This window comes from Grampus griseus, assembly GCF_964374135.1.
Source record: "Grampus griseus genome assembly, chromosome: 2".
Classification (NCBI taxonomy): Eukaryota; Metazoa; Chordata; class Mammalia; order Artiodactyla; family Delphinidae; genus Grampus; species Grampus griseus.
In genome coordinates this window covers 161762766-162339481 of record NC_139018.1, presented here as the reverse complement: position 1 = coordinate 162339481, position 576716 = coordinate 161762766, and the positions used below count along the sequence as shown (strand labels likewise).

The 576716-nt window shown below is 38.1% G+C and overlaps 2 protein-coding genes and 1 pseudogene across 9 annotated transcripts; 2 read left to right on the top strand and 1 right to left on the bottom strand.

Annotated features, from left to right (window-relative positions):
* The first annotated feature begins 59974 nt into the window (after window positions 1-59974).
* Window positions 59975-60568, top strand: LOC309819032 (large ribosomal subunit protein eL19-like; annotated as a pseudogene). Its single transcript has one exon. The product of its transcript is annotated as a large ribosomal subunit protein eL19-like (transcript).
* A 39706-nt stretch (window positions 60569-100274) lies between these two features.
* PLXDC2 (plexin domain containing 2) lies at window positions 100275-515832 on the bottom strand. Of its 3 annotated transcripts, none has more exons than XM_082647894.1 (15): window positions 515767-515832; window positions 514200-514970; window positions 348192-348403; window positions 317338-317484; window positions 298921-298990; window positions 246706-246828; window positions 233425-233543; window positions 218650-218749; window positions 208666-208761; window positions 208380-208461; window positions 175680-175740; window positions 167394-167541; window positions 165934-165972; window positions 143001-143161; window positions 100275-110002 (listed from the first exon to the last, which is right to left on the bottom strand). In XM_082647894.1, exons 2-15 carry the CDS (start codon window positions 514309-514311, stop codon window positions 109886-109888), a joined length of 1587 nt encoding a protein of 528 aa, XP_082504020.1. In that variant the 5' UTR covers window positions 514312-514970; window positions 515767-515832; the 3' UTR covers window positions 100275-109885. The 3 variants fall into 3 exon arrangements, with proteins under 3 accessions (XP_082504020.1, XP_082504019.1, XP_082504018.1); XM_082647893.1 differs by lacking the exon at window positions 515767-515832 and adding an exon at window positions 515316-515337; XM_082647892.1 differs by lacking the exon at window positions 515767-515832 and having other exon boundaries at window positions 514200-515172.
* Window positions 515833-515875: 43 nt separating this feature from the next.
* LOC309818286 (uncharacterized protein) lies at window positions 515876-575781 on the top strand. 5 transcript variants are annotated; one of them, XR_014296336.1, is made up of 8 exons: window positions 515876-516005; window positions 517207-517293; window positions 519122-519328; window positions 520683-520754; window positions 520929-520986; window positions 521561-521639; window positions 571235-571356; window positions 575484-575781. XR_014296336.1 is itself a non-coding variant. In XM_082647898.1 (7 exons), exons 2-6 carry the CDS (start codon window positions 517256-517258, stop codon window positions 571309-571311), a joined length of 336 nt encoding a protein of 111 aa, XP_082504024.1. In that variant the 5' UTR covers window positions 515876-516005; window positions 517207-517255; the 3' UTR covers window positions 571312-571356; window positions 575484-575781. The 5 variants fall into 5 exon arrangements, 3 of the variants coding, with proteins under 3 accessions (XP_082504024.1, XP_082504022.1, XP_082504023.1); XM_082647898.1 differs by lacking the exon at window positions 520929-520986 and having other exon boundaries at window positions 519259-519328; XM_082647896.1 differs by lacking the exon at window positions 520929-520986.
* Window positions 575782-576716: the final 935 nt, after the last annotated feature.

The following is a 576716-nucleotide window of genomic DNA, read 5'->3' as shown; positions in this document are numbered from 1 at the left end:
AGTCGGATGCAAGCAGGGAGTTAGTCAGGTGTCTCTGGTTATCCTTCTCTGATCTCTGGTTCTCTTTCTGTGCTTTAAGGGATTTTTACTTCTCCTTCAGGAAATAAAGAGCATCTTTCAACTGGACACTCTCCAAAGTTCAGGAAAGTGAAGTAACGCTTTCCTGGTGGCAATTTTCCTTTGGCTGAAGCATTGACCCTCAAATTTGATTTTGTCCAAAAATCATCTGCAGAATTTGTTAGTAAGGCTGGTCTCTGGCTTGGTCAGAGATTCTTATTCAACCCTAGTGTGGGGACAGGAGTCTACCTTTTTAGCAAGTACCTCTTGTGATTCATTTCAGGAAATATGTGGCCGTCACTTTAAGGAGCACAGCTTTAAACATAAAATATTCTCTGGGTATGTTCCTAAGTATTATGCTGTTATGTGCACCCTTGTTGTATTTTAACCTAAATTAACATCCAGCCTGCAAACAAACGTTGGCATAGGCTTTAGAAATGTGTCTTCTTGAGTCTTATGTTCTCTGTTTAATGTGACTAGGAAATTTCTAATGTTCTTTCCAGTTCTGATGTTCTGTGGTCCAGTTCTGTTACACGCCTGTCCTATTTATTGCTGGGTCTTCAGTACCCCATGCAGGGACACACTATTCATAGACCACGGATCGTTTAGCAGCAACAGTAACGAATTTCTCTCAGAAACTTGAAACACAGATAAATAAGGCTACCCATTGAAAGTTAAATATTTAATTGAACTTTATAATTGAACATGACAGATAAGATCATTACATTTGTAAATGTCCCCTCAGAAGGTAGAAAACCTCCCAGACTAAAAAAAAAAAAAAAAAAAAAACTGGAAGCACGAGATCTAAATCTAATTGATGTTGAATTTAATATGATAGAAAGCTGTAGCTATCAGTGTAATAACATATCTGGAGAAGATAATGTAGGGACTAAGAAGATATTAGGAAATATCAAATATCAAAGAAAAAGAGTCTAAAAAAACCAGCAAGCATCCAGCCCTTGTCCAGAGGGGAAAGTGCCCCAAAATTTAAATGGTAGTTTATCCCCATAGGAAAGCTGATGAATTAATAAAAAATGATGATGGATGTCACTTTAATGTTAATTTTACATTTTTTTTAAAAAATACCATTTTTAGGGCTTCCCTGGTGGCGCAGTGGTTGAGAGTCCGCCTGCTGATGCAGGGGACACGGGTTCGTGCCCCGGTCCGGGAAGATCCCACGTGCCGCGAAGCGGCTGGGCCCATGAGCCATGGCCGCTGGGCCTGTGCGTCCAGAGCCTGTGCTCCGCAATGGGAGAGGCCACAACAGTGAGAGGCCCACGTATCGCACTAACCCGGGGCACTAACCCGTGTCCCCTGCATCGGCAGGTGGACTCTCAACCACTGCGCCACCAGGGGAGCCCCAAAGTATTACTAATTTTTAACATTAGAATTTTGGTTTCAGGAATTGGTCTGTTTTGAGTTTAGTTAAGGACAGTCATTCCTTCAGCAGACATTATTTGAGCATGTACCTAGTGCCTTGGAATAATTCAGTGAAAAAACAGACCGAGAGCCCTACCCTTGTGCTTTACCTTCCAGCATAGACCCCAGCCAGCTCCTCTGAGCAAGAACCACAGTGCACATTGACCTGGCCTGATGCTCAGGGAGCTGAGTTTGCCACTCACGTCTCCAAACCGGAGGCCCTTCCAAGAACCGGAGCCCCTGAGAGGGCCCTGGAGCCCAGCCCTGTTCAGGGCTCCCCAGCTAGTTACTGTGATGGTGGAACAGCCCACTCTATCTTCCAAACTTTTCACAAAGGACCTATACTTTTATAAGAAAAGCACACAAGAATAATGTTATTAAGTAAAAGAGAATGTGTATTTTTAACATTCCACATACTCTAAAGCCTGGCGAGCCTCACTGAGTTAAAACTCCACTAATAACAATTTTATTTGTGATAGGATCGGGACTGCTTTTGTGCTCCAAGCCAGAAAAAAAAAAAAAAATCATTAACCCCTTACATAGCATTTCATTTACTGATGAAATTCTCTAGTGCTGCAAATTTGGTTGGTCATTTTGCCCGGAGCGCTGAACAGCAGGCTGGTGAGTCAGCTTAGGTTTCCCACTGGCTCACTGGGAAGGAAAATTTTCTTATTTAGCAAAAAGTATTCCTCCCCCTGTGCCCACCTCCACCCCTTGGCAAACCCTTAAGAGGCTCAGGAAGTTTGCCCCACAGCTTTCTTTAAGTTTTTTCCCCTCTTTGCTTCACAGACCTAAGATTAGTTAATGGAATATTTTAATGAGCAGTTGAAACAAAGGTGAATTCAGGGAAAAATGCATCTGTTTACACCTCTACCCTAAGGTGCCCTCGTTAAGGACCATTTCTATTTCTTAATTATTCCAGGCAGTGTCCTCTGCCCTTACTGTCCTATCATTTTCTAGTTATAAGTCTCAAACTTGGTCTTGTCTTCAGCTCTCTCACTTGTATTTGACCTATTTCAGCAGGTTGTCAAAATCACCAGACCTCAGGAATAATTAAGCCACCAAAATTAAATTGGATTTAAAAATTCTGATGGGTACTGATTGCTCACCTAAGATTTTCCCCTCCTCTTCCCACACATCTGCACACTTATTCCTCCTAGATTAGGGAAACATCAACATGTCCCTCTAAGGAGTTTATATAAAAACAAGACCCAAATTTGAGACTCATTGGGAGGAAGTCTTACTGGCGGGCTTCCTTTTAGTTCATGTTCATTTCTATCATCTATCTATCTACCTATCTATTGATCTATCTATCTATCATCTATCTATCGACAATCTGCATTTTCTTACCAAATAAAATGTCTCGTGTGAAATAATTTGATACACAGATTTAAAACAAAGGATTCACGGAAAAGGAAGAAAATTCTAAGATTTCGAACTGCTAGGTTTTAGCCCCAGCATGGAGGGATAATGCCAATGGGAGGCACAGTGAAGTGTTATGGGTGAGATTTTCCTGGAAAACTACAGAACATACTAACAGGTCTCAGAGATATTAGGGTCCCCCTGAGAAGAAGCTCCATTTTCCTCCCCTTGCCCTAGAATGTGTTTCAAGGTCTGGTGTGGACAGGAAAGATTTATTCATGCCCATGTTGAGAAGACCCAAACCATTCTGATTTCAAAGAGTTGACAAGGATCACAAAGGACTTAAAATAATGGATAGTTCTTTTAGAATAAGCTGGATTTCTGAGGGTGCCTGGAGGTGCTGAGAGGGCTCTGAGCAATAGTATTGTAGATTTCAGTGATGGAAATAACAATTCCTAGTATTTTCATTAGGGACTCAATATTCTAAGTACTTTACACATTCATCAACCCGGTGACATTGACAGCAACTAGTTCAGACCCTTGATTTTAAGCATGAGGATAATGAAGGCAAGAAAAGTTACATAACTTTCCTTAAGTGACTCAAGTATTCAGCGGCAGAGACTGTGTTACACCAGGTTCCTTCATTTTTAATCCAGTGTATTCTTACTACACCATGCAAGGATCACATTTTGAGTTCCTTGTAACAGAGACATTTTGTAACAAGTTCAGGTAAGTGACATTTTTTAAGTGCTTATTTAATTTAGGTGCTTATCATGGATTATGACACTTCCCAGAAGCAAGATGTCCCCAAACTTAATAAATATAGAGAGAAAAAGAACACAGGTTGACCACTTCAGGTTAATGATTTTCTTTTTTTTTCTTTTTCATTCATCTAGAGCGTTAATGATTTTAAGTGTTTTTCTCCCATCACCTGCACATTTCTCAGCTTTGCCAGGCCAACTCCACTTCCTTATGTTTCTAGGCAGTTCGGCTTTTTAATCAGACCATCCAAAGATTTTGACCAACTATGTATTGCCTTTTAAAAAAAATCCCAGCTGTATGGATTTTACAGCAGCGACTGTCATGTCTGTTCTCACTTATCTCAGAAACCTTCTTGAAACTCTTTGGACTGTAAACGGTAACTTATAATAAATGTCTGAGAATGTGGCACATCAAAGCATATTTATTTTAAGTCTGCTGTCATTGTTCTGCATTACATGTTGCCTAGAAGGAAGTCGCAGGCTTTTTGTCTCCAGTCGTGAGCTTAGGTCCAAAAGAGCACCAGGGATTCAATGTTTTTTGTACATTCACGATTTGGGGCTTATGTTATGATTTTAAATCTCGCAAACCGATATCGAGCAATCATGTAAGTTTTTCATTTTTGTGCAAAATAATAAGATGCCTTTTTGCAGAAAAGGTCCAGACTGAACTTGTCAAGTATTATATTTTACAACTGCCTTTCATGCTAGAGAGGCCTGACTTTGGCTTGCTTATAACTGAATGACTAATGTGGATTGAAACTGATTTTATAATTACGTGACTAGATGACTTCCGGAGCTTTTATTTGGTGCCTTTGGAAACAGTGCTTGGAAAAATGAGGGAACCTCAAGAATCAAAATTATGACACATGAATATGAAAATGATGTAAAGACGTAAGAAGTTTCCCTGATAATATTGCCAAAAGAACTCACTCCAACTAGTTAATACAGAGTTAAAAAGAGTAAATTAATGTGGTACTAATACAAAATCGGGGCAAAATTTAATATTCTATCATGTAGACTTCATAAATCAGTGAGAGAAAAGGATTATGAAACAAATAATGCCTGGACAATTAGTTTAATGTTTAGGCCCAGTTTTTCAGAACATGCGCAAAAATAAACTTTTACATCATGAAAAAGTGAAATATATTAATAATAATCGGTACATAAAAATTAAGCATATTTTTTCATGAACGTCTTATATCTCAATGGGAACTAGATGAGGAAAATTTTAAGGTCAACCAATAAAATCACAAAGAAAATAATAAAGATTATTTTATTATACAAAACATAAAAACCTTTCATATGATAATAATAATGAGCTGATAATTATTGAGTGCTTACTAAATATCAGATAGTTGTTCTGAATGTATTATATGAGTTAACTTTTTAAAAAACTTTTTTAAACTTTTTATTTTATATTGGAGTACAGTTGATTAACAATGATGTGTTAGTTTCAGGTTTACAATAAAGTGATTCAGTTATACATATACACATGAGTTAACTCTTAATTCTGAGCAAGACCCAATGAAATAGGTATTGTTATTATCCCATTCTACAGATGAGCAAACAGAGGCACAGAGAAGTTAAATCACTTGCTCGAAGTAACATGATTAGATCTTATTGAAAAGAAGATTTTAATATTAATGCATTTAGATTCATCATTCTTTTTTCATGAGTGCCTTATGTCTAGCTAACACTTTCTGAGTCTTGTTTGAAAAATCTATACCCTTCTCAAGGTCAATAAGACATTTGCCAGTAAAACTAAAAGCTTCAAAGTTTTATATTTGTCACTTAAGTCCTAATCTGTCTGGAATTTATTTTTGTGTTTCGGAAGAAATGGAATCCTATTCTATTTTTTTAGTATGTGTAATTATGTATCTAGCTCCATTTACTGAAAATTTTCTTCTTTTCCGCCTGATCTGCCCTGCATCACCATCATGAGTCAAACTTCTGTACTTTAACAGGTCTATTTCTATACTGCTTGTTATACTGGTCAATTTGTCTATCTATCTCCACATGCTCCCACATAGTCTTAATTACTCGAGCTTCAAAACAAGTGCAGATATCAAATAAAGAGGGATTCTCTGTTGTTATCTTTCTTTTTCTAAAATATTTAGGTTCTCCTTTGCTCTTTACTCTTCTGTATACATTTATGAATACGTTTCTCAAGTGCCATGAAAAATTCTGTTGGAACTTCTACTGAATTGCTTTGAAACCATAGAGTAATTTTAAGAGGACAGATATCTTTTGGATAGATGTTATTTTCACTCATCAACTTAGCAAAAATTTTTAAAAACGAGATGACCTAACATAAATGACAGAAAATGCAGTGTTTATTCTCATACCTAGCTTGAGGGAGTTTAAATTGGTGAATTTTTTTCTGAAAAGCAATTTGACAAAATGTGTGAGGAACTTTAAAGATCATAACTTTAATCCCATAATTAAAATTTCACAAATCTATATTGCATAAGGAGGTAATTTGAGAATCTGTCATGGTTTTACATCTAAAGATGTTTACTAAAGATTATTAATAATTGAGAAAATTATAAATAATTTAAATATCCAACAATAGGAATGTGATTAATGAATTAAAATGCATTCATTTATAGAATAACATGGAGTCCTTTTAAGGATTTTTTAATGATATGGGGAAACACATAAAATGTTATGTGCAACAATGCTATGAGACTAGATATCAATTACAGGAAAAAAAACTGTAAAAAATACAAACACATGGAAGTTAAAAAATACACTACTAAATAAACAAGAGTGACTGAAGAAACCAAAGAGGAAATCAAAAAATACCTAGAAACAAATGACAATGAAAACACGACGACCCAAAACCTATGGAATACAGCAAAAGCAGTTCTAAGAGGGAAGTTTATGGCAATACAATCCTACCTCAAGAAACAAGAAAAATCTCAAATAAACAACCTAACCTTACACATAAAGCGATTAGAGAAAGAAGAACAAAAAACCCCCAAAGTTGGCAGAAGGCAAGAAATCATAAAGATCAGATCAGAAATAAATGAAAAAGAAATGAAGGAAATGATAGCAAAGATCAATAAAACTAAAAGCTGGTTCTTTGAGAAGATAAACAAAACTGATAAACGATTAGCCAGACTCATCAAGAAAAAAAAAAAGACTCAAATCAACAGAATTAGAAATGAAAAAAGAAAAGTAACAACTGACACTGCAGAAAGACAAAGGATCATGAGAGATTGCTACAAGTAACTCTATGCCAATAAAATGGACAATCTGGAAGAAATGGATAAATTCCTAGAAAAGCACAACCTTCCAAGACTGAACCAGGAAGAAATAGAAAATATAAACAGACTAATCACAAACACTGAAATTGAGACTGTGATTAAAAATCTTCCAACAACCAAAAGCCTAGGATCAGCTGGCTTCACAGGTGAATTCTATGAAACATTTAGAGAAGAGCTAACACCTATCCTTCTCAAACTCTTCCAAAATATAACAGAGGGAGGAACACTCCCAAACTCATTCTACGAGGCCACCACCAGTCTGATACCAAAACCAGACAAAGAAAACTACAGGCCAATATCATTGATGAACACAGATGCAAAAATCCTCAACAAAATACTAGCAAACAGAATCCAACAGCACATTCAAAGGATCATACACCATGATCAAGTGGGGCTTATCCCAGGAATGCAAGGATTCTTCAATATATGCAAATCAATCAACGTGATACACCATATTAACAAACTGAAGTATAAAAACTATATGATCATCTCAATAGATGCAGAAAAAAATTCAACACCCATTTATGATAAAAACCCTCCAGAAAGTGGGCACAGAGGGAACTTACCTCAACATAATAAAGGTCATATATGACAAACCCACAGCCAACATCATTCTCAATGGTGAAAAACTGAAACCATTTCCACTAAGATCAGGAACAAGACAAGGTTGCCCACTCTCACTACTATTATTCAACATAGTTTTGGAAGTTTTAGCCACAGCATTCAGAGAAGAAAAAGAAATAAAAGGAATCCAAATTGGAAAAGAAGAGGTAAAGCTGTCACTGTTTGCAGATGACATGATACTGTACTTAGAGAATCCTAAAGATGCTCCCAGAAAACTACTACAGCTAATGAATGAATTTGGTAAAGTAGCAGGATACAAAATTAATGCATAGAAGTCTCTTGCATTCCTATATACTAATGATGAAAAATCTGAAAGAGAAATCAAGGAAACACTCCCATTTATCATTGCAACAAAAAGAATAAAATACCTAGGAATAAACCTACTTAACGAGACAAAAGACCTGTATGCAGAAAACTATGACACTGATGAAAGAAATTAAAGATGATACAGATAGGTGGAGAGATATACCATGTTCTTGGATTGGAAGAATCAATATTGTGAAAATGAATATACTACCCAAAGCAATCTACAGATTCAGTGCAATCCCTATCAAATAGCCAAAGGCATTCTTCACAGAACTAGAACAAAAAAATTTTGCAATTTGTATGGAAACACAAAAGACTCTGAATAGCCAAAGCAATCTTGAGGAAGAAAAACGGAGCTGGAGGAATCAGGCTCCTTGACTTCAGATTATATTACAAAGCTACAGTAATCAAGACAGTGTGGTACAGGCACAAAAATAGAAATATAGATCAATGGAGCAGGATAGAAAGCCCAGAGATAAACCCATGTACATATGGTCACCTTATCTTTCATAAAGGAGGCAAGAATATACAATGGAGAAAAGACAGCCTCTTCAATAATTGGTGCTGGGGAAACTGGACAGCTACATGTAAAAGAATGAAGGTAGGGCTTCCCTGGTGGCGTAGTGGTTGGGAGTCTGCCTGCTGATGCAGGGGACGTGGGTTCTTGCCCTGGTCTGGGAGGATCCCATGTGCCACAGAGCGGCTGGGCCCGTGAGCCATGGCCACTGAGCCTGCGCATCTGGAGCCTGTCCGCCGCAATGAGAGAGGCCACATCAGTGAGAGGCCCATTTACTGCAAAAAAAAAAAAAAAAAAAAAAAAAAGAATGAAGTTAGAACACTCCTTAACACCGCACACAAAAATAAACTCAAAACGGATTAAAGATGTAAATGTAAGGCCAGGCACTGTAAAACTCTTAGAGGAAAACATAGGCAGAACACTCTATGACATAAATCACAGCAAGGTCCTTTTTGACTTACCTCCTAGAGAAATGGAAATAAAAACAAAAATAAACAAATGGGACCTAATGAAACTTAAAAGCTTTTGCACAGCAAAGGAAACCATAAATGATGAAAAGACAACCCTCAGAATGGGAAAAAATATTTGCAAATGAAGTAACTGACAAAGGACTTATCTCCAAAATATACAAGCAGCTCATGCAGCTCAATATCAAAAAAACAAACAATCCAATCCAAAAATGGGCAGAAAACCTAAATAGACATTTCTCCAAAGAAGATATACAGATTGGCAACAAACACATGAAAGGATGCTCAACATCACTAAGCATTCGAGAATTGCAAATCAAAACTACAATGAGGTATCACCTCACACCAGTCAGAATGGCCATCATCAAAAAATCTACAATCAAATGCTGGAGAGGGTGTGGAGAAAAGGGAACCCTCTTGCACTATTGGTGGGAATGTAAATTGATACAGCCACTATGGAGGACAGTATGGAAGTTCCTTAAAAAACTAAAAATAGAACTACTTTATGGCCCAGCAATCCCACGACTGGGCATATACCCTGAGAAACCATAATTCAAAAACAGTCATGTACCACAATGTTCATTGCAGCTCTATCTACAACAGCCATGACATGGAAGCAACCTAAGTGTCCATCGACAGATGAATGGATAAAGAAGATGGGGCACATATATACAATGGAATATTACTCAGCCATAAAAAGAAATGAAATTGAGTTATTTGTAGTGAGGTGGTTGGACCTAGAGTGTGTCATACAGAGTGAAGTAAGTCAGAAAGAGAAAAACAAATACTGTATGCTAACACATATATATGGAATCTAAAAAAAAAAAAAAGTTCTGAAGAACCTAGGGGCAGGACAGGATTAAAGATGCAGACATAGAGAATGGACTTGAGGACACGGGGAAGGGGAAGGGTAAGCTGGGACAAAGTGAGAGAGTGGCATGGACATATATACACTACCAAATGTAAAATAGATAGCTAGTGGGAAGCAGCCACACAGCACAGGGAGATCAGCTCCGTGTTTTGTGACCACCTAGAGGGGTGGGATAGGGAGTGTGGGAGGGAGACGCAAGATGGAGGGGATATGGGAATATATGTATACATATAGCTGATTCCCTTTGTTATATAGCGAAAACTAACACAACATTTAAAGCAATTATACCCCAATAAAAATGTTAAATAAAAAAGTTGCTGCAAAGAAACAGGAACATTTTACATAACATTATGGATTTATTGGGTTAGATAAAAACATTATTAAAATTAATTCATCTGTTTCTAAAAAATGTGATGTGCAAGAAAGCATGATGCAAAATTGTACATGCTGTATGATCTCAATCTTTTAAAATTTCATAGGAAAAGGACTAGAAAAATATACTTAAATGTCATTAATAATTTCTTTTGGATAATAAAATTATGGGTAATTATTTTTCTATTTCTTGTTACTTTTTTCTTTTTTTTTTTTTTTGCGGTACGCGGACCTCTCACTGTTGTGGCCTCTCCCGTTGCGGAGCATAGGCTCCGGACGCGCAGGCTCAGCGGCCATGGCTCACGGGCCCAGCCGCTCCGCGGCATGTGGGATCTTCCCGGACCCGGGCACGAACCCGTGTCCCCTGCATCGGCAGGCGGACTCTCAACCACTGCGCCACCAGGGAAGCCCTATTTCTTGTTACTTTTAAAAAATTATGATAGGGGCTTCCCTGGCGGTCCAGTTGTTAAGACTTCTCCTTCCAATGCAGGGGGTGTGGATTTGCTCCCTGGTTAGGGAATTAGGATCCCACGTACCTCGCGGACAAAAATCAAAACGTAAAACTGAAGCAGTTTTGTAACACATTCAATAATGACTTTAAAAATGGTCCACATCAAAAAAAAAAAAAAAAAGTATGATAGACGATTTTTCATTCCAGAAAAGTAAAATGTTTCTCAGTGGCCCCTTTTATTTGTGACAATATAAATGGAATGATGAAAACTTTGTGTTTCTAACAGTGAAATTAATATCTGGTATCAGCCACCCTGAAAGAGAAATGGTTCAAAGTTGACTGAGTCCATGAGAGGTGCCTGGCCTTTCCTTTTGATGTGCCTCTGGAATATCTCAGAAGGAAATTCATTTCCATGAAGGCACCTTTGTATGCTTCATCAATATTCCACTGCCCCATTTCTCCCAAGATAAAATTCCTCAGGGTAAAAATGTCCAAAGCTTTGAATGGCAGTAGACTGTCAGAAAAGGTTTCATTTAGAAATCAGACTTGTAGATCTCAGGCTACAGGAGCTTAGATATATGATGAATTTTTACACTATGTGGAGAATGCAAGAGAGCAGGCTGTGCGTGTCTGCCCAAGTGTCATTACATGGATAATCAATACCAAATGCTTAAGAAGTTCAGCTCCCCTAATTTTGCTGTTGCTAGGCAGACATTCATATGTTATCCTGTGAAAGGAATGCTACATGATGCCTTATCATAAAGCCATTCAGTTGAGCTGAGTTGGTCATATGGTGAGAACTGGTTAGATAAAAATCCCGAAGAAGTTGAGATTTTTAAAGACAACAGAAGCAATATCATTTACATGCATCCTGCAGAGAAAACTATTCCAGGGACCTCCAAGTACAAGATGATCTGCTGCAGTGTCCGTGTGGGCAAGATCTTCTAGAACTGGATGAACGTGGGAAGAAAGCCATGGAAGTTGAAAACCCTGAAAGAGTCAATCTATACATTGCTGCAAGAATTGTGTGAAAACAATGATTGTATTGGTTATACCACATTTAAAAAATATTTCCTTCCTTAATCAATAAAGGGTGGAATCACCTTTATTATCAATCGTGATGTGCTCTTAATGGTTTTAGCCCCACTGATGGCAGTGATGCTGGAGCTCCACGCGGAACTGTGGTGTTTGTAACATCGGTGAGCAGATGCAGGTGATGTGGTTGTGACACCTGACACACCCCCTAACTCACCACTTCTTATTTCACGTACCAGACAGTATAGGCATTTTAAAAGCACGAAGTAAAACCGAAGGCAAAGGGACCCCGCAATACACGACAGGTTTCCTTCCTTTGAAGAAATACTGTTTAAAGTGATACTTTCATTGGCAAAAGGATATAGAGCTGCCCGTTTATGTCAATTACACCAGGCTCCCTCTTGTAGCAGTTGCAGAGGTTCAAAGCCAGGACAATGTTTCCTCCTTCACTTGGTACCTATGGTATTTCCTTAAGAGGAAAGCATGGAACCGAGGTTGGATTCTCAAGTGTTGTGTTTCTGTGAAGTGAGTTCTGGGCTATCTTATCAAAGTTGGGTCCAGTTTTTCTACCGAGTGACCATGCAACCATCCATAATTTGAGTGTACATTGGATGTGTGACCAGCAGATTATGGTTGGTGAATATTTCCTGTGCGAAGCTTGTATTCAACTTTCTTTCTACTCTTAATAGAGCCTCTCACTAGAGATACTGTGTGTGGTGCAGGGAGCAGAGTAAGGGCTAAGGAGCTTCCAGGACCTTATTTCATCTCAGAACTGTATACCAAAGCACACACCTTCTAGGATACAAATACAAAAATCTAAGAGAAAAGCAAAAGAGAAAAACCACACTGAGAAACTGAGGGTTACGGGATAAACTTCCTAGCACACGGCAGAGGAAAATTTTACTATTTATTTACGCCCTGCCTTATTCCAGAAAAAAGTTACGTGGAAGAGCTTCTTTCTACCTTTCTGCTCTGCCACATCGTCCCAGTTCTGAGTTAATACCATTGTCTTCCATCTCTCAGGTCCTGTTACAGCCACAATTAGAGGGTCTGTCTCCGTCTGAAGCAGTCAGTTTTGGTCTACCTCACATGCCTACTGCAGGCAGCCAGCTCACGATGCACACGGCAGCACGCCTTTGAAAGCGGGACCACATATGAAAGAAAGGGTATGTCAGCTCATTTTATTACACTCATCTATTGGCAAAGCCTCTCAGAGATTATTTCTTCTAGTGTAGATGATAGACCTTTGGCACTTTTTAAAATCTCTACAAAAATGGGGATCTCTCAGAGTTTCCTCTGAGTATCTTCTTGATAGGAAAGGAGGATTATCACTTAAATCACTGGATTTCTGTGTGGCGGAGAATATCGCAAGAACTCTGGTATAACTTAGCAGCAGATATCAGTGTCAAATCCCAGCATACCTGCATAAGACTTACTGATTATTTGTATGTTTGGCAATTCATCATTGTATTTTATTCTTTCTCATGGTTCAGACAAGGAACCCTAAGTTGACAAAAAAGAAGTGAGAAACCATGTAAATGAAGTTTGTAGGCGGGACCACAGCAGCTTTTAGTCTGGGGTTGATTTGGTTCCATTGCTATTCAAGATGGTTCTGAATATTCTTCCTTATGTCCCATGAGTATGCGTACTATTTCCGTCTCTATGTAAGTCTGGAGAAATCTTGCCTGTAGCCTTTTTGGTGGTTCTTTCTCTAGACTTGGGTCACTTCCTAATGTGTATGCTTTTGCTAAATCTCCAAAGGGGAACCTCTGCCGATTTTAAGTCTTCTTGTTTGTACAGTTTTCTCCCTGGCACTCTACCTTCTTTACCTCTTCAGACTCCAAGCTCAGTCTCTTCAAGCCAGGAGCAAAACATTCTCCCCGGCACTACAGTCTGGACATCCACTCCACGCAGTGAGATGCAGCAACCGTAAGCTCATCCCATTCATTTCCTGTATCTCAGGGACACTGTTCTTCATGTCTGATATCCAGTGTCTTAAAGCTATTTTTTCACATGTTTTGTTAGATTTCTTTTTTGTTTGTTCGTTTTATTTCAGGTGAAAGGGTATATCTGGAAGCAGAAATCCTAAAAGAGTATTTTACTCAGAATAACACCCTGAAAATATAATTTTGTTAGTAGTAATACAGTTCAACCCTATACAGTCTACAGTAAAAAAATTATAACATAGCAGACTAAGATTCTTGTGGTGGCAGGGTTTGTAATACAGGTTATGAATTAGATCGCTCTAATTTCAAATCCCACCTTTGTTATTCGCTGGCTCTTTGCTCCAAGGCAAGGTCTTTACCATTTCTCAACTTCAATATCTTTGTTGGTAAAATGGTGATTATCAGAATACCTATTTCATAGCAATCCTATGAAAATTAAATGAACTACGTAGCTTGGTGACTGCTACGTAAATTGTAGATACTGTTTTTATGTAAAATAATATGATTTGAGAACTCTGTTTTTTTAAAAAATACATTTTTACCCCAATAGGAACTTGGAGGATTTATGTGGTTAACAACTAAATTAACAACACCTAATAAATGTCTTGGCGTCTTCTTCATGTTAGCCTGTTGAAGGACACAAAAGAAGTAAGACATGGAGTCATCCAGAAATGAGTTACTGTGGGCTATGACTTCTGAAAGAGACCTCAATCTCTGTCACCTAACTTCAAGGGGAAGGTTGGAGGGACATTTTTCAAATTTATGAAAATGATGAACTTTTTGTGTCCTGTTGATGCTTTCAAATTCCTATATTCTGGGATGTTGGAGTTCTAGACTGATAGGGTAGCTAATTACCTTTTCACAAAACTATGAAATATGATTAAGTCCCACAATGTAGTAAGCCAACATTACTTAAAAGAGAAGATTCACAGAAAGCGATATCATGGATTATTCAGAAGACACAGGATAGGAGAGGTTATACATAAGTTTTACATGTTTGATACAAGAAGAGAAGTCACGGGTTAAAGGAAAGTAACAGGTATGAAGTTGTAGGTGTTCTCTGAAGTCTTTCTCTTTTTCTAAAACAATAAAATTCTACATGTCAGGGTGTATGTTGTGTTAGCAAGTACCACTATTAGAACTTACTCTCTGAGAAATATCCCATACTTGGAATCAAGCAAAGAGGATTATTTTCCTCCTAAGATGAATAAACCTATTTTCGTGAAACATCTTTGTTCGTACTCTGATAATTATAGTTCACAGAACCCATTTCCCAGTTCAGACAGTCCAGTCGAATTTTTCCGGTGCCGTGTCATTTGGGAAATCTCATTTGAAGGAGGCATTTCTCACATCAGTCCCTGCAGCCTTGTTTTGGGCTGCTTTCCTGCTGGCGTCTGTGGAAATCTCAGTGATGAGTCTTTTCACCACACAGCATGATGGGAAGAAACATTTCAGGAAGTCGCAGAACCACAGTTACATATTAGTAAGGACCCAGTCTTGGGAGAACGGTTACATTCAATTATCATTTTCTTCCTTTAGTCTAACATTTATATGGTGTTGTTCATTGAAGTACGATAAGAATTAAGTTCATGATACTTATGTGGTAATTTTGCTATTAATATTTATTTACTGTCCAGTATAATCAATTCAGGTGTGATTGGACTAAAATATTGTTCAAATGATGTACTCAATCACCTAATATTTACTTTACAAGATACTTGCTTAAGTAATATTTCTAGAAAGAAGTCTTCATAAATTTACATCACTGTGTCCCTCTTTGAAACAATAATGTAGAGAGTTATTCTTACTTTTTCAGTTTTGTATATTTGAGGAATGTTAATAAATTAGTTGCCTTGAAGATGTTTTTTGGGTTGGTTGATTTTCTTATCCTATAAATTTGTCCCCTTCCCATTAAGCTGGAAATGAACTGGGGTGCTTCATTTAAACTGCTTCACAGTTTAAAAGATTTCTTTTAAACTGTGGGACCATTCTTTTTCACAGAAGGGGAAGGAAATGTATAAGAATAATCCAATTTGCTAAAAGATTAATTATTATTCTCTCCTTTTGCTGTGAGTTTTCTAGTTACTATTTTTATTCTGTGCATAAGTCTGGACAATATACCTCGTTATGATCTAAATTCTAATAGATGTATTCACGGCACAAAAGTGTGAGGCTGTAAAGACATTGAGATCATAATTACTGAGATGTAGATTACAAGATACCCACAATAAGACAGAGTTAAGTATTCAATAGAGAGCTTATATTGGCTTCTTTTGGATCTTAGTCATAAGATATTCTAAATGAAAATGTCAAGTAGTCCTCAATATTACGATCTCTTAGGGCATAATGACTGCATCAAAGTAACCGATCATCCTTGGACAGTTTTGTTACAATGCTCAGTTGCCCCACTCTGATCTGGAGTATTTCAAAATGGTACCACTTTACATTTGTGCCTCTCTCATTTGGTGTTGGCGCATGAAGAATATTAATGAAACACATTTTAACTGTCTTCCACAGCAGTGGTGACCTCCACAGATTCCAAAGTATTCCTTTCCCCCTTTGATCTCACATCTTTACATTATTCTAGTAATAATTTTCTATTTTGAAGTATTGAAATAAACTGTCATGTGGAAAATATGAGTGGAATGACAATAATTCCCCTCTGTCAGATCTTGTTATCAAAATCTGTGAATGAATCATATTTAATGCCTGGTCATTGGCCATGAGCAATTGTGTCCTGACGTGGATCACAATTTATGGACCGTCTTAAATTCCTAGATGCTTAATTCCTTCTCAGCTTTACATAAGGACTATATCCATTGAGATTACTCTGCATCTCACTCAAGTGGGTGAGACTGAATAAGGATACAAATGTCTTAGCAGTTTGTCATCCCATTTCCTTGGCATTGCAAAAGTACTCTATTTTCCTCTCCAGGGAAAAAAAAGACATAAAGGATGCTAGTCACAAAATGAAGATACAAGGATTTGTAAGCCAGTATCACAAGCATGTCAGTCTTAGATGAATGTCCATGGTTATATTTTAGCTTCTTATCCTTAATTATTCAGATACAATGAACAGTGGTTGCTATTAAAGGAACTTGTAGCTTCTGCTTCTGATTTCTGAAACTCAGAGGGGTTTTATTTTAAGTGCTGACTTGCTCTTGTTTAGATTTGAGTCATTTTGAGCATCCACAGTAATCTACTGCTAGAGAGAATATATTGGGTGCGTCCCATTATTGTACTTTAATTCAACAAGCTTTTATTTTTTTAATTTTTATTTAAAATTTATTTATTTTTATTTTTGGCTGCGTTGTGCCTTTGCTGCTGTGCGCAGTCTTTCTCTAGTTGTGGCATGCAGGCTTCTCGTTGCGGTGGCTTCTCTTGCTGTGGAGCACAGGCTCTAGGCGCACAGGCTTCAGTAGTTGCAGCACCGGGTTCAGTAGTTGTGGCTCATGGGCTCTAGAGCAGAGGCTCAGTAATTGTGGCGCATGGGCTTAGTTGCTCCGCAGCATGTGGGATCTTCCCAGACCAGGGCTCGAACCCGTGACCCCTGCATTGGCAGGCGGATCCTTAACCACTGTGCCACCAGGGAAGCCCCAACAAGCTTTTAGAGCAATCAACTGTACTCAATAAATATAGCTGCATCTTTGCAACAAAGAAGAAAAGAAAGAAATAAAGAAGGAAAGAAGAAAGAAAGGAGGAAGGAAAGAAAGAAGAAAGCTTATCTGTGTGAGGCCAGTACATTTTCTTTTAATATTTATTTATTTATTTTGGCTGTGTCGGGTCTTAGTTGCAACAGGCGGGAACTTCATTGTGGCATGCAAGCTCCTTCGTTGCGGGACGGGCTTCTCTCTAGTTGTGGCACGCAGGCTCCAGAGCATGTGGACTCTGTAGTTTGCGGCACGTGGGCTCTCTAGTTGAGGCGCGTGGACTTAGTTGTCTGTGGCATGTGGGATCTTATTTTCCCAACCAGGGATCGAACCCACATCCCCTGCATTGGAAGGCAGATTCTTTACCACGGGACCACCAGGGAAGTCCCTGAGTCCAGTACATTTTAAACAAAATATCTCTGATACCTTGTTTTCAGAATTCTTTTCCCTGTAAGTCTTAGTCTCAGTAGTGTGACTTTAATTAGCAACAGCAACTTGAATGCTCCAGACAGTAACTTGACAATGAGCTTCCATAGGCATTTTGGTCCTTTTGTGTACTGGGCTGCTTCTTCTATTATTTAGTGAAATCACAGGAGTGCAGAGAGATACATGGAGGCTTGCTTCTCATTGGTGGCTTTCAAATGAGCTGTTATATAAGACCTCTAATTCTTGGTCTTGAGGACTTCACACCAGGCATATCGGAAACACATATACTGAAGGGGAGAGGGAGAGGGCAGAAAGTAGATCACCTGTGGAAATTTTCAAGCCAGAATTGTTGTTATTTAGCGTGGCTTCTAGAAATGTATGTTTGCCTTGAAAGTTTTTTTCCAGGATTGAGTGAGCATTGCCAGGGGCAGGAGAGAAGATGGGAGGGTGGATAGGAAACAGGAAAAATGCTTCTAACCTGACCTTTTGCCCCGAATCTGGAAGTGACATGCAAATGGGACACGTTTCACTAGATAATGCCCAAATGCCACGATAGGGCTGATGTTTTCCATGGGGAGCATATGGCCCTAGGAAAGAATAAAGGCTGCTAGGAGTCAAATCAGGGGCTTATTTTTTAACAACTATTCTGATTTTGAGCCAGTTTTAGCACTTTGATGTGTCTTGAGTAGCAAAAATTGGACCTTAATGTTAGTATGTTACCGTCATTAGTGAAGTATGTTTAACTTGGAACTGCGTTTTGTTTATCTTTCCATGAAACTTCACACAGAAAAAGAATGGATTTCTAAAAATGTGAGTACACTTAATATCCTTTGTCAATACACATTATAGTAAAAGCTAAGAACAATGTATAACAAAATGTGTCTGCTATTGTGTTTATCATTAAGAATATAAATACTTTCATCCATGAAATCCAAATCCACAAAGTGTTTTCAGATACAGAGCTATGAGTAAGTTACAAAAATACCATAAAACCCAATAAAAAAAATACTGTAACACGATTTTTAAATCTCTATAAAACTACAGAGAGCGCTGTCTGAAAAAGATGACATTTCCCCAGAAATTCAGTCTGAGGCTTTCCATGCAGACGGTGGAATGTACTAGTTTACATAGTGAGCTGAGGACGGATTGACTTGGCCTACACACTGGCTTACTCAGCGACCTTGGATGGGGCATTTGCACGCTCTTGCTTTCATTTCTCTGACTGTATGTAAATTCCAGTCTGAAGTGTTTCACTAAGGCTTATGTGAGAGATTCTGTCTCCTATCAGTCACCTAGAGGCATGTGTCTGGTATTTTGGTGTCGTGTGAGCTTTATGCCGTGTCCCTATAGCCATAACTGGGCCTGTGGGTGACTGGCCAGGTGCCTTTGAAGCCAGGGGAAAGCAGCTCTGCCATAAAGGTCCATGTAGGGAGCGAGAGACTGTGCCCCACACATCTCAGCCCCTCATTTCCGGTTTTCCTCCTTAGGATCGTTCAAATTGCTTTTTTCATTTCACTTACCAAGTCCAGAAAAGTTAGATGGGAACCAAAAGTTCTTTCTTCCCAACCTCCTGCTATAAATCTCATGTCTGTGAACACCTGGAAAAGAATAACTATTCTAAAAGTCAGGGCTGCTTGAAATTGACTGAAATAATTATATGTCTTTTGGGGGAAAATGATAGTGGAGAAAAGGTGTCAGATTTGGATTAAATGTAATTGATAGACTTTTTTGGCTATTAACTGTAGGGTAACTCAGTGAATTTTCTTTACGTAAAGATCATGGCACATTCACAGTTATTAAATGTTGTCATTACAGGGAAAAGTAAAGTTGTTCAGAAGAAATTCTTTCTGTGGCCTTCATATGTTGGACCAAATAAAAAGATTCATGCTATGTAAACTCTATGAGGCTTATATTAAAAACTTAGTAAATATCAGTTGACTGACTGAGTAAATGAATGAATGCATAAAACCATCTGCTCAGACTATATGCGGGTTAACACTGCTATTCTCCAGATGATTTGGTCGTTGTCAGATGATGTACAGAATAATTTAGGGCTAAACGCCCTTTGATTACTTAATAATTATCCAGAGTTACTTGGAATATGACCATAACTCTATAATTCTCTTGGTCACCATAGACAACCTTGTATTGAAGAAGTCTTGATGGTTTCCTTGGTGGCCCAAAGACTGCGTCGAGCGTCATTGTCAGTTACACGGAGTTTATAGCTGGAGGAACTGTGTTTACGGTGGACCCCAGTGCTTATTGTCTAGACCTGGTCTTGCCATATCTTCATTGAATGCATTTTTGCCCTGTGAGGGTGAGAGTAGAAAAGTAAGCTTCTTTGTTTAATGAAGCAGGTAACCAAGGAATGTGGGAGAAACACACGTTCCATTACACACCCAGTCAATACAGATCAAGAAAAACAGAACGTGTTTTTTTCTTCTTTATTACAGCTTCCTTTACTATCATTTTATGGGAATAATTATCATTTTGGCCCACAACTTTGTTTGATTATTTCTTTCTTTTTTTTTTTTTTTATTTTGCGGTACGCAGACCTCTCACCGCTGTGACCTCTCCCACTGCGGAGCGCAGGCTCCGGACGCACAGGCCCAGCGGCCATGGCGCACGGGCCCAGCCGCACCGCGGCATGTGGGATCTTCCCGGACCGGGGCACGAACCCGCGTCCCCCGCATCGGCAGGCGGACTCTCAACCACTGCGCCACCAGTGAAGCCCTGTTTGATTACTTCTATGAATCTGTTTTTCATTTTCCTTAAAGGAAGACATTATTGCCAAATAAAGCAGCCAAATCTCTGAATACCTCTCAAGGGTTTATTCTTTTTTTCAATTAGTTTTAAGGCAGAATTCAAACACTTCAGTTTTTAAAATGTTTTGAAAATTCTTGCATCAAAGGCTTTTTATTTTTTGAAGCAAACATAGATGGCACCAGAATAGCTTACCATTATTTCTGGTAATATCCCTGAAATAGCAGTAACGGTGTGCCTCAATTTTAAAATAAGAAGTAAGGAACATATACCTAAAAGGTATAACATTTTTTTAAAGTTTTTATTGAATTTGTTATAATATTTCTTCTGTTTTATGTTTTGGTTTTTTGGCTGTGATGCATGTGGGATCTTAGCTTCCCAACCAGGGATCAAACCTGCACCCCCTGCATTGGAAGGTGAAGTCTTAACCACTGGACCACCAGGGGAATCCCAAAGGTATAACATTTTTAAATGTTATAATTTGGTATAATGGTATAAATGGTATCATTTTTTTAAAAAAAATTAAAAAGTTCTTGAACTCAGTATATCTTACTCTTAACAGGTCGTTTCACCTTCTGTAAGTCCTTTCTTTAATTTCTTTCAGCTTTTCAGATTCTAACCATGTTCTCTGTAGAGAAAATTGAATTGTGGTGGTGGTTGCACAACTCTCTAAATTTACTAAAAGTCTTTGAATCCTATACTTAAAATAGATGAATTTTATGATATGTAAATTGTACCTCAATAAAGTTGAGAAGGTAACCAACGTCCAAGAGTTCTTTGTGCACTGGTGTTCTTTGACCATTGGAATTGATGATCAGGTTGATAATAAGGCTATTTTGGAATTGAAACGAGTAGTCTGATGTGCAGGTTTCTAAAGCACTATTTCTGCCATCACTGTGATTAAAACAAAGGTTCAACTCTCCCCTCCTCCCCTGCCCACATTCTGGTGTTCTGTAATCATTCATTAACAAAACTTTTAGGAAAGGGATCAATGCGGGTGAAAGTTGAGCACTGAAATGTATTCTGTTTCACTCCGTGGACATTTGGCTTCTTACTGCCAACTCGGCACCTTGTGAGCATTTCATGCCCTGGTGAGATGACCTTGAATTCTTCACTTAGTCCTCTTAGCTCTGCAAGCTTTCTCCTTGCTAATGAGGATCCTTGCCCTTGGGTAGATAAAAAGAGAATCAGATTTGGTATCTTAGCCAGCTTTCAGAAAAAGTTAAAAAGAGTGGGTAAGACTGGACAGGCTTTTCTTGTTATGTTTCTTGTTTGTTTGTGAATTCCACATGGAATAAAATCTAAAACATTTCCCACAGTCTCTAAAGAAAAAAAAACAAACTGTGCTGTACAGTATGTCAAAAATTTCCATTTATTTATGGTTGTTTTAAAAAAGAAGAAGGGAACAACTCGACTTGTTCTGAGGGAAAAGTACTCTGAAGAGCAACCTGTCAAGGTGGACATTCCAACAGCGCACTCTCACCGTGATACATTATTTCAAAGAAAACTCAGCAGTGAAATGTTTTCCGGTTAAAGATTACATGTTCCTCTATACTCATGTCCTGTTAAAATAAAGACTTTGTATGCAAAATTTTTTACACAAGGCTCTTTGGTTACATACCTAGTCCAGACCTCTCCAGTGACCATGGTCTGGACCTCTTGCTAGTGTCCTCTGCACACTGGTAACCTTCCCATCTTCATTAACAGCTTTATTGAGGTAGTATTTCCATATCATAAAATTCATTCTTGTGACATGTATAGTTTCATGGTGTTTAGTAAATTTATAGACCTCACCACCACCACCACAATCTGAGTTAGAACATTTTCATCACCCCCAAAAGAAACCACGTCCCAATTAGCAGTCACTCCCCATTTGGACCCCTATCCCCCAGCCTCACTCCCTGAGAAATCACTAATCTATTTTCTGTCTCTATACAGTTACCTACCTATTCTGGACATTTCACATACATGGGCTTATGCAATATGTGGTCTTTTTGACTAGTTTCTTTCACTTAACATCAAGTTTGCAAGTTCATCCACGTTGCAGCCTGTATCAGTACTTCACTCCTCATTATTGATGAATAGGATTCCATTGTGAAGATAGATATACAATGTTATAACCATCCATTCACCGGATGACGGAAATTTAGGTTGTTTCCCCCATTTTGGCTATTATGAATAATGTTGCTATGAACATTGGCGCACAAGTTTTTATGTGGACATATGTTTTTATTTCTCTTGGGTAAACAGATAGAAGTGGAATTGTCAGGTCATATGGTAAGTGTATGTATAGCATTTTAAGAAACTGCTAAACTGTGTTCCAAAATTGACCAAACCATTTACAGTCCCACCTGCAATGTATGAAGGTTCCAGTTCTCCACATCCTTGCCAACTGTCATGTGGTGTGAAGTGATATCATACACACACACACACACACACACACACACACACACACACACAGTGCCTCCAAAATATTTCAAAAACATTTTTAACATCAAGAGAAAAGTACACGCTCCATAGCCCGTCACAGCTAAACTAGTCCAGTTTCTCCTACATTCATGTTCAGTCCTTCAAAACTGTAATCAAAATAAGGAGGTCTATTTAAATAATTGTATTTTTCCACTCTAAGGGGGACCGATTCAGGAATAAAACTTATATGAGCTGTCACCTAAGTAAAGCCATCTTTAAAATATATTGAGATGCGTTTCAACTGCTGAAATTTGGTGTAACAAAAGCCATAAACAATTGCAGGGTAATAAACTCCAGGATTTAGGTACAATATTTCTTCTTTCTCACTGAAAAGTCAAATAAAAAGTTCAAAAATATTAATAAACTTTGTCTTTACTTTCTATAGGCAAAGCTTATCCCTGATAAATAAATGAAGGAGAGAAGCAATTGTGCTGTTTTCTCACTGCTTTGAGTGTTTCCCACTACTCATACTTCCCTGAAGCTGCCTCCTAAGTGTATTGCTTTTTCATTTTGGGAAACTTAGGCTATAGCTATTACCACCTGGTATGCAATTAATTGGTCCCAGGTATCCAGGACTATGGGGAACTCTAAGAAGTGGGAATTATGATTCTGGCTTTCTTAATACAAGTTCTATGTAATCTTTAAATATGTGAATTTCCATATATTTCCTTCATCAAGTATCCCTCAACTCCTACATCATTTGACTATAGCTGGCTTGTGCCAGGCGTGACATTAAGTAGTATTTTCAATCCACTTGAAATACAAGGTCTTGAGAGGCAGCAGCTATATTGGGCATCCCTTCAGATCTTTTGTACATAAATAAATACATACTTGTGTGTATGTAAAATGTGTATAAATATGTGTGAATATATATACTTAATTAGTGGGTTGACATTATACATTACACTGAATAGCTGGTTTTTTTATTTAATCCATTTTAGATACTATTTCATATCAATACATCCTTTTAAAAATAGTTGTACAATGCCCATTATTTGAATGTTGTACATTTAAAAAATTAGTCCCCTATTTTGGACATTTAGAACACAAACATCCACATACATACATACCACATCACACTTATACAATAAAATTATAGAAGAGCAAAGTCAAAAGGTAAGTGGATTTTTAATTTTAATGCATGATGCCCTGTCACCCTCCCCAGAGGATACATTCCCACATTCCGTGTATGGGAATGCATCTTTCTCATACTTTTATTAATATGAGCTTTGCCAAACTGACTCTGTGCCACTTTGGTGGCATTCTGTATCTTTATGTTGCCTAGGACTCATTTTGCCAATGTCGCGAGACCACTAGTGTTGACCAGAAAGGAAAAGAAAAAAATAATCATTAATATTTTATTCCCAAGTCAGCCACTCTTTTGCCTATGAGGGAGGCACAAGATCTCCTGTTTTGCAGCTAAGGGAGTATAGACTCAGGGAAAGTAAGTTACTCACCCAAAGCCCCAGAGCTCTCAAGAGTCAGTCACCTTGGCCATGACCCTGCAGGCTTCCACATCATAGTCCAGCATCTCTTCAGTAGGAAGGAGTACTTCTTCCGCTTCACGCCAGCCTGCAGAGCTGGGGGCAGTCACCACACGGGCTACTTTCCATCTCCCTCAGAGGTGAAGATTCTCTGCACCAGCCTTGCTATCTGGACCGAGGCAGACGAGGCAGTTGTTTTAATCGTCTTGGCAGTCAAGACTGTCTTTTCCTTGGTGTCATGACTGGAAATATGGGTGGCACACTCAGTCTCACCCCATCAGCTTAACTTCCCTCAAGGGAGTGACTGACTCTGTAAGATTAAACATGGACACAGGAAAAAAAGAGCTTCTTTAAAGGACCACAGCGAAAACAAGAACATAACACGATCCTTCCAAGGATGCTCAGCTTAATGACAGTCAAGCCTGTGTTTGCATTGAGGAGCATCTTAGTCACCCCCAAGTTTATTAGGTCAAAGGTGGCCTCGCCTTGAATATGGGGTTTTCCTCCCTGTACCATATTCTCTGAGGAACAGCGAGCTCACACAATGAATGGATCCTGTTCCTTTGGGGAGCAATGCTGAGCTCAGCTCCATGGGTTTAGATCCACTTGAATCTTGGTTGTGTGACCTGAGGCAAGTCACTCCAGCTCTCTGAGCCTCAGTTTTCTACCTTACCAAATGGACATGACAACACCTCCTTCTCAGAGCACCGTGTGTCCTCAATGAGATAACACATGCAGGGCCCTTGGCCAAGACAATTTCAAACACACAATAAAAACTTCACAATTCTCTGCTCTCTCCTCTTCCTGCCCCTTGTGGAGGGAGCCCCAGATTCAGGGGGAGAAAGATGAAAGCCGCTGACTTGGCTCCTGGGAAGGGGCAGAGATTTCTGGACTCTGGTTTTAGGAACCAGAGTAAGGGTGGTCTGTTTGGTGAAAGTGGATGTGGAGTGCATGTGTGTAGGCAACAGATGTCAGATAAATAGTGAGAAGATAGGTTTTTAAAGGTTCTTTGAGAATAGACAGAGAAAATTTCTGTATTTTTCATTTGCTTTAGGGAATAGAGGATTTCATGTTCCAGAAAACATAAACCCAATATAGATCCCCTGTGAGAGAAAGCATAGCTGATATCCAAGGTCTTAAAGATGATAAAGAAACATGATTTCCAATCTCTGGAAATAGAGCATGTCCTTAAACTCAGGCCAGGTGAGGGTCAGACAACAATGGGGGCATGTGCATATCAATTTGATACATTTCTCTGAGATCTTCTGCAGGAAATAAGGCACCCACCCAGGTGGAGGATGGTAACTTCAGGCTGAGCACAAGCTGTGGACCCCAGACTGGTTGGAACCAGAAAGAAGGCTGATGATTGAGACTCCTAGAGCACCACCCTCTTATATCACCACCAACAAATCAGAGGAGGGTCACACACCCTGCAGCTCTCCCCCTAAATTTTGCCTGTGAAAACTTCTCCCCTGAAACCCATCGGGGAGTTTGGGCCCTTTGAACACGAGCTGCCCATTCTCCTTGCACGGCTCTTACGATAAACCTTTCTCTGCTCCAAACTCTGACGTTTTGCTTTATTTGGCCTCACTGTGCATCGGGAACACAAACTTGGGTTCAACAACATAAGTAATAGGCCCAGAATGCTGTCAGCAAGAATGGAGCCCGAGAACACATTAGAGGCTCATCCAGGGCCAGAGCTGAGGAAGGCAGTTCAAAGAGTTGTGTGTGTACGTGTGTGTGTGTGTGTGTGTGTGGAGTGGCGGGGGGTGAAACAGAGTGTAAAAAGCTGGAGAAGGAGAATATAAAAGAAATAGGAAAATGTGCTGTTTGGGCTTTAGGAGATTAAAATCTAATAGAGGAAACCAAATCTATATTGCCGTATCTAATATGTCCGTCTACCTATCTATCTAAAAGTATTTCTCCAAAAGCTGGGAGAACAGAGTAAAGTGGTAAGCATTCTGAGATAAGCCAGAGAAGTTTCTGGAAGGATTTGACTCTTGAAATGTGTGTCCTAAGGGAAATAGGGAACGTGAAATTGAATGGAAGAGGGATGTATAGAAAAGGGTTTTAGGAGGGGGGGAGCCCCAGTCCTCTGGTGCAGGAGGGAGGGAGGGGTGTTGTAGGGAGAAGTGTGAGGATGTGAGGGGGGTATAGCTTTACTCAGAAATGTATCCCACAGATCAGGAAGGCCTGGTTTATGGGCAAATAGAGAGGGAGGTGCCCAAAGCCGCACGTGCTCCAATGGTAACTTTGGTTCTGACCAAAGCTTGTGGCTCTCTCTGATCCATCTGTAAGGGTGTTTCTGCTTGCTTAAGACAACAGTGTTCAACCTTCCAACAACATTCACCTACCTGGGCACTCCAGGGCATCTTGGAGAGCCTACAGATAAGGGCTAGATGGATGTGGAGTCCTCGGAAGCCCTGGCAAATTTTCTTCTTCAATTCATCCTCCAGGGCTCTGCCCCTTCAACCAATGTGAGTACCCTGGTTGGGGGGAATTTGCCTTGTGTGGATTAAGAATTGTTTAGAACGATCACATCTTCACAGCCTCCTTTCTCAGAGGAATTTTCCTTGGGAGCATTTATGTCTGATGAGCTCTGCTGTCAGCAGTACCACCAATAGTGCCCAAGGCACTTTGTTTCTCTATCCATGAAATGATGACATACAGCTCGATGTTCAACAGGAGACTCTCCGTTCTAACGTTCTTTGCTTTGAGACAATACACACGGGAGCTGGAGAAACGGCTCTTGGGAATGTCAAAATCGAGTGAGTCCTCACTGCTGGAGACAGGGGTGAAGACTCCACCACAAGATGCTCATCAAAGGCCAGGGACACATGTCCAGTGCTGGGGGCGGGGGTGGGTGTGTTGGGGGGGGCTGTGTTGCCCTGGCAACCCCCAATTCTTTAGAAAAGACACTCATTTTCTGAGATTGTTAAAGACAATGGACTAAACAAGAATTTTGAGAAACCTTCAGTAATAGAGATGGGCAATTTCATTAACCCATTGAGCTGTAAGTTTATATGTCCCCAGAACCTAGGCCAAAAGAATCTCTGCTGGTTGTTGGTGCTATCAATATATATTCAGTTTCTTATCCATGAGGATGTATATTTGTACACTATGCTGAAACCATCGCACATTTGTCCCTTTTTTGTTGTTAAATCAAACTAACATAATATACCTAAATTCTCGTTAAAAACCTGTGAGCTCTGTGTTTTGTGGTGGTAAAATGGCCTTGAGGTCTCTCTTAAAAGTATGGCAGCAGATTTCTCAAAAGTTCTACGCTCATGTATTTGAAAATAAGACACAGAATATAAATAAGAGAGTATGTGTGCATTTATGTGTGTGTGATGAAATATTACGAAATTATTCACATGCAGGGTGGTCTTATCTAAATGTTCATTATCTAAGTTCTTGCCAGTTTGAAGTTATGTAGAGAAACAAAGGTCATCAGAATATTATTAACTAATGAGTTTAAACAATTATAAAATTAGGGACTTCCCTGGTGGCGCAGTGGATAAGACTTCGCGCTCCCAATGCAGGGGACCCGGGTTCCATCTCTGGTCAGGGAACTGGATCCCACATGCATGCCGCAACTAAGAGTTCGCATGCCACAACTAAGGAGCCCGTGTGCAGCAACTAAGGAGCCTACATTCCACAACTAAGGTGCCTGCGAGCCGCAACTAAGAAGCCCTGTAGCCACAACTAAGGAGCCCACCTGCCTCACTAAGACCCCACACAACCAAATAAATAAATATTTTTTTAAAAATTATAAAATTAGCACTCACTCAGATTTTCCTCCATGCCTAACTCTTAAACACCTAATTATCCAATGCAAAATGAAATTGAAAATCTTGTTTAAAAGTATGGGAGTAATGAATTTGATGAAAAGAAATGTTGGTGAACTCTTCCAACTATAGGGCACATCGTTGACAAATGAGGATCTGGTACAATTTAGCAATTAAACCGAGGGAGAGACTGAGGGAGAGAAAAAAATGCACAAAGATGAACACAGAATAGTTGTTTCAAAAGGGAATAATTTGATTATAGAAGGATTAGGGAAAACTAATGAAGCCTTCAAATATTTTTGCAAACATGACCCTCTGTTTAATTATGCCACAGTTATTAGACATGAAGTGAAAGATCGTCCAAGTAATCATATAAATTTGTCCAAGAAAGAAAGAAAAAACAAAATTAGCACTACTTTTATTTTCAAGAATCTATACTCTCTAAGAACACAGTTCTAACAATATAGTTTTATTTGCAGCATAAAATTAATAACAACATATAAGATGAAGTAAATTTATTTTATAATTCTTGTCCTACTTTTAAAGATAAAGACTCAACTCAAACTGGAATTGAAGTACAGTTGATGTACAATATTATATGTTACACGTGTACAGTATAGTGATTCACAATTTTTAAAGGCTATACTCCATTTATAGTTACTATAAAATATTGGCTGTATTCCCCGTGTTGTACAATATATCCTTGTATCTGATCATTTTATACAAACTGAATTTTAAAAATGTATTTATTATACAATTTTGTCCCCATCTAGGTACCAACTATTGTCATATAGTAAAAACCTCCTCTAATATAAAACCTCCTTTTCTTGTAGGAAAGTCATAAGAAACAAACAGCAACAAAACAGAAAGAGAACGACCACCCAGAGAACCTACTATTAACATACTGGCCTAAAAACTTTCAAATATTTTCTTCCATCAAGAATGTACCTAGAGGCATTCTTCCATGTCAGTGCTTTTCAGGTTTCTATTTCACATAAGCTATTTTGTTTCCCTCCACCTTTTCCCTGAAGAATATTTTCTTAGTTCTTCATATGTAGGAATAACTCTATTTGTACTAATTTTCTGATCTTCTCCAGAGAAAGCAACAGACCCCGGTGCTATAAAATTTATTCATCCAAACATTGATTATGTCCCCTGTTATGAAATACAAGCAGAAGAGCCTGCTTTCCACCTCCCAGGGCAATGTTTCTCAAAAGTTTTTCATTATTGCCCTTATTTAGACATTTTCCCTAATTGCCCACTGATGACTTTCAGTACTGTACACACACTGTACATCTGTTTATATACTATGGCCCGTGGGCGGGGTGGGTAGTCTATTAGTTTTCTTTTGCTGCTGTAACAAATGACCACAAATTGAGCAGCTTAAACACACAAACGTGTTATCATACATCTGAAGGAATAGAAGTGTGACTCACTGTGTTAAAATGATGAGGCTGCAGGGGCTGCATTCCTTTCCGGAAACCAAGGGGAGAATCTGTTTCCAGCTTTTAAAGGCCACCCACATGCCTCTGCTGGGGTCCCCTTCCTCCACCTTCAAAGCTAATGTTGAATCTGTGACTTCTCTTCATCGTTTTATCTGCCTCTTCCACTCTTAAGGGCCCATGTGATTACAGGGGGCCCACCGAGATAATCCAACATAACCTCCCCATTTTGAAGTCAGCGAATTAGCAAACTTAATTCCATCTACTACTTTAATTCCCATTTGCCACAGAGCATAACATGTGCACAGTTTCCAGGGATTAGGGCATGGACTTCTTTGATGGGATGGGGCCAGGATTGGGGGAGGGTGTTGTTATTCCGCCTGCCACAGAAAGCCACCAACCATCGTAATGCCTAATATTTTCTGGCCCCTTGAGAACCAATTTTCACCCCATTGGGGACGGTATCACCCCTGCTGTGAACACATGCTCTGGATACCAGCTCTCCCATCACCTCCTTCTCTCTTGTCTTTGGGCTTTCCAGCTGGGGGTCGATATCCTTCTAGACAAGAAATTCTCAGTATATTATAACAACTTTTCTAGATACACATGTGCATCTCAATGTACATTTTCCAAAATGAAATTAACAATGCCCACATTTTTTTCAATCTAGAAAAACCCACCCTTGACCTAATACATCATTGCCCACAAGAAGAGCCTTTTAATTATCCAGTCAGCCTACAAGGCACATAATGCTGTCAAATAAAGCTTTCTCTATGTCATCATTAGAAATAATAGAAATCAAAATTTAGATTGGGGGGAAAAAAGTGAAACATACTTAAAAGTTTTTTTCTAGATTGTTCAGTGTTTGTGTCTCTTAAATGTACTTTTGCTATAAATAAACTATCTCTGGGATTTCTTCTGAAATATGGAATATAGAAACTGCAGTTAAAAACATGCAGCCTCTAGGGAAATGATCCAGCATGTTTCTTTTCTTTACTGCAGGTATTGCTGTGGAAGCAGCAAGAAGGCTGGTATTTTAGGCCTGGAGGCTTTCCCCACTGAAGTCTTTTTCTTTAAAAAAAAAAAAGCCTTGAGCCAAATCATCAGATTTCTGTTCTCTCGGTTACATCAATTAATGGTACCCGAAAATCCAATTCAATTTAATTTTCTTGAAGTGGAAACCTAGGGGAAAACTCCTCTTTTTCAAAGGAAACCCACCTGAAAAACAGTCCTAGCTATCAAAAATGATTGCACTCTTGGCTTCAGGATGGCAGAACCAAAGTCACAGTAATGGTGTCTGAAAAGTGAGACAATTCCAAAGCACATGTATATCTACTTAGATAATTGCGTGGGAAGGGAGGCACTGATTCTATGCATTAAAAATAAAATCACTTATGAGAGTCGGAGAGTTCTCTTCATAGAGATGAAGCGTCTCCATTTTCGTCTCAGCCATTTTAAAGTTAAAGTACCTGGTGATTCCACGCTACCCCTCCCTGCCCGCCTTTAAGATGATATTATGGAAAAGCCATGAGTCCCTCAAGTAAGAATCCAATTCTTAATTAAATTGTGCAATAGGTCAAGTAGGTTTTCAATAAGTTGGCTGGCCAACCCCCTTAAGCCCGACCTCATATCTATTTAATGAGGAGCCTTAGCTTGGCTGTACTGATGCTGTGGGTGCCGGGAAATTCCTTTTTCTAGTCTAAGTATACCCACAGACCACCCCCAAATTAAACCAGCTTTTCCTCATCTTCTGAAGGGTAATCTCTGCTTTCTGAACTAATAAGTAGCCAAAATGACCCATGAAACCCTTTTACTGGCTCAAATAGAAATAGTCCCCAAATCCAAAACATCAGACCACTTCTCGCCACCTCCGTCAGCAGCCCCGCCTCCTTGTCAAAGCTGCTGCTTCTCCAGACTCTCTCCGAAGACTCCCAGCTCCAATCCCAGCTCTCCCCACTCCTGCCCTTCACAGTTCTCCATGATCCAGAGGGATCTTTTTGAAGTGTAATTGTGTCACTGTTGTCAATTTCTCATCTCACTAGGGGTAAAATCCAAAATTCTCACCTCCCCTACCGTGTGCCCCCGGACCTGCCAGCCAACCTTCTCTCTGACCTCGTCTCCAGCCACTCCTGGCTCCCTCCTCGTGTTCCAACCACACAGGTGCCCTCACTTTCTCTCAATCACAGCAAGTACAGCCCTGCCTCTGGGCCTTTGCACGGGCTGTTTCCTCTGCTTGGGATGTTCTTCCCCCAGATTTCTTTCTTTCTTTTTTTTTTTTAATTAATTTTTATTGGCGTATGGTTGCTTTACCCCCAGATTTCTGAATGGCTCATTCCTCCACTTCTCTCAGACCTCTGCCTACTGCTACTGTTTTGGAGAACCTTTCTCTGCTCACCTCATTTACAATAGTACGTCTCTATCCCTCTCTCCCTTGGTCCAGTTTTATTTTTCTTCCAGATTCTTGTCACCCTCTGATACGTAAGGATTTGTTCCTAAATCTTCATGCCTCCCCTCTCTCTATATATAATATGAATTCCACGAGATTCGGGTTTTGCTTTGTTCACTGCTATATGTCATGTAACGGGACGTGTGCCTAATATGTGTAGCTCAGTATATAATCTTTATTGGACAAACGTTTAATGAGCAACTCCTATGTGGACAGTACAAGGATGGCTCAGCTATGAGGGAGCCACTACAAATAGTGATACTGCAAAGGAGTGAATGAATGGCATGTGGAGACGATGGGAGAATTCTGACTGAACCAGAAATCAGGTAACCTGTGTTCCAGCCCAGTTATGCAGCTTATTAGTTTTGGAACTTTATGTTCCAAACTCTTGTATGCTCCTGTAAAAATGGAATTGATAATGTTTGCCACATCAAATCACTGCAAATATTAAGTGAAATAATGTAGATGAAAGTACTTAGTGAGACATGGCATCATCTGGACTTGGACCCATGGTTTCTGACTTTAAATCTAATGCTATTTCAACCCCTGCAGGTGCTTGGGAGAATCAGACAGCTAAGTCTGTTGAGAAATGGTTGAGTTCAAAGTACATTTGTACTCAAAATGGTGATCTCTGCTGTTGAGACTGGAAGCAGTTGGGTTCTCATCCTCTTAAAGTAGTTGCTGTTTTTCCTTTGCATTAATAGAAGAACAGATGTAAACCACTAATGGCATTTTACGCCCTAGCGAATGGCCCTCTGCAATCACGACTGTCATGACATATTTTTTTTTTAGTAGATATTTACTGGTTACCGATGAGGTATATTCCAGTGCATTCGTCATCCCAACCATTTCATGCTCTGCAACATGAAGCCTACTTCCCAAATCCTTTGGTATCTGCTCCTTCTGCTACCTTTTGCAGCACATAACCTAAGGTTTTCAAAGTTCATGTCTTTGATGTGAATTTAACAATTAGCATCTGAGGTACTTGTTGTTGCATAGTCTCTTTTTTAGTAGGAACTTCTTTTGGAAGATACAAATCCCAGTAAGTGTTGTTTCAAAATGTCTAGTTGTCTGATCGTGATTGAAAATGGAGGGTCCTGCGTTAGGTGGATATTTTCTTTTTTTAGTGGAAGTAATTTGACAGTCGTCTTAGAGAGCCCTTTACGTAAACTGAATTGTGTCATCTGAGAAAAGGTGACACACACATTTATTTTCTATCTTCATTCACACAGCTGAGCAATACCCTGTGTGTAAAGGCATGTACTGTGGGTTGAGATAACGATTTGTGCTAAGAATATATTTCTTACTTCATTGTTTCATGACACTGTCAATCAGAAAAGACTTACAGAATTTGCACTTTATATATATTCATACATATAACTTATCTTGATGAAAATTTAATTTTGAATTTTATTACATTCATATGGAAGTTATACAATTAGGGTTTTAAAGTTACTTTACTTCCTGAAATGTTCTCTGGCTTTTATGTTACATTATAGTAACAAATAATAGCTAGATTTGCATTTTAAAATGTACCAATTAAACTATTATGCTACAAATGGATTTTTCTGAGTAGATTGATATAAAATACATGGTGTCTAATTTTTATATGGGCTGTGAGAAAGACCTAAACGTGTTAATATGAACAAGTGGATATTTCTTTTTTAATAAAACGTAATAGGAAAAATCAAGAATATCAATTACATTTAATGGCATCATAAAAGCAGAAGCTTTGTTTTGAGCTGTAAAAGCTACCAAAAAAGAAAAATGACTGTCTTTCTCAAAGAACAAACAGCTATTATTTATAATTTATTACTTTAATTAATCCTTTTAATTATAAATGCATAAAATAATGAATTGTTCCTTTCAACAATGATGGGAAGAGAGGTCATGTAAAATTATTTTAGAAATTTTCGAAGTACATAAATACTTGGAATAAAGAAAATACTACATGGCTCTAAAGTAATAAACTGCTCTCATTTTACATTTATGTCTTTGTGGTTATAAGAGGCCAAGGATTCCTACATTTTTTTCTCTCTTGCTCTTTTCTTTCAGAAGAGTCCAGTCATTTAAAAATTTGTCATACTTTCATCAAACATGAATATTAAACTCTCACAGATTGGTACTAAATATATATGCTTTGAGCAGTATTCTAATCTCAGTTGTCTGGGTCTGGCTTCCTACGTGGGCCTCTCACTGTTGTGGCCTCTCCCGTTGCGGAGCACAGGCTCCGGACGTGCAGGCTCAGCGGCCATGGCTCACGGGCCCAGCCGCTCCGCGGCATGTGGGATCTTCCCAGACCGGGGTACGAACCCGTGTCCCCTGCATCGGCAGGCGGACTCTCAACCACTGCGCTACCAGGGAAGCCCCCAATATGTACTTTTAATTTAAAATATTTTTGCTACCAAGAAGGAAAGAAATAGCTTGTTTTGCTTAAATTTTTAAGACTGGCTTTCCATATTAATCAAGGTAGATTAATCCATTAATCTATATTAATCCAGGTGGAGGTAGTTCATTACTTTAACTTATTAGCTTTATTACTTTCAATTTCATCCCAGACAGAACAGTCAAATAGAGCTATATTAGTTCAAGTCACTGAATTTGAATATTTATAAAGGGTTTCTCTTTGAGCACTTTCAATTAAACAAAATAGTTTGGGGAGTATGAGATCTGATTTTTGCTAATGGACAGGTAATTTAGGGTGCTTTGGATTCAAATTACATGCCTGCTACAATGTAGTTTAAATGTGTATCTTCTGAAGTAGTGTTTTACTTTTTAACTGCCTAGAGGAAAACTGAGAAATAAGGAAAGAAAATGGGGAAATATTGTTTGAAAAGACCCCACTTAAAGTAATCTGCTTGTTTTATCGTTCAGCTCAAATTTTGCATTCTGATGCAATATCCCAGAAACCCTTGAGCTATATATTGTAGCTCAAAGAACAGGCACAGCAATTCCAAAGCTCAGTAGAACCATCTTCCTGGTCATAAACTAGACTGGTTGGGATTTTTCACATTATAAATCACCTACCACACAAAATAAGTAGCCCATAAATTGGTAAGTAGGTTTTTAAAAAGTGCTTATGGGAAACTGAAGACTTTTGCAATGCTCAGAACAAGTAAGATGAGAATGACTTGGAGCCTACAATCTCCAGGTTACCACAGGGAGGGGATGAGGACTCCAGTGAAAGGAAGATAACTTTTGTCTCCCTGTGTTTCCACAAAGTGCATTCTTTGGGCTCTCAAGTCATTCAACAACTTCCCTTACCTTGGCAGGAAAATCTGGGAGGTTCACCCGAAATTCTTCTGTTTCTTTTTTACACCCTTGTGGTGGCTGATGTAGCCCCCTCTTGGTTTCCATGGCAGCGTCCATCCTGATGGCCAGACTGGGGGCTTGAGTGGCTTGGACCCAGTGGTTATCATCACTCACAGGCTTACTGTGTGGTCACCAGTATTCGTCCCTGGTGTCATTACTCCTTTCTTAGCCTATAGCTAACATGGCCTCCCTCTACTAGGTTCTTTTTTTTCCCTTTCAGTGTTGCTGTAGTTCTTATTGTTCTATTGTTTTACCAAAAAAATGTTTTGGTAAAATGTTTTGGTAAAAATGTTACCAAAACCAATGTTTTACCAACTCTTCAGGTATGGCTTTTATTTATTTTACTCCCTGTCTTGAAAAAATCCATGCTAGATCTCATGGTCAGGGTCATAGGACACTTGAGATGCAGAATTGGCAGTTCCTTCCTGCTCATAATGAACTTGCACCCTAGGAGAGGCTCAAATGTTTAGCCCCTTCCATCCCCAGAATGAGTCATTTTCCCACCCCAGATTTTCAAAAGTTTTATTCTTGGGACTCAATAATTATTTCCCTTATTCTTTTGTTTCTCTGAAGAGGCTTACCGGGAACTCTATGAACAAAGAACTCCAGGAAGTCTAATAGTTGCATTTATGAAAGGGATAACCTTTTCAGAACTCTCATGAGCCATCTAGTAGAATTGCTACGATAATTGTTCTTTTAAAAGGACAGAACTCTCAGGTATATATAAAGAAATGGACTTAACAAGATGAATGTTCTTAAGACATAAGAAAATGTCCTTTTGTTGGGGATGCTGCCGGCAATGAACTAGAAGTTAAACTTGGTTGCTTAGTTTCTTTTCCTGTAGCTTTAGGAAAATATGTAAATTTGTACACCTTCATGATTTTTTTTTTCCTTTCCCTCGTTAATTTTGGGGTGGATGTCATGCTGATGGTGAAGATTCTGTCACATAGGAGCTCAGTTTTCCCTAAGAGGAATGAGTTGGCTATTGGAATAAAAATTATCTTGAATAATTAGAATTTTAAGAACATTGATAACCATTAAATTATAATAGAACTAAACATGAAACTTCAGTGGTAATGTGGCCAGCCTGTTTAATCTCTATATAACAAATAAAATCATGACTATGGAGAATCAAGTTTTGTAGCCATTTTTACTCCTTTTAGAGGACAAGAAATCCCCCTTCCCCCAGTGCTGTCTCAGTCTGATCTCAGAAAAACACTTTAAATATACTTTATCCATAAACATGAACAAAGTAAAAGAAGGCTGAACGTACTCATCTTCATGTTCATGTCTTTTGCCTGTTTTCTGTTTCTTACTGATTTATAAGCATTCATATATTCTAGATCTGTGTTGTTTACTCTAGTGGTTACGTGCTGTTGAGCACTTGAAATGGGACTTGTCTAAACTGAGATGTTTTGTGTTAACATAAAAATTGAATTTGAAGCCAGTATTAAAAAAATGTAAGCTACCTTATTACCAAATTTTATACTAATTACTTGTTGAAATGATTACATTTTTAATATATTAAATAAAACATATCATTAAGTAGTTTTTGTCTGTTTCTTTTGATGTTTTTGAACGTGACTATTCAAAAATTTAAAATTGCATGTGTGGTTCACATTATATTTCTATTGGATACCTCTGGTCTAGCCTTATACCAATCTCCGGGAAGTAGCATATCTTTGTGTACGTGTATGTGTGGCTTGTCTTTCTCTTCTTGGTATGTGTTGATGAGGAGAAGACATGGCTCCGGTTGCAGAGTAGAGACTGTAGGGGGCCAAGGAAAGAAGTGAATGAATTCCAGAAAATTTGTGGGAAAACTGCTGATGGGTGAGATGTGGTGAACAGGGACGTGGAATTGTCAAGGGTGACTTGGGTTTTTAGCTAAACAATGGTACCATTTACTGTGATGGGAAGACTAAAAGGGGAATACATTAAGTGGGGAAAACAAAGTGATTTTTGAGCTGTTAAGTTTGATGCAGCCACGTGGAGTTATAAATTGGGTAAGTAAATCTGGAATGCTCATAGTCTAAATTCCCCATGAGCAAGAGAATGAGGCTGTCTCTGACAGCTCTTTCGGTGTGTATGATAACCACAAAAATCTCCGTGGCGTATAACCAAAAGCATTTATTTCTCATGCATTTGTGGAACAGGTGGGATTCAGCTGATCTGGGTTGGGCTGGGTTTCTCAGTGCAGGCTGGGCTCTGGTCTGGTCCAAAGGAGTTTACTGTGGGGTTCAGGCTTAAGATGCAGCAGCTACAAAAGAACCTCTTCATATCACTGTCATGATGCTCACGACAGAACGACATTCTCATGTGGACACACCCATTACCTTGTCAGCCTCAGCTGGAATTGGCATATAATCATATTTGCTCTTACTCCATTGTTCAAATAAAGTCAATGGCCAAACCCAATGTCAATGGGATTGGGCACTAAACTCTGCCACTTTAGCCATTAATAGTGAAAAAGCATGTGGCAAAGTTTGTAGATATATAAGGCATCAGGGTAGGGGAGGGTGTGAGTAAAGAATTTTTTTTTAATATTTTTTTTTTTTTTGGCCACACCGCGGGGCTTGTGGGACCCTGGTTCCCCGACCAGGGATCGAACCCGGGCCCTCTGCAGTGGAAGCACGGAGTCCTAACCACTGGACCACCAGGGGAATTCCTGTGAGTAAAGAATTTTGATCAATGATTCAATTTACCACAAAGATTATCATTTTCAGATCAAAATAAGGGCTCCAAAATGCTTTGTTTGAAAAAGATTCTCCAGAGTTAGTAGATCTTCCTGATAACTTTTGTAGTCTGACAGTGAAGCAGGGTGCGTCTAGATGTGAAGAAGAGTGATCTTGAGAACATAATAATAATTAATAGATACAGGTGGACAGATGAGCTGGCAGAATGTCTGCTGCGTCCAGGTCTGTTCACTGCTGGCCTCGGTGTGATTAGCCTGACTGAAGGGATAAGCAGAATGAGTCTTTGAGAAGCTACTTCACAAACTGGAAAAAAAAAACGGGAGGACTTGGTTTTGACCTTTTGAAAGTTCCTTAACTTTCTTGATCCCTATATCTCTTGTTTGTGAAGTGGAAATGAAAAATCTGACTTTTAGGGTTATTGTGTGTATTAAAATGAAATAACTATGTAAAACACCTAAATACTTGCTAGTATTGTCTTTTGTTCTTATCTCTGTGTCCTGCAGATCACTGTTTCTGCCAGTAACACTTCATTGTATTTATTTGTTTACATCTTTCTCCTCAGCCTTCCCGAACTACCACCTTTTGAGGATAAGATCACATTTGTAATTGTAATATCTAGTACAATACGTGGCACACAGTAGGCGCTCAGCAAAATTTTCTTTGACACATTGAATGACTTCTTCATTTTTACGTTATAGGGACAAGGGAAACAAAGGCGTGTCATAGTCTGTGGCTGCCAACCTTCTCTTGAATGACTCTATTATGAATTATTTTACCATGTGGTAAAAGGCCTTATAAAGTATCTGACACTTATTATGAGCTTAGTGAATCTTATCTTTCTTTCTTTTCTATCTGCAGATTTTTAGAAGGAACAAGAATGCATGAGCCCCGTCCCTTGGAACATCACACCACCATAACTTCTTTAATTAACACATATTTTAACCAACCTGAAAGTTCCCTTTTGTGAAGCTAATTCTACTACAGCTGATTCTACTAAAGCTAATTGTACTAAACAAATGCGGTAAGTGCTTTAGAATTATAATGGCCAGAGAAGTTTTATTGCTCTGGTGAATTCTCAGAAGGGTAGCTGAAATATGACTATATCAGATAGTTACATAAGAGTTGTTCCCCCAAGTTTTTCTATAGTGAATTTATCCTGGAAAAAAAATGTTCACTGTTTATCAAAATCATCATCCTAAGTAAACTCATCTAGGTAGTGTTCATTATATGACACAGATTTAATGTCCTCTAGGATGCTATATGCCTATCTTACTGATAAAGATAAATTCTTGTAATAAAAATCAGTATGAACATCACCAAAATTAAGGAATGTTGTGCTGCAAACTACACCATCAAGAACATGAACAGACAATCAACAGAAAAGGAGAAGATATTTGCAAGTCATGTATCTGATAAGGAAATTGCATTTTGAATATATAAAAAGTTATATACAACTCAATAATTAAAAGGACAAATAACCCAGGTAAGAAAAGCAAAGGAGGGCTTCCCTGGTGGCGCAGTGGTTGAGAGTCCGCCTGCCGATGCAGGGGACGCGGGTTTGTGCCCCGGTCCGGGAAGATCCCACATGCCGCGGAGCGGCTGGGCCCGTGAGCCATGGCTGCTGAGCCTGCGCGTCCGGAGCCTGTGCTCAGCAATGGGAGACGCCACAACAGTGAGAGGCCCGCGTACCGCAAAAAAAAAAAGCAAAGGATCTGAACAGACATTGCTCCAAGATGAAAAAATGGTTAACAGACACATGGAAAGATACTCAATATCATTAGTCATTAAGAAAATGCAAATCAAAACCACGATAAGCTACCACTACACACAGACTAGTATGGCTATAATCAAAAAGACAGACAATAGCAAGCGTCGGTGAGGATGTGGAGAAATTGAAACTCTCGTACATGGCAGGTGAGGGTGTAAAAGGGTGAAGGATCTTTAGAAATCCAGTTTGGCCATTCTTCAAAATGTAAAGCATAGAGTTACCATTACGACCCAACAATCCCACTTTTAGGTATATATACCCAAGAGAAATGAAAACATATGTCCACACAAAAACCTGTAAATAAATATAGCAGTATTATTCATAATAACCAAAATAAATAATTAGATTAAAAATAATTCAAAATAATAATATTAAAATAATATTCAAAATAGTAATAATAATTCGTAACAATTCAAAATAACCAAAATTGGAAACAACCCAAATGTCCATAAACTGATGAATGGATAAACAAAATATGGTACATGCATATAATAGAGTATTATTCAACAACGAAAAGAAATAAAGTGCTGATACATGCTATGATACAGGTAAACTTTGAAGACAATCTGTTAAGTGAAAGAAGCCAGTCAAAAAAAAATACATGTATGAATCTGTTTGTATGAAATGTCCAAAATAGGTAAATCAATAGAGACAGGAGATTAGTGGTTGCCTAGGGGAAGGGGATAAGAATGAGGAGTGCTTGCTAATAGATATAGGGTTTCTTTTGTGTGTGATGAAAATATTCTTTGGGGTGATGGATGCACAACTCTAAATATACTGAAAAACACTGAATTATACACTTTAAATGCGTCAGTTGTATAATGTGTAAGTTGCATCTCGGTAACGTTGAAACACCAAGTATTAGAATAAATGCATGCAAGGTTCGGTCGAGAAAACCTTTCTATGGAATTAGCTACAGAAAAGGTCAGGCTAGTCTTAAACGTTTATTCCATTAATAACAGAGCAATATTGCTTCCGTAGTGCATTGAGTGTCTATCTGGTTGTGCTCCAAGTTTTGGTAGACAGTGGTTAATAAAAGAAAGAAGGCATATGTGTTTATCAAACTTGCATTCTTGCAGTAGCAGAAGAAGCAACACAATGAAAAGCTGAAAATAAGAAATAATTTCAAATAGTTATAAATAACATGAAGAAAAGGAAAGAGGAACATTGAACATAGTAAGACTGGGAGTGGGGAAAGGAGGGATGGGGCTGTCCTCATTGACATTTGGGCTGAGACACAGATGCTCAGAAGTCCTGGGAAGACCTGGGGAATAGGGCTCCATGCAGAGGAAGGGGTCCCGTAAAGGCTCTGTGGTGAGGAAGACTCTGGCTGTGTGTCTGGAGCGGTGAGTGAGGGGCAGAAATAGGATAGGAGTTGAGGTTGCATAGGACATTACTGGAAGTTTGGATTTTATTTTCAGGGCAATGGGAAAACATCGAAGGATTTGAGGGAGAGGAGTGATATGAGAAAACTGTTATTACTTTTTTTGACCTGTCTACACCTAAAAGCAGCATCTGCTTCTAGATATGATTTAAATGATAATTTTCTGAACTTGATACTGAGTCTGAAACTCTAATGGGATGAAACTTTTGAGAGAGACGGTGAGTTTGCATGTGGGAAAAATGTAATTGTGACCAGAGGACAAAATACGATTGAAAAACATGGCAATGATATTTGGCAGCTCCTTCCCTTAAGAGGAGCTATTCCCCTTATGTGGTGGAAGTGACACTGTTTGAGTTCTGGGCACTAGACCTTAAGTGGCCTTAATCCAGTTGGAACACTGCCTTTATCTTGGATTATCTGGGTTGGCCCTTAATCTGATGACTGTGTCCTTATAAGAAACAGAAGAGGAGAGGACACAGATAAAAAGGAGAAGATGGTGTGAAAATAGAGGCAGAGATTGGAGTGATGCTGCCACAAGCCAAGGAATGCTTGGAGCCCCAGAAGCTGGAAGAGGCAAGGAAGGATTCTCCCCTCCACCCCAGACTCTTCACCCAGATCATTGCTCTACCAACACCTTGATTTTGGACTTCTGGATTCCAGAACCGTAAGAGAAAAAAATTCTGTTATTTTAAACCACAAAGTTTATGGTAATTTGTTATGGAAGCCCTATAAAACTAATATAGGCAGATATTTAGGAATATTGCAGGGTCATATGGTAAGTGATCATGTACCTGTAAAAAAAAACCTCCTAAACTGTTTTCCAGAGTGACTGTACCATTTTAGATATCCCCACAGCGATGTAAGAGAGTTGCAGTTTCTCCACATCATTGTCAACACTTGGTATTGTCAGTCTTTTTTAGGCATTCTGTTGGTAAAGATGATGTTAGGAACTGAATGACTGAGTCCTTCCCGAATTCATGTTAAAATCTAATCTCCAATGTGATGGTATTTGGAGGTGGGGCCTTTGGGAGGTAATTAGATCATGACGGCGGAGCTCTCAGAACGGGATTATTGCCCTTATAAAAGAGACCAGAGAGTTTAATAGCTCTCCTTCTGCACTGTAATGAGCAGGTGGAGACGTTCACAGCAAATTGCATTGATTACTCAGTGAAACTATGACAGAATGTCTGTGTCCTATAGGCTCAGGAACATGGTGACATTTTATTTTGTCTATTGCATGGTAGAAAGAAAGCTTCTCAGATATGTGAAATCCAGGAAAAATGGTTGCTGTCACATACTCCACATACTCCAGTTTGCTGCCACTGCTGTCTTTTGAAGTACAAAGTATTTGTGTTTGGTCCCAAAGATGGAGGACAAATTTGATGCTACAGTTTTACTTGAGAGTCAATTTACACCATCCACAGTCTAACTTAGAAAAAAATCCATCTTAACAGACAGAAAAGACATCATCATAAATAATAGTCAAGTAACGATCAAGCCTTTAAAAAGAGAGTATTTAATTGCCAAAAGCAAATACCACTCTAAATCATAGCAACAAATGCCCAAGGAACCCTCCAAAACCAAAACAGTAACTATAGTACTTCTTGGCTTTCAGGGCCAACCCAATTTTCCTCTTTGGCATTATACTCATTCACAGGGCGGGTATATTTGGCTGCTTAAATACTGTGCCATTTGCCAATATCTATAAATAGCTGTTTATTATTGAGTCTTCAGACAATAACCTGCAATTCTACATCATTTCCCCTTTTCATTTACCAATATACCATGTAGTGGGAAAATAACTTTTTAAAAAATTTCACGAAGATGTCAGGAATCGTTACAACATGGAAGTATGATTCTGTTATTTTACTTTTGCAGCATGTAATACATTAATTAATGTATGATGATGATTCCCTGAGAAAATTTAATTAAATTAGGTTGGCCCATCTCCTAGACTGTTAATTACTATAATATCAACAAGAGTTGAATATGAATATTGCATATGTCAAAACAAATGAATTTTTGGGATACTGAGAATAGCCATGTAATTTTGAGGTCCTGATGGGATTTGGCTACGAAAGCAATGTGAGATTGAATCCCCCTGATATTTTTATCTTGGGTTTGCTGTTTCTGTTTCTACATTTAAAAATCATAGACCCATTGAAAAACATTTAAATTCTACTGGCAGTTTTACTTCACTTTTAGTGTCTTGTCCTATGATTTCTTCTAAAGGGTAGGCTTTTGCTTCTGTTTTTCTTTTTACTTTTTTGGTATTTTTATGTGACTTTTGTTTCAGGAATATCTCTTTAAAACAAATTTATACACTATATATTTTAGAGTAGTTTTAGGTTTGCAGAAAAATTGAGTAGAAGTTAGAGAATTGAGTAGAAATTAGAGGATACCCCTCCCTCCTGCTAGATTGTCTTCCAAACAGGCTGTACCATTTTGTATTCCCACCAGCAATGAATGCGCGTTCCTGTTGCTTAATGTTCTTACAAGTATTTGACATTGTCATTGTTTTGGATTTTGACCATTCTAATAGGTTTGTGGTGGTCTCTCAATGTTGTTTTAATTTACAGTGCCCTTATGAATATGATGTTCAGCATCTTTTCATATGCTTATTTCCATCTGTATATCTTCTTTGGTAAGGTTCTATTGTGGACTTGAGAGAGTTCTTTGTATATTATGGATACAAGCCCTTATTGGATATGTGTATTTCAAATATTTTCTCCAACTCTATGGCTTGTCTTCCCATTCTCTTAACAGTGTCTTTCCCAGGGTAGGAGTGTTTAATGCTAATGAAGTCCTACTTAATCAATTTTTTTGTTTGGTGCTGTATCTAAAAAGTCATCACTAAAGCCAAGACCACCTAGATTCTCCCATATGTTTTCTTCCAGTTTTATAGTTTTGCATTTTACATTTATGTCTATGATTCATTTTGAGTTAACTTTTGTGAAAGGTATAAAGTCTGTGTCTAGTTTTTTTTTGTTTTGTTTTCTTTTTTGCTTTTTTTTTTTGGCATGTGGATGCCCAGTTGTTCCAGCACCATTTGTTGAAAAGACTATTCTTTCTCCATTGAATTGCCTTTGTTCCATTGTGAAAGCTCAGTTGACTATATTTGTGTCAGTCTATTTCTGGGCTGTCTATCTGTTGCATTGATCTATTTGTCTATTCTTTTGTCAATTCTGCACTGCCTTGATTACTCTAGCTTTATAGTAAGTCTTGAAATTGGGTAGTGTCAGTCCTCTGATTTTGTTCCTCTTCTTAAGTATTGTGTTGGCTATTCTGTCTTTGGCCTTCCGTATAAACTGTAGAATCAGTTTGTTGCTTTCCACAAAGTAACTTGCTGGAATTTTGACTGGGTACTCTCTTTTTATTTTCTAGTCCCTGTGATTCAAATTTCTTCTTCTTTTCACTCCTATTATCTTGATAAGATTTTTTTTTCTCTTCCTTTTGTTACTCCATTGAAACAGGAAATTAGCATACACACCCTTTTCTAAGATATTTGCAACTCATTTTCAAAAGGGTTGAGCTTTTCCTAGTTCTACAAGTGAGTTTTGAAGGCTCCTTCTTACCTTGTTCAAGGAGAACATGAACTCTTTCCAGGCTTATTTTTTATTCCCTATCAATGATTCACTTATTCCAAACACCTAAGAAATCTGTAAATTTGACAGGAGTCAAAAGTAGCTATTTATCGGGACTTCCCTTATGGGCACTGGTTAAGAATCTGCCTGCCAATGCAGGGGACACGTGTTCGAGCCCTGGTCCGGGAAGATCCCACATGCTGTGGAGCAACTAAGCCCGTGTGCCACAACTACTGAGCCTGCGCTGTAGAGCCCGCGAGCCACAACTACTGAAGCCCCTGTGACACAACTACTGAGGCCCGTGCACCTAGAGCCTGTGCTCTGCAACAAGAGAAGCCACCGCAATGAGAAGCCCGCGCACCGTAACGAAGAGTAACCCCCGCTCGCCACAACTAGAGAAAGTCTGTGCACAGCAGTGAAGACCCAACACAGCCAAAAATAAATACAAAATTTTTAAAAAAGTAATTAAAAATAGTAGCTGCTTATCAATGTGAGAAAATATTGACACATTTTCTTTACCATGTTAGCTCATCAAGCCATTTCTGTTGACAACTCCACACACAGAGATTTCTTTTTGCCTATATTGTGCCTACATCCCTATACCAAACATGACCATGGGTTTCCATAAACATAGCTAAATGCCAAGTTTTGGTGTCCCGCCGGGCATAGCTGACACTGCAGGACACTTTTTCCAAAGAGTATCCTGCCTGCCTGGATGATCAGCTGCAGGTAGAGCTGTAGTCAGTAAAATACTCACCAGGAAAGTATTTTAAATTGGAAATACAGAGCTTACATTGAGCTTGATGTCAGGAACACAGTCACAGCAGAGCGTGGAGCAGCATTCACAGATCTTATCTACTGCATGTGCAATGGCAAAATCAAACATGACCTTTAAAAATAAAACTCGTCAGTATCTGTATAGGTTCTGTGCCTGCGTGTATGTGTGCATACGCATGTGCATTCACAGGCATGCAGGCACATGTGGACAGTCTTTTTCAGCTCCCAGCTCCCAAGGACAGAGACCTTATTTTTCCTATTCACTATATATGAATAAATGAATGAATGAATGAACATCTCATATATGAATGGACAATTTCACAAATGAAGAATTCTATCCCTTTTCCATTTTAATACTAGTCATCAGGTACTTGTTGGGAAAATATTGGTCTTCTCTATCATTCTGTGAGTCTCTTGAGGGCAAGGGCTGTGTGGTCCCAATATCTATGCCTACAGCTCCTGGTACTGTGCCAGGAACACAGCACTCATTAAATCCTTTCAAGAGTAATAAATAAGTATTGTAAATCAACTATACTCCAATTAAAAAAGTAATAAATAATTAACTGGAGGGTGGCCTCAATGAGAAACTCATTTGTGTGTGACCACTTAAAACTTTTTAGAAGGTAAAAATTGAAAGAAAGGAGAACAGGAATAAAAATATGTTCCTAAAGTGTCACGCGCATGCTTCTGTAGGCGCCTGTCTTGCTTCACCTACCCTCAGTGTAGATAAAATGTGGGGAAAGCTTTTCATTAAATGGTATCAATTTTATGATACTGAAATAAGAGAAGCAGAGGCAGAAAGATATTTGGGGTATAGAAGAGGCCGACGAAGGAATAAAGGAGAGGATATGAGATAGACAAGCAAGGGGAATCAACAAGAAGTTGCCTTTATTAACTTAGGAATATTGAAATCGTGCCACGGTAAAGTCATTTTAATGTGGTTTCTTTAAAACAGATGTGATCCTGGAAGAGGACCAAAGAATAGGAAGCCCTCCAGAGGAGTCAGGAGTAGTTGCCCTGTTAACCTAAGCAACCCTACATCAGGTTAGAGATGGTTGCCAGGGTCAGTAGCCCTGAGGAGAAGAGCGGCCATAGTTGATAACGCCACCTGGTTGAAAAGAATAAAAAAAATATTTCAAGGTGATTGTTTAATGCAGAGTCCCCTGCAAATATTTCCCATGTCTTGCTGAATTTCACAGTTGAGCTTTGAAAACTTTTTAATGTTAGCAAAATCATTATTAAACAAATTCTCTTCTTCCCAGTAGCCACAGCATTAAGAATAATCCTAAATTTCCACTAAATGGAATCTTGGCATAGCAAAGGAAATCTTTTCCTGAGTTAAACCATCAGCCAAGGCCAAAACAACCAAAAATAAGTTCTGTGAACATTTGGAGAAACACATCTTAAAGTATGAAGCACAACATTGCCCGTAACCTGTTACGTAATAGAGCTACCGCTTCAGTTTTTACGGTGGGAGGGACCCTTTTAAGGATGCATTGTGTTAAGGGCGCTTCCTTTGTACACTTGTTGCCAAATCTAAATAGAAAGAAGTATTTCCTTGGGGTATGAAACCCAAGGTGTTGTGTGTGTGCTTGTAATGAGTTAGTACTCTCTTCGGGATTATCGCCATCCTGTCTGTTACCATCTTTAATCTTTTCTTTCTATTATTGTCCAAATTATAACTTTTCTCTTAGTATTCCTCTACCTGTTATACTATTAGCAGTATCATTATGTTCAGAGAGCAGATTCTCTAGCCATATTTATTTTAACTTTAAAATCTAGTTCTTAAGTTGTTGTGGAGAATGTTGGTATATATTTTCCATTACTTTAAAATCTCTGTACTACTGAATATTATTTGCCAGCATCACTCATTGAATCCATTCACCTATATTGATTGATATGAACAAAACAAATACATCACGTTATTTGCCTTCCAAACTGATAAACCAATTCAATAAAATAAAAATAACTATGCTATTAAATGGTACAAATTAATGCTTTTCTACTTATAGAAGTACTTTATCCTAAATAAAATCAGATAGTTTAATATCTACATTTAATACATTGGTTTTCAAATTTGAATAGAGCCTATGAAATCAGTGTAACAGGTATTTAATTGCTTCCACTATTTTCACTTTGTCTGTTTATCAATTTCTGTCTTTCTGTAGTCTATACACTAAGAATTTTGGAATTTTAATGTAAGAGAAATCATAACCATAAAATGTGGGGATTTGAGTATGAGAGAAGATTGGAGATTTCAATATTTAATCCACTTGAATCTCTGCAGAGATTGATGCCCACCTATGTTTCTTCAATCCTCCTTTACTTCCTACATGTTTTTCTACTTAAAATTTGTTATTTGATGAGAATTTCAACTAATATGTATTAATATCTTTTCATGAGAAATCTACAATTTAGTGTAGCAACTTGTTTAATTTATTAAATTATTTATGTTTTCAACCTACTTTGTTAATACATTCTATTATGTATTATGTTTTATATCATTATTTATGATTCTAAAGGGTTTGCCTGAATCCTTCCACAGCCTGTGGCAATGTCCCGAACCAGCTAGACAGCATTTCACAAACTTTTCCAGCTAGAAACTTACCTGTGAACAACTGAAATAGTTGAGATCAATTTTTGCAACAGTAGATATTTCATTTCAAAGTCCAGGCAGCCCAACACTCCACAGATAAAGTAATGAAACCCTTCATCTGTAGAAACCCAAGGTAAATCTTTTCACCTTTCCAAAGGTTCACTCTCGCTCCATTTGATAAGAAGTTTTTGAAAGTAGAAAACAACTTTCACTCTTTATACGCAAAGTTTCTTGAAAGAAAAAGTGATTTGTGTTAACTCAAAGGCACTTCTCTATATTTGGGTGACCTTATTTGGTTTACACATGGTCCTTAGAAAGCGTGGTCTGATTTTGTGAATTCAAGATAGGAAATCCATGCCGAAGGATCCAGGCAGACTTAGAATCAGTTCCTGAGTGAAAATGTGGCAATTTTCACAACATAAAAATGTAGAATTTCAATGGCACTGTCAGAGTATCTTCAGAATACACCCAAGTGTTATCACTGATGGGTTAAATAATAATCATTGCTTAACTCTGCTATCCTAAGTATGATCCTCAGACCACCAGCATCAGCCTGTTTGGGGAGCTTGTTAGAAACTCAGACCTTCAAGGCCCACACCAGACCCACTGAATCAGAATTTAATTTTCAGAAGCACTGGCTTAATCAACTTCCCAATTCAGAAGGTGAAAATTCAGGCCCATCAAATGGTGGGTTTTGTGTAGAGTTAAAAACAGGCAGTTAAAACAACTTAACGAAAGCCACAATTTGTTGGTGAAGTCAAGCCAGTTCACATAGTTAAATCATTTGTAGGAGAAAATAGGAAAGTTTAACTTTACATAAGGAGTGTTCTCAGGAGCAGGTGCAATTTAAGACACATGTTGGTCCCTCCACTGCCAGGCCATCCAGATGAAAAAGGAAAGAATCTCACAAGTCATACAGAGACACTCAATTCTAGGCATCTGGTCCACCTTCCAGAAATTTGGTGATTTGACTTTAATAAATTTTCATCAAGATTTTTTTTCTTTTTTTTCATCAAGATTTTTGTCCTCCTATTATGCAGCCTAAACTGGGTCCCTAGCTCCCTTACAAAATTCTCCAGGTGACATAGCATTTATGTATCAACGACTGTATTTCTGTGGGGAAAAAATGGAGCTCTTTTCCTATGTCATTGTAGATTTCTTGAAGCTTCCAGCAATTGGCCATGAGCAGGCGGTGCTCCCACATGATCCGAGTGTTAAACTGTTGAATAATGGATCTTGAGGTGGTGCTCTCTGATACAGCACTTCAACGGAAGCGTATTTAGCATTTTTCACCAATGCATTATTTCCAGAAAAAGTACCTAGAGATATCTGCACCTAGAGAAGAGAGACACTGATTTTACTTTTAAATTTTCTTACTAGAGGGAGAGTGAATTCTGATCCTAGTTTCATAATTGGAAGCACCTAGTGCATCTGTTCCTAAGCAGATAAAGGGCAATAGTTTCTGAATTGAATTAAGTCAACCATTATTTTATCACTAAATTACTGGAGTCGTCTGTTTATCCTTCTAGCTCCAGCTGGAATATTTTAGGATTAGAGGTGACCCTGATGAAGTAAATAATTGTCCTCATTTTACTGATCTAATTTGTTTATTGTCCTGATAAAATCCTGGCTTATTTCCCCTGTTTTTTAGATGTAGTTATTGGAACTTTCATGAAACCAGGTGACTCCTGGTCCAGATTATGTATGAGCTAGTATCTGTTTTGCCAAAGACAAAGACACATTAGCCTATTTTGACTGAGACCACATCTCTTCAACTTGGATTTGCTTTAATTTTGAAAAAAAGAAGAACTGAGAAAAGGCTAGATTTACAGTCCAACTCATTTCACGTGCAAGCAAAGTTGTGAAATATTAGATAAATATTATGACTGTAACAATAATACTTTAACAATAGATGTAAATTGTAAGATTCATTAATAGTTTTCCAGAAAAAAAAAAAACCTCTTGAAAATATTACTTTCTTTTCTAGCAACTTTGAGTGTGATGATGTCACATATATATTTATATTTTCAGAATCTGTGTGGTTTCAGATCTTCTCCCCATTGTTTCTCTAAAATGTGTAGATTTCTTGACCTCTTGGAGTGAATGAATAAGGAGAATGTCGTGTATTAGCTTTCTGCACAGTAGCTCAAAATCTACCGTCAGGCATGGAGCTAGGCTCTCGGGGTGAAAGTCCCTACCCTTTTAGAATATAGATTCTGCTTAATTTCTCATTAAAGCACACTCTGATCTCATCTCTAAAGCTTGTCTTAAACGCAAGAGTTTAAGAATCAAAAGAGTAGGGCTTCCCTGGTGGCGCAGTGGTTGGGAGTCCGCCTGCCAATGCAGGGGACACGGGTTCGTGCCCCAGTCCGGGAGGATCCCACATGCTGCGGAGCAACTGGGTCCGTGAGCCATGGCCGCTGAGCCTGTGCGTCCAGAGCCTGTGCTCCACAACGGGAGAGGCCACAACAGTGAGAGGCCCGTGTACCAAAAAAAAAAAAAAAATCAAAAGAGTAGATTATGTTATTGTTTATACCTGCTCAGCAGAGATGTGTTTCTGGAAGATGGATATGTTTGACTACACAGTCATCTGCTATAAAGGTTAGGAAAATCCTACCATCTACTAATTGTCCTCTTACATTAGAACTTGTTAATTTTTGAGTTGACTTAAATCATTTTCTTTTCTCTTCACAGTTAGACTCTGTAACACTAGCTCACATTGCACTGTGAAGGGTTATAACCCTGATATTAACCTTAAACTTTCCTCCCTAAAGACTGAAGAGCTTTCCTTCTTGCTGTAATATCCCAGGATCTGATGAACTAGCTGATGTCCTCCCCTATCTTCACCTTTTGCAATTTTTAACATCAAAAATAGTCTCACTTAGTCTTTACCTTTCCAACTGCAATTCTAAACTTTTTCATTTGTCTTCCCTGACATCGCTCACCACAACTCTGATCATTTTACTTGTCATCTCTGGATCTTTCCCAGGTCAATTATATTCTACCCATTACAAATAGATCTATTAAATTTGTGTTTGTGAGCGAAAAAAAAAGGGAGAGCTTGGCGTGTAACAAGCCCCATGGTTAATTTAGATCACTGACTATTATGCAGCATAAACTTTTAAAGTTTAGCATTTGTTGAGTATTCTGACACGTCTTAAACTCTTTTAGTTTAACGATGTTTTTATATTATTTTATACTATTTCTATAATTAGGTAACTCAGACTTTACCACCTGGAAATACATTGGAAACCGCTGACAGTGAAAATAACATTTACTAAAAGCTGAACAGCTGTTTCTGATCATTCTGTTAATTTTGATGTGTTTTTTCTGAGTTTTCAAATCCATTTTTTAAACATAATTTTAACCAAAATATTTTAATATTTCATACCACAGTATTGTTCATGTCTTGCATAAAATGTGAATTGAGGGGTTGCTTTTCCATAAGAAACACGTTTCTGGTGCTTTTAGTAGTGAGATTTGTATTAACTTATAAAGTTGATGTTTTCAATGAAATGGACCTTTTGAAACTGCGGGATTATATACATTCTATAATTTGATAATTTTGAACATCTAATTCCAGGACTAGGTATGACTGTTCCAAGACTATGATTAGGTTAGGAGATGTTTTCTGGCTTGTTCCTGAATAACCTTCCTATTATTGCCTTATGCCATTTTTTAAAAGCATGTGGGTTCAATATAATAATTTTGGTGTGGGGAAAACATTTAGTCACTTCTTCTGGGTCACATTCGATGGAACATCGTTGATAAGTTAAAATCCATTTTTTTAGGATGGATTTGTATTATATTATTATTATTCAATGCTCAGTTGGACCGTATTAGTCATTTTTTTCTTGTTATTGTTCATTAACGAAGCATGAATTCATCTGTGGCTTTCCTTCCTGGAAGAATTTACTGGCATATGTAAACCCGGGGATTTCCTCATATATGGTCTCCACCACTTTATGTAAAATATGTTTAAAATAGGACTGATCTTAGATCTGATTCTCTAAGGAATTCCATTGTTTACATTTTTTTATACAAGTGTGACCCTTTATGCCATACACATTTTATTTTATTCTTTTTACTTCCTTTCCTGCTGGGTTGTGGATTTGGCAGAGTATGTCTTATTTTGTGTTTTCCATAACTAAGAGTATGTCCATAACTAAGAGTATGTCCATAACTAAGAGTGTTTCCATAACTAAGAGTATGTCCATAACTAAGAGTATGTCCATAACTAAGAGTGTTTCCATAACTAAGAGTATGTCCTTTCCTGCTGGGTTGTGGATTTGGCAGAGTATGTCATATTTTGTGTTTTCCATAGTTCCTAACTAAGCCTGTAATAAATATTCATCAAATTAAATGTCAGTTTTCTATAACAGTTGAACAGTTGGCTCCTATTTCTAATTCTATGGTGATTCCCTTAAAACCTAATAGCCTTGCTGTAAAACTTTCTCCAAGACAATTTGAAAGTTTAAACAAACCATATTCTCTGTGTCTGTTTTCCGACATAAATACGTATCACCTCCAAGAAGTCTATTTGATTTAATCAGGCATGATTTATGCTTAAGGGAACCACATTACCTTTTTCCAAATAGATTATATTAAGAAAAATGTTCAGCGATCTTCCCTTTATTTTATATAGATGCAATTCATTCCAACCAATCTTCATCGGTGCTGGACACTGGAAGGCTCATCAGGGGATGCCTGTCTTTAGAGCATTTATACTTGAAAGATATTCGAAATGTATGTGCTACTGATTCTTAAGTGCACCTGGGACACATAATCCCCATTGAAATGTCATTCAATTGACAAAAGTCAGTTGAATACAATAGCCAAAAAGTTGAAAGACCCCAAGTGTCCATCACCAGATGAACGGATAAACAGATGTGATAGATACATGCAATGAAATACTACTTAGCCATGAAAAGGAATGAAGTCTTGCCACATGCTACAATATGTATGAGTCAGAAGAACATTATGCTAAGTGAAATAAGCCATGAAGAAAGGGAAAAATATGCATAATTCCATTTATATTAACTATCTAGAATAGTCAAATTCATAAATATAGAAAGTAGATTAGAGGTTACCAGAGGCTTGTGTGTACAGGGGCACGGATGGGGAGGTTTTGCTTGCTGGTTACAGAGTTTCCGTTCAGGGTGATGAAAATGTTTTGGAAATAGATAATGATGATGTTTGTACAACACTGTGAATGTAATTAATGGCACTGAATTGTGCATTTATAAAGAGTCAAAATGGCAAATTATATTACATATATCTTACTACAGTTTAACTAAATTAATAATTTAATATAGTAAAAACCATGATTGTACATTTTAAATGGGTGAGTTATATGGCATATGAGTTATATCTCAATACAGCTGTTTTTCTTAAAAAAAAGTTAAAGATTGGAGGGTGAAAGCATGTAACCCTCTGGTGCCCTTGTTATCCTTTCCTTAAAATATGGAACTAATAATTACAAAATCACAAGTGTGTACCCTCACTATGAAATGCCTGGAGTCTGAGCTGATTCTGGGAAATGTATGGAAATCAATACACAGATGGCATTCTGTAATGCCCAGTCATAAGTTATGCATTAAAAACTTTCAAAATAAGGCTTCTATTGGAAAGGCTTGTTAAATACAGTCTTTCTCTCTGTCAATTTTGGCATAGCTGGTCATATTTCCAGAATGTCTTTAGGTGCATGAGATAGATGATTTCTTTTTTTTCCCCCCTTTCATCTAGGAACTTTGCAAACTGCAAGAATTGCTTTGCAGTCTGAAGGGCCCCTGAGTCTGTGAGCTACATGGCGTTGCCAAGATTGCCAGCCTGCCAAATTCCCAGCTGCCAAAAGACTAGCCAGGGCTTCCTCATATAATGAAAGGACAAAAAAGGCCATGTGCCTGGCAGACTTGCCCAATTCCCTCAGCTTCATAGAAAAAAATAAATCTTGGAAGAAGTCCAAGAAAGAGCTACCATCTGGTCACACTCTTGGCTTTCTCAATATGGCTCCCAACACCTACCATCAAGTGTCAGGAGGGCTTCCTGTGTTGGATGAAGGTAGGCTACAGAGAATATGCAAAAGTCTGATGGGCGCCTCATGAGGTAGGACTTGACAGACCGGTTTTGACCTGCAGTCTCATCATTGCTTCTGGCATATTCACTGGAGGGTCAACTTTTCAGCAATAAAAATTGGTGTTATTTAATAGCTGGCCCTGTAGTTGCTGACTATCTGTTAATTTCTTGAAGAATCCGTAACCTATCCAAGTACAAACCCACCCAACAACTACAACACTGCATCCCAGATGACTCGAAGGCAACACCTTTGGGAAAAGCTGCAGAACTGTTTTTACAGTCCTGACACTGCAGTTATTCTGGCGTACTTTCTGCACACTTAGATCTTCAGTTCTAGAAACCAAAGCCAGTGTTTCTTTCGTGCAGAGTAGTTCATGCTACAAACGTGCACTCCTTATAAGTAACCCATCCTTTACAGTAAATGATGGCATGGAACTTGTGTGTGTATTCTGTCATTACACTGGCCTTGGTGATCTTGGTTTAAACATTCATCATGTTTATCATTGGATTTTTGCCTTTAACATCTGAAGTTGGCAGTAATGAATAAGGTCAAAGTATTAAGCTATATTCATATTTCTGATTTTTTATGAAGATTAGAAGTCACTGATGGTGTATGCAAATTTTGAACCAGAAAGATCAGTATCACTTTTTGGGTCTCCACGAGAGAACTATGTTCATTATTGTCTTTTAGATTGACAAGAAAAGCCAGTACATTAATATTTTTCTTCTCCAATTAAAGACTCTCTAAGTTCTCCAGGCTGGCAAATCATCTCTATGCTGTTGTCCTCCAGCCAAACAGAGCTTCAAGATCACATGGTATGCATGCTGTTTCTCCTAGATAGGCTGTGCTGCTGACTTCAAACAAAGTATCCAACCTTCCCCACCAACCCCCCGCCACCCCCATTCCCTGCTATTCTTCACATCTCTTCAAATTCTGGGCGTCCCCTAAGACACTTCCCTCTCTTTGCCTTCTCCATCTAATCCGGCATCAGGTCCTCATGGTCTTGTCCTCGTTTCTTCCTTCCCATCGAAGGGGTTCAGAATATGCCACACCAAAACGCTTTGGTATATTGATTATTTTGAGCCAAAGGCAATTGAGAAACAGCAGATGCAAGAAGGGCTCTCTGCCCTCCTCCTTTCTCCCTAAAAACAGGTCATAAGATTTCCCGTGAGAAATGGGCCCTCCGGTACCAGGAAGAGAAGAACTTTCTTATCACTAGAGATTGGGAGTCATCCCCAAACAAACCAACCTAAACAACCCTGATCTTCCATTAGTTTCCCTCATATATTTCCTGGTCACTATCCCACAATCCACTGCCCAGCTCAAGCCTCTTTGTCTTGTCACTTTACAATGTATTCTTTCTTTGTTTAAAATGTGTATAAGCTCTTGGTCCTACCTGCTTCTTCAGATCTTCATTGTCCTCATGAAGACTCAGTATGCACATAAAAATACAGCTGACCCTTGAACAACACAGGGGTTAGGGGTGCTGCCCTCCATACAGTTCCAAGTCCTCTGATAACTTACAGTCCACCTGAATTCCCTGGTGGGCCAGTGGTTAGGACTCCTTGCTCCCATTTCAGGGGGCACGGGTTCGATCCCTGGTCAGGGAACTAAGAGCCCACATGCCTCAGATTGTGCGGCTCAGCCAAAAAACAAAAAAAACAACGAACTAAAAACACCAAAAAACAAAAAAAACTTACAGTCCACCCTCCATATCAGCAGTTCCACATCTGCAGATCCAACCACTGGCAGGACCTGTAGTCATATCTACTATTGAAAAAACTCCCCAAGGAGCTTCAAGATGGTGGACGAGTAAGACGCGGATATCACCTTCCTCCCCACAAATATATCAGAAATACATCTACACGTGGAAAAGCTCCTACAGAACACCTACTGAATGCTGGCAGAAGACCTCAGACCTCCCAAAAGGCAAGAAACCCCCCCCCGTACCTGGGTAGGGAAAAGAAAAAACAGAGACAAAAGGATAGGGACGGTACTTGCACCAGCAGGAGGGAGCTGTGAAGGAGGAAAGTTTCCACACACTAGGAAGCTCCTTCGCGGGCAGAGACTGCAGGTGGCGCGGGGCGGGGGGGGGGGGGGGGGGGGGGAGCTTCGGAGCTGCGGAGGAGAGCACAGCAACAGGGGTGTGGAGGGCAAAGCGGAGAGATTCCCGCACAGAGCATGGGTGCCGACCGGCACTCACCAGCCCGAGAGGCTTGTTTGCTCGCCCGCCGGGGCGGGCGGGGCTGCGAGCTGAGGCTCGGGCTTCGGAGCCATATGATCATCTCAATAGATGCAGAAAAAGCTTTTGACAAAATTCAGCACCCATTTATGATAAAAACCCTCCAGAAAGTAGGCATAGAGGGAACTTACCTCAACATAATAAAGGCCATATATGACAAACCCACAGCCAACATCGTCCTCAGTGGTGAAAAACTGAATCCATTTCCACTAACATCAGGAACAAGACAGGGTTGCCCACTCTCACCAGTATTATTCAACATAGTTTTGGAAGTTTTAGCCACAGCAATCAGAGAAGAAAAGGAAGTAAAAGGAATCCAAATTGGAAAAGAAGAAGTAAAGCTGTCACTGTTTGTAGATGACATGATACTATACATAAAGAATCCTAAAGATGCTACCAGAAAACTACTAGAGCTAATCAATGAATTTGGTAAAGTTGCAGGATACAAGATTAATGCACAGAAATCTCTGGCATTCGTATATGCTACTGATGAAAAATCTGAAAGAGAAATTAAGGAAACACTCCCATTTACCATTGAAAAAAAAAGAATAAAATACCTAGGAATAAACCTACCTAATGAGAAAAAAGACCTGTATGCAAAAAATTATAAGGCACTGATGAAAGAAATTAAAGATAATACAAATAGATGGAGAGATATACCATGTTCTTGGATTGGAAGAATCAACATTGTGAAAATGGCTCTACTACCCAAAGCAATCTATAGATTCAATGCAATCCCTATCAAACAACCACTGTCATTTTTCACAGAACTAGAACAAAAAATTTCACAATTTGTATGGAAACACAAAAGACCCCAAATAGCCAAATCAATCTTGAGATAGAAAAATGGAGCTGGAGGAATCAGGCTCCCAGACTTCAGACTATACTGCAAAGCTACAGTAATCAAGACAGTATGGTACTGGCACAAAAACAGAAATATAGATAAATGGAACAGGAGAGAAAGCCCAGAGATAAACCCATGCACATATGGTCATCTTGTCTTTGATAAAGGAGGCAAGAATATACAGTGGAGAAAAGACAGTCTCTTCAATAAGTGGTGCTGGGAAAACTGGACAACTACATGTAAAAGAATGAAATTAGAGCACTCCTTAACACCATGCACAAAAATAAACTCAAAATGGATTAAAGACGTAAATGTAGGGCCAGACACCATCAAACTCTTAGAGGAAAACATAGGCAGAACACTCTATGACATAAATCACAGGAAGATCCTTTTTGACCTACCTCCTAGAGAAATGGAAATAAAAACAAAAATAAACAAATGGGGCCTAATGAAAATTAAAGGCTTTTGCACAGCAAAGGAAACCATAAACAAGATGAAAAGACAACCCTCAGAATGGGAGAAAATATTTTCAAATGAAGCAACGGACAAGGATTAATCTCCAAAATTTACAAGCAGCTCATGCAGCTCAACATCTAAAACACAGACAACCCAGTCCAAAAATGGGCAGAAGACCTAAATAGACATTTCTCCAAAGAAGATATACACATTGCCAACAGACACATGAAAGAATGCTCAACATCATTAATCATTAGAGAAATGCAAACAAAACTGCAATGAGGTATCACCTCACACCAGTCAGAATGTGCATCATCAAAAATTCTACAAACAATAAATGCTGGAGAGGGTGTGGAGAAAAGGGAACACTCTTGCACTGTTGGTGGGAATGTAAATTGATACAGCCAGTATGGGGAACAGTATGGAGGTTCCTTAAACAACTAAAAATAGAACTACCATATGACCCAGCAATCCCACGACTGGGCATATACCCTGAGAAAACCGTAATTCAAAAAGAGTCATGTACCAAAATGTTCATTGCAGCTCTATTTACAATAGCCCGGAGATGGAAACAACCTAAGTGTCCATCATCGGATGAATGGATAAAGAAGATGTGGCACATATATACAATGGAATATTACTCAGCCATAAAAAGGAATGAAGCTGGGTTATATGTACTGAGGTGGATGGACCTAGAGACTGTCATACACAGTGAAGTAAGTCAGAAAGAGAAAAACAAATACCATATGCTAACACATATATATGGAATCTAAAAAAAAAAGGTCATGAAGAACCTAGGGGCAAGATGGGAATAAAGATGCAGACCTACTAGAGAATGGACTTGAGGATATGGGGAGGGGGAAGGGTAAGCTGTGACAAAGTGAGAGAATGGCATGGACATATATACACTACCAAACATAAAATAAATAGCTAGTGGGAAGCAGCTGCATATCACAGGGAGATCAGTTCAGTGCTCTGTGACCACCTAGAGGGGTGGGATAGGGAGGGTGGGAGGGAGGGAGACGCAAGAGGGAAGAGATATGGGGACATATGTATATGTATAGCTGATTCAATTTGTTATAAAGCAGAAACTAACACATCATTGTAAAGCAATTATACTCCAATAAAGATGTTTAAAAAAGGAGAAAGAAATAAAGAAAAAAATCCTCATATAGTTGGAGCTGTGCAGTTCAGACCTGCTTTGTTTAAGGGTGGGCTGTATTAAATAACACCTGTAGGCTTTTTCCTGTTAATCTATCTTATGCCAGTTTAATTCTTAGGCCCAGCCACAGAACCTAAGAGGGCAGAAGGAAGCTTTCCCTCCCCTATGCAGTTACCGTTGTCCTTCTTAGGCCTTGTTCACAGTTACAAAAATGGACTCCTTCCCTTCTCATTTTTTACCTCTACATATCATCATGTTAAACGTTAAATGTTCCCAGAGGGTTTGCTTTTGGAATTACTACAGCTGGTTAAAAAAGAATTTTAAAACGAGAATGAGAGAGACAATAGGATATTACGTATCCTGTGGAATAAAATGAAAAGGTACAGATGTGTCCCTAGAGTCCATTATGCATGACTCGCCATGGCCAAGGTGACTCCCTCTCCGTGCAGCTAAGTTGCTTCATCCCTTCATCGCTTTGTCATCCCGAGCCGCAATCCTCGCTCCCCTAAATCCGTGTAAACCTCACTGAAATTATAGCTTTTTAAAGAAGCATTTGATTATTCCGTATTTTATCTTCATGTTGTTTGTATTTATATTCATCCATCCTGCCTACCTGACCAGATAATGAACTCCCTGGGGTGCTTCCAGAGCTTGGCATCCTCAGTGGCTACCGCGCTGCCCTGCGTTTGCTCACGTTTATCCAAATTTATATTGGATCTGCATGCACTGGCTGTTACATTAGGCCTGAGGCTGTGGCTAGTGAACAAGGCATTCTCCACCGTCCTGGTAGTTACAGTTTATTAAAGAAGAAAAAAATAGGTCATTAAAGCTGCAGGATATAGATTAAAAGAAATTTGCAGTGCTCTGCGTGTGCATATTACCAGGTGACCAAACGTAGGCAGGATAGTTTGGGAATGTTTTATGGGAAAGTGATACTTAAGCTGAGACCTCAAGGGTGAGCGGTAAGGGCTCAATAACTGATAATACCTCTTTAAAAACTAAACTACAGGACCAACTTTAAAGAGCAGATAAAAGGTCACAGGGGGACTTAGAGATGCAGCCAATTCAGTTACGGCAACTTCAACTTACGTGAAGGACAATTAGTAAAAGAAATGGCATTTTATTTGATTCCCAACTTATCTAAAATCTTCTTGCCTTTCACCACTGCAGCTGCAGCCATGAGTATGCTCAGGCTTCAGAAGAGGCTTGCCTGCAGTGTCCTCCCCTGTGGCAAAAAGAAGGTCTGGTTGGACCCCAAGGAGACTAAGGAAATCACCAATGCCAACTCCCGTCAGCAGATCCGGAAACTGATCAAAGATGGGCTCATCATCAGGAAGCCTGTGATGGTCCATTCCCAGGCTCGATGCCGGAAAAACACCTTGGGCCACAGGAAGGGCAGGCATATGGACATAGGTAAGCAACAGGGTACTGCCAGTGCTCTAATGCCCTAAAAGGTTACCTGGCTGCTGGCTGCTCAGAAGATACCGTGAATCTAAGAAGATTGACCAGCACAGGTATCACAGCCTATACCTGAAAGTGAAGGGTAACGTGTTCAAAAACAAGTGGATTCTCATGGAACATATCCACAAGCTGAAGCCAGACAAGGCTTGCGAGAAGCTTCTGGCAGACCAGGCTGAGGCCCGCGGGTCTAAGACCAAGGAAGCCCGCAAGGACCATGAAGACCGGCTCCAGGCCAAGGAGGAAGAAATCATCAAGACTCTGTCCAAGAAGGAAGAGACGAAGAAATAAAGTTCTCCCTCTCTTCTCTGTACATAGTGGCCTTGGCAATTAGATAGACCACTCATTCAATAAAAAACAAGCCTTTATCTGCCTTAAAAAAAAAAATCTTCTCAAGAACAAAAGACAAATGGTCAGAGACCCCATGGCTAACCTCACAGTCGGGCAGTTGGAACCAGGCTGGCCTGTGATGAAGATAACTAACCAGCTAATGGTTAAAAGAGAGAACAGGTGATTCTTGGAGTCATCTGCTTTAAAACCAGTACTTTTCACAATGTCCTTTGCTTTAGTAGTAGTATATTCATGCCAAAGTGTTTGTGAATATTGCGTGAATTAATCAACATAAAAGCTCTTTGAGAAATCAAGGTCTCCAGGGGTAGAAGGTACTTTTACTTATCACCTTCCTTTGTGTGCTACAACAGAGGAGGCTTTTCTTTTACAGAGAATATTAAAGAACAATGATTAAGCATGTTCTTGGACACCATAAACGTATACAAATAAATGCCTACTGAAACTGTATGAAGGCTCATAAAGGTGTAAATAGGAAGAAAAGGCATTTGCAGAATCTTTCCCTATACCTGTGAGATACCCATCAGCACTGGTGGCAATGCTGTTCTCTTGGTGCTTATCAAAAGTGCATGGAAGATTGCAGGGTGAGCTTATGGGCAGACACTAATAGATGAAATGATGTGATCTCCTCAATCACCAGCTTGCCTCTTACAAAATTTCTGCAGTTAAAAATTTTGACTCAAGAAGGACACAAACTGAGTGGCTGCTAGCGGGTCACTGAGCACCCTATCTGCACATGTGTATACAGATAGATGTGGAAAGTCAGCTTTCCTAGGACTCAGTGAAAAGCACATCAGAGAATGTTGTCATCGCCTCCTATTTTCTGAGCTGGTTATAAGACAGTGCTTATAAGGAACTTAAGAAAGGGAGAACCTTGTTTTCAAATGAGTTGGTATATGGAACCCTCATATAAAGACATAAAATTAAAGGTGATCTGATTGAAAGTGGCAATTAAAGCCAACAGCTCTGCGTGGCCAGTATCTGTGATGATGTCCCGACTCTTAGAATCCCCTCCCAGCAAACCAGAACCTTCCTGGGATGGCTAAACCCAGGTCAGTCTATATCTTCCTGGAAGCCAGGGGATGTTGTAAAGCCTTGGGCTACATGTCCATGGTCTATGTGGGATAAACTGAGAAAGTGCAGAAGGAAGCATTGTCTCAGGGCACAAAATTGGAATAGTGGCTCCACCACAATTGTGCATCCAAAGGGGTCAAAGCTGATAGATAACAGGATTGCTTTTCATGGGAAGTGGACAGTGCTAAGTGGGGCACGTATACTCCCACTCAAACCAACAAGCAAGGTTTTTAAATCTGGAGCAAAATTGAATTATAATGTACTGAGATTTACAAGGGTATGTGTATATCCATGTTCTCTTGTTAGACATCTGCAATAGCTTCATTTTGTATTTCAGCTTTTTATGTCATAGTATTCCCAGACATAGGATATGTGTTCAGAATTTAATATAAGGACATAAAAATGTATCAGAATTTAAAATTAGATTTTGCAGCAACATTTATCCAATGACTATGAAAAACTCAACATGGAAAAATAAAAGATAAAATTTTCATGTGTTAGGAATTTATTTTTAATGAGAAGCATTTTCTGTCTACTCAAATGAAGTAGTATAAATCAGCTGACCATAAATTATGAATGCCGATATTTGAAACATGCAAGTGTAAACTTAGGCCACTTGAGTAGGTGCTATCCTTTCATTATGCAAAATAAAACATAATCACAGCGGGGTATTGCAATGTGGGGAAAAAAATCACTAACAATCATTTTTGTCTCTGCCATTCTAATCAGTTTGGAAATAGGGAACCAAGTTGACAATATTTTATTAGATTTTTCTGTCTATGGGTGCCTCAGATGCTCATGACTCCCTCCCCGGAAATTAAAATTAAAATTAAAATTTTAGGGCAAAAAAGGAGAGTGTAGTGCTTTTCACTTACTGTGTTTTGTTTGTTTGTTTGTTTGTTTGTTTTGCGGTACGCGGGCCGCTCACCGTTGCGGCCTCTCCCGCTGCGGAGCACAGGCTCCGGACGCGCAGGCTCAGCGGCCATGGCTCATGGACCCAGCCGCTCCGCGGCATGCGGGATCTTCCCGGACCGGGGCATGAACCCGTGTCCCCGCATCGGCAGGTGGACTCTCAACCACTGCGCCACCAGGGAAGCCCTCACTTACTGTTTTGATATTTGTCATAAGCCTGGGCTCAGCTCTAGGTTTGATGTAACCATGTATATTATACTTTATCACCCGAACCTATTTGTTGTTTAGCTCTGTGTTATGTAGCTATTCCATCCCATAGTCCAAAAGTGTGCTGTAGCTTGGAGATAGTGGAGGAGCACTTTATGGCTGTGGGGATATTGCATCTCCCCAACTGCCCCCATCAAAAGGATGATGTGGCCAAGGCACTATTACAGGCATTTTTTTTTTTTTTTTTTGCGGTACGTGGGCCTCTCACTGTTGTGGCCTCTCCCGTTGTGGGGCACAGGCTCCGGATGTGCAGGCTTAGCGGCCATGGCTCACGGGCCCAGCCGCTCCGCGGCATGTGGGATCTTCCCGGACCGGGGCACGAACCCGTGTCCCCTGAATTGGCAGGCGAACTCTCAACCACTGCGCCACCAGGGAAGCCCTACAGGCATTTTTATATTTCAAAACCCAAGCCTCCCAGGAATCCTTACAGACCCATCCTGGTAACATTCGACACCTTCAGACATGGCTTAACTGCTCTCTGGAGGGCCTTCTGAATTTCAGGATCAGCTGCCCCTCTAGCCTTGTCTCCAGAGTAAACCTACACGGTATAGATCTGAACCTAACCCTTGGAGACTGACCTGGTACCCAGACCAGCCAAGCCACAGTCGAAAGCAGAGCTGCCCAGCCGAGCCCACCCTGGAGCCACAGAACCACAGCCGATCTGCAGATTTCAGAGCATGAGAATAACAGCATGTTGCTATAAGCCACTCTGTTTTTGGAGGGGTTGTTTTCCAGCCTTATTGTGGCAATAACTGGTCAATGGAGAACTTCAAAGCAGGTCTGAAGGAGAGAGCATCCAATTAAAAAGTACTTGGGTTCAAACATGTAGAAAATAGGTTGCAGTTAATCATTGAATAGGACTTCTGTCATCCCGATGGTGGTATTTAAAGCTAAAAAGGAATTCATCACAGGCATGTAACAGGACTTTGCTGCTCATAAAACAGAGGCTCCAGATTTTCATAGAAAAGCCATAGATGAAGTAACTAATGAAATCCATACTTAGGATAAGATGCAAATCTAACTCATTATGCTAGTCAGAGTTTGTATATTTTGTCTCTTTTAGAGGGAGAGGTTAATCCCAAATCCTGGCAGGATTATTAACATCCTATGTTCTGCCTGGGTTATTATTCTTCCTGTTCAGTTGGTAGAAAACGTATGGCTTTCACTGCTACACAAAGACATTTTACTGGTGAAATGAGAAATCGCAGACTATGCGTTATGGACTAAAACGAAAAGAAAAGGCCAGAATCCTAGGTTGGTGCCCATTTCTGCTGTTTCTAGGTTTGTGGCCTTGAACGAGGCACCCTATCCCTCTGCTCATTGTGCTTTTATGTCTAGGAGAGAAGTGATACCTTCGCCTACATCACAGTGCTGCTGTGAGAACCCACGTGATGATGTTATGAAGTTGCTGAGAGCCAGACATGTCACTATGTGAAACTGACGTTAGGAGAAATGCATCATAACACTGAAGGGAACTGACTTTGAAGTTATACAAACTTGGGTTCAGACTCCAGCTCTGCCATTTCCTAGATGTGTGATCTTGAGAAGTTTATGTAGCACCCTGAGCTTCAGATTTTCCTGGAAAAGCAGGATTACATACAGCACCTGCTGTAGAGTTGTGAGCCCTCAACGAGATAAGGAATGTGAAACATTTAGCACAATGCTTAGCATAGAGTAGGGGATTCCAAATATGGCAGATGGATGAACGACCAGGCATTGTTTTCTCAGCACTTGTTGATGCAGTGTCAGCAGATACAGGCACTGAGCCTCTGCAGTCACACCGTCCTTTGTACCAGGGAGAAAGTCCAGAAGTTGGCCCATTATTTTGGCTTTTGGTTGCAGAGTTACTGAGGATCCGTTCTCCTTTCCCTCACTTCTGCTACTGACGGTGGACGCCGCTTTTCCAGACTAGAGTTTGTATCTTCTCTCATGTCTCCTCCACTGGCTCATTCTAGGGTGGTAACATCTGGATTAGACTGAGTCCAGGAAGATCAGCCTTGCCGCTCCCCTGACGACGGTCCTGGATCTAACCCTTCATAATTCATTACCCTACAATTTGGTATCTTAGTCTGCCAAGACGTAGTGATGGTTGATTCTTGTTAAGGAAGACAAGTCACTAACTCTGTACCACGTTTTCAGGTTGTAAGATAAAGAAAAAAAATCATATTATTGATTGGTATATGAAAATAGAGAAAGCTCGTACTCCACAAATCCTGGAGGTCAGGGGACGTAGGTTTCCCTGTTCTCTGTCAATCAATATACATTTCCAGGAGGACTAGAGAATTTAAAAATTCACTTATAAATTCTAGCCACTTATTAAGCTAATGTGTTCACTTTATAAAGGAGCTGGCAACCTGTTAGATGTGAGGTAACCTTTACTTAGAACATTTAAAAATACTTAGTTTTATCTCCGTTAAACACCATTCCATTCCCATTGCAGAACATTTAGAAAAAGGAAGAAAAATTGGAAGAAGAATCGAAAGACACACATAGTCCTCCCACCCACACGTGACCACTCTTTACCTTTTGCTGTATTTTCTTCCAGTCGTCTTTGCTGTGGACAGTTTTAACTAAATCATTTCCAAGTGACATAGTTTCATGCTCTTCTGATCAAAGGCTGGATTTCAGTAAAGATAAGCCGGTGTCAAGAGCGAGGCCTCTTTCAGAGTCACTGTGGTTACTCAGCATCTTTGACTTCGGGCTTTTCCAAGCCCCCAGAATCTGGGCTGGCTTCCCAAGGCATTTAGAAAAGTTGCTTAAAGCATGATGCCAACAAACATTTGCTGTCTTAAAAATTTGTGTCCAAATCTCAGCTATTTAGCTGAAAAATTAGCAGACAAATTCCAGCAAATTGAATTGTGTAGCGTGATCCTCAGTTCTGCTAAAAGGAGGATAATACATCTCAATTGACAATAGCAGAGGTACCTTATTTGGATTTGTTTTTCTGAGTATCTCCCACTTGGGATTTACAAAATCTACACAAGCTCCGAAAAAGCTGCAATTTCCTGTCTATTAAGCCCCAAATGGAACAATAACAAATACGCTGAAAAACAGCAACGTAGTTGACAGACTAATATCTATTAGTCCCATCGCCATGGTTGAGAGATGGAAAATTGTTATTGAATAAGACTCTTTCATCAAACCAAATATTTCCGAATGCTCCAAAGTACATATCTGGCATCACTTCTGCTTTACACATCTGCTTCTGTCTTTGAACTCTGATATTAATCTGAAGGTTGCATGCAGCTGCACTCTTCCAAGATAATTAGTTTTTTCCATTCTATATTGCAATTAATAGGGTAGACTTCAAAAACATTCAGAACTTGGATTTGCATAAACTCTGGGCAGCTAGAAGATTTTTCCAAAATTTAAAATCAAGCTTGTGGAAAAACTTGTGCAGTTTCCCAGCACCTTCCTAGAATCTTTTACATTTCACCTCTCTCTGAATACTTTTAGCCATTTTCTCTGCATTTTTATACTTAATTGCTGTCAGGACTTTACAATCCTTCTTAGGATATTTCAGAGACAACCAACCTGAAGGAAGTGACACCTGCCCTGACAGGTATGACAGCAAAGTTTTGGGTTGGCTTTTTATATTAAACATGGAGGATCTTATGTTGATGGCATTTTCTCCAGAGCTTTGGGAATTTGGAAATATCCATATAAAAGTGGCTTTATGGTTACCTCCCCACAAGAGATGAACCCTCACACCCCCAAGGACGTTGATGAAACAGTTCATGTCGTGTATTATAATTTCCTTCCATAGCCTGCAACCATCCATAGAGAGGGTTCCAGGGCCTCTTAAAGGGCAAAGACTGTAGATGTTCTTGTTTTATGTTTGGTGCTTTGTGTCCATTGAAAGAGAGGAGACCAGGGAGGAGGTGACGTGAAATCCTGACATCCCGAGTGGACAAGAGCTGGTCTGAGGATGAATAAGTTGTCCTAGGATGGAAGAATTTTTTAAACAAATTGCAGTGTTCACTTCTAATAAGTGCAAGCCAGCTTGTACTTGTCCTGCAATACCAACCAGGTGGCCATCGTTTACAAAAATCACTTTCATGAAGTAGAAAGGAAATTTCTACTTGTCAACAGCATTCTTACATGATCTATACTTAGTGAGAAGATATATCTTCTTAATATTCCCAGAAGACTGTCCTTCTCCTTAAAAACAAGTGGGTGGGCTTCCCTGGTGGCGCAGTGGTTGAGAGTCCGCCTGCCGATGCAGGGGACACGGGTTGGTGCCCCGGTCCGGGAAGATCCCACATGCCGCGGAGCGGCTGGGCCCGTGAGCCATGGCCACTGAGCCTGTGCGTCCGGAGCCTGTGCTCCGCAACAGGAGAGGCCACAACAGTGAGAGGCCCGCGTACCGCAAAAAAAACCCAACCAAACAAACAAACAAAAAAGTGAGTGAAATGGCAACGTGTATTGCCATCTCTGACGGCAATCTAATTCTTGTGTACAAGGACAGTTTGCAGACACGCTGTTGGTTTTATGCTCTTTTTCTCTTGGACCTCGTATTGTTCCTATTACGAATATATTCTGCTCAGCCTCTAAGTGTCATGGCTGTCAAGTTTATTCGGTTTTTAAATTTTCTCCCCTTGGAAATTCACATTATTTAAATATTTTTCTGACTTGCACAAAAGCAAATTTCAGAGTCTGGCTGAAACCCTGCTGGTAATTTTAACCCAGTAGGAGAGTATGTTGTTGTTTTTTGTTCTAGAATGTGGCCCATTCAGTGGAGCTGGAGGGATGCGTGATGAGGGAGAGCACACACATCCTTTGAGCACGCTTGCTTTCTTCGCTTGTTCTCTTCTCTGGCTTCTGTAAACTCCACACTGGCCTGGTTTCCTTCCTGTCCTTCGGTGCAGTCTCCCTCTCCTATATCATGAACTGCCTCACCTGGAGTTTCTCGGTCGTTAGCATTGAGCCTTCTCCTCTTCTTGCTTCACACTCTCTTTGGGGGTAATACTGTTCATTTCCATAGCTCCCAGATTTATCCACCAAGCTCAGAGCTCTGTTTGGGGGTCCACAGTCATATCCAAGTGTCTGTTTGAAATTTTTTTTTAATTGAAGTATAGTCGATTTACAATATTGGGTTAGTTTCAGGTGTACAGCAAAGTGATTCAGTTATACATTACATATACGTATATACCCGTATTCTTTAAAATATTTTTTTCCATTATTGTTTATTCCAAGACAGTGAATATAATTCCCTGTGCTATACAGTAAATCCTTGTTGTTTATCTATTTTATATACAGTAGTGTGTATATGTCAATCCCAATCTCCCAATTTACCCCTCCACTCCTTCCCCTTTGGTAACCATAAGTTTGTTTTCTATGTCTGTGCATCTGCTTCTGTTTTGTAAATAAGTTCATTTTTTAGGTTCCACATATAATTGATATCATATAATATTTGTCTTTTTCTGTCTGCCTTCATTTATTATAATAATCTCTAGGTCCATCCATGTTGCTGCATCTATTTGAAATATTAACTTGTCTCTCTCAATTTCAGATGCTGAATTGAACTTGCATCTTCAAACCTGCTCCCCCTTCATCCTTCCCCATCTGTGATAGATTAAAAATGTCTCCCATTTATTTGACACCACTCCCATCGAGAGGTGGCAGCTATGGAAACCCCTTCGATCTGGGGAAGCTTGATCCGAGTGATGTTGCAAGGTTTCTGGGTCTGGACTTTAAGAGGCTGGCAGTTCCCATAGTCTATCTCTTGGTGTACTTGCAGTCTGTCTGGAACAGAATCTGTTACCAGGCAGGATGCAGCCATAACCAATACCAAAACATGTAGTATCCCTGCTGGGACCAGGTAGCAGGTGGAAGCTGGAAGTGCCTCGGGAGACAGTTGGGAGGACTTGAAGGACAGTGAGGAAAATGCTGCAGAAATGATGACCTGTATTACGTCGTAGGGAAAAGAAAAGAAAAACTGTCACCTGCAGGATGTGGAAACTAAAACATGTATCTAATGAACTTGTGGATCCAGATAAGGAGATTTCCAGACAGAATGTCCAAAGATCCAGCTAGTTTCTTTCATCTACATATGATAACATAGGCAAAGAGAGAAAGGAGCTTTAAAAAGTGCTGTTAAATTTCAACCTGAGTTTAGGGGAACCATAAAGAAACCAGGACTTTTGTGTTCAAAAGTAAACTGTTCTCATCCCCATTCTCACCCAGGAAAAAATTCTCAAAGTAAGTGACTTTTGAACAAAGACCAAATCCAGGGCTCTACCAGGAAAACATAGCATCCTTTAGACAGAAGCTTGCTCCCTCAGAGACCAAGGTTAAGTCTTTAACCCCTATTTATCCTTATCGTCATTTCTGATCACACATTCCCATTAAACTTCCTCGTATTGTAAAGATTTTGTAGCCCAGGGGTCCCCAACCTGGGCCCCATTAGGAACTGGGCTTCACAACAGAAGGTGAGCGGCAGGTGGGCGAGTGAAGCTTCATCTGTATTTACAGCCGCTCCCTGTCGCTCGCATTACCGCCTGAGCTCCACCTCCTGTCAACATTATGGTGACTTGTATAATTATTTCTTTATATATTACAATGTAATAATAATAGAAATAAAGTGCACAATAAATGTAATGCGCTTGAATCATCCTGAAACCATCCCCCCCCGCCCCCTCCCCCCCCAGTCAGTGGAAAAATTGTCTTCCACAGAACCGGTCCCTGGTGCCAAAAAGGTTGGGGGCCACTGTCTTAGCCAATCTCTTAGGCTTTCTACTTTTGGATCTATCATGTGACTCCACTAGATTAATATTCCTAAAGTGCCACCTTGATTATTAATGCAAAACATTTCTGAGTGTCTACTATTTATGGTCTTTAAACTTGACCCCGAAGGGACAGTAGAGCAGGACAAATGTTCTGTATTTAAGGCACTCCCCGTGTAGTGAGTAAAAGAAACACATCAACAGTAATTAAATAATATATACTATAAATAGAGATAATAGTAAGTACTATGACATGTTTGAATCTATGCCAAGTGGTTCAAACACCTTTTGTTTAAACATTTCAATAAGTCTATGAAGTAAATATTATTGCCAGACTAAAATAAACATTGTTTTAATAGTAAATATATTATACTGACTAAGAAACTAAATCCCAAAGAGTTTTGGTAACATACGGAGTATGTGACAAAAACTAGACTGTGAACCTACTTTAATGAGAAAGTAGGCCCCTGCAACCATGATGCTTTCCATCTTCTCACTGATGAAGCGCTGCTCTGTCTTCAAGGAAGAGTCCTGGATTATAAAGTAGAAGTCTAAGGTTGAGCGGTAGGATTCCAAGCTCCTCCTTCAAATCACATGCTCCTGGGATATTGTTCCCATTGCTGAGTTTGGAATGATGGAGCACTTCCCAGACATTACTTAGCTCAAGTGTTCCAGGCACCATTTTCCTCCCTCGGAGCCCCTGTGTCTGTGTCCACACATTAGTGAGGAGAGGAAACCTTTCAGGCTAATGCACTGGGATTTGAGCATCTATCTTTGGAAACCTGGAATCCAAGCCACTCATCCATTTAAAGTAATTATGGAGTTGCTGAGAGAGTAGATCATGAAAGTTCCTAACACAGGGAGAAAAAAAACGTAACTATGTGAGGTGATGGCTGTTAACTTATTGTGGTGATCTTTTTGCAAGATCTACGTATATCAAATCATTATGATGTATGGGTTAAAGTAACACAGTGTTTTAGCCAATTATATTGCAATAAAACTGGAAACAAAATGTACAAGAGAATACCACCAGTGTGGAAAATCATGACACATAGGATGTTAAGGCAGAGGGACCACAAAGATTACGAAGGTTACACTTTATAATCAAAGAAAATGTGGCAAAGAGAAGTTGAGGTGACCCGCCCAAGGCAACACAACTAATAATTGATGGAACTAAGGTTTGAACTCATTGTATCTGGCAAATCTGTACTAGTTAGAAATTAAACTACAATTGACAAAAAGAAAAAAAATTGGAGTTCATGATGGAATTTAAAAGAAAGGGGACTTGACTTTTTGTTTGTTTGTTTGTTTTTGCAGTATGCGGGCCTCTCACCGCTGTGGCCTCTCCCGCTGCAGAGCACAGGCTCCGGACGTGCAGGCCCAGCGGCCATGGCTCACAGGCCCAGCAGCTCCGCGCGCGGCATGTGGGATCCTCCCGGACCAGGGCACGAACCCGTGTCCCCTGCATCGGCAGGCAGACTCTCAACCACTGCGCCACCAGGGAAGCCTCTTGACTTTTATTTCTGTTATGAGGTTCACTCAAAATGTGAAAATTTCAAGACCCTACGATTCACTCACATAGGAAAGAACCTTTAGCACTGATAGTCAGAAGGGAAGGAAGGAGAGAGACAAGAATTTATTATCACCAGATTAGCAGAGTTTAAAAATCTGTAATACTAAGTGAGGATCAGATTGTGAGGAACTGGGGATTCTTGTACAGCACTGGAGAGAATGCAACATTATAAACCACTGTCAAGAGCAAATTAGAAATACTGAGTGAAACTGAAGGTGTTTGTGGCCCTGGGACCCAACTGTTTCACTTTTGGTATAGACCACAGAGAAGCCCTCATCCAGGGCACAGTAGATCTTTATAATAGAGAAAAATTAGAAATAGCTACTAGCTTATCAAAGACAGGACTGTGGATGAATACATTGTTATCTATCATATAAAGAAATACTGTATAGCGGGTAAATGAACGAATTAAATTTACACATCTCACTTTAGATAAATCTTAAAAACTTAATATTTAACCAGAAAAAGCATGTTGAAATGTGATATTTATATGAAAAAATACTATATGTTTCAATCATTATTTGCATATATATATGAAAATTGTAAAAATAATTACTGTAATGATAAATGCAAATCCAGGATAATAGAAGGGAAGACAGAGAATGGGATTATAGTGGGATCTAGAGAGGGCTTTCAAATACCTCATAATATTTTATTGCTTAAAATAATCTGAGATAAATGTGGTAAAGTTATCAAGAATTTATAAAATAAGGTGTCATGTATAAAAGCCTTCATTAAATCAGCCTCTCTATATACTTACCTATATATCTGAAGTATTTTAAATTTTTAAAAAGAGTTACAAAAGATATTAACTGTGATCTTATTTTGTTCCTACGAGTTGCAAAGATCTAGGAGACTGAGTTACAACTGGTAAATACAAGTGGGAAATCATATGAAAATTAGCTAGTTTATCTGATTTTCTTTTTAAATTAGTGACAAACCTTAGTGCAAACAACCTAGTTCTTATAGCTGAGTTTTGTTCTGATCAAAGTCTGATAATCATTTATAAATCCTTTAGGGGAAAAAATTCTGAATTAAGCAACTTAAATCTCCTAAACCAATCTGGATTACTGGGGGACGAGTTGCATAATTATTCTTTATTAATCCTGACAGTATCCTGTCCCATCCAATCCTACTTAAGATGCAGAAATTACTTTTCTTTGGATAATTCAACAGATTCTTTTGATGAGTATCTTTTTGTACAGAAGGTAAGGGTACCTTGACCCTTTTTTAAAAAGTACCTAGGCAGGAAAATGAAAAATTTTAAGAGTTGTGTGCCTTTCCACACAACTCCCGCCTCCCAAATGAAATCCAAGAGATTTAGATAGTTTTCTCCTCTTCTAGATGAGAAAAGCTGGTCACCGTTTCCTATAAAATAATGGCAATTTTAAAAATTACACAAAGAGCAAATACGAGTTCTCCCCAAAGTTTCTACTTTACCTTCCTAGCTACTCTTTTTGATCTTTTAATTATCCCTGAGACTTGAGCCAACACGCACCAAATATATTATGCTCTCATGTTAGCTATAAACTTTAGTCATCATTTTTTCAAACAATATTCAACAATAAACTTGGTGTGTATGAGTTCTTTTCTTACAAAAAATCTCTCTATAACAAACATCGTGTTTCCTTCAGTTCATGCAATAGCCTTCTCACTATCTCGTTTGGTATCTGATACCCAAATAAATTACTCTTACACCTTTCTAGAATTAAATATTATTTTTATTATTGTCTTTGTCTGGAGATCTAATTAGAGCACACCTACCTAAGGCCCAATCACACAGGATTGTAAACTTTGTTCTTCCGGATTGACTACAAAGAAAACCACAGCCAACAGTCACCGAGCATCTACAATGCTGTGGCTATTGTGTTATCACATTATAAATCTCTCCTAACAAAAACTCTCTAAAGGAGTTATTATTCCAATTGTCAGATGAACAAGCTGGGGCTTGGAAAAGTTAAACTTCCCTTTCCAGCCCTGATGGATATCCGAATTACGTGGAGAGCTTTGAAAAGACACCAGTTCCTGAGATGGAGATGTACAAACAGGAGTCTTTTTTAGGCAGTGCACCTGGGAACCGTCCTCACAAGGGGGTGGAGGGGAAGCAGGATGGGACAGGGGGAGAGTCTGAACTGTGATGATGCCCCTGCAAAACGGGCCGCCACCGACCCCACAGAGTCCTCCAGCTGAAAGACTCTTCCAGGTTCTCCCCAGAGGAGGCAAGGGGCGGGGCCTTTATGCGGGCGCACAGGCGATCTTTAGAAGCAGCTGCTCTAGGGAAGCCAATCTCCTGCTGGTGTGGGCAATTCCTGGAGAGCACTCAGCTGTGAGCTGCCAGCCGCTACACTCACAGTAGATGGGGAAGGGAGTGCCTGGGTGCTGCAAGCACCACCTGGGTGGCACCCCACACGGTAGTATTTCTTTTTAATTCCATGGATGATTGCAAAATAGCTGAACCTCTACCTCATGACTTGCCTATCTGGCATTGCTGTCAATCAGGGACCCAGAGAACCACGCCTGCTTGTGTATTCAGAGGTAAGAGAACCAAAGTGAAATCCTGACCCCATGGTAGAATGACCTTACTTTTCCACAGTATGTTACAGGTTACGAAAAAGTCTTTCTTTTTCATTATTTCACTTGAGACTCAAAACGACCCTCTGGGTGGGGTCCAGTTTTACAGGCCTGCACATCAAGACTCAGGTCTGTGAGTGCCCAAATCACACATGCAGAAGGTCCCTGGATTAACTCCACGGCCAATTCTCAGTTCATTTAGACCCAGATGCCTTGTGTGTTTCAGCCTCGTGTCCATAATGCCAGGGTGTTGATAAAACCTCAACTTCCCTTCACCTCTCATTTCTGACAACATTTAAAACTTTCCTACAAAGTACAAGCCCAGCATATCCAATGAGTTTAAATGTTGAAGAAAACACACAAAATGTGCATCACTGCATAAATGTCTGCTTTATAAGTCACCCTTCGTAAGGGAGCCTATTAAATTATTCATGTTAGCAGAAGATAAACCTATTAGTCTTGACAGTCACTGCATCTTACTTACCCACATGTTGTACTGGAAACAGATGAAATGTCACAGGTATGAATGAATATATCTAAGGAAACTTTTTATGCTCAGTATCTCAAGGTACAGTGTGATAGACCAGTTTAAAGCAATACAGTATGTGACTGGAGAGAAAAAATAGCAAAAACACAAGAAATTCGGCTACTTTTATTTTCTTCTACCCATCCACATTTCTCCTAAAGTCTGAAGAATCTGCATTGAGTTAGCACTGTGAATGTTCAGGAAATGGTGTGGTTGTCATTGGGAGAACCACAGACAAACACCATGTTTAAGAGATTTTGTAGCTAGATGTGGTTCATCTTAGGCCTTCCTTCTGTAAAGACGGAAGAGAACTGTATCTGAATTCTCTATAGCACTGTGGCTATTTCTTTACCTTAGTAGCGGGAATAGTAGCCCAACAATAATTTCACAGGGGGAAATACTGCAACACAGCTCTGTTTCCTGAGTTAGGTTGCAGGGTATAGCTATTCTACAGCAGGATTTTGAGTAAAGAAAGTGGTTTTAATTCCAGCAATTCTGTGTTCCACAATGAGAAGTTCTCACTTTGGAAATTTGGGGGGTTCAGAAATAAAATGTGGAGACCCTTACTGGAAGAGGCTGCTTGTTTCTGTGGGAAAGGCCATGATGGGTGAGACTGGTGTGGGAGTGGGGGGCCGCTTTCTACAGGAGGACACCGGTTCTTAGACAGGAAATAGAGTCTGGAGAGTTTCCAGTTGCCAACACCTGCAGCCCAGGTTTCACCTGGAGGCCAAAATGAGGGGTTCCAGCCTTTACTGGGGCTGCTGGGAGGAAGAGGGTATCGTAAGCCAAAACTCAGGAAAGGAGGGGTGGAGCTGAGGGCTCATGGAAGCGTCCTGTTGACCTTTTCAGAGGATGTCAGAAACTATAGACCAGGGATCCCCACTGTAAGAACCCAGTGAACTTTGAGTCCCAGTTGGCTGTCTGCTTCTCTGCAAAAATTAGAAAGAAAATCTTAAAACCGGAGCCCAGAGGAAAGAAGCGAGTGTGTGTGGGGACCGGGTTCTACTCCTCAGTAGGCTACAGAGTGGGGATAGACCGTACGAGGAGGAAAGAAGAGCACTATGGGTGGAAGAAAGTGTGTTCTCTGCCGGAGGACTGAGGACCTGAGGCCAAGAGCTTGGTGCCGCCGCAGAGCAGAAATGAAGTATCAGCCTGGGTCTGAGAAGGGCTCCTGGCACTGAGCTGCAGAAAACCCCACATGTGGATCAATAACTCCCCAACCTCCGTCTCTACCTGTCTGCCTCCCCCCTTTCCCCTCACCTGCAGGTTCATGTCCCACATGCCTGCTAGACCTCTTCCCATTTATGACTCACCAGGATCTTCATCCATCTCCTCCCGACTTAAATAGTCCTGACAATGGCATCACAATTGCCCCTTCTCTTCCCACATTCAGCATCCTTACCAGTCTCTCTTCATTTCTTTTCACTTGGATTATGAAACAGCCTTTAGTATTAGTACTTTTCGGCTACACTCTTTTATGTAATTTCCTTCCTCGTAAAACAAGAGTGACTATCTATTGTCAGCATAACAATTTGCACATGCTTGAAGTGCGATCTCAAACCCTTACCAGCCAGGTCTTTATCTCCACAAAGACCTTTGTCTCCGGGTCTTTATTTCAGCTGGGCTAGACCATACTCCTTCCTTAAAGGACAGCCTGTCTAATCCCCCTCAGTGCCTTTTCTTGTATTATTTCCTCTTTTCCAGAAAGTCATTCCATCTCTGCCTGTCCAAATGTAACCTCTCTCCAAGGCATCTCAAATATTTCCTTAGCTAGGGAATCTCTTCTGAACCACTCCCAGCTGTAAACCTCCATGGAACCTAAACAGTGAAACTGACAATTTCCTAAGTCATAGCAGAACACTTACTTTCCGGTGGCAATGATATGTGGAGCCACTGTTGAAGGCCATTGCTTTCCTTCCAAGACTCTGGTGCTGAGGAAGCTGGATGGGAAATCGTTAGGCTGTTTGCGCAGACAGGTGTGTGTGTGCTGATTGCTCTTTCTCCCAGGCTAGAGTGAAGCCTAATTAAATATTGCTCCCTTGCAAAAAAAGAATTTCTCTTGTGACCAGATGTCTTTTTCTCCTGGCTGTGTCTCTCTGCTATAAAAAGAAGCACGAGTCTAGTCCAAAGGACTGGAAGGGGCAAACATTACACCATGACGGTCACTTCATCCTTCTCCATTTCACATCACCTTTTTCTTTCTTCTCCCAGTTTCTTCAAAAAACACTTATGTACAAACAAATGGAAACAGATTTAAAAAGGTCCTGGTGTGGGGAGGTGGGGGGTGGGACTTGCCCATTAACAGTATATGGGCCCCAGCTCAGCTGTTTAAAACAAACCAATAAACAAAACTAAGTTATGATATTAAGAAAGTCCATTATTTCCCCTTGCCGTTTAAACTGGCTATATTACCTTAATAAAAAGCACATAAGGGACTTCCCTGGTGGTGTAGTGGTTAAGAATCCGCCTGCCAGTGCAGGGGACATGGGTTTGAGCCCTCGTCCGGGAAAATCCCACATGCCACGGAGCAACTAAGCCCATGCACCACAACTACTGAGCCTGCTCTCTAGAGCCCACGAGCCACAACTACTGAGCCTGCCTGCCACAACTACTGAAGCCCGCACGCCTAGAGCCCATGCTCCGCAACAGGAGAAGCCACCGCAATGAGAAGCCCGCGCACCGCAATGAAGAGGAGTCCCTGCTCGCCGCAACTAGAGAAAGTCCACGCGCAGCAACGAAGACCCAATGCAGCCAAAAATAAATAAATAAACTTATTTGTAAAAAAGCACATAAAAATTTTTCTGGAATACCTGTTAATTGGTCATGCTATTTTAAATATTTTGTTGGATTTATTCACTTGTATGTTCTATCAAAATTTTGCAACTATATTCCTAGCTGATGTTAATCTATGACATTTTTGTCCTTGTGTATTCCTTATATCGATGTTATTCTAGCCAGATATGAGTTGGTTAATTTCTCTTTGTATTAATTTTCTGAAATCGATTGTATAAGAGTAGCCACCTCTCACACAATGGGACATATCAGGTCATAAGTCAATTCCTATTATTATTATCATTATTAGTGTTTTAACCTTGCAGACATACCTCCAAGATTGTTCATGCCTCTTTTTCCAGTCTGGATTGGGTGCACCCTTATCTTTCTGCACAGTTTTTTTTTTAAACTTTTCATGGGAATTCTTTTCCTTCTTTTCTGTATCTCCCTCTCTCTTCTCCCATGCTCCTCTGGCTCTCTCTCTTTCTCTCTCTCTCTCTCTCTTTTTTACTTCCTCATTTTGTTGCAACATCTCTTCCAAAAACTTGAAAAGGGAACCATAGGGAATCCACTGCTTGGAGAACTGGCATGTCTGAAAATGTCTAGTCCAACACTCACACTTGTTATTTGACTGGAAATAGAATTCTAGGTTGTAAATCATTCCTGATTCATTTGGAAGGTAGTTTTCTGTTCTCTTCTATCTTTGGGGGTGGCTGTTGAGAAATCTGACTCCATTCTAAGCCCTTTGGTATGTGACCCATCCCCCCACCCTCCTCCCCATACCCTTATCCCTGCAAATCTCTGAAACATCAACATGCTAATTTTAACACATCTGTCAATTTGTTAGACAAAACGTAGTATCTCATTATTCATTGAAATCTTGGGGAAAGTTCCACGGAAAGGTCAGGAGTCACCTTCTGGATTCTTTTCTACATACTGAGGCAAGAAAGCCTGCAAACACTAAGAGTATTACCAAGTGGAGAAATCCGCCAGACGCAGGACACCAGTTAAATTAGACCCATTTGTCAAACAGATCGAATTCTGTTCACACTGACTCCATTTATCAAATGAGACAACTCTTCTTACTTCGATTTTGCTCCCCACTTTCACGTACTTTATGCCATAGAGGAAAGTGGATGGTTTGGGGCTGACATCAGGAAAAGAAAGTGTTTAGCAGGGATTTCTACTGCAACACACCAAAATATAAAATTTAAGCCAAATAATGGGATGGAAAATTGGAAACTATTGCTGGTAAAATTGATATAACTGTAAAGGAACATACATTGATATAACACGAAAGGAACAGGAACGTATGTCCTAAGGGAATGATCTCATAAATTAAAACATGTTCTTAAAGTAAATTTAAATATTATGTTGAGGTGAAATTCATCATAGTGTGATTCGTTTTAGCAATTCTTCTTAAATAGGATAAAGGTGTCAGAACATGAAAAGAAATGGGTCCAGTACAGATTTTAAGCAGAAATCATTACAAATCACAATGCCCAAACCACAGAATCATCTACCCAGAAATACCTATGCTTGCGCCCCACCCATATGCATCCCCCTCCCCCCGGGGCTGCGTGTTCAGGGAGACTTCAGGCTTCCTTGCTCTCCAGGTTCTGGCTGGTTGTGTCTAAGAAGAAGCACTGGTGAGAGGAGATGGGGGATGAGAGAGGAGTTGCCTTCCTTATTCCTCACTGTGCCTCTTCCTGCCTGGATGTGGTGGCAGTTTTTCTACATTCAGCTGCCACTCACCCCGAGTTCCAGTAACATCGCTCCCTTCCCCCTTTCCCTGGCTCCTTCTGGCTGTGGGTGTTAATGGCTTCCTACCCTTCTTAGATCTCCACGTAGCCCCGTCCTTTTCACTTATCTAGTTCCCTTGTTAAACTCCACTCACCTAAAGCCTTTTGACTGCCTAACTCTTCCACCTGGGACTCTAACAACACAGCCTGCTCTCTGGCCTCCTCTGCCACTGTGTTCTGAGATGCACCCTCTACTCCAGGCATGAAGAACTTGCACAGGTACCCCAAAGCCTCCGAGCTTTAAGTATACCATTTCTTCTCATTTCTCTTCATATCCATCTGAAATGTGTCATTTCATACCTCCTTCCAAGTCCACCTTTCTTGGAGACATTTGCCTGACTCCTGAATGTGACTGAAAGCTTCTTCAGAGAAGGTATCCCGTCTCGGTCTTCTTTGACCTCCAGCCTTTAGAGTGTGTTGGCTCAGATAAATGATGGAGAGAGAATGGAGGCACTGGAGCCAACTGAAAGATGACTGCAGTAGGTTGAATGTAGGGGAAAAAAAGATCTTGGTGAAGACAAATCAAGAAAAGAAAGAGGACAAGAACCATAAGAGCTTAACAGGAATAATTTTGTGGATTTGGGTGTCGCCATTGCCGGAAGTTAGGATGTGCAGAGAGGAAAATGGCTTAGGAGTAAGCGGGAGTTAAAAACATCGTCCACGGATGCAGGGAGAGGGAAAGACTGAAGCCTGGGAGAGAGAGCGAGCTTGGATACAAATATGGGCATTTTTTTCTTTTAGGGGTTGAAGCCAATAGCCTGGCTGAGATTTCAGAGAGAAGTAGTCTGGTGTGAGTTGTGTGAGAACAAGGGATGTGGGAAAAACACCAAAGAGGCAAGACCAGTGAAAGAGAGAGAGACAAGCAGAGAGAAAGTACCATCTCTCGGGGTCACTGAGAGAAGGATGGAAGGACACCAGGAGGAGGAGGTTATGGGCAAAAGTCTCACGTATCAAGGAAGGGGAAAGAAAAGGTCAGCAGGATTAGTATTATGAATCCACCAGGTATCTTAGAGGTAGAAGTAAGACTTGGGGGTGGGGTGGGGGGGAGTGAGGAAGGAAGTGGGGAGGGGGGATATGGCAGAGAAAGGGCACAACAGAAGGAATTCTGAGGAGGTGAAAATTCACCTCAAAAGGAAGTAACCTTTTGAAATGGGTAAAAAGATGGATGAGGAAAGTCTGCCTAGATTTCTTTGAATTACTTCCCAAAGCAGACAGGGATTGTCATTTTCAATCTCTACGCCTTTAAATCTATGATTGCCTTACCGTGGTTGTCCCTAGTGTCCTTTGGTGGACAGATCCAGCTATCCACTGGCAGCGTATGCATTCCAGAGCACATATCTGTGGGACATTTAATTATTTTCACGAATAGCTCCAGCATGTTTAAACTTTGCTTTGTCACATCGTCCTAGCCACTCTGCAGAGAATGCTCTCAAGCCTGCCGTGTATCCAACTTTTGATCTCTTTAGTGGAGACACCTGCCTGCTCCCTTCAGACACTCACGTGTCCCTTTCCAATTTTTATTTACCTTTTTAGGGAATGGGCTTTAGCAAAATGCCTACGGCAAGACTCAGCATTTGATGGTCCATATAAGTTTAAGGTTTGGGAATTACATTTTTCCTCTTGGAAAACAGAAAAATACTTGCCAAAGAAAGCATTACTGACTGGAAGAGAAACAGTCATATTTCCTCCTTTCAAAAAAAAGGAAAAAAAAAGAAGAAGGGGAATGCTTACGTCTTCCTAAGAAAGCTGAAAGCCCAGTTAAGATCACTAGAATTTTCATTGCAATAGTTGTAAGCTCCCAAAATTACTTTACAGGACTGAGTGATCGTCTCTTAATTCCCTGCGGGAAAAGCTGGAAAGGTGAACAGAGATACGGATGTGGTGCTTCCCAAGAAAACAGAAAGTTTAGAGCAAGTTGATGAGATACAGGATAAAATAAACCCTGCGGCAGACATATGTGAAAGACACAGCCCCAGAGGCAGCAGATGCTGCACGGGTGTTACTTCCGTTAGACAAAGGAAAGAAAATGGATTCGAAAATAAAAAAGAAGCTGGGAGATAATACTAATGGCTGAAACTGAAGCATTTGGCACCTTGCAAAAGGTGTGTAGAAAGAGTAAACCCAGCCTGGGAATATAAGAAAAGATCTTGAAGGTGTGTGGGTGTATGAATTTTTTTCTTTTTTCTCATCTTGGCTTTTAAAGATCTATTCTTAGTTGGGAGCGCAGAATCGTTTGTATTCTTGCTGTGGCGATAACAATCTATACTGCACCTCCGCTTCTGTGATCCAAAGGACACAAACCCTAGAAATTCTATTATCACAGTCCCTGATTTGGTGATAGAGATGAAATGAAGAGCACAACTTGTATTATTAATGGAGTGAGTAGATTCCTAAATCTTGGTAAACATCACATTACGTTTTTGAGCCCAGACACGCAAGTTTTAAAGTACAATACATCGATATTTGGATGTAGGTCTATACATGATTATGGCTACTTTCTATCCTTTCAAAACTTAACAAGGGTTGGGAAAGCTTGAAGCGGTGGATTCTTCATAGAATTTGAAAAACAGGAAGCTGGATTCTTGCTCCCTAGCAAGGCTGGCGCTAATGGAGAAACAAGAGTGACCTGGAGTTTTGTGAAAAAGTATTTTCCAACCTATCTTTATTTGATTTCTTCTTCAGTTTTTGAAAGTGTTTCCACCTGGCATTCTGTACTCTAATTTTCTGACTCTGAATATATTTGAATTTGGTATGCCTTCCCTCCTAAACAGCAAAGAGCTCAACTCACAAAACAGGAAAGATTTTTTTTTTTTTTTTTTTTGAGGGATCTTATGCTGCATTTCTTTTCACAGCCTGGATTTCTCAGACATCATCTCCTCTTGAACAGTAAAAGTCAGGCTCCTTGCTGCTAAGAACTTTATGACTGTTTAAGGAGGGTTTATTAAGATGATCATATAAGATCCCTCATTTAATAAATTTCCCCAGGACTTTCAGAAATGATGATGGAAATTAATACTGGGTCAGATTTGTCCAGTGTAAAATATACACATTAAGGTGCAATGCCACTTTCTTTCTACATAATACTTATCCACAAGCACTTTGGCCAAAGCTTCTAAGTAAACCCTTCCCACTAAGGCAGCATCCTCGATAAAGAGTGGACTGGCTTTTGGTGGTGGGCGTGAGTGGAGGTGACCTGCAGAGTCAATGGGTCCAGCTTCTGCCTTGAATTACGTGTCTCTGAGAGGCTATGTGGGAGGAGCTCAGAGGCTCCCTGTGCCCCTCAGGACTGCAGATCATGCCCCTTCATTTCAAGAAAAGTTTATTTCGACTCTGCCTGGGTCTTCTTAAGCCCTGTCAACTGCGGTAGAGATTACTGTTTTTGTGGCTCGTCCCTTTGGGGGAGACATCCTACCATCCATCTCAATCTCCACGTGGTTGGGAAATTATTGATATCAGCCTGAGCCATAGAGATGTACAAGTGACTCATGCCTGGCTAACTGGAATACCCCATCCTCCCAGCCACAGTGATGAGTTCAGCGATGGGCAAGGGTCCCCGTCAGAACCAGTGTGATGCAGTCTTTGGACAATGGCAGGGTCTGTTGAGAGAAAGAGGGGTTATCCTTTTCTATGTGCCGTGAAGGTGTGGGAATGCAAGCCTAGAGTTGCTGGCAGCCACTTGGCCACCATGAGGGGGTACTCACTGAGCATGGTATAAACAGATAGGAATCCGGGAGCATAATAAGTGCTCATGGAAGAACTGGAACAATTTTCAGAATAAAGCACTAATGCTGGTATGCTGACACAGATTTACTAATCTGGGTCTTAGGTTTCATTCTCTCTTCCTCTGCTGCCACTACTGAGAGCTTACTTTCCTTTTCCATGCCTTATGGCTTCTGCTTACTCATGGCTTTTATTCCCTGCTTTCTCAAGCTAAGGTGTGTCTTGGTTTCTGTGCTACTCTGCTGTCTGGGCCTGTTATGTGTTTCTCATATTCAATATAATCAAGTCAGGTGGTCTGATTAGGTTATTTACTAACTAGTACAGAGTGCTGTTACATAAAATTTGGGGAGGAAATACTGCTACCCTCTTAGGTTTTGTGCCTGGGCCTGAAAATTAAACTAACATAAGGCAAATTAACAGGAGAAAAGCATGTAAGTTTTCTTTAATATTCTTACATGCACACAGGGGTCTTGATAAGGAAAATGAAGATGCAAAGAAGCGATTTAGGCCCTAAAGATTACACATCATTTTCAAAAACAACAATAAATTGTGGAGATGGGACAAGACAAAGGGACTTGTTCTGGGGCAGCGAATTGTGGGATAGTGACCAGGAAATATATGGGGGAAATGAATGGAAGATGAGGGTTGTTTTCATTGGTTTGTTTGTGCAGATCCATTTGGGTGTTCAGCTCACGATCTCCAGTGATAAGGATGTTTTTTCCTGGTGTCAGGAGGCCAGATGTTTCATGGGAAATCTTATGACCTGCTTTTAGATAGAAAGGAGGAGGGCAGAGAGCCTTTCCTGCATCTACAGTTTCTCAAGTGCCTTCCGCTCAAAATAATCCACACGCAGAAGTGGCAATATTTTAGGATGGCATGTTTTGAACCCCTTCAATACTTTTAAAATAATCTATAGGTAGAATATATACTTTAAAAGTATTTATTGAGCACCTGTTATGTGCCAGGCATTGTTCCATGCAGTTAACCCACATTCACTCATTTTACTCTCACAAAACCCCAGCAGGTAAGAACTATTCTTACCTTCATTGTATGGATGAAGAAACTGTAAAATTTAAAGAATTTAAATTTAAAGCGGAAGAGCAGTATTCAAACGATTCACTTTTCCTGTATTGACCTTTCCTCTCTAACGACCTAGGCCTACTAGGCCACATCACTTCACAGGTGTTGGTTTCCTTCCTGCCTGATCTCCGAACAAGGCTTCCTTCTGTGTCAGGGGCCAAACTCCAGGCAGATCGCCCGGCCCAGGGTATTGTGGCAGCCAGGAGGTAGGAAAGGGCTTCTGTCCTCTGGGGGCGCTTCCTCAGTGAGAAAAATGTCACTTAAGTGATTGTTTTCTCAATGGGTTACTTGGTTAAACCATGACTTCCTCTTACAGGATTGGGGGCACACTGCAAGCTGCCTCTGTTTCCTTTTCCCTCCCCACCTCGGCCAGCGCTCTCATAGCCTTCTCTCCATTTTTATCACATCTGCTTTCCTCTTAGCACTTATCACCGTGTTCACTTATATTTATTTACCTGTGTGTTTATCCCTCTAACATTTATATCCTCCATTTCCATAAGGAAGGAAAGTGTAATCTGTTCCATGCCTGCTGAATCATCAGCAGGCCTGGCTATGGTGAGCCATCCATAGAGAAAGGGGAAATCCTCAAGGATGAAAACAGTGACTTAGGAAGATAAAGAAAACGACCTTTTAGAGTGCGGCATGAGCATGGCAGTCAAGCCAATCTGGATCTTATCTTTGGTTAATATTGCATAAGAGGGATGCTCTATAGATAAGGTGACCACAGGCCCCTGTTTGCTTGTGACAGTCCTGGTTTGTCCCTTGACCTGGCATCCTGTCTGGTTTAGCATCTGTTTGGGGTAATGTGATCACACCTAAAAGATCATCATGGGTGACCTGTCTCCCTTTCCCTGACTCCTTCTAGGTAACTTATACCTCCCTTTCAAGGAAAACATGCCCAGGGCTTGCTGGTAATATCACGTGTACTCAGACGCAGCCCCCAATCCCCCGATTCTCAATGGCAGGTGGTCGTGGGAGAAGCACTCCGTGGTACCGCCCATGATGACCACTTGGTGCGCCGGCCAAATGTGCCACAGACCCTGCCATTTGCTTCAACAGGTACAAAGTAGCGGCTGCAATTAGGGGATCAGAGGGAAATAAGGGAAAATTATAGGTGGGAAAATTAGGTGGGTGCGCATATCTATAAGAAATAGTGCCTTTTTACATCCTTAAAATTACAAATTGTACAGACATCTTATCTAGAAACCTCATTCTTTCTATTTTTAATCTCATTTTCCCCTTATATTTTTTGTGAATATTTGTGGTTCTGAAAGTTTTGTTTGTAAATTATGCATCCAGATTCCAGGACTCCCCTATAGTTACTGAGACTCAATAGGCCTGGGGCGGAGCCCAGGAATCTGCATTTTCAACGGGCTTGCTCCAGGATTCTGACTCTAGCGGTCTACAGAACAACCTTGGGGAAAAGCCTGCGTGTCCCCAGAGGGCAGTACCTTTCCAGTGGTGAGGTGTGATGGAAGCAAGCATCCTGGGCCTGAGTGAGGATCCGGGCCCCCGGGGGAGAGGAAAGGTGTGAATTTAGGAAGGAGGGAACCAGAACCAGCTGTTCAAACTCCTGCTATCTCTTGCCTTGGTTTGTACGTTTTTGAACAGGATACTGATACCACGTGTCTGATGTGTGGCGTATTCGTAACTTTACTTATTACCAAGTGTCTCTAAAAAACGACGATATGTATGCCCAATAGCAAGCACGCACAGTGACATTTCTTCCTGAAGTTCAGGTCGCGATGATTTGAGAGCCTGATCTAGTCAGCTGCTACCTGTGTTCCTGACCATCGGTGGACAATGGTGCTTTCTTCAAGCTGGCGTGGATTTCGCTAAACATTTAAGAGTAGAAGTGTGTTGGGTGTTTGATTTGTGTGTGTGGTCTCTACATGCAGGCACACATGCAATGGCTGTTGAAGAGAATAATACTGACTCAAAACCCCAGGAATGATACTGACAAATATTCTTTGCTTGACTAAATTTAAATCGAGCTCCATCACCTTTTCCTAGGGCCATGTGTGTGCGTCTTTGTAAAATCTCGTTTTAACAAGAACCATGCTAATTCAATTTAGTAAGAGTTTTCCAACCTTCTTTTCTTATCACCCATCAATAGCTAATTGATTTCTTCATCCTCCACCATCCCCCCAGGGCTGTCTTCAGCAAAGATACTGTCAGCTGGGTTTAGCCAGAATACTCCTTACCTCTGGTGTTTCCCGTTAGTAATTCTCCACCCACTGACCCCCACTCCGCTCCTTGGCTGTAAATCCCCACTTACCCCCGCTGTATTTGGAGTTGAGCCTGGTTCTATAACGAGGTCTCTTTGCCCCTTTTGCAATCGTCCTGAAAAAAATCTGCTTTCACTGATTTAACTTCTGTCCAGTTCTGTGTTTTCTTTAACGATACTGATATTTACATAGAGATAATATGGCCAAGATGGATATGTTTAATCTCAACAGGTTGGAAATAAAAAACTTGATTGTATTTAAATATGTAAATACATATTATAGATTTTCTTCTAGAAGGTACAATTTTCTCTGAGATCTGAGAGCATCCTGTTTTTTTTAAAAAGTCAGTCCATCTGCTGAATTTGCCACACACAAAAGAAAATGTTCCCAGTTGGGTTGATTTTTCACTAGTTTCAAGCCATTGTATGTACTGAATTGGTTTTCAACAATAACAGCTACAAAAATCTACTTTGTTCTTTTCCAAAAAGCCTCGTTTAGAATCTTCCTTGAATGTGGTGGTGCCCAGATGGTGCAAAAGTAAAGCAAGACACATGGTCCCTGGAGCTGGGTGTCACTCAGTCTCTCCATGTGCTCGTGTGTGTCCTGTCAGCGTGGCCGGCCACGCGGAAACAAGACAGGCATACATCACCAGTGTTTGAGACCTCTGCAACACATTTCTGTATGAACAGAAAAACAAAGCAAACCAACCAGTAGTATTTGTGAAATGTCATCATTTAAAAAGAACAACAAAGGCAGATTTCACTGAAACTCAAAGTTTTGGCAGTAGCAGTAAGATGCCCTCTACTAGAAAGAATAACTTGGAAGTTAGGGTCCTGTCTCCTCCATTGACTGGGTGTGTGAAAATGTCAGTCTCTGAGGGGAAGAGATGAAGAATACAATGATGTATTCTGCTTAATTGTCTAATGTTTCAGACTTTTGTCAATAATTGAGAATGAAAATAGCTCCTGTCTCTTTTTGTCCCAGATGGACAAGTTAAACCCCATGAAGGACAATTTTGGGGTCCCCGAGTCCCTTCCTGATGGAAGAAGGTGCAGTGAGGGGAGAAGTAATTTGCACACTGAAGATGCCTAAGAACTCCTGGGTATCAACATGGGCTCTGAATTCTTGGGTTCGTATTTCTGGCTCTACCAGTTTCTACCTGGGTGACTTTAGGCAAGAAACACAGAAACTTTGACCCACTAAACCTCAGTATCTATGAAAAGGGAGTGAACCATAATGTTTACTTCTTCGGGTTGTTGTTAGGATCTAGAAATAGCATCTAAACACAGGTGAATGCCTGGTATACACAGCACTCAGCACGTGCTAAATGTAATTATTATGATTCCCCTCAGTAAACACAAGATGAGAATCAACAGCATTACATGAGTTTCCTTAAGTAGGAACTCTTTTCCCTTGGCATATTCTAGAAGTGTCTCTTTTGATTTTGGAGGCTTTTAGAATTATGATCGAGATGCACACTGGTGATCCCTTTTAAATCTTTTCTTTTTAATCCTTTGTTAAGAAAGTGGATTCAATGAACTTCTGTCTACCGCAGATTTTCTAAGAAAATGTTTTGAAGCATGGTTTTCCCAGAGAAAGTTATTTTGGGAAAGGAAAAAAAAGGAGTGGGATGGAGTTAGGTGGGGCAGGGGTGTCCATGGTCAAAGTTTGGGAAACTCTAGGTTAAATTTTTTCCTGAAGAATCTTTCAAAGATCTTAATTATTTAATAAATATTATTTAGTGCTTATTATGTGTCAGACACTTTTGTAAGTGCTTTATGAATATTAACATATTAATCATATGAGGTAGAAGACCTCTTCATTTCACCTATAAGAAAACAGAGAAGTTAAGTACATAACCCAGGGTCTCACAGCTAAGGAAGAAAGAGCTGATACTGGTCCCTAGACTCTCCTTTGAACCCCTTGCACAAGCTAATAGGCAGTTTCAAGCTCCAAGAAGGAGCCTGGCCCTTGGACTCTGATTCCCTGTACTTATTTGACTGCAGAACCCACTTTTTTGTAACAGATGGGAACAGAGCTATGGGACTAGTTTTCTCCATAATTCATGAATTCATTGATTTCAATGGGGAAGGAAATATACATTTATTGAACAGCTGCTCTATGCCAGGTATAGTGCTGGGGTTTTTCTCCCAACAGTGCTAGGTAGTCAGTACACAAGCAAAGCTTTAACCTGAGAATGATGGACTGTCTTTGGATTTGATTAATAAAACCAATATGCTACGCTGTATAGCTAGGTAGCTCAGCCTAGCTACTGGATTTTCCTATCTACCAGACACAACTATTTATGCTGTCGGCCAGGATGAAATAAACTAGGTGTTGGGATCATAAACAACAATCTCAAATTAGATCACAAATCATTTCCAAGACAGCCAAGCCCACCGTTACGCTGAAGGTGTTTGCATTAACATACAGCCCGGGTTCCAACCTTCTCCAGATGGCATCCATCGGCCTACTCAGACCCACTCAATCAGCTCAGGCCTCTTCCCTCCAAAACCCTCCCACCACTTGACAAAGCAATGCTGATTGTTCTAGAAGCACCCCCTGTCTTTGTAAAAAGAACTTTTTAATTCGTTAGTTGGGAATTTTACTCTGAAGCGTAAAGTCACACTTTGGAAATAAACAGACTCTACTCACTACATTTTTCAGAAAGTTAAAGAAAAAGGCACATACAGTTTAATTGTAATCAAATATTCTTCTATGGCCACCTTGGCTACATGCTGTAAAATATGACGGCATCTCTGGACTACAGGGCTTGCTTGATTTAAGATAACCTAAGCTGAACATAGAGGCAGAAAAATAGAATAATGATCAGTGCCTCTAGCCTTTGTTATTCCTCCAAACCTGGATGACAAAAAGCCAACATCCTTCTCTAAGCAAATAAATTAACTTTATAACTAATTTGTGTTTTGTGTCTTTGGTTTCATTCAAATGTGGTTGTTAATGACAGTGCCCAAATGTATTTCCAACTATTCCTAAATACGTGAGCTAAATATATGTTTTCCTGTGCACTCTTTATTTATCTTTTTAAAACTAAAAATAATTCAGAGAGGTTTTTGCTTGTTTTATTTTTATGTAAGATGAAGTACGGTGCACTTTAAGTGTGATTGGATTGAACTGCAATTTTTCTCCAACAGAGCCGGTGTTATCATATCAGCTTTTAAGGTATTCCTAAGAAAATGGTAAAAAAACAAAACAAAACAAAACAAATAAATCAACAACAGCAACAAGAAACCCCAAAGATTAAAAAAGGAGAGAGAGAAAACTACAGTGTTCTAGAATGTTCACTTTCTTGGAAAATTTTTCCCTTTAAGAAATACTTTGGAATGGAATGCTTATACATCAAGAATGAGTAGAGGCACATTTTCCATAAAACCGTATAACTCCAGGAAAATGTTTTTATAAGAAAAACATTAGCTCTACAGAACTGTGAGGCTTTGATATTTGATACTAAATTTGGTATTTACACTTATTTAGTTAAAAGAGTCCCATTCCTCCCTTTCTTTGGAAACTCAGGGCCACAAACCACGTACATTTTTTCTGGCTGTACCTTAACAGGAGAGAGGTGAACATCTGACCGAGCTAATAATGTATGTATGTTTTATGAATTTATCTCTCTTTTTTCTTCCTGCTGTTTGCCTTTTTGCTTTCCCCTCATTCACCACATGGTCTGCTCTACGCCTATTACCTCATGTCACAGATGTGGCAAAGCAGAAAACTATAGTTGAGAAGTAAGATGCTTCCCACTCCAACTCTTTTCTTGCAGAAGCCTAAGCACTTAGGGACGGACGTTTAGATGATTTCACACTGAGATAAAAAGGACAGCATTGCTGATTGTAGGTAGCCAAAGGATATTGGCCAGAACACTAGGAAAACTTTCCACCAACCTAGAACGAGATGCCCTTGGCTGGGTGGTGGGTAAGGGTGGGAGATTCAGAGCTCGCCAGAGTCAGGAAGACCAGGGTCAGTGGCTGCCCGTCACATCCAGGACAGAGCCAACCATCCCCAAGCACATGTCTGGGGACTGTTAGCAGCCTGGCAAAGTCACTTAGACCTAAGTGTGTCAGGGGAAAAGGCCTTCACGAGGGACACCGGCAGTGCCCAGGGCTATGAGGATCATGGCCCACAGAGCTGCTCCCTCCTCCGGCCCCAGCCTCCCTTGGAGTAGCTCTCCCCTGTGGCCTCTGCTCAGGAGCCCTGCAAATGTCCTTCCTGTCCCAGCCAGGGGTGACGCCTCAACAGCAGACAGCAGCCCACCCAGTGAAAGCCAAGCAGTACATCCATTCATTCTTCCATTTTAATCAATTCAACAACATATTTATTGAACACTTCCTGTTGCTGGGACCACTTGTAGGCACCGGGCAGAGAGAGAAATGAATCTCTTCCCTCACAGCTCTTCAGTTCTCTTGGGGAGACTCACAGTGAGACACAAAATAACGTAAAAACATGTCAGGTAGCTGTAGGGCCATGAAGGAAAACAGGGGCTGGGGATCAGAGAGAGAAGGGAGAAGGTTCTAAATATTCTGGAGAAGTGGGTTAGGGAGGGGCTGGGAGGAAAGGCCATCTGAGCAGAGACCTGCCTGCAGGGAGAGACTGTTGAGGAGGAAAGCAGGAGGGGAAAGAACGCTTGTTCCTGAAGATGGGACAGGGACTCTGCTGAAAGACTATGAGCCTGAGCCTGGGTGGGGCCGTGGGGATATGGGGAAGGGGAAGGGGAGGGAGGGGAAGGGGAGGGAGGGGAAGGGAGCGGGAGGGGAGGGGAAGGGAAGGAGAAGGGAGGGGGAGGGGAGGAGAGGGGAGGGGAGGGGAGGGGAAGGAGAAGGGAGGGGGAGGGGAGGGGAAGGGAAGGAGAAGGGAGGGGGAGGGGAGGAGAGGGGAGGGGAGGGGAGGGGAAGGAGAAGGGAGGGGGAGGGAAGGGGAAGGGAAGGAGAAGCGAGGGGGAGGGAAGGAGAAGGGAGGGAGAGGGGAGGAGAGGGGAGGGGAGGGAGGGAGGGGAAGGGAGGGGGAGGGGAGGGGAGGGGGAGGGGAGGAGAGGTGAGGTGAGAGGAAGAGAGGGGAGGGAGGGGAAGGGGAGGGGAGGGGCAGCGGCTGGATTGTGAAGAGAAGCCATCAGAGGGTGGGGAGCAAAGAGATGACACCGTGGGCGAGTGCGGACTGTGACTCTCCAGGACAAGCATGTCACAGGCAATGTTTAGGATATGCTTAAGTGACCAGGTCAGCCGCATAAAGCCAGGTCCCAGCCGGGTCGGGTTGAGTGCGCCAAGCCGGGTGCACTGTGCGAAGTCACGCAGCCTGCAGGACTTGGACCCATGTTGTCTGTGCTCCTGACCACTGAGTCACCTGCTCTACTGTGCTACCTGCTTCTACACTGATGCCACAGGCACTCAAATAAAATGGGACTTTGGTGATATTTCCCCATATAAATGGCTTTAGTAGTTTCCTGATTGTCAGGCATAAAAGAGTTTAGTCACCTTCTTACCCAGTTATTTTGGCCCTACTTTGTATATAGCTCCAATCCAGCCCCACTGAACTACCTGCTACTCTCTGCCCATTCTGGGGCTTTCAGGATTCGACGTCGCTTTATATTCCGTTGTTCTCTGCTTGGGATGCTTTTTCCTTCTCTTTAACTCCCAGGACACAGGCAATGCCATCTTCTCTGCGAGGTTATCCCTCCTCACCTCTTTTTCAAACGCTGCTCTTATAGTTCTTGGTACACTCTCCTCCATTTACGGCCCTTAAGACAGTTGTATTTCACATCGGTGTGATATGCTCGCTTTCTCCTCGAGACAGGTTCTCTGGAATAGGAGCTATGGCAAGGGTTTTAATCTGTTCTTCCCAAGTGTCTCCTCCGACCATCCCAGGAGCTAGCAGGGTGCCAGGCGTGTAGCAGATGCCCCATCAACTGCATCATTGAATATGTTAGGACGTAAATAAACCGATTTTACCACAAGGCGAGCTCAAAAAAGGGATGAAGCTCTTAAAGAGTCCGTTTGAAAAATAGGGGTTACAGAGTAAAAGGAGGAAAGATTGTGTTCATAAATTAACCCTGGTCTTCTTCTTCTTCTTTTTTTTTTGCAGTACGCATGGGCCTCTCATTGCTGTGGCCTCTCCCATTGCGGAGCACAGGCTCCGGACGCGCTGGCTCAGCGGCCATGGCTCACGGGCCCAGCCGCTTCGCGACCTGTGGGATCCTCCTGGACCGGAGCGCGAACCCGTGTCCCCTGCATCGGCAGGCGGACTCTCAACCACTGCGCCACCAGGGAAGCCCCCCTGGTCTTCTTTGAAATAAATTTTCCAAAAATGTTTAACTCCTTCACCCTCTTATACCACGATTAATCAACTCAGCTACCAAAGGTGTAGAAAGGATGCGGCAGGGCTAGGGACGGCTTCTCAGGTCATCTTTATAAGTGAGTAGTTAGAATTAAGAAATTATAAGAACATGACTTTTATATAAATGAGGAAACCAGTGCTTACTTCTTCATTTTGTTGTCATTTTCAGAATCTTTCTTTGGAAAAAACTCAGGAACTCAAAGTTTGGCCTGGATTCGATAATACAATAGGTAACTGAAGCTTTTCATGTGAGAATAGGAACTTGTAGGACAGGCCATCAGATCTTCCTGTGTGTCTGTGGGGGGTGTGTGTGTGAGAGAGAGAGCGAGAGAGATCACTTCCCAAATAATATAATTAAATATAATATAATGTAATAAAATAATCAAATAAAATATGGAAAATCTATTAATTTTTGACTATACCATAATCAAATAAAATAGGGCATAGTCAATCAAAATATGGTATAGTCAATTAACTTAATAAAAATAAAATATGGTATAGTCAATTAACTTAATAAAAATAAAATATGGTATAGTCAATTAACTTTTTGAGCCTCTGCTTTCTCCTAATGCCTACTTATTAGGATTAAAAAACAATGTATATGATTATTAGCACTGTGCCTTACACACAGTAGGTACCCAGTAAATGGTAATTACTAGTTTTACTGTTACTAAAAGAAAGGACATTATCTTATTTTCCTCAATTAATGCAGTATCATGAGGGTTCTCACATGTCATTAAATATGCTTTTCAATCATCATTTTCCTGGGCTACATTATCCACTTTATTTGGGGCTCACAATTTTTTGAATAATTTTCCTTGTTCAAAATGTAATTCTTTCCCCCAGCTGTTTGCTAACATAAATAACCCTGCAGAGAACACCTGTGAATATAAAACTTTGCCTCAGTTTCTGCTTATTTCTTCAGGGTGGAGTCCTAGAAGAAGAAAAGCTGGATTTAAGTATGTAGACGTTGTAAAGAAATTGCTCTTATATCACGTTCAATGGCTTTCCAGAAAGTTCAAGCCTGTTATTTTCCCAGTTAGGGTGTAAAATTGTACAACCACTTCACTGCTCTCTTGACAGTATGAAGTGTCTGTTTTTAGACTACTTCCTGATCGTACAGTCAAAAAGGTGTCGTATTGTCATTTTCATATGCGTATTTGATTGCTGGTGATTTTGGACATTTTGATATCTGCAACACTTTGTTCCCGGGGCTCCACAGACGCCACTCCACTGCTTTTCCTTCTGCTGCACTGTTTCTTCCCAGTTTTCTTTGCTCTTTTTCCTCCTCAACTTCTTCATGTTGGAATGTCCCAAGAGTCATCCATTAGGTCACATTTTTTCTTTATCTACATTCACTTCTTGGATGATCTCATTGGTCCCATGGCCTTAAATTCCGTATTTATGTTAAACATTCTCAAATTTATATCTTCAGTCCAGACGTGTCTCTTGAACTTCAGACCCATAAATCCATTTTCTGTTCAACATCTTCACTTCAATGTCTAATAAAAATAAAATAAAGAGACATTTCAAACACAAGATGTTCTACACTGAGCTTCTAATGTTTCCTTACTAACTTGTTCATTTTTCAGTCTTGCTTATCTTCTTGGATGGCAATTCCATTCCTGCAGACTCAGGTTCCAAACCTGGACTTCTTGGGGAAGACTCTTTCTTTCACATCCCATACTGGACCCATTAGCAAGCCCTATTGCCTCTCCCTTCAAATACAGCCACATTCTGACCAATTCTCAACATTTCATTGCTTCACTGTAATATAGTTCTTTTCTCTTTTTAATGCTCTCATGTCCCAGTTTTGAGTCCCTGGCTAATGGCTGGTCTGTTCCCTTCTCAAGCAGCTGATTACTCCATACCCCAACCACTCTCCTTACTGGGCTATTACACTTGGGATCACTATCCACCTGCCCTAATCACTCCATGGCCAGGTACCCAACAACTAGCAACAGCTCCTATGCTCTGAAGCCCCCCAGATTCTTCAAATTAGCTAATCCTCAGCGACCCCCGTGGAAACCTAGCTAACCCCACCCTGTGTGTCATTGTCCCATACAGCTCCAGCTTGCTGTTTCCTTGTCCGCAGGTGCAAAGCCTGTGTGACCCTGCGTGTCAGCCTTCTCCCCTTCAGAGCTATAAGCAACTGAGTCCAGCCATTCATCACAGCATCCCTGCATCACGTCCACCATCACAAAACAACTCATATAGAACATCCGTAAGAATCCAAGCCACATTGCCTCTCACCTGGAAGAGTGCATCTGCCTCCTGACTGCTCTTCTTGTTTCCATCCGGTCCCCGTCCCACCCAGAAGCCAGAGTAATCCTTCCCAGTTGATAGTCAGATCTCGTCACCAGACAGCTCAGGACTCTCCATTGGTTTCCATCTCACCCGGGATCACACCTGGCCTTGTTTTCTCTCTGACCTCCTTCAGTGACTCTACCTCTAATCTCTCTGCACCAGTCACTCTGACATTCTTGGTGTTCTTGAACCTGCCAGGGGTGTTTCCTCTGTGTGGCCTTTGTACTTGCACTTCCCTTGGAAACTCTCAGATCGTTACTCCATGTTACCTTCCCTGATGGCCTGTTTGAAATTAGAAGTCCTCTTCTCCAAGATTCCTGAGTTCCCTTCTCTGTTGTATTTCTCTACAGAGCATCTATTTTGTAACTTATTTTAATGGATATTATTTATTTGTTTTCAACATCTTTATTGGAGTATAATTGCTTTACAATGGTGTGTTATTATTTAGTTAACTTTTACGGTCTTTCTCACCCCATTAGAATATAAATACACAAGGGCAAGGGATTTCTGTTGTTTTGGTCAATGTTTTGCTTGAAAGGCAGCCCAGAATGGTGACCAGCAGCTCGGCCCCTGGGTGTGCGCCTGGTCTCTGCTTCTCACTTGCTGGGCAGCTGTGGACCAGTTGCTCAACTGCTGATTTCTTCCACTCCCTCTTCTGTGACATGGGGTCTTAGTCTGTTCAAGTTGCTGTGACAAAATACCATAGACTGGGTGGTTTTATAAACAACAGAGATGTATTTATTATAGTCTGGAGGCTGGAAAGTTCAAGGTGAAGGCTCTAGCAGATTGGGTGTCTGGTGAAAACCCCTTCCTGGTTCAGAGACATCTTCTCACTGTGACCTCACGTGGCGGGAGGGGTGAGAGCTTTCTGGAGTCTCTTTCATAAGGGCACTAATCCCACTCATGAGGGCTCCACCCTCCAACCTAATCCCTTCCCAAAGCCCCCACCTCTTAATACCATCCCACTGAGGATTAGGTTTTAACCTGCTAATTTTGGGGGGGATAAAAACATTCAGTCTATGGCGCATGGAGATAGAAAGAGCAGCTGCTAAGAGGGGTAATAAGGGAATTCAATAATTTAATATCTGTCAAGTGTTTAGATCGGTGCCTGGCATAAGAAAAACAGTATATAAGTATTTGTGAAATAAATAACTCATTGAATTTCCAGCACATAAAACAGTAGTTGGCTTTGGAAGATGATCAGCAAACATTCATTGAATGAATCCTCAAAATAAAATACACAGCAAATGACAGTCCAGTTTTTGAGTTGGGGGATCTGCTGATGCATGTGTTTTGTTTGCTGGACCCGGATGAGCCTACTGTCACATTACAGAGACCTCTGCTTTGAGTTGCTTCCTGAGCAGTGGTGGTCTTTGTGTGGACAAACTGGATTAAAATAACACTCAGAAGGCTTACTTGATTTTTCTGTGAAATCATAAACAAATGAATAAACTCGAAAAAGAGCAGGGATCTCTTTAAATTATATAACCAAATGTTAGTAACATATAGTGTTATTGTTGTGTTTAAATTTTTATTTAATTAAATTATTTAAAAAAATTTTAAAGTTAATTTTTCATCACTAAGGTTTAAAGCTCCCTCTTTTTCACTCTGATAACTCTGTCAGAATGGGGAGAGGCTAAGATCAGTGTAGATGGTAGAGAGAAAAATGAGACTTGCAGAGAGAATGAAATAAGAGTCTAAGGGAAGCAGCTTTCCTCCCGTGCAGTTTCCAGTTTAAGCTGCTTGTTTTCCAATCTGCTCTTGCAGTTAATTGCCCCTCTCTGCTTCTTTGCCTTAAATTTATCTTAAGGACTAAGAAAACATTTTTGTGCCCAAATCAACACATCTTTCATAGGCAACGTGGTAGCATAATTTTATTGGGCCTTATGAATATAACATAAAGCTAAATATTTTAGCTTATTTATTTGTCACAATAATCCTAGGAAGGAGGTACTATCTGAAGCGTCGTTTTATAGATGAAGAAATCTGGGCTTTGAGAGGTCAGCTGGGCAATGTTACAGAGTTTGTCCCCTTGATTGCTACGTGCGTAGGTATCAGATGGCCTGATAGCTCATTTTATGGGCAGAGAGAGAAAAATGAGCTCAGGAAACTGACATATGTAAACTTGAGAGCAGATGCCCATCCCCGAGCCCTTGATCGTAGGGGGATCCTGGTCTGACATTTATCAGAAGGGCAAAAAGCAATCACCAGTGGACCTTCCTTCCTGTTTTAGCAGGAACTGATGTTTTCAATGTCTCTGCGCCTTGACTGCCAGGTCAGTTATCAGTTGTCGTTTTCTGTCAAGGAAATCAAAAAGACCTCGGCAATCTGTCTGAAGTCAATGAACTCCCACTCCGGTGCCTCAATAAAGCTTCATATCAGGGCATAAAGCAAACCAATAGAAAATCCCCATGGCCCCCTCCTCCCCACGCACTTCCCATCTGCCATCCTTGCCACTGGGGAGTCTCCTGTGATACAGATGCCCTCATTTTCACTTTTGTCTCCAACCACGTGCTCCTTTCTTGTTTGCTTTACTACCATTTAGCCCACTGAGATCTGGTCTTCTTCAAACAACATACATTTCCTCAATCAAATGACATCTAAGTAAATTCGAAACGACACCGTTTTACAAAAGGGGTGCTTCATTTTTCGCAAGTCGCCTCTCTTTTTGGCCATGCGTTTTTTGCTTATTCAGGATCTCACTTCAAGGCATCCTGATGCAGAGTTAAAACATTCTAGAACAAAATAAGATGCAAGGTTCTATGGCATTTAGAATACTTTATGCGTCCCATCCTCCAGGCTTACAGCCAAACTGCAGCAGGAGAAATCTGCTTCACATTCTATCAAGGCTCATGCCACAGTGAATCCTTTTGGGAGGAAATCTAAATTGCAATTGTACAAAGAAGTCTGGGGAGAAAAATAGCCCGGTGTTACCCTGCAACCCCAAAATGTCTGTAAAGTTCACCGTAAAAAATGTCAGGAGAATATCTGGGAGAAGTTCAAAACCCTGAGTAAAGTTTATTGCAGCCAATGAGAGGAATGCACATTTGAAAGGGGTCAATTAACATTTATCAGGAGGTGCTGGCATTTGTGAAGTGCATTTACTCTGGGAGGCCAAGTGCATTTCACTGCGTCTTTAAAATGATAACAACTCACAGAAAATAATAGGCCCTTCACTAGGTGGAGGCTGGGCTTCCTACGTGACCTCGAGTTGAGTTGCGAACGCGATGGGACTCTCATTGATTTTCTCTCTTTGACACATTTTTGAAATTTCCAAAAACTATAAACCCCCTACCTTTAGACTTGTATGTAGATGGGAGGCCTAAGGAGTATCACAAAACTGTTGTTGGTTTCTGTGCTTCTCCATTGGTGAGTACCAGTCACAAGGCCAGTTGGCTTCGTGAACCTGACCTCCAGTAGACCTCGAGACTCATTCTATGCTCACTGTAATATATTAGCATGTTAAATGACTCACTCACCTGTGCCATGACTGTTGATGGTTGCTATGACAACAACCGGAAGAGCCCATTCTTTCTGCAAGTCTCATTTTCTCTCCATCATCTAAGTGGGTCTTATCCTCTCCTCATTCTGAGAGATTTACGACTCCTGAAATGGAGTGTTGCCTTGGTTCCCAGTCCCAGCTACACCCCTGTTCTTGGATAAGTCATGAATATTCATTCCTCCCTCTCTTTACTCATTTCCTTCCCTTTTACTGCGACCCTCTTATGCATATGGTGTCTCAGCCCTAGTCAGGTTGAGAAGTCGGTTTGTGAACTAAGTTCCAGCTTCTCCACTCTTTGGCCATTGAATAAAGCTTGTGCTGTTCCAGTCTCAGCATCAGTTTTGTTACCGGCTGTGCGAATCCAAGCAGAAAAAGGACCTCTGCGGCAGAGAAAAGGGGTCAAATGGTCTCACCGCAGCTAGGACCTTGGCACGGGTCCAGACAACAAATTAGTTAACGTTGGATTTTATTAGTAGAGGACTGACTAAATGGAGGCCACGATCTGAGAACTAAGGAGAAATAGTAGTCATGGAACAGTAGCCAGACATGAGTAGTTGTCTCCAGAATGGTGTCCAGCTATGTCTCCGCTGCAGTTCATCCATTGCTTCGCCTGCTGGGTCATCTTTCTAAAGCGGGGTGGTTTCCATGGCCCCTCTACTGCAAAATTTTCAAGTGCATCTACTGCTTTGAAGTCACACCCTGAAGGCCTGTGCATGTCATCAGGGGCTTTACTCTCCAGCCTTTCTCTCCTTTCTCCTCTACCCCGGCCGGTCCATTTGCTCACAGCACCCAAACCTTGGGCTGCCTGTGTTGTCCCCTGCTGAAGGCCTACTCACCTGCCAAGATCATGTTCAAATATCCCTTGCTCCGTGAAGGCTGTCCTGACCCTTTCCATACAGAACTGACTCGCTCCTCCTCTGTAACTTCACTGTACTGTGTATTTCTATCCTTGGGCCTATCAACCTTGACCTGCCATATTTGTTTAAACATTTGTCTCCCCTACTACACTATAGGCTAATTGAAAACAAGGACTTTATCTTTTTTGTTTGTGGAGCCCTGGAGTCAAGCACACTGCATAGCACAGGATAGACATTCAATGAATGTTAGTTAAAATAAACTGAGGGGGAAAAATATTCCTAACTCCATGTCAGAAGGCTCTGATTCTGAAAAAAGTGGTTTGGAATAGAGGACCTGTGAGGAGAAGACCTGAATTTATAGGAGATAGATCTACAGCTAATTTAAAAGTTTTATGATTGCCATGAGCTTTTTTTCCTTAACATTTCCACTGCATTATTAAAGAAATGGTACCCATTAAAAGCACTGGCCTTAATGTTTTTGTACTGTTAGGGAAAGTTGCATGATTTGCATGAATAACTTTTCCCTTTGGGCATCATAAAACAATTTGCACCATTTAAGATCGCAGTTCTGAATTCACTCCGCGATATCAGAGTTTAATCAGCACAGTCCAAAAGATCCATACAGAGGTAAGATTTTACAAAATCTCTCTTGAATTGCACAGAGCAATTGCCCAACCAGCGCCACTGGCTGGGATTCCCGGCGCCCTCTGGCACTTGCTTCCTGGTTCCGGAGTTCAGGCCTGTGGGTACTCGCAGCTGTGAAAAGGATAGCCTGAGACTGGTGGATCAAGAAACAGGGAAAGAATATTTGGACTTCAAAGCATCTCAGTTCAGACATTCTACTTAAATTAGCTGAGAAAGACGTACAAGCCTTTCCAGTTTGGGAAAAGGGGATGGAATAAGAGAGAACCTTCAGCAACTCATTTGGAAAGTCACGGAGGTTCGCGAACCAGGACTAGCGACAGAGGCAGGAGCTGAACTGCAGCCCCTTGACTTATTCCGGCACGAGGATTTTCACTGGCAGCTCAGAGCCCACCTGTCTGGCCCAGAACGACACAACATTTGGGCTCTGTGGGCTGGGAGCGGAGACCAAGTCCCCACCTGGTTGCCGTGACACTCCAGGTGCTCCGTTTTCTATCGTTCACGCTAGTTGGTATCGGTCCCACACTGGGGCACACTTAGAAACAGAAGGACTTTCTACCCTGTCATTAGCCTGTGGCTCTGGACTCTGCAGGTAGATTTTCTTCCACGATAGGTAAAATGTTTCAAAAGCTAATGGTGGAAAGAAAACGAAACTACATTGAAAGACACGGATAAACGTGTTTAAGAAATTAAAACAAAATGATCATTTATTGTTTTTAATATGTAGTCAAATATGACAGCAGTATTACGCAAATGGCTCCCTTCTCTCCCTTCTAAAAATCCCAAACGTGTTAACTCCAACCGAAAGTGAAAGAAAACATGATTTAATTCTGAAAATCGCAATTGACAGAGAGAACACACATAGCACTTGGTCACCACCAGCTTCCAGATCTTAAAAGATAAATTGTGTCACCATGGCAGTCGATACACTGGCTTTCTTACAAAATTATTACTAGGAAAAAAACCAAAACAAAACAAGATTCCCCACATACTGTAAGCAGAAGAAATGCAGAAAAACTTGGTTTAAGAAGCTGTGTGAGGAGAACTTTAATGAATTATTGCAATCATAATGATCCCCAGGTAACAGATAGATGGCAAATTAATAGACTTTGAGGAAATACATTCAAACTTAGATAATTAATCTTACAGTGAAAATAATCAAGAAGCTTGCAGAAGTATGTAGCATCTGAATTACTGAACTTAAACAGAGGATTCCAGTAAAGGTCTTCTGCTATCAGACACCATCAGTGCAAATCCAGATACAATCGTTTTTACATTTGCAGGTTCAGGTATGTCAAGCATGAGGTCATCATGAAGTATGCGAACATTATTTTACCATGAAAAAATGTGGTCTCCGATGTCTCATTGACATGGCAAAGGAAATAGGAATGATGCCCGGAGGACTGGAGTAACTTCAAAATGCTCAGTTTTCCAAGTATTAAATGAAGTTTTGGAAAACCTCAGCAAAATTAACCTTCACCTGGCAGACATGTCCTTGATTTGAAGTCCAGGGCTGTGGAAAACAGAAACAAACTCGCAATGTGATGGGCTCACCCACCGTCTTTCCTTTTGTTTGGGGCTGACTGGGTGTAGAGGGTCGGATTTTCCCCCCAGTGTTCTCTTTCAGCAGCTCCACAGAGAGCTTTGTGATTCTGACAAAGGCTACAATTATATCCACTTCGAAATGCATTTACAAATATTCTCTGCGCTGGTCCAACTGGCGTGAAACACAGACAGCCCTCTGGGTGCCCGGCTTCTCCTCCTTTCACCCTTCAACGTTTCAAATGACTACAGGCAGAATTACCAGAAACAGTAGTAAATTCCTGGCACTGGAAGTTCCCATGATCCCAGCTGGCATGCAAAAAAAAAAAAAAGGCTGTTTCTTTTTCCCCCTGAAAATAATGTACTTCCCAGGCACTGTCCAAATGCCTCAAATGAGGCAAATGAGAGATTTGTTTTGACCAACCAATGAAAAGACTTCCCCCTTCTCAGCTAGGGCCCTGATTTAGTTCTAATAAACACAAAGTGTTTGTGTCTAAAGAAACTTAATTCATTTCCCTAAAATGATTTTAACATTTTTCAGCAAGGGAAGCTCTGATTTCACTTGATGGTATTTTCAGAGTAGCCTGGTGGAAGACACTTCACATGAGTTTTTATTTCCCTGCTAAAACTATAACACTCGAGTATATTTTTGTTCAAACTAGCCTTAAAATTGTTGCTTAGGCATGACCACAAAGTCTAGACCATAGGATGGAGTCTGAGTCCCAAGATGGTTAAACTTCACAGAGATCCAGCTCTGGGTCTACAGAATACAGTACCCTTTCTTATCTTTTCCTCAGGAAAATTATTTATATTTTTTATTGTATTTTATTTCCTGTGTGCGGTTGGCTGTCTCATGGTCTCTGGTATAAGGGATTCAAAGAACATGGTCATGCCTTGTAAGTCAGACGGGGATAAGCAAGAAGCCTCTTTTTGGTCATTACTTGCACCTAAGTAACCCAATTCCCTAGAGCAAAAGCCTTAATGATTTTCGGATTGGTGCCCTAGAAGAGGTACAGGCGGATGATGGCTGAGTTTTAGCTTTAATGAGGACACCTTTACCTTCTGGACGTCACGTGTTTCTTAGCATAACTTACAGGATCTGTGCCCCAGTGTCTCAATGTCTGGCCGACTTAAATTTGAGGTGGTCTTCATTGAATATTTATTTGCACATTGCTCTGAAGAAGTTGAAAATTCTGCTTGATAGCATATTTTGATCTTTACTTTTCCCATGAATCATTCCCATCCACCCACTCCTATACCTCTTCCCACATAACGAACGTCTAAAATTAGTTTCATGCTATGTATCTATTTGATAGGCACAAAAGGTTTACAGCTGCATGATTAGTAAGTGATATTTTGGTCACGAATATATATATATATTTGTAATGCTAGGGAAGAGACAGAATTTTTTTTAAAAAAATCAATACTCCAGTGGTAATGAGAGAAGTCACTGAGGTTTTTCAACTGGAATCAACATGAATATATATATTTTTTTCTTTAGTCCATTAGGAGAGGCTTTTTTTATTAAAGTAATTCTCAAATGTTAATAGATCTTAGAAATTAGAAAAAGGTGAGCACGAGCATATGATTTGCATTAATTTTTTCCAGCTTTTTATTCTGGATTTAAAGTAACATAGACTCTTTCAGTGTGGATAGTGATCTGGAAATTAACAAGAATGAACACTGAAAAGCCAGTGATGATGGGTTCCATAACTTTGTTATGGAGAATCGATTCAAGAATTTAGGCGATTTTACTTGAACAATTATCCTCTTACTGCTTTGCAATAATTATTGTGAGAGCAGTGGGAACTGGATGGTTTAAAAGGTATGTCAGACAGTAATTAGGCAGATACGTTGCAATTTAAGTTGAAATTGGAAGGTCAACTTAATCAAAGCCTTAAGTGTTACCGTAGTGTCTGGTATGACGGTGGTAGAGAAGGAATTCATATACACACTTGAGGATCTCCTCGGTTGGAGTGTTCTGATTTCTGTGATGGTCTTGGGAGAGGTCACGCTGGATGTGCTTGTCAATATTTTATAGCCTTGGACTTCCTAATCAAGGCTTTTAGTCGTGTGTGCATATTAGCAACTTGTAGCAAATAATTAAGAATGTTTCCAAAGTGCGTTGGTCTTTTGGCAAAGGAGTAGAGGGAGACCTGTATTCCAGTTAGGGGTTTGTTGTTATTTCTAAGATACTCTTAAGGGGTTGTGTTTTATAACTTCACCAAGTTTTCCAATTGGTGCAGCACAGACACAAGTACAAACACAGGGTTATTTATAGGAAATTACAGGAATGCTGAAATAAGGCACATTAAATCAGCAGGAACTTTGGCTTGACATATTTAGACATTTGGACATTTCCAACTTTTGATTACTTGGGACAGTCAAAATTTTTTCCCAAAGAGGGGTAATAAAAAATCAATATCAGAGACAGAAAACTCAAGAAAAAAAAGAAATAGAAAGCTCATGCAGATATACTTAAAATTAGATGGACCAAACGTCAACTTCTATGCACATTTGGAAAGCAGGATGATGGAGCACGATCTGTAGACATGTGAAATAACCAAAAGAAAACTCCTCCAAGTCTCTGAGATACTTAAGTTGTATGACACCAAGTCCCCAACCGAAGCAAAAATCATTGCAGCAGCTATTTCAGGGCAAAGTAAAAACACCAAACAGCCTTCTCTCTCGCTATGAGAAAGTAAATTCCTAAGTTCCAGAGATAACCCATCTTCTGATTTCTCAATACATTTGTAAAACTGAGAGATGGAGAAATAGATAAAGATGACATCAGGTTGTGGTTAAACTAGTGACTTTTATAGTCCCTTCTAATTCAAAGAGTTTCTGATGTCGTCTTATTATTAATAAAAAACCTATCTATAATGAAGATTAAGTGACAAGAGAAAGAGAAACGTTTATTTTTTCCTCCTGATATATTTTATTCATTAGATAATTCAGTAGTTTTCCCAATCTCACCCCAGAGGACATTTGGCAATGTCTGGAGACATCTTTCGTTTTCACAGCTGGGGTGTGTGTGTGTATGTGAGCTACTGGCATGTAGTCAACAGAAGCCCGTAGGCTGCCAAACGCCCTGCAATGCAAGGGACCACTCCCACCAGCCCATCCCCCATCGAGAATTAGGGGGCCCAACGTGTCAACAGTGCTGAGGTTGAGAAAACCTGAGACAGTCTAATGAATGACAAACAACCACACACACCTAAAGTGCAAGTGTTTCTTTGATCTACTGGTGCTTCTGGAAGACCCTGAAACAATGATGCTGGTAATTCACAAAGCCACACAGAAATATTAGAGTGTGAACAGTTCTAACACCTGATCAGGAAGAATTTAAGTGCCCTAGAAAGTCCTCCTGGGTCTGGGACAATTTTGGATGAGTAACTGTTCCTCTTCTTAATGAAATTAACACATCCTTTGAAACACAGCCAACAGCAGAGATGGGCAGTGATGTATCGTATTTCAGAAACGTTCCTCAGGCCAATACTTGAGAGTTCCCTATCTAAGTAGACTAGAAGTTGGAACTGGAAATTGGATAGAGTAATAGTGATCCTATCAATCTGCAGAGCTGTGTTGGAGGATTTCACCATATTACAATTATCAGTGGACATGCCTGATCTCTTACTGTTTGTATTTATCACTGTATATCACGAGATCTAGCACAGGAACTTGGTTCCCGTAGGTGCTCAACAAATATTTAAGTGAATTGGCTGGTTGAATGAATGAACAAATGAAGAAATGAATCAAAGTGCTCTGTAAAATGTAAAGTGCTCTACAAACACAAGGAAGTAGGAGTATCAAATACATCATGCCACAGACCTCATAGTATTTGCTCAAAAAAGCTTCTTAGGTTCAAATGAATTATGATAATGTAGTAAGAAAACCTGCTATGAAGATTATTAGTTTTCAGGTACGTCTGGGAAGAAATGAAACAAAGGCAGTACAATTTTATACGGCACAAGATAGTATTGCTAACTTAGGTGGCCACAGGTAGGCGTGAAAGAAAGGGACATGCAAAACCGAATGAAGACTCTGAAATAGCCAGAACTTGAAATTACTGGCTGTTATAAAATGGTACCATTCCTAAGACACACACATGATGGAGGAATATTGGTCCAATGTTCTCTACCAAAGACAGAACAGAGAGTCAGTATAGCAAATGAAATTTGCTTTTAGGTAGAGTGTGCCGTCTACGCTGCTTGGCTGGCCTTAAATGCTGATGAAGGGCTGTAGGCAAAGGCAACTGGAACAAAAACAACCAGTCAGGAGTCTTAAGTTCAAGATCCAGTTCTGATGCTGGGAAAATTACTATATCTCTCTGGGCCTCAATTTTTCTGATCTGTAAATGAAGAGGTCGGATGAGATGACCTCCAGTGATTCTGGCATATAGATGCTGATGCTAAAAGCTGGAGGCTAGGAAAGTGAAAACAAGAGCAATCTTTGGGAATTAATAAAACACATCATAATAAAATATCTTAAAAATGCTGGAAGAAACACAAAGCAAAATAACATTTCATAGGAGGAAGAAGCCTCAACCATAGCATCTATTTTTCAGTTAGTCTTACTTAAATATTAATTTCTTATCATAGAAGTGTCTTCAACCGAGGCATGGGTTCCAGCAAAACTTGTTTTTTGCCCTGGGCTATAGACACTAAGGGCATTACCAAATTTATACTCCCTCAGAATGAGGAAATAACATGAGAATTTTTTGCCAAAACTAATAAATCATACTAATCTGAGAATATATATTATCTACATGTCAGCAACATTTAAATTTATTTTATTCCTTTCATATAGTGTGCATTTGCAAATTTTTACATTTAAAATTAAGTTCCACATATTTTTATATTTTAATGTGACAGCCCCTTACATTTGTGTGATAGGGATAAAACACATATTTGAAATTATTTGTTTGAGGTACTTTCTTCTAGAGAAGCCTGCTGGTCAGCTCCTGAGCTTCCCTTTGTTGTGAAGAGAAAACTGGGAAATCAGAAGAAACTAGAGAGGCTCAGTGGCTCTGTACAATAGAGAGTTGAGCCAGAGGAAGGGGGCACACAGGGACTTTGTTGTGGGAGAGGAGGGATAGTTGAGGCTGATGTCATGCAGAGGAAATATTAAGAGAAAATATTAATACGGGAAAAAAAGAATTTAAGCAGTTCTGTGTGGCTTGAGCGGATTCTCCTTTGGCATTTTCTCAAGAACTGTATTGATTGGACTGTCTTTGAATGCTTTTAGGATTGATGGACTTTTTTCCCTTGGAATACAAAGCTGTGCTGGTACTGGACCAACAGATGTGCTTTCCATGGCTTCTGTTGACATGAAGTTTTAAAAGTCTATACATTTAGTCAATCTACATAATAATAACCTTGCAAGGAAGACAGGACAAAAATATTTTTATTTTCCAAACTTGCAAATTGAGACTCATGGCGGTTAAAGTGATTTTCCCAAGATAACATAGTGGAGACTCAAAGCTGCGTCAGCTGGGATTCTTTTCATTACTCTACGCTGCCTCTCTGCGAGCAAAAACGCTTAGATAGGCCCAGGAACTATCAAATCTATTTCTTCTCCTCCTCCTTTTCTTCAAGGGGAGGGTGTTAAAAGGAAAGACCTCTACAGCAGTGTTAGTAGAATTTTCTGCAATGACAGGAGTGTTCTGTGTTGTCCAATATGGTAGCCATGAACCACACGTAACTACTGGGTGCTTGAAATAGGGCTAGTGTGACTGAATTTTTATTTTTATTGAATTTTAATTAATTTAAAGTGCTACACTTGGCTAATGGGTATAATATTGGACAGCACATTCTAGAAGCTCCCTGTGAGAGAGATGAGCAACTGCCCCAGGTATCGCAAACTAAAATAATAATGGGGGATAAACTGTACTTTATTATTTATCTTTAGTTTTCTAGTTGTTAGTATATCTTGAAGTCCAAACCTGTCATAAACAAACCAACACTGTGGTCAAGTGTTGGCTTAAGATATTTTTCTTGACTTTTAGTATCTTTACCTATTCACTAAATGTTTTTACAAATAATTAAGATGAAATAACTAATTTCCTCTGTAGCACCATTTATCTATTTCTCCAGAACGTTGTATGTGTTCCTCTGCTATTCATAATTTGTAAAATTATTTTTATTCTCTCTCTACTATGTTCATAATATATTAAGTAATGTACAGATGCACCCTTTCTAATACAGAATATATGTAAAGTCCAAAGCATCAGAGTCCATTCTGACTTTCCAGAAACTTCGTGTATGTCTGCTCTTCCTTTGCAGTAAATGGGCACGAAGAACAAACCAGAGATATAGAGTAGAATGAAAGTTTCATGAAAAAAGGGATTCAGCCAGCCTTCCTCCTTACCGCTAAAAGATTCATAAACAACAGAAACCTCTTACCACCTTTAACTTTGGGTTTGGTTGGGAAGTTTTTCCACACTTCAGCAGCCCTTTTTACTTCTGAAAAGTTTTCCCTATTACTGGGTGCTCTAGTTCATTGAACAATTTAGAGTTTTATGTTATTTTACAGAATTGTCGATGTTTTTGAATCGAAAATGGAAGACGAGCTTCGAAAGGAATAAAGATAACATTACTACTTCAAAGAATTGCAAAAGGAGTTGGATATATATATGCATGACTTATATAACTGTCAATCATCTCCTATTGGAAGCCACACCTAACACAAAAGCCAGTGAAAGAAGCATCATCTTATCCTAGAAGGAATCGTCTATGTGTTCCTTATGTCTTTGTAGAGTACCCGTTGCACCAGTTACATTGGCAAGTCATTTGGTTATTGCTAACTGACCAAACCTACTCCACAAGAAATAAGTTGGGTTATTTCCTATAAACTGAACGTAGCTATAGCAGAGAGATTGTCATCACAACCTTCAATCACCTTGCTTGTCAATTGTTTTGCAATTATTACCTAAGCAGGTTAGGAAAAAATTATCACCCTCATCAGGTACTTAAAAATGTAAAGCAAAATATACTTGATGGAAAATGGCATAAGTTTACATCCGACAATTGTGATGATAAAATATGATACTCTGTCAGTGGACTGATGTCATTCGATGTAGACATGTGTATAGATGCTAAGTTGGTAGTAAAGTGCTGCTTACGAGACATCTCTGCTTCTTGATACCTGAATCTGCAAATGTTGGACACGGTACCCTACAGAAACCAATAGCTTCTTGGCACAAGACATAAGTTTCATGGGTCGAGATGTTGATGAAATTGTACACACAGTACCTGAATTTAAACTTTAGGAGCTCAATATATATATTAACCACTTTCCTCCTCCAGGGATGAATTTCCTGTCTTCATTCATGGGGAGGTTTCAAAATCTGGACTGTGATTATGAGGCAAATGACAGATCCATCTAAGGAGCTTTTTGCATCTGCTTTATTTCACCAGGGAGGGAAAGGGGTTGATATGAATGGGAGAGCAGATCAAATAGGCAGGAAAATGATGGGCACTGCAACTAATTGAACCACTTCTGCTAAGTGACATAAAAATATTCTAATATTAAGGATTATTTTACAACTCTATGGAAGTATGCAGTAATGCATCTCGCATTTGTTTTGTCTTGATGACAAAATGCACTGAGTCACAAGAGCCTGCCTTGTGTTAGTTATAAACAAAAATATATTTATATATATATTTATGTAACTACTATGTGCTTTAAAGAAAATTACTGTATGATTCAGCAGGGTTCTTTCCTTCTTTTTATCGCCAGGGATGTGCTGCCTTGAATGGCTTCTTAGATTGGAATCGACAATGAAATGGGCCTTTCGGACTGAAATGGCAAAAAGTAAAAAGCGGAAACAAAAACCCCATGTGTTTAGAATCCCTTAATGTTTTTGCCTCAAAAACGATTAAGGAATTCTTCGTATTGTTTCCTTTTGTTTCCTTCAGCCAAGAGCAACTGTGGCTTCGTAGGACTTCACAGTGGGCGGTGGAGGCAATACTTCTTAAAACAAATCAGATGTTTAACTCTGAGGCAGGGGAACCAGAAGCCTCCTTTGCCTCTCCCTCCTTTCTCACACTTAGCTAAAAGGCTGCGATTCTGTCACTGCTCATAGAGTGGGCAACCAGAACAAGGAAGACGGAGGCGGAGTCAGAACCTCCAGGACAGGTAAAAGATTCATCCTGTAAAGTGATGAACTTGTTGGAACAGGTGGGTCTAGACCAGAAAAACAAAACCCTTTAGCCACACGTCTGGTGAAAAGACAGAAAAACCTCTTATTTTGTGTTTGGTTTTGCTCCTGCATCAGCTCCTTTTCTCAGCAAACTGAAATATTCATCATTGCTCTTTTGAATGAATGGGTTCAGGCTGTGGAACACAGTTATCAGAGAAGAATATTTGAACCAAGGTGTAGATCCCTCGTGAACTAAAGCTTTATTATTTTTTGTCTTGATCCCTTTGCAACCCTGCACCTCAAGCCAACAGCATTGTAATCTTGTCATATTTCTGATAAGTCCACAGGAGATGTGCTGAGTGAACTTTAGAGGTCATTCCACTAGGGAATTCTACGTTCAATGGTAATAGGTATCCTCTATAAGTTTTAGGGTTTTTATTTTTTAACCCTTCCTGGGCTGGGCTTGTCCAGAAATCTCATCTCCTTCTGACTACAGCAGCTTAGGGCTCGTGTGTGTGTGTGTGTGTGTGTGTGTGTGTGTGTGTGTGTGTGTGTGTGTCTGTGTGTGTGTGTGTGTCTGTGTGTGTGTGTGTGTGTCTTAAAGGTATAGGCAAATTTTTAGTCTTAACACCTGTAAGCCAGCACTGGTGCTGTTCTGTCCTAGAAATTTTAGCACTGCTCTGATACAATAAAACCTTCTTTCTCTCCAACTGGTTCAACCTCAGCATAGGCAGGATGGCCAGAACCTCTTCGAAACTTCATCGCAGGCCATCTGCTTGGGCGTCTCTGAAACAGGAAATGTAAAATAGTGAACACCAGGGCGATGGTCATATCATAAGAAAAATATATTTGCCAAATATTTTAGATGAACTTCTGATTTAAATTTAGTAACATATTAAATGATCTCATTACTGCCACGGTTGGCATTATACATGCTCAAAGCACTCTCCATTATGGCAGTACCAGAGCCTCCCAGGTGACAGTCCCTTGGCCATACCTCCCCCCACAGGACTGAGAGCTTCTCAAAGGCATGGTTTATGCCTTATGCATATTTATGTCTAAAAGACTCCATAAGGGTCCAAATATAACTAAGCAAAAGTGAACGGTCATAAAAAACAAGTCTTCTTAATGTATAGCCACTGACGCTTTCTCTTCTCTAGAAGTTAATAATGATATCACTTCATTTCACTTATTAATTCACTCAAAAACTTAAGCCATAAAATTCTACACAGTTCTTAGACGTGTGCTTCAAATTTGGTGCTAGACTTCCTAGCAAAAAAAACCGCCCTCCAAAACAAAACAAAAACTAATAGATCAATCACATTAATATTAAGCTAAGAATTCCCATAGATGACTTTTGTGTTTGAAAATTAACAGATGTCGTGCCCTGAAAACTGAATCCAACATCAGAGGGCACAGACAATCTCAAACCTATGTAAATAATTGCACATGTAGACACTGGTCCTAAAATACAGGTTATTTGTATTGACACTTCTCCCCAGCACTGGGTCCATCAAATAAACCTTCTGTGATTTACAAATAGAAGTGCTAAAATGAATTATTAAGTTCCAGGAGGAGAAGACACTAAAAGGCATTTCGCGGCCACAGTGACACTAGAAACTATTACTCCATTTATTAGAGTGCTTGCAATTTTGGAGTAAATAAAACGATAAATATTAAAGGAAGTTTATTTCTATCTAAAGCATTTCAATGTGAAAAATGTTAAATATCAGTGTAGATATACAGGCATTTAGCAGCTTTCTAGATTTGCCAATTACATTCCACTGTCATGATTAATGGCTGTAACATCAGGCAGGAATGACTATTAGCTCTACCTTCTGGAAAGATACCAATCACGGTCATTGCATCCTGCCTACTAATAATATTATGTACTGTCTATACAACATTATGTGGTCAGAATGCTTTATATTTATTAGCTGATTAAGTCCCATGATGCAAGTGAAACTGAATTATCTTTACTTTCCAAGAGAAGAAGGTAAACCTGAGAGGGATAAAGGGCAAAATAGCGTGTCTGTTGGAACTAAAAATCATCATCAGTGGAAATATACTAATCGTTTCTAGGGAGATGGACCCTGTAATTTATGGTCACTCCTGTTTGCAGGAAAATGCCAACAGGCTCACTCTTTAGAACCCCCACTCTGGTTTCAGTTACTTCACAACTGGGCTTCTTAGGGCACAGCTGCCCTGTCTTTCTCTGAGTGAAGCAGCACCACTATGTCTGTTCTGAAGTCCCACCTTCCAAGGCCCACCTGGCCTGGGGGTCCAGCGGGCAAGTACAGCCCTGGGAAGCAGCACAAGTTTACAACTCAGCACATGAAGACGCTGTGCTACAGGTGACCATGAAAAAGGAGTGCGGATTACCATCAAGAAGACAACAGACAGCAGGTGCTAGGGAGGATGTGATGGAACCGGAGGGAATCCTTAGACACTGTAGGTGGGAGTGTAGATTAGTCCAACCACTAGGGAAAACAATGGGGTTAAAAATAGATGATCCAGCAATTCCACTTCTGGTATATACCCAAAGGAAGTGAAAACAGGAGTTTGAAGAGATAAATGCACTCCCATGTTTATTGCAGCATTATTCACAATAGCCAAGATATGGAAACAACCTGAATGTCCATCAGTGGATGAATGGATAAAGAAGAGGTGGTATATATAGTGGGATATACACAGTGGGATATTATTCTGCCATGAGAAAGGAGGACATCCTGTCATCTGTGACAACATGGATGGACCTTGAGCACATTATGCTAAGCGAGACAAGTCAGAGAAAGACAAGTACTGTATGATATCACTTATGTGTGGAATCTAAAAAAGTCAAACCTAAAAGAGTAACAAAAAGTAAAACAGTGGTTACCAGGCAATGGGGGGTGGGGAGATAAGATTGATAGAATTTAAGGGTATATGCTTGTAATGGGTATTAAATAATGTTGTACTATAAGTATGTAACGCAATAAATGTCATTACAACAGCAACCATATTACGATATATAAATGTATCAAAGTAACATGCTGTATGCCTTAAATTTACACAACTTCAAATTTATCCAATAAAAAAAATAAAAAGGAGCGCCATTAATGAGAATGTTGATGATGATGCTTGTGAAAGTTATATTTTATTAAGCTCTTAACCGTATTTCATGCAGTTAGTAGGTAATTTACATACACTATCTCATTTAAAGTGTACAACTCAATCATTTACCTTTCGCACAAACCTAAAAAGCTAGCAAATGGCAGGTCCAAGATTTGAAATGAGATCTGTCTACGTTCAAAGTTAATTTTCCCCGCTGTAGAAATTAGTTCTTAAAATTCAGTAGTTCGTGTATAACCTATCTGAAATTTGTGAACATGGCTCTATTTTTATTTCAATCTTAAACTATAACATTACCAACAACTTCAGGATTCTGTTAATAAGTCAGAATGACTAAGTTAATAATTTTCTTAGGTGAAAAGATTGAAGGATTGTTGATAATGTTTATCATGTTCTTTGTGGACTCATCACAGAGGTTCTCAAAATTGAAAGTACCAAAGTATTGGACAATGGAGCTTCCTCTGTTAACCCAGCACAGACTTATTTTCTGAATTAACTGCATATCCTTAAAGAAAATTTCTTTTGATTTACCACTACTCATTGTAGAAAAAAAAAATACCCCAACAAGATTTAAAATCACTAGAGATCCTACCACCCACACATAATTTGATTCAACTATCAGTGTACATCACTTGTATGCATTTCTAGAAACATTAAATCATTGCAAATACTGTTTTATGGACTCCTTTATTTCCAATTAAGAGCACGAAAAAATTTATGAACTATCCCTCTACAAAATTATTTTAAGTGTCTGTAGAGCAAACTACTTATAACTCAACATGATTTATACAGTCAATTTGATTTTGAGATTTTTTTCCAGATTTTTTGATAAAATAAATAATGTTACAGTGAATACTTTTGTTGCTAACCTGATGGGAATAAAATTATTGGGCCAAAGAGAATGCACAAATTATTTACTAAAAACGCCTGAAATGTCTAACATGGTGCTAGAAGCCATGTTGAAGGAAATGTGACCAAAGAAAGGTATGAAACATGGTTTCCACACAGGAGATAAAAACCATTTCAGGGGAAAGGGATACATTGAGGTAAGACTTAATAAAGCCCTCAAGTAAGCATTCTACAGATGAACAAGCTAGAATAGGTATAATCCAACCACAAAATTATTCAAGACTCCTATTTGTGCAAAACTGAAAATTTTATATTTACTCCTAGAGCTTTTGACCAGATGAAAATAGAGGGTATTTCCCATAATAATATGTTAAAATTTACAGTGAAATCTAATAGATGTCATGCAGCTGGGGTTTTAAACATTTGGTCCGATTTTACATTCTTTTACAATTCCTTGATATCTCAATTCTAGCCCTAAAAATACCAGAGTCATAAATTTACCAAAATTCTGCTTCCTTTCTAGAATGCTTTCACATATCACAGATAAATTATATGATCTTAAATAAATCACTTGATTTCTCTGGGCCTTTGTTTCCTTATCTGTAAAATGATATCTGAGGATTTGTCCTCTAAAACTGTAGGATCCTTATGCTTGCTTCCCTGAGATAACGGACTTGAACACCGGAGAGAAAAATTATTTAAAAACTCCTCTGGGTCGTGGTTCTCCTGACCATTGTCCCTCCTGCCTTCCTGCACTAGCTTTTAGGATCCCTAAATTTAAAGGAAATCTATGTAAATTAGTCCTAACTGACGTCGTTTTCCTAGGTCAATCTGTAATTGTTCAGAGATTTCCTTATATAAATGACAAAAGGGGGCAGTTCTGTGACTTCCACAGAATGACTGCATGTTTAGTTCTCATAGAACAATCTTTAAGGTTGGTGCTATAATATGAGACATCTATCCGATGGACAAAGAATGGGCATCATGTCTGGCTCTGCCATGAAGTATGACGGACAGGTCACAACCCAGCACTTAATACTTTTTTCTTGAGGCTGAGACATGTCCAAATCTGTGTTCTTTTTAGAATGGCTAATTCAAATGGTTACAGAAACTGATGGGGGCGGGGGGGGCCACAGGGTCACGTGCTAACAGAGCAGGATCTATGCTGAAAATGGAAAAATTCGAACCAGACTGTAATGTTAATTCGTTACAGAGATTCAGGGTGTCATGCCTTAAAACAGGACTGGGTGTAATGCGTGGGTGATCTCTAATTTCATTTCTGAGAATTATTTATGCGATTAATCAAATTCAGAAGTAAATGTTCACACTGATATGTTGGCACTGGGGTGGGCCGTGAAAGCAGGTATTCTCCCTAATTACTCCTTCAGAACTAGTAATTGAACAGTCATCCAGATCTGTCTCAATGGTCTGTGGCAAGATAATTAGCTGAAATATCCACAAGCAAACCTGCAGGGTACCCTTGTTAGTAGTGTAAACAATACTGCAGCTGGAGACCTGTCTTCAAGCTCGGAGAGCAAAGCGGATAGTGCTTTTTATGGGTTAGATGAACCCTTGAAAGGCAGTTACTAGGCGTGAGTGTGAAAGACAAGGGGTTAATTTTGAAATTCAAGGCCCAGCTAGAAGACACCTGTGGTGCCTGATGGCGTTTGACAAGCAGTTGTTCTGAAATTTCTAGTATTTCTTCAGTAAACAGTAGGAAGTGGAAAGAGGCTGGCATCCTGAGGCACGGACAGCATCTCGGTCCCGTCACTTCCCAGCACAAGACTCAGGCACAGTCCCATGTTTTGTTACTTAGCTTCCCCATTTGGAAAATGAAATGAACTGGATGATTGTTTTCTCAAGATTTTCTTTTCTAATTAAAAAAAAAATTAAGCCATAGACCCTTTGTCCCAGTGAAATTTTACCTGGAAGCCCAAACAGGATCATTCAGAGTATAGGTCTCTCTTCATTGTGATGGAGGGAACCCTGCTCACACGCTCCCTGAGCCCTCGGGGGGGCTGGGGGGGAGCTATGGATCCTATACCTTCTAGAGCATGTTTTTGGAAACTATAGAATGAAATCTGCATTTCTCACACTTGCATACAAATCACAAGGGATCTTCTTAAAATGCAGATTCTGATTCAGCAGGTCTGGGGAGAGGCCCGGGACTCTGTGTTTCTAACAAGGTCCCAGGTGATGCTGCTGCTACTGGTCAGTTGCAACTGCAAGGGAAATGCTTCTCTACAGTCTCTGCAATCAGGAGCATTCCTTACAAGTGGGGGGAGGAAGAAATATTGAACTTTAACTTTCCTTGAGTCTCCAGTGGATCTTTGTGGAAATTGATGTGTTCATACAACTGGGTCAACCTTTCCATATTTAGCTTTGATCACTTTTGACTGTCCAGAGGAAGGGAATCTTCTCTCTTTTTCATACTTCTAAGTACAAATTATTCTCTAATCTCATTTTGGGTTGAATATTATTTCAACACAGGTTACTTTCAGTTATAAATCTGGGTTGCCAGATTTAGCAAATAAATCTACAGGACAACAGTTAAATTTGAATGGTAGATAAACAATGAGTAATTTTTTAAAACTATACTTCCTGGGACATATTTATGCTAAAAAATTACTCATTGTTTATTTGAAATTAAAATTTATCTAAGTGTCCTGTATTTGATTTGGCAAACCTATCCATAGGAAAACACAATATAATGGCTCTGGGCCCTGGCCAAACTTGCAATCTAATTAAAATAAATGACTCCTGTTTGTGGCCGTGTCTCTTTGCTTCATGAATTGTAGGTCACTTTTTTCTTAAAAAGGGTAACTCAAATGGATTTGTCTATCTTTTGGTGTGGCCAAGAATTCTAAGCAATAATTCTTGTGTGAAGCAAAGTCTGGGTGTTGTTTTTTTTTTTTTTTAATTTTTATTGGAGTGTAGTTGATTTACAGTGTTGTGTTAGTTTCAGGTGTACAGCAAAGTGAGTCATTTATACATATACATATATCCACTCTTTTTTGGATTCTTTTCCCATATCGGTCATTACAGAGTACTGAGTAGAGTTCCCTGTGCTATACAGTAGGTCCTTATAAGTTACCTATTTTATATATACTAGTGTTTATATGTCAATCCCAATCTTCCAAGTTACCCCTTCCCCCTACCTTACACCCTGGTAACCATAGGTTTGTTTTCTACATCTGTAACTCTATTTCTGGGTGTTTTTTTTACACATTCTCTACTCATCCTATTTTGGTTGCTTTTCCTCATGTAGAAGTTGTTTTACTGTCCTGCAGTTGCCCCTTTTCCAACCTAAAATTATGACTTGCCAGTGGTCTGTTGCCTTCATTCTAGAACTGTGCTGTGGATAATCCTGAAGAATTAGTTAATACAACCATAGTTAATATATGCCCAAGATGAAAATTGTCCCAAAGCATGTGAAGAACAGCTATTTACTGGGAATAACAAAATCATCATATTACTCACATAATTTTCCAAACGCAAAAGTATTCTTAAAGGGGGAGGGACAGGTCGGGAGTTTGGGATTGACATGTACACACTGCTATATTGAAAACAGATAACCAACAAGGACCTACTGTATAGCACAGGGAACTCTGCTTGGTATTCTGTAATAACCTAAATAGGAAAAGAATTTGAAAAAGAATAGATACGTGTATAGATATAACTGAATTACTCTGTTGTACAGCTGAAACTAATACAACATGGTTAATCAACTATACTTCAATATAAAATAAAAATTAAAAAATAAAATGAAATTAAGTGATTTTCTATTGGCTCCTAAATTACGTACAGATTCTTTAATATGGGGAGAAAGATCTTTCAATCACACAGCTCAAACACTTAATGTCCATTTGTTTTTAATAGCCCAGTGGATTTCAGACATGACTAAAAATAACATTACTTGGGGAGATTAAAACAAAAGTATTGAAGTCAAAGCCCACCTTGGCCAACTGATTTAGAATCTCTCGCTGGGGCCCAGGCAGGTGAATTTTTTAAAAAAGTTCTTTGGGTCAGTCAGATGCACAGTGAGGGTTGAGAGCCACTTTCCATGTCTACATCCCATGCCTTCCTACTCCGAGCCTTGGCCTGTGGTTCTCCCCTAAACTGGAATGCCACTTAGTTCATCATTTTTACTTATACAAACACTATCCACTTCACATTATTTCTGAGAAAGATTTCTGGATTCCTACCTACAGATGAGAAGTTACTTTTCATTCTCCTGCGTTGTCTGAGACATTTCCTGATATTCTAGCTACATCTCTTGTCACATTTTAGCACACGTTGTGGTTGTTTATGTGGTTGCATACATGTACTATATGTATCTGTCCTTGGAGTCAAAGTCATATCTGTTCAACTCTGAAATAGCTGTGGCAGTGGTGTACTGAAGATATCTGACATCTGGAGTAGATCCTTTTTGTAACGTCTGCCTCCTCTGCAAGACAACATTATTTTCAGTCATAATCAGAAAAGGAAATGAATAATAATAATGGCCAGAAAAGAAGCAGACACTGAAAACCTTCCTGTTTTGAACTTCATAGACATAATCACACCAGCAAAAGACATTACAAATAAAAAACAAAACAAATATTACTGTACAAAAAGGGAAGATGCAAATGACAATGTGTTTCTGAAAAAAGGGGGAAAAGACAGATGAGGGAATATTGCCGAATGAGTGAGGACCAGATTCAGAGAACGATTTGCACTTTGCAATAATAGAATTGAAGTAACCCAAGTTCTTTTTCTTTGTCTTTACAACCATAGTGCCATCGTTCTTTCTTTTGAATCTACTGTTTTAACACAGATGCGTGTAGTACTCTGTGGGTTGGAGACCCGTTGATCCTGAACACGTACAAGGAACTCCAGATGGAGTCATGATTCAAAAGAATTCATTTATTCTCTAAATGAATGCATGCAGCTGAGTCGGCTGTGAGGTGCCAAGCGTGTAGCTGGGAGTTCTCTGAATTAAGTTTCATGTAGAAGACAATATTCATCAAAGGAAAAGTAAGAAAACTGTGCTCAGTTGAAGTTTACATATATGCTATGTTAGTAAAGCTCAATAGCGACTGAATCAACTCTTCAGACCTTAGATCAGCAAAAGTTTTTAACACAATTTAGAATTTCAGGTACACAGTGATAATAAAAATCTCACCTTTTTTAGTCAGTTCTATTGTAATTATACCATTCTCTATAGACAATGCGCCCCCTCATGACCTGCACCTGGGGCAGATTGCCCTCAAAGCCCTACCCTGGGTTCCGCATTGATCTACCATGTCTAGCAAAGTGTGATGCACAAGGAGATTCACGAGTGTTCGTATAGACTTGCATAGATCTTCTACAGTTTATGCCCCGTGAGACTCAGCACACAGAGACTTTTTTCCTCTTTTGACTTCAACCCATTATTGGGCATTTTGTTGCCCCAAATAAGAATGACTGGTTAATAGTGACTATTAGCGCATTCATGTGGATATAACTGCATTCAGTCAGCGAATAAAAATTTCTATTTAAGCACCTATATGTAAAACACAACAGTAAGCTTAAGGCACTTAAAGTATATTAAGGGAAAATAAGGTATTTGCATACAAAAGCTTGAATACACTTGAAGCTAAAAATGCAGACAAGGGATTTGATTACTCAGTATAAGGTCAAGTATGTGCTGAAAGTATTTAAAAGTAAATTTTATGAGTTTGGAGGAAAGAGGTCTTTTGGATTTGAGTCATCAGAGATGGTTTCATGAGAAGATTGAACATGAAGAGAGAGGACAGAATGAAACTCTCAGTGCAGACTGCAGGCTGCTTGCCACTGGTTTTTTTGCGCTTTGTTTTTCCCCTCTACTTTATCTCCTCCAGCAACTTTAATAACTTCAACATTCTCTTCTTCAGGATTCCTCCTCAGTCGTTTTGAAAATATCCACTTTTATCTCTTCTATATTGCTCATTCTATCTTATCTCAAAACAGCCACCTCCAAGGCCTGGCCATCTCATGGCACTGCACTACCTCTAATTCCTTTAAATTAAGTTCTCTCATCCTTATCTTAAATCCTCATCTCCTACATTTTCCTATTCCAGACCCTAAGCTGTCACAACTACTGCAGAAAAAAGTTACATATTCACGTTAACCCAGCCCCAAAGAATTGAGGCAGGAGATAGATGGGCCCCAGGCTGAGCAAATGGAGTTCGTCCCCTTTGGACAGAAACTCAATAATAGCAGGAAAATTGGAGAGGCTGAGCCCTGCCCAGATAAAAGACAAGAGACCACATATTTCTCATTCTGGAAGTCAAGGGGACCTTCCCAACTAGAAACCTCCTTGGAGGTCAAAAGGGGCGTAATGTCAATTTATCCATAGGCCTCTTTGCTGGAATCCATCTTGGCTAAGAGATGCACGTACACACATGGGAGAATCCTGAGATATACCAAATACGGACTCAGAACCAGACAAATCAAAGTGATTGGCCAAAGGAAACCTGGAAGAAATGCCCCATATAAGTGATTCAAACTACCACGAGAGCACGACTCTCTCTCTGAGTCCCCCCCATGTGTCTATCCACATGTACTCTTTTCCTCCTAATAAACACTTTACTTGTTTCACTACTTTCCGTCCTTGTGGGAATTCTTTTCTGCAAAGTCAAAGGGCCAGGGCCTTGTCACTGACCACTAGTCTAGTGGCTAGGATTCGGTATCTCACCGCCGCGACCCGACCTCAATCACTGGCCAGGAACTGAAACCCTGCTTCAAGCAGCTGCGGGTCGAGGCCACCTGAGATCAGAATTCCACTCTTTCAATTGGGAACTCATTGACTCATTCACTCTTCTCTTGTTAAATCCTCATGATACCCCCAGACTCCGTCCAATCCCAATCCGTGCTGTCCTCTCTCAATCTCGTATTTCATCACCCATTTTTACCAAGAAGATGAAGCCATTAAGGTGCTAACCCTTTCCCCTCTCTCTTCACTAACGCCTTCATATCTACTCATCCTTTCTTCTTACCTGAAATAAAAAGATAGTCTTCCTCCTTGCATAGCTAATTGCATTTCCTACTCAATCCTGTCTCTACTTCATCCCTCCCTCCTTCCCAAACACCTTAAAAAAAAATCCGTTTTTTTCTTTACCTTATGCCTATACTCAACATCAGAAAACCAAAAAACCACCTTTACTTGATGTTTTTTTGCAGCCTCGTTACTAAATCTCTCTTGAATGTCTGACTGAATCCACTGCCTTCACATTACACTACCAATTTTACCCCCTTAAATCTGATGTCTGCTCCTTACCTTGAAACTGCGTCCTCACGGGTGACAAATAATCTCTTTGTCAAGTTAGTACCTTTTTTCTCTTCTAATTCTTTGGTGTCTCTGGAGCCCTTTACACTGCTGCCTACTCTTCATTTTTGATACCTTCCCTTGACGGTATATTTTCTTGCATCTTGGGTTTTTTTCTTTTGTTATGCCTTTCTTTTTTTTTCTTTTACCTTTTACACTTGTCTCCTTCCCTGGTTTATGAATGCTATATTTTAACATGTCCTAAGGGAGCCAGGAGCTCTCTGATCTCTCTTCCCCGTAGCATTCTTTATTCTGTTGGGGTTCAATTCTCACTATTGTAACTTGCACATTTTCTCACTTGACTGCTTTATCTTAATCCATTCCTTATCTTCAGTTGCTTTTTTTTTTTTTGTGGTACGCTGGCCTCTCACCGTCGCGGCCTCTCCCGTTGTGGAGCACAGGCTCCGGACGCGCAGGCTCAGCGGCCATGGCTCACGGGCCCAGCCGCTCCGCGGCACGTGGGATCCTCCCGGACCGGGGCACGAACCCGTGTCCCTTGCATCGGCAGGCGGACTCTCAACCGCTGCGCCACCAGGGAAGCCCTTCAGTTGCTTTTTTGAAGCGGCCCAATTGTGATTTGACCATCAGCTCAAACCAAACATGCTTAAAATCCACCCCCATCACTTTCTTTCCTAAACTAGCTTTGTCCTCTGATGTTTCTAATTCTGTGGCTAGAAAATTTAATTTCCCCGTGTCTCAGCTTTCGTACTTTGGAATTATCTTTCCTTCTTTCTCTTCACCCCACACATTCGATTCAAAGAATCAGGATACTCTCCCCACCTTTACCATAAATTAGCTATAGGAGTTTTGGAATTGCTTAATTTCTGGGACTCTCAGTTACTTTCTCTGTAAAACAGGGATATAACAAATGCCTACATTTACGGACCTCATTGAGAATCAAAGATAATTAATTGAAAGCACTTTCAGACACAAAGCTTTAAGCAAATGAAAATGGCTAAATTCTATCTTCTGCCTTCGCATGGCTCTTGAAGTAGCCCGATTCCATTCCTTCTATTAATACCTTAATTCAGCTCGCAGCTCTCATCTCACACATGAACTACCGAGACAGCCTTCCAGCTCTCCTCTGCAGGTCTTTTCTCTCTTCTCCAGCTGTCTCCAGCCCCCTTCCCCAACACCGTTTTCAACTTCTACTCCTTTATTACATCACTGATGCTCACTGCCCATAGAAGGAAGCCCAGATTTTGTAGTTAGTTCTTCAAAGCCTGTCACATGTGACCTCCATCCACATTAAAGCTACTCCCAGTACTTTTCTGTAGATACCAATATACAGTTGAATAGATCAATCCATCTTGCCCCTTCTTGATTTAATGCTTTTGTAAAATCATAACATACCCCTCTTCCATGTGAATGGCGTCTCCCCTTCCTCTTTGCTTAGGCACGGCCTGGCACTCTTTTGAGGCTCTGCTCAAATACTGCCTCTTTAATGAAATTCCCCCTGATTCATCTCCCTCTCTTTCCTAAGAATTTTGCAGTGCTTGCCTGAACTATTCAGCATGGAACACACCGTTGATGTTCTTTGTATTATTACTAAATTCCTATGTGGCTATTTGGTCTTTAAAGTTTTTATGTTCTATGATTCCACCTATATAATAAGCTGGCAAATATTATATACAGGGTGACCATATGACATTGTCCAAATTAGGACACTCTGAGAGCGAATGGGAGAACTAGTAACGACTTACATCAGACAACAGACATAAACTGGGTTATATGTTTCCCCTAGTTGCAACTCTGCGATATTAAGAACATCTACCAGATTGCATTTCACAAATAGGAGTTTCAGTTTTGATTGCTTTTCCATGATATGAGCTGAGAAGATTCCAGGCTTCTTTGGTATTAGCTTATAATATTATGTTGATAATGCATTTGGCAGTATCTTTTGATTTTTTGAACCACACTGCCACGAGTGGCCGTCGTCTACTAAAATAGAGTAATAATTTGCTATTAGACAGGCAGTTTACGCTGTGGAAAAGTAATTTGCAGTTGAGTGTGAAAACAGGCCAGGTCACTGGTGCCCAGTGACTTGGTTAAAAGACAAGATAATGCTGCCCTGCTCATAAATGTTCTCATAAAAGTCGAATGTGAGTTAGTGCTGATCTGGACAACAGTAGGACTGGCTGTGGTCCCGAAGAGGCTGTTCTCATCAAGTAACTTGTAGCTGGAGCATCACTGCTTCTCAGTGAGGTGAAAGAAAAGTGGCGAGTTAAACTCTAACCAGCCGTGACCTTAGGAATGGCAGATCATGAGTTATTTCCTGCCCTAAAGGGACTGCATGCTTTAGTCTACATTCAATCACAAGATTAGGAAACAACCCAATTGAATGCTTTATGCCATCAAATCCAAGGCTGGACACTATTCATGGGACGATTTAGTGTAACGTTTATCAACCAAGCCAGGAAAAAAATAGATCTGTAATATTCGACTGGTATTTCAGGACGTGTTTAATTTGTATATGTTTAAATAAAATTAAAAGGTTTAGAAACATTTTAAAAGGCAGATAGCAAACTTTTTACCTATTTAAGGTACCATAGAAAAACAGATTTGCATAATGGTATATCTCTTTTAAATTCGAGAAACTCGATCTATTTATTTTGGAATTCTGGATACACACTATCTCTTTTCAAGTCAATTGAGAAATTGAAATAAAAAATAATGATGATCCTACCCATAAAAAATTGAATCACTGTGTTGTACCACTGAAATTAATATAATGCTGTGTATCAACTATACTTCAATAAAAATATCAAAAGGGGAACAATATAGCATTAGTATGGCAGAAAAATAAATGTTAAGGAATATCTGCTGTACGAGAGCAATTGAAGGGATATTACAGATGCATTCATAACTGTTTCCATACAATGTTATAACTGACTAATATCAGTGTTTAATCGTTCCTTACTTAGAGCCTCCAATGATGTTCATTACTATCCTTTACAAAGATTCATGTAATTTCCACAAAAGCTTAGCTGAAAGTGCAAGACATCCTGTGGTAAAGAAGTAATGATAACCATTGGAATGATACTATGTGAGCCAGGTTACAGTCCTGGAAGTAACTGCAACGTTCACAGCATTTTTAAAATGAAAGAAAAGAATAAAAAAATCAAGATGTCTGAGATAGACCAACTAGAACCTATAAAAATGACTCTTTTTATTGCACAATCAATGGTATTATATCCAGGGGTTGAGAAAATGGTTTGTGAATTATTTAGATCACTCTAAATCACTTTTTCCCTTCCTTTTTATCATTTGGGCAACTCACCAACATTCGCATAAGAAAGGAGGGTAGGTATGGGAAATAAATGAACCTCTCCAACAAATACAAGGGAGGAATGGGAAAAAGATGAATACCTCCAATAAATTTTGGTATTTATATAATTTTTGGCTAAGACTAATGACCATCTTTTTTAAAAATAGTGCTTTTAACACTATGCTGATGAAGGCAGTTGGGAGTCAGCAAATTTGGTTTTAATTCCCGGTTGGATTACACGAGAGGTTAAGGAATTGACCAAAAGTCACAAAGTTAATAAATTAAAAGCTAGAATTTATGCAAGGTCTGTCCTCTTTGCACTGCACTCTTTCTACTGCATTTAACTGGTTCCTGCTTCTGTTACTGTCAAGCACTAAGGCCTCAGGCAAATCACTTCCCATCTCATGGGAGGTTATCCACATTCTCATGTAGAAAATGAGAAACGACAAACACTGGTACTCTACTTACTGTGAGCCTACAACCTTCTGTTAGCCTTATATCTGATAAATATGTGCCAGTAATTTTTAAAAGGGCAATATTTTAAAATCAACATTAGTTGTATGCATTTAAAACACATGGTGAATGACTCAACTAAAATATACCAGTAAGATTTACATTAAAAATATCTTACTACATCATCTTAAAACATCAGTGCTGCAAATTCAAGAGTTATTTATATTTCCAAGTATACAAATGTTTATTCAGGGAAATGAAGTCTAATTTCTCTTTAGGTGAGATATGTAATGCAAAAGTTGTGAACCACTGCATTTGATTTTTTCCTTAACTTTCCTGCTGTCTTCAACTTTCTGTCATTTCATGATTCTGTTTATTGAAGTTCTACTCGGATTATTTTAGATGAGACTATTTATTCAGCAAATATTTATAAGTATTGTGCTTGTCCTGGGGATAAAAACAATGAATGAGACAGATGTGCTGTCCCCTGGAGCTACTATATGGTTATTAAAGTTCACTCAGAAGTAAACTAAAATAATACAATGAGGGAAGTCCTTCTGATTTTGTTTTAAAGACAGTCCCTTGAAAGAACTGATCAGTCAGTTCCACCTACTAACCAGAGTTAATAGAAAATAATTTCAAGTCTCATAACCTCTGGTTACTTATTTGTCCCACTGAAATATCATAAATCGTTTGATTAAAAAAATAGATATATACTCAGTTTTTCCAATTACACTAAATATATTCTGCTAAATAGATTTTACAGTTGGTAAATAAAAATTTAAGTTCAAAAACGTAATTGTTTAGTTTTTTAAAATATATTTTACTCTTCCTCTTCTGTACTCCTGTAATTTTTATAGACAATATATGTCTTGTATAACTTTATGTTATTATAGTTTTTTTCTCCAATAATTTCATTTCTTTTACATTTGGATTTGTCACTATCAATATATTTATCGCCTTGGTTTTCTTTTGACTTGAATTTGTTCAATATCGTCAGTGGTTTTTAGTCCATCTGGTTCCTTTTTTATATACTTCTCTTTCTAAACAAATTCTAGTGCAATTATGTTGTTTGTCAAAACATACCCAGCCCAATGATTTTCCCTGATATTTTATTATCTTAATGAATTTATTAAGTGGCTTTACATCCACTAGATGGTAACTATTTTCTCTTTTAATAATCCTTCTTTTAATTTTTTCAATGGCTTAATAAATTGAAGTTTATTTCTTGTTCACATAATAGTCCAAGACAAGTGTTCCTATAGGCAGGCAACTTCCTTCCATGCATGGATCAGGCTTTTTTCAACTTGGCTTCTCCAGTCTCTTGGACTGTGTATCCAGTTGATGGAAGAGGATGTAAGGTGTGTAAAAGACACATCCAATTCTGAAAGCCTTGACTTAAAAGTGGCACACATCACTTACTGTTAGTGATCAGTAGTCATATGGCCACATTCAGATGCAAGAGAACCTGGGAAATGTAATCTTAAGTTGCATTAATTACTCACCAGTCACAAATCTCTACTATGGAACTGGGAACACAAATTATGCTGAACAGTTAGCCATTTGTGTTATTCAAATTTACCTCTTTTTAGTGGCTTCTATGTGGCCCAGAGATTTACAAATATAAAACACTTAATACAGTATATGCCAGATCAAAAGCAATAATAAACGATATATTACTACTCGTAACATTATTATTTTAACACTCAGTGAATGGGAGATTAGAATGTGCATATATAAATTATGCACATTATCATGAATATACATAATGTATAATTATTATATAAATTAAAACATGCATGTATAAATTAGCAGCTGCATTTGCTTTTTAAATTAAAGTATACTTGACATATAATATTAGTTGTTAAATTAGCAATTGCATTTACAAATATAAATGGAGAAACATATAGAAAAAATATTGTGAACATTTTCTAAACAATTCCAAAATGTTCGTTGTCAGGTAGAGGAAGCTGAAACATGAGATACATATTCCAGCAATAGCCACCTTCAAATGTACAAAGGACAGTCATATGGGGAAAGCGTACAGAAGTTTCTGAGTGGTGCCAACTGAGTTCACAAGTTCTTGTTTGATATCTCTTTTGTCACTTTGCTTATCTGAAGCTCTTCTCTAATAGATTTCTCAGGAAAAGCTCATGAAAGCAACATTGCCAGACTCTTGTATGTTAATAATAGTTTACTGTGCCCTTTATACTTGAAAATTAGTTTTGCTGGATATAAAACCTTGGGTTACATTTCCTTTCCTTTAATATTGTTACCCCATTTTCCTATGGCTTAAAAAATTGCTGTCAAAAAGTTGATGATTATCTAATTCATATTCCCTTAAAAGTCAAGGTGTTCCATTTGTCTAAGTGCACAAAGGATTTTCTTTCTTTCTTTAAAAAAATCATCCTGTGATTTTAGTAAAATAAATTTTAATGTTAACCAATTGGTTTTGCTTTGGGTCAATAATCTCAGGTACACACTGTCTTCTTTCAATATTTAGATTTTTTTTGTAAGTTGCAGGAACTTTGTAAAAAAAATCATAGTTTATATAATTTTTACATTTTGTGTTTACTTATTTATTGCTTTGGTTTTCCTCTTTAGGGATTCCTATTATCCACATGTTGGGTCTTTGTAAATCTTTAATATTTGTCATTATCTCTCAAATCTTTTTTATCTCCTTCTTTAGTTCTTTTCAATTTTAAACTTTTCTTTCTTTTAACCTTTTACTTCTCCTAGGTCACAAAAATTGTGTTTATTTGCTCTTCTCTTATTCTAGTTTTTTCCTCATTTCCAAAATGATTTTTTTCTTTTATTTCTGATTTTTTCTTTTATTTCTAATTCTCAAGGATGTTCACCACATTTTTCAGTTTATATAATGCCAATTTGAGTTGTTCTTTAATGTTATACATCATTTTCTTAATGCTTTTTAGCTAGTTTTGAAATAGTACTTTAGAGTTTTCAGTAGATTTTTAAAGGCATGTCTTTCTGATATGCTTTCGCTGACTGTAGGGATATATTGGGTTGGCCAAAAAGTTCACTGGGGTTTTTCCGAACATCTTATGGAAAAAACTGGATGAACTTTTTGGCCAATCCCATAATTCTGCTCTTTATTCTCTTTAAATTGTAGTATCTTTGCAGGGATTTCACCTCCATATTTTTCTTCTGCTTATTTTTATTCACATTTGGTTTCTCTGAACTTTCAGAAAGAGGACTGGCTGAAGTAACATCAATAGTTTCAGAGTTCTCTCTTCTGTTGTTCTTCAATTGTATTAAAAACATATGATGGCTTGCTCTCCATTATTTCCTGACTCTGTTTCCCTGCATATCTTTAAAAGAACCTCCCCTGACCCCTGCTTTTAAAATTTCTGCTGTCTCTATCCTACTCAATTCTGAATCCACTCCCAGGGTTTTGTCCTAGCGTGGGCACTGTCATGGAAGATGGCCCTGGCAGGTCAATTTTGAGAATTCTTCAAACCGAACCACTCTAGCTCCTTCAGAAATTTATACATAGGGCCCGTGCACTCACCTGCAACCAGGGTGGCATTTGCCCTTCCCATTTCTTGCTGCTGTTCTCACATTAGCCTGCTGTATTTTCTAGTCAATGCCTATTGGCTATTTTGTGGTTCTCCTGTTTTCATGCCTGTTGGACACCTTGTTGCTACCCTTTGCTTCCTTGCACACAGATATGGACAACATTCAGGTCTTGTGGATATCGGTGGCTTGTTATTATCTGCTGTATTTGAGGGTTCATATTTATACTTTGGACGTAAGCTGTCAGCTGGTTTTGTTGTAAATGCTGCCCACAAGGTTTTGACTTTTGTATCCAGTTGTTCTGTCTGTTTTTATCTGGATATTTTGGAAGCAAAACATTTATGCTGCTACCACCACTAGCAACTTCCTCGAAACTTCCATTAGCACTATCTTTCGATATTTAAAGGACTTTGTTTTTCATTACTGTTAAATCACATCATTTATTACTATAAAGTCTTTCACAAAATTGATTTGAATGAAAATATCACTGAGAATACTTTAGTCTTATACCTTTCATTGACAAATAAATAAAACAGGCAATTGTTCTATGTGCTGAGGTAAATGAATGACTGAATATATATATATATTCATATATATTAGGCTCATAAAGGCAGGAAGGCAAGGAAGATATTTATCTGTCTCTTTACTACTTGGAGGTCAATAAGAGATGATGATATATTTTCTTAAGTGGAGATTCATGGAGGGAAGATAACTAAGTAGCTGCGCTCTCCTCTTACCTCCTCCTGATCGAGATTGGGGACCTACACTCTGTTCTACGTCAGGAAAACAGATTTGCACCTGCCTGGAATGTGACTCAGCTGCATCATTTAGTGCACATGGGAGTTTCAATGTGAATGAAATCTGTGTTTTCTATAGTTAAGAGAAGGGTGAGAATAAAAAAGTACTTTGCCCATTAGCAGTGATTATAATATGAAGATGTTAATGATCACAGATTGAAATAAAATAGGAATGGGAAAAATGCCAACTTAAATTTCAGAAAAAATTTTTGAATGAGAATATTAAAAAATTCCCTAAGGCTTCTTTGCAGTGTGAGGGAAGGAAACAGAGTAGCAGAAGTGATTTTAAGTGGCTGGAGCTTACATGTTATACCAAAAGCTCTCAGAATAGTTGAAATCTTAAGAGAAAGGGAGAAAAAGATGGAGATAGAAAGAAAACCACAAACGAGTTTATTTCTAAGTGCAAAGTGCCAAGTAAGCTTTGCTTCTCCTACCTATTTAAAGAAATCATACATACTTACTTGTCAACCTCACCTCTTCGTAAAACTTAAGAAATTCATTTGCTGAGAGAACCATGGGAGAAGGCAAAACAGCACTTTGTATCTCTGGCTCTACGTTACTTTATTCTATTTCAAGTAACCCTTACTGGGAAAGATTTATTTAAGGCACTTTGTACCGGCTGTTACTTTCCTGATAAATTCCTTTGTTTTTATGCAGACCTTTAACTAAAGACAAACTGGAGTCTTGCCTGTCCTGCAGCAACATGAACATGAAATCTACCAACTTCCTTAAAAGGTGAAGAGTTGGTGGGTCCCCTCCACCTCAGAGTATTAGCTCACAACTAACTATATTCTCTGGATAGGAGAACTATAGTCTTCCTTGTAGTCTTGTTGTGTGGGCATGAGTTTCACTTTTGCACTTTGGGTTATGAAAAATTAAGGTGTCTTCAAAAACTGGGAGATTGTGTGAGCAAACACACAATCATGCTTTCTAGTTTACTTTGCCATTTTTGTATTTTTCTGAAACATATACGACTTTGTGGGTGGAGGGGGCACAGAATATTCAAGACTTACAGGGATAGAACAAACCTTAAATTCATTCGAGTGCATACACATATATAATGCTTAAATACACTCTACGAAGTCCTGAATAAGGGGCCTTCTTGAATGCTTAAGGACCTCTGGTGATGAAAAGCTCATCACCCCAGAGCCTCTGAGTACCATCTCTGGGTACCTCTAATTATTAGAAAGTCTATATTTAGCTCATATTCGTATCTTCATAGCTTCTCCCCAGAGACCCTCATAACCATCCTTGAGATCCATCCAGAAGAAGTTAGACGCCTTGTTCATGGGATAGCCTATCAACGGTGGTGGGAGCTACCATGCTCCTCCTTCTAGACTTTTCTCAGCTAGAACTTCTCCTTTCATTCATATTCCAGGCATGAGTCAGAAGCCCGTAATAATCATTCTCCTCTAAACACACTTAAGGTTGGGTACGTTCCTCCACTGTAGGGGTACGCTTATCACTTTTGGTGAGATGCCTTCCTACTCTTCATGAAACATATGATACATTTTAAAATTGACAGCCATATATTATAAATTACAAATTTTGAGATTGCTTTTCACTAAAATTCAATGTTTTTTATCCTCACACTACATCAAATTTTCTCCACATTAAACTTGTACATATTCAAGATGCAAGCCCAATTACCAGATACTGAATCACAGATATTTCAAGGTCAATGGCAAGGAAAACTTGAAAAACTAAGATATGTGACATAAATTCAGATAGAAAACAAAAAGACCCTGATATACAATTAAAAGAAGATTATCCCTTACTACAATCCTAGAACTTTACATTGCACTGAGATTTAGAATAATTATCATAAATCTATTTTCTTTTTATAGAAAAAAAAGTTTTCTCCTTTTAACAGAACAAATATCATTTCTCCTTTTAAAGTTTTTGCCAAGGATAACACTGGTCCCAGAGTCAGTGTTCACAAAAAAGTTTTTTTGAACAGATGAATGGCTTTCTCATTAAAATATAAATATTGTAATTAGCTGAAAGTAGAAACAGAACTAATAATTCTGACTCTATATTCCCTCACTATATGATGTAAGAAAAGTTGTTTTAATTTTGAATTGAAAATTATTTTGTTTATATTAAGAAAGTTTTCATGACAGCATCACTTCAAGAAAATAGAGCAAAATAATCTTAATCCACTTGCAAATTAAAAGTACTTTTGCCTAATCATTTCTAATGGAATTACAAAGAGTACGATTACTTCTATCATTTAAAATACATGTCTTTATATTTCTGTTCTCTAGATTCTGAATTTTGAATCTTCTAAACTCAAATTTTAAAATTTCAATTTTTTTACAATCACAAATAATTCTAGTATTTATTTATAAACCAAAGCATGTCATGATAATCAAATTATTTAGTTGTTTTGTATTTCTTTGTATTTGTATTTGTCAGAAAAAATTATACTATGTGGAATTGGTGGAAAAATAATCTATAATTGAATAAATTTATTATTATTGCAATGCAATAATTATTGCTAAAATTAAAGTTTCTATTATCTGTCTCCACAAATAGACAGACTTGAGTATTTATTTTAACAAAAAAGTTACCAAAATCACAAGGAAGAAATTACTCAACAGTTGGTACTATAAGTAGAGCAGTCTTCTTTTTAAAGAGACTACAGAAAGAAAAAACTGGAATACCTAAAACTTATATCATATACTTAAAATGACATAATTCAGGTTTACAGATGCCCAAGTGGACTGTAGCTCTGCGGGTTTTTATTTATTTATTCATTTGATTCTTCTATCTCTTAAGGGCTTCCCTGTGGAGATTTTATATACATGTATAAAATATACATATTATACACATATAAATATACATAAAACACACATATATAAATACGCATGATATAAATATAATAGGAATATATATATAATTTGTTTCATGGCTTTATGCACTATGAAAAATAATAAGTTAAGGAATGGTAATTAAGAAGCAATTAGAGCAGAGAGCTCAGTGAAATATTAGTTTATTCACTATGTTTAATAAATTCTCCCTGATGAAGGGAAGAAAATATTTTAGTTTTAGGAATTTAACTTAAAACGTGGTATGCAGAAGAGTAACTTAAAGACGATACCTATAAAAGAAATCTTATTTTGGTAACTGTGTAAATAAGGGAATCACCATAAACTTGAACTGATGTCTCAAAAACATTCAATGATGCACATGAATAAGATTCTAGCATCTTAGAACAGATACACAAAGAGTGTCTTTAAAAATATGCAAACCATTTTCACCTTTTTTCCCCTATATATTGCTAGATTTCTGGAAATCTGCCATCTAATAAAACAGCTTCTTTAACGAGGGTGTCAAACCATTTCAGCTAGGTTTTGCCTAAACTTTCCTTCTTCATAGCAGTTCACCAAAAGTGAATGCCAGCTTTTGCCTCCTCTAAGAAATAGAAATAAATATTTTGTTTCAATGAATCATTTTTTCCTTGAGTTTTCTTTAAGACTGAAATAAGACTAAGGAATGGCTTAAGGGAAAACTCAGTTATGAAAAAAACCTGTGACTTCAAGATAAAAGGATCCTTTGGTCTCTGAAACGAATTCTCTGTCTATGGCGCAGGCCGCCAACGGGCCGTGTCTTCCTGCCTCCCAAGTGCTGCTCATTAGGCAGCTGCAAAGCCAGACGCCAGACTTTGAGCAAACACTTTTCCTCCCCAGCACCAGCCTCTGAGTCCTTGCCTGGCTCCTTTCCTCTGGCTTCTTTCCTGGCACCACTACTGACTGCCAGGAAAAGTTGAGGGCCACAGCTGCCCGTCTTCCTTTAATCATATTCTCCATGTGTCCTTGTTATTCCCAAATACTTCCTGGGGTGAGGAATCCCTTGAGTGACAAATTGCTCAGAAGTCTGTGGTTATGCCTCTGCTGTGGCAGCGCAGCCTACAGGCCAGGAAGAGTCCTGCGTTCAAGTACTGGCTCTGAAACCAGCTTTGACATGCCCCAGGAGAACTGGTTCACCATCCTGGGTTTCTGTCTCTACACTGGACTTGCCTCCAACAAAGGGGGAGAAAGGACACTTCCCACTTAGGTTCCAGGAACACAGGGCTCTGCTGGTTTGGATTTTCCTGGATTTTATAGTACCTAGGGCTGTGCAACGGGGTGCCAGGGATGCTCAAAGTTGCAGAAGAAAGAAGACTCATCTTTTGAAATGTTATCTTTGGTTGAAGGATGGGGGGCAGAATCATTTTTTTAAAAATTTACATTAAACAAATGTGTCTATATTATAGAGTATAATGCAAAATTCCCACAAGTTTTTAAGACAAAACATAAACCCGCAAGGAGATGCAGGTAAGGTAGATACGGGAGGGAATTCATACACTTTATTTTGAAAAAGTTACAAAATCCCTGGGTTGCATGCATGCTGATGTTTCTTTTTATTTCGACATCCTATGAGTTTGAGGATAAAAAATACTGGGAACTTCCACTAAAGGCAGATATTTTGGTCCCCTAGAAATAGTAAGAATTTTAAGGCATGATATGAACAGTGACTGGTATCTAGACTTTTTTTTTTTTTTTTTTGCGGTACGCGGGCCTCTCACTGCTGCGGCCTCTCCCGCCGCGGAACACAGGCTCCGGACGCGCAGGCTCAGCGGCCATGGCTCACAGGCCCAGCGCTCTGCGGCACGCGGGATCCTTCCGGACCGGGGCACGAACCCGCGTCCCACCCATCGGCAGGCGGACTCCCAACAACTGCGCCACCAGGGAAGCCCGTATTTAGACATTTACGTCCAGGTTTTACTGTGAAAACCATCGTGTGACTTCAAGTTCAAATTAGTATGCACAATTTAAGAATGGTGAGACTGTTTTGTCCTTCAGGAAAATTAACTGTTTTGGAGAGCAGTCTTATTTACTTATGCATGTGTGTGTACTGTACATATCTACCCAGAACTGATTATTACCAAATTTGAAGTTCAGGAACAAAGATCATCATAAACTCTTATATCCTTCATTATCTGACTAATAATATCTTACTGCTCAAAAAAGGTTAACATTTTCTCTAAGCATTTTATGAGGACTGTCTCTTTTATAACTAAACATTCAACTTGAAATCCATACCTAGCTTAAAGTATATCTATCTTCTCTCTCTCCTCACTAGCATGGAAGCTGCATGACAGCAAGGATGGTTTCTTGTCCATTTTGTTTATCTCTGTGTCTTGGGTACCTGGCACATAATAGGGACTCAACAAATTCAAATAGATGAATGAATGAATGGTCAACATATCAGATAGCTTTGTCAGCCATCTCTCTCCTCAAGCATCTAACTTCTCCCTTGTGCTGAAAATCACCTGGTTTTCTACTTTTAAAAAATATGGAGGGCTTCCCTGGTGGCGCAGTGGTTGAGAGTCCGCCTGCCGATGCAGGGGACGCGGGTTCGTGCCCCGGTCTGGGAAGATCCCACATGCCGCGGAGAGGCTGGGCCTGTGAGCCATGGCCGCTGAGCCTGCGCATCCGGAGCCTGTGCTCCACAACGGGAGAGGCCACAACAGTGAGAGGCCCACGTACCGCAAAAAAAAAAAAAAAAAAAAAAATATGGAGAGAATCAGATTTTCTGTTTAACCCCCTCTTCTCTGCAAGGTTTTCTCTATAAACCAGCATTGTCCAGTAGAAATAGAGTGTGAGCCACCAACATAATTTTAGAAGTGTCTAGTAGCCACATTAAAAAGTGAAATTAATTTTAATAATATATTTTATTTAAGCCATTATACCCAAGATATTTTCATTTCAACATGTAATTAATATAAAACTATTAATGTTATCATACATTCTATTTTTGTACTCAAACTTCAAAAACTGGTGTGTATTTTACATGCACCTTATTCCAGACTAGCCACATTCCAACTGCTCAACAGCAACACAGGGCTAGTGGCTGCCACACTGACAGCACAGCTCTGCCCCTGTCCTTTCTCCAATCCTCAGAGTAAAAATTGTAACCTACTCAGAGACAAACTCCATTACCATTGCATTGTCTTAGTGCTCTCCTGAAACATGAAGGACCTTGTTCCTATAATTCCCTACCATCTTTAAATGAGTCGTTTCTACTGATTTCTTTCTCTCTGAGGACGTTTTCAATAGTGCTCTACAGCATCAGCAGCAGGATAGGGTATTCTTAGTTTTTGCTTTTCTATTATCAAAAAAGCTAATATTTTACTCATAGAATCTATTTTGCCAAGGTATTGATCATCTTTATCATCAGTTTTACCGTTTCTCTTCATTTTTATTAATATAGAACAGTCACATCTGCACATAAATGTCTAAATATCAGCCATTGTTTAGAATACTAAAGAAAATTAAGCACGGTGTTCATCATGGATTCTTTTATTAAGATTGCTAATTGAAATTATTTTGTTTATGGTCCACATAGAATCGTTTCATGGGATTGTTTTTTTCATATGGTTACCACTTTATACTATTACTTTCTTGGCCTTCAATTAGATTACATTTTCTGTATCTTATTTAAAAATCTTAAATAGTGATAGTATTCAACAGTGCAAACATTTATGTCTGTAGCCCATATTCATGCAATAAAAATTTATTATAAATCACAGAATCCATGCTTAGGAATGTTCAGCAAACATTAAATTTGATGTAGAACCAAAGGCATATTTAATTCTTCCAAAGAGATAGTAGTTTCATCAAAATCTATTAAAAATTAACAAAAACATGCTTATTTGAATATTTGTTCTCTGCTATTTTATTTCAAGACAGTGAACCTGATTTTAAAAAAGATTTTTAAGCATGTTATTCATTCATGTATAAAAGATGGGTTTTGGTCAAAATCAAGTGTCTATTCGAAAATTACTGAGAGAAGCCAGACAGGTAAACACAAAATGAAATCCATATAGTAAAAAGTCAAAAGAAAGAAAATGCTCAGTTTAAGACCTGAAGAGGGTGATGGAGGAATACAGAAGGTAAGTTTTTGAAAAATAGACCACTCTGCCAGATGAGTAAGACTGACTGTCTCAGGAGAATGGAACTCTTGGCCCAGATCCTCTGTATGAAGACATGAGGCGTAAACAGTCAACTCAATTATTGTTTAATTATACAATATATGGAGTGACGGGTTTGCTTTATCATCAAGGCCTCCTTATTTTCATCTACTTTTCTCTTGATTTTAATCGTTTTATTGCCTTGAGTCACATTCACTTGGCATTCCATATAACAATGAATTTCTAGAATTAAATCCCCATTTTATCCTATTCTCTTTCTATAAACAAAAAGTTTAAAAGCTAAAGCCCAGGTAATGTATGAGGAAGAGTGTTTGTGTCCACAAAACATATAATAACTGGTGTATATTTTCTGCAAGAACAAAACCGATAATAGGTACTGTCATTATTATCTTCGCTAAAAAAAGACAATAGCAATGACAACTACATAAATTGGTGTACATCTTTGGGCAACGATTTTGGCAATATTTGTTAAGTGCTTTTAAACTATTTATTTTTTTCATTTGATTCTACTTTGGGGAATCTGTTCTAAGGACATAAGGTATGCCCTTAGCTACACATCCTCCTACACTGCAACATACAGTGCATGAAGCAAGACCCTTTTACACACAGAGAGGCAGCATGGCCTAGAGGTTAAGTGTATGATCTCTGGAGAGCCTGGGCTGGATAGCCTTACTCCACCACTGACTAAATGCATGATACTGAGCAAGCTGCTTAAATGTTGTGCCTCATCTTCCTCATCTATGACATGGAGATAATTTTAGTACCTCATAGGGTCTTTGTGAGGATTAAATGAGGTAATAAGTGTAAATCACTTCTCCCAGTGAATTTAATAAATGTTCGCTGTTACCATTACTATGTTCATAATGGGGCCAATTATCACAGCAAAAAATGGTAAGAGCCCCAATGCTCCACAATACAAGACTGGCTGCATGAACTGCGGTCTACCCACTGGAGGCCAAGTCATTAAAATTCATCACAGTGTGCACAGTGTCTAGCACAGCACAGAAACTAATTCCTACAAGTGTTTAATGCAGTCTGGATTTTGTGGTGAAATACACAAAGATACACACTGGGTCACATTTTAATATCATGGAAATTGGGATGTGTCTTAAGGTCAAGGGCATGTCACAGTTTAATGGGGAGTGTGTGATGCATCTCACATTTGATTCAACCTGTGGTAGGCAGAATAATGGCCTCCCAAAGATGTCCATGTCCTAATTGCAAAAACCTGTCAACCACCATAAAGGTGAAAGACTTTGTAGATGTGATTAAATTAAGGACCATGACATGGGGAGATCCTGGATCACAATGGGCCTTATAAGAAGGAGGCAGGGGTCAGAATTAGTAGAAGATGTGATGATAGAAGCAGAGGTTGGAATGATGAAAAGAAGGGGCCAGGAGCCACGAAACGCATGCAGCAATTGAAACAATTGAAAATGGCAACGAAATTATTCTTCCTGAAGCCTCCAGAAGGAATCAGTTCTGCCAACACCTTGACTTTAGCGCAAAGACACTAAGTTTGGATTTCTGACCTCTAGAACTGTAAGATAGTAAGTGTGTATTAGTTTAGGTTATCAGGTTTGTAGTAATTTGTTACAGAGCAATAGAAAACTAACATGTAGTCAAACTGCATGAAATAAGGTTCTTTTTTACTTCAAGGCAATGTTAGCAACGTTAGGCCCTCAGTGCTTTCTGAATACCACTTGACAGCATAAGAGACAATCAATGTAAAGCTACTGAATGAATGTTGAATGGAATAGCATACAACCATCAGAATGATGTTTACAAAGAGTATATAATAAAAGAAAAAAATGTTATTTGAAAAATAAAGATGATCAGGAAACTTGCACAAGCCTCTTAGATAGCCTCATCCACCAGAGGGCAGAGAGCAGAAGCAAGAAGAACTACAATCCTGCAGCCTGTGGAACAAAAACCACATTCACAGAAAGATAGACAAGATGAAAAGGCAGAGGGCTATGTACCAGATGAAGGAACAAGATAAAACCCCAGAAAAACAACTAAATGAAGTGGAGACAGGCAACCGTCCAGAAAAAGAATTCAGAATAATGATCGAGAAGATGATCCAGGACCTAGGAAAAAGAATGGAGGCAAAGATCGAGTAGATGCAACAAATGTTTAACAAAGACCTAGAAGAATTAGAGAACAAACAACTAGAAGAATTAAAGAACAAACACAGATGAACAATACAATAACTGAAATGAAAAATACACTAGAAGGAATCAATAGCAGAATAACTGAGGCAGAAGAATGGATAAGTGACCTGGAAGACAGAATGGTGGAATTCGCTGCCACGGAACAGAATAAAGAAAAAAGACTGAAAAGAAATGAAGACAGCCTAAGAGACCTCTGGGACAACATAAAATGCAACAACATTTGCATTATAGGGGTCCCAGAGGGAGAAGAGAGAGAGAAAGGACCCGAGAAAATATTTGAAGAGATTATAGTCGAAAAATTCCCTAACATGGGAAAGGAAATAGCCACCCAATTCCAAGAAGCACAGAGGGTCCCAGGCAGGATAAAACCATGGCAAAACACACTGAGACACATAGTAATCAAATTGACAAAAATTAAAGACAAAGAAAAATTATTGAAAGCAACAAGGGCAAAACGACAAATAACATACAAGGGAACTCCCATAAGGTTAACAGCTGATTTCTCAGAAGAAACTCTACAAGCCAGAAGGGAGTGGCATGATATATTTAAAGTGATGAAAGGGAAGAACCTACAACCAAGATTACTCTATCTGGCAAGGAACTCATTCAGATTCAATGGAGAAATCAAAAGCTTCACAGACAAGCAAAAGGTAAGAGAATTCAGCACCACCAAACCAGCTTTACAACATATGCTAAAGGAACTTCTCTAAGTGGGAAACACAAGAGAAGAAAAGGACCTACAAAAACAAACCCATAACAATTAAGAAAATGGTAATAGGAACATACATATCGATAATTACCTTAAACATGAATGGATTAAATGCTCCAACTTTTGGTCACAGGCTCGCTGAATAGATACAAAAACAAGACCCATATATATGCTGTCTACAAGAGACCCATTTCAGACCTAGGGACACATACAGACTGAAAGTGAGGGGATGGAAAAAGATATTCCATTTAAATGGAAATCAAAAGAAAGCTGGAGTAGCAGAACTCATATCAGAAAAATAGACTTTAAAATAAAGAATGCTACAAGAGACAAGGGACACTACATAATGATCAGGGGATCAATCCAAGAAGATATAACAATTATAAATATTTATGCACCCAACATAGGAGCACCTCTATACATACAGCAACTGCTAACAGCTATAAAAGAGGAGGAAATCAACAGTCCCCCAATAATAGTGGGGGACTTTAACACCTCACTTAGACCAATGGACAGATCATCCAAACAGAAAATTAATAAGGAAATACAAGCTTTAAATGACACAATAGACCAGATAGATTTAATTGATATTTATAGGACATTCCATCCAGAAACAGCAGATTACACTTTCTTCTCAAGTGCACATGGAACATTCTCCAGGATTGACCACATCTTGGGTCACAAATCAAGCCTTGGTAAACTTAAGAAAACTGAAATCATATCAAGCATCTTTTCTGACCACAACTCTATGAGATTAGAAATCAATTACAGGGGAAAAAAGGTAAAAAACACAAACACACGGAGGCTAAACAATACGTTACTAAATAACCAAGAGATCACTGAAGAAATCAAAGAGGAAATAGAAAGATACCTAGAGACAAATGACAATGAAAACACGACAATCCAAAACCTATGGGTGCAGCAAAAGCAGTTCTAAGAGGGAAGTTTATAGCAATACAAGCCTACCTCAAGAAACAAGAAAAGTCTCAAATAAACAATCTAACCATAACCCTAAAGGAACTGAGAAAGACGAACAAAACCCAAAGTTAGTAGAAGGAAAGAAATCATCAAGGTCAGACCAGAAACAAATGAAATAGCAACAAAGAAAACGACAGCAAAGATCAATAAAACTAAAAGCTGGTTCTTTGAGAAGATAACCAAAATTGATAAACCATTGGCCAGACTCATCAAGAAAAAGATGGAGAGGACTCAAATCAATAAAATTAGAAATGAAAAAGGAGAAGGTACAACAGACACTGCAGAAATACAAAGCATCCTAAGAGACTACTACAAGCAACTCTGTGCCAATAAAATGGACAACCTGGAAGAAATGGACAATTTCTTAGAAAGGTATAACCTTCCAAGACTGAACCAGGAAGAAACAGAAAATATGAACAGACCAATCACAAGTAATGAAATTGAAACTGTGATTAAAAATCTTCCAACAAACAAAAGTCCAGGACCAGATGGCTTCACAGGTGAATTCTATCAAACATTTAGAGAAGAGTTAACACCCATCCTTCTCAAACTCTTCCAAAAAATTGCAGAGGAAGGAACACTCCCAAACTCATTCTATGAGGGCACCATCACCCTGATACCAAAACCAGACAAGATATTACAAAAAAAGAAAATTACAGACCAAAATCATTGATGAATATAGATGCAAAAATCCTCAACAAAATACTAGCAAACAGAATCCAACAGCACATTAAAAGGATCATACACCATGATCAAGTGGAATTTACCCCACGGGCCTCTCACAACAGTGAGAGGCCCGTGTACCACACACAAAAAAAAAATTAGTTATTGGTGGATAAGGAGATTGAGTTTACCAATATCATCCAAGTTGATTTTCATGTTCTATATTATGCTGCTATCTACTTTTTTTTTTTTTTTTTGCAGTACGTGGGCCTCTCACTGTTGTGGTCTCTCCCGTTGTGGAGCACAGGCTCCGGACGTGCAGGCTCAGTGGCCATGGCTCACGGGCCTAGCCGCTCCGTGGCATGTGGGATCCTCCCGGACCGGGGCACGAACCCGTGTCCCCTGCATCAGCAGGCGGACTCTCAACCACTGCGCCACCAGGGAAGCTCCAATAACTCTAATGTAATTAGTAATTCAAACGTTTGAATTCATAGGTCTGGCATGTCAGTCACTGTGCAGTCATCACGGATATGCGTTCAATTTTGAAAACATGGGTCAGCTTTAATAATAGTAAAATTATGATTATTATCTTCAAAAATCTTCTGCCAGGCAGCCACTGTGAGCTGCTTGAGGACAGCAGGGTGTCAAAGAGTTAGTGATTCAGGCAGAATTATTGGCAATTGACAGAGAATCTGGGAATCTGCAGAATGATTCTGCTTCACTTGAGTGTTGAAACACGAGAGCTCTTCCCGGAAGTGTGGCTCTTCGACCTTGGAGAAGCCATTCCACCACTCTGAACCTCAGTGTCTTCCTTCGTGTTATAAGGGTGTAGAATTAAATTATCTGTAAGATTAATGCCCTCCCGCTCCCGGCAGTACTTTCACTATTCTACAGTCTTACTTTGTAGTCATACAAGGATTGCTGTGAATCGGTGTGAACTGGGTCCTTTGCACTGTGCAACTGCACTAATACCATCACCATCAGATATTTCACAGTGTCAGAAAATAAACTTCATAGTGTATAAACAGGCTTAAACCTGTGAGGGTTACAGCAGCAGCCTGATGTCTGGTTAGTCACTGAAGCTTTACAGCTTGTCACTTGTCAGATCTTGGAGCAATGCATTCATGACCTCGGGAAAGTTTTCTGCTTTCTTGCATGAAAATTAAGCACATTAACAAAACTTAATAAGAGCTTTCCAACTAAATGCAATACCTGATAATTTCTCGATTATTATGACTTTAAATGAGAATGACATTTTTGGAAGACTTCATGTGTGAAAATTTAGTGGAAGTTTTAAATGTCCTAGGATATTTATTATCTTTTCCTTTCCAGAAAATACTGATAGAATACCTCTTACTTGAAAGGCTTAAGTTATTTAATCCAAATCTCGAGGAATTTATAAGTCTGTAGGGTGGAATAAATCACATACATATTTAACTCTAATGCAAAACAGAAAGGTAAATGCCAGAGAAAGATAGAGATGTATTACTATGGATAGAATTTCAGAGGAAAGAGAGATTATGTCCAGCTGTCCTGGCAGAGAGATGGTCCGGGGAAGCTTACAGGGTACATGGTATTGAAGGCTACTTGGATACAGAATTCAAGAATTGAGATGGAAGGGGAGGACTTTTTTGGTGGAAGGAACAGAATGAGTAATGTCTTGGTGACATGGGGAATTTGGGGTGTGTATGGAGAAGAGAATAGAGTGAATTTGATGGTACTGAACTCCAGGTAAGAAGCTATGGGATAAAAATTGAAATGGTAGACAAGATACAAATAACCTTGAAGGAGAACTAAGGAGACTGCACTTTACTCCACAGACAGTTGAGAGCCGTAGAGGACTTCTAAGCAATTACTTAATTGATTTGCATTCACTTCCCCCTGTTATAGAGGTTAAAGGTAACTTTGTAGTTTAAAGGTCGTTATAATTTCTTACTCAACACGTGAACAAAGCTGCCCACTGTACCTCACCCAGTGAACTGGAAAAGACCTAAAGTTTACAAGTTTGAGGCTCCGAGGGAGATTTCCTTCATTGCTCTAGTATTTATGTTGTGTTGAAGGGCAGTGGCTCCATTAAGACGTTGGGGTGAAAGCTATGCACACACGAGGCCCAGGAAGCCCAGTTGTCTGGAGGATAGAAGGTGACTTGGTCACACTGACCTTATCCTGTGGCCCCCAGGCTTCCCAGTCTCTGGCCTTCTGGACATCAGGGCTTGGCTCTGGCCCTTTGTACACAGCCGCTGGTCCTCCTACCTCACTGCTCTTGGGCACTGGCACTAACTCTACTTTCTGTACATGAAAACACAACACTGATTCGGCACAGTGCTCTCTTTGTGTTTGCATGAGCGTGTGTGTATGCATGTGCGTTTATACGTACATGTATAAATATACACACATCACACAAAACGGTGATGGCACATACCATAATCTTATTGTTGTAGCTGCTATTTTGTAGGGGAATATGTATTTTTCCTAAATAGTCTGTGAGCGTTTTAAGAGCAGGGTCACCATATTGTATTGTGAATCTGGCCAATACTCGATTACTGTTATAGCGATTAGTTGATTTAAGCGAAATCCTTTAGCCTCCAGCATACGCTTCATTTCCTTCTAGGATCGAAGAGCAGCTGCTTAACATACTTGGTACAATAAGACAAAAAATACGGTTTCTAAGATAAAAAATATGGTTTCTATTTTCTTTTCGATCTGTAAAAGGCGAGATGGCTTATTTCTTTAAAAGTTCCTGAGGTAAGGCAACTGAGCTCATCACGTGAAAGCCATCTATCAACAGGTACGTGCACACGCATGCGTGCACGTGTGACATCAGCCAGCTCACAACTGCAAAGTGGAGGAATCATGTGCTAAATATTAAATGCAGGTGGTGTCAGCAGATGGCTGGAGTTCATCAGCTAGCATGGTTTTCATGTACTCTACTGGACACTCACCTCAATAAAGAAGATGCTGGCTGCCGACGTCGGATGGTGATACATATAGACTGTCACAAGGATGGCTGCGGCTATAATGAGGACGAGGATGAGAATTCCAACGATGAGGCCGGCGTGAAGGGTTCCCCCTTTCTTCTCGGCTGCACTGTCATCTGTAGAGGCTGGAAGAACAGCACAGCTGTCAGGATATTCACGTGTGCACGTGTAGGTCTGCGTTTTCATTGGAGGGAATATTTATATTCTTAATAAAGTACCAGTGAATTTTTTTTTCACTTTCTGTACAACTATCCTTTTCTTTTCCTTTCCATAACACCAGTTTTAGAAGTTAGATGCTCTTTATTTGGGCAAATGAAAAATCCATACTATTAATGATTAAAAACACATTTATAATTGTGTTTTAATTTATAGTTCATCTTTATTCTGTTAAATAAGGCAAAATTAATAGCCTTTATTCTAAAAGTTCTGTGGAAAATCTAAAACTAACTATATAATAAATTTAACTTTGATTTTTCTCATTAAACCACTGGCACTCTTACCTATGGAAAAATTGATTACGTTTTGAAATCTCCTCTCTCATTTTCTTTTGGAAACTTTAAATGGAGGCGTATCAGACATATTTTGGTGGGCTACACAGGCATTTTCAGAAAGTCTGTGCATGAGTTCAAAGGATAATTTTCAAAATCTGTTTTAAACTTAAATGCTCTATAAAAGTGTAACAGATGGATGCTAAATGACCCTCAAATAGTTTATCACTATCTAAAGGGAACACACAGCACATGAAAATATTCCACTATGCCACATGTCAGTATCATTTTCTCTAACTTTTACTGAGATGCTCTCCACTGTAATATCCATTTTCAGAGAGTTAGGAAAAAGGAGAAATTAAATTTCTAAAGTAATAATCAGTCAAGGCAAAGTCAATCAGCCAAATAAAACTAATCTCTAAAGTCTTCTCTTGTTCTAAAATTATGCAATATTTGATGTCTACTCAGGCATTTAGAGGAGACCTTCTTAAATTATGTGCAGCAGGTAACTGTATCTTAGTACATAATATGATTGGTATTTTTGAATCATTAGAAAATTCTTTAAGACTCATAGAAGTTCTAGAACAGTGATTCCTAATCCTTTCATTACCAATTTACATCTTTGTTATTTCCAACCTTTGCATCTATGTTTTAAACAGCTTTTTGGTCTATTAAACCTCATTTAATAAGCACTGATTTAATTCTTTTATTATAATTTTCATTAATAGAAAATAACAAACGTGACTGCCTATCAGAATGTGTGGTAAATACAAAATAACAGAATTTCAAATAGAGCAAAGAAATATGACCTCCCAATTCTTATACATCCTTTAAAGTTTCGTTGCTATTTGTTTATTCTTTGCCTGAGACCCATAGTTGGTATTCAGTAATCCTTCTCCAAATCTAATAAAGCTCAAATTCCTAAAGGTTTCCCTTACATAACAGAAATTCATTAGTTAAAGAATGTAAAATTTAAAGAGTAATTCATTATGTAAAAGTTCATTTACAGAGAAGATTCTGGGAACATGGAAGAGTAGGAACTATCAGGAATCTGTCTTCCCACATAGAAAACAATTGCACTGGCAGAATCTGTCTGACAACTGTTTTGGAACTCTGGACTCTATGGAAGCCTTGCAACTTCCAGGGAGAAGGCTCAGACTGCAAGCTGTGGTTAATTTCAGTCAGTTTCAGCACTTAGTCCAGAAGTAGCTATGCATCCTCTGCCCATTAGCCATGTGGCAGTCAACTACACACCTGTTTCTGAAGCAGCCTGCAGGAATCGCAGTAGGCAAAATGTACCCTGTCCTGAAAACATTGGGAGTGTGTTCTGATCACCGATTGATTGGTGCTTCTCATCACTGAGGGGCAGACAAAGATGCAGCCATTGGTTTTGCACCTTCTGCCATTGTTGTAAGCCTTTCTGCCTGGATCTAAAGTAACATCCAAGTGATTTAAAGAACTAGTACCCTTTTCATCCCACCTCCCTTTATTTTTCTCTTTTCCGACTTTTGGGAGCCAGATATGAGAGACTAGGATATTCAAAATCAAATGCACATGTGGGGAAAATTAGAACATGGCTGTATGTGGCCAGGGAAAAGCTCAGAAAAGACTCGAAAAGACCCCAAGATTACACCTCAGCACAGAGACAGCCTACAAAGCCAATAAACTAGTAAATAAATTAAATAAATATGATAACAAAAATCAGCAAACTCTGGGGAAGGGGGAGAATGTGATTTCCAGAGTCCCAACTTAATGAGATTCAAACGTCCAGTTTTGAAAAATATTTCACAAGGCATACAAAGAAACAGGAAAGTATGGCTCTTTCAAAGGAAAAAAAATTAATCAACAAAAACTGTCCATGTAAAACACCTGATGGACGATCTATTAGACAAGCACTTTAAAGCAACTGTCTTAAAGATGCTTGAAGAACTAAAGAAAGAGGTAGAGAAAGTCAAGAAAACAATGTATGAACAAAATGGAAATATCCATAAAGAGACAGAAAACCTAAAAAGAAACCAAAGAGAAATTCTGAAGCTGAAAAATATAATGACTGAAATTAAAAATTCAGTAGAGCATTCAAAGGCAGACTTGAGCAGGCAGAAAAGAGAATCAATTAACTTAAAAATAAGACAATGGAAATGCTCAAGTCTGAGGAAGAGAAAGAAGAGAGATTGAAGAAAAGTGAACAGGGCCTAAAAGACCTGTGGGACACCATCAAATGGATCGGTATTTGCATCATGGAATTCCAAGAAGAAGAAGATAGAGAAAGGGACAGAGAATGTTTGATGAAATAATGGCTGAAAACTTCCCAGTTTGATGGGATCCAAACCTCCCAAACTTGATATAAACATCCAAGAAGCTCAAGGAACTTCAGGTAACATGAAATGAAGGAGACCAACATGGAGATAAATTATAATCAAACTTTTGAAAGACAAAGGCAAAGAGAGAATCTTGAAAGCTGCAAGAGAGAAGCAACTCATCACATACAAGGGATCCTCAATAAGAATATGAGCAGATTTCTCAACAGAAACTTTGGAAGACAGAAGGCAGTGGGCTGATATATTCAAAGTGCTGAAAAGTACCTGTCAACCAGGAATCCAAAATCTGGCAAAAGTTTCCTTCAAAAGTGAGGGAGAAATTAAGATATTCTCAAAGAAAAGCTGAGGGAGTTGGTTACCACCAGGCTTGTTCTGCAAGAAATGCTTAAGGGATTCCTGCAGGGTGAAAAAACGTGTAATCATCTCAATTGATACAAAAAAAGAATTTGACAAGATTCAGCAGCCTTTCGTGATGAAAACACTCAACATCTAGGAAAAGAAGGAGAACACATTGACAAAATAAAAACCGTACATGAAAAACTTACAGCTATCATATTCAACTGTGAAAGCTAAAAGCTTTTCCTCTAAAATCAGGAATAAGACAAGGATGCCCACAGTTGCTACTTCTATTCAACACAGTATTGGAAATTCTAGCCAGAGCAATTAGGCAAGAAAAATAAATAAGAGGCATCCAAATTAGAAAGAAGTAAATTGATCTCTGCAGATGAAATGATTTTATATATATATATATATGTGTGTGTGTGTGTGTGTGTGTGTATATATGTGTGTGTGTGTGTATATATATATATATATATATATATATATATATATATATATATATATATATACACCTAAATATTCCCTAAATATTCCCAAGACAAACTGTTGGAGCTGATAAATGAATTCATCAATGACGTATGTAGCAGGATACAAAGTCAATGCACAAAAAGCAGTTGCATTTCTATACTGTAACACTGAACAATAAAAAAAGAAATTACAAAAACAATTCCATTTATAATAGCATCAAAAAGAATAAAATACTTAGGAATTAACTAAGGAGGTGAAAGACTTGTTCATGAAACATTGCTGAAAGAAATTAAAGAAGGCATAAATAAATGAAAACACATCTCATGTTCATGTATTAGAAGACTTAATATTGTTAAGATGTCAATACTACCCAAAGTTATCTACAGATTCAATATAATCTCTATAAAAATCCCAATGATGTTTTTGCAGAAACAGAAAAACCCTTCTCAAAATTCATATGGAATCTCAAGGGACCCTGAATAGCCAAGACAATCTTGAAAGAGAAGAACAAAGCCAAAGAACTCACATTTCCTGATTTTAATACTTACTACAAAGTTACAGTAATCAGAAGCGTATGTAATGGCATAAAGACAGACATATAGACCAGCGGAATAGAATAGACAGCCCAGAAATAAACTGTAGCATAAATGGAAAATGATTTTTGACAATGATGCGAAGACCATTCAATAAGGAAAGGACAGTCTTTTCAACAAACAGTGCTGGGAAAACAGGATGTCCGCATGCAAAAGAATGAAGTTGGACTCTTACCTAACACCATAAACAAAATTTAACTCAAAATGAATCAAACACATAAATGCAAGACATAAAACTATAAAACTCTTAATGAAGATATAGGGCAAAAGCTTCAGAACATTGGATTTGGCAGTGAGTTCCTGGCTATGACCTCAAAGGCATGGGCAACAAAAGAAAAAATAGACATTTTAGACTGCATGAAAATCAGAATACTTTGTGCATCAGAAAAGTATCACCAGATTAAAAAGGTAGCCCACAGAATATCCAGACTATATAAAGAACTCCTAAAATTTAACAACAAAAAGCAAACAACCTGATTCAAAAATGGGCAAAGGACCTGAATAGACACTTATCCAAAGAAGATACACAAATGGCCATTAAACACATGAAAAGATATTCAACATCAGCGACCATTAGGGACATGTAAATCAAAACCACAATGAGATACCTCCTCACAGTTATTAGGATGGCTACGATCAACAAAATAGAAAATAACTAATGTTGGTGAGGTTGTGGAGAAATTGGAACCCTTGTGTGCTCTTGGTGGGAATGGAAAATAATGTGGTCACTATGGGAAACAGTAGGGTGCTCCTCAAACAATCAAAAACAGAATTACCATATGATCCAACAACTCCACTTTGTGGTATATACTCAAAAGAATTCAAAGCAGAATCTTGAAGAGACATTTGTACATCTATCTTAGCGGCATTATTTACAACAGCTAAAACATGGAAGCAACCCAATGTCCATCAACAGATGAATGGATAAGCAAAGTGTCACATAAACATACAATTGAATGTCATTTAGCCTTAAAAAGAAAGGAAATTCTTACATATGTTACAACATGGATGAACTTTGTGTTAAGTGAAATAAGCCAGTCACAAAAAGACAAATACCGTATGTTTCCACTTATGATTAGAGTAGTCAAAATTGTAGAGACAGAAAGTAGAATGGTGGCTGCCAGGGACTGGGGGGAGGGAGGAGAGAATGAGGATTTTGGTTTAATGGGTACAGTTTCAGTTTTACAAGATGAAAAGAGCTATGGAGATGGACAGTGGTGATGGTTGCACAACATTATGAATGCATTTAATATCATTGAATTGTACACTTAAAAATGATTAAGGTGGTAAATTTTATGTTACGTGTATTTTATCGCAATAAAAATATAAACAATTTACAATTTGCCAGGCATATTTGTATTGTTTTACAAGTATCAAATTAATGACCATAAGAGATAGGCATTATTATTATTCCCATTTCATAGATGAGAAGACTAAGGCATAGCAAAATTAGGAAACGTGCCAAGGTTGTAAAGCTATGAAGATGGACTGGGACTCAAACACGAGCAGTCTGCCCTCAGAGTCTGCACTCTGAATCTGTGATCAATAATTTCTCAATTAACACTGAACTGTATGTACTGCTATTTCCTCTTATTTCTTGTGAGTTCTTCTGGTAAAGAAGTCTGAAAAGAACCTGGTAATTTCAGGTCAAGATAAATCAACTTCAATATGATTAAAGAATTAACATTGTGCCTGCAAAGGGACAGAGGCTGTGTGTCTTGTCACTTCTCTGGGACAAGGAGGGTGTCAATGTCTGATATCATATGTACTTAAACCCATGTTTGGTGGAGGGAAGGAGGGAGAGGGAAAAAAGGGAAATAAAAGAAACAGAAAAAGAAAGGCTGTTGAAAATGGGTTACAGATAGTGGAATAACTACTTCTCCAATAAAGATCAAATGAGGTTATAATAAATTACTTAATCCGTCTAGTCTTCGGTTAGTTTATCTCTACCACGTGGTCAATAACAATAACCACTCCATAGGGTTGCTGTGAAAATCAAACATTTAATACATATTAAGTACATAGGAGAGTACCTGGCATGTAGTAAGTACTTAATTAATGTAGCTATTATGTTATTGTATTTTATATGAGGCAAATTATACTGTCAGATTCATGACACCATATAAACTATATTTCTGCCCTGAACATTTGTTACTTTTAAGAGTTTGGCTTCATTCTTAAGTATGCTTGTATTACTGCACTTTGTGCTCTTGGCTATTTTCTCACTTTTAAAAGAGTGTGACAGATTACTTTCACGGGAAAATAGGATTAATTTAAAGGTTGCTTTGGGGAAAATGTGGCAAAAATATCTACTTGAGTCACGAAAGGAAGCCTTGAATGGTTCTTCAAATCTCATATATAATTCCATCCCTCTATCCCTCCTTCCCTTCATCTATCCATCCATCCATCCATTCATCCAAAAAGCATCTGGTTCTATTTCTGGGATTAACAGTCTTTTACAAGCAACATGCCAAAGTTCAGTCTCATTTTTTTTGTGTGTGTGAGGATGGGAAAGGAAAGGAAAAGACACTTATGACTTGACCTTGGGCTGTCACTTCCCAAGTGGGTCAGAGACCCAGAACCTGTTGAGGAGGCAGTAGGCAAGGGACAGTCCTTCTCAGGAAGGAAGAGGAGAGCCAGGGACATGTTTCATTCAATAAGAGTTCTCGTCAGTAAAACTATCTTTGACTTGCAGGACATAGGTTGCCAATCTTTAGAGTAAAAAATCGTAATTGCATTTATACCTTGAAATCTACTCATTCCTTTTATTTAGGCATAAATGCTTACTTTCATAATTATTACTTATTTATATTTCTAATAATGGCTACTTATGAAATCTCCCTTTACAAATTCTCCTTTACAGTACTGGTATAGATGTTAAGACACCCTTTCATATCTAATGAAACCTGTACAGAATGTAGTTCGTTACTAGCCAATTAGCATTTTATAACATTTTTGGATGATGATGATTTTAATAAAATAAACAATCTTCATGGATTTTCAAAATATTACTAACCAGTCTACAACATAAATATGTAGGACTCTATGAATGTGCACATGACTTTATGTGTCTTAGAGAAAAACACTTAAGGAGAAATGTAGCAAATTCAATTCCAAGATATTACAGTGTTATCCTGGTGTCCCAAGCCAGTGCTATTTTTAAACGCTTCAGAATAACCATCTAAATGAAGTGGCAAAAATTACACACATATTTCTGGAGAACATATTTTTCTGTTCTCATATTATTTAGCCAAGTTTTCTGCATCTCTATTCTAGCTGGTCTCTCTATTAACAGGTATTATGATGGCATATTAAGGGACATTGAGTCTGGAGGTGAAGTGAACACCCCATTGATGTGCTCTGATATTAAATTCTTTCACTATTTGGTTTCCAGTTTAATACCACTATTCAATTAAATGGTATAGGTTTTGCACACTTAGGGGGACCTGCAAACAGATTGCAGAGAATCCTTTGTGTTAAAAATGATGAGCACCTCAAACGCAAAATTGAAATTTAAAATCTTTAAGCAAGTGCTAGTAATTTCCATATTTGAAGTTTAGTTCATTCACCTCAAGGGCAGACTGCTCAAATAAATTGATTTCGTTCCTTCAGAAAAGACAATAAACAAAGATGTCAACTTTGGCGACATTCATTCCTGGGGCTCGACTGATTGTTCCTGGAAACTGGCAGATAGAAGTGGGTCAAAGAAGACTCTGAACCTGCTTCAGGTACAAACTTCTGAAGCTTGTCAGAGTCCATAGGGGTTGGGGGAACATTCAGAGGTCAGAAGGAATCTAGTCTGAAAACCAAACTCTAATTCTATTCTTAGAAATATCTTATGCTCTTTCATTTATGTCCAAAAGTGAACAAAAGCCAAAGAATTCTCCTCACACACGCACAGTATTGCTTAGAGGACAATTCAAATCTTTAGCTTTTTTACCTTTACGTTGTGTCTTCAAATAAGATGAATTAATGACAAAACACAATAAGACATCCTCAAATAGAGCCTCAAGGCCAAAAAAGGAAGTATATAAATATATTTGAAAAGCCTACCAAATCAAGATCTTTTTTTCTACTATGTTGTAGACATACTTTAAAACATAAATGAAGCACAGAAAATCAATAGTATCAAAGATAATATACTCTCATCTGAGCCACTGGGTGACCTATCAGTTCTTATGAGTTCCTAACTTCTTAGTACATTATAAAACGCAGATCGATATTTAGACACAGACAGGACTGTTGAGAATTGTCAAAGCTATCAAAGCATTCGCTATCTTTGGGTGAGTTTTACCTACCATGATAGCAAAGATAACAGATTTTTAAAAGGTATTAAGCACACATTGAAAATATTCAGGACCTCATGTAAATGTGTTTAATTTTCTTCATTTCAAGAAAAGTTTATGAATTATTGATAAGAGACAAAATGAAAGAAAGAATAAAGTAGAAGAAAGAAGATAGGAGGAAAGAAGGAAAAAAAAATTGACCTTTCGTTTCTTCAAAGTGTAGCATTTAATTTTAAACCTCTATGTCTCCTTGCTTTTTCTACGACTGATTTTTTTTTTCAGTATTTACATGCATGTAGCATTGATATTCCGTATTTAGAAGTACAATCCTTTAATATGTTAGAGATTTTAATACATTGCTAAAATGGTCTGTACCCACTTTTAAATCTTGCTGATAATTAAAGTCCAGCAATAAAGTAAAACTAAAATAGAAATACTCCTTGTCTGAAATTTTATTCACTCTGAAGTGTTATTTCTAAATCTAACTCTTCTCTTGGCTTTAAAAAGAAACACTACAGCCCATAAATTCCACAATGTATTAATGTCTTTTGGGGGACCAAGAGGCTTTGCACAAAGTCTTACACAAATTTGTTCAAAATTCATAAATCTTATATGGTTGATGTCAAATGTTCTTTTTTAACACTTCAGAATGAAGTTAAACTATGAAATGCTTAAAATGTTACTGTTCCACTTTTGGATTAAAAACACATGACTTTCCCTGTGGAATATTATTGAACCCATTTATGAGCTAACGAATGTAACAGAAGAAAATCAAGTAAAAATAAAAATTTTAACTAAATTGACTTTTCCTTTGGAAGTTTCCCTTGCAACTGATCTCATTTTGTAGCTCATATAATAAGTCTCATAGCTCTTTTAACTTTCTATAGATATGATATAGACATGATCATGACCTTGGTTGGCTTCATTCAGAGTTTCCCCTGGTGTTTTATGTATTTTCTTATTTTTCATAATTCTCTTAGTTCTTTCATTTTATAACCCTGGTGTTCCTATTTTTTGGATGCTTACCAATCTGTCAATATTACTTGGGTATTAGAGGTCCTTGAAACTATCATGCAACCCATACCTAATCCACAATACGAATCACTGTGTCAATACATTCATAATTCACTTCATGACATCTCCATAGGAGGAATTTGGGTAAGTACTGGGAAAAGATATTAAAATGGGTGCACAAAACGCAGCTAAGTGCGTTATGTGCGGTGAGAACAATATCTGGCAGCTGACCCAGCTTCTCTTCTGCAGCCTGTGCTACTCCAGGGCAGCTGTGACATTTCATTCAGGGAAACATATAAAACATTCTGGCTTAAAAGAGCTTAGGTTATGACAATCCTTTTTAAACAAGAATCTGTTACCTTTTATCTTAGAAAAATAAAGCTAAATAAAATTTCCGTGAAATCATATTAAAAGAAATGCTTGATTCCATCAAAATGAGGGATTTGGGATAGGAGTCGCCACCCAGGCTGCTTCCAGCCTTGTTCTGTGATTGGTGCTTTTGTGCATGAGTATGTGTGAGCGTCTAAAAGAGGAGATCTACCATATTTATAGCTACTGTAATACCAAAAATAAATCCTTGTAATGATCCATGATAGTTTTTCATTTCTTATTTATGTGCTTTTTTGTAATAATCAACCTATGTCTCTAATATTTTCAGCAACCAAGATCTTTATACGATCTAACTTGTAACGTTTCCCTAACATCAGCTTTCTATATCAAGTTGTCTTGTTTCTTCATTTAAAAATTATTTTTTAATGATAAAATGTATCTCTACTTCTACAAAATACTCCACAGAAATCTTCGTACTTAAATTACCCATAAACATTAAACATATATTAAACACATATATTAAAAATATATTCACAGTTACTATGGAATACCAAAAAATGAGGTTGACAACGTACTTTCAAGATCTGGGGGTACAGAATAGAGTGACTCTTCAGGCCATTTAATCCTGTCCATTAGAATGAAGTCAGTTACATTAAAAGAGGTCACTTCTATACAAACATACGAATATCACAATGAATGTCTGCTTCCCTATCAAATCCATCACTTTTTCTGAACATAGAGAAAGAACCTTTTCACCTTGCTCCCATCAGTGTGGAAAGCCAGATGTGTGTCCAAACCACTTAGCTAATATGAACCCTTACTATTGCCACTCCTTTTGATCATGGCTGTGCTACCAAGTCAATATGAGGCCTTCTTGACATTATTCATGGAAATGGGAATCCGTTCTCTCACTGAAGCTTAAGTGCATGCTGGATGAAAGCAAGGATGTCTCAGTGAATAGTTTTTCCAGTGGAAAGATCAAGTTCAATCTCCATACACCTGCACTGTACACCCCTCTGTAGGAAAACAGGCCACCAAGGTCCTTATGAGTTTAACTGTCTCTTCCCAGAGCCCAGCGGCAGCTGGGACATGGCCATGCTACAAAGAACCTGCAGCCACTATCTGAAAAACAAAAGCCAAGCTGCTGTGATTCAGTAGGCTGTCTAAATAAAATCAACCTTTCTGTGATTATCTATAGGCAACTTCTTCTGAAAACTGCTGAATATTAAACCAATCTCAAGGTCTTTCACACCTGAGTTTATACTTAAAATTAACGAGAACCTTTGTGCTTCCTAAGAAAGCATGGATTAATTTAGTTGCTGGAGACAACAATTTGGCCCTTGTGGGGACCTCAGGATTGAAACTTAGTCCTTGATGCTCTTAACAACCACACAATCCTTTTGTTATTTGTTGTAGTTTGATGTATGGAATCTCCCAGGCAGGACTAGATGAATGTGCTGTGTATCTCAAAAAGACAGAATCGGAAACTGGGAAAAAAACTTGGGTTACCAGAACTAATAAAATGTGCATGTATAGCAAGAGTAGAAAGAAGAAACTGAAACTTTGAGGACCAGTATTGCAGGGTATTTATAGTTTATCGCTTAGCAGCAGTACTGTCACAACATGGCTCAGATAATGCCTCTAATGGGGACAGAGGCAGCTAGCCGGCCTGGGAGGAAGGATGCTGTAAAATGGTGTTTGCCACAACTGTCTGCCCCTTAGGCCCTGGAATATCAGGTTTCCTGGCATCCAAAGTTCCACACTTTGAATGTGGGATAGAATATGGTTACTCCAGCAGGTGAGCGCTCGTCTCAGCCTAATCTTTTCCATCAAATCAGTTTTGTAAAATGGTCCCACACCGTGGGTAGGCAGCACTCCTTTGACTCTTATAGTTGCAAGGGTTTGGGTCTCAAAGTGTTGGGGGATGGGATCAGAGGACCCGTAAGGCTCATTCTCACTATGAACTGGCAATTGGCGCTGCTTGTGTTTGCTGAGATCTTGGACCGCTTTAACAGAGGGAGAATGGCAGGCAAATGGCTACATAATGTCCTTGCTTTCATTCAACATGCACTTAAGCTTCAGTGAGAGAAAGGATCCCATTGTTATGAATAATTTCAAGAACGTCTCATGCTGATCTGGTAGTAGAGCCATGATTAAGAGGAGTGCAGGTACTACGGCTCCACACTAGCTACGTGGTTTGGACACGCATCTGTCTTTCTGCTTTGACAGGTACAGGGTGAAGAGGACTCTTCCTCCGGGTTCAGTGCCACATCTGGAGCAGCCCTCCCAGGTTGTAGGACAGGATGGCAATGGGGAGCAGCATGTGCTCTGACAGCAGAGTGTTTGGTGGTAGAGCCCAGCTATATCCCTTACAGACATGTGATCCCAGACAGATTACTTAAATCCCGTGCTTCTGATATTTCATGCGTAAGATACTTCATGCGTAAAATGGGATTATAGTACTACTTTCTTCATAGGGTACTCTAAGGATTAATGAGAGAAACATGCAAAGCCCTTAGAAGAGTGCCTGGTGTATAGTAACAGCCCAATAATTGCTAGATAATTTTATCATTATTAGCAATTACATGGGAAGATTCTAAGAATAACTTAAAGCAAAGCATGAATCAAGTAATCAGAGCATTAAATTTTATGCTACTAATTAGAGAAGCTCGTTTGCTAAGGATAAGACTTTTTACTCTCTTTCATTAAGAATTTTAAGAAGCTTGGAAAAATTTCTTCACAAGAATTAAAAAAAACTACCTAGTTTATGAGAAGGGCATCAAAATTTCTCTTTTTTCTTTCTTTTTTTTTTCCACTAAGATAAAATTTGCACCCTTGAAATGCACAGATCTTAAGTGTACAAATCGATAAATTTTGATAATTTTTATATACCAAAGTAATCATCATCTCCATGCCTTCAGAAAATTCCCTTTCCCCGCAACCACTGTGCTTCTTACCGTAGATTCATTTCATCTCCAAAATATATAAACAGCTCATGCAGCACAATATTAAAGAAGCAAACAACCCAATCCAAAAATGGGCAGAAGACCTAAACAGACATTTCTCCAAAGAAGACATACAGATGGCCAAGAAGCACATGAAAATCTGCTCAGCGCCACTAATTATTAGAGAAATGCAAATCAAGACCACAATGAGGTATCACCTCACACCAGTTAGAATGGGCATCATCAGAAAATCTACAAACAACAAATGCTGGAGAGGGTGTGGAGAAAAGGGAACCCTCTTGCACTGTTGGTGGGAATGTAAATTGATACAGCCACTATGGAGAACAGTACGGAGGTTCCTTAAAAAACTAAAAATAGAATTACCATATGATCCAGCAATCCCACTACTGGGCATATACCCAGAGAAAACCATAATTCAAAAAGAGACATGCACCCCAATGTTCATTGTAGCACTATTTACAATAGCCAGGTCATGGAAGCAACCTAAATGCCCATCAACAGATGAATGGATAAAGAAGATGTGGCACATATATACAATGGAATATTACTCAGCCATAAAAAGGAACAAAATTTGGTCATTTATTGAGACGTGGATGGATCTAGAGACTGTCATACAGAGTGAAGTAAGTCAGAAAGAGAAAAACAAATATCGTATACTAATGCATGTATGTGGAACCTAGAAAAATGGTACAGATGAACCGGTTTGCAGGGCAGAAGTTGAGACATAGATGTAGAGAACAAATGTATGGACACCAAGGGGGGAAAACCGTGGTGGGTGGGGATGGTGGTGTGATGGATTGGGCGACTGGGATTGACATGTATACACAGATGTGTATAAAATTGATGACTAATAAGAACCTGCTGTATAAAAAAATAAATAAAATTAAAAAAAATGGTCTACATAAAAAAAAATTATAACTTCTTCCTGATGTATGAGCTTTTTATCATTTGATATGTTCCTCTTTACCTCTGTTGCTACTCCTTGTCTTTAAGTCTACTTAGTCTGATATTTAGTAGCCATTCAACTTTTCCTATGGTTACGTTTGCAGGATATATATTGTTCTATTGTTTTACCTCAAAATCTTTTACCTTAAAATCATTTTACATCTCTTATAAACAGTATATAGTTGGATCTTGTTTTTAAAAAGTCAGTCTGATAATCGATGTTTTTAATTGGAGTGTTTATTCTCTTTATATTTAATATAATTATTGGTATGGCTGAGTTTGGTCTGCCATTTTGCTATTTGTTTCCTTTGAATTCATCCATTACGTGGTCAATTTTTTCCTCCTCTCTTGCCTTCTTTAGGTTAAACAAATGTTTCTTAGAATTCCATTTAAATTACACTTAAAAATTTTTTCTTTAGTAGTTGCTGAGCATAATGTTAACACGTGTTAAAATCACTTATGGTTGAAATTTTATCCAGTAAGTTGTTAATTCATTACTGTAACTGAAATAATAACATTTGGTCACAGTAGCTTATAGTACTGTTATGAATTAGTGTTAAATAATTAGCGCCTGTCCTTGTTACCCAAGATACATTTTAAATCTTGCATGGCATTATTTGAACACTGCATAATAAAATTAAAGCAACAATTAGTCTTAATGGAACAGTAAGCCACTGAAAACCTAGCTGTTGAAAATACTAAACTAAATTTACCATCTAATGGATTAAAATACTGTCTTTAAAGCTTTATGCCTTTTAAAAAATAGCATATCTTTTCTCTCACAAAAAAAATTTTTTTTTTGCTTGCTTAAACTTGTTCAGCTTACTAAATGAGCCATAGCATTGATTTAAGCTCACATGAAAACACTTAGTGTTGATGTCATAAAACGCCAAGGATGGTCACCGAGGTCAGCAGGCTCCAAATACATACTGGCATGCCCTTTATACATTAATAGGAGGCTCCCTCTTCCATTCCCCTCAGAAATGTTTTATGAGTCCTTTCAACTCCTGGACACTGTACTCTGACCTCTCCCACTCACTCTTGCCCCATTGCTTTGTCTCCTATTATACTGAGAAACTAGCAAGCTCAGATGAACCCTCTCAACTTCTCCCTCTCACCTGGCTCATTTCATTAATGTGGACTGACCTGCCCCAACCTGCACATATATCAGTTCTTTCTCAGTCATCTCTCAACTCCTTATTTTCATGTCTTTTTTCTCCTCAACACCTCTAACATGGAAATATGCTCCTAAAATAAAACAACAGAAATCTCTACTTCCCTTCTCACCAAGCTTCTTTTAAGTAGCAGCGTGTCCTGTTTGACTTCAATTTCCTTATTTCCCATCAACTTCTCAGATTCTGTCTGGGGATTGTGCAGCTGTGGACTGTAGAACTGCCAGGTCAAGGTCAACAAATATCAACAAGCTACCTAATCTAATGGTCACTTTTCTGTTTTTTTTTTTAACTTGTCTTGTCTGTGGCATTGACATTGTTCTCTACTCCTTCCTTGAAATTTTCTTCTTGTTTGTTTTCTGTGATACCAAACTCTTCTGATTTTCCTGCTGTCTCTTTTACTCTGTTTTCAGTTTCCTTCACAAAATCTCAAATGCTGTGTTCCCTCCTTAGTCCTTTTCTCTCTTCACTTATATATTATTCTTTTGTAATCTCATTCACTCTGATAACTTCAACTATCATTTATATGCTGATGATGCCCAAACTTATATCGTTTGCTTATATTTCTCAAGTGAGTTTCAGATTTGCATAGAAAAATGCAAACTGGACATCTTCATTTGGATGTCCCACAGATACTGCAAAGTCAGTATGCTCAAATTAAATCCTTGCCTCTCCTAAAAACCTGTTCCTCTTCCTGTTTTCCCTCTTAACAGCACCATCATCCACCATATAATTAAACCCAAGTCCTGGGAGCCATTTCAGTCACTTTCCTATCACATAAATCACACATCCAATCAGATATTAGTTACGTAGCTTCTACTCATTAAATATATTTCTCCTGTCCATTCTCTCTCCTTTATTCCCATTATTAACCACTACTTTAGTTTAGCCTCTCACTGTTTCTTCTATGAATTACTAGTATTGTTTCTTAACTAGTTTTCTTGGTCTCAGTCTCACTCCTTTCCCATCTGTTCCCCACGATCCCTCAAGAATGACCTGCTAAACGTGGAAAATTTTTCATGACACTCCTTTGTCTAAATGATGTCAATGGCTCCCAGCATCTTCAGGATAAAGTTTAAACTCCCTTGTCTAACATTAAACATTAAAGGCTATGAGCCCTGAAGCCCCTTTCAACCTCACCATCCATCACTACTTGTGTATATCTTTACCCTAACCAAATAAACTGTGGCAACTCTAGAGTTAGCTAAACAGATTTTGATGTTTCATGCTACTGAGCCTCTGTCTTTGCTGATCCCTCTGCTGAAATGCCATTCTTCTGTCCCTTTTCTATACACATCTTAACCACAGTTCAAAACTCGGATCAAGCATCATCTCTTCTGGGAAGCTTTCCCATAATCCCAGCTTTATTTAGGTGCCTTTTCTCTGCCCTCATGGTTTTTCCTTAATCTATCTTTGCACTTTCCACACTATACTTAATTATTGATTTACTACTCTATCTTGTCCCACTAGACTACCTGCTTCCTCAGAGTATGCACAGCCCTTGTTTATCTGTGTATCTCCATCTCCTACTAATGGGCGTATCGCGTAGTAGTTTAAGAAATGTTTCTTGAATAAATCAGATCAAGTCAAGCCAAATCAACACGAAAGTCAATCTAATTTTCTAGTGACACACACATTATTTTAGTAGCATAAGGCAATTAATCATGATCACTAGGCATTTCATACTAAAAAAACCTATAATAATAACTTTATATATGTTGACTACCCTAGGAAGGGTCACAAGAAATATTGGGTCACACAAAAACTGCTCCTGGGGCCCCTCATAAATCTCAGGTTCCAAATCTAATGGTATATGGAAATCTTTTTCCTCCAACAGGAGATCCCCAAGCCCAGGTTTCTGACAAGAAGAGAGCCGACAGAAAATTATACAGGAGATAAGCACAGAAAGAAAGGTAGGAATTGATCAATGAGAGGATGTAGTAAAACATTCTGCTGATGGCAAATGGAAAGTGTATTTAGAGCTGCTTCTTGGAAGCCATGTGTGTGTATTTCTTGAGAGCTTCTGCTACATCATTTTGTTCTATCAGCAGCATAAACTCTACAAATCCTAATAAAGGAGAAAATGTATATTCTGATGTGATTTTTCTTTCGCTTTTCCTATCCTGGATAACAATTTTTTTTAAACAATTGGGTTGAACAATGAAATTAAAAGTTTTGTGGCTCAAAAATGCCAAAAAAAATTAAGCAATTTCATATGGTTCAACAAAATAAAGAAAATGTAACTTTTACTAAAATAAATAAATTGGTAACTGCTAAAATGGACTAATTTTCACATACTATACTAAAAATGAGCTATAACAAACGTAATGCTGCTGGGTCCCTTGCCTCTGCTGAGCAAGACACATTCTCGATGTGTAGACAGGGGTAATTTCTTGTTGCCACCAGTTAAAGTGTTGCTTTAGAGGAGTCATGAGGTAAAGGTAAGGAACAACGGGCGGATTCAGTGTAAGAAATGTCATTCTTATTTGGGGGATTCTGGCAGAAGGAAATCAAGAATTCACGCAATTCTTGATACTCAGTGTGGTCTGTGAACTGGTGGTTTCTGCATTATCTGAGAATTTGTTAGAAAGGCACTGCAAAGATTTGGGCTCCACCCTGGAACTACTAAAGCAGAAAATTCATTTTAACAAGACTCTCTCTTCCTCCAGTGATTCCGATGCTTTTTAATACTTATGAAGAATTGCATCAGACCACTCGTTCTCAACTGAACTTTACGTGGGAATCACCTGAGGGTTTAAAAAGTATTGATGCCTGGCTGAGCTCCCTAGGCTGAGATTTAAGTGGTATGGAGAACAGTCAGCACTGGGGTTTTATGAGCCAGAATAATAAAATTAGATGAGGATAACTGGATGATTCCCATGTACATGTAAAGTTGAAAACCACTACTCCGGACAAGATTTTAGGAGAGAAATTCTTAATCCTAGGGAACATTCAAAATAATATTCTGAAATATAAGAAATTTTCATTATTATGGCACATATACACTTTATTACAGAGTTAGTGCTATCATGAAAAGTAGCCAGAGCAAAAGATAAAACCAAATGCCAAGATACTTTACAGTTTTAGAAACAGAAAGTGATAGATATTCAATAGTCTGTCAAAAGGTAATAACAGTTTCCCTTTGCTTACAAGACTGTGATCTATGGGAAAGAAGTAGATGAAAAAAAATAGCAAGGGAAGGTAGGGAAACGAGTGAAAGATATGTTACTTTAATGATTTATGTATTAAAGTCAAAAAATAATTTGACTGAATGATAAATGAAACACTAGACACTTGATCACTTGCTACAGACTAGGTAAAAAAATACAACCTTAGAGGTAGTCTAGTGAATAAGTCAGAATAATGTTCTAACATTTTATCTTTGGATGAAAAGTCTTATATGTTCAGAACTAGAAATCTAAATACAACAGAATCAGAATTTAGGCCATTCTGTAGTTCATTCAAAGTATTTCTGTATTAGCTCTTTGAAATCAATCCCTTTGCAGATTTGTACCCCAGAATTAACTTAATCATGTTCTGCAAACTGCTTAACGTAGTTATTTCAGCATCCCTTCGATGAAAACCCCAACTTCCAACTCAAGCACGCAGCCTTTCAGAATCCAAGTTTAGTAGACTTCCTAGCAATAAGAAGAAATGACAAACACAGTGCCACCTGCATGACACAACAATTCTGTCTGGAGTGTCAATACTTTAAATATCATTAGCAATTAAGAACTTACATTCAAATATATTTTTAAAAGAAACTTAATTTTATCAAAGGAAAGAACCTTCAGAGGAACCAAGAGAGAATGCAGTTTTTGGTACTCTGATACATCTCAGTCAACAAATTTTAAATAATAAAATCAATCACAGGATTTTAGAGCTTGAAATAATTTTAACATCTGCAGTGCAGCAGAATGGTACAACTCGATTTGCTAAATTGAGCTGAATCTGGTTGAAGATTTCATTTCTCAATTAAAAGACTTTGCCATTGATTCAACTTGCAAACCTTTTTCAGCCAGCCCTAAATATAATTTTATCCAGTTTGCATCTTGAAGACATTTACATTTCTATTTAGTTGGTGAGTGTCATTTGGAAGCAACTAATTAAATGCCAAAGAAGGCATTCAATAGCTGTACTGCTAAAATATATAGCTAGGTAATTCCTTAAAAATGCGACTCTTAAAAAAGCTTTTGCCAGAATTTGAAAACCCAAGGAAGGTGTAGTTTTAAGTGCTTATAACAATTATCCACAGAAATACATATATTTAAAGAATACTTTCTAGGAACCCCTTAATGGAGAATTAAACCTGAATTTCTCAAGAAACATAGAAGGTTGAAAGAATTTAGTTTTTGATCATAAACACAGAGTAGCCCTGTAGTTTGCAGAACACATGCCAGTGCTTCAGACACGACTCAATGACACAGGAGAATGAATGCACTGTTTTTCAAAGAAAGGTTAAAATGGAAACTAATGCATAATTACACGGGAAGAGGAAATTTCATTTCCAAATACTTCTAAGTATAATCAGTTATAGTAGGTGTGAGTAAAACTCCTTACAGCGGCATCTCCCCTGTGAAGCTTCTAAGAGGCCTCAACTGCAAGGGAGCAGCCATGCTGTGAGGCCGCCAAGGACCTGGGATCCACATCCAGACTAAATAAATTCACATCCCAGCTCTGCCACGTACCAGCCAGGTAAACTTACTTTTCTGTACCTTCGTTTCCTCAGCTATAAAATGGAAATACAAATAGGACCAATTACAGGGGTATTGTGTGAATTAAATGAGTTAATATACGTACAGCATTTGGAACTGTGCTTGGAACATAGGAAAGAGTGTCTTTCATCTTCTTTTCTCTTTTCTTCCCCCCTCCTCCCCCCCTCCTTCTCCTCCTTCATTTCTTCCTCCTACTTCCTCCTCCTCCTCTCCAGTCCTTCACATAAATAAGGGAGCAGAAATGATACTTAATTAGACATCTGCATTACTCGAAACTTAATATTATAAACATGCGAGTAGGAATATATCAGTTGGAGATAAAATGCTATCTTTATATTAGTTCTGCTGAGTTTTTGTATTCAGCCATTTACCATGGTAAATCAATGCTATATCTTACTAAGGGGACCTGCACTCCTTAGGAATCATTCTCTTTTTTTAGATTTTTTCAGTTTCTTTTCGCCAAACTATTTACAGAGCCTAGAATTTTCACTCAACTCTGAAGGCTAATAAAACCTCTCCAATCAAATGACTAGCTTGAAATTTGCAGAGGCTCTACCTAGACCTAATCTAAATGTAGCAGGAAACACAATGCACAACTGAGATTTATCAAGAGTGATTTAGCAGACTGGAACTCAGTTTGCGTCCTGCGAATGAGAATCCCTGTCGTGTTTCTTTGGTGTCCAGCTGCACAGAAGTATTTTATGTTTTCATATCAAAGATGAAGGAAAATCTCCTGGAAAGTGAACATATAATCATGTCAGCTATGGATTCCACTAAGAAAATCAACTACTTTAACTCAAAGAAATATCCCAGGAAGACTCAGAGCCAAGGTAATCCAATATCTAAAGAAGATGATGTACGTAAAGGCAGAGTCTAGCTACACAATGACTGCTTTGAAAAATGTCACCCTCTTTTCTAGAAAATACAGACCTCTAAATTAAAATGGTTTTAAGAAAAAAAAAAATGGTTTTAAGAACAGCCAGTTAAATCGAGAAAGAAAATGTGCTGAATTTCTTTGCAATAATACATAGCAATTTATAAAAATGTCTTAGCTTGCATTGAAAAGAATTCTCAATAAATGTGAGAAAACATTTAAATTAGGCATCCTTTTTCATTATTACCTCAATCTTGCAAAAATGTTAAGCTGGAGGGGGGAGGAGGAGAACGATGCTGAATTCTGTTTTCAACAGAATTCGTTTTAATTAAAGAACGAAGTTGGATTTAAATTGGCAATCCTTCCTACATCTCCATATTCCATAAAATAAAAAGCAATGACAGCAGGTTATCTTAATAAAGTTGCTGTAAAAAGTAATGTATGATATCCCTTAAGTACTCTTCGACAGGAACATTTGTCTTAACACTGGTCAGGTTGGTCTGCTCTAACTGCACTTTTAGGAAAAGTGCTTTATAAACAAACCTAGCTGTGAAAAGAGTTCCAATGTATAGACATGTTTAAGTCTTATTGTGATAGTTTGGAATTCTCATGGGTACCTGATGCATATTAATGATCTAAATATCACCTGAAAATCCAACAGTCAACTTTTCTAGTGTGACAGAAAAGAGGAAACGTCCTCCATTTCAATCTTGGAATTTACTTAACTTGATGTCTCAGCATCATAAGATAGTTTTAATGCATTGGGTTAAGAAAATCTTCAAAGTTTTATGATTCCTTGCTGCATTAAACAAAACTAGGGATTTTCCTTGAGATAGTTGGTAATATTCTAGAAAACTATTTTGCAAAATGTATTCCACAAAACATTAAGTCATTGAGATGCTATTTGTAAAAAGTTTTTATGACCAAATAGCAGAGAAATGCCAGGTACTAAATCTTTATTACCATCTTGAAATTTCTTTAGAATCTATGCTCTCTGAAAGCAGGGAATTTGTCTAAACCTTTTTCACTACCATAGCAGCAAGCATGTAACAATCCCTTGCAATTAGCAGGCACTAGGCAGGAATAAATGAATGAATTCACGAACGAACAGTAAAAGTTTTAAACAGTTTTCCAGAAAATAAATCTCTTTCATTTTCTTTCACCCAGAGTATCTCATACCTATTTGATCACATGAATCCTTTGTTCTTTCTGTTAGCATTATGGAATATTTTAGTCATATTAAAGAAAAAAAAAGAAAAGACAGCAGGAGAATAATATAACAAACACACATGTAACCACTACCCATGTTAAGAATTAAATGTAACAAATACAACAGAAGCCTCTGGGTACCCCTCCTCCATTTCATTCATCTCATACTATATACCCTCTCTCAAAATGAGGTAACCCCAATATGAGGACTTAGGTTCACTAACATCCTGCTCTGAGAAATTTTGAACTAGGGGATTGCTAAAGTTCCTTCAAGCACCAAGATTTTATTTCTAGCGTGTATATGTGGCAAATGGTCATCTGTTAAGCTATCCACTTACTGCATTAATACAATAATGAATAAGAAATTAATGAAATAAAACACTTTGCTACAGAAGCAAGACAAGGACAAACGATGTAATAATGATATATATGAAGAGGCTAAGCAGCTTCTCTTTTAAGTGGACTGATCTAAAGATATAGATATACATATATAGTAACCTAAGAAAACACAGAAGTAATTGTTACTTGACCTAGACTGAGTAATTTAGGAACTATTCTCTACAGTTATAGAGAAAAACATCCCTAACAACGTATACATTGGATTCTGACTTAGGATTTCATCTGGGGCTGCAAAAGTGAAATTGTGTCTAGGTCAGTGTCACAGTGTATCCACGTTTACCTAAGAGATGCTGCTAAGAAGAGGAAACCCCCTTCCTGAGCTGAATAAACAATTACTAATAACACATCTCTTTTATGAAATCCAGCATTCTATGATAGAGCCGCACATATAAATATGAAGTAACATAATTGAATAGGAAAAGAACTATTTTAAAATTTTTATTCAATGTCTTTCAAAGCCTTGATAGTCACATGTGCAACTGATAAACCTAGGACGACAGCGACAAGGCACAGCAAGATGTGTGGATAAATCTTCACTTTATAATTGGTCATTGGTGTCTTGTAGTTTTACAGGCAAATACAAAGATTAGAATTTCATTCCACTATTGAAACAATTTGACTTTTCAAGCCAACCGCTGAATTCTTCCTATGTTACATACCAACAGGGAAAGAAATATAACCTTACTCTATATTTAGAAGTCCACAAGTCCCTTCCATATTTAAATAGATGAAATAGATTAGTATCTAAAAACTTTTATAAAAGAAAAAAATCAGTTCCTACCTCCATTATCTTTTAGATGTAGAGCTATCTTGGTATCATCTGGAAGAGAAAAGTCAAAGTTATAACAGAAAAAATTTTAAGGCGCACAAATCTTAAGACCAGTAATTGTCTACTAATGCCTTAACTCTAACAGGAATAGCTTTTGCTATTTTACGGAGTAAATTTCTATGGCAGGTCACGGGTTACATGATGTAATACTAAACTTTCTTACTGAAATTGCAAGATGGAGACTTCAGTAAATTATTATATGACTCTTAAGAGCTGTGAGAAAAGTACACTGTTGTAATTTTAACTTAAAATACATTCATTTTAATTTTCTAAAATGACATTGTAATTAGACTCTACAGTCTTTATTTTAAAAATCAAAATCAAGAAAATTCCAAGTTAATTGGAATAGTAAATATTTGTCTGTATTTACAAATTCAACTTCAAAAGTTAAATGCTTACTTATTGCTAACAAATATGACCAAAATCATATACGAAAAGATCTTGTCCTATGTGAACAAAATGTAGAATGTGCTTTTTTATATTTCAGTGGTATATTTCATTCTAAAGGATAGGATTCAAATTACAAAAATACTTTTCTCAGGCTATATAACAACCCACAGTAAGATGGATTAAAATATAACATTGCTTTTAAAAGCAATAAAATATATTTAGCAGCTAGCTATCCTCCACCTCACTTTATCACTTTATTCCAGTTAACTTTTAATATCCAATTAAATTTCAATGAAAAGATTCAAGTTTAATTTAATATCTTATTTAAATGAAAGCAAGGTTTATGAAAGTAAACAAACAAGACCATGTTTTCCCCCTTAAAGCTTACTCTTGGCCAAGCGGTCTCACATTTCTCCCTAGTGGTACCTTTCAGAATCGATGGTTAACAAATTTAGGCTAATATACCTTCTTCCCCCAATGAGTTGTGCTCATGCATTCATGTTCTTTAGTATTTTTGCCTTTCCAGGTAAAGGAAATGTTTTTCAAGTACAATTTCTGTGCCATACACAGTGCCTCTCTACAGGTTATAGACCAGCATATTTTATTGACTGTATCCAGGCAAATATTAATAGAATTGCATATAAGTAGGATTACCTAGTGTTCAGAATCCAAAATCAATGGACATTTTATGTGCATTTTGCCTTTCTATCCTGTGACTAAAATGTTGATTGCCGTTATTACAAAGTTTAGCAATATGAAAGGAAGTCTTTATTTCTTTTCTGAGGAGGACTAGTAGCCAGGATCACTCTGAAAGACTACATCTCAATAAAAGCCATCCATACATTAACAAGAACCCAGCACATATTTTTATTCCATAATAATTTTGTCTTTTCCCTTTTAGACATCCCTACAAAATCCAGTTTGCCAAAGAATAACTCTCTCCCTGGAGAGCTTCTCCAGTGCATGTCAACACAGTGAGTTTTCCCTCCTCCAGTAATAAAGCAACAGTATCTCCAGGGCACCTTCTGTGGGCAGGCTGGTGGGCAGCCGGGGTGTCGCTGCTCTTCTGGTGGTCGTCAGGACCCTGAATTGTGTGCTCGTGGCTCGTATGGTGGTGGTTTGAGTAGTACGTTCCACTGGCTCTGTGGTGTCACAGAGCTTCTCTTTTGACTGTTAAGAGAAACAAAGGGGAAGACAATTTGAGTGATCATACATATGTTTTAAAATTATATCAAAGAAGTTGGGCTGTAAAGCACAAAAGCCTCTCAAATAAAGATGAGGAATGCATTATTTTTGTACAGGACTATAGTTATAGATTTTACTAACGTATATAAAATAGACAAGAGAAAACAATTGGATGTTAGAAAGCATTTCCATCTAGATATTTGGATTCCACCATTTCTGCTGTTAACCTTTCATATTACTGCTTATCTTAACCTAAATTTTATATCAGCATATTTATAAAAGACATGATGGGAAACGTTCACACTAGAAGAAAAACACGTGCATAAAGATAAGGTTTAAAACATGCTTAGGTGTGTGAAGAGAGAATGTGTTCCATTCGCATGAAATTGGTAATGCTGAATTTTAAAAATGTGGTAACTGCTCCATTCTACTTTATTGTTTGAAAAATAATCCACCACAGGATGAATGGACATTTAAAATTAAAATTTTGTTTTCCTTTAGGAAATATTCAAAACCACCCAAGCAAAGGATTGAACAGCACTCAGGTAATCACTTAGTCTATCTTCTCCTTAGCAGAGCTACATGAGGAAAAGGTGCATATTGTATTGTTCATTTATAGCCCACAAGAATAAATAATATGACATTTACCAGTAACAATCTCCAACATGCAAACTTTCATGGTTTAGAAGTTGGCGTTTCTCCCTACCTCTGTGTGCTTCAAAGGACTCCATCCCTCTGGTGGGCCTTGAGTAGAAGATAACTATTCTGTACATGGATGGTACTTACCCACATTGGAAAATTATTATTGAATAAACACCTTTCTTAAACTTCTCTTGTCATTAGTGAAGTACAATTCACCATACTGCTGGCTCAGGAAGAGCTCCAAAGATGGCTTCCTTGTCACTAAGTAAATATGATATAGCTTATTCCCTCCTTCAACATCCTAGTGGCCCATTCAATTCCCCAACTTTAGTTCCTGCATCTTCTCAGCTCAGTGATCTCATGATCTCTTGCTTGACTCCACTTCAGTTATCATCCCCATACCCTGGACCTTCCCTGTGGTTGGGAATGCTTTAGTTCTGAAATCATAAATTCAGTTATCCTATTTTCAGTCTATCCATGTAGCTGTTCACTCACATACTTCTTATCCTGTGATTATGCAGAAAGCCCAAGCACAATGATTTTCTCCCATTAGTCTCCTTTCTTCCATCACTTCAACCTCTCTTTTCAGTACCTTTAAGCAGGTTGCCTTTTTCTTTTTTCCACAACACCTTCTTAGAAAATCTGCAGTACTGAATATAGTAAAAACTCTGCCTTTTCCATGCCTGAGCTGGAGAACAATCCTATAGCCTCCCACTGGGAGCTCCACAAACTTACTTCCTGCATGCCCAGCGGGGGGCCTTCTGTGCTGCCTGGCAATACTGCCCTGCTTCGCTAATCTCCTCTCAAATTATCCTCAGTATCAATTTCAAACCCTCTCCACTCTACTTAGAATTGCCATTCCATAATGCTTCTACCAATTTTATCCTTGGGCTCATTTTTTATTTCTTTGATAAGAGTCATCAGCAAGAATTCTTTAAATTTATTTACAAATCACCATCCTTACTTGAACCTGAACTGACCTGTCCTTCCTCCTGTTAGGATGGATGGGGTCTATGGTATACAGCTGTTCTCTCAATCTCTACTCTGGCCCAGCTCAGCCCGCCTTCTCAGGTATTGTGAACCTGCTCATCTGACCCCTCCTTGCTCTTCAATATTTCATCTCTAATTCCCTCCTGCCTTGTTATCGGCAGCACTTAAACATACTCAAGCATGTCCAATCTTATTTTAAAAACTCTGTCTTCATTCTTCTCCACATGCACCCAAACATCATCCTGCTTTTCCTTCCATTCAGTCAGAATTCCAGAAAGACTGATCAGCCTGGGGCTTCTCAGACTCCCACAAACTTGTTTTTACCCAATCCAACTTAATTGAAACTCTCATACCAATGTTTTTAAATATCTCCTTATCTACTAAATCTTCCATGTACACTCTTGCTATCTCATTAGCATTAGGCACAGTCTGCCCACTTTCTAATCTTGGATTCTGTGACACACGCTCATCAGTTTTCTGATACCTGTCTAACAACTCCATCTCCATTTCTTTCTGTCCCTTAAGTGTTGGTGGTTCTTAGGCATCTTTCCTGGCCTGTCTTTTCTCTATATGCACCATCACTAGCAATCTCCTCCATACCTATGATTTCAATTAACATCTTTATGTTAATTATGCATAAATCTCTATCTTCAGTCTACATTCTTCTCTTGAATTTTAGGCCCAAATATTTATCTATTGGCTTACATGCATGTGGATATCACAGACATCTCAGGCTCAGTAAGTCTAAGATGGAACTTGTCACACATTATTCTCCTCCTGTGGTTCTATTCTCAAAAACATTATTATTAATCACCGTAATGTTTAAGCTAAAATCCCGAACTTGTTTTGCTTATGGCAGTAAAGGCAGACTACAGACCTTAAATGGTCCTCCTGTCACAATACAAGTGGATTCTGGATAAAACACGAATTTTAAAGCATTACTAGGATTTTCGGGAAGTAAAGAAAATCTCTGAGGGGGCCTTTCTTTTGCCTCTCCCACAAAACAGAATAAAGCAAAAGCTGTGTGCTATAAAGAAAGTAGGAGCAACATACATTAGGCAAAGTAAAAACACACAGTTTGTGCTGAGGGTAAAAATGTCAAAAATTAATTATGCCCTAAGGAGATCAAGCCTTCTACCAGCAGTAGATGAGGGAGATAAATCCAAACCTCTCCTCCCCATATTAAGGCAGGAACACATGGTGTCCCCTAAAGCCCTCAGGTTCCCATCATCAAAACTTCTTTGGTGAAAGCATCACCTATTTACATGCTAGGGATTCCCATGGAATAAGATCAAACAAATGCACTTCTAATTAAAGGACCGAGAAACACAGAAAGAGAAAGAGTAGTCTGACAAAGAGCCAGCAAAAACAAAGAACAACATAATTAGACTAGCAAAACCTTTTACATAGTAGGGGCATCAAAGATGGAATATATAAAAATTATATATGAAATATTTAAAGAAATGAAAAATAAAATTTAAAAATGAAGTAGTATCACAGACTATAAAAATGACTTGGCGGGGCTTCCCTGGTGGCGCAGTGGTTGAGAGTCCGCCTGCCGATGCAGGGGACACGGGTTCGTGCCCCGGTCCGGGAGGATCCCACGTGCCATGGAGCGGCTGGGCCCGTGAGCCATGGCCGCTGAGCCTGCGCATCTGGAGCCTGTGCTCCACAACGGGAGGGGCCACAGCAGTGAGAGGCCCACAGATTTAATAAAGATTTAAATTTTAGAAATGAAAAATATATTTGTGGAATTACTACCTTAATGGACAGGTTCAACAGCAGATTAAACGAAAGGAAGAGAGAATTAATAAACTGGCAAATAGATCTGAAGGAATCCCCCAGGATACAGCATAGAGAAATAAGAAAATAGATGATATAAAGGAGAGGTTAAAAGATACAAGGAAATGATGAGAAAGTCCTATTCTCCAAAGAGCTCAGAAGGTAAAAATAAAGAGAATGAAGACAGTCTGACTGAATAGTATATTTATCACATGTCCGGAATTTTCACCATAATCTTCTTTGCTGTAAATATCTTTGTCACATGCATTTTTGCTGAAAATATTTTTGCCACATAACTAATTGGCAATTTTGCCATAAAAGATAAAATACCTGGCTGATGGTTTGGTTTGATATACACAATACAAAAATCATGACAGATGGTGATGATCTGCCCCAAGAGTTGGTTTCTTCTTTTGAAACACACTACATGGGAGGAGAAAGAGGCCGAGGGCCTTGAAGGCACAGAAGTGAGACCATGTTTCCCACAGAACTTTGTAATGTCTGTCAATGGACATGTGACAAAATGCTAAGAACAAACAGTGCAGAGACTTTCACAACACAGTACAAAGCTCAGTTATAAACATGCATCCCAGTACTTGGAAATTAATACCTTTCTTAAAGAAGGAAGAAATTTTAGTGAAAATAACATTGGGATGCTGAACAAGGAGACAAATCAATAAACAACAAAAGAATGTAATATGATGAACAAAAGACTTGGAAGGCAAGTGCTTAGGTACAACCCACAGAATAAAGTTAGTTATTTGCACAGTATTGTCATGAGTCTACACACACGTTGAATGTATTCAGATATTTTGTATTTTGCAATGAAGTCTTTTTAATTTTGTTATTCATTTTTCATGTTTAATTATGTCCTTTCTAACGTCTCTCTTTTATTTTTCGTTGTTTTATCTTTTACGGCAAAATTGTCTTATGGCCAATTACTTATGCAGCAAAAATGCTTGTGGCAAAGATGTTTATAGTAAAGAAGCTTATGGTGGAAATACCTAGAACCCATTTATCAAACTTCATACCCAAGTAATAAGAAGACACACATCCTTATTGAGCACATGTAGATCATTTGTACAAATTACTCATTCGCTATTCCATTAAAAGTTTCAACCAATTTTAAAGAATCAGTATCATATAGAACGTGACCTCTGACAATTCAATTAGGTAAGAAATCAAAAATAAAAAGATGAAATTTAAAACGGAGAAAAGACAGTCTCTTCAATAAGTGGTTTTGGGAAAACTGGACAGCTACAAGTAAAAGAATGAAATTAGAACACTCCCTAACACCTTACACAAAAATAAACTCCAAATGGATTAAAGACCTAAATGTAAGACCAGACACTATAAAACTCTTAGAGAAAAACATAGGAAAAACATTCTTTGACATAAACCACAGCAAGATCTTTTTTGACCCACCTCCTAGAGTAATGAAAATAAAAATAAAAATAAACAAATGGGACCTAATGAAACTTCAAAGCTTTTGCAAAGCAAAGGAAATCATAAACAAGATGAAAAGACAACCCTCAAAATGGGAGAAAATATTTGCAAATGAAACAACAGACAAAGGATTAATCTCCAAAATATACAAACAACTCATGGGGCTCAGTCTCAAAAAAACAAACAATCCAATTAAAAAATGGGTGGAAGACCTAAATAGACATTTCAGCAAAGAAGACATATAGATGGCCAAGAGGCACGTGAAAAGATGCTCAACATCACTAATTATTGGAGAAATGCAAATCGAAACTCAGAATGGCCATTATCAAAAAATCTAGAAACAATAAATGCTGGTAAGGGTATGGTGAAAAGGGAACCCTCCTGCACTGTTGGTGGGAATGTAAATTGATGCAACCACTATGGACAACAGTATGGAGGTTCCTTAAAAAACTAAAAATAGAACTACCATATGACCCAGCCATCCCACTACTGGGCATATACCCTGAGAAAACCATAATTCAAAAAGAGTCATGTACCACAATGTTCATTGCAGCACTATTTACAATAGCTAGGACATGGAAGCAACCTAAGTGTCCATCGACAGATGAATGGATTAAAGAAGATGTGGCACATATATACAATGGAATATTACTCAGCCGTAAGAAACAAAATTGAGTTATTTGTAGTGAGGTGGATGGACCTAGAGTCTTTCATACAGACTGAAGTAAGTCAGAAAGAGAAAAACAAATACCGTTAACGCATATATATGGAATCTAAAAAAAAAAAAAAATGGTACTGATGAACCTAGTGGCAGGGCAAGAATAAAGACGTAGACATAGAGAATAGACTTGAGGACACGGGGTGGGAGGGGGAAGCTGGGATGAAGTGAGAGAGTGGCATGGACATATACACACTACCAAATGTAAATAGATAGCTAGTGGGAAGCAGCAGCATAGCCCAGGGAAATCAGCTCGGTGAGGCTCAAGAGGGAGGGGATATGGAGATATATGTATGCATATGGCTGATTCACTTTGTTGTACAACAGAAACTAACACAGTATTGTGAAGCAATTATACTCCAATAAAGATCTATTAAAAAAATAATAAAATTTAAAAAATAAAGTAAAAAATAAAATTTCCATAATTCAGAAATGTGATATAATTCAAAATCCAATGTAAATTCAGTAAGAATATTGACAAGATTGATTGACTGATTGATTGATTACAGATCTTGTAAGTTGAGTCTAAAATTTATATGAAGAACAAAAGCCCCAAAGTTCTCAAAACGCTTGTGAAGATGAAAAAGTAAAGAGGTTTGTTCTATAAACAACAATATTTCTTAGGAAGCTATAGTAATTAAGACAGTGTAATATACAATGTATCCATTCTTCCAAAAAGTCATTTGGATCATGTCACCCCCTTAATTAAAACCCTCCAGATACCTTTCTCTTGCCTTTAAGATAAGGCCCAAACTCCTTCAATGTTACATTTAGGGCCCTGTTTACCTCACCAGTCTCATCTCTCACCACTCTTCTTACCTTCAGTTACCCTTCAGAAGTCATGTTAAATATCATCTCCTCAAGCAAATGTTCCCTTGTCCTACTTAACAAGACCATGCACTTAGAGTTCTTTGCCTGAGTGGTTTTCTAAGTGCTGTCCTTTGTTAAGTGTCTGTCTCCCCTGCTACACACATTTCTCACACTTTTACATTAGCAGTGCTTAGAGCAGTACATAATAAATGCTCATATTAGGATTTGTGCTTATTGAATAAATTCATCTCACAAGAGCAGAAGGAAAATTTAACACTGGTTTTAGGCACAGAAAATGGACTGGACTTGGTGACCTTGTTTAGTTACCTGTAACAGAAGGGTAGAATCGCTCACCATAAAGCAAGTAATGTTGACGATTTACTTACAGAATAAAAAGGAAACATTGAATATTATAGAATGTACTAGATTCTGAGCTCCTTAGGAAGAGAGGGTAATTTTTTTTAAAATTCTTTGTAATTTTAGTGCTTAGCACAGGCCATAGGACATGATTAAATTCCCCACAAATATCTTTAGGAGGCCTTAGAATATGACGGATTCTTCTCTATAGCTTATGTTTCATGGTGGGCCCACAGTAAAGCAAGAAAATGATGATGTCTGAATCACCCTCTTGATCTTTACACAGGTATTCAATTTCAACATTTTTAACTGAGGTAACTGTGATTACAAGAAAGAAACATCAACCTGAAAACACAACTATGACTCTATCAATATATTGTCTTTTTGAACTACTGTTGTTAAATAAGTGACATGAAATAGATAAATGAGTATTTATCACTGTAATTCCCCCCAAACAACTGTCAAAAAGTTGATTAAAGCTGCGTCGGCAATACTGTACTTAATGTTCAAGAATATCCCGAAAGACGTATTTTTCAAGATAGTTATGAGGCATCATAAATAAAAACTAAATTAAAACTAAAGGCTCTAGTAACTAGGATTGCCTAAGAGTTCTGAAAATAGCTCTTTGACATGGTTTGCTTTACTAGATGAGAAAAGTTATAATGGTTTATATTCAAAATTCAAACCCTAAAACTTAACAAAGGGAGAAGAAACAAATACTTTTCTTTCTGAATTTTATAGGATATTTTTATGTGACTCTGAAATGACAGTGTAAATGCAATTCACTAAAAAATTGTAAATAGGTTAAAATCCATTCTGCAATTTTATTTACTTGCTTGAATCACTTCTTTGCATCATTGTCTCCATCATGTTTGCCTGGGACTTAACTGTTTCCATGTTAGACCATGTCTACCTTCTTCTATCATGCCAATTTGCTGCAATCAATCTTTCCCCCCATTCCAATGATTTTGTTATTTGAGCGAAAAAGATGAACAATGGCTTCCTAGATCTCAAAAAGCAGCCAATGTTTAAGAGAACTGCCCTTTGCTCACAGAGACTTAAGTCCTGGTTCTACTATTGCTGAGTCACACACCTAATTCCAGACACTCTCTCTCCACCCCCTTCCCCAACATCTCCCCTCACCCTTCCCTCTTCTCCTCTTGGTCCTATGGAGGCAATAACAGCCCTGACCTCATAGGATGGGTATAAGAATAAATTGAGATAATACATGTCGAGTTAAACCCAACATCTGGTACATATAAGGGCTCAGTAACTGATGGCCCTTTTTATTAAATTAGATACCATTTTCATTAAGTTGCAGCAACAATACATGACAGCTTGGTCCCAACAATCTTGTCATAATAAAGCACATGTGTACCTCTTCAGGGCATCCGTTGTCCACCCAGTCCTGCCGATGGCGATCAAATCCACTGGAACATCTTCAGAGAAGGCCACGTTGCAGATCAGAAAAGAAAGTATGGGGTGCAGAGTGGGGGTAGAAATTAAAAGAAAAAGATCGGTAAGTAGTTAATTCTAAAATCTGCACAACATAAACTTTCTTCTATAGAACTGTTAGCTGGAGCAGTGGAGAAGCATTTATGGAGGTCTGCGTAACGGACTACTCCTTAGGTAATCGTACTCTTATGGTTGCACGTGGCAATAAATCACGCCACTGAGGCTCACTGCACCGGGCAGAACACCTGGATGCCCACGCAAAGGTGAGACAGTAGCTATTCTATGAAGTTGGCTTTTCTTTTCCTCATACATATGTATTTTTCATTATCACAACGTGTGGATAAAATCTTTTGCAGGTATTTTTCAGATCTTTTTCTTTGTTTTAGTTAAATTTAAAAATTTAAGACCTGCAGTCACACAGACTCTTTCCCTATTGTGCAGTAAAAGCTTAGTAACTCAGCGGGTTTGGGGTGTTCAAACCCACGCATTCCAAAGAAAGAACTGGCCCTTGCCCAGCTCCTGGGAGATCACTTCTAATCCCCTGGAATATCCTGCCTGATAAAAGTGCCTTTGTATATCTTGGGTCTTGGGCTATGTTAGATCATACTAACAATATGATTTATGGTGAATGTCTGTTTTTATTCGCCTGGAGCCCTGGGCCACGTTGCATCCATTTGACCCCTGGGGGCACTGGAGATGAGAGATAAAGTTAGTCATGCAGAATTTCGTACCTACGTGATGGCCCTCAGTAAAAATCCTGGACGGTGATGAGCCTGGATAAGCTTCCTTGAGTGGCAACACTTGGTGTGTGTTTTCACAAATAGTTGCTGGGAGGATTATGGGCCAACTCCACTGTGGGAGGATGACCGGAAGCCGTGCCTGGTCACGGCTGGACTCTGCCCTACGTTCCTTCCCTTTGCTGATTTTATTCTGTATCCCTTTGCTGTAATAAATGGCAACCTTGAGCATAACAGCTTTGCTGAGTTCTGTGAGTCCTTGTAGTGAATCAGTGAAGTTGAGTGTGTTCCTGTGGGTCGCTACCAGCGCTACGATTAGGTCACGTCTAAAAGGTCAAATTCAGCAAGCACTGGGTTGATGAGATTTTGCTCACTCCCACTCTCTTTCTTGACTCAAATCATTTTCTGCGCCCCCTACCTATCCAGCTACAGTTCATTCACTTTTCAAGACCCAGAAATTACTACCCAGAGCCCATTCGGATAAAGCTTCATCATTGCTGTGATCATCTCTCACTTTACTATTTAACTTTTCTCGTTTACATAAAATTTCATGGCTTTATGTCTTATTTACCAAACTTGATTGTGAACATTTTAAAGTCAGGGCCAGTGTTATATTTGATCATACCTAGTATATCTGACATATGATTTCTTTTTCATATTAGAAACTTTAAATATTTTTACCAGTTTATGAAAATTAAGGATTTGCACTGCCCCTGAATTTTAATATATTAATATATATATACTTATATATAATATATATGAATAACTATCAATCTAAATAGATATTTATCTTTTTTTCAAAATAAATGGAGGCTTTTGGTCATAGTTTCTTATAGGCTGTTCAACTTTGGTCTTATTTTTCCTAGAGCGCTACTTTACAACTTTTTTTTCACTTGTTTTGCAATGAATCTACACGATTTTTTATAAGAATCCCTGCCAGAGATCAGGTACCATGGCATGAATGAGCACAATTTAATTCAAGTGGAATGTGAAAACAGCTCGACTGTCAACAAAAAAGACCATATTTATCATTCTGCCCGGACATGATCTGTTAGAGCTCAGCTATTTCATACCTACCATCTGTGTTGAACAAGCTTAAGTGTGGAATAAACATCAGTGTGTGATCTGGCATCCCGAGTTTGAGAGTCCCCAGTTGGTCAAGGCTATCTCTGGTTACCCAAAGAGATTCTGCCGTTTAGAGTCCAATTCCAGATGAATTAGACGGCTGTTGCCTCTTTTTTTTTTTCTTCCCTTCAAGTTTACTTAAATATTGAAAAGTATACTGACATTCTCTTCTGCAAGATGGGAATATATCGATTTTCTACAAAGAATATATTTTGGGAGCCATCCGACAAGTTATTAAATGCAACAGATAATTTTTAAAATGCAGTTTGTCTTTACTTACTCCATTCTAGATGTATTCAAAGCCAGTGGGAAATAGCAACTTTTAGCTTATATTATAACAAGACAGTACCAAATCTTAAATTATGAGTCAATTTTATCTTAAGTAATTAGTCCCTTAAATTATTACATTAATCCCAGAGAAAAGTACAGAAACACCGCAGTTTGCTTGAGTTATTAAATAATCTCTCAATTATAGTGTGTGAAATTAGGTTCTACTGAAAATATGTAATTCAATTAACTAATCCATTCATTTATTTATTCACACTGCAGCTTACTAACTGCTAGGGTGGGAAGGATTGAGAATGGCAAAACACAAATAAGGTTTGGTTTGAAAAATTCATATATTTTTGTACCTTACGGCGCCTTAAAAAATTAACACAACAGAACCCTGCCTTTCAGCATTTTATTTTATAACCCAGTAGTTTAAATAACATCGAAAACCTATTATAAATGAAAGTGTGTGTGTGTGTGTGTGTGTGTGTGCGTGGGTTGTATAAATCATCAAGAAAAGCTACCTTTCTATTATTTCTGAATTCTAAATAAATAAAAAATCACTTTTGAGAACACCTTCCTCTCTCCACTGAGCTGCTGTGTCGTTTTTCTGTAACATCACGACATTAACCATGTCATACTCCAGAATGTTGATTTCCAGTGTTCTCAGAGAGGCTCTCCTGACCTGGAATCACCTGGTGTTCCTGCTGAAATGCAAATTCCTGGATCTAACTGGATAAGATTCTCCCACAACTTGGGCCCAGTAATTTTCACTGTAAACAGGTGCCCCAGGTGATCCTCACCACACTGAAATGGGAAAACCACTGCCTTCCTGTAAGCTATGGCAATACTGCAGGCCCCTTCACACTCCACCAGCCCATCTCCTGTGCCTTATTACACCTCCCTGAAAGTGTACTCTTCCAGTCTCTACCTTTGAACACGCTATTACCTATGTCTGGGATACCTTCCTTGTCTCCAATTAGTAAACCCAATTCAACTCAAGACTTACCTCCTCCCAGCAGCATTTCCTTTTCCTCTCACCCAGAAGAGTTAGCACACCTTTTTCAATGCCTCTCAATACCAAGTGCTGGTGTTTGTTATTACTTGGTTGCTTTCAAGCTTCTTGTACTCACAAGACTTTGGAGGGAACACGGTTCAAATGAAGATTCTGGGCTCAAACTGCTTGAGTCACAGTTTTGGCTTGGGCACCAAATAGGCATGTGATCTTAGGCAAGTTATTTTCCTATCTAAGCTGGTTTCCTCATCTATAAAACGAGGTAAGGGAGGTTAGGTAAGGATTAAAAGTAGACTGTTGTACAGTCAACATTTAGTAAATATCAGCTGTTTTTAATACCTAAGGAATGTCTTTGTAGAATGTATGTAGCAAGGTTGACAACTGTTGAAAATGAGTAAGTAGGACTTCAACTGTATAGATAGGATTTAGAAAATGTTTAGGAATTAATGCTGTGTCCCATGTTAATGTGAAATGTGTTTTACACTTGAAGTCCCTTATTATCATATTTGGGAATTAGTATTACAGAATCTTGTGAGTGAAAATCTAAGCTGCTTTCAAATATGGAGCACATCTTTATTCAATATTTATAAATAGAGATTATGTGGTTTTGTAAATATTCCTTAAGAATTGATTTTGACAGTCTGAGCTCCTAACCACAATAGATTTCCAATGTTTCTATTTTCAAGTTATTCCCCTCTTCTCACTATTACCTAATTCCAAAACGAATCATTAGAGAGCTCTACTTCCAGTTAATTGTATTATTTTCCACTCAGTTTCAATGGGATGTTGATTTCAAAGCCCTCAGGAGCCATATTAAGTGAACCCCATTTAATAAGGCAGCCTAGAAAAGAATTCTCCTAGCTTGCAGCGTCTATCCAATCATGAGATTAAAGCGTAAATCTTGTCACATCTCTAGCTTACCTGTTTTGTGGAAAGGGTTTTAGAAATAAAACTTATTTTGCAAAGGTAATATATACAGATGAAGAAAATAGAGTAAATGTTAAAATACATACACAAGGATTAAAAATGAAGTCCATGTCTTTCTACACAATTGAACATGTGTCATTTCACCAGTGAGATGAAACATCTACAAAAGAAAATTTAGGAGAAAAACTTCACAGAAACCCGAGACCCAGTTAGGAATTAGTTTGGAGATCGGGGGTCAGCATGTTTTTTGTAAAGAACAAGGTAGTAAATACTTTAGACTTTGTAGGCTATATAGTTTCTGTCCTAACTGCTCACCTCTGCGGTTGTAGCTCAAAAGCAGCCACAGACAAATGCATAAAAAAATGGGTGTGGCTGCGTTTCAATAAAACTTTATTTACAAAGCCAGGAAGTGGGTCCAATTTGGCCCACTTGCTGTAGTTTCCTGACCTGTTATCTAAAAATAAAGATCTTTAAAATTCTGAAGACTAGAATACCTCATCAAAGTGTCTGATGATTTAAATGGTCCATGCAGCCTTGGGTGTACTTATTGGCATGCTATCTTAATGGAAAAATCAATTGCATATTTAGTAAGTTTTCTTGCCATCGTCTGCAAAAGTGTGAAAAATGATCCTCCAGCATCAAAAAAAATGGAAAATGCTTAAAAAATGAAGTATTTTAGAAGAGAAACAAGTATAATGATAAACATCTGTGATTATAACTAACTAATAACATTTATCTTAACCATGAGTCTGGAGCGTAAGATATGGCAAAATCAATTTGTTTTGAAATACCGAAAAAATTTCATTGGAAAGGTAGGTCATAAAATTTACAATGCTGATTGCAATAATCATTATTATCAACAGAATATTAGAAAAATATCATATCTCATTTCCCATATGAGGCATGCTTGTTCCTAATTGGCCTCAGGCATGAGACGGATGATTTTACTGCTAAAAACACTTCTCCTAAAATCAAGAAACTTGAGCTTAAAGTTTTTCAGAATTTTCATGCCTGAACCACTCAGTACAAAGAGCTCTGGGAATAACAGGTGAATTTAAGCACACAGTAATCTATTACAGAGACAGTACTATAGGACAAATTATGAAATTTCACATCATTATAATATGCAAGGGTATGCAGCATGTTTTCTTTTAATAAAAGCTCTTGATATTAGTTGTAGCTCAGAATCATAATCCAATGCCAACAAGAATAGTTATCTGCAGAACGCAGGAACTTTGCTTTGGAGATGAGTTTTGGATGGAAAACTGGGGTCAAATCATCTGATATCTGATATCCAGAACCTTGTCATTTTACAGCTGTGGCATCTTGCAGAGCTGCAGGTTTTATAAAATAAAGGCTTAATTTTTCTTTAGATTTCTAGAATCTAGAGTAGCCCTAACATGTCTTTAAAAGTATAACACCAGGGTCTTTTATCCTTCCAATTCTTTTATCTCATTAAAAAAATTCACATCTGATTTCTCTTTCCTTCCAAACTATTGGTTAAAAAGATATTTTTTTAACTTTTTGGTTTTTATTTCCCCTATCTTTCAATGAAAAATATTTTCAAAAGGGAAAAACATTTTTGTAATTGGCTTTCCATGCTGGAGTTCTTTCTTCCTCTGAGTGTCACCTCCTGATTACAAGTCTGTTTTCAGTTTTGGAGTGTGTAAGGTAGGAAAGAATTGATGTTGGGAATGAAGCTACATTATTTAGCCTTATCTGGAAGTAAGCTGATCTTTTCAAAAATCATTATGATTAAAAGGCATTACTGATGTTGGCAAAATATCCTCATTTATGCACTGTTAATACTTTAAGGGAATGAAGGACATATGAAAGTAGACTTAGATATGCCATGAAATAGTGATGCATAAAAACAGTCAGTTATGCACTGGACAATCCAGTAAACTCATTTTAGGGCCAAATAATTAGTAATGGGCTGGTGCTGTGAACTTTCAGCATGTTTTAATCAGGGAGATGCTGACTCTACCCAGATTATTAGATATCTGAGTACTTATTTTATAGCTACATTAAAAAGTTTCTTAAAATACTACTTAGAAGGGGCAAGAGAATGAAGTATTCACCCATATGGAAACAGTTAAAAGCTATTTGATTCAAAAGACTTGGACTGACTTGTTGCAATACTAATCTCACAGTAAAATTCAGTTGTTATCTTTGTTCTACCTAACTTTTACGTGCTGCTAGTGGCTATTGAAATATGGCTCAGGGAATTTTAAATGGTGCGAGTTTGGCTGTGTATTGACTTAAATAATCCTTCATTACAGAGCATCATATAATCTCTGTATTTACAAGTTTAAGCCTGATGTTCGGACATTGTGGTTGTTATTTTTTAAAAACCAGCAGTAGATGAAATAGTTAAATCTGAATTCCTCAACGACTTCCAGCTTTGTGCTGATTCACCTGCATGAAGGGGGTGTGACTGCATTAGCAATATGAAGTATGCAATTTCAGAAATCTTCCAATTCTATCAAAAACCAGATTACTCCAATGTAGTTTCTTAAACTTTTTGAAATAAACCATATCAAGAAATATAGTTAACATCAAGTGTTCAGACATTTATATATCTGGTTATGTGTGTATGGTTGTGTGTTTGTGTACGCTGAAACTAAATATTTATTGTGATGTTTCTTTTTTTCCCTCTAAACATACAAATAAAGCACAGAGATATTTGTATTCCATTTCATTAATAAAAATGCTGGTTGCAACCCACTGGGTAATTGATAGCATGACCCTCCTGAATTGCAACCCTCAGTTTGAATAATACTATCCTAATAGTTTAAAATTTTAATCATATTTATGCTTTAAATAGTATTGCCTGGTTTGTAAAACAATCATTTTAATTGAAAATTACAGAAAAGTATAAAAACAGAAATTAAAGTAGGTAATATCCCAACGCTAAGATATTGTTAGTTTTATTTTCCAACCAATCTTTATTTAACATATAATTATATATACTTATGTATTAATCAAATTGGAATCATAACATGTGATAACACTTTTCTACAGTTAATATGATAATCTGGGCATTTTTCCATGTCCATAAATATCCCTTGAGAGTTAATTTTTAATGACAGCATATACTTCATTATATGGCTTGATAAAAATTTTATTGCATGCTATATAGGAAAGTTGTTAAAAGAGTAAATTCTGTGAGCTATCATAAAAGAAAATTTTTTTCCTTTTTTTCTTTCCTTTTTTTGTATCTATATGAGAAGATGGATGTTAGCTTAACCTGCTGTGGTAAACATTTCACAATATATGTAAATCAAACTATTATGCTGGAAGCCTTAAAATTATTTGGTGATGTATGTCTATTATTTCTCAATAAAACTGGAAAAAATTATTCAACTTTTATATGAGCACACGTATGTTATTTTAACCCTTATAAAAATACATACCACCATTCTTTTTGCAACTTGATGGATTAAAAGTGACAGTCATGCTTTAATTAGCATTTCTTTATTACAGGTGAGGTGAAATGTTAAACCATGTTTATTGACAATTCGTATGTCTGTCTATATCTTTGAGTGTATATTCATTTCTTTTACTCATTTTATTCAATTGGGCTATTTTTTTATAGTGTGTCTATAAAATAAGGCATTAAATTTCTGTTAAATATATCATCTGTCTGTAATTTGCCATTCAATTCAAAATGATTTTTTTTTTTTTTGCCATACAGTGGTTTGTATCTTTACACTGTGAAGTTTTTCAACATTTTCTTCAAGATTCCTTTCTTTGCCTTTTGCTCAGAGAGGCCTCCGTTACATTGGCATTAAGTAAAATTTGCCATAATCTCTCCTAGTGAGTTCATTATTTCATCCTTTGCTTTCTTTAATCTACTCTAAATTTATTGTGGTATATGGCATGATGCTATAACCAAATCTAAAGAGACAAATTTTATTCAGATTGATGGCTAAGAGTCCCAGGATCTCTTAGCCATCCTTGAACAAGAGATCTTTATCCATCGTTTGGAATTGCATGTTTAATCACATAATAAACTCATATGCTAAGGTCTATTTCTGAAATTGTATAATCTTCCATCGATGGCCTTGTTTCTTCTTGTACAATTCCTATAATGATTTCATTATTACAGTTTTATCTAATGATTTATCTAAACTTAGTTTAAGTCTGCCTTCATTGAACTTATTTTACAATTTTTTCTTGAGTTGTCTCACTCTTTATTCTTCCCTGTGATTTTTATAATTATAGTCTGATGTCCAAATAATAATGTTATTGATGGAATTGATGTGGAAATAATTGACATCTTAATATATTCTAGCTTCCCATCCATTAAAATGTTTATTCAGGTGCCTCATCAAACTTTCATTATTTCCTTTACATGGAACCTACACATCATTAAGTTTGTTAGTAACTATTTTATCTATTTTTGCTACTGTTAAGGAGCTTTAACCATTGCATTTTCTAAATGGTTATTTCTGACATGGAAAGCTATTGACTTCTGTGTATTTTGTATCTGACTCCTTTACTTACAAATAATAACTTTGCTTCTCCTTTCCAATAGTCATGTCTCTTATTTGTTTCTTTTCTCCGTGTGTTAACCAGAGTTATAGAATTCTGGTACATAATAGTGGGAATCACACCCATGCCTTCTTCCTTATTTTAATGGGAATGTCTCTGGGGCATTAATGTTTAGTATATTTTTTCCACTGTTTGAAATAATATTTGTTATCATGTTAATATGCATATTTCGATTTCAGTCTGCTAACATTTTTACTTAGAAAAAAATGTTGGATTTTATTAAATATATTCCCATCTATCAAGATGACTAAATGATTTTCAATACCAGTGCTATAAATGGCATTAATAGATTTCTTTAAACCAAAACATGTTTGTATTCATTAAGTAAATTATTTGGCCATGTTTTAATTAGTTTGACTTTGTTAACTATAATGCAATATCTCTATGAATAATCTATAGCTAACATCCTACATAACGATGAAAGACTGAATGTTTTTCTCCTAAAATTAGAAACAAGACAAAATGGCTACTCTCAGTACTTCTAATCAGCAGCGTACTGTACAGTTTGAAGAGGCAAAGTTAGAACCCAAGAAGGTGAAGCTTTGGCAAAATAATCAAATCATTAACAGCTTCCTGCCTCTCATCTTCCTTGTATGAACGTAAAGTAAAATAAGTCAACTCATAGCTTGATTAAGTGGCAAAAACAAGGCAGCCACAGCAGACTTTAGAAGAATTACTGAACTGCTGAGACTTATAACAACCCTCATTAGAGATACAAAGTAATATTTGTTATGATGTTGGAAAGCTGAAAAGCTAATGACTTCAATACTACAATGACAAAGTCAGCCAGAACCCAAGGGACACCTTAGGGTTTAATGTTCAGAGACAAGTGGGTAAACTTTTTGAGTAGGGTGGAAATCATAAGCTACTAAAAAGACAAAAATTGCAGGTATTCCGCTTTTTGAGACACTGGGATTCGTATATATCACCAGACGAAACCAGACATCTCTGGTCATTGAGCCATCTGTCAATATAGTCGGCTTAAGAAATGATCTGCTCTAGGATTTCCAGAAGAGGGTAGCCGCTGGGGCTTAGGGGAAACTGAGACACAAACAACAACAAAGACTCAGCATTTTCATTTGCTTTCTACCAACTCCTTTTCAAATTTCTAACATACTTAGTTTGCTTGCCTTCTGTTTTATTGAAGCCCCTGTTACCATTCCATCTGATTCACCTCTTCTGTGAGACTTAACCCAGGCTGTGCTCCCAGGGAAGCGTCCTCTCATGGAGGACTATCCTTCTCCCAAGTGCAACCTCCAATCAAGATTACAGTGCCCAGCTTGAGAACAGAACATTTACTAGATGTTAAAATTTACACACTTAGAGATGAATACAAAGTCTTCAGTTTACCAAAGGCTATTACCATTTAAAATCAAACTTGTTATCCCAACCGTGTGAATAAAATATTCCTTTACTGACTGATCTTAAATATGGCTTTGGCGACTTGCCAGAATCTGGCTGCGAACACATTTTAACAGTTTGGCTTCTTATTTATGAAAGATTTCAACTCCTTTAGAAACACCATAATTCTTCAAAGAACATATATGGTAATCTGAGGCTGAGGTATGGTAATTGAAGGCAGACTATGACAATTAAATAGATAGTTCATTTTGTTTCTTCAAATTATATACACATGAATAAGATGTTACATAGTTTTTATCTTAGAAAAAGGAAGATTATATTTATTGGCAATTATTCCTAACAGCAAAATTAATCATTTTTGTAGCTTTTAGAATATTTGTGTAAAGTGAGTATTCCATTTAAAAAACAATGGTCTTTTCCCACCTAAGTGTGCAACTTCTGGAGTCCTGTATTTGGGCAGCATTCTAGCACATTCTGAAGAATCTGGGAGCACAGCACATTGTGTCACATTAGAAAAGAGAACTCCCCTTGCCACATTCAACTCCCTTTCTGAATTCGGGCACCAAGAGCAATGGAGTCTCTAGACTTAAATGAATAATTAACTTGATTAATAATTTCAACATGCTATTGGGGCACTGCCAGGGAAAAACAAAACAAAACATCATCTCACTTACTATGGGTATAATGAGGAAAAGAAGAGGAAGGAAGTGGAGGTTATTGACGTCATTCGATCATGTCGTAGTTGACATGTGTTCAATAACTGTCAGTTATGTAATTCTCACCCGAATCTGGCAGTATTCCTTACATGTATTCCCATTTGACTACTGCAAAAAATTGAGGCTGCATTATTTAGTGGAAAGAGCATAAGCTTCAGAACTGCAAACATAAAATTAGGTTCAGGTCTTGACTCTGCCATTGATTGATGTGATCCACCTCCAAGTTATTACTGGAGATTACGGGGTGAGATCTATGGCGAGTTATTGTTGGAGGTTCAGTTTCTGTAAACTGGAGATTGTAAAATCTACCTTCACTGGGTGAGGATTAAATGAGATAATATAGATGAAGTACCCTTCCAGTGTTTGACATAGTGAGTGCTCAATAAATATGTTATTTTATGCTTTATTACCATTCATAGCACCTAGCACAGGTCGAAAAATGCCTATTGGGAAAAAAACATATTGTAACCTAACCAGTTACTGATATAACTGAAAATCTATAAAATATCCTTCAAGCACTGACCCAGCTTCTTTAGCCACAAAAATTAGGTATATAAAACAAAGAGGACAAATCTTTTCTTTTTGATGAATGAATTCTTCCAGAATCTAAAAATTCCTTGCCCAGCACTCAACTTTGCTATTTTGGTAGAACAGAAGTGAGAGTTGAGTCCTCAGGGAAAGAAAAAAAAAATTCTTCCTCATGGCTGTGAGCCATTGAAGCAAACATCCAGTTATAAATAAAACCCCTGGACATTTCTGGATTCTGATTTTTGACACCCTTTCTTAAAACTTCTTGATTTCAGACCAAATATTATGCTTAAATGGCACTTTCAAATGCATAGAAGTGGACAGAAAGAGCAGTGACTTTTACTTTGCTGTTGGCTCCGGAAAAGGAACATAAAGTCTTGCAGGTTTAGGTGTGCCATGCCTCTGTAAAATGCTATCCTTCTGCCAGTAAATTTTTATTCCATGGTGCTCAGAGATTAATGGCTCCTGGTCTTTCAGAGCTGTCTGTCTTCCTCAGGAACATCAATGTTGCATGAATCAACTCACCTCTGTTCTGCCAAGATAGCAAAGTCGGGCTTGGGTAAGGAACCAGAAATCCCTTCGAGGAGATGATTATCTATCTCATCAAAGAAAGGTCTCTATCCCAATTTAATTTTTTTTTACTATAAAAAGTTTCAGAATTTTACTTGGAATGCTGAGATTTATAGAGAAACAGATAAGATGGTATTTCTAGTTTCTCAGAGAACCATAGGATGAACTTTTCTTTATCCTCGTTTACCATTTGGGAAAGTACTATAAGGGAATAAAAGTGACATCTGTCATCATCTCTCCAGGAACGGGAACCAGTAAACCGTCCCAGACAAATCAATCTCTCTCTCCCCCTCCTCTCTGCCTCTGCCACCATTCCTTAAGAGATAAAGTGTTTCTAATCACAGCGCATTTGGGTCCTCGCAAATGATCTGTAGAAAGAATGGGTGAAATAGGAAGATTAGTATTTTAAACTAGGAAAACCTGTATTAATCACGGATTTTTAAGCCCTGTCCGGAGTTCAGGGTTTAGTTTGGCAGAGGCCTTCAATGACTGCTGTAGCGAGTGAGGAGGAGATGGGAGGGCCTGGCTATGAACCCGCTATAAGATATAATTTTATCTGTTTTGTATTTGAAGTTTCTGCTTTTCAAAAATGTTTCTCCTGCTTAAGAAGAAAAAGTTTGAAAACCATTTTATTAAATCATTTGTATACCTCATCCCATTAATTAATCTAGGCTTGTTATCATTATATTTTACAATGTAATTAAATCTTTTAGACAAGTACTATGAGCTCATTTAAAATATGGTAATATAACTTTGACAGGGCACTCCGAGAAGCAACTTTTTCTCTCTTTTTCTCTCTGTATGTCCCTAGAAGATGTAATTTAAGGCATTTTAATACCAGACAATAATACCTGAGTGAATCTTATAATGACCAGCAGAACACTGTCTTTTAAAAGATATTTGCTTAATGATTTCTGATAGTGCACTTCTATTTCCTTCAAGAGATATTATACTTGTGAGATAACTTTTCTAAGATCCAGGTTAAATTAGAGTATCTCTCATACATGTGTGGCAGTCCATATTTGTTTACATTAATCATTCAAACTTGAAAATAGTCATTGCTCCATTTCATCAATTTATTTGCTCAAGGAACATATTTCTCCATGCATATCTTCGGCTCACGGGAAACTCAGCTTTATCTTCTAAAGTCTTAAGAGTGATTATTCCAAGTAGAAGTAAATTGATTTCGGTGGAAACACTTCCAAGATTTCTAGACTTTGCTGTAATGTTACATAAGATGATTTCCTTATTATTTTAAAACTGCATGTTTAAGTATTTTGAAATATATCCCATCTATCTACATTTGAGTTCAATTTGCCACTTGAAGTCTAGATTGTAATATCAATGCTTAAAAAAATAATAAGTATAATTTTGTAGTGGCTTTTAGTATACATAAAGCTTTGATTTCTTTTAAAATTTTTATTCTTTTTTCTTCATTATACATCTTTGAACTCACCTGGAAGGGTCTGTTTCTAAGACTATACCAAGCCCAGGTCCTTATGTAGATTACCAACAATGTATTAGTAAATTCTTTCCACTTTAAGAAATGATACTGGGGCTTTCCTGGTGGTGCAGTCGTTGAGAGTCCGCCTGCCGATGCAGGGGACACGGGTTCATGCCCTGGTCCGGGAAGATCCCACATGCCGTGGAGCGGCTGGGTCCGTAAGCCATAGTGGCTGAGCCTGCGCGTCCGGAGCCTGTGCTCCACAACGGGAGAGGCCACAACAGTGAGAGGCCCACGTACCGCAAAAAAAAAAAAAAAAAAAAAAAAAAAAAGAAATGATTCTGGTCATAAAAGAGTGTTCTGCTTCCTTCCTTTATTCTATATCAGATTTGTCAGGCATATAAAATATCAAATTACTAAATGCTAATTCTATTAGAGTTTTATGCAGCTCATGTGTACAAATGTTCTATGTCCCATTAAAGGCAGCAAAAAGAAGGATTTTAAGAATTTGGGTGTGAAGCAATTTTCTGCTTCATAAAATACAGTTAGTGTCGCCTTATGTTTACAGAAGCATTCTTGGATGTGTAGATTTTTCTTCAGATTTGCTTTTAATGAAACTGACTTAGTATTCCAGAGCACCCCTTTAACCCAGATCGAAAAAAATATTTATAGCAAAAGCTATATAAGCATAAGGAGAATGGATATCTAGACCTGAATCTTCATGTTGATAGTTCAGAAGACCCATTAATTCAACATTCTCAAAATCTTCTTTATTATTCATTTTCAAACACTATTATATTCATTTGACCTGGTCCTTCATTTGCTGTTTGTCATTTCCTTAGGTGGTAACTATTAGAATCACCTCATTTATCCCAGTGTCACTGTTTACTTCATTAAACCCTTCAAAACCAGACAGTCAATATTTTCTTCCAAAATAATTTATTGTGAATACATATTTTACTTTTTCTTCTGATTAATCAACATATTTGTTATATGTTTTCCATTTGTCTGGCAAACTTTTCTTGTAAATGGCCAGATAGTAAATACTTCAGGCCTGTGGCTCTTGTGATCTCTGTCAGAGGAATTCCTTTATGGAGAATAATTGAACTTAACCTAGGAATTCTAGCTATGCCTTAGGTCCTGAACACACAAATGCAGTTAAAACTTAGACAATAGCAAGGATTTCCATAATGGTGTTAGGTAGGGTGACCATATAATTAACTTATAGGGCGAACCACTACACTTTTGAGAGAGAAAGAAATAGGGCATAGGGACCATAGGCCTAAAGCAGACCTGTGGTGAGAAAACTGGGCATATGGCATTTAGGGCATAATCCTTAATTATGCCCATAATGCCCTGATCCTTATACTTCACAGACATTTCTAGTTACAAATTCTGTGCTCAACTTCCGTAAGTCTTTCTAGTCAAGTTTTCTAGTATATTTATCTCTTACCATGTTCACTTTATTTTAGACAATCTAGGTTTATGCTTGCATACAAAAATTTAAGTCTCTGAGGTATTTTATGCCCCTTCCTCTGAAATATAACATAAAGGATTATTCTCTTTTGTCATAGACTGAGAATATAGGTCCATTTCAGCTCCATCTTCTGATATATGAGTAGAAAACACACGCAGAAAGCAATACAGGACTAACTCTCCGATATGAAATAAACTCTTCTTTTTTTTTCTTGCGGTATGCGGGCCTCTCACTGTTGTGGCCTCTCCCGTTGCGGAGCACAGGCTCCGGACACGCAGGCTCAGCGGCCATGGCTCACGGGCCCAGCTGCTCCGCGGCATGTGGGATCTTCCCGGACCAGGGCACGAACCCGCATCTCAACCCGGGGCACGAACCTGGACTCTCAACCACTGCGCCACCAGGGAAGCCCCTGAACTAAACTCTTTATATGCCATTTTTGCTGCATGAAATCTTAACAGATAATGCACACGTCTTTTTTTCCCTTGAGAATTCTACCTATGTGCTATTTTTATTACTTTCTCCAATTCACAGTTTTTACTTTTTTCATGGGGACTCTAGCTTGCCAGTTATGCACTTTGCACAAATATAACCTCGATTATTATTAAACAAAACTTTATATGTATCTTTTAAAACAAATTATTCAGATAAGTTTTCAGTAGAGGTTAGTGTAAATATGCTAATAAACCCCCTAAAGTAGGCAAGGGGAGGGACATCTGCTTTGGATTGCTCATCCAGTGCGTGAACATTCTTAGCAAGACCACATGTGCTAAGAGTAGGCATAAAAGCCTAATAGAGAAATTCCAACCCTAGAATTTATTTTTCCCTTCATCTCTCCAACCACGTATCCTTCAAAAATTTTTATTTTATTTTTTTAACATCTTTATTGGAGAATAATTGCTTTACAATGGTGTGTTAGTTTCTGCTTTATAACAAAGTGAATCAGCTATATATACACATATATCCCCATATCCCCTCCCTCTTGTGTCGCCCTCCCACCCTCCCTATCCCACCCCTCTAGGTGGACACAAAGCACCGAGCTGATCACGCTGTGCTATGCGGCTGCTTCCCACTAGCTATCTATTTACATTTGGTAGTGTATATATGTCCATGCCACTCTCTCACTTCGTCCCAGCTTACCCTTCCCCCTCCCCGTGTCCTCAAGTCCATTCTCTACATCTGAGTCTTTATTCCTGTCCTGCCCCTAGGTTCTTCAGAACCTTTTTTTTTTTTTTTTTTTTTTTTTAGATTACAGATATATGTGTTAGCATATGGTATTTATTTTTCTCTTTTTGACTTACTTCACTCTGTATGACAGTCACTAGGTCCATCCACCTCACTACAAATAACTCAGTTTCGTTTCTTTTTATGGCTGAGTAATATTCCATTGTATGTATGTGCCCCATCTTCTTTATCCATTCATCTGTTGATGGATATTTAGGTTGCTTCCATGTCCTGGCTGTTGTAAACAGAGCTGCAATGAACATTGCGGTACATGACTCTTTTTGAATTATGGTTTTCTCAGGGTATATGCCCAGGAGTGGATTGCTGGGTCGTATGGTAGTTCTATTTTTAGCTTTTTAAGGAACCTCCATACTATTCTCCATAGTGACTGTATCAATTTACATTCCCACCAACAGAGCAAGAAGGTACCCTTTTCTCCACACCCTCTCCAGCATCTATTGTTTGTAGATTTTTTGATGATGGCCATTCTGACCAGTGTGAGGCGATACCTCATTGTAGTTTTGATTTGCATTTCTCTAATGATTAATGATGTTGAGCATTCTTTCATGTGTTTGTTGGAAGTCTGTATATCTTCTTTGGAGAAATGTCTATTTAGGTCTTTTGCCCATTTTTGGATTGGGTTGTTTGTTTCTTGATATTGAGTTGCATGAGCTGCTTGTAAATTTTGGAGATTAATTCTTTGTCAGTTTCTTCGTTTGCAAAGATTTTCTCCCATTCTGAGCGTTGTCTTTTCATCTTGTTTATGGTTTCCTTTGCTGTGCAAAAGCTTTTAAGTTTCATTAGGTCCCATTTGTTTATTTTTTTTTCCATTTCTCTAGGAGGTGGGTCAAAAAGGATCTTGTTGTGATTTATATCATGGAGTGTTCTGCCTATGTTTTTCTCTAAGAGTTTTATAGTGCATGGCCTTACATTTTGGTCTCTAATCCACTTGAGTTTATTTTTGTGTATGGTGTTAGGGAGTGTTCTAATTTCATTCTTTTACATGTAGTTGTCCAGTTCTCCCAGCAACACCTATTGAAGACACTGTCTTTTCTCCATTGTATATTCTTGCCTCCTTTATCAAAGGTAAGATGACCATATGTGCGTGGGTTTATCTCTGGGCTTTCTATCCTGTTCCACTGATATATATTTCTGTTTTTGTGCCAGTATCATGCTGATTACTGTAGGTTTGTAGTAGAGTCTGAAGTCCAGGAGCCTGATTCCTCCAGCTCAATTTTTCTTTCTCAAGATTGCTTTGGCTATTCGGGATCTTTTTTCTTTCCATACAAATTGTGAAATTTTTTGTTCTAGCTCTGTGAAAAATGACAGTCGTACTTTGATAGGGATTGCACTGAATCTGTAGATTGCTTTGGGTAGTACAGACATTTTCATAATGTTGATTCTTCCTATCCAAGAACATGGTATATCTCTCCATCTGTTGTTATCATCTTTAATTTCTTTCATCACTGTCTTATAGTTTTCTGCATACATGTCTTTTGTCTCCTTAGGTAGGTTTATTCCTAGGTATGTTATTCTTTTTGTTGTAATGGTAAATGGGAGTGTTTCCTTAATATCTCTTTCCGATTTTTCATCATTGGTGTATGGGAATGCAAGAGATTTCTGTGCATTAATTTTGTATCCTGCAACTTTACCAGATTCATTGAATAGCTCTAGTAGTTTTCTGGTAGCATCTTTAGGATTCTCTATGTATAGTATCATGTCATGTGCAAACAGTGCCAGCTTTACTTCTGCTTTTCTGATTTGGATTCCTTTTATTTCTTTTTCTTCTCTGATTGCTGTGGCCAAAACTTCCAAAACTATGTTGAAAAATAGTGGTAAGAGTAGGCAACCTTGTTTTGTTCCTGATCTTAGTGGAAATGATTTCAATTCTTCACCATTGAGAACGATGTTGGCTGTGGGTTTGTCATACATGGCCTTTATTATGTTGAGGTAAGTTCCCTCTATGCCTACTTTCTGCAGGGTTTTTATCATAAATTGGTGTTGAATTTTGTTGAAAGCTTTTTCTGCATCTATTGAGATGATCATATGGCTTTTCTCCTTCAATTTGTTAGTATGGTTTATCACATTGATTGATTTGTGTATATTGAAGAATCCTTGCATTCCTGGGATAAGCCGCACTTGACCATGCTGTATGATCCTTTTAATGTGCTGTTGGATTCTGTTTGCTAGTATTTTGTTGAGGAGTTTTGCATCTATGTTCATCAGTGATATTGGTCTGTAGTTTTGTTTCCAACAGAATTTCAATTGTATTGATTTGAGTCTTCTCCTTTTTTTTTCTTGGTGAGTCTGCTTAGTGGTTTATCAATTTTGTTTATCTTCTCAAAGAACCAGCTTTTAGTTTTATTGATCTTTGCTATCGTTTCCTTCATTTCTTTTTCATTTATTTCTGATCTGATCTTTATGATTTCTTTCCTTCTGCTAACTTTGGGGTTTTTTTGTTCTTCTTTCTCTAACTGCTTTAGGTGTTTATTTGAGATGTTTCTTGTTTCTTGAGGTAGGATTGTATTGCTATAAACTTCCCTCTTAGAACTGCTTTTCCTGCATCCCATAGGTTTGGGGTCATCGTGTTTTCATTGTCATTTGTTTGTAGGTATTTTTTGATTTCCTCTTTGATTTCTTCAGTGATCTCTTGGTTATTTAGTAGTGTATTGTTTAGCCTCCATGTGTTTGTAGTTTTTACAGTTTTTTTCCTGTACATGATATCTAGTCTCAGAGAGTTGTGGTTGGAAAAGATACTTGATATGATTTCAATTTTCTTAAATTTACCAAGGCTTGATTTGTGACCCAGGATATGATGTATCCTGGAGAATGTTCCATGAGCACTTGAGAAGAAAGTGTAATCTGCTGTTTTTGGATGGAATGTCCTATAACTATCAATTAAGTCCATCTGGTCTATTGTGTCATTTAAAGCTTCTGTTTCCTTATTTATTTTTATTTTGGTTGATCTGTCCATTGGTGAAAATGGGGTGTTAAAGTCCCCTACTATTATTGTGTGACTGTTGATTTTTCCTTTTATGGATGTTAGCATTTGCCTTATGTATTGAGGTGCTCCTATGTTGGGTGCATAAACATTTACACTTGTTATATCTTCTTCTTGGGTTGATCCCTCGATCATTATGTAGTGTCCTTTTTTATCTCTTGTAATAGTCTTTATTTTAAAGTCTATTTTGTCTGATATGAGATTTGCTACTCCAGCTTTCTTTTGATTTCCATTTGCATGGAATATCTTTTTCCATCCCCTCACTTTCAGTCTGTATGTGTCCCTAGGTCTGAAGTGGGTCTCTTGTAGACAGCATATATATGGGTCTTATTTGTGTATCCATTCAGCCAGTCTATGTCTTTTGGTTGGGGCATTTAATCCATTTATATTTAAGGTAATTATCAATATGTATGTTCCTATTACAATTTTCCTAACCGTTTTGGGTTTGTTATTGTAGGTCTTTTCCTTCTCTTGTGTTTCCTGCCTAGAGAAGTTCCTTTAGCATTTGTTGTAAAGGTGGTTTGGTGGTGCTGAATTCTCTTAGCTTTTGCTTGTCTGTAAAGGTTTTAATTTCTCTGTCGAATCTGAATGAGATCTTTGCTTGGTAAAGTAATTTTGGTTGTAGGTTTTTCCCTTTCATTACTTTAAATATGTCCTGTCACTCCCTTTTGGCTAGCAGAGTTTCTGCTGAAACATCACCTGTTAACCTATGGGGATTCCCTTGTATGTAATTTTTTCCTTTTCCCTTGCTGCTTTTAATATTTTTTCTTTAATTTTTGATTGTTTAATTAATATGTGACTTGGTGTGTTTCTCCTTGGATATTTCCTATATGGGACACTCTGCACTTCCTGGACTTGATTGATTATTTCTTTTTCCATGTTAGGGAAGTTTTCAGCTATAATCTCTTTAAATATTTTCTCAGTCCCTTTCTTTTTCTCTTCTTCTTCTGGGACCCCTATAATTAAAATGTTGGCGCATTTAATGTTGTCCCAGAGGTCTCTGAGACTGTCCTCAATTCTTTTCATTCTTTTTTCTTTATTCTGCTCTGCAGTAGTTATTTCCACTATTTTATCTTCCAGGTCACTTATCCGTTCTTCTGCCTCAGTTATTCTGCTATTGATTCCTTCTAGAGAATTTTTAATTTCATTTACTGTGTTGTTCTTCATTGTTTGTTTGCTCTTTAGTTCTTCTACATCCTTGTTAAACGTTTCTTGTATTTTCTCCATTCTATTTCCAAGATTTTGGATTATCTTTACTATCATTATTCTGAATTCTTTTTCAGGTAGACTGCCTATTTCCTTTTCATGTGTTTGGTCTGGTGGGTTTCTACCTTGCTCCTACATCTGCTGTGTATTTCTCTGTCTTCTCATTTTGCCTAACTTACTGTGTTTGGGGTCTCCTTTTCACAGGCTGCAGGTTCGTAGTTCTCATTGTTTTTGGTGTCTGCCCCCAGTGGGTGAGGTTGGTTGAAAGGGTTGTGTAGGCTTCCTGGTGGAGGGGACTGGTACCTGTGTTCTGGTGGATGAGGCTGGATCTTGTCTTTCTGGTGGGCAGGACCACGTCTTGTAGTGTGTTTGGGGGTGTCTGTGACCTTATTATGATTTTAGGCCACCTCTCTGCTAATGGGTGGGTTTTTGTTCCTGTCTTGCTAGTTGTTTGTCATAGGGTGTCCAGCACTGTAGCTTGCTGGTTGTTGAGTGGAGCTGGGTCTTAGCGTTGAGATGGAGATCCCTGGGAGAGCTTTTGCTATTTGATATTACATGGAGCTGGGAGGTCTCTGGTGGACCAATGTCCTGAACCTCACTCTCCCACCTCAGAGCCTCAGGCCTGACACCTGGCCGGAGCACCAAGATCCTATCAGCCACATGGCTCAGAAGAAAAGGGAGAAAAAAAAAAAAAGAAAGAAAGAAAAAATAAAGTAAAATAAAATAAAGTTATTAAAATAAAATTTTTTTAAAATTAGAAAGTAATAATAAAAAGAAAGAAAGAAGAGAGTAACAAAACCTAAAGACAAATCCACCAATGATAACAAGCGCTAAAAGCTATACCAAAAAAAAAAAAAGAAAAAAAAATGGACAGACAGAACCTTAGGACAAATGGTAAAAGCAAAGCTATACAGACAAAATCACACAAAGAAGCATACACATACACACTCACAAAAAGAGAAAAAAGGAAAAAAAATATATATATAAAGGAAGAGAGCAACCAAATCAATAAACAAATCTACCAATGATAATAAACTCTAAATACTAAACTAAGATAAACATAAAACCAGAAACAAATTAGATGCAGAAAGCAAACCCCAAGTCTACAGTTGCTCCTAAATTCCACAGTCTCAATTTTGGGATGATTCGTTGTCTATTCAGGTATTCCACAGATGCAGGTACATCAAGTTGATTGTGGAGATTTAATCCGCTGCTCCTGAGGTTGCTGGGAGAGATTTCCCTTTCTCTTCTTTGTTCGCACAGCTCCTGGGGTTCAGCTTTGGATTTGGCCCCGCCTCTGCGTGTAGGTCGCCGGAGGGCGTCTGTTCTTCGCTCAGAGAGGACGGGGTTAAAGGAGACGCTGATTCGGGGGCTCTGGCTCACTCAGGCCAGGGGGAGGGAGGGGTAGGATGCGGGGCGATCCTGTGCGACAGAGGCCAGCGGGACGTTGCACCAGCCTGAGGCGCACCATGTGTTCTCTCGGGGAAGTTGTCCCTGGATCACGGGACCCTGGCGGTGGCAGGCTGCACAGGCTCCCGGGGGGGAAGGTGTGGATAGTGACCTGTGCTTGCATACAGGCCTCTTGGTGGCGGCAGCAGCAGCCTTAGTGTCTCATGCCCATCTCTGGGGTCCTTGCTGATAGCCGTGGCTCACACCCATCTCTGGAGCTCATTTAGGCAATGCTGTGAATCCCCTCTTCTCATGCACCCCAAAACAATGGTCTCTTGCCTCTTAGGCAGTTCCAGGCTTTTTCCCAGACTCCCTTCGGCTAGCTGTGGTGCACTCACCCCCTTCAGGCTGTGTTCAGGCCCCCCAATTTTTATTGTAAATCCTGGCTCCACTGTTTCCTAGTTTCGGGACCTTGGCTAAGCTTCTCAACCTTCCTAATTCTCATTTACTTAATCTGTGAAACAGGGACCTTAACACTTACCTCTTAATGTGACTGCAAAGACTGAATGAGATAACAGAATTAAAAGACTTTAGTGGCAGTAAAGGCTTTCCTGTGATGCCTGGCACATGGTAAGTATAGAATAAAAGGTAGGTACTATAATTATGTTAAGCATCTCCAAAGGTGAGGCATGCTTACCCTTAAAACAACCCCCTTGTCCTTTCTTTCAAAGCGCATGCAATTTAGCAGCAGTAGCAGCAGCAGGAAATCTGGGCAAAGATAAAATAAACTTGTGTGCTAACAGAGTGCAGAGGAGAGAGAGATTAATTTTGATCAGAGCAAAGGTCAATGCAGAGGTCTTCTCTAGTGGTCGAAGACATTATTTTAGGAATATAAAATCTGTGTATTTTTAGGAGAGTCTATCATTAGAAATTAATGCAGACAAGATCATGATACATGGAGAGAACAGCTCCCCCTTGACTATGAATTGTCATCGAAGGGAAAATTCTAGAGCTGGGAGAAAGAAAAAGTGGCCCTCTAGGAAGGAGAAAAAAATGAGCATCACTAATCCGGAATCAGCCAACCCATATTATAATGATCCAGAAAAGGAAAATTTGAATGCTAGTCTTTGTTCAACCAATAAATCATTTTTATCTTGAAATATCTTCTTCTTTGTTTTCCCTAATAAAGTACACTAGCTTGGTCAGATTGCCCTACAATCATATAAAAAGATACAACTCTAGAATAACACTATTTAGATGTTCTTAGAGTTAAAGAAACAACAGGATTGTTGCATGCATTGCTGAATTACTGCATTTCCTGAACTTTTCCATGAATGACAAAATTCCTACCATAAAATTTCCCTCAAAACTCTGGGTAGGACAAGATTGTATCTCTGACTCAAAACTTGAGAGAGAATAAATTCTTTAGCGTTTAGAACATTTCATAAAAAACTTTAGTAGTATGTTCATATCAAGACATATGAAACAATCATATTTCAGCTTTTCTCAGAGACAGATTTTAGCAGAAAGCAAAAAATCAGAACCTATCCCAATGACATTTTTATCATTTTGTTATGTAAGTGTTGAAAGAGCTGGCTTAAGTAGGAATATACTGAATTTTGAATGTTTTTCTATATCTTGACATTAGATTTTCAGCAAAACAAATAATTAAACCAAACTACTTTCATTAAATGTTTTCTTCTTACCACAATATCAGAATTTTCATTATAAGACTGTTAATCTGAGGTTCACTTCCTACTCAATATCATGTCAATTTCGTTTAAAGGGAAGCCAGCTGTGAACTTTGGTTTTTGCTTTTAAATTTTGATTTCCTTGTCTTTTAAGGATCATATTTTTTTCCATAATAATTTAGCACCTACTGTTTTTAAATTGAGAAATTCAATTTCATTCTTGGACAATTAAATTTTAATTATTTCCAGGGGAACTCATTAGTGCATTAGTACAAGCCGGCTAAGGGAATGGAATATGTAATTTAGCACTAAAATGCTCCATTTTTGCTACTCCATATATGTTTGCTAGATTGCATTTGCTGAAGTTTAGTTTTCTAAATTACAACCAAGTAAAATGCAGCCACCAGAGTTGGTTAACACCTAAGCAAAATTTTAAAATCACCTGGATGATCTTGAAAAAGCAGCTATAAAGAGATGTAATGCTAAATAATTCTACAGCTCTTATCTCTAGTTTGCCAAATGGTGCTCAGATGGAATGCAAACACAGCATTCACTGACTGGAAAATCAAAGATGACTTTAAATATGCCTTGATATTTCAGGGGGGCCTTGGTTACCAGGAGACTTGGCTCAAGACCTACCTGTTGCTTTAGAGTTTGGAAAAAAGAAAGCTGGTTTCCATTCTGTATTCATAGCCGTCCGTAGAGACTGGCAGATGGCCAGTGGCAAAAAGGAGACAGAGACCAAAATGCAAAATAGATGACAGATAGATCGATAGATAGATATATAAAAATAACACAGTTCAGTACCTTTTTTTTTTTTTCAAAAAAAGTAAAGAATTACATGCATTTTATATCCAAAAGGCTAATAAACCTAATGCCATCTCTTCAGGGGAAAGAAACGTAGCCCATACACTCAGCATTGATAATTTTCTGCTCCTGAAAGGTTCTTTAACTTTAGACTTTTCTGAAAGAGTATCCAAATTTTCCTAATACACTTTAACATATATTTCCTTTCTTTTAGGAATATATGTTTGTTTATTGATTGATTCAGTGTAGGTAATATGTACATATGGTGAAAATTCAAACTCTATAAAAGGGAATCTGATGAAATGATATTCTCTCTTTATGTCAATTTCCAATTCATGGCAGTTTCCCCAAAGGTGAAACTAGCTGCTACTAGTATCTTATATATCTTTTCAAAAGTATTCTCTATATTGGAATATACTTCAAAATGCTTTTATGTAATGGATAAAATAGCATCACACCTCATTATACTATTATAATTAATTCACACACAAAAATTTGTACATTTGTTAAAGCTGGGCTTGGAATGCTCAGAAGGAAATAAAAATGGACTTTAATTCTGTATTCTTAAAAGTCAAATGTGTTTATGTTATATTTCAGGACAAGCTAATTAAGAGAAATACTAAGATTCTTTATCTAAATTTGAAGGGATTATAAAGGGCCTAGCACTAAAATAAGTTCTAAATTCAATTCACCACTTATAAGCATTGCACGTCAAAAACAATTATCTTGGCTGTATGATATTTCTAGAAGCACCTCAGCTCCTTTAGACCAGTGAATTTCTACTGTGGTAGGAGTATTTTAATAAAAATTCAGAAATCAAAGATGTTCCAACAAATTTAACTAGCTAACAATGTTCCAACATCATCTGATTTATTTATTTTATATGCTATACTTATCCAAAAATTTCTTGCTTTCTTTTATCATGATCTATTTCATTAACTCCTGATAGATTTTAACAACAAATATTTTTATCTTCAGAACTTTTTTTCTGTAGTATTTCTCTATTCCAAATTAAGAGTAAATGTTTCCACACAATTTTGGCCTAAGCACTGCAGGCTTACAGGACTTTCAGCCCACACATTGCAAGAGCAGCATTTCCACTGTGCCCGCCTCAGATTACCCCAAGATCCCCTAAGGAGGATTGTTAAAAAGTTAAATCCCTGGGCTCCACTCTGGACCTACTGATTATGGATCCCTTGGAGGGTTTCAGAGACATCTGCATTTTAACAAGCTTCAGTAGCAATTCTTCACTGTACTAATATGTGAGAACTACCAAACTTATGGCCACTCAGATGTAAAGAACATAAGAAGCAAATATATCTGGATGACGTATGGATTTCACATTTTAGCATATACAGTCAAAGAGCTTTATTGATTTGTCCAAGATTAGTCAGTTAATTGTTGGCCGTGCCACTAGGCATTCAGACATCCAGTCGAATCTACCTCAGACAACAAAACACGGCCCCCTCTTTAGTTTCAATTTTGTGGAATTTTAATTCCTTTTGAATAACTCAGGAATGCTTCTTCCATTCTGAGCCCCTCTTGAACCTTGGCTGGCTAGTACTCCCTGACACAGGAAGTCCAGGTGGCCACCAGTTTCAGATCTATGGGCAATTTACCAACTATTGCTGAGTGTATATAATTAAAGTCTAACGTCTCCTTGATGCCTTCAATCAGAAATAACAGCAATTGTCTTCTTCCTGTCTCTCATGACTAGGCGGAGTGGTAACAAAGCATTCCAATTAATTTTTCTTCAATTAAATAATTTTGTTGGATCTGATAGTTCAGCAAGGACGTATTTTCTACCAAAGACAAAAGTCGATTTTGTTAGTTATGAAGAGCTTCATATTTTGTATTTAAACCCGACATTCAATTTATATACTGAAAACAGTAACATTTTCAGCAACCAAAATATTACTAATCTGTAAATCTGATAAGCAGATGGAGGTGATTTCAACTTGAAAGTCAGCACGTTGGAACACAGATCAATAAAAGTTTATTTAAAATTCTTAGAGCTTGGTGAGTTCTAAATGTCCATCTGAAATTAGGTGCATTTCCAAGCAGAACTTTATTTTACCCCAATCCACTGAAATAAGCCTAAGGTTATAATTATTTTTGGATCAGAGCTCCCTCAAATGGCTTCTATTTGATTATTAGGTCTGGACTCCACACCTTATCACCAAAGCTAACAAGTTTCCTGATGTGAAAGAATCATATAAATGTATAATTTACAAGTAGCTTCAAATGTGAATTTATTAGACCATATATGGCTTGTTACTCAACAATTGTAGGTTCCGGATCCTCTCCTTCAATCTTAAAATCTTGGACTAAATTAAGTCTTACTGTTAAATCAGACCAACTTTATATGGCTTTGTATGGCCTTCTCAGGATTTCAGTGGAGTTGCACCTTACTTCAGGGCTAGATATTGAGGTGGGTAAGTAGGTAAAAATCATACTCAGTCAAAATATGCTTGGAATTCCCTTAGTACAGCCCTCTCAGGAGCCTGATACTCTGTCCCTTAATAAAACCAGTTCTTCCTCCAATGTCAGAATGGACTGTGGGGTGTGGGGTTTTTGTTGATGAAGTTGTTGGCTTGCTTTCCAGACCATGTGATATGAAAAATACCCACTGTTTCTTTAAATACTAGAGTCACACTCAATGCTGCAAATGTTCCCATGTTAAGGGGTATAGAGGATCAAGACCAAAGGAGAAAGATATATTCCAGTCACTTGGGTCCTGTTTTTCAGAAGCATAAGATTACTGATTGGGGAAAGGTTGGATCAACTGCGCTACTTAAATTTGTTCTCTCCAACTCTCTTTTTTCTCCCAAACTTAGGTAGTTTAATTTCTGTAGGCTAAATGAGAATATAATAATATAAGCACATTCTCTTTTAAAAATTAGCTGTGTCTTGAGGATATGGGGAGGGGGAAGGGTAAGCTGTGACAAAGTGAGAGAGTGGCATGGACATATATACACTACCAAACATAAAATAGATAGCTAGTGGGAAGCAGCCGCATGGCACAGGGAGATCAGCTCGGTGCTTTGTGACCACCTAGAGGGGTGGGATAGGGAGGGTGGGAGGGAGGGAGACGCAAGAGGAAAGAGATATGGGAACATATGTATAACTGATTCACTTTGTTATAAAGCAGAAACTAACACACCATTGTAAAGCAATTATACTCCAATAAAGATGTTAAAAAAAATTAGCTGTGCCTTTATATCCTTAATTAATTTAGGTTGATAATACATTTCATATTGTTAATGAATTATTAGCCAATATTTCTGACTTTATGTATTTTCAAAAATTTTGAAATATATTGCATGTGATACTTTCTTTCTATTTCTCTTCTTGCTACTGCAAAGAAATCCAATTCATTCAGTGGCCAATAACAGGCAGTGTCAGAGGATGCTCGGGGAGATGCAACAGAAATAACAGGTTAAAAAAAATAAGAGAGCAGTTGTTCAGAAACACCTCTCCCTCATCTCATATTTTTTAAGTAAATATGTTATAGTACTCTTCTGTAGATCCATGTCTTTACCATTAGTAGAGGTCTGCCTATTCTATTTATTCTTTTGATGGGTGGAATCATACAGTACATTTATTCCCAAATTTTTACCAGTACCAGTCTTATGACTTTGATTGGAACTAGGTAAATATATGGTGGAAAACTCTTTTCAAATGAGGCACCAAGAGACTGACTCCCCAGTGTTCAACGTGCTTAATGACAAATGTTGACATCATTTAACGTCAACATCAGGCATCAGCTTAATTCTTTCTATAGCCGTTTGGTTGACACTGACAAAGTCAATGGAGAGTAACAGCCAAAGTGAGCCGTTAGAATTCTCAGGAAAGTGGAAATTTCTGGCCTCAATTATTGGATGGTTCAGTCCAAGCTGTCTGTGTTGGAGCCCTGTATTAGGTCAGGCGCTGTGTTGGGTGTTTACTAAAATGAGTAAGACTAAGACTGTGTTTCTACCCTTGAAATAATTTATGTTCTTTTATGTCCCCTTTGTTGATTCCTCCTTTTGTCTTCAACTCCATGTGGCAAAATTCAAATCATAAGAAAGAGTACGTAATGAATAGTAATACTCATTCTCCTGCCTGTCCCTGTTCACAATCGTTTCCCTAGAGACAAATATTGTTATCAGTCTCTTATGTATCTTTTCCGAGGTATTCTCTGTCTACAGAAACATACATGTATACAAATACTTTAAAATAATCGTATGTAATGGAAAACTAGCATCATACCTCATTATGCCACGCCATAGGCTGCTTCCTGGGATCTCTTCTATTTTCAATTTACACTTTCTCCACAGCTGATCTCATTCAGTCCACTGAATTTAAACACTATCTATATGATAATGACTCTCCAATCTGAACTTCTGGCCATAATCTTTTCCTGGTATATGTGGCTCATATATCCCCACCTATACAGCATTTCCACTTGGAAGTCTGATAGGCATCTCAAACTGAACTAGTCCCCAGTGAAACTCTTTATTTCTTCCCACCCTAGTCTCTATTTCGTAGGTCATCTTACCTATCTCAAAAGACAAATGCCAGCATCCACCAAATTGCCCAAACAAAAATTTAAGAAGTATCCTGGATTCATATAGTTCCCTTTTCCTTCACTTCGAATCCACTAAGTAATCTGTCTCGCGTTGAAATGCTCTTTGCTTTCACTTTGGTGTAGCCGGTTCCCGGTTGTTCAGATCTAAGTTTAACCGTCCCTTTTCCCAAGAAGCCTTTTCTGGCCACTCAGTTCAGAGCAACTACTGGCTCTCCAAACTCAACAGATCATTCATCATCAACTGTCTTTTTTGTTTAATTATCAATTCATTTATTTTCCAGCTTAATATGCTAAACTCAGCTCCCTGAGAACTCTGGCTTTGATTAATGCCTGGTTATTGTTCTAACTACTTCCGTGTTTAGACTAGTGCTTGCTGTTCAGATAAATGTGGAAAGTATTCAATAAATTTTTAAGTAAATGAATGAGTGAATGAATGTTTTAAGAGTCAAAATATATTTTCAATTAAAAAATAAACTTTTGAAAAAAAAAATAAATAAACTTTTGGAGGGTGATGGCTGATGAAACCAAGGTCTCTTCAAAAAGACAAGGTTGTCTAGCATGAAACCAACAAGTAAACTCCTGTTATTCCTATTGATTTTGCTATATTTTCCCTTATAATGTTCGATTCATTTCTTTTGCCGTAGCACTCACCACTGCTAACTTTATTTCCTGCATATCTATTTGCTTAAACTCTATCTCCCCATACTAAACATGTAAGCTCTATGAGGGAAGTGATTTTCTCTCTTTCCTTCACCACTGAATTCACAATCCAGGATAGTAACTTGAACACCGAGATACTAAAAAAATTTTGTTGAATGACTGAAGATAAAAGGTGTGGTTGATTCAGGTCCTCTCAGCTTTCAGTGAAGAAACAAAAGCACTCTTACCTAGAAGTAATGACCACCTGTCCCAAGAAAACACTCTTGATCATGGATCTCATTACATGTTCCTATAACTCAAATTCCTTTAGACCTTGGATAAGCCATTACAAATATTGTGCCTTAGTTTTGGCTTGCTGAAAACTGAGAATTAAAGGAAATAAACAAACCAATTAAAATTATCTTATCTTTCTAGAGGAAGCCCAGCTTGAGAATTCAATAATCACCACCAACTGATTATCATTCAGGGATAAGAAAGCACAAAGGAGAAGGTAAGAAGGATGGAAGAAAACAATCTGAGAGGCAATTTTTGCACTGCTTAGGATAAGACGTCTCTTGTTTTATTGAATTTGTTGATAAAAGCTCTAAAGTCTGGGGAAATGCTTTTGGGCAGCAAAAGCAAAATTTTGATGCTCATAGGCCTAAGGAGAAATTAATAAAATGCAGTGGGGAAATTAAGTTGAACAAAAGTGCAACGAGCCATAGTTAAACCAATTAATTAATCAGGTTTTGATATGCATATAACTGGGTTGCTGAAGAATTAAAAATAAATCCAAGATTTTAAACCAGTGTTTGGTATGCAACAAAACACCAAATGGTAACAGGCAGAAAATTCCAAGTTTTTCTTCATAGTGTTCTTTGATAAATTCTGTCCTCATTCATATGCATCACCACCTTTCTTTTTCCCATGAATCTTAAAAACAACCTATGCTTTCAGTAATATACAAAAGTCTTATGCTTTGCTTCATTCTCTTCTACATGCTTTTTACGCCAATCTCAAAACCATGCAATTTTCTTGCACCCACAATTACAGAAATATTTATTTTTTTCCGTAGTATGTCTACTGTTTCTCAGGAAGCAGTTACGATTAAGTTGCTTAGCGCACCTGCAGCCTGGTGGGTGTGAGGCATCGAAAAGGCAGGCCAGGAAGCACGCAGATCGAGTTTCAATTCCAAACTTATCATTTAAGAGCTCTGAAACCCTGCACAAATAACGGAAGCCTCAGTTTCCTCCTCTATAAAAATGTTATGTGAATTAAATATTTTTGAAAATTCCTGGAACAATGTCTGGCAGAGAAAACTCTCAATGAAATGGGAGCATTGACGGTATAAAGCATTTTGCACAACTTGTGGATGTGTTTCAATTGTCAGAACTGCTTGTCTGGAGCTTTAAACATATATTTCCACCAAAAAATTTTTTTGAAAATAATGAAATGGTTAGTAGAAGGTAGGGTTCTAGACTAGTGTCCCAAACCTTCATTTATCATGACACTGTTTCAGTGGAGATTGTCTGAATAGTACTCTAGTTGGGGTAGCTAACTCGTCCTGGTTTTCCCTCAACTTTCCTGGTTTCAGCTCTGAAAGTCCCTCATCCTGGGAGATCCTTCATTCCCAGACAAGTCAAATCATGATTCCTTCCTTTGGAACCTAGCCATCATTCATTCACTCGTTCATTTTTCTGCAGTATCAGGTACATTCTTAGGCTGTGGAGATGTAAGGACAATTCACCTTTAATAAACCCAGAGCCTAGCAGAGGACACAGACAAGTGACAAATGTCCGTAAGCCTCGAGCTAAATGCTAATTATGGAGGTTGGCACAGGATGCCGAGAACAACAGGGGCTGGGCGCCTCACACAGACCCATGGTTTAGGGAACGTTCTCAGAGGAGATGACCACTGAACTGGAACTTCAATTAGATACGCACTCCAAACCAGGACCTTTTACTTAATTCTTCTGGGCGTTTTTCATGTCTCAGATCAGCGTTACTAAAATATACCTATTAGAATGCCATCTCTTTAGATTCATTTTGGTCATTATGTAAACAGATTTTGACTAACTTCTGATATGCTTGTAATTTGTAGCATGTCAGCAGTATTTGAATATAAATGACTACAAATCCTTAATTTTATAGCAGTTCTTCCCACTCTGGAGATATAGCCAAGTTAAAAATCTACTTTTAAGAATGGTGATCGCCTGCTTGCTTTTCCATTATTTGAAATTCGTTGCACAAAGGAAATTATTGGAACATGTTAAATTGAAAATAAAACAGCGGTTATAGTAAATAATATTGCTCTATCTGAAATACTGTAGTGGTTGTCCCAAAGTTAGCAAGTCACACATGTTTCCCATAGCTTGTTATCAAGGAATTGGCATTCTATTCTTTATACTGCAATAACTTTTAAAGTAGTCCTGAACATGTCCCTATCTTTAGAGCAAAGGCTGCAGCAAGATGATAAGACACCGGCTTCTCATACAACAGAAAGCTCTGCTGGAACGTGCACAAACTTGAAGACTCAGTTCTCCTGGAGGAAGAAGCAGATTTTTCATAGACTCTGCAGGTGAGAGGGGACTTATTCCCGGACAGGCTGGAAGCTCCATGGTGGGCAGGGACCACATCTATATTAATCACTGCTGCTTTCCCAGCGCTCGGGACATAACTACTACACAAAATGGTTGAGTAAATAAAACACATTTAAACGTCTTCACTCTGCATTTCCAACAAATGAGCATTCAGTCTCCGAAAAACTCTACGGACTGAAAAATCCTCTTTGCCATTCATGAAAATCAGCAAACCTCTTTGACACAACCAAGTGATTCAGCTTAAGTTTCAAAGTCAGTTATTTACAACCCAGGCCCAAACCGCACGTTCTATTTATATAGAGTCCTGTTAGTGTCACTGTATTCCTCAGCCTCAGACTCCACCTCTAATCTTGGTTAGTAACCTTTGAGATATTTATAGGAATTTGCTAAGAATGTTAATGTGATTATGCATAAACCATCCTTGTTATTGTGAAGATATGTCATACCATGATTCCTGAAGAATACGGACCAACAGCGGCAATTTATAGATTCATCAATCACAATCATCATCTATCTTAAGCCCCATAGCAATTATAAACATATGTCAGATAATTATCTTACGGACTACAAAGGTTCATGGTCACTTTGAGCAATCAAAGGAAAATACTACAATTCCCATGTCTGAGCATTTTTTGCATTTTGGTGTTTTGTTTAACACATGCACATTTGTTCATGTATATCCACTCAACACACCTGACACATCCAAAATTCAATGGAAGAGTAGAACAAGTCTTCATAAAGTTTAAAAATATTTTGCATTACTGTCTTTTACCTTTGAAGTTTACTACACCAACTGCAGTTGAAGCCAATCTGAGAGGATACACAGGGGCCACAACCATTAAACTGGAGACATGCTAGGAAACAGAAGAGAATGGATGCATCAACACTAATTGGCAGCATGGAGGGAGAGAGAGAAAAAAAAGACTGCTCTGCCAAAATTAACATCACCCGCGCATCCCCATATACACGCAGGATCAAAAGACCCATGCGTAAAAAGATCAGATCATACAAATTGCAAATCATTTTTCCCACCTAGCTATGTTTACATGTTAACTTACTAGGCAATGGGGTCATCTCCACAGCTGAAATATTGGTGATTTTTGACATTTGTAGTTCTACTCGGTGGTATTCATAAATTGTTCTTCTTCGAACATCTGTAAAAACAAAAAACAGCATGGAGAGTAGAAAAAAAATCCACTTTCAACATTTCTTCACTTATAAAACAACTGCATTTTAATAATGAATGTAGAATTATAAGCGTTTCACCTGATGGGGTTTTAAAATAAAAATTTAAAATAATCAAACCCTATAAAAAGGTTGATTATCAAAATCTGAAACTCTTGTACCCAGCAGCATTTTCATCAAGGAAGCTAAAAATGTTGATTAGGGTCTCAAATTTCTCACTTCATTAGCAGGGCTCAAACCCACTGTCATTCAGAGTACACTTAAGACATTTTCTTCATAGATTTATAAATTTTGAAAGATTTTGACATATGAAATCAAGAAGGTAAGATGACCCCACTTCTCTGAAGCTAAAACTAAAGTGAGTCCTTTAGGAATGGGTAGCAACTAAAAATTTTTCAGTCTAAGTAAAGCTGGTTTAGCTAGAATAAGAGTCTGATTGCTTTAAAGGTTTAGAATAAGTTTCTTTAATAAACTTGAAGATAGAAATTAAATCATTAAAAAATCAGTATTGCTATTTAATGTACAGTGTCATATCCAAGGAAGGTTAATAATTAGCACTTATATTGCATGCAGGAATTTATAATAATTCATCAGCAAATCCAGTGGTGTTCCTGAGGAATAGGTTAGATAGAGACTTTGACAAGAAATTTAATAAGTAAAAATCAGATAAATACAAGCAAATGTATTTTATGACAAAAAAAGATGTTGAGGATATATACTTAAAATCTACTTTTGAAAAAAGACCTGAGCCTTATACTATATTAGCTTGCTTGAGTTAGGTAAATGGAAATGGAAAATTGATATTATCGGTATTTTACTTAGCTCTTGGAATGCTTATAACGACAGGAATGCATTTCCTGAATACTATCATATCTACCAGGAATTATTTGGGAAGCTATAAATTATTTTTAAAATATCATAGTATCCAACTTGGGGAAGTCATATGTCATGGTGGTTAATAATGCATGCATTTGAAAAGCCTGGTTCAAGTCCCAGGCTTGCTACTTGGTATCTGCATGAACTTTGGCTCTTTTGTTAGCCTTTCTATGCTTCGCTGTCCTCGCCTATAAAATAGAGATAATAGTACCTCTATCACAGATCTGTTTTGAGAATTAAAATGAGATAGTAAATGAAAGTTGCTTAGAATAATCCCTTTCACATTGTAAGTTCAATAAATGTCAGATATAATTTTTGTCTAACATCAATATGGCAACCATAGATCATACTGGTTATATGCTGCATGTACTGATCTAATTTCTATAGATCTAGGCCCTGAAATCAGGCTTCTAGGAATTTGTTTCCCCTCTTATATTAGGGAAAGTTAAATTTTGATTAAAGGAAATAGACCAACAATGATCTCCTCTAGGACATAAAACAGGAGTGTGGTGCCCAGAAGACAGCAAACTCTCTTTTAGTAACAGTGTTCAGGAAATGTAGATACCTACACATCCAGGAGGAAAGTCAAACATTTACTCACAACCTACACATATCTGTTTCTCTCCACTCATATTCTTTCACCCATTTCTGATTATTCACAATGAAATTCTACTGCAGAAGAGGAAGAGGGGGAGGGGTCCAAAATGAACTCTTTGGAGGCAAGGAATGCTTCTAGAACGCTAGGAATGCTTCACTGAATATATCTTCAGGTTTCTCAGATTGAGAAACACTGATTAAAAATGTTAATCCAATTCACATCTTTTTGGTATAAGCGAAAGATGCATATATAATTTTCAAAGTGCAAACTTTATCCAACATTAGAGAAATTTCATGATATTTAGTAAGGTTTCTTGAGGTACACGAATAATGTCTTTTCTTTTTCCTTTTTCTTTTTTTAACTTTTAAGGCGTTTGAAACGATTACTCAGTTTCTGCCTTTGTCTAAAGAGGACACGTGCTTTCCTATGCATTTTGCTAAACAATTTAGGTTTTGGAAATAAATAAATAATATAGACTTGCCATGAGATCACTGTGATGGGGGTTTCTGAGTCTTCTTCATACTAAAGTTTGCACAGTATCATATTAGTAGGTGCTTAAAATACCAGTTTTCTTTTAACTTCATACTACACTTTGAAAAGTTCAAACTATGGACATGACTGTGAAGCCTCTGGGAGTTTAATTATTGATCATGCAAATGGGGTAAAGGGAAGCAGTGACATTTTTGCCATGCTAGTTCTATCACCTGCTCAGATAACTCCAACTATTGGGAGGAGATGAATTTAATAAAACCAAAATTAATGAGAACGTGTTTTGTTTGATGACCTGCCAATTAATGACAGCTTCCAAATGGTCATTTCTGTTGTGTATCATACATCTCCCTGTCAAAAACAAGTAATTAGGAATGTATTTACTGGTAGCTCCTGCCAATACTAGAAGCTTTCATTTGATTCCAGAAATGTATTTAGCCCCTGTGTCTTCCTTAGAAAGTTAGCCAAAATAATGGTGAACCAAACATTCAGTACCTTAGCTGTGGTGATACAGCTTCAACTGTTTTATTACATCTTAACAAAACCAAGATCAACTATAACAACCATTGGGGGCTTTTAAAATTTTTTAAAAAATGAAATGAAATAAATCTCTGAGCAGCTAACACATAGAGAATAAAATTCAGTAATCAAAATCTTAAGGTGATATGATTCAAAGTGTAACTATTGAATTGCATGGTTTTAGACATTTTAAACAATATCAGCAGGAGGGACAGAGTGATTGTATGGAAACACCAGGAATCCTCTCCAATCAATATCCACTTTAGCTCAAATGAAAACAGTTTAATGAGTACCCTGTGGCATGATTAGCCATGATCCAGTTTACTTGTCTGTCTTGAAAATTAACATTCACACAGAGAATGTATGAGTAATTTCCTCAATTGTCTGATTCTTTATATAAATATTTTAATATTTTGTCTGGATTGTCAAGTAAATGATTAGCTAACATTTCCTTATTTATGTGTTGTCAATGCTTAATGACTGGTCCCAAATGATTATTTCTTATTTTCTTTACTAGTTCCCACTGAGCCTAGCACACAGCACCATTTACTGAGTACTCTTTAATGTAAATAGCATGTATTGCACAACTACAAGTTCATTCCCAGCATAAAGACTCAGGAAAAAAGAGACTCTTGAGAGAAAAAGTGCACTATTATAGAAGTTATAAGCTTCCCACACGAAAATGCAATGCATTACCAGAATTAGCTAGTTGGAGTTGTGAAATAAAGCATCTACAAATAGAAGATGCTTTTGCCTGAAACATTTAAAAATTCTTGGGACTTCCCTGGCGGTCCAGTTGTTAAGACTCTGCACTTCCACTGCAGGGGGCACAGGTTCGATCCCTGGTCAGGTAACTAAGATCCTGCGTGCCGTGTAGTGTGGCAAAAAAAAAAAAAAAAAAAAAAAAAATTCTCCCTGTAGTTCTATTAAAAAATAATATAATTCAGCATTGGAAAAGGCAACATAAAATTTAGGTGACCATGAGGCGCTAATCTGAACCTCTCATATTTTCCTCTCATTATTCTTTTGTGTTCATAGAAATTCTAAAAAAAATTCTCAAATATGTCAAAATCAATCAGTGATTTATAATATCCAGAAAATTCTTAAATTTTTGCTTCTTTTGAAAAATCAAGATTAAGCAAATAGGGTATGTTAGAAATGTATGTATTAAAGCAATAAAACATCACTTTGCATAATGCTATCTATCTTGGAAGAGTTTTGTGAGAGGATACTTTATGGGGAAAATGTCATGATTTCTATTTCTTCTTCCTTTTGTTCAGCCTCGAGTGAGCTAGTGTCTACTTGACAACAGAAGCACCTAATGAAGCTGTGTGGTAAAGAGAAGCAATTTTATCTTCTGTAAAATGAATAAGCTTGAAGTGTTTTCCATTTTGAGGAACACAAGGTAAGATGACACAATTTCCTGAAGGATTTGTAGAGCAATCCGTCCTTAAATGAATGAAAAGACCCTGATAACTTTGAAAATAACAGGTGAGGCTCAGTTCTTCTGAAAGAGCTTTAATTGGGGTGTATAAATTGTTAAGAAAAAAAGTCACGTTTTTCCAAGACTATTTGTTTCTTCCATAGTTTGTCAACATGTTCTTTTATTTTAGTTGCTAAGTAATTCTAATGGATGTGTCCTACCACTGAATCCAAAATTACAATTTTTTTATGGGCAAAATCAATAAAAGTGAAATGCTTAAATTTGAAAATGTATCACTGAATAATATCGAAAATTCTAAGGCCTTTCAGAAGGCAAAGAAGAAGTAAAAAGTAGGTTAATGTAAATATTATACTTGAAATTTAATGTTCTATTTAAACATGTGTATATGGTCCACTGTCACCCTGTTCAGTATGGTGACCAATAGTCATACATAACTCTTTTTTTTTTTTTTTTTTTTTTTTTTTGCATTACGCGGGCCTCTCACTGCTGTGGCCTCTCCCGTTGAGGAGCACAGGCTCCGGACGCGCAGGCTCAGCGGCCATGGCTCACGGGTCCAGCCGCTCCGCGGCATGTGGGATCCTCCCAGACCGGGGCACGAACCTGTGTCCCCTGCATCGGCAGGCGGACTCTCAACCACTGCGCCACCAGGGAAGCCCCATAACTCTTAAAATTAATTGAATCCAATTAAAAATTCAATACCCCAGTTTCACTAGCCACATTTTAAGTGCATAGTAGTCACATGTAGCTAGTAAGTCTGTATTGGACAATTCAGATTTAAAACATTTCATCAGCACAGAAAGTTCTATTGGACAGTACTGGTCTATACTACTATTTTTTTGAGAATTAACGCTTAAGACATTTTGCGTAATAAAAGTGCATCTCTGTTTCTTAAAGTTATTTTTTTCTTTTCAGTCTGTGAACATAATTTTGATCAAGTTCTTTGAGAAACTGCTCACTGGTCTGTAAGCTCATAAAGAGACCGTGTACGGCAAACTATATACAATGTTCCTCAAAGAGTTCCCTAAATCTCTAAGTATTTTTAAAATATGTTTTCTCTCCAAATTAGTTGTCAGTTTTATTTTTGAAAATGCTAATGTTTCTTATTGAGCTGTGAATAATAATAACCAAAAAGCAAAGGCACACTGTAGCATACACAATGTCAATAAATTTAAAACAGAAGATGCTGATGAGAAAGGGATTGGTGTTAAGAAAGAACCAGATGATGCATGCTGGTGAGAAGAAAAAAGTGGAGTATTCTAAGGGATTCAGAAATTGCCATTATCATAACTTGTAGTAGAACCATTTCAAGTTAGGTCAGCTGCTTTCCAGATTAGTTTCTAGTACAAGAATTCTGCGTGTGTGTGTTAAAGTAACTTTCACATTACTGAAATGACATAGACTTAAGTTTCCAAATAAACGGACCATGGAGGCATGAACGGATTTTCTGGGTTTCTTGCTGGAAATGTTATGCTCATTAAGCTCAGAGGGTGGAGAAAAAGGTGAGGGATGATGGGGAAGGTCAGCACTGTGGAGATTAAGATCAAAATTCAAAACATTAAACGGGAGGAGAGAGAAACAAACAAGTAGAACAGTACTAGAGAGCACTGTAGGTTTACCCAGGAAGGCCTCTGCACACTGCAGAAAAAAATATGGAGGGTCATGAGCTGAGGCTGAGAAAGAATTACTTAGCAGAGCTACTTAACCAGAAATTATGGCAATTCCACATGACCTATGAATATATGACAATGTTAGAACTTTCTGGTAATCAAAAGAATATTAGAGCGACAATGAAATATCACGTTCTGCTTATCAAATTTGCGAAGTTTAAAAAATGATAGTAATGTCTGAGAGCATTTGGGGAAATGGGATATCTGATACGATGCTGGTGGGGGAGTAGATTGGTACAACCCTTACAGAAAGCAATCTGTCAAAATACATAAAAATTCATTAACATTCCATGGTTACATATTCATTTTTTATGGATTAGATATGAGTAAAAATTCAAAAGCAAGGATGTTTAGCACTGCTGTTTTACTGACAATTAATATGAAAAGCAACCTACATGACAAACCAGTGCTGAAAACAGATTACACAAATTATGAAACAAAGGAATTTGTTGCAGCTATTAACGACCACGTTTACACAGGTATTTAGCAGTGTAAGAAAAACGTGTTGTATATATTATAAGAAAAAGAGGTGGCAAAAATATGTATAGGATAATGCCAATTTTCTTACCCTGTGTGTGTGTTTGTGTGTGTATACACTATAAACAAAAGATTGGATGCAGAGATATGAAAACATTGATTGTTTTCTCTCTGTAGTAGGTTTACAGGCAATTTAATTTCCTTCTTTGAGTTTTCTATTATTTTACCAATTCCTCTGAATTAATATGGACTATGCTTATAATAATTTTTACACTCATATTTCTGTAATGAATAAACAAGGTCATTGTATGTAGACCTGTTTTTCACATCTGTACCTGTGGAGATTGAATTGGATGATCTCTATACTTTTTTTTTTCTGTTTCTAAAGTTCTACAAAATAGTTTATGAAAAACAGAAGGTGATGCAGAGATATACATACACATGGACAGACAGATACAACAATATGTTAAGAAACAAATGCTGTCATCGTCAGAAAGAATGAGTTTCAGAGAGTGTCAAGGTGTCCTTGAGTGGAAATTCCCTGTGGCCTCACTCTCATGGGCACTGGGCCTGGGTGTGGACACCTCAGTCAGCATCACTGTCTTTTTAAAGTAACAATGTAGATGCCGATGGATAAGCAATACAAGTAAATATAAATACAGTGTTACTTTGTGCCAGGTACCACATGCTATACACATATTGTACCTTAGGTACTAAGATGGTCATTTTGCATATAAAGAAAGTTATAGAAATTAAATAATATGTTCAAGGTCTCATGACCAGTATTCACATTACAATTTCCCTTATACATTCTGGACTTTTAACTAGTTTTTCTTTTTCTTTTTTTAATATAAGGGTTAATTTCACCATAGACATTTTTCATTTTTTTGAAGGAGCAAAGGAATCCCCTTGTAACTTCAGAACTATTTACTGATTTACTAACAATGCCTAAATTCCCTTTGATATTTTAAACTATCAGATCACCTAATCTTTTTTGAAAGGTAAAGGCTATTTTAATAAACTATGCCTGAAAGTTACATGGAAAACATTTGGAAGCCTTTAAAAACTGAAAAACAATTTTTTTGTTGTTGATGTTATGATGGCGGGGAGGAATCTTCGTAATAAACAAATTCACTTTGCCTTAAAGCTTTTTGAATGCTCTACCAAAACTTCACCAAATTTGATAAGAATGGTATACTATTGTGGTCCCACTGGGAAAAATTACTCTCAACGTTGTGGCTCACTTTCCCATGTTGTCATGGCTAGATTAAGCAAAGGATCTAGGTTCTATAACCCATGTAACCAAAATGATTTAAAGAACAGAAAATTGATCTTATGAGAACAAGGTCCTGTGTAATAATGCACCTTGGAATACAGAAGAAAGCAAGCCGCCCATTACTTAGGATAATGATCAGTTTTTTCCTAAATTCACTCAGGAGAAGAAAAAGGGGCAACAGAGATGAAAGATTTAAATTCCCTATGAGGATGACTCCTAATAATGAAGGTTATTAAATAGGGGAACAGAATCTTGAAAAGGACTTAAATATTTATCTAAATTCTAATTGTACAAGTAAGTAGCATACTGATCTCTAGGAATCATCTGATTTCTCAGGAAAAAATGATACTTGTATAACTTGTATTACGATATTCTTGGGTTAGCCTAATGTCTGAAGAAAACAAGTATGCTTTTTTTTTTTCCAGCTGAGAATACAATGCAGCCATGCAACCATATCTTTCCTATTATACAGTACCTCCTGTAACAGATACTGTTACACCTGATAAATGTGGGAACAGATTTTTAAGGAGATTAAAATTTTTCTGTTGCCCCAAAGATTTTTAAGTAGAACACATCAATTCCAGTGTTCTTGCTGAAATACAGTCTCATCTAATGGCAGGGATGAGTAGATTAGAAACTCAGGACTTCCGTTCCTTCCTGGCAAATTTTCTCAAGGTGACAGTGAGGTCAACAGGAAATGTAAATGTCACTCCAGCACATAGCCTGCCTGAGAGAAGCTTCTCCCTGAACTCAAAGCTTGAGTACTTTCTTTAGATTAATGCTGACTCCCAAACTTTAGACACAATCTGTTCTCAAAATTCATATTAATTTTGCCAATTTATTCAATGAAATTTATATTTGAGAAGGATATTTTCCCCTCTAAACATAATGGTCACCCTGTTACAATATAACAAGGGGTGCAAAATTGCATTTTGGGACTCTGAAGTCTGAGTACAATTTTATCATGTCTCAGTTCTGACACAACACTTGAATATTACAATACATTTGTAAAAAAATTTTTTTTGTACGTTGGTGGGTCTTTTTCTCTAAACAATAATATATCAGCACTTCAATGTGGGCCAAGATGCCTTCTGAGGAAGCTGCAAATAAAATTCTTTCTGGGATGAAAGAAGCCACAAATAAACTAAAACTAGCCATTCTTTTACTTGTGCAGTAATTGACTCAGGTCATGCTTGACTAACTCCTCTGAAAGGAAGAATGTGAGAACATTCCTCCTCACACAGAAGTCAACTTGGCCTCTCCCAGGGTTCAGCCTCTTGACTAAGAGTTCTGTCAGGATGTCTTTATGTTGCCTACACATAAGGATATATCTCTGCTTTGTTCGCAGTACAGGTTTGTTTCTGGAAAATCTGCCTTGATTTAACAGGTGGCTGGAATATTACCTCCCGCAAATTCTCAGCCAATAAGGAGAAACAGCCACGGAAGATTCACGGTCTTCACCAAGCAGAACTGCCACATATGAATGTCATTCTAAACCGTAATTGAAAGATAACCCCTATAATGTTTCCAGCCAATCCTCTGCTCTGAAAAGTCTGATTTCCACGTCATTTACTTTCTATATTTGAGGTGACATAAACAGAATTAGTTCAAGTCAAGACCAAGCAGCATATGCATGTGATAAATTAAGTCTACCACTATAATGAAATAAAGAATTTTGCTCAAGAACTTTGAGCAAAAGGGAAAGGAATGATCTAATCTTGAGATGTATCATAACCTCTTGCTTTACATAAGTACATCTGGGACACAAACAGTCACCTTTGGTACTAACATACCCAAGCAACCCTCAGGGCTGTTCTTGAACTAGAAGGAGGTTTTAAAAAACAGAAGCTTTCAAAAGAGGGCTATTTACGTGATCAGAACTACTACACACAGCAGTTACCATTTGGATTTCTAATACGATGAACAGATGCCCAAAGTAACATGTATGTTTTTCTTCTACAAATGTAAGCTAGATTAGATATAGGCAAAAATGATTTAAACAAAGACAATAAAATATATTGTGTGGTAGGTATGGCTCCATCAAGATTTTTTTAACCTCAGTCTATACTTTTTGAAAATCCTCCTTTAGGCTCTCAAACAGTTTTATACAAACATGTTAAACGTGAAACGGTACAAGGCTGATCTTTTGCTGATAAATTTATTTAAATGAAATAAACAATCATACACCTATCAATCAAACGATCTGTCACTCTTTTATGTTCCTCTTCCTATGAATAAAAGAAATATATCTGCACAACCAAGCTAACTATTCCAAAGAATCCAAATTCTCTTGGTTTGGCTATTTAACTTCACTTCACCTAAATTATTAGTTCAACGCTAACAGAGAGATAGCAAATGCCAAAAAGACTTACAAGCCGAACAATGTAATTAACAAGCAGCAATTAGCTAAGTGATTCGATTGTTCGAAGAGTCACATCTGCCCTAGATCAATCTCCTTTAAATTTACCCCACAGCAGGCTCAGACTCTGCCATTACCCTTCTTCTACATACTGGGAATTTGTTGGATCCTGTGGACAACGACAAATGCATCTGACAGCCCCACTTTCACTGGGTGATTGGTCGAACTTATCTGTGTGACCAAGACAGGAATCTGGAAAAGAAAAAGCAGATTGCTGTGAGTTAGGTTTGAATTTCATTTGGGGTAGGTGTGGGGAATGCGACCATCTTTTTTAATGGATAAAATTTGATTATGGAGATGAAGAAAGAGAGAGAGCAGGAAACATTAGAGAAGAAAAACATACAATATCTAAAAATAACATCTGTTTAGTGCTATTGGATGGGTTAAAGTGACAAGAGAGTTCCTGGTCCTACAGACAGGGCTACTTGATGATGAAAGTAACAGATTCTCAGAGAATCTGACTGATGCTGAATACTGAAAATTTCTCACACATACAGGCACACCATGAATGCACGTAGTGCGGACTATCATTACAGAGATAGAGATTCTTTTTGTACCATTTGTTTTCCCCAAAGACTCTATTATATATTCATTTTCATAGTTTTAAAAAATCCTTGTTTACAAGTGGCCTTATAGATATAAAACCTAGAGAAAGATAAGATGTGCATTCCTAAATATATATAAATATATATGTAACAACATCATCGTTGATTAATATATAGCGATATTTGGCAATTGCTTCTTAACGGATGAACTTCACTATTCTGGTTAAAACTCATATGGAAAACTTATGAATTATTATGGGTCAGTTCAAGGTCATATTTCCTAAATTTAAACCTCAATAGAGCCCAAATCTGCATATTATAGACATTTATAATGTGTACAGTTTTAAAAAATTAGGACACACTGAGACTATATTAAACACGATACAACAGTTATAAATGAGACAAACTCTTGGAGCCGTTTTTTCTAGATTTAGAAAAGAATCATTGGAGATACGATTACTATCTTTACTACCAGTTTTATAGAAATGAAAATGGGGATGAAAACATCTTCAATACATAAAGGGACAAGAAACAATATGGAAGGATAAATGCACGAACAAGTCTTTTAAGTAGAATAAGCAGATTGTGGGCCATCTGTGGGTAATTCATTAAAGATCATATTAGATCAGACATGGTTGTATAAGCCATAATAAACAGCGTGGCAATAAAAAAGAAGGAAAATAGGGGACTTCCCTGGTGTTGCAGTGGTTAAGAATCTGTCTGCCAATGCAGGGGACACAGGTTCGATCCCTGGCCCAGGAAGATCCCACATGTTGCAGAGCAACTAAGCCCATGTGCCACAACTACTGAGCCTGCACTCTAGAGCCTGCAAGCCACAGCTACTGAGCCCACGCGCCACAACTACTGAAGCCTGCGTGCCTACAGCCCATGCTCCGCAACAAGAGAAGCCACCGCAATGAGAAGCCCGTGCACCACAACAAAGAGTAGTCCCCACTCTCCGCAACTAGAGAAAGCCTGGGCGCAGCAACAAAGACCCAATGCAGTCAAAAATAAATAAATAAGTAAATTTGAAGGAAAATAACTTGGAGAGAAGATGTAATAAGGACTGTACTTCTTATTTTTGCCCCTGACATCATGAAGTTGTAAGAAGTGTTATTTTGTTGAAACTAAGAGGAAATTTTAATGTTTCTGAAATTTGTGGAATTATCTCAAAATAGTAAATGGAAGATATTTTCCTTTTATGTACTAATCAGTCCTCTCTTGAACAATGTTGTAGTATTGCCAGTTTTATATCAGTGTGTCCAGTTCTTAACCACCATTAAGAAGTATTCTGATATTTGGACAACAGAAACAAACAAAATCAAACCAAGATTTTTGTCCCTAAAAGTTCATTTACTAAATGAAACTCTGATATAATTTATTTATGGTAATTGCTAAGCCATACTCAGTATCAATGTATGTAATCCCTTTTCTTATGGTACATTATATTATTACCCAGTTTATACTCCATGTTGAAGAATGCTAATATAAGTGCAATTTATATTTAAGACAGACTTACAGTGAAAGAAGAAAAGGCAAAGGGATAGAAAGCCACAGAAAAAATTTCCAATTCAAGTTATTTTTGTATATCCTAATAAGACAAGCTCATAATTTTTAAACAGCATCATTAATAGATGCCTGCTTAGGAGTAAGTATGAAAGTTTTGCTACTGGATTTGTTACTTGCTTTCATTCTTACAACATCTATGACTGCAGTTTTCCTCTGCAAGGTATGAAATATTTTACCAGATAATTCTGTGGTAATTAATTGTACTTCTTCTTTCGCATACTCAAAGCAGAGCTTGAGTTTATATTGTTATCAACTGGAAAATTCTATTATATTGTTATGAATATTACATTATCATATGAGAGCTTGTTTTTCAGGTCACATGTCTTGGATCTGCAGACATCCTAGCTTCTCTTCTCTTCACATTATCTACCCCATCTCTTCTATCTCTCTTTATCTCTTCCCTTATCTAGCCATCTTTCATTTTTATTTTGTTTTCTCCATCTCTTTCTTTCTTTTCACTCCCTTCCTTTATATTTTATCTCTAAGTCAAACTCTCTCCTCCTGTGCATTTGATCTGTGGTACACTGACTGCACTAACGGCCTCAGTCCATGGCCTCTTTTTATCCATACTCTGCCGTCTCACTTGGTGGACCTCTGCCATTCTGCCTCTGCCTCAGTAATATGGCAAAAGAAGACAACAGCAAACTTGAAGCAGAAGAAAGGCTTGAAAAGGTGCTTGTACATTTCCACCTCCTTTCTGGGACTTCTGCCACTGCCATGAGAATATACCCTGCTGAAGATCTATGAGAGACACGTGGAGGAATGTTTTCTTTCTAGCAGAGGTCATCTTGAACAACTAGCCCCTAGCCAATCAACCAGCTAGCAACTGACACATGAGTGAGCCCAGCTGAGATCAGCAGTTTTATACCTTGTGAGAAATAAGAAATAGAGTTGTTTAGGCCACTACATTTTGGGGTGATTTGTTACACAGCAATACTAACCAATGCATTCTCTACTAAAGCTCTAATAGCCAATACAAACTTCTCTGGGTGTCTCTATAGAAAATGAAGTAGCATTCTTCCTCCTAGGTTTCTGGGAATCAGATAAATATCTCTTTAGGTACAATTAAACTTGAAATATTGGAAAGGTCCATTAAAAAGATGCATTTTCTGCATCTTTTTTTTCACTCTTCTGTATCTTTTTATTTTCTAGTTTATTCTTTTCCCTGTGGATTCCAAAAATGAAGACCAAGGTGTATAATTTACCCAGATTTAGATTCATTTAACTTAAGGTAAATCCATGCAAAATCAAAATGGGTAACCTAACAATGTAGAGAGTTTTTTGTCCACTGAAAATAATCCTATCGTAAATTGGCCAACCCTCTAGGAAGACAGTAGATGACCTGTAAGGACTCTTTCAAACCTCAAATTCAACGATTTAATTCTACTGAATGATCTAGACTTTCCCAAGCTTCACCAAGTACATTGTTAATAAAGATCCAAAAAAATTATAAGGGTGAATTCATTCATAATATTTATCATTTATAATATTTATTTATAATAATATTCATTTATATTATTCAATATATATATGTATTATTGAATATATTGAATATATATATATTGAATATATATATTATTGAATATATTGAATATATATTATTCAATATAAATATATTTGAATATATTATTCAAATAATATTTATTTATAATAATATTCATTTATAATATTTATATTAGTTGAACATTTTCTCTGTATTATTGTAGGCACTGGAATTACAGGAGAAAACAAAAAAACCCCTGCTCTCATAGAGCTTACATTCTAGAGAGTAGAGACTGACATGAAGACAAGTGAACATAAAAAATACAGTATGCCAGGAGGTGGTAAGTGCCAAGGAGGAAATGGAAACATGGGGAAGATACAGCGAGGGATGGGGGCCTCTTTAAGAGAAGGAGGCACAGAAGATTTCTGTGATAATGTGACTTTTCTGTAGTAGGAGAACCTGCCATATGGAGATTTGGGGAACAGCTCTGTAGAGAGACCAGTACATGCAAAGGCCTTGTTTGAATTGCTTTTGCTGTCTTTTAGGAAATAAAAGGTTATCACTGGAGCAGAGGGAGTAAATAAGAGTGCTGAAGGGGATGGGACGCAGTGACGACAGATCAGAGGGAGCATGTATTCCCTGCAAGCCACGGCAATGACTCTGGATTTTATTCCAAGTTGTATGGGGAAGGGTTAGACCATCTTGAACAGAGGAAGGACATTCCCTTACATCTGAAAAAGATCACACTAACTGATGTGTAATCTGGACTGGAGGGGGAAAAGAGAGACAGAGAAACTAGTTAGAAGGGTATCACCATTTTGCAGATGAGAAATGGGTGGCTTGGAGTACACTAGATAAGTGATAAGTATAAGAGCTGGAGCGACAGGAAGATGATTCTGGACGAATATGCCATGGATTTAAGGAGAGTGAGAAAAAGAAGAGAGTCAACAGTGTCACCAAGACTTTTGGTCTTAACAGCAGGAAAAATGGAGTTGAGCTTTTCATCGGAGCCAGCATGCTGTTGCACACCTTCAGGGTTCATTTCCATTGCTGGCTATGAGGATGGTGTGTACTGAAGCATCCAGAGATGGAGGAGACTAGGGCAGGAAGCAGTGGAAAAGGACGATGGCAATACCACTGGCCTCAAATGCTTTTCTTCCAAATTTTATAGAGTTCATGAATAAAAGCATAGAATTTCTAAAACTCTGGTATTTTATCCTGATCAAATATTAACATGAAAATGTACAAGAAGCTTTTGATTCCCTACATTTTCCTAGAAGCCACCCAAACCTTTGATAAAATGATTACATATCAGGTTTAGAAAACAAAACACTATGGCCAATTGAATTAAATGCTTAATTTGGTAAAAGATTAACGAGGCAAAGTCCAGGCTTTCTCTTAGATTTCTTTCAAGAATATGTCTGCCTCTCTCCACCTGATACTGTCCTATCTTTTTCACTTTGCCTTCTTGGACTGTTATCTTTTTACCTCAAAACCTCAAAGGCGTGGGGTTGTTCAGCGTAAGGATGGTTCATCACTCACACTTACTGCAGCCAAGTAATTGGGCTGTGTGAGCTCTCTGTGAGCCAGACTGAAGGTTCCCACGACAGTTTAGAATGAGAGGCCGTTTGTTAGGCTGAATCAGGAGCACTGCTAAAACCACATTTAACATGAGCTATTTTTTGACTAACGTCAACAAAGCAATTGTGTGTACGTATATAAATAAACTATCTAGAATTAGAGCCAAAAGTGTGCAAGAAAGGATCTGTCATAGTGTCACAGTCCCCTAGTCTATAGAGGACTCTGTATTGGATAAGTACCCAAGTCAGAGAAGCAGGGACGAAAGATGATGCCCAAAGTACAAAAACTCTGCTTATGGAAGCTATCCTTTATCCTATCTACAAATTTATATTCATCCTTAAAATGTCTCCTAAGTTAGTTCCTGGGGATGTCAGGAAGCCAATCTGAAATAATACAAACTCTGAACTACACAAGCTTTAAAAAAAAATGTAGCTCATTATTTTCAAATGCCTATAATACTTGCCTTTTTATAATTAAAGCAAAGCTAAATCTTCACTCGGCCTCTGTATGATTTGTAATGAATCATACATTTCTGAGAAGGAGTTTTACAATTAGATTCATTCCACAGGATAGATATAGAAAAGGAGCATTAACGCCAGTTAAAATATGCTTCCATTTCAGCTTACATAAGCATTTATAAACTCTTTTCTTTAAGGTGTTTTAATTTTCCTTCCATTTCACAAGACACAGATAAGTTTGTTATTTAAGTAAGTATAATTTTTTTCTATAAATGATACAGTAAGCAAATGAAGTATAGCGACAGAAAAGAGTTGGAATAACTAGACAAAATTAACGTAGGAAAAGATATTAGGAGTCAGTAAAGGTAGGGCAGAGCATGCTGGCCTTTGGAGGAAGATTCAAATACAAAAGTTGTTCTCTTTTCCGTGCTGCGGTATCATTCTCCAGCACACAAGGGCCTGACACAATACCGAAAACATGAACGTCTGTCTCTAAAACAGTTAAGGGGATAACAGCATGCTGCTTGAGTCGCAGGGAATAGAATTTTATTTTTCTCTCTGTTCTGCCCTTCAAACCTTGCCAAAACATTCACTCGTTTCCATTATGGCCCAGCTATCTATCTAATAGGCAGCGCAGCATCTCAGCAAGGGTTTGACTGCAGAGTATGTGCTCCCAAGTATGAATCATATGCCTATCAGACGCAACTGGAGAGGAATTAGTCTAAACTCATTTTTGTTAACTCGCGAATCAGCAATGTGATGTCTAATAGCTTAATATATATACAGTAAAAAACCCCCAAAGTTTAAAATTTTAACCATTCTTACCTTCACTTAACCCTTAAGTTCCTACCTTATCTCCCTTAAATGTCTGATCAGGCTTCTCCTTACTCAGTAGGGCGTCCAATTTTAAAAAGTCATGCTCAAAGCAATGCATAAAGCCCTGAGTATTAGTTGTCTGAAAACTACATTTGAATAGAAGGGCTTTCAGTTAAATTTGACATTATAAAAACATCCATTTGCTTTCCTGAATATTGTTAACATGTCGCACGATTATTTGAATCCCTTTCTAGCTTTTAGATTCTGAACTCTTTTCATATGCTAGGTATCGAGCAATGCACTTACTTGATGGCATGAAAGCAAAGGCGAGCCATACGTTAAAGATATAATCTAACATTCCTCTTACCCACATCTGCACAATCGTACCCCATAGAAAATCTGGAAGGAGACAACAGCATGAAGTTGGTAAGTAAAAATAGCTCCCTCTTTTAATATAGGGACTGCCCAGTACTGAACTGACAAACTAGAGTGGGAGCATCATATAAAAGAATATAGTGAGGCAGGAGCCCCCTGAAGAAGCCTATGCAACGTGGCTCAAGATAGTCAAAACCATAATGGGGACTTTATCTGGGACTATGGCTACAAAAGGGAACTTGCCTAAACACGGCTGGGAAAAGGAACGGGATTAGGAAACTGCACCCTGGGTTTGGGGAGACATGGGGAAAGTACGAGGCCTTTTGCCTTAGGGATAAATTAGCTCTTTGATCCTGGAATCCTCAGAGCAGGGACTGGATATGGTCTATACCGGCAGGAGCACATGTAGAACATGTAGAACAAACCTCTCCACGTCACCACAAAGCTTAAATGGAAGTGGGGCTTGGAAGGAGAAAACGTACCCAGGAAGATCAAATACCTTGTCCAAGGACAACATAACCCGCTAGGGGCAGGGCCAGCATTAGAACAAGATTTCTGTTTCTACAATTATTTCTTCTAGATTATTGATCTTGCTTCCTTGCTACTTTATTTACTTATTTTCACTCACAACATTATAAAGGGAGAACGGGTTCAATTTGTCATTTTCTTACACTATGGGAAATTAAAGAAAATTAAAATGTTGGGAGCTTTAATATGTGAGATAACAAAAAAGTGCAAATGCAAATGAATTAGATCCTAAATAAAGCCATGTAGATACAACTTTATGCTTTATGTACTTAAAATACAGGGAAGTGCTAAGATATAAAATCATCTGTGTCTACAATTTTTTTGGAATTCTTTTAAATTTTATTGAAGTGTAGTTGATTCACAATGCCATGCTAATCCCGGCTGTACAGCAAAGTGATTCCGTTATACACACATATATTCTTTCTCACACTCCCCTCCATCCCAGCCTATCACAGGATACTGAATATAGCTCTCTGCGCCACACAGTAGGATCTTGTTGTTTATCCATTCTATACATAATAGTTCAGATCTGCTAATCCCAAACTCCCAATCTTTCCCTCCCCCACACACCCTCCCCCTTGGCAACCACAAGTCTGTTCTCTATGTCTGTAAGTCTGTTTCTGATTTGTTGATAAGTTCATTTGTGTCATATTTTAGATTCCACATGTAAGTGATATCATATGGTATTTGTCTTTCTCTGTCTGACTTACTTTACTTAGTATGATAATCTCTAGTTGCATCCATGTTGCTGCAAATAGCATTATTTCATTCTTTTTTATGGCTGAGTAGTCCATTGTATACATGTACCACATCTTCTTTATCCATTCATCTGCTGATGGACATTTAGGTTGCTTTCATGTCTTGGCTATTGTAAATAGTGCTGCAATAAACATAAGGGTGCATATATCTTTTTGAATTATAGTTTTGTTTGGATATATGTCCAAGAGTGCGATTGCTGGAGCAAATGGCAACTCTATTTTTAGTTTTTTTTTTTTTTTTTTTTCCTTTGCGGTACGCGGGCCTCTCACTGCTGCGGCCTCTCCCATTGAGGAGCACAGGCTCCGGACGCGCAGGCTCAGTGGCCACGGCTCACAGGCCCAGCTGCTCTGCGGCATGTGGGATTCTCCCGGACCGGGGCACGAACCCACGTCCCCTGCATCGGCAGGCGGACCCCCAACCACTGCGCCACCAGGGAAGCCCCTATTTTTAGTTTTTTGAGGAACCTCCATATTGTTCTCCATAGTGGCTGCACCACATGAATTGTTTTTTTAATTCAACATTCCCCACACCTTCCTGGGTGGTGGTAATAGATGTTCCATGAAAAATGCATTCCCAGGTCAAAAAAGTTTGATCAGCTCTGGGTTAAATGAAGTTAATTTACCTTTGTGGCTGTTCTTCTCAGAGCCTTTCATTGCTAATAGGCATTGGGAAAAGCACATTCTGGGAAATGCTCAATTTAGAAAACACACAATTTGAGAGACATTTACTTAATTTATTAAAGAGCCATTTTGCTTTGCTTTCCTCTGCAGAGACATGTTCTCAGTTATGGGATTCTTTCCTGAGAGTTTATAATTAGCATTTCATGTCATCTGGGTTTTCTCAATCTTATATATTTGTTAAATAAATTTTATTTAAATTTCATATATATATATATATATAGTTTCTTGGATGCATATATATTATTTTAACACATGTTAAACATTCTCACATATACAGCAATAGCCATAAAGGCAAATCACTTCATATCTAAATGTCAATTGTTTCACTGTTCAGTTCTTTTTGGCTTTCTCTTACCCTCTTGAATTATTTTTTTCTATAAATTTTACAAGCTCAGCAAGTGTTCATCTTTTAATGCTTTCAGGATGATTACCATGAATGAAGGGTCATTACAGTTTAAACAAGAGAAATCGTCTTCAAATAAATTTTAAAAATGCATTTAGGGTGACAGTTAAACCTCCAACCAATTGGCAATGGTGATTTATTAACTATGCATTCTTCCACAGAAACAGTAAATGTTACACTAAGGAACATTAGGATTAAATACTTAAATGGTAGAAGTAATTAAAAAGTAATTTTACTTAATAAACAATAAAGTTCCTCTATACAGACCTCCTCTAAAATTTGCTGCTGAAGGAGACTGTAAGGTATTCAACCAAGAAAATGGATAAAGTGGGCTGACTCTCAGGTGAGATATGTATTCTCTATGAGTTCCCCTGTGGCCATGTAGAAGGATTACGTGACTTTTTAATTGTATTGTCTCAAACTGATGACCACTCTGTACCTCCCATGAACTGGTGAAAAAAATTAATCAAATTTCCAATAGACACAAAATGAATCACATCCTTCCTGAGTCTGTATCTAAAGTAACAATAAATTCAAAATATAATAGGAGAAGAGAGATGAAACAAGTCAGAGGAAATGCAACTTCTAATATATGATAGTATACTAGGATAGGCAGCCTTAAGAAATATAAGAAATTTGATTTCAAGTCTCTAATGTGTCTGGAATCATATCTTTCTTGTGAACAGGTAGTCTCCTTGTTACATTATCAAGAGATCAAGAATTTCAGGTCTATACTGTAATAAAGCAATCATCACTATTCAATGGTAACTTAAAATAATATAAAGAATCTGGTTTCTAGGATGACAGCTAGTTATTTTTATTAACAGAATAGGAAACGGGAATTTGATTTTTCCAAATTCCATTTATCTAAGAAAGGACATATGTTTTTACTATTATTTTTACTTATGCACAACTTCTTTTCACTTTTTTAAAAAAATTAATAAAATAAGTGCTGTGGAAAGGCAAACCATTCTTACCTGTGCTCTCAAGTGGCTGAGTTACACTACAATAATGACTAACCAGGAAAGACTGTCAGGGATATCAAAGTGAATAAAGCAATACAGCCATTTCTTGAAAAGGAAGCTTGTAGGGAGGCACTAAGATACAGTGGTTGGGCCTATGGGCTCTGGAGTCATATTCCCTTGGATGAATCTTTGTTTCATAATTTTGGGAAAGTTACTTAACTTCTCTGGGTGTTTTGGGTTCCTTCTCTGTAAATGATAAAAGTGACAACCTCTTAGTTTTTGTGAGAATAATATGAGACAAATTTTAAGCATGTCGGTCACTGCCTAGCATATATGAAGAGCTCAATTAATGTTAGATTTTACAAATTTGGAGGTTGCTTTTAAAAATGAATGGGGCTTCTGGTTATGGCAGACAAACTTGTATAAGGCCATCATTTCTACTACTGAGACCAAGCAGGAAAGATAAAAAACATATGAAAAGCATCTGTTGAAGGCATCAGGTGGCTGTCAAAGAACAAGGACCTGAAAAGCCAAGATTCCAAAGAAAGGAAATCACAGAGGTGAAACCAACACTGCTTTCCCTTCAAGGCATTTGACAATTAATGAGCCAGATTTAGAGACAGAAAATTTGAACAGAACTTCAGGCAGTCTCATGGAGTTGTGGAAAACACAGAGTTCAGGACCACTAAGGCAAAAGGTCCATAGTAATTACCCAGGGTTATGTGGAGATTCCTGAAGGACTACATTCTAAGAGTTAGGGCTAACCAGAAATATACCAGTTTTTATAAGGGCCAATGCTCAACTGTGAATGAGCTTAGTCCTGCTCAGTAGGAAGTAATCTGTTCCCTCCTAACTGCCTAACAAAAAACGTAAACCCTTCCTTGAAGAAGAAAATATCATCCACAACCTCAAAGCATCTCTTTACTATTTTGTAAACAATGCCCAACATTTGATCAAAAATTACCTAACATGCAAGGAGACATGACCAGTGAATGAAAATCTACAGAAAAAGAAACAAAGTAAAAAAGAGATGATAGAAACAGACCCATAGGACATCTAGATATTAGAGTTAGCTATAAACTTTAAAAGAACTGTTATTAATATATTTAAGAATATAGATGACAAGATGGTTAATTTCATTAGGTAATTAAATCTATGCAAAAGAAACAAATGGATACCCTGAAATTGAAAAATGCATTAAAGTGAATGGTTGATAATTTGAGAGGAAACTTTTGAAAAAAACAATGTTTTTTGTGTTTTGACTTCCATCCTAAGTAAACTGTATCTTTGAAATTAACTAAAATAAACAGCTGTGTAGCAATAAGGGTCTATAACTTAAAACATAATTTCAAATCTTTGGTTGAATAATAAAGAGCTATAATCTTGGGAGAGGTAACTTAATTATTTAAAGGAATCTGTGTCCCCACTACTTCTCTCACCAGTATGGTTAGGAGAACACTGTGACTTTGTGAAGGATCATTAAATTCTTTGAACAAATCTGTATTTACTCTTATTTCAAACAGCAGTAGTAACTGCCCTATCTCAATCTCATTAAGATTGTTATAAGTACAAATGTATTTTCTAATTTATTGATCATTATTTATCACAGTCTGCACTGTGAAAAATAATGCTGCTGGAGACATGACTACATACGGAACATGACAGAATTGGAGGTCATCTGAGTGGCTAGTATGGGCAGTTGGCACATTAACTAAGAGAGGGGCTTCCCTGGTGGTGCAGTGGTTGAGAGTCTGACTGCCGATGCAGGGGACACGGGTTCGTGCCCCGGTCTGGGAAGATCCCACATGCTGCGGAGCGGCTGGGCCCGTGAGCCATGGCCACTGAGCCTGCACGTCCGGAGCCTGTGCTCCGCAACGGGAGAGGCCACAACGGTGAGAGGCCCGCATACCGCAAAAAAAAAAAAAAAAAAAAAAGAGTTACTAAGAGAAACATAATTAACTACTGGAATAAATCATTTGAGGGTAATAAAAGTGAAATTTGTGTCAAAAATTTATTCAATGAAATACTAATTTTCCTCCATGTTGAGTAAAATTATTAGTAGTTTCTGAATAAGTCAGAATTTTTCTTCTCACTCATGTAAAATATAATAAAATAAAACAAAGCTGACATTAATCAGTTAAAAGCAACTAATTAGAGTAAGAACTGCACTTACCTTCTAACCTATAACTTTGCTTCGGTATATTTAATCTGAATAGGAATACAAAATTATACTCCTTATAGTCTTAGGGTCTTACAATTTCATTAGCTCTGTAGCTTAATTAGGAATACTTCTCCTGACTTTATGGGACTGTAATTGTGTAATATATGGGAGTCATATAAAAAGATTACTAAACACCAAACATTAACAAATATTTATTGGAAAAACACAAATGAGAAATAGATTTGTGACTTGTTTTACATAATCTCCTTGGGAAAGAAAAAAATGTTGAGGTATTTTGGGGTCACCACATTAAGGTTTTTTTTCTGGATTTGTCCTTAACTAGCTCTGTAAACTCAAGCATGTCATTTAACCTTTCTGATTGTCTGCTTAGCTATAAAATAAATAAAGATAAATAAAGATAAAATAAAGATAAACTGTGTATGATCTAACTCCATAATTAAGCCACACACATTCATTAAACACCTTTTATGTGCCAGTGCCTTTGTACAAGGCTAAGAATATTAAGAATATTAGTTACTGTTGAAGAATTGAAAACTATAATGTATGTGAAAGCACTTTGTCAAGGATAATACATTATGTAATGATAATACATCAATTACATAATATTTATGTAATTGAAATTATAAATATTTTTCTAGAAAGGCCAGGAGCACCTAGCTCTCACCTCAAATGCATGGGGATCCTTATTGTGGCAAATTTTACACATAGAAATTTGCCTCAGCAAAATAAAATACATGACAGTTATCAGGAAGCAAAGATGGAGAATAGGAAATAAGTAACCGTTTTTTAACCAGGACAGAGAGGCAAATAATAAAGTAGTGATTTCTTTAGAACTCTAAATTCAGAAGGACTGATAGTCTGGAAATAGTAAGAAAGTGTTAAAATTGCCTGTCAGCTTAATAGTCTCATGACAAAACAGGAAAACCATAATGGAAAATTTCTCTTTGATTAAATAAAGAAAAGAAAAGGACATTTTAAAAATACCAACCTCACTACAAAGAGAGAATAGGAAAAATAAACTGTTACTCTGCAATGTGAGACACCCATTGAGAACAGTATAAATAAAGATGACAATTTTGATAATAAAGACTAGCGAGAGAGACCACAATAAGAACACAAACCTCTGTTTTGACAAAGCCTGCAATTAGTGAGATTTTAGATTCTAGACTTACTGACTCTGCCTCTTTCCAGAAATTTTACCACTGTTGGTTAAAATGTTGAAAATAATATTCCATAACATCATTCTGCAGTCCCAGCAATACACTAGATTACAATGAAAACTAGAATGAGTCCCTTTGAGCAATACTGTCTCAGCTTCCAGGGAGTGTGATATAAGGATATGGTGGGCTATGATACCAAAATATAGCCCTGGATAAGGAAGCACCAAGCAGAACAGATCTTGCATTATATTCTGTGTATACTATTGCCCCAAGTAAATGAGTAATTCCACACGGAAGAATTCTTCAAAAGAGTGGAAACATTTAACATGGTTATGAGATTTCCAAAAGTTGGCCTATTGAGTTGAAATACAACCATCCCTCACTTTATAGAAAAGATAGATTTCAGAAGACATGACCAAAGCGAATCCTTTTTAAATTGCCAGCAACTTTTTAATAGCCAGGGATTCATTTCCCAAGGGAAAAATAACCCTTCAATTGAAAATAAGATGTTGAGTCTGTATTATAAATACCCATTAATCCATGGGTTAATAATGCCCATTATCAATTCACATTGTGACTACTGACTGCCTAAAACATCACATCTGATATATTATTCTTATATTCTTTATTTTCTTCCCCCAAAGTTTAGGTTGTCTAATAGACCTTAATTACACTGTCAATAGAGTTTTAAGCCAAACATGCTATTATTCTAATTTAGACGTTCTGTAAATTAAAGGCTACAATTTAGCCAATTTCCATTCCCTGTCAATTTGGTAAAATGAAACAAACTAAGTTTAAATTTCTTTATTCTGTCTGTCACTTTGATCTCTAATTAATCTTTCCTATCAGGTGGCAATAAACATTGGCCAAAGGGATTGTGGACTCAGCTGTCGTGGAATACTTTCAGTATTGGGTCATTGAGCCACACAAGACTTCATGTCTATTAACACTTTTGAAATTATAGCCAAAAAATGTCAAAGAAGTTGACAAGGCAAAAACAAATAAATAGTATAAATATAAGTAATCAGATTTAGATGAAAATCCTTCCAAATTGGAAATATTTTTTCTTAGAGATATTTCATTATACTACCACAAGAATATAATTATTTAATAATTTTATGAAACTCATGGGTCAGAATGCCAAGGATATCAGAATGCAAAATAAAACAAAACCCAAAGAATTAACAATTAGTGCTACTCGGTAGATTTTAAAAATTGTATTTTTTTCAATAAAGCAAAAGAAACCAAGAGGTGAGAAAATGATCTGAGGTTCATGACTGTAAAATGTCCTTTTCTTGACACTTGGAGGAAAAGATAGAGAGGTCAAGTCAATAGGGAAGGAGATTATCAGTACATTACTTACTTCCTTATATCCGAAGATGATGCGTCCATCCATGAGGAGGGTTGCTTGGAATGTGAAGCTTCCCAGGTTGTAATTATCCTGGAGATGTACGTGGTCCCACTGGACAACAAGCGCTGTGCCTATAAACCCCATTGGAACAAAAGAAATGCAGTGAGAAAAATGTATCAATCAATTCTGGTGGGAATCTTCACAAATCATGGATCTAACCTTCACATCTAGTAGCTGTGCTGCTTGAATTTTACATAGTTAACTGGATTTCTGTTACTGACATAGCATTTGGGATACTTTTGAAGAATTGAGTATTCTCTAAATATTTGGGAAAATTTAACCTCATACTGAGGTTAATATTGAGCCCAGTATGGGGGAATTTTGCCTGAGGAAGTCCATTAATGTTAATGGGTACTGTCTGCTTAAATTTCCATGAGCCACTTTCAAAATGCAACCCAAGTGGCTTGAATGAACTTCAAATACATTTGACAAATGCTGAGAGAGAAAGGAACACATTCAGGGAAGCTAGAATCAGACCTGAAAATGTCTATTTCGTACTTAGAATTATACACTTCCATATGCTAAAGAAATTTCTTTAACACTCATGGGAATTTTCCTCTTTAATTCACAATGTCTGCATTTCTTTGTTGTACTGCTTCTAAAAGGTTGCAAGGTAGCTTACAGGGCCTCAGGCTAACATTTCTGAAGCCCCTTTCAGTACACTGGGATGAATCTTCAGTGCTATATATCATATTCTGATGAGTCAACCTGCCAGTGTTTATCATAAAAGTATTAACATGAAACAGTAATTGAAACACAGTTTAATAGCCACCAATGAGAATTTATATTTTGTTTTGTTTTGTTTTCATCAGTGTTTCTCTTTTAGGTTTTATTTATATTTATTTATTTATTTTACTGGGGTACATATAGTTGTTTTACAATATTGTGTTAGTTTCTACTGTACAGCAAAGTGGAGTTCCCTGTGCTATACAGCAGGTTCTCATTAGTTATCTATTTTATATGTATTAGTTAGTGTACATGTCAATCCCAATCTCCCAACTCATCCCACCACCCCTCTTTCCCCGCCTTGGTGTCCATACGTTTGTTCTCTACATCTGTGTCTCTATTTCTGCCTTGCAAACAGGTTCATCTGTACCATTTTTCTAGATTCCACATATATGCATTAATATACGATACTTGTTTTCTCTTTGTGACTTACTTCACTCTGTATGACAGTCTTTAGGTCCATCCACGTCTCTATAAATAACCCAATTTTGTTCCTTTTTATGGCTGAGTAATATTCCATTGTATATATGCACCACATCTTCTTTATCCATTCGTCTGTCAATAGGCATTTAGGTTGCTTCCATGACCTGGCTATTGTAAATAGTGCTGCAATGAACATTGGGGGTGCATGTGTCTTTTTGAGTTATGGTTTTCTCTGGGTATATGCCCAGTAGTGGGATTGCTGGGTCATATGGTAATTCTATTTTTAGTTCTTTAAGGAACCTCCATACTGTTCTCCATAGTGGCCGTATCAATTTACATTCCCACCAACAGTGCAAGAGGGTTCTCTTTTCTCCACACCCTCTCCAGCCATTTATTGTTTGTAGATTTTTTGATGATGGCCATTCTGACTGGTATGAGATGATACCTCATTGTAGTTTTGATTTGCATTTCTCTAATAATTAGTGATGTTGAGTATCTTTTCATGTGTTTGTTGGCCATCTGTATATCTTCTTTGGAGAAATGTCTATTCAGGTCTTCTGCCCATTTTTTGATTGGGTTGTTTGTTTTTTTAATATTGATCTGCATGAGCTATTTGTATATTTTGTAGATTTTTGTCTTTTGATTCGTTTGCAATTATTTTCTCCCATTCTGAGAGTTGTCTTTTCATCTTGTTTATGGTTTGCTTTGCTGTGCGGAAGCTTTTAAGTTTCATTAGGTCCCATTTGTTTATTTTTGTTTTTATTTCCTACTCTTGAAGGCAGGTCAGAAAAGATCTTGCTGTGATTTATGTCAAAGAGCGTTCTTCCTATGTTTTCCTCTGAGAATTTTATAGTTTCCGGTCTTACTTTTAGGTCTTTAATCCATTTTGAGTTTATTTTTGTGTATTGTGTTAGGGAGTGTTCTAATTTCATTAACTGACACTGTTTATTCTTTTTTATTTTTTTAAGAAAACAAATGAGCAGCTAAGATGTTTGCTTAGCTCTAAGTATTGGATTTTCTAATCTTTTAAAAAGTCTTGTTGCCAAAAAATGACGTACAGAAATGAAACTCACAGAACTAAGAGAGCATAACTTATCTCCCAGGTCAGTAAGTATATGATTAAAAAGAAAAAAAAATCAATATTGCATGACAGAGAGCTTTTGGGTTAGTGAAGATGTGGATATGCTAGGAGAGTAGAGTGCCCAGAGAGGGCATGTATGCTCCATACCCTTTCCCATGTAACTTGCCCTATACGTTTCTTCTGTCTGATTTCCTGAGTTCATTCCTATACCAGGTGATTGGAGTAGACCAGAACACTGTCATTACTGTGTTTTTGAGTATAACTTAATGCTGAGATCTTTTGACCAAGATGGCAGCATAGGAGGCGCCTGACTTCCCCTCTTCCCATGGATACACTGAATGTACAGCTACACAAGGAGCAATTTCCTTTGAGAGAAATCCAAGATTAGCTGAGTGACTGCTATACATGAGGCAACTGAGAAAATACCCATAATGAAAGTGCACACATCTAGGTGCTTACTGTGATCCTCTGGAGCCCAAAAGAGCCAGTGGGTACTTCCCCTCCCTTGTTCCTTTGGCTCAGTCCAAGGATAAAACCAAGTCACCAGCATCTCTCTGGAAGGAGCTTGCACACATGTCTGGCACCCAGCTTTTGTGGCTGCCACCTGAGGACAGGTCGTCTTGCTCTGAGAGACAACGGGGTTTGCATTCATGAGTCCCACAGGACTGTAGCACACAAAGAAGCAATTGTTAACAGGCACACCTGTGAGCACTTGCATCTCTTGCATTGGCTATCCCCTCAAGGCTCAGTAGAGAGGGAGCAGACAAAATACCTGTCTCCCAGTTCATCCCTGGAGAGGATTTGACTGCATACTTTTCCAGTATGCTGCTGCCTGAGGGACTGCCAACAAATCTAGGTGCTGACTGCGATCTTCCCCTTTGGGAAACTGATGGCTCTTGGCACACCCAAAACTACTGGATGCCACTGAGAACAAAGATGGTGCCTTGAACAATCACAAAGGTTTGAAAGACAACCAGGAGCTTGAGCTAAGCTGATTGATGAAGTTCATGTTGTACAGAAAACCACTCTGACAAGACTGGAAGAGGTAGCTATTTATCTGATGTACAAAAACTAACAGTGAGTAAAGAAAAATGAAGAAACAGGGGATTATGTTCCAAACAAAAAACAAGATAAATCTCTAAAAACTGATCTTAATGAAACAGAAGTAAGTGATTTACCCAAATGAGTTCAAAATAACAGTCATAAGTATGCTCACTGGACTTCCCTGGCAGTCCAGTGGTGAAGATTCTGTGTTTCCATTGCAGGGGCCACAGGTTTGATCCCTGGTTGGGGGACCAAGATCCCGTATGCCACACAGTGCAGCCAAAAAACAACAACAAAAAAGATGCTCACTGAGGTCAGGAGAGCAATGCATGAACAAAGTGAGAATTTCAACAAAGAGACAGAAAATATAAAAAGTACTAAATAGAAATCATAGTACTGAAGAATACAATAACTGACTGGAAGTTTTAATAGAGGGGTTCAACAACAGACTATATCAAGTAAAAGAAAAGATCAATGCACTTGAAAACATATCAGCAGAACTGATCCAATTAGAGGAGCAGAGAGAGAACAAAAAGAATGAAAAAGAGTGAAGATAGCTTAAGGGACATATGGGACACCATCAAGTAGACCAATATTCACATTATAGGGATTTCAGAATGAGAAGAGAGAGAGAAAGGGGCAGAAGGATTATTCAGAGAGGACTTCCCAGGTGGTGCAGTGGTTAAGAATCTGTCTGCCAATGCAGGGGACACGGGTTCGAGGCCTGGTCTGGGAAGAACCCACATGCCTCAGAGCACCTAAGCCCATGCACCACAACTACTGAGGCCGTGTTCTAGAGCCTGCAAACCACAACTACTGAGCCCATGTGCCACAACTACTGAAGCCCGCATGCCTAGAGCCTGTGCTCTGCAACAAGAGAAGCCACCTCAGTGAGAAGCCCGCCCACCACAACGAAGAGTAGCCCCACTCGCCGCAACTAGAGAAAGCTTGCGTGTGGCAATGAAGACCCAACGCAGCCAAAAATAAATTAAAAATAAAATGATTATTCAAAGAACTAATGGCTGAAAACTTCCTTAACCTGGGGAAAAAAACAGACATCCAGATCCAGAAAGCTCAAAAATACCAAAAAAAGATGAATCATAAGGGATTTACACTGAAACACATTAAAATCAAATTATCAGAAGTTAACAACAAGGAAAGAATCTTAAAAGCAAGAAGAGAAAAGCAATTTGTTATTTACAAGGGAAATTTTAAAGACTGTTAGTAGATTTTTCTGCAGAAACCTTGCAGGCAAGAGAGAGTGGGGTGAGGTATTCGAAGTGCTGAAAGAAAAAACCTGCTAACCAAGAGTACTTTATTAAGCAAAGTTGTTCTTCAGAATTAAAGGAGAGATAAAGAAATTTCCAGACAAACAAAAGCTGAAAAAGATCTTTACCACTAGACCAGACTTATAAGAAATGTTAAAGGGAGTTCTTCAAGCTAAAATGAAAGAATGCTAGTAAGTAACAAGAATTATATATATAAAAGAAAAACTCACTGGTAAAGGTAAATATATAGTTAATTCAGAATACTCATAATGGTGGTGGAAAAATCACTTATAACTCTAGTATAAAGGTTAAAAGACAAAAGCTTTAAAAATAACTATAACTACAATAGTTTGTTAGTGGATATGCAATATAAAAAGTTATAAATTGTGATATCAAAAACATAAAATATGGTGGAAGGTGTAAAAATGTAGAGCTTCTGAGTTTGAAGTTAGTTGTTATCAGCTTAAAATTGATTGTATAAGATGTTTTATGTAACCCTCATAGTAACCACAGATCAAATACTTACACACAGAAGATAAATACAATGAATTGAAGCATATCACTACAGAAAATCAAATCACAAAGGAGAGTGAGAGAAAGAAAGGAATAAAGGAATTACAAAACAGCCAGAAAACAGCTACCAAAATGGCAATAGTAAACCATACCTATCAATAGTTACTTTAAACGTAGATGGACTAAATTCTCCAATCAAAAGACACAGACTGGGTTAAGAGTTTAAGAAAAAGACTTAACTATATGCTGCCCACAGACACTCACTTCAGTTTTAAGAACACACGTAGATTAAAAGTAAAGGTATGGAAAAAGATTTTCCATGCAAATGGAAACCAAAAGAAAACAGAGGTATACTTATGCCAGAAAAGTAGACTTTTAAGCCAAAACTTGTAACAAGAGACAAAAGAAAGATCATTATTCAATAATAAAGAGGTCAATTCATCATGAGGATATTAACAACTGTAAATGTTTATAAATATTTATGTATCCAATCATAATACCTAAATATATAAAGCAAATATTAACGGATCTAGAGGCAGAAAGAGACAGCAATACAATAAAAATAGGGAACTTCATATCTCACTTTCAACAATGGATTGATCATTCAGACAAAAAATAAGGAAACATTGGACTTAAACTACATATTAGAGCAGGTGAACCTTACAGAAATACATAGAACATTTCATCAAACAGCAGCAGAATGCACATTTTACTGAAGTGCACATAAGACATTCTCCAGGATAGATAATTTTTTTAGGCCACAAGACAAGTCTTAACAATTTTAAGAGGCCTGAATTCATATTAGGCATCTTTTCTGACCAAAATGGCATAAAACTACAAATTAACAGCAGAAGGAAAACTGGAAAATTCACAAATACATGGAGATTAAAAAATATCCTCCTGAACAACCAATGGGACAAAGAAGAAATCAAAAGGGAAATCTAAAAATATCTTGAGATAAATGAAAATGGAAACAAAACATAAAACTTAAGGGATTCAGCAGAGGCAATTCTAAGAGGAAATTTATAGAGATAAATGCCTATATGAAGAAAAAAGAAAGGTCTCAAAAAACAACCTAACTTTACACATCAAGGAACTAAAAAAGAAGAACAAACCAAGCCCAAAGTTAGCAGAAGAAGGAAATATCAAAGATCAGAATGGAAATAAAAGAAATGGAGACTAAAAAGATCCATTAGATAGATATCACTAGAATGATAGAAAAGATCATTGAAACTAAGAGCTTTCTTAAGATAAAAAATTTGACAAAACTTTGGCTAGACTAAGAAAAAAGAGAAAGTATAAATAAAATCAGAAATGAAAGAGGAGACACTACAACTGATAACACAGAAAACAAAGGACCATAAGAAACTATTGTACTATGAACAATCATATGCCAACAAACTGGACAACCTAGGACATACGGATAAATTCCTAGAAACATACCATCAATCAAGATTGAATCACAAAGAAACAGAAAATCTGAACAGACCAATTACTAGTAAGGAAATAGAATCAGTAATTATAAAAGTTCTGACAAAGAAAAATCCAGGACCAGATGGCTTCACTGGGGAACTTTACCAAACAGTTAAAGAAGAATTAATACCAATTCTTATCAAAGTCTTCCAAAATAGAGAAGAGAGAACACTTCCAAACTCATTTTTCAAGGCCAGCATTACCCTGATACCAAAGCCAAATGAGGACACTACAAGAAAATAAACTTACAGACCAATATAGCCAATGAACATAGATGCAAAAATACTCAACAAAATCTTAGCAAATCATATTCAACAGTACATCAAAAAGATCATATACCATGATCAAGCTGGATTTATTCCTGAGATGCAAGGATGGTTCAACATGCACAAATCAATCAATGTGATATGCCACATTAACAAAATGAAGGATAAAAGTCATATGACGATCTCAATAGATGCAGAAAAAGCATCTGACAAAATTCAACATCCTCTCATGATAAAAACTCTTAAATCAGATATAGATAGAATGCATCTCAACAAAATAGAGTCCATATATGACAAGCCCATAGCTAACATCATACTTAAGGCTAACAAGATACTAAGCAGAAAGCTTTTCCTCTAAGATCAGGAAAAAGACAAGGACACCCACTCTCACCATTTTTATTCAACATAATACTGGAAATCCTAGCCAGAGCAATTAGGCAAGAAAAAGAAATAAAAGGCATACAAACTGGAAAGGAAGAAGTAAAACTGTCACTATTTACAGATGCCTGTATTGTATATAGAAAACCCTAAAGACTCCAAAAAAAAAAAAACTGTTAGAACTAATAAATAAATGAATTCAGTAAGGTTGCAGGATTCAAAATCAATATACAGAAATGTGTTGTGTTTCTATGTGCTAATAACAGACTATCAGAAAGGGAAATTAAGAAAACAATCCCATTTACAATTGCATCAAGAAAATACTTAGGAATAAATTTAACTAAAGGGGTGAAAGTCCTGTATACTGAAAACTGTAAGACAATGATGAAAGAAACTGAACAAGGCACAAATAAATGGAATGATATTTCATGTTCTTAGATTGGAAGATCTAATATTGTTAAAATTTCGATGCTACCCAAAACAATCTACAGATTCAATGCAATCCCTATCAAAATTCCAATAAATAGAATGAAAAAAATCCTAAAATTTGTATGGAACCACAAAAGACTCCAAATAGCCAAGCAATCTTGAGAAAGAAGAACAAAGCTGGAGGCATTATACTTTCTGATTTCAAAGTATATTACAAAGCTATAGTAATCAAAACAGTATGGCTTTGGGATTAAGGAAAAAAGACACATAGATCAATGGAACAGAGTACAGATCCCAGAAATAAATCCATGCTTATACGGTCAATTCATTTTTCAATAATGGAGCCAAGAATATACAATGCGGAAGAACTGTTTCTCAACAAACTGGATAACTGTGCTAGGAAAACTGGATAGCCACATGCAAAAGAATATACCATACACAAAAATCAAGTCAAAATGGATTAAAGACTTGAATGTTATACCTGAAATGTAAAACTCCTAAAAGAAAACATAGAGGGTAAGCTCCTTGACATAGGTCTTGGTAATCATATTTTGTATTTTGTATTTAACACCAAAAGCAAATGCAACAAAAGCAAAAATAAACAAGTTGGACTACATCAAACTAAAAATATTCTGCACAGCAAAAGAAAACATCAACAAAGTGAAAAGGCAGCCTATGGAATAGGAGAAAATATTTGCAAACCATGTATCTAACAAGGGATTCTATCCAAAATAAATAAGGAACTCATACAACTCAATAGCAAGAAAACAAATAACCCAATTAAAATATGGGCAAAAGACCTAAACAGCCATTTTTCCAAATAAGACATATAAATGGCCAAGAGGTTCATGAAAACGTGCTCAGCATCACTAATCATCAGAGAACTACAAATCAAAAGCACAATGAGACATCACCTCACACCTGTTAAGATGTCTATTATCAAAAAGACAAGAGGTAACAAATCCTGGAAAGGATGTAGAGAAAACAGAACCCTTATAGTCTGTTGGTGGAAACGTAACTGGAACAGACACTGTGCAAAACAGTATGGAATTTCCTCAAGAAATTAAAAATAGAAAACTACCATATGATCCAGGAATCCCACTACTGGGTGTATACCAAAGGAACCAAAATGACTTCCTTAGAGAGATATCTATACTCTCTTGTTCACTGAAGCATTATTTAAAGTAGCCAAAGTATGAAAACAACTTAAGTGTTCATCTATGGATGAATGGATAAAGAATATGTGGTATACACACACACACACACACACACACACACACACACATATATATATATATATACACTGAATATTATTCAGCCCCCAAAAGAATGAAATCCTGCCTTTGTGACAACATGGATGTATCTGGAGGGCATTAAGCTAAGTGAAATAAGCCAAATAGAGAAAGAGAAAAACTGCATGGTATCACATACATGTGAAATCTAAAAACAAAACAAAACAAAGACAGTTGACCTCAAAGAAACAGATTTTAGAATGTCGGCTGCCAGGGACTAGGGTCTGGGGGAAATAGAGAGATGCCGGCAAAAGGATACCAACTTTCATTTATACAATGAATAAGGTCTGAGGATCTAATGTATAACACGGTGACTACAGTTTCTAACACCGTACAATATAATTGAAATTTACTGAGAATAAAACTTAAGTGTTCCCACCCGAAAAGAAAAAAGGTACATATGTGAGGTGATGAAAATATTAATTAACTTGATGGTGGAAATTCTTTTGCAATGTATATATATATCAAATTATCACGCTATACCCTTTAAATATAGAAATCTATTTATTTCCTTGAGGTAAAACTTTAGAAGTAAAAATTTTTTTTTTTTTTTTTACTTTTACCTTGGTACATTTAGTTATATGCAGCACCCAAGACATACCCCTGTTGTAAGTGAAAACCCCGGTCTCTTCCTTCCATGGGCATCTCTGTATCTATACAACCATTTTTCTAAAAACTGGAAAAGGCAAGAGGACAATAATAGCCAGGAAACTTCCCATAATCGTAGAAGTAAAAGGGTTTTCTGATCATGAAATTCCTCCTAACAACCACTTCTTTTCTTTCACATGTGTTCACAACTCTCAAGCTCTAGTCTCCTTCTTACTCACTAATTTCTAATAGACACTTTGACGGTGCAGAGGAAACACTGAAATGGAGGGCAGATGAGCTAGACTTGTGTCCTGCCTCTAATACTTTGTGTGTGACCTTGGACACAATTAACCTGCTTGAACCTGTTTCTTCTACAACATGGGAGGAATAATTCTTGCCTTCTAGGGATTTCTGCAATCAATCAAAAAATATATAGTTTCCTCAAATTCTTTGTGCACAAGAGAGGTCTACCTAAATTGAGTAATTAAATGTTTTTAATGCAAATTCTGGTGATGATATTTTCAATACATTGTTAGTAGCAGACTTTTAAAAATAACACTAATTGTGCAAATATGTTTTATATTATGTAGTAGCACAGCTCCCCCAGCATTTAATTTAAATGGTTCTACTAGTAAGATTAGTTGAGTGTAAATGTTATCATTAAATTTTAAAATTAATTATATGTCTCTATCTTGTTTTATTGAATAATCAATATATCAAATTTTACCTTTTATTACAAGTTGCTGAATCTAAAACTTTATGGTCTGCAGGTTAGTGAGAGTGGCTTTTAGAGATACGATCTTGTATTTCTCTAAGCAGCGCCTTACTCACATATTGCTTCCTAGGTAGTACATAATATAGGAAGCAATTAGGTAAGTGAACCAAAAAGACACTTTCTTTGGTCATCAGCTATGATGTAGGAGAATAATCTGCCAAGAGCAATCCTTGGAATTCACCAAAGAGCTGGGTTAGTGTGGTGCATCTCTTGGCTTATGACTGACAATCCTACACTGTTTTTCTGATGATGGGCACAAAATCTAATGGTAAAGTTCTTCCTGGTAGAGCTGAAGTTGTAATTTAAGCTCATATAACAGACCACATGAGCTGCTGTACCATCCTATGTGCTTAATGGAACTGAGCAGTTGCAATCTGGTATCCTGAGGGTGATCAAACTGTCTAATCAGTAATGGATGCCAATTTCTTAATCTCCAAAATAAAAACAGGCAGGTAGGTTGATCTAGGGGCATTTAAGGTCACTACTAACTCCCAATTTTCTGATTCTGTGCTTGATTAGGCTTCTGATCACTGCAAGACTTACGCTTTCTATTTGCTATTTATGAGCCACCAAATTATTTTTCTAATAAAAGGTTTAGTTTTACAACTTCTCTAGTTTTTGTGCATTAATATTCTGTGACTTCTAGGCTGCCTATAATATTTGGAAGCATCGCCTGATTTTTAAAATCTAGTGCTTTAATGCTTACAGAAATACTATCTTAGAAGAAATGTTCTAAACTGCTGTCTCCTCTAGAGAAGTTTTTGCTTTCCTAAAATGCTGAGTTTCCCATCCTTAAGGATTCCTTCAATGATCCTAACCGATCAAAGTTGGAAATATTTCAGTAAGTTGCTATGGTATTAAAGGACTTTGTGGAGATCCTTACAATACTGAAAGGTGCTTCAGTCATTTAATAAAACACAGGCAATTACTAGCTTTTATTATTATATTGTAAGAATGCAATATTCCCATTGGTTATCACACAGAAGATATTTCAATAAAGTAAAATACAGTAATTCTTGAGTATTCGTACTTTCACAACTCAGAATTAAAAATCATCTTACATACCTAATTTTTTTCATGTATTCATTCATTGAATAATTAATTATTGAGGACGGACTGTGTATTGAGTTCTTGTGCCAGGTATTGAAGAGAAAATAATTTCTTATAAATAGTCACAGTCCTAGTTTTTAAAGAATTTAGAATCCAGTTGAAGTGGCATACATTAATTTTTAAAAATCATTTAAATAAAAGTAAAATTTAAATATTGAGCTACCTAGGCACATGGGTGTGTGAGAGAGCATATGGGGAAAGAGACTTAATATGCTTTATGATTTTTTTTTTTTTTTTGCTGTACGCGGGACTCTCACTGTTGTGGCCTCTCCCATTGCGGAGCCCAGGCTCGGGAGGCACAGGCTCAGTGGCCATGGCTCACGGGCCCAGCTGCTCCGCGGCATGTGGGATCTTCCCTGACCGGGGCACGAACCTGCATTCCCTGCATCGGCAGGCGGACTCTCAACCACTGTGCCACCAGGGAAGCCCCTGCTTTATGATTTTTATGCTAACAGTCTAGAAACTTGGTCATCAGAAGCTTGTGGCCATGAGTAAATGCTCCCAACATCACCTAGTAAGTGACAAAGCTTGGAAAATACTCAACTTTCTTATTTACTTAGGGTAGATTCATTCTGTCTAGTAGGTCACAGGATAAGCTTCAGATAAGTTGCTCACTGTAGCTCTGTCTAAAGTACACTTACAATCTACTTGTACATCTTTGGGCCTTAGTACCTCAGTTTTTTTAAGTGGGAGGACAGAGTATAACAGTTCTTAAAATAACAGAAGGAAATAATTAGTATGGCTAACAGTTAGTATTACTTCATATTGGATCACACTTTGGTGTTATTCAAATTGTTTGAAATGCATTTCTCAAAGTGTACATCTAAGTATGTTTAGTTTTCTTCCTCTTTTGCTATTTTGACCTGTAAAGTGGCTTTATCACACTGGTCAGATCTCTTTCAGCAACATGATGTCATTTTCTGAAAGCCGTGGTCACAAGTAAGTCTATGCTACCCCATAGTAATTTTCTTCCTTGCGCATTAAGGCAAGACAAGAGAAGAAATAACTCTGTTCAGGCCACATGCTTTCATTATTTTAAAAGATAAAATTGTCATTTGGGCAAATAAATACTATTTTTGTATTATAAAGAGAACAGAAATTTCTATCTTTAAGTTTCCAAAACAAACTCTTCTTTTCCTATAATTTCGTTTTCTACTAAAGTTACAGCTTTCAATAAGATGTAGACATGAAAATTCATTTATGTCTTTAGGACGTTACATTTCTTACTTAGATTTGAATGGTACTTAGTGACATATTCTAGGTCTTTTCTGACTATTTTATATGTCCCACAAAGAAATAGTAGGGATAGACTGTTGTCAGTTACTCTATTTAATATTTCAAAGTCAGGAAAACATTTTCGTAAGTGATTTTAATTACCCACAATCCTAGATTTTTAAAAGATGTGTTCATCTTATGGTACATATTATTCAAAAGTTTTGGAAATTTAATATCAATATATTATGCCACTTGCCTCTATCTGAAGATCAAAACTAACAAATTATCCTTTGTTTTTTTTAATACGAGGGACGTATTGCAACTAGCATAAAATAAATGTATTTGCTTTGTTCGAGGCGTCGTTTACAGCAACTCATATATTATAGTGCCCAATACATGTTAATAAACATTTGTTGAATGAACAAATGAATGACTGAATAAAAGAGTGACATTTAACCACATACTTTACTCCACATATTAACAGTATTAACAGCTGCAGTGTAACATTTGTCATCTCGGGGCATTTGTATCAAGCAGTTTAAAATTCCAGTCTACCCCCAAAAAACCCAAGGTTACTAAAATATTAATATGAATCTGATGATCAATGTTTATAAGTATACTTTTAGTAAAAAATAGGCTAACCAATACATACCATTATCAAAATATCTGACCGTTGAATTTCTGGATACACTGGGATCAAAATTTGCCATTAAAGGTGCTATGTACTGTGTGGCTGTTAGCATTCGATGTACAACTTCTCCAGTGTATATGAAACCTATAATTAGAAAAGTAATAAATATATTAAGAAAAAGTCCAGAAATTTTTAATTAAAATATCGCAACTCACCTTCAGTCACATTTCAAAAATAAAATATCATGGTAGCTAAAAAAAAGAAACATAATTAATGTCTTAATGTCTGATCAGCAATAGTTGAGTCTGGATTAGGTGACAAATTCCCATATGATTTGGTAGCACCTTGCAGACTGGTAAATCAGAAATCTATAGTATGTACAACTTTAATTGCAGGAAAGTGACTATTACCTGGAAGAGATTATTAGGCTGAAGAGGCTAGTATAGTACTATAAGTGATTCAAACATTAAATTTGCCTTTAGTAATCCCTTGTTATCTTAAACGCTAGTCAAACAGGCAAGTCCAGTTTACAAATGAATGTATTTTCATGATGTTGAATTGCTTTTCTTAATCTCAGTTTAGGACATTTTAGAAATCACACATATGTATCTTTAACACTAAAATGAAGAAAACGTTTTGGACCGTCTTTTCAAGTTGAAAGGAGGCTAAACACTCGTGGAAAAACTTCACAGTTCTCAGATTGCTCAAGTAGCACTGTATCAAGGAGGTGGACTATATGTTTTCAGATAAGATGGTAAAACATGGATAATGCCCAAATGCCTCTCTATTTAGAGAGTTATCAATGCCAGCCTATTCTAGCTGTTGGATAAGGAGAGCGAATTTACTATGGAGAACTTCAGTCTTGAACTGACTTTCAATACCTCCCATGTTACAACCCTACCCACTTTCAATTATCCACATTGGGTTTATTTACTTTGCGGATTATCCATGACAAATTGTTAATCCTATACTGGCTTCTTGCCTCCAAGGTCTTTAGCTGCCTAAAAGGAGAGTCAGCTCAGGGAATACCAACTAATTTTTCATATGAATCTAGGAAGTGCACAATTAAGAACATAAAAAATGCACACATACACACATACATTATTACAAAATAAAATCCAAAGCAAGTTATTTGTGACAATGCAATTGTAATGTTTAGGCAATCGTAAGTTAACTACGTATCTGGGGTTACTATAGATCATTTTTCTATTTCCATTAGAATTAATTTAAAAAGTGCGACTTTTTTTAAAACCACAAAATTATGTAGAATTTAAACTTCTAAAAGTGTAAAACTTTTATCTCACTTCATGGTCTGAATAAAGCTTTCATTGGCATATCACAGCCTTCATTGTTTCAAATTCTCAACTGTAATTTCTAGGTAAGTTATTGGAGAATTAAATCTGTAGTCATTTACTTTGAAATCAATTTCTGTCTTTCCAGCAATGTCGTCTTTCCTTTGAGTTCCTTTTTTTTTCTTTTTTTTTTGCGGTATGCGGGCCTCTCACTGTTGTGGCCTCTCCCGTTGCGGAGCACAGGCTCCGGAAGCGCAGGCTCAGTGGCCATGGTTCACGGGCCTAGCAGCTCAGCGGCATGTGGGATCTTCCCGGACCGGGGCACGAACCCGTGTCCCCTGCATCGGCAGGCAGACCCTCAACCACTGCGCCACCAGGGAAGCCCCCTTTGACTTTCTTTTTTATTTTTCATCAAAGGCATAATTGAATCATAGCTATTCACCTTTAAAAATGATACTTAAACTGGTAAAATCTTTAGCATGTTTTAATCATCCATTACTCTTTGTTTCTCATTTGCCAAAAAATATCTTTCAAAATAAATTCCCTATGTCTTGATCAGAACTTTGTACGTTTGCAATTTCACGTAGCTCAAGTGTACTAAAAGATATGATAGGGTGGAAGAGTCATTGCTTTTATTTGATTTCCCTGTAATTTTCAGAGCCACGCTCTCAACGTTCAAAGTCCAACATCACGTCCTTAAAATTACAAAGATGAAGAGTGACTATTTTTCAGGGTCTATGATTTACTTTTTTTCTCCTATCCTCACCAGCATGCTTTTATATTCACCATTAATTTCACCATTAAAATGGATACAAAAATTCTATAAATATGATCTTTTAAGGAAAAAATTGAATTATACTCTGAAAGTGTTCTTTCAGGGACAGTAGCTCTGGATAGTTTATACCCTTACTTTAAATTCTCCATGTATTAATAAGAGAAACTGATTTATTTAAAGAATAAAGAGGGCAGTAGTTCAAGGCAGTAAGATAATTTTAAATCAATACAAAATTCATTCACCAAAACAGCTCTGTAAGAAATGCGGCAGCAATTACTAGAAAAACAGAATTGAAAAATGCAGAGCCATTAATGATTTCAGATACTTAATTATTACTATTAGTTTTTAAAATAAATAAGATTTATTTATTTTTATAGATTTGGCAAAACATTATTTTCCATTCTATTGTATGTAACTCAGTCTTTCAGATCATGAGAATCATTATCTGCTGCTTCCTCTCATCAGGAAAAAGGTTTCTAGAACTACAATTTCCCAAATTTTAAAGGTGAAGTGTCAAATTATTCCCAAAGAACTAAGTAAAATGATGGAAGAATTTGCTAATGTGTAAAAGTTATAATTACAACTCTTGATTCTTCTATTATTATAACATTAATATAAATTATAAGTACTAGTCCTATGAGTATTATAGCTGCTACAACTACTACTAACAAGAAAGTCTGCCACTACTATTAATCTGCTACCACTATTACTACTACCACCACCAAGACTAATGTGAAAAACAATCCAAGGATACAAAAACTCCACTACTCCACAAAATGAGTTTAATTTTGCTAATTCAGAGAATACTTCTTGTTTACTTAGCCGCATGAAACCCAATTCCCTCATTATCTTAGGTTAGCTCTTAGTGACTATGAAGTAAAATGCTTGATTGTAGCGATGGGCTCTACTGAGTTCTCCTTACATTCCTAGGTTTTGAAAATATCATTTCAGCAGTGATTAATAACTGAGTAGAGAGAAACCTTACAGGCCTGCTGAGAGCAGGGAGGGAAGTGTAATCAGGTGTTGAATAAGAACCAGTTATGCAAAGTAAAGAGTCCTTTAATGGAATAAATCTTTTCCAAATCTTCAAAGGAATTCAGAGCTACCAATACCCCGTTTAGACATTTGTCTCTTTTCTTTAGTTGTCTTGGGCATGTCCAGTTGTACAGAAAAAATATTTCATTTTTCAATTTAGGCAACATATATTTACTGTTTTTTCAAACTTGGCTGTAGCCATTTGAAGAGCTAATCACAAAATGTCTTTTACTCACTATGTGCTTCTAATTTAAATAGCACTCATCTACCTAGTCATAAGATGTGTAGAAAAGTGGTTATTACCCAGGTAATTTGGAACCCAGAAAGATACCTCCACTTAAAAGATCCAAATTAGAGAAGCAAATGTATTTTGTTTTTGAATTTCAAGTGATAGCTACACACTGCATTTCTCTTGCCTTTATGTGTAAACCTAAAGTCAAGTCCTGAGCTCAGCTGAAATTGATAGCTTTGCTCTTGCAACTGAAGGATCTCCTTGGGCTGTTTCTGTAGATGGTCTCTAGTCACTTGAATAATCTAGTTTTAAATCTGTAAACCTCATCAAGTCATTTGAGGATTCTTTCTTTGTAAGTCCTGGCATGAATAAACCTTGCCCAATCATTATATATTTATTAACCACAATTATATATTTACTAACTACAAATATTATTGTGATCATTGTGAAATTAACCAATATCTATATACCACTTTACCAATTACATTATTTTCATATATTTTCTTCACTGTATACTTATAATAACTTTGAAAGGAATTATTATTATTTCTATTTATTAAGTGAAGCATGTAATGAGGCTGGGTAATTTGCTTAAAGCCACATGGCTAGAATTGGTCTTCTGATTCCAAATTTTATGACCTCCTCACAATATACTTTAGAATTCATTATGTGTCCAGCACTAGATACTCTCCCTCACTGGATTTCATACTTAAACAAGGAGTTTGAGGAGGAAAAGACCTGCCCTCTCTGTGAAAGCTCCACTGCCTCTACCTTGGAGCAGAGCGGCAGTCACCTTAAGTCCTGCTACTTTTATTGTACTGCTTTTATTAACTGCAAATTGTACAAATAGAGTTAAAATAGATTCCTCCATCAAAATCCACCAAGTGACTCTCAAGTTGGTAGGTGAATGACATATGATTAGGGAATATATTTGATGGTGAAATCAAATTATTTCCTAGCTGTGTGACATAAGTTCCCGACCTCTCTGTGGCTCAGTTCCCTGATCTGTTAAATGGAGGAGTAATATCTACATCATCGGGTTGTTATGATGGCTGAATGAGTTAATACGTTAAAAACACTCAAAGATAATGTTTAAAACAAAAAATTTGCAGAAAGAAAATCAATTAAATTCTATTTTTCACCCCTTGAAGCCTCTTCTGCCTAATCCTAATAGTTGATTAGACCTGCACTAGGATGTTTATATAACATCAAAATTGTGCTTCAGACTCAAACGATATGATACGTGTTTCGTTGCATTATTCCAATTTCGGTTAAGGTGTACCATTGAACCTAACTACAACACAACAGGTAATAAAACAGCCTTACTGTCCAAAGTTCTACACTTATGTAGATATATGTTTCCTTACATTCTGATGGAATAGCACCTTGTAAAAATATCAACCTCCTATTGGTTGCAAATGGTTGTTTCATTTAATTGAAAGTGTCACAGTTATGAAGGAAGCATGAAAAGGCTATAATTTCCTGTGAAACATTCTGTGAAACTTTAATGTGTAAAGAGCTACATAAAATATTCTACTTCATCATCTTTCAGTTGATATTTTTGACCCCAGAGGAAAGGTTGGATCTGATGGGTAAGCCTGTAGGGCAGTGAACACTTATATTTAAATGCTGCCTTTAGAATACAAATGACAATGGTGTATGCAACTGTTGCCACCTTTATGACATGTGAACCATGACCTCTACACATTAATCAAATGGATCTGAAATTTATGGTCTTTTATCCACGAAGATTTGGAGAACAGATTCCTCATACTGATCCTTCCGTAACCTTATATATGACCTGTCCCATCTCTATGCATGAAGAACTGAGTTGTTTAACTGGGTGTTGTTTGTGGTTATTGTTTTATCAGTTGCTCTGTGTTTGTGGTGGACAACTTGCTCGAAGCAAACAAATGCAGTTTGAGCATAATTCAACTTACATTTTGCACAAATGCCATTTTATGAATCACAGTACATTATCACGTGCTATAAACTAGCCCCTTTCAGACAAATACTTGTTTGTAATTCAGTTAGCCTTTTAAACAAAACCACATGTGGCAGCAACTGCTAATTTGAAAATTAAAAGTTGTGGCAAGTTATCTGGTAACTAACTGTCTGCCAGCTGCAACTGTACAGTGAATGACGGGGTTCATGTAACAGGCTTCCTCTGGACAAAATTGTTGCTAGTAGACCACATAGTTCACTGTCAGGATATTGGTGTGTACTTGCAACTTAGACAGTTAAAGAAAAAAACAGAAGCATTTCTGAAGTTCATATGAACTTGCTAACCACGGGCTCCTAGGAAGTAACCTATACTCTTGTCAATCACCAAATACCTTTCCTTTACAATTCCAACCAGGTGTCAAGGTGTCAATCGTATTTTATACATTGAAAACTTATATATGTCAAAATATATCACATCTCATAGACTCCTTTATCCTATTGGCTTAAGGCCACAATGGGCACTACAAATCACAACAGTCACCCTCTGGGGGAAAAAAGCAACCAGTGACAACTTGGTTATTGGCTGCAAATTATGTTCATGAAATTACCAATATAAAATTTATGTTGATGATATAAAGTGCCTCTCTCCAACTCCAGAAGGAAAGGACAGGAGCCAGAATTATGTAGGTGAGGAAAGGAAGAGAGACAAAAATCCATAACTTCTTTCATTTTCATTTTTAACTATTAACAAAATTGTTGCCTGTAGTTCTTGCCTTCTCCATCTTATTTCTTATAAGATGCAACTTATTTCTTCTTTCTTCTCCATCTTATTCAAATAAATAATGTAACATGTTCTTAACTCATGTTAATTCTTAGTTGTTACGGTCAACAGTTCCCCTCTTCCCTCTGTTCTAAAGGCTTCTGATTATCTGGGATTTCCAGACGGAGGGGTCCTTTCACGCTGCAGACAGTGAATGGCGCCCCCAGGAGTTGGGTAGTGCATGACCTACATGCTTTTCATGGAGGCACTGCATTGCTCCTTTTTACCTGAAAATCAAGTCCATCCCCTCTGTCCAGATGGATCCAGGTACTATATTTTGAAAGCCTTACTCTTGCAAGGGGAAGAAGGGGAGGGTTGCTTTGAATGACTTATGGCCCTAGACTGAGGATTCAGGGATCCTGTTGTCAAATGCTGGACTTATATGTAGCAGCCAAATTATAGTTGGGAGTTAGTCCCTATACCTGAGGTCTGCTTGGTTTTGGGCATGCTGTCCTGTGTTTGCAAAGGCTTTATCTCAAATCCTACCTAGTACCTTGAACCTTGCTCCTTGTGTGCAGTTTTTCTAGAAGACAACCACTTTTATTTCCTGACCTATAAATATCGGCTCCCCTGGAATTTCTGCCCATTTACCGGAACCTAAATAAACCCTTCGGGAAACCACCTAGAACATCTCTAGGTTATCAGCTGGGCTTCCATCCAGGCTCTGTCCTGCTCTAGAGAAAGGAGCTCATGCCTTGCTTGGCTTTCATTCCATCTCCAGGGCTCCGCACTACCATGAGGAACAATGAAAACTGTCCCTTCCTTTTCCAAGGACTTAAAAACTCTCATTGAAATCCATTTTTAAATGTCTGGAAACAGCCCTGGAAGGAAGATGACTAAATGTAAGGAGAGGCCACCTTCAGGTAGCCTCTGCATCATCAGACCTTACTGTATTTATCGAATACTCTGAGTACTGCATGTCCTACTTTACAAATCAGGTAAATTTAAAGTAAAAACATAGCGGGAGAAAACCTCATTTAGATTCTTGCCTAGAATTTCAGTCTATCTAGCCTCCGGTTTCCAAAACCAATTTTATTCTATATTTTTTAAAAGATGACTATACTTTTCCACCTTTATTCCTCCAGAAATGTTTTGATTTTCCATTATTGTTTACACATCCTAGGAGAGAGAGAAATCTCATCCCCAAGTTTTAGCAAAATCCATCCAAGTCATGAGGTGTCTTGAACGGACTGACAGTCCCCTCATTGTCCTGCCCTTTTCAGTGCAAGAGAAATACCATTCATCCAGACCGGAAAGGAGCTACCGGAAAGGAGGGCTTTGCTTCTCAAAGATGGCCATCTGCCTTGCACCACCAGTCCCAAACTGAACGCCTGTTCCTTCTTCCTTTTTTCTCCAGCTTAACTGAAATATCCCAAATGTCTCAATGGGCTTGGGTTTTAACACCTTAGCCATGAGCTTATACATCCAATCTAGTGTTTTATATACTGTTTCAGATGGATATATAGATCATATGTAAACAGGTTGTGTGTAAGTATAGTGTGTATATATATATATAATATGTAATAAACATATTGTGTATGTATATACATATATATGATTATATATGTGTGTGTGTGTATATATATATATATATATATATATATATATGCATTTCTCTCCATGAAAAGGCAAAGTGTAATGGAAAGGCTCAGATTTGACTTTTTCATGTTTTACAAGCTGCACCATCCGATCTCATGTCATCACTTACTCTCACTGAGTTGCAATTTCTTCTGTAAAATTAGGCTAAAATTAACTGCCTTTTAAACAACATTGCTGTGTGCATTAATTGGTGAAAAAGGACTCTACAAATGTAGCTGCAATTCCACCATTCAGCACATATATATCGAGCATCTGCATTGCTCTGACATCGTTTTAAAATCAGAGCTATGTGGCGGCTCCCTCTGCAGTTGCACTGATTTCTCTCCTCTTGTGCTCTTGATTGCTGCAGTCCTGTGCTCAGGATCAAACTTCTGTGATATTTTCAATCTCCTTGAGACATGTGCCCTTTTTACACTCTCAGAGTTGTGATCCTCACTCTATTTTCTCATATGTTTTAGTAGCTCGGTCCTGTAAGGAGATGAGTGCTCAGTGAGAGGGACAAAATTGCCATAACAGAAGAGCATTGGCCCAATTGTATATTCACATTACACACTTTGTGCTTTGTACTTTCAATGTGCCCTATAATTTGAACACCCAAAACACTAGATGCTGAAAGAAAAACTCTATTCAAGAAAAGAAAGAAATTTATAACATATTTGGCTTTGTTTTTATATACATGTGTGTGTGTATTGTGTGTGTATACACCCATATATACACACATATGTATATGCACACATATATTATATGTACATACATATAGAGAGAGAGCATCTTAGAGTATATAGATTTTGTAAATCAATACAAAACAGATAATAGAGTATCTTAAAATCTGAAGCACAATAAAATCCAAACAGCTTACTTCTTCTGAAAGCATTTTAAGCATGATTTTACCCATTTTGCTGATCCCGTTGCACAAGCCCATCAATATCTTAGTTAACACCCACTAGATCGAGCTTTTAAAAAATGCATTTATTTTCACAGATATAATGTACTGTTACATAAAATTTATCAACTCTATTTTAGGAAACACTGTAATTACTGAGAGCAGTGAGAGATTAAAAGAAGCCCTAAGACCTTTTCACATCTATAATAATTCCAATATTTCTCTCCCAACTCTTTCCCTCACACAAGATGAAAAAATAAACAACCCAAAGAAATCAGATTCGTTTATTCAGGGTCATCTCTTTCTAGTGTTGACGAGGGGAGAGTTTATTAGGATATATATTCTTCCACCACAGAGAGTTACTATACAGAACTACTCGTATTCATTCGGGATATGGTCATTGAGGCAAAAAAGAGTAGAATTTGGTTAGAATTACCATTTATTTCACAAACTAGATCCTAATTCAAATGTTAGAGATTCTACTTCCTATAATCTTACTGTGAAAAAATTTGACGGAATATATTTATTTGGATCAAAATGCCGATAAAGCATTTTCCTTGACCTTGGGAGTCACTGCAAAAACTGCTTAGATTCTACAATTCTTAAGCATGTATTCAAGCATTCATACACATTCAACTATGGATATTTTGTGATGTTCAACCAATTTCTATTTGTTTTTCTTTTGTTTGTTTTGTTTTGTTTTTGTGGTACGCGGGCTTCTCACTGTTGTGGCCTCTCCCGTTGCGGAGCACAGGCTCTGGACGCGCAGGCTCAGCAGCCATGGCTCACGGGCCCAGCCGCTCCGCGGCATGTGGGATCTTCCCGGACCGGGGCATGAACCCGTGTCCTCTGCATTGGCAGGCGGACTCTCAACCACTGCGCCACCAGGGAAGCCCTCTATTTGTTTTTACATGTGACTGTATTTTACCTCTTCTTACTTCATACATACCTCAGACAAATAGAATCTAAGCCATCAATCCCTAGATATCTGAAAATGTTACTTTTCTTGCTACTTTAATGAGACCTTATTTTTCTACTTCCTTCTCAACATTTTACTTCAATTATACTTAACATCTGACTATCCAACCAAAGGAAAGCAGCAGGAAATGGTACTGGCAAAAGTGGCTATTTACTTCTCATTTTACTCGACCTTTGACCAGAGTAATACTTACTGGAAACAGACAGAAATGGGTATGTAGCAAAAAAAAAAAAAGGCAAACAATAGAACCACAACTCTGGGACCACCCAGAGTGAATGAATAATGCTACACCATGTCTTAGGTTAACTGGTATGAGCAGTAGAAAAGGACCTTCCATGTTTAGTGGCAACATTTTATTGCCTCCCAAGGAAAATGAAAGAGATTCTTGTATTTTTGTTTTTCAACACCTTTACATTCACATCTGCCAAAAAGGCTGGGGGAGCAAAGCTATCATCTTCTTAGGTTGAAAGAGGCACTTCTCAAAGGGGACCACGGGAAGGCATGGAAGTTATTCTGTAATTGATAACCTGGTTCTCTAACATGTAGCTTTTGTGGAAGAGCAGCAAAAGCTCGTATCTCAAATGTGCTTTTGTGTAACTGATTCAGACTGATCAGAACTGAAGGGATGAATTTTCTTTTATTTCACTTTTATGTCTGCTAAGGCAGAGAATGAAAAGGTTCGCCATGCTGGGAAGAATTCTCTCCCTGGACATCTATCCACAGGTCCTGGTCAGTGTGTGAATGGAGCAGTCAAAGTGGCTGCAGGTGAATTTGGCCTCGATGACATAACCCAGCCATAATAGGGCACCTCTCATATGTGACCAAAGTTCAACAAAACCAGGGCAAGCCTATATTCAATCAGACACCAGTTTTAAAGTAATACCTCTTTAAATATATTAAAATTAAAATGAATGATGTTTTAACCTTTCTACAAATTTGGGATATGGGAGGCCTGGGGAGAAATAGGCAAAATTTATTAGAGTTCATTGTTCAGGCTTTAACACTGTCATTGTCAGAAACCCTACTCAGGTACATAATGACCGTCAGCTCTCTCCTTCCTATTTAAATCTTTTCTCAGGAAGAATCTGAATTATTATGATGAATTATATTATTATTATTGATGGATTATTATCTACTACAGTGTGAATTGGCATATAATCTTTATCCCCTCTCAGGAGTATTTATATGTTATTTGAGGACGATGACCCTCCTTAAGCTAAAAAAATGGTTCTCTCCTGTTGCTACCAAAAAAGGGCTGAAATCACTCCAGTGAGCGTCTACTCACTGCTGACCTTGGGTAGTGGGTCAGCACAGGTCCCCAACTAAACCTGTACCATCCTGCAAAAGGTGGAGGCTGAAATCGCATGAACGTGGCTCACCACTCTCCCTCAGGTGGTCACTGCCACCCTCTGTAGGCTCTGCAATGCTGGAGGTTTTTCAAGACTTGATACTACAACACAGTCTTACTGCAGGTGTCAGAGTGACATGGAGGCCCCTCTGGTTTATGGCTGCTACGCAGTGACTTTACAAAGAGTATACACAACCCCAATTTCATTAGATATGGCCATTTCAGAGAACCTTATATTTGAGGAGAAAGTGGTTAAAAAAAATTGCATTGTGGATTTGTTTTATCCCTTGTTAGCTAAGCCTTTAAGGATGTTGGGTCAATGCACTCATCTCTGCATACGCGCTGCTTGGCTTGGCAGACTCTCTTGTATATAATAAATTGGTTTTCAAGAATGAGAATTGTTCAATCTCCGAACGCCACCACCTGACAAATAAAGCCCTCCATGCTTTGCACCTGACAAATAAAGGCCTCCATGCTTTGGTCACTGCCTGGCTCTTCGACTTTATCTCCCACCTCTCCTCCACACGCACCCTGGACTTCAGCTACTCACAGCTTTCTGTGGGCGCCATGGGTTTTATGCACTTTCACATGCTACTTTTTCTGCCTGAAATACGCTTTTCTCCTTCTGTGCCCTGAAAAATCTTATTCATTTTCTAAGCTTCAATTTAAACGTCTCCTCTTGTGTGAAGCTTCTTTTATCCTCTCCAACTCCAGAAGATCTGATCACACCCTTCGTGTTCCAGCCCTATGCTCATCCTACTTCTATTATAGGTCTTATCACACTGAGTTACAATTGTTTATTTTCATATCCATCCCCTGGCCTCTCTCCTCCTTATCACCTGTTACAGACTCTAGAGGACGGGGGGCCATGACTTGTTCATGTTTGTGTCTCAACACAATATGCAGTCATTCATGTCCGCATCCAGTCTGCAAGCAGTGGTTGAGTGCTTGGTATGTTTGAGGGATTACACTAGGCACTGAGGTTACAGCAGGGAGAGGACGTTCTCTGCACTGCGCAGAGAATGGTGTGTGTATGATGGGGTTGGAGAGCAACAGCCAGGGGTCAGTCTCTGGGAGGCCGTGCCAGCCGTGGCAAAGGTTTGGGGACCTTTTTTCAAAGGCTACAGGAACACACTGAAAGGTTGAAGCGGAGACTTAACATGACCAGATCTGCTTTACTGGAAAATCATTCTGATAAACACCGCATTCAGGCGAATGTTTATTTCCAGAGAAAGAGTGAAGAACACATGGCGAAGGGTACACAGCAAAACTCAACTGTCTATTTTACCCCCTTCAATCTGTATTGAGTACACACATGTTTTCTGTATTATTCATATTTTTTGTACAGCTGAAATATTTCAAAAAAAATTTTAAAGTTCATTCAGGCAGAGTATAGACAATGAGTAAGGGGGAACCGTACTTGAAATAGGTGAACAGTTCACTATTTCAATAATCCATGGACAGAAGGAATGGGCTTAAACTAAGAGGGAGGTGGAGAGAGGCAGACACATCAGACTTCTTTCAGAAGTAGAATCAATGTCCAGATGGCTTATTGGATATAAGGTGAGAGCTGAGGAAGGAATCAGCTGGAAGATGATGGTGCCACTTACTAAGATGAGGAAACTGGGGGAGAAAAAGCGAAATCTGGGCTGAAAGGGTGGTTTCAGAATAAAAGTGTACAAACAGCTTAATCCAATTTCTGTCACTCATATGCCACCTTAGGTATCACAACCAAAGGGGTTATACGGTGGTTTTCCATCACTGAAGCTTCCCTGTTGAGTCAGTTGTCTTGGAATTAAACCCTTGTGCACCGAAGCAGAAAGTTTGGGGATCCGGTATGATCAGATTCCTTGGATGGATAAGTACCATTTCAAGGCCTACAAATGGGAGGGATTACCTGCTAATTTAACCATGAAAGTGGATTTGTGTGTCTGCCTCAGATAAGGTGAGGATGCATGACACACACAGATAAACTACTCTTCAGGGAACTGAAAAAATCACTTCAAGGGTCACTTCCTGCTCTTTGACTTGTCATCTTCTGTGGTCTAAAGGAAACCTTAAGTAGAGCCTAGTATATCTGACAAATGCATTTACTTTCTTGCTGACAACGTATTTGTCTGCAACATTAGTACTTCACAAGTATTATATAAAGAGATATAGCAAATATGTTTCATGATAAATATTTTCTTTCCAACTTTCATGCAGACCTCTCTTTGGAATAAACTAAGGCAGCATAAAATATTGACATAATGTTAAATAAATGCAAAGCAATAAAATCAGTGTACTTAAAAATCTATAAAACATAACTGTATAAATGTTATAAATATACTCGAACAGAAGTCTTGTTCTGAGGGTTCCCAACCTAATACAGATAGAGACTGACTAAACAAAGTAAAATGGTCAGTAAAGATTCCCACTGGATATTTCACCACTGAATCAGAGGGTAATGGAGAAAAAAACATGGAGCTGAAATGCAGGGGAGGAGTTCTTTTCTAGGAAAAAAGTAACAAAGACTATTCAACGAGGAGAAGGAGCTGCTTAAAAGCTAATGTCAGGTTAGGGTCAGACTGAATACTAAAAGGGAATTAGAACTTTTAAAAAATTTTCACAAGTGAACAACTTAAGTTTACATCTCTCTGTTGTTCAGTAACTGAAAGACTCAGGGAGAGACTATCAAATAAAATTCAAGTGCCAATCAAAATGTTTCAAAGAGTGTTAGTGTACATTAGGACCTGTGAACTTTCTGGATATCAAATGTTTCTCAGAATATTTGCCCTCTGGGAAAAGTAACTTTATTATGAGAAAGGGTAACCCTGAGATTGACACTCTGAGATCTCATGCAAAGTTTACACAAAATATTTGGTTATTCACCCATCTTTTTTAATTGTGGTAAGAACACTTGACGTGAGATCTACCCTCTTAATTGCTGAAGTGCACAGTGCAGTGTTGTTAACTGTAAGCACAATGCTGTACAGCAGATCTCTAGAACTCATCCATCTCGCATGAGTGAAACTTTATACCCATTGAACAGCAGCTTCTCATTTCCCCATAGCCTCTGGCAACCACCATTCTACTCACTGCTTCTGTGAGTGTGACTATTTTAGACACATTCCATAAGTGTGGAATCCTGCAGTGTTTGTCCTTTTGTGACTAACTTATCTCACCTAGCATAAAGTCCTCAAAGTTCATCCATGTGGCTGCATAAGGCAAGATCTCCCTCTTTGGTCAGGCTGACCAATATTCTATCATATGTATATATTTTCTTTATCCGCTCATCTGCTGATGGACATTTAGGTTGCTTCTACATCTTGGCTTTGTTAATAATGCTGCAATGAACATGGCAGTGCAAATATCTCTTCAAGATTCTACTTTCAATTCTTTTGGGTAAATACCCAGAGGTGAGATTGCTGGATCATATGGTAGTTCTGTTTTTAATATTTTGAGCCTCCATACTGTTCTTCATAGCAGCTGCACAATGTTACAGTCTCACCAATTGTGTACAAGTGTTCCAATTTCACCACATTCTGGCCAACACTTGTTACCTTTTTTTTAAAGACACATTTAAAATTTTTTTTTATTATTACTTAAAAAATTTTTTTTTAAATTTATTTTTGGTTGCTTTGGGTCTTTATTGCCACACGTGGGCCTTCTTTAGTTGTAGCAAGCGGGGGCTACTCTTCCTTGCGGTGTGCTGGCTTCTCACTGCAGTGGCTTCTCCTGTTGCGGAGCACAGGCTCTAGGTGTACGGGCTTCAGTGGTTGTGGCTCGCAGGCTCTAGAAGGCAGGCTCAGTAGTTGTGGTGCACAGGCTTCGTTGCTCCGCAGCATGTGGCATCTTCCTGGACCAGGGATCGAACCCGTATCCTCTGCACTGGCAGGAGGATTCTTAACCACTGCGTCACGAGGGAAGTTCCAACACTTGTTATCTCTATATTTTTTTATACAACAGCCATCCTAACAGGTGTGAAGTGATATCTCATTGTGATTTTGATTTGCATTTTCCTGATGATTAGCTCTGATGAGCATCCTTTCACCAGATGAAAACAAACGTTGGTCATTTGTATGTCTTCTTTGGAGAAATATCTATCAAAGCCTTTTCCCCATTTTTTAACTGGGTTATTCATTATTTTGCTATTGAGTTGTAGGAATTCCTTATGTATTTTGGATATTAACCCCTTATCAGGTATATGGTTTGCAAATATTTTCTTCCATTCCATAGGTTGACTTTTTCATTTTAATGATGGCTTCCTTTGCTGTGCAGAGCTTTTTAGTTTGATGTAGTCCAATTTGTTTATTTTGCTTTGTACCTTTGCTCTTGGTGTCAAATCCAAGAAATCATTGCCCAGCTCAATGTCAACAAGCTTTCTCCCTATGTGTTCTTCTAGGAGTTTTACAGGTTCAGGTCTTATGTTAAAGTCTTTAATTCATTTTGAATTGATTTTTGTGTATGATGTAAGATAAAGGTTCGATTTCATTCTTTGGCATGTGGATATTCACTTTTCCCAACACCATTTGTTGAAGAGTCAATTCTTTCCCCATTGTGTATTCTTGGCACCCTTGTTGAAGATCAGTCGACCGTATATTCATGGATTTATTTCTGGCCTTTCTGTTCCATTCCATTGGTATACAGTCTATCTTTATGCCAGTACCATACTGTTATAATTACTGTGTTGTAATATATTTTGAAATTAGGAAGTGTAATACCGGGACTTCCCTAGTGGTCCAGTGGTTAAGACTCTGCCCTTCCAATGCATGGGTTCGATCCCTGGTTGGGGAACTAAGATCCCACATGCCATGCAGCTAAAAATAAATAAATAGTCTTAAAAAAAAAAAAAAAAGGCTAGAAACCATCAAAACAAAACAAAAAGAACCCCACTTTGAAAAGAAATACACCTTTAGGAAAAAAAAGAAGTGCGGTACCTCCATCTTTGTGTTTTTTATCAAGATTATTTTGACTACTCAGAAGCTTTTGTGATTTCATATGAATTTTAAGATTTTTTTTTCTATTTCTGTAAAAAATGCAATTAGCATTTTGGTAGAGACTGCATTGAATTTGTAGATTGCTTTGGGGAGTATAGACATTTAAAAAATATTGTCTTCCAATCCATGAACACATGATGGTTTCCTATTTATTTCAATCTTCTTCAATTTCTTTCATCAATGTTTTGTAGTTTTCAGTGTGCAAGTCTTTCATCTCTTTGATTAAATCCATTCCTATGTATTTTTTCTCTTTTGATGCTGTTGTAAATGGGATTCTTCCCTGATTTTCTTCTCAGATAGTTTGTTGTTAGTGTATAGAAACACAATTAATTTTTGCATAATGACTTTATATTCTGCAACATTACTCAACTCGTTTATTAGTTTTAACAGGTTTTTTCTGGTGTGTGAGGTCCTTAAGGTTTTCAAAGTATAAAATCATGTCATCCTCAAACAGAGGTAATTTTACTTCTTCCTTTCCAATTTGGACACCTTTTATTTCATTTTCTTCCCTAATTGCTCTTGCTAGGAAATATGGTGTATCACATTAACTGATTTTCATATGTTGAACCATCCTTCAATCCCATCCCATGGATAAATCCCACTTGGTAATGGTTTAATGATCCTTTCAATGTGTTGTTGAATTTGGCTTGCTTGTATTTTGTTGAGAATTTTTGCATTTATGTTTATCAGGGATAGTGGTCTGTAGTTTTCTTTTCTTGTAATGTCTTTGGCTTTGGTATCACAGTAATGCTGGCCTCATAAAATAAGCTTGGAAGTATTCCCTCTTCTTCTATTTTTTTGGAAGAGATTGAGAAGGATTGGTGTTAATTCTTAAGTCTTTGGTACACTTCAGCCATTAAGCCATACGGTCATGGGTTTCCTTGTCAGAAGTTTTTTGATTACTGATTCAATTTTCTTACAAATTACAGATGTGCTCAGATTTTCTACTTCTTAAGGATTCAGCCTTTCTAGGTTTTATGTTTCTAGGGGTTTATCCATTTCTTCTAGGTTATCCAATTTGTTGGTGGATAATTGTTCACAGTAATTTCTTGTGATCCTTTATATTTCTGTGATATAACTTGTAATGTCTCCTCTTTCATTTCTGATTTTATTTGAGTCATTTCTTTTTTCTTAGTTAGTCTAATGGTTTGTCCTTTTTGCTAATCTTTTCAAAAACCATCTCTCAGGTTACTTGAGAACTTTGTTCTTTTTTTTTTTTTTTTTTTTTTTTTTGCGGTACGCGGGCCTCTCACTGCTGTGGCCTCTCCCGTTGTGGAGCACAGGCTCCGGACGTGCAGGCCCAGCGGCCATGGCTCACGGGCCCAGCCTCTCCGCAGCATGTGGGATCCTCCCGGACCAGGGCACGAACCCTCGTCCCCTGCATCGGCAGGCGGACTCTCAACCACTGCGCCACCAGGGAAGCCCTGTTCTTTTTTAATGTAGGCATTTACGGCTATAAAATTCCCTCTTAGTACTTTTGCTGCATCACATAAATTTTGGTATATTGTGGTTTTGTTTTGATTTGTCTCAATATATCATCTAATTTCCTTTTGGTTTCTTTTTGACCCATTGGTTGTTCAAGGGTGTGTTGTTTAATTTCCACATATTTGTGAATTTTCCAGTTTTCCTTTGCTATTAATCTTTAATTTCATACCATTGTGGTTGGAAAATATGCTTGATATGATTTCAATCTTTTAAAATATATTAAGACTTGTTTTGTGGCCTAATATATGATCTATCCTAGAGAATGTTCCATGTGCACTTGAGAAGAATGTGTACTCTGCTGCTGTTGGGTGGGATATTCTGTATGAAATGTTAGGTTCATTTGGCCTATAGTGTTATTTAAGTTTTCCTTATTGATTTCTGTCTGGAAGTTGTTTCCATTATTGAAAGTAAAATATTGCAGACTCATACTGTTATTGTATTCCTATCTACTTCTCCCTTCAGTCTGCCAATGTTTGCTTTATATATTTAGGTGCTCTGATGTTGGGTGCACATATAACTGTTATAGCTTCCTGATGAATTAACTCTTTTATCATAATATAATGTATTTTGTCTTTTGTAACAGTTTTTGACTTCAAGTCTATTTTATCTGATATAAGTATAGCAACCCCTGTTCTCTTTTGGTTACCATTTGCATAGAATATGTTTTTTCATACCTTCACTCTGAGTCTGTATGTGTCCTTAAATCTAAAGTGACAGCAGATAGTTGGATATATATATATATTTTTATCCATTCAGCTACTCTAAGTCTTTTGATTGAGGAGTTTAACCCACTTATATTTAAAGTAATTATTGATAAAGAAGGACTTACTATTGTCATTTTGTCACTTGTTTTCTGTCTTGTAGTAGCTCTTTTGTCCATCTTTTATTCTCTTGCTATTTTACTTTGTATTTCATTGGTAATTTAGTAATGGTACACTTTGTTTCCTTCCTCTCTCTTTCATATATCTTCTACATGTATTATTTTTGTGGTTACCATGGGGCTTACATAAAACACCTTATAATTTTAACAGTCTACTTTAAGCTGAGAGCACCAATATTTGGTCATTCTTAACCAATTTAAAAATGGAGTAAATATCTCTTCCCTGCAATGAGTACAGCGTAATTTTTTATAACGTTTATTGGCAAAACAAACATTTCACTTTGACATTTTTGGTTTAGCTTTTGAACTAAACAAAACCAAATGTTAGTTTATAAGTATGTACATCTTGCTTGGAGAACATCTACAGTCCAAGTGAAGTATATTTTCTCTGAATCTCAAGACAATTGTTTTCAAAAATCTAACTCTGGATTAAAAGATTTACTTATATTGCAAATTATAAAACATCATAACCGTAGCTGCTGGTGTAGATTAAAAAACAATTCAGTTTTTCAAGTAATAGAGTAATGAATTTATTTTAAAATGGCGTGAAGAATTTACCATCAAGGTTAAAGTAAACAAGGTTATCTCAAAGTAATAGGAAATGATAGAAGGAATTTTAAGGCATTTTATTACTTATTTCATTGTGAGTAACTTAGGTTTACAAGTCTGTCACCCACACTAAACTGAATATCCCTGTATATCAGGGAACGCATTTATTATTGTAACCCCCTCTGCCTACTGTGTAGTATATAATGTGTTCTCTATAAATGTTGGCTGATTTCTATTGTGAAACTAAGCAAAAGGGAGGGTAATAAAAATATACTTTAGTTTGGTAGAATTATACTCCCTGTTGAGGGAGTAATGGTAAACAAGAATCCCAGTGAGGAGCCAGAGGTGATTAGAATAATCCAGGTGTGAGGTGACCTAACTGTTGGCAGTGAGAATGGAAAGGAAGGATGGGTCAAACAGAGTCTATGAGGGGAAAAAAAGGAGTAGAGATGATCAAAAAGGAAAAAAAAAAAAAACAAAGTTAATTTTAAAATGTAAATCCTGCACAACTGGATGAAAAATGGAAAGATTGATGAAATAGGGAGCAAGGTTTAGGAGGGGAGATGATGAAGTTCTCAGGGGTTGGCCACCTGGAGGGGCAGAATGGAGGCAGGACAAGAGACTGAATATCACAGTGATGAGTATGCAAAGGCAGACCAGAGGACAGGGATGCTGAAGCCACCCTTCATGATGGAGAAGAGTGAGCGTGGAAAGAGCCGGAGGAGGCCAGAGAAAGAGGGAATAAGCTGGGAAAGAGCATCACAGAAATCCAAAGAGGTGATGATTTCAAAAGAGGGCATGCCTACAATATAAACGCTACCAGTGAGACAGAGAGAAAATTTCTAATGAGAGCATTCCTTCTTACTACTTATGATAAAGATCACAGGAAAGAGAACAAATTTATGGTGAAAGGTGATAATAAAACAGCTCTAAGTGGCATGGTCTGTCATTTAATGCCCTCCTTGAACCAGCACTAATTTATTGATCCAGTTTTCTCCCCAGGATAGGCAAGGTCAGGCCTTTACCCTTCATCCTTTTTTTAGTTCCTTTCTGCATGCTCTCATCTCTATTTTCGCTTCCCCAGTGAACTATCTCTGTCAAAATCGCACCTTCTTCTCCAGCTTTATCTTCTTCCTGAACCATTTCCATCCCTACCGGGCAGATGTCTTGCATTCCTTTGAACTTTCCTGTCACCTTTCAACTCTCCCATGATACGGAGAATATTTTTGTTGCTTATACATATTTTTTTGTTTCTTGTTTCTTTTGTTAGTCATATTAATTTCCCTTTGAAGAAAGGAAAGCTCAGACTCAGCATTTACTACAACTCCTTGGATAGAAAACTGTGCTTTACGTATTTCATTTATTCCTGTATTTATCAATCTGAGGGCTGACTCAGGCCAGATGTTGTTTGGGGAGGCTGAATATAGCACTGCAAAGATAGAGAGGGTCTTACCCTCTGGGAGCTTACTTTCTATGCTTTGGGTTTACACTGACTAGTTAAATGTCTTTTCAATTCTAAAGATTTATTACTCTAAGGGTCATTTCCTAATTATGGTGGTATTCTTAAAATACATCTATTCTCCACTGAGATGATCTTATAATTCTCTTCCATCTGAAACAAAATATTAGAAAGACCATTTTAAAGTAGAAAATTGCTGATTACAATCATCATTAAAAAAGAGAAACCTTTAGACAAGAATATGTTTTCTCAGATAAAATGATCAAACTGATCTAATTCTTTAGAACTAAGCTTACAAACACTAGAGCAGAATGCCCTAGAAGAAGAAAGATTCTCCTATAATGAGTTTTTAATGTTTTCAGTGCATCACTGGAAACACAATTTAATATACCAAGTTAAGAGAGAAGCTGCTTTTCTATTCAAGGAGTAACAGTATCTAATATGCTCAAGTTGCCAATTTGTATGGAAACATTTAAAATCACTACATGACAGTAATACGCATTGGAGACAGCAACATGGTGTCATAAAAATAATGCATTATAAAAAATGATGACATATTATGTCATTGAGACAAAGCCCCACACTCAATAGTTATTGCTAAATACATCCTGGAAACAGGGGGGTGAAAATATATTATAATATTAAGGTTAAATGGTATAAGCAGAAATTTGGGAAAATGTGATGTTCTATTTTGCAAAATCGAAGAAATGTAAATATAAAACCTCCCTGAGTTATGGGTCAGCATTTCAAATCATAATGGATGGGATTCCTTCTCATTTTTTAAAACTAGGCAATGCATTGTCCCACGATTAGAAAAGGTTCAAGTTTTTCTTTTTCTCCTTCAGAAAAATGATCAAGACATTTGTTGATCTCAGTTCTGATCTGATTTTTTCATCCTTTATTTTATACATAAACAAAGGAATTCTTCAATCCATATACCTTTCTCTTAACTGCATCACAACATTTTAAAAAAAGTAATTTTTATTTCTTTTTTAAAATCCATTTGTGATGTAAACTTTGCATCCTTCACAAACTTGCTATGCATTGAATAATTCTAAAAAACCAAAATGTGTTCTGGAGATCTACTGTACAACATAGGGCCTTATAGTTAAAAATACTGTACTGTATACTTCTAATTTTATTAGGAGGATAATCTCTTACCACAAAAGAAAAATCAATATAAAAATCAATCAATCAGGTGGGAAGAAACTTTGGGAGGTGATGGATTTATTCTATAGATTTGATTGTGGTGATGGTTTCATGGGTGAATATTTATCTCCAAACTGATCAAGTTGTATACATTAAATATTTACAGCCTTTTGTATGTCCATTGTACTTCAATAAGGTGATTTTAAAATAACAATATAAAATAAGAAATTTTCAAAAACTGGGGCAAGTCATATACTTGACAAGTTCAAAAGGCAAAAAAATTAGAAGATTGGGGATGAATGGGAATTTGAAAAGATAGCAAATGACATAAACTCTATTAGAAAGAGGTGATGATGAGATTTCCTTCAGTTTAAATATTGATAATAGCCTCTATCCATCCTTTTCAAATACTGATGAACTGGCATCAGTCCTTTTTGCTTCTATATGATTTTACCTGACCTACCATGCACAGAATTTCTTCCTAATTGCCACTACCATCTTTCACCTTTCCCTCATTAATATTGAATATTTATTCAATATCTACTGTGCACAGGGCATTGGAGAGAGGATGAGAGAAACTTAAGACTGCTATTATATCTGTTTTCTGTGCCTTGATTTTTTTCCCCTAATGCTTTATTAGTTCAGCTTAGGACATATTCCTAAAAATTATAGGATGCCTTAGGGTTTTCAATCTAACGTACATTTCCAAGAGGGAATTTTGGTATGTGGTAATCTCTATACTTATTTGAGCAGGGATACAATGTTTTTTAAATTGCTGACTATTGCTAAGCCCTACAAACACAACTTGAGAGATACCATAGTAGAGTGAAAAGGGCAGAGCAGGAAGATCCAGGAAGAGTCACTGCTAATATTGACCTGCTGACCTGCAGTACTGACTAATTTTCCATTCAGTAGTTACTGGTAACAAGACATAATCTGTCCATTTAGAGAAAGATCTACTAGAGCATCTTGTTTAACAATCAGCTTTTGTCCTAAAGAGATTCGTCTATTCCCTGAATTATGTCCTCCCTTTGATTATGATACAAGATTCTGAATTAAATTCCTTGAGCAAACAGATGAAGCAAATGGAAGATGAAGTTTTTCTTCAGGGAATTTCTAAATATGTATTGAAGATTTCTTTCAAAGTCTGAGTAAGATATATAGGGAAATAGGAATCCAGGAAGTCTGATAGAGAGAACTGCAAAGTATTTAACCTGTACCTGGAACTGTTATAAAATCTAGTACAAAGGTTAATCTAAAAGAATTATTAAAGATAACTTCCTTAGGAGTAATTTTCCAGATTAATTTGTAGAATTTTCCTTTTTCCTTCTTTTGTTCATATTGCTTTGTGAAATTTTCTTTAGGTAAATATGTACCTCCTTACTTCTAAGAGGTACATATCTCGAAATAATTTTCATTCTGAGGATATGAATCCAAACAACAAAAGCCAAAATACCATAAACTGAATAAACTCTAACGTTCAAAACACCCTAAACTGAATAAATCTTTTTCTGCATTGGCATCTATTCATCAGGAAGACTTTTGAAAGTCACCTTTGCATAATAACTCTCCCAGAACAGTTTTAGAACCTTGACTGTGACAGTGAAGTAAGGCCACTGCAAATCACTGTTCTGAGGACAATGTCTCATAAAGGTAGACTTAACCTTATGATTCATTAAAACGAAAAAACAAACAAACAAACAGAAATTTACTTGTCACTCGTTAGAAGCTTATTTCTGCCTTCATGTTTGCCCAAGCTATCATTCCCTTCTTCAATTTTCCATCAATCCATATATCTTCCTTTCAGAAATCTCAAAATTCATCTCTTCCTGAAGATCACAGTTCATTATTCAACCTTTGAAAAGCATTTATGGAGGCACTAGGTATATAATGGGAAAAAAAAAAGACATGGTTTCTAGCCTAGTAAATCTTTTTCTTGGGGGAAAATATTTAAATGAACAACCAGAAACATTAATATATACTAAGGAGTAGTGATAAATACTATGCTATGAAGAAAATATACAGTATGCAGTATATAGCTTATAGTACACAGTATATAGTGTATAGAATATAGTATGCATAACATAGTACATAGCATATAGCATGTAGCACACAGCATACGCTATATGGAATTTACTATATAGTATTTAGCATAGTATATAGTGGACAGTTAGGTGAGTGCCCTGAATGACTAAGAGTTGAAGGGTGCTTAGGAATTAAGCACAGGTTGGTGACGGAGAGTTCCAGACAGAGGAAACAGGTATGCACGGCCTTGAGATGCTAAGGAGCATGGTTCCTTTGAAGACTAAAAGGAGGTCAGCATCGCTGGGCCACCAACGTGAAGGTAGGAGTAACTCCAAATAAAACTCCCAAGCTGTCTCTCCACCTCCATGCCACCACTGCCCAGTCCTTGCTCCACACAGAGTCCACCTCCACATGGTCAGCAAAGAGCTTGGTGAGGGGGCAGAGAGGAGCCGTTTGTCTCGAAGAAGCATCTTGAGGGACACCACGGAGCAAATTGGAGCACTCTGGCCGTAGGTAGGGATGCTGACACAGGAGAATAAGCCCTCCGTCCTTCCTGCTACCCACGGACACTAGAACACGTTAGGGAGTACCGTGGGGGAGGAGGTGAGGAATGGAGGTAAGAAGGTGAGGGGACAGGGTTCTCTCGCACCCTCTCCTTGCCCACCCTCCTCATGGTCTGTTCTGCAGGTAGAGAGCTCATGGCCTCAATAAAAACTGAGATGCGTTTGGAAGGGTGCTGGGAGGAAGGGATGTATCTGGTTCAGGACAGGTTGGGGATTACATGGCCCGCAAGGAGAGAGCAGGCTCTGCCACAGAAGGCGAGAGAAAACCCACGTGTCGACAAAGAAGATCCGCATCTAAGACATTTGTGTACACTGATGCATTCAGACCAAGAAAGGCCTATCTGGGGCCTAGTTGCTGGCAGTAAAGATTTGGTGATTTCATTAGGAAAACAATATATTCATACAGAAAGCAGTTAAAATAACGTAACAATATATATAAGAGAATACCATCACACACTGGAGATTATTAAGTCTTAGTGGAATTTTAACAAGGAGCTGGATTTGGTCCAGGAAAAATTCCTGTAGAAAATAAGAACCAAGGCAATATATAAAGGATAGGAAGACTGTTGGGGTTATTAAAAGTTATTTTTAATAGCTTTATAAAGCACCAAAAGTAATTCCATGTAAAAAGTTTGAAAACAAAAATTATATTGGGTTGGCCAAAAAGTTCGTTTGGGTTTTTCCGTTAAGATGTTATGGAACAACTCAAACGAAATTTTTGGCCAACCCAATAAAAAGTAAAATAAAAATCAAATTTGACTCTACTACCCAGAGATAAATACGGTCGTTAACATTTTCAATTTTCTTACATTCTCTCTCCCTCAGCAATCTTCTCACATTTCCCTAGACAATCCATTCTCTCAATATAAAAGTGACGATTTATGTATAGTTTGTTCTCTCCTCAAACCTCCCCCACACTCCAAGACCTCCTCACTTTCAGCTGATGATTTTATTTTTTATTTCACTGTGGAAACAGAAGCCACGGGAAGAACGGCCTCCAATCTAAGGCTGGCTCCTCCCTCTGGGTACCCTTCCCACGACCCTCTACTCTGAAGGACTCTGCTTCTCCAATTGTATCTCCTAAAAGATATGTCTTCCTAGTTTCCCCAAACACACACAGATAGATGCACACACACACACCTCCTTTGGCTTCACTTCACACAAAATAAAACAAAAACGTCCATTGGCTCCACTTCTTTTCCAGCTAGGATCCTGTTTTTCAGCACTTCCGTACAGAATTCATTTACAGATTTGTTAAAAATGCAGCCTCCTGTCACCACATTCCATTCCCCCTCCAACTCTCCCCTGAACCCACACCTATCAGGTTTCTGTTCCCAGGACTCCTTCCAAGCGGTTTTTACCAAGGTGAGCAGGGAATCCCACACTGCCCATCCAACGCTCAGCAGGGCCACAGTAAGACCTTTGAGGGACCTTTTTTCATAAAAAGTATTAAAAATTATAATTTATGTGCATTGCTATAAAGACAAATATAATACAGGCTGGATTCATTGTTATTATATTCATTTTTTATTTCTGATTTTCAAAGAAATTAAAATGAAAACATTCTGTGAGCTCCTACAAGTATGATGAGCCAGAGGCACCTGTAGGTAGTAGATAACCTGGCCTTGACCGTGACTTTTCAGTCCTCACCGTACTCAGATTCTCAGGAGCATTCCACATAGTTGATTATGCTCTTCCTGAAACCTATTTTCAAATGTCTTCAGTGACACTACACTCTTGGTTTTCTTCTTACCTTGCTGGTTGCTGTTTCTCAGTCTTTTGAAAGCATTCTCCCTCCTTCTTACCTTGTAGATACTGGTGTGCTCCAGGGCTGAGTCTAGGACCCTTCTCCGTTTACCTACACTCAATCCCTAGGTACTCTCAACTTGTCCTGTGTCTTTAGAAACTGATTACTCCTAAATTTAAAACTCCAATCCCCACTTCTCCCCTAAATAGTGGACTCAGAAATCTTAAAAGTTTTTTTGACATCTCCATTTGAATGTTTTCTAGGAATCTCAAACTTAGCAGGCTGAAAATGGACTCCCCCCCACCCCTCAATCCTGCTCTTCCCATGTTCTACACCATAATAAATAACACTGCCATTCATTCAGTTGTGCAAGCTAAAACCCTTAATGTCACCTTAGACTTTCTCTTTTTCTCATAACCCTTACCCAATTCATGAGCAAGTATTATCAGTAATACCTTCAAAATATATCCAGAAAACTTCCATTGATGGCAATGGAACAGGACAGATGCACAACCCATTTAATAAGCATAAAAGAGTGATTCGATTTATGGATTAAAGGAGAGTAGGAATAAGTAATGACTGTATCTTGGGATAAGGGCTGTGTTACAAAGAGAAATAGGAGAGTTAGGGAAGCGTGTTCAATTACTCTCAGAGATGTGATGATACTCATCCAAAGGTACTGCATTTTAGGAAACACTGAGTTATCCAAATCAGGATAACAAACAGATGTAGGATGACATTTAGGTGGAATAACAATATAGGATGTAGAGTGCAGATCTGGGTGTATGGAAGATGAAAAGCTTTTGAAATACGAAAGTAAAAGATGAGAAGCTGAGTCACAGTTTGGGGCATGCTATGTACACAAAATGGCAGAAGGAGCAGTCAATAAAATGAGACAGACAAGGATCTCTTAGGAAGGTTGGTTAAAAAAGAAAAAGACTATATATCTGAATCACTTTGTGGTACACCTGAAACTAATACATTGTAAATCAACCATACTTCAACTAGAAAAAACCCACCAAGATATTGTTACTTAATAGAATCCAAGGGGAGACAATATTTCATCAGGAACTGATGACCAGCAAAGCCTAACGCCACTAAAAGGTCAAGGAGAATGAAGGTCTGTCATCTGCCCTGAGATTTGTGAAGGTGCTGGGCATGACTTTAGTAGGTCGATTTTGTAATAAGCCTAGAAAGGCAGAGTATGAGCATTAAGAACTTTTCAATAAAGGTATCAATCAAAGACATTTTTAGTAGAAGAAAAGCATAGTAACTAAAGAAGAAAATGGAGTGAACCAAAAATTGTCACGATTTGCATGATATGAAGTGCATGAAAGCTGAAGAGAACGAAGTGGAAACATCAAGAGATGTTGTGAAACATATAAAGACTAACATGATTGACGATGGTTGGCAAGAGTGTGTTTTATTTAGGCTTATAATTCAATTTCCCTTTCTTGACTTAGAATTCACACAGACCTTCACTGAACTGAAACGAGAGCCATCGCGTTCACTATGCTTTGGAAGAGTGGGGATGAGTAGATCAATATCACCCCACCCTCTGAGATTGTTAAAAATACTATATTATCGCCACACACCATTTTCAGAAGTCACTGTGTCCCCAAACCAGATGCTATTAATTACTTTATCTGTAATCATACCTTTTCTTTGTGACTTATTTTCATCACTCTTCAGAGAAAAAATTTTGAAATAGATGAATTGTAGCCACTGGCCAACAAAAGCCTTGACATCCTCTTTTTTTTTTCCTGTAGTTCCTTGAATTTATTTATTTATTTATTTAAACATCTGTATTGGAGTGTAACTGCTTTACAATGGTGTGTTAGTTTCTGCTTTATAACAAAGTGAATCAGCTGTACATATACATATATCCCCATATCTCCTCCCTCCCACCTTCCCTATCCCACCCCTCTAGGTGATCACAAAGCACCGAGCTGATCTCCCTGTGCTATGCAGCTGCTTCCCACTAGCTATCTGTTTTACATTTGGTAGTGTATATATGTCCATGTCACTCTCTCACTTCATCCCAGCTTACCCTTCCTCCTCTCCGTGTCCTCAAGTCCATTCTCTATGTCTGCGTCTTTATTCCTGTCCCGCCCCTAGGGGCATCAGAATCATTTTTTTTTAGATTCCATATATATGCGTTAGCGTACGGCATTTGTTTTTCTCTTTCTGACTTACTTCACTCTGTATGACAGACTCTAGGTCCATCCACCTCACTACAAATAACTCAATTTCGTTTCTTTTTATAAGCCTTGACATCTTAGTGATAACAAGTTTAAACTGAATTACTAAACTAGCAAGTGAGGACAACAAAAGATAATATGGTGATTACCATGTAACTGCCAACACAACTCACAGTTTGTTGTTTAGACTTTTTTTCTTTTAACTCCTGTGGATATGATTTGGGCTGCTAACACATAACACACAATTTTTATATCAATTTAGATGAGTGCCCAGCAAAAACTGTGCTTTAGTGATGAATATTTTTGAGATGAACCGATTGAACCACAAATCAAAATGTAAAATGCACCAAATAATAGGTAAAATTATTTAACTGAGCAAAAGACTGCCCTCTCTTTCCTTTCTGTCACTTGTGTTGATAAGTGGTTATCACTCACACTGTGGGCCAAGGAAATTTTACCTTAAATTACATACTAGGGGGAGGAGAGAAGAGCAACAGGAATGACATGACCTGAGGAACTGAATTACAGTCAACTCTCAATTACATCGAATGCCTTCTGAACTACACAGCGCGTCTGCACTTGGGTGATAACTCTGCCATGTTTATTGTACTTCCACCCTGCACCTTGGAGGAAGAAATTGTTTATATCACATCACCTCGATGTTATGGATTTTCTGTTTTGTTGCTATGGAAACCTACCATTTCTTTTCACTATCACCCCTCCACCCGTATCTATATGGAATTACAGATGGAAACACAAGGGGAATTACAAATTTATGAAAACATCATCACAAACTCCTACATTCAGACTAAGCATCTGGTAACTTGGTCTTAGTGAGAAGGAACAGTATTAGATTTCCTCTGCATGAATCATTGCTTTATCCAGAAACCCTTCAACACTTTCCCTCACCACTTATGGTTTTCCACAGTCGGGAATACTTCCATGGAGAGTCAGCATTTGTTAGAACGAGATTCTCTTACTCATTGTGCCCTTATGGTGTACTTATTTCCAGAGACAAGAAAGAAACAAAGTTTGTTTGTTTTCTGGAAGCTACTGGCTCAGTTTCCTCCTACAAATTTTGTGACAGAGAATAAGTTGTTAGATTCATATTTTCAATGGATCCATTTTCTGACTGTAAGAGGAAATATTTTGTTTTTGTTTTGCATCTATATTGCATATTGATTTTATATTTTAAGGCTTGTTATATCACAATTATACTGTTACCTTTTACATAAAAGCTATTTTACATAAAAGCTGTTTTGAGAATGTATTACTAAAAGAAAATAGTAAAACAAATTATAAGATTCCTATCAAACATAATTAAGAGAATCTCCTTACCAATATAATCACTCCCTCAGTCAACCCTAACTAGAGTTTATCCTCCCAGAACTTTCTGTCATATTTCTCAAGGGGGAGATGGAATACTGTGAAAACAAAAATAAAATTTTCTTATGGCTCAGAGGCCCTCACTCAAACAACTTAGCACTTTTTTTTTTTCCATTTTGCTGTTCATGTTCATTTTATATTTTATTGCTAAACAAAGAAACACTAAACAAAAACAACACTGAAAAACAAATCTTGAAACATTCTTTTGAGGGTATGTGGGAAATAGACTGGAAAGGAAAGTACTAAAAATATTCAATTCTTAATTTTTAAATAGAAGTTCTATAAAGATTATTTAATTATGGTTTATCAAAATGATGGACCATCATGAAGATATTAGTTTTGCAAATTAGTATTTAATGGCATGAGAAAATGGTCTTAACATAATTAGACTAAAAAGAACAATTTCTGAAACAGTATGTTCTGCAAGACCCCTTTGTATGGCTGGAAGAATATACAACAAAATGTTAACAGCGATGATTCCTGGGTGCTGATATTAATAGTGATTTCTTTTTCCTTTTTTCTGCCCTTCAGTATTTTCTAAATATTTTAGAGTGTATCAGTTAGGAATGCTTTTGGCTGCAGTAACTGAAAATCTGACTAACTGGTTTAAACAAATATTGGTTAATTTAACTTATTTTTTTTATTTTACATTTTTAGATAGCAAGAAGTCTGGAATGGGAACTTGTTGGCATTATTTCAGCTGCTTCATAATGACCTTCTTTCAGTTCTCCCATCTTTAGCTTTGTTGCTTATTTTCCCCTTAAAGGCTTTTTGCCTCATGATGACAAATTTTACCTTAGTAACAGGGAATCATATCTGATTTCAAGGTAGAAAATGGGACCAGAAATAGTGTTAGTCATGCCTGTTCCATTTAGATTCTTTACTGAAGCCCCTCTCTGAAAACTAACACCCAGACTGATTTTATTTTATTTTTTACATCTCACTAGCCAGAACTGGATTACAGGGGCATCCACAGCTGCACAGCAGGTAGAGACAGACCGCCATGTGTCTGTTTAGATCCATCATAAGTCAATGACAATATCTTACAAGAATACTGAACCTTGAACAAAATCAGGATTCTATTAGGAGGGAAGAAAGTGGGAACGTGTATTTAACAGTGTCTTAGGCTAAAAAATGCCACCCCCCCCCCCCACCTCCAAAGAGATCCAAGCCCTGGAACATCTGAATGTTATCTAATTTGGTAAAAGAAGGTCTTTGCAGATCCTTGGGTATTAAGGATCATTCTGGGTTATCTGGATGGGCCCTAATGAAATCACATGTATCCTTAAAACAAGGAGGCACCAGGAGATTAGACACACATGTGCATGCACACAGGGGAGAAGATGACGTGAGGATAGAGCGGAGAGAAATGAGAAGACATTGGTATTGAAGAGATTCAGACTGGAAGAGGCAAGTAACATATTCCCCTCTAGAGCCTACAGAGGGAGTGCAACCCTGCCAACAATGATTTCAGCCTAGTGATACTAGTGTTTAACTTCTGGCCTCCAGAACTGGGAGATAATATATTCCGGCTGTTTTAAGCCACCCGGTTTGTGGAGATTTGTTACAGCAGTCGAAGGAAACTAATACATATAAAAAACTGACATTTTATGTCTGCCACATAGACTATATATATGCAGAGAGACAGAGACAGAGAGACAGAGACCAAGTAATATAACATTACTTTCAAAATCTTGTATTTATTACTTTTAGAAGAATATTATTTTTAAAATAAAATAATTTGTAAAATAAAGAATTCTTCCCATATTTCCATTTCAAAGATATAATATATTTTCATCAAGGTGCTGCCCCCAAATTTACACAAATCTTTATATGATCCACAGGCGTCTATAATCAATTCCACTGACGTCTACAGAAATTGCCTGGGCATTTTCAAAGCTGGAATTGGCTGCAAAGGCTAAATAACTGATACCCTGCTAGCTTTATTTTTGCATTTTTTTTCTATTCAATTATAGTCTTTAGTTTGGAAAAAGAAATCTGTGAGCAAAAACAAATAGATTCATGCTAAATCCAAAAGCTATAATTGGGACAAGTTTTTAAGGAAGAAATTAAGGAAATGGGAAAAGAGCAGTGCTCTCAATTTTCCTACAGAAACAAGGTTAAAATAGCAATAGTATCTTTAATCTGCCATGGAAAATAAGTGAGGGATGACAGAATATTGGTATTCACTTCAAAGCCAGTTATTAAATTTTTCCTTTTTTCCCTCCAGAACTCAACACGACATGGGCTATTTTCAGACTATGATCTCTCTTTCATCAAAGTCAGCACTAGCTGTGAAGACCACCTGCTCCACGTAATTACCTTAAATACACTCTCAGAGTCTCCTGAGTCAAATGACCTATTTTTTGGTGAAATAAGATGTCTCTTAACTTTGGCTGTGTGAAGTATGCTCCCAACCCTAAATTACTTATTCACAGGAGACAAATGCTCCGGGATCAATTCAAAGCACTGATCTCTCTCAGTGGGCCCATCAGAACTATATTCCCAAAGCACAACAAGAAAGCAATCTGCAGATTACCAGCTAGAAATGACTATGTAGGCTGAAAACCAGACAAATGGAAAACCTGCAAAATTGGCCTTCTAAAAATCTTATTCAGATAAATCTAAAAAGGGAATTAATTTTGCTTTTATTCATGTAGGAAACAAACATTCAGATTCTGCCTTTAGGAGAGAGCATGCTGTTTGTTCAGTGCTTGTAATGATTTTATATTCATCAATGAACACTTTTTTCCTGACTCTTTTCCCCAACACTATACCAATACATTTGCATAGGTGGGGGAACACCTATATCAGTCTTGGGGGCCAGGCATGGCTTCTGTGAAGAAGTGCATCAGCTGAGACCCAAAGGCCTGGCAGGGATAATGCAGGTAAGGAATGTGGGAAGCAGGAGTGTGTGAAAAGGCCTGGACAAGGGGGTCAGGTCACTGGAACCTGGAAGTATTCAGATACGGCTGAAACTCAGGGCAGAAGGGCTATTTGGGTAAGCTAAAAAGTTGAAAACATGAACAGCCCACAATTCATGGAATTCCTGCTGAAGCACAAAGGATGTGCCTCACCTGCAAAAGAGTATTTTGTTCTAGGGAGAAAAGTCTGGAGGGGCAGGAAGAGAAGAATAATAACCTAGGAGGGTACATGAGTTATCCAGGAGGGAGGGCAACAGGGAAGACATGAAGACAGAAAGTATGTAGAAAAGTTGTTACATTAGAGAAAGATTAAAAAGTACAATTGTTGGGCTTCCCTGGTGGCGCAGTGGTTGAGAGTCCACCTGCCGATGCAGGGGAGACGGGTTCGTGCCCCGGTCTGGGAAGATCCCACATGCCGCGGAGCGGCTGGGCCCGTGAGCCATGGCCGCTGGGCCTGCGCGTCCGGAGCCTGTGCTCCGCAACGAGAGAGGCCACAACAGTGAGAGGCCCGTGTACCGCATAAAAAAAAAAAAAAAAAGTACAATTGTTCAAGACGGTAACACGACAAGAACTGGTGACAAGAGTGAAGTCAAGAACGACAGGAAGACTTCAGGTCTGGACAAGGCAGCGGGTGGGGTTCCCAACACTGGGGTAAGGGTACCCTGGCAGTGGGAGTGGGGAGTGGGATGTTGAATTCAGTGTTGCCTTTGGGACGGGGCCTCAACACAGAGCTGCTCCAAATGCTGGTGATATATATACATCAGAATCCCCAGACAGTTCTGGGCTGGATATATCTGCACAGTGATGTTTTAAATCATGGGGGAGCTGGCAATGATCAAGTTCACAAGGCTATCTTCACCCTGAGTGCAACCCGGGTAGCAAAATAATTTATTACCTATTACCTCAGAATACTGTCTTAAGTTTTATTTATCAGACATTTGATTGGATATTCTAGGAAAAAAATCTTTAATATCAGAGATTATGCAAATGGATACCTTACTCATGATACTACTAATATTGTTTAAAAGTATACTTTTAGCTACTATTAACATGTGATAACATTTGCTTTTAGGATATAGGGGAATTATTTTCTGGGGCTTTCCATAAAATAGGTAAGTAATGATAGTTTACACCAAAGTCATTTTGTTTTTAATGTGCAGCTGTATGCAATGTTTATGGAGTACTCACATATATTATGCACAGGAAACATCTACAACTTCAGAGTTTCAGAACTTTCTCTGAAGCTTTTTAATTTTAAATAACTCTATGTAAGGCAACAACTGTAGCTTAAATACTACATTTATATAGCACGAAATAAGGGAGGCTGAACCAGTGAGCAGAATGTATATAGACAGCAAAGCAAAGTTAAATATAAGCATGTTATTGTCTCCAGGGCATGCAAGCAGAACTACATAGCCCATCTTCCTCCACATTTCCCTTCCACCTAATTCATTCATTCTGCTCCTGACCAGGGTTACTTCCTGCTTAGAGTTTATAGTTTCCTGACCCTCTGTTGCCATTTCAGATTTTGTTAATAAACCTAAGAATGATGTCAGTTTTGCCTTTTCCTTTATTTTCTGTGGAAAATAGTTCCTGTTACTTGATTTTGGTGGAAATCATGCTTGAACTTTAAAAAATAACTCAGTATCCCAGAATATATATGGGCATTTCTCCCTATTTACTGTTTAATTCTCCTGCCATCTTCCAAAAAAAAAAAAAAAAAAATTGGGATACGAACCACCGTGGGCACCATGCACCCAACACTTAGGTCAGCCAGTGGTCAGGCTCAGCTTCATTTGTGGTGAGCCAACTTCTCTGACACTCAGCTGTGCCCAAGGCAATGCCACTACACAGGATTTACCAGGGTGTGCAGGTCAGGGGAACTGTGAGGTTTTCCTTCTTTGTTACCCTACTGCAAAATGGTTTTGAAAACACACACACACACAATGGATATAGACTCCAATGCCCATTTTCCTGTTTACCCAAACAAGATGGAGCCCATGTGACAATAAAGGTGGGACTATCACTAAATGCCTGAGTGCTATTTACCCTGTGTTGTATCAGTTCATTGTTATTCTCTCGTGGGCTCTCTTTCACTCTCAATTAACTACCACGTATAAGAGTTCTGTCAATGAACTATCACCCCTCTCAATCTGCTCTGCAGTCTTCTGTCTTGGCCCAACTTTAACCACATAATGGAAATGATAACCAAGACCTTGCTTTCCATCCATCTCTCACAATGGAAACAAAGAAACAACCATAGTAATCTCCTCCACAGAACCTTCAAGCATCCCACCTTACTGGTTATTAAATTAAGTTCAACCTTCTAATATCAAGGACTTTTACATAATGTCTCTAACCTATTCCTTGACCTTATCACTTAGTAAATATCTCCACGTCTCATGCACAAGTCACTGGACCACTCACCGCTCTCCACCTGTGCTGTAAACTGTTCATCTGTACACCTTCTACTTCCTCTGCCTGTAACTCCCTTCCTCACCTTCTCAGCCTATCAAAATCCTACTCTTGCTTCAAGACTCAAGTCAAATGCTACTTTCTCCATAAATCTATTCATGATGCATGAAGCAGAAATTAATTTGTTTTTATCTGGGCTTCCAAAGCCTTTGGTAATATCTCTACAATGTATGACATGCATATGAATGTGTGTGTGTGTGTGTGTGTCTGTGCGTGTATGTATGTAAATTTAACAGCAGGTCTTTGAATTTAACATTTCCTATTTTGACTGCTTGTGAGTGGTTCTAAATGACCATGACATGCATTATTTATGGTTTTACAGAAGCACTGATTGAATTACCCACTGTGGGGAGGACATACTGGAAGGAGTCTCCGAACTAGCTGTAAGCCCAGCTTGTGCCCCAGCAGCTCTGTTCACTAGAAAAGGTCAAATACAATTGTGGGGAAAACTATATGCTGTAGTAATATCCTTAAATCATGGAACAGATATATCCCTTAGTGAATATAAAAAGTTTCTAATCTTTATTCAGTGTTCAGCATTTGCCAAGTACTGTTCTATGCACTTCTTATGTATTGTAATCATTAATTCTCACAGCAATTTGTATGGTAGGGGCTATTGAAATACCCAATTTACAGATTAAAAAAAACTAAGCAAAAGAAGGCAAAAAATATTAATTGCAGATGCAGAGTTTGAACCAAGGACATATTACTCTATAGCTTGCACCTTTAACCAACCCACTCTGCTATCTACCAGTGGTAAATATGAACGGTCTACTATAGGTATATAATTGTACACCTATACAGGTATACTGTATCTCTACCTCTCTTGGGCACCAAGATAAATGCCTTTTGGTTCATTTCATCAATAGTGCCCAGCATTGTTACTTGTAAATAGCTGACTCTAAAACTAACAATAGGTTCACTAAAATGTTGAACCTCAAAACTTCTTTCCAACACAGAAAAATATCTCATTCACTCATAATTCTTTCTTCTTAAATGCAAGGCTATAAATTCTCATTTGCCTTAGGGTTTTTCACTAAAAATTAATTTAATACATATTGGAAACATTTAGCTCCGTCATTGCAGCTATGTAAAGTAAGCATTGGCAAAGAAAGTGCAGCATTAGGAGAAATCCTTAATCTACACTTAGGGACCACTCGTCAGAAACATAGTTAAAGTAGATTTGAAACACCTCCAGGCCGCCTAGGTCCCTAGCGCTATAAAGTATTCAAATTTTCACTCTTTGACCGATTGCTGTTTAGACAATTCTGATTTTATGAAAAAAGAGAAAGGAATAATGAGTCTGTACTATGGGGATTTATATACTCCATTCCTTTCATTCTGTACAGGCTGACATGCATTTCATTAGCATTTGCGTTAAAGCACAGGAAGGTTGTTGTGACCAAATGCCAGAACCAACATATCCTTGATTAAAACACTGGGAGGGTTTAAGGATATGTCAGAAGTAGGAGAGAAATCATTAATAAAAAGATTCTAATGAAATGAATACAGGATGTGGAAACTATAGTCCACCAACAGAAATGCTGCTTCCAGATGCAGCCTTGCTTATTTTTTTCTTTTAGAACAACCTCTAATATATTGCCCCTAGTTTTAAACTATCAAGTTCATCAGGGTAAGAAATTACTTTTTCATTGCTACCAAGTGGCTTTTCATCAGGGATAGCTTTTCATCAGGACTGCCAAAATGTCGAGGTCTAAATACTCAAACTGCATCTATTGGAGGAAGAAAAATCACTAAAGGTTAGAAGGTCCCAGTGGTTTTAAGATTGCTCATGATTTGACATATATAGCTGAACAAACAATATCTCACTGGACATCATTGATATTTATTGGCTTGAAGCTACTCTGCGTGTAAGGCAAATGGAATGAAGGTGATGGACTGTGCTTAACTATATGAAAATGGACAACTTGGCAATTAAAAAAAAATTATTCAGTAAGCCAAACAATTTCATCCTAAGAGTTCAATGTTAATAAACTGTCTTTAATATTTTTCTGAGTAACAGGTAGATTCTCAGTATCTTCAAGCTGAACAGCACACAAACCTCTTCAAGCCAAAACCTAGGCATTGGGAGTGGAACTGACAAACCTGATATGCGGTTCTGGATACAATGCTGGGGTCCATGCTGGCCTGCGTGAGCCTAGAGGTGGCAAGTTTGACTCTCACAGGAAAGGCTGGGGCCATGTGCATTCGAACAAACAACCCAGAACAGATTGATATGTCGCAAAATCAAGACTGCAAAATGGCATTTTTTGGACATTTTTGTTTTGAATTCTGCCTTTTCAAAACTGGGAACTCGTGAAAACTTTTTAATTATGAATTTATTCTTTATCCTTGAGAATTTTAAAGTAATTTTTTAATACATCCTTTACCCTTCCATTTATGATAAAAAAGGCTTTTGTATAAAAGACTTTAATCTTAGAAAAGGCATTGCTTTTAATGTAAGCTGAGCAGAAGTGGCACAGCATTTGTTCAGACTGTTGTTTACGTCACTTCTCTGAAGTTAAGTGCTCTGTTGTACCCGCAGGCTTGATTTTTCAAGAAGCTACTACAAATGTTGTTCACTTTGAGAATGGGTTACTTGGTATTTTGTTTTTTGTTTTTTTTACATCTTTATTGGAGTATAATTGCTTTACAGTGTTGTGTTAGTTTCTGCGGTATAACAAAGTGAATCAGCTATATGTATACATACATCCCCATATCCCCTCCCTCTTAAGCCTCCTTCCCACCCTCTCTATCCCAGCCCTCTAGGTGGTCACAAAGCACTGAGCTGATCTCCCTGTGCTATGTGACTGCTTCCCACTAGCTATCTATTTTACATTTGGTAGTGTCTATGCTACTCTCTCACTTTGTCCCAGCTTTCCCTTCCCCCTCCCTGTGTCCTCAAGTCCATTCTCTACGTCTGCGTCTTTATTCCCATCCTGCCCCTAGGTTCATCAGAACCATTTTTTTTTAATTCCATATATATGTGTTAGCATATGGTATTTGTTTTTCTCTGACTTACTTCACTACATATGACAGACTCTAGGTCTATCCACCTCACTACAAATAACTCAGTTTCATTTCTTTTTATGGCTGAGTAATATTCCACTGTATAAATGTGCCACATCTTCTTTATCCGTTCATCTGTCGATGGACACTTAGGTTGCTTCCATGCCCTGGCTATTGTAAACAGAGCTGAAATGAACATTGTGGTACATGACTCTTTTTGAATTATGGTTTTCTCAGGGTATATGCCCAGTAGTGGGATTGCTGGGTCGAATGGTAGTTCTATTTTTAGTTTTTTAAGGAACCTCTATACTGTTCTCCATAGTGGCTGTATCAATTTACATTCCCACCAACAGTGCAAGAGGGTTCCCTTTTCTCCACACCCTCTCCGGCATTTATTGTTTGTAGATTTTTTGATGATGGCCATTCTAACTGGAGTGAGGTGATACCTCATTGAGGTATTGATTTGCATTTCTCTAATAATTAGTGATGTTGAGCATCCTTTCATGTGTTTGTTGGCAATCTGTATATCTTCTTTGAAGAAATGTCCCATTTTTGGATTGGGTTTGTTTTTTTTATATTGAGCTACATGAACTGCCTGTATATTTTGGAGATTAGAGAATGGGTTATTTGACCGAGGTGGTTGTTACAGATACTGTCTTATTGAATCACCGAAGGGAAAAAATAAAATCCTTCTCTTCTATCCCCCTTTTGATTTCTCACCCTCATGGCACAGGACTATAATGTTAAGCTAAGAGGAGACTGTCAACTACGCTTTGTGTTGTGGAAATGCTGATATGAATATACAGAACGCCCTATAACCTAAAGAAAACAGCATAACAAAGAAAGGGGCGGGAGGGGATAAATCATATTGTTGCTTAGAACACAGTTTTAGGGAAAAGTTAATGAAAGACATCAGTCACAAACTGTCTTTAAATACTGCCAGACAACAAAAAAGTGAAAATAACAAGTACACATCCCTAGTGAAAAACTCTGGAAGACAGACACAAAGCAGAGGTGACATTGAGCCTTGTAAGAAGAATCCTGTGCTGTGTAGTCTAAATCTTGACCTGTCAAGCAAACTCTTACAAGAAAGTAATTAGATCCGCTATCTAGGGATGAGTAGCGACTTCTTTTCCTTTTATGGTTTATAGGCAGCTGTCGTTGAATTTATGCCTGAAAACTCTAATAGCTTCCTTTTTTTTTTTTTTGCGGTACACGGGCCTCTCACTGCTGTGGCCTCTCCCGTTGCGGAGCACAGGCTCTGGACGCACAGGCTCAGCGGCCATGGCTCACGGGCCCAGCCGCGCCGCGGCATGTGGGATCTTCCCGGACCTGGGCACGAACCCGTGTCCCCTGCATCGGCAGGCGGACTCTCAACCACTGTGCCACCAGGAAAGCCCTAATAGCTTTCTTGATGGTGTAAGCAGAAAGATTTTTATAAGTTCGTGTTTACTACAGTCTCCACTGATCAGATGTTATATAAAAGTGCTGTGTTTCTTAAAATGTGTTTTGTCCCATTAGCAAGCATAATAAACATGAGGATCACCTGGGGAATTATTGGAAATCAGATTCCTGGGTCCTGATGCCAGGAAGTCCAATTAAGAGGGTGGCAGTGTCTAGAGTTGGTTTGGAATGGAGTCTTTACTCCCATTATCCACATCAGCTTTCTGATATCTCCCCAAATAAAATAGTAATAAATAATTAAAAATACAAATCTTACATGCACTTTGAATATGAAACGTTAGAAAAAATTTCTATTAAAATGAAGCAGAATCTATGCAAAAAAGAGCGTGCACACTATGCAAACTCAGCTTAAAGACCATTTTTCTAGGTTCATCCCTCCCTTGCCCTCATCTTCTACCCAGGTTCCTGACCACTTGCCCCTCGAATGCAGAAATTCTAGAGCAGCTGCTATACGCAAGTCTGGTGTGGGACCCAGATATCCACATTTTAAAAAAGCACTCCAGGTAATACTGAGGCAGAACCTGTTATTCATTCTAACATTTTATCAGTTCCAAGGCAGCCACCTGCGAAGCATAAAGTGTTGAAAAACACAGTTGCAGTTTAGTCTATGAAAATAAGATTTTTTAAACTGAATTGAATAGCAGCTCCACCCCTACCTCCCCCACCTCTAGTAGGTGAGAGCCTAGTACTAATGGTGCCAAACCACAGGAGAAATGCCATAGGTTCAACCACTGCACTAACAACCCATCACTGCTAGAGGAAAAAGAAATGCATGCTTGTGTCCTTGACCTGAGCGGTGTACCATCTATACGTGTATTGAAAGGCAAGTAGGGACTTCCCTGGTGGTCCAGTGGTTAAGACCCCATGCTTCCAATGTGGGGGGTACGGGTTTGATCCCGGGTCAGGGAACTGAGATCCTGCATGCCGTGTGGCACAGCCAAAAAAAAAAAAAAAAAAAAAAAAAGAAAGAAAAGGCAAGTAATTTATATATTCTATATGTGTATAGAACAGACAGGTTATTTATTACACAAGGAATACACTGAAATACAGAAGCCACCTGGACCATATTAAAAAGACACAGATTTCTCAATATAGATATTTGTACAGACAGAGAGCTAACGTAATGCCTCACCTCCACCACCACCTTCATGAGCGCCTCTGGTGGCTGGTCCCGAAATCCTTCATTCTATACATTCTTGACCACATACTCCACTGAGGTATCTGTGGGCTGCCCCATCAGGCCATTCTTTCCTTCTGTCCAACAGCATATCCACTGAGGGCAGCTCACAGCTGTCTGTTGTCCAATATACCTGTCCTCTGGAGGAATCCTGTAGTCTGGAATTCTTCCCTTCTGGCCTGCACTAGTCCCTGGACCTTACGCCTTCACTAAGGAGCGATCTACCCACCTTCCACAGGGTGTCTTGGTTATTCTGAATGATCCTCTGCTTTGGCTTCAGGAAAGTATTACTGCCCTTCTCATTCTCCACCGTGCTGTGGCCAGCCCTGAAACCCAGCCAAGCTTCTGCTTCTCAGAGGCTGGCTCTGCTCCTTATAGCTTGGCCAAGGGACAGGTTACTCAGAATCAGGACACTGCCAAGAACTTAAGTATCACTTTGGTCCAGAAAATCTATACTTCTGGAGTTTGACTCCTGCCTAGTTTAAAGCCCAAAGTCATTAAGTTCCTTGGACGTCTGTATTAGCAGACTCAGGCTCCCATAACTGAATATCATAGGTGGGTGGTTTAAACAAGAGAAATTTATTTTCTCACAGTTCTTGAGGCTGGAAAGTCCAAGATCAAGGTTCCAGCAAGGTTTGGTTTGTGTTGAGGACTCTTTTCCTGGCTTACAGACGTGGCCACCTTCTTGCTAAGTCCTCACATGGCCTTTCCTCTGAGTTCAAACAGGGTGAGAGTGAGCTCACTGGAGTCTCTTCTTATAAGGACACCAATCCTATTGAATCAGGGCCCCTCCCTTATGACCTCATTTAACCTTAATTACTTCCTTAGAGGCCTCATGTCCACATACACTCACACAGGGGGTTAGGGCTTCAACATATGAACTTGGGGAGAGACACAGCTATTCAGTTCACAGATACAAACACTTACATTTTCCTATTTCTCCTTAGAAAATACTCAGGGATTTGTTCTTGGTTTCTAACTACTATATTGTTAAATAAATCGTTGCTAATAACATAAAAATATGTGTTGATTAATTAGATGGGGATATCTACCCTTCTTAATATGGCCGATACATTTAAACCAAGAATCACCCAAATCTTTTTTCTGACCTTCTTACAATGTCACATTCAGCAGTTTGACGTTAATTCAGGTTTATCCTCAGGAACTTTAAATATATTGATAAACCCTTCAATAAACAATTTAAATGAACACTCAATAAAAATGGCAATTTCACAAACAAATTTTACTACCTGAAACTCGAAATCATAAGAAATTTGGAAATAAAAAATAATTATGAAACAAGATTTATATTTTATACTCTTGAATTTTCACTTTTTGAAATAAGTATCTATTATAAAATTATACAAAATGAAAACAAACATATGCACTTCAGGAATTTATTCCCTATCAATTCTTACCAATAAGAATGCTAAATACTAATAGTGTTTGAAAGGATAATACATTAACAAAGTAATAATTTGAAATGCAGAGATGACTGTCAAATTTATGTCTCCTTATTCCTGATCTCCAGCAAGCCATCAATTCTCCTCTCTAAGGGTAACAAATAGTGTGTTGTATATCTTTCCAGTGATTTCTCTATGCACTTGAAAGCATATGTATGTTTCTTTCAAATTATTTCAGTTAGTTTATGCATGTTTAAATATATCTGTCACATACATATACGTGTGCATGTATATATTTATTAAATATAAATATAAACATGCACACATAGATGTATGTAACACTGTTCTGCACCTTGCTTTTTTCACTAGATGCTTGGAGCTATTCATTCTGCTTAAGAGTGCGTGGAATTCCATTCTGTGAGTGCATGATAATTTATTTTATCTGTCCACAATTTGAACATCCTTACTGACAGATATTCAGGTTGTTTTCAATCTTTAGCAATGGATAGTCTTATACATTAGTTCACACCCATGTGAGTGTACCTACTGGGTACATTTTTAGAAGTAGAAATGACGGTTATATATTTTATATTTTAATAGATTATAACTAAGAGACTACATTTTTCTCCATACCCTAGAAAAATTATTGCTTTATAAAACTTGCTTTTTAAAAATCTTTATAAATCACAAGTAGAAATGATATCTCGTTGTTTTAATTTGCATTTCTCTTATTAGGAGTAAGATTATACATTGTTCCATATATTTAGCAGCCACTTATGTTTCCTTTTTTTTAAAAAAATAAATTTTTTACTATAAATAGGTTTAGATTCAGAGAAAAGTTGCAAAGATAGTCTTTCCATATATCCCACACTTGGTTTCTCATACTATTAACACTTTACATTAGTATGTCATTAGTATGACCATATCTTGGTCAAAATTAATGAAATGATGTTGATACATAATTATTACCTGCATTATTAAGTAACCTTATTCAGATTTCCCTAACTTTTACATAATGTCCTTTTTATACTCCAGGATCCCATCCAGGACTTCATATCATATTTAGTTATCATGTCTCCCGAGGCTCCTCTTGGCTGTGACAGTTTCTCAGACTTTTCTTGTTTGATGACCTTGACAGTTTCAAGGAGCACTGGTTGGGTATTTTGTAGTAAGGTGTGGTTTTCTCTGACTTCTTTCAAGAACTTCTCTTTGCCTTTGTTTTTTTTTGCAGTTTGAAACTGGTATGTCCAGTTGTGCTTCTTGCCTGGTTGGTGTTCTCTGAGCTTTCTGGTTTGGTGTCCATCATTAATTTTGGAAAGTTCTTGGCCATTATTATTTCAAATATTTCTTCTGCTCTGTTCTTCTTTTCTCTCTGCTGATATTCCAATTATGTGTATGCTACATCTTTTATTATTATCCCATAGTTCTTGGGTGCTCTATTTTTGTTTCCATTCTTTCTTCTCTTTGTGTTTCAATTTTAGAAGTTTCTCAGCCTTTAGTGGGCCTGTGTCTTTGGGCTGTGACCTTCACAAATATTTCTCTAATGAATAGTTTTTTTTTCTCTCTGCCACCTACTAAGAACAGTAAACTCTGCTTACAAGAATGTACTGGCAAAAAGTTCTGGGAAAAAAGTTGCCTTTTGAAGGCATTTTGGAGGAAACTGATAAGTTATCTAAAGAGATTACCATTTAAAAAGAATAACAGGAGAAAAAAAATTATTCAGAGCTGAGCTCAATGACTAAACTTCATAAACAGTATGGTAAATCTTTTGCTATGTATGTTTACCACAATTTTTAAAAATTAAAAGACGTTTCATTTTTATCACTTATACAGTTTTGGTTTAGTTTTACTTATTTATTTATTTATTTGCAAAATCTAATTGTTCCAAATTCTTTTACTCTTTCTATTTTCCTGGAGCAATCTAAAAGTACTATTGATTTTCTCTACAAGCTATTAACTAAAAGATGATTGTTTTTTAAAGGAGCTGTGGAAATTGATAATAAAACAATTAAAAAGGTTTTTTCCCCCCATTTTCTCTGCCTTCAGCAGAAACCTCTCATTTGAACAATAATTCCAGCAGATAAAATGAAAATCTCTGTAGCCTTCAGGCTAGTCAGATCAACAAGGTAATCTAAATCCACCATAATCCTATTAGAAACAGCCAACAAGGGACTTCCCTGGTGGCACAGCGGTTGAGAACCCATCTGCCAATGCAGGGTACACGGTTCGAGCCCTGGTCTGGGAAGATCCCACATGCTGTGAAGCAACTAAGCCCGGGCGCCACAACTACTGAGCCTGCCCTCTAGAGTCCGTGAGCCACAGCTACTGAGCCCGTGAGCCACAACTACTGAAGCCCGCACACCTAGAGCCTGTGCTCCACAACAAGAGAAGCCACCGAAATGAGAAGCCCGAGCACTGCAGCGAAGCATAGCCCCCGCTTGACGCAGCTAGAGAAAGCCCGCGCACAGCAATGAAGACCCAACTCAGCCAAAAATAAATACATAAATAAATAAATTTATTTATAAAAATTAAAAAATTTAAAAAAGAAATAGCCAACAAAATATTTATTTAGACCTATTCTTTTTAATAATATGTCTCAGCTCCAGAGCTGTATCAGTTGAAGTCAGAACACAATTTTGAGTTGCTTCCGTATTATACCTACTAGTTTTCTGTGATGTATTAAAAAAAAAAAATAGGGAAAGATCCTGATAATAAAGGTTAGCATTGACATAACAGGTGTACATAAAGAAATCCGTCTCCTAATTCAAAGGCAAAACATCACATATAAATTTAACTAAACAAATATTTCATTTTCCCTTTAGGATTGGGTCTTCAATACATTTTCAAGTTGAATTATTAGCAATTAATCGAATCCTTAGTCTATGAAAGGCAACCTAGAGGCACCAGGGGAACGTCCATCCCCGTCCCCATCATTTTACCCATAACTAACTTTATGCTTTGATGACTTGTCCTTAAAGTTCTTGTTCTACAAAGGGTAGAATAAGAAGCATAAAGATATGCATGACCTGCTGATTATAATAATGCCTGTTACCCAGTTATGACCCATAATATCACAATTAGAGAAACATTTCAAGATTCTTCTGCCATGTGTTAACAAAATTGCTAAACTTTGTAAGACTTTCAGATACAGTCACAGCATTGGGAGGCCTTTAGAGGAGATTCTGCAGTGTACTTAGAGATGACAGATATACCCATGCTGAGAAAGAGGATATCCCAGGTCATCTAAACACTCTTATACCTCCCAGTCATGAATGGATGAGCCAGACTTTAAAAGGCGATAATGAAGAATTAAGTCCCTAAACACCCCCTGAGCTATGGATCATGCCATCCAAGGAAACAACAGACAAACTAACAAGCAAGCACAGCTTTACAGAAAATGTATTTTGAAAAGGAATAAAAGAGAAAAAAAAATACATATAAAATAGGAGAGTAATAATAATATATGCTGTTTTATAGCATTTTCTATGAAATAGGTATTAATAACACATATTACTTCGTTAACTCTTGACAGAAATCCTTATGAACTAGGAACTTTCATTATGCTATCTTACAGATTGGGAAACTGAGGTGGGAGAGATTAAGTAATTTACTGAAGATCACAATAGCTATGACTGGTGTTACTTATGAAGACCCACATTCTGATTCGAGAGTCTACTTATCTTAATCTAGATACCAGCCTGCTTCTCGAAGAAAATGAATTTCATTTGCTGGCTTCTGTAGGAATAGAACTCTTTGGAACTTATTCCTGAAATGTCCAGAGTCCAAAGTCAATCCTGCCTCACTTAGTATCTTTCTCCCCTTTCCAGGATTGGACAATGTTAGAACAGTTGCTGTACTTTGTTACTTTACTAGCGTCACCTAGACTCCTTTTGTTTTCAGTTGGGTGATGTATTTGAGCATCTATGTAATACTATTATTTATCTGAATTACTGATGCAGTGACTAGGAAAGGAGGAAAGCTAAGTATTCGCGAATGTTTCAAACAAAGCCTGGGTCCACAAAAGGCTAAACGGTGCTTTCCAGAGGAGTGATCGGTAGACTCTTCTGTGGTTGTGATGGTGATGGAAGGGGCTGAGCCTGGAGAATCTGCTTTTTACCCAGACTCTCATTTTGATGGATCAGCATTCCCCCAGTCCTGTCACTAATCATGACTTATCCAGTGTGTACCAATGATCCTCTCTTTTTTGTTTTTCTATAATTGTCCTCCTTTCTACCCACATTTCTGCCTCTGCTATTTTTCATATTGACTCAAGTCTATCTCCTGGGTCTATCTCTGGAGTCTATCTCAAGTCTATCTCAAGTCTATCTCTGGGTCTCCTGTCGCTCTAATCTCCAGCTACACTTCACCCCCAATCCCAAGGACCCAGTGCTGATGAAATATGACATGTCGCTACACAGGAGAAATAAAAGGGCTTGTGGAATACGCAATTCATAAAGCCACAGGGAAACGTAGTGACGCTGGTGAATCTGCTGAATCTACTGTGGGACACTGGACAGTTTGGGGGAGTAAATTATCAAGGAGGACAGGTGAGATGAACTTTCAGACGGTATATCCAGAGAATCACTCAGACATAGCAAAGCAGACATCACATAACTTAACTTTCTCTCCAGGAATCTTTGAGACTTGAGTTTGTTACTTTAAATTACTGAACCAAATTGGAATGGATTTACTTTTGTCCAGCATCTATTCCTTCAGTACTTCCCGTCATGTATCAGATCTCCAGATACATATAATAATATAATGATAATACAAAATAATTCCATTTACCTTTTCACTAGGTTCAGAAGGTTAATGGAAGCAATCAAGTTCTGTTATATGAGGTTATATACTTGAAAGACGGTGAGGTTGGTATTTATAAATCAATCATCATGAGTAATAACTAACTCTCTTCTGCTGTTAAAAAGCCTTTTATAACTGTTATTAATCACGTACCTCTAAAAAGCATGAAATATTATTTGGGACCACAATTAAAATATTGCTATTTGAAAGCAAAAATAAAAACGAAGCTGGAAGATTTGGTAACATACTTCCTCAAAACCCAATCAAAATAATATGCAGTATTTTTTTAACCTCTTTTATTGGCGACTTAAAGGGGCGGGGGGAAACAAGTGATTATTGACAAGATATAGGAAATTAGTCTAAATTTGAATTTAAGATACCACAGCTCAAAGAGCAACTTTTTTTTTCCCTTGAGAGGAGTGCTAGTAGACTAGGAGGCATGGGAAGAAAGGAGACACAGTTGTTCCTCAGTCTCCAGGACACACCCCCTACCCCCATACCAAAATCCCTGGATGCTCAAGTCCCTTATATAACATGGTGTAGTATTTGCGCATAACCTACACATATCCTCCCACATACTTTAAATTAACTCTAGGTTGTATAATACTTAATACAATGTAAATGATATGTAAATAGTTGTGAATACAATGTAAATACTATGTATAGTTGCCAGCTCATAGCAAATTCAAGTTTTGCTTCTTGGAAGTTTCCAAAAATGTTTTTTTTCAAATATTTTTAATCCGCAGTTGGTTGAATCCCTGGACATGGTACCCACGGATATGGAGGGCTGACTGTATATATTTACTTTTGTATGTTTGACCTTTTTTAGTGCCATGTATTAATTTTTCAGATATTAAACATTGATTACTTAGTGAACATTTTACATTTTATTAGTTTTCATGGGGCAAACAAAATAAAATAGAACTAAAATTGACATCTTATAGAGTGCTGTATGTCAGTTATATCAAACTGGAAAAAGAAAAGATGTGTGTGAAGTAGGCTTCTCAATAAAACTTTTCATATCCTGACAAAAAAATCTAAATCTCCAACTAGAAATTCACGTAGAAAGGAAAGGAGGAAATCCTTCCCATAACCAAGGTTAAGTAATACCTGTTCATTATTATCCTTTTAATTCACGTCATCTTTGATTCCTAATCTCATGTGAAACTTGCTTAAAATTCCACACACGATTTTAATCTTGAATCAGCATCTGTCTACATACTTAAAATTTGAGGGCCAGAATTATCTGGATAATGTCAACTTTTCTCTCTCCCATTATAACAGGCATCATTTACCACCCTCTCCCACCTCCCATTTTCCTCTCATCTTAGTTATATGTAGTGCCCCTGATGGACTCATGAGAAAAATATTATTACTAGTGATGGTTGCAAGAATTAAAAAATCAAATCCTCACACATAAATCTACTTTTTGAAGCTTTTAAAAGATCACTTAGCAGCCTAGAATTTAAAAAGAATCAAAGTATTCATATGGAAAGGTAATAAAAGGCAGTGTGATATGCAAACAACACAACTTAGTGGTACGTTTAATGGAAGTATCTGTACAAAATGCCCGGAGGACTAGTTTTTTAATGCCTGGAATATTTGTATTCTGACGTATTTTTAAAATAGAAAGATGAAAGAATGCTTTCAGATTCTGCTGCCAGTGAACCAAAAAATAAGATGGTATTTCCAATTCATTGTGTACATTACTTGTATGGATGACTGAAGCTTTTGAAAATTAAAATGCTTAATAAGCAAAGATTCATTTTTGCAGTTTATAAATAAATGACCGGATATTTCATTTTTATTTACATTTTAACTAGAAACTTAATTTTACTCACAATGAAATATATATGTATATACATTATACATACACACACAATGATGGGTCATAGTAAATTATGCATATATCTGTATTTTTAAACTACTCTCTGTTTTGAAATGGTATTGATCCTAGCAATAACACAAGACATTGTCTAAGTTCATTTTAGTCAAAATTAGTGTCTATGTGGAGAGAGAGAGATTTTAAGGAGGCATGGGAAATGCAGAAGCGGTGAGGTAGGAATGAAGGGAATTGTGATTTAAAATATGCGCTTTAATATTTCACTTTCTTTATCTTAAATCCAACGTAGAAACAGGTTCAAGAGGAATTTGCAGACACATTCAAAGAGAACTGACAGTCAATAGAATATCTCTGTTCATTTCAGTTTCATAGAAACCAATGTGTTCCTACTTAAAAATCCCAGTCCCTGGTCTATTTGCAATGGCCTTCAGTCAACTTTATTTAATCTGACTTCTGGTTTCCATTTTTCTTCCAAGTCTTTCATGGTTAATAACTTTTTCAAGATTTGTAAGATGATGAACATTTGTCAGGTAAGTTTATCTGCTTATAACACCTAGTTAATCAGAAGAGATCTGTTGAAAATCTATGATTCAGAAGTCCTCTTCCAAGCTGTTCTTAGCTTTACTCACCTGTGTCCTAATGAATCCTTTTGGCTGAAAACCTTTGCAAACACAATGATCAGACAACTCAAATGATGTGCCCTTCACTGGCTTCAGGCACTATTATCTATGTAGAAGTATTGAAAACCTTGCTTCTTTCTTTGACTGTAACTGCCTAACCTTACCCTGTCCTCCACTGCCAGATTAGGCCAGATCTGTTCTTTACTCAAAGAAACCCAATACTTACTGGATATCATCCAAGTGTCTAAAGTTCAAAGTATTTTACATCACTCTTCCCATCTCCCCTTCACTAGACTCTTACTCTGAGTCTCCATTCAAGATAAACAGATTTACTTGACAGACCTCCAAATATGCTCAGTATGGGCTCAGCACTGTCACTTATCTCAGCATCCCCTTGTCTAGAATGTCCCTTCCCTCTTCACCTCTTTTCAACCTGCTTCTTTGCCTGCTAAAATTCCACCGTCCTTTAAGGCCAACGTCAAATGTTAGCCCTTTCACAAACCTGTTCTTGATTCACCCAATAAGAATGATCTCCTCTTGGAGCAACTTTCTGCTCCTCCAATACTCACAGTCAACCTTGTCTTATTGCTTAGTCATATACTCCTTCCTCTTAGATTCTAAGCTCCTGGAGGAACAACAGTTTATTCTTCTCTGTACAAACCAAAGTATCATGTACTGTGTCTTTCACACAGTAGGGGCCCAACCAATACTGATTGAATAAATAAACAATGGAAGTGTAGACAAGCTATTTATTTAGCTGAAAACTTTTACAGGAGATTCTGGTTCCATTTTGGAGAAACCCAGGTCAATGTCTAAATTACCTCAGTTGTGCCTCTCTAAACAGGGTATAGATTTATATATGCAAGTGCCATACTAGCATTTCTTAAGCAAAAAATATAAAAGGTTTCTTTACATTAGTGTCTTCTTCAAAGAAGATAGAGATCATTCAAGACACCAGATTTTTCACTTACTTTGAGGATCTTTTCAAAGAAAAATGGTACTTTGAAGCAGTAAACATGATATAGCCATCTGTTTGGGTTTTTTCCTACCAACTCAGCTAAGGGAAATCTTACTTCATATTGGCGGAATCACTGACAAGACTTTTAAACATAAAACGATTTGAGAAACAGAAAATGCAAAGCTGCCCATATTTTCACCACTGTGTGTACAGACTTTGAACAAATGTGATTAATAATTCACTTTTAAAAATTCAGTGGAACACCGGTAACCTAAGTGTCAGAAAACATGCCTAATATTCATGTTATAAGATAACCATGCTCATATCATACTTTAAAGGTGTGAGCGGATGTGAGGTAATCCACGGCTTATAGGGGCAATCTTTCCATTTACCTTTCTTCTTTCCATTCAGTCTTTCAACACATTAATTAAAATGTCTATTAAATGCCTGGCACTACACTAGCACGAAAATACATGGTGAGCTCATAAAGACATGGTCCTTGTGTAAATTTTACTTATATATAGTCCTTTTTTTACACAAAATGTAACAGTTTCTGAACTGAAGCCATTGTTTTTCCCTAAAACCAGCTCTTCTGCTTAGAGTTGTAAATTTTGCTAATAGCATCATTTCTCTCCTTTCGTTTGAAGCCTCAGAATCAGCAAGGCCCTCAGTATTTGTCACACAAACTACTGCAATATTCTTCCTATTATGTGTACTAACTTCAGTTTTTTATACTTTAAAGCATTACAAAATATCTTGGTTCAGCTGCTTACATTTATTACTTATCTAATTATCTAATTAAGGACTCTTGAGGCAGTTATAAAATTGTCCCAAACTACTTTTCACATCTTAATATTTTTTGTAAAGCTACACCCAGCTTCATTCAAACTCAATTATTTACTCTCTCAAACATATTCCACCAATTTCCTCTTCTGTATAGTATTTATTCAAGATATTCTTCCCTGTGACCTACTCTTCCCTCCCTACATAATCACAGAAATTATAACTTCCTTCAAGAAATATCTTAAATAATAATTTCTCTATAAAGTCTTAAAGGATTCTCACAGATGTTTACAAATATCTACAAATAAGATGTTTTCAAAGTACAAATATCATCATTTGTATTTTCTAAGGAACTCCCACATTCTGCTTCACTTTGTCTAATAGTCCACTAGGCTACACAATCCTAAGGCAGAGGTAGCTTTATTTACCAGTGTTCAGAGATGGTACTCAGAACTTTTATTTGCTTATTGGTATTTCTGATTACAAATCTTCTTCTGAATCCTACATATCTTCTAAGTCTTATGCTGAAATATGGTAATAGCGACCAACATGGTTCCCATACCAAGCAGAAGACCAATAATAAAACCCAGTGAAGGAAAGGGACTCTGATCTGTGGTGCTTTAGGCTTGGGCCATCCACAGACTTTTCATCACATCTATGGATTTCTTTTAACTTGCTTCTTTACTTACTCTTCCATTTTTATGTTTTCCTCTCATTCTTCTACTTTCTCTATCACTCCATGTTAGGCAAGCAGCGATATTCTCCAGCATTTTGCTTATTTCTGCTAGTAGCAATCAAGGATTAAATTTTTCTCACTCCTGGGATATACTATAAAAAATGATAATTGCCTTTCTAGGCTACTGCTAATCTCTAAACTAACCTCCAAAGTTTGTGGAGAAAAATAAAATGAAGAGAATTCAAACTGAATTTCAGTGTTTATTTTTTAAACTCAAATGAGTTGTCAGTCAACTTAGGTGGCATTAAAGGGGGGAAAAAAAACCAGTCAAATAACTAAAGTTAATATAATGTGGTTTTGAATGTGAATGTATATATTGATATATAAATAAATTTATATCGATCAACTGTATAAATTAAAAGAAAATGAAAATACTTCCATAGCTTTCTTAAGCACCTTTTCTTTCTAAGCTCTGTTCGCTTTCATGCAGTGAAAGCATGGAAATCATTTTCCATATTATCAAAAATGAAATAAAACTTGGAAAGAAAGCAGAGATGAATCTAAGCTGAAAATTATTATAACTACATTTTTTTCTGCAGAAAAGTTTTCCCAATAGCTATATTCTTTCTTAGGTTTTATTTATACCCAGGACTTTGTGATATAAGACAATGGTTTTCCCAATAAATGTCCCTTTTGAAATATGGAGTAAATTAAAAATAGTAACTGTAGTGAAACTGTAGATAATTTAGAGTGAATGGGTAGAAAACCACTTACCCCCAGTTGCCACAGTGATTTCACGTAGGAAATGGCCATAAAATGGAAAATCGAAGGACAGATTCACTCTCTGCAAGGAACAACAACCAGAAAAGAAAATCAATAATGTGCATAATAGTAAATGTAAAATGAAGAGCCTTCTACCTAAAAGAAATGATGCTTCTACTTTGCACCACTATTATTGTAGTTGACTATTAGAACCTGAATCTTGGATGGAAAGAAAGATTTTTTTCCCCTGGTAACTAAATGTTTAAAGTATGTGAAAAGAATAAAGTTTTGCTGTTGTGGTCTGTTGATCTGTTCTTCAGTTACAAAGGGAATCTAGAAGTTTCAACTCTGAATCAAGCTATTCTCTTTAACATCACCACTGCCTCTCAGTTGTCCACTACAAAGTAGGTCAGCCATCATGATAATCTTAGGGTTCTTTTTAGTTTGATTAATCTTCTCCAAAATAGTAGAGCATGTTATCTGTCAAGTTTCACTGAATTTAAAAAAATATATATTTATTTTACAAAATTATATATTCAATTTATCTTCTGTACATCCCAGAACAAAAGGCAATTTTATGGAACAAGATACTTTGCACCTACAGATCTAGACCTGCAGATATTTTTATTTTTAAGATACGATAAACTCCCCAGATTCAGTATACAGATGACCCCTAAACAACAAGGGTTTGAACTGCGTTGGCCAGTTCCACTTATGAGGCATTTTTTTTCCAATAAATATAGTATCTGTGTTTTCATTTTACAGATCTTTAAATTATCAAAGTGTTGAGAAAACTTTGATTAGAGATCACAATATATGAAATCAAAAGAACTAGGGTTTGAGTCCTGATTCTATCCAGCCCTTGGGTGAGTCATTTGCCAATTTCCTTATTTTTGAGGCAGAGATACCAGTGTGTGGATTTTCAAATGTGCGGGGACTGGCAGCCCTAACCCCCAGCGTTGTTCAAGGGTCAACCGTTTTATGTCCACTTTTAAAAGCACAGAATCAAAGAATAAAAAATTCTGGTTACTAGAAAGCTACTTTTACTTTGTAGAGAGGAAAACTGGAGAGACTTAGGAAGAAAGTTCATAAATTTTGCCCCTCTTTTTTCTAAAAAGGGATCTGAAGCTTTGGATATATATATTTATAATATATCTTTATATATCTCTTTATATAGATAGACAGTAAGATAAAAACAAGACACAACAAAGCAAAACAAAGAAAAAGAAACCCTAGATATTGTGTATGTTTGAAATGATATGAACCAGATATATTATTATTAGGCAAGAAAAAAGAAAAACAGGGAGCTATAACAAAGGTGGTTAGCTGAAATAAAAGGATCCATAGGGAAATTAATCGGCTGATTTAGAGCCTAATAGCATGTACAAACTACCTATAGTAAAAGATTATGTTAAAATTCAACAATTTCTATATCATATCTCTCCCAATATACAAATTTAAAAAAAAGAGAATTATATATAGCTAGATTAAATTTAGCTCTTTCCAATTGTACAAATGATTGCTTTTTTATATCCATCAGAGATTTCTAATGACTTATTTGGCATGATATTAATCATTCAAAATTTACAGTGACTTTCCATTAGGTTTTTTTTCTTTCCTTTTTAATGAAAGCTGCATCTTCAGAAAGGGTTTATCTTCATTTTTATTTTATGCTGACTAATGGGAACAACAAAATCTATTTTCACTGCACTAACTGAAATGAGTGGTTACTAATAACCCTAACATAAAAGCTTCAGTGGCAAAATCATTATCGCAAAGAAAAGGTCAGACATAATTTTATAAAGGCACTTGCTGTAGTACACTGTTCTGCATCATTCTAATTTATTTCCACGCTCATGTGCAAATCGGTAAAATTTACAGCCCTTTGGCATTCTCACTTCCAGAATAAGAGTTTGGTTTAAACATCTATCACTAACATATCAAAGATGAACCAGAGGAATATGACAATTTTTCAGCCACAACAAATGTTTAAATATTTTAGAATAAAATTGAGATAAACAAATATCTAAGTTAAAGACTGTTTTTGAGAAGTAAATAAGTTCTCAAGGAAAAATTGCTGATATATTATCCTGAAGCACAACATCAATGATTGAAATGTTTCCCTGTTTAAATGACCAGATACCTTAGTTATCACCATGGCCTGCTTCACACTAATAATGGCAATGACAATTTAGAAAGGTGTTACCTTCTCAATAGTTGTGAAATCTACCCATTTCTCTCCAGGTACTACTGACACCCTTCTCCAAGTATAGATCACTTTTTTTTTTTTTTGCGGTACGCGGGCCTCTCACCGCCGCGGCCTCTCCCGTTGCGGAGCACAGGCTCCGGACGCACAGGCTCAGCGTCCATGGCTCACGGGCCCAGCCGCTCGGCAGCACGTGGGATCCTCCCAGACCGGGGCACGAACCCGAGTACCCTGCATCAGCAGGCGGACCCCCAACCACTGCGCCAGCAGGGAAGCCTAGTATAGATCACTTTTAGCGTAATAACTTGCTCACAGGTGTCTTGGCTCCATTTTCCCTGGAATTCATTCTCCATACTATCTAGCATATCACTCCCCCACTTCAAATCATTCAATCTAGAATCCCATTGACCCTGGAATCATGCCAAAATAGTGAAAACGAGTTCTAAGACCCACCACTAACTGGTCTCTCCTACCTTAAGATTCTCCCTTCATATTTTCTGTTCAGGCCAGCCTTCTAGAATAAATTTAGTTCCTTAAAACTGCCACCCTTAACCCTGGGCTCTGGTACTTCAACATGATGTCTCTTCTGACTGAAATGGTCTCTCAACCTTGGCTGGTCATGGCGCCCACGTTCTTTGGCTTAGTTTGGTTGGTACTCCAAACCTGACATAAGGACTTGGAGCAGATAATTTGTTTGGAAGGTGATCCTAGGAAGCATTTGCTAAAGGAGGTGGGAAAAGTGAGACAAGGAAAAGAGAAAAACTAGTAACAGCTATTGGTTGTGTTACCACTATAGCCAGGTCTCCCCTTGGAGACCTTCTGAGAAAGAGTGGGGGGAAAATATGCCTCAGAATCATCTCATTGGAGGTTAGGAGGCTGGGCTACTTATCCATCAACGCCTATCTCCTGTCGATCAAAGGTGCTCCTGTGGGCAGATGAATCCCCCCTTCCCCAGGATTACCCTTGCTTACCCTCAGGCAGAGAGAAGAGCCACAGCACTTGATCTGAGGAGTTGCTAGTATATTAGAAGCTGCCTCCCACAGCTTCAAGTGAACTCAGGGAGGCAGAGGGGATATGGGGCAAAGCATCAAGAGGCACCGCGAAGTGTCACATCCTCAGAGTCCTACCGTGACTTCTTAGCCCAAGTTAGGCTTCCTACTGTATCTCACCTAGCATTCTCTCTATATACATGCACACGTGAAACAAGCGCATGGGGTTCAGATTTTAACTGCTTCAAAGTGAAACTCGGCATCAGGGTGGTTAAGAATGGCCCAAGTGGGAAACCAAAATTTAAACCCAGATTTGAAAGACAACAAAGACAATGCTCTTAATTACTGAGCTATTGAAAATAAAGTGATAAGAAGTGTCACACTTAAAGGCAAATTTTTGAAAATTATCATCCCTCCTTAAAACACATACAAACACAGACACACACACACACACACACTCAAACACACACACACACACACACACACACACTACTGAAACATAAACAAAAAACATTAAGCACTAGAATTTCATGAAGGGCTTTAAGCTAATTTATTATATATTCAGTATAATTACCCTCTGGGTAACTGGATCATTATTTTATCTCAGTATGGTATATAAAACAGGCATGGGCGGGGAGCTAAAGGAAAGTTTTATTTGTTCATTCATTCATTCATGCAGTCAGAAATCATTTATTCAACACCTTATATATACCAGGCACTTAATCAGGGTCTGAGCATCATACAGTAAGTCCCACCCAGTTTCTTCCTTCAAGGAGTTCAGAAGATGGTGCAGGAGAGCAACATGGAAGGATAAACAAGTAGGACCAGGCAGGGTCAGAGTAAGGACCCAGAGAGAACACCTAACCCAGAGGAGATGGCATTGAAACTCTTTAAAAGGAATCACCAGAAGCTAGTCAGATGAGACCTGAAGGCATGGGAGTGGAAGGGATTGTAAAAATATATGTAGAAGGTAAAACTGGAAGGATCGTGATTAATTGTATATAAAAGCTGGGAGCGGGGAAGAGCTGTCTAGAATGTAGGACAGGTTTCTAGCTGGGTGACTGGTGGACCATAATCCACCAACTGAATTGATGAATACGGGAAGAAGAGCTATTTTGGTTAGGTGTGAGAAGGCTTGCTGTGTCACTAATTAATTACATATCCTTTAACTATATAATTAAAAAAAAAACCCCAAATTGTAAATGCCACAGAGGACCCTTCTGAAATCAGAAGGGTAAACAGAAAAAGAAACGTAATTTTGAAATTTAGTTGACTTAATTGATGTACATGACAGAAATGAATGTTTTCCTATCTTGGATCTCATCCCATAAGAAATATCTAACGTAAAAGGAAGAAGCATTTCGGAAAACTGTCATGTGAAGACACAATAAATTAATTAACAGGGCGAAATATAAAATGAAAACTCAGAAGTGAAATTTTAACAAGCATGTGTGGCATAAATAAAATCAATTGAATTTGCTAATTCCTTACACTCTGCAGAAAGGAGGGGTATCATAATTTTGAGACAAGCATAGGAAGTATCACAGGGGGGAGAAGAAATTTATGAAGCATGCTTTGAAAAGTTTGCAGAAGCATATAGATAGGTTCTAGGTGGTGTGTTGCAAATTTATGGCAGGTACAGCCATGTATGACTGTGACTTTTAAAACCACATCATGCTCCCTCACAGCATGCCCCGCGGAATCACTGCTGGGAACAGACTATCAGAGGCAATTAGGGCCATGCTCAGGGATCTCTAAGTACGTCCCCACCTCTTACTGCCTCTTTTACATATTTTTCTTATGCCTATCGCCATCCGGCTTCTGACTAATTATTATGATCTCTGCTAATTCTTTCTTAATGACACAAGAATTATAAACCTATGTAAACACTATTCCAGGTTTACTTGTTTGCCCATTTCTCAGTGGTATTACAAAGATAAATTAATTAGTCAATGCTTGTAAGACCTTGAAGACAGAAACTATTAGGTTAAGAATCTGGAGTGGGCACATTTATAATCCTAAAAGCCATTTAAAAGGTCATTAATAAAAACTGCCTTTTGTTTTAAGACAGCTTCTTATTTACAGTAATAAGGTTATACTCTTCTGGTTCCCCCAGCCTTGATTTCATCTTTATAAAGTATAGTCTTGATGAAAGCAGCTTGTGGGAAAAATATTAGTAGTAACTACTCTTTTAGGAACTGCTGATCTCTTGAGTTCATGACAGCAAAGGGTCCAGAGAATATGGGCAGTATCCATTTATTTAAGAATAAATTCATGGATTAATCATTAATTTCTATACATATATTTTAACATTCTATTTTTAATCATTCAAATCATTTCATGTTTGCAGGGCACATGTTTGTATCTTGAAGCTGTCACATAGGTGGGATGATGATGGTGATGATGATGATTGACAAAGTGAGATTTGTGTTATTTTTTCCAAAGACAATTTCAAAAGTTAGATGGAGTCAGTTTGTTTATTTATGTCAAATATTAACTTTGAGAGGAAATGAAAATTTTAAGAAAAGATACTTTTTGTTTTATTTACATAGATATTTCTAGTGATACTGGCTTTCATCGAAATACCTGAATAAATTATCTTATTTCCAGTAATATTTATATCCCTAATAAATAAAAATGATTGAATAATCCTTATTAGATAACTTTTTATATATAACTATGAATAAATTTAATTTCTTAATTGGGATGTGACATATTCTTCCATAATGCACAAAACATTCTTGAACCTGAATAAGGTCCACATAAAATTCATTCACCTATAAATGCTTAGAACAGATTATTGCAGTCCTTTGTTAACCACAGACACAAATTTTAAAATCTTCTTTTAGTGGAAATAGATGGAACTTTATTTTTAAATTTTCAAAGATTCTTTTCTAATTTTTGAATGATCTAGCATGGTTTTAGAGTCAGACAGACTTGAAATTACATCCCAGCTTTGGTACTTTGTAGCTGTGTGATTTCGTAAATCATTTAACCTCTTTAAGGCACAGTTTGCTCATCTGTAGTCAATACATTTCTTCAAAGGGTTATTTTAAGGATCAAACGACCAAATGACACCTGGACCTTCATAAGCACTGAGTCAATATTATATTATGTACCTGAAGGCGTCTAGCATAGCAGTAGTTCCTTAAAATTCATTTCCTAAATAAAAATAGCTCCCTGTTTGACTCCTAATAAGTAGATGGAAATGATTTGACATATGTTGTTTCTAATATCAATGCAGGCATATTCCTTTTCTAATAGAATCATATGACAATTAGACATTATGTTCCTCAGAAACGTTATGATGTTTTCAGTTCTGTTATATTGAAATAATCATAACTACTGTATTTACTGGTGTTAGGAGAATGAAATTAGCATTTAATATATCAGACATTATGCTAAGTATTTTGCCTGCATTTAGCAAGTATGAATGCTAAAATTAGGTAAAAGTATGACAAGAAACAGGATGTTGATATGCACAAAGTATCTTCCCAAAAGATACTAGATAATTACCAAAGGAAAAATAGTAAGTTTACAGTGAAGAAACAAAATCTGGCAGACATCACCTTAAGCAGGTGATCAAAGTTAACATCACCAGTCATACTGACATCACGTACCTCCTGGTGTGATGCATGATGAAGGACAAAATATCATTCCCCTAGTATTCTTGCCAAAAATAGATAACCTGTGTTTAATCATGAAGAAGCAGTAGACAAACCCCAAATCAGGATCACTGTACAAAATAGCTGGCAAAGACTCTTCAAAATGTCAAGTTCATGAAAGATAAAGAAAGATGGAGAACCTGTCATAGGCTGGAGGAGACGAGACTAGATTTGACAAATAAATGCAATGTAGGTCCTGGATTGGATTCTGGATAGGAAAAAAGATGGTTTGGGGACAATTCACAAAATGTGAATAAGGCCTGTAGATTCATTAAGAGTATCACACCAACATTAATTTCTTGGTATTGATAATTGTACCATGAGTATGTAAAGTGTTAATATTTGGGGAAGCACGGTGAAAGCTATATGGGAACCCTTTCAATAATGTTTCCAAGTTTATTTATGAGCCTGAAAGTATTCCAAAACAAAACTCTAGAAGGACAAGTAATAAGTTCAAACCACCAGCAGTAGTAGAGCCAGGATTTCAGTCCAATATGCTTGACTCCAGAACTCCTGAGTCTTGACCACGATATCATTCTATCTCCCTTCTTTTACACTGGGTGATCCTTTTTCTACCTATTAACAGACTTTCTATAGCTGTGTTTTTCTACCTGATACTCTTAACATTGTCAGTGACTCATATCTTTGTTCTCAGTAGACATAACTTAATTTTCTTTAAAATTTAATAACAAGGAAAATAGCTAGAAAGCTCCCAGGTGCCTGAGGCAAAAGCCACACACGCAAAAATCTGAGGAAGGTAGAGAGCAGTGTTCTCAGATGAAATGCACTGAATCACAGGGGCTAGTGCCACGCTGGGTGGCGCTGTAGTGAGCGGCACACCACTGAGGTCTGATGGCAACGCGGTGGGTCCCTTCTCACCAGGTAATGGGTACAGCCTGAACTACTCTTTTTTGCACATTTGAGGATCAGATGCTTCCATTTCTTATCCTCCAAGGATAGATCTAAGGGCCTATTCTCTAAACTTACAGAACATTGATTGATTTATTTTTTTACAATTGTCAATGGTAATGGCCTTTCACGGGTTTATTCACCTATTTAACAAATATATTCACTTATAAAAGTAACATAAACCGACAGATAGTAGAATGATAGAAATATGAGTATATATATGTATGTAGATATAGATAGAAAGATTTAAATCAGTAAGTTTCCACAACAAGCAACTACTAAAGAGAGAAAATGTACTATGCAGAGGCATTTCCATGTGGTTGACAGAAGTGCAAGCTTCTTTTGTATACCCTAAAGTAAGATCCTGCTTCTAGGCCATAAAAGAGCTGAGTATATTCCAGAAATAAAATAACTGCAGGGCAGGATGACTTGAAACAGTTTCACCACGTCGGATTTTTACAAAATGCAATTTTAAACAAACTCTCACACTCCAGGGAGGAGTGAACAGGACATGGGTCTTTAATCCAGTGACTGAAAACACCGGAAACCTAATTAAAATATCAAAATGTCCATGGAAAGGGACTAATCAATACGCAAATATACAGGGAAGGGAGTGGCTCCTTTTAGAAATAAAGCCCATCAACTGAATTGATTTTCTGAGTTAGAATTTCTAACAGCTTCAGCACTTTTTTCATAACAGAGCTGAGAACTTAATTAACCCCGCCTATGGAATGACACTCTGCGTGGGACTACGGATAAATTAGAAAACAAAATGTAAACATTTTGCAGTTACCTGATGCTTGCTCATATGAACTTGAGATGAAGTGAATTATCATCATATCTTTTGAGCCCTCCCATTGCACGGTTCCCAGAAACACCTGGCTTACAGTAGCTTGCCTATACTTGCATGTTTTGAGAATCATTCAAATTAATGTGACTATTTACCATTCAGGCGGAGTGCAGAACATAAGTCTGTTCAGGGGCACAGAAAGTAAAACAGGATTTTATAAAGAAGCCCTGGGAGGGCAGGTAGGGGAAGGGGAGAACCAGACGTCACTTCTGAATTTTTCATGCTGCTCTAGGAACAAGGCAGTGATTCTACCAGGCTTCTCAAACCTGAGTGTGCAGGGCAATCACTTAGGGTTCTTGTTTAAAATAGATTGATTCAGTAGATGTGGGGGGGAAGGGAGCTAAAATTCTGCATTTCTAACAAGCTCCCAGAGCTACTGAGACTGCCCCAGGAATCCCACTTGGAGTGGTCAAGGCTTTATGTCATATAAATGGTCTTTGAAACTCTAAAACAGTGCTGTAAGGAAGCTTTGACGAGCGTGAAATGGGTTAAAAGGATAAATAGACTTGATTCCGGATAACATCATCTCACTTCATCTGTTAGCACTCAACTGACCTGAAATTTTCCATTTAAGGAAGTAAAGGATAGAGGTACCTCCTAGCCCAGCACCTTTAAAGCAATGATTTGCAAAACCTCTTTGCAGCCCCAGTACACCTGAGGGCAATGACACTGGTTACTTCCTTGACCAGGGACTTGGACAGGGCAGGAAAAGTATTCCTATGAGTTCATCCTTGACAGTTTGAAAATGTCCTCCCTTGCCTCGGTTGATTATAATCTGTCCTCCCTTCTTTCCTGTCACTGGAAAATGACTGTTTTAAAGTTAAAATGCTCACATGACGATGGTTAGTATCGATCTTAACAGACATCAATAGAGCTGTAGTAGCCAGGGTTTCAACATTGTACAAATGTTAAATCATTCCATTCTAGTAACAACCTTAGAAAGTAGGTACCATTGTCATTCCCATTTTACAGCTGAGGAAAGTGATTAACAGACAGTAAATAACAGACTTCAAGTCACCCAGCTTATAGTTGGCAAAAGTGGGGACTCACATCCAGGCAGCCTGTTTCTAAGCCCACATGCTTAAACGCTATATCAAGGTGCCCCTCAACTGACACTGAAACAGCAGGTAAAACACTGACCAGCTGAAATTGGTTTTGCTCCCTTCAATCAGGTTGTTGATTAATCAAACCTGGAGTTATTTTACAGAGGCAGCAGTGCGCACGTGCAAGACAGGAACCCAGGCCTCCAGGCTGACCCTGGAACTTAGACTCTTCAGTCTACAGAACTCAAAGAATAGAAATGCTTCCACTGGTGCCCTTTACGAAGTGAGAAGTCCTTCAATAAGGAAAATCCAGCTCCCAGCAGCAGAAGTAACTTGAGACTAGTCAATCAGCTTCCAAGTTTGAAATTCCCCTAACCCCTTAAATTTCACCCCAGACTTGGATCTGAGACAGATTTAAGCTCTGCCTGCCTCCCAGCCATTCAACCTGCAATAAAGCTGTTTCCTTTCTCAAACAAAGGTGTCACAGTATTGGCTTCTATGCACATCAGGCAGGGAGTCCTTGCTTGGTAACAATGTGTTAAGATTTGGAATTCAGTGCTGGCAGAGCTCCTGGGAAGGATGATTAAATCATTCAAAACTTGACTACAGGTTGAAATCAAAATTTAGGCCAGGTCCAATTTTAACTCTTCAACCTCCTCTGCTAACAGCTCCCCTTTTATTATTTTTTTTAACTTTTTACTTGGAAATAATTTCAAATTAAAGTTACAAGAATAATCCAAAGAGCCCCCTGCATCATTTATGCAGATTCACCAGCGTTTAACATTCTGCCACAGTTGGCAATTTTTGGATTTTTCAAAAGCTAAGTAAATTGATGCCTCTGAACACAGCTTCCAAGAGCTGCTCCTTTATCCAGCCTACCCATATCTACAGTTTGCTCTGCAGGGCTCAGGGCTCAGGTGCCTAAACTCAGCCTATTTATCAGGAGCAAAACTTACTTCGCATTTCTTCTCAGAGAGTGGCTGCATAACAAGAAATTCCTGGCAATGTATCATTAATTGAGAGTGGCTAAAAGTGTTCTACTTCTGGTCCCACTGGAGTGGAACAGAGCACCTTCAGTGAAAAAAGGATGAGACACCTACTTTCTGGGGCTGCACAGAAGTTCTGATGGGAAGGCAATTTATAAACAAACCATGTGAGACCTTCACTATTTTGCCTAGAGTAATCATCCACCACCTAAGTCACAGGCTGTAATTTAGTAAGAAGAAACAGACAAAAAAAAAGATATTGAAAATAGGTATAAAATATATTTTTAAAAGATACTAAAATGCTAGCTTGTTCAAGAAATCTCAATTCCAAAATGTCTTAAGTCTTTCATCTTCTAATTTAAGATTTTTCACAAGAATTATACCTACTTGCTTTTAGTTATATTTACTCTTAAGGAACATTATAGTCCATCTATATTTTGCTAATTTTTCTGTGCTACGAAGCATTTTCCTTGCAAAAGAGTCCTGTGAAAGCTCTATCATTTAATAACTTCAGGATGAGAATATGTTTTACACTCATGTTATCTAAAATTAACCCTTGTTAAGTCTTCATGGGGTCCTAGAGATATCTCGGAAAGGATGATTAAAAACAGGTCTGAGGCTTCCCTGGTGGTGCAGTGGTTGAGAGTCCGCCTGCCAATGCAGGGGACACGGGTTCGTGCCCCCGTCCGGGAAGATCCCACATGCCGCGGAGCGGCTGGGCCCGTGAGCCATGGCTGCTGAGCCTGCGTGTCTGGAGCCTGTGCTACGCAATGGGCGAGGCCACAACAGTGAGAGGCCCGCGTACCGCAAAAACAAACAAACAAACAAAAAACAGGTCTGAGAAGAGAATCTAGGATGAAAGACAAGAGTAAATGGATTTATTCATTCCACCTGAGATATGGCTGCCTGGCTTCAGGGTCCCTTTTTAGCAGCTGTTACAATTATAAAAGATTAATGTGAAACCTTCCAAGAGGGTTTCACAGAAACCTTAAGTATTCATCTCACTTGTGACTTTAAAAAGATGAGTAGAGGACTTCCCTGGTGGTGCAGTGGTTAAGAATCCGCCTGCCAATGCAGGGGACACGGGTTCGATATCTGGTCCAGGAAGGTCCCACATGTCGCAGGGCAACTAAGCCTGTGCACCACAACTACTGAAGCCCCTGCGCTTAGAGCCCGTGCTCTGCAACAACAGAAGCCACGGCAATGAGAAGCCCGTGCGTACGGCAACGAAGAATAGCTGCTCGCCGCAACTAGGGAAAGCCTGTGCACAGCAACGAAGACCCAATGCAGCCAAAAAAAAAAAAACCAAGTAGATATTTATCTATCTAGGATTTTTTTACAGCCATCACTGGTAACAGAGAATGTATGATTACTTCCTATGACTCTAACTTTATATAAAGAATGGTGCCTGTCCTCTACTAAAGATACAGTATTGGAGAAACGAGATTAAATTGAACTGAAATATGATGAATTCAAGTATGATTTTTAAAAAGAAGGTATGTTCTTGCTTTGGAAAACTATGGTTTGTAATCTGCATAAAAATTGAACACTGTACTTCACAAGGCCACTATCTTGAAGAATTTCCAAAGTCCCTTACATGTCTAAAATATTAGATGGGGATGTTCAACCTGTGTCATTAATGCCATCGGTGGAAGAGGGACTACATCCTTACTTGTCCACTTGGAGGGAAGTGGACCAGCTTACATGCCTGGCATGCAGAGGAGCTCGGTTACTCTGAGCTCATACTGATTTTATGGAATGGAACAAAAGAAGGCCTTTCTTTTCCATAGAAGGCCCTCAAATAATACTTTCTTCACGACAGATATTCTCAAAGTTGATAAATGATTTCAGTATGATAATAATAGTAAAATGAATTAATTAAACCAAAATTAAGGTAGGCACATGCAGACACAACTCATCCCAGTCTGTTATTAAACTAGAGGGAAATCCTGTATATGAAGACAAGTGAGGCCAGGTTGATGAACTGTGTATGCCTTACTTGAAATGAAACAACTCACAAGACAGAATGCAGCAAGTTTATTCAACCAGTCAAAAATAAAAATAAATAAAAGCAACTTATTGTTAGACACTGCAAACAGGACTCAGGCAAAAATATGTGGTCTAGATAATAGCCTAATAGAGATAGCAAATTAAATTGCCTTTTGAGTTAATCGTTTAGAAAAATAAGCACTTATCAACAGATTTTCTGATGCGCGGAAAAAATGAAATGGTGCAATATGAGAAAACAGTTGACTAAAGTCACCACAGGCATCCAGATATAGCTCTCCCAACACCAACATTATGGAAATGTAAGAGCAATGGAAATGCTAGTCAAAATGATGCTATTTTCCTTGGAAAAAAGAAAATACCTCCAGAAAGCCTAATTTTTGTTTAATGAAGTTTTCTGTATCTATTTGAGTAGTCTGAGGATCCCCACAGACAACAGTCCAATTTTTAAATTTTAAAACAGTCCACCATCAAAAACTATACCAGTTTCATCAAAAACCTTACCTGCTCTATGACGGAGACATAGGAGAGCAGCACTTCATTTTGCTAGTGTTTCTTATATAAAGAATCAATCTTCTTACTAACATATAGAAAGATAATTTAAAAAAAAATTTTTTTTAAAGTCAGGGTATGTTTGTCTGGCAAAAAGCAGACTGGCAATTTCTTGGCAGAAAATTATATAGAGATATTATATAGATATATAGATATATATCTGTAGAAAGAGACTCTTAGAGATTACTTAGGAATTAACTTACTTGGGGGTTACTATTTTTTATTAGGACTCTCAAAAAACAATGCCTTACTACCTCATTGTTATTTTCAGCATCCTTTCATATCTCATTTTTATTCTTTCTCTTTATTTAAAATTTATTTATTTTTGGCTGCTTTGGGTCTTCGTTGTTGTGTGCGGGCTTTCTCTATTTGCGGTGAGCGGGGGCTACTCTTTTTTTTTTTTAATAAACGTATGTATTTATTTATTTTTGGCTGTGTTGGTTCTTCGTTGCTGCACGCGGGCTTTCTCTGGTTGTGGCGAGCGGGGGCTACTCTTCGTTGTGGTGTGTGGCCCTCTCACTGCGGTGGCTTCTCTTGTTGCGGGCTCTAGGCGCACAGGCTTCAATAGTTGTGGCACGTGGGCTCAGTAGTTGTGGCTCGTGGGCTCTAGAGCACAGGCTCAGTAGTTGTGGCGCACGGGCTTAGTTGCTCCGCGGAATGTGGGATCTTCCCAGACCAGGGCTCGAACCCATGTCCCCTGCATTGGCAGGTGGATTCTTAACCACTGTGCCACCAGGGAAGCCCGAGGGCTACTCTTTGTTGTGCTGCGTGGGCTTCTCATTGAGGTGGCTTCTCTTGTTGTGGAGCACGGGCTCTAGGCGTGCGGGCTTCAGTAGTTGTGGTGCATGGGCTCAGTAGTTGTGGTGCACAGGCTTAGTTGCTCCGCAGCATGTGGGATCTTCCCAGACCAGGGCTCAAACCCGTGTCCCTGCATTGGCAGGCGGACCAGGGAAGCCCCATTTTTATTCTTGAAGTAGCACTGGAAGGTTGTCAAGGCAGGCATTTCTCCCTTCATTCCAGGTTATAAAATTGAGGTCCAAGAGGCCAGAATCTGAGAAAATGAGTTTTGGAGCCAAGGTCTCACAACTTCTATAACCCCAGACTCCTTCTACTGGGACAGAGGTACTTCTCCAGAAGTTGTGAATAAGAATTTCATAAACTGTGGTTTCAAAAGATAAAATAATTCTAATTTGTCTGGTTGTTGAATCAAACTGTGTGTCCAGCAATAAACTAAAATATATGGATCTAACAGTACATAAGAAAATCTCAAAATTGTGGCATTTGAAGGTCCTCATAGAAGGAAAAATAAGTCTGGACTGGTTCCTAGGTTTGTAGTTAGAAACTTCTAGATCTGCAACCTGATAACTGAGGACTTTGAATAAGTAACAAAAAAACCCAAATAAGTACCAGTATTTGAATGTAAGGGGCTTGGCTCTTTGCTTGTCATATGATAGGGAATCATACAAAATTTTCACTTTTCTTTATCTATGAAGACATGCTCCTTCCTTTAATGTGTCCAACTGTAAAACTAGGTTTTAACATCTGTTTTTACTGCAAATATGATTTAAGAAATGTTATTTAAACTAAAAAGAACAATGGAAAGATTTAAACAAAAAGGACAACGGGGAGATCTGAAGGAACATGTAATCAAATTACCATATACGTGTGTGTGTGTGTGTGTGTGTGTGTGTGTGTGTGTGTATAATATAAATACTAATCATTTTACTTTACATTATAAAAGGAAAGAGAAATCAGTGTGTTTCGGCATGTGAAAAATGTGAATTAAATGACTAAGTTTTTTTTTTGTTTTTTTTGTTTTTTTTTTTTTGAGGTACGCGGGCCTCTCACTGTTGTGGCCTCTCCCGTTGCAGAGCACAGGCTCTGGACGCACAGGCTCAGCGGCCATGGCTCACGGGCCCAGCCGCTCCGTGCCATGTGGGATCTTCCCGGACCAGGGCATGAACCTGTGTCGCCTGCATCGGCAGGCGGACTCCCAACCACTGCGCCACCAGGGAAGCCCTAAATGACTAAGTTTTGCTCTGCTCTCACAGTATTATTATTGTGGATGGGAGAAAAGGGAAAACTCTTACTCTATTTCCACATTCCTCCTTTTCTAGAAAATTAATCTAAGATTCCAAAATACTGTTTGGACCACATTTACAAATGAAGGTGGTGAAGGGGAAAATATTTCTTTAAAAAATTATGTTTCCAGGTCAGACACTCCCATATCTTCCTCTGACCCATTCAGCTGGGAAAGGGGAGGGAAACTATATCTTCAGGAAATCCAATCTTCAGCTTTCTCACTTCCTTTCCTGTTTGCCCAGGTCTGGGTTAGTTAACCGACTGCCCACTGAGTCTTATCCTAGGCTTTATCTTTCTATTCTCTTTTCTGTCTAATTTGTTGACAGAAAGGATGCCCTTGGGTATGCAAATTACATCAGTTGGTGGTAAGATTTAAGAACCCCCCCTCTTCCCTTCGGGCTTAAAGTTAAATCCTGTTTCCAGCCAAACTACCAGTGAGCTTTGCATCAAGGATTTTGATGATTATGATTTCAGGGAACCTAATCAGTGAAGTGAATCATTGTTTCCCATTTGCCATTATCCCTTGTGGTTAAGTCTCTCAGTAGTTATCACAGGGGGGAGGGTAGCTGTGGCTGGGTGCCTATGCTGTGTGTGTGGAGAGGGCCAGGAGGAAGAGGGTGTATGTGGGCATCGTTGAGGCCCTGGCCATAACAATACCTTAACACTACAATTCTGTCATCACCTCTAAAACCTGGTTCTACCCCAAGGGTGGCATAATAGAAATGGAGCCAAGAGAACAAGGCAGGATTGGAAAGGTGGGGAGGCCAATGGAAGAAATAGTAAAAAACGGATCACTCTCTACAATTTGGAAATCTTCAAACTAATATTCAACAATCATACTTATGAAAGAAGGTACAAAATTTTTATAAAATATTCTACTAAGTAAATTTATAAATTCCAAGGTATAAAACTCCTTAAATGAAGGAGTCCAAGTGGCAAATTTTTCCAAAAATAAGTAACTAAGTAATATTATCAATTCTATTGTTGTAAATGGAAATTGTGTACCTGTGAGCGCTTGTGTGTGTGTGTGTATGTATGTTCTGTTGGTGGTGATAGAGAAAGTGGGTACAGGACCAATTTCTAACACTAAGAAATACTTGACAATGGCTTAGATTCTCATGGAAAACCAGTGCAGAGTAGCTAAAAAAAAGGTTTCTATCAGTGATATATATTTAAAAATCAATGCATGGAGCACCAGATAAGTTACAAGCTCAAGCTCAAGCTCAAGCCTTTCCATTTGTTTTAAGCCAAACTTTGGTGTTGAAAGCAACAAACAATGTCACTCTCAGAATCCCAATTACAAAAAAATGGATCTTTATATCATCATAATATTTCTTGAGACTATCAGAGAGCTGTTACAAGGCAGCCAAGCAAACCCTTTTCCAAAGAGAAACCAACCTTCTTTGAGGAAAGGCAGGACACATGAACTGCCTCCCCTTTGGGAGAGCACAAGAGCAAGTGTAAGAAGAAATCAGCTAATATTTTAACTGATGAACTTCTTTCTCTGCTTACAGATATCACCCACAGTGGCCGACACGAGAACTGGGCCACTTCATGGAATCTCAGTGTGGATACTCAAACGTTCAAACTCTTACAAAGTATATTTTACACTATTAGGGACGGCAATATAGTGGGAAAATTGTCAAATGCAATATATTCCTGAAAAAACATGGTCCTAATCTAATCTTTCTCATTTTCTCTTCTTTTGAAGATCTGTTCTAAGCCAGACAGTGAATCATTTCTGAATCTGTCATCTTCTCTGAGACTGCTTGAATATGGAAAAGGAAAGGGATGATGGAATTCATCAAGGGGAGGCGGCTGCTTCGTTTGCTTCTCAGCCTCAATGAATCATCATGGTGAATTATAATTCATTTCCATTTTAATTGTTAGAAGTCAATCTCCTGACACAGGAACATCTACATAGATACAATGAAGGCTATTGGCCAAAATTTTTGATATTTTACATTTATCAAATCAATGCCTCTTTAAATCAGATTGGCCATTACTCTATTAGTTCTATCTTTGTATCAATAGTGGCAATAGCCCTTGAAATGTTCAAGTTATTTTGTTTTCTCTTTATGTCATGATAAACTGAACAAGACATGGCTTCACTGATAGTAAGATCACCACTATAATCCACGGCAACAAAACCAAATAACTTTTAAAATGTTAAATCAGGCATCATCTTGATAAAGTGATTATCAAAGAACATTCTGTGAACCAAGTGTGATAACTTTTACACATGCATTTTGAATGGGGAATTGACTGCCAAGGTTAACACCTGAGTCACAGAACTTACTAGCAGGAGACGCTTAGGCTGATTTTTCCAAGATTAAGTTCTCTTATCTTCAATACCTAGGTGGTTATAATATTTAAATCATAGAATTGTTGTGAAGACTGAAAAAGCTAATCCATGAAAGCATTCAACCTGACACACAGAACACGGTATCAGTGACCATGTAAGCTAAGTGAGGTTTGTATTCATATCTCCTGTCATCCCCCCTATATAGATTCAGAAACTGTGCCTCAGAATAGTTAATTGTTTGTTTAAGGAACCACCACTGGTAAATGATTTAAGCTCAGACTTAAAATATGTTTGCAGTCTTCTAGATTTAATTATTTTCTTTTATATTAAATTTCTTCACATAATTATTTTCTTTTATATGAAATTTCTTCACATAAATCCATTATTTGGTCTACATGTGTTATCTGAATTGTGAATGTTTCTGGTTAAATCTTTTTCAGACCAAGGGTAATAAACTCATGTAAAATGGAAGATAGCAAATTAATGTAATTTTTAAAAAATGTTCTCTAAATGCACGGATTACATGCATGTTCTCTAATTAAATGAAAACTGAAAGTCATCCAAGGTAAACCACAACTGTAAATTGAATATGCAACTCATCATACTTACTGGAGAAATTAATGGTTAATTAATTAATTAATGGTTAAATTAATGGTGGCTTCTCAAAGTAATTCTTTATCATTTTCTATAACATCTTACATGAATTATTAATCTAAACTGCAATTGCAGAACTAATATACTTGAAAAGTGATCACAACAATGTTAATATGTCAATTAAAGCAAATTTTTTTTTTACAGAAGAAGAAAAAGAAACTCAAAATGTCAAAGCACTTACTGCAGCTTGTCGATGAGTATTGGACAGTATTCCATGAATCTTCACTTTGTCCTTTTCCATTTGGTCTATGTTCACCCACAAATCCCGGCTGGCAGAATCAGATGGACCATATATCCGAGATATATAGTAATTATGATCTGTGTCCTCCTATAATAATAAAGAATAATGCACATCAAGGACACGGACAGTACAGATGGACCTTGAGGGTATTGTGCTAAGTGAAGTAAGTCAGAGAAAGATAAATACCGAGTGACATCCCTTATATGTGGAATCTAAAAAAGCCAAACTCATGGAAACAGATTAGAATGGTGGTGACCAGGGGCTGGAAGGGGGTGAAATGGGGAGATGTTGGTCAAAAGGTATACACTTCCAGTTATAAGACAATTAAGTTCTGGGGAATCTTATAGATCTTAAATGTTCTCACCACAAAAATGAAATGATAATAATGTGACGTGATGGAGATGTTAACTGATGCTATGGTGGCTAGCTTTTACAGTATATAAGTGTATCAAATCAACGTGTTGTACTCCTTAAACTTACACAATGTTACATATCAATTATATCTCAATAAAGGTAGGGAAAAAAGAGAAGCATTAATTTTTTTCAGTGACTACTCAGTATTAGCAAAATTTGTCTAAAGCATTCTAATTTCTATTTTAGAAGGTAAAAAAGTATATTTTACTTTTGACTATGGTTTCTTGAAATTTCTCCATTTTATCAGTTTATTTTGCTTTTTCCCTAGAGTTGTGTAAATATTCTTTTTTTACCCTAAAAATGAGAGTGTGTCAGAACTGTGGCAAGCAAAGATAGAAGTAATCATACATGATTCTTGTTATAAGCTTTGTGTTGATACTGACTGCCATTTAAAATAATACCTCTAAGATGAATCTACTTGTAGCATTTTTTTTCTTTTTCAGGTGAATTCAGAGTGCAACATTTAATGGATGTTTTTTCACATCAGTTACATTTTTGTAATACCTTTATTGTCCTAGGATCAAAAAATGTTTTTTCTTCCTTCTCACCCCCTTTTTACGAGAAGTATTTAAATCATTATATATCAAACTTATATAATTTAGAGTTACACAGTTTCATTAAAAAGAAGAAAAAAGCCCTCAAAAGTAAAAAAAGAACAAAGGTGTTCCTAAAATTCATAAAAGAACAAACAAACAAAAATGATTCTATTGAAATTAGAAGTGTTAGTATTCTTCAAAATAGCCAAATGAGTTAAATAACCTCTAAGGAAAGTGAATTAGATTTTAAAAATATACAAGTAATAAGCCTCTTTAAAATAAACTGTTATATTGACAAAACTTAAAGGCAAATGAACAATCTGTGTACAATAGTCTTTTCTAAAACAGTAATGTTAGGGCTCTCTCTGATTGCTGCTGCCCAAACAAAAAATGTCACTTTTGGAACTAGTATTTTCTGAAAGCCTGAACTGTAATTACTATTGAGTGACAACAAATTCAAACTTCTCCTTTTAAACTAGGGTTATATTAGGCGTTGCTTTCATTTAATGGTCCTAGAAATTGAGATAATACATCTTTCTCCCATAACTTGGGTTGTTAAATTCTACTTTTATTTAAATTCTCATTATTGATATCAACACGGTACCTGTCACAAAACCTTTATTTTTCAGGTTTCTCACTCAATGAAGAGATTTAAATGTTTTAAAAAGCAATTTTGCTGAGGAACACCTAGAAAAATCACATGATTCTTGACTAATTTGAATCACAATTAGTTTTTTTTGTTGTTTATCATGAAATGTAAATGTGCTTATCAGTTTGAGAAGTCACTAAACAGAATGCATTTAAAAATATTCAGGTATATGTAAGATTAATGTTTAGTGAATAGAGGGTCTATGATTTGAATAATAAATTTTTGGATGGAATTTCATCTAATGCATTTATTACTTAAGTGCTAATTAAATAAAATATAACTATCCTTGAAATCCAGTCAAAATAAGAATACCATGTACCTTTTCACAAGTCATCATATATATATATATATATATATATATATATATACACATACACATAAGACTACATGAAGGAAAGGAATATTCTAAGCAATATTCTAAATAGATTTTGCTTCATGACTAAAAGAAAAAATATGACCCCAAATGTACATCTTGAGAAAAGATGTTGATTAAATGTTAACAGTAAATTAAAAAAAAATAAAAATCCTGTATCTCCAATTAAACTCTAGGTATCATGTACAAATTATAAGTATACCCACAATGAAAGATAAGAAAGTTCTGCAGAGAAAAAAGAAAAAAGGAGATACAAAAAAAGGAGTAGGAATAAGATTCTATGAAACTCAAGAGAGCTTCTATCCTAATGATTTTCCAGCCCTCCCTTCCAGAACGTGACGACACTGATTGCTTGGGTTCTAGGAGAGTAACAAGCATTGTGGTTGTGCCTTCAACTCCTTCTCATTGTCTGGTGCTTCTCCATTGGAAGCTTTCAGTGGTAAGTACCCTCCTTGACACTGGGCACAAGCCATTCTACAGGTGTCACTCCGCTGGCAACAATGGTTGGTGGGCATGATGAGCACATAACCTAAGAAGGACCAAACAGTGAGACATCTTGGAGATTAGGTAGAGAGGAGATAATTTCCCTGATTCTGATTGCTGAGATGTGTAAATATGAGGCTTGGAACTACTGCCACCATTTTCTACCAAGAGGGAATCCTGCCTGAAGATAAAGCAAACATAGATAAGGACAGAACCATAAGCAATGCAAAGAAAAAGCCAGATCCCTGACCAAGTATATCTAAGTGCACCAACTCCTGGGCTTGTTCAACCACTTAGATGAACCATTAAATCTCTTCTATTGTTAAAACACCTTGAGTTGAGTTATTATCAACCAAAAGAACCCTAACTGACAAACAAGTTTCCTTAACTTTCACGAAAAGAGACTTCAGCAATGTTGAATAAGACAACCTTATCTGCAGATTTATAGATCTAGATAACAAACATCTCCCATTCACATCTGGTAGTCTAGCAAATCACACAGAAGGAATGAAAACTTGTATTTAACCTGCCAGAAATCATCAAGTCTGAATAACAAACAACAACGATTCATTTGATTTTTCAGTGAATGGTACAAAAGGGTGGTTTTGAAGAAAATATTCAATGAGTTTAAATTAAAAATTTAGTCTTTTTCCCTATTGCTAGTATTTTTATAAAGAGTTCAGCAATACTGAGGTCAGAGATATAATCTTTAGATGAATTATGTAATAGATTTTATGATGCTGCCAAATTCTTATACAATTGCCAGATAGATATTTTCTTTAATATCACAGACTTTCAGTATAGAGCTCAGTATAATTGTTGCAATCAACATATCTAAAATGACTTTGGTATTTCCCTTAACCCCTAAATCCCTGTAATTAATCAAGACACAGTCTTGAAGTTAACATAAAGAATAAGAGTATTGTTATGCTAAACAATGGATTCGCTGCAAAAATATACATTTTTTATCAGTAATTACAATTATTGATATGGCTATGTGAACATACACCTTCATTTTCACTTAAATCAGAGCTTCTCAAAACAACATAAAATCTTTGAAAATACTGACAGTTAAAGCTTTTTGACTTCTTGGTGTTTGACTTCTATAGTCCAAGCTTGCCAAGTTGTCATGGCAACTTTTATTCAAAGAGGAAGACAATTTATTGTTTACCTAGGAATTTAAAGACAAAAGTTGTTAAATTCCTGGGAGAGGTGTTTGGCTCAGTTATTCAGGAAAGCCATAAAATAGATGTCTCAAAAATATGACATCTTAGCACTACTAAATTATTCAAACCATATCTTGTCCTTTATAGGAGTAATGGTTCTTAAAGCTTTGCCAAAAGCCACTTCAGGCATAAAGATTTTCCTATTCTGCTCAGAAGCAAACTCTTCTTTCTTTTTTTTTTCTTGCAAACTATTTATAACATCATAAAAAATAAAACAAAACACTGTGATATGCCTACTTGCCAATTCATTTAGGAAACCAACTGTTACTGAAAGTAGATGGCACAATAGGTAGCTATAAATCCCATAAATCCATGCTTTTCAAACATGTCTGGAAATGTACAGCTGTGAACAGAGGACATACACCAAAAACACAGAGAAAAAGTCTTTGTAATTGTAGCCTAACCATTCTGCAACGATCAGTTTACACAATTTCTAACCCAAAGGTTGTCTTCTCTTCTATCATGGGTGTTAAGTTGATTTTATGTTGAATAATTCTTATGGATGCCTCACATTGCCTATGTAGTAATAGCATTTGAACTCTAAATTCATTTCATTAAGAATTTTTTTTAAAAAATCAAGAATATATTGTATGAACATCACTGTGCTAGTCATTTGAAATATATGGATATATAAAACATAGTCAAAGTTCTCAGGTAAAGTTATTTAGCATTTAATCAATCAGTTACCTTTCAAAGATAGTTTTATAATAAATAAAGAAATATTATAATTTGAATGGTTCTTGCCAGGTATTAATATATGTAATATAATGTAATGTAACCAAATATGTTACATTCTTATATAAATGATTTCACAAGGGCCATACAGTACAATTAAAGGTAAAGCTATTTAAAAATATTACTTATATATATAAAACTACTCAAAAACAAAGAGTTAAAAAATAGTGATCTAAAAAAATCATGTTGATATAAGAAACCAAAGGACATGATCAAATAACAAAAGGAGAAAAAGTGAGCTGGCAATACTTTTGTCAACTGCATTAGAAGGAGGTGACCTACAGGGAATGTGGAAGATAGGTCATATGAGTGTCTCTGTTAATAAAAAGCCAATGAGAGTATTTAGCTTTCTTTCACTGGGTTACCGAAAAATGAAATTCGACCAACATATTTAAGCACATTTGAAAAGTATATGAACAGAATATAAAGGATTATTAAATTAGTCCCACACAATTTCAGCACGATAGGAGCAATTACATATTATCTTCAAATAGCCTTCAATATACATCAGCAAGTACTACAGCAATACCCTCTTCAGACACTCAGAACAATTACATGGGATACAATTAAATTTACTGTTATGGTGTCAGAAGAATTAAAATCAATTCCTCTGTCTCCTATTGATTATATCAGATTACTGCACCAATTCTCATTATGCATATCTTTTACGTATCTTCAGTTTCTCACAGATGCCTCTGCTATTTCTTTAAGGATTTTTACCTACTTGATCTATTTGCAGCATGGTCTATCCCCCGAGCAATATCTTGTCCATGACTCTTTGGTAGGTATTATTTATTTTTTTATTTTATTTTTTTTTGTGGTACACGGGCCTCTCACTGTTGTGGCCTCTCCCGTTGCGGAGCACAGGCTCCGGACGTGCAGGCTCAGCGGCCATGCCTCACGGGCCTAGCCGCTCCACGGCATGTGGGATCTTCCCGGACCGGGGAACGAACCCATGTCCCCTGCATCGGCAGGCGGACTCTCAACCACTGCGCCACCAGGGAAGCCCGGTATTATTTATTTTATCAGTTCTTCACAAGAATTTAGTTAAGTGACACCCAAGAATGTAGGATTAACTGGTGTGTGTGTGTGAGTGTGTGGGTGAATTTATCATGAGGTCAGATTACTATGTGACATATAAAATATGGGATTCCAGCAATATTTCCATCATAAAACAGTTTTCATTTTCCCAGTAACTCTTAGATGAGATCATCTCTCATGCTATGCAGAGAGAGGTAAATTGTATGGCCAAGGAAGCATAACACATTTATCTTTCAAAATAATGACAAAATCAAAGCTCTATAATTCAATTAAGTGATTGCCTACATCTCCAGGCATTTTGGAATGTGTTGGTATGTGTTTGTGTTGATTCATTTATTAAATGAAACAAATAGTATTTTCTACCTGGATATATTTTATCCAGTATACTTTAATTTGCTCCTGGTAGAAACTTTTAACCTTTTCAAGAATAAACCTGCGAGAGTATTTCCAGTTTTACAGTGGTGAAAAAGCACAGGCCAGAGAGAGAATCTGGGCAGTTTTGAGTGAATTAACATCTCAATTTATCTTTTACAAGTACAAGCAAGTGATGGCCAATCATACACTGGTTGCTAAAGAGGTGCACTGCCAACTTACAAGGGATCTCTGAAGGCTCCAAAAACCTAGGGAAAAAATGCATGCATGAAAAAGTTTAAAAATATGTATGAAATTTCTATTAAAAAGCTCAAAATTAGCATTACAATAACATAGCTCAAAGGATATTTGGGTTGAAGTACAGCTTCTGCCTCTAAATAGTCACTGTAAATTTTGGACTTTATATAAGGAATTCAACTAGGTGTCTCTTAAAATTCCTTTCAGCTAAGGTTCTGAGATTCTAAAGCCACAGGCGAATGGGAAGAAACTGCTAGGGGTGAGTGAGTCAGAAGACTTTGCATTATTTAAGTGATACCCACCAAAAGAAATATAAGTGTGCAGTTTGAAGAACCAACACAGGTAGCTAGTTATAGTAACCGTAGAGCATAGTACCATTTCAATAGGTACTTAATCATCCTTGTTGGTAAGTTGTAGATTGGCCCCAAGACTGGAGGCAAATTAACACACTTGTTGCAGGGAGTGTACGAATCCCTGGGAACACTATGCGTTATCTGTGCAAATTAAAAAAATCACAGGTCTTGTATTTGTGTGCATTATTTTTCAAATGCACGATATATTGTGATGCATAAAATGTGTGATCATTTTACAGTTACTGAATTTCTCTATAATTCTTGGTGTATTTTTCCAATCAACTAGAAAGAAACAACAATGGTATGAGGGACCACAAAACATTCTGATAATCAGAAAAGACAATCATAATTTATATGGACATTTCTATTTTAGATGTAGCATTCATGATGGGGCAGGAACTTGGACACTATAAACATACTGTCTTAGTCTGCTCAGGCTGCCATAACAAAAGACCTGAGACTGAGTGGCTTAAAAAACAAAAATTTATTTCTCACAGTTTTGGAATCTGGGAAGCCTAAGATCAAGGTTCTGGTAGATTTGGTTTTTGTGAAAGCTCTCTTCCTGGCTTGTAGACGGTTGCCTTCTCACTATGTCCTCAAAGGGCCAAGAGAAAGATCTTTAGTGTCTTCCCATCCTCTTACAAGGATACCAATCCCATAGGGCCCCACCCTTACAACCTCATTAAATCTTAATTACCTCCTAAAGGCCCCATCTCCAAATATAACCACATGGGGGTTAGGGCTTCAACATATGGATTTAGGGAAGACAGAATTCAGTCCATAGCACATACAGATAGTTCCTTTATTAAGTTTGGATTTGTAAGAAGCCCTAGATTTATTGCCTTTGAAAATACATGTCATTCTCTAGTGCTAATCAAAATTGCCATTCAAGCTTTCTAATATAGGAGGGCTTTTTGAAAATTCATACAGTTCTCTATCTCGGCCTATCTCTTAGAAAAAAAATTGAGATATTTATAATTTTACAAGAATTATGGAAAATTTTACTCTGGAGCAACTTCTAAAAATTATAACTCAGTTGACAATTTTCACACAACCAACATTTGTGGAAAAGTTGGGTAATTTCCCTCTATGAACTGGTCAATCTCATTTCAAAGGTAACTGTTACTGTTCCCACAAACACCAGGCTTGACACAGCCACCCCTTCCATTTCGTCCTCCCCATCACATGCCACACCAGCCCTACTAGCTCTCCTGGTGTCCCACAAGTACGCTATGTGCCCTGACACCATACTGTTCACCTGCTCTTTTATGCACCTGGAATGATCCTCCCCTATTCTGTCATGCTTTATTTCTTAGCCTGCTTTAATTTCCTTTGTAACTTTCATCATTGACTTTAAAAAAAATTATTGCCTCCCCCTGCTCCCCGTTTAAAATATCTCTCCCTCTATTGGGTTCACTGCTGTATTCTAGATAGTAAACATTGGTACATGATAGATACTCAATATACAGATTTGTAAGTTTTAGACCTTCTTTATATTTTTCAAGTTATTTATTACTTCAGCTTTATTACCTCCTAGAAAAGATGTTACAGTGGTAGATTCTTCTTAACAGCAAGGAAGAAGTAAAAACTCACATACAAAGCAATCCAATTTATTTATAAATATATTTTATTCACTATTCAGTTTATTATTCTTGAAATTTCCATGCCCTACTACAAAACCCCTCAGGCCACCTCTATCAGTGGTTATTGCTGGGTAACAAACAACTCCCAAACTTGGTGGCCTGAAACAACCATTCATTTGTTTAGGACCGGGTGCAGCTGGGCATTGCTTCTGTCCTACACGGTGTCAGTTGGGATCACTGATGGTTTGTGGCCACTTCTCATGTTGGCTGGGGACTGGCTGGTTCCACATGGACTTGGCCACATGTTTAGGTTCTCTCTCTCATTGTGACATCTCATTCCCAAGGAGACCAGATTGGGCTTATTCCCAAGCTGATAGAATCCAAGCAAGTAAGAGCGGAAGCTGCAAGTGTCTGGAGGCATTGCTTAGAGGTGTTTAATTTGACTTCCATCCCATCATTTGATCAGAACAAGTTACAAAGCATGTCCTGGGTTCAAGAGGTGAGAAGATAGATCCTACCTCTTCATGGGATAAGCTGTAGGAATTTGGGGCCATTTTTAACCCGTCATGCCATGCAAATTTTCTATGCCTGAGTGGTTGAGCTGTTTTGCTAAGTATAAATAAACAGTTACTTTGACCCCTCTAGGAGATACTGTATCATTTCCACTTCAGTTGAGAGACCTTTTTGACAATATCTGTGGGTAGATTCAATTAAAAAAAAAATCTGTAGTTGCTTTCATTTAGCATAGAGGTACTTTTAACAATGTAAATCTTCCTATTGTTTTCTAAATAAGAATTTTAAAAGCCCATTTCAAATGATAAATTCTTCCAGGACCACATGTTAGAAGAAGGAAAATCTTGTTGCCAACTCACTTAACTTTAGGTAGCTGATGTACAGGTCAAACGAGGGCAGAACAAAGGGAGGGAGGCTGCAATAGTTTCATGAGCCATTAAAAATAAAGAAGCAAAAAGAAAAGCACAATCTGTTGAAGTTTTGTTTTAAAGTTACCAATTCTAGATTCAAACAAATATTTTCATAATATGGTTTTGCTGACTTTGAAGAAAGATTCCCTCTCAGATCTATAAAGCTGGTATTTATATCTTGCAATAAAATTACAAGATAGCTTAGGAGAGATTTTATTTCAGTGCAGCCTGAGAAGCATGCTTTCCTTTTTTGCTTCTGTCCTACAAAATCACACAAGGGAAAATCAATGTTATGAGCTTCTCACTTTCCTAAGAACTAGCTGGAAAGTGTAAGAAAAATGCCTGGAGGTCAAATATTCAAGTGAACGTAGTCTAATGTAGGAAGATGCTATAAAACAGCCTATTTATTTACAACCATTTCTTTCAGATGTCACTCATACAAGCTAACAAGTATTTATGATGCACTGATTATGTATGTGGAGGTCTTCAGCTGATGGCTGTGAAGGGTAAAAGATGTTTATGATATAGTCCTTGCTCTCCAGAAACCTGCAACAGAGTGACATAGTGCAGGTACTCAACTCTCTCTGCTCCAGACCAGCATAAGATAAAGGCTGTACTAATGGCAGCTTCAGTTTCATAAGCCTCCTCAGGAGGAAAAAAATCTCATTCAGTTTTAGTGATAAAATATAGGGCTCATAGAAGTCATGATATTTAATCTGGGCCTTGAGGAATGAATTGAGAGGGCGATTTTGCTCAGAGGGACTGGTCTGAACCCAGGGGAATGAGCAGAAAAATACTAATAAGATTACAGAAAATAACTAGAACAACAGACACATATAGGGGAGTAATGTGAAGTGAGTGCACTTAGATACGTAGAATTTTGATTGCACAAACCTTTGAACATCAATCTGGAAAGTCTGAATTTGATTCTGTGTAAAATGAGAGCCTTGGAAGTAATGGATTAAGTGTAGACTTAGACGGAACAATCTAGAAAATAGGATGGACTGGAGAAGGGAGTGATTAGAATCATACATTGGTTTGGAAGCTATCATAAGAATAAAGAGTAAAAGAATAAAAATTAATTAACTAATTATTTTTTAAAAAAGAATAAAAGAATCAAGAACAAAATCCTAACAGCTTAACCAGGTTACTAAGAGGGAAAACAAAAGGGAAGATGCTGTTGTGAGAAAGACTGAAGAATCCAAAAGACTTGCCACTATTTAAGAGGGAGAAGAACACTCAAAAATGACCCTGCAGCATTTAATCAGGATAACTGGACAGCCTGGATGGTTGAAAGTAGCTATGCCAGTTAACATTTTAAAGTGGAACTTAGCATACCTACATGTCATTATAAATGCTAACAAACAAATATAGGAAAATAAGTATCACTGGTTTCCAGATACAGTGCATACCAATGGTCACAGAACAAGGCCTTAGGAGTAACCAGATGTTAATTGAGAAGCCCTCCCATATTCAAGTAACACCTGTATTTCTATCTTTCTCTCACTGAGTACTCGAATAAGCGCTCAATGGAGGACAATGCCATGAGCTAATGAATGCCCTTGAACTGTAGCAGTGGTTCCCAAACTTGTCTGCACATTAGAATCAATTGGAGATCTTTTATAAATTTCACAGCCCAGATCATACTCCAGACCAGTTAAATCAGAATCCGGGCTGGGTGTAGTGTGATCCCAACATGCAGATACATCTGGGAAACATCACCTATTAGCTGAAATTTCTAATTTGTAACTGAACATGTTCTATATCTATATGATCATACCAAAACCAAGGCTTTAGAAATATATAAAAAAATTCAACTTATCCTTAGAGAGTTTACCAAAATTTAAGAATTTCACTTTTTCAAATGTTGAGCTTAGTATTTTCCAAAGCACACACAGTAAGGTTTACATTCCAGAGAACTGTAGGAATAATAAATAGCCTTTCATCTGTTTTGGAAATGATGATCCTTAAAGTTCCAGTGTTGACGATCTCAATAAAGAAGGCTGAGTCCAGATTTCTATTCCTTAATGGATATGCGATCTGGAGAATTTTTGAGTGTTTCATAGGTTGCATCTGTACATGTCCCAAATAGTATAAATTTGGAATCCTTATATCATGGTTTTGGATGCACTCATTTGACATACAATTTTATGTGTCATCGTCCCCCTCCCCCTGCCCCCCCCCCACCTGGTATACTAGCTTTGAAACAAGTATCAAGATAAAGCAGCTTCAAAAATGCAATGAATGTGCTGCATCAATCACTTTGAGATATCAACACAGTTTTAAAGATCATTAGTCAGTCTGCAAGCATAATCATCAGGCTTTGCATAAACACGCAGTGCAGATAATGAAGCAGTGGTGAACTGAACGTGACTATACCAAACACAATACTAATTGTAAGTAGCACTCGGTGGAAAGAGATTAGATTTAGCTATGGAAGTTTAACATTATGCATTTTTAATCATTATACCTGATCCACACAAAAAACACAAATTGAGCCATTTTCCTGAAATGACACCACTTTACTTAATTTTTTCTTTTCTTTGACAAGATTAGACACGTGACTGAAGTGACCAGTTCTCTCGTCTTTGGCATTTGAGGGCCTTGGGTGGACACTCACAGAGAAGCAGCCTTCTTCTGTTCCTAGGTGTTTGCCTCCAATATCAACCAGCTGCCTTTTTAGATTAAATATCTTTCCCTTTGATATTAGGACATTAAAAACATTTATTCAGGAGACTTTTGTTTTAAAAAGTATATAGTAAACAAAACTGACACAATTCCTGCATTTATGTTGTTTACAGTCTAGTGGGAGAGACAGGCATTAAGTGATTGTATTAATAACAAACCCTAGGGCCACTTGATTTACTTTTGTATCTCAAATGAAAAGTTCAAAAGAAACCAGGACAGGAACTCTTACTTGAATGTTCTTACATTATAAGTCTACATATATCAGATACTTCTATAAGTAGAGAATTTCCATATGCTCATGGATTTCCTCTGCCTGGGCTTAGATATCCAAGTAGTTCTCTTCACTGATCTACACTGTGCATAAACGTTGCTTAGAAATAATCACCAGTTAATATTTTGAATTCAGTTAATTTGTAGATAAAATTCAGAACAGAATATTGCTTAATGGTTAAAACATTAAAAAACAACCTGGGTTAAAAAAATGAAGAGAGCTTATGTCAACGTTATCTTTGGGTTTTACTCTGGACGGAACATGATTATTCCAGAGACTAAGGAGACAGTGGAGAAAGGGACTGGGAAAAAAATTCTTAGGTTCACTCAGAGAGCAAAGAATGTAATAAACATTCCAATGAATCAGACTAGCGAGAACAGGTGTGAATAAACAACACATCAGTGTTCTGTTACAACTAGTATAAAATCCAAAGTTCAATCCAGGTCTTTGCATTAGGCTTTGTTGACTTGATGACTTATAAGTAAGCAGTCTACTATGTAGGGCATAGTTCCCCAAATCCAATACAAATTTGGTCCCCTGATGTAGTGGAGACTTTATATAACTCATGATGGCCTAGAGGTTTTTGTTGCAAAAAATGCCAACAATGGTTTGCAAAACATATAGAGGAATAACGGGCATAATTTTTAAAGCCGAGGAAGAAAAACCAACAGATTGCCTTGAAAACGGAAAGTGATTTGTTCCCCCAGGATATTTTATTAAGCAATAAAATCATTAGCTGGTTAATCTTTTAAATAGAGGAGTTTTGGCAAGTGGCTACCTAAAAATAATCTGTTTGCATACTTTTCAAAGCATTTATGATAGAGACAAAAATGTTAGATCCACAGTAAGGAATTCATAATACAGTGGTTCTCAAAGAATAAAATGTGAAAAAGACAAAGATAACTTGATGAATTTTTTAAAAAGATACATTCGGTTATTCACCTATCGTTTACTCTAATATCATGTTCTATTTCTTGTTAATGCTTTCTTTTTCTGAAAAGATAGGGTTTGTAGATAATGCATATTTTTAAGTGCCATTAATTTGCAAAGGAATGAAAACATTGAGTCTTTTTTTTTCCATTTTGGTTTTATGATATCTGACTTCCAGAGGCCACTGCCACAGTGCTTTTTCCCTTCCTCTTCGGAGGTAGATTAGAACATCTTTAAAGACTCGAAAATATTGGTCGTAAAACTGCTGAGCTAAAGCCTAGAGTATTTCTCATACTCTGACAAAGTATAAGGTACTCACAAGGACTCTAGGAAAGCTGCATGGTTTCCATCTTCAAAGCCGAACTCCCTCCCACTTCCCCTGGAAGCGACAATAATGAATCTAGCAAGAGTATTTGCATGTGCTTTACATTTGTTTCTTGGTACAGGGCTCTAAAGAACCCCTAAGGTCACTCTGCTGCTTATGAGTGGCCGAAGGGCTATTGTGCAGGCACAGAGAGCCCGCAGTGACCTCCTCAGAGCAGGGATGTGGGTGGCAGAGTTTATTTACATATTATTGATCTTCTAATCCTTTTTCCAGGAAGCAGCCTCTGAGGGTCCTCTGGGGATCAAGCTGTTCCTAGTACAAATAATACCCAGGAAGTGCATTGGGCCCCAGAGAAATGCAAACTCCCTTAAAGGGCTTTCAAAGATCTCCGGGCTTGGACTTGAGCCTCAGGCTCCAGGTTCTTCCTAGGCCAGTCTCTCCCTGACCAATTTATAAATACATTTATAAAGTCTAAAAAAGTTTATACTATTTTCCCAATAGTAAGTTGAGGGACAGTTGCTAGTCTGCTACATAACAGCTTTATGACAAATTCCTGCTGAGTACAACTGTGAGTTCAGCATTTTAATAACAAGTGAAATGAAATGTGGCTAGAGGAGAAAGATCTAAATGGTTGAGGTCTTGTAGGTCAAGTCATGTGAGAAATGAATGGGGAAGAGTCCACTGGATGACAAAGAGGAACTGGATTGACTTTGCCCAAAGGTCAGAAGGACGATTCATCTGTGAATGTTTTGGGGATGAAATATTCAGGCAAGGATGAGAAAACAGTTTAATAAATTAAGATGTCAAAAACAAAATTTTCTCTCTTAAAAAAAGGATAAATTCCCATTAGAAGACTTGGAGCAAAGGCTGTTGGGGATGTTATGGATAAGTTTCATGTATTTGGATAAGAAATGCATTTTATAATATCTCAGATTATTTTGACTATCTTTAACCATATTTCAACTATATTTAGTTTAGCTATATTTAAAACTATTTCCTGAGGTAATTGGTGACTAGATAAACAATTTGCTATTTGGGTAAGAAATAACCTGAGATCAATCTGAATTTTCCAGAAAAGACCTAGATTATTTTTTTGTCTTCTTCACCAACTTTCCCTTCTACACTCTGTCTCTGGCATGTACTCATTCATTTGGGTCAGAGCTCTTAGGTCACTATTTACCTTATGTGACGTCTCATTCTAAACAAGGCTACCTGGTATACAAGAAGAAAAGTATCATTAATTGATGTTTAATTGTCTCATCAGACATTAATGATTACTGAAGGATGTATGCAATTGTGAGTGATTCTAACCACATGCACAAAATCTGAAGAATATAGCTATACAATTCAGTTTCCAAGACACTATGGCCAAAGCTTTTAGACCATTAAGGAAATATTGTTTACAAATAATAGACCATGAACATGAATATAAAAAAGAGGTTAAGGAATTTCTCCAGCACCACAAACAGGGAGTCCATATGGATAAAGACAGAGAAAGTGTACACTCTGGTAAACTGAAGTGGCTACTTTTCCTGAAGTGATGAGCTATCATGGGTTCACTAAGAAATATGCTATGAGGAAATGGGTGGAAAGAACATACAATATGAGACTTCTATTGCGGGGATCCATGCAGCCAGTCACATGATGGAGGAAGAAGAGGATTCTCATCAAGAAAAGAGTAGCTAAGTTCGGATTGGAAGGTTAGGTGTTCAAGTGTTGGCAACTTCATAAGGACCCTTTTTAGAAAATGTCACTTAGTAAATTGTCTCTCCACACCTCCCGGGTATCTTAGTCCACACAGGCTGCCGTGATGAAATACCATAGACTGAATGGCTTAAACAGAAATTTATTTCTCAGAGTTCTGGAGCCTGGAAGTCTGAGATTAGGGTGCCAGTCTGGGCATATACTGGTTAGAACCCTCTTCCTGACTTGCAAACAGCTGCCTTCTCACTGTGTTCTCACACCGCCTTGCCTTTCCTCAATGTGTACACATGGAGAAAGAGCTCTGTCCCTCTTGCTCTTCTCATAAGACCACCAATTTTATCAGATTAGGACCCCACCCTTATGAATTCATTTAACCTTAATTACCTCCTAACAGCCCTATCTTCAAATACAGTCAGACTGGGGATTACGGCTTCAACATACGACTTGGGGGAGGGGGTACAATTCAGTTCATAGCACCAGGTATCAGTTACCAGGGATCAAGAGAAAGAGCTGCAGCATGGTGGTGCATGGGGAAGGGTTGGCTGGCATCAGGAGCCAGAAACAGGGGATGCGAGTCCTTATCCTGACTCTGCCAATAATGTAAGCTGAACCCAGCTACTTCATCATACCTCTAAAGTGTTTTGTGTAAGATACCACTTATACCTGTTGCAACTGCTACAAAATTGAAAAGAAATGCAAAGTCTCACACTAAAAGTCCCCCCTCCCCCAGTTATTTGATTTTCTTTCTCTTTTTCCTTCAAATCTATCTGCAAATTAGAAATGCTATGGTTATTTTATACATATGCAATGCTACTGAATGATCATACAGTTTAATCCATTTGTTATTTATTTAATTTTTTAGCAAGCTAGTTATAGATATAGACCAGAGCACACTTCTGTCTTATTAACAGTTGAATGTATTGCCAATGTATCAAATCATTTTGACTTTCTAAATTCATCTCACTGGTAAGTCTAAAATGTTCCAGTCTTCCAGGAAAAGCAAAAGAAGATGATTACTTGAAGAAATGTCATTGTTTAAATTACAATATTTATATGTAATTAATTGAATATATAAAAGTTTTTCTCATTATGTCTAAATACTTTTGAAAACTTCGAATATTGAATCAATCATAACCGAAGAGTATATTTCCCATGACTCCAATTTCATACACTGTAATATTTCAGAAGAACAGAAAATAATCTTAGAAACATTCTTCAAAATAACTAGTGAAGGTGAGACCTTTAAAAGCATGTTTCACTTCTTGTTTTCAATATCATGTTTACAAGGGATGCAATAGGAAAGTAGTCCACCAGGACTGTACTTACATAAAATAAGTACAGAAGAAAAGTAGGACAGAAGAGAATATCTCCAAGAATCAGATTATATTTGACTGAATTCAACTCAACACATAGTATGCTTCCTCTGGGGTAGACATGAAGGCAATAGTGAGGTGCCCCTCAGAACTTGGAAATAAGATGGCCCTTTGGAAGATGACCTAGTAAGTTTATATTAATTAAGAATGTAGTTAGTTATTTGTTTTGTATATAGTAGCAATAGCATCTGGTGGCCAGGTGGCCATTAGATACATGAACCTATGGACATTTTATTTCACCATCACTGTGTTGGTCCACATGTGATTAAGGAAAAAAAAAAAAAAAGAATGAACACACAACTTTTAAGTGTTTGGATTTCTCTTGAGAAACTAGGAGATGTGGCATCATATGCCCGAATTCCCACATGGCCCCACTCTGCTGCAGCTGGGGAGCAGCTGCCATGGTCCCCATGCCCCATCATTCCCCTATATCTAGGAAGAAATTCCCTTGCAGTAAATCATGCCTCATGTGATGATACCTTTTTTTTTAAACTTTTTTGGACTATTGCCACCATGACCCCAAGGGCTCAAATTTACCAACCAAATGTAAATCCAATGATTGTCTTTAAATATGGGACTGAAGAGTTTCAGATCACTCAGAACCCAATCAAGGCAACTGTAGTAAAATGTCAAGACAAATTTGGACTGCGCTAGTAATTTAGAAAGGGGAAACCTAATGTACTTGATGGAATTCGGTTTGGAGAGAGCCTATGTAAAGCGAAAGGGAGTAATCAATCCGAAAGAGTGGTTAACACAGCCATTTTTAAAAACGGAATTCAATTACTTCATGCTAGAAGTAGGTAGGTATAGAACCCATCAAGAAAATGGGGAGAGAGATTCCAGCTTGATCACATCACAGGGGAACTTGGAAATAGGTCTCTCCTGATTCCCGAATAATAATCCCAGGAGGTTACTCTATTAAAGGAAGCCTGGAGCCATGGACGATTCATTAAGGAGTAAGTGGGTGCACAACCCTGGAAGGGTCCAGTGTTTTGATGAGCCTTACCCCCCCGCCTCTTTGCTACCAAATGCCCAATGGCCCCTGCTCATCTAGAAGCACTACAATGCCTGCTGTCACCTGAGAAAGCCCAATTAGCACCCAAGGCAGGTGGCTTAAGATTCACAGCAGTGGTTTCAGGTTTTCTATCATCACTGGAAGGGACAGAACTCAGTAAGGTGCTTCTTTGTTCTCTGTCTCTTTGCCTCTGTCTCCAGGCATGTGTGCTCTTGCGGCATTTCAATTTATGGTTGCCTGAGAGGGGAAGCAGAAAGAAAGGCAGCGAAGTGGATAAAAACAGCCCCAGCAGAAGCAAAGTGACTGAAGTAAGAGCAGCAGCGGCAGCAGCTTACTAAAGCCAAGGGGATACTTTTCCTGCAGGTGCACGCTTGCCTTTGCAAAGTGTGGTGGCTTCACTGCTCTGCGCCAGAAGGCTACAAAGAGTCACGCTGCTGACGCCACCGTTGTTGCCGCCAGCGCTGCTGACGCCTCTTACTACTATTTTTGTTTTTTTTGGCAGTACGCGGGCCTCTCACTGTTGTGGCCTCTCCCGTCGCGGAGCACAGGCTCCGGACGCGCAGGCCCAGCGGCCATGGCTCACGGGCCCAGCCGCTCCGCGGCATGTGGGATCTTCCCGGACCGGGGCACGAACCCGCGTCCCCTGCATCGGCAGGCGGACTCTCAACCACTGCGCCACCAGGGAAGCCCCTTACTACTATTTTGTATGTGACAGTTTCAAATATAACTCTTCAAAAATACAGTCTAGAGGGGGTAGGGGTGCAAATTTGCACAGGAGCATGAGCTTCAATCAGCACAAGTAGAGAGGGGACTCCAGTGGAAACAAGCCCAGTTTCAAGATAGGCACTGAAGAGGCATCACTGTTCCTGCACCCGGGGAAAAGGGTTTCTACACCATGACCATGGGACACTTTCTCAGTAACCACCTTACCTTCCCTCATCCTTCATATCTTCTTTTGCAGCAGAAAATGGTATTCAGTTCATTTGAGTGTGAAGACAAATTTACTGCCGTACAAAGAATCCCAGTGGACAAGCTACAATCACATACCCGACGTCACTACTCATTTGAATGTGGAAACAGCCAACAAAAACATCAGGCTTTTGTTGGTAATCTAGTTCTAGTCCTTGCCACATTCCATTTTACTTACAGTCCTAGCCACAAGTGAATCTTGGTTTTCTTGGTCAAAAAGGAAGTCAAGTCTCCCTATGCTTCCTGGGTTTCACATCTAACCCTCAGTTAAATACTACTCTCCCTGCATCCAAAAAATTTTACTTCAAATCAATGAATGCTTTATGAACATCAACAAAAGATCCAGCACTGTTTCATCCCTCATGGAGGCTGTAATCTGAGTTAGATTTCCCTAGATTGGGTCTTTTGAAATAGTCTGGTCATTTCTTGGCAATATGGTTTGGAGTGATATCCATGGAGTTTCACTTGCCAAACCCTGCTTTAAATAGAGAGGCCCTTGCACTTATTCTAGAAGAGAATCTACCATATATTTCTCACGTGGCCTTGTAGGAATGGAGACACAGGATAATGATTTCAGGCTACACAAGTTGTTAGTGGTAACACGAGCTTCTAGTCAAGAGAAATACTTGGTGGAGAGAAACGGCAAATTTGCCCGTAAGGGAGGAGAGGGGCCACCGAGATTGAAACAGAGCCAGGTGAACAAGGGTTTTGTGTACATGTGCTGAAAAGGGCACAGTTACAGAAGAGAGAATTGGGGAATCTCATTTGAGCTGCCCCATAATCTCGGGTCCACGGTCACATCTCCTTTCCAGTTTTCATAATGTCTGATCCTCTTTTTTTTCTTTTGGCAGCACCGAGCAGCTTGCAGGATCTTAGTTCCCCGACCAGGGATCAAACCCGTGCCCCCTGCAGTGGAAGCAAGAAATCCTAACCAATCGACCACCAGGCAATTCCCTCGATCCTCATTATTTCAAAAAGTCCATTATGCTTTGATTGCCTTCATTGTGTCTCATCCTTACCTTCCAGAACAATAATCTAAAGAACATATTTAACGCTTAAGGCATTCACTGAAGCAAGAGAGCCTTGGCCAGCCCTCCAGGTAGCTGTTTAAATTTTACTGCCTCCATGAAAAAAAAATACTGGTTTTTGCTCAGAGAAATAAGTGCCTAAGTGTAAGGTAAAAGGGGCTATCCAGCCACCGTTTATTTTCCCCCACTGAGGTGATTTTTATTTACAGTGATTAGGAATAACGTACACACATGTATGTGCGCACACACACACACACACAAAACATACACACACAAACATACATTTACAAATCACTAAAATTTCTATTTACAGGCTTTGAAAAATATCTATAGTTTATAGCAACCTTGCCTACACATAAAGATTTTTAAAACCACCACCTACAATGCCAAGTTCTTTGGTTTTTAATTTTGCAACTGCAGCCCAAAGGAAGACAATGATACATTGGTATGGAGGCTACTGGGCAGATGGCAGATCACTGGTGGAAAGCACTGCTAGAAAAAAAAGGGACAAAGTGAGAAAATTAATGTTTGTCCCAGATTCTGCTTCTGTTCTGTCAACCCGCTCCTCGCTTTGTTTCAGGGACTGTTTCAAAGTTGGAAATCATTTTCTCTTACCAGATTCTTTATTACCAACACTTAAAAAGTCAATAGACAATCAGGAGGAACAGTCTCGCAGTCATTTACCCCTTACTCTAATTTGCATTCACAAGTGATCACCAGCTGGAAAAAAAAAATTCCCTTTGAAGATGTTTAAACATTTTTCCTAAGGAGATAAAAACATAGAGTTTTTTTACTTTTGTCCTTTTATGCAAATGATTTAAATGCAGAAAATGTCAATTCTCCTTTTAATAATAAAGTAAGAAATACACCTTTACAAAGCAAAATTTAAAAAAAAATCCTGAAGTGGCAGTTATGATTGTTCAGTGACTAAACTGCCTGAACAAAGCATGTCATATACATTTGAAATATGCTCAGACCATAGCAAACCTATTCGATGAGGCAAAATAACATTTTAACCGTCATGGCAAAAGTGATTTGATTTCTATTTAAGTTCTTTGTGGACCAGTAAGTAATTGAACTGCAGCTGCTTTCTTTCTAAAGTCTTCTGCCTAAATAGAGCCACGTTGGATGGGCTGTTGGCAGGGGCAAAGAAGGGGGGCTTTTGAATGTACTGATTATTTTATTTCCTTGGGTTTACGGTGGAAAATATTACTTTCCACAGAGTTTTTAAGGGACAGTGAAAATACAAAGATTTGTCTAAAATTTTTGTTTACTTTTAGAAGATAATTTTTTATCACTAGGTCCAATTAGTAACGTGAGAAAAATTTCTAATGAATACTTATTATTTTGGCCTGGCACATTTCTGTATTTATTCATAAAGTTGTTTTCTTACAGTTTGAATTGTACCCTTCCCATCTGAATATGACATGCTTCTGTTCTGGTAAAGATTAATCCCATTCACTTTAAAAATAATAAAGAGATATCTGATTCCTCAATGGACAGAGAAAGATGACAAGTCATTCTTTGTTCAGTTGGTATTTAAGAAAGAGAAAACTGATTGTTTATACTTGATTTTTAAGATAACAGATCATTCTACAACACTATTTACAACGAACAAATTAACTGTTTTGAGTTTCTTGGAAAGGGTTGTTAGTGTCCCCTGTAAACATTTTCGAAAATGAAATTTTAAATCACCTTCTGCTCTATTGACAGAACAAGGAAAGATTTGCATTCAAATATGAACACTGTGCAAAGCACTATAACCTAAGAAAATTGGACAATATTATAACCTAAACTGTCCTTAGAGAAAAAAATCTGACAATCATAAATCATGACATTCATCTTTGAAAATTATAAAAATTTCCAGAATAGAATTCATGAAACCTTAAAAAGTTAGGCAGTATTATATTTAAGTGGAAAATCCTATCACAAGATGAAATATTTTTAGTTTTGGAAGTATTTACCTAAAAGACTTCTTTAATAAAAGGTGCTGTGACTAAATGAAATGTTTAACTTCAACAGTAAGAAATTTGCTTTGCAAGTTTTCGTTTCAAATTCCTTTGGTGACAAGTTGGATCAGCGCTGTGAATGCAAAATAATATAGATAGATAGATGATTGATAGAGATATTGTCTAAAAGGTGAATGTTAGTGTTTTCCACAGCTTTGCTTTTTAAGCTAAAGACTGTGTAAATATATGAAGTTTACAAAAAGAGCTAGAAATCACTTGTTAAATAGAAATAGTTTCAGCAGTATTTAATCCATTCATTCAATTCAGTGCCATGGATGCCACACTATTATTTCAATTTAATAGCTCAGGCTTGAAATACCATACAGAAAATGGCTCAAAACAACTGTTCCCAAGGGCTGCAAAGTTCAATTCTTCTCTTGTTTCTAGACAGATTCAGACATCTATGCATCGCTGGGACATGAACAGAAAGGTTTTCTTTCAGGGATACACAAAAAGAAAATTAAGGAGTCTCTGTTCATTCCGAATGTTAGCCACCCCTCCTCAAAAGGACCTTTGGCTATTTGATACCTCCCTTAATAGAGTACAGGGTGGCACATTAGCAAATTTATCACAAATGTAAAAGCAAAGAATATGAATATGCATAGGCATGCTTTGTTATAAAGAGACCTTATCTACCTTAAAACTGCTTCAGAAATATAAGATGAGATAAAAGTCCCCTGAACACTTAGCAAAATATATTATACATCATTGCTTAAGAATAAAAATATACTTTTTTCATACTGTAAGTTTAAATCATCAGGAATTTTTAAACACCTCCTATATATGTAATGGCCCACCTATGTGTAGACCTAATAATGTTTCCATAGAAGTCACAGTATTTGGCAAAGACACATGAGACATCTTTGACAAAGGTCCATAGAAACTTCTGGGTGCCACACAAAATTACAGATAATCATTGTTTATCAGAGTCCTAGTCTTTATTTTTCCAAAACACTGGTACTAAGTTGTAGAGTGCGCATTAATTTGTTAGATAAAATAAACGGCAAAGACTTGGTGTGATTCAGTGTACTCAGTTGGTGTTAGTATTCCTAAAATTAAGTAAGTTCACATCATAGGGGCTGGCAGATTCATTATGCGACAAATCTTCACGGGAATAAGGAGTGGCCCCGATACTTCTCCAGAGGTAGTAATAAAAATCATATTATTGGCATGACTGTACCAACTCAGACTTATTTAGTCTTTGAGCTACAATCACTTTATTATTCTGTTTCTGATTCTGAAAATATCACATAAAAGACTAGTCCTTGGGCTTCCCTGGTGGTGCAGTGGTTGAGAGTCCGCCTGCCGATGCAGGGGTCCCGGTCCGGGAAGATCCCACACGCTGCGGAGCGGCTGGGCCCGTGAGCCATGGCCGCTGAGCCTGCGCGTCTGGAGCCTGTGCTCCGCAACGGGAGAGGCCACAACAGTGAGAGACCCGCGTACCGCAAAAAAAAAAAAAAAAAAAAAAAAAAAGACTAGTCCTTAAGGCATAATCCATTAGTATAGAAAGGGATTGTCCAGTGAATGACCCTCAAAACTATCTCTCTGTTGCCCAGAAGCTAGATAGCTGAGAAGATAAGCTATGCACCTAGAAAGGAGAAGATGAGACTGAGCTCAACATCCATGGAACCTGGCACCCCCAACCCAAGTGCTGGCCCTTCCTAAACTGCCGGCAGGTCAGCCTGGGCTGCTCGGTGCTTGACCTTGGGTATGTATTTCCCCTGTGCAATGCTCCTCTCAGACTTGTCCAATAAAGAGGAGAAGCAAACAGGACACAGCCCTGCCTGGACCACTGTCCACTGGGGGACACATCCATGAGCTGCCAGGAGAACAGAGGACTCGAGCACCTGCTGGCTTTTTTGCTCCTGAGTTCCAGCCCATCCTTCACCCTGAGCCCTTTCCTCAACGTGCAAAGACTGGACACATTCTGGACTAGCAAACAATTAGCCTGATTCTTCAGCAGGATTTAAAACAATCAATTAGATAAAGATCTAGGCCTATTACACTAAACAGTACTATAATTTTGATACTGAAAATAATAATTTTCATGAAAGTGTATTTTAAATGTCCTGTTGGAAGTTAGCCTGGGGAAAGAAGAAAAATAAGATTGCAAGATGACAAAGTAGAGATTCTACTGGTTAACCTGGAGTTCCTTACATTAGAAGTTCCTTATCACTGCCCTAATTAATGCAAAGAAAGGCAGAGGACATGACGCAGTCCTCATGAATGGCTAGGAAATTGAGGTAGGAAAAACTCAATGCTAGATTCTTATAATTAATCTCAGGGTCTTGGTGAGGGGAGGACCTCTCTTGGTAAATGGAGAATGCAAGAATATTACACTATATGATATTTCATATGATATTTCTCTTCGTATATGGAGAATGCAAGAATATTATTCTAAAATATAATTTTTGTTCTAAAAATAAATTATATGACTAACACACTTAATAATTTTACAACCTGTATTTATCATTCCGAAGACTATTTCCATGCTCTTACCATAAGTAAATTCAATTAACTAACAGTGAAGCATCATAGAGATAATTCAGTTATTCTTTATGGAACTCTTTGAAGTACAGTTATGGATCTTTTTTCATTTTTGTTCCAATAAAGAGCTGACATGTCAAGCTAAGAATAATCTATAATTGAGCAAGATATATGATACTCTATTTTAATCCTCATTATCTTTTTAGAGGGTGAGCAATAATTGCAGATAATTTCTGCCTGATTTACTATTTTCAATGGATTTTCTTCTTTGAAAACTAAAAGCCATCATCAATATTCTAAAAGCAAATGAATGGGATTAAATCATAAGTTTGAAACTGTGTTTTTCCAGTTTCCAAAACAAAAGAAGTTGAAACAGATTTTGCTGTCAGTTCACATACAACCTTTGGCAATACAGAGTTGAAGAGATGAGGCCAATTCCCAATCCATGTGAGACGGGTGCTTGTCAAGGTTGTAGCAGGCCACACTGCCAGGGAAGGAAATGACCAGCATCTGCAACTGACCCTCAGAATCAAGCAAGCACCAGAAGTTTGGGTAAAACTTCAGTCATCGTGGTTAATGTAAGTTATCGATTAGAAATCTAAATATTCCTGAAATTCATATGCTCATCAATAGCATTTCTCTAACTACTGTCTCATTTTAGCTTACGATAATTCTCATCTAAATTTATTTCATCTTTCCACCCCTTCGATTTGGGCTTTCAGATCCACTCCTCACTCATTTTTGGGGCACCAATATAATCTTGCCTTTCTCTATTTAAAATATTCAGTAGCTTCCAAGTTCCTTCCTGATAAATCCCAAACACCTTAGCATAGCATTAGGAACTGAACATTTGTGTCTCTCCAAAATTCACACGTTGATACCTAACCCCCCAATGTGATGGTACTAGGAGGTGGGACCTTTAGAAAGTGATTAGGTTATGAGGGTAGAGCCTTCATCAGCGGGGTTAGTGTCCTTACAAATGAGATCCCTAGAGAGCCTTCTAGCTCCTTTAGACATGGGAGGACACAGCAGAAAGACAGCCCCCTACGAACCAGAAAGTGGCGTCTCATCAGACACCAAATCTGTCAGCTCTTTGACTTTGGACTCCCAGCCTACAGAACTGTGAGAAAGAAATTTGTTGTTTAAGCCACCCAGTCTATGGTATTTTTGTTATAGTAGCCTGAACGGACTAAGACACATAGCATAAGGGAGTTTAAAAATCTTCCTCCGCTTACCAGTGCAAAACTCTCTGGCTAGAAATATCTTGATACCTGGCTACCTTCTAACTCTCTCTCCATGACATGGTTCAGATGACACCTTGTCTCTCTTCATTAATCCTGGCTCTCTACAGAATAAGGGTCTTCCTCTGGGTGCTGATTAACTTATGCAGTATTTCTGCTCCTTTTTAATCACATGCTCTCACCATGCTTTTCTTCTCGTCTTTTGTGGAAGGCGATCTGACACTTACATGCATTTAGGAAATTTCAATTCATTCGAGTCAAATAAGTGTTTCCTCAGGATTATCTGAGTCTTCCCTTTGCACAGCTTTCTGCTTCTGCAACCACAGACGGATGCCCCTGAAAGTTTAAGATTCCCCTGAGATGGAAATGCTGCATTAAAAAAATCGACACCAGCTTTTACATTCATAAAAAATATAGTAAAAGAACTGTTCAGTATCAGGTGGTACTTTTCTTTCTTTTGAAAAATGTCACAAATCTGCATGATCACATGCTTCTCATCTGTAAGTACTGTCTTCCATGAGTTCACTGAGCAGAACAGTGGCCTGAAGAAAGAATCAGCACAGCAGTATTCTGCAGATTTTCATTATTTCTGTGAAATGGGATGATGTGTCTTATTACTACCCTACATTTATGTTCAGTACTGTTATTGTCAGATCTCTGAAACTGAGGAAGCATATCTATGCTTGAGACACATGAGCAGTAGGATTTCATTATCTAAGAATATTCTGATGTATTCTCTGTACTGCAAACATACCATGGAGATTATGCCCACATGGGACATTATGAAATTTGCCTTTGCTTTGTAAAATATCTCAAAGTAACAGCATTCTCTTTTAGATGAAAGATTTTCCAGTGACTTCTTTCCTGTCAAATAGAATACCTAGTTATGAACTGCAATAAAATATTAGAACACACACAATAACCTGTGTGCAGCAATTGGCAATTGACAGCTTTTTAAAGAAATATATTATAGAATTTGTGACAATATGATACAGATACAACTGGCAGTGTGCCGCAGCAGATGATCAAAAAAAGAGTTTTCACATGTGCATTTAAGTGGAAACACAGTGGATCTGTAGCTTTTAGCTACTTCTATTGCACATATTTGCTAACCATTTTCCACTGTACTTCCCTCAGATATGAACTTTAATGCGATCATAGGTGATACAATTGTTAGATATGCCTGCAATTTTTATTTGGTACAAGAATGAGAAATCCACAAGATATGTTGTTGGTAGGCACTGCAATTTAACCTAAGATTTTTCAGAAATCTATATCCTCAAAACTAAGAGCTAAATCTGCTCTGTGCTCTAACTCCTTGCAATGCAAAGTGTCGCCTGTAGTTTAGCCACATCTGCATCACCGGAGAGGTGCTGGTCTAGCTCACAATGTCTCAGTCACTTTGGATCATGGGGCTACACTTATAGGATCCATAAACCTTATTTTTAATCTTCCCTTCTTCAAGTTATCCAGGTACTTTGGAATCGAAGCCAAAAAAATAAAAATCACACTTGACAATCCTTTTCAGAAACATTTTCATTCTCCCAAGAGAGGGAATATGAAGTTCCAAACGCTGCATGTGAAAAAGTAGGAAAAAACCACACATTTGGTTCCATGTGTTAGAAAGGACTGATTTCTGTAAAGTGAAGAACTGTAAGTTACCAACAGCATTACACAGGGATAAGCTGAGGAAACTGAGCTTTATGAAGACCAGTAATTCTCACCAAACACTGCTCAGTCCCTCTCCATCCCATAAGGCGCCCTTGATGCTGCAAGAGCTCCACCCCAGAAAACGGAAGGGCAGCCAGCAGCGAGGTGGAGATCCACGTGCTGCTCGTCCATGCACGTGTCCCTGCGGTCACGGAATTCACTGAAGGCTGCTCAAGCACGGCCAAGTCATGCATGGACTTCAATCTAACCTGAAAGTCCCTGGAGCCCTTATATTCCCAAAGTAATTACAAAAAGCATGCTAGTGACTGCTTTTAATACCTACTAATCAGGGGGAAGTACTCTTCTTTTTTTTTTTTTTTTTCCGGTACGTGGGCCTCTCACTGTTGTGACCTCTCCCGTTGTGGAGCACAGGCTCCGGACGCGCAGGCTCAGCGGCCATGGCTCATGGGCCCAACCGCTCCGCGGCATGTGGGATCTTCCCCGACCGGGGCACGAACCCGCGTCCCCTGCATCGGCAGGCGGACTCTCAACCACTGCGCCACCAGGGAACTTGCCCAAGTGGTTATACACCCACATGAACAGAGGAGGTACAAGAATAAAGGTCTCATGTAAAATAAAATGCAGATCGACAGTGGCGCTTGCCAAATGTTGAGTCCCCACTTATTCATCAGGAAATACGAACTGTTTCAAAACATCTTTATATCTTCATGAAAAGAATATGAAAAAAAGAAAACAATGACAACAGCAATGAAACTTCAATTGGAAGATTCTTTAACTGGGATACTAAGTTTTATGATCCCTCCATTATCTGTTCTTGTGCAGAGCCAGAAAAAATACTGTCAAGTACCAAGTTAAGAAAATAACAGCTTTTGTTTATTTCAGAGTGAATTTGTGCCAAAATAGTAAATATGCTATTGTCTTTTGTTTTTGTCTTTGTTCAGTGAAAGTGGGATACAAAGTCTAGACAATGGCAGAAGTTGGGGAGAACATGCACAGGAATGCCATTCTGGGTGGCTTAAGTCTCACTGGGATACAAATTATTTTAACAGTCACTGCTACAATCAGGGCTCTCAGGCCAAATAATTCTGATTCCTGACATCGACTCTGGAAGCTTCTAAAAGGCAAAAGCATACACAGTCGTTCATGCTCATTGCTTATATTAAGCAACATAAATCAAAATGCTATTCCTAAAACATAAGAAAGATCTTGTCACGATGCCCAGCACAGAGCAATCACTCTATAACCATTTGCTTCCTTTCTTTCTTATTTCCATTTAACTCAATCGGGAAAAAGTATTTTCCCCAAAAGAGACGCAACAGTTTTCAAAAATACTATTTCAAGGGCCAGGATAAGTAAACTTTACAGAGAAGTTTCTGATGTAGGCTTTTGCTTCCAGAACTAGTGGTGGTGCCGAGGGGTGACTTATGGGACTTTAGATCCCCAATAATCTCCATCAATCCCCAGCACCCCATAAAAATAAACTCAAAATAAAAGCAGTCCTCTAGTTATGAAATCTAGCTTCAAGACGAGTCCCCTTTCAGCCAGACTGAAACCCTGAAGTTACTCTATCGATATTCAGGTGCTACAGTTATCCAAAAGCATTACATAATCAAACAGCCATTTATTTTTCCTTCTATCAGAGGAAGCAGAGCCAAGTAGTAAGGCTAAATCTTGAGAGCTGGGCAGTCCTGGGTTTGACTGCCAGCCCTTTACTCATTAATGAGAGACCTTAGGAAAAATACTCAGCCTAAAACTGAAAGTACCCTCATGTTAATCACTGAGATTAGCCAGTGAAACTGGGGATGCATATCTCAGCAGGCTGGTGTAGGGACCAGATAAGATGATGACCATACAGTACCTGGCAGGTCTTAGCACCAAGTGAGTGCTCAGTGAATAGCTCCCTGCATCATCCTTCCTCCTTTTTACTGATTCAAAATCTCTGACATTACATGGTCTCCCTCTATTAAGGAAAAAAAAGAGAAAAACTGGCTGAATAACAGAATCATGGCTATACTAACAACTAGAATTGTACTGATACTTTGGGGAGTGTTAATATATCCCTGAGTAAAAGGATTTTCTATTTTACCAATGATTAGAAAAATTCAGCATCCTGCACGGAGATCACAGAGTTCTAGGAGTCTGTGTTCTCTCCCTTTAATCTCAATAGGTTACTAGTTCTGGGCAAAGAGGAAACATCTCTGCTTCTGTTCAGCTCTCCTTTCTTTATGCTGCACCCTGGCTCAAGGGCAGCCCAGGGAGGAATTGTGTTGCCTACCCTGAGTTGTTACCACGACATTGTTGCCAAAATAGCAGGTACTCTGCAGGAGTCAGAAGAGCCTCTGACAGATGTTATATGAGTTCTGCTCCTGGCACATCATCCTCTGTTGTCTGTTAAGGGCCTGACGGGGGCAGTCAGGGGCCACCAGAGTCACAAACTAACTAAGGCGATGGAGAGGGGTTTTGAAAATCTTCGGGCTCTCACCTAAAGAGAATCCCAATGGCCTGTGCTTCATTTCTGAAGATTCCTCTCACCATGAGGGAACAAAATGATGCTTTGATACCATCTGCAGAACTATGTCATATCTGTTTCATGAAGTTGAGTTCTTTTCCTAAATAATGAGTATTTCAGGGCAGTAAAAAGAATGCTGCCTGGTTCTTTAAAATAGAAACCTGTTACCTGGGACATAGTAGGAACTAAACCTTCAGATTGAGAGAATATACAAACGGACAATGTCCAGACCATGGATAACAACAGAACTCTGACCCCAACCTCTAGAGCAACCAGTCCAGGGAGCCAAAACACAATCCTGGCAGCCATCGGCCCAGAAGGGGCAGGACTTGATTAAAAACTGATGGTTTCTCTATTTTTTGTCCCTATGCCCAACTCTGGACCAACCACAGAAAGCCATGTATGTTCCCCAATGACGAGATGCTCGGCTTCTGATGAGCCTACCTCCAGCTTCTCCGTGCCAACAACCTCTAATCAGAGCACACCTGGAGCCTTCTCTTTTTTTAACGGAAAAACTTTCCCACTCCCCTGCCTGCTTTTGAGTCTCTGCCAAAGGCAAGTGATAGAGGCTCACTCCCTGGCTACAACAAACTGAATAAATAGCTTCTGTTCTCATTTGAATGGTTTTTGCTTAGTTCCATAAGATTCACTTGTTTGTGTCTGTTATATCTAGTATACTAACAAGATCATATTTTAGCATTTGCAATGCTAAGGACTATGGAAACTTAAGCAATGCAATACCACCCTCGAGGCCTCTGGGCAACCCCAAAATCTGCCTAGAATGTGCCTTCAGCAGCCTTCCCTACTTGCCACACCCACCTCCAACCGTCCTTCTCTTTCCAATTTGTGGCCCCAATTATCACAAAGAATTATGTACAGTAACAGAGTGACCAACCATCAGTTTGCCCAGAACTGCCCCATTTTAGGCACTGAAAGTTCTACATTCCAGGAAACCCCTCAGTCCCAGGTAAACTGGGACAGTTGGTCACCATGCAAGACTCCTCATAATGCCATGCCGTTCTGAGACTCAGCCTTTGCAGATGTAATTCGTTCTGCCAGCAATCTTCTCTTTTACCATCGGCAAATTATCAACCTGGTGAGCTCCTCTCAATCTGCTGAGCGCGAGCCTAAGTGCCCACTCTTAGGCCTCTTTGACAACAGCCCATCCCCTAACCCCAAGCAGATGACCATCCCCTCCTCTATGCCACACTGGCCTGTGTATACTTTTGCGCATATCACATGGCATAGGGATGAGCTGGTTATGGCGTTTACACTTTCTGACCCTGTTACACAATCATCTCCTTGCAGGCAGGAGAGGGACTGTATTTCCCTTTGTGTCTCCTCACTGACGTCATCACAGCAAGCCCATGTGTGTCTGTTTCCTGAGTAACTGCATTCGTGGGTGATTAAATGGCTTAGTTATTATTTATTTTATTTATTTAACATAATTATAATTACTTATTGAATTCCTGAATATTAACAAATTAATTATTTATTAATGAATTAAATTGATCCTCTACAAAAAAGTCCATAAGTTCCAGATTGAGCCGAAGGGACAGCTTATAAATATTGATACATATGTGGAAGTTGGGTGCCTTGCAAGAAACAGACTTATTAATCCATTTCAATTACCCAGATCATTGACCTACCTCAATCTGGGTGGTGTTGTCCTGCCCGTCGTCCAGGAGCAGGTCCGTGAAGCCTCTGCGCTCTGGGGAGTCTTGGCCCAGGCTGGCTCGGTTTGAGTCTACCACCTTGAGAGAATCCAAGTGCCTTTTCCACCGGTGGCTGAATGCATGGGAATCCACCTCCACCTCCTCTTCTGTTTGTGGGAAGGCTTGAGCAACCTGATAGTGCCAATCTGTTTGAAAAAAAAAAAATAATAACGATTTACCACCTGTTATGCATCATTTGCATGCTTTCTAATAGAGAAGAAAAATATTCTGCTAGTCAAAAGAAGAGGAAACTAACTCATAACAGTGAAATCTGTTTAACTGTAATATTTTTGAGTTGGTATGAGTATCTCCGAGTAGAATGCAATTTTAGGACACACCATGATAAGTCGTGACAATGGTTAATGTGCACATCCAGCAGAGTCCCTAAAACAGTTGTGCAGCCCTAAAGTAATGCACTTTTATTCCCTTCCTTGCCCGTCCTTCACACACACCCTTCATAAGCATTCTCTAGTTGTTCTGAGAAAACAAACTACAATCCAAACAAAGGAATGAAACTAAATGATTCCCAGCACATTTGAAAATACAAATCAGACATGAATAACTTGTGAGTTTATATTATTTCATGTGAGTTATGCTGGGCAGCAGAGAGAAAACAGAGCATTTGAATGGGTTAAATAATACATGGAATGACCTTTGTGCAAACGTGCTAACCTGCCTTGTAGCTCACAAGTCAGACTTGGTTCACTGCCGAACTCATTTAATAAGCCACGTCCTCGGGAGGCCTCACAAACGCTCTTGCTCATTTGAGCTGTTCTCACCTTGGAATCTTGTCAGGGTGGTAAAGGATGACAGTGATAGGCACTTAGAGAAATGGATGGGAAGGCAAGGAGATCAAATCACAAAGGTATTTTAAAGCCATCTGCAGGGACTGGCCTTGCTGACCCAGCTCATTCTGCTACTACAGGAGGGAAAATTAGATCTAATCATTACTCCTAGTCTTTCATTTCAGTGGGTCAGCAGGGGAAGGTGTTCCACAAGTATGGGAAATTCAGTGTCTGACCAAGAACAGTTCTCCTCTAGGCAACTATTACCAAAAGATACGAATTGACAGGCTTTATAACTGGCAGGATATGGGTTCAAAAAACGCTAAGAGAGCAGTGATTTAATTACAGCTGTGAGGTTCCCATCAATACAAGAACGTTCCAAGAAACAAAAATGTATTTAATGAAGCTTATAATACCATTAAATCAGTTACTTAGAACTCTAATAACCAAGTTAAGGCTTCCACTACTAATCACATGCAAATGGTCTAAAATATCTCCCTTTGAACTCAGAAAGATGCTAATCATTCTTCTAGAGGGGCTATTCTTTGATTTCACTGTGAATTTAAATGATCTGCCACTGCCTAAAGCCTTTTTGGATACAGTCTAGAGTGATGCACTACCACAGTGTTGGCAATCTAGACTTTTCCATGGGCTTGTAGAATATTAGAGCTTAAAAGAGTCATGGAGATGGAAATGGCCAAAAATTCCACAGAAAGGAACCCTAGAGCCAGAAAATGTAGCACTGTGCTCAATTCACAGAATAGCTAGTTGCAGGCTAGGAAGAAACCCAGGTACATAGAGGGTTTATCATGGTCCCCTCCCACCTTCCACACAGTAAATGTTCAATATGTATGTCTAACGAGTATTTTACAGAAAATGTTTCTTTTCTGTTTGTTTGTTATAAATTTATTTATTTTTGGCTGCATTGGGTCTTCGTTGCGGTGCGCGGGCTTCTCATTGCAATGGCTTCTCTTGTTGCGGAACACGGGCTCTAGGCATGCAGGCTTCAGTAGTTGTGGCATGCGAGCTCAACATTTGTGGCTCTGGGGTGCAGGCTCAGTAGTTGTGGTGCACGGGCTTAGTTGCTCTGCAGCATGTGGGATCTTCCCAGACCAGTGCTCAAAAACCCGTGTCCCTTGCACTGGCTGGCAGATTCTTAACCACTGCACCACCAGGGAAGGCCCGAAAATTTTTCTTTTTTAAGGTGTTGTCCCCACTGGACATTGAATAATGCTCAATAAATGTTTGCTGACTGACCAAATGAATGAATAAATTGTAGACACTCTCTCTGGAGCAAAAATGATAGGACCAGGCACAATTAAGTACGGAAGAAATACTGTACAAGGATTCAGGAGACCTGGGGTAGAATTCTTTCTGTTAGGTTTGCTGAATAGGGGATATTGCATGATTTACAAAACTCTCTGTGCTTTAGTTACCCTATATTTCAAATGGAAATGAAAATATCTTACCTGCAAAAGCAGACAGCTTTTCCTGAGTATGTGCCAGGTTCTAAGACTTATGATTCTAGGCAAAGCTACATAAAGCAATTTTATTTGCTTTATTTAGATATCCTGCCTCATTACCAAAAATATATGAGGCAGCTTACAACAGAAGTACACAATAAAGTTTTATAACAACCAGTTAAGGCCTCGTAGCACAACACTCAGATTAAACTTTAGAGCTGTGCATTCACCTTGCACTAGGGGTGGAGGCTATCTGAATACAAACAATCATGTAGGAACAACTGAAAATCTATAGGATCCTTACTAGAATGTCAGTGCAGATAAGAGGGATAGCAAATATCATGTAGTCAATGGAGTAAACAGTCCTAGATATAAAAATATTATTTAAAAAAAATCACAGAAAGGGAAAGTCTCCAGCCAGAGGTTTCTCAGTTCTTTATAATGTAAATCAGAAAAAAAAAAAAAAAAAAAACACGAAAATCTCCAAAGAAGTAGTCCTTATTAAAATCTTCAACTGTTGGTTTCTTTAAAATAGATGTTATCATTGGATATTAATTGCCTGATATTAATTTTACCATTATCCTTTTAGATTTTTATAACAGAGGACAAAACATAGTACTTTTCATGATGCCTGTTAGGCCAGTAACATAACACTAGCCCCTGTGGCCCTGGCACAGAGCACAGAGTAGACGAAGCAACTAACACTGGAGGAGCTGTCTGCGGAGGAAGTCCAGTTCTCGTCTTTGATTGCTCTTTCTCATTTTCTCCCTGCCTTCTTACCCTAAGAAGGAGCTTCAAAACTTAGGGAGGATAAAGTCCATATTCCACACTGCTAAACTAATTAAACAAGGAGGCCATCAGACTGAGGTGGCTCTAAAACCTTAGCAGCCTACGTAAGTAAACCCAAACCTGAGCCTGCAGCTGCCTCAAGGTTAAGAAATCAAAACCTAAGAACAGGGCTTTCCTGGTGGCGCAGCGGTTGAGAGTCCGCCTACCGGTGCGGGGGACATGGGTTCGTGACCCGGTCCGGGAGGATCCCACATGTTGCGGAGCGGCTGGGCCCGTGAGCCATGGCCGCTCAGCCTGTGCGTCTGGAGCCTGTGCTCCACAACGGGAGAGGCCACAACAGTGAGAGGCCCGCGTACCGAAAAATAAACAAACAAAAAAAACCTAAGGACAACCAGTCACAAACTTACACCCAGACTTTTCTGAAACAGGCAAACACTTAAGCTACAGCCAATCAAATAATTTCCTTGTTTTCTTCTGCCTTTTCTCCATAAAATCTCTCCCCTCGTTGGGGTTCTTAGAGTATTCCTAACCACTTCTGGTTTGTGTTGCCCCACTGAAATTGATTTTCAGTCAGGTAAACTCTTAAAATGTTGAATATGCCTTAGTTTATCTTTTAACACCACTTAAGTTGAAATTTGGTAAGTCTGATTAGTGTGTCAAACTCTTGTTTTTGTGATGAACATTCCAACTCATTTTCAGCTAGATTATTGAGGAAGGTGAATTTAACAGACAGGTAGGCCTCCCGTATAAAACAAGCGCAAATGCTTCCTCTAGCATTTACAAGGGTAAGTCCCCAGACAGCTGCGGGTTTTGGTGTTTGTTTTTCACTTTCTGGCAGTGTTTTATGATTTTTTTTGCTTGCTTTCCTGTTGTATTAATTGCTATTACAGCCGTTGATTAGTTTGTCTCCCTGATGGACATGCTTGCTCCTTCTAGAATTTACTACAGTAAACTTTGTAAACTGATTACTCAATCACTTGCTGGCTCTGACTGTAAAGAGGAAACAAAATCTAAGGAAGGAACTGAGGGTTTTCCAATGTGAACCTTTGTGAGCTTTAGTGCCTAGCCTCTGTGAATTTTCTTTGGGTTGCTATTTTATACCTAACTCTTTTTCTCCGGTTAGGTTATGAATAAGCAAGACGACCCAATCATGCATAGAGGAAACATTCCTGTTTGCTCATAATTCAGTAGTACGTGGTTCATCAAGACTAAAGTATGAAATTGGCTTCGATTTTTAACCCATTTCAGAATGATTTTTAGAGAAGATAAAACAAGTCAAAAATGGATGTTTCCAGAAAGAAAGACTGAGAAAAACTGGCAAAACCACAGCCTTGTTATCTACATTGTAAATTACTCCTATGCACTTCATGGGCTTTCTAACTCACAAAAATATTTCAAATTATCCTTTAAATCACCACCAAAACAAATCATTCAGAAGAAAGGTGAAGGGATATATGTAATATAATTTTTCGCTTCCCAGCTGTAGTGAAAACAAAAGCAATAGGAGGGATCTTTGAATAGTCTGGTTGCACAGACTGTCTGCTTTCTGTCCACTGTGTGTTAATTAAACCACTGATGGAAAACCGTCAAAGAGAATTTTCGCCAACATGTTTTGCTATAGTTGTTAATCACATAGCTCATGGAAACATTAAATATATCTAAGGACTTCCATTTGGATATAAGGAAAGCAAAAAGACTTATTTTTGTATATTTAATATATAAATTGACCTTAACACATCCTTGAGATACTTTATTTGATAAAAACAGTAGATAAAGTATTACTGAAGAAGGTATTTCATTACATTTCAAATAGACCATCATTATGAAACCCAATAATGTCTAGTTAATCTGAGAGTAAAATAAGAAACTCACGTACATCTTCATATTATTCTTTGCAAACCTTGCAAGTCTCTTTTGTGCTATCATCTACTATAAAATAAAATCATTTAAAATAAAAACAAAAGGGAAGAAAGCTGTTCTGGGTTGGATGTGTTTATATTTGTGTCTTATCCTAGTGATTTTATTTAAATACCTTACATTTAGCTAATAGTTGAATGCATCTTTAACTGTATTTCTTGAGTCTTGCATACAAGCCGTACATACAATATATGTCGAATGACCAAGGAGTAACCACATAAATTGACATGCATCTTGTGCAATGAGGATCCGTTATGACTGCGCCTTCTGACATGCACTTTGGTCTGCACCTCACAAATGAACCAAATCACTCTTGTGGATCCTCTGCAAAAACGTTAAGATTTTTTACTGCAAACAGATTTACTGGCTAGATTCATCTGACAATAGATAAAATTATTCGGCTAAGGTAGACTGCCATATGGCTTCGCATCTCAGTTTATTACGGAAATGAAGAGGAAATTCCATACAAATGGTTATATTCTTGGTTCTGTCCAATAATGAACTGTCTATGTAGTGGACTTGGAGGTTTTGACTGATAGCATTACAGAGTAAGATAGCTACAGAAGAGAAAGCAGACAGAATGTTTTGTCGAGAGACGTTAAAGGGTTTGAGTGGGACCTGGACATCATTTTCTTGTTAAGCTTCCCACATGATTCTTTGTGTCCCCCTGGTTGAAGACCACTGCCCCGTGCTCTAGCCCTACCACAGGTCATGTCTTCACCATCTCTTGCCTCCTACCTGGTGTTACTTTCTTCAAACTCTACCTTCTCCAACCTTTTCTCCATCTGCTATCAGAGATACCTTTTAGATTTATTCACTTCTCTTTTCTGATTAAAACCTCTAAGGCTCCTTACCACCCAACAAAACTATAAAACACCTCATGCTCTTGTTCTAACCCCTCTTCCCTGTCTCTGCCTCCCCCATCATGCTCTATGCTCCCACCACACAGGATTTCTCAATCATCTCTTTACCTGCAGTGAATACCTTTGCATGGCGGAAAGCCCTTCCTCACTCCAGGGCTTTGGGAAATCTCACAACTCCTTCAAGATCCAGTTCAAATATTGTCTCGGTAAATGGAGCCTCCCTTGACTCCTCCAGGCGGGGCTAATTGAGTTTTCTTCTGTAATCCAATAACCCTTTACACCTGACTCTTTAAACCCTCTTCCAACAATCCCCACTTCAGTGTGAGAGTGTGCAGAAAAGAGTTAACACAGCGGGCCTGAGACTGCTATCCTTAGAAAATCTTGTTTGCAAGGTTGGCCCTGGCTGGTGCCTGGGAACTAAGATTTGGGGAGGGTTCCCACCATCCCCTAACAGATAAGAGTGGCTCACTGTGGCTATACTGCCTGGGCAAACACTACTGTTTATGCTGACAACCAGCCTTCCTTTTGGGAGTCTGGAATTTTGGTACACGGTAGATAGAAGGTAGTTATGTGAACAGTTCCCAATAAAAACCTTGGGCACTGAGTTTCTAATGAACTTCCCTGGTTGACAGTATTTCACATGTGTTGTCACAACTGGTTGCTGGTGGAAGTAAATGCTTCCTCTGCGCTCCCGCTGGAGAGTGCTCTTAGAAACCTGCCCTGCTTTCCCCAGACGTTAAAAATGCCCCAAGTGCCTTTTCCTTTTATGAATTTTGCTTTGTATCCTTTCGCTGTAACAAATCACAGCTGGGTCTTATGATTCCTCCTATCATATGACCAAACCTGAGGGTGGCCTTGGAGACTCCTGACACAGAGATGTTTCAGAACAGGACTTCTATCTTATTTATATTTTTTGTCCCATCAGTACAAACATGGATATTGAAATATAATAAATATCCAAAGTTTTCTGAAAAGCAAATGAATGAATGAGTAAACAGATGACTGGCCAGGTTGCCGCTCCTGAGACAGCATCTTAAAGGATTATGTATGCGATCTGCCGTCCAGCTTCTTAAGATTTTAACCATGTTTCTTGCTCAGTCAGATAAAAGGATGGAAGAAGGCAAAAACTATGGGAAAACAAATCTATAACAGCTTCTCCTTATCGGATATGAGTTTGACTCAACAAGAGCTCACTGGCCAGTTGGGTGATGTTCAGCAACACTCGTGGTTGCAGTTCTTTCCGGTTCATGAACTCAGTAAGAAACAGAACACATGTCTTGGAAGAATGTGGGCATGGCCAGTGAGACTGAAAAGCTATGAAGTAGTTGAAAACAAGGACATTTTAAGTGAAAAGTGGAAAACAAGTGGAGGGCTACTCTAGAAGTTTGAAGCATAAGAGTCCAGGCTCTGAGGCGCAGAGCAGGAGAATCATAAAGGCCTAAGGCCGAGATGTAAGTGGCCTGCATACCCCTTACTCTCCACTCTTCCCCTTCTCTGACTTCTGAGTCATTGCAGGGTTCTTGGTCACTGTACAGTGTTTTTCTGGTGAAGAACATTAGCCAGTTCAAGAAAAAGTACACAGGAAATGAAAGGGAATGGGAAAATGTAACCAAACACTCAACCCAAAATATGTACAAAACCAGTTACACGTTAAAATTGTAACAGTTTTCTAATCTTACTATTAAATAAAATAATAAGAAGACATTTTAATTTTATATATAAAATGGTTAATTATCCTATGGAAAACATGATTAGCCTTATGAGCAAATGTTAATATTTAAGACAATTTTAAGGTATTGTTGCATATTTACTAAAATATTAAAAATAAACAGAAAGAATAAAACTGTGTTAACAGTTATAAAGCAGAAGTGTTCTATGCATTGCTTCTAATAATGGGTTAATAATAGTAATATTACTAATAATAACTACCCTTCATTTAGGGTTGGTAGAATGTCAGGCACTGTTCTAAACATTTGCAAACATTAATGTATTTGGCATGTATCAATAATATTCTTAACCCCATTTTACATATGAGGAAATTGATGTATATGATATGGTAAGTGATACACTAGGAAGGTAACCAGAGCTTGATCCATAGGCTTGGTTTTGACTATCATCTAATCTACCTATGATTAATCTTTAAGGGATCAAATTAGCAATGCATCAGAAAGCCTAATGATACGACACAAAGAAACAATCTAAAAGAAAAATAAGTAAGACAGAATGTGCTATTTAAAACGGTAAAAATATGTAAATAATCCAGCATGTGAAAACAAGGAATAAAATACCCCATCAAGTTGACTGCCAATGTGAGGAAACGAAACACAGCCAATGTAAAAACATAGCAGAAAATAATAGCACATTAATATTGATTATATTTTTTAGTTATATCTTGAAATGTTGGGAAGTACTTTAAAATAAATAATCTTGTTAATTGGGCATTTTCTATTAACTGCCTAGTAGAAATTTAAAAGAAAAACTGAATTCCTTCCAGTAGACTCAAGCATTTGTTTTACCATGACGACAATCTCCTGTTTTATAATAAAAGATGATTGTCAGAGAACTCAGGCCATCCACTTATTTTTCAGATAAATCTGTCAGATTTGGAGAATAAACTTATTTCCATGTTAGCCATAGTCTACAAATAATCTACAAACAGTGAAAATAGCATTTAATTAAATCTGAGAGTCTTTTAATAAGGTTCTTAGGATTTTCTGCAGAAAACATAGCATCATGAACCCAGAAAGCACATGGAATTTTTAGGTATGTGACCTCCTGCTGTGTGTGAAATAAGACGGGGCAGCTTTACATAGCTTTTATAGTCCTTCCCAGCTTATAAAAGTCTACCATCTACTTGCCAGCTAAATATCTTGTTAACATATTTTAGGCTATTTGGGATCATGTATTAAGTATTCTACATTTGTTTTCAGATTTACTATTTAATTTGTGAAAATCCATGAATCATGAACTTTAGAGTCTCCATAGCTCAATAAAAAAGTGAAACTATTTGGTAAAATACCTTAACATTTCTCTTTATCATTAGCCATCCTCAACTACCCTTGTTTCCTGTATTCAGAATGGCTGATTTTAAAATAAGGGCTCTGCACTAAAAGCTAAGTCCAGTGCATGAAAAGTGTGACTCTGACAGCCAAGGGAAATGGAAAATTCTGTAAACAAGGACCAGTCATGGCCAACAGCCTCTAAGGAAAATTTAGTCTTCTGAGCCAGAACAGGCCAGATGGAATCATGGTTATAATGGTGCCTCATGTCAAAGATGATGTCCAAATGCCTAGGGCCCAAATCACTGAGGGCCTTCTATTAGATTACGGCTGCCAGATGTCTGATAGACTCAATCTCACTGTATATTGTCATCAGACCATATTCAGTTTGTGGGGTCAGATCCATAATGGCCCAATGTTGAGCCTAGGCTGACTTAGCCAATGACCACAGATGATAGACAACACATGTATTTCTATCAGATTATGTTGTATAACTTTTATCTGATTTAAATCATATAAATCATACCATTATCAAAACAGCCTCAAATTTCTACAGGTTAAATGCCCTCCAGAGATTTGTGTGGAATTGGATAAGCAGCCAGTAACACCTGTAATTTCCTCATCACAAAATTATCTCTACCATTTAATGTTTTAGAAGGTTATGGTCCTAAGGCTATAGCTGCGAAGCCTCAGGCAATTCAGTCAACTACTCTGGGCCTGTTTCTTTATGAGAAGATGACTTTAGTTAGTAGAAGACACATCACATTCTTAGAATCAAAACCAGAAGTATTTTTCTGAAATGTGATTCTGAAGGACAATCTAAACAAATTATCAGATTAACTGCATCCACACTCCTTACTCCCCCCCGCAAAATAATGAGCAATGCCTTTCACATAATCCAACAACTAAGGGATAAACACCTGGTTTGACAAGGTCTCTAGATCTGGCCTCAGCCCTGTGGCCTGATCTGTTCCCATTATGACTAAACAGATAATATTAGCTGTTAACTGTTGAATATCATTCCTGGTTAAAGGTGAAAAATACAGCCACAAACTCTATATTTTTGGGCTTCCTGCTGTTGCCAGGGTTGATAATGCAGGGTTAACAAAATATAGGCTTAAGATGCTCAACTTTAAGCACCACACAAACACAAAGGAAAGCCATTAAAGAATGTTAAGCAGAAAATTAAAACAATCCTATTTCAGTTTTATATAAATTTAAAAGGCCAGCAGGAAAAATGTCAATAGCAATTAATACTATGTATATCTATTCAATTTTTTGATCTATAAAATGGCAACTGTATATAGTTTATCTTAATATATGCAAGTACATATCCTACATAATAAATTTTTTAAAAGATTAGTCCTCAAATTTAAAAAATGAGCAAATGCCATAAACAGATAATTCATAGCAAAGAAAATATAAATACTAATAAATGTATTAAAATATTTAACATTTTAAGAAGTCAGAGAAATACAATAAATTAAATTCTTTCATATACTACATTCACAAAGATTTATTGTAAAATTGTACTTGTCGATATTTGATAGACTAATTTCTTGAAGCTATTATTAGAGAGTACTGTACTCTCTAATATTGGTAGGGAGATTCCAATTTTAATCAAAATTTCATATGTGCATATTTTCAATCAGTAGTAAAAGTCTTCTAGGATTTGATACTGTGGAAATATTCTTAGATGTGCAAAAAGATTTATGAATAAGTATAAAAAACTGTATATAGTATTATTTGACTTGGGTAAAAGGAAAAACATACATATACTCAAAATTTAAGAAGAGAAAGAAATACATTATAGTATTACTAGTGGTTTTCTCTGTGTCATGCAAGTTGGAAGCAACCAGTTTTATTCGGTTTGTTCTTTTGACATATCTTTATTTTACACATTTTCTACAATGTGTTACTTCTATAGCAAAGGAAAAAAGCCCCAAGTCTCTACTGTTTGAAAGTCAAGTTCAAACAGTCTGACTTGGTGAAGCCTTTCATCGTCACCAATAGATAATTTTCCTAGGCAGAGTTATTTTAATGGGAACTCATAAAACTTTAAACAAACCCATTGCTGTGTTCTTCTAATTATAGTGTAATTATTGATTAAATGCCATTCCTTCACAAACTACCATGAACTTAGCCAGGGGAGGTGTCATGTCTTTATTCATCTTTGTGCTCCTTTTTGTTATTATAATAAATGTTCACTAAAACTGCCCAGGCTGTACAGTCTGTTTCCTTAAGCTTCGTCATGATATAGTTGGGGTGGTGACATGGCGTTTTCCATCATGGCTGCTCTTGCTTAAGACAATCTCATTTTTCGGCTTAAAATTCTTAGCCTTATATACCTAGATATGTTGGGTTATTTCTTGAGAAAATTAGAAGCAGCCCTACCAATTTCTGTGCAATTTCCTATATTTTTTTATCACCCTTTTCATCAAGTAAAAGATCTGTGTTACAACATTCTAACTTCAAAGTCCTTTAAAATGTTCACAGAGATTAATACAGCAAAACAAAGTGATTTTCCCCCAAGTTATTCTACTTCTTACATTTGATTCATACATTTAATGCAAAATGTCTTCACACGATCTTAGAACCACAAAGCAATGGGCAAAACTACTCAGCTTTGATATCTCCAAATAACTTTACAAAAAAAAGCTCTATGAAAAAAATCACAGGAAAGATGTTTCTGAATATCAAAGGTATTATGAAGCAAGGATTCATAAATAATATATTACTTACAGCAAAAAGCATATAATTCTTTAAACAAAACTGACACGTTGTTATTTACATTTAAATAAGAAATACTTTATATACAAAGATGTGCTCACTTCATCGAAGCTCTTGAGTATTTACTAGCTGACAACCTGCATGATTCATTTACTTGCACAGTTCCCCTTAAGACTAACTCAAGATAGTATTAGGGGTGAAATACCTTGACACAGAAAAAAATATTTCTCTAAATAAAATCATTTAATTTTGAGTTAAAAAAAAAAGAAACAAACCATGTTCCAAATAGTTTCTTTCATAAGAATGGGAAACTTTAAGTCAAAAATTGGGAAAACGGGGTTTCCCTGGTGGCGCAGTGGTTGAAAGTCCGCCTGCCGATGCAGGGGACACGGGTTCATGCCCCAGTCCCGGAAGATCCCACATGCTGCGGAGCGGCTGGGCCCGTGAGCCATGGCCGCTGAGCCTGCGCATCCTAATATCGGTAGGGAGAGGCCACAACAGTGAGAGGCCCGCGTACCGCAAAAAAAAAAAAAAAAAAAAAATTGGGAAAATGATGAGAAATAGAAAGTGGAATATCAGTGTAAATTTAGTTAAGAAATTTTGGTGTCTTTACAAACTGTATTGTACTTTTAATAATATATTTTACTCCACTGAATTTACAATATTTTTTTCACTTTTTTGGAAAAGAGAAATACTTAAATTTGCATATCAACCACCATTCAAATAGCAGTTTTAAAATAAAAGTTCTCAAGAATTTCTAAAATGTTATGAATATCTGAATTCTGTAGTTAATTTCTTAAATAACATTCCCTAATTAAACTGCCTGATTGCATACATTTATGCTGATTACACAATTTAACTAACATTGTAAATAAACCACAATCAACAAAATTACATTAAAAAAGAAATTAAGACAGTAAAAACTGTACTAAAGTTAGATTTTAATTTCTGTGATGTATTCCTGAAATATACAAAATAACAGGTAAGGATTAAGCCACCAAAGTGGGATGGAAATCCAAAGTATCCTTTCAACCATGTATAGATTAGTAGAACTCGGAAACTTTTAGAATCCAATTGCTTCATTCTTCATTTATCCTTGAATTACCTTTTGATAAATTTTTTTTGTCAAAAAAACAAATTCCAGATAAATTGAAAAAGTCTCTGCTTTAAGTACTTATTACAATATACATTTATCAAAAACCTCCCTTCTATGAGTGTGCCTACATGGCCCGGAAAAATATCTGAATTTCATAAAATAATGAAAAATCCAGGACTTTCATTACTGGGCAACTGCAGCTTGCCAGGTTATTGCCAAAACTTATATTTTACACATTTACTAATGCTCTGGACAATACTAAGACAGGAATTATTTCCATTATTTTACAAATAAGCAATATCTGAGGAACATGGACTTAAGATGCTCCAGTTCAAAAAGTCTATACATGATGGACTTTACACATTTCCTTATAGTAAGCGTCTCTCCGTTTTATCAAAAAAACATTATCAATATAAAAGAATGAATAACGTAAAGGGCTTTAAACATTTTTAATTTAAGTACAGTTGACCCTTGAACAAGGTGGGGTCTAAAATCTGAGTATGACTTGGAACCTTCCTTATCCACGGTTTCTCTGCAGCCACGCTTCCCCCTCTGCGGATACAACCAGCCTCAGATAGAGCAGTACGGTAGCATTTACTATCGAAAACAATCCACATGTAAGCGGACCCACGCAATTCAAACTCACGTTATTCAAAGGTCAGTTGTATTATCTTTCTTCTAATATGAAAACTTTGAAAATTAAATCGTTAAAAAGAAAATAGGGGGAAAATGTAAGTATCCATTATTCTGTCCTAGGTGCAGGGGGCAGAGTTATCACCTTAGTGAATATCCTTTCTAGATATTTCTTTGAATGTCTGCACATGTCTGCATACAAAAAAGTAGTTGTGTGTGTGTATGTGTGTGTGTGTCTGTATGTGTATAATTCGTTTATTTCAGCACTACACAATAAATATCTTTCCATGTAATTGACTGTATACTGCATTTAATAAACAAATAGTATATATCATAAACTAATCATCAATTGTTGAACTTTTAAGTTCATTCTAGAGGCTAATTTTTTGTGAGCAGCCTCAATTCTTTTTCAGGAACAATTTATGAAAGAGGAATCTCTACTCTGTTGCACTCAAACTGCATCAGTCTACAAAATAACCAGCAGAACGTGAAGATGGGTAGCCCATATTTTCATCAATCACTTAATGGTGTCTTTCAAAAATTTTTTTCACCTATTTGTTCAATGAAAAACGGACTCTCACTAGTTTAATTTACATTTTTGATTCCTAGTGAGTCAACATTTTTTTATGCTGGTCCCATTTCTTGTTTCTTATTTTGATTATCCTATTCAAACCCCTTTTGTGGAATAGGTAACTCATTTTTTAAATTTAAAGGATTGTTTGGCTTAATAAAAACTCTATTTATAAACAATTTTCAGAAAATCATTTATTATATAAATCTGCTGAAAACAATCTATTGAGTCAACACGTATTTCCCTAATAGATGAGAGTATTATGTTGTTTAGTTGCCTTTGCACAGTTACAACGTAAGGAAAGATGCAAGTATTATGTTTGCAGATAAAACTCAACAAACATAGTTCTCTACTTCTTTATTTTCAGCATATACTACTATTGGGGAACATATTTCCTAAAAGTGGGGAGAATGCTTCTGCCCCTTCAGAAGACCCCTGTTCAAATATTTTATTGATTATCTCTCCAGCTGCTATGAAAAAACAGCTACCTCTGTCTGACTGTGACACTTCTGGAGAAACTGTCTTACATACAAAAAGAAGTACAGTTGACTTCTGAACAACACAGGTTTGAGCTGCATGGGTCTACTTACACATGCTAAATTCTTACAACAGAACTACAGGATCCAATGTGGTTGGTTGAATCTACAGATACAGAGCTGCACATACCAAGGGGCTTCTGTAAAGTTACATGGGGATTGACTGGAGGGGGGTAGGGGGGTGGGGGGATGCCCCTAACCCCTTGAGTTATTCAAGAGTCAACTGTTTGACAGGCAAAGGCCTTATTGAAATGCAAGTCAAATATTTTCTTTGATCCATATCATCACCTGTATTAGCCTATGGGATAAAATAATAGCATACTACCTTTTGCATGGTAAGTTTAAAAACATACTTTATGAACATTCATTTTTTTTTAAATCCAAATTCCGTTAAGCATCTCCTAGGCATTTTTTTGTTGTTTAATCATTCATACCCAGAGTAAACTATAGTAAACTAGTTTTATATTGCCAATATGGCATTAATGTAAATATGGCATTAATATGGCATTAATAAGCTAAAACTAATTTGAAAATTTGCCAATACAAACATTTTAGAACTTATCTAAGGGGCTAAAATGTTGGCTCAGAAAATAACAAAATTGAAAACAATACAACATTTGAATTTAGCACTGAACAGCAAGAATATTAACATATTTAATCCTTGCCAAATTATACAATTTGGAGATGATGTCATATACTACATATTTCCTTTTCTATATCTCTGTGGTATGAGTTAAAGTATTCTAGTCCTAAAATTCACTATGAGGTAAATATTCATTTTTGATAGTTCAGACATAACTCTTAAATATTACCTTCAGTCAATTCTTATGTATTGTAGGTAACAGTAGTATGAGGATCACTTGATTTTGAGGAGAAAGTTTAGATATGATTTCTATAATTTTTAAATGGTTAAGAAAAATATGTGTAGATGATAGCACAAATGATAAAGCAAACTAGACACAATGTTAAAACTTTGAATCTGGTGAAACACTTGCAAGAGTTATCTGTATTATTCTTGCATTTTTTCTTAAATTCCAATTTATTTCCAAATAAAAAAGCACCCCCCTACTCAAACAGATACTTTTACACCAATGTTCATAGCAGTATTACTCATACTACCCAAAAGGCAGAAACAATGCAAGTGTTTATCAACAGATAAGTGGATAAACAAAATGTGGGGTGGGTGTGCATATATATGTATATACACAAATATATATAAAATAAAATATTATTCAGCCATAAAAAGAATGTAAATCTGATTATAATACAACTTGGATGAAGCTTGAAAAGTGTGCTAACTGAAATAAGCCAGACACAAAAGAACAAATATTGTGTAATTCCACTTATCTGAAGTACCTAGAGTAGTCAAAACATTAGAGACAGAAAGTAGAGTAGAGGTTACCAGATACTGGAAAGAGAATAATGAGAAGTTATTGTTTAATAAGTACAGTTTGGGATGAAGAAAATGTCCTGGTGATTGACAGTGGTGATGACAGCAAAACATGGTGAATGTAGTTAATACCACTGAATTGCATAATTAAAAAATTGTTAAAATGGTAAATTTTATGTTATGTATATTGTAACACATAAAAAATGATCCCCCCGAATAGGTCCATTGCTTAGATTTGCTCCTTTTTCTGTATTCCTATTATTTATAGATTATTATATTTGTACTTCAAGGGACTATATTTTATATGTCTTTATACTTTAACTCCATAGAATAGGGTCTGGTACATATAAACAATTATTTAATATTTGATGAATGAATGAACAGAATTCATGAAAAAATAGTAGGAAGTCATTGGTTATAACCCAGGGAGGGTCCAAATTCTTATATATTATTGAATGTCCTCATCTTTTCTAGAAGCTATGCATATCAGGTATTTTCCAGTTCTGTATTTCCCTAGGTATCAGACGTTCAAAGCCTTTCAAGATCAATGAATCTTCAAAATCCCAACAAATGAAGAGCAGTCTCATACGACAGATAACCCAAAAGCAGGTACATACATGGTGAATCCAGCTCCAAATCAAGGACAAAACACTAAACTTATTCATCATTAAAAAAGGCCACAAGGAAACACAACACTGTAAATCACCTATACTCCAATAAATTTAAAAAAAAAAAGGCCACAAGGAGAAAAAGTGTCATTATTTGGTGAAAAGAGCCTAAAGTTTAAACAAGATAGAGTAGGGGAAAAGTAATAGGATGTAAAATGGAAGTTATAATGCTGAACTCTTCTATTTTGTTAACAAAAAATAAAAAACAAATAGCATCGAGGCTTCCGGGAAGATGGTGGAAGAGTAAGACGCGGAGATCACCTTCTTCCCCACAGATACACCAGAAATACATCTCACGTGGAACAACTCCTACAGAACACCTACTGAACGCTGGCAGAAGACCTCAGACCTCCCAAAAGGCAAGAAACTCCCCACGTACCTGGGTAGGGCAAAAGAAAAAAGAATAAACAGAGACAAAAGGATAGGGACGGTACCTGCACCAGCGGGAGGGAGCTGTGAAGGAGGAGAGGTTTCCACACACTAGGAGCCCCTTCGCGGGTGGAGACTGCAGGTGGCGGAGGGGGGAAGCTTCGGAGCCGCGGAGGAGAGCGCAGCAACAGGGGTACAGAGGGCAAGGCAGGGAGATTCCCGCACAGAGGGTCAGGGTCGACCGGCACTCACCAGCCCGAGAGGCTTGTCTGCTCACCCGCCGGGGCGGGCGGGGCTGCGAGCTGAGGCTCGGGCTTCGGTCGGAGCGCTGGGAGAGGACTGGCGTTGGCGGCGTGAACACAGCCTGCAGGGGGTTAGTGCACCACGGCTGGCCGGGAGGGATTCCGGGGAAAAGTCTGGAGCTGCCGAGGAGGCAAGAGACTTTTTCTTCCCTCTTTGTTTCCTGGTGCGCGAGGAGAGGGGATTAAGAGCGCTGCTTAAAGGAGCTCCAGAGACGGGCGCGAGCCGCGGCTAAAAGCACGGACCCCAGAGACGGGCATGAGACGCTAAGGCTGCTGCTGCCGCCACCAAGAAGCCTGTGTGCGAGCACAGGTCACTGTCCACAACCCCCTTCGGGAAGCCTGTGCAGCCCGCCACTGCCAGGGTCCCGGATCCAGGGACAACTTCCCAGGAGAACGCACGGCGCGCCTCAGGCTGCTGCAACGTCACGCCTGCCGCCGCCGCCGCAGGCCCGCCCCGCCTCCGTGCCCCTCCCTCCCCCTGGCCTGAGTGAGCCAGAGCCCCCGAATCAGCGGCTCCTTTAACCCCGTCCTATCTGAGTGAAGAACAGACGCCCTCCAGCGACCTACACACAGAGGCGGGGCCAAATCCAAAGCTGAGCCCCTGGGAGCTGTGAGAACAAAGAAGAGAAAGGGAAATCTCTCCCAGCAGCCTCAGAAGCAGCGGATTAAAGCTCCACAATCAACTTGATGTACCTGCATCTGTGGAATACATGAATAGACAAGGAACCATCCCAAATTGAGGAGTCTGAGCCGTGTGGATGAAAGGCTCTTGGGGCTGCAGGCAGGAGTCAGTGCTGTGCTTCTGAGGTGGGAGAGCCAACTTCAGGACACTGGTCCACAAGAGACCTCCCAGCTCCACATAATATCAAACAGTGAAAATCTCCCAGAGATCTCCATCTCAACACCAGCACCCAGCTTCACTCAACGACCAGCAAGCTACAGTGCTGGACATCCTATGCCAAACAACTAGCAAGGCAGGAACACAACCCCACCCATTAGCAGAGAGGCTGCCTAAAATCATAATAAGTCCACAGACACCCCAAAACACACCACCAGACGTGGACCTGCCCACCAGAAAGACAAGATCCAGCCTCATCCACCAGAACACAGGCACTAGTCCCCTCCACCAGGAAGCCTACACAACCCACTGAACCAACCTTAGCCACTAGGGACAGACACCAAAAAGAACGGGAACTACGAACCTGCAGCCTACAAAAAGGAGACCCCAAACACAGTAAGATAAGCAAAATGAGAAGACAGAAAAACACACAGCAGATGAAGGAGCAAGATAAAAACCCACCAGACCTAACAAATGAAGAGGAAATAGGCAGTCTACCTGAAAAAGAATTCAGAATAATGACAGTAAAGATGATCCAAAATCTTGGAAATAAAATGGACAAGATGCAAGAAACATTTAACAAGGACCTAGAAGAACTAAAGATGAAACAAACAACGATGAGCAACACAATAAATGAAATTTAAAATACTCTAGATGGGATCAATAGCAGAATAACTGAGGCAGAAGAACGGATAAGTGACCCGGAAGATAAAATAGTGGAAATAACTACTGCAGAGCTGAATAAAGAAAAAAGAATGAAAAGAACTGAGGACAGTCTCAGAGACCTCTGGGACAACATTAAACGCACCAACATTCGAATTATAGGGGTCCCAGAAGAAGAAGAGAAAAAGAAAGGGACTGAGAAAATATTTGAAGAGATTATAGTTGAAAACTTCCCTAATATGGGAAAGGAAATATTTAATCAAGTCCAGGAAGCACAGAGAGTCCCATACAGGATAAATCCAAGGAGAAATATGCCAAGACACATATTAATCAAACTGTCAAAAATTAAATACAAAGAAAACATATTAAAAGCAGCAAGGGAAAAACAACAAATAACACACAAGGGAATCCCCATAAGGCTAACAGCTGATCTTTCAGCAGAAACTCTGCAAGCCAGAAGGGACTGGCAGGACATATTTGAAATGATGAAGGAGAAGAACCTGCAACCAAGATTACTCTACCCAGCAAGGATCTCATTCAGATTTGATGGAGAAGTTAAAACCTTTACAGACAAGCAAAAGCTGAGAGAGTTCAGCACCACCAAACCAGCTCTACAACAACTGCTAAAGGAACTTCTCTAGGCAAGAAACACAAGAGAAGGAAAAGACCTACAATAACGAACCCAAAACAATTAAGAAAATGGGAATAGGAACATACATATCGATAATTACCTTAAATGTAAATGGATTAAATGCTCCCACCAAAAGACACAGATTGGCTGAATGGATACAAAAACAAGACCCATATATTTGCTGTCTACAAGAGACCCACTTCAGACCTAGAGACACATACAGACTGAAAGTAAGGGGATGGAAAAAGATATTTCATGCAAATGGAAACCAAAAGAAAGCTGGAATAGCAATACTCGTATCAGACAAAATAGACTTTAAAATAAAAACTATTAGAAGAGACAACGGACACTACATAATGATCAAGGGATCAATCCAAGAAGAAGATATAGCAATTGTAAATATTTATGCACCCAACATAGGAGCACCTCAATACATAAGGCAAATACTAACAGCCATAAATGGGGAAATCGACAGTAACATATTCATAGTAGGGGACTTTAACACCCCTCTTTCACCAATGGACAGATCATCTAAAATGAAAATAAATAAGGAAACACAAGCTTTAAATGATACATTAAACAAGATGGACTTAATTGATATTTATAGGACATTCCATCCAAAAACAACAGAATACACATTTTTCTCAAGTGCTCATGGAACATTCTCCAGGATAGATCATTATCTTGGGTCACAAATCAAACCTTGGTAAATTTAAGAAAATTGAAATTGTATCAAGTATCTTTTCTGACCACAACGCTATGAGACTAGATATCAATTACAGGAAAAGATCTGTAAAAAATACAAACACATGGAGGCTAAACAATACACTACTTAATAACGAAGTGATCACTGAAGAAATCAAAGAGGAAATTAAAAAATACCTAGAAACAAATGACAATGGAGACACGACGACCCAAAATCTATGGGATGCAGCAAAAGCAGTTCTAAGAGGGAAGTTTATGGCAATACAATCCTACCTTAAGAAACAGGAAACATCTCGAATAAACAACCTAACTTTGCACCTAAAGCAAATTAGAGAAAGAAGAACAAAAAAACCCCAAAGTTAGCAGAAGGAAAGAAATCATAAAAATCAGATCAGAAATAAATGAAAAAGAAATGAAGGAAATGATAGCAAAGATCAATAAAACTAAAAGCTGGTTCTTTGAGAAGGTAAACAAAATTGATAAACCATTAGCCAGACTCATCAAGAAAAAAAGGGAGAAGACTCAAATCAATAGAATTAGAAATGAAAAAGGAGAAGTAACAACTGACACTGCAGAAATACAAAAGATCATGAGAGATTACTACAAGCAACTCTATGCCAATAAAATGGACAACCTGGAAGAAATGGACAAATTCTTAGAAATGCACAACCTGCCAAGACTGAATCAGGAAGAAATAGAAAATATGAACAGACCAATCACAAGCACTGAAATTGAAACTGTGATTAAAAATCTTCCAACAAACAAAAGTCCAGGACCAGATGGCTTCACAGGCGAATTCTATCAAACATTTAGAGAAGAGCTAACACCTATCCTTCTCAAACTCTTCCAAAATATAGCAGAGGGAGGAACACTCCCAAACTCATTCTACAAGGCCACCATCACTGATACCAAAACCAGACAAGGATGTCACAAAGAAAGAAAACTACAGGCCAGTATCACTGATGAACATAGATGCAAAAATCCTCAACAAAATACTAGCAAACAGAATCCAACAGCACATTAAAAGAGGTTTTAATTATAGGTATTTAGAAGAATGGTGGTAAAGATGGGTAAAAATAATTTCGGGAGTTGGTTAGGGTGGAGAGAATTCCATTGGAATTAAGCAGCTGGTCTGCCATGTGGTTATTCTATGAAGGTGTGACCGGCTGTGGTTTGCCCTGTGTCTGGACCTGGGTCCTCTTTCTATGCTCTCCAGACAAATGGAATGAGCTTCAGTTGTCCTTTTACGCCATATTGAAACCTGGGTGACGGTTCTACTCCATTTATAGTTTAATTAATTAAACTTAAGAATGGCAGTACTTGAAAAAAGAACACTGGGAAAGAGAGATATCAATAAATTAAATGTATATATGTATATTTTCACCCCTAACCAATTCACACCTCAAAAATTGGTGATAACTGGCCATGAGCACTTCCAATGTTCATAAGCAGAAATCGCGATTAGAACTGAACTCCAGTCCCACTCAAACATAAGCCTCCTGCATCTCTTGTAGAATAAATTAACACAAATTAACATGTTTTTATTCTACACAGATAATTTTCTTTCACATTTCCCCAGAGGAAAATGCAAAATGCTCTGAGGCAAACTTTTAAATGTATTGCTTATAAAGAATGGCATGTGAAAAAAGAGAAGAAAACAGGGCAGCTTGTTCTCACTTTAACTTTATGCAATGTCTCACATCTCACAACACACTGCTCTAGTGAAGTGTTTTAACCTGCCTTTTGTTATGAATTACTTGGCTGGGTAACAGACAAGCAGTCTGGGATCATTTTTTTAAAGCCATCAATATCCTTCAATGCTATTTAAATGCCAAGAGAATGCTTTCTTCCTTTCTTCGTTATCCATCAAATACTTCATGAAGTTTAATTAAAATTAAGTCAAAAATATACTGTGTGTTTGTATAAACCTTAAATTTGTTAACCTGTTATTGGATTTTCAAAAATACCTGGTTAGAAAACTGATTTAAATTTCTATTTATATGTAAATTTCTGTTTCTAAGCTTAGATTCAGGTCTGCTCTGAGAATGCTAATCTTAACTCTACCGTATTTAAACTCATGGTGGGTACAATTAGAAAGACCTCATGGCAGTCCACAATACATTTACCAATATCAGACATTTGAAACATTTCAAAGCACTCTGCAAAATGCTTATCTCGGTTCCTGTTTAAGAAAAGAAATGCTTTCTTCTCAACTCTTTGTAGATTCATTCATTCGCATAAATCAGATCATGTTACTTGCCAGCTTCAAACTTTCCAAAGGCTGCCCAGCAGTATGCAGAAGAAGCAGCCAGAGCTGTGGCACAGGCAGGAAGGGGTCTTCTACTGGAGAAGTTGAAGGAGGACCACTGTGTCTGGAGTAGAAGGAGCCTGGGCAGGGGGCTTAAGAGTAGGCTGGGGAGGAGAGGAGGCACCAGATCCCCCAGGGCCCTTGCAGAGCATGAGGAAGTTGGGTTTCACTCTGAGACAGTTGGAAAGTCAGTGGAAGGGTTAACCAGGAAAGGGTGTGATCTGACACGTGTTTTCAAAAGATCACCTCCACTATTCTTTTCAGAATGGTTTGTAGGAGTGTAAGATGTTTTCATCACTTTAGGCTCTACTGATAACAGTAAAAAAGAAAATGCTTCTATTCCAAAGATGTTCAGCTATCATACAGAAAGACTAACATGTTCACTCAATAAGGGATTGACCAATTCCCATGAGTTGTTGGTTAGCATAAAGAGTGGACCGTGGAAAGTAAAATAAGTAATTAAGCTGACAGGTGACTAACAATTTAAATGTCAAGGATCATTAATTCTCCATTTCAAGTATTTAATAAGACACATGAAATATCTGACTGTGAATTTTCTACATGTAACATCATCAGCAAGTGAGGATAGGAAAAAACTAGTCTTCACCGTAATCCATTATAATGATATCCATCATAGTAGAATATTCATTTAAATTCCATGTATCAAGGTGTGGCATGGAGGAGTAAAAGAACATGATTTGTTCTGCCCCTGTCTTTCTTCATTTAATATCCCAATAGGTAGAGAGGAAAGCAATTTTGGCTTAAAATAAAAGCAAAGGCAATATGGGGGGTGGGGAACACCTCAAAATTTAGGGTGCTTATCATTCACAAGCAGAGACTGTGTCCAAAGTCCACATTTCTACCAAAAGTCTAACCAAAGATCATTTTAAATGTATTTATTGCCCAAACAACTTAGGAATGCAGATGATAATGAAGTTGTTTTCCTGGACAGGTAAGAAACCTTTACAGTTCTAGTAGATGCTCAATAAATTTTTGTGGGAAGAATGAGTAAACAACATAATCTCAAAAAAAAAAAAGGCAGAAGTACAATTTCATTCTACAAGGGTAAATATGAAAGGGGAAATTAAGAGTAGCTGTTATAAAATCAACAGGCCTACAGGTTAAATTTTAATAAATTACTGCATTTTTCCTAAAACTAACAACAAAAACCCACTCAAACTAGTTTGTCAAACTGTAGAATGCATCAGAATCACAGGGTTCCTGAAGATTCCTAAAGTCCACTCCCTCTACAAAGGCCACAGGGGATTCTTTGGCAGGTAGATTAGAGAACTATACTTGCCATAGTAAAACACTGAAGAATTATATTTTCTCTATGTCTCTGGAATTAAAGGTCATATGTTTACACTTTTGAGGCAACTTCCAAAGTTATGGAATATGGAGGAATATGAAGGAAAACATAAAATAGTCTGTGGATATTGGTTCTGACTTTATTGACATGGATAAGACTTCTTCCAATATTTAGAACCTTATTTAACTCCTTATCTGCCTACATCACTTTGAAAAGTGCTTTCTAAACTATTATCTACTTTATTTTTCACAATAGCTCTTGAATTATGAAAGGCACTATCATGGAATTGAAGAAAACTGTTTCTTTCCTCTCTTTTTGTTTTTCACAAGGTAAATGGTATGTCTTCTTTCCCGGTTTAGCTAGATTCATTTAGAAAAAAGGATGGAATTAAGCAATTACCCACTGATTGCTATTAAAGCTACTACTGATACTTGTATCGAGTGATTCACTCAGTGAAGAGTCAAGATTTAGAATTTTCTTATTGCTCATTAAGTTGGGGTTACCTGAAGAGATATGCTGCTTAGAAGAGGACTTATATCTACTAACTGTGAAATGAATAATTTTAGATTTAAAAAATATACTAAAGCACATACAAATGAAATTTAAAAAGCATGTGCTCATATGAACTTTTATGATAATATATTTAAATTTTAGCAGAGTTACTGCTCACAGAGATAAATTGACTTTGCAGATCTGCTGCTCTTTGTTCAATAATGTTATTGATCATAATAATATTCTATAATGATTCACTGTCCCCTCAGCTATACAAATGATGCCCATGTAGAATGAAGGTTACATTATTTCCTTACAATCCTCTGTTTTGCATCCAGTACCACTAACAAAGAAGCTGCTTTTTATGTTTTTTTTTTTAATGCAAAACCTTCCAACTAGATGCTGAATAGGCATCTCAAAAAACAAAAAACAAAAAAAACCCCAAGATGTCCTTCAGTAGGTGAATAGATAAATTAATGGTGGTACATCCAGACGATGAAATATTATTCAGCACTAAAAATAAATGAGCTATCAAGCCCTGAAAAGACATGGGAAAAACTTAAGTGAATATTATAAAGTAAAAGAAGCCAATATGAAAAGGCTGCATACTGTGATTTCAACTATTTGACATTCTGGAAAAGGCAAAACTATGGAGACAGTAAAAAGATCAGTGGTTACCAGGGGTTAGGGATAAGGAGAGATGAATGGGTAGAGCACAGGGGATTTTTAGGACAAAGAAACTACTTTGTTTGATGTTATAATGAGGGATACATGTCTTTATACATTTGTCCCAAACCATAGAATGTACAACATTAAGAGTGGATCTGAATGTAAACTACATACTTTGGATGATAATGATGTGTCAACGGAGGTTCATAGATTGTAAAAATTATACGGCTGTGGTGAGAGATGTTGATAGTGGGGTAGGTTGTGCATGTGTGGGAGCACAGAATAAATGGGAATCTTTGTGCCTTCTGCCCAGTTTTGCTGTGAACCTAAAAATGCTCTAAAAAAGTTGATTTAAAAAAATCTCTTGCTGTTGCCCATAAAAATTCAGCCAGTGACCATGTTTTCCATTTTTAAATGATTTAACTGTATTACCAATCTTTTATAAAAACATACAGATTAACTTTGCTCTCCTAACAAGGAATCAAAGAAATAAAATCAGGTATTATTTTTGCTTGTATTACTGGATTGTGTTGCAAAGAGCTGCTGTCCCATAGCTGAAATAAGCCATGAGTCTTATGATATTCAAGAAGAAAAATGATTGTGAAGGTCATGACTGAACCAGGATACTGAAATATTAGGCTTGTAAAGGGCTAACAGAATGGAGGGATGATTCTGACTGAATCCATAGCAAATCAGCCGCAAGAGACCAACCAGGAATTCCAGGATTAAAACTAGTCATGTGAAGTGTTGTTATTTCTTCCTAAAGGAAAAAGATTCTAAAATACTATCTTAGGTGACTCCCTGATTTTAAGAACATTTCACAAAAATCCAGTTTTAGAAAAATGAATGCATATACTCTGTTGGGGGAAAAGTCCTTGTTATTTGTATCAAAAAGTCAAATTGAGGCATAATCTGCAGAGACAGAAGTCAGTCGAGAAGACTATGTATTTTGGACTAATGATAACACTGCCTGTGATTTCTGTTTTACTCTTTGTCAAAGGACTGCAGGGGCTTTTCCATGTATTACCCCATCTAACTGACCCAGCTCAAAGAGAAGGAGGGTCATTAATTTCTGGATGGTTAATTATTATAGGAGGGCTTTATAAACAATCAAGGCTTGGGTTTCATCTCCAGAAAGGCCTGAAGAGCTACTTTGCTCTCATTCTGCAGTGGGCCCTTAGGATCAATGTCATGCTAATTTGAAACAATTCATTACTTTATTGGTTATGTAACTTCAAGTTTTTGTGTTTAGATGGACAGATACTATGTACAATGAGTTAGCTGTAAGCAGGTAAAAAGACCCATGCTGAATTAGCCACTGTGAGAAATGAAACTGACACCCACCAGTTTGCCTTTCAGTTATTCTTTGATGCCCACATCAACCCATTAGCTTGTGCAAAGATGCTTCCAGGTTCTGAGTAGTAAGCTTACTAAAAGAGGAGAGTCCCAGATCTCTCCTTCTGCTAGAACTCTCCACTACATCAGATTTAGAATAATTTCACCTATTAAATCATCTCCAACTGAATGAGACTCAAGTCTCAATTGCACCTCAAATTACATAAACTTCCAAAAGGAAAAAGCATGTACAGCAGACTAATATAACAGGACTCATGCATCTCCTCCCTCTGTGCCTCAGTTTCTTCATCTGTAAAAACCCAAGCCAATTACTGTGAAACAGAGATTAGAAAAAGCAAACACTAAATTGTTCAAAATGCATTGCTTCTTAAATGAACTAAAAAAGCTTAAAATTAAATTAAACCCCCCCCAAACATAGTACTATTGATTTGATTAAAGGCCAATCATATGTCTCAATAATTGAGCCAAACACAGTTGAGAATCAGTGTTGGCACAGTTTTCTTTCTTATATTTCATATAATGTTCATTGCTACCAAAATCATTCAGTGCCCATCCTCCGTATTAAAATCAAGAAAATAAGGGGGAAGATGAGATGGATAAAGGAGGCCAATTGTATGGTGATGAATGGAAACTTAATTTTTGGTGGCGAACACACTGCAGTGTATACAGAAGTAGAAATATGTTATACACACGAAACTTACATAATGTTATAAAGCAATGTTACTTCAATTTTTAAAAATCAAGAAAATAAAACTGATTTAGTGTTTTCTTTGAAAGAATGTAAGCCTAATAAATTAATCAAGACCAACTAAAAATGATAAATACAATAAATTTTACAAAACCAGATGTTATAGACTGAATGTTTGTGTCCCTCCAAAATTCACACGTTGAAGCCCTAATCCTGAGTATGGCTGTATTTGCAGATTGGGCCTCTGAGGAAGTAATTATGGTTAAATGAGGTCATAAGAGTGAGCCCTGATCTAACAGGATTAGGGTCATTATAAGAAGAGACATTGGAAGAAAGAGCTCTTCCTCAGAAACTGAATTTGTCAGCAACTTGGATTTCTAGCCTCAAGAACTGTGAGAAAAAAAAATTTCTGTTGTTTAAACCTCTCAGTGTATAGTATTTTGTTATAGCAGCCTGAGCAGGGTAAGACACTAGACTTTACTGTGTGTTTGGTATTTAAGTAGTTTTTGTGAAGGACATACAAGAGTATAAGGCTCCTTCCCAAATACAACTTGACAAAATATGTCAATACACTACAATCTTCAGCTACATATACCCAGTACAAAGATCCATTCATTTAAGCAAAAAATAGATATAAAAGAAAACATAAGCATTTTGTTATTTAAAAATGCAAAGACGTTATCAAATTGACATTCATTCTCATCTCTTCTACATCTTGTATGTTCACAGTTTAGCAAAAAATAATTGAAATAAGAAGCCTGAGGCACTACAAAATCATCAAAGAGAATTTTAATAACACATAAGATACTTTGATATTACTTCAAATACACCCAGCCTATATGACATTTACTAACAAAAGGAGCCATTTTTTAAAGAGATTTTTAATGATAAAGATTCGATTGGAAATAGAAGCAACTACCAAGTTCTTGGATCAATCTGGATTGTCTAGGCTTAGCCGCTTCTCCACTGTGAATATGTCAGAGGCACAGTTTATTTTAGGAGGTGGTTTAGAGGCAGCTCCCATTGTTACATGCACAGGAACTTAACTAGCCCCTTGCTGTAAGGCAAACTGGATCAGTGGAACCTTCAGAGAATCTAAAGCAGGGAAGGAAAAACCTCATAGCAACTCAAGGGATTATTGAAGAACTTGCTTAAAAAGTATCAATAGGGCTTCCCTTGTGGCGCAGTGGTTGAGAGTCCGCCTGCTGTTGCAGGGGACATGGGTTCGTGCCCCCGTCCGGGAAGATCCCACATGCCGCGGAGCGGCTGGGCCCGTGAGCCATGGCCGCTAAGCCTGCGCGTCCGGAGCCTGTGCTCCGCAACGGGAGAGGCCACAACAGTGAGAGGCCTGCGTACCGCAAAAAACAAAACAAAAAAAGTATCAATAAAAAAGTAGTTTATCCAAGTTGGCTCAGATTATTTTGAAACTATTTATTGAGTATGTGTTAAATACTGAAGGAGGCTCAGGAGACACAAAGTTGGTCTTGGTCCTGTACAGAGGTACCATGAAATTGATTTTACCACCCACCTTCCTGTTCCAATGGGAGCAGTACTTAAAGTGCTCTGCAAAAACAAAAACAAAATGAAAGAAAACAACAACAACAAAAAACCAAACAAAACAGAAACAAAAAACCCAAACAAACCAATGTTCTGCAGCATAAAGTTCAGGAAGGTTTGGTGAAACCAAGTTCAAGTTATTTTAAGGTTGAATGACTCATAGTCATTACTCTGTTAAAGTGAACCAAGAATCTCCAAACTGGAGGCTTGGCAACTTAGAGAACTTTTGTCAAGAAGCATTTCATGTGGTTCCTGTTCCACCTGCATACACACATTCATACTTACACATACATACATGAGAAAATGTTAGTAAGTAAAGATAGTCACTATCACCAAGTTCTTACTCAGTCATTTCCATAGATATAAGAAACAATCATTGTGAGAACTTATCTTGTAACCAGTACTTTGCAGCGTGGTCAGTAACCTGCCATTGTGATAATGCATTTGCCTTCTAGGCCTCCAATTTGCAATATTACTCACCAAGTGGCAGGTCCAGTGATAATTAAAATTTTTAAAGTGCTTGGTCTTACATGGAATTATGATTGGTTGATAGCACTTTATTTATAATCTTGTTCAAATGCCAAGTAATTACTGAAGAATGAAACTAGAAATAAAACACATATAATGTTGTTGTGGTTCTGAAACTCTACACCCCTAGACTTAACACTGAATTCTGATGGTGCTAATTTACTTTAACCTCAGAACTAGGTTGCAATTAAAACTTGAACAACAGAATTTCCTTTTATGGACATGAAGTTGTTTTTCAAAAAAAAGGATATGTAGAAAACTTCTATGCAAAGAAATCCTTTTTAACACAGGACTGTTTGTTGCTCATATAAAGTAACCGTAAAGGGTAGAACTCAGATTTTTTGAACACTTGGTAAAGACAAATTATAAAGAAGCAAGTAAGTGTATAAATAAATAAGATATATTTATTCTATAAAGATAATAGAGAAATTGAAACATAAAATTTGAGAGTCAGAGGAATTTAAAAATTAATTAGTGTACTTTGGTTAAAAGTGGTGAACTACCTCTACCTATTTGCTTCTGTTCTTACTTTAAAACCTACTAAAATCAGACTGTAGGAATCTTTAAAAACTAAAACCCATAAAACAAATAAAATGGAAGAGAAAGAGAGAACTACAAAATTTTAGCTGTCAGAAAAATAGAAGGCTGATTTGCTCTGAATGTGGATCTATCAACTACATCAGGAAGCAGGGGCAGATGTGGGGCAGAAAACTGGGGAGGATTAAGATGAAGCTAGACCATTAGATGATCTGCTCACCTTAGCAAAAAGCTGGAGGCTTATTATCTAGAAAGGGTAAAATAGAAGTGACACCAGGTACTAGGGACTAAATGTTTATGTTCCCCCAGGGTTCATATGCTAAAGCCCTAATTTCTACCATGATATTATTTGGAGGTAGGGCCTTTGGGATGTAATTAGGGCTAGATTGGAACATGAGGGTGGGGCCTTTATAAATGAGATTACTGCCCTTATAAAGAGAGAAAGAGACACCAGATTTCTCTTTCCCCCATGAGAGGAAACAGCAAGAAGGTGGCCATCTGCAAACCAGGACGTGAGATCTCATCAGATGCTAAGTCTGTTGGCATCTTGATCTTGGACTTTCCAGCCTCCAAAATTGTGAGAAATAAATGTTTGTTATTTAAGCCACCCAGTCTATGGTATTTTGTTATGGCAGCCCAAACAGACTAGGACATCAAGCAGTGATGAAAGCAGGAACACTGCCCTGTAATCAGGAGATTACTTAAAAGGTTATCATCTAAATGTGGAAATGTCTGCCCTCTGCCCCATCCTTCACTGGCCTCCTAGGATGCTGATGTCTGCTTGAGGAACTCCAGGTAAATGAAGAGTTTGCTTTCCATGGGATCTTAATAAAAAGTAGATTCTGATCAGAAGCTTTGGAGTGGCAGTTAGAGGTTCTACATCTGACAAGCTTACAAGTGTTGTGAATGCTATTGGTCATGGTAGCAAGTCCTAGAATCTGACCAGCATAAAAGACTGATAGAGACTAATATTGGGATTTCTCAACAAAAAGGCCCAGCCAGATCAACCCAGAGTGAATGCCAGTTAGCTTTTATCCCATTCTATACTTATGAGCAAACAGCCAAGGACTTCTGGACATCTGAGGAATGTCTCTAACATAAAAGAGTGAGACCAAAGAGATAAAGACAATTTGAAGGGAAGAGATACTCTGCAATGAGATAAACACTATCATAATTATTCTCAGAAATATCAGAGACTATATTTCTTTCATGAAATAACATGATTTTATTTTAACAAAAAAAGGGAAAAAGAACTCTTAGAAATTAAATCTTTGATATTAGGAATATCAAAGGAATGTTAGAGATAAAAGGAGGCTTAGAAGAGAACTTTGAGAGAAAAAATTGAGCAAAATTTTTTAAAATAGATGGAAAAATAAGAAGCAGCAAAATGGAAAAAGAGAGAGAATATTATTCTAGAAGGCCTCACCCTAACCCTAACCCAAATCTCAATAATAGGAACTCCAGAAAGAAAAACAAAAAACAAAACAGATAAAATGAAGAAGAGAAAAACATTAATCTGCAAAGGAAATTTCCCAGAATTGATGAGTTTCCAGACTGATAGAAACCACTAGGTTTCCTGCAATGGAAGTGAATATACACACACCTGGCACATCATCATGAAATTTCTGAACACTGTGGATATGAGAACCAAAATATGTTGAGAGAGAGAGAGAAAACAGATCACAGACCAAAAGGTGAAAATGATTTAAGACTTCTCAACAGTATCACAGGAAACTAGAAGACAAAACAAAACAAAACAAACAAACAAACCCTTTGAAATTGTGAAGGAAAATGAATTCCAACTTAAAAATTCTATATGCAGTCAATTTTGCATGAAAGTTGAACACTTAAGATAGGCAATGTCTCAAAAATCTCTCTCTCAAGCATTCTTTTTCAGGAAACTACTGGGAGGTATCCTGTACTAAAATCAGACATTAAATCAAAGAAAAATAAGACAAAGACCTTATGAAACTAGAGCTCCAACTCAAAAGAGAGATGAAGGGACTCCTAATACATGACATATCTCAGCTCCAAAAAGTGCTTTCACAGTCCTAGTAATGTTAATATTGAGAAGTTGGAAGGATGGTGTGCCATAGGGGACTGGGGTTAATAGGAAGAGCTGAAATCTCATCTTGCATAGTGTCTTATGAGATAGTAAAATTGGAATACCAAAGCTAGCACTGTAAGTATATTATTTAGATATGTGTCAATAAATATCAAGAGGAACAGTTAAAAAGAAGTGAAAACAGCTGCCTCTGTAAAGTGGGAAATGACAGAGCTGTGTGTGTGGCTGATGATGGTTATTCAACTCTTTAAACTCTGTGTCCACACGACTTTCTAGGCAAATGGAAAGAATAACAATGAATTAATCTAACACACTCATTTTAATCATGAAGAACCTGAGAGACTCAGAATTATGACCTTTTTCCTGGTCCCTCAATAAGTTGCCTTTCAGACCAGAGCATTTCATTGTTTCATTATTTAAACTGGCATAACTATGTTATTAAACATAATCACAGTCATAAAAGTTTAGTAATTGTTCACTCATTCATTTCACAAAAATCTATTGAGTGCTAACTAGTTCTCTGGGGTAAAACAGGGAGCAAAACTAGACCCAGTCTCTGTCCCCATGGAGTTTACAAGTTGCTAAGAGACATTTATATGACATTTACTGCTAACTAGAAGACCATAAGATTTGGAAATTAAGTCTCCTAATCGTGTACTCATCTGTTTCTTTCCTACATTCCTTGTGAAAGTTTTTCTGCCCACATCCAGTCTAACTCTTGACTTCATTTACTGACACAGTAAGCACTAAGAAATTTATTTTTCCTTTCTTTCTCAGTGCCAAGAAGGGTCCAGCCACCATCAGCATTTGAAGTATGGCCTTTAAACGACTTCATGTTTCCATGTTAATGTTGCTTCATCGCCAACATTTCAGCCCACAGACTGGCTGACAGCCCTACCAGAGCCACAAAAACCACCAGCTGGTTGGGGAACTAACAATTTACATCTCGTGGTGCAATGAAGATTCAGTAATAAGTAGATTTTGTTGAGGATTGTGGAACTACATGAGAAATTGGCCACTTACCTACTTCCTGATGGAAATGTGACATAAGAAATTCTCTTAAAGGAACAGTATCATCATCTAGACAGACATTTGAACCATTCTCCAACTTCAAAAATAACTTCAAAAGGCACATCATTGATGTACTCTATCAATCTTGCTTTCCTCCTAGTTAGGCTCTCAAAAATTAACATATTTTAAAAATATTAACTATTCTAATGTTTAAAATATTATACATAAAAGTTGTGCATCTTACTTTTTACAAGTTAATCACAGTAACTATGATGATTCTTTAGTTTCACTTGTAAAACTCCCTTGAAAACATGAAATGTTCTAATTCCAGTTATTTATTCTTTATCCAAAATGAAGACTTCTTCGGTCTGTTTTTGGAAGTTTTTCACACCCCTTCATTCATTCTTACTTACTATTCCGCATGTCAGATGGAGGCAGGCGGTGCTCTCCCAGGGAGCCCAGTCCCCATAATGATGGGTATTCAACCAAAGAGTGCTTATTAATGGCTGTTCTTGGGACTTTCTGGCTGATGGGCCACCATTTCCTACCCACTTCCTCTCAGACTGGTAATTTATCATCAGAGGGAAAACTCCATTATTATAACTTTATACTGTACCAGCAAAACTGGTGTTTCTCTAAAGGTAAACCTGAATCCTATGCTTTTGACTCCACAGGCTCCACAAAAGCAACTCTGTCATATATTTCTACTTGCTAATTTTAGGCTCTAAGTAGAAATCAGAAATTTCTAATTAAAAATTGAGAGGCCAAAATATCCTTAAGCAATATTTTTTTTTGCCTACTGAATCCCTTTCTGATAACGAGAACATTAAGTTTGCATTGGCAGTACGGTAATAATGGCCTGAATTCCCACTAGAAAGGGTCATACATATTCTCAAATCCTAGAGGATGTTAGACAACTGAAATATCTGCAACAATTGCAAATGACAAAACTTTCACAAAAAATGTAGAAATTGACTGGTTACAGCTTATTAAGAATTATATAGCTAAAATTCAAAATTCAGGACTCTAAGTTTGATTTAAATTTTTACCCATGAATTGATAGAGTTGCCCCCATCATAGGAGAGTTAATGAAATCTTATGGTTTCTCCTTTAGCAAAAATACAAATTTCTCTAACATTTTCAGTATTTTTCTTAATTCTGACTATCCATTCCAGGTAGACAGGGAGTAGGATATTTTAAATGTATTTTTCTCACCGGTGCAAAAAATGTACCTAGAGGACATTAATTAGCTCAAAATCCTCCAACTGATCAATTAAACTCCACTTCCTTTTAATTTCAACTTTAATGCCATAGCTCAGGCTTGTTATATTTCTTCTGTATCCTAATAGCTTAACCGTGCCCCTGTATCCATTCTCTCCTCATTCCAGTCTCCCTTGCTCACTGTTGCTAGATACATCTAGATAGGCTCAGACGACAAGTTCAAAAACTTCTACTGGCTCTTACTTGTCCACAGGATAAAGGCTGGACCTATTAATCTGATTAAAAAAAAAAAAATGCCCATTCCAAATGATGTCCCACCCCACTCTACTGGCTAAAATAAACTGCTCCTCCGCTGCCAAATAATCCTTAGACATTCCTACCTCTATGCCTAGCTCGTGCCATGTCCTGTTCTTAGAATGCCTCCCCCCATCCGCACGGTTAAGCCACAGATCATGGTGCCCTGCTTGATTTCACATGCACAAGACCTTTCTCCACCTTGTCATGGCAATTAACATATGCTGACATATCACAGGTAATCCCATCTTTTCTCTCTATGATCCTAGTATCCGGCAGTGCTGCATTAAAAGGGTTTAATAAATGTTTGCTGAGAGATGAATAAATGAGAAAAACACATGCCAAGCAGAAGTCGAGGACAACACACAGTTACCTAATAAACCATTAAATGTAGAAAAGCCCAAATGCGTTCTTCTGCCCAGGCACTGTTCATTTTCCTTAATCCTAGAATTTTGAGCACAGCAATCTTTACCCTTGCGCACAACCGCTTTGCAGGCTGCCAACTCACTAGGCTACGCAACTTGCCTCTCTTACCTCAGAATACAGCCCCCTCTTCTCAGGCCTTTTATTTACTCCTTAGCTCTGATTTAGGGCATAGCAACCTTGACTGTCAAAGTTGAAACATTAACTAGCCTATAGTGCTTTTCCACGTATTTATGATAACAGGGAACTGAGATTGTGTGATGGACCCAAATATACAGGGTTTTTGTTTGGTTTTAGCCAATGATTTTCACTTTTTTTTTTTTTTTGCGGTACGCGGGCCTCTCACTGTTGTGGCCTCTCCCGTTGCGGAGCACAGGCTCCGGACGCGCAGGCTCAGTGACCATGGCTCACGGGCCCAGCCTCTCCGCGGCACGTGGGATCCTCCCGGACCGGGGCTCGAACCCGTGTCCCCTGCATCGGCAGGCGGACTCTCAACCACTGCGCCACCAGGGAAGCCCGATTTTCACCTCTTAAAACAATTCATTGATCATGTAATGATTAGCACATTAAAATATTGGTTTATTCACTTCTTTCACTCTCTAACAGCTTCTTGAAAAACAGAAATAATTAAAAGGTAAACAGCAGAATGCAAAAAGAAACAATAAATCGGCATAATTTAGCAACCTCAAAATCTACAAAATAATCACAAATTGGCTATGCTATAAATTAACCATATATATATATTTTGAATTTTATTTTATTTTACTTTTTTTATACAGCAGGTTCTTATTAGTTATCTACTTTATGCATATTAGTGTAGACATGTCAATCCCAATCTCCCAATTCATCCCACCACCACCACCACCCCCCACCCCCGCTTTCCCCCCTTGGTGTCCATACGTTTGTTCTCTACATCTGTGTCTCTATTTCTGCCTTGCAAACAGGTTCATCTATACCATTATTCTAGATTCCACATATACGTGTTAATATACGATATTTGTTTTTCTCTTTCTGACTTACTTCACTCTGTATGACAGACTCTAGGTCCATCCACGTCTCTACAAATGACCCAATTGTGTTCCTTTTTATGGCTGAGTAATATTCCATTGTATATATGTACCACATCTTCTTTATCCATTCGTCTGTCGATGGGCTTTTAAGTTGCTTCCATGACCTGGCTATTGTAAATAGTGCTGCAATGAACACTGGGGTGCATGTGTCTTTTTGAGTTAACCATATATATTTTAAAATCATATGTAAACTCAAAAATCTTACCAAGGCAGAGAGAAAGGAGCAGTGCAGAACTTGAAGACACTGGTAACAGCTGCATAATTTAATCCCAACACATCCAAGGGATTTTACACTTTTTAGGTCCAAGCCAACTTCTGACAAATTCTTCTGTGACATTGGAATGAAGCTCAGGGACAGCCTCCCATGGTAGAACATGTTTAGTCTAGATTCCTTGGGACTTTTTCAGGACTACTCAGGGACATACCAGGCTTGTCCTCTATCACTTTTTCACCACCCTAGTTTTTGGAGGTGCCTGCATGTTGCATCTTATTCCCCAAAAATCCCTTCCTAAATCACGGTGGTATTCCTGGGGGCTACAAAGCCATACCAGAGGATTTGAGTATCTCACAGACAACAGAATCTAAAATATGTCTTATGTTTGCACAATGTAACCATTTGAAAAATGCAATAACTGTCCTCTATATAAAACGAATAAGCCAAGGTAATGTCTTCATAGGATGTAGAGGAGGTTACTACATGTGCTTCACAGTCAGCAACTGCTATGAAATCTGAGGGATTATGTGAGGTAATCCAACAGAGCTTTCATTGTAAACAGAAGGCTTAAGTTCACATTACAGTTATACACAACACAAAGGCGTTCACTGTCTATGGCTTGATTCTATCTCTCTCATATGAACAGTCTTGAAAATGTCCCTGTGGTCTGCCAAGAAGCTTATCATTCCTAAATTTTAACAGGAACCAGGCCTCTGATTAGTTACATAGTTGATGCATAAAAGGTATGAGGATTGTCATCGGCAAAAAGTTGTTCCCAAGAAATAAGTCAACCGTTCATTACCTGAATAAACCGATAAAATACAAGGCAAGGGCTTGATGAAAGCCAATAAATGCAAAATGCTTTCTTCATTTTAGATGATAAATCAAGGCCTACTAAGAAACAATGCAACCTGTGAAAATAAAATTTCTCCTATGGTGGGGGAGATGCTGGGGGACACAGGCTAATGCGCAACTGTAGGAATAAGATTTAAACTTCACCAAGTCGATTGACTACTTCTTCACTTAGAGTACAAATTTAGCCACTTTGTGAAGGAGACTTCTGCCTTATAGTTCTCCATATACTATGGAGAAAACAGAAAATGTACAGGGAAATAGACTTCTGTCTGAATCATGTGCAGTATATTGTCCTTTGACTTCAAATGCTATTTATTTTTTCAAAAGAAGAGTATTTTAAATCATTACGTTGTTTTCCCTTATATATATTTGTATCCTATTTTATAGCCAGTCTCAATTGTTATAAGTACAGTACCTTACTGCTTCAACAAAGCAAATGCTTTTCTGACGAGTTACCCAGAGTATGATGAGAAGAAAAATTATCTTACCATATTAACGGAAATACTGGCAAATGGCATAAAAGAATCTACAGAAATGTTCCCATGACATGCTTAAAGGACTCCAAGCTACTCATTTTTCTCCAAACTGAATAGCCTGGACTTTCCACTAAATTCTCACTCTCCACCACATTTTCCAAAGAAGCTTTGAAGTACAAGACCCAAAACTTGGAAAGTACCGATTTTGGACAATGTTAGCAGTTTAATTCTTCATCTCTCCCTTATCTATCAATTCCCCTATGAATAAACTTTAATTCACTTCCATATCCATTGGGCAAGGGCAAGAGGGCGGTGGAATATAACGTCAGAAAGGCTAGTAACATACTTTTAAAATGAGCATATTCAGTTCAAACCTCAGTTTGGTTTTTGTGGGATTTAATTTCCACTGAACAGAAACCAAGTACAGATGTATTTGATTTCTCCTTAAGGGTTGGTTATGGATGAATGGAAGAACCAGAGAAAATGCAACAGAGAAACACTGGAGCAGAGTAGACAGATAAGTGCATCTTGCCTTCCATTGTGTGTTTATGATCCTCTTGCGTTACAGAAATAAAATGTCTGGGATATTGTAACTTAGGCTAACAAAGTAGAAGAGAACCAAACACTTGTCAACGGTGATCAGCTATATATCTATATATGGTACATCACAATTCTAATTAAATAAAGCTGTGAGGTCCTTAAGCTATTAAAAATGTCATCAGCAATTAAGCTAATTTGTGTCTGACCAGGGCTTTTACAGTAACTGATTACTTACAGATGCCAAGTGCCCCAGGGAACTTTTGCCACCTGTTTTCAATTTTTGGATTGGCAGCATCGCCCTGACAAAACTTACTGGTCTAACAGTGGGTCATGCCATCTGTTGCAATGATAGTGATGCTTAATCAATAGTTTTTACAGGATCCCATCTACATTACTGAAGGACGTTTTATTTTAGCTTTCCCCCTATATTCTGCCACTATTGATAATATCTGAAAATCAAATGCCCGAAATGAACTGCATTATTGAAAGGTTACAACCTAACATAGTTGTTGAATAACTTCTGAGTGACATTTTTACCCAAACCAAATATAGAATTTTAGAAGCAGAGGAGATATGAGGTCATTGTACTTAATCTTTCATGTAACGCAGGAAATTCCTTCCACCGTAAACCTGAAAGATTGATTTCACCTTCCCTTTGAACATGCTTACTATCTCCCAAAGCAGTCCATTTCTACTTTGAAGAGCTGGCAATCTTACAAGACCCTTCCTTACATTGAGTGGAGACCTGTTTACTTATAACTGCAACTTGCTGATTGTTCTTCTGCCCACTGGAATGATGTCAATGAAGCCTCAACCGCTATCTATATGACAGCCTTTCAAATACGTGAAATTGCTATCTTTCTCCTCAAGTCTTTTCTAGGCTAAATATTCCAAGTTCTTTCAGCTAATTCACATAATACTTGTGCCTTTTTCTTCATAATGTTATTGTTATAAATCAAACCCATTCCATCAATGCCAGTGTAAAACCTTTCTCTAAAAATGCACACAATACTAAATAACAATCTTAACTGGGATACAGTCTGATTTTTCTGGAAACGAACCTGCCAATGTAGCCCACTAGTACATTCACTTTTGATGCATCAGGTTCCATTTTTTTTTACCATTGTTTGGGGTTTTTTCCACTTTAAAACCAGAAAGCAGAGCTTCCCTGGTGGCGCAGTGGTTGAGAGTCCACCTGCCGATGCGGGGGACGCGGGTTCGTGCCCCGGTCCGGGAAGATTCCACATGCCGCGGAGCGGCTAGGCCCGTGAGCCATGGCCACTGAGCCTGCGCGTCCGGAGCCTGTGCTCCGCAACGGGAGAGGCCACAACAGTGAGAAGCCCGCGTACCGCAAAAAAAAAAAAAAAAAAAAACAGAAAGCAAGCAAGGTCTTCCTTTTCTTTGAGCTGTAGCATCAAAAATATACCACCTAACCACTCAAAATTAGTTCAAGATTCCAGGCACAAATGAGTAAGGTGTTATCTGGAATGATTTTCAGTGCACTGAAATGTCACTCATTTGTATCTGGAATCTTGAACTAATTGTAAGCAGTTAAGTATGGTTTTAACATATTTTATTCCTTCTTAACATGTTTTTTTAAATTATTATTATTTTTGTTACAGATGTTTCATCTTATTCTACCTTTTCTAGTTTAAATATAGTATTTCTTAACAGTAAGGAATGAAGCAGGAGATAAATTAAGTGGTTTTCCTAGGTCTAAGCCCAAATAATGAAATAATACAGTGTTTTGAGCCTGTTTTGTTCATTTACTTCTTTGTCTTTTCAAACTCCCATATTTTTCTGAGTTCATCCACACATAATTCAGTTAAAATCCTTTCTTTTCACTTGTCTTTGATATGTTCTGGTACATATCTTTTGAAAATCTAGCCCAATATGGGCTTCTTCATCAACTCATCATATAGGTTCCCCATGTTACTGACTAGTTTTTGCTTGACAAGCTCATTTATGATTTTGTTACATCAACAAAACTTAAGAATAAGCAATTAAGAGGAAAACGTCATGCTCTAAACATCGTACTGAAAAAGTTTTTGCTTTTTAGAGGTAAGGAATGTGATGGTGTCATGATGGTCACATTTTACACAAGGTTGGGTGTTCCAAGTGCATATAAAATTTGCACCATAAAACAAGTCTTGCCATGAGGCTGCCATCTGTTAGCACTGATGAAGACAGGCTGGATTTATGTCTGGATGGGCCATTCAGAGCTCCAAAATGTGGCTGTGGATACAGCGACCCCAGCATCAGCTGCCACAGTTGCATTGCTAGGCCCTCAGAGCCATTTCCCCCCAGTATTTATCCTGCCTCCACATTCCAGGCCGGCCTACATTGGAAAAAATGTCCATAGTGATTGTTCTCTTCTCAAGGAGGCCTCACTAATTATGGGCTTCAGCACAGTTGGGAAAGTCTCAGTGGCTGGACTTGAGTGCTGAAGTTTTGCTCTTGTTCAGTCATATTAAAAAAGACAAAGGGAAGGGAAGGGGAGGGAAAGGACAGTTGACTGGTAATAGAATGCAAAATTGTATGCTATGTTCATGAGACAAGAGAATGTAATAAAATAAGCTCATGTTTCTATTTGAGTGTAAATGTAACACATACACATCAAACAGAATAAGTCTGATATTTTCTTGTCTACCCAAAAAGATAAAAATGTATATGCTAAATAATTACTGACATTTCACTTCTAGATTTACAGTGGCACCATTTAAAAAGGTAACCCGAACTATAATATTATCTATTTCAATATCAATATCATACAGCTATACAGACCTATCTATCAGTATACATACAGAGAGAGAGAGATAGTCATATAGCTCTGGTTCAATGTTTGTGGTGTTTTTTAGTACCTGAAGTTCTACAATTATATATTTCTCTGATTTGTAATCATGTCATCACATTTGTAATCACAAATGTGATTATAATAGCCCATCCCACTTTTCCCTAATTCAGGAGAGTTGTTGAAGGTTTACTTGTCCCATTTAACTGATAGCTAAAAGAAGCATTTTCTAGAATTGAGAATGGGATCCTTTTAGTAAGAAGGACATTGTAAATCCATTTGAGGACTACTGGGGTATAATTAAGTAGGAACTTCATTCTAAAACTAGGACACGCAAGCCTAGGGTTAATAATAGCCATTCCGGGGCATGCTGAAGAATTTGAAGTTAATCATCCTCATACATGAGATTCATACATTTAGACACTGTTATTTAATCGTGTAACAAAAAAGGAGGGGGAAAAAAAGATGTTTTGCAGAGAAATCTACTGTACTCTTGAGGATCTGTGGAGTCCAAGCACACTGTCATAGGCTTCCTCACTGTCTCTGCTTCACCTAAGCCAGGGGATTTACTGGTGCCATAGATATAGCTTTATTATTCCAGACACAGATGTCATGTTCTCTTAGCCATGTGATACACAGGACTTGTGGGAATTGATTGTCCTAAGGAATCCCAGGTGATTCTAAGGAATTAAGGTGATAGAAAGGTCATTTCAATATGCCTGACTACATGAGACCAAAGGCACATATTTCCACTTTCAATGAAAGTATCAAAACAAAGTTGGCCAGTAGTCCATGCCAATTTCACAGAACTATCTGAGAGACTTTCTGATTGCGGTAGAACGCCTTCTCAAAAGAGCTTACAGTCTGTCTCGAAACTCTGCCGCATTAATCACAGCTAAGTCAGGTCATTTTAATGTACAGTGGCAGGGAAATTTTTAAGAAGTTAAAGAAGCTAATGGATCATCTAGTTTAATAGCACCCTCAAGCAAAATGATGCTCATTGTTTTTGAATAAATGCAAATTATTTAATGTTGCTCTGAAGTGAGCTGCTGTAGAAATTGGCCAAATTTCCAAATATTTCATTATGCAATATTCAAAATCCCATATATTAAAGATTGTCTTTGAACTGGAGATTTGCATGCAAGAGGTCTGTTGTAGCATGCTATCAGCTTGTTAAGGGAAGTAGGATTAAGCAGAGGGAAAAATTCAATTGTAATGCAGTTACAACAGAGGCCTGGGCTGACCCCAGGAGGAGCTCTGGACTAAACGGCCCTTCAGAGTAGCCCTCTACGGAGGCACAGAACCCATACAAGCACCCACTGTTAACCAAGCACTTTGCTAAGGTTTGGCGATAATGAAAAAAAAATGATGCCTGCCCTCAAGGACCTCAGGGTCTAGTGGGACAGAGAGACAAGCAGGTAAATAATGGTGTAAGTTACTGTGCCAGGGGAAGTGGCTAGCACACAACCCACAGCTCAGAGGCATTACTACAAAGATATTGCTAGGAGGCTGCATGTTTGTTTCTTTTCCCTTTAGTGATGTTTCAACTGCTTTTACTGTATTGCTCCTTTTGAGTTTCTGAGTTATTTCTACAGGGATGAAAGACGGAACGCCTTCTAATACATTATGTTGAAGTAGGAAGCTAGTAGGTTGGAAAAAGTCCACCCTGAATCTTCTTTTTGCTCACATAAAGGACTGATATTGAAAACCTGAGGGTCCTCTTCCTTCCTATTGCTATGCTCACTCATCTGAAAACAAACAAACAAACAATAAAGCTGTAAAGCTTCTCATGGTGTGAAGCCAGCTTCCAGGAGTCAACGGTGCACATCTCTTGCCAACTCCATTTTCAGTGATGTCTGGTTGGTAGCTTAAAATCGGTCATGGTGGGTGTATCTCTACCAACGCAATTGGCAAATCAGGCCTATTTTCTTTCCTCAAAGAGCCGGTTGTTAAACATTCACTGGCACACCGCTGCTTCTAACTAATGATATTATTTTGGCAATGAAGTTTTCCTAGTTGCCATATTCCCAATAAGGAATTAACAATTTTTGCATTTACAGGCATCTATTTATAGATGTTTGCAGAAGGTGAAAAATTACTGCTTTCTTCCCAAAGAACCAGAGATCAAACTCATTTTCTGACTACAGACATGACCTAAAACCTAAAGAAGGTTGGCTCTAATCAGTGATAATCAAAACGGCTCTTCAGATATTTCCCATCATGTCCCCTGAAATCTGTATCCTTGAGTACATCAAATGTCAGATGAAAATAACAGTAATGAAAAGTGATCATACCCTTGCAGGATGCAACGGAGTGTGTCACTTCTGATTTCAGGTGAAAAGAGTATGCTTTGGAATATCTGCCCTCTAAAGTTTATTTCTGAAATACTGTAAGCCTGCTGTATAAAGTGAGTTCTTAAGACAGAGTACAGAAGAACCGGAACAAAGGAGTCTCCCAGAGGAAGTGAGGGGAGGGCTCTGAGCCATAATCCATTAAACATCAGGAGAGAGAAATTGAAACAATCCATAGGTAAAGATGGCTGCAGACACTTCAGTGCAAACGACACAGACAACATGGATCCCCTAAAATATGAATTTCATAGAATCAAATGCTTACTAACAGTTCATCAGCATCAATCAGATAAATTAGATGCTATATAGCTCTTAAATAGTTAAATCTGTGGTTCTTAATCTATAGCATGTGCGCCTTTTGTTCACCAAAAAATATTTTTGGATGTTATCAAAAACTGCCGAATTTGGTGAGCTCTTTAAAAGGAAGATATACTATAAAAAACATACTTTAAAATTTAAAGGTGTTTTATTTTCATTTCACAGTGACACTGGGCGCACAAAAACGTAACACGCTTTTCCAAGTTGACTGGAACTGTGACTCTTCTGCTATAGCATTATTCACTGAGGTACAGGAACGCTTGATTAATAGTCACACCTGTCATCACTCACCTTTAAGCAGTGTCTGACCTTTATTTAGAGCAGCGGGTCTTGCAGTGTGATCCCAGATGAGCAGCGTCACCTGGACACCAGTTAGATATGCAAATTTTGGGCCTCAGCCTAGACCTACTGAATCAAACTATAACTGACAACACTGTACTGTATAATTGAAATTTGCTAGGAGAGTAGAACTTAAATGTTATTACCAAAAAAAAAAGAAAAAACAGGTAAACATGAGAGGTGATGGATGTGTTAATTAACTTGATAGAGGGAATCCTTTCACAAAGTACATGTATATCAAGTACCACGATGTAAACTTTAAATACCTTATTTTATTCGTCAATTATACCTCAGTAAAGCTGGAAAAATAAATAAATTATTTTTTAAAAAAGAAAAGGAAATAGGGTGGAGTCCAGTGATCTGTGGTTTGAAAAGCCCTGCAGATGATTCTGATCTCAATAAAATTTGAGAGCCACTGATTTAGATGTAAAAGATAAACCAGGGTAAATTCTAATTCACACTAAAATGGACTGACAGGCAGCACATGTGAGGGCACAGATTACGTGTACCCTGGTTACTCCTGTATCATTATTATCTTCCACAGTGTCTGCCCGTGGTCAGGGTCAGTAAATACTTCCTGAAAGAACAGCCTTCCTTTTCTCTTTATCAGTTAAAGAAACGACACTAACTGAATACGTCAAAAGTCCTCAAGCTTCGTTGCCTTTAGTGAAATTCAGTTTGGGTTCCTACCTCAAAATTCATTTTGATCACATTTTATCATATTACTATTGTAGATAGACTCCTGTTTCAAACAAATGATCCAGAATCTATTCCTCTTCACTGTCGGCTCTCCAGGGAAAAATGGTCAGGCATGAAAACACCCAAGTGCTCTAAATCCAATACAATTTGACTTGCAATGCTCATTCTTTTATTTCTTGAAATAAGTCTTTGCAATACAAAAATGTTTACTAAATTTCAGTGTTATGGCAGGGAAAAAAACCCTGATTTTATTTCTTTCCATATTTAAACATACAAATAAGTATCTAGTCAACAAAAGTCACCTCATTTCCACTCTTAAAAAAATGTGTTCAGTATCAATTGCTTTGGAGAAAGGTACAGGAGAGGTTACAATTAGAGCAAGTTCTCTGTTCAGGTATACACAGCAATCGCCACAGTAGAAAATGGATCCTTTAAGGTTGTAGGAAATTGCTTCTCAGCAAGGGCATGATACAAAAGACAAAGTATCATCATTCTGAGGGGCTTTCTAGCATGGTAAAGGCATCGCTGCAAAGCAATTCAGCTTCAGTTCAGAAATCAAGGCAGATTCTGATGAGGCCAACCAAATTGACTCCTTTTACAGGTCACTGAAATGCTTCCCCGAGCAAACATTCCTCCACGACCTCTTTCTGTTTAATGTGCCACCCAAACACCTCGGCACATCAACGCCATTTGACTCATTTAGATGATACCCGCATTAACAGAGCTGGCTTTGATACCCTCCGTAACTTGATGGAAGTTAACCTGGCTCATCCCATGACACGACTGCTGATCATATCATAAGACAAGGATCCCTGCTGAACTTTCTTTCGTGCTTCTGGTCTTAGTGCAATTTTTGTCACTTCTAGTATATGAGATTTTGCTAATATTTCTTCTCTCACAAGGTTTCTTTAATGTTGCACATGCATCAGAAACTTAATGGAAGCTAAGAACAAGGGGTTTTCAAGTTACACATATTTAAATGTGCTTAGAGCTCCATTCCAGTCCATTTGTGACCTAACATTGAACATCAATGCATCACTACCCTATTTGGTTAGATTTCTATGATCTCTGTTGATGCATTCAGTGAAAATCAATGGCTTGTATTCAGACCTTGAAAATAATGAGTCTGCACATATACATTGCTGCTATTGAGTTATATCCACATCCATGACTCCAACAAAGTAATCATTCTACTTGAGGTTCTTCATCAGTGTGCAAGCAAGTGCAGAGGTACTATCCATAAACCCCGCAGAATATTGTCGAAAAAACAAATATTGTCATCGTCCCAATAACGTCCATTGCTAACAACAGCGAAGTGAATTCAAACACAATGCCATGCTGTACAGTCATAATCAGCAGCTTCCAGAGCTGCCTGGTAATACAGATGTACAATTTAAGATGAGATATCACAGCTCAAGGCAAGTAACTCACTGCTGCTCTGCTTTCTAAGGCACTAAAATAACTGGCACACTTAAACCTTCATAGATTTGATATTCTTTAGTCTCCAGGGTCAGTGAGCTATGTGCATTGATGATTTGTACTCCAACTGACTACGCATAATGGCAGTTGAGGTGTAATAAGTTGTTCATGGCCTCTGCAAACAGACCTTGTGGGGCTGTCATAGTTCATTATAAATTTTTTACTGTAATGTGTTGGGGGGAAAAATGTGTACTCTGGCAGCACAATTCCTTGGTTGAAGGGCGGAAGGGAACTGTCTTTGCTTGGAAAAATTTCTCAACAAGATTTTGACGGTACGAGTGCAAGTTCATAGGAATTGGATACCATTCAATTTCAGAGTATCAGCAGAGGAGTGTTCTACCTCCATGGAGAAGAGAAGAATAGAAAAGACCAGAGGAGAGAATAGGGAGGAAAGGAAAGAGGAGCTAGCAAGAACATGAGGCTCCACCCTCATAAATACTATGAAGTTGGAGTGCCCAAAAGACACTGTAAAAACAGAGATAAACTCTGTTCCATTTTGCCGGCTTTTGTTGCTACTGTATAAATCCCTCCTCCAAATTCCCCTTCCATAACAAATAGTAGGAAAATCATTCTGTTTTGTGTAAGTGGTCTTTGTGGGGACTCAAAGATGGTGCTGATTTTCACATCTATGCCACACAGCACAGTACAGAGAAAATACGCAAGAAGTAGAAGTCTAAAAGCTAGAGACACAGAAAATGTCCTAGAAATTTTCAGAAATCCTGGCAATAGCTATATTCCTAGATCTTCAAGACATGCAGGTCCCTAAGGTTCTATTTGATTTACTGGATATCTTACATTCTAAAGAAATCCGGCATCCCTAAGGAGAGGATGTTAAAAGAGATACATAGATCCCAGGTTTCGAATGAATGATTTAAGTAAAGACCTTTGTGATTCACTCTACAGTGTAGTATATTCAGATATGAATATTTCTAAATTTAATTTAAGTACCAAGGGTACAAACTTCTTCAAGTTTTGTAAATTAAGATACGAATTCTCAATTTCAATATTTAATGAAAACCTGGACAAGGTCCTTGCTAAGAAAGGAACCATATAAACTCATGACTATAAAGATATCCCTCTAATGCCAGTTGCTTTCCTCTCAGTGGTGAATTGTTCTTTAGTAGCTTATTATCAAAAGGTAAATTTGAATAAGACTTCCATTCAGTTATTTCTAGTAATGAGATCTTTGATTTCATTTTTTTTATTAGAAATGTGTTTCTCAGCAACACGAAGATTATCATTCCACGTCTCCTTATTACCCCGTTTTTAAAAACCATTCAATCATTTTGTAAGATAAAAAGGGTTCATCGGATGGAGAGTTGAATGGCTTTTATGGAAGAGATGGTAATCCTTAAATTGCGTGACATCTTAGGACTAATTTCTTCATTTGTAAAATAAGCATTCAACGGGACGACAGCAAAGGTCCAAATTTAGGTTCATTGCTTCCCTCTCTTCAGATATCAAAAAGAAGAGTAACTACTTTGCTTTCCATTTCCACTTCATTCAGAAGCCTGTCTACAACAGGCCACAGAAATGGGTTCAATGGTCTGCACAGCAGCTGCTCAGGACTCAAAATTTCCTCTGTTGACCACAAGATGACATGCCTTGACAATCCGGCAAACTACTCTCCACTTACTTCCCTGGGAACAAGGTCTAGGCCGGTTTGGGAGCTTAATTTGAAAAAAACAACAATAACAAAAAAAACTTACATGATGCTTATCTAGTCTAGAATTAAACACAATTTTTTGAGATGATCTATTCTCTCCTCGTACCTCATTAAGAAACAAACACACAAACACCTCCCTTTCTCCAAATTAATTCTGAACAATAAGAACAACAAAGGCGGCTGTGGAATGGATTTCAAGTATTGGGCTCCACTACAGCCTTGGAGAAGATGTACTAAATCCTAAATGCCCTGGCCAATTATATTTCATAGGCAATTCCAATTAATTTTAGAAAGAACTGGTTACAGAGATACTTGGTTTTATCATACACTTTACTGAACAGCCAAAGATGTTGGTTTTTCAGTTCTAGCGTATGTGTTTAGATGTCATAGGACACTATAGTTAATAGGTTATAATGATTTATTTCAGGTCTGTAGGTTTTATCAATTATTGAATCAAGCACAAAGAGAGTGACCAAGAACTTCACCTTCGTTCAGAGAGGGGTCAAACATTCACTCTCCACGTCAGCATAAGTATAAACAAAGCCATGAAATTAGTCATTTGTGTCTGTCTTAGATAGTAATTGTACAACAGGAACCTTATCGCTATAAAATCAAGCTTGATTAAACTCTGAGATGATAAATAGATGATTAACTTCAACTGGTCTTCTCTATGTGAAATAGCAGCAATGTACACGGAAACAATAATTTTCATTTAAGAACATGTGTTAATCCAAGAAGATGTTAGATCTAATGTAAAACAAGTTAGGCCTCTAGTGAAGAGTTGAGCTCACAAGAATATGCAGATCTAAGTCAGAAAAGCTCAATGGAACAGTCTAAGTATTTGATCACCAGGAAATCACAATCAGCAAAGAGTATGCATATCTGCTAGCCTTTTTAGTATCACCTAATATACAAAATAGGTACCAATATTACATACAACTCAAACTCTAAAAAATAAACCTCATTGTCCCAATAACTTCCATTGCAAAAATTAGATTTGTATTGCTAGGGAATATGAAAACAGAATATAAATTGGTACAACTTTTTTGAAGACAGTTTGGCAACACATATTAATATCGGTATACCCTTGTTCCACCAAGGTCATATGTAGAATTTTTATTAAAGAGCCCATCAGATCAGTGCACAAAGATGAGTGCACAAGTAACTTCATCTCAGTGTCATTTAAATCAAAAATTGGGAAACAATCTACATGTCCATCATTAGGGGTCTGGTTACATATATTATGATGCAATAAGTTCATGTAACACTATGCTGCCATAAAAGTGATAATTCCGTGTTAACATGGAAAGAAGATATTTCCAGCATATTATTGAATCAAAACTTACGCAATTGATGCATTTTTTTGTAAAATTATATACATATAATCTAAATGTATATAAGAATGAAAAGCTGTTGGAAATTTGTGTATGAAAATATTAAAAGTGGCTACCTCTGCATATCAAATACACAAGTCTTTTTATTTGTATGTGTTAAACTTTCTATATTTCACGTTCTTACGATGAGCTTTTACCATGTCTATAGTCAACAAAAAACTGTAAAGAGCTCAATATACCTTTTAAAATGTGACATACATCAGTAGAATACTCTATCTGCTCTAAAATTAATTTCCACACCCTCCTACTTTGAAGACTGGAATTAGAACTAAATTGGTATGAGTTTGCTTGCAAACTCCTTAAGCCTCCGTTTTCAAATAAGCATATATATCTTTGTCACGATCTGTAAAGTTTCCAAATTGTTCATTTTCATAAATTGAGTTCCTTATAATGAAACAAGAGACATTTATGATGACATTTAACAAATTGTACAAGTGTCCAAAGAGTAGGTATCTAAAATTACTCTCTAATTAAAGAGAGGTTCCCAGTAGCACCTCTTAATTGCTAATATTTCTTAAGTTTTCCCTATCTGCACTATAAAATAGGGGTAATTGTGTAAACTTATAACAAAAATATGAGTTCTAATGAAATCATATGTCACTCTAGATATCCTCAAAATGTGCTACGGGAGACAGAATCTTGCCGTTACCCTGAAGTGTCGTCACCTGTAGCATGCACGCACTTGAAGAGGTGCTTTCGTTAAATATCCTATTATAACTCTTTTTTACCATATTCATGATTGTAGAGTCCCTGGATTTTGAGTAATTTTCAAATGTACCCTTTCCCCTAGTGTTTACTCTGAGTTCTGTTATCAAAATATTCTCAGAATAAAATTCTGGGTTTGAAAGACAACCCAGGAGACTTACATATTCCATTTATCTTCCAAACAAGTGTGATGGAGAGAAGGGAGAATGTAATCTTTTACCCTTTCACAGCAATGTGACTCGGCCTTATTAGAGAGGGGGCATTTCCACAGCAGAAAAGAGTTCATTACTGATGAGAGAAGACAGAAAATCAAGAAGAAAACTGCTGAAGGATACTTAAAATTAAAGAATATATTCACACTAGGAAGGCTTAGTGGCATATAATGTAGGGTAAGCAGGAGCCATGCAGAATACATTTTTGTTTTGATTGGTTTTATTTTTGAGAATTTATGGAAGATACATCAAGTCCTTTAAGAGAGAAGGGACCTAGGAACTGCTGATTGGCTAATTTAACTTAATCACCTGAAAACATAGTTTAGCAAACTATCAATCAATTTTACAGGCAAATAGGATCAGTGAGTTCTATCAAGAATAGTCAGAAAGTCATCCTTCTGCATGTGGGGCAAGACACACCACATCTGCTTTAGGAGAAGCGTCCTGAAGGAGTGTACAGGACAGGCATGGAGAGCAGGTATCCCTGAAGTGACCTAGCCCTTAACCAGACCAAAAGGCATCCTGAGAATTTTCTGACTGCTTAAGTTATGACAGAAACATGTTTTTCAAACTTATATCTGTTTTTCAACATAAACAGTTTACAACTTTATGTCTATTTGTTCACTATGAGAGCAATCTGTATTAAATAGCATAATAAGTTAGAGAAATCAATAAGTAAATTACTTGAGGATCCCCAGGTAATAGTTTTCTAGTCATTCTAAATTCATTTATTTAAATTAAACATAAAATAAATTCAAGTAAATGAAGTTATACTGTGGAAATTGAAATGAAAGCTTATACTATATTTTCGTTCTCTCTAATGAAGTCCTACATAGACCGAAGAGAATACATATGGATCAGCAAAAATCAAATGTCAGCTGTAGATAATAAATTATTCCATTCTACAAAATGCAAATCATGTGAAACACCTGAAATGGATATAGCATGCTAGATGCCCGCTCCTGGGTTTTTCCTTCACATGGCATGTACAATTACTTTAGCTGCCTATTGCTGAAGATTGGCTTAGAGGAAATTTTCATTCAAAATGTTAGTAAGAATATAATATAGGATAAATGTGTACCAAATTTCAACCCCAGGAAATAGTGTGAAATGGGCTGATAGAGAATATCAGTCAATATGCAAGGCTTGGTCTACTTTTTAATAACTAACTTCCAAGAAATTGCTTTAAAAGATAAGCCCATATATTTTGCTTAACTAAGTCAATTGTGCTTTTTTTCTACATCATTATTCTCATAATCTCTGCCTGTTCCAATGCCTACCTAGCCTGTCTACTTTTCATCAGATTCAGCTGGATGTATATCACTTGCTATAAATTACTAAACTTCTAACGACTCCAGTCAAGCTTTTAACATGATTTAAATGCACACTTCCATCACCCCTCTCACGCTTCCCAAAGACTCTTTGAAATCAAAGACAATCACCAAGGCTTGGAAGAACATCATTTCATCAATGAGACAAAATATTCACTGTCATATTTAAAAGAAAAGAAATAGGCCACTTTCTTTTCATTCTATATCAAGGATGATTTATAATAAAAATTTTTAAAAATCATTCCTAGAGATCATTGAGACCATGATGATTATAAACCCCTTTAAGAAAAATAATTTTAGTGTTCAAGAAAGATACAGATTGATGGCTCTGAAATTGAACTCTGAAATACCTTTCCCCTTCCAATCTTTCCATTTTAAACCAAATCCAGAAGAATCCATTTTAATGCTAACACTTTTTAGAACTGCTCTAAGTTTGAACTTTCTTCCAAATTGTAAATAAGATTGGTATTTTTGATAGACCTATTCCTCTGTTTTATTGTTCAAACCAAAAAATAGAAGTGACCCTTGATTTCTCCTGCTGCCTCATCCTGCATTTCTCTACACATCCTTCACCCTTCACTATACAGGGTGCATGCACTCTCACACTCACACATGCACAGGCACACTCACAAGCACACACATTGAATGTTTCAGTAAGTTCTATTGGTTCTACCCCCAGACAGAACCTCAAATGCCTCTACTCTTCTCCCTCCCCACTCCACAGCCCTTGCCCAAATCACCATCACCTGGGCCTGAGCTTCCACAACAAGCTCAATGATCACTCTATTCTCACTGCTATCTCCCTAAAATTCCCTTTCTACACAGCGGTCTAAATATTCAAAACTGTAAATCTGATCCTGTTATTATTTCATTTCCTTGACATTTTTCAGTGGCTTCCCATTGGCCTCCAAGCTCTTGAATAAGCTGAACACTGGCTCTGATATCAACTAAGACCAGTCTCGTCCTCCTTCTATAAGCTCCAGTGATGTTTCTGTTCAGGGTGCGGAAGCCTCTTCCTGCCTTAGACCTGTCCGTGCAGTTGCTTCTGGTCTGGGATCCTCTTCTCCTAGCTCTAGCTGGATCTTTCACATTGTCAGGTTTGGGCTCTACTGTTCTTCCCTAGAGGAACCTTCCCAGACCACCATATTGAATGGTGATCTCCCCGATGACAGCTCTGACACTTAACCCTTGTCGATTTCCTTCAGAGAATTTTAACTATCTGATAATATCTGGTTTACTTCTCTGCTTGTTTACCTCTATCTCCTACTAGAACACAAGCCTAATAAAGCAGAAACCTTGACTGTCTATTCCACTGCTGGATATTAAATGCCTAGTATTATGTGCCTGACATATAGTAGATGCTCAATAAATATGTGTTGAATCAGTTAAATGGATAATGCATAAATATTGCATTTGACATATCAGTTTCTTATGCATAATTCCTATTAAAATCACCTACTCTTTTCCCAAACACTATAGGAAATTCACACTGCAAAATTAACTAGTAGTATAAATAAGGTCTAAAAATGATGACTACAACATCTGGAATTCTCGATTCTAAAAAAATGTACAGAAACTACAGAATGCCGAGTTACACATGTACAATCAAGTAAAAATAGATAAGATTAAAAACAAACAAAACAAACAAACAAACAAAATGCCCTTTGGCCCACTACTATTAGGCCAGACAAGAACAAGTTAACCTGTTTAAAATATGTCCCTATGTCTCAGTCTTGTTCTGGAAAACTTGAAGAAAGTAACAACTAGCCAATTTCTCTATAGAATTTACTGACAGCTCAATATGTTTCCAAGACTGATGCTTTTCTAACAGGTACACACCCATGCAGGTCTTTTCAACTCAAACAACCGTAACAAAATGACATAAATTCAACATTTCCCTGTGTATTCTCTGAACCAAACATGGAGGCAATGCTCTGGTTAAGTCTGGAATTGTCTGTAGGTCTTGACTGCTAATAGGAACTTCCTGCATTTCAACTCCTATTAGTTTCATACAGCCAAAGACTTTAATTTTAGCTGAATAACTTTTGGTTTGGTTTTGAGAGCCTGTGGGAGAACCCACACTGTATTCAATAAAAGTTGAATGAATTGAGGTGGTTGACCATCATTACTTATGTGAGGGTCATAAAAAATCAGTGTTATTTCCTGAGAAATTAGCAGCCAGTCAGCTGGTGGAAAGGCTGACTTAATAAATAACTCACTTTAGGGTCCAAACAACAGCTGCTGTTAAGTACCCACGCAGGCCAAGAGAGACCTTCCGGACACTCAAGTTTTCAGATATGTCCATTTGTAACTTGGAAGTTCTTCTATTTGAATCAGAATCTGATATTAAAGAGAATATCAAACAAACTAGTCTACAATGCCCGGCAGAAATGTGACTACGAGGAAGAGGTTACTCGAAGTCATAAGAGCAACCTAGAGTATGATTTTTATCAAGAACAGAAAAGAAATATGATTTTTTCAAATATCAAAAAACACATTATTGACTAGAATTAAAAATCACATGTATTTTAAAATAAGATATGCATCTTCAAAGAAAACTCTAGTTTATTAGTCAGACCTTATATTCAGATTTCTTAAGTGTGTCAGCTCAACTTCCTTAATTATATTCAATTTCCTCTTGCATTGGGGTATTTTAATGGAGAAAAAAATCCAAGGAAGTAAAATTCAGTACTGACTCCAAAGTTATCTGAATTGGATAAATCTGTAAGAATTCGTTTTTGTTTCTTTTCAATTCAGTTCAACAATAGTGGAGAGTAGAAGGAACATAAATGATTACCACTCATCTCATACAGAATAAAATCAGCCAAGTTCATTAATTTCTAAATTTGCAGAAAACAAATATTAAGTAAATCCTAAATTGTGACCTGAAGCATTTGTTTGCAGGGTAAAGTACCAGGCAGCAGCAAATGCAGTATACGAACATCTTAAATCCATAAGAAGTTATCATTGTAAGTTGTGTTAAGTTTCTGAGAAATCATGAGAGAGCTTATTTTAAAAGGGCAGAAATATGCAGGTAAAGACTCTTATTTTGCTGTAAAGACTGAAAGTCTTGTTAAAGAATCATTCTCTCAACAAGTATTTATGGAGTTTTAATATAAGCCGAGCACTAATACTTTGCTCTGAAAGGGATTTTTCAAAGGAACTAGTTACAGAGTTATGAGTTTTGCTTTTAATGAATCCAGGTGACTCTGAACATGAATTTAGTCTACAACGCAGGTCAAGACTGGTTAGCTAAAAACTACCAAACCAAGGTTCAAGTTCACATACTCAGTATATATTCAGTACACGCTCATATATATTCAGTACTGAAGCAACCATTTTATAGTGTGGATATAGTAAAATCTTTTACAAACCACTGGTGTGTGGTGTTCCAATAGAGACTTTACTGTCAGTATGCCATGACAACTATGTCTTAGGTTTGTGCAGTGTTTTCAATTATTTTCAAAAGTATTTATTCATTAGCTTTAGGAGAGACACCATTCCATTTTCCAGATTCATAATGAAAATATCAGAATGGTGTTACACCCAATTTTCCAGTTTTGGGGTATCTGAATAAGTGAAGACGGAATACACAAAAATGAGTTCCATCAGTTCAGATCAAGGTTGTTTATGGGGAGGCACAGGATTGTAGTTTTCTGAGTATAAGAGATTAAGTTCAAGATATTACTAATATCCAGACAAAAGGCTTTAGAAATCTGGCCTTTGCCATCTAACCATTTTTCAGTTCAACTCAGCGTTTTTTATCTTTAAGCTTAAATTCGAAACTATAGCAGTAAGCCTCCCAAGTGGTCTCTCAGTTTTAAACTTTGCCTCTCATTAATCTATTATCAATACACCACCAGAAGGATCTATGAAACAAATAAACAAACAAAAATAAAACAGTCATTATGTCACTCCTCTGCTCAAAATCCTCCAAAGCCTCCAGGCTCACCGAGTAGAAGCCTCACTATAAAAGCGCTTACTTGGGGACCCCGTGAGATCTGATGCCAGCCTCCCCGTACCACTATCACTGCTGCTGTCTCCCTCATCCACCTGCTCCAGCCACGGTTCCTGGCTTCTTGCTTTTGCTCCTCGGAGTTCGTTGAACCGGCTGGGCCCACTTCACTCCCCGGAGCTTTTATATGTGCCATTTCCTCTCTGGAATGAACCTCCCCACATCATCTGAGCTTTTTTCTCGGGTCTTCAAAAGTCACTTTCCCTAGCCATTTTATCTAAAATTTCCACCCTCTACCCCGAGTACAAATTTCTCTCCCCTACTTTACTTGTTCCCCAACTCAACATATCACTCCCTGACATACTATTTGTCTTGTTTATTATCTGTCTCTTATTCGTCTAATTTATTATCTTACAAGGTAAACTGCATGAGGGTGAGAATTTTTGCCTGTTTTTTTTTTTTTCTTTTTTTCTTTTTCTGTGGTACGCGGGCCTCTCACTGTTGTGGCCTCTCCCATTGCGGCAGGCTCAGCGGCCATGGCTCACGCGCCCAGTCGCTCCGCGGCATGTGGGATCTTCCCGGACCGGGGCACGAAACCATGTCCCCTGCATTGGAAGGCGGACTCTCAACCACAGCGCCACCAGGGAAGCCCTGCCTGTTTTGATCACTGTTCTTCCCCACTGCCTAACATATAGGAGGCATTCAACAAATATTTCATAGAAAGGAAGGAAAGAAGTAATGAAGGGAGGGAGAAAATGCCACCTTAAAGAGAGTTTCTCCCTCAATAACTCAATTTGGTTCCCAAAAGTTGGGCTATAATAATGGGTCTGCCTATTGAACATGGTTAATATTATCGATATGTCTTCTATGACTCAGTTTTAAAATATATATTATTAGGTTATGACCAACAGGACATATATATACACATGTACATAAATACATGTTAACTACCCTTTCATTTAACAAGTGTTCTATAACTGTAGAAAGTAAAATGTATTATTAAGTTTCTATTTAGTAGTCTAATGTGTATGTAGACCCACTGATAGAAAAGTCTCCATTATCAAATTAAATTGTAATTTTCTATTAGGCACACAAAAATCAGTACATATTGAGAAATGAATATTCTTTTTACATCCTAATATGAGCACCACTCCTATTATTTTAGCCTCCTAACAGTACTCTGAAATGTCAATCTCATTCACCACATTTCAACTGAGGTTAAAGGTGCACCTCTGATTTACCCCCTACTGTTCCTATTAATTGTTTTAGTTTTTCGCTGCATCTAACCTCATGTACTCCCAGAAGATATTCAGATACCTTGCTCTGACAAGCACTGGAAAAATGATCACGTTAGAATAGCTGTTAATTCTTTCATTTCTGCATGTCAAAATTTCTTCCCACTTAACTATTAAAGGTCAAATTTTCAACTAGCCTTCAAACACGCAAAGAATTAGTGTTTTGACATGTAGAGTGCTCCTGCACAAATTCAGACTCCTCGCGAATGAATAAAGGAGCATATATTCTGTACGTTAAATAGCTTTACAACGTAAATAATGTATGTGTTACAATTTACTTACTAAATAATACAACACTTTATTCTTTAAAAATATAAAAGATATACAAAGCAGAGTTTCTGAAATAGTAATAAGTATCATTTTTAAAGCAGATTCTTTTATTATTAACAGCTTTACACAAGAAGGCGGAACATGGCTCAAAGCCACAACAGTCCCCAGTGACAAAGCTGGAACCCACATTAAGCTCTCTTTTCCTCCAGAACTCAGAGAATTAATTGAACTACCACACAATGACAGAGTTTTCTGATCCCAACCACAATTTTCCATTGAAACTATCAAAGCATAATTTATAGAGAAAACCTCCAGCCATAAATGGAGAAGTGATCTAGGAACCATTGGCCACAGTGTTTGAAGTAGAATAGAATATCAAAATCATTCTTAATTGAGGGCAATGTATTCTCTCTATTACTCCTGAGACAGAGAAAATCATTCTGCAATGTCATTCTCTACTTGTTTGCGTTAAGACCCTTGTTTATTTTCTCCATTTTCCCTTCATTAGAATTTGAGATCGGGTGTCAGCAGAGAGCTGGGGTAATAAGAAAGAGAACACATCTCTATCAATTTTTATCCTCACTCTAGGCTCTGATAAAAATATGATGAGTATTTGAACCCTGCAAAGGATACCTTTGGGTGCTAATTTTACGACAAAATGTATTAAAAATTATCACTTGTGAACTTAAAAACTCATTTCACAGGAAGTCCTTGAAGAAACTTATTTAACCATTTCATCCTTTAATATTTTAAAGGATGTCACGGGGACATGATCTCATTTAGTTATTAAAATGGGTAACATAGCCTCCAACATAAAATATCTTATTGGACGCTTAATTTTATAAGACTTATGTCAATAGTTAAGTTCACTGATTACACAAAGATTTAGGGACATATTTAATAAGTAGTGTACTTTTCTAGATCCTTATGGGTGGGAGATTTAAATGTGAACAAAACTTGCCCATATTTTTAAGGCATTTTTAATATTAATAGTGATAATAAAGTACATACAACACTTGACTACAGCAAAACTTGTAACTTGATAAAAAGCAAAACACTAGAGTTGCACCAAGAAAAAAAGAGACATAAATTACCCTGATGGGATCACAGAAAATTTTCAGGGAGGAGAGAACATCAGCGCAGGATTCAATAGGATAGGTCCATTTTTTCCAAGAAGAATTATGGGCATAACATTAGCAAAGTATGGTAACAGTAAAGCACAAGATGTTCTTTGGAGAAAGCAGTTATCTATCACTGAAGCTTCAATGAGTAGGGGAAGAAAGCCAACGTGTAGAAAACTCCACGAAACTTGCCCAGGGACACAGAGCTCATGTTAGGGTCAGGATTCAAGCCTGGTAGTCTGGGTTCCGACTCTGTTTTCATAACTACTGCATTCTACAACACTGTATTAGTTTCGTTTTGCTGTTGCAACCAATTAGCATAAATTTAGGAGCTGAAACAGCACAAATTTATTCTCATACAGTTGTCGAGGTTAGAAATTCAAAGTGGTCCCACTGGGCTGAAAATCAAGATTTCCCCAGGGCTGCATTCCTTCTGGAGGCTCTTGGGGATAATTTGTTTCTCTGTCCTTCCCAGCATCTGGAGGTCACGTCACTTTCATTCCTTGCCTCATGACCCGCATCTTCAAAGCCAGTAGTCTAACTAGCATCGTCAAATCTCTCTTGACTCTCAGTCTCCTGCCTCCCTCACTTATAAGAATCCTCGAGATTACACTGGGCGCATCCTATTAATCCAGGATAATCTTCCCATCTCAAAGCGGCTGATTAGCAAACTTAATTCCTTCTGCAAACTTACTTACTTCTCCTTAGCCATATGCCATCACATAGTCACAGGTTCTGGGGCAGAGGATGTGGACATCTTGGGAGAGGCATTATTTTGCCTACCGCAAACAGGATATTAAATTTGGTTAGAGCAAAGGGATAGAGTGGAAGCTGAAGCTGGAAAGGAAGGTTATGGAGCTCACGGAATACTAACGAATCTAGGGTTTTGGGTAAGCAATCAGGTGCTCCTCCACTTCTCCTCCTACGTCATTAGAGCCATATTTTAGAAGTTAACTCACTCAGGCAGTGGTGTGTAGAATTAACTAAAGGACAAGATGATTGGAGGCAGGGGATTCAGCTGAGCTGCCTTGAGAAAATTCTCTAACATACCATGACCAATTTATGATGATCTTGAGAATCTTTTCAACATTGAAAACATCCTGCCTAAGCCATTCTCATCCTTAATCAATGGGTGGGGTAAATTTGAGCGGCACACAGTATTAGGTCCAATATCAATGACTGTTCTCTTATGTGGTCTTGTCCAAAACTGTAACAAGGGATTTTGGAAGCTGGTGTGAAGATACATTTCCAGTCCTCTGGAATTCTTTTTCAACTCAACAGCGTATAGCATAATATAAATCTTTCACATCTGATTGGAGTGAATTGTAGGGTCGGTCACACCAACTGAAAGTAGTTTGTTGGGGTTAGACATGGGCTTTTTTCACTCAGCAAGACTCAGTTCATTCACCAATAACAAGAGGCAACTGAATTTACTCGAAGCATCTGAGTGTACTTAGGAAGCACAGGCAAGATAACACAGAAAGACCGTGGAGTCCCTTGCAGGTCAGATGAACCTGAAGACAATTCAAGTCACATCCAAACTGCTCACAGCCAAGGATGTCACTAGTACCACAAGGCTAAAAGCTATCCCCCAGTTCCATCAGGGCTGCATAGGGAAGAATAAGAGACCAAGGCCAAGATAACTGAATCCAGGCCAGCATGGCCTTGGCAAGGCTGATGGCCGGTGACTGTTGCCAACATGGCAACATGGCATGACTGTTGACACTTCCAAACAAACAGAAGGTTTACAGGATGGGGATAATGCCTAATCACCAGCACGGCCTCAGGACTTCGCTCTGCTACAAACACAGCAAGATTTTTAAAATAGTTTCATCAAATTCTCTTGTTGGCCACATGGACACTGGCAGAAAGACAGCCTCCTCAATAATGAACCTCTCAGTACAGTTAGCAGGCTGGCAGAGGAAACCTTAAAAGGACAAACAAGACCACAAGTATTCCTGTATTTGAATAGCAATATTAATATAAAGTTCACTACGACGTGTGACAATCCGAACGTTCGTTTCCATGAAAAATTACCAAACACAGAAGTTAACAAGTAAAGAAATACATATTTCAAATATAAAATATGTGGCATATCCATGCGAATTAATATATATTCTAAAGGTTTTCATATCAGAAGTTGGAGAAAAAAAACAGATTCTTATTCTGGACCTTATTTCCATCTCTTTAAAATACATGAGCCAATGAGCTGCAACGGCTTCTCAATGGAACTACAGCATCATTTTTCTATTTCTCTAGAGAATATTTATTATTATCAGGCTATAAGAAAATCCCTCTAAATCAATTTTAACTGGAAAAAAGAGAAATGCTACACCTCCTAGAAAGCATATCAGACTGATTTTCCAGGTTTATGAGTATGTTAGAGATATTTATCTTATAATTGTCATCTAAAATCCTTCAAATCATTATCAAATTTACCGTGTAGCTACTCCTGCATAACACCTGCCGGAAAGTTGAAAATAGCCCACAGCTTTTTTAGAGGAAAGTGGCAAGAGTTAATAGCCAGCCATTTTAATGGTGCAAAGGCTGCATTCTATCAAATGTGGCCAATGATCTTTCTAATGAGCAATGCACAACACAAGTCTATCTCCTCCATAAAGAAACACATATCACCTTTATTACTACCTGCTCTTCCAAGTAAACAAGTCCCTGGAATACCTCATTTTCTTAGGATGGGTTGATTGGATTTAATAGGTCTAAAAGGACAAGACAATACTCTTCCTATTTTAAGAATTTCTTCGGATGGCTGGTACTGTACAGGGAGAGAGGAAGATATTCAGCAAAGAATAGAAAGAAAGCCCAGTGGCACAGGGAGCTTTGTTTGGTCTAATATTTCACAAAGTACAGCAATTTTTTGCTTCAATAGATCTTGACCAGCAAAGCTAGGCCAATAGCACATGGCAATGCTTACGTGCTCAACTACTCTATGAAATAGATCTTGTTCGATGGCTGCTGCATTAAAATACTTTCACTTTGGCAGAGAGCAAAAGTGAGGTCTCTGTTGTCTGTCTTGTTTCTGAAAGAAAGGCGGCAAAGACAGATAACTCTTCTAGTATTAGAAGCTGAGAATATTTTCTAAGACCTAAACAGACTGTACAGCACAATAGAAAAATGCTTAAATTCAACAGCAATTAGCATAAAGATATACACTTACATCAAAAAATATCCTATTGCTACAAAACACCTGTAAGCAAGGAAAAATGTCCCATTAAATAAACAAGCAGCCAAGCAGTGTTAAATGTGGATTATTCAGTGGCTAAATATAGAATTGTGGGGGGACTGTGTTCTCTGGCTGCTGCTTCCTCCTCTTCCTGAAAGTTCTCAAGCTATACTCTGATTTTTAGCAATTGTACTATCAAATACATAGAGATGGAAAGGAAGCCAAATTCAAAACCATTATAGCATCCGTAAGTAAGAGCATGAAAAAAAGAGGCTTTTTAAAGGTGGAGAGATAATTAATGGCTAAAACACTGATTTTGAACACACTGGAGACGTCATTATTCATAGTAAGCATCTCCTTGTTATTACAAATAAGCACTGGTTGCCTTGACATTCCCCCTATAAATATTTTAATTATTATTTATTCAACTGAAAATGAAACTATATAATATCCTTTGAACTGGATCTGAAAAAAAAAAAGATTAGACTTTACAGTATTTTTGGAGAACCCAGTTAGGTTTAATGAAAAATGTTTTGAGTCATGTAAAGTAGTACATAAAAACTTACAAAATTTGCCTAACATACGGGAAATCTATGAAATCTTCTAATGCAACCTCCGTAAGAGAGTAGTACTCGGAATTATTAGGGAAAGCAACTACAAAACATCAGACAGGCGAAAATCTTGCTTTCTAAGGCACAGCAGAAGGTGTTGTATAATGCTACTCGGCATACCACATGATATTCAACAGCCTTTACCATCTGGACAATCTTTTCTTCTCAGTAGCATTTCTTTTCAATAGCTTTTCCAATATTTCAGTTTAAGTCCATTTATTCTTTCTCTGGCCTTTGGAAAAGATAGAGAACGGTTGCAAAATTACTACCATCTTTACAAAATAGCAACTGTGGCTAGTTATTAAATCTTCCCTTTAGTTCAAGATAAATAACACCAGGGCCTTTTGTTTTTTGTGCCCAACTCTTCAATCACTGTGGAAACTCTACTCTAAAACCAAAGTTCTTAATTTTCCAAATTTCAAAGGCTAGAAACAAACACAATCCCAAAAAAGGCGTGATTGAAGAACAAGTGTACCACATCTCATGAAAGATAAAAATATATATTTGGTTGAAAGGAAATAAGAAGACCTGTGTGAAGCAAGTACATGGCACACAATGGGAACTCAGTAAATGTGAGTGGAATCCAAAGGATGGAGTGGAGGGGGTGGGAGGGACAATGAAAAACAAAAGAGAATCCAAGGAAGATGAACCCTGGCTGCCCATGTGCGTTTCCGTGAGCGAAATATAAAGCTCTTTGCAATTTTCATGGTCACAAAAGGCATTCTTCTTTCTCCCCTAAAGATGCTTAAAAGGATAAGCATGGGTTAGGCATCATTTCATCTCAGGTAAGACTTCCATTTGACCTGGCTTTAGGGAAGATTTTCAAAAGATAAAAAAGGAATTTCTAATAAAGATTCAGTAGTGTGCTACGATGTAACCCGCTACAGCTTGTTCTCTGGAATGACTAGAACCCAGAACTGGGAAGCCAGTCAGGCCCCAGCAAAATTCTCTACCTATAATTTTCTTGCTGTCCACGGACAGCTTCCTCTGCTCCCAGAGCTATAAGATGCCACCAGTTGGCACCAGCATTCACTGGGACAGCCCAATAATATGACATTAACTTTCTGTCACAGTTCCCAGTTCCAGGGGGAGTGACTCTGACAGGCCCACCTACGTTCAGGGGCCCACATGTGGTCTCTGCAGTAGCTAGGGCAGGCCCACCCCCTACAAACTGGCCCATCGGTGCCCACTGCTACAGTTCAGGGGCAGATACTGGGGTTGATCATCACAGCACACACGTAGCACCTGGTAGTGACACATTATCTCTACAAAGGGAGAATACAGAGCAGACACGTGTAGTGCTCTTTTATAAATCCAATTACTTTGAAACATATTCTCTGGGCAGTGTCTCTGAAAGCTCCCATATCTAGGAATCAGGAGCATTTATTCTTGAAATAAAATAAAACTGGGGCATAAGGAATTCTATTAGGGATCAAGAGCCCTGTTCTACCACTGCAGAGCTTTGTCAGTTTGATCAAATCCTATTTGATTTCTGCTTTTATTAGTTTATTTACCTGTAAAATTAGAGCATTGAATTTCTTGCTCTGAAATTCTTTAGGTCTAGAAGTAAATGATTCTAGCACTCTGTTTCATAGTGTGATACCAGATCCTGAATCCACAAAATAATTTTTAAAGTGTTAAACCACCCCGTGTCCCAGATAGATCTCAGGTTAGAAATATTCAACATTTATAATTTGAGAATTTGAAAAGTTATTAACAACTGCTCTTTGAGAGAATTCCTTTCCATAGAGTATTTAATCATACTGCCTCATAAATTTTTGTTAAAGCTCAAAAGTACCAAAATGTCTCAAATTCTTTTATTAAGCTTTAAGGTGGTTGGGGTGTATTTTTTTATTTCTTATTCAAGGAGGCAATAATGATTTTTTCCCATATTTCAAAGAACTCAAGGTACTTCATAAATCTTGATTAAAGATATTATTATCCTATCTCTGCAGATGATGAAACACAGCGAAGTTAATCAGAGAATCAAAAAAAGCCAAGCAATCCTGAGAACCAGTTTAATTTCTCTACTCTTAAAAAAGGCAATTACTGGGGAGAGAACAGGGGATGAAGGAGGAGACCCAACCAATACAGGCGCTCTTTCCTTTTACCACACGTTTAAATTATACAAAATGTCAACCACGTCAGTATAATTCTCTCCTTGCTTTGACGTCCCCAAGTCCAAATAAGCATCTTTCAGATTTTAGAAGTTATAGTTGGAAAAATAAAATTCCCTTCTCATAGCTCAAAAACATCCACATTTTCTGCCACATTTTTCACATTTTGCCCAACAGAATGTTTTAGTAGAATCTATAAATATTACATCTTTTTCAGCTACTGTATTGTTTTCTCCTTCTCACACATCATCATGTAACATTTTTCTAAAGAAAAAAAAAGGAGAGCAGAAAAATTTAGCCCCTTTAAACCTAACTTTTTATGAGCTTTCACAATTATAAAATCTCACATGCAAGTAGGAAATGGAAGTTTAACAGTGTCACTAGCTGCAATACATTTTCTTGTCATCTTAGAAAAACCATGTCCTATATGCTAATTTGATGAAATTTAACTATCATCGAGAAACGCTGACCCGGGGTTGACCTTTATTGACAGACATAACTCCCTGAGGTTCCTTGTTTTAAAATAATACTTTCTCTAGATGATCCTTCCCTTCTGGACATAATCTATCCCTTCAACTCTAACCTGTATCCCAGGCCTACTGCCAATGTTGCTTTATACTGTTAAAGTTCTATTGCATCTCAGCTGAGAAATGGCTGTTTCATCTCAATAATTTATAAAGTTTCCAACACAGATATCCCAGAGGGGACAGTCAAATGTGTGAATTGCTTAATTTGCATTATTCAACAAATTTGCACCTCTTTATCATGTATTATCTTTAGTTCATTTCAACCTTCTCAGCCACTAGAGCAGGAAACCTTGCAATCTTTTTTTGATTCTATTCTTTGATTCCAGGAGTATCTCTTCTTTGCCACTTATACACAACTGACTCTGAAGTTCAGAAAAGTCTGTCTCGGTTATATTTTTCATATCCATTCTCTCCTGTCTCCCACTTGTGATGGCTAAATATATGTGTCAGCGTGATTGGGCTAAGGGATGCCCAGATAGCTGGTAAAACATTATTTTGGGGTGTGCCCGTCAGTGCCATTCTGGAAGAGATTAAGGATTTGAATCACTAGACTGAGTAAAGAAAGAAGATCTGCCCTCACCAATGTGGGTAAGCATCATCCAATCCGTGGAGGGTCCAAATAGAACAAAAAGGTGAAGGAAAGGTGAATTTCCTCTCCCTCTCTCTTTCCACCTTCTTCCTTCAGACCTTGGAGCTCCTGATTTCTTGAGCATTCAGACTCAGACTAAATTATACCACTGGATTTCCCGGTTCTCCAGCTTACAAAGGGCAGGTCATAGGACCTCTAAGCCTCTACAACCTTGGGAGCCAATTCTTATATATATATAAAATCTTGTTGCCACTGCCCTAGTTAGAAACATCATTACTTCCTGGAAGTACATCATTACTTACAATACCGGACTATTGCAACAGACTTCTCACAGGATGTCTGGATTTTGTTTTTTCCTACTCCAACTTATTCTGCAAACAACTGCCAGGTGAATCTTCCCATGACCCGACTCTGTTACAAAACTTTCCTGAGAATCAACCTTCGGTGACGTCTGGTTGCCTACCCAGCACAGGCCCATCTCTGAAGTTGTATTTCAAGGTCATCCACAACTTGATCTCACTATCTTTCCAAATTTATCTTCCTGTAGTACCAGGTAACTGAAACTCTTGCTTGTGAGAGATCAGACTCCTGCCCTAAGAAGAATTTCATAGTTTTGCCTGAATTAGAGCCTCAAGCTTCCCCATCCTGCTACTGGCATATGGCAACATAAGATAAGCAACATTTGCTACACATAATGCATTGCAATGTTGCAAATCAGGAAGGCTGGTAATGCCACCACACAAACAGAGATTTTGAGTTTTTATAACCACTGAGAAGTCAAATGTAAAAGGCATTCAGAGCTGAAGGAAACGTGTTAGCTACTGCTTACACTGTGCCGAAAGCCACAATTACAACTGGTGTCCCACAAAGCCAATGCCACACCACATAAGTGGGTTAAACACTCTCCCAAAGGTGTTCTGCAGATGGAACAGTTACCAAGGACTAGTCACTGCCTCTTTCTCAGATGTCAATTTGACCAGGAGCCCTTATTCATCCAGAGAGAAATCCTATTTAGATGAGCCTGCCCAGGGATGGCAGGTCCTCCTATGGGATGTGACAATAAACCCGCATTATTATCTTCTTGGGTTTCCCTGTTTTCCTGACTTACATTCCAGCACTCTATTGGTATCCCAGAAGAGTTATGGTGAGACGATATTAAGAAGCCTCTGTCTTCATGAAACTCACAACTTAATAGGAGAGACATATACAAACAACTGATTGTAACATAATGTGATATGTGTTATAACAAATGTTAAGCTCAAATAACCGTGGGGACATAGATAAGGGAACAATTCATTCTGCTGAGGGTGAGGTAGGAGGCAGGGGTTAGAAAAGAGTGGAGAGTGAGGAGGTATCATGGAAACCGGCCCTTACGGATTAGGTGGAATTGACATGGGGAGATGCATCAGCAATGACCAGAGGCCCTGGAATAGTGTGAGAACAGGACGGAGCAGGCAGAAGGTCTGGAGAGGATAATGAAGATGTGGGACTGGGACAATACATGACTTGGTAGAAGGGATGATGCTTAATTTCTGGATACTGGGAACCATTAACTTGCCCCACAAACAGATTTATGTCACACTCTGGAAAAGACAAACCTAATGACAGTTGTGAAGGATGGACTAAAGGTGCAGAGGATCAGAGACGTTAGGCCAATTCTAGGTATAAAAAGTTGAGTCAGGTGTAAGTCTCAATGTAACTGGAGAGTGGGGAGCAAATGCCAGAGACATTTCCAATGTCAATAAGAACATCAAAGATCCAAAATTAGAAGATAAAAAGTGCTAAAATGAACTTTCAGTATCTGCTAATATCTGGAAATATTCTAGAATATGATCACTGTGTTGGAATGGAACAGGTAATAGCCACCCTGCTAAGCATGTTATATACATTATCTCTGGACGTTTCCACATTCCCATTACAGATGAAGAAACAGAGGCTAGGAGACATCAAGTGAATTGTCCCTGAGACCCAATTCTGTCCCATTCCAAAGCAAATGGGGAGTGAGGGAAGGTATGGTTTGTAGCATTTGCCAATTTCCATGGTGTAAAGATTCCACTGAAGTCACTGATAGCTGAGTTGGGAAGAGATGTGCATAACTGGTCCTCAAGGAGCCGGTGTGAGCAGCCCCAGTGAACTACTGCACTGATCTGACAAACATATTGGCAGGCATTATATAAAGCAGAGGCTGGCAAAGTGCAACCACAGGCCAAATCCAGCCAACCTCTGTTTTTGTAAATAAAACTTTATTGGAACACGGCCACGCCCAAATGTTTATGGACTGCCTGTGGCTACTTTCACATTGCAATGGTAGAGTTGCATAGTTGCAATGGAGACTTGATGACCTCCAAAGCCTAAAATATTTATTAACTGGACTATTACAGAAAATATTTGCCAACCCCTGATATAAGTGTAAAGCAGGCAAAACCCATTTATGCTATTAGAAGTCAGAATAGGGGAGACCTCAAGAGAGGTGAGCTGAAGGAGAGTGATCAGAAAAGAGGACGCGGGACTTCTGGGGTACCGGGAATGTTCTATTTTTTCATCAGGGTGCTGCTTACACAGTAAGAAGATATCATGCTTACAATTAGAATATGTGTATTTTTTATACGCAGATTATACTTTAATACATAAAAATGTTTTTTAAAAAAAGAGCAAGATGTTCTGAGAGCAGATTGTAAAATTCTGTTCATCAGTGATTTACACTTTTCCTTTTTTTATATCAGAATAGAATTAAGATATATTTGTCTGTTTGATTTACAACAAATCCTGATGAATTCTATATGTATCCATAATAGCAGTAACAACATCTATCTACTGGGTGTTATTCTTGCCAAAACTTTCCTTCTGATGGTTTGTATTAACCTTGTCCCATCTCTACTGCCCTTGGCAGAGTTTTCTTCGTTCTGTCTCCACTGTTCTAAAATGTGCTTTTTTTTTTTTTTTTTTTTTTTTTAGTGGGGGTACACGGGCCTCTCACTGCTGTGGCCTCCCCCTTTGTGGAGCACAGGCTCCGGACGCGCAGGCTCAGCGGCCATGGCTCACGAGCCCAGCTGCTCTGCGGCATAAAATGTGCTTTCAGAATGTGAATTCCTTTGAATGGCATTGACATTAAAAGGCTGTTTACGGGCTCAGCGCACATCCTTGGGGAGTGACTCTTCATTGCTGTGATTATCATGAACAGGACTCAGGAAAGTGGGAGGCAGGTCAATCATATCAATTTTAACATTCTGTCAGGTGACCGGCCTAAGACAAAGACACGCCTGGCTGCTGCCCATCATCTGTAGCAACAGCCCCGATGTGTGCGCTGGGGCCAGAGGAGCAGCCAGCGCCAAGCCTGGGCTTCCCGAACACGTGCACCTCCTCTGCCCGACACTTAGGTTCTGTATTTCCCTCTGAGATGAAATGAGAGGAGTCATAACTCACGCTGCCTTGGGTTCTTCCACCTGCCAGGTGCCAGCTTGGCCATTTTCCAGACTGGAGAGGATATTCCTCCAGCTCCAGGCCCACACCACCTGTCAGCTGTCAGGGCAGAGTGCACTCTGGCTTTAGCAGCTGGCCAGCCTGGTACCTGATGCTGATGTGCAGGAGGACGGGGTGCCTGTGAAGCCTGTGTGGAAGCCCTGCGGATTGTCAAAGGGCCTTAGGTTCCCACTGTCAGCATCTACCACCCGTGAACGCCAAGGCCAGCCCAAACCACAAAGAAGTGTGTGTTGGGGCTTCCCTGGTGGCGCAGTGGTTGAGAGTCCGCTTGCCGATGCAGGGGACACGGGTTCGTGCCCCGGTCCAGGAGGATCCCACATGCCACGGAGCGGCTGGTCCCGTGAGCCATGGCCGCTGAGCCTGCGCGTCCGGAGCCTGTGCTCCGCAACGGGAGAGGCCACAACAGTGAGAGGCCCGCATACCGCAAAAAAAAAAAAAAAAAAAAAAAAAAGAAGTGTGTGTTGAAGATGAGAAGAGGCTAAAAGCCCTCAGAGTGATTTGTTTAGCATAATCATGATTTAAAAAATTTTTCTACTTAAATCTTCAGTGGGAGCCAATTTCCTCTTTCTGGAAAAGGAGCAGCCCTGGGGCATTAGTGAGGCCAGCACTGATGCTGAAATACTCTCGGCTTTAAGAGTCAACATACCTCTGTATTGTGGCAGCCTGGACGGGAGGGGAGTTTCGGGGAGAATGGATACATGTATATGTATGGCTGAGTCACTTTGCTGTGGGCCTGAAACTATCACAACATTGTTAATCAGCTATACTCCAATATAAAATTAAAAGTTTAAAAAAATATATAAAGTCTACTTTGTCTGATATGAAGAAAAAAAGCGTCAACATACCTCCTCAGATATATGAGAGATGATTTCTTTGGATATTTTTTTTAAAAAAGAAACCATTGAAAGGTCTGCTTCACTTTAGTAAGTGAATCACAAAAGGAGTAGAATATCATTTAGATCTGTACGAAGATCCCCAAATTATGTATGGTTAGGTGGCTCTTATGTCAACTCTGAGAGTCCCTGGAAAAACAGTGTAGAAAGCAACCAATTACACACTGCTTCGGACAGAAAACACTGCTAAATCAGTACACCACATTTTTCTTTTGTGCCTACCATACCAGACATGGAAAGAGAAGAAGAAATTGTGCTTCTTTTGCCAGCAACACATCCTAGCAAATTATAACTGAACTTGAGTGCAAGATTGAAACAGAGTCAGGTCATGAGTATGAATTAGGTATATCTTTGCTTTCCATTAAGGTGACCGATGCCATTATCATAATAGGAAAGCTCACAGCGTGAGCACCTACCATCAACCAAGTGTATAGCAACTATATGCAGAAGGTACCAAGTCCCTTTTGCTGAAGAAGAACTTGGCCTTGACATGGGTTAAATCACTTGGCTAAGATGCCACAGATATCCAGTAGCCTAGCCAGAAGTCTGATCAGGTCTAGCTGACAAAGGCGCATGTTCATTACCACTCTTGTTTGGTTTACACTGATTTTCTTCCTCTAGTCTGCTGCCAAAATATTACCTAGCAAAATATTATCTATTGATGTGGCAGTAAGGGTATCCTAGATAAAAGGACAAAGGTGAAAGGTCACTGAACGTGCCAAAACCTCTCCAAATCACTTTCGACTTGACCCAAGGTCATGGACTCGATTCTGCGTATCTCACATGTGATGGAATATCTAAGCGGAGCACAGTGAGTTCAGGAGAATGTTTGGTTTGGAAAGGATGGTACTCAAACATGCTCAGAAGGAAGGCGCTTTTTATTCCCATAACATTCTGACTTTGGGCTTCACAACTAAAACCTCCAGTGTGAGATAGGAGAGCAATCTGTCAAAAGATTACAATTTATTTAAAAGTCATTTCATGTGGAAAGCTATCTTTTGTACTCCTTCAATTGACTACACATGTGGTTGGTGTCTCACTCTGCACAAGAAAACATAATCCTAAAGCAGAAAATCAAAAATAAAAGGAAATCAGAAAATGCCATGTAGTGTGCCAAACAAATAAAAATAAACGAAAGAAGTTGAAAAGTCTTTGAAAGTGCTTGTGTATTTTAATATCTGTTGAAAGAGATTTGGCAGCTTGTCTGAAGAGCCTCTCTGATAACTCCAGTTGGCTGATTGCATGATCTTGGCATAGAAAGGAACGCTAGAAGGTAAGACAATATCAAGAACAGGGAAGATGCATATTGTACCGAGAGAAAAGAAAATAGAGGGATTGGGAAGAAAAACAAGAGGAGAGAAAATAAGCAGAAAAATTAGACCTTTGGAAAAACCAAGAAAATAAGTAAATCAGGAGTAAGAATAATACCAGCAATTAAGCTGGTATCTGTTACTTTGTCAAATTTGTAATTAAATTGCAAAAACTACATTCCATGACACGATGAAGCAGGAAGGAATGTTGACCAGAGACCCACTGGGACGGGTAGGTTACTTGAACAGCATGTGATGCACGGTATCAAAAATCTATTTGTACAGACATGCAAGTCCTTCAGGCAGGAAGTTTTTATTAGATTTCATTATTTAATTTAAATACACACACGTACCCAAACTTCCCAAATTAGAAGGTATTTCCTGTTTCGAAACTAAACACAGTCACATTCCCCAAATTTGCTGTCCTTGAAGATCCCATCATTTTATTTATACGAGTGTGTGGGTTTTCAAGGTTCAGTCACAGGTATGGGGAACTTGCAGGAAAACCTGAAAGGACCCTGTATGGCAGGAAAAGAGAGTCAGAGGTATTATAGACAGTGGACCTTCTCCTGCCACCAAACCGTCTGACCCTCCTGTGAGGCCTGCAGCAACGAAATCGATAAGGGAGCTGGTGAAGTTCAATTTGGACGCTGCAGAGGGCAACGGCCTGAAGATATAGCTGTACCCCACTTTCAATCCACATGTGTAGGAGGCCAAACCTAGGTGGTCCTGATAGTTAACTGACATCAAAGAGTTCCTTCTCCTTTCAAAAAAGATTTGCTGTAGGGTTCCTTTAATGAGAAAGCCCACCAGAACAAACATTTAAAATGTATTTTTAAATGATTTATGTGCACCTTTTAAATAATACATTCACTGTGAATTGCCCACCAATGTGCACCTGTAAAACGGCTGTTTGGCTGAAGCTTGAGGACAGTAGTTAAAACCAGCTTGGCTCACAGCCTGGTGCCTTAGGCAAATCAGGGGCTGCTCACCACGTTCAGAGATGAGAGCAGGAGGGAGGCAGGCAGCGGTGGATGCTGGAGAGGACAGGAATGTGCCAGCTGGCGCATCCTCATGGCTTCTGAAGAGCGCGAGTTCAACTCACAGGGGGAATGGGATCGCTGAGACCCCTTTTCCTACACTGAGTCAACACAAACAAGGTCATCTGACGACCAGGCAAGGTTTCCTTCCCCCGAGTTCTTGACCCCCGAGTTCTGGCTGCTTCCTATCCCATCTTTCGACACCTGGACCGCCTGTTCTTTTTCTTCGTAAAATCTGTCTTCGCTTGTTGAGCAATCTTCCCAAACGTAGCTGACACATTTTACAGAATCAGTGTACGCCTCTGCTTATCATGGAACGGCTATTTTTCTTTCAGTCTTACTATGTATTTGGAACAAGTCCAGTGTGCTTGAAATTTTAAAAATCTGAGTATAAATACCAGCCTCATTGCATTTCATTGATAAGAGTCAACATATCCTCTAAGTCAGCAAATAGTCCTCCTGACAACCATGAATTATGCTAAGATCACAGAGTTAAAACCTTCTTTGTGGTTTGCAGAGAGCTCAAGTGGAAAAAAACATCCCAGCTGTTTTTTTTCTTTTAAAAAAAAGAAAGTTTCTTTCCTTCTTTAAACCAGTAAATGTTTGCTCCTAAAGTTCCATTTCCAACTGAGATATATCATCTCCATTTTAAAAACTGATTTCAGTCAGCTTCTTAATGAAATAATCTCCCAAGATGGAATTTTAGAATTTGGGCCTAGAAAGAATACCTCATATTTAAATGGTTTTAGGGAATTTGGGGAACTTAAAATGTACCCAAAAAACCCACAAAGAAAAAAAATGTGCTGGGAATGAAATCCTAGGGGGAAAAAATAAAAGGAAGAAATGAGAATGGAAATGAGAACGTGGAACGTGCTCTTTCAAGAACATGAACTGATGTTTGAAGGACCCATTCCCCAGGACACTAGAGAAACTTTCCTTCTGGAATCTCTCAGCAGAACAACCACCCAAGAAAACTCAGCGCTATAGCAATTTCCGAATAACAATTGCTGGAACAGTCCTAGCTACAAAGCAACTAAATATGACTATCCCAGAGAATGAAATGCATCTGGAGAACACTAACACCAAGTCGCAAAGGAAACTATTCTCTCTTCCCTTTTCTCAGGACATGTAACCAACTGGCAGTTTCAGTGGCTATATTTCAGAGTGCCTGGATGAAAAAGCAGATTTGTCTTTTTTTTTTTTCTTCCTGACCCATAGCTTTGTGCTCGCCATTGCTTATACTCTGATTCTGCCCCGAGAGAAGAAAAGCTGATCTCAAGTCTATATTTGTGTACAAATAGCTTCAAAGTCAGAAGGAAACAGACTTAGGGAAACTTTAGAACATGATTTTTAAAAGATTACTGTTTAAAAATGTATCAGTCAGTTGTTTAAAGGCGAGAACAAATTTCCACAAAGAAAAATAGATTCCCTTGACAGTCTAGTTAACCTTTCATGTTGCTGAAAAAGAACCATATAATTCTATGTACAAAAGGCATTTCTAGAACCACTTCAGGCTTAGGCTAACTCTCCCAAGATAGAAACCTGAGAGCGGGATATACATCAAGGGCTCAAGCCCCGAGTTTTCTGGTAGAAAACTGACACCCTCTTGAGAATGGGTCCATTATTAAAGGATAAAAAGCCTTTATCTCCCTTCTGGATCACTCTACGATGGAAGAGAGGACAAGGGTCCTCTCTACAGTAAAACCCACCAAGCCTAGACTGTTCTCCCGTCTCCCTGTCACAGCAAGCTCAGCTGAACTAAGCCCCACCCTAGGGTGCCCTGCAGCTCTGACACACTTCACCATCAGATGGAGTCCCAGGTGTCTCCACACAGTCAGAGGGATGTGAGTGTTCTTTATTTTCTTCTGCTCACTTACCTGTTTTTCTAAATTTTGTAATAAACATGGATTGTTTGCATTAAAAAAGTTACTTCTGTAAAAGCCTTAATTACATTGAGGTACTCATTCACTTCCGGCTATCTAAAGCTAAAATCTTATAAAATGGTATACAGGGCTTCCCTGGTGGCGCAGTGGTTAAGAGTCCACCTGCCGATGCAGGGGAAGCGGGTTCATGCCCCGGTCCAGGAAGATCCCACATGCCGCGGAGTGGCTGGGCCCGTGAGCCATGGCCGCTGAGCCTGCGCGTCCGGAGCCTGTGCTCCGCAACGGGAGAGGCCGCAACAGTGAGAGGCCCGCGTACCGCAAAAAAAAAAAAATAAAAAAAAATGGTATACAATGCCCATCATAAGCTTGTCCCTACATCCTCCCCCCAGACTTCAAGTCCTTCACCACCTATCATGAAATTAAGATTTAGTGCCATTGAATTTATTATTATTCTAGGAAGATATTACACCTTTTCATGACTCCCTGCTATTGTAAATTTGTCTCTTTACCTGAATTGCCCTTTATTCTGCCTCCACCAGAAAAATGCAATCTCTAGAACTACCATATGACCCAGCAATCCCACTACTGGGCATATACCCTGAGAAAACCGTAATTCAAAAAGAGTCATGTACCAAAATGTTCATTGCAGCTCTATTTACAATAGCCCGGAGATGGAAACAACCTAAGTGCCCATCATCGGATGAATGGATAAAGAAGATGTGGCACATATACACAATGGAATATTACTCAGCCATAAAAAGAAACGAAATTGAGCTATTTGTAATGAGGTGGATAGATCTAGAGTCTGTCATACAGAGTGAAGTAAGTCAGAAAGAGAAAGACAAATACCATATGCTAACACATATATATGGAATTTAAGAAAAGAAAGAAAACGTCATGAAGAACCTAGGGGTAAGACAGGAATAAAGACACAGACCTACTAGAGAATGGACTTGAGGATATGGGGAGGGGGAAGGGTAAGTGGTGACAAAGTGAGAGAGTGGCATGAACATATATATATACACTACCAAATGTAAAACAGATAGCTAGTGGGAAGCAGCCGCATAGCACAGGGATATCAGCTCGGTGCTGTGTGACCGCCTGGAGGGGTGGGATAGGGAGGGTGGGAGGGAGGGAGACACAAGAGGGAAGAGATATGGGAACATATATATATGTATAACTGATTTACTTTGTTGTAAAGTGGAAACTAACACACTATTGTAAAGCAATTATACCCCAATAAAGATGTAAAAAAAAAAAAAGAAAGAAAAATACAATGTCATCCTTTGAAAGCCAAGTCAAATATCAACTTCCTCTGGGAAGCCCTCCCTAGCTATTCTAGGTGGTGTCATCCCCACCTGCCCATAGTGTGTCCAAGGCATGTGGTTCATAACCTATCATGTTTCACTGCGCCTTAGTGCCTTGTGTACTAGTTTCTCAAGGTGAGGTTTATCTTTTCTTAAATCTTTTTTATTCTCAGAATTCTAGCAGAGCACCTGGAATGTGTTAAACACTCAAACTAAATTGGATGAATGAATGAAAGAGTAGATCTTGTCAGGAACATCAGTTTTATGGTAAGTTGGAGGGCAGTCGAATAAGGTCAGAGAGGGGAAATGTACCTGGGACTCAGGCAGTAGAAATCAGGATGAAGAAAGAGATGGAAAGAGCTGGGACAACAATTGTTTTTCTTGCTTTTATTTACTTCCGTGGGATTGGTATAAAGTCACAGATGCATAATCTATGGAGATTAATGTGTGAGTAACTGGCAATTTTGCTTCTCTAAATTCACTTCCAGTAAAAGCCTGCCAGGTAGAACTGTATTCTGTGTCACCTCCTTAATGCTCCAAAATTTCTATATTTACTCCTATGTGTCCTTTATTGAAAAATAAGGGAAAATAACCAACTCTGCCTGACATCGTGGTTCACTTGTTCTGCTTAATGCACCCATGCGCATGCACTAAACATCCATACGTGGGAACTCTCCTGATTTCAGCGGATAGGTATAATGAGCGTACTGCTTAGCTGATAAACTCTGGCACAAAATAGTCACCCAAAAACCTCGCAGGCTGCATGTTTTCTCATTGGCAAATCCAACTCAATGAATGTCATTCCTCACCTGCGTTCCGTCCTACAGAGTCCTGAAAGCCTGTTTTGGAGTGGGCAGATCCTGAACAGAAAAATCGACTCATCAGTCTGTGATTTCAACTACTGCCCCATCGCAATCTCTCACTCCAAGAGGGGAAAAGTCTGTGCAAAGTGCAGCTTAGTTAAGTAGAATATAATTTGGCATAAAACTCCATGATTAAATACCCAGATATTGTCCTTATTTTCAAGGAGGCTGATGCAGATGTTGTTTGCTTAAAAACAACAGCAACAACAAAACAGACCAACACTTCTACATGCTCTTCTGGTCACTGAATACACTGAAATGAATAATCACTCCTAGCAACTTCCTTACTGTTTTGCAAGTCTGTTATTATACCTCTCAGACCGTCCACACACAAGGCCCATTCCAAACAGAATTGCCTGAGCGCTACCATGTACCACCAGTGGGCAGAGGCTACTTAGCTCTCCTTGCCTTCATCTTCCTCAGGATTCCAGCTGAGCTGCAATAAGTTTGACAGACTTTCCTGTGGGACCTGGGTGACCTTCTCTGGTGCTTTGATGTTAAATACAGCTCACTGCTGTCACAGCTGGAAGTTAAGTGAGTTAACTGTACTGTCCAAAGCAGGCCCCCAAATTTATGTTCTCTGCAGTTGCAGTGTGCAGACCTTTAACTTTGCTCTGATTTTGCATCCATTTTCTGTCAACCTCCCCAAAAGCATGTAGAGGTAATAGATAAGAAACACAACTTCGCTGTCATATGGAACAAGCCATTATGGTATCCCTATGGGTGGTAATAAAATGGGCCCTAGGAGACTACTACATCTGCCGTCTGGAAAGTAGAGTAGGTTTTACTAGTGCTAACTCTTCACCTGAATTGCAAGAGAACTCGCAGGCACCAACATCTATGCTCTAGATGCAGGAATTGAACCGTCAAGAAGTTGAATGTCTTTACCGAAATCTATTCCTCGGTAGAGAAAAAGTAACGTGGACACAAGTGTTCAGTCATCTTTTCAGAGCTCCTCCAAATGATTTTCACAGATCCCTGAGGGTTAAATACAGGTCTGGGGATTAAAAGCCTTGTTTCAAAAAGTTTTATTCAGAACCATATTAATTCTTTCACTACTCAGAGAAATCATTTTCTACTTCTGTTTCAATGTTTTCACCTATGAATGCATAAGGATATTATGGGCCAATGTTATATAACCTTGCTAAGGAATCAGGGGCCTCCACTCATCAGGACTGTCAACATAATTGCTAGCCTGTATATGAAATTTGAGGGAAATGGATAAATTACGTACTAATAACCAACAATGGGGGGAATCAGTTGAAGATTATCAACCTTATTTTATACAAAAATAGAGCAGCATTCACATCTCAGATTTTGCTAGAATAAAAAGTCAATCAACCTTTTCAAGTGGAAGCAAAGATAAGGCTTGTTCAGTTCTCTTCCCCCCACCCCCATCTTCTATTGACTGTCATGAAGTTTTTAAAAGTTATCTTTACTTGCCTCAGTGTAACACTTGGGTAAAATATTTTTTTCTGCCTACTTTGAATAAAAAGTATTCAGTTTAATAAGTATGTACAACAATACCGAGCCCTCAGAAGAACATGATACGGCACAAAGAAAGATTATATAAATCCTTGGATTGAGTTTTTACTCTGGTGGAACTCTTCCATAAACTCTTCTATTGTGTTGAATATAAACGTATTTATATTTTGTTAAAAAGATTTGGATAGCCATTGTGCTAATTAGGCAAGACTTTTCTGACAGTATATCTAATACTAAGAGAAATTTCAACTGTTATGTGATATTTGGGGTGGATAGTCAGTGAAATAAATCTGTTCACAAATACATGAAACCTCATTCTTTCTAAATAAAGCTAAAACTCAACAACATATTTTCTGCTTAATGCTGGCAGTTGCAACTTCCTGGCTTAAAGAAATAGAGCACCAAACAGTTTATAAAATGACTCAAAAGATTTCTCAAATATCATGAGCATCCTTGGCCAAATAGCATTTGGATGAGTTAATAAACAACAACAACAAAAACTAGTATGTATATATAATGATCAGATTTCCTTTGAAATCCCAAAAGTCTCAAAATTAAGAGGTTAAGAGAGCTTTGTAGTTAAGAGACTCATGGGGTTTGAACAACAGCTCACTCATTTTTTCAGCCCTCAAAAATGTTTGGTACCACATCTGTTAATAAGGAAACAGTTCGATGAGTCAGTGTCTGAGCTTTCATTGCCTTGAAGGCACTCCAAAGTGGGAATTTCTGGCACTTTAGACCAATTTTAGGAGCTTTAAAAACATGTTGCAGGGCTTCCCTGGTGGCTCAGTGGTTGAAAGTCCGCCTGCCGATCGATGCAGGGGACACGGGTTCGTGCCCCGGTCCGGGAAGATCCCCCATGCCGCGGAGCGGCTAGGCCCGTGAGCCATGGCCGCTGAGCCTGCGCATCCGGAGCCTGTGCTCCACAACGGGAGGGGTCACAACAGTGAGAGGCCCGCGTACCGCAAGAACAAACAAACATGTTGCAGTTTTAGAATCACTGAGCTATGTTTTGCCATTCAAATCACTGAGTCTCGGATATGCTCTCTAAAGTGTCAATGGTTTATTCCCTCTTCCTAAGTAAGGCTCATCCCAGCCAATTAAGCCATAAAGGAGAAGCAGTAGGACCAATCCAAAGTAAGTACTCAAGTCAACCTGAATAATGACTAGTAGAAGAAAGACTTCCTACCAGCAACAGGTCTTTCCTACTGATCCCCAGGACAAGGGTTTTTAAAAAACATCAAGTAAACAGCATTGGTATGTGTCTAATTACCCTCCACTCCAACCCACACATGTAATCCTACACTCAAGGAACAGCCCCATAAAGGATAAGTTATGATAAGCTTTTAACCACACTGGCAAACTGTCCCTCAATTCACAGTGGGTAAGCAGAGGCACAAGTGGCTCCACGGCCACTGTTGGCCTGGAAAGTGCCTTCATGTACGTTAGAATCGAGTGTCCCCGCATTTGGCACTTAGGCACAGTTCTCCAGCTGGCCCCAGAATGCAAGCTGCAGTCCAGCCCCTCACCTACCTTGGCCAATGCCTCTGTACAGAGCACAGACCTCCCAATGGTTATACAGCAGCCCTGTCTAGCCCCAGTGACCCCATTCAGCTAGAGCCAGAGCCCTAAAGAAGAGAGGAAAATAACAAGCATAATTGACTTCAGTGAGGAAAAAATGAAGCTACAATTGACATGCTATGCTTTGTTTTTGTCCAGTTGCATATGATGCATGGCTTAAGTCAATTAACCATCTCAGAATCACGTCTTCTTGGAATCCTCTCCAAATCCCTGGGTCAGTGTCATGGCCACCCAGAGGGAGGAAGGGTCTCAGTATTTAGTTATGAGGAGAATGGTCAACAGAGATGAAACTGCCCCTCTGAAATATCTACAAAAGAGTAGTACTCTGTGCTTGACTGTCTGTCTCTTACTGATATAGTGTGAAATTATTTCATCAATTTTAGCTCATAATAATTAAGATGATTTTGTAAAAGGCTACATCACAAATTATGTTTTTTAAATTATGAAACTGAAAAGTTCTGTTTTTTTTTTTAAAAAATCATACAAACTGAAGTGGAGTAAAATGCTCACTTAAACAGAATAAAAATGATGAATAGACTATAGCCAGTCATTTTGAACAATTAAGTATCACAATGATGGGTACCAGAAAAGACCTCAGAGGTCGGGAGACAAAACTCAAATGTCTAGGGATTTAATAAGTACCATTAACAAGTGTAGATTGCCATGTGTAATGAAACCTAGATACAGGCACCATGATGAACAACTATGGGTGTTGGGTCTCAATGTTGGGAATCAGCAAGGGGTGGAGAGAACAGGAGATATTTGTTCTCCTTGTTGTGGACTGAATGTTTGTGTCCCCCAAAATTCATATGTCGAAATCCTAATCCCAACGTGATGGTATTTGGAAATGGGGCCTTTGGGAGGTAATTAAGTCATGAGGGTGAAGCCTTCATGAATGGGATTAGTGCCCCTACAAGAAGAGGCCAGAGAGCTAGTTAGCTCTCCTTCTGTAAAGTGGGGACACAAGAAGACAGTCCTCTGTGAATGAGTGAGCAGGGCCTCAGCAGACACTAAATCTGCCGGCACCTTAAACTTGGACTTCCCAACCTCCAAACTGTGGGAAATAAATGTTCGCTGTTTAAGCCAATAATTTACGGTATATTTGTTACAGCAGCTCAAATGGACTCAGACAGCCTCTAAAAGTGGTAAAGTGGTAGCAGCCATCAGCTCCAGTCATGTACTGCTATGGGGGAATGTTATTGTTATAAAATTATTTGGGTGTGTGTCCAGGGTGGATAATAGTGGCAATTCATTTTCTTTTAATCCACTGGTCCTGAATCAACTTTCTGGAACTATGCAATACAATGTATCTCTGGTTTTTAAAACAAAGCCTTACAAATACTGGAAGGTAGTTTAGGATGTCTTTGCCTTATCTTTCTTCTGCATTAGACTAAATATTGTTGCTTTTTACAATCATGGACCTCACCACCGTAGTTGCCCATGTGCAGTATGTTAAATGTCAGTATTAAAATATGGTGTCTAGAATGGAGTACCAGATAGAGTTTAAAAACACAATAACAAAAGTGCAGGTTTAAGTAACAAACGGCACAAAAGAAAGGTAAAATAAACTAGGTCTTAGGGGTCAAAATCACCACTATCAGCTACAGGTATATTTCAAAAGAAAATGTGTAAAACCAACCATCTCCAGGAGAAATAATCATGGATACAATAGACATTGCTTCCTTTTTCTGAATTCTTTTCACTTCTGGTTTTTTAATTGGGTAGATTAAGTATCAGCTCAATTTGTTAATTGCTTTCCTTAAAACAATTAACTATTAATTATAGTCCCTGTTATTAGCTGTCTCCAAATCTTCCAAGCTGCAGATGTTTTTTACAGCAGGCTCCCAATGAGATTGGCAGTTTAGAATATTCTCTGCCAGCAAGCTGCATTCCTTTCAGCAAGTGCCTACCTGCAAAAGACGGTCCTTTTTAAAATAAGGTTTTTGTGCAAAGGAAAATGAGCACCACACTGCAAAGGCACACGTAATAGCAATTAAAGCTGAAGGGTCTAATATACCAATTTTTATTTTCACTTTTTGGCGGTAAGAATCCTACATAGTGCATTGACTGAAAAGCCATTTTCAAACAACACACTATTAGGAATAAGCAGAAGTCCCTTACAGAGAGTGAGACCCTCTTCCATTGGCATTTCTCCATAATTTATAGCCACAGTGGAATACAGTAAATACCCCATATTTACAAATGCACTAAGTTTATTTTATGTTTATGCGATTGACACTGCACTTCACACGGTGTGCACTAATACATCAGATGTGTTCAGTAACTGTACAGATTGTTTCCTGTGAGAAGGACTCTTACACAGTAATGCATAGTTATACTTGAGTTCATGGTGTTCTGTATGTCCTGCAACTCCATTTGTACCCCATACATGATGCAATAACTTCTTAATGATTTAGAAATACTTAGCAGTCTGTTACCTGCCACTGAAAAGGAAGTCATCCTTACACATGCCCTTTAAGAAAGCTGTATTTGCTGTTTGAGGTAAGAAGAGAATATAAGGATGAATTTACTCTGTACTCACCCTGCAGGAGTGTCAATGCTAGAGTACAGAAAAGCAATGACTGCGTTAATTTATTACTTTTCTCTAATATGCGCTTTACCCCAATTTTCAAACTTCCCAATCCCTACCCAGGCCAAGGCAAGCCTGTACTTTTTGTTGTTTTCAAACATGTATTAAGTTCAAACTTTGTTTAATTAAAAAATAGCTGCATCAATTTGCTCAGCTTGTGTTTAATGTACTTGATGTTAGAAAATACCAGCATATGCTCATGGTCTTCTAGGCCCATCTCTGTTTCTCATCATTTTCATGGACTTCCTTTTACAGATTTTCCTACTACAGAAACTGTGGGGACGCTGAACTCTACTTACTCACGTGCTTCTCATTACCTAGGCTTATTGGAAGCTCCATCTCTCCCGCAAAGCTTTTTTTCAACTAGTGCAACCCAGGGTAATTACATTCTATTCTAAGAGACAAGGGTGGGACTTCCCGGTTCTGCCAGCAACCAGCTGTATGTCTTAAAGCAAAGCTTTTTCGATCTCTCACAGCCTAATCTCCTCTCTTGTAAAATGAAGGACTAGATGAAAGTGGCATTACCTAGTATAGCAATCTAAACTCAGGGTTTGACCTGCTTAACATTTCTGGCAAGAAGATGGTATTTATGTAGTTACAATACACAAATTAACCAATGGCTGAAATGGAATGTAAGAACTCAATTCATAGACTGAAATCCAAAAAGGCTGACTCCAGTGATGGGGCACCTGCAGAGAAAGGGAGGAAAAATTTCACTAGTTCATTCAAGCCCAAGGAGAAATATGGTGTGCCCAACTTTGCATCATTCACCAGGAGGGTATGTGCTGTGAACTTTGCAAATCAGGTTCACTGCTTTAATCTGAGGGGAAAACTATGTGTGTTTTCTTTGTTACCCAGTTCTCCAGTTTATGAGCTATTCAGAGGAAGCTGAAGCAGAATATAGGCATTTAATTTATTTTATTGTAATGCATTCAGATGAGTAGGTTTTAAATACCCATTAAGAAGTTTACACAGCTGTTGACACAGATCAGGGACTTTGGAGAATTAAAGGTCTCTAATAAGAGACCCAAACTGTCTGAATCCCTTTCTTACAGATGTGAGAAAGCACAAACAGCCTGAGCTTAAAAGGGCAGTTATTGAAATTCAGATTGAACATGTGCATTTAACAACTAGAAACTGCATTCACTTCTCATTGCTAAAAGGATTGGGGCTTAACTGAGTCAGACATATTAAAGAACTGCAAAACCATCTGGGAGGATTTATGCCCAAAAGTCAAAGGAGAGTCATAGAATTGGATGAGTATGAAGCATGATTTAAGTTTCTGTAATGTTTTTGATGATTAACTTCAGGGTGAATCTAAACTATCATGTAAATACACTTTAGTTTATAAGAAGGCCTGGCAGAACTTAGACTGCAACCCACCAAGGACATAAAAGATCCTTCGTTATGCTACAGTAGTGTATGAACCCCAGTTCCACGCTGCTTCTGTTGCCATATTCAGAGCAATGCTCAGGTTCTGTGAAAGTGCCCTTGCTCAAATGCCATGGCTGGAACAAAAGCAGGAGTGAGAATTAAGTCACCCCTGACTGAACAAACTCCACAATTTTTTAAGAAGGGAGTTGAGACAATTTAAATACCAACCTTCCAACTTAAATGCTGAAAATCAGTCGAGTCACTCCTGCAAGTGAGCCTTTTATAAAGAAGAAATGTCTTCGAACTCTTTGGGCAATACATTTATTATTGCTAAATATCACCGTTTTTCAATGGCTTTATTTAACCACTGCTGCTAGAAAATTCCCCTGTGTTCTGCCCCTGAGTTTTACTGCTGCAGAATCAGGAATATACTCAGATCAAATCATTCTTTCAACTATAAAAAATCATAACTATGACTGTAACTTCTATGTTGGAACATGAAATGTATGCCAGGTACTTCATATATTTATTTCTAACACACTGATATTTGAGGGGAAGTTTGAGTTCATGGCAGCGCTACCACTATGTAGCTCTGTGAGACTTGTCTCTGAGCCTCAATTTCCAAGTCTGTTAAATGGAAATAAGAATAATCGTCACTTCATAGAGCACTACCAGGTTTCAAATACTGAAAAGCTTAGCACAGTGCCTGTAAATAATTGTCAGCTGTTACTGTTGTAAGATTTACCTGAGTGTTTTCCCAGCTTCAGTTTCTCACCCATCCATACGTATTTTAAGAAAACAAAGGAAAACTTTCTTCCACATAATTTCTCCATCAGCATTTTATCTACTTTGATACAGCTCACGACATTCTTACCCACAGAGCATTTACAAGTCAGATGCACTCTGTACTATTCATGGTGTGAAAGAGGTAAACACTTAAGGAACAGCTGGCTGTTAGACCCTAGACTCTGAGACAGAGAAGAGGGGAAAGTGAGCTCTCTGTTCCTATGCATGTTTTCTGATGTTAGCATGCTTTAATTAAATGGGTACGGGGTGGGGGGACTTCAGTTCTGGAAGTATGGAGTAAGCACATCTCCCTCTTTTCACACCTAAAACCCTGGTTAAAATAAATAAAACCAGCAGCAGAAAACTCTAAAAGGTAGAGACAAGAAGACAGACTTTCTGGGGATCGTTCTATGCAAAGCATGACTCATTGACCTATCTTAAAAGAACTGATGAAAGTTATTCCAGTAGAGAGGGAATGACAACAGAAGAAAACTTGGAACATCAGAGCAAAGAGAGGTCAACGGAATAGGTAAGTATATGGGTAAATAAAATATACTACTCATCTTCCCCTGAGTTTTTAAAATTCTGTTAGATGTTTGAAAGCAAAATGATAATATTTTTCCAATGTGGTTCTCAACATAAAGAAAACAAGTTAAACACCTAACATACTATCAATAATTTCATTAAGTATGAGTGTTCTAAATATGTCAATTAAAGGACAGAGATTGGCAGAGTGGATTTAAAAAATGCCCCAACTATATGGTGTCTATAAGAAACTCATTTCTAATATAATGATATAGGTAGGATGAAAGTAAAGATGCACCATGAAAATACCAATCAAAAGAAAGGTATAATATCACATAAAGTAGATTTCAGACCAAAGAAAGTTACTGGGGATGGAAAGGAACATTACATAATGATAAAAGTGTCAATGCACCAAGAAGAATAGAAGAGTGTATGATTTCAAGCAAAAGGATATGGGGATGGACCTTGACTACTACACTTAATATTGGTGACCTTGGGCTTTAGTTTTCTGTAAGTTTCTCTAAGATTCAGTGTTCCCACCTCAAAAAATATGGTAATAACAATGCCTGTGTCCTGGGTTGTTCAAAGGTATAAATGAGGTCATTACATAAAAGTACCAAGCTATTGTTTGTATTTGTTTTCCCCTCCACTACCCTATTAATGCTTTGGCCTGAAAGCTGAAAATGGACACAAGAAATCTTCAAAGTAACCTTGACTTTTCAACTTTTGACATATCATTTCTTTCTCATAAACAGTCATGAGTTTTATTTGCAGAGCACAGTGTTTTGCTGTAAGGAAAAAAATGTGCTGGTATATTGATAAAGATCTTGGAAATATAGATTCCAATTAATTTTAGGAACCATTATGTAATGATGGGTGAATCCATGGAAGATCTGTTGACACAGAATATAATAATTACATATGGTAATGCAGTGGAACCCAGATCCTTACATATTTTCACCTGCATCTTCTTTTCGGACTTAAAATAAGAAGGAAAGGTAAAGATGAAGAGAAATAAATTAGATCATGCAATTATTAGTTAATATTCCACAAAACAAGAATTGCAAAAAAGAAAGAACAAAAAATTGTTATTCAATGTTTCCTCCCTCCTTTCTCCTTCCTCCTTTCCTCCTTCCTCCCATTTAATGTTTCCTCCCTCCCTCCCTCCTTCCTTCCTCCCTCCCTCCCTTTCTTTCTTTTCTTTCTTTCTTTCTTTCTTTCTTTCTTTCTTTCTTTCTTTCTTTCTTTCTTTCTTTCTTTCTTTCTTTCTTTCTTTCCTTCCTTCCTTCCTTTCTCTCTCTCTCTCTCTCTCTCTTTTTCTTTCTTTCTATTTTTCTTTTAAGTTTCTGTGTGTACTTTACATCTTCCTATCTGGTGGGGAATGGAGGCTTTTTTCCTTTTAAGCATAATCCTCATCACTGTGTGAGCGTGAGTAGATATATGGGATTTAACTACTCTAACTCATGTGATTCCAGTAGAATTAAAATAAGCTTCAGAAGAAATTAACTTTTCTATTTTCAGACTTAATAGTCTAGGCCAGAATTTAACATCCCAAAAGACACTAGAAACGAGTAAAAAGAAGATGAAAAAGAAAAAAAAAAACAAATGTATCCCCCCCACAAAAGGTATACTACTATTGATAGATATACTACTATTGCTATTGATAGATGACAGCACAGCACCCCAAATAGTAGGTACTATTATTTTCATCCATCATAACTGATTAAAAGAATAGAATGAAGCAAAGCGATTTACAAATTTATACTAATTAAATTTTAGCTTAATTTTAGGAAATGACTTAGCTACCAAATGGGTTACTAAATGAATAACTGAAAATAAATGAATCAAAATATAAAATTTCAAATAACCTAATATTAAGCTTGAAATTATACTTTATTAATAGAAAAAAAACTGATGTTCACAGGCTTTTTATGGGACTTTAACTTGTATGTTGTTGCATTCAAAAACATTTAGATACTCTGAAAACTTGGGAGATCTCGGACAACAGAGCTTATTAAACGTCAAGCTCTCTCAGGTCAAAGCTGAAGAAAACAGTCTTTAAAGCTGCATTTTAGATAATTAAACCGCCTTAGGAAACAGTTCCAGATTAAAATAGCTCCAGTTCCTGGTTCTCTCGACTATACACAGTTAGAAGAGCTAGTAATTTTTAAAATATAATTAGAGCACTGGATGTTTATCACAAGGAAAACTCACTGTCTAGCTAGACATCAAGCTAACTAGTTCATGCATTTATTTTTTCATATTTAACCACTGTCATGTCTCTATTTCCATGTTCTTAGACTTTATATACCACTAACTTCTAAAAGAATTTGTGGCAGTTTAAAAATGGTGTTAAATGTTATATATGTTTGTTTTAAAAATAAATAGAATATAGACCTTTAAGAGGAGCAAGGAAAATAATTGTTACCAATATCTGTTTTATCAAGATGTTACTAACATCTTTGCTCCTGTTGACCATGGCCACTGAATTTAACTCTGAAAAAAAAAGTTATGATATTAAAGTAAACTGTATCATAAGGTGATTAAGGCAATAATTAGCATTTTACTTACATGCATCAGAGATGTTTCTTTTTTTTAATTTTTAAAATTTTTGGCCATGCTGTGCGGCATGTAGGACCTTAGTTCCCTGACCAAGGATCGAACCTGGGCCCCCTGCAGTGGGAGCACAGAGTCCTAACCACTGGACTACCAGGGAATTCCCAACATCAGAGACGTTTGATAAATAGTTTTTATATTCACCTCCCAAAGTCCCATTCTCTTCATGGTATAGCAAAATTCCAGCTAAGGTTAGACAACTTACTAGAAAGTTCAAAAGAAAAAATTCAGATTGATTTCTGCCCGTTTGAGTAATCTGACTACAAGATGTTTGTAAAAGTCTACATTTATAGACAAAGAATAAAATAAGTGTTTGTTTGTTTGTTTTTAAATCTCAACTGGTTTATGGAAGGACAGGCAAAACGAAGAAAAAGCATTCTGCATCTCAGCTCTACTGCCTCTGTACACTCACACTGAAATCCTTGCAGAATGCCAAGCAAGGGAAATGTTTCAGGGCCATTCATCCAAAGTCTTGAGATGCTGTGATTGAAAGTAACATGTGGAATCAGTTTGAGAAAAATACAAGTCAGAGAAAAATGACATGAGTAATAAACTAAGATAGAGTGGAGATTATTAAAAAATGGAAATAGCTTCAGGGAAATATTTTGAGATGCAGCAGACAAATCTCAAAGCTGGAGAAACAGAATTTGCTTACACAGAACATACATCTGAACTATTATGTATCTATCTATTCACTACCTGTATTTGCATGAAATTGCTTTAAATACTGATCTGTAACCCCAAATACAGTGTAATATACCTCACTGATAAAACACCTTTGTTCTTTAATGAACTGAAAATAGAAAAAGATCATATGTTTCTTGGCGTGGTAGGAAAAGCTCTGAACTAGAGGCAAGAGAACAGGATTCTACCTTAGCCACATGGACCATCCTGGCTTCAATGGGGATGTCATTTAACTTCTCTATGTCTCTGATCTTCTAACTATAAGGTGAAAGGAGATGACTTCAAAGATCCCCCATCCTCAAACTGTGAATCCATAAATCTAACACTTCCCAATGCTTTGGGTATTTAACAAAGGTTTTACTGAGGCTAACATGATACTTTTTACTATCACGAGGAAATTGACTCAAATATAGGATAAGATATTTGGGAAATTTTCTAGGGCAAAACAATAACCTTAGAGAATTTGAATGAGACAGGTAAAAAGGTCTTATTTTAAATTATGCCAGAGCAAATTTTAGAAAAATGTTTAGAGTTAAAAAGAGGCAATCGCGTATTTGAAGTTAAATAAGAATGGTGTTGAGAATGTATATCTTAAAATGCATAGAAGTGAAATAGATGTAGAAAGGTAATCTTTAAAGCTTTATTGCATTCAGCAGACACAACTTCAATTTTTACTACTATTCAGAATGATCAAAAATCTCACTGGTTACAGAGGTCCTGATTATAGAAGCTCTTCTAACACTTTGGAAATGTCCTTTGCTTGGTGCTTAGGAAGATTTAAATGCATTAAAAGATTTAATGCATTTAAGAAATGCATTATAGTAAGATTCTGATGAGTAAAAGGGATCAGTTATAAGGAATAATAAGTATTGAAGTTCAGGACCAAGATGGCAAGCATTTGTGTTCCATCAGAGGTGCACATAACCCCAATGTGAAGAATGCTGATTCAGAGTAACTACTAACTACCTGGAGATATATCTTACATATATTATCTCATTTATTCCTCACAAAAGTCTTTTAAGACTACCTCAGGATATTGACCATAGTTTTTCCTACATTTCCAGGGAAGGGGGTGTTCAAGAGAGAGGACACTGAAAGCTCTATTCCTACAGTGAGGAAGATAGTCTTACCCTTCTTTGTTGAGCATTGCTATTATTATTATTTATTTTTTTTGCGGTACGCGGGCCTCTCACTGTTGTGGCCTCTCCCGTTGTGGAGCACAGGCTCCAGATGCACAGGCTCAGCGGCCATGGCTCACGGGCCCAGCCGCTCCGCGGCATGTGGGATCCTCCCGGATCGGGGCACGAACCCGCGTCCCCTGCATTGGCAGGCGGACTCTCAACCACTGCGCCACCAGGGAAGCCCTTGAGCATTGCTATTATTAAGATCAGCTAATTTAATTTGTCTTAGTTTTGATCATTAAGCAATTTTTTTATTATAATTTTACCACCATATAAAGTTCCCTTCAAGGAAGGAATACACTAACAAAGCAACCCTTATGACTGTTCCTATGGTGTGTGTAATGTAACTATTAGCATTCTATTTTGTAGGTCAACCTCTCAAGAATTTGCACGGTGTGAGTAACTGCACAATAACCCAGATTCTATGGATAAGAACTGAAGCTCTGGGCTGGACCTATGAATAAGGTTCTAGCCTCAACAAGGCTAACAATCCCTGAATCAAAATCTCAGAAATGTTGGTAACTATCGTGTGGCAGAATTTTACATACACACACAAACACACACACACAAGATCATGAAGCTAATTTCATTTCTTTGTTTAGATTTGTTTTTATCTAGCCTAAACTAGTCTTTACTCCTGGTTCATAGAAAAAATAAAGTGAATCCTGGAGTCTTACCACCTCAGCATTATAGAATCCAAACTCAAGTTAGCAAGAAGAAAAAGATGAATAAAGCTTGTAGAAGCCGGCATACATTTACCAAAGTCACAAATCAAAGCTGACAGCAGCCTGGCAAGAGATGAGAGGAATGATCAGATGACCAGGGAGAAGAGAATATGACCGACAAATTTATTTGCTCTGATTTACTCGCTCTCAATTATTTGATTATTCATTCATTCTTTCATTCATTTATGTATTCAGTTACTCATTTATTTATTTTTATTTTTTAAAATTAATTTATTTATTGAAGTATAGTTGATTTACAATGTGTTACTTTCAGGCGTACAGCAAAGTGACTCAGTTTTATATATATTCATGCACATATATCTATTCTTTTTCAGATTCTTTTCCCATATAGGTTATTACAGAATATTGGGTTCAGTTCCCTGTGCTATACAGTAGGTCCTTGTTGTTTATCTATTTACATATAGTAGTGCGTATATGTTAATCCCAAATTCCTAATTTATCCCGCTCCCCATCCCCGAATTTACTTTTAAATGGTTCCAAATTGTCAATGCCTTTGAGCATGTGGCAAAATCACATGTATATTCTCCCTAGAGGAAAACACCTCCATCCTAGACCACAAGGGATCCCACATATAATTTTTCAAATGGTGAGCAGCACACAGTCAAATATAATCAAGCACACAAGCAAGGCACCATGAGCAAGAACATTTTAAAACAACAGAACAAACAGACAGCATAAAAAGACTTTCACAGATTTCTGATGTCTGAATTATGAGACCCAGGCTATAAAACAATTATGCCTACTATATTGTTGTTGTTGTTTTAATAGCTGGGGTAGAGGTATTAAAAAAAAATTCCTGGAGAAAGCTCACTTCTTTTTTTTGAATTTATTTATTTTATTTATTTATTTTTGCCTATGTTGGGTCTTTGTTGCTGCGCACAGGCTTTCTCTAGTTGTGGTGAGCGGAGACTACTCTTTGTTGTGGTATGTGGGCTTTTCATTGCGGTGGCTTCTCTTGTTGCGGAGCACGGGCTCTAGGCATGCGGGCTTCAGTAGTTGTGGCTCACTGGCTCAGTAGCTGTGGCTCACAGGCTTCAGTAGCTGTGGCTTGCAGGCTCTAAAGCGCAGGCTCAGTACTTGTGGCACATGGGCTTAGTTGCTCCACGGCATGTGGGATCTTCCCGGATCAGGGCTCGAACCCGTGTCCCCTGCATTGGCAGGCGGATTCTTAACCACTGTGCCACCAGGGAAGCCCGAGAAAGTTCACTTCTGATTGGAGAAAAAAAAAAAAAAAGGAACAGGAAACTATAAAAAGGCACCTGGTTTCAGGACTTAATGAACCTCAGGTTCTTGATGTCTCATCAAAGAAAGAATTCAGTGAGAGACAAAGTGATAGGTAAGAAGTGGATTTATTTAGAGAGAAACACAGTCCACAAACAGAGTGTGGGCCATCTCAGAAGGTGAGAAAGGCCCAGTTACTCATTTATTAATAAACACTTATGGGGTCAAGCAGTATTCAATATACTAGAGATATCAAGAAGAATAAATCATGATCCCTACTTTGGGAAGCTTGCTCTCGAATGGCTGAGAGAATAGACAGGTATAAGTCATTACAAAAATGATGATGATGATGACAGATCCTTCTGTCAGACTGACTGTAAGCTAGGTGCTATTCTAAGAGTTCCTGAAACTCAGATGTTCTAAGTGCTATGAAATGTGATTTATATTCTATGTACTTCTGGAGGACTCATTAGGATGTCATATTATGGTGCCATTTATAGTTAGGACCCTGGAATTCTCTCCCTTTTTTTAATTGAATTATAGTTGATTTACAATATTGTGTTAGTTTCAGGTATACAGCAAAGTGATTGGGTTATACATATATACATGTATATCTATATTATTATTATTCGATTCTTTTCCATTATAGGTTATTACAAGACACTGAAATAGTTCCCTGTGCTATACAGCAAATATTTGTTGCTTATCTACTTTAAATATATATGGTAGTGTGTATCTGTTAATCCCACACTCCTAATTTATCCCTCCCCCTGACCCTGGAATTCTAATCCCATCTTTTAAAGGAAATATTTTGTGAAGAACATAAAATCAGTGTCTGTGTCCCTGCTAACCAGCCATACACACTCACAGGGCCCGAGGGGTACAGAGTGATGTTGCAATCTTTGTAGTCATCATTGTGGAATGGCAACATCTTTGACAACAGAGAACCTCTTGACAACAGAGAACCTCAGGGACAAGGGCATGAAAGAATTAGTAAACTGTACATTTATGTGTATATTTTCCTGCAGGTTCAGTAGATTTGTACTTGTAACCTTCTTACAGGTTACAAGTACACCCACCCACCAACACCCACCAACACCCATCTCCATCCATCTCTTTTAGAGATACATTTCAATGTACATTTTCAATAATATTTTTGCTTTTTATGTTTAATAACTATTTATCATAATATATAATATACTTATGACATTTTGATCAATCAGGCAAGTCTAAAATTATAATGATAATTCAATACAGAGAAATAATTCAATATATTGAGAATATATTGAGAATTATGGTCACAGAAAACTGTTTTAAACGTTGTATTGTAAAAATTAAAATAAATTGATCAGTAAAAGGTTTTCAAGAATAAAACACGCTATGCTGGGAAAACTTCTGTGGGGGAATTACAATAGAAATATGGTTTTAAGGGTAAAAAGAACAATATAAAATTCTGACTTTTAAGATCTCACTTTTTAAAAAGTAAATAATGGTGAATTACAGATTGTTATGGTGTTTTCTTTCTCACAGTGAATTCATTTTTACAGTCAGAAATTACTTCTTTAGCAATGGTAGCAATTGAAACTTATCATGAAATATTTTAGGTCTCAAGTTTAAAGTGACAGAAGATATAAGTAAGTTTCCAAATTCTTGTAAGGAATATACAACAAAAAACTTTGAAGAGCATTGGGGTAAACTGATCATCCATTTTCCACTGAAAATGTCAGTGTCTCAGCATAATCCTAATCTTTCCCTTCAGGAAAGCTAATATAGTTAGGTGTGCTACTATGGTCTAGTGCTTTAACATTCCATGACCTCACTAATTTTATTTATATGTTATTCCCTAGGTGTGGTTATTTTGCTGTTGTTTTGCAGATCACCTACGTCATCCATTTTCAGGTTGCCATTTCATAATTTTATTCCCAGAACACCATCCCTCTTCACATTCCATTGCTATCCTGTTGATTCTCCACGGGGAGATGGTGAGGACATCATAAACAAGGAAATGTCTTGAAGAAAACAACGGAATGGTCAAAGATGGCCTCTGGGTAATAGGACACAGATGGATAAAACTTCCATTATTTTTTAAGTATTCATTGGAACTAGAATGGAAATGGAAATGGTAATGTGGAGTTACCACTACCATTTAGCACCAGAACTTCAGGCTCCCAGCTCCCATGAAAAGAAAATTCTAGTTCTTGAAAATCAAGAGCAAATTTAATAAACACATTTCCATGGGAAAAAAGGTTCACAGGCTACAGTAAACTTTTTCTAGCGGTTATGTTGCCATCTCTTTGAGGTTGAACCAACTTTGATTATTCATGAGTTGAATGCAGGCTCCCTTAATGGTGGGGGGGGCAGAGGAAAGGAAATATGTGAATCCTCTAATAGGGGACAGACAGGCTACCACACATGACTGTGCACTTTGTGCACTGCCAAGTATACCTGGCTAAGAAGCTCAAGTGAGGGATTCAAATCCAACTCAGGCACTTGCCATCCAACTACGATCTCCACGGCTGTGATGTCCGAGAGGGAGTATCTTTTTCTTATTCATACAAAGGTGCAAATAGACTAATAGTAGCCTGTTTTTATCTGGCTCTGATTTCTCACCTTTCATCTACTCTTCAGAAAACCATATTGGCTCTACCTTCAAAACAGATCCAGAATCTGATCAAGTTTCACAACCTTCAATGGTACCCGTTGGGCCCAAGTCACCATATCTCCTGCCTGGATTGTCGCGATAGCCTCTTAACTCAGGCCCCCAGCTGCCACCTTATCCCCACTGTAGTTTATTCTCAGCACAGCAGCCAGAATGATCTTACTAAAGTGTGAGCCAGATCATGTTGCTTCTCTGCTCAAAACACTCCAGTGGTCCCACTCTACGCAGAACAAATGCCCAAGTCCTTACAGTGTCCACCAGGCGTATGTGATTTCCCCCTTTTCCCTAGATCTCTGACTTCATCTCTCGACTGTTCCATTCACTGATTCTGCTCCAGACACACAGGTCTCTGTATTATTCCCTTAAGACGCCATGCATGCCCCTGCCTCAAGACATTTGCATATACTATTCTGTCTGCCTAGAACCGAGACATCTCCATGGCTCATTCTGTAGTTTCCTATTAGTTTGGGCCCAAATGTCATTTTGTGTGTGAAACCTTCTCTGACCACCTTATTTAAAACAGCAGCAACACTCACACACCTTTTGTGTTAAGCACACCTTTTATTTTCTGCATTTTTGATGCTTTGACCTCTGGAGCCCTGCTGAACCTGGAGGGACTGCCCCTCTCAGGGTTAGCCATTCCTAGAAGTAGGAAACCACTGCCTGTGAGTATAGCTTTCATATGCAGACTAACCAATCCAGAGCTCACACTGTCAACCACTTCCTCTGTAGAGCTCTCACACTCAGGGACTCTAGCCACTTGCCTTAATCACCCCAGGGCCACATACCAGACACCCAGGGACTGTCCCGACACCTATGGCCTGTGGAACTCATTTGAGCTAGACAGTTCTAAGCCTGTTACCCTGCCTCGCCCATTCTTTTCCCTGGAAACCACAATGAAGGCTCTTGCTCAGGCCTTCCCTTGGCCCTTTGTTTAATAATATAACAAACTATGTTTTCAATAATTGACTCTTAACCTGTTGGCGTCACTATATCTATATGAGTAATAATAAAATCTACATTTAAAACACACACACACACACACACTTTAGTCCCTTTCCCTGCTCTATTTTGCTCTATATATGTTAAAATGGCTATCATCAAAAAGACAAGAGATAACAAGTGTTGGCAAGGATGTAGAGAAAAGGGAACCCTGTGCATTTTTGGTGGGAATGTATGTATATTGGTGCAGCCACTATGGAATATGGTATGGAGGTTCCTTAAAATCTTAAAAACAGAACTACCATGTGATCCAGCAATTCCACTTCTGGGTATATATATGAAGGAAATGATAACAGAATATTGAAGAGATATCTGCATTTCCATGTTTACTGCAGCACCAAGATATGGAAACAATCTAAGTGTCCATCAATAGATGAATGGATAAAGAAGATGTGGTATGTGTATATACGTATGTGTATATACACACACACACACACACACACACACACACACACACACACACACACACAACGGAATACTATTCAGCCATCAGAAAAAAGGAAATCCCACCATTTGTGACAACATGAATGGAGCTTGAGGGCAATACACTAAGTGAAATAAGTCAGAGAAAGACAAATATTGTATATTATTTACCTGTGGAATCTAAAAAAGCCAGACTCAGAAAAAAGGTAAAATGATGGTTACCAGGAGCTGAGGGTGGGTGAAATGGAGAGATATTGGTCAAGAGATATAAACTTCCAATTATAAAATGGGTAAGTTCTATAGATCTAATGTACAGCATGGTGACTATAATTAATAAATCTGTATTATATACTTGAAAGTTACAAAGAGAGTAGATCATAAATGTTCTCACCACAAAAAAAAAGAAATGGTAATTATGTGATTTGATGGAGGTGTTCACTAACACTATGGTGGTATCATTTCATAATATATAAGCACATCAAATCAACACACTGCACAATAACATTGTCAATTATATCCCAATAAAGCAAAAGGAGAAAAATAAAAGACCGGCCAATATTCCTGACAGTAGGATGTTCCTATGCCACACGGTACCAGCTGGAGTGGAGATTTGAGAGGGTCTAATTTCCTAAGAGTTTGTCTATAGATTTCAAAGATGTTACCTCAAATCTAGGATTCTTACTTACCTAATTTTAAAAATCTTTTTCCTAATGGCATATGTCCTTGGCTTACTCTGAACCACTCTAACATAGGAAGCTCTGAAGTGCCCATTATCTCCAAAACTATAGGGATGTTGTAGAGGATTTTATCTGAAGACATGGTGCTTAACGTTTTTTTTTCTTATCTAAGAAAAGTTTTTGTTTCTTTTAAAGAAATGGCATGCATTTTCCTAGGGGACAACTGTGAATCACATTAACTGCTTGTTTCCCTTTTGGTTTTAGTCATCAGGAAGGTCAGAACCAAAATTTCGACTAAATGGTTGTTAAGAAATATGTAGCTTATATATATTATTATCATTCCAAAGTACCACTTCCAACATACACCTCTTAGTCCTAACTTGACGTTTTGTTCCGCATATTTTCTCTAATTCTCATTTGCATCTACTGTATTTCAACCTCGTTGCTTTTCAAGCCCTTCATTCAATGATACAGATATTTAAATTAAGTAGGCAATGAAATCACATTTGCTATGGGCTTTGGAAACAATCAGTAGGACAGAGAAAAACAATTTTATTGTGGCCAAATTCAAATCCCTAGGAAGTGTGACATATTTCCTAATTTATGTCTATATCTTTTTTTCCCATCATGATGTATCTACAAGATTTTGAATAAAATCATGCTCTAACCATCTAAGATAATATGACAAAAAGTTGAATAATCAGAAGTTCTTGGTCCAAGAAATACAAAGATTTGAAATTAAAATAAAATCAGAACAGGTGAGCCAGAGATTTTAATAAAAATACTGTAAGTTTATTAAGCTATTTTATATCATGAATGCAGGTTTTAAAGAAATCTAAAATACTCCACACACGTTGTGTTCTTACAGAACTAACTCAGGATCCTACCACCTTCTCACCTTTGGCAACTATGTGACGTTTAATTTTGGTAGATTTTTAAAAATTTGACTTCTTTCCCCAATAATAAGAGTTTAGGGATACCTTCAGACCAAATCTGTTTATCTAGCTACACCTACCAGCACAGCATTGCTCCTTTCTATACTTTTGATTATGGTGACCTGGGCTTACAAGGTTCTTTTCGAAGCTGCTTGATATGGTTCATGAGTATTTATTCTCATATTAATAGGTGCAATCAAAATTCCTGCAATAATTTTGTAGAAATGATGTTTTAATTAAGCAGCAGTTGGTACTTTAAAGGCCAGATGTTTAACTGCCAGCTCGCCACGAGCTCCAGCAGCAGATGGAGGGCAAGCAGGTGGTTTGATCTATATAAAGTATCTGCTTGGAAAGGAAAGTGGACATCATGCTTACTTATTCTTACCCCTTAAGTATTTAATGTATCAATGAAGTATGCAAATCTTCCACAAGGTAATGCAAAAAAACATGAGAAACAACTTTAAGAGCAAACTGCAGAGAAACAGCTGGTATGAGGTCTCGGAGGAGACTGGGGATGATTCTCTGTGATGAAAAGGAAAAGCAAATGCGAGAGGGAAGGTCAGTAGGAGGAGACAGCAAGAGAAAAATCCAAGTTCCCTTCCTCCTTGCAAAGTCTAAGTGAAGTCTGCATGTGGTTAATGGGTTATCTTTTGAGTTTTCTTGGTTTTGTAGCACCAGACAAGATGCTAAGAGGGTAAAACTCCTGAGGGCAATGACTTTGTATACAGAACCTAGCCTAGTGGCTATACTACAGTTGCTAAGTATATACTTATTTATCTCAATCAGTCATGCTTTAACACGCTTAATGAATACCTGCTGTGTGCAGGGAACTGTTCTAGGTTAAATGGCAAACAGCAAATACTTGGGGTTTGATAATTGCGGTGATCTGACTGTGGGACAGCCCTGGGCCTAGACTGATAAGGAAACTTCCTCATCTTCTGTTGTTCCAGGCAAGAGTCAGGACTACAGAGGCAAAGAAAAGAGGGGATGTAGGTTCGCAGGCTATGGTTACTAATCCCTAAATTAAAGTCAGTTTCTCTTGTTGCTGTTAAACTTGACTTTTGTTGTTGCTGTTAATTTGCTACTGGTTGTGCATGCCAGACTAATCTAAAGTCAGTTTTAGTTGATGTTTTTAATTAAAGCTAAATTTTGTTGTTGCTATTAATTTTCTACCAGTTGTGCTTGCAAGATTATAAATTAAGATTAAGACCTGTTTCAATAGTTCCAGATATGATACAGCGGTAAAACTCTGAAGTGAGCAAGAGAAGTGGTGACATAGACATAGCCGGAACTAAAGGTGATAATTTCTGTATCTAAGCTCTTTGATGTCAAGTTTGAACTGTCTTCCCTATTCTTAGTATTTATTGAGTGAATGATTCAAGGCTAAGCTTCAAGTCATCTGAAATATGAAAGTAATGTTACTTATCTTTATATCTAAACAATGAATCATAAATAGAACTTCAGGGTATGGTAGTAAAGATATCTTCTTCTTGGATTGATCCCTAGATCATTATGTAGTGTCCTTCTTTTTTTAATGAGTTGATGTTACAGGAGGAGGGTATTCTTCAGTTTCGCTGACTACAGAAGAGGAAAGGCATGGTAGTCGACAGCATAATTCCTGATTTTGCAAAAACAAAGCTCTCAGCTAGCCATTCTACTTGAAAATCGTATTACGACATTATATACTATTTAATAATGAATTACCTGGTGCATATGTATTACTATATATGAAGATGTATCATATATAATCATACATGTTCCAATTAGGGAGACCTAACATCTGTTCCTAGCTCTTCTACTAACTAGCTGTGTGACTTGATCAATCATTTAATTTCTCAAGGTAACGGTGCTTTCACCTGCTAAACTGATAATGGGCTGGATGACCACTAAAAAATCTCCCACTATGCCTATTCTTAAAAAATAAACATGTTAAAATTTTTTAAATACAATAAGAAGCATAGATTATATTTTCTGTTCCCTAAAGCACTTTGCACATTTTCTCTTGATAATACTAAAGAAGAGAGTCATGGAAGAGATGTGACAAAAAGAAATAGTATTCCCATATCATTCTGGAGTATAGAGGATCTCTAAACAAGACAAGTCTTGTACTCATCTGCAGAAGGAGGTCTACCATTGTCCTCCTACGGATGACCATGATTCCCCAGGCTTATGACCTCCTCTAGTTGCTAAGAAAAGTAATCCAACGAAGAGGATCTACAAGGAGATATGAACAAATGGATACACTCCTCACCTCACTTTGCCCTCTAAGGCACATATGAATTGCAGAAACTGGAAAGTGGTTAATTCAAATGAATCTCTATGACCCATAGGAGGCTGTTACACTATGCTATGGAAAACTTAGGGGAACAAATTAACTTCTTAGGATTGTGATAGAAAATGGAAAGTACCAACCCTTGGGTTTCCCAGGGATTCCTAGGATTTTTAAACTGCATGGACACCTTGGAAATTTCTTTTCTCATTAAGATCTACCTTTATCTTCCTCCAGAAGATTTCTCACAGTCCCGGTTCCCACTGCACCTCCGGCCTCTGTAGCTGTGCCCAGGCTAGTTTTTCCTTCTAAAGATTGGGCTTTGACTCCCTCTGGGATCTTAGGACCAGTGTGTTTCTTTGACTTTATCCCACTTTCAGGAATGGAACCCCTTCAGGTCCAACCCCTGGGCACCGGAGTGGGTTCACTGTTAGCATGATTGACTCCCCAGCCATTCAAGTCATTTACTAAATCCTATTCATGAATATTAAGGTTTCCTCTTCAAAGTTCACTTATGAGGCTTCAAGAAAGGAAACATTTCTGAGAAAGGCTGTGTTACTAGTTGATCAGCCCCCAGCTGCCATCTGCTCTTGTGACACGCTGATGGAATGGTAAAAAGACCTCGAGGATTGTTTTATTAATCACAAAATTTCACTTACTTGGGTTTTGTCTCTAAGATTATTTTCAACTGTTTATTATATACACTTCTAAAGCACTGCCCTTATTTCAGAAGGATTGCTCCTTTGCAAAGGAAGCCATTATTATGTTGGACATAGACACATCTTTTGGCACAGAACTTCCACCGGGTTTAAAACAAGCCTTAGAATATTCAGATGGATTTTACGGCCATTCTTGAATAAAGCACTACTTCCCTCAATTTATTTATATTATATGACTTTCTCAAGGCATTTGGGACTTTGAGGATTAGCAGTCATTATGTAAAAATTAAGTAGCTCACAAATCACTGTATTATAAGCTCTCAGCTATCTCAACTGATGAAGTAACAGAATTTGGTACTTTTTTTCCTCCAAATGTTACTTAATGCTTCCTGCAACAAACATGACAAATGTTAGACACTTCTGACGTATGTTCAGCCTTGGAAATATGCAGTAGGGCTTAATATTCAGAATAACAATAAACTTTTATATGGATACATATGCCATTTTCATCACAAACACCAAACTCCTAGCAAAGCAGGTGTTTCTCATAGCCATAACCATTGTAATAACCAAATCAATTCCCCACACCTAGGAGTCCCCTGATAGCCCGTATAAACTGATTAGTAAAATATGATTATGTATGTCAGCCACACCGATGAAAGTTGGAGCCAGCCCCTGAGGATGTAAGTTAAAATAAACCCAGATCCTAAATGGCTACAGAATTGACCTGCCTTGGATGAACCTACTCCTTGTGATGGCAATGGTGAATCATTATAGTGGCAAAGGGGATTGCAACTAAGGCATAGTCAGGAAGAAAGTCTCCTCCTGCTGTCTGGCTTGGGCCTTAGTTTGTTCTGTACACCAAGGGTTTTATTTGGAGATAAACAAATCCATACTGAGACTTATTGCTGTATCGGCACACCAGAGAACATCAAAACTTATTGCTGCATGAAGTGACCATCAAATGTGGAGGCAGGTTGGGGGAGAGAGTGGAAGGAATTTCAAAGTATAAGAAGTCAATCTTTATTTATAGAAGCTATCTTTTCCTTTAAATAAAATTCTGACCAAAGGATTGAGCTTTTAGGACCAAAGATGAAGTAATAGGACTAGTCTGAGTTACGAAATCTTAGCAATTGACATTCCTGTATATGACTGATTATGTACATAACATCCAGCGATTCTGACTGCAGTCACAGTTGTAAGTTTACGGCTGAAATTTTCATGAGTAGAATTACTTCAACAAGCACCTTTGGTGTACAATGTCATGTGCAAGCCTTGTCTTTATCTACCTTGGAGGGCAGTGCACACAGTGGGGCAGGAGCAAGCCTTGGGAACCAGACTGTCTGGGTTTGAATCCCAGCTCAACTCCTTACTGGTTGCGAGACCTTGAACAAGTTTAAATCATTTAACCTCAGAGTACCCCAGAGCTACATCTGTAACTCAGGAACAATAATAGTCACCTCTTTAAGTGGTTGTGAGAATTAACTAAGAATCTTTGGACAGTGGCTGGCACATAAAAGAAATATTTAAGTATTAGCTATTATTATTGTTTAATAAATATTTATCAAGTACCTACTAAGTATCAGGTGCATATGACCCTTTTTTTTTTTTTTTTTTTTTGCGGTACCCGGGCCTCTCACTGTTGTGGCCTCTCCCATTGCGGAGCACAGGCTCCGGACACGCAGGCTTAGCGGCCATGGCTCACGGGCCCAGCCGCTCCGCCGCATGTGGGATCTTCCCAGACCGGGGCACGAACCCGCGTCCCCTGCATCAGCAGGTGGACTCTCAACCACTGCGCCACCAAGGAAGCCCCATATGACTCTTATATAGTAAATATTAATGTAGCTTGAAATTTCTTTGCACTGAAGTATTAACATTCTGTATTTCTAAAATTCCTTGTTTTCCTCTAAAACAAGGAAGTATCTCTTTGCATGAGTTTTTTCCCCATAAACAAGCAAATTGGTTAAAAGAGGACAATCTAACAAGAGAATAAAGCTATGATACCTTTTGTTTTAGTAAGGATCTCTTAACTTATCCTGTGAAAATGAAAATCCACATTTTTTTGAAATCAAGGAAGCAATTTTCCATGTAATATCATTTGGTGTTTACTCTGTTCAGATTTTGAAAGTAAAACCAATTCTTTGGGTTACTGGACTTGAATTTTACTTCAAAAATGAGTTATAACTAAATGGAATAGCTAAATAGAATTAGTCTAGAAGTGAAAGAGAGATTTCCTTAATCACACCTAGCTTTAAAATCACCCCAGAGGTGACCAACCTCCAAAGTCAGCGGGTCTAAAATTAGGCCTAATTTCTATGTAGGGAAGATACAGGGAGCTTTTAAGCAGGAAGAAGAGGTGGGGACCCTGTGGTTTTCATTTAACAAAGCCTGCAGTAGGCACTTGAGGAGTAGGGAGCAGAGCTCAGAAAATATAATTTCCCACCTTAGACTCTGTGGCTATGCTGTTCAAAAGCCTATAAGGCAATTTAACAGACATGAACAGTAATTACAGGAGATTGTGGAAGGGAAACAGGAGAAATTAGAAAGAGGGGATGAGAACTGCAGGAAGAAGGGGGTGAAGAACCAGGTGCGAGTATACTTTAAGTCAGGACAAGAGAAACTGAAAGCTGAGAAATAACAAACTTTGATCCAGAGCGAGTGACCCACAAACCACTATAATACTGCATTTCTGTATTACCACAAAGGGAAGAGAAATACTAACTACCCAATATTTTTTATAAAGGAGAATAGGGCATATTGTATTATCTTCTCAGTGCTTTAGCTGTGTAGTTATATTTTCTGGTGGCTTGGAGACAGAGAAACATTTGAGAGAGAAACTATTGAAGGTGTAGAGAATGGCAGGGCAGAAGAAGGCATGGCAGAATACTGAGAAAGAAGTAAGGGCAATGGTTGAACCTACAGCTGCCAAAGAAATAGTGGGAAAGTCAGAAAGAAAGGAATCCTAAAGTAAAGCAGCAAGGGGGGTGGGGGGAACTGAACGGCCCAGAGCAGAATATTTCCAGAGGCTACATGTCTTTTAGACTTCTACACACAGGGCATATATATGTTGGAGATTATCAGCATAAATGAGAGATACACTCATATTCGTTATGTATATATACATATACATCTATCTGTTTCACAGGTACAAGAACATTAAACTTTATTAAGTAAACATATGCTATATGCTTATGCATAATTGAGTTTTAAAAGTGGGACTCATCCATCCTTGATTTAAAAAACAGTGCTCCATCATGACTATAGTTTAAAGGCATTAGATGAAGCTCAGAGATACCCCAAAATTTGGAATAATAGACTCCCTGTAAGCTGTCAATCTGTCACAGAGTGAGCATTAGTAATTGTAGGAGGAATGAATGAATGAATGAATGCACTAAGGAATGAATGACAGAGGCCCCTGAAATGTGGAGATGGAATGGCTATTGGCTCTGTTAGGATTCCAGCTCTACCACTTGCTTTTCTGGGACTACTCTAGCTTCAATTGCTTCATCTGTAAAATCTAGGTGAATATAAAGACCTACAACCCATAGTTTTGGAGAATTCAATGAGAAAATGGAGCTAAAGACTTAGCCCAGTGCCTATACATAGCACTTTTCATTATATGGGTTATTACCTGCTGACACTATGATGGAGCCCATCTCAGAGCACAAGGTATAAGATCTGTCTTGGTCTATGGTTTTCCAGCCTAGAGATGTCTAAAATTAAGGTTGAGAAATGTGTTAGGTCTTGAAATTGCAAAATTACAAGATTTTAGTGACATTAATATATATTTGCAGTTGGTACCTCAGCAAGACATTGGAAGGGCCACAGATAAAGGATAAAAAAGGAACCCAGAAAAGTAACTCAGTTCACAACTCTGGCACAATTGTAGTCACTCAGTAAATTCCCTTTTCAAGAGTGCCTGAGTCATTAAATGAGGATACATTTTGAGGGCACTGGGACACCATTTAATTGCAGGTTTCAGCAAGTTATTAAATGAGGCCCTAGTGGTTTGAAAACAATTAACACATCATTTAATGAATTGAACACCAGTATATTTGGAGGAGCCCAAGTGGCTTGAATGAGTTAATGCATGACCCTAAGTGTACAATTAATAACAGGAGTGTCATGGGCATTAAGAGAAATAAAGGTAAGTGGCAATGAAAAGAAGCAAAAGAGCCTGTCACCATATAAATTTAAAGAGCATACCAAAAAAAGAGGGGGTCTACCATTTCCAAAAAATTTCAAATGGTTCTCAAGCATTTTATAAATAAGTCCTAACATAGAAGAATAATGAACACTAGCACTGAACCATCTTCTGAAAAAGCAATGAGTCAAAGTTCAGGCTTTATTATATTATCATAAAAATGTTTCCCAGAGGTAGATGGTAGCTTTTCAACTAACTTCTGCAGAATGTAAGGTCAAACCATGGGCTAAACTCAAAAAAGAAAGATTTATATCAAATTACTCCAAAGTATTTCATTAACACTCATAAGAGCCAAACTTCCTTTGGAGATAGCTCCAAAGAATGCCATTTGGCACCATGAAAACCACCACTCTTGTTCTACATACTCAGGTGGTACAGGATCTTGCCTGATTTGTAGCAGGTGTCCCTCTTTAATGGTATTTTTAGTAATTGAGCTTTTCATTGATTTTACTACCCCTCCTCATGTACCCAGCTATGGCCAGACCTACCGAAAACCCCCGTTGTCTGACACACTTCTCAGAAGCCCGTCGACTGGCCATCTGCATCAATGCAGAATGGTCTGTTCCAATACCGTCTGTGTCTCTGTTCCATCTGCCTGATGTGATGTGTCCCTCACCTGTACTGCACTTCCCTGATGAGGACTGTTTGCCTGTGACCCACTGCGATACTCTAGTTATAATACTGTTACCCAGCCTGCTCTTCTCCTAGTCTCCTCAGGCTACCTCTCCCTCTCTTAGATATCAATCTAATAATAGGTCTAATTCACCCCAGTCCACTGCACTCTGCTGTAGGTAATCCACTCCTGTTCATTTTTTAAATCATTATTTTGAAGGCTGCCCAACAGTTTGCTGGAGATCAATAAACAAAATTGATCAATAAACAAAATAAATAAATAAATAAAAAGGACTTGTCCTGAAAAATAAAATCTGTAAGTTATGTCAAATCCTAGATACAGGTGAATGATTTCCCAATAATTTTAATACTCCCAGAGTTCTCAGGGAGTAAAATTCGTTATCACTCTTGGTCAGATAAATATTTACTAAACAATATTTGCTTATCATTCTCTTGGCAAAGCTGACAACTCAGTCTGCTAGTTTATGTTTTAAATCTCAAGTAAAATAAAAGTATGAGGGGAAAGCTCTTTCAATGGCAAATGCTTTAATTATAGCAAATCCATTAATACTTTCCCACAGGTGGGCACCAAAGCACCTTGCACTGGCAGAAGCAGAATAATATGTATTATTCTCCCCAGGACTGCACCTCAAAGTGCAATTAAACAATTACACATGACAGAACATGGGCTGTGCAGAAGTCATTCAAAATCTTGTTTTCTTCCCTTTTTTGGTTGGCTCAGCACTAATGTCATTTTCAATGACTTACATCCTGCTGATGTTGTCTATGTAATTATAAAAAGCTGTCCAACCTATTTCAAGCAATAATCTATTTTAGTTTTATTTTTGTGTCAAATAACCTAAGTCTTAACATTTTAACATCTAAGACAGGGGCAAATACTGTCTTTGATACCACTGTTATTTTTTTTTGAGTGGTATTACTTCATTCTCCATTGGTTAACAAGGAACACATTCATGTTTTACATGTAAAGTGTATACCTGTAAGCACACATGTGCGTGCACACACACACACACACACACACACACACACACACTTTTTATTTAGCCTCCTCACTCTTGAGCCAAACTCTTGCTCAGATAAATCCAAGTTTTGATCACTAGCTTCTCTGATGAGAAGAGTATCACTGACTGTCAATGATCCAGACTATAATGAACACATTATCTGTAACCACCAAAGAGATAATTAAAAGGTGAAAAAATATACATATAATAGCTAGTTCTCTTCAAAGCAGTGTGTTCTGTGGACCCACAGGTGTTCCTGAGACTTTTTCAGGGGACCAGGAGGTCAAACTATTTTCATAATACTGCTGAGACATTACAGTTGACCCTTGAACATGAAGGTGAGAGGTGATGACCCCCACTCAGTTGAAAATCCTCATATAACTTTCGACTCCTCAGAAACTTAACTAGGATTAGCCTACTGTTGATGGGAAGCCTTACTGATAACACAAATAACCAATTAACACATATATTGTATCTTATATGTATATGTACATATATTTTATGCATTTATGACATACCTAATTTTTCCAATATTTCCAGGTTGCATGATTAATATGTGAGTTTTTTCAAATTGTCAAAAATCTCCAGGGGCTTCCCTGGTGGCGCAGTGATTGAGAGTCTGCCTGCTGATGCAGGGGACACGGGTTCGTGCCCCGGTCCGGGAGGATACCACGTGCCGCGGAGCAGCTGGGGCCGTGAGCCATGGCCACTGGGCCTGTGCGTCCGGAGCCTGTGCTCCGCAACGGGAGAGGCCACAGCAGTGAGAGGCCCGGGTACCGAAAAAAAAAAAAAAAATCTCCAAATTTTTTTCCAATATATTTATTTTTTAAAATCCGCATATAAGTGGACCTGTGCAGTTCAAATCTGTGTTGTTCAAGGGTCGAAAGGAATTGTCTTTTTCGCTCTCATTCTATCATAAGTCTAAGGTGGAATTTTCTAGGGGTTATATGATGTGTAATAGCATACGAGACTGAATGCTAAAGCAGATGGACGAATCTAGCCATCTTCTGTTAAGCTGAATTGGAGAAATTTACAAAAATGGAAAATATATTGCCACTCTTCTTACTAAGTGTTTTGTTTTCAGGAATATAGTATTTTTTCATTAAAATGGCATTTATGTAAACATGGAGTGAGTTTGTTATTTTAAAATGAATTATTAGGTAAATATTTTTAATTCACTTTTAATTTCTAATGTAAATATAGAGACATATAACTCACAAAAAACAAATTAGTAGCAATTTTTTAAAGTTTCAAGGGATCCTGAGATAGAATCAAACATTTGAGCATCACTGATCTAAATAAAGATGAGTTTCTTTAGCGCTGATATGTTTGAGGGGGAGAAGCTGGATGACTGAGACACATAGAATTTGAGGCCAGATGATTGAACTGAATTTTAATTTTCACTTTCCTCTCTTGATCCCTGTGATTGCTTTCAAGTCTGAAAAAAAAATTTTTTTTTAAGAAAGAAAGAAATTGCAGGAAAAGAGAGGCCAAAATATTGATCCTAGAGAGTACTATTTAAAGTATTGCAATATTCCAGGAAAAAAAAATAGGGGGGCGTGAGTTCTCAGCATTCTTTTCTTCCTCTTCATGGTAAATGACCAGCCCTTTGAGGTAAACTGTTATACACCATGTAGGACATAGAGTAAGTTACACAGAAGTAAAACAGGCAGAACATGATAATTTTCAGTTTTGAGTGTCATGCTATGGATTTTAAATCTGAACAAAATACATCTATTCATTGAACAGAAGAAGATCAAGTTTTGATGACATCTATCATCACCAGCCAGGCTTTCTCATAACTGCTAAACACCTTCCATTCTTTTCATCATTCCTTATAAGCCAAGCATTTTAACTTTCAACTGCTTTTTTTTTCCTTAATAAATTTTAGTTCCCTTGAAGCGTAAGATGAACAGAGAAACCAGGACTCAAGCACAGGCAACCAATATAAAATGGGGCTCTCATCTTATTTGTTCTTAATTTTGTGCTTCTTTTAGTGCTGGTCAAGGGGTCTCAGCTCGCCTTGTCAGAGTGTTGGCTAATACTGAACTTACATTAAGCAAATGTTTTTAACGTATGCTACTGTTTATCCACATCTCATCCATTCGATCACAGTTTTATCTTTGAATCCAAGGGCAGAATTTAATATTTGGTTTTACAAGCCTTTCACACTATTATATCTGATTCACTGACTTAGCTCTACCACACGGCTTCACGACATCTATTTACGGAAGCAGGACAGCAGGAAAAGAACTGCCTGACTTTGGAGTCAGACAGAACTGAGTTTTAGTCCTGGATCTGCCAGTTGACTATCTGAGTTCTCCAAAGCCTGCCTAACCTCTTCCTCCATCTTTCCATTATTAGCTTAAACTTTTTGTTGACCTCCTAATATTGACCTTCTGGGTTTCTTGTTCTCTTTAATTAAAGAATGCAAATTCTCTGATCCCTTAGTCTTTATTGTTATATTCAGGGGAACATCCCTACTGTAGAATAATGTTTAATGTGTGTGTGAAGTTGTAGCAAAAATAAATGTAAATGAAATTTTTAAGATCTTGTGATGAAAAGCAAGCAACTCTGAATTTGTATTACCCCAAATTTTATTATAAACATTCAAATTGCTTCAGTACCAGCCAGAGTTCCACAATGAAGAATTCATCAAAAGAAAAGTCTGCTAGTCACTTAAGCAGGCACTTAGAAATTACTCAATATCAACTTTAATGAAAACATGTTGAATTTTAATACGTGAACTTGAACTGGAACCAGCAGTCAAAGCCTTGCCAAAATAAATGTCTACCAGCATAAGATAATTATTTGAAGAAGTAACTGGAACATTAAGTTAAGCTGGGGAGTTTTTCAGCCTAACCAGAAAGACAACATTGATAATTTGTAGAATGTAAATATTTAAATATAGGCTCTGTATAATAATAACATATATCAAATATACGAAATATAATGACGCAATAACTTAAAACTGCTAATTACAATGCCTTCTGCAACACCACACTAGTGAAGTTATCTACACTCTTGGCAGTTTCAATAATTGAGAAATTTATAAATAATTTCATTTAGCCCTTTAATCAACTACTGTAGTTCTTTAACCTTTTTCATTTACCAATACTGTAATGGATCTTTAAGGTTTTTGTTGTCACATCCACCTTATCAAGCAACTGAGAGCAGCTTTGTAAGACTTTGTATACGGGATGTTAAAACAAGTTGTGGAAAAGTAGAAAAACTCTGTTAGAAACTCAGTCATCTGCCACCATATAGTTGATATCAATCAGTAAATATAGTAGCTATTTCACAAAATTGTAAAGTTGCCTCACAGTTACTAATTCAATCAAACTATTTTTGTAATTAGTCTAAGCTGTAGGCATTAAAAGGCTCACAATGTAAAGGAGACATTGGGGGAGAAAGTGAAAGACTCAATTCTTAAAAGAAATTTACATCTTATACCTAAAGTTCAGAGGCAGGAGAAATGGGAGGTATCTAAGATACTGGAAAAAACCCCTAATTCATTCGAAGACTTAAGCAGGTTCAAAGCTCATTTGAGCACAACTTCATTTTAAATTACTCTTGTGTAAACATAATATTTGGAATCTTTTATTATAAAAATTCAAATGAGATAACTGATATGAAAATGTTTAGAAAACTCCTAAGAACTATTGATATAAATATATGAGGTTATTTAAAAAATTATTTTGCTGACTTCTATAGTATTTTAAATGGTACTTAAAGAAGCAGAAATTGAGAAAAAAAAAAAAAAAGAACATTCCAGGGGTAACAACAGCTTGAAACAATGGAGAAGCATTAAAGTACAAATATAGTATGAGTTGCCTGGGGCATAAGGTCTACACAGAGAATGAGAGTCAAGACAGAAGAGGTTGAAAGAAGATAGACAATTCATAAAAAGCTTTGGATGCTTTATTTCATAGAGAATTCCAAAATAGCCCTCTGCCTAACACACTGCATGTGACATTACTAATATTAATAATGTGTTTTTAAGAGTAAATATAATCAAGAGTACTTTTCTCACTGATTTCAAATAGAAAAGAATAAAAAAAAAAAAACAGTATTCAAGTTGGCCGTGTAATAGATACCACAGAATACCAAAAAATAATTCGTTAACATACTTCAAAAAGTGATCACCCAAGCTTCAAAGAACTGATTATCACATTGTGCTTTTAATGTTTTTAAACCGTGCCTACACATTTTATCCTTAAGCACGGTCTAAAGTATTATCTCATGTTGTGGTTTCTTAAGCAGAATGATTCTGCTATTCCAGAATAATTTCAGTCCACATGAATCAAAGCAACTGAAAATTTGTTTCAAAACTCCCTATAAGAAGATTTTTATTTTTCAGCTGTACAACAGAAGGACATAAAAAGCCCCTAGATTAAGGGTTTCTAAATATTCATTATGGTCAAGTTTACTATATCAACTTACTGGCAATGAAAATCAGAGGTAGGTCAGCCACAATCTTGCATTATCTACTTGTCACCTGTATTACCCACAGTAAGTTCCAAACTGGTGACCCACTTTCACTTCCTTCATACTTCAACCCATCTTAGAGAACACAGCTAAATTAATCCTTCTAAATGCACTTTTACTGCATGTTTCTAATCTTATGCCTTCAGTGGATTCTCACTGCCTACTGAAGTAATTATAATCTCCTCAGCTGGAAATGCAAGGCCTTCTACAATACGGCCGTGGAGCAGCTCATGGCCGCAGAGTCCCTCATCCCACCCCTATGTCTACACTACAGTCCACAATCCTAAACTAACTCTTATTTGTCAAATACACATCACAATTTCCCAGAACTATACCTTTGATAATGTTTTCCCTTCCCACAAAATAGGCACTGCATGCTGACTGCACTTAACAGCATTAGCACTTTTTCTTTTCTTTTTTTTTTTTTTTGTGGTACGCGGGCCTCTCACTGCTGTGGCCTCTCCCGTTGCAGAGCACAGGCTCCGGATGCACAGGCTCAGCGGCCATGGCTCACAGGCCCAGCTGCTCCACGGCATGTGGGATCTTCCCGGACCGGGGCACGAACCCGTGTGCCCTGCATCGGCAGGCAGACTCTCAACCACTGCGCCACCAGGGAAGCCCAGCACTTTGTTTTTACACTTCTACTGATTCCATGTGCCATCTCTTCCTGGGAGAAAGATATCCTTCCAGGGTGATCCTTCACTTGGCTTCTCAACCATGAAGCTGCTGTAATTTCTCTGACCAGATGTGGTGGCTTCAACCTTTGTATTTCTAGAGTACACTTCAGCTTCTAAAGTGTTTGCTTACTTATTCTGTGTCCAATTCTATTTGTTCCACCTTTTATCCTTCTATCCTTTATCCTCTCCCTCACCTGCATCCGTAGACCAATGTGACCGCTCTGCCCTAAATATCTTTTGGAAGGTAGATAAGGCATAAGTAATTCAATAAACCCATAATTTGGTTATATTCTCTTTAAGGCAAAAGACCATGCTTTGCTCAAAATAGAGTAAGTCCTTTGGTGCTTGTAAATAACATGGTGTCTAAACTACTTTCATTGCAGCCGCGTTTTTTTTTTTCCAAGTACCTAACAGACTTACCCTACACAATACTAAAATAGCTGAATGGAAAAAGAAAGTTTCAAACGGTAACATGTTTTGTAAATAAATCACTAAGCATCTATATTTCTTAAAATGCAAGCACCTGGCAAAATGTCCCAGCATATAATGGGCATTTAAAATTCAATAATTAGAATAATTTGATATATGTATATTCACACATAGAGATACAAAACTCATGGATTGCCTGAATTCATACAAAATGGCATCTAAATATTCTAGATAAATAAGAAATTGCCTATTAATCAGCAAACCTCAGCTGAATGCATTCTATAAGCCCAGCACTATGATACCCACACAATATTTTATAGGTCATCAATGCTAACGACAGCCTAAAAATTTCAAGTATAATCATGCCTATACTTTGCATTTTATTCTTAATGGTGTTCTGAAAAGTTGTAACTCTCAGAATTCTAATAAGCTGTCGTCTTATTGCTTTAATCCCCTAAATGAAGGGATCTTACTTTTTTTCATTACAGGCGCCTAAGAAATTTGGATCCCCAGATTTTGCAGTGATTCAGTGGCTAATACTACTAGCAGAGATAAGAATAGCTCCCTGACTTTAAAGACCAGTCAGCAGGGCTAAGGCAGTGGCATCAATAAAAACTAAGGAAGTTTAGAATTAGACAATACGATAAAAAGGAAACATCCTCTACATGTGTTGGGAAGAAGCCCTCTGTTTAGTCTCCCCATGCTGTGACTGAAGTTTGCTGTCAATTCTGAGAGAAATCAAAACGCCTATTGAGAGCCATTCCAAAATAGCATGAGACCCAGAAAAAGCCAGAGTTCATTTTATAGTCCTCTCTAATGTGTGGAAGATGACAGGGTGATTTGAAACTGAAAAACATTAGCAGAAAAAAGACAAAATAATTTGCTTTGGCAATAAAAACAAATTGAGCTGTGAAAAGTATGCAGTGCAATTAATAAATCAGAAAGACTTTCAACCATTTTAGCTTCAATTAACTATTGGGGGTAAGGACAGCTCACTGACGGATTAAATTATCCAAATGTCAATGAGCACGTTAAAGGAGTTTGCCTAGAATTGAGCACTATAGTTATCCAAAGATTTTCTTTGGGAATTCTATCATTCCCAGAAAAAGTATTCTACTTAAACTCGACTCAAGCCGGCATTTATTGATGCAATGTGCAATTTGCAAAGTGTTTTAAATGTTTATGCCCTTTTCAAAAATATATATATTTATTTTAAAATCTAAGAGGTGGGAAAGAGTATGTATGTATGTATGTATGTATGTATGTATGTATTTATTTATTTATGGTTGTGTTGGGTCTTCGTTGCTGCACGCGGGCTTTCTCTAGTTGCGGTGAGCGGGGGCTACTCTTTGTTGCAGTGCGCGGGCTTCTCATTGCGGTTGCTTCTCTTGTTGCAGAGCACAGGCTCTGGGCACGCGGGCTTCAGAAATTGTGGCCCGTGGGCTCCAGAGCGCAGGCTCAATAGTTGTGGCCCACGGGCTTAGCTGTTCCGCGTCATGTGGGATCTTCCCGAACCAGGGCTCGAACCCATGTGCCCTGCATTGGTAGGCGGATTCTTAACCACTGTGCCACCAGGGAAGCCCGGAAAGAGCATTTATAAAGTTAAATATTATAAATGTATATTTTAAAAAATTCTTTAAGATGTAAATAAAAATTCAAAAACATTTTTAAAGTGGGGAAATAATATAATTCCAGTCTTCTGTTTTGATGTGAGATAGGACCATGAATGATAAAATTTCAAGAGTCTGATGTAAACTATAAGTGATACTTAGGTGATATTTTCCAAATATTTATATTTACATATCTTGTAGTCAATATTTTGTAAGAAATGCATTTATAACTTATTAAGCAGTAATTCTAACTTACTTTTAACCCTTTGCCAAATTCTTTCTTGCTCGACCCCACTCTAAATATCTTCACTACCCATATTCTCCAATGCACCGTGCCAAAAAGGCAAGGTTGATTTAGGTAGTGTCTGCTACAGCAAGGTTACCTGAGGTTGCTTTAAGCTCCTCCCACCCCAAGGTATTTGCTGGCATTATGTTAAGTGGCATACATTCTTCCACTGATGCTAACCCAAGGAAGAGAAAGGAAAACATGCTAATGCTTTATAGAATATATTTTAACCACTGTAATAGAGGTAGGCAACAGTTATGGGTCAGAGAGTGGCTTTGCTCCAAAAAGTCATGCAGTCACCCAGCTCCCTTCGACTTTATTGCTCTGCTATGGCCTTGTCCTTGAATTCCTAGTTGAAGCTGGGTCACCAGATCTCCATTCCAGCCCCTATGGAGAGGAAGCAATATTCTAGGCAATGATGCAGGCACTGCAAACATCATTTCTATGATTGGCAAAAACCTACTCACATGGTCATACCTGGATGCATAGGTGGGTAAGAAAAATATCATTACTAGTTAGGTAGTCATATGCCCAACTCAAAATTGTTTTACTCTGGAAGAAATAGAGAATGAATTTCATGGGCAAAAAGCAAATTATAGAGTTGGATTTGAATACAATGTAATAGAAATAATGGTAACCCAGGAAAGCTTGATACAGTCCCAGTTCTGATACTACTATCTGCATGCATTGGAGAAGTCATTTAATCTCTGTCTCTCTCTCTTCCTTATTTTAGTCATACAAATTAAAGAGTTTTTTTGTTTGTTTGTTTTTTTGCAGTACACGGGCCTCTCACTGTTGTGGCCTCTCCCGTTGCGGAGCACAGGCTCCGGACGTGCAGGCTCAGCAGCCATGGCTCACGGGCCCAGCCGCTCCGCCGCATGTGGGATCTTCCCAGACCGGGGCACGAACCCGCGTCCCCTGCATCAGCAGGTGGACTCTCAACCACTGCGCCACCAGGGAAGCCCAACTTAAAGAGTTTTAATCACAATGTTGCTAATGTCGTTTTATCTCCGCAGAATTCAATCTTCTTATATTCAGTAGGACTCAAACAACTTTTGAGGTCATCTTCACATCCTTGACTGAATTTGCATTTTAAAGAAAATCACCTGTTTTCTAGATTTCTCTCAATTTGACAACCTATGGCTAATACTAATTTAATTATCAAAAGATGAAATATGTTTTGTATGAGATCTTTTAAGCACCTGTAATGTAATATCACTGATGAAAAATCCGAATTTCACAACTGTAACCTAGCCAAAAGCTAATAATATTTAACCTGACAACAGCGAACAGTTGTTAGAGGCAGAAATGCTTCTATCTGCCAAGAGACGTCGTGATCAAGAATCTGAGAAACACTGTGAAATTAAATGGAAAAAAAACCCTGATATATGTGGTTCCTATAACTAGACACACTCAGGAGTGATTCTGTCATAACTATTCAGATTTACTGATGCTTTGGTTCCTCTTCAAGAATTGTTTTTAAAAATCTTTTCCTTTTAGAGAGGAAACTAGACCCCACAGCACAATGTTGGTTGAGAAACTAGACATCACAGTTTTGTATACATTTCGCCACAGTCAAGCTGGGGAAGATATCCAGTTTCTATGAAGATTTTCAAATCTTGATGCACAAGTTTTTCTTATTGGTTTCAAAATATCTTCTAAAGTTAGCAAAACTCATTTTGCCACAAATGGAAAAGATCTCTTACTTTGTAATCCTAAATCCCTCCCTCCTAACCTATGTTATTTTCCCTTCTGGTTCCTTTTCCACTCTCCCAGAACCATAGTGCAAATAAGACTTGAAAATAAGAAGTGGAGAAGGATCAACTATGGACCAGCGCTTGGACTCATAATCCCCACCGCTGATTATCATCTAACTTTGTGGAGTTCATCGGAAGAAAAACTCCAAGTAAATGCTAAGATTTTGTTGTTGTTGTCAAAAGGCAAAAGTTACCTAAAATTTCAGGAGTAAATTTGAATTGAGTGCTTCTGCATATATCAAGAAAATCAACATGCTGAGCTTTTCCCTCTTAATTAAAATGCTCCGTATTTCATGTGACATCGAACGGGAGAGAGATGACAAAAATCGCTCACTTCTCTGATTCTCAGACAAACTCGAATTTTATTTTATCTTGAAGGAAATTATACAGTTAAAGGAAACAGAAATTTTGCTGTTGATTTCTTAGAAAAGTTGAACTCATTACATTAACTTATATTTCCATCTCCACTGTAAGACACAAATTCACAGCAAGAACTCTAAATCCTGTTTACACACTCAGCTGAGCATTCTGGGAAGAGACTGAACAGAGATTAATTTGTGCACACATGCACTCTCTCTCTCTCTCACACACACACACACACACTCACACTATAAAGTATCTTTATTTATATTGCACTTATTCTTCATTTCCTTGACAAATTTTGGATGTTTTACTGCCCCTATGACTATTAATTACCAATGTTGTTAGCTGGCTTAAACTTAACTTGTTTTTTAAATTTACCAATTAAAATATTTCTAGAAACTAACATTATCCCTTTTTAGTTTCTCAGCTTATTCTTTCTTAAAACACACACACACACACACACACACGTTATTCTTTTACCTCCATGATATTAAGTTCAACTTTCGGTTATTTATTCTTCATGACACAATTAATGAGTGAAACTGAACAAGAGCCATTGACTACACTCAGCATTCTTTCCTATTTATTTTCCACCACTGCTACCTACATCTTCTAAAGTTAACTGAAAAACAAACATGGCAATTCTCTGCCTTTTACAGCACTTTCCTTGTTAAATTCCACAGAAGCACATGGCTGAGCGTATAATATGAAGCACCTGGGAACCGCTTTGGCTTTATGATATAATTTTTGGACCTTCAATCCGAAATGTTTCATTAGAACAATATGATTGACTCAAGAGGGTGATACTGTTAGAAGGTGTCAGAGAAGTCATTTAGAATAATCACCTACCCCTTGGAGAGATTCCCTCCCCAACATTTCTGCCAATTACTCTCCTAGATCGCATGAAGTTTAAATTCCTCAGCCTGGCTCAAGAACCTCCAAGAACAGTGTGGATGAACAAGCCCAGCCTCACCTCTGACAAATCCCCTAACCTCAGTCGCCCTGGAGCCGGCCTTCCCCACTCCCCAGGACAAGCACTCCGCTTCTCTGGCCTTGCAATCCCTTTGCCTGAAACATGCTCTGCCTCCATCTGTGCCTGCTAACAACATCACATCCGCCCCTCCTTGCCCAGTTCAAGTGGTATTTCGTTCAGGGGGCCTTTGCCTCGTCTTGCCCCAGCTCCCAAACAGCAAACCCCCTTTCTGCACCTGGCTCCCTGCGCGCCTCAGCAGTGCACACCTGTCCTCTAGCACTGAGCATGCTGCACCCTGTGTTTTGAGTGTTTTGATATGTGTCTGTCTTATCCCTCTTAGATGTACAGCTCTCTGAGGGCAGGGAGTCCACTGACTGCCATTTCTACATGCTACAAAGTCTTTTGTATCAAACAAGCTCAAGAGTCAACAACCAAGGTTGTGGAAACAAGTAGGGCAGGAAAGAGAGTGTTGATGATGTGTCCCTGTTGAAATTTCTGAAATTTCAGAAAAAGTAAGTTGCCTCCCTCGATACTAACCAGTAAGAGGAGATCCAAAGTTCAAAGAAATTTCTTCTGTGTTTGCCTAATATAAATTGTTTCTAAACAGAAGAAAAGACTGTATCTTCAATACTCCCCATGCTTTCCACTTCACGCCATTTTTCTGCCACTGTCCCAGAAAATGCCACTATTCTTCAGACCCATTGGTAGGACCACTCTTTTCACTGACTTCACTGGCTGCAGTAAGCAGAGATAACCACCTGCAATCATAAGTGTGTTGAACTCTGCAAACCAGTCGTTTATTGGGTTAAGCTTACCTTCAGTAAGAAAATTTGTATACATGTGTCCTACCACTTGCTCTCTCCTTCACTGCCTTATCCTTGGCTACCAACATGCAGGTCCGAAATTTGAAGAATATGGATACCCGGTTCCATGATTTAAAAAAGAAAAACCCTCACAGATCTTCTATCATATATCCTCATAAGAACTACAAATTGGTTCCAAGAATGGACTCTCAAAACTTTTCCTCACTCCAGACCATTTAAGGCAGTAAAAATACCACATGGTCCCCACACACCCACCTAATCCCGTTTTGCAGTGGAAATAGATCTTTGTAATACCAAAAAATGAAACGGAATTCCTTGTAATGTTCAATGACAGAGCAAAGTTTAAACATTGTTTATGAATTTTTTTAAAAAAACTTTTTTGATCAATTCCAGAATCACTGCAAGTATTGAAAAACATTGGGTTAAAGAAGTGATTCTCCACTAGTGGGAAGCAGTGTTAGACCCACATTACCTCTAAGTTTAGAAAGATTTTCTACAAAAGAGAAAACAAACAAGCATACAACTCTGCTAGATGTATAATACAATAAGCATAGAATCAGCAACTTTCCACAGAGCAAAGCTTTACTGTTCCCAACACTTCTCTGGCTCACGCCATCCTAATCACTGCAGCAACGAACCCTGGGAACTCCATGGGCAAACATTAGCACTGAACTACGGTGCACTTTGGCACACATGATAACACTGCACGAACACCCTTGTTTTGAACCAGTAACGACCCTTTTGCTATATTAGGAGGTTTTCTGTCAAAACAATTCTTTGGTGTCATGTAAACAGCCAAAGTGTTCTGTGAGGAGTTTGTGCAATCATTTGAATCAGCATAAAGATTAGACATGTGGAAAGGGGGAGTTAACAAAACAGTCCCAGGCTCTTTCCCGTATACTGGTGACCTTCAAGTAGACCCAGAGAAACTTTGAAAGCATTTCTCAGGGTACAAGAAAATGAAGTTTTCTACATTTGGGTTGACTTAGCCCAGAAAAAAATCTATGTCCCATGACCACACAGCCTCATGGCTGGAGAACACCCTGGAGGGAGATCATGGACATTTACCCAACCTCAACTACCCCCACCTTGTTCGTAAGTCTCTGCCCTGCAGCCCCTCACTCCACCCTATTTCCCAACTCAACAGCTGCTGCCCCCTCCCTCTGGAGCATTCCAAAGCTCCAAACCACATCTGTCTAGGTGTGGCTGAGACGCTTCTCTACTTAGTTGAGCTAAGCCAATGTCGAAATTTTTTAGAGAACTTTACTAGGCATTTAAGGGCAAAACTACAAAAACACAGAAATAAGTACAGGGTGTTCTTATGACAAAAGAACTAAAGACTGATACCTCTCTCCTGGGCTGATTCTCTTTAGGAAGCCACGAGTTCCCTGTCCTGATTCCATTCCTGCCAGGTTTAGATGTCCCTCTGGCCTATTCCATCCTCGAATAGGGCTGTCACCACTGTCCAGTTAGTGATGTTTTGTGACCACCCCAAACCTGCTCTCAGTATTTTGTTGATATCTGGGAGCTCAGCATTAAAGGATTGAACTTTACCTCAGGGGTGAAGTTCCCTTGGCCATATTCTGCAATTTTTCCTCTACTTCATCTGAGCTGCCTTCACAGATGCCGTTGTTCACTTTCTGGACTATTTCATGGCTTATGGTCCCAGAAATTCCTGATTTTCTCAAAAGAAACCACCAGCTCCTACTAAAGAAAAATAACCCGCCCATTATTCTAAATGAGCGTTTCAGCCTAATTATCCTTTTCATTCGTTCAACAAATATTTATTAAATGCCTAATATGTACCGGGCATGCATCTAAGCCCTACAGATACAGGAGTGAATAAAACAGAGCTGCCGTCTCTCTCATTTGAAATCCCTCGCTGTGAGAAAGCGTGAAGTCGGACCCCAATGGTGATTCGTAGCCAGGCTGCCTGGGTGCAAATACCAGTTCTCACCTTGTGCAACTCAGACTAAGCCTCAGTTTGTTCATCTACACAAAGGAGACAGTAATAGACCCGACCTCACAGGGCTACTGTGTATACTACACGAGATGGTGCACAAAAAGCATCTGACGCAGACTCTAGTACACAGTAAGCAGTCAATAAATTATACAGGACAGATTTTCCCTCCTCATCTGAGCCTAACGCTAAACCAGTTTGACAGAAGTAGAAGCTGAAACAGGAGTAGGAGTAGCAGTAACGTAGCTAATCTTCACTGAGTACTTACTAACGCCAGGAAATGACCTAAGTATTTTACATACAGTACTTTAGTTAATTTATCACCTTCACTCATAGTTAGAGGTAAATAACAGATGCCATGTTTTCCACTTTCAGTTTTACTGAAATGCTCTAGTAGTTTCAACTTTTTCCTTATGAAGTGCATTTCTTCTCCTTCCTATCTTTTCTTAATTTTAGTGATTTTCCGTAGCATCTCATTAATGTAAATAATTTCCTAACAGGCATTTGGAATAAGACCCCAGATTTGTTTCATTTGCCACATTTGTGCAAAAACTTGTCAAGCAATCCTTACTCTCTCTTAATGAGCCTCCTGGCTTTTCTCTCATCATTCCTCTGGTGGTAATGTCTCACCAGAAATCACCTTTACTTTAAAATCATGTGCATTTCACTTACCTTTGATCACTTGATGTTTCAAGAGATGCCCAAAACTTTTATAAAACAATACTAAATGGCATACTCACTACGGCTTACTAAATGTTTTGATGATCACTGCATTTTTGCATATTCCTCCACCATGAATTTTAAAATATATTTTCACTTGTTTTCTGAACAAGAATATAGACATGTTTCTAGCATAATCAGGATGTTCAGAAATATAATGCATTGTTATTATATTAAATGAAGTAAAAATTAAACATTATAGATAATTAAATACAAATAATCAAACACTACTATACAATAAAAGTAATAAAATATTAATTAAACATTTAAACTTAATATTAAACATTAAAAAGTAATAATAACTAACTATATTGTTTACTCTCATTTAATCCTCTCAAGAATTCTGTGATATAATAATTAATATTTTACACAAATGAGAAAAATGTTTAGAGAAAGAAGGTTTAGAGAAATTAAATTAACTTTCACAATTACTAAAGGTAGAAAGGGGCATAACCAAATCTTGAGCCTTGAGTTCTCTGACTCAAAATGCCTGTATGAATTTATTCTAATCTATTTGTAATAATCTATAGGATAAGGTAGAAGATGCTAGCATTTATATAACTAAAAATTATCAAAGCGTATAATCAAGTGTTGACAGGAAAAAAATCGGAAGAAACATAAATATCTTAATGTTTTAACCTAAGATTTGCAGCTTCTCATTAAAACTTTGGAATTAACCACAAATATGCTTCACCCTGGTGGTTCTAAACAATCGCTATGCTTTGAAATAATATTTGAAGAAGAATAGTGCAAAGGTAAAAAAAAATGTAGGCTGATAAAATAAATAAAAATACTACAAAACTTATTTTTAGGATAACAAAGGTGTTTCAGTAAGTAAAAGGGATTCTTTTTCAAAAATCAACAGATTTTTTTTCTATTAACTGAACAATTGTTTAACTAAATAAGAATAAAAAATGATGGTTGCATGTTTCCTTTTAATAGTGCTATCTAGCAAACTTTATAGTCAGAAAATGGATAGACTACATTAAATTCAGATCCTGCACGATGTGTTTAAAACACTGGTTTTTATTTCTGAGAATGTGTCAAAAGTTTTGAAAAAAATTTGAGGAAATCCTCAGTACCGTAATCTCCTTTATTCTTATGCACATGAATACAATTTGAATAAGATTTTCCAATCTATGTATAAAAACAACAATTATACTTGAACAGATTCTAAAACCCTGAATAACAGTTTTAATTTCTAAATGTTGCAAACTTACAGATGATAAGTTTAAAGCTAGCTGAGACCTTCTATTAGTTTTTAATGCTGTTTATAGATTTCATGAGAATTCTGTTTACTAATATTGGCAACAATCAACCAAATTTCATATGGTCACTCCTTTTGGGTTTTCAAAGATAGATTTATAGATACTAACTATATTCTTTTTCCTTGGATTTTCTTAGATGGAACTAGAGAATTACCTCCATCCTGGTCATTATTCCCACATTTTAGAATACCCAGAGACCACATATGATTATCTTCCTACCCAGTTTATCCAGGAAATTTCACCTCAATTTCCTCTTTTTGACGCGCAGGCTCAGCGGCCATGGCTCACGGGCCCAGCCGCTCTGCGGCATGTGGGATCCTCCCAGACCGGGGCACGAACCCGTGTCCCCTGCATTGGCAGGTGGACTCTCAACCACTGCGCCACCAGGGAAGCCCATCCTTTTATTTTAATCACCTAAGAGCCAAGAAAACTACAAAGCTCAGCAAGGTGCTTTTTACAGTGAGTCCATTCCAATAATCCTTTTTCTCACTGGCAGTAAAGTATAAACAAGGATGAAGGTGTGATTCGTGGAGCTGACAGGAGAGTGTAAACGTCTTTGGTATGGTTGAAATAACAATAACCAGCAGGGCAGTAATACACGCTGGACGCCTGCTAGGAAATGGAGGGAGGAGGCTGTAAGGGCATCAACGTGTAGGTATTCACCATGTGTCCGGCAGCTGGAAGTTAAAGCTGTGTATTTCCTGAGAGACGGCTTAAAAAAGACGTGTTAAGCAACTGTGAAAACCCACCTTATCCTTACTACTGCCACAACGGTTTGTTCTTTCTAAATGTTCCATTTTTTTTTTAAGTTTCAGTTCTTTATAGAGCTTCCTGAGATGACCAAGGCTGAAACAGAAAGTAACAATCTTCAGTTCCAGTTTCCATGGGGATATTCAGGTACTTGGAGGTATTTTAGAGGTTTTTTCCCTCCTTATTGTATTTTGGGATGATAAACGGTAGGGAAGTAGCAAAGTAAATGATAATGATGTAAGAAAGTCTTAAAAACACAAAGCCAAAGAGGATATCTTTTGGTCCATTCATTCCAATAATGAGAAGGCAGGACCTTCCGAGCACATAGAAGCTTTTTTCTAAACTTGAAAAGTGAAGCACAGCTCGATTCTACCTCTGGGAAATACATTTCATAAGAATGAAAAAGAGCTAAGCTTTTCCACCAGCCTTCTGAATTCTTATGCTCAGAAGAAAGCAAAAGAATTTAACCCGGAGTGTAAACAAGGTCCCTATGGTGCAGAGTGTACCCGGGAGAGGATCCTCCCATTGCACAGATTTAACTTTGACCACAGGTAAAGAGCCCTTGAGGTTTCCAGAGCTGTTCCAACTTTCAGAGGAACAATGGCTCCCATAACTAGATCGACTTCCCTCCCCCTTTTTAATCAACATTGCATCTATGTGGAATACAACACTGACAGACTATCTAAAAACAAATCCTTTGCTGGTAAAACACCTAAAGAAAAATCAGTCCCACCTCTCTATTCCTTCTTCTACAATCTCCTCCAGCCACGCTGAACTGTGGCCTTTTTTCCAAGCGTCATCCTCTCTGTCTCCATAGGGCATTGATTAAACTGACCCGCACTGCCAGGAATACCTGTCCTCCTGTCTTCCCCAACTCTCACTTACCCTTCTGAACTCAGGAGTGGTGTCACCGTCTCCAGGAAGTCCCTCTTGACTCACCCTTCAAACCTACACTAGGTGTCTCTCATATGTGACTACAGACCAAATGTGAATTCCTTCCTGAGTTCTTTTCCTACTCTCCTGAGAATATGTTTACATATTTATCTAATCTACTTCTCTGTACTCTTTGAAGGATTTGTATCCTATTCATCACTGCACCTTCATTGCCTAGCACCATGCATATAATAGTTGCCAGTGAATAATCACTGCAAGTATAAATTAGTTAATTCTCATCCAAAGTCCATTTTCCCATTTTTCTAAATATCAACATCTCATCAGCACTTTCACTATTATGTTTAGCATTAGCAGAAAGGCACATTACTTTGATAAAAAGCACTCCTTAAAATTATCCTAGTTTTTGATTTTCAAATTATTTATACTTTAGATAGTTTCAGAAAGAATACAAGGCTTAAGAAAAAAAGGGCATTTGGCCTATATTTTATAAGAGTGTTAAAGCAAAAATGTAACTTTGCCTTTTGGGAGAAACGTTATTGGTCTGGCCTACCAAATTTAGTTGTAATATAATTTACCGCTAAAATATACGGCAAAGAAAATGAGGACATCTAATTCTGAGCACAAGCCACATTACGAGTCAAGAGGATGTTCAACACAAAGCCATATGACAGAATTTATAATTATTACTAAAAAATAATATATCAAATCAATCAAACATAGAAAATATCCATAAATAATAAAACTTTACAGTAAATTATAGCAACTAAAATATATGTGGGGATATTTAATTCAAATGCTCTTAAAGAAGATACATTTAAATCAGTAAGCAAAATCCAATCAAAATCAGGATACTCAGAAGGTTCTGCAAGTGCTATTTTCAGATTTTACCTAAGATTGTGTGTCAGATAGGTGCCTATTTCAGCCCTAAAAACAAAAATATGATTAATCAGCATGAAAGCATACCTTCTCATATTCAAATTTAAAAAATCTTCCCTGATTTATCACAAATGGCATTTTGCTTCTATTCATTCGTTTTGGTCGCTCTCTTAAGAAAATAATGTGTTGTATCATTTGTGTGTGAATAATTAATTTGAATTGGTCAGAGCTCCAACATATAGTTCATGAATTATCATATTTAAATCACATATCTAGCAGGCCCAATATTCTCTTCCTCTGATATTTAAATAACATTTTGAAAAGTATGTTTGGTTTGTACCTTCTACAAAAAAAAAACCAGTTTTTGCTTTCTCTCTTAGCTAATATATAGCCAATTATCTCAAACCAAAATAAAATATGCTTACTTGTTTTTAATATAAAACCTATAGAAACCCTTGGACTCTATTCTCTTAAAAATATTGAAATAGCAATCCTTTGCAGAGAGACATAACAGCAATATGTAAAACAATGATATTGAATTAAACCAAGGGATATATTTCTTGTTCCCTTCAGGTACTGAATCATTAACTCATTCATGACATGAAAACAATAATTCCATTCTTGGAGCCATCTGTACAAAATAGCATACAAACAAGGAATTGCTGCAGGACAAATCCAGGGCTTTTGGGTGGGGCAGTGATGCTCATGTACCCTAGGATGTCCTGCCTGATATCCTGCTCCTCACAGCAGCCCAGCTGTCAGTTCATACGTGGCAAATGTAAAATGCTACATGCAGGGTACCAGCCCTGCAAACACCTCTATAATGCAATGGCAGCTGGCAGCTCTTTCAGAACAATTCCCAAAACTAAAATATTGTTTTGAACTGGGATCTGCACAGATGTCTTCGTCAGCACAACTTCTGCAAGAACATCTACCCAAGATCCAAGATTCACCTAAACAAAACTGCAGGGAAGAAAGGGCCCAAAACATAACAGCATAACATTCACATCCTTAGCATCTCATAGGCCATTAAAAATTGAAATACGGGCTTCCCTGGTGGCGCAGTGGTTGAGAGTCCGCCTGCCGATGCAGGGGACAAGGGTTCGTGCCCCGGTCCGGGAAGATCCCACATGCCGCGGAGCGGCTGGGCCCGTGAGCCATGGCCGCTGAGCCTGCACGTCCGGAGCCTGTGCTCTGCAACGGGAGAGGCCACAACAGTGAGAGGCCCACGTATCGGGGGAAAAAAAAAAAAAAAAAAAAAAATTGAAATACGACATGAAGACTCAAATATTAGAGAGGTGAGTTCATTTTTAGATTGTAAAGATCAAAATCACCTCCTCTTATCCTCTAAAAACACAAGTAGAAAAAAAAAAAAAGGCTTCCATTTGTTACTTTGCTCATGTTACTTAAAAAGAAAACTAGAAAAGAGTTCGTGTAAAACAGGAACCACTCCAGTGGATTATAGGAAGCTCTTCACAACCTACTTCTGCTGTTCCTCAAAGAAGATTTAAATAGAGTTGGGGCGCCAGACAGCTCACATCTCTCACTTCTAGATTCTGAAGGAATAAGAGATCAGGGCCCCAGGGACCAATGGTAATTAAAAGAAAACGGATGCAGTAAGTCTAAGAAGCTTGGCTAACTCTTGGCAGGGTGTAAATAGATCTTACACAGTTTGCTTCTATTTTCCCTGATTGGAAAGTTCAGTGTTTAAAAAAAAAAAAAAGAAAAATGAGTTGCTGTAGGGTAGGTGTTGTGTACTGTAGGTATTATAAATGCCTTTAATAGCAATACATAAAGCAAGTAAACTTTCTCATTCATGACTAATGAGCCAATTCAAATCCTTAAACTTGAAGAAGACCCAAATAAAGAGAAAAGAACCCTTTGTTCTCCCTTCCCATGATTCTATTTCTATCTCTATTGCAACTCTTTAGTTAACCACTGAATTTCCATTGTCTGGAAAACAGTAAACATTTAATAAATAATATGACTCAGCTAATATTGGCTGCATAAAATCTTTGCTTCTGGATTGAATGGCGTTACTTACGTAATCTCATATTTTACCCAAAAGCACTACATCTGAGCTGGACACTCCACAAATACTATATATTACTACACTTTATAATTATATATAAATATCTAAATCTAATCTATTTATACACATTATGTATTTATATATAATTACTATTTAAAATACTAGATAAATACCATGTAAGTACTAGGCAAAAGAGTATCCCAAGCTTTGTAGAGAAGACAAATAATTAAAGCTATTTAATCAAAACTAGCTGAATTGTAACACTTTTGTTTAAATTTCCTTAAGTCAGACTATGCTATGCATTAATTATTACAGTCATTATTAATATCTTGCCACTATAAGTTCTACGAAGAAATACACACTTGGAACATCTTTAATATCATTTCCCATATTTAGACCTGAGTATCTTTAAATGTCATCATTTAATATACTGAGAGTCCCCAACTTATAATGTTTCAACTTATGATTTTTTGACTTTATGATGGTGCAAAAGTAATATGCATTTTAGTATAAACTGTACTTCTAATTTTGAAGTTGTATCTTTTCCTGGGCTAGCGATATACTGCATGATACCCTCTCATCATGCTGGGCAGAAGTTGTGAGCTGCAGCTCCCAGTGAGTCACGTTATCAGAAAGGTGGACAACTGATACACTTACAACCATTCTGGACCCAAACAACCATTTTGCTTTTTTCACCTTCAGTACAGCATTCGATAAATTAGATGAGATATTCAACACTTTAGTATAAAATAGGCTCTGAGATGATTTTGCCCAACTATAGGCTAATGTAGGTGTTCTGAGCACGTTTAAGGTAGTTTAGGCTAAGCTATGATGGTCAGTGGGTTAGATGTATTAAATGCACTTTCGATTCAATGATATTTTCAACTTACGATGGGACATAACCCCATTGTAAGTCAAGGAAGATCTGTATCTCCTATATTTAGACTTGAAGACTCTAGCATTTCCCTAGAAGTTTTACATGAACATCACTTACTAATCAATATGAGTAATCCACAAATAAAACCTTCTCTGTCTGAAAGAACAGACTCTTGATATAGCTTCCAGGTAAGTAAGAAAGCTTCTTTGCCACCAAGGGCATAGTCCAATAGAGACACTAGCGTGAAGCCAATTACTGTAGAATTCAGAACAGTTATAAAAGATGTGCTCCAACTCTAACTGAGGTGGAGCTGGGGGTCAGGAGAGCTGTAGGAAAGGTCAAAATTTGGAGATTTGAACTGAGGCTTAAAAGATGAGTAAGAAATTGGAAAGCTAAAAAGAGGGGCAGAAGGGCACCACAGACTAAACGAACAGGGAATGCATATGAGAGAGGACAGTACATTAAGTAAATGCAGGTAATTAAGGGGAAGCTGAAAACAGAGTGGCATGAAATGAGGCTAAAAAGGTTACTTGAATGCTGTGCTAATTAAGGGGTTCAGACAATCTCTTAGTGACTAGGGAGACATTAGTGTTTTAAGTAAGGAGGTGGCAAAGTGAGATTTCGCTTTTGAAAAGACCAATCAGGCAAGAAGAGGAAGGAAGCAAGAAGACATTGACGGAAAGAAGCAGAGCTGGTAAAGGGCTACTGTAAAAACAAGTAGTCCAGAAAAGAAATACTAAGGTAGTACGCTTCGGGGGTAACGTAGGGGCCAGAAAGAATTGGAAAAATTTAAGAAATACATAGACGGTAAAATTATCAGACTTCGCCAATCGTGTGGTCACAGGAGGGAGGCAAAGGAGATTAGATAATACTGACTCTCAGATTTATTCCGGCAACGAAGAGTGCGTACATAATGATGCCTTTAACCGATACCAGAAACACTGAAGGAAATGGGCTTAGTTTCAAGTACATTCATTACTCAGTTGTCACACATATGGAGGGACCTAGTAAACAGTGTGTTCAACAAATACGTGCTGAGCATCTGGTCTGTCCCACACACTGTTAGGCACTGGGCCTAGTAGGTACTGATGGTGAACGAAACAGGCATGCTTCCTACCCTCAGGGAAGGAGAGTTTCTCACAGTGGAAGGAGAGGTCTTGACTAGAGAGGAAGGTGTCCTCAGAAAATGATGAAACACCACTTTTGATCAGTTCTCTGTTGGTTTGTTTCTCTAGTACAGGCGATTCTCAAACAATTTTCAAAAAGAGTCAGAACACCACATACTTGGATACCCATTTAATCTCGAGTTCAGAGCGCATTCATTCACTTTTCTCACTCATTGCACAACCTCTATTTATTTTCTTTTCTGTGTCAGACACTCTGCCAGATGCTCTTACTGCCAGAGAATCTTGGTGGCACAGCAAGCGCATAGCACTGGTGACCAGATTTGGCCTGCTCTTAATTCATTTTGCCAAGTTTCTAAATGTCACTGGATTTCCTTCACCAGTAAACAAGCGTAAGTGTTTAGATCACTGACTGCAAACTGCACTGCAAAGCCCAACCTCTTCGCAGAGGCCAGACCACCTTGGAGGAAAGGGAGAAAAGGAAGAAGTGCTGAGTGGGTAGGGTGATCACCCCAACTTGCATCTGTGTGACACATCTCACCTCAGAGTAAGATTTCCTTTTTAAAAAAGGTTTCTGAATCTAAGTTAAAAACCCATTGAGTTGGAAGATTTCTAAGATTTCTCAAAATTCTAAAATGTTATCCTTGTATTTTCCCCATAGGAGACTTTAACAAATAGTAATAGGCCCCTGGATCAACCCACTACGACTTGTTTCACCCATAGTATGTCTGAAATATAATACTACTGGTATGGCCTGAAATATGCGCCTTGGGAATAAGAAAAGTTTTAGCAAGGAAAGGAAGAGAAAGATTTGAAGCTAATTCCTGGGCACCCTTGCCTTTTCTCCTGCATCCTTTAGACTTCTATTTACCCATCTCTCTTCCCTCCAGTGGCTTCTATTGCCATTGTGATGCCTTTTGTTCCCTCTTCTCCCAGTGGACCACTCTACAACCCAAAGTATACTCTATCCCCCAAACTATTCACTTTCCTTCTTTCTAAACTCTCCCCTGTACCCTCCACCCTCAATTTAAACTCACGTTTCTTCAGTGAAGCTAATTCTAATTAGATGTTGACAAGAGGGACACCTAAATTAAGTCATTCCCATTAACCTGAGAGCCCCTGATCTTATCAAAAATGCTTATATTTTTACAGGGTCCTGGTTGCTAATCCAAATGAATGACTGATTTGATGGAACGTAACTGCAGTCCTAAAGTTAAAGTGAGAGTGGTTTCGAAAAATCATTCTTTCACGTATTAAACAAGTATTTACTGAGAATCTGTTTTTGCTTGACCATGCATCAAGTATTGTGGATTTCACTTTGGAAAAGGAAGTACATGGTCCACCCTCAGGAGCCTATAGTTCAGTGGGAGACAGCAGATGAACTGCACGGTACAGGTTGCTGGCAGATGACGTACCACAGGAGGAGTGGCAAAGGAAGACAACTTAGGGGACCAAAGCCACCACTAGGGAGATTTCTGCTTGAAAATTTGCCCTCAGAAATCAGCAGCTCGAAACTGTTCTTGTTGTTCCTATCTCCCATCTTTCTCCACCTCTGCATCGATTCCTCCAAGAGGCCAGCTGGCTGGTTGACCGTGTGTCTGCATGTTGCTCCCAAAGCAATAGTAATGAGGGCAAACAGAAGGAGGGGAAGTAATATTTTATAATTTTGAGGCCACGTTTAAGTAAGTCAAAGAACAGACAAGTCCAATGAGGAAATGCCCTTCAACAGCTGACACCTCCCCAACAAATATATTTAAAATATTTTAAACTCTGAATTCTGGAGGAAAAATAGGCAATTTAAAATATTCTAATAATAACCCATTGGCCATGGGTTCATTGATTCATTACAAATTGGGTAAACACTACTTTTGTACATCTATTTCTGTGGGTATTGTTTGGCCTACATAATTCTTTAGAACTTATGCTTGCCCAACCCTTGAAAGGAATGGAGAAGAGGCATATATTTAAAGTACAAAAAAAAAAAAAAATTTAAAAAAGGGGGCTTCCCTGGTGGTGCAGTGGTTGAGAGGCCGCCTGCCAGTGCAGGGGACGCGGGTTCGGGCCCTGGTCCGGGAGGACCCCACATGCCACGGAGCAACTAGGCCCATGCGCCACAACTACTGAGCCCCCGTGCCACAGCTACGGAAGCCCGCACGCCTAGAGCCCGTGCTCCACAACAAGAGAAGCCACTGCAATGAGAATCCTGCGCACCGCAAGGAAGAGTAGCCCCTGCTCGCCACAACTAGAGAAAAGCCTGTGTGCAGCAACGAAGACCCAATGCAGCCAAAAATACATTAAAAAATAAAAATAAAAAAAATAAAAATAAAGTACAACATCTCTGATGTCTTTGTAGATTTCCTGTGTGAAGGCTGAATTGTGATACAACATGTCTCCAGCCGTGTATAAAAACTTTACAAATTAGAAAAACAACGGTCTGAAAGGAAACTTTCAGACAGTTGCCACTAGAGATTATTCCCTATTAAACACTAAAGGAAATGATAACTGCCCCTTTGTATCATTTCCAGATATCTTCTAAAGTGTTGAGAAGAATATTTAAGTAAGTGAATGATTCTTAGCCAAAATAAGGACACAAAAATGAGTGATTAATTCCTATTTTAAGTTCTAATTAGGAGCATGAATTATCTGATTCCTTAAATTGATTGGAACTTTTACTATTAACACAGGCTTTAAAAAGTGGGTAGGTTATGATACTAAAGTTGAGAGACAGATTTAGTTCTAGCCAATCTCTGTTTTCTCCTGTAACTGAAATACATGAATTGTATAATTTTAATTACACTGTGGAAAATTGAAATAAAATGATTCTCTCTTCTGGTAAGGGTCTGAGTGGCTCTGTAACTTGCTAGTTGTAGGACTCTGGGCAAGTAACTAAATGTTTGAATTCTTTAGTTCCCTCAATTGTAAATTAGGTAATTTATAGCTTGTTGTGAGAGTTTAATGAAATAATCCATGTAAAATGCATGCCTTAGTGTGTGGCATATAGTAAATGCTTAATAAATTACGTTTTAAAAAATGTTAGCCACAGTAGAAATTCAATTTGCACAGTCCCAGTTATTTTGTATGTCTACTTTCACTGATAATTTTCAATGAGGAATTGATTTCAGTAATCATTGTTTTCTTTACCTTCATCACTATGATGGCGTAATATATCTTGAAGGATGCTATTAAACAACATATTTAAGAATAATGGTGAAATAAGAAGTAGGGGAAAATAAATTTCAAAACTGTCAGAATTTCAGTACACACTGTTTATTTTTTTTTTTGCAGTACGCGGGCCTCTCACTGTTGTGGTCTCTCCTGTTGCAGAGCACAGGCTCCGGACACAAAGGCTCAGCGGGCATGGCTCACGGGCCCAGCCGCTCCGCGGCATGTGGGATCTTCCCGGCCCGGGGCACGAACCCGTGTCCCCTGCATCGGCAGGCGGACTCTCAACCACTACGCCACCAGGGAAGCCCTGCACACACTGTTTTTATTTCCCTTTTTCATGTGTGCCTGGAAACAGTTCACGTTGGATGGGAGGCAAGCAGACAAAGAGTGAAATGCCAGAGCAGAGAGACAAGGATGTAAAGAGATTAAATGAGCATTAAAATCACGCAAAGCTCCAGTTCCCACTGAGCTTTCAGTGACTGACCAATGGTTCTTGAACTCCATGTGAATGTTTTGGACAAAGTTTTCAATGCCCAGCTCTGGTTCCAAGTTTATCACAGATCATCAGATTGGCAGACAATGATGTTTGTCAAACCTCGTTTCACTATGAGGAAATGTTGACACGTGGTCTGTGTGTGTGTGTGTGTGTGTGTGTGTGTGTGTGTGTGTGTGCGTGTGTGTGTGTGTCTGTAAAAGCTTCAATTATTAGGTGTCTTTAATAAAAACCATATTATTTTTAGTATAATTTTCTCATGCTAAAGTCTAAAGACCCCAAAGTAAGATTCTGGTTAAAAGAGTTAAAGAAGATGTCTTTCTACTAAAAAAAAAAGAAAAAAAAAAATCAGCCAAAGCATGTGTAACACTTGTGAAAAATATATAGTTCACAAAAATACAAGACTGTGCTACTAGTAGCAAATATAGTAAGTTGACAAAATACCTTCAAATAATAAAACCTGATATGTCCAACTTTTCAGCAGCACACAATATTAATAGTAGCAACATTTCTGAGTACTTGGTTTACTATAGGCACTAAACCAAGCCCATTCCATTAACTCACTTAATACTGTGCGTTTTGCAAAAGAGGAAACTATGGCTTAGAAAGTTCAAGTAAATTTCTTAAAGTTACATAGCTGTATGAGGCAGAACCAGGATTCAGATCAAGGTCTGCTTGATTCCATAAATATAAATATCTAAGGAGAATGAATAAAGGATATTCATTTCAGACTTCCCTGGTGGCGCAGTGGTTAAGAATCTGCCTGCCAATGCAGGCGACACAGGTTTGAGCCCTGGTCTGGGAAGATCCCACATGCCAAGGAGCAACTAAGCCCGTGCACCACAACTACGGAGCCTGCGCTCTACAGCCCGCAAGCCACAACTACTGAGCCCGTGTGCCACAAATACTGAAGCCTGTGAACTCTAGGTCCCGTGTTCCACAACAACAGAAGCCAACACAATAAGAAGCCCGTGCACTGGGCTTCCCTGGTGGGGCAGTGCTTAAGAGTCTGCCTGCCAATGCAGGGGACACAGGTTCCAGCCCTGGTCCAGAAGGATCCCACGTGCCACAGAGCAGCTAAGCCCATGCGCCACAACTATTGAGCCTGTGCTCTAGAGCCAGTGAGCCACAACTACTGAGTCCGCATGCCACAACTACTGAAGCCCGCGCACCTAGAGCCCATGCTCCGCAATGGGAGAGGCCACCGCAGCGAGAAGCCTGAGCACTGTAAGGAAGAGTAGCCCCCGCTCGCCGCAACTAGAGAAAGCCCGCGTGCAGCAACAAAGACCTAACACAGCCCAAAATAAATAAGTAAATAAACTAATTAATTAAAAAAAAAGAAGCCCGCGCACTGCAATGAAGAGAAGCCCCCACTTGCCACAACTAGAGAAAGCCTGCGCATAGCAACGAAGACCTAACACAGCCCCAAAAAAAGGTAAAAATAAAAATAAAATAAAATATAAAATAAAATTTTTAAAATTCTTAGAAAAAAGAGGGACTTCCCTGGTGGTGCAGTGGTTAAGAATCCGCCTGCCAATGCAGGGGACACAGGTTCGAGCCCTGGTCTGTGAAGATCCCACATGTCGCTGAGCAACTAAGCCCGTGCGCCACAACTACTGAGCCCGCGTGCCACAACTACTGAAGTCCACACGCCTAGAGCCAGTGCTCCGCAACAAAAGAAGCCACCACAATGAGAAGCCTGCACACCGCAATAAAGAGTAGACCCTGCTCGCCACAACTAGAGAAAGCCCACGCGCAGCAACAAAGACCCAACGCAGCCAAAAATAAATAAATAAATATATTTAAAAAAAAAAAAAAAGAATATTTGTTCCAAGAACTTCAAAGGCCAATAGTTGATAATAATTTGAAATGACACCAGACTTTTCATGGGCCTGATGAGTCTGTTATATTAGTTACCTCAGACAGGGTAAAAATGGTATTTAAGTTTTAATTACTTGTGTATTTGTATAGTCCTCTCAGAAACATCATTTTTACTACTACAGATGGAAAATTATATTCAACAAATATTTACTATATGAACCAGGCACAATTTAAAGCTTATTGGATACATTCATAAATAAAACCAAGATCCCTGCTTTTATGGAGTTTACATTTTAGTTCCATTATAATCTATTTATAGTAATAACAAAAGTGATTCTACAAACTGTGGGAAATTTCTTCAAATTGTGATATATAAAAATATTTTAAATGAATGCTAGACTAATTATAACTAATGCCCCCAAGGCCTCAATTTATGTCTCATGGGTAGTATTTGAATTATATGTATGTTTGTAACATAATACGTTTTTTTTCCCCAGTGGAAAGCTATTATAAATGGTGATTAGGCTCACAGATGTATCTTATGCCATAAACTACCAGAACTATAGAGACTTAAAGAATCTAGTCCGAATTCTTGGTCTCAAACAGAGGTCACAAAAATGCACAACAGAGGAGAAGGAAGAAAAGTTCAAAGTTTAACCTCTCTTCACTGTGTAGATGGCTAAGCATAAATTTTTACACAGGTGAAATTTGTCCCTGCTACTCTCCAGAAGTTCCCCCTGGAGCTTCTGGGGCCCCTCTAGCCCTGGGCATGGACTGAACCCAAAGGCACTGGAGCTTTTTAGAAGGCCCGACTAAGCTAGAGTTCCCAGCCAGTGTCCAATGGACAGGAACTGAGATTTTTACTTCAATTGCTTAAGAAAATATTAAATTAACCCTATAATAAAAAACTAGGTCCTTTGCCTACATCAACATTTCTCCCAAGACATTCTGGATGGATAATTATTTGGGGGGGTGGGAGTGGTCCTGCGTATGCCAGGATGTTTAGAGCATCCCTGGCCTCTACCCACTAGATGCCAGTAGCACCCTCACAAGTGGTGACAATACAAAATGTCTTTAGACATTGCCATAGGTCCCCTGGGAGGCAAAATCACCCTGGGTTGACAGCCACTCATTTATATTAAAAACAACATATCTAAGCCTTTTGGCCATTGTATTTTAGGCCAGTTTGTTGTGGAAAGACAAATGGGTATTTCCTCTTAAGATGCTATCATTTTAGTCAGTGATATACAGGCTGTACAGAACACAGTTTACGCGATGTCCCAGATCTGCTCAGCCCACTTGCCTCCCAAGTCTCAGCTACTTGCCTTGATTCAGGCCAGAGCTTCCTCAGGGATTCTTGCCAGTCCACGGGTGTAAAGCACCAGCTGTTGCTGGAGTGGCCTTGATTTCTATCGTCCCAGATGGACTCGGCCTCCAAGGGATCTAGGGCCAGGCTTCCTTGTGCATCCCACTGCACCCACCATAGCTGGAGCAACAACATCTCCAGTGTGTAGGTCTGACCCAACCAGACCCAAGGAGATGCTGGCTCCTGCAGAGGCTTCCAGGAGGGGCGAAATGCAGAAGAGTCAAAGCCCTTTAGGGTAAGTTTTGATCAAAGAGAAACGAAAGATGGGAGAAGCCAGGAAACAAATTGATCCAGACAAAAATCTGTTCCAAGATGTTATAGTTTCAGACAACCTCTCAGGCACAACTTGTGGGACCAGGCATCCAGCTATGTTTTCTTGTGAAATTGCGGTCATTTCAACTACACTTTTTATTGGCCTGTCTGCTTTCATTCCTCACCTTCCTTTGCCTCCACACTTGCTTTCCAGGGATTGCACATCCCTCAAAAAAGCAGTAACAACATATTGCCTCAAGCTCGCATTAAGACAGAAACTAAAAAGAAATAGGGAAGAGGGAAAGGAATAGAAGGAGAAACAGAAGGAGGTAAAGTTGTTACAACAAAGTAGTAAAATCTAATTACACAATGTCCACATTCTCTGCAGTTCTTATTAATTAAACAGTATAGGTATAACCAGTATTGCTTCTAATGAACATGACAAATAACCTAAGAACAAAAGTTCTTCGAGTTCAGATAACAAAGGGCTCTGCACTGGATACCTTGTCCAATCCTTTAGACTCTAAATTGTAGCTTTTATTATCTGTCTTTTCTCTATCTGTAGCCTTTATGGAGCACTTGAAAGCACACACACGTCACAGAGTAGTTAAATAAATGGCTTTCTTGAATTGTGTCCAAGATTCAAATTACTCTGATTAGTACACATCTGTAAAATTAATAAAAAGTGTTTTCACTCTCGGCCTGGTGATGATTACATTGTTTGCTTTATTGTGCCAGCCTAAGAACATGATTGAGTTAGAAACTAGCACAATATGAGATAAAAAAATATTCTTAATGATCAGATTCTTTTGCTTAGTAATCGACTCGTGGTAATTTACTCACCTCAGAGGGCCTTGCGATATGTATCATTCTATAGACTAAACAAAATAATAAACTCCCTCAAAAAACCACAAATTTTCATTATCTGGAGGGTACACATATTGTCCAATTTACTGAATATGTGTTTTGAGGTCTGGATTCTCCATCACTTGCATATTGTAATTTCTATAGTCCAGGACCATTAGATGGACTATGAAATGTAACAGTATCACCATGGCTGAAAAACTTTTGTTTCTTGAATCCATTTGTATTTCTTATTTTTCAATGATTCATCCTCTTTTTCACTGGCTCTAGACTAGACCTTCTTAAAGTTTAATGTATGAAAGAACCACGTGGGAATACTTTTACAATGCAGATTCTGGTTTAGTAGGTCTGGGGAGATTTCAAATTTCTAAAAACCTCTCAAGTGAGCCTGATGCTGCCGATTCATGGACCACACTTGGAGTAACAAGAATCCAGATTAACTTTTTATAGCCTGATTCAATCCTTCCTCTTGTACCTAAATTTAAATATCAGGTTATTTTGTCACTAAAATCACCCCTAGTGTATTGCTACTGTACTCACCATCTGCTATTTCACCCATGTCTGACTAACTTAGCTTCTCCAAGAATAAGAGAAAAAAGCTAAATGAAAACATGCTTTTTCTCTTGGTTACAGGCACCACCGAAGACTGTTTCTCACACTCATGAGTGATAACTGAGGAAAGGGACAATTGGGGCACCAAGACATGTTAGGAGGGTTGGGTGGCAGGAAGTGGGACCTCTTTAAGAAGTACAAATTGTAAGTGTGACGACTTCTAAAAAAAACCTAAAAATTCCAAGAATTAGAAACACTTTAATTCAGGTTGGCTGAGCAACGTCTGTGTTGAGCTATTATTACAGGAAAGGCCTTAGGCTGTGATGTTACATGATTCTTAATGGATGACAAGGAAGCAAGAGAAAACCAGTCCTTTGTTTGGAATATGACCATCCCTGGCAAGGATAATCGCTCTCCACTGATGTCCCAAAACACAGCACTGTAAAAATACCATTTTTTATAACCTTTATCAGCGTCATAAAATATTTTGTTTATATGTCTATCTTTGTCCATTTATTATGAAATCCTTTATTTTTAAAAAATTGCAAAAGCAAGAAATAGGTCTTATTATTCTTTGAGTCTTCTGGGGTTACATACCTGAATGCTTCGTATATTGTAAGCACTCATCAAATGTTTGTTAAACCAAATGGAATGATATAGAGGGTCTGCTATCCCAGAACAAGATATCCCTCCTCTAGCTCCAACAGAAAGCACTGTGAGCTTCAGGGCAGCATCCACTTTTCATTTAGCTCTAGGGTCTAGGCTTGTCATTCAGTCGAGAATTCTGAGTTAAGCCATAATCTGCTTTTTTTATCAGCTATTAGAAAATTCATTAAAATTCATGTCTTTCCTAAAGTGGGTATATAGGATATTTTATTTAAAATCCATATTTTGGTGGCCCTTATAAAGAATTTAACAGATAGTAATTCAAACGCAGATTATTTGCTTTTGAATCTCTCAGGATGGGGTGTGTAGCTAGGGGTCTTGTAGGAACTGATTAGACGGGTCTTTCATGATTAAACATCCATGAGACATTAATCTTTTAAGCAAATTTGCTTTGTACTTTGCCATTTAATTATAATACCCCATAAAAGAGTAGAGGTTCAAAAGTTTTAGGACATAGCATCTATAAACAACTCAGCTGACTCCTCACTGAAAATTTTAAAGTAGGGAGACTTCTACTAAAGGATACAATGAGTGTTATGTACGGAAAATTACATATTCAGTTTTTCCTTATTCCAATAGTGTGTGTGCATCTGAGAAACCTGTCAGCCAGGCAGGTGCAGTTTTCTTCTAGGTAAGACAGGGATATTTCTAATTTAACCACACAGAGCAAGAAAACTGACAAGGAAAGCAGTTATTGCCCATGAAGCTACGCAGTGAGGTTAGCACTAAGCACATCCTCCTTCCTGCTCTGTTTAGAAGTTGAAAAAAAATAATTGATGAAACTGCTGAAGTGGGGTGGCAATTACTGATACTACCTTAGGTTATCAAATTACACTAACATAATTTAGGGAGACAGTGTAACTTAGAGAACTATGTTTGATACCCCCAAAGACTGCTCTGCCTGGCCTGTCCCCAGTGCCCATTCCACAGGCAAAGCAGTCCTCCCCTTAAGGGAGAAATCTACAAAACTATCTTCTCCTGTACTTTCTCCTACTATTAGGTGCATATTTCACTTCAGACTTCTTAAACTTCACAGTAATCTATCCCACCCATTGGAATAGGATAACACATATAACATGTAACGTATTATATCAGACTTCATTTTGTAGAATTAGGTTTTCATTAAAAACCCTTTATGACTCTGTGTTTGTGTGTACGAGGGAGAGAGAGAACTTGTTTGTACACATGTAAGCTAATTTATAATATAAATCAATAAGTTTACCACATGGGAAAGAAAAATGCATTTGGATTATTTTATTGTGTTTTTATTTGTTTATTTCCTTTAAGATAAACATGTTTCTTTTGTAATAAAAGACTATTTTTTTCATTTAAAATACTATACATATGTGTACATGGGTTGAAAAACATAAATTCCACAAATCACTATATTTAAACAAAAATGCATGGACATCTAAGGATCATAAAGAAATGAGAAACTGCATAAATATATGTGATGAGATATTAATAAGGCATTAGTAGGAATTCCTTCTTCATATGATAAAAACCTTAATTACCACTTAAAGTTTAAAACTTTTGTACCATTACTTAAGACTATAACAGTGAAGTGAAACTGTCTTTTCTGAAAGCTTCTGTTCATGGGATGGAAAGTGACTTGATTAAAAAATCTGCCATCCTCTCATTCAAAACCCTTTGAGGCAAACAATCATTTCAGTAAATTTAAGTGCAGCCAAAAAGAACAGCCTGTGGGCGCAATGGTGAAAGGAAGGACTACAGCAATACTAGTGGGTACTTCATGGAAACATTTGAAATTCTTCTTAATCTGCACTGAAGATGTTTGGAAATTCAAGTTAAAATTCTACCTTCGGTAATTTTACCAAGCACTTCTAACTCATTTCAGCTATTTCCCTCCAATGTTTCATTCAGGTGGGCTCCCCCTTTACCCAACCTAAAACTGTGTTCAAGGACAAGTAAGAGATTTTATAAACATCCTTGTTATTCAACAAGCCTTGCTAGAAGCCTACCAGGTACAGAAGCCTGCTGGGAAACAGAGAGAAGTCACCAGTAAAAGAGGTAGTTCCTCTCCTGGAAGAAGTAGCAATTCATTAGAGTAGATTTCAAGTAGGAGGCATGCGAACAGTGCAAACCCACCAACCTGCAGGAACGGGAGACCACAAAAACTGAAAGCAAATGCCCAAACAAATGACCCACACCACAGAGAAAATCTGGGATCGCTTCCAGGAGTTAGGTACGTCTTGAGTCTGATTTTAACAGCAGCCACGGAACTGGATTAAGGGAGAAGGAAAGCAGTATTTTCTAGGTGAAACAGTATGCACAGAGGATTCAGCAAAGACACATCAATTTCCAACATAAAATGGGATCCCACTGGGTCTGCGACAATTTTATTCTAACCCAAGTGTTCAACTGCTTTGCATTCAATAAATATATCAGAGATATAGTTCTGTCGGTTAGGTACATAGATTTAGGTGTTAAACAGTCTGGATCCCAGCCCCTGCTATTCACTAACTGTGTAACCTCGGGAAAGTTTCTCTCCATAAGCATCCACTACTTCATCATTAACATGAAGCTAATTACAGACTCTATGTTTACAGGGTTGTTCTGAGAACATGATAATACATGTAAAGGACTTGGCAAGTCTATGATACAATTTAGAGTACACAGTATGTTAGCTATGGTTAGTGCTGGGCTGAAACAAACTGAGTTTGGGACTCTTAGGAAATGAGAGTGGGGTTCCTAAAGGAAAGATCGGTTTAGGCAGTGATGCTCACAATTCAGTGTATATCAGAATCTCCTGGAGGGCTTGTTAAACCACAGTTTGCTGGGCTCCACCCTAGAGTTTCTGATCCAAGAGACCTGGGTGGAAAACTGAGACTCTGCACTTCCAGTCAGTTCTCAGGTGATGGTGATACTCCCCACTTTGAGAACCACTGAGTTAAGACAATGTATACCAGGCAGGCATTTTTCACCTGAGAAAACGACTTGTATGGGTGCTTCTCCACATGTGTTCTACAGATCTGCACAAAGACCAAAGCGGTACTTCTGCATTTCTGGGATGTGTGCTCTGTATGTTTATAAGGGTTACTTAGAATATATTTTTGCCACATATGAAAATCTGCTATTTGAAATAATCTGAACTCTACCCTTGGGCCAAAGAGAAAGCATGTATATTCAAATATTTGGTACAAGAAGCTATAAAACATTTTATTATTTTCAGTAAGGGCTTGAACTAGAATGGAACAAAATGACCAATAAATTCTTTTTGTGGGGAGCCTTGTCACACTTTTCAAATGGCCACCTGATACCAAGTCAGTGCTGTACCTGAGGGTGTTGCCTCAGAGAATTTTCTCTCCTCTTCCCTCTTCCCCACATAGTGTATTTTGACATTGGTTCCCTGAAGACTAACTGATTTTAGACCGTCTGAAAAAGTTTGGGGAGATAAAGGAAGCCTGCCATTCAGGGCTTATTATGGACCCAACCGAAAACCTCAATTATATTTATGTGGACAAAAACTGTTCCCAGTAAGGTTTACTCCTATAAAGAGAACTATTATATATGAAGAAAAGATGAATAGAGTGTTTCATATCCCTAGCACTGTCCTCCAAAAGCTAAAAGACTCAAGCAGAAGCTGATTCAGTAACACTTAACTTTCTTTTTGCCCTTGCTCTAGGTTCAACCACTTCACAAAGCCTCCATTTCCCCTTTGCCCTCTCATCTTCTATTGAATCACAAGAAAATAAAGAAGAAAGATAATTAATGCTTTTTCCTTTCCATTTCTCCTCCTCCTGCCCTAAAAATAGCTTTCCTGCCACTACCCAGATCCAAATTACTCACCTTCGGCACAAGCACCAGGTTTATACTTACTTGTTAGGGCGGTTGCCATGACTACACTGGAGGTACCCAGCAAGAAGCGAGAGGTCTGACTCATAAAATCTAGTGCAGCTTGGTAAATTTGGGGCGTGGTCAGAATCTTTTGGAAATAAGAGAATTGACTTGAAGGAATTAAATAAATGGGCTTCGAAGATGGAGTCCTATCGATTTGGCCACTCCCAACCTCATGTTACTTACTGAGGAGAACGGTTTACTGTCAGTTCTCCTGAGGGCTTGGCTCTCTGATTGACAAGCAGGAAGGTGTGGCAAAAAATAAATCCTATGCATTTATTACAATTTGTTAGACACCTGTGAGAGCCTTGTGCTATGACATCCCTGGTGAGAGAGTCGGAACTGGTGCAAGGGCCCTCTTACATAGACAGGGAACGTGAAAAACAGAGGGGTTAGGGAACTTGCTCCCCACGCTGAGAGTGCAAGGCTCACCAAGGGAAGCATGTCTAGGACCAGTCACCTTGCTAAGAAAGAACTTGCATTATATCCCAGTAAGCACCTATCACACATAAGAGATAAATAACCAGAAGAAACCAAAGAGAGACATTTCCTGGCATACTTAGATTCTGAAAATACGGAAAGAAAACACATCTAAGCTTATATTCCTAATTCCAATGTCCGGAACTCTGAATTTTGGAGATAATAAATGACATTGTACATGACCTTAAAACAGCATAGAAAATCCCACATTTCTATAAACTTTGTGAGTGTTGGTAGTTAGTAGTTGGTCATTTGACTGAGTTAGTCAAAGCCAGGCATGCATAGACTTCAGCGAGCACCCATGAAAATAGTTTAATTCCCCTTTCCTCTCTCACCTTCTAAGGCAAGATGTTAGTAATTTTGTTAGTTAGTGATTTTGACTGAAAGTCTCTATCCACAGCTGTAGAAAACATTGGTTCAAGAATAAATTTACAAAATAAGCTATGATGTTAATCCTGTTTCACCAAGAATCAGATGTATTCCTAAATTGTGCTTTTGCTCTTCACAATCATGTAAAATACTCTAGAAGAGAGAAACCGAGGCAATTTATGTTGGGACCTCTGTCTTCTGTGTATACAAATCTGTTACCTTTCTGCCTTATCTGTTCTTTATTTACTTTTTCCCCTATGTTTCCCTCTTCTTGGTTTTCTAACTTTTTCTCTCCTAGAAAATATCTTAGTAAGAAGTCCTTAGCAGTACCCATGGATGGAGTTCTTATGGAGACATTCTGGACATAACAGCAGTTGACTCTTTGAAATTCAGAAGAAATTTTGCAAATATAGAAAATGAGGATAAAGTATTGAATAACTATCAATTTAAAACATTAGTTTTAATTTGTGAAACATAAAAAAAATATTTAAATGCAACTTTCATCCTCTAAAATGCAGCAGCCCCCCATATTTACCACACGAACGTTTCATTTTCAAACAATATTCATAAATAAGTTAATTGTGCTATTATGATTTAAAACAACATTGGTGGGAAATCAAAACCCTCAAACCATGGCAGAAATAATACATAACTATATGGACATTAAAAGTTCAGTGAGTTTTACAGAAAAACAGTGTCATAAGTAAAAAGCATTACTAAGAAGGAGCACATACCATACAGAATAAAAACTTTTTTTAAGTCAAGCTACTTGGAAAATTCTCTCTCTAATAACAACTCAATATACTTACACCTCAGCTCTGCACTGCTTTGGAAAAATTACTTCTTCAGATTTATTTACATTGTATCAGGTAATGTAAACATGATAGAGGATGGAAAGACTTTATGCAACAAAGAAGAAAGGGCACTACTTATGGTATACGTTATTAAGAATGCACAACTTTGAAAAGATATCCATTAAAAGCCTATTTGAGGGCTTCCCTGGTGGCGCAGTGGTTGAGAATCTGCCTGCCAATGCAGGGGAGACAGGTTCGAGCCCTGGTCTGGGAAGATCCCACATGCCACGGAGCAACTGGGCCCATGAGCCACAATTACTGAGCCTGCATGTCTGGAGCCTGTGCTCCGCAACAAGAGAGGCCACGATAGTGAGAGGCCTGCGCACCGCAATGCAGAGTGGCCCCCACTTGCTGCAATTAGAGATGGCCCTCACACAGAAACGAAGACCCAACACAGCCATAAATAAATAAAATTTTTTTTAAAAAAAGCCTGTTTGAAAGTTTCAATCTATGGCCTTCTTTTAAATTTGTAACATATTAAGCTACCTTCAAATTCACCTTGCTCAACCTAGAGAAGAGCTTCTAACAACTTGGGTTTTGAAGGTCATCTCTAAGCTCTAGATTTCAGTACACTTGAAGTCAGCCTGCATGTTATTTATTAAAGATATTATGCTGTGATGTACACAGGTGGAAAAATGAGGCAGTTAAATGGTCAAAGTTCAAGTAGGTAGAACAAAAGAGAAATCGAGAGAGCAAGGATATTGGGGGCTGCAACTGTCAGGAAACTTTTATGAAGGAGCAGGGGTGGGATATGGGTGAATTTAGCTGCACTCTGAAAAATAATCCCAGCGTTTAAACCTGCTGCTATATGCCTGTGGTTATTTTAGAGGCTTCAAACTAAAGCATCATAAGATGCCTTAAATCCCATCTTCTTTCAGTAAGACATAAGTTACACTTAGAGAGTACCAAATTTTCAAAATAACTTTGTGGAGTCCTACCCCAAATCTGAAATTTCAAAGTAAATGTAGCATCTGAAGATATCTGTAAATATTATCATTTATCCTCCCTGAAAATTTTCAATGTCCTACCGCAAGTGGTCTCCAATGTGGAGCGCGGCAGACCATCCATTAGGGTGTCTTGTTCCTTTTCATTTCTATCTTGTTTCTCTTTTATAATGTATACACTAACAGTACAGGCAAATAAGATATAAATAAGCAATGTGGAATACAAATCACTAGCATTTGTTGAGAGTTTACTATATGCCAGGCCCTCTGCTAATCACTTTATGTGAATTAATTCATTTAATCCTCAAAGTCATCCTATGAGGTAGGGGTTGTTATTATTCCCATTTTATAAATGAGAAAAGTAAGGCACAGAGGTCTAACTGTCTGAGTCTACAGTTAGTAAGTGGTGGAGCCAGAATAGATGGATAGATACATAAGGATTTTTTTTTAAAAAAAACGAAAAACAGAAAGAAACACAAATTCTAATATTGGTCATTTTGGACCACTGAGTAATGGGCAAGGTTCTTCCTCTGTGTACTGCTGTGTATTTTCTAAAATATCTATAGTAGGGATTGCTTTTATAACTTGGAAGAAATAAGGAAAAGCACAAAATATTAAAATACTGTAATTTAGTGAGAAAAGGTAAAAAAACAAAAAGAGACAATACTGAGAAACAAGGTAGAAACTTACGTAAGCTAGAAAATAAAGAATGAGCATGACATATTCTGTCATAATGCACACAAAAACTGTAATCTTGGTCAAATAAATACAAACAAACCATTAAAAAAACAAAAACAACAAAAAACCCCACCATCTGTGAAAGTATGCTTTGGAAAATAATTAAATTACTTTGAAAAAGATCTGATATTTAGAGAAGGATTCGATAGCTGATGTTATTATTTGGTACATCTAATCAAAAATGGTTTAATGCACATTTTCTTTTAAATTGTGAGGGGAAAGGGAAAGAGATCAGTGCCTATTCTATGCAGCTGAGGAAAATTATTTGCTTTGTAAGAATTCCAGGCAGGTTTCTACAATTAAACTGGTGGCAGTAATCATGTTGTTATTAGTGTAATTGCTTTCTGACATCTGTTTCCCTGTCATAATCAGTTCTTTGATAATAGCGATGACATGGATGGTATATATCTAATAAGTAATGCTCAGTGCTTCACCAAAATAAAAATGAAATTGTATACCAATTATATGTGCTCCTCACAAAATTCTCTTCAGCCATATGATATTATATATGTGATATATGGTATATTATGAGGATAGGGCAACTCTTTCTCAAAGTAATTTATTTTCAATAATTTTATGATGCCATATAAATGATAAGGTCCTTTATGAAAGAGCAAGGAATAAAATGTATATATTGTTGCTCAAGGCATAATGAAGTGCAATTTGTCAATAAATTGTGTTTATCTTTATTATCAAAGTTAACTATTCAGGGAACTCGGTCTTGGACCTGTGAACTTGCTAAGTTATAGTGTTAAATTTAGCTTAGTAACTATATAATAGAAAGAATATTCTAGGTCTGATCCTGCCTCTATGACTAGCGTTGGGACCTCTGAAAGTCATCTCAACTTCCTGCGTTTGTTTTCAGTTATTTCTCTCTAACAGGAATCATTTTGAAAAAACTCTACGGCCTGATCTACTCAAACCCTATGAAATTTTAGACTTTTTGAAGATCTGAATGACTGTTTTTAAGCAAATGGAAGCAGACTGGTTCAAGCTGTTATCATAAAATACTAATACATACTTAACCTTAACTTGTGACAAAAAAGTAAATGGATATATGTCCAAAGTCTACATTCGGAAGAGCACACTAATTTACGTGAATATCTGTAACATCTACCATTTGTGGCAACTTTCTATCCCCCAGACTGGGTTCTAAGAATGTTCCATACTTTAAATTTTAATCTTCACAAATATCTTGAGGTGAGCACTATCACTGCAATTTTACAGATGAGAAAAGCAAGGAACTGAGGGTGAAGCAATGTTACCAAAATCACAGGATTAGTAAATTATGGGACTGGGAATTAAATGCAGGCCAGATCTTTCAGGCCCCTGTGAGCTGAGTCTAGACTTTTCTACTTTGTTTCTAAGTTGAAGGTAGCAGATCTTAAGCACTGGTTATGAGGAGATTTAGCTTAAATTTACAACATCAGGAGTCATCAGAATTCACTAGTGATCTCCACAATCCAGTTTGCATTTGTCACCACTTTTCTAATCAACAAACAGATTGTAAAAATCAGCAATTACATCATATTAACTTATCCTAGGATCCCAATTACAAAATGACCTTGAATATAAATTCCAATTAAGTATAATTCAAATGGAGCTATTTGAACAAGCTGTGATTGTATACATCTTAACACTGGAAATCCAAAACAGAACAATGATAACAAAATTTTGTCACCAGCGTTAAATGCAGCATGTAGATAGCTGAATTATGTAGTTAATGGTTAAAAAAAAAACCTCCTAGAGTAATTGAAGGCTTTTGTATTTTCTAGAGTCATCTGCATTTTGCTCTCCATTCTGGATATGAAGAATCACTGAAGGAAACGAGTAAATTTACAGTGTAAAAAATGCACATAAAAGATAAATACGTTTTTACCAATTTTTAAAAATACTAAGCCAAAGACAATCAGTAACCTTAGTGAATAATAATCTTAATTGATGTCATAAGTAAACCTCTTTATTGGAAAAGGCTTACTTGGAACAAAAAATATCTACGCTCCTGAGTAAAAGGTTATAAAGTAAATGGTATAAGCTATTGGTTTTATAATACTAATATAGTAAAAATTAGATAAAGTTCACCTAAGGATATATGAAATCAAGAAAATTATAATTTCTCGACTATGATCAAGAACACAAATTTATACAAATAATTGGAACAGGTTAGAGAGAAAGTTCACTAATAACTGTCCGTGGCACAGCAGAAAGAAGACCAAGTTTGAACTTTGGAATCATAGTTTCATTACCTATTCTCACTATCTGTGTCATCTTAGACAAGTCTCTTCATCTCCTGGACCTTCTATTCCCTTACTGGGAAGAAGTTCATAGCAGCATTATTTACAATAGCTAAAACATGGAAGTAGCCCAAATGTCCATCAATGGGTGAACGGATATGCAAAATCGGAATTTCATATGATAGAATATTATTCAGCATTAAAAAGGAAGGGAATTCTGACACGTGCTACAGTACAAATGAGCCTTGAGGAAGTCATGCAAAGTGAAATAAGCCTGTCACAAAAGATAAAGACAAATCTGTATAATTCCACTTATATGAAGTACTCAGGATAGTCAGAACCATAGAGACGGAAAGTAGAATGGTGGTCTGGGGGTGGAAAATCAGTAGTTAATGTTTAATGGGTACAGAGTTTCAGTTTAACAAGATGAAAGGAATTACGGAGATGGATGGTGGTGATCACATTATAAATGTATTTAATACCCCTGGACTGTACACTTAAAATGGTTAAGATGGTAAATTTTATGTCATGTGTATTTTACCACAATTTTAAAATTTAGGGGAAAATATCGATGTGGGTGTGACGATTAAATGAAATATTATATGGTAAAATTCTTCTTAGGGTTAAAGTGCCACGTAAGTGTGTAGTGGCCCTTTGGTTTGCCTACCCAAACCATCCTCTCTTCTCCTTCCCGAAATGGAGCTGCCCCTAATCCCAGTCTGGCTCCATCTGCATTGCAAGAAGAGAGATCGTTCCTAAAATGAAAAGTGGTTGAGAACCTGCAGTGTGCCAAGCCCTGAGCTAAGGATCCAGCAACAAACAGTGGACCAGGTCCCTGCCATCTAATGGCAACAGAGAGAACATTATGTGGAAAAGATAAAGAAACAAATGTTTTAATGGAGGAAAAATAAAAAGGTAATTTCAGAGAGTGGCCACTGTCTGCTGGGTGGTCTGCAAGACCACTATTAAAAGATGACATGTGAACTGAGACCTGAGTAACAAAAAGGAAACAGGAGGACCTGCATGGGAAGCATATCCTGCATGAGAGGAAGTGAATAATAAACACTGTGGTTTGTGATGAGATCAAACAGGTAGGCGGAGCGGGGCTTGGGATGTGTTGCTCACACAGGGCCTTGTGGGCCATGGGAAAGAGACTGGATTGTACACTTACTTCAATGGAAAGTCATTGGAAGGCTTTAAACAAGGGAGCGCTGTGATTTCATTCATATTATACAAAGGTAAAGTTTAACGGAACCCGGCCTCCTGGCCACGGTGCCATGGCCCTGAGGTGGTCGAGGAAGTCCTTTGACAGGACTTTTAAACTCCAGACTGGGAATATATCAGGCTAAGCCCTTCCGGAGTGGTCCACAGTGGCTGAGGCCTGAAGATGCGACTCACTGTGTGTCCTGCCATGTGGACCAGGCAAGCAGAGGAAGTCTGACTAGAAAGGCAGAGACAAGCTAGATTTCATTTGCTGATAAGAGTCCTAACTTTATTAAATTAGATGCTATTATTGTTGTTATTATTATTGTAGTTGTGGGTTATATCAAAAGCTAGTAGTCTTTAAAAAAAAGCTAGTGGTCTGCATACATTATTCGTTTAAATCTTCCAATAACCCTTTGGTGCATTATTGAAAGAAACTAAGAAGAACAATGAAGCTGGTGCTCAATTGACAGCCCAAGAAATGGTGGGGTTGAGTTGAGATCCATATCTGACTCCCTCATCCTGGCTACCAATCAGCACCACTCATGGGTTCCACTTGTGACCCAGACCCAGCACGTGGTGGGAGGGGACACCTCTGCCCACTACAGGAGTGCCCACAGGCAGAACAGGAGAAAGAACCAGCAGCGGGCAAACCAAAGTCAGCTCTGCAGTTCACTCTTTCCAAACTGCTATTGTTGAAAACGGAAGAATATAGAGTCCCTTAACCTCCAGGGTTAGGGAAAAGTATATCAGTTCACAAGTACTGACTCGGCTGGATGCCTGCGTCCCTCCTTGCAAAATGGTGAGCAAACGCCAGAGAAACAAGACTTAGGCAGCAATTATTAAGTGAAATGTACAACTGATCAGCAGATTAACAGGTGCGCCCAATACATATGCAGGAACTCAGAAAAAGGGCAAGGGACTGTGACAAGACCTCACAGAGGACCCTCTGGTAGTGATGGAAGCTGCGAGTTGAGTTGTTTTATATCAGTCTAATATTTCAATCTTTGCTCTACAGGATTAAATAATTGACTTAAGGTCATTTGAGCTTACACTTCTCAAAACTGTTTCAAAACCTCCATTAAGTTAAGGAGGCTAACAAGCTGATTTGTCTTTTTTATTTGAATTTAAATATACTTGATTACAAATTTAAAATGCTGTATTTATTATTACGTGTTAGAAAACACTACAGAGCCAAAGTTAACAAAAAATACGTAAAATATCAAAAATTTGTGCTGTTTTAATTATTTTATAGATTTAACAAAGCATTACATCAGCTATTCTAGACACGCAAGTGGGCATTTAGAGCCTGGAAGTTTTACTAAGAAAAAGTGACATAAATTCACTGAATTATAACTATTTTTTTCTTCTTGTTTTACCAAAATACAAGTGATAGAAAGACTAAATGGTTTTATGCTGATGACTTTTTACTAATATCTTGTCAGGTTAAATATTAAAGAGTTTTAAGTGAACAAGAAATTTTAAAAAAAACAAAAAGGAGAGACATGTGTTTCTGATTTACAGGAAAGCATATGACAAAGCCACTTATATCGACGAACAATGATAAATGACCTAACAAGTTCAGTTACAAGCTGAAGGATCACTGTAGATGGAGGTACATTTATAATCACATGAGCATTTCTGCATGTCTTATGAAACAAATTCACTAATTTTGCATTTTGTTGTTTTGGTCTACTAAGTAACTACCTTATGGTATATCCACAAATACCATTAAATTATCAGAACCCAACCTAAGCCATGTCATTTTTCATCTTTCACTTTCTTCCCCATTCACTCATTTCCCCTGTCCCTTCCCCCCACACACATACACACACTGAAGGCATGGAGCAATGTTCCAATTACTAAGAGAAACAAATTTATAATCTTTCCTGAAAGATAACCTACAGCTAAGAAGGTTTTATTGGTTTTAACTTTATTCCTGTTTTTAATTTCAAACTTGCATAAGGCCGATAGTTTATTTATTTATTTTTTTAACTTCAAGCTGGTCAGGAATGTCTTGCCGGGTATCATGTTACAGATGATAACAATCAGTCCTTTTAAAGTCTTCTAACAATTTTATAAAACAACTGTTAATAAAACTCTAACCTGCCTTGAAGGCAATATTGGGAGAAAATAAATACCTCTTTATGAGTTCACCATTTCTTAGTGAGAAGAGAGCTCCAAAGATTTTATGAAAAAATATTTTGATCTTATTTCCTTGAGTGCTTAAATACAAATAAAGTTTAGAAAACTCATAGTTCACAATTATTTACTGAGTACCTACTATGTGCCAGGCACTTTTTTAATCACCATAAATATTCATCTCGAAAGCAGCCATAAAAATGAACTACAGCAAGGAAAAACAACTCTCTTTCCTTAGTTTATTATTTTAATTCCTGGTCTACCTATTGGTAAAGAACAATGAAGTCATTACTTCCTTTTCCTTCAGGGTGTGATGTTGGCTTAAAATCAAAAGTGCATGAAAACTAAACAAGTTATTTTAAATGTCCTTTTTTCTAACATAATTTACCTCGTTATCATGTTACAAACATTTTGTAGCCCAGGCTAAACTGATAAAATAAATGAAACATTCATTTTTCCTCCTGCTACTTCTTAAGATAAAATTCTCTTTCCAACAAACTTCATTTTATTTCAGAGGTTTCATGGATTTGATGACTTTAGGTTACATAAATGTGAAATCATTCAAGCCTTAATTAAATTTTTATTAGATGCCACAGCAATTTTCTTACATGTGATATAATAAAGGATTCCGTGAGTCAAGCTACATTTTGGGAGAGCTGTGATCATCTTCCCAGAGACAACACTTGTAACATAGTTTACTATATTTATAGCACAGTTACATTCTCAATCTGCCTAGCTCTCTACTGGCTGCTTCTCCACACCTATAAGCAGGTTCAAATCTCACATTCTGGCAAAACCCTCTCTTGCCACTAGGTTCCCCTATGGCTGCTTCCTCTCCATCAATTCCTTCCCAGACATGCTTTTTTTTAAAGACTGCAGTTTCATCCACTCTACTACCTTCTCACATTTTCATCACTTATCTTATGAAATCTGGCAAAAGCAAGCCCTCATTCATCCACCCCAGCTAAACTTTTAGTCTTACTAAATTCCCAGATGCCCCTCCTTGCCAATTCTAATGACCTGCTTTTCCTCCAGCAGATCAGCCTCCCTCTCCAGGTACCTTCTCCTCATTCTCCCTCCTGGGCGCCTTCCTCCAGACACCCTTCCGAAACCACCTCTCTAGGATTCTGACCTTGACCCTCTGCTCTTCGTCTTTTCATGCTCCTTGGCTGGTTTCCACAATCACTTATATAATGATTCAACATCTCAATCTCGTCCAAGACCACCACCTGGCAGAGCTGGTATCTCCCCTGGGATGCCCCATAACCATCTCAATACTCCACAAGCCTAAAGCTGAACTCATCTTTCCATCCCCCAAAGCACCTGGGGAATTTGGGCATTATCTTAGACTTTCTCCTGTTGCTGGAAGCCTTCACCACTTCTCATCCTTATTAATCCAGTAGTTTCTAAATCTGGTCTGTCTCCAGGTCTGTTCCTTCCTATCTGCTCTCCACACCGATACTAGAGAGACCTTCCTAAGAGGCCCATCTGAGTTTGTCACTCAGCTGACAAAAGTCTGTCACCGGCCAGCTGTAACCTTTAGGAAAGAGTTCAACACCCTTCTATGGTTGAGGAGACCTTTCTTGGTCTTTCAACGGTCTCTCCCCACAGGCCACCGCAGTTCCCAGAGACCATGCTGTTTCCTGCCTCCAGGCTATTCTCTCTGTTTGGAATGTATTTCCATCTTCTCCAGTCTCCTAAATCTCACTCTCACTTCAAAGCAAGACTGAAACAGCTCCTCCAGGAAGCCTTCCCTGACCCTTCAATCTAAATCCTATAGTCCTTTTTTTTCTCATCCATAGCGCATTTCTCCTCTCCCCCTCGGGCCTCCCTCTTTCTCTCACCCCACGTTTTCTGAGCATTACCTCTTTACCTTCCTATTTTGAATAATGCACTGTAACCCCTACATGGCAAGGACTATATTTTTTACCTCTTTACAGCACAATGCTTGGCACATAGAATACATCTAACAAATGTTTGCTAAATGAATAAATAATTCTGCGAACTGAACTTCATCAACACCAACTTCGTGGCATATTAATTTCAATGTAATGCGTAACATAAGACACATTCATGGTGTCGTTTGAGAGTGATGGAACAACTCCTTGTTCCTATTAATCATAGTATAATTAAGCCAGTTTCTTCCAGTTTATAGGCTAATCCAACTGTGTAATCTGGGTATCTTGAAAAACTGTATTCACTTTTGATTATATGAGCGAACACTGTTAACAGCAGACATGTATTAAAATGGTGCCCTAAGCACTATGCCCTACACACGCACAGAGACATCGTATATTGGTTTGGTCCTCAGAGCCCACCCACCTCTCTTTAGCAATTCTCTCTCAGGCCCCCTTTGGCATTCCTGTATCTCTGCCTCTGTAACCCCTACACCTTCACATACACACACAGACACACACACACACAGGCATGCACATGCCCACACACACTCTTAATGACTTCTTGCTGTTGTTGGTCTAACCAGGGGCCTGCCTGTCTGGTCTGTTTGAACCTGGACACTGTCTCTTTACCACCTCTGTTCCACAAGGTTTCAAACAGAAAGACCGTCGGTGACCATTGCTCCTCCTTTTAATACTGATAGTTTCCAAGACACATGACCTCAACCCAAAACATGACTCTCTGAAGTCAACGGCCACTGACACACTAGTGTAGGCGACAGTAGTATAGGAACAAGGAGTTGTTCCACGGCTCTCAAATAGCACCATGAGTGTGTCCACTTCTTCCGCCCATGCATGTAGGGCTGTCCTGACAAAAACACCAAAGGCCTCCATGTAGTTCTGTGGAAAAATGCTAAATAGAACTGCTCAGGGAACTCTGAATATTTAAAGGGTTTTATTCATTTCTTATTTTGACATTTCTTATCTTCCATTCACTGATGAAATCTTAGGATAGCTGTCAGGCTCTTACACATATATTGCTTATCTTTTCAGATAAATTCACTAAGACACACGTAGCATTTTGGGTCTCTTCATAAATAGAACGTCGCAATCCAAAAAAGTTAACTGGTCACTCATCCAAGGGAGTTGTGTGATCTTATACAGCAGTTTATTTATCCCTAGAAGCAAGTATGTTAATAAGGTCAAGGAATTATTTTCTTGCTTCAAAGTAGATGACACAGTAGAATTTTATTTCGGGTCCTCGGCCCAGGCCGAGAAAAGAAAACTGTTTCTGGGAGCTTCATCTCACTTTACACAACATGAGTTTGGTAAAAATAAATCCTTTGGGTGTTCTTTTAATGTACGTTTTATTGGAATGATGTTATTCAAATCCAAAGCCTCCCCTAGGCTACGGCTGAGCGAAAGGGAGGACTGAGAAAAAGAGCAGTGCTTTGTATTCCAGGACCTAGCCCTGCAGGTCGAAGCCCGTTCGAGGGGCCTCTACATGCCATCTGAGGCTCACGTGGCCATCAAAAATGCTAACTGGCCTTAATTCTTCCTACACCTGCAACAGTACCACTGTGTGTGATTATTACTGTACCAAAGATGACATGGTTTTATCTCAGGCAGTTGGAAACACGGGTACCTCGGTAGTTAGTATCTTAAATTAGTGCTGAAAGCCTCCTCAGTCTGCTCACCATTCTGCGGAGAACTCCTTCCCTGGCTCTGCGCTACTTTTTTCCCCTTGTTTACAGTCTTCCCTCAACCTACTGCTTCCACACTTCCTTATATTTCTGTGGCAACCCCACCAAACCTGCAGAGAACAGAAATTTGTCACTGCAGATAAGTAATTCTGCTCCCTTATTACAGATGAAGAAATGGAGGCTCCAGGAGTTAATATTTTCGTACAAGGCCACTCAACTGGTGAACGGTGAGCCAAGGTTTGGACCCAAGCCACGGCTGTCTGGCATCAGAAGCTTCCTTTAACAACCGTAAGGCAATCAAATGCTGTCTCCCTGAGAGAGCCTTCCCCCAAGCCCACCCCTGCCAGACCCTTGCCGTAGTTCTCCTACTAGCCTCCTGCTACGTCCATGTCCGTGTTTCCCTGTAGATCACATCACTTAAGAATAGAAACCATTTTTTACTTTTATCTAAAACAGTGAATTATGAAATTAAACTGATTGGACAAAAATATCTTCCAACTAAAATTATCCCATTGGAGGAACAGCTGAACTAATATGAAAACTACTAGGCGAACAGAACTTTATAAATGGATTTCAATCATATCATGGAAATGTCATATATTTTAAGCATGCATCACACATAAATGTGTAACATATGGCAGTCCCCAACTTACAGGTAAGAATGTGAGATAGAATGGCTAGGTTTCCAATTAACCTACACAAGCCTATTTCACTTCTAATAAAGACATCGGTTTATTCCTCCATTCACTTTTTAAAAAATTGATTACTTATTGAATAAGTGAATAGATAGAGGAATGAGCCAATGAATTTTAAAATTAGAAGTAAAACAGACTTTGCGGGCCTTTATTCAATAAGTAAGTCAACCAAGTTTAAATTGAGAAGCTACTATATGCTTGGTGTTATGCTGAAATATAATCTTACCATTCTTGTTTTCTTTTTAAATTTTTAATGATCTGGAAAATCCCAATAAAAAAGTATTAAGTAAATAAAATGGGACTTCCCTGGTGGCACAGTGGTTAAGAATCCGCCTGCCAATGCAGGGGACGCGGGTTCAATCCCTGGTCCGGGAAGATCCCACATGCTGTGGAGCAACTAAGCCTGCACGCCACAACTAGTGAGCCTGCACTCTAGAGCCCGCGAGCCACAACTACTGAGCCCGCGTGCCACAACTACTGAAGCCCACGTGCCTAGAGACTGTGCTCTGCAACAAGAGAAGCCATCGCAACGAAAAGCCCGTGCACCGCAACGAAGAGTAGCCCCTGCTTGTCTCAACTAGAGAAAGCCCGCATGCAGCAACGAAGACCCAACGCAGCCATAAATAAATAAATTTTTTAAAAAATAAAAATAAAATGAATAATTGGCCATGGATCAACTATTTTCTGCTTAACACTTTTTTGCCTCTTAATCCTGGGTACAGATTAATGGGCTGACAAAAGCTATGACATGTTAAGGTTTTCTCCTTTCTACTTCCTGGAATGTATATCTAGATCCATAAGGAAAATAAAATAATAGGAACTGCAGGGAAAATAAAAGGAAGACACCAAATTAAACATGAAGAAAGAGTAGAAAAATAAGACCCAGGTAAGAGAATTTAATTTGTAAAATGAGAAAGGGACAAAAAATTACTTAAGAAAACCAACAGGGAAAAATCGATTGCAGTCGCAACTTCTGACTCATCTGATAAATCTCACCTAATGTCTAAGCACTGAATTATTTCAACGGTCACTGAAAGGACACCTCCCAAATGAACTTACTCAAAAATTTCATTTAACAAATACTTATCGAGTACCTTCTGTATTCCAAACACTCTGAAAGGTGCTAAGAAAACAAAAAAGTACAACAAACTGGGTTCCTGCACTCACAGAGTTTACAATCTAGTAGGAGAAATAGTCCTCAATCAAATAATTATTCACATAAAAATATAATTGAAAACTGTGACAATATAATTGAAAACAAGACTCTTTCAGTGGCAAGTAATACATCTCAACTAAAAACAGTAATTTTCTGCTTTATGCTATCAGAAAGTCTAAGACTATCTGTAGATGGCTTTAAATGTATATCTTCCCAACGCAGCAACCCCCAGAATAATTTTTTTAAAAAGACTCTCTCTCTTCTAGAATGTGTAGATAACATTTAGGCAAGAATTAATTGGCCTGAGGTCCAAGATGAAAGGTTATTATGAGTATCTACCTTTGGGACACATGCTGAACTGTCTGGAGAAGCATGACATTATGATAAAAGGCCCAGGTGAACAACATAGAGTCAGACAGATGACATTCCTAAATGATGGTGAGGTGCTGTTTCTAAAAGACTGAACATTCCCAAATAATGAGAAGGTACTGTTACCAGAAGAAGGGGGTAAGAGATACTGAGCAGATGACACTATTAGATGTTCACTCCATAAAATTAATGTGGAATATAGGAAGAGCTTGGGAGAGTGTTTCTAGAGAAGCAATAAATAAAAAGGCAAGGTGAGAAAAATGTGCTTGGAGAGTAACAAATACAAGTCGTTGAGTATATGAAAAATTCTGACTAAAACTTCAGCAAGTAGGTCATGTTCAAGACCTCAGAAAGACTTAACTCACATCAATGGGTTAACTCACATTCTGGGTACAGATTAATGACCTGACAAAAGCTATGATGTATGCAGTATTAAGAGACATTTAAGACTCTTTCGCTGAAAAAATGTTTCAAAGGCCGCCCAGTGGTTTGTATCTGGAACTCTTGTAAGTATCTAATTTCAGGGAACATTTCCCAGTTTGCATCTTTAGCTTTGAAATACCTGGAAAGCTGTTCATGCAAATTTCATAGTTCAGTCTCTCATTTCTGTTTCATTCATTGTTTATCCATACATCTTTTTCGTAACTATGGAATTCTCTCCAAGGAAACAAATGAATGTATTTTAATACTTTACCAGACAATTCAAGTTTTTGGATTATAAATCATTAAAGTATCCCTTTCTCTGTCCTTCCCAGCTTACTGTGTGACTTGATCATTCTTAAACCACCATTTGTAAATGAATTCTCAGTTCTTCACAAACGCATGTGACAAATTCCCTTACTCTGAAGTCACTCAGTCTCTGGTTTCTCTACACATTTTAATCATGGGCATTTAAATCTCAGGTATCATGTTAAAGAAATTATGACTGAGAAATTCTGCCCAAAGAAATATGTAGAAATAAGGTACAAACAAAACTCTTTGCCTGAGTGATAAATCTGAACAAACGTAGTACCATCATACCAAGTGGAACACTGACCAGATTCCTCCATTCTACGAATTTTCAAAGAGGGCTCCCTGTATTTGGAGCTAGTGATGCAGTGGTGATCAGTCCCATACAGCCTATTGTCCTGGGCAGCTCACAGTCCAGTGCAGGCAGGGCTGTTACACCACTGACGGTAAGTGACAGGATGAAGAGGTGTAGAGTGCACTTTGGCAAGGTACTCATCTCAGACGTGGACCTGGCAGAGAAACACTGAGAAATGATTCAATAATGCTGAAAATCAAGATGAAGCTGAGACCTGAAGGACAAATAGCCAAGAAGAGGAGGAAAGGGTGCTCCAAGAGGAGGGAATGGCGTGTGCAGTTTCTTGGGGAAAGAGAGTATGGGAAACTTGGGAGAGTATAATGGAGGAAGTGATGCATTTGAACCTGGACAGGTAAGCCAGGACCAGGTTACTGAGGGCTTTGACCTCTAGGGCGAGACCCTTAGGAAGACAGGAAGGTATTTTCAGCAGAGGAGTGACACAGATCTTCATTTCAGAAAGATCTTTCAGGCCATGGAATGAAGAAGGGATTCCAGCAGGACTATGTTGGAGGGAAGGTGGGAAGCTGTTGAAATGAACTAGGCTAGAAATGATGGTGCCTGCCAGAGCGAGGATAAGGGAACTGGGGATACAGAAAGGCAGTCTCAAGTCAGACATCAGGTCTTGGTTTCAGAAAAATCAGCTTCTTATTGGCTGTGCCTATTTTACAAACGGCTCTTCTAAAAACAGCTTGACAAAACTGAGATTGCACAAATCTGGCTTCCTGCGGAAAGCTGTTTTGCAATGTCCAGACAATGAGACTATCATCTGCAAATGACTTTGAATCATGCTTGTTTTTAAAAATATCTGAAATGAACACAGATGTTAAAAAAGATAACGAAGGTTAAATAACAAAGAAATGAAACAGCCTGCCTGGCTTGTCCATTTACTCCTGATTAAAAACTATCCAAATCAGTATGCATGAGTTCAGAGCAATGGCCACTTATAAACTGTGCTGAGACAGAGATGAAGTTAGGAATTTCAAATCAAGCAAATTATAAACCTTTAATTTATAAATGCCTACAGTCTAAATAAAATCATGAATCTATTACCTTTAAATGGTAGCAATTTGTAAAGTGTACTCTCGTTCAATGTAGATCGGCCATGGAATTGATATTAATTAGCTAAAGAGCAAACACGAAGGAGAATCCTAAATCCAGAGGATTTCACCATTCTCATCAGAGCTGATTCTTATGAAGCAGCAAATTTAAAGTCTTGCTTTATACTGCTATGCTGGTCCAGAGATAGGTTACTAGAATGACCCTGTAAAACTGTCATTTCCATGTTTATTTACCTAGCAACCACCTGTCATTTGTGGTAGTTTCTAAGAAGTTAGGAATTAACATTCTTTTCCTTAGTTGAGTTGTTCATTTTAATTAACCTATCGTTTTCCCCTCGTATTGCCTAAGAAACAATTAGATGTATGGTTAGTATCATGATGTGATCAGGAAAACAGCACTAGCACTCAACATCATTTCAATGAAAAAAGGTCACTTGCCAAAAAACCGCTATTAACAATTTGTTATGAAGCGCAGTGGTACTTGTTCTGGCTTTTAGCTGTTGTAGAAAAGAAATTACATCATCTCCAAGTTGTTTAAAAATTGAAATCTTTACCAAATGACCCTGAGATATAATGTGATTTCAATCAAAAGTTCAACAGAGTTTTTAGCGAAACCTGAAAAGTTTATTCTAAAATAGATACGGAAAAGCAAAGAGCCTTGTAGAACAGCCAAGACACTTCTGAAGATCAAGAAGAAGGAGGACAGCTTTGTCCCACCAGACATAAAGACTTGTTATAAGCTAAAGTAATTAAGACTGTGATATCTGCACAGGGATAATTATCAGGGTCCCACACGCCTTTATCTTTGAAGTACTTTATCTCGGAAGATCTACCAGGGCTTATCCCAGGTTTTATATTTTAAAGCAGAACGTTCACAGCCCCAATAACCCATGAATTCTACCTCTAAATAGAAGTCCCACATATGAACATGAAGAGATGCATGCAAGGATATTTACAGCACCAATGTTCAAAACGGCACTGACAGGCGAGGGAAATGAAGAGGTACAAACTTCCAGTTAACAAAATGAATGGGTCACAGGGATGAAATGTACAGTTTGGGGAATATAGTCAATAATAATGTAACATCTTTGTATGGTGACAAAGGTGGTTAAAAGGTACAAATTCCAGTTGTAAGATAAATAAGTAGTAGGGATGTAATATACAACATGATAAACGTAATTAACATTACTGTGCATTATATGTGAAAGTTCTTAAGAGAGTAAATCATGAGTTCTCATCACAAGGAAAAAGTTTTTTTCTTTGTCTTTTATTTTGTATCTATATGAGATGATGGATGTTCTCCAAACTTACCGTGGTCATCATTTCATGATGTATGGAAGTCAACTCATTATGCTATACACCTTAAACTTACACTGTGTTGTATATCAATTATATCTCAATAAAATGGGAGTAAAAATAACATGCCACTATTCCATTAAAAAAAAAGTACTGATTTTTTTGTTGATGGAATATTGGATAAACCAATTGTGGAAAAATAACTGGAAGACTGGATAAATCAATTGTGGGATAAATCGACTGGGAAAATTAAGAGCAACACCATTACATGTAATACATGTGTATAAAATAATAAGTGACAATTTAGCCTCAATCAAAATTGTTTCACAACATATTTATAAATATTTTGCAAGTCTTGCCATATTTACAAATATTACTATAATATTCTGATACAGGAAATATTTTTACACATACTTCATATCAAACTAAAAGCTTTCATAAAATCCATTTAATTTGAATAAAAGAATTAAGCATTTAGAAAACTATGCAAAATTTTAAAATTCAAATTATAAAACAGATAAGATATATTATGCAAGATATACAATATCCTATGATGTTATATCAGCATATGAAAATAAAACATTGAGCAACATCTTTATAATACAGCAAGAACACTTTCAAACTAAAATGTGAAATGGCATTTTTTTAACCTTACAAGTCAACTTTATTTTTATGGGGCATTCAGAGCCTTCAAATAGGTGTTAAAATATTCTTTAAACTTTTGTCGTGTGACAAAAACTCAAATGACCCTCTCTATTCCCTCTCCAAACAAACAAGAACCAAAGAACAAAAATGCAAATACACTGCAATATGCCTTTTAGTTCAATTCTTGTTTCTTGGAATACAGAAAATTGTAAATAATTGAAACTAAAATAGATTCAAAATATGTAGATTACCAATTAGTGACATAAAGTTAGGACAAGTTGATTGTCTACTAAAAGGACTAAATTACCAAAAAAAAAAAAAAAGTAATTATAGGTGTATATTCCCAGGAAATATAAATACTAAAAAGTCACAATTAAAATAGCTAATATCAGTCAACTATACTTCACTTAATATAAATAAATAGCTAATATCAGATGATATAATTCTTGAAAGAAGTATGCATATGTAGTCACTAGAGCTAATTTTAAACATAAAACTATAGCCTAGCAAAATAATTGAGAGGTTTTTTTAATCAAAAGTTCAGAACAGGATTCATTTAAATATCAGGAACCCATGTGCACTTAAAATATGAGTTAGTATAGCAAAAATTACTTCATATATACTTTTTCATGAATATTTTGCAATGCAGATTACATTGATGTAATTTCTTCATAGATCCTTTTTCAATGTATTGAAGGAAATGGATAACAAAAGGAGAAGGGGAGGGGGCAACCAAAAGAAGTCAGATACTGCTATGCCGGCAGTAAGGTCAATGGGCTCTTTTAAACAAACAAACAAAAATATACCAATTGAATAATCAGGTTCATGGGGTCAGTGGTAGCTGCAGTCTAAGTTGTATCTTGGAGAGAATTATGCAAATATGTATGTTAATGTATACAGACTTAGCATGAGCTATACCCTAAATGCACCTACAAGACTACTTTACATCTTGAAAATCATTATTACTTATGAATTCCACATTGCAAAATGATAAATTCTGCCTGTCTTACTTCCCTTTTAGGGTTTAGGGAAATAAATATTTTATTGGGTCCAAATTACAGTTTCAGAGAGAAAAAGTTGGGAGCTACTGCTACAAACAGATACATATAAACACAGAGGATATTATTACTATCTAAAAAACATCATTGCATGTTGAATGCTCCATACTCCAACTGGACCAAAGAACACATTATCCTCATCTAAATAAACCAGGGTGTACCTACCAAGCAGCAAGCTGAGAGAGAATTTATCAGTTTTATGTAGACTTCTCCTACCACTGAACACTCCAGTATGTAGAAAATGTAGAAAACTGAATATGTAGAAAATGTAGAATATGTAGAAAATTGGCTTTTAAATATTCTGATTCTTATGCAGTTTATCTGCAGGGCAAATTCTCATTAGTCTCTCTATATAGTCTCATAGCCTCAATCAGCTAAGCAGGATGAGACCTTGAGTAATATGTATTCTAGGGAAATTTTCCAGTTAATGAGTGAAAAATAATAGGTGGAGGAAGAGAGGGGAACTAAGTCATAAGATTCCAGAAAAGTAAAATGAAGTCATTCTGCATCCCTGCCTCTATGACCCTCTCTTGACAAAATCACTGGCCACTTTCTACTATAACGCCTGAGGCAGGAACAGTGAGGACAGCTGATTTTAATTTGGAAGGGAAAGGAGAGTTACTATTGCTTAGATGTGTTTGGCTGGCCTCTGGAGGAAGGGATTACAAGTCTGTATTTCAAGGAAGGTCACACCGTTTCTGACCCCATGTTCAGATCTACAGTTTTTAACAGGCTCCTGACAAGACCTCTAATTCTATTTAAATACTCATATCTGTACCATCAATCCATATCTTACCACCTTTTTAATTAAAGAAGGCAAGATAAAAACAAGCCAAAGAAAAAATATGCAATGGGTTCAAAGTCTGGTTACAATACAATGTAGAATACTTTATATTCTATTCTCTCCTCAGATATTATTCTGTTCATTTGGCCAGGCAATATATGACACAATAAATTGTGGGAGGAACTGTCTTAGTAAAAGCATTACTACTTAGTCTGTCATTCTGCAGCAACTTCCTCAGTTGAACAGAATCATTGTCTGGAGGATAGTGAGGGAAGACATCCTGTGTGAACCTCAGTGAAGAAGAAAGACTTCTCAGAGTGGAATACTGGGAAGAGATAAAGCTCTGCAAAATATAAATATGTGCTCAGAATGAAGGCAACGGACTGGAGTTAGTCAGATTCAAAGAAAGCAGAAAAGCAACTTTGTAATATACAACCTTAGGTATTATGGTGACTGCTTTTTATTTACTTATTTCCCATCTCTACAACAAATACAAGATTTTAAGGGAGAAAAGCTGAACAAAGCTAAATGAGAGTAGGAGAGATAAGATGAAGACCCAGGTAAACCAGTACAAAAAATGCAGGCCAGAAGGTTTATATACTTGTTGGATGTGGGCTTTCAAAAAACCACATTTTTTAAAAGCAATGTTTCTGGTCACTATTTATAATGTCCAGAAGATGCAAACAAACCAGTGCAGAAGAAGATCAGCTATATCTGTTATTAAGACACAAGATCTTTCTCTCTGTGTCTGTCTGTCTCTCTCTGTTACTTGGGGAGCAGATACTGTGCAATGCATTGCACCATACCACCTCCCCCAATAACAGCCACCATAACAAGTTTTAGGAGACTATATTTTTAAAGCCACCTTCAGTGCAGGTTAATGGCATGCGGCCTAAGCACAATTCAGTTCAAAAGTAATTTCACAAAGAACTAAACTTATTTAGTAGTGTTCGTCTCCACTGAAAATAGAGCACCACCACTATATATACATATTATGTACACATACACACATATACATATATATACACACACTGTACTTTAAGGTATTAGATTAAGTACTTCTGGTTTCTGAAAATACAGTCAGAAGCCAGAAGTATAGCAGAATGGCGGAATGAACTTTTTGAAAGTTCTATCTATTAACAGAAGGTTTAAGGTAAATATCACCCAGCAGAACCATTATGACAGGCCTCTGGATCCTATTCTCTCATTTCAAACTATTGTTCTCTGAAGCCCACTGTATTTTCATTGCCATCTTACTTATGGAAGAAAGTCATAAATAGAGCAAGAAGTATGAAAGTCTCCCAAGGTGACAGTCTAGTCAACAGTCCAGCTTGCACTGTAATTCCAGTCGGTTCAGTCAGTGCGACAACTATTTATTGCATGCCTGTGTGGTAGATGCCACAGGGGATTCACAAGTGAATGACAGCAGAGCCTGATATGTTCTAAAAGAATATATGAAAAAGAGATGCCGAAATGAGAAGGAAACAAACTCCTACGATACCAAGCAGAGTCCAACCAGTGCCTTAAAAAAGGCCTAGAGTTCTCGGAGGGTTCTGAGACACCTCATCCTTTTGTGAACCGTGTCACTGGAGATAAGTTTGTAAGAAAAAGTAGAAGGTGGATGGGTGGAGATGGGTTAGGGAAGGAAGGGCAGGAGGCGTGGCATGGAGGTGGTAGCGCCTGGTACACACTCTGGGAACATCAAGAAGCCTCATTTGGCAAGACTGTTAAAAACACGCAGGGGAGGGGGAGGTGGGAAGGCAGTCTGAGGCCTCACGGTAATGGCCATGGTGAAGAGACTGTACTGAATGTAGTGGGGAACCAACTCGAGGCTTTAGATCTCATGGTCACAGTTGACCAATTCATTCATCTTCATAAATATACTGTTTCTACAATAGGAGATACCTTTTAGGAAGCAAAAAACTGAAACCAAAACTATTGAAAAGAATCCATAGTATCTACATCTCTGCATGAAGGTATGTGATTCTTGCAGAGATGAAATCTGTGGGGAGGAAATCAGTATTTTCCATTCCTGTTTTACTCAGGCACATTCTCCTTGATAAGAACCTGCTTCCAAAGATCAAACTTAAGAAATGCACCAATTGTCCTAACTGTAATAATCCCAAATCTCTCTGCAAACAACCATGAATTTCAAAGCTTATTTCTGAATTAAGTGTTCTAGATCACAGTTATGTCTCATTCCAAACTTACCCAACCTCAGGCTTCAACTTCTATCTATCCTCTGAAGGAAAGAGACTCTCACATTTTATATTTCAAAAATTTCTGTATGCAGTCAAGAGTCATTGATTTTTAAAAACCTGTGATTTTCTAATAATCTGGCCCATGTCCGTTTTATAGAGATATTTGCTTGAATTAACCCTCTGTCTTAATCTTTTGCTCCAGGTATGTCTGCATATAGTTAGAAATTTTGTACTAGTGACAGTATGTCTCAACAGAGATACTCTTATAGCAAACTCCACAAATTAGTAATATTTCAAACTAAGTTTTTTAACTCTAATGAAAGCAGAAAATAATAGGAAAATATCCAACTAGAAAAACAACTAAATGTAAACGATCTGCTAAAAATAAACTACTTGTTTCCAGAACACGGTAATATTACAAAGTTTAAAAAGTGAAAATTCCTTGGGGTCCTAAACTATTATTGCTCTCTCTATAGTGGTAACGAACTTCCTTGTTGCATTAAATCACATTTAAGAGCAATAATCAGGCCAAAATATAACTACATATTTTAGGCCTTTTTTCCTGATTTAAATTTTAGAATTCTACAAGATATGACTGCATCTTTCTCCTTTGACATTGTTACTAAACTGTTTTTCAATCAGTTCAGGATATAAAGATGAATGTATAACAATATGGAAATGATTTGAGATTTATAAAATTTAACATTATTCTAAGCTTATTTTTCTCTAAACATTGGTTGAGGTATACTATTTAGTGTGGGCAAATACTTTTCAGATATACATAGAATACATTCAATCCTAAAAGAAAATTCACTATATAATGAACTTTTAATCACAAGAGAGATAATTTTAAAGTATATTCTTGAAAATTCCACAACGTGTTAATAATTGCCAACAGTGATGCGGAAGAGAGTACTTGGGGTTTTCCACTGTACTTATCACACCACACGAATGTATTCAAGGTGTAAGTCTACATGTAGGGAGTACTATATAAATATTAAATGAATAAATATTTAATTTCAACGAAAATGGGAAATATAATAAACTCTCATTGTTTTAAATTGCCACTCATTTACGAATGTTAAGTTGAAATATCAAAAAATACTGCACATAGGAAAGAAAATATTGAGGATCACTCATCTCAGGTTTGGGAGAGAATGGGAAGGAAATTAGTGGTTTCTCTGCCCTCTGGTGGCAACAAAGTCAACTGCAGCATTTCTAAAGGAATGCATAAAAAATGTCCTTTATGAAATCAGACTCCCCTGCCCCCAACCCCCGCCAAAATGTCTGTAAAAAAATCCTGATTGCTACATGCCGAATTCCAAGACTGTCGGACTTTTAAAAAATTTCCTGTATTGAACTTTTTAGCTAGACTATTTTACAAAGGAAACTATATTTTTGCTTCCATTTCATTGCTGTATTTTAGGTATTACAGTAGCCTAACCATTTAATTCCAAGATTATTTAATAAAATTAATGCAGACTGATAACCAGGAAAGAAGTTACTTCATTTTGTAATAAATCTCAAAAAATTTGCTGAGAAGTATAAAACTATTCCTTTTTTATTCAATCCTGTAAAGATGTGGGCTTCTAGAGTAGTTTTCCACCAGAAGTACTGGTTTATAATACCTGCAGCTCTATGTTGAACAATTTACGTATTTCATATTCCCCAGATCAAAGGCTTTTAATTATCTGTTCAGTTTCAGAGTGGAGTAAATTTTATCCTCAATTTGAGAACTCAGAATAGTAAACTTATTGTATGTATTGTTCTTTTCTCAGTAACATATTATTAATGAAAAAAGTTCAGGAAAAAAATAAACATTTGCTGACCTTTTATTTTTTTACTGTAAATGCATTATTTACTCCCAGTGCCGAAGAGGTTTTCAAATAAACAACTTGGGATGCATTTTTGGCACACGCACCTCTCTAACCTCCTTCGGAAAGAAGTAAATTGCTTTCTTTAAGCATTTATTTATTTCATGAAGATGCGCATGAAAACTACTGTTGCACTTCTTAAAATAAATGTGCAGCTTCCCAGACGAGTAAAAGTCTTTTTGTTTACCAATGAAATGTAGCAGAGAAATACACAGAAGGTATGATCTATTGATATAAATAATACCTAGTCAAGAACAACCTATGTCCATCTATGCAGAACCCATTATATGTGATAAAGACAAATCAACATCCAGGAAACTTGCGTTTTATTCACAGCTTTCAAAGTGTTGTCATCTTGTTGCCCTCCCCCCGTCCCCCACCACACACACACCCTCCAATCATAAATTGGAGCAGAGTCAGAATCTGTGTTTTCTCCATAAGAATTTACACCAGGGGCAGACACAGTGTTTCGGCTGTCTCAGCTCGGTAACATTTCATTCAAGGACTTCCCTTCTAGATTCACCTCACCTGGAATCCCCAGGTGCTCTCCCTAGCCTTCCATCTGCGACTGGCAGGTTTGACATTTGCGGACGCCAGTAGATTTCCTGAGGAACCACTTACCGTTTCCCCTCCTCAGGATTAAAACAGAACAAAACAAAACCTTGATTAGCCTCATCAGCAAGGTTTTATTTCCTTTTTCTTTTCCCTGTAAGAGTCTTTGCTTATTCACCTCCTCTCGAAGTCTATCCATTTCTTCCCAGGGGGCAGAAATGGGGAGCAGGCGCCCGGTTCACAGTGGGCAGGGTGCGGAAGGCAGCTGGACCTCCGGCTCAGCAGCGCCTCGCCAGGAGGAGCCGGCGCGCCCAGGGCGGCGTCGCCGGCTCCGCGCTCGCCCCGCGGGGCGCGGCTCCGGAGGGACGCGCACCTGGCTGGAGCAGCCACCCCTGGGAACGTGCGGGGCCGGGGCTCCGCGTGGGGGCAATATCAGGCCACTCGGAGGTGGCCCTGCACGTTCAGGCCTGTCTGCGAAGCCGGCCGGCGGAGGACAATGGAGCCAGTGGTTGGTCTCCAGAGGGGCGCCCGCCCCACCTCTGCCACCTCCTTCCTTCCTCTGCGTCCCGCCGCACCCACCCCGCCCCACTTCCAGCGCCCGCTCAGCCCCAGACAGCAAGAGGGAGCAGAGGTGGGGATCGCCTGGGGGGAGGAAGGTGCGGCCCCAGGGAATTTTCTCCGGTAGAGGGGAGCTCTGCAATCTCCGGCTGCCACCACGTCCACCCCCTACCGCCCCCTTCGCGCACTCCCTTAGTTTACCCCAGCAGCAGAGAAGGAGGAGGGGCCGGGGAGGACACAGCCCAGGCTGCCAGCTCCTGGGCGAGGTATCAGCGTAAGGTTTGCTCTAACCCCAGAGCCCTCTCTGGGCGCACCCGGGGAGTCAGTACCACTCCCTGCCAGCCGCTCAGGTGAAGCAAGCGGTAAATCCTTAAGATAACCCCCAGTCCCTACCACCCTACTCATCCAACCAACATTCTTCTGCCCATTTGAGAAGACCAAGTTTAGTCGAAATGCAATTGCAATAACTTTGCCAAGGGCATAGGTGGGGAGGGAGTGGGTTAACAACGGGGTGCCAGAGAGGTCTTCAGCTGGGCACAAAAGCAAGAAGCGAAAGTGGATCTTACCATTGACTTGGTTTCCAGGCTTCCCTTCAGCGAACTGAAACCGGTCCATTAAAAAGTGGCAAAGTAACACAACTCCTGCAGCAGCCAGGTCGGCCCTCGGGAACCTCGCCATGCCGCTGCTGCGACCTCCCTCCCCTTCCCCGCCAGTACTTCTCCGGCACCCTGTGCCCCGGGGCTCCCGCTGGGAATGGGGACAACGGGGCCGAACGCTGAGGACTGGTCTCGGCGGGATGCAGAGGCCTTTGTAAATTTCTCTGGGACTTCACACCCGGGAACCGGGAAGAGGAAGAAGGGAGAGCGAGGGGAGCGCAGTCCTCTCCGGACCTCCAGGTCTCTCTTCACAACTTGCCACGACACTCGCAGCCCTCACCCCAGACACACAACAATTGCGGAGACGAAAGGCCACTTGAGCTGGGGCTGGCAAACTCTCCCTTCCGCACAAGCAGCGCCACCCCGGTGCCCGTAGACGGTGACTTCCGAGCCCCCGCGATGCGCTCCACTGGGTTCAAAACAGATCTAATTCCTCAGCCAGCGCGGGTGCCTGTCCAAATCCAAGAGGGCTGTCGGCTCGGAAGGAACTTTCCCCAGTCCTAGGGTGGCCCCCGTGGAAGGTTTGGGTTTGCGGGAAGGGGGTTACTGTGGGATGGCGAAACCCCTCCGACAAGTTTTTCTTCTTTTCTTCGCCCCGACGCTGGGCGCGCGTCCCTGCTCGCAGCCGGAGGGATGAGCAGCCCCAGAGCTGAGCCCCGGGAAGGCTCGGGCTGCAGCAGTCTGAGGTCCGAAGGCAGGAAAAATGTATTGGGGGAAAAAAAGAGAGAGAGAGAGGAAGAAGAAAGAAATGGGGAGGGAAAAGTCAGGCTGAAACCTATCGGGAGAGGGTTCCTCCTGGCTAAGGAGGAGGTGGCCCCAAGCCCCGCCGAGCCCCGGAGTTTGGTGGCGGAGGAGGCGCCGCCGCCGCCGCGCTCCCCCGCACTCCAGCTCCACACTTTGGGGAGGGAAGGCAGCTCGCAATTTGCCAGATCTGCCGCTGCATTCCCCCCCCCCCCCCGCTTCCCTCCCCCTTGCTCCTCCAGGCGTCTCCCACCTTCCTCCCCGAAACCGGCAGCTAGCACCGACCTGTCCAATGGCTGCACTTTCCTCGGGGCTGGCAGAGGCGTCGCCGAGAGATTAAACCCGGGGAGCAAGGCAAGGGGGAGTGAGAGGGCAACTCCGGCCCGGCGTGCCCCCTGGCAGCCGGCGGCCTGGCGCGCCGGGAGAGGAGGCGAGAAAGCCAAGCTAGGAGGGGAGCGCCGGACGGCACCTCTGCGCTGCCCGGGCGCCATGCCCGCACCCGGCTCGCACCCCTGGCGGTCGGGCCAGCGGTGCCCGCACCCACCTGGCCCTGGGCCGCCTTCGCGCCCGCCTGCGGGGAATCGCGGCCCAGCGGCCGACCCTGCGGGCGCTCGCCGCCGGTGGGGTCTTCCTGGGCGCTACAGGGTTAATTACAGTTCGCCATTCCCAGGAGGGCGTGTGCGGCGGCGGCTGGGGTGTGAAGAAAGCAAACCTGAGCCCGTATTCGCTTACTGACCCTGCGAAGCCCCTTCGGACCCCCGGCCCGCCGGGCGGGTGGAGGAAGGTGGCGCGCGGCAGCTTGGACCCGCCGCTGCGGCTTTGTAAAGTGTCAGCGGGAGCGAAAGCGAGAGTTTAACGAAACAGGAGGCCCACTGAATTTCCTACGGGGGCTTTAACAGGCTTTCGCTGGCTGGTTTGTTTTTGTTTTTTCAGCTCGCGGAAGTGCTTCAGCGTTAACCCTTTCCAGCCCTTTCAGTAAGTTTACACCTTATTTCGCAGAGTTAACCTTATTTTAAAGGGGTAAATACAAAGAAAGGAAGGAAAACAGCATATTGGTTAAAAAAAGTGCAGCTTCGAGCACCAGACTGGGCTAGAATTCCACCTCCCCCACGAAATAGCTATATGGCTTTGAGCAATATTCTTATTAGTGCCTCAGTTCCCCATCCATCAGGGGAGAATTGTAGTTATGCCCTTATAAGGTTGTTGTATTGGATTAAATGAGTTAACACTGAATAATTAAAGAACTGAGAACAGTGCCTGGCACGAAGTACATGACTTTATGCTTCTTAAATTAAAGAGAAGAGAGGGAAAGGAAGAGAGAGGGTGTCCTAAATCCATTGGAGAATCTGCTTCAGTGTTCTAAGAGCAAAAGGTCCTGTTAGTCTATTCTTGTCCAGTCTTTTCCATGCTCTAAAAAATTTATGGGTGCCATCAATACCACCTTAACTTTGTCTCAATACCCACTGGAAGTGGGTCCAGATAATCAAACTACTCTTGCCAGTTTGATGCCGAAAGAATGCCTTTCTCATGGTTCCTTAGCTGGTGAGCAGAAGAGAAACAGGAAGTGTAGCATGTTTTCCTCAATCCAGTACTCAATTTGCTATTTATTTTGGAATATATAAACTCGTCATGGATACACACTTTTTAATGCTACTTCCTCTCTCCTGAGCTTTTCCCCAACCAGTTGATTTCTCCCTCCTCACCTTACTTAGAAAACCTGGTTCTTTTACTTATGCTCAACCAAGAGTTAAGTTCTATGTAACATTACATCCAAAGTTGAGTACCTGAGACACTTATCTATTTAACAGTAAGTTGGAAAAATGAATCTTCCTATCAAAATCTTATTGTGATTTAATTAACGTCGATTTTTTTTGTCTGTGTCCCTACTGACCTCACTTACTTCACGAATCCTTGCAGAAAGCTTCCTAAAACGTTCAGTACAGCTCCATTTCCCATTTATATGCAAAATTATGGGGACCCGGGAGGAGCCATTTCAAGAAAGCATCTCTTCTTTGGTCTGGAATATGTACCTCCCCTTTCACAGTAGAAAAACGGGTGTTTCCCGTTTCTCTGAGAAGAAACAAGTCCCTGCCTCTCCCTGGTATCATTTTCTTTCTCTTTTCCTTTATTATTATGTGTGCAAATTAGCAGTGTTTATTTTCTTGTTTGTTGTCAGCAATGCTTTGCCCTCCTGATTGAAGCTTTATACCTCAAGTGGAAATTTGATGCCAAAAATTGAAAGGGAGTCAAGTGGTAATTCAGAGTAAGTCTGAAGAGGCTTTTATGTATTTTGTCTCTCTCACTGGTCCTGTTTCATTTTACTCATATCTTAATCTTATTCTGAAGAGCTGTCCACATAGAAAATACTTTAGTATGGGAGAAGATGCAGGTACGCAAGAATCAATCATGCACGATGATTTAGTGCTCAGAACTGAGTAAGAAAGAACAAAATAAAGTTAGGCTTTGGTACATTGTCTTAAATGTCAGCCAGTAATTATTTGTAAAAAAAAATGATTTTTCCTTTACATTGTAGCAAGTAACAACTAAAATGTGTGTAGGATGGTATGTTCAGAGTGAAATGGAAGGTTCATTACTCATATAAAATCCTGGCTAATTAAAAGTAGTATACTTTGTGGCCTATATGATCTAAGTTTGCCATATATGTTTCACCACAGAATAATCTATTTCACTTTCATGGAGAGAAATTAAGATGTCTCTGTGGAAAAAGTTTCATCTTCCATCTGACTAAAGAGAAGAGTTATAATGAGTGAGCTTTGTTTCTATTTACTATAGTTGTAAGAACTGAATCGCTGGGGGCTTTTTGTTTGTTTTTTACTCACTGGCTTAATTTTAGCTAACCTCTCAAGGAACAAATGAATCAGGAATCACAAAGGAGCAGCACTTGAGTTCCTTGTCCATGACAAAGGTCTGGAATTCACTGAACACCCTCCTTTACTATCTTAAGATTGTATATCAGAATCATTTTCACCAACAGAGAACTTTGGGCTGACATTAGCACCTGAGCTAAAGTCTGCACAGATTTCAAACCTGTTCGCAACCCCTTATGTACACCAACCTTCAAAGGCATTTCTACCCATTCCAAGTGCAATACTACCTGCATAAAGGTAATTACAATTACCCACCTCATCCCACCTCCAACTCTATCATCTCTCCCAAATTGAAATTTGGCTAACAGGATACTCAAGAAACCATCATGCTCATTTTGAAAAAACTGAGATGTAATACAGGCTGTGGAGTACTTAGTATTTACTGTAATCTACTATTATTTTAGGAAATAGTTTTTGTCCATTTTAATAGAATTTGTTAAAACTTTCTATAATTGCTGTCAAGTAAAGGGAAATTGCTAGTAGTGGACTGCTTTTATTCAGTCCTAATCTAATATTATGACCTTTTCCTCTAGGTCTAAGGCATTTCCTCTTCCTCATTTAATAGGGCTATTTTTTTTTACCTCTGGTACTCAATTACAAGACTCATTCCTTCATCTTGGCTGACTTCTGCTTTCAGAATCAACCAAGATTTCATTATACTATTGATGGATATTTCAGCCTTTTGCTCTTTCATAATCTTAAGTAAAAATTTTATGAATAGAGTGTTTTGAATGAAATAAGCATTAAAAAAATTATATAACAGCTAATATCACTCTGTTTACAGGGACATTTAGCATGCAAGAATACTTAATGCCTTTTATCCTCATATCAATAGTACATTTACTATTTAGATGAAATTAAAATATAATTATATTTGCCTCTTTCCTAATGAAATAACATATTGCATTAAAATAGCATACATGTTTATACTGTCTTCTTTCTGAATCTTAATAAGCTGAAGTTTTTTTGACCGGTAAATAGCAAAGTACAAAAAGTGTGCAGCTCAAAATAGTAAAAACAACTTCTTCACATGGAACTGTACACTCCTGTGTGATCAGGCCGCTCAGCGCGGCTCTCCTCTTGCTCTGTGTACATCCCCGCTCAACCAGTCCCTGCCTCACCTACTCAGGTGAACAGTACTTGCCCCCCGCCGCAGCTAGTGATTGTTCTAATCCTTTGGCTCCACCTGCTATTTTATTAAAGGGAAACATCTGCCCTCATGATGGTTGTTAACCTGAGGGGCTGTGAGGGACACGCCCCAGCTGGTTTCCCTGGTAACTGATGAGCCAATCGGACATCAATTCCCCCTATAAAAGGAAGCCTCCTTCTTCCCCGAGCAGTAAAGATGGCTGCTGTGACGTGTCTGCTGTGCGTGTGGGGCATTGCACCAGGACCCTCTATTTCAGACAGGTAAGATCCCCTATCCAATATTACTGATCTCTGTCACTGTCTCAAGGCTCTTTCTTCAGTGTCCAGGCTGTGCAACTACAATACAAGGCTTGCAGGCCTGCAGAGTGCAGCACAACAGTTGGTGAGCAACTCAGGGCACCAGGGAAACTCCCATGAGCACTGAGATGTTGGGAAATAAGAACAGGGAATGGACACTTGTGGAGTTAGTCCTGGGGTGGCTGTCCACTAGCATGTGGGGCCCCAAAGTTGTGAGAGGTAATCCCGAGGTGGCCATCCACTAGTGTGGACGTGCCCCGTGGCAGCTGGCTACCATGAGAGAGATCTTTCTCTTCCATTTATGTTGATAATAGCCTGTTAACCTCAGAATCTCTTTCAAGTTTAAGAGTGGCAGCCCCGTGCTCGTGGTTCATCTTGGCTGCACAGGGATGGCTGGTGAATACAGACAGAACACAAGGACCTGGATTATCTACAAAATACAGGCATACCCCTGACCCACCGCCCCTAAACAATTACAGACACAGGTTTTAGGGATAATAACTCAGGAACAGACTTGTAAATTAGACATGGCCAGTTACCCAGGTTTGGCTGGGGCCTGTGACAATGGCAAAATGATAAGAGTACCCTTTTTTGGTCATAGCTATGGCCACGATCAGAGCAACGATACAGTGTGAGCGAACAGCTATATGCAGTCTACAACACATTACAACAGGTGGAAAACATTATAAAAGGCCTACGTAAGTCATCGAGCAATGCAAAAACCCACTATTCAGGGTCTAGGAGAGCTGTGCATGACATACAGGACTCCCATCGACACTGACAGTGACCAAGGAACCCACTTTACCCACCGAAAAGTTCAGGAATGGGCCTCTAAAAATGACATATGCTGGCATTTCCACCTGCCCTACAACTCCACTGCTGCTGGGCTAACTGAAAGGATGAAAGGACTAATTAAACAACAATTGAGATGCGAAATCTATAACCAAACATTCCAGGAGCAATCATCCCAGTGCCTATGCCACGTTAGTCCAGAAACAACTAGTCAACACCATCCGAGTTCAACTGGTGACCACCAAAGGACCGCTGCCAATTATAGGTCAGGACAATGCCTCACTTTTGCCCTTGCCACAGAATCTACCCCCCGAGAAACACATTATAAAATGGGCCTGGGACTGGCAAGTAAGTCCTCAGTAGTTTGGGTTTGCCGCCCTGTGTGGGGAATAGAATTAGGGACTTAACAGATCTCACCTGTCTTCTACCCGGCCCCGCCTAAGACTACTAAGGTAATTAATCCGGGCCCCATAATGCAGAAAAGCACCATTATTTTAACCTGTGATCTGTTACTCCGCCTCTCCAGTATCTGACATCAACTGTGTGGACTGGGTGTGGACAGGTGGTGTGGCACTGCAGGCCACGACAAAAACCACAGGTAGGTACGGTATTATCTCAGAATGCTGTTACTGCTTGTATTTTGCTTAATGGTCATGATCCCTGTATTGTGCCTGTTAAATACCTTACATTTCATCTCTCATCTAAGTGGAGGGAATCTGTTCGTGGGCTAGGTAACAACGATGGCCTCACTGCCAAATGAATTTGATTGCAGGGTCTATGGCAACATGCCGTTGTCGTCCTCCTGTGGACGTCCATGAAAAATTAAGCCAGTAAGTGGCTCCAAAGTTTGCCCACCGCTTAGACTCTGTGTTGTCTGTGGTATTTGGTTGCAGTGCACCTCTACACACCTGACCTAGGTATACTGTGGAAGGGGGTGGACCAAGACGGTAAAGGTGGTGTGGGGTATGTAGGGTGGAGTGCATGCTCAAGCCACTCAAGATGGCTGTTCTCTTGCTTTTTCTCCATCCCCTCGTCGACCAGTCCCTACTTCACCTACACTCTACTTATACGAACTTGCTTGCCCTCTCCCCCAGCTAGTGATTGTTCTAATCCTTAGGCCAGAACGGCTCCGCCTGCTAGTTTATTAAAGAGAAACATCTGCCCTTGTGATGCTCATTAACCTGAGGGGCTGTAAAGGACATGCCCAGGCTGCTGGTTTCCCTGGTAACTGATGAACAAACCTGACGTCAATTCCCCCTATAAATGGTAGCCTCCTCCTTCCCTGAGTAGTGAAGATGGCTGGCCTTTCCTGTATGCTGTACACGGTGGGGTATTGCTCCAGGACCCTTTGTTTCAGACGTGCAAGATCCCCTATCCAATATCGTTCTCTGTTGCCATTTTCAGGCTCGCTCTTCAGTCTCGGGGCTGGGCAACTACAAGGTGTACAGGCCTGCAGGGTGCAGCCTAGCAACACCTGAAAAGGGTAAGGGCATTACCTGACATTTCTTTTCATGTAGCAACAATGTATACTACAAACACAGACCTTATTCCTCAATTATACTCAAAGATAAATTCAACTCCTGCATTTTGCTAAAAAGGAAAATAGGCAAGTACTCAGCAAGCACTTAGTGAATTAATAAATGAAATGTATTAAGGAATATGCTGCACAATACCTAATATGGAACACTCAGAAAAGTTGTGAAAATGCTGGTTGCTGTGGACATTGTCAACCGAGATTTTTCTGAACTGATGAAAAAATGTCTGCACCGGGCTTCCCTGGTGGCGCAGTGGTTGAGAGTCCGCCTGCCGATGCAGGGGACACGGGTTCGTGCCCCAGTCCGGGAAGATCCCACATGCCGCGGAGCAGCTGGGCCCGTGAGCCGTGGCCGCTGGGCCTGCGCGTCCGGAGCCTGTGCTCTGCAACGGGAGAGGCCACGACAGTGAGAGGCCCGCGTACCGCAAAAAAAAAAAAAAAAGTCTGAACCACAGGAAATACGTTTCACAGAAGCTGTGCTTCTGCAGAGCCCCTAGTGGAGACTAGTATTCCTAGCACAGATCATGGGCCTTGTGTTAACTGCTGAAGTGCTCTGCACCACATGTCACCACGTGACTAATATTCAACCCTGATGGCTTCTACTGCATTTTCTTCCCTCACCTTGCATTCATCTTTTCTTTTTCTCTAGATTTCCTCTTCTTCATCTTCACCATATGAATTTTTTATTGATATATAATTGACATAGCGCTAGACTCACTTGTTTAAAGCATACAATTCAGTGGATTTTAGTATACTCATAGGACCATCTAATTCCAGAACCATTTTCGTCACCCCAAAAATCCTCACACCCATTAGCAGTTACTCCCCATTCCCCTCCCCCGCAGACTCTGGCAACCACTAATCTACTTTCTGTCTCTATGGATTTGCCTATTCTGGATCCTTCACATGAAAAGAATCATATGACATGTGACTTTGGGTCTGACTTCTTTCATTTACCATGTTTTCAAGGTTCATCCATGCTGTAGCATGTATCAGTACTGTATTCCTTTTTATTGCCGAATAATATTCCATTGAATGGATATATACTACATTTTATATATTCAGCAGTTGGTGGACATTTGAGTTGTTCCCACATTGGGGCTATTATGAATAATGATGCTATGAACATCATGTACAACTTGCACAATATATGTGGCTACATGGATGATACAGTGACTCTATTTAACTCTGAGGAAATGACAAACTGTCTTCCATAATGGCTACACCTTTTTTGCATTCTTGTTAATGTATGAGGGGCCCAATTTCTTCTCATCTTCACTGACCTTTGTTATTTCCCATTTAAAAAAAATTATAGCTATCCTGGTTGGTGTGAAGTGGTATCACATTGTGGTTTTGATTTATATTTCCCTCCTGATTATTGATATTGAACGTCTTTTCAGGTGCTTACTGGGCATTTGTGTATCTTCTCTGGAGAACTGCCTATCCAAACCCTTTGCTCCCTTTTTTTTTTTTTTTTTTTTGCGGTACGCGGGCCTCTCACTGTTGTGGCCTCTCCCGTTGCGGAGCACAGGCTCCGGACGGGCAGGCTCAGCGGCCATGGCTCACGGGCCCAGCCGCTCTGCGGCATGTGGGATCTTCCTGGACCGGGGCACAAACCCGTGTCCCCTGCATTGGCAGGCGGACTCTCAACCACTGCGCCACCAGGGAAGCCCCCTTTGCTCCTTTTTAACTGGGTTGTTTTTTTCATTATTGAGATGTAAATGTTCATATATTCTGAACACTAGCTCTTGTCAGATATGTGAATTGCAAACATTTTCTGCCATTGTATGCATTGCCTTTTTACTTTCTTGGTAGTCTTTTCATGCACATCTTTTAAAAATTCTGATTAAATACAATTTAAATATATTTCTTTGTTTCTGCTTTAGGTACCATATATAAGAAACCCGTGCCTAATTTAAGGTCACAAAGATTTACACCCCTGTTTTCTTCTAAGAGTTTTATAGTTTTAGCTCTTAATTTTTTTTAGGTTTCCAATTCATCTTGTTTAAATATTTGTATTCAGTGTGAGGAAGGGGACCAAAATTATTCCTTTGTATGTGGATATACAGTTGTCTCAGCCATTGTGGACAAAATTATTTTCTCACTGAATGAACTTCGCATCATTGTTGAAAATCAATTGGCCATAGACTGGTTTATATCTGGACTCTTAATTCTATCACATTGATCTATATGTGTATCCTAGTGCCAGTAGCAAGCTATTTTGGTTACTGGGCAAAAATAGTAGTTGGAATTTTGACAGGGATTAAATTTACTCTGTAGATTAACTTGGAGACTTCTGCCATCTTAACAATAAGAAATCTTGAAAACCTTGCAATCCATTTAAATGCAATGTCTTTCCATTTATCTAGGTCTTTAATTTCTTTCAGAATGGTAGTTTTCAATGTACTATCCTTGTACTACTTTTGTTACCTATATTCCTAAGTGTTTTTTATGCTATTATAAGTGAAATTTTTAAATTTCACTTCTGAATTGTTCATGGCCAGCATATTAATTTGCTGTGGCTGCCAAAACAATATCACATGCTGAGTAGCTTAAACATAAATTTTCTTAGTTTTGGAAACTGATCAAAGTGTCAGCAGGTTTGGTTTCTTCTGAGGCCTCTCTCCTTGGTTTGCGTATAGTTACCTTCTCTAAGTGTCCTCACATAATCTTGGCTCTCTGTGAGTGCATCCCTGAAGTCTCTCTTTATGTCCAAATTTTCTCTTATTAAGGACACCAGTCAGATTGGATTAGTGCCTACACTAACAGCCTCACTTTAATATATCCTCTTTAAAGAACTGATCTCCAAATAACAGTAACATTCTGAGGTACTATTTATTAGGGCTTCAACATATGAATTTGGAGGGCATACAATTCAGCCAGTAACAACTGGCATAGAGAAACACAAATGATTTTTTGCTTATTAGTCATGTATTCTGCAACCTTACTGAACTCATTAATTCTAATAGTTTCTTAATATGTATGGGTTCTATAGTTTTCTATATGTAAGATCATGTTATCTGCAAATATAGTTCAACATCTTTATTTTGAATATGACTGACCTTTTTTTTTTTTTTTTTTTTTGCCTGATTACCCTGACTAGAACCTCCAGTACAATGTTGAATAGAAGTGTTGAGAGTGGATGTCTTGTCTTGTTCTTAGAGGGAAAGCTTTAGTTCTTTCATCATTAAGTGTAATGTTAGTTGTCAGTTTATCATTGATGCCCTTTATCAGGTTGAGCAAGGTACCTTCTGTTCCTGGATTGAGTGTTTTTTTTATCATGAAGGGATGTTGGGTCAAATTCCTTTTTCTACATCTACCAATATGAGTGTGCATTTGTTCCCTTTATTCTACTGGTATAGTATATTGATGAACAAACCTTGCGGTTATGATATAAATTCCACTTGGTAATGGGATATACTCCTTTTACTAAGCTTCTGAATTCAATTTTCTAATATTTTTGGAGAATTATAGCAACCATACTGCTAAGAGATACTGATCTGTATTTCTTGTGATATTGTCTTTTGTCTAATTTTGGTATCGGGATAAAACTAGCCTCATTAAGTTAGGAAGTATTCCCTCTTCTATTTTTTTTGAACAATTTGAAGAATTCGTATTCTTTAAACATTTGGTAGAACTCGCCAGTGAAGTCATTTGGATCTGGGTTATTCTTTGTGGAAAGCTATCTTGATCACTAATTAGTGATTCATACCACTGTGTTCAGAAAAAGATTTCAATATTTTAAAATTTACTGAGAATTGTTTGGTGAACCCATCTAGTAAATTTTTCAAGCAGTTATTATACTTTTCACCTCCAGAATTTTTATTTGGTTCCTTTTTATAATTTCTATTTCCTAATCGACATTTTCTATTTGAGATACCATTTCATAATTCATAAAAACTCATTGGGGCAGTTTCCTTTAGCTCTTTTGAACATTACTTAAAACAGCTGATTTAAAGTTTTGTTTTCATCTAGTGAAACACCCTGCACTTCCTCTGATTGTTTCTATTGATTGCTTTTTCCTCATGCGTGGGCTATTCTTTTCTGCTTCTTGGCAAACTTCTTTTTTTGCAAACTGAACATTTCAAATAATGTGACAACTCTGTAACTCAGATGATATCCTCTACCCAGGGTTTGTTGTTGCTGTTTTCTGTAGCCACTGCTGTTTGTTTAGTGATTTTCCTGTACTAATGTGAAATCTGTATTCTTTGTCACATGTGGCCACTTAAGTCTCTACTTGGTTGGCCTCACAGTTGCTGATCAGGTTTCCTTAAAGGACTGGAACTGAATTTTCTGTCTTTGCTGAGGGGCTTGTGTGTATGTTGTATGCTTTCAACGTTCAACCAGATTAATTTTCACCTCCACTGTAAGTTCCCACTTTCTGCTGACCATGGCCTTATGGTCAGCCAAAGATGAGGCACTGTAGTCTTCTAAGGTCTTTCCCCAGCAGGCACATAGCTCTACACATGCATGTGGCCTTCTAGATTCCCAGCAATATATGTCCGAGTTTTGAAGAGCCACTATAGGCATCTCATTCTTCAGGTTTTCCTTAAGATTTTTGGTTAATCTGTGTTCCCCAATAGTTATCAATCTTCCCAGGCAGCTGCAAAGATAAAGCACTTGACTAATTGTTTTCACTGCAACGTAAGGAAGAAGGCTTTTAGTATAGGGTGTGTTCCAAGTCAGCCTTGAAAGTGGGTCTTCCAGGGACCCTTCAGACAGGTAAAATAATGACCATACTTTGGAAATAAGGCTTTGAAAGAGATCCAGTTCTACTCGCTCACTACTGTAGATGCCATTCTGCACCAGGAATGCAGAATGTTACCTATTACAGCTACAACTGAGCTGGAGAGCAGCATAGGGCTAGAACATGATAAAATGCCCAAAAGCTCACTGTTCTTGAGAGTCAACCATTTTTCTTGCATTAATACTCCTTGGGTTGCTGCAAGCCTTTGTTTAATTTCCAGAATTCTGAAAAGATTTTTCTGATAATTTTGCCAATTGCTTTTATGGAAGAACAAATGTTCAGAGGTCCTTCCTCTACTATTTTTGCTGACATCCACCCCTGCTTTTTTAAAAACAGTCTGAAAACTTTGGGGATTAGGAGGGTAATAAGTCTGAAAGAATTAGAGAATCACAGGAAGAAAAATATGTAAAGTTTAAAATATCTAATTTAATTCTTTGAAAATGTAGAAGAGAACAGTAACATTTGTATATTTTAAGAAGTTTAAGAGACTTACAAAATATACTGGTTCTCTCACTTTTAACACACTTCACTTTTAAAAATTTAACATGTCAGCATAAAGTATTCATATATTTAAACTCATTAACCTCATGAAGCTTGCTCCTACCTAAAACAGCTTTGTCATCTATTCCTCAGTGCCCCTTTGTATAATTTTTAACTAACGAGTTATTCACTTTTAATCTTTAAAATAGAAATAAACAACGTACAATGGAAGTTGACTTGTTAGGAATCTCAGCATATAATTCGACTGAACTTATTTTCTCACTTGTCTTTTTCTGAAGTTCTTTGTAAACAAATGTTTCAACTGATTCATGTCTGTTCAGTCTTAACAAGTAAACAGAAAGAATGCAGTATAATATTCTGCATTTCTTAAAAGTAGAATTTTCCTTAAATGTCTTTATATTGCAAATGTTGACTAAAATGAGTCATTAAAATGATCAATTACATTAGATAACAACTATTTTACTGCTAATTGGTATTGATCTTAGCCCACTATTTTGTGCTTCTCAACATCCTTTCTAGCTCGATTTCACCGTGTCCCTGAAGTGACACTAAGATCCCAAATGGACTCCCAAATGTTTCAAGGTCTCTAACCTCCTTTTGTAAAAAACTGTGGTATACTGGGCTTCCCTGGTGGCGCAGTGGTTGAGGGTCCACCTGCCGATGCAGGGGACACGGGTTCGTGCCCCGGTCCGGGAAGATCCCACATGCCACGGAGCGGCTGGGCCTGTGAGCCATGGCCGCTGAGCCTGCGCATCCCGAGCCTGTGCTCCGCAACGGGAGAGGCCACAACAGTGAGAGGCCCGTGTACCGCAAAAAAAAAAAAAAAACCCAAATGCTGCATGAAATTTAACTTTTACCTGATTTTTTTTTCATGTTAATATACTGTATGAAAATCTCTATTCACATTAAGATTCATAACACATACCGAAGGTAATATGTCCTTTATGGCACTGATTTTTATGGCACTGGTTGTTTGCAATAAGCATGTTTTGTATCCTGTTAGTCTACTTTTAGCCTTTATTCTAACATAGACTTCGCTGTCACTTGTTTCAGAATTTCCCTGGAAATCTGGCTTGCCCCTTAAGGTCTCCTTTGCCTCCTTAAATATTACTTTTTTTTTTCTAACTAGAAATTGTATTTTCATTTCTAGTTTCTTTTTTCTTCTCCCATTAGAAAATACCATATAGTGAATCAACTCTAAACACATTACTGCTAGGAGGAAAAATTAATAACACAATTACAGATAATGTACTATTTCAATTTGAGAATAGTTAATAGGTTACCACAAGTACAACCACCTTTACTAAGGAATGAAGTCCCACCCTCACATGGGATGTGGATGATTAAAATCAACATATACAAGAGGCAGGATTGCTCATGCAGTGTGATGCAAAAGCTTGAGAAGTGAAAGGGTGTGGTGAGAACTCAGCTGTACAGTCAAATGAAACTTGATGGCTCCAGCAAGTTTCCACACGCACACATAAACAGGCTAATGTCAACCACAGTCATCTCAGGGATTCTTAACTGTGCCCCTTTTTTGGTCAGAATAAACCCCAAATTCAGGAGATCATATTCACTTCACATGAACCCTCGGCAGATCTGGACTCAAATTTTTAAAGACTATTTCTGTTGCTTGTTAAATACTGTAAAAATTCTATTATATTAGAGGGATCAGTAGACAAATACATAGGAAGCTAGTTCAGAGTAATCTGAAGGGCAATCCTCATTTTAATGGAAAAGAAGTTTAAAGTAGCTTTCAAAGAGTTGATGGAAATGGTATGATCAAGTTGGATATGACTCCTTTCACAGTGTTTTAAAACCAAGTGGCTCTAGCCAGCATCTTTAAAGAGAGGAAGATGCAAATATCCCGTGTTACAAAGGACCAACTCTGCCATTTAAAATTTTAACCCTCAAACAAATATTCCTATAGCAAACATATTATGGTATTAACATTCCTTATAACATATCACAATAAGTTGCCAGGACAGTCTAACTTTAGTTCATAATTCTGAAAGTGTATTTATTTCAGAAAAAGATTGTCGAAAGAAACATAATCATTATCATTACATATTAAATGCATACCTAAAAATATCCTATTAATTAAAGTGCAAAGGACATAACATGGAAATAAATGGGATAATATTGTGTTGCTAATAATAAGACATAAACTACAAGAGCAACTAAAGTAATCTTCAAGTCATACTGTCCACTTTTAGATTTCCTGCATATGCCTGTTGAGTTTGCCAGAGTAAGGAACTTTCAGATATATATAATTTTGTTGCCATTGTACTTTTGTGGTAGAACATCAGTATTTAATTGTGGTTGATTCATTGAAATACACAATATTTATTGAAATTCTGCAGAAAAGTGAAGGGACATTCAAATTTAGGTATTCTGTGACCCACTTAAAATGACAGAAATCACAGGATAATTTGTATTAAAAAGCAAATGAATGCTTTAGAATCTTCTAGAACATCAAAAAAACTTTAATAAATGCTAATGTGCTATTGTTAATGAATGCCTTTTGTACACAACTGGAAAAGTCTATTAGTTTCTTTTGATACTTAGAGAATTTCATTTATTATTAAAGAATCCAATAATCCATTTTTTCCTAGCTCTACAGAATTTGGTCTGACATATTTTACTACCTGTGTGCATTCTCTCCTTCTGATTTAATTCTAGTTGTCCTGATTAAATCATCCATCATTTTTAGGAAGATTTTTCTCCTTATTGACTTTTTGGTACTGCCTCAGTGGTTTTAGCTATTTGCTACTTTCTCTTCCCAATATGTCACTTTGAAAATATTACTGTTACTTTCTTATATTAAATTTTCTAATAGCATTCTAGTTTTCATTTTAGTTTCAGTTCATTTTTCTATTTCTTATCCTTCATGCTTTTCATGTCTCTGGATTTCTATATCTACTTGGGACCTTCAATTAAATGAGCATCTTCTCCAAAGAAGAAATCTTACCCCTATATTGTCAATATATAGCTTGAAAATATTCCATAACCCCTAAATCCGGTGACACCTAGAAGTACAAGTTTTCTAATGTATTAGATTTAGATGATCATTAGCTACTTTTTCTTTAATGAGCTACAAAATGTTTTGCATTGATCCTGAAAAGACCAATTAAACTTTCCATTTTGTGCAGAAATAGACACCACCAAAGAATGATTCCAGAGAGAGGACAGAGAGATAGAGAAAACATCATCAAATGACAGTCATGGAGTTAACAACCACATGATGATCTTTCTTCATTTCAAGTGATAACCCAGAGTCCTAGCATCATGAACTAGCCTCATGACTTGTGGAGTCAATCTTGTAAAGCTGTTAAGTTGGGTCATAGATTAATAATGGCAACCTGAATCAGTATCTGAACTTTCATTTGAAACATGATAGTACTTAACAGAAATGTGATTCTCAACAGAATGAGCGTGTTCATATTTCTTGCAGGGCTGTGAGGGATGTTTGGGGAAAAGGAGGCTGTGTAGAAAAAATTGATGTTATAGTTTTTTATGTGGGAAACGAAAGTCTACCTGTTAAAACACAAACTACAAAAAATAACATCTTCTCAGCTAATGGGAATATAAAAAAGTTCATGATCCTTAACTGGAGCTGAAGTGCAGAGGGCACACACTGGCAGGGGTCTTAACAATCTTCATGAGAAGTGAGATTTTTATGTTATGGAGGACATGAAATGAAGCAGAAAATATTAGTGTTGTATAATGACTAATCCAGTGTTGTCACTCAAGTGTGTGTTCAAATCAACATTTGAGTAACTTTGGGCTACTATCAAAGCAAGAATTAGACTTAGTGATATTTAAAAATCCATAATTATTGCCATCATTATGGGAAGTCCCACAAATTACCAATCATCAATTTAAAAAGAAGTCTCACAAAATATACAATAGATGTGCATATCTGACATTAAAGTGTACTTTAAAGAAGCTGGATAGAACACATCTTAGATGTGACAATAGCCCCTAAAGCGGGGCCACTCCTTGAACTATCTCCATCAGGATCACCAACTATGCTTGTTTTGTATGCATTTCTGATCCACACCCCTGCCTGGTGATTCTCACTCAGTGAGTCTGAGTTGGGGTGGAACGTGGGAAACAAATTTAGGTGATTAAACGGCTCAAGTCATCCTAACACCATACTTTAAGAACACTGTCCTAGAGTAAAGGAATGACAGAGACGTTTCATCATACATGTATGTATAAATGCATTTTATTTTTACTATCTCTCAATTTTTCATGGTGACAGCAAAATTAAAAGGAAGTAAACCTCTACAAAATAATACATGCTTTTTTTTTTTTTTGCAGTACGTGGGCCTCTCTTTGTTGTGGCCTCTCCCGTTGCGGAGCACAGGCTCCGGACACGCAGGCCCAGCGGCCATGGCTCACAGGCCCAGCCGCTCCACAGCATGTGGGATCTTCCCGGACCGGGGCACGAACCCGTGTCCCCTGCATCGGCAGGCAGACTCTCAACCACTGTGCCACCAGGGAAGCCCCAATACATGCTTTTTTAAAAAGTCTTCTCTAACATGTAAATTTCTGCAGTTTTATGAGATTAGAAAGTAAGATGTATTAATTAAAAATTATAAAGCACATTCCTCTATGATTAAATCAGTTTACATAATGAGGTTGTAATTCAGAATTTAGAGGGCTTCCCTGGTGGCGCAGTGGTTGAGAGTCCGCCTGCCGATGCAGGGTTCGAGCCCCGGTCCGGGAAGATCCCACATGCCACGGTGCGGCTGGGCCCGTGAGCCATGGCTGCTGAGCCTGCGCGTCCGGAGCTTGTGCTCCGCAACGGGAGAGGCCCCAACAGAGAGAGGCCCGCGTACCGCAAAAAAAAAAAAAAAAAAAAAAATTTAAAAGTAGTAATCAAGTTGAGGACAAGCCCGTCTCATTAAATAGTTCCTCCTTGGTTATGAGTTAATAATCAGAGCTTAAATCCTTTTGATTCTAAAACAAGTTGCACTTACAGGGCCTTTTAGAGAGATTTGTGAGAACTCCTCTCTTTGTTTCATTGATCAGAATAAGTTTAAAATATATGGGGCAGTTCATTTTTCACATGTTTTTACTATTTTAAAGAGAATTTCTATCTGGGAAAATTAGCCCTTTAATTACCAATACAACCTCTCTTTGTGTGTGTATTCTACAGACAGACATCTATTTATTGCTCATTTCTACACAAAAATTATTATTGAAATTAATAAACCATGTTTGTAGCTTTATCTGAGAAGATAGAACAAGTTTTCTTGTGAGATGTAAGAAATAAAACATTTTGTTTCTAGTATTGCACAAATACTACTGTTTAGCCTTACAGACTTTTGCTTATCTAAAATACATTATAGGAATTCAAAGTTACTGCCTTTTCAATGGCAATAATTTATACCTTGTGGTTCTTACATAAATTATATTATCTAAAAATTTGTGTGGAAATATTAGGATTGCCCAGAGTAAAACAATTGTGCTTCCAAAAAAATCAAAATGACTGTTTCAATGAAAACTGATAGTGTCATATATGCAAACTAGAATGTAAAAGGTATTAAAAAGTTACAGACCTTGACAAAATTTTATAGTTGAAAGTTTTTATTCGGTGAGTCTATTATGTCAAACTTCTGGATTTTTGATATCCTACAAACAGGAATGAATCTTTATACTCATAACTGAGTTATGTTCTGCTTAAGTAGAGGATTTGCCCAAATTATGACCAAGCTTGACAAAGGGATCTATTCTCAAAACTAGATTGGAAAGTTGCCACTGTGACACTCTAGTAAAACAGCAGAATTACAGTAAAAGAAACAATACCCTTTTCTTTCCATTTCACGACATGGGTCAATCTAGATAATTTGGAAATGGTGACAAAACTAGAAATGGCTTGTAAGTGCATAATTTGGAGATTCCATATGTTTAATAGTTTGTGAGATAAAATAAATGCATATGTAGAAAAGACTAATCAGTTCATTAACTCCACCTTCATGATTCTTTTTAAATGTATTTTTTAATTGAGGTATAATTTACATACATTATATTAATTTCAATTGGATGACATAATGATTCAATTATTTGCATAGATTGTGAAATGATCACCACAAAAAACTCTAGTTAACATCCATCACCATACATAAAGATTTTTTTCTTTTGAGAAGAATTTTTTTTAAACATCTTTATTGGAGTACAATTGCTTTACAATGGTGTGTTAGCTTCTGCTTTATAACAAAGTGAATCAGCTATACATATACATATATCCCCATATCTCCTCCCTCTTGTGTCTCCCTCCCACCCTCCCTATCTCACCCTTCTAGGTGGTCACAAAGCACCGAGCTGATCTCCCTGTGCTATGTGGCTGCTTCCCACTAGCTATCTTTTACATTTGGTAGTGTATATATGTCCATGCCACTCTCTCACTTCGTCCCAGCTTACCCTTCCCCCTCCCCATGTCCTCAAGTCCATTCTCTACGTCTGCATCTTTATTCTTGTCCTGCCCCTAGGCTCATCAGAACCATCTTTTTTTAAAAATTTTTAGATTCCATATATATATGTTAGCATATGGTATTTGTTTTTCTTTCTGATTTACTTCACTCCATATGAAACACTCTAGGTCCATCCACCTCAGTAAAAATAACTCAATTTCGTTTCTTTTTATGGCTGAGTAATATTCCATTGTATATATGTGCCACATCTTCTTTATCCATTTATCTGTCAGTAGACACTTAGGTTGCTTCCAAGTCCTGACTATTGTAAATAGAGCTGCAATGAACACTGTGGTACATGATTCTTTTTAAATTATGGTTTTCTCAGAGTATATGCCTAATAGTGGGATTGCTGGGTCGTACGGTAGTTCTATTTTTAGTTTTTTAAGGAACCTCCATACTGTTCTCCATAGTGGCTGTATCAATTTACATTCCCACCAACCGTGCAGGAGGGTTCCCTTTTCTCCACACCCTCTCCAGCATTTATTGTTTCTAGATTTTGTGATGATGGCCAGTCTGAATGATATGAGGGGATACCTCATAGTAGTTTTGATTTGCATTTCTTTAATGATTAGTGAGGTTGAGCATTCTTTCATGTGTTTGTTGGCTGTCTGTATATCTTCTTTGGAGAAATGTGTATTTAGGTCTTCTGCCCATTTTTGGATTGGGTTGTTTGTTTTGTTATTGAGCTGCATGAACTGCTTGTAAATTTTGGAGATTAGTCCTTTGTCACTTGCTTCATTTGCAAATATTTTCTCTCATTCTGAGGGTTGTCTTTTCACCTAGTTTATGGTTTCCTTTACTATGCAAAAGCTTTGAAGTTTCATTAGGTCCCATTTGTTTACTTTTGTTTTTATTTCCATTTCTCTAGGAGGTGGGTCAAAAGGATCTTGCTGTGATTTATGTCATAGAGTGTTCTGCCTATGTTTTCCTCTAAGAGTTTGATAGTTTCTGACCTTACATTTAGGTCTTTAATCCATTTTGAGCTTATTTTTGTGTATGGTGTTAGGGAGTGATCTAATCTCATACTTTTACATGTACCTGTCCAATTTTCCCAGCACCACTTATGGAAGAGAATGTCTTTTCTCCATTGTATATTCTTGCCTCCTTTATCAAAGATAAGGTGACCATATGTGCATGGGTTTATCTCTGGGCTTTCTATCCTGTTCCATTGATCTATATTTCTGATTTTGTGCCAGCACCATACTGTCTTGATTACTGTAGCATTGTAGTATAGTCTGAAGTCAGGGAGCCTGATTCCTCCAGCTCTGTTTTTCATTCTCAAGATTGCTTTGGCTATTTGGTGTCTTTTGTGTTTCCATACAAATTGTGAAATTCTTTTGTTCTAGTTCGGTGAAAAATGTCTTTGGTAGTTTGATAGGGATTGCACTGAGTCTGTAGATTGCTATGGGTAGTATAGTCATTTTCACAATGTTGATTCTTCCAACCCAAGAACATGGTATATCTCTCTGTCTGTTTCTATCACCTTTAATTTCTTTCATCAGTGTCTTATAGTTTTCTGCATACAGGTCTTTTGTCTCCTTAGGTAGTTTATTCCTAGATATTTTATTCTTTTTGTTGCAATGTTAAATGGGAGTATTTCCTTCATTTCCCTTTCAGATTTTTCATCATTGGTGTATAGGAATGCCAGAGATTTCTGTGCATGAATTTTGTATTCTGCTACTTTACCAAATTCATTGATTAGCTCTAGTAGTTTTCTGGTAGCATCTTTAGGATTCTCTATGTATAGTATCATGTCATCTGCAAACAGTGACAGCTTTACTTCTTTTACGATTTGGATTCCTTTTATTTCTTTTTCTTCTCTGACTGCTGTGGCTAAAACTTCCAAAACTATGTTGAAGAGTAGTGGTGAGAGTGGGCAACCTTGTCTTGTTCCTGATCTTAGTGGAAATGGTTTCAGTTTTTCACCATTGAGGGACAATGTTGGCTGTGGGTTTGTCATATATGGCCTTTATTATGTTGAGGAAAGTTCCCTCTATGCCTACTTTCTGTAGGATTTTTATCATAAATGGGTGTTGAATTCTGTCGAAAGCTTTTTCTGCATCTATGGAGATGATCATATGGTTTTTCTCCTTCAATTTGTTAATATGGTGTATTACATTGATTTGCGTATATTGAAGAATCCTTGCATTCCTCAGGTAAACCACACTTGATATGGTGTATGATCCTTTTAATGTGCTGTTGGATTCTGTTTGCTAGTATTTTGTTGAGAATATTTGCATCTATCTTCATCAGTGATATTGGCCTGTAGTTTTCCTTCAAGACATTTTTGTCTAGTTTTGGTATCAGGGTGATGGTGGCCTCGTAGACTGACTTTGGGAGTCTTCCTCTCTCTGCAATATTTCGGAAGAGTTTGAGAAGGATAGGTGTTAGCTCTTCTCTAAATGTTTGATAGAATTCACCTGTGAAGCCGTCTGGTCCTGGGCTTTCCTTTGTTGGAAGATTTTTAATCACAGTCTCAATTTCTGTGCTTGTGATTGGTCTGCTTATATTTTCTATTTCTTCATGGTTCAGTCTTGGAAGGTTGTGCTTTTCTAGGAATTTATCCATTTCTTCCAGAGTATCCATTTTACTGACATAGAGTTACTTGTAATCTCTCATGATCCTTTGTATTTCTGCAGTGTCAGTTGTGACTTCTCCTTTTTCATTTCTAATTCTGTTGATTTGAGTCTTCTCCCTTTTCTTCTTGATGAGTCTGGCTAATGGTTTATCAATTTTGTTTATCTTCTCAAAGAACCAGCTTTTCGTTTTATTGATCTTTGCTACTGTTTTCTTCATTTCTTTTTCATTTACTTCTAACCTTTATGATTTCTTTCCTTCTAACTTTGGGTTTTTCTTCTTCTTTCTCTAATTGCTTTAGGTGTAAGTTTAGGTTGTTTATTTGAGATGTTTCTTGTTTCTTGAGGTAGGATTGTATTGCTGTAAATTTCCCTCTTAGAACTGCTTTTGCTGCATCCCATAGGTTTTGGGTCGTCGTGTTTCCATTGTCATTTGTTTCTAGGTATTTTTTGATTTCCTCTTTGATTTCTTCACTGATCTCTTGGTTATTTAGTAGTGTATTGTTTATCCACCATGTATTTGTATTTTTTACAGATTTTTTCCTACAATTGATATCTAGTCTCATAGCATTGTGGTTGGCAAAGATACTTGATACAATTTCCATTTTCTTAAATTTAGCAAGCCTTGATTTGTGACCCAAGATATGATCTATCCTGGGGAATGTTCCATGAGCACTTTAGAAGAAAGTGTAATCTGCTGTTTTTGAAAGGAATGTCCTATAAATATCAATTAAGTCCATCTTGTTTAATGTATCATTGAAAGCTTGTGTTTCCTTATTTATTTTCGTTTTGTATGATCTGTCCATTGGTGAAAGTGGGGTGTTAAAGGCCCCTACTATGATTGTGTTACTGTTGATTTCCCCTTTTATGGCTGTTAGCATTTGCCTTATGTATTGAGGTGCTCCTATGTTGGGTGCATAAATATTTATAATTGTTATATATTCTTCTTGGATTGATCCCTTGCTCATTATGTAGTGTCCTTCTTTGTCTCTTATAATAGTCTTTATTTTAAAGTCTCTTTTGTCTGATATGAGAATTGCTACTCCAGCTTTCTTTTGATTTCCATTTGCATGGTATCTCTTTTTCCATCCCCTCACTTTCAGTCTGTATGTGTCCCTAGGTCTGAAGTGGGTCTTTTGTAGACAGCATATATATGGGTCATGTTTTTGTATCCACTCAGTGAGCCTGTGTCTTTTGGTTAGAGCGTTAATTCATTCACATTTAAGGTAATTATCGATATGTATGTTTCCATTACCATTTTCTTAATTGTTTTGGGTTTGTTATTGTAGGTCTTTTCCTCCTCTTGTGTTTCCTGCCTAGAGAAGTTCCTTTAGCATTTGTTGTAAAGCTGGTTTGGTGGTGCTGAATTCTCTTAGCTTTTGCTTGTCTGTAAACCTTTTGATTTTTCCATCGAATCTGTATGAGATCCTTGCTGGGTAGAGTAACCTTGATTGTAGATTTTTCCCTTTCATCACTTTAAATATGTCCTTCCACTCCCTTCTGGCTTGCAGTGTTTCTGATGAAAGATCAGCTGTTAACCTTATGGGGATTCCCTTGTGTGTTATTTGTTGTTTTTCCCTTGCTGCTTTTAATATTTTTTCTTTGTATTTAATTTTTGATAGTTTGATTAATATGTGTCTTGGCATGTTTCTCCTTGGATTTATCCTGTATAGGACTCTCTGTGTTTCCTGGACTTGATTAGCTATTAGCTATTTCCTTTCTCATATTAGGGAAGTTTTCAACTATAATCTGTTCAAATATTTTCTCATTCCTTGTCTTTTTCTCTTCTTCTTCTGAGACCCCTATAATTCGAATGTTGGTGCGTTTAATATTGTCCCAGAGGTCTCTGAGACTGCCCTCAATTCGTTTCACTCTTCTTTCTTTATTCTGCTCTGCAGTAGTTATTTCCACTCTTTTATTTTCCAGGTCACTTATCCGTTCTTCTGCCTCAGTTATTCTGCTATTGATTCCTTCTACAGAATTTTAAGTTTCATTTATTGTGTTGTTCATCATTGTTTGTTTGCTCTTTCGTTCTTCTAGGTCTTTGTTAAACGTTTCTTGTATTTTCTCCATTCTATTTCCAAGATTTTGGGTCATCTTTACTATCAGTACTCTGAATTCTTTTTCAGGTAGACTGCCTATTTCCTCTTCATTTGTTTGGTCTGGTGGGTTTTTACCTTGCTCCTTCCTCTGCTGTGTGTTTCTTCTCTGTCTTCTCATTTTGCTTAACTTTCCTTGTTTGGGGTTTCCTTTTCACAGGCTGCAGGTTCGTAGTTCCCATTGTTTTTGGTGTCTGCCCCCAGTGGGAAAGGTTGGTTCAAGGGGTTGTGTAGGCTTCCTGGTGGAGGGGACTGGTGCCTGTGTTCTGGGGGATGAGGCTGGATCTTGTCTTTCTGGTGGGCAGGACCACGCCCAGTGGTGTGTTTTGGGGTGTCTGTGACCTTATTATAATTTTAGGCAGCCTCTCTGCTAATGGGTGGGGTTGTGTTCCTGTCTTATTAGTTCTTTGGCATAGGGTGTCCAGCACTGTAGCTTGCTGGTTTTTGAGTGGATCTGAGTCTTAGCATTGAGATGGACATCTCTGGGAGAGCTTTCACTGTTTAATGTTACGTGGGGCTGGGATGTCTCTTGTGGACAAATGTCCTGACCTTGGCTCTCCCACCTCAGAGGCACAGGCCTGACACCCGTCCGGAGCACCAAGACCCTGTCCGCCACACAGCTCAGAAGAAAAGGGAGAATAAATAAATAAATAAAAGTTATTGAATAAAATATAATTATCAAAAATAAAAAAAAATGAGAGCAGCCAAACCAAAAAAAAAAAAAAAAAATCCACCAAAAACGGACAGATAGAACTCTTGGGCAAATGGTAAAAGCAAAGCTATACAGACAAAATCACACAAAGAAGCATACACATACACACTCAGAAAAAGAAAAAGGAAAACATATATATATATACATATATATATATACACACATATATATATATACACATATATATATATATAAATATGTATATATATATATATATATATCTCGTTGCTCCCGAAGTCCACCACTTCAATTTTGGGATGATTCACTGTCTATTCAGGTATTCTGCAGTTGCAGCATACATCAAGTTGATTGTGGAGATTTAATCCGCGGCTCCTGAGGCTGCTGGGAGAGATTTCCCTTTCTCTTCTTTGTTCGCACAGCTCCCGGGGTTCAGCTTTGGATATGGACCCGCCTCTGCCTGTAGGTCACCTGAGGGCGTCTGTTCTTCACTCAGACAGGACAGGGTTAAAGTAGCAGCTGATTAGGGGGCTCTGGCTCACTCAGGCCATGGGGGAGGGAGGGAAACAGAGTATGGGGCAAGCCTGCAGTGGCAGAGGCCAGCGTGACATTGCAACTGCCTGAGGCATGCCATGTGTTCTCCTGGGTAAGTTGTGCCTGGATCACGGGACCCTGGCAGTGGCTGGTTGCACAGGCTCCCGGGGGTGGGGGGGAGGTGTGGATAGTGCCCTGTGCTTGCACACAGGTTCCTTGGTGGCTGCAGCAGCAGCCTTGGCATTTCACGCCCGTCTTTGGTGTCCGCCCTAATAGCTGTGGCTTGTGCCCATCTCTGGAGCTCGTTTAGGCAGTGCTCTCAACTCCCTCTCCTCGCGCACCCCGAGACAATAGTTTCTTGCCTCTTAGGAAGTTCCAAACTTTTTCCTGGACTCCCTCCCAGTTAGCTGTGGCGCACTAGCCCCCTTCAGGCTGTGTTCATGCAGCCAACCCCAGTCCTCTCCCTGGGTTCTGACCTCCGAAGCTCGAGCCTCAGCTCCCAGCCCCCACCTTCCCTCGCAGGTGACCAGACAAGCCTCTCGGGCTAGTGAGTGCTGGTTGGCACCAGTCCTCTGTGCGGGAATCTCTCCGCATTGCCCTCTGCATCCCTGTTGTTGTGCTCTCCTTCGTGGCTCCAAAACTTCCCACCACCACCCCCGTCTCTGCCAGTGAAGGGGCTTCCTAGTGTGTGGAAACCTTTCCTCCTTCACAGCTCCCTCCCATTGGTACAGGTCCCGTCCCTATTCTTTCATCTCTGTTTTTTCTTTTTTCTTTTGCCCTACCCAGGTACGTAGGGAGTTTCTTGCCTTTTGGGAGGTCTGAGGTCTTCTGCCAGCATTCAGTAGGTGTTCTGTAGGAGTTGTTCCACATGCAGATGTATTTCTGATGTATTTGTGGGGAGGAAGGTGATCTCCATGTCTCACTCCTCCGCCATCTTGAAGGTCCCAAGAATTTTTAAGATTTACTCTCCTACCGACTTTCAAATAATGCAAAACGATATTAATAAGTACAGTCACCATGCTGTACATTACATCACCATATCTTATTTACTTTTAACTGGAAGTTTGTATTTTATGATTCCCTTCATCCATTTTACCCAACCATGACCCTCTGCCTATGGCAACCACAAACATATTATCTGTATTGATGAACTTGGCTAGTTGATTTCTTTTTTAGATTCTACATATAAGTGAAATCCTATGGTATTTGGCTTTCTCTGTCTGATCTGACTTATCGCACTTAGCATAATGCTCTCAATATCCATGCATGTTGTCACAAACATCAAGATTTCATTCTTTTTTATTGCTGAATAATATTCCTCTGTGTGTGTGTGTGTATTTTTCTTTATCCTTTCATATATCAACGGACACATACGTTTCCTATATTTTGGCTACTGTAATGAACATGGGGGTGCATGTATCTTTTTTAGTGCTTCATTTTCTTTGGATAAAGATTCAGACATGGAGTTTCTGGATCATATGCTAGTTCTGTTTTTATTTTTTTCAGGAACCTCCATACTGTTTTCCATAGAGGCTGTACCAATTTACATTCCTACCAACAGTGCACAGGGGTTCCCTTTTCTCTATATCCTTGCCAACACTTGTTATTTTTTCTCTATTTGATAATAACCATTCTAACAAGTGTGCAGTTATATCATTGCCGTGTTGATCTGCATTTCCCTGATTAGTGATGTTGAACATCTTTTCATGTATCTGTGGGACATCTGTATGTCTTCTTTGGAAAAATGTCTATTCAGATCCTCTGCCCATTTTTAACTGAATTGTTTGGGGTATTTTTTGCTCTTGAGTTGTGTAAGCTATTTATATAGTTTGGATATTAACCCTTTATTTGACATGATTTGAAAATATTTTCTCCCATTCCACAGGTTATCTTTTCATCTCTTGATGGTTTCTTTGCTATGTGGTAGCTTTTGTTTGATGTACTCCAACTTCTTTATTATATCTTTTAATGTCAAATCCAGAAAATGACTGCCAAGATTGATGTTAATGAGCTTACTGCCTATATTTCCTTCTAAAAGTTTGGTTTCAGGTCATACATTCAATCCATTTAATTTTTGTGTGTGGTGTAAGATAGTGGTCCAATTTCATTCTTTTACATGTGACTGTACAGTCTTTCCAAAACCATTTATTAAAGAGACTGTCCTTTCCCCATTGTATATTCTCTGGTAATTTGTCATAATTGACGATATACGTGTGAGTTTATTTCATGAGCTTTCTATTCTGTTCCACTGATCAATGTGTCTGTTTGTATGCCAAAAGCATACTGTTCTGATTACCATAGCTTTGTAATACAGTTTGAAATCAGGGAGCACAATGCCTCCAGCTGTAATACAGTTTGAAATCAGGGATCACAATCCCTCTTCTTTGTAAAGACTGCTTTGGCTTTTCAGGACCTTTTGTGGTTCCATACAAATTAGAGAATTGTTTTTGCTATTTCTATGAAAAATGCCATAGGAATTTTAATAGGGACTGTACTGAATCTGTTGATTGCTTTGGGTAGTATGGATATTTTAACAATATTAATTCTTCCAATCCACAAGCACAAAATGTCTACTTAATGTTTCTTCTTCAATTTCTTTTGTCAATGTCTTACAGGTTTTCAGTGTATAGGTCTTTCACTGCCTTGGTAAAATTTATTCATAGGTATCTTATTTATGTTATGAAATGGTAAATCAGACTGTTTTCTTAATTTCTTTTTCTGATAGCAGTCTCTTTCTGCTATTAGCATACAGAAATACAATAGATTTCTGTATGTTGATTTTTCATCCTGTAGCCTTAGTGAAATCCTTTACCAGATTTTAGGTGGACTCCTTAGGATTTGGGTTATATAGTACTATATCATCTGCATAGTTTTACTCCTTCCTTCCTAATTTGGATGCCTTTTATTTCTTGTCTAAATGCTCTGGCTAGGACTACCAATATTATGTTGAATAAAAGTGGCAAAAGTGGGCATACTAGTCTTGTTCCTGATCTTAGAGGAATTGTGGTTAGCATTTCCCACTGAGTATGATGTTAGCTGTGGGCTTGTCATATATGGTCTTTATTATGTTGAGGCACATTCCCTCTTCACCCACTGTCTTTTTTTTTTTTTTTTTTTTTTTTTGCAGTACACGGGCCTCTCACTGCTGTGGTCTCTCCCGTTGCGGAGCACAGGCTCCAGACGCACAGGCTCAGCGGCCATGGCTCACGGGCCCAGCCGCTCCGCGGCATTTGAGATCTTTCCGGACCGGGGCACAAACCCGCGTCCTCTACATCAGCAGGCGGACTCTCAACCACTGCGCCACCAGGGAAGCCTCACCCACTTTGATATGAATTTTTATCATAAATACATGTTTAATTTTATCAGATGATTTTTCTGCATTCATCAAGATAATCATATGATTTTTATCTTTTGTTAATGTCATGTATCACATTAATTTTTGCAAATAGTGAACCATCCTTGCATTATTGTAATAAATTCCACTTGATCACAGTGTTTTATTGTTTTAATGTACTGCTGAATTTGGCTTGCTAATGTTTTATTGAGAATGTTTGCATCTGTGTTTATTAGGGATATTGGCCTGTAATTTTCTTTTCTTGTGGTATCCTCTGGTTTTGGTACCAGGGTAATGCTGATCTCATAAAATGAGTTTGAAAGTGTTTCCTCCTCTTCTATGTTTTGGACGAGTTTGAAATGGATTGGTATTAATTCTTCTTTTAATATTTGGTAGAATTTGCTAGTGAAGTTGCCTGGTTTTTCTAGGAAGTTTTAAAATTACTGATTCAATCTCTTCACTAATAATCAGTCTATTGAGATTTTCTATTTCTTCCTGACTTAGTCTTTGAAGTCTGTTATGTCTTTAGGAATTAATCCATTTATTTTAGGTTATCCAATTTGTTGTAATATAATTATTCATAGTCTCTTATGATCATTTGTATTTCTGTGGATCATTTGTAATATCTCCTGTTTCATTTCTGATTTTGAGTCCTCTCTCTTGATTTCTTAATAAGTCAAGCTAAAGGTCTGTCAATTTTATGTATCCTTTCAAAGAACAAGCTTTTGGTTTGATTGATCTTTTCGATTGTCTTTTTACTATTTCTGCTCCGATCTTTTATTTCCATACTTCTACTAGAACTTTATTTATAATTATTTCTCTAGTTCCTTGAGGTGTAAAGTTAAATTGAGATTTTTCTTTTTTCTTGTGGTAAGCATTGATTCCATCTTAGAATTGTTTTTGCTGCATCCCACAAGCTTTTGTATGGTATATTTACATTTCCTTTTGTCTAATGGAATATTTTGATTTTGCTTTTGATTTCTTCATTGAACCATTGTTCAGTAACATGTTGCTTACACTTCACATATTTGTGAATTTTACACTTTTTATAATTGATTTCTAGTTTCATACCATTGTGTTCAGAAAAGACACTTGATATGATTTCTTTTTCACTTAAGTACAGTTGGTGTACAATATTGTATAAGTTAACAGGTGTACAATACAATGACTCAGAATTTTCAAAGGTTATACTACATTTATAGTTCTTATAAAATATTGGCTATATTCCCCGTGTTTCACAATATATCCTTGTAGCTCATTTTATACATAATACTTTATACTTCTTAATCCCCTACCTCTGTCTTATCCCACCCCCTTCCCTCTCCCCACCGATAACCACTAGTTTGTTCTATGTCTGGGAGTCTGCTTCTTTTTTGTTATATTCACTAGTCTGTATTTTTTAGATTCTACATTTAAGTGATATCATACAGTATTTGACATTCTCTGTCTGACTTATTTCACTTAGCATGATGCACTCCAAATCCATCCATGTTATTGCAAATGGCAAATTTTCATTCTTTGTATGGCTGAGTAGTATTCCATTGTATATACATACTGCAACTTCTTTATACATTCACCTGTTGATGGACACTTAGATTGCTTATGTATCCTGGCAATTGTAAATAATGCTGCTATGAACAGTGGGGTAGACGTATCTTTTCAAGTTACTATTTTCGGATATATACCCAGGAATGAAATTGCTGGGTCATAGGGTGGTTCTACTTTTAGGTTTTTGAGAAGACTCCAGATTATTTTTAACAGTGGGTGCACAAATTTACATTCCCAGCAACAGCAGACCAGAGTTCCCTTTTCTCCACATCCTTGGCAGCATTTCTGTGTTCTTTTTAATATATAAATTTATTTATTTACTTTTTGGCTGCCTTGGGTCTTCATTGCTGCCTGTGGGCTTTCTCCAGTTGCAGTGAGCAGGGGGGCTACTCTTCATTATAGTGCACTTGCTTCTCATTGCGATGGCTTCTCTTGTTGTGGAGCATTGGCTCTAGGTGAGTGAGCTTCAGTAGTTGTGGCACATGGGCTCTGTAGTTAGGGCTCGCAGGCTCTAGAGCACAGGCTCAATAGTTGTGGCACACAGGCTTAATTGCTCTGCAGCATGTGGGATCTTCCCAGACCAGGGCTCAAACCCGTGTCCCCTGCATTGGCAGGCAGATTCTTAACCACTGAGCCACCAAGGAAGTCCTCTGTGTTCTTTTTGAGGATATCCATTCTGATAGGTGAGAGTGATATCTCGTTGTGCTTTTTATTTGCATTTCCCTGATGATTAGTAATCTTCAGCACCTTTTCATGTGCCTGTTGGCCATCTGCAAGTCCTCTTTGGAGAAATGCCTATGGAGATCTTCTGCCCATTTTTTAAGTGTTTTTTTTTTTTTAATGTGGAGTTCTATGAGTTTATATATTTAAAATATTAACCCCTTATATCATTTACAAATGTTTTCTGCCATTCAATAGGTTGTATTTTCATTGTATCAGTGGTTTCCTTTGCTGTGCAAAATCTTTAAATTTAAATAGGTCCCATTTGTTTATTTTTGCTTTTTCTTCTTTTACCTTAAGAGAGAGATCCAAAAAAATATTGCTAGGATTTCTGTCAAACAGTGTTTTCCCTATGTTCTCTTCTAGGAGTTTTATTGTTTCCAATCTTACCTTTAGGTCTTTAATCCATTTTGAGTTTAATTTTGTATATGGTGTTAGAGATTATTCTAATTTCATTCTTTTAAATGTAGTAGTCCAGTTTACCCAGTGTCACTTATTGAAGAGACTGTGTTTCCTTCATTGTATATTCTTGCCTTCTTTGTCATATATTAATTGATGCTAAGTGCATGGGTTTATTTCTAGGCTCTTAATTCTGTTCCATTGATCTATGTATCTGTTTTTGTGCCAGAACCATACTGTTTTTGATTACTGTAACTTTGCAGTGAACTCTGAAGTCAGGGAATGTGACTCCTAAAGCTCTGTTCTTCTTTCTCAAGATTGTTTTGGCTATTCAGGGTCTTTTGTATTTCCATACAAATTTTAAAATTATTTATTCTAGTTCTGTGAAAAGTGCCATTGATATTTTGATAGGGATTGCACTGAATCTGTAGATTGCCTCGGTATTGTGGTCATCTTAACAATATTAATTCTTCCAATCCAAGAACATGGTATACCTTTCCTTCTGTTTGTGTCATCTTCAATTCCTTTCATCAGTTTCTTACAGTTTTCAGAGTACAGATCATTTACTTCCTTAGGTAGGTTTATTCCTAGGTATCTTATTCTTTTTGATGGGATGGTAAATGGGACTGTTTCCTTGATTCCTCTTTCTGACAGTTCATTGTTACTGTATAGAAATGCAACAGGATCTGTATAGTAATTTTGTATCCTGCAACTTTACTGAATACATTGATGAGCTCTAGTAGTTTTCTGGTGGAGTCTTTGTAATTTTCTATGTATAGAATCATGTCATCTGCAAACAGTGACAGTTTTACTTCTTCCTTTCCAATTTGGATTCTTTATTTTTCTTGTATGACTGCTGTGGTCAGGACTCACAATACTGTGTTGAAGAAAAGTGGTGAGTGGGCATCCTTGTCTGGTTCCTGATGTTAGAGGAAATGCTTTCAGCTTTTCACTGCTGAGTATGATGTTAGCTGTGTGTTTATCATATATGGCCTTAATTATGTTAACTAATGTTCCCTCTATGGCCACTTTCTGGAGGGTTTTCATCATAAACTGATATTGTATTTTGTCAAAAATGGTTTCTATATCTAATGAGATAATTATGTGATTTTTCTTCTTCATTTTGTTAATATGGTTAACATATTGTAATATGTTAATATTACATTGACTAATTCGCAAATATTGAAAAATCCTTGCATCCCTGGGATAAATCCCACTTGATTAGGGTGTATGATCCTTTTAATGTATTGTTGGATCTGGTTTGCTAATATTTTGTTGAAGATTTCTGCACCTATGTTTATCACTGATATTGGTCTGTAATTTTCTTTCCTTTTTTTTTTTTAATATCTTTGTCTAATTTGGCATTAGAGTGATGCTGGCCTCACAGAATGAGTACACAAGTGTTCCTTCCTCTGCAATTTTTAGGAATAGTTTCAGAAGGACAGGTGGTAACTCTTCACTAAATGTTTGGTAGAATTCACCTGTGAAGCTATCTGGTCCTGGACTTTTGTTTGTTGGGTGTTTTTAAATTAATGATTCAATTTCATTACTGGTCATTGGTCTCATATATTCTATTTTTTCCTGGTTCAGTCTTAGGAGAGTATACATTTTTAAGAATTTGTCCATTTCTTCTAGGTTGTCCATTTTCTTGGCATATAGTTTTTCATAGTAGTCAGGATCTTTTGCATTTCTGTGGTGTCAGCTGGAACTTTCCCTTTTCATTTCTAATTTTATTGTTTGGGGCACTCCTTTGTCTTCATGAGACTTGGTATAGGTTTATCAATTTTATTTCTTTTCAAAGAAACAGCTTTTAGTTTCATTGATCTTTTCGTATGTTTTAGTTTATAGTTTATTTCTGCTCTGATCATTATGATTTCTTTCCTTCTATCAATACTATCTTTGGATTTTGTTTGTTCTTTCTGTAGTTGCTTTAGGTGTAAGGTTAGGTTGTTTGAGGTTTTTCTTGTTTCCTGAGGTAAGCTTGTATTGCTATACACTTCCCTCTTAAAAATGTTTTGCTGAAACCCATAGGTTTTTCATCGTTCTGTTTTCGTTCTGTTTTTGTTTTTGTTTTTTTTGCAGTACGTGGGCCTCTCACTGTTGTGGCCTCTCCCGTTGTGGAGCACAGGCTCAGCTGCCATGGCTCACAGGCCCAGCCGCTCTGCAGCATGTGGGATCTTCCCGGACCGGGTCACAAACCCGTGTCCCCTGCATCGGCAGGTGGACTCTCAACCACTGCGCCACCAGGGAAGCCCTGTTTTCCTTTTCATTTTTCTCTAAGTATATATTTTTTATTTCCTCTTTGATTTATTCAGTGATCCATTGGTTGTTTAGTACCATATTGTTTAGCCTCCACATGTCTGTTTTTTTCTTTTACAGTTTTTTTTTTCTTGAGGTTGATTTCTTATCTCATAGTATTGTGGTCAGAAAAGATGCTTTATATGATTTCAATTTTCTTAAATTTAGTGAGGCTCACTTTGTGGCCCAGCATATGATCAATCCTGGAAAATGTTCCATGTGCACTTGAGAAGAATGTGTATTCTGCCTTCAGATGGAATGCTCTATAAATATCAGTTAAGTCCATCTTGTCTAATGTGTCATTTAAGGCCTGTGTTTCCTTATTGATTTTCTGTCTGGATAATCTGTCCATTGATGTAAGTGGGGTATTAAAGTCCCCCACTATTACTGTGTTACTGTTGATTTCTCCTTTAATGGCTGTTAGCATTTGCCTTATATATTGAGGTGCTCCTATGCTGGGTGCATATATATTTACAATTGTTATATCTTCTTCTTGGATTGATCGCTTGATCATTATGTACTGTCCTTTTTTGTCTCTTGTAAGAGTCTTTAAAGTCTATATTGCCTGATATGAGTATTGCTCCTCCAGCTTTCTTCTGATTGCCATTTGCATGGAATACCTTTTTCCATCCCCTCACTTTCAGTCTGTATGTCTCCCTAGGTTTGAAGTGGGTCTTTTGAAGACAACATATATATGTATCTTGTTTTTTTATCCATTCAGCCAGTCTGTCTTTTGGTTGAAGCATTTAATCCATTTACATTTAAGGTAATTACTGATACGTATGTTCTTGTTGCCATTTTGTTCATTCTTTTGGATTTGTTTTTGTAGGTCTTTTTCCTTCCCTTCCTCTTTTGTTCTCTTGTAATTTGATGACTAACTTTATTTAGTGTTGTGTTTGGCTTTTTTTTTTTTTTTGCGGTACACGGGCCTCTCACTGTTGTGGCCTCTCCCGTTGCAGAGCACAGGCTCCGGACGCACAGGCTCAGCAGCCATGGCTCACGGGCCCAACTGCTCCGCGGCATGTAGGATCTTCCCGGACTGGGGCATGAACCCATGTCCCCTGCATCAGCAGGCGGACTCTCAATCACTGCGCCACCAGGGAAGCCCTGGATTCCTTTTTCTTTTGTGTGTGTGTGTGTGTGTGTGTGTGTGTGTGCGCGCATGTGTGTGTATCTAGTGTAGATTTTCAGTTTGCAGTTACCATGAGATTTTGATATAATAGCCTATATATATATATATACACACAAGGTTGTTTTAAGTTGCTGGCCTTTTAATTTCAAATGCATTTCCAATATCCTGCATTTGTACTCTCCTCAGGATTGCTGGGTTTTGGTTTTTTTTTCTTTGCGGTACGCGGGCCTCTCCTGTTGCGGAGCACAGGCTCCAGATGTGCAGGCTCAGTGGCCATGACTCACGGGCCCAGCCGCTCCGCGGCATATGGGATCCTCCCGGACCGGGGTACGAATCTGTGTCCCCTGCATTGGCAGGCGGACTCTCAACCACTGCGCCACCAGGGAAGCCCCGGATTGCTGGTTTTGATATCACATTTGTGTGGGGATAATTTCCTATCTTTACTGTAAATTTTGCCTTTTCCATTAGTAATTTTCTTGTTTCTATTTGTGGCCTTTTCTTTTCCACCTAGATAAGTTCCTTTAGCATTTGTTGCAAAGCTGGTCTGGTTGTGCTGAATTCCAGGCCAGGGAGCCTGATGTCGTGCTCAAAACTTTCACTCCTGTGAAGGACTTCTGTGATATAATTATTTTACAGTTTGTGTGCTGCCTATCCAGCAGATATGGGATTTGATTTTATCACAATTGCGCCCCTCCTACCGTCTCACTGTGGCTTCCCCTCTGTTTTTGGATGTAGGATATCTTTTTTAGTAGGTTCCAGCTTTCTTTTGTCAATGGTTGTCCTTCTACTCTGCCATCTTTTCTCCACCTCTGATCCTGCCTCCAGAGTGGGAAAGATGCATGACCCCTGGCCACCTCTGAGAGGTTGTCCCTGCAAACCCCTCACCTTGTCACTGGACACTACCACGGCAAGGGTCCCCTGGCTAAGGAATAAAGACCCAGGAGAATGTGGCATGCTGACTAGGTCCCCTCAACCTAAGAGCTGCCTGAACGGATCTCTCAGGTACACCACAGCAGCCCGTGTATGAGTGTGCTCTCCTGCCACGTCACTTAGCAACCTGTGAAGCCATCCAGTCTTCCCGGCACATCAACTCGTCCCGCCCCTGCAGAGTGTAATTTTTAAAAAGATTTTGTTTCCGGGTCGAACCTGCTTTATGCAGCAGAAGGTCTCTTTAGCTCCCATGTTAACCCTTGGGGGAGGATCAAGTCTCCTTTTTTTCCCCCTTAGAGAGGTTTCTTTAACATTTGTTGTGAAGCTTGTTTGGTGGTTTGAAGTCTTAGCTTTTGCTTGCCTGTAAAGCTTTTGATTTGTCCTTCAGTCTGAATGAGAGCCTTGCTGGGTAGGGTATTCTTGGTTGTAGGCTTTTCTATTTCATCGCTTTAAATATATCATGCCACTCCCTTCTGGCCTGCACGGTTTCTGCTGAAAAGTCAGCTGATAACCTTATGGGAGTCCCTTGTATGTTATTTGTTGCTTTTCCCTTGCTGCTTTTAATATTCTCCCTTTATCTTTAATTTTTTGTCATTTTAATTATAGTGTGTCTTGGTGTGTTCTTCTTTGGGTTAATACTTTATGAAACTCTCTGTCCTTCCTGGACTTGGATGACTGCTGCTTTTCCCAGTTTAGGGAAATTTCTAGCTACTATGTCTTCAATTATGTTCTCAGCCCACCCCCCAACCCTTCCCCTTTTGGGACCACTATAATGTGAGTATTACTGCACTTGGTGTCATCCCAAACAGCTCTGTAACTGTCCTCATTCCTTTTTTTTCTTCTGTTCAGCATCACTGATTTCCACTACTCTGTCTTCTAGCTTTCTCTGTTTCACTTATCTACTGCTGATTCCTTCTAGTGTATCTTTCATTTTACTTATTGTATTCTAGCTCTCTGGTTTGTTGTTCTTTATATTTTCTAACTCTTTGTTAAAAATTTCTCTCTGTGCATCCATTCTCCTCCCAAGTTCTTTGATCATCTTTATGACCACTAACCTGAACTCCTTCTTTGGTAGACTGCCTGTCTCCACTTCACTTAGTTTTTCTTCTAGGGTTTTATCTTGTTCCTTTGTCTGGAATATATTCCTCTGTAGCCTCATTTTGACTAAGTTGCTATTATTTTTATGTATCTGGTAGGTTATGTTTCCTAACCTTGGAGAAGTGGCCTTTTGTAGGAAACATCATGTGTGTCCCTGCAGAGCACACCCCTCTCGTCACCCAAGCTATATGCTCTAGGGATTACCCCTATGAGGGCTCCATGGGTCCTTCTGTTGTGGTGGGCTGAGTGTGTGGGTAATCTGGCAGGTCTGTTTGGCCCATCTGGTTGGTTGCCAGGCCCTGCCTTTTGCAGAGGCTGCCATCTTCTGGTTGGCAGGACTAGGTGACATTGCAGCTAACTAGGGAACCCCAGGGGCCCTGGGACTTATGCTGGCTTACCGGAGGGCAGAGTCAGGATCCAGAGGACCCCGGGACTGTTCTCCGCTCACTGGTGGGTGAAGTTATGTTCTGGGCTTAGTGCTGGACTACTGGCAGGGAGAGGTGGGTCCTGGAGTCTGACTGCAGAACCCAGGGACCTCAGAGCTGGTGTCAGGTCACTGCTGGGTGGGGTGGGGGGAGCAAGTTTCCTGACACAGTTGGGTACTGAGTCTGGGGTGTCCTGAAGCATCTGCTGGCCTTCTCGTGGGCAGGGCGAGGGCTCACCTGGTCTCAGAACAGCATCTGGACAGATTGAGTTCCCAGGATGCAAGATTATCGTTCCCTCGAATCTGGTGTCTACCCCCTAATGGGTGAGGCTGGTTCAGAGCCTAGAGCAGGCTTCCTGGAGTGGGAGGCAGGGGCCCAGGGGTTTCTGAGGCTGGTGTCTTCCCACTGGTGGGTGAAGTTGGGTCCTGGGACCTCTGTTGGGCAGGGCTGTGTCTAGAGACCTGTCTAGAGGTGGCAAGGGGCTCAGGAGATCTTTAGGCAGCCTATCTACTAGTCGCTTGGCCTGAGTCTGTGCCCACCCAGTTATTAGCCTGGCCTAAGGCACCCCAGCAGTGGTGCCTATAGGCTATTGGGTGGGTCCAGGTCTTGGTACTAATGAGCTAAAGGGAGGATTCCACAATGGTACCTGCCAGCATCAGCATCCACAGAGTAGAAGCTCTCAAGAATGGCTGCCTCCAGTATCTAAGTCCCCAGGGTGAGCTGCAACCAACCCCCATCTCTCCAGGAGACTCTGCAAGATCAGCAGGCAGGTCTGGCCCATGTTACTATCAAATTACTGCTTTTGCTCTTGGGTGTCAGCATGTGAGATTTTGTGTGTGCTCTTTAAGAGAGAAGACTCTATTTCCCCAGTCTTGTGGGGCTCTGGAAAGAAGCCCACTGGTCTTCAGAGCCAAATGCTCTGGGTTCATGTCTTTCCAGTGCAGGACCTCTGGGGTTGGGGAGCCTGACATGGGGCTCAAGACTCTCACTACTGTGGAAGAAATTCTGCAGTATAATTATTCACCAGTTTGTGGGTCACCCCTGGCCCAGGGGTATGAACTTGACTATATCAGAAGTCTGCCTCTCCTACATGGCTCATTGTGGTTCCTTCTTTATGTCTTTAGTGGCAGGTCTTCTATGGTAGGTTCCGGTCTTTTTCATTGATGGTTATTCTGAAGATAGTTGTGATTTTGGTGTTTGTGAGAGGAAGTGAGCTTAAGGTCTTTCTACTCTGCCATCTTGGTCAGATCTCCTGGCTGATGTGATTTCAATATTCTTAAATTTGTTAAGACTTGTTTTGTTGCCTAATATATGATCTACCCTGGAGAATGTTCCATGTGCACTTGAAGACTGTGTATTCTATTCCTTTTGAATAAATTGTTATGTATTATTCTTTCTCTTAATGCTTGTATTTGACTTTTCCTTTTTATGAAGATTCATATTTTTTTAGTCTGTGTTGTTGACATAAACAAAGAATAACTTACAACCTTGGTTATGTCTCAATTTTTTTTTTAAGATTAAAAGTATACTCTGGTGCTTGCTTGGTCAATATGTATACTAAAATTGGAACAGCACAGAGAAGATTAACACAGCTAAAGTGCAATGAGGGTTCACATGTTCGTGAGTCATTCCCTATTTGTCAGTCTTTGTCTTGGAAGAGATAGGGCTGCGGAAGCAGGATGGCAAAGGAGATTAAAGGGTACTTAACCTCTACCAATTGTATTTTATTTATTTTATTACATAAAACACTGGTGTTAATAAAGTAAATCTTGGTGTGTGAATGCAGTCTCTGATTTTTATATTTTAAAGTACAGAGACAGTAATCACTACAGCAGTCCTTCCATATCCAAACCTATGAAAATTATCAGAAGTGCATTCCAAGATTTATCCATAAGGATATTCTCTTCAGCATTATTTATAACAAGAAAAAACTGGCAACAATCTAAAATTTGAACAACATAGGAATGGTTAAATAAATTATAGTAGAGTCATGTGATTGTTACATATTTATTTGGACATCTTATGTTCCCTATTAGTTTCTTATTACTGCTGTAAGAAATGACCACAAACTTAGTGTCTGAAAACAAAACAAATTTATTATCTTACAGTTGTGGAGGTCAGAAATCTAAAATGGGTCTAAATGTGAAAAATCAAGATGTTGGTAGGGCTGTATTTCTTCTGGGAGATTGTTTTTCCTTGCATTTTTCAGCTTGTGGAGGTTTCTACATTCAGTGGTTCTTGGCTTTTTCCTCACGTCACTCCAACCTTTTGTTTCCATCTTCACATCTTTCTACCACTGACTCTGACCCTCTGACACCCTCTTTTAAAGACCCCTGTGATTACACCATACCCTCCAGAATAATCCAGTGGAATTTACTCATCCCCACATGATTAAATTAATCACATCTGCAAAGTCTCTTTTACCATATAAAGTAACATATTCACAGGTCTAGGGACTGGGATATAGACATCTTTGGGGGACCATTATCCAGCTACCACATTACTTAAGCAAATAAAGGCATGTGAATATTTAAAGTGTTCAGAAGTGGGGAGTTCCTTGGTAGCCTAGTGGTTAGGATTCTGGGCTTTTGTGGCCCAGGTTACATCACTGGTCCAAGAACTGAGATCCCACAAGCTGCACAGCATGGCCAAAAAAAAAGAATGCCTGACACAAAACACCATCAATTATGATTTGTAAAATGAATGGGTAGATAGGCATACTTCTCACTACTTTCACAGTCTGATCTAAACCACTATCATTTCTTACCTGGTTAATTTCCATAGTCTTGTCACAGGCCTCCCTGCTTCTATCCTTGCCCCCATCTACTCTCAGCACAGCAACCAGAGTGATGTGTTCAAAACATAAATCAGATTGTATGCTACGCTGGCCTCTTAATGTTCCTTCATAACACTAGTCGTGTTACCACCTCAGGACCTTTTCACTTGCAGTTACCTCTGCCTGGAATAGTCTTCTCCCAGATATTCATGTGTCTCATATCCACATTTATTCAAGTCTTTGCTCATATACCACCTCATTGAGCCCTACCTTATGCACTCCATTTAAAATCTCAACTGTTCCATCATTTCTATGTTCCAAATTCTTCTTAGCCTCGTTAATTTTACATAGCATATCACCTTTTAGTATTCTAAATGCTTTATTAATTATGCTTGTATTTTCTCACCCCCTACTGAAATATAGATTCCAAAGGACAAGGAATCTTACATGTTTTGCTTAATGATATATTTTCACTTCCTTGAAAAATGCATGGCAAATAGAAATCACTCAAAAAAACAGCTAATGAACAAGTGACTAATAAGATCCTACTATGTGCCAAGTTACATCCTAGGTACTAAGATCATATCAGTAAATTTGACAGAGTATCTCCTTTATTGGAACTTGCTTTCAAGTTCTCTAGTCTATCAAAATCTACTACACCCAAGTCCCCATGTTGATGAGACAGAAGAAAACACTAGATGAGAAGTAGTAAGACTGGAAATTATTAATTAGCCTTGCTTTCTTTACACATCATCCCCATCCTTACCACTCCTATACTTCTGTCCCAATTACTGCGTATTGTTTCACTGATGTTTGGGAAATTAATTCAAATGGATGTAGTTGTTAATTGTGGGTGCCGAAAAACAAACAAAACAAAACATGGGAATTTGTTTTAAGGGTCACAGAATAAACCAGTGGGAAATGAGAATGTCTCTTTAAACATTCTATCATTTCACAAATATACATATAACATATATGCAAATATTCAGATAGAACTGACTCAAAACTAGCCTTTTTCAAAAATTATTTTCTTGTTGACTGTCATTTTTAAGCTGCACTGAGTATAAACCTTTGTCTTAAATGCATCCTTCAGTATGTTACATGGAATCCTGACACAATTATCAGGAGAGGTTTTTTTTGTTGTTTTTTGTTTATTTTATTTTATTTTTGGCTGTGTTGGGTCTTCGTTGCTGCATGTGGACTTTCTCTAGTTGCAGTGAGGGGGGGCTACTCTTTGTTGCGGTGTGTGGGCCTCTCATTGTGGTGGCCTCTCCTGTTGTGGAGCACGGGCTCTAGGTGCACGGCCTTCAGTAGTTGTGGCATGCAGGCTTAGTAGTTGTGGCTCGTGGGCTCTAGAGCACAGGCTCAGTAGTTGTGGCGCACAGGCTTAGTTGCTCCACGGCATGTGGGATCTTCCCGGCCCAGGGCTCGAATCCATATCCCCTGCATTGGCAGACGGATTCTTAACCACTGCACCACCAAGGAAACCCTATCAGGAGAGTTCTGGCTGAGATTTTTCAATTTATTTTGCAGGACACCACACTACTATCTTCAGAAATTAAGCAAAGCAGGGGAATCAGTTATTTGTAAGCAAAAATTTTAATCTTTGCTTTACACTTTACCATTTTCTTTCTATGTATAAAATACTCTTAGAGTAAACATGCTGATGCTGCATCATCCCAAACGTTTTTTTTTAATCAGAGAATTCAGGGTCAAAACACGCCAAATGGTTGATATGGAACTTTCTGACCTCGATTATCAGGCTTCCCAAAGATGAGATTAACTAGATCATTTAATGTACTATCCCATACCATTTTACTTTTTTCTATTACAATGAATATTTTATCGCAATTTACAAGTGTAAACATTTAAAAAAATATATTTATTTATTTGGCTGCGCCAGGTCTTAGTTGCAACACATGGGATCTTCGTTGCCATGTGTGGGATCTTTAGTTGCGGCATGCAGAATCTTTAGTTGTGGCAAGTGGGATCTTTAGTTGCGGCATGCGGGAACTTTAGATGTGGCATGCAAACTCTAAGTTGCAGCATGTGGGATATAGTTCCCTCACAAACCTGGCCTCCCTGAATTGGGAGTGTGGAGCCTTAGCCACTGGACCACCAGGGAAGTCCCAACAACTGTAAACATTTTAAAACACAGTATTTTTAAAATTTCAAATATATGGGTACCATGACCAATCATGTCCTTTTGGTGTTTTAAAACATCCACCAAGACTTTCCTTCACATTTTGTGAGAAAAATATATGCAAGTCCAATTTCTCCTCAAAGGTTAATCAACCATTTGAAAATGATGTAATATTTCAAAAGGCATCATTTTATGATTTTTTGCTCTGTGACAATCTACTAATAATTTTTTTCATTATTTGGAGGACTTCATAAAAATAAGATCTGGGAAGACATTTATTTATATTTTTGAAATGTTAGTAAAGTCTAGCTCGCTTCATCATCAACTACAATTTTAGTTTTTTCAGGTGTAGATAACTTCTGGTTATACTCCCAACTCAATAACACAAATGTTATTACAGTACAATTAACTACTGATTGGGTAAATTTATACTTTTTTACGTAGCAATATTTTAAAGGTTTACATGAAAACTGTGTCTTGCTTGAAGACAGAAATGTTAAACTCCACATACTTTTGAAGAAGTATTTACTAATACCTCTAAATAGCTGATAGTGATGTGTATGTGTGTTCCTTTCTTCTGTTTCTTCTGTTTCTAGTTTCAACCAAAAGACCTAATTGTAACATATGTTCAGAGCAAGCTGCCCAGTACCTCGGAGCATCACTTCATCTTTGATATGCACATAGTAATTCCTGCCCAACCTCACAGAGAGGTTGTAAAAATGACAATCTGGTGGCATGCTGTACACTCTAAAGCAACTGGAGATAAAATATATTAAGTGCTTATATAAGTCTCCTCAGCTTAAGTGTAACTAAAATGTTCTCTCCCCAACTTTTTCTTCCATATTACCTCTCCTTAGAAAATAGTAGGCCATGTGACATAAAGACAAGTATTGCATGATTCTCTGAAACAGTCCAACTCATAAAACCAAAGACTAGAATGGTGGTTACCAGGGGCTCGGGGAATGGAGAAATGGGGAGATATTAACCAACATGAGTAAAGTTTCAGTTAAGTAATAAGATGAATAAGCTATAGAAATCTGCTGTAAAACACTGTTCCTATGGTCAACAATAATGTACTGTACACTTGAAATCTGTTAAGAAGATAGTCATATTAAGTGTTCCTAACACTATTTTAAAAAACTTATTTGGTTGTATGATTCCGTTGATATGAAATGTCCAGAATAGGTATATCTATAGAAATGGAGGTAGATTAGAGGTGACGAGGGGCTGCAGAGGAGAAAATGGGTAGTTAAGTGGTCAGTACAGAGTTTGTTTTGGGTGATGAAAATGTTATGGAAATAGTGATGATTGCACAACACAGTGACCATAATTAATGCCACTGAATTGTACATTGATGATAAAGTGGTAACTTTTATATTATGTATATTTTACCACAATTTTAAAAAAAAGAAAATAGGCGGCCATGAAATTCTGTTTTCTCCCCTTCCATCAACAAATAGACCTTAAAAAATCATGGATATGCATTTATTCAACAAATATTTATTGAGTGCCAATTTTGAGCTGGCCTTGTTTTAAGGATACCCCAAATGTCTATTGTTTCCCTATGTGAGAATACAGATGTTTTAACTTAAAGGTATTCACAAATCCTTCTACCTCTAGTGTTAAGAATTTTGTAGCTTAATGTTAACTCTTTGCTTAACTTTTTAAGTTGGATATCAACACCCCCGCTTATTTCTTGCCTCACCGTCACCGTTACTGTGATTTTCACAATGAAGAAAAAACCACACTGGCTCTATGAAACTCTTGTTCACCACATAGGAAAATACGTTTAGATCATCTTTTTACCATAATTCTCCCAAGATCTACAGTTCTACCTGGTTATTCTGTTGATATCTCAACATCAGTACACCTCACACTGTACTTATCTCCCTTTCCTCACCCCTAAACTGCTCCTTCTGACTTCACTATTTCTATTAACACCAGTACCATTCGATGAGGCCCTAGTTTGAGAAGTTTTTGTGTTTCCGACCTCATATATTTTATTTCTTCTTGTTTCCATTCTACCTCTATTTTGTTCCCCAATTTAAAATTTTCATATTTCAGGCACTTACAATCTTGGGCCTGGATTTTTTTTTAACATCTTTATTGGGGTATAATTGCTTTACAATGCTGTTACTTTCTGCTTTATAACAAAGTGAATCAGTTATACATATACATATGTTCCCATATCTCTTCACTCTTGCGTCTCCCTCCCTCCCACCCTCCCTATCCCACCCCTCCAGGCAGTCACAAAGCACCGAGCTGATATCCCTGTGCTATGCGGCTGATTCCCACTAGCTATCTACCTTACGTTTGGGAGTGTGTATATGTCCATGCCTCTCTCGTGCTTTGTCACAGCTCACCATTCCCCCTCCCCATATCCTCAACTCCGTTCTCCAGTAGGTCTGTGTCTTTATTCCTGTCTTACCCCTAGGTTCTTCAGGACATTTTTTTTTCTTAAATTCCATATATACGTGTTAGCATACGGTATTTGTCTTTCGCTTTGTGACATACTTCACTCTGTATGCCAGACTCTAGGTCTATCCACCTCATTACAAATAGCTCGATTTCGTTTCTTTTTATGGATGAGTAATATTCCATTGTATATATGTGCCACATCTTCTTTATCCATTCATCCGATGATGGGCACTTAGGTTGTCTCCATCTCCGGGCTATTGTAAATAGAGCTGCAATGAACATTCTGGGACATGACTCTTTTTGAATTATGGTTTTCTCAGGGTATATGCCCAGTAGTGGGATTGCTGGGTCATATGGTAGTTCTATTTGTAGATTTTTAAGGAACCTCTATACTGTTCTCCATAGTGGCTGTACCAATTCACATTCCCACCAGCAGTGCAGGAGTGTTCCCTTTTCTCCACACCCTCTCCAGCATTTATTGTTTCTAGATTTTTTCATGATGGCCATTCTGACTGGTGTGAGACGATATCTCATTGTAGTTTTGATTTGCACTTCTCTAATGATTAATGATGTTGAGCATTCTTTCATGTGTTTGTTGGCAGTCTGTATATCTTCTTTGGAGAAATGTCTGTTTAGGTCTTCTGCCCATTTTTGGATTGGGTTGTTTTTTGTTATTGAGCTGCATGAGCTGCTTGTAAATTTTGGAAATTAATCCTTTGTCAGTTGCTTCCTTTGCAAATACTTTCTCCCATTCTGAGGGTTGTCTTTCGGTCTTGTTTATGGTTTCCTTTGCTGTGCAAAAGCTTTGAAGTTTCATTAGGTCCCATTTGTTTATTTTTGGTTTTCTTTCCATTTCTCTAGGAGGTGGGTCAAAAAGGATCTTGCTGTGATTTATGTCATAGAGTGTTCTGCCTATGTTTTCCTCTAAGAGTTTGATAGTTTCTGACCTTACATTTAGGTCTTTAATCCATTTTGAGCTTATTTTTGTGTATGGTGTTAGGGAGTGATCTAATCTCATACTCTTACATGTACCTGTCCAATTTTCCCAGCACCACTTATTGAAGAGGCTGTCCTTTCTCCACTGTACATTCTTGCCTCATTTATCAAAGATAAGGTGACCATACGTGCATGGGTTTATCTCTGGCCTTTCTATCCTGTTCCATTGATCTTTCTGTTTTTGTGCCAGTACCATACTGTCTTAATTACTGTAGCTTTGTAGTATAGTCTGAAGTCAGGGAGCCTGTTTCCTCCAGCTCCATTTTTCGTTCTCAAGATTGCTTTGGCTATTCAGGGTCTTTTGCGTTTCCATACAAATTGTGAAATTTTTTCTTCTAGTTCTGTGAAAAATGCCAGTGGTAGTTTGATAGGGATTGCATTGAATCTGTAGATTGCTTTGGGTAGTAGAGTCATTTTCACACTGTTGATTCTTGTAATCCAAGAACGTGGTATATCTCTCCATCTATTTGTATCATCTTTAATTTCTTTCATCAGTGTCTTATAATTTTCTGCATACAGGTCTTTTGTCTCCTTAGGTAAGTTTATTCCTAGATACTTTATTCTTTTTGTTGCAATGGTAAATGGGAGTGTTTTCTTGATTTCACTTTCAGATTTTTCATCATTAGCATATAGGAATGCAAGAGATTTCTGTGCATTAATTTTGTATCCTGCAACTTTACCAAATTCATTGATTAGCTCTAGTAGTTTTCTGGTAGCATCTTTAGGATTCTCTATGTATAGTATCATGTCATCTGCAAACAGTGACAGCTTTACCTCTTCTTTTCCGATTTGGACTCCTTTTATTTCCTTTTCTTCTCTGATTGCTGTAGCTAAAACTTCCAAAACTATATTGAATAAGAGTGGTGAGAGTGGACAACCTTGTCTTGTTCCTGATCATAGTGGAAATGCTTTCAGTTTTTCACCATTGAGGATGATATTGGCTGTGGGTTTGTCATATATGGCCTTTATTATGTTGAGGAAAGTTCCCTCTATGCCTACTTTCTGCAGGGTTTTTATGATAAATGGGTGTTGAATTTTGTCAAAAGCTTTCTCTGCATCTACTGAGATGATCATATGGTTTTTCTCCTTCAATTTGTTAATATGGTTTATCACATTGATTGACTTGTGTATATTGAAGAATCCTTGCATTCCTGGAATAAACCCCACTTGATCATGGTGTATGATCCTTTTTTTTTTTTTTTTTTTTTTTGTGATACGCGGGCCTGTCACTGCTGTGGCCTCTCCCATTGCAGAGCACAGGCTCCGGACGCACAGGTTCAGCGGCCATGACTCACGGGCCCAGCCGGTCCGCGGCATGTGGGATCCTCCCGGACTGGGGCATGAACCCATGTCCCCTGCATCGGCAGGCAGACTCTCAACCACCGCGCCACCAGGGAAGCCCTGTATGATCCTTTTAATGTGCTGCTGGATTCTGTTTGCTAGTATTTTGTTGAGAATTTTTGCATCTATGTTCATCAGTGATATTGGCCTGTAGTTTTCTTTCTTTGTGTCATCCTTGTCTGGTTTTCGTATCAAGGTGATGGTGGCCTTGTGGAATGAATTTGGGAGTGTTCCTCCCTGTGCTATATTCTGGAAGAGTTTGAGAAGGATAGGTGTTAGCTCTTCTCTAAATGTTTGATAGAATTCGCCTGTGAAGCCATCTGGTCCTGGGCTTTTGTTTGTTGGAAGATTTTTAATCACGGTTTCAATTTCAGTGCTTGTGATTGGTCTGTTCATATTTTCTATTTCTTCCTGATTCAGTCTTGGCAAGTTGTGCATTTCTAAGAATTTGTCCATTTCTTCCAGGTTGTCCATTTTATTGGCATAGAGTTGCTTGTAGTAATCTCTTATGATCATTTGTATTTCTGCAGTGTCAGTTGTTACTTCTCCTTTTTCATTTCTAATTCTACTGATTTGAGTTTTCTCCCTTTTTTTCTTGATCAGTCTGGCTAATGGTTTATCTATTTTGTTTATCTTCTCTAAGAACCAGCTTTTAGTTTTACTGATCTTTGCTATTGTTTCCATCATTTCTTTTTCATTTATTTCTGATCTGATTTTTATGATTTCTTTCCTTCTGCTAACTCTGGGGTTTTTTTGTTCTTCTTTCTCTAATTGCTTTAGGTGCAAGGTTATGTTGTTTATTCGAGATGTTTCCTGTTTCTTAAGATCTGCTTGTATTGCTATAAACTTCCCTCTTAGAACTGCTTTTGCTGCATCCCATAGGTTTTGGGTCGTCATGTCTCCGTTATCATTTGTTTCTAGGTATTTTTTGATTTCCTCTTTGATTTCTTCAGTGATCACTTCATTATTAAGCAGTGTATTGGGTCTGGATTTTTTATAATTACTAGTAAACCACACTTCTGTCTACATTGCTTCTTATTCACTCAGTTGCCAGAATAATTTCTTGGAGATGTTATGCTCTTTCCCTCTCAGAAACCTTCACTAGGGTTCAGCCTCCTTGGAATATCATTCAAAGCTATCCTCAGTATTGTCCAACTTTTTACCTCTTCTTTCAGTAGCCTTGAAAGTCAATGACTTACTCTGCATGCTAAAACCTGTATTCTTTCTGTCTCTATTTGCTCATGTCATTAACTTTACCCAAAATATACAGCCAACTCCTTATTACATCTTCATTTCTTATCCTATCCATTACTGAAGACCTAACCCACCACCTTTATGACAGAAACCCTAGCAGCAAATGTGAACTTTATTCTACATGCACATTGCTTTTCAAAAGACCAACAGGGGGCTTCCCTGTTGGGGTCTGGGAAAATCCCACATGCCATGGAGCAACTAAGCCCATGCACCACAACTACTGAAATGTGCACACCTACAGCCCATGTTCCACAACAAGAGAAGCCACCGCAATGAGAAGCCTGTGCACCACAACGAAGAGTAGTCCCCACTCACCACAACTAGAGAAAGCCTGCGCACAGCAACAAAGACCCCCAATGCAGCCAAAAACAAAAAGACCCAACAGTTCCATGCCCATGATTTGCTTTTCAGAACTCATATATTTGTTTAATTATGTTGGTACTAAGCTCAGCACATTCATAAGTTGTCCTTATATCTTACAGCATACAGTCAACAGACTACAAATGAAAAGAATCATGAGGGAGGATAAAAAGAGTGAAAAGTTTTGAGATTCTGACAAAAGAAGTTACTATATAGGATAGAGGAGGAAAAAATGATTTTGGGAGGAAGAAAGGAAACGTATTAAAATCAATAAGTATATTAAAGAAACAAAATGATTCACGTTCTTCTCTTGGCTGTTGGTTTTTGATAGTTTTAATGGCTACTCTGTGTGCTCCCTGGAATTATTTAAAGGCCTTTACAGTGTTAGGTAAGTGAAAAGAAACAGACATTCAGCACTGATTGTTGCTTCATTTTCAGGTGTAAGTTCTCTGAATTTCTCTCATTCTTGGGAGTTTTCTTGTTTCACTAACTAAAGATAATGAGGATAGTCATGACTTAGTACCATTTTGGTATCTGTGTTATAAGAAAATCTATAAATCTTGTTCATTACCTTTTTTTAAATAAAGATCTACTTTAACAATTAACTTTTTCTTTTATATTTCCATTTTTAAAAGTTTTTTTATTTTAATATTTAAAAAAAATTTTATTGGAGTACAGTTGATTCACAATGTTGTGTTAGTTTCTGCTATACAGAAAAATGAATGTTTTACATAAACCCTTTTTTTTTTTTTAAAGATTCTTTTCCCATATAGGCCATTGCAGAGTATTGAGTAGAGTTCCCTGGGCTATACAGTAGGTCCTTACTAGTTATCTATTTTACATGTAGTAGTGTTTATGTGTCAGTCCCAGTCTCCCAGTTTGTCCCTCCCCCACCTTATCCCTTGGTAACCATTAGTTTGTTTTCTACATCTGTGACTCCTATCCTGTAAATAAATACATTTATACCCTTTTTTTTTAGATTCCACATATAAGCAATATCATATGATATTTGTCTTTCTGTGTCTGACTTACTTCACTCAGTATGAGAATCTCTTGGTCCATCCATGTTGCTGCAAATGGCATTATTTTATTCTTTTTTATGGCTAAGTAATATTCCATTGTAGACATGTACCACATCTTCTTTATCCATTCCCGTTAATGGACATTTAGGTTGCTTCCATGTCCTGGCTATTGTAAATAGTGCTGCAATGAACACTGGGGTGCATGTATCTTTTTGAATTATGCTTTTCTCTGGATATATACCCAGGAGTGGGACTGCTGGGTCATATGGTGGTTCTATTTTTAGTTTTTTAAGGAACCCCCACACTGTTCTCCATAGTGGCTATATCAATTTTCTTTCCCACCAACAGTGTAGGAGGGTTCCCTTTTCTCCACACCCTTTGCAACACTTTTTTTTTTTTTTTTGCGGTACACGGGCCTCTCACTGTTGTGGCCTCTCCATGTGGAGCACAGGCTCTGGACACTTAGGCTCAGCGGCCATGGCTCACGGGCCCAGCCGCTCCACGGCATGTGGGATCTTCCTGGACCGGGGCATGAACCCATGTCCCCTGCATCGGCAGGCGGACTCTCCACTACTGCACCACCAGGGAAGCCCCCAACACTTACTGCTTGTAGATTTTTTGATTAACTTACTCACTGTCTTAGTATCTGTCACCAATACCCAAGATTCTCATTGTTGAAAATTTAGGGATTAACGCTTTATTAAGGATCAGATAAAAATTTGGGGAGAAAGCCAATTGTGCTTTAAGCTTTAAAAAAAAATAAGGGTTTTTAAAAAATTAAAGTATACTTGATTTACAATAGTGTTAGTTTCAGGTGTACAGCTAAGTGATTCAGTTATATATAATTTTTTCAAATTGTTTTCTATTATAGGTTTATTGTAAGATACTGAATATTGTTCCTTGTTATACAGTAAATCCTTGTTGCATATCTATTTTACATATAGTAGTGTATATCTGTTAATCCCATACTCATAATTTATCCCTCCCACCTCCCCTTTCCCCTTTGGTAACTCTAATTTTGTTTTCTATATCTGTGAGTCTGTTTCTATTTTGTAAATAGATTAATTTGTATTTTTTTAAATTCACATATAAGTGGTATCACATAATTACCTTTCTCTGACTGACTTCATTTAGCAGGATATTCTATAGGTCCATCCATACTGCTGCAAATGGCATTATTTTATTCTTTTTCATGGCTAAGTAGTATTCCATTGAGTATACATACCACATCTTCTTTATCCATGCGTCTCTTGATGGACACTTATGTCGCTTCCATGTCTTGGTTACTGTAAATAGTGCTATGAACAATGGGGTGCATGTATCTTTCTGACTTGGAGTTTTCATCTTTTCTGGATATATGCCCAGGAGTGAGATTGCTGTATCATATGGTAGCTCTATTATTAGTTTTTAAGCAACCACCATACTGTTTTCCATAGTGGTTGCACCAATTTACATTCCTACCAACAGTGTAGGAGGGTTCCCTTTTCTCCACACCCTCTCCATTATTTATTATTTGTAGACTTTTTGATGATAGTCATTCTGACCAGTGTGAGATAATACCTCATTATGGTTTTGATTTTCACTTATCTAATAATTACCAATGTTGAGCATCTTTTCATGTGCCTGTTGGCCATCTGTATGTCTTCTTTACAGAAATGTCTATTTAGGTGTTATGCCCATTGTTTGATTGGGTTGGTTGTTCCTTTCATATGAAGTTGTATGAGCTGCTTGTATATTTTGGAAATTAACACCTGTTGTTTGTATCATTTGAAAATACTTTCAACTAATCCATAGATTTTCTCTTTGTTTTGTTGATGGCTTCCTTTGCTGTGCAAAAGCTTTTTTTTTTTTTTTAAGATCCTTATTGGAGTATAATTGCTTTACAGTGTTGTTAGTTTCTGCTGTATAACAAAGTGAATCAGCTATAGTTTATGTTTATGGTGTTTATGTATATCCCCATATGCCCTCCCTCTTGCATCTCCCTCCCACCGTCCTTATCCCACCCCTCTAGGTGGTTGCAAAGCACTGAGCTGATCTCCCTGTGCCACACAGTTGCTTCCTACTGGCTATCTATTTTACATTTGGTAGTGTATATATGTCAATTGTGCAAAAGCTTTTAAGTTTGATTAGGTTCCATTTTTGCTTTTATTTCTTTTGCCTTGGGAGACTGAATAGGAAAGCGTCATGCCTCTGTTTTCCTACAAGATTTTTATTTTTTTATTTTATTTTATTATTATTATTTTTGCGGTACGCGGGCCTCTCACTGTTGTGGCCTCTCCTGTTGCGGAGCACAGGCTCCGGACGCGCAGGCTCAGCGGCCATGGCTCACGGGCCCAGCCGCTCCGTGGCATGTGGGATCTTCCCGGACTGGGGCACGAACCCGCGTCCCCTGCATTGGCAGGTGGACTCTCAACTGCTGCGCCACTAGGGAAGCCCTCCTATAAGATTTTTAGAGTGTCAGGTCTTACAGTTAGGTCTTTAACCCTCTTTGAGTTTATTTTTGTGTATGGTGTTAAAGAATGTTCTAATTTCATTCTTTTACATGTAGCTGTCCAGTTTTCCCAGCACCATTTATTGCAGAGACTGTCTTTTCTCCATTGTATAGTGTTGCCTCATTTGTCATAGATTAATTGACTACAGGTGCTTGGGTTTATTTCTGGGTTTTCTATCCTGTTCCATTGATCTCTATTTCTGTTTCTGTGACAGTACCATATTATTTTGATGAATGTAGCTTTGTAGTATAGTCTGAAGTCAGGGAGACTGATTCCTCTAGCTCCAATGTTCTTTCTCAAGATCGCTTTGGCTATTTGGGGTCTTTTGTTTCTCCATACAAATTTTAATATTTTTTGTTCCAGTTCTGTGAAAAATTCCATTGGTAATTTGATAGGGATTGCATTGAACCTGTAGATTGCCTTGGAAAGTATAGTTATTTTGACAATATTGATTCTTCTAATCAAACATGCTATATCTTTCCATCTGTTTCTGTCATCTTTGATTTCTTTCATTAGTATCTTATAGTTTTCAATGTATAGGTCTTTTACCTCCTTAGGTAGGTTTATTCCTAGATATTTTATTCTTTTTGATGCAATGGTAAAGGAGATTGTTTCTTTAATTTCTCTTTCTGATCTTTCATTGTTAATGTACAAAAATGCAACAGATTTCCATGTATTAATTTTGTATCCTGCAAATTTACCAAATTCATTGATGAGCTCTAGTAGTTTTCTGGTAGCATCTTTAGGATTTTTTATGTATAATGTCATGTCATCTGCAAACAGTGACAGTTTTACTTCTTTTCCAATTTTGATTCCTTGTAATTCTTTTTCTTCTCTGACTGCCATAGATAGGACTTCCAAAACTATGTTGAATAATGGTGAGAGTGGACATCCTTGTCTTTTTCCTGATGTTAGAGGAAACGCTTTCAGCTTTTCACTGTTGAGTATGATGTTAGCTGTAGGTTTATCAAATATGGCCCTTATTATGTTGAGGTATGTTCCCTCTATGCCCACTTTCTGGGGAGTTTTTATCATAAATGGCCATGGAATTTTGTCAAAAGCCTTTTTTCTGCATCTGTTGATACAATCATATGGTTTTTATTCTTCAGTTTGTTGATGTGGTGTATCACACTGATTTGTGGATATTGAAAAATCCTTGTGTCCATGGGAAAAATCCTATGTGTTCATGGTGTATTATCCTTTCAATGCATTGTTAGATTAGGTTTGCTGGTATCTTGTTGAGGATTTTTTCGTCTATATTCATCAGTAATCTCAGCCTGTAATTTTTTTTTTGTGGTATTTTTGTTTGGCTTTGGTACCAGAATGATGGTAGCCTCATAGAATGAATTTGGGAATGTTCCTCCCTCTGCAGATTTTTTGGGAATAGTTTCAGAAGTATAGGTGTTAACTCTTCTCTAAATGTTTGATAGAATTTGCCTGTGAAGCCATCTGGTCCTGGACTTTAGTTTGTTGGGAGTTTTTAAATCACAATTTCAATACTTGTGATTGGTCTGTTCATATTTTCTATTTCATCCTGGTTCAGTCTTGGGAGAGTGTACCTTTCTAAGAGTTTGTCCATTTCTTCCAGGTTGTCCATTTTATTGTGGACGTTTAATGTGATGTCCATTTCTTCCAGGTTGTCCATTTTATTGTGGACATTTAATGTGAATTTAATGTGAATGTGGTATCTTTCATTAAATTGTATCCATGTTTTAAATATAAAAGTAATTTACTCCAATATACTAGAACAAATAATTACTGTAATTAATCCTCATGACAATAACACCATTTATTGAATGTCTACTATATACACATGCTTTATATATGTCTATACCTAATCTTCACAATAATATCAAGTGATAAATATTTTAATTTTATAAATGAAAAAATGACACATTTTATAAATGAAAAAACTGACTTTCTAAGTATATAAGTAACTAGTTCAGGGTTATGTAGCTAATTAATGATAGAGCCAAGCTTTTAATCCAGTGTTCGTACACATACACGTTTTCTACTAAGCCATGCTGTGCCAGTCAAGCAGTTCTAAGGTTAACAAGTCTCCTCAAACTCTCAGAAACATTATTTTAAAAAAAGAGGAAAAGTCCACAGGTGCCAAAAATTCCAAATATTTAAAATTCATAGGGCTTCCCTGGTGGCGCAGTAGTTGAGAGTCCACCTGCTGATGCAGGGGACACGGGTTCGTGCCCGGTCCGGGAAGATTCTCACATGCCACGGTGCAGCTGGGCCCGTAAGCCATGGCCGCTGAGCCTGAACGTCCAAAGCCTGTGCTCCTCAACGGGAGAGGCCACAACAGTGAGAGGCCCGCGTACCGCAAAAAAATAAAAAAATAAAAAATAAAAATAAAAAAAAAAATTCATAGAAGTCAACCCATTCTAGCTTCTCTAGCTCTATCATGAGGTCTGCAATGCTTGCAGGTCCATTTAAGTGTCACTAACAGGCCTAACGCAGAAGCACAGAAAATGCACATAGGAACAATAAAGGTGATAGAAGAAGAAAAGAGAAAGAAGAGGAGAAATGAAGGGGAAGGATGCTTTTGGTGAGGAGTGGGAAAACCACCACCAACTGGCTACCAGACACCCCCATTTGTGGGTACACTTTAACATTTAATGCATTTCTGATAACGTGTTAAAGTCTCATGTATAGCAGTCAAATATTAGGCAAACACAGGAAGTTTCTCTTAGAGTCTGAAGAATAAAAAAGCTATCTTTTTTTGTTAGGCCTAATCGTCAATGATGAAATTCCAACATTCCATACACGTTCTTCAATTTGGTTTTTTGTTTTAATTTGACAGTCAAATGCATAGTATACTTGCCTAAATCTAGTAAGAATCTGGTTACAATATAATTTTTTCAAACATTTTCCAATGTTATTTAAAATAGAGTAGGCTTATAAGTCATACTTCTTGCCCTCTGAGTTGTTTTCCAGTTTTCATATTTTTCATAAAAGGATAAAGACAAAATGTAGTAGGATATTAAAATAATTACAAGAACTAGTACACATAAATGGTGATGTTACTGAAATTGAACTACAGCCTGAAAGAGTTCCTTTTTTGTGACAGCTTGAAATGTCTGTCAGCTAATCATAAAGGCCTAAATTCTGAGTAGTGTAGGGTTTTTAGGGACACTGGTGGATAGTTTGTGAAAATTAAACTGCTATGGAAGATGAACACATGAACAGAAATGCCTTTAATTACCTACGTTTTTGTCTCCTTGGTTCAAACTCTCTGAGGCCATCCAGTGTTTCCTTAATTACACTTCATCAAGGACAGAATTGCCTTTTCAAACCTGAAGGGGTCAAAAGTTCATTTCACTCTTTCTTTCTGTTCTACATTCATTAGCTTTTCCCTTAAAGCATCAACAGAGTAAATGCTCTCTTCTATACAACATGGAAGAACATATGAATGAATCAGGCAGAGTCTTCCCTCGAGGAAGACAAACTCTGAACTCCATGAGAATGCAAAGACTCCGTTGTTCATTGACTGTTCTTATCTTAACTGCAGAATTCCAGTAAGTGGAACAACAGCTGGTATTTTATCAGTAGGCATTCAACAAACGCTTGTTGATGACTACACCTAAAACTGAGAAAGTGTATTCATTGACCCAAAAAGGAAGGAAGGAAGGGAAAAAGAAAGGAAGATACAGAAAGACAGAGAGAAAGAATGAGATAGAACAAGAAAGAGAAAAAGGGAAGCTAGGAGAGAAAGAAAGAAAACTATAGGATTTACAGCTTGGGGAAACCTTAGCAATTATGTAGTCTATGAAAAACCAGCCAAGGTATTCCATTTAGCAAGTGACAGAGTTAAGAGTAATATTTTATTTATAATTCCCAATACAGTGTTTTCTCAACATTATAGTAAAATAAACAAATATGTATTAAATACTTAAGATGAACCCAGCCATGTTTAGGCTTTAAAAGAATATAGGAAAAATAACATTAAAGCTCTCAATCTTTGCAGAGTACACTGCACAATAAATGGTATCTATAATAGTAATAATAATAATTAAGTAGTTTATATTTAGAATTCTGAGGATGCCTCATAAATAAAACTATAACTATGAATACCTCAAGAATTAGGAAAATAAAAGATAAAGGAATCATCAAACTGAACTTTAAACAGCACCATAACATTACTATATTTTACAATGCTTGCTATATTAGTCTTAGTTCTTATAAACAGCTTACTGAACATCTCTTAATGTCATGAGGCATTTATTCTTTAAGATAAACTAAGGTTATTAATATTTCCTTTTTAAATTCACTTATACCTTATCTCTAGAGCTCTTTGGAGGCGTTAAAGTTTTTCTGCTTTGATTTTCTAATGGTGCCTTTCCCTGAGGCTGTTATCCAATAAAAAAGCAGGTTAATCAGCACACTCAGAGTACACTGCTCAGTTTTTCTGAAGTAAGCTAAGTAGCATCTCTAAGGTAGGCCAAGTCCTGAAAAAAAACTTTCCTAATACCTGCATAGCAATGTCAAGTACACTCAGAAACTTGCTTCAGGGAGTGGTACTTTTTATTATTTGTTTTGTTTCTTGTTCTTTTTGTTTTGCTTTTGGAATAAGTAATAAAAATGTGAATCAGTATGGAAGAAACTTTTTGCTGTAAGAACAAGCAACAACTTGAATTTGTCTATATAACAGCTGCATGAGAGGCCATGTTTATACAGTACAGGTATGCTACCTGCACCAGCTCGGGGTGGGGCAATATATAGTAATAACTCACATCTGATTTATGTATCTTTGTTAGTACTTGCTGAAGTGTGGTTTAGCTGAAGTGTGGTTTAGAATATAAATTGCTTATTTCTTAGTTTCCATTTCTGAATTGTAAGCTTCTTGAGGTTACGAGTGCCTGATTTGTTCATTACCTGATGTTCCTAGCCCACATCTTACATATTATAAGTGCTGCTCTAAAATATTAGTAAGTTTAACTAATAATTAGTTAACTTCAGGCTTAATAATTATACATTAGAAATTATACACTATAAATTATTTAATGTCACTAAAATAAACCATTTTAACATTCAAAAGGATTTCATGTTGTGGAATATTCAGAATATCTAGAATATAGTATAAGACATAATAAGAAATAAAATTTTCATATAGCCTCACAAATAAGACACAGTTGTTCATTCAACAATATTGAACACCACCAGGACTTAGGTAGGTCTTGCTCCAGGTGTGGGTAACATGGCTGAAAAGTTCTGACAAGCTCCTCCTGACTTTACAGAGCCTATGTTCCAGCGACAGACAACAAACAAAATTCAAAACTGCTGGAAGGAGCATGCTGTGGCACAAAAGTTCTGAAATGGCAAGAACTTGATATGCATGAAGCTTTTGTTGCTGGAAAAGGTAAGCAAAGGGTGAGATGGTACATGCAGGTGCTCATGCAGGCCACTGTTAAGAAGCTGAGTCTTTATGTACATAGGAAGCCACTGAAAACTCTTATGTAGGAAGCCGATGTGGCTTTATTGAAGAAAAAGCAAAAAAACAAAGGCAAAACCAAAGCAAACCACACTGGCACACTGGTTGCTGTAAAGAGAATGGGTGATGAAAACTGGAAGAAAAGAGACCTGATAGGGAGTTCACTGCAATAATACATCTACCCAGGAGATGATAACGGCTTATATTAAAGGGGTAGCAGAGGAAAGGGAGAGAAGGTGATAGGTTCAAGATGTACTTTGGAAACAAAACTAAGAAGACTGGCTGATAGATTAGATGTGGGGAGGAATCAAGAATGACCCTAGGATTTTTATCTGAATCACTAGGTAGACAATAGTTCTGTTTACTTAGATGGCAAGAACGGAAGAAGAAATAGTGTGGAAGATCCCTCTACCTACCACACAGTTCCACTTCTCTCCTCCTTCTTTGGTAACAACATTCAGAGTTTATATTAAAGATGGAAATGGGTCCAGCTAAAACTATTTTTGCCTTCTTTTCCTTGCAGTTAGGTGTGTGCCCATTGGCTGGGTTCTGGCCAACAAAACATAATTGGAAATAACATGTGAGATTTCTGGAAAGTTTATTTCAAGCTAAGTGATGTTCCCTTTTCACTCTTTTATCTTTCCCATCTTCCTCCTGAAACCTGAACATGATGGCGGTGTCCCAAGACCACTATGGATACTGAAATGATTTGAAAGATGGGGGCACCTGCCAAGACAGTGTGATGACCAAGGAGGCTTCATAACAGCTTTGAATGAAGCCCTTCAGCCCTCTCATATGAAAAAGAGAAAAAAATTATATTTTAAAGTCATTTTATTGATAGTTTCTTTTATTTGCAGCTCAATTCAATCTCCACTGAGCCCAACTGGCTTGAGGAGAGAGGTGAAAAATAAAGAACTATTTCTGAAATACTAAGTTGAGGTGTCTATTAGACATCCAAATGGACATGTCAAATAAACAACTGAATATAGAAATCTTGTCCTAAAATGAGAGACCAGCACTGGAGATATACATCTGGGAGCTACTGTTGAGTTAAAGCTATGGGACTGATAAAGGTTATATAGATAGAAAAGGGCCCAGTCCTGAACCCTAGGACACCCAGATTTAGGTATCTGCACAAGAGAAGGAGCTAGAGAATAAGGCTGAGAAAAGGAGTCCAGTGAGATAGTAAGAAAATTCAAAGACTGTGGTTTCATAGATGCAAAGGAAGGAAAATATACTAAGATATAGGGAGTTGTCAATTGTACTGAATGCATTCAGTAAAGAATTGAATTCAATGTAGAAAGAGTACATGGGAGGGCTTTAGTTTCCTGCAATGCGGAAAAATACATATCCTGGAAAGCCTCCCAACAGAAAACTCAGAAATACTGGACAAAGTACAACAAACACCTTCTTAAATAAGTAGCTAAGCTACAAGAAACTAAGGAGAATCCTAAAGGGTAGATAATGAAGAGGTGTTAAAGAGGGACAAGCTGAAACTAAAACTGTTTGGTTGCCCTTGGGTAATTTGCCAATCACCATTTAAATTTTTCTTAAAAGCTGAATAGATACAAAAATATTAAGTATTTGTAATATATGAAAATAATCATAATGAAATGAACACTTACAAATGCCTTTCAAGTCGCCTCTGAGCCCCTTATACTAGCCTTTCCCCTCCTTGCTAAGAGTTAACCCCTTTCCCAAGTGTTATTACTACCTTCACTTAATAGCTTCATTAAAGCTGTGGCCCCCCCAAATGTTACTATTTATAATGTGTTCATAGCAAGTTTTACTATGTTTAAATGAATTCAGTCTTTATGTTATTCTGCAACTTCATTTTTTTGGCTTAATTGTATTTTTCTGAGGTTTATCAATGCTGTTACATGAAGCCACAATTTAGTAACTGATGATAAAAGTAACACTGCAGTGCTGTGGGAAGAAGATGGTTTTGTCAATAAATGTACAGGCCAATTGGAAAATACAAATGAAACTTAGCTCCTACCTAACCCAGCTCACAAAAAATAGAATGGTGGGTTTGAGAACTAAATGTAAAAGTTAAAACAATCAAGGATCTAGAAGGTAACATCATCGAAAATCTTCATGACATCAGAGTACAAATATATTTCTTAAATTAGAGGCAAAACTTACTAGCCATAAAAAATAAAGAGGACCACATTAAAACTAGAGATTTTTGTTCATCAAAAGATTACTAAGAGCGTAAGAGTGGAGAAAGTATATGCAACAGGTATATCCAACAATGAGTTTGTAATGAAGAATATTCAAATAATTTTTACAAACTGACAAGTTTGACAACCCAATAGAAAAATTAGCAAGAAATCTGATTAAGAATTTCACAAGAGTTTAACTAAATGACCAAAAATTATAAGAAAAGGTCTTGACGTGATTAAACAGGAGGAATATGCAAGTAAAAACCATGTGAGGTACACAATAGAATGAATGTAATTTAAAAATGACAATTCCAAATGTTGGAAAAGATCTGGAACAAAAGAATCACGCTGGTGGAATAATAAATTGATAAAGAAACTTTGGAAAATTCATTGGCAGTTTGTATTAAAGGTAAGCATTCATATATCCTCATGCATGTTTCCATTCTTAGGTACATACCTAGCAAAAATGCATATATATGCATTGTTTACCCAGAGGCATGTCCAAGAATGTTCATAGCAACATTATTCATACAACTCCAAACTGTCCAAACTAGAAACAGACCAAACTGTCCATGAACAGTAGAATGGATAATTTTCAGAATACCCATAGAGCCAATACTTGACAATAATGAAAACTGTAGTAAAATGCAACAAAATGAATGAGTTTCACAAAATCAATGCTGAACAAAAAGCAAGACACAAGAGAATACTTACTATTCATTTTTCAAAAGTACAATAACACATATGGTGTGAGACATAAAAAGAGTAGTTAACCTTCGAGAAGGGAGGAGTAATGATTGGGAGAATCATGAGAAACTATGAGGGAGGTTTCTGGAGGGCTGGTGACATTTTATTTTGATCTGAGTGCTGTTTACATAGGTGGTCTTATTCATTTCTGCACTCTTAGCAACTGGAATAGGGTTAAATATTATAGGTTTGCATTAAATGTTTGTTGACTAAGTTTTGTTGAATTTAAGATGAGAGGGAGAAGCCTTATAAATGAGATCATAGCTGTTATATTACTTCAGCACTCCATAATATATCTCTACTGAAACCAAGAAACCAAAAGTGGTTCACTTATGCTTCACAGATCCTTTTGAAAGCAAGGAAATGTTTGTCAACCATATACACTTTTATACTTTTTACATTTTTAAATATTTAAAATTAGTAAATTAATAATTTCTGGAAATTTTTTTTTGGCCACACCACACAGCTTGCAGAATCTTAGTTCCCCGACCAGGGATGGAACCCATGCTCCTGCAGTGGAGGTACAGAGTCCTAACCACTGGCCCACCAGAGAATTCCCAGGAAATTTTCTTATTCACATTATCTTTTTCCCTGACGATTACAAATAAATTAGGTAATGGGAATGAAAACGTACATCTGGTCACTAAATTGGCTTCTAGTGGGGATAAGGAAGTCCTAAATGACTTTCACTGAATTTCAGGAATGCAATGTTAAAGTTAGCTCTGGAAGTTTTAGAAGGTGCCAGGAGAGAAAAATAAGAAAGCTTAAAAATGTCCCTAAAATAATAAGGCTTCCAGCTTCACACTAACAAGAGGTTCTAATGAATAAATTGGAATGCTTAGGAACTGTTACAACATAACAAATGGAGAGTTAAAATATTTCCTTCTTCTAAATGCTCTCAGAAAAATAAACAGAAAAACACTTAAGAACTACTGAGCCATAAAAATTCAGGACATTTCAAATTTATGAAATACTAAGGACAGGAAGTATGGCACATGAAAAAAAGAGTCCTCTAATCTTTTGTCTCCACAGTAAAGAAAGGAGATGGATTTCAAAGGGAAAAGGAAAAAAAACAAATTTGCGCTTTTATGTTCTCCTTTCCCGTAATAAATAACAATTAAATTTCAGGTTTTCTATTTGCAGGTAAAGAGTGGATACTCTTCATTATGACAAGGTTCAGAAGGAAGGAAATCATCTGAACCTTCAATTATACTTTGAAGCAGACTCAGACTGCAACAATACTCTATAAACATTCAAACATCCTAAAGAGGCTATTAATAAATAATGGCCTGAGAGAGATTTAACAGCAATAACAACAACAAAATCCCAAATGCTCCACAGCTACAGACCACTCTTCCAGCTCCAGGTAGCCACCTCCATGAGTATGCTCCTATTCAGAGGAACCAGCTTTGTAAAGGATTTAGCTCAGTGCAACCATTAAACTCACTGAAAAACAGCTCAAAGCACATGTCCTATTGATGGGTATCTATATTGCCATTTATCATTGTCAGTATTATAATGGAACACACATCTCGAGAGGCAACTAAGCCTCACAGTTCAGAACACAAGTTCTAGAGCCAGACTGAGTATGAATTCTGCCTCCACCATTTATAAGCTATGACTTTGGGCCAGTTGTTCAACCACTCTGGCCTGCAAAACCATTAACTGTGAAGAGGAAATAATGTATCTACCTCAGAGATCTATAGGGATTGTGATGGTTTATGTGTCAACTTGATTTGCCACAGGGTGCCAAGATTAAACATTATTTCTGGGTATGCTGTGAGGATATCTCGGGATGAGATTAGCATTTGGATTGGCAGACTCAGTAAAGTAGATGGTCCTCCCCAACAGGGGTGGGCATCATCCAACCCACTGAGGGCCTGAATAGAAAAAGGAGGAGGATGGGGGAATTCATCTTCCACTGCCTCGCTACTCTAGCTGGGACATCACATTTCTTCTTCTGGCCTTGAACTGGGATTTATACCATCAGTGCCCCTATTTCTCAGGTCTTCACACTGGGTCTGGGTCTCTAGCTTGCAGACAGCAAATCATGGGGACTTCTTAGCGATCATAATTGCATGATCAAATTCCTCATAATATGAAACAAAACCAATAGAAGATATATACCTGGAGAACCCTAATACAGAGGTTAATGAGTTAATACATGTTATCTAGCACCTAGAAAGTCCTCAGTAAGTGTTAATTACCATCGTTATTTTCATTACTATTACTGTGTAACCCAAAGAGCAGGAACAGCTCAAAGACTTACGAACTTTGTTCTAAGAAAGAAGGACAGTCAGTCATAATTAAATAGATTCAAGAAATCAAAACACATCCTGGAAACCAGGGCTGCTGTGGGGGCTGAGTGCAGAAGAA

What these genes read in the sequence shown, in the direction of transcription:
- PLXDC2 (XM_082647894.1), bottom strand. Translation starts at nt 514,311, where the DNA reads ATGGCGAGGTTCCCGAGGGCCGACCTGGCTGCTGCAGGAGTTGTGTTA. An exon ending in TCATCTTCGGATATAAGGAA is followed by an intron (nt 218,750 to 233,424) that starts GTAAGTAATGTA and finishes TTTCTTTTCCAG; the next exon opens with ATTCCTGTCTTGGTCACACA. An exon ending in CACCAGCCTGCCCACAGAAG is followed by an intron (nt 165,973 to 167,393) that starts GTGCCCTGGAGA and finishes TTTCTCTTCCAG; the next exon opens with ATGATACCAAGATAGCTCTA.
- LOC309818286 (XM_082647896.1), top strand. Translation starts at nt 519,200, where the DNA reads ATGAGCCAATCGGACATCAATTCCCCCTATAAAAGGAAGCCTCCTTCT. An exon ending in GGACCCTCTATTTCAGACAG is followed by an intron (nt 519,329 to 520,682) that starts GTAAGATCCCCT and finishes CCGCCTCTCCAG; the next exon opens with TATCTGACATCAACTGTGTG. An exon ending in CCTAGCAACACCTGAAAAGG is followed by an intron (nt 521,640 to 571,234) that starts GTAAGGGCATTA and finishes CTGACTTTACAG; the next exon opens with AGCCTATGTTCCAGCGACAG.